Below are 576,716 nucleotides of genomic sequence, written 5' to 3' on the forward strand. Positions count from 1 at the left end.
TTTCATATAGGTATCCAATAATACCACGCCTTGTGGTGGAATTGGCGATTTATCGTTCTGCTTGTACAATAAATAATTCTTTAAACAAATAAGCTTATTTTCACAAAATGATAAGGAGAGGTGAAACCAACGCTCGTTGAACACGGTAATAGTCCAATCATCAGACAATACATCACAATTCCATCAAAGTATCAAGCAGTATTCAAATAAGTCTTTTTCTTTAATGTTGATGTAATATGATGTAGCAACTTAAAAGAATGCATCATTATATTACATCAACGTTGTGCTAAGCAGCTAAGCCAAAAGGGACGTTTTGACGAAAATTAGTTATTTATGTGGTTGGTGAAAAATATATGAAGAGTGCAATACAACAATTCGTATTTAAAATTGCTCTTTTATAGAGTAGACAATTGTCCAATCTTTTGACTCAGCAATGTTGATATTATACAATGTAATAATTGTTTGTTTTTTGACGAATGAATAAAACGCAAACTTTCCGTACTATCTTTCAAGTATTTTTTGAGTGAGGCAACCAATGACAGATGATTTTAATGGTTCAAATGAAAAGAGGTACATACCTTATTACTTTTTATTCATGTCTTTGTTTCATGTCTTTGTTGGTGTCCTCTAATAATGGGTCTTTTACTGAAGTATAAGAAAATGAATTGAACCAAACTTTCCCCCCACAAATATTTCCTATCACTATTATATTACACAGTCATATTTAAGAATTCGAATATTTTATTTATTAATTACAGGATAATTTAACAGTTTCACTTTTAATAAACTTTAATTATTTAAAGTTAAATCTTAAATCATAATTGGTGTAGATATTTTCTCTAGCGAGAAATGCCCTTAACGATAAACATGTATTCATAATCAAATATGGGTAATCATCAAATCCTTTGAATGTTTTTCTTTGGGAATAATAAACCGGAAAAGAGGATTCAAAACATCAACTGAATATCTCCGGATCTTGATGTTTGGCTTAGCACCAAGATATTTGAGCACAATAACATGCTTGGAGTTAGTTTTATGAATACGATTAATATTATTTATCCATTTTTTACATATTTATTACATACTATGAAAGTTGTCCACCAACATATTATATGAAAATATTTATATTTACACACTTCATTCATTCGGTTATTCTATTAAGGTGGTGGGCACCATAGAGCAATTATTTATTGGTGATAATTATTTGTAAATGACCGCGCATGAAAATATTGTTATCATTTAAATAAAATATTAATTCTGCTGTTAATTTAGAAGCCGGAATGTTTAGCTCCATCAAAAATATTTATATCGTATTATTATATTAGTACTCTGGACTTTGATAATTATTATATTACAATAGATTAATAGATTTTTCTCGAATCTATCAATAGATAATTAAATTACTCTATGGTGGAGACGTTTCAATAATTGAGTATTTTATTTTTCGTATCGTACTAAATTATTATGAACCACAAATTGTTTTCTACGCTAATCAATAATATTTATACAATGGAAATTAATCAATTTGGCACCATCATTATTTTTCCAAATTTATTTTTATAATTATAATAATATTATTGTTTGTATTTAGAAATACAGTCATTTTGATGTGGGGTGTTGAGTTTAGTTTTAAAGTTCTTTCACATTCAACATAAATACAACATTTTCATTATTATCTATGTTTAGTTTATACATCGTGTCTCCAACAATAGAGGCCGTGAATTTTGTGTTAATTCTTAGAATATTAATATAATATGTATATTATTTAGTTGAAAATAAAATCGACATTGTCACAATATTTTTTGGCTATTTCATAAGAATAATGGAAGCATCTTTGGAAAAAATTTCAGAAAGGAAATGTTACAAAAACAACACAATGTAATATAATATCTCTTCTGTCAAAGATTATAATAATATCCACAGGCGGATTGGTGGCCTGAGACCGGCCCTGAATATTTTATATATGAACAGTGAACATTATTAATTATTTTTTCAACACAAATTTTTATTTTTTTTCAATTTGTGTATGAGTCAGAGTACGGACGTAATAGGTTGAACAAGTGGCTAGAATCCATTTCTTGTAAAATCAAATTCTGTTAGTACAAAAATCTCCACCCTGTGGAGGCCCATACGATCGTATTAGGATCGGACATGGTATAAAAAAAAGAACTGTTGACATTAAATTGAATGAATCGAAAATAATTGTTAAATATTGAACAAACTGTATTATGTAAATAAAAATACATCACAGCAAGGTGTTAGAAATTATTAGGTATGATTCTATTTATGTAATAGTTTCAATTTTGTGTGTTATTATATTATTTAGAATTTACATGCGTTCGTTGTACATTATTTAAAAAAAAAAATGCTTTTGAGACTCGTCGGCCTACAGGGATTTCTTTCGGTGTCCTGCCGGGCCAATCCGCCTCTGATGTGATATCTAAAGTAACTCCAAACAACGTATCGAACACGTTTAAATAAAATGTAAAATCTATTTTATACTCTCTACGGTAAAAAAAATGGCAATGAAATTCGTTGATCACAGTACGGTTTCCATCTCTGCTATTTCTGTTCTATCTGGCCTGAAACATAGTTACATAGAAAATTATTGTATACAAAAAAGTGTATTCCCTATTCCTTCAATGATCAATGAATGTTTACAGACGTTTAAATCGACGCGTGTCTCTGATAAAGATGTATGAAAATCACAGAACAGATAATAAATATAATTCCGATAGGCTATATACCAATACAGTACATTTTGACGCAGGGTTTTGAATGCATGAGTGTCCTACAAAAATGAACCATGCATGCAATATTATGTGTACTACACCAATATTAAATGAGCGTCAATGCATAAGCCGAGAGAAGTTGTCAGTATTCGACGTATGCCATATTTCTTGACACGTGTTTAAATTTATCCCGTATTCTTCCTTACTCAAGATTGGTTGCCTGCTTCTCCTTACCCATCAGGTATTTCAGTTGCCATTATTTCTGAGTTTCCTTATGAAAATATTTCAGATAGGACAATATCTAATAATAATATGAGGAATATGATATCTTTGCACAATTAAATAGATTGTTTCCACAAAGTGCTGACAACATTTAAAAGATGAAATTCTCATTGGAAATAGATGGTTTCACAAATGAACGACAACTGTCAAATGGTAGATTTGTATTGCCTATGGAAAGAAATAGTTCTCACTTGTCAAAAAAATATTGTCGCACTCAAAAGTGTATCGACATAAAATATATTTTGCTCTTTTTTGCGGTTAAATTAATTAAAATAATATTTTAACATGAGTAAACTTAATAGTATTGTACATACATAATACCTATATTCAGATAATATTATAATAGTACCTACTTATAATAATATTATATAGGCCTATATTCATAGACTTATAATAAGTCAATGAAAAAACACATTCAAAGAGATATAATTAATTTAATTAAAGGTTATAATAATTATTATATAGACAGAGTAATGGTATTTTGTATGTCTTCAATAATATATTACCAATCCATATTCTGTAATATTTAATTTTATCGATACGGAGGTATTAAAACGACAATTTCTACAGTAATATCATACTTTATTTGACAGATACGACATATTGTTATGACATCTCGCGCAATGATATGACCATAGCTGACCATAGTGACATATTAACTACGAGTAAGGATTATTTTGCTTGGTGAAATATTGTTTCGCTTTGTGAATGTCCTCCATTTTCTATGTGACTAGTTGTCAAAACTAAGTTTACTTATATATTTTTAATGTGATACGTTACGTTTGTTTCGTGTTATTTAGTTCATGTGGAAACTATTTTCTAAATTATGTTTGAATGTTTTTTGTTGATGTGATTAAATCCCACTTTAATAATATTACCTACCTACCTATCTAAAAATAAACCAAACTTTTGTAGACAATACTAGATACCTATCTAATATTTCGTTGCTTTACTGGCAAACGACCTATTTCACATTATTTGTAAATTTAAGAATTTATGGGGTTATTTATTTCTCAGAAACAAATATTACGGAAATTATTATCGCTGTATCAAACAGGAGTCAATCCTGTCAATGATTGGTTTATGGCCATTCTAGTGTCCACAACGTCTCACTTGACAGTGTGTTGTGGCCTAATAAACACGGCCATGTATAAAAAAGTGCATGATTTCGGTGTTTCGCACTTCAGCACATCACCTTATGGTCAATTTTTTCGCTTAAAGCGCGTTGACACGGACCAAGTACGATCCAAGTACACTTTGACCGAGTGCCATCCAAGTGCACTCGTATGAGACATCTTCATACTAATTATTCCTATCCAAGCTACATGGACCGCGTCCTACTCATCCAAGTTAGCTTGGATAGGAATAATTAGTATGAAGTCGTCACTTGGATGGCACTCGGTGCAAGTGTACTTGGATCGTACTTGGACCGTGTCAAAGTGTTTTCAAAGTTAGGGTATAATGTATGTATTATGTAAAATTAAGCCGTTGTTAAGATAGTTTTATCAATATTGCAGCTTGATTTTATTCCTGAGTCCGCAACCATCACTCCACACCAATTTAAAATTCTACGACATTATAACCATACTGTATTTTATATTAAAATCCATGATTGACATTGAAGAGTATTACAAATGAATAAGAATTAATGATAGTCCCAAAGGTCACACCTGTAAAGGTCGCGGGCGCTTCCCCCGAGGTATTCCGGTGAAAGAATCTGACTTCTCGTCATGTCTCTAGTCCCGGCTCTCAACAGATCCGAAGCGCTCGCTAATCTGAAATATGTAAAAAATCTTTTATGTGACACAACCTCTAATTACGGAGACCCACACCCTTTTTGCTGGCAGGTGTGTAGACAACAACGTTCTATAGCACATTAAATTCGAAAATAATAATTAATTCATTCAATCCTACCTACATTTTTTTTTAAATTTCACACAGTTATCTCAGTTCTTTAAGTAGGTAGTTCATTTAAAAAAATCTGTGGCGTGCGTTGCGTTGATGCTGTAGGTGAGGAGCGTCGGCGGTAAAAATATAAATTACTATGTACTTAATAATTATTATACATTTATTGGGCAATCGTATGGTAAATATTACCTAAATAATTCCTTCTAATGGTTCTATATTATCATTAATATTATTTAGATATTTTTAGACAACAAGTGCGGTGGTATTACTTTGGTAATGAGGAGATAAGAGAGCAAACCAAGGAGCCTCTCGTCACGGTGAGAGTGAAGACGTGGTATGATATTGGACCTGTTTGGTTTAGGCAGGGTTTCATAGAATTTTAAATACAAACCAGCTCCACCTGCAAATTGTATTTTTAGTTGAATGAAAACACTGGCAAAGTTTAGTGTACACTATTTATGTCGAATCTTAACAGCCTACTTCCACCCTTCGCCACTGCCATATACCATACTTCATCAAAATCATAAGATGATAGTGTAGCAAATACCACCTACTGTCCAACAAGATGTTCTTGGCTATGTGTTAAAGCTGTGAACTAACAAGCTCCTCCCAATTTATCTGCACTTCGATTGAAGCGCCATCCAGTTAGCGACGAGTTGTCCTCGTGTTAAAACTGAGAACTAAGAAGCTCATCCTACTTTTAACCACACTAGCGACATCCGGTTTTTGTCGGACAGTACATATTTATGTTTTTCTTTACATCATCCCTACAAGTCACCGCACGCTAATTATTAATAAAACAATAATGTGCTAAAGATCATTGTTGCCATTCACATTTTATTTTGCAACTGAGTATATAATTATATTATTGTAGTCCTAAAAATATTATTTTATATTTCCAGGTCCACTGCCAAAAGAACATACCTACATTATTTTCATTGTATTTAAAGCTATGTTGTACTATTTTGGCAAACAATAAAATACTGTGACTAAACTTTCCTATTGGCTCAAATAAAAATATAAAATGTAACAAGATAGTTTCTAAAAAAATATATGTAACCGAAAACATAATGTATTTTGCAAAGATACGCATTATTTATAACTATACAAAATGTTAAATGTTTTGTATAATTCTTTACAAAATATAATAATAATATTAAGTACACTTAGTGCGAATTCTGTATTCTAAACGACACGTCATCGTGAACAAGAATCCGTTTTGCGTATTCACATACATCTCTACGTGTCTGGAAAATTGTACATATGCAGTTCACCGTGTCACAGTTCACCGTGTTGTATTGGAAACAGATGGCCGTATAGCATTGAGATAACATTTAAAACATTTGAAAATATGTAATAAAAACCACCGGAATACAAGGGAAAGACAGAAGAAAATTTATATACAAGTAAATTAGAAATATGTGCAATCTTATCGTATATTATATTTATCTAGGTATATATTATAGAATACTGAATGATTCAAAAGTAGGTTAGCAAGTAGGTGTTCGTGAAATGTTTCATGAACAACGCATAATTTTTCATTTTAAATGCTATACGGCCATCTGTTTTCGGTACAACAGCTCACGGTGAACTGTGATACAGTGACCTGTATTCGATACCCAACTTTTATAGGAAGACCACTCAAAATTTCAAGGTTTTGAGTTAATGCCATTCGATGTAGAAAGGTTTTTTCTTTATAATTCAACAAAAAAAAATAATCAAAAATATCTTCAACGGGTCATAAAATCTTATAACCCTTTCTGGGATTAATAATTAATTCAATTATAAATGGGAAAGTCTGTGTTGATTATTTTTTAAACTGTAAAATTTTATTGTGCATTGCTTGAAATACATAAAAAAACGCATTTACCTATTTTACACTTTAAGGGGGTGAGGCATGCCAGCAGAGAGCCTAGCGGAAAAATACGAAGCTTGCAATTTGAGATTTTTTTTTGATCATTTACAATTGCAACTGTATTAATTAATAAATATGTATCTGAAAACATTAAAAAGATTTTATTTTAATTCAAAGATAAACTTACAATTTATTATAAAAAAATTTTATAAAATTTTAATTCGTTGCAGGGTCATATCTTATTATTACATTATATATTATAGTCATATTTAGTTTATTAAGTTTTCAATTTTTGACCGTTTAGATGTTTGACTAATTCATCCTTTTAATATTTTTTATATATTTTTTAAAAAACATCGATTTTTATAAAAATATAAATGTGTATAACTTGATATTTATATCCTTTTTATTTATATCAAAATTTATTTTAGGTATGGACCCAATATTGAAACTCGATTTGATATGCAATGCATTCACCGCACCAACGAATTCGCATTTTATTACATGTTTTACAATGTAAGTTTATCTTTGAATTAAAAAAAAATTTTTTGAATGTTTTCATATACATATTTATTAATTAATACAGTTGAGATTGTAAATTATCAAAAAAAAATCTCAAATTGCAAACTTCGTATTTTTCCGCTAGGTTCTCTGCTGGCATGCCTCTCCCCCTTTTTGTGCAAAATTTTCAAACGGCATTATCTGAGAACAAGGTATTTTGAGTTATTTCCCTATAAAAGTTGTGTATTGATATGTCAAACCATTTAAAATCCTCAATCCATTTCACGGATATATTTTTATCATAGATGAGTCGAATGGAATATTGATGTCGCACTATAGTGTAGCAGTAATACTTTATATATATTTTTAAAAACCAGTATGCCTATTGGAATTATTACTTATCATACATAATTTGCCTTTTTCAGTACTAGATTACTGATTATAAAATGTGCATCTAGAATAACATAGCATTGCATAAATTAAAAATATAATATACTTATTATTTTTTTGTATCAGATATTCTAAAAAATCTTTCTAGCATAAATATTGTCAATTGCTGCGTAATGAAAATAAATAGCTTCTTAATAATTCGAACAATAAAAACGAAATAAAAGATTGCCAGTAGTTATAATGAGTTTTAAACGCTTAACATATTTCATATTCAATTGCATACAGCATATTTATGAGAATTTGATAGAATTAAAGCGAAATTCTTAAATGAATAGCATATTATTATAAGAATATAGCAGCAAGCACAGCCATGATGGATATAAATTGAGGCATTCAAACAATATAATTAATGTTACAAGCTTTTAGAATAAGAATAAATATATTTCTATCCTAAACACCGATAAACACCAACCAACAGCATATTTATATTGTGTAGGTAAACACCGTCCCAAAAGGTTTCATAATAATTGAGAAATTAAACTAAGGATAGGACAGGGAAAAACATTCAAATAATAATAATAAATAAGTGTTTTGTAGCTGGTAAGAAATGTGCAAATGAATAAAATATTTTTTTTTTAAATAATAATAGACACTTGAGGCACCATCTGTAATTATTTGGATTTGTCAATAGTTAAAGATTCGTTCATTTTATACCTACATGTTTCTAGTGTTAGTAGGTTATAATGTATATTATTATTGTTCTTCCATTGAAAACAATTTAAAATGTCAAGAGAGTATTGCAAAAAAGATTAATTTAGAAATTTTCAAATTTTAATATAATACGATAGATATTATCCTCATTTCATGAATTAATCAAATTGTAATGTTAACTATTAAATTTTATTGAAGATACATAATTTAAAATAGGTTCATAAATATACATACTCGTAACATATTTAGAAAATTTCCGAAAAAATTAGGATTTGAAAACATACATTTCGTTTTGTAATCAATTAATTACAAATTACAGTCGAACTTGGTTATTACGAGGAAGATGGGACCAACTGATTTTGCCCATTATAAGCATTACTCGTTATATCGTTGTATAACATTTTTTGCGCCACGTTCTATTTAAGCATTGAACATAAAACATCAAAAAACCATGGAGATCTCGCTATTTCCGTGATCGTAATAACCAAGTTTGACTGTATTAGAAAGTGTGAAGATAATATTATTAAAATTTAGATGACTTCTGTTAACGCCATTTAATCAAGTAATTTAAATAAATGTAATGACAGAATGTAGATGGCGTAGTTATTAGAAATCATTCATAATAAGCAGACCGCTTGTGTCAATCCTACTCGGTCCAAAATTTTTCTAATATGTATATTTCGGAGGCTCTCTTTTTATATTCAACATTATTTAATTTCCATAAAAAACAATGCTACATTCCTACATTTTTAAATCTTTCGAAATGTTTATTAAAATTTAATTATCAATATTTAATTACCTAATTATTACATTACATTTAGATATACTTATCTTTTAATATATCAGTGGCAATGTCACTGACTAATTAAAAATAGTTTTAATGCAAGTATTTGCTAAGCATAATATAGTTATTATAATGCAATTATTGCATTGAGATATAGTGAAAAATGATTTATTATTTCATCAATATTATTGCACAATAGGTGGCATAAAATACATTAAGTAAATAATAATAATTTTATTACTGTTAGCTTTTTAACTATCAATTCTGGATGGAAGGCATAAAATAAAATAAAACAAACTTCATTGTATGTAGATATTTAATCCATTCAATTTAATAACATTTGAGACCGGTGTATTCCCTTTCAATAGCTATTGTCAACTGATATCGTAAAATATATTGTAACGTTATTAATTATAACTAGAGTTGGGTATTTCCCGAGAAAATCTCAATCTCGAGATTTGGAATTTTCCAAAATGATGAAATTTTGAATTCTCGAGATTCGGGATTTCCAGAAAAGAATTCTCGAGAATTCTCTAGATATCGGGAAATTAAAAAAAAACCTGTAAAAATCCTAAAAACAGACAAATTCCAAAAAAAATATGATTTATTTATGCAAGAAGACAAACAAAATAGAAGTAGGAAAGCAAAAATATTTCAAAACATTACTTATTTTCAAATTTAAAAAAAACACAGACTGTCAATGACAATCGCGTACGTTTATGAGACACAAAATTTTCTGATGTTGCAAACATTGCACTCATTTTGAGTAGGACGTTGGCTTAATTGTGTTAAATGCCCCGATCAGTCTTAGAACGTTTTGTGTTTTTGTCCACTTTTTTATATAGAAAATCGTTTTTTCAATTAAAATTTGATAATAAGGAAATCAAGAATCCCGAGTAAAGATTTTCGAGATCCGGGATTTCTTGAAATGTTAAAAATTTCAATTCTCGAGATTCAGGAATGAAAATCTCGAAAATTTCTCGAAAATTCCCGTCGGGAGATTCCCGAAACCCAAGTCTATTTATTATAACATACAATAATGACATATGTTATAGCAAATGTTAATATTTTTTATTAAAATGTATGTTTTCGTTGTGACCAAGTATGTATGCATGTCGCTTTCATCCGTAGTTCAGGTCTTCGTAAATTGTAAAAAAAAACACACAGAAATGCCAATGGAGGGAGAGTGTAATAACTTTCGAACTAGATGTAACTAAATATTTGGCGATAGCCAGGCATCGGTTAGTAATTAAGGCAATTAATATTCATTGATTTAAACACAAAAACCGATAGTCATTATCTCATTAATAACGCAATTTCATAAGTATTTCATGTAGGACCTACAAGTTTAAATTATCGTAATTCGGTGGGACGCCCGTAGCTTAGCTGGTTAAAGCATATTGGCGCGATACCAGTGGATATACGGGTTCAAAGCCCGTCGGGCATTGTATTTTTTTCAAATGTGATTTTTTCTAGTAGGTTATCTGAGGTGTTTTCAAGTTATGTATGTTTCGTACAAGAGGTTGAGAAATATCGTTCCATTGGTGTAATAATTCTACATAGTGTGTAACCCCATATTAATTGAGTACTATTTTGTTATTACAAAATAACCGTATCTACGTCTGATCCCATATTCGGATCGGACATTGTAAAAAATATAATAATATATTCTCTTACAATTCTAGATACCTATATAATTATTTAAAAATAAATTGATTATTATCAGATTCTCTGGTCACTCAACATTTCTGTTCGTTGTGCGGTCAAAATGCGTGCAGGCAAGAGGTTGATAGATATAAAATGGGTATGCTTCAATACCATCGCAAACATATTTATGAGTCAATTAATTGATAGTTCATTATGAAAGCCTCGTGGCATTACTGGTGTGTTAATCAGGTGAATCATTAATAATTATTGAGCTGCTCGTCGTCGAACCTTTTTGTGCCGTATAGTGCTGACATAAAATTCATGTCTAAATAAAACATGGTTCTTGTCGGTTTACAGGAAGCCAGCGGGAAACAAAATTTGAAAATAGTCGATATACTGGATTATTTGTTAGATTAGGTCAGGTTAAGTTAGGTTAGGTAAGGTTAGGTAAGGTTAGGTTTTCATTCTTGAATTCTTGAATTTTGCCAACATCGGCTATGATAATGCTCCACGAAAAATGCGTAATTTTTTGTAAGAGATAAGTATAAGATCATCTCTTCCGAAAAGAAAACTCACGGCGAACTATGCTACGGTGAAATGTAATATTTACAATTTACATGTAACCAGCCCAGATCCACTTAGGATTGTAGAGTCAATTAAAAAAAATGTATTTAACTCAGATTGTGAGTTTTAACGTATTTTGAGTAAATACCTACCACAGTTTTACATTTGAGTTTATAATAATATACGAGTATAATGATATTTTATTATCGTCAATGATGTAGAGGCGAGGCATAGAAAATAAGCTTTATCAGAAGTTCCTTTCACACGTTATATAGTACCTTTTCTATATCCCACCTCGTTTTGATAATTACACTTATATATTGAGCTGCATTATTAGACCAAGCGAGCGAATGTTTGTTCTTCCCCCACTCCAGTGAAATCCTTTTGACGTAAACACTTTTTGTTGAGCGAGCATACGAATTTAGCTGGAGTGGGGGAAGAACAAACATTCGCTCGCTTGGTCTAAATGCGGCTTTACTGGACACGTTATAATCAACGCGAATTTGCAAATTGCACCTTTATATAAATCCAAATGAAAGATTCTAGTATTTATGGATAGGCACTTGGTAAAGCGTACAGTAAGTATTAGACAAATAAGATTGTTCAATAAAATTTGTTTTCTATATTTTTAGTGATTGCCAAGTGATATTATATATTTTTTATAAAAATATTATGAATTAGCATTAAGTAGATATTAGATCTGTAGGATAGAATTGAATTAGCTAGAATTAGAATACTGAAATTAACGTAAGATAAGTATGTAGGAGATACGTCTGTGGTATTTTTTATGGAAGTGTGAAGAACAGAAACACATAATTGCATAACAGAATGAGTGGAGTAATTGGTGTGTTTTGGGACGGTGACTTACTCGGAGATTCTTGATTCGCTGGCTGAGAAGGCGGTGAGAGTGGGGACCTCGGGAGGTGATTCCATCGGACTGCCGCATGGCCAGCACGATCGGGCTTGTCCTTTGTGCCTACCAACGCATCAATGTCACCAATACACCCATCCGCCATCAACCATCAACCGTTATAATCATTCGAACACTACGGGCCAGATGCAGATATGTCACTCGTAAATTAACCTAACTAACATAAGCAGCGCCTTCATCGGATAGTGGGACACTTTGAGAAAAGCATTATGGTATCTGTCAAAATAAACAAGCAAGTCACACCCAGAATTCTAGTAAATATAGCATTGTATTTCATTTATTCGTATCCAAAATAAAAATTAACTTGAATTCCATGCATAATTCATTTTACTATTCTGATAGCTACTACTTGCGTTTCTCAATTTTACCACACACTAAACGACCGATTTAGACTGACTCTTCTTAAGCAACGGCTAAGTATAACTAAGCATCTGGCCGAATGTGTCACAAGAAACGATAATCTATATAAACTGATTCTTGGTTTGATGAAATAACTTCATAGATTTAGTTATTATTAAATATATGGTTAGAGGGACAAATTCAATATATTTTATCACTGATATCACCATTTCTCAAAATATTTATGTACACTGAACTCGTATGATTATGTAATGGAAGACATTTTAATGATATTCTTCAAAGCCAGATAATGAAGAAAAAATACAACTTCTATTGGTGATATTAAAAACAGCAATCACTTCAATATTATAGCCGCCTTCTGTATAGAATAAAAGATGCTCTCTTATGTTATAAAGAAGATGAATTTCTCCATAGTAGACATTTTTAATTGGTAACAAATAGTTTTAGAACACAAAATTAACGTTAATTCGTAGTATATTCGATTTTCAATGAACTTTTTTTTATAGATTGATGAATGAATAAATTGAACAATATAAACTAATTTCTGTGTGTTGCATTTTTGATAAACTTGCTGCGTTTATTATAGTACCAATTATAAAATATCATTGTAATTATAATAATTAAATAAAATATGTAAATGTTATGTAATGACGATAATTATTAATTAACCCGTGAATAATTTTTCATAAAAAGTTTGGGAACAAAAATTGTTAAAAAAAAATTGAACCTAACTACAGGTATATTACAAAAGGTATGTCGGTAAATTGGTAAGTCGTGAATATTACAAGGAAAAGTATAGTAAAACCATGCATTGTACAAATTTTGTAAAATACTTGAACAATAATTCGAATTAACAATAATTAGTAATTAAAATTAAGCGGATTTCGTGAGAAGCAATTTTGAAGAGGTGTCGAAAGTGTCAATGAAGAATATAATTATTATATTAATGTCAATGCAAATACCTACATACTTTGACGAAAGCCAATTCAGTTTCAATAATGATTTCAAATAATGCAGACAAATTTAATTACAACTGTAAAGGTACTAAACAAATATAATACAAGGACATCACTTCACGTAATAATATAATAGTATGTGGAAATATTGAGAAAGTAGTGTAGGTAGGTACGGTAAAACCTTATTAATTAAATATTCCATAATTTGAAATTTTTGTAATTCTAATTTTTCAGAAAATAAATATTATTGAATATAAAATTTTCACATGAAATTAAGTATTTTATTTAAACTTCATCGTTCAAAGTAAAACACTGATCAAGGGATCAAGAAGAATATTTAATTTATTCAAGAGTACAAATAAAAAATTTGAGCAGCTATTTTTAGCTTTTATCGACTCACTTGTTATTTTATGAATATTCTTGATGGGACTCTTAATATCGAATTAGTTATAAAACAACATTTCATAATTATTAGAATAAATCGTAATTCGAAATTTCATTTGAATTTTTGATGTATGGGTATCATCAAATAAGAATTAATGAGGTTTTACTGCCAGTGATAAGCATGTTATTAAAAGAGATATAATGATAATTAGGATATATAATGAGTAGGTATAATATTTTATATTACTTACCTAAGTATAATATAAGGTTCGTTCAATTGGAACTGAACGAAATAAATCAAACTAAACCATACATATACAATATACACACAAATTGTATGGGTAGAAAGTAAACCGGAAACGGTTCCAGATTTGACGTTTGGTTCAGTGTTCCATTGAAAATCAAACCATTTTGGACCGTCAGAAATGGTTTGGAATGAAATGTCAAACCAATAATTCTGACGATCTGTCAAAGTGATGATAAGCATTTTTCGGCATTTATATAACGTGATATGTTCATATTAATATTTTAGACATTTACACCATAGTAGTTCACTTGAATTATGTATATTATAGCTTAATAATCAATACCTATTATTCACAAATAATCATACGCGAACAAGAAACCGCCTTTGGTCTTATTATCCTAAAATTCCAGTCATTTGCAGTTTGATTAAATATCATTACCTATACATATTATCATGGCAGACCAACAATTTATTTTCATTTTATTTATATTTTGTAACGGAGATTCTAAACTACAAACTGTGTTAAATCAACCCAGAATGATCAGGTTTTATATTATATAACGAATTTTATATATTTATGTTCGATTGTTGTCTAAGTCACAATATCATACTGTCGACATGAAAACAATCAAACAAGTGGGCAATAAAATTATGAAAAGCTTTAGGCAAAAAGTAATTTTTAAAAACTTTTGTCATAACTATTAATCTTATAAATGAACTAAATGGCTACCTATTCATGAAGCATTATTTATATTTTGTACATTAAAAAAATGAATACGATAGTTAAATTTGTGTTATTGTAGATGACGAGCTATTATAGGAGGTTAAAATTTTATAACAAGTTGACATTCCAATAAATGTCTAGCTGTTTTAGAGACAAATAAGTTATTGAATTAATTTAAGTACTGGCAACACTGATTAGTCATCAGAAAAGCGTTCCTGTGGAAATTATGACGAATGGTCTAAAATCCAATGGATCAAACCCTCCGATTTGATTTGTTTCGTTCAGGTTCAATCGTACGAACCTAGTATTAATTTTATTACAAATATTATATCATAATATTAAAAAATGAATATGAGTAATAAAGATACCTATGTCACAATATCTTATTATCTCAAATCAAATGTTTAACGGGGGAGGTACTCTAAATAGGTGAAAGTAGTCAAAAATAATTTGAAAGTAGTACACGTCATGGTACATAGTTACTTATTATTATATTTACCTATTTGTTACACAATATAGAATAAAGCGCTATTTTGTTACAAAATTTTACTGCGATTACCACAGATGTGCAGTATAAATTATAATTATAATTATAAATTTAAGTTTAATATGTAATTAAATATCTCTTTTAGTGTTTGTAATTTGAACAAAATATTGTTCAGTTTTAAAACATAAAAAATTTCAACCTATTTAGAGCATTTTGCAATTAAACAATTCATTATTATCAATAATTATTTCCATCTTATTAATATTATTTATTAATTTATACGACACGAAAATACCAGACATAAAAATTGATTAACATCAATTACTTTATTTTAACAAATATTTTACAAATTGATTGGGTTTATTATATTGTGAATTGATTGGTCAGTGGTAAACACCAATTATTTTTAATTTATTCTGGCTTAAGTGACTAGTACTAAGTTTTTAAACACAAATAATAGTGGGTAACTAAAATTTAGCCATTTTTTAAAAAAAATTCCATTCTTTTTAATGAAGAATAAATAGATTGTATTTAAACGAAAAAGTCTCAAGATATTATTTGTTTGTGAGACATTAAAATTCTGAATGAATGAATAATGTGGGGTTGCTGCCAAAAGTTGGTTAGTCGATAATTTAGGTATTTAGAGTTAACAACGGATTATGTGAATATATTATAAATATCGATGGTAAAAAAAAATCAAGGTCATCCGATATGCACATAGAGCACTATGAAATTAGTAATATGCCTGATTTTAGACGGCAAGTCAAACTCAAATTGAAATAAATTATTACTCCATAACAATATGATTTCGAGACTTAACAACTTTTGGCAGTAACCCCACAATAATATACTTTATATTGCGAAAATTGTATACAGGTACCTACTTACTATCAACATATTAATAGATTACATTGATAAGAATCCAGATAAATTGACTAATAAAAATGTGTTTCATTTAAAACAGGGTTTTCAAATTTAAAAATTAGTTTATTATTTTAATAATCGGTTTGGCTAATAAAAATATTGAGGATAAAATAAATGGTAAATAAAATGTAGGCTTACCTTCTATGGGAAGGCTTTACTCCGTGTGCTTCCATCTCTTTGAGGAGTTGTCGGATCCGTAACCGAGCCATGTCTAGCTCGTGGCGAGCTTTCCAAAGGCGCGTGTCGCATATAGGGTCGGTGCATCTGTGCTGCCGGATGATGTCCGTAGCCTCAAACACTGCTCCGCGGAATGTCAGCGATTTGCCTGTAATTCAGAATAGTGTGTTAACTAAATGTACTTATATTTACAGATATGCCATCTGAGGTGAGAATTACACTCAATGTTGATGGGTTTATTTATATGCCACTGGAGTTATGGATTTTCAGCATCTCCTTTTTCTTCTGGTCGATAAACTCTAGCATTTTATCGGTGCTTAATAAATCTGATGATCTGATTATAGCAATGTCACTAGATGTCATCTACGCAGATAGGTCAAAAATCTTTTGCAAGATTCTGTGTTCAAACACCTGTACCATCTGTGTATCACTGACAATTTAATGTCCATGTCTGTGATCTGTAGAATATTACTGTGTTATAATATAATATAGTGATACTAATTAACATAATAAATGCCTAAATCTTGCATGAACAATCTTGTAATATTTAACCTATACCTACTTCATAATATTTGTAACTTTTAAACAAAACAATTGGGGAATGCTAGACCGGTATACACGACAACATAACAAAGAATTCTACGAATTTTGAAATAACGGAATAAGTATAGTTACTTCTATCCTCATGTGGCTGAAAGAAAAAGATTATAACTAGTTAGTCAATTTTTGCGCCAAAGTGCGCTGATAATGAAAATTAATTCTGGTGAAAGTCAGTACATAAAATAAATAAATTGTGTTTCCATCGCGGGTCATCTTTTATATTAAATTTCATGGATACCAAAATAATTTCTACTTTTTTCGTTTCTGGGTGAGGGTTTAGGACCGTAGCTTAGTTCGGTAGCATATTAAAAGATCAGTCTAAATATTATCAACTCTCAAAAGCCAGGTAGCCAGGTAAAGTCTAAGCCGTCTCACACATCTAAACTCGCCCGCCTGCCGCGCATCCATAAATCAAACCTTATAGGAAAATTGCACTAAAGTTGCATATGAAGACCGCGCACATATGTGGCTAGCGACAGTTGCGAGTAACCTCTTGAAAATGTGGATATATGGGATGCGGCGACCGGAAAGTCAGTATACGAATGACCAATTCGTAGTGTATGCATATGCGTACTGGCGGCTTCGACTCGCAGTCCGAGACGAATGCGATTTGTGTTAGTAGCACTAGATGTTCCATTTGGCAAAGTGCATTTTGTGAATAACGATGACGTCACATCGATGTATTCGACACATTGCAGATGAGACGAGTTTAGATGTGCGAGCCGGCTAACAACAAAGTGTTTCAATTCAATCAAAGTGACATTTTAACAATTTATCAGATTTAATTTGTTGTTTTTATTTAGTAAAACGCAATTTCTTGTAGTACTTATTCCACTTTTAATCAATAGATTAGGACCGGTTTCGTCCGACTCAGAGGGACATTTTCAACTCAAATCCAACTCCCAACAAAAAATTGCGTTTTATTAAATAAAAACAACAATACAATGCAGTTCCACCATGAATTGACAGTTAACAAAATAAAAAAAAATCAGATTTAATTTCACCAAAGAGTAAATATTCAAAACAAGTGAGAGTGAAATTGTGCAATATTTACCCATTGACAATGATATCAACGCACAACAGCCGCCATTGTCTGTCTTGGCGAGATGCTGCCGTATGTATTTGAAGTACATGTGCTCCATGAGCAGAAGCAGTGCAGCTAGCAGGATGCCCGCCATCAACAACAGGAAAGCCGACAAGAACTGCTCCAAGGCAAGGGGGTCCGAAGACTTATGCTCTTGCTTTCCCGGCTTGCAAGTGCCCGTCATCCAATATCTGAAGCCATATTAAAATTTGCCATCAGTATTGTGGATGTTTAATTTAGCGTGATATTATAACTCTATCTATGTACACCCACTGTGTTTTTCCATGCCCTTGCTTTTTTGTACAAGGTAGTTGGGAGGGTTAGTTACATTGATGTGCAGTAATTATATTCCTCCATGTACCTATATCTATAATTTTATTTATGGCCAGAATTAAATATTTTGTATAGTGTTCTTGTGTTGTCTTGTTGTTTAGTATTTCGTAAGGTTTTTGGAGGTCAATTTCATGGTAATATTTCATTGGTGAATAAATTTTTGCGTTATTGAGCACGTGGCGGATGTAGTGTATCTATTATTCCATAGCTCTATTGTGTCTTCGTTTAGTTCTTGTTTTGCGTAACTAAAGGAGAAGTGTGTGTAGGTTTTTTAACTGTTTTGCACAATAATGCGGTATAAATTGTAGATACAGATTCCATAATGATAGTAGTCAAATCCTTGAGATAGCATGTCCTCATTATAGTGATCTCGATGTGATGACACATCAACAAAAGTGATATTGTATTTTTTAAAGAAGTTTGAAGCCTAGAAGTCTTACTATCAAAACATGTAATTATTTATATGAATATCAAAGTATATCAGTGATGTGACATACCTTCTTAGTCTTTCTAAATCACCGTTTGCCCGTAAGTCCAGTAACCGTTTATTAAACATTTGGACATATTTTGAATTTCTACTAAACGCCAGGCCGTACCCAGTCATTGCATACCATGACCCGACAGTCAACAATCTGCAATCTTCATCCTGAAAATAAAAATACAATAATTTAATATCACACAAAATGAATTTAATACAAATAATTATAAATGTATGTTCATGGGTTTACTTGCACCCATAGTGTGTATTTTAAACTATCGCGATAAATGTTTACACGAAAACGTGCTGACTGTCTCATCAATCTTATTCTTCAAGAGTAAGTGAGACGCGATGTTGTTATTTTACGGTACTATTTGACAGGTCGTGAAAATCGGTTAACCTCAAAATGAGTCTGCAGGTATAATACCCCGTTTACAGGTGCATCGCTTTACTGCTGACAGTACGTATTATCGCGGCTATAACAAGAAAATGCACGTGTAAACACGTATTGTCATACAAGTTGCAAGATTGCATGCATGATCAAAAAAGTTTGGAAGCTTCTGAATTTTCATGCGACAGATTACACGATTTTTCGAATTGCGCCTGTGCAGTAGAACGATAATGGCAAATCTGCTGGCAATAACGAACTACACCGCGCAGATACTCAATTGGGGTTAACCGATTTTTACGACCTGTCAAATAATACCATAAAACGACAACATCGCGTCACGCTTACTCTTGAATAATGAGGTTGGAGAGACAGTCAGCACTTCTTTTACGTACCTATGAACAGTTTTTATTACGATAGGTAGTATAAAATGAGGCGTCTAATTACAAAAAGCGACAGGTCCACAATTCGATATTTGCGTGAAACGACGTTTTTATGTTTCAAGCTTCAATTATTTGTTTTAACATGCGATTATTTTTTCCGTTGTATTCCATGTCAAAATTAGAACCAAATGGCAATTTGTTTCAGCCGAACTCTTAAATGTAATAAAAATAGGCAAAATAAAATTGGACGTAGCGCTATTTCTTGTACCTCACTTTTAACTTTTTTAAGTTGGACATCTCTGTTCTAGCCAAGTGCCATACATTCCACTTGGCGTGGTACAATGGAATAAAGTGCATAAGAGCCTTTTTTTGTATCACTTTTATATCGCACCATGAGTACTTTAGTGTTTTAAGTCAAAACTTATCATTTTGTAGTAGTTAATAATGCAGTTTTATTCAGAATTTTTTGCTTTATTTATTGCTTTAACGTAGTAACTCAAAAAAAAAAGTGAAATGCGTTGTAATTGAGTTGAGTACTTTACTAAAGTATTTTGAAAATATTTTAAGAAGTTTAATGCTTCTATAATATATTATTAAGATATAGGTACTATGGTAATGCATCAATGTGATGTATATTTTGATGCATTAGTGTATTATTTTGATTTGATTTACTAAAGTATTAAGCTCATACGAAGTTCTTAAACTTATCGCTAAATTACAGATATAAAAGATTTCTATCTTCAAACGTTGATATCTCAAAACTATATGTTGGAGTTAATACACTAGAGTACTCATGGTGCGAATTATGTTAAGGTTTCTGTATAGAAGAAGGCTTTCTTTAGCATATTTCTTATATTGTCTGTGATCAAAAATTAATGATACCTACATAAAATGTAATTTTTTAATTAGTTTCTGTATACCTGGGATACTAAATAGTCCAAAACAGTTCCATCGTAAATAAATGCATCCATTTCTCCTGTCAGTACTGCTCCTATTCCATCTGCAACGCTTGTCTTATTGTATCTGAAATAAGTAACATAATATTTTAGAAATGAACTCTAAATTATTATATTAATTTGAGATAAAAGTTTTGTTATAAGCTTTCGAAATTATGCTACATACATTATACATCGTCGTTGTTTTGTAAAAAGGGCGAATTAACCAAAATGCTATTTTACTGGAGGAGGATTTTTAACTTTTGAAATTTATTTATTAATTACTTACGTGTGGATGATTATAAAATGTCCAACAAGTTTATAATAAAGCGTAGAAAAAATACTGTCTTTATAATAGGCATTATAATAATATTTCTAATATTTTAAAAGGCCTAATATGTTACATTAGCTCCTTATTCGTAATACTAAGTGGATATTTGCTCTTACGATTATCGTTTTTAAGTACTTTCCTGTGGAGATACAAATTCGCCGTTTTTATACAACAAAGCTAGTTGTACATATTGTTTTTTCATTAAAATCTCGATTTCACCAAAATGGTAGTTTTGCTTTTTTACAAAACATCGACGACATATTAAGTATTCTAGAATATGCCAGCATTATTTGGAGTGCTCGCAGGCCCGTCCATATAATAAAATTCAATTGAGTCCACAATTATTCTTTCCTGATGATAAAGATAATAAAAAATTTGACTCGTTTCTTTCTAGGTATGTTATCAACCAGTGGCACATCATCAAATTGTGCACACTAAACTTTGTCAGTCAAACGTATTTGTTTTCATTGAAATAAAGAATACAATTTGATGATGGTGTTAGTAAGTTTTTAAAATTCAATTAAACCCAACCTAAACTGAAACCATAATAGTTACATACAACATGTATGGTTTAATGGCATAATTTTAGATATTTTATAGATAAACAGATATTTTTTTACTATTATCTATTATGGGTTTGATTAGGCAGGGTTTAATTGAATTTTAAAAACTAACAAACACTATCTATACATTGTAGTCTTAGTTCAATGAAAACAGATACGTATGACTGACAAAGTTTAGTCTCCAATATTTATGTCGAACTTCACAGCCTAACTCTACCCTTCGCCACTGCAATCAACGCACTTAATTGATCTAGTATGGTTAAGCTTCGATAAGGAAAAGCTTTACTCGCTGTAAAATGTGGTAAACTTATTAAAAGTTTTGAATTTTTCCCTCCAATATAGCAAGTCACAATTATTTGCTGACCGGTCCACCTGATGGATGGACCAACTTGATAAGCCTTTCCCTTTCAACTGACGTATGGGGACATAGGTATATGTAGATATAGGTGACTTAAATATTACTCACACTTTCATATAGCCATGCATATCCTTAAAATATCTCGCTAAAGTTGAATCGGTGTGACTCCAAGGGATTGTGCCGAATTTGAACATAGGCTTGTGTGAAGATGGCCGGGCTAATCGATGGTCATCTAATCCAGAAAACTCATGAAATTCTTCCCTGTAAACAATAAACATTTTTCTTAGTATATCATAAACATTATAAAAACAATAATAGAAAAATGTATCTCCAAGAGTTCTGCAATTCTTTAGCAACATATTATTCAGAAAGGAAAGTAAATCAATTAGAAATGCTCATCGTAAGAGGAAACATTCAGGTTCGACAGAATTTCGACAGACAATTTCAGCTATGCGGACGACAGAATGCAGGTATCACTAGAGATGTATACCTAACTAGTATTTTAAATATTTGATTAAAGAAAAACAAAACAAAAATATTTATTTTCAGGAAAAAAATATGTTTTCTTGAACCTAAATAAAAATAAATTGAATCCACAAATTTTATAACAGTAGCACTGCTTTTTGACTCAATGGATACGTAACATAGAGGTATTGTACGTAAGCTGAGGTATCAAAAATATGTTTTAACGTTTCCTGCCAATATGATACTCAACTTTATATTTAGGTACCGAACATTAGTTTTAATTCATAGATGGCTACTAGAACTAATAAGCATCAATATAATCTTTAATTAGCGTGAAATGTCGATTTTGTGGTAAAAGTAAATATCTTGTATAAAAAGTGTATTTTTATTCATAAAGTATTAAACTTTATGGAGTAAAGTAACCCCTTCAAGAACTTCTTTACTGCACTATACCTACAATAGTACCTATTTTATTTTTTAAAATATGAGAGGATGCCAATAAAAAATTGAAATCAATAGTTTATAATATAAGCTTTAATGTAGGTAATATTATAATGCCTAAATAAAACATAAAAACAGCCTATAGTTTATTTTTATAAACATTAAATAGGAAATTAGTGAAAATACATAATTTGAAAACATCTCATGCATATACACACTAGAAAAAATCATTTTGCAGAAAAAAATACGACACCCGACGGGATTTGAACCTGTATCTACTGGATTCGCGCCTGTATGCCTCTCCAATTTCTGACGTCGGTTTGTAATTAAGGAATTAATTGATACCCACCTTAATTTAATGTATTAAAACCGATAGACAATATTACAACGCAATTTGATAAGCATTTTATGTAAAAACCACTAGTTTAAATTGTTGTAATTTAGTAAGATGTCCGTAGCTTAATTGGAAAAGCATAGTGCTGCAAATCCCGTCGGGTGTCGAATTTTTTTTCTACAAAATGATTTTTTCTAGTGTGTATATGCATGAGATGTTTTCAAATTATGTATCTACAATATATAGAATGCTACATCCTCAAATCTTGCGCCTTATTCGTTGAATAAAACAAAACAGTTTATTAAAATTAGTGAAAAGGTAAAGTAGCCTCAGTTTACTCGGTATGTAGGAAAGAGTACCATTCCACATTGTATAAGATGGTATTTACCTTGTTATCATGAAGGCAGCTAAGTTGGCAGTGTATATGGCAAGGAAGACGACAGCAAACATGGCCCAGACGTTCGTCATGAACCGAGCTGTGAATCCTCTTGGAGAATCCACATGGACAGCGGCCTGGAAACGATATTGTCATAATTATTTTCAGTGATATTATGCAGTGACGTCTCGTGGGGGTAGACAGATTGAGCGTCGGCTGGGGGCGGCAGTTACCCAAAGGGCGGCAATTCGAGAAGAATTACTCGGTATATATATATATATAAATAGCTACATATACTTAGTAATAATGGACATAAGAGAGATTTTATTGTCGGGTTCGCGATGTCTAGTTTACTTCCGTTGTCCTAGGACGTCACGTTCTTGGTGAACAGTAATGACACGTGCATACCTAATTTAAAATGTATCCAAATATGTTTGCCAGTCACTCACGAGTTTTGGAAGTTGTCAAGTGTATTTTTAAATATACCTCTCTGAAACCGTAGACTCGCAATATTGTCTATTGAAGCAGAGATGGCATTTAAATTAGATTTAGTGGTATATATATTGTTAGTAATGTATCCATATAACACATTTCTTAGATATTGGAGTCATGAAAGGATGATAATTATAAAGTACTGTGTATAAAAAATGTGGCGGCATTTTGGCACTCACTGCCTAGGGGCGCCATTTTGTCTAGAGACGTCACTGATATTATGGTAAAGATACGGCAATACCAGTAACTCTGTGAGGGTAGGCTGGTTATATTTTTCAGTGCAGTGCAGTGGCAGCACATTCTCAATGGCGGTAAAATTTAAAGAAAGAAAGGAATCCTAAATAGTTAGTGTGGTTGAGTTTGCAACGATGGAATAATTAATTGCTTAACAGTAAGTTGAGCAGTGTTGTACCTAAGCATGGTTTGTAAGTAAAAATAAACCGAAGATGGCATACTGCTAACGGCACATTGTTTAACTGGTTTCTTACTTAGATTTTTAAATTTTTACGTGATTGTGCATCTAAATAATGAAAGACAGCTTTTAGGGTACATTGATCATGCATCATGTGTTAATGTCAGTATAAAAAAATGATACAAATTAATTTGCAATGCTAATTAACTTGCTGATAATTTAATCATCAGCCTTAGTAGAGGCAGCTCGTGGTGCAGTGCGTAAGGCGCTTGCCTTCCACCCGAGAGTTCTTGGGTTCGATTCCCGGTCAGGACACACAATATTTATGTGTTTGTCTCAAAGCCTGGGTGTTTGTGATTGTTCAAAATTACTAACAAAACTACCTTGTACGAAAAAGCAAGGACATGGTTATTAATAATTCTAAAAAAAAAAAATCAGCCTTAGTACACATTTTCAGTTTTTGTTCTATGTACTGTTACCGTCGAAAACATTGTATCCCAGGGGATCCAATGACATGAGGCCTGAACTATCATCGGGCCAATTCATGAAGACACGAACAGTGTCGATTACGAGACGTTGCAATTTCTAGCAAATAAGCAATTTTATAGTTACCCTCTTCTACTTCAACAAAATTGAATAGAAGCATTCTATTAATATAAAATAAAATCCCTTTTTTTATACATCACTTAATTCTATATTTCAAATTCAAAATGACGCAACCATCAGCACAAAACCTTAGTCAAAAAAAAAAAATTATCATTTTTAATGACTAATATCTAATACGTATATCAAATTTTATTCTTCTTTAACTTAAAAAAAAATCTTTTTAATGTTTCCAGATACATATTTATTAATTAAAGTGCAATCTACGCCCCCCCCCCCGTCCTTTAGGAGGTGACAGTATAAGTAAAGCTCAATTTGTATAAAATTAGGGTTTCCTCATAATTTTTTGAAAATAATTATATTTATAATGACATGGTTATCACTACTATAGAACAGTGTTTCTTAAAGAGATGGAATGTTTGTATTGAAACCGAAACTTACATAATAGGTACTATTATTTCAATTCAAATGCATTTTTATTTTCCAGAAAATGTGATGTTAGGTATTAATTATTATTATATTACATTTTTAAAATCAACCTACAATAATTAAATGTTACCTGCAAATAATCATTATAAAATTTAAATTTAATAATACATTGAAACTGTTTAACAATATTAATGTTAAATTTATAAAAGTTGTTTTAAATATTAACTATTCTTGTTTTTGGGTACAGAGTGGAGACAATGTTAAATAGATTATAACAATGTCTTCAAATAATAATTATTTGAAGACATTGTTATAATTAATAGGCCATCCATGGACTGAAACCGTATGCGGTTTCGAACCGTGTGCTTAAACTAAGCTTATCTTTTCTGGTCATGGAAATATATTTCCACAAAGTATATTATAAGCATCTGATCGTATCCGTTCATACCATACACTTACAATTACAAATTTAGTGAAAATATATTTTCATGATCAAAAATCATAAGTTTAGTATGGCACACGGATCTAAACCGTATACGGTTTCAGTCCATGGATGGCCTCTTATTTACAATCTGTTACAATTATTATATTATATTGCAATAGAGAGCCATCTATACGTAGACGTAAAAACGTTTAGAGTATTAGCAAAGACGTAAACCTGAAAGAGAACCGCCCAGACAAGCCAGTATGTCCGGAAAAGTGAAAATCTATGAGGTGCGTTCGGTGTATCAGTGCGCAGTGAGAGTTTCATGTCGAATCCGCTAGGTGACAGCCACTCGAACAAGAAGATCATGAAGGTCGCAGCTTGTATCGCAACCACGCCTACCTGAAAAATTCAAACGAACTTTGTTACAACACAAATACAACATTTAATAATAAACATAATATTAATAACTTACATAATATTACAATACAAAATTATGGGTAATTTTATGAACGTATTATTTATTTATATACAAAATAATACGTTCTTTGTTATTATAAGTGAGATTATTATGTAATGTTATTCATCCGTTTTGTTTTTCAAACAGTAAACATATTATTCAATATCCAAAATTCCACATAATATTTATTTTCGATTGTATTTTTATAAGACAATACAATATTATTTGATGAATATAATATCTCTCAATTAATTATTGCGACTGTTTTTTGAAAGCGGTGCCTAAATCGAGAATATAATAAAAATTAATCTGCCATTTTCATCCATAGGTTCTCCATAAAATCCATAGAAGAGTTTAAATTATATTTTTTTAAAGGAGGAATGATTGTTCAACCCATTGGGTCTTTGTACCTACCGGACAAAACACACAAAAAAAAACAACACACATTTTATTTGATCAGCCGAGGGATCGAACTCAGGACCTTCGGTTTCATAGACGGCCGGATAAATAAATTGTACGGGGGGGATCCATTTCGTAAAAATATCCATCTTAATTTAATGATATTATTTTTAAAGCGGCTGCAGACGGTGGAGTTAACGAAATCTAGCAGATGTCACCGAATTTCGTATTTACCCTAACTACTTATACTTTATAGCATCTCGTCGCTTAAACCACACTTTTCCGGATACATTCCCCATATCCAGACACTTTGAATATTATAGCGATGAACACCTGGCCAACCGGTATAACTACGCGTGCTCACTACTAAAATCTATAAAATGTGTGTACCTATTTCTCACATAATGGTAATTTTATTTATTTATTTAATAATACCTATCGATTTAGATTTCAGAGAACAAACGCTCAACTATCATTAAACTATGTTAAAATCAGTGACGTCTTGTAGAGTAGGCAGATCATGCGTTGCTAATATATCGTAAATTATGAAAGAAATTGCAAATATTATAAACTTACCTGCTTACACCTTTTATAGTGGATTTCACGGACACCTAAATATTTTCTACTATATTTTCAATAAATTAAATATTTTCTACATATCTGGGGGACGGGTTAGGACCATTCCCGATTTCTTTATTTGCGTATCAGTTTATTTTATTACAACGTTTTTCTTAGCTCATCTGACTTTCCGACTAGCTAGACATTTGAAACTTTTAGAATATATCAGAACACGATGCCAATGCGTTCTTTTAATACTTTTAGCCATCTTTAAGCAGAATTGAATTCATTTTCAGTTAATTCTGTTTTGTATGGAAAGTTATTTCAGAAAAATCCGTAAAAAGTAAAAGACTATTATTGGTTGCTAAGGGGGTAGTCCTAGCAACTAAATTATAATATATACGTGCGTTACTATGGAAATCAAAATGAAATGTCAATATGATATTTCAGTATTCTATATTTGTTTGTTTGTTTTTTATTTACTTCATATCAAGTACAAGTTTGAGCATATTGAGCATAATAATTCAACAGAGAATTTAAAAACGATGTATATAAAAAGTTATTTTTATCTTATAATTATCTAAATGTAGTATGCTTGAAGTGAAATAGTGCCGCAGGCGACATTTTTTTTACTGTTAGTGCAATTTTGTGGTTTGTGTTTATCTTATTTGGCTGGTCAATCCGCCATGCAGGTTAGAGGCCTGTCAACCCCTCCTTGTGTGGGCCATGACCCTCCTCTTGTTTCAATAACTGATCAGCTTAAATATTATCAACTCTCAAAAGCCAGGTAATGTTTAAAGGGGTTATATCCAATACATTCTTGCATACAGCCACCCAATAATAGGTAATATGTTGTTGAAGAGCGTCAAAATAGGTGACAAAACACTATGACACTATGCTGTTTGATATCAGAGAATATTTTTCAATATAAATCTACATCGGTTTAGTGAAACTACTATCCCCATACGGGCCACTTATTCGTTTATTCAGAATCTGTTCGCGGAGGCTTCGACGGCAGAATCAGGTTCTATCGGCATTCCTTTAGGAACGGATTGAAATAAGACCCGGTTTCACGTTCAAGCCCTTTACGGACGTGACTGAAAATTTAAATGCGATATCCGTATACCAGGAAATAGATCGAATAATATCATTACTTCGCCTATTTATAGTACAATTTTGGTTCACACGTAGCAGTGTTGAAGGTTAGATTCTACGCGATTATTTGACGTTCACATTCGTTCGTAAAAAAATAAAAGATGTTAAAATTTTCGAAACGTAGTCCTTATATATGTATATGTATCCATCCCTAAAATTAATGATATTTCAATACAAGAAACTGGAACTACATTAAAATTCTATCAAAAATTTAAATCGGTAATCGTAACTAATTTTTAATGGTTTTATAACAACGTTTTCGGGTTATCAATCCATCTTCAAAATGGTTGACCATGGCCCTCAACGGGGAAGGGGATAACAGGGCTCTAGTCTGGCGGCCCGGCGTGGCAGGTCGACTAGCTAAGCGAGATAAACACAAGTAAAAAAGTTTGACGGGTAGTTTTTATAAGTATATAATTATTTTCAGTGTGTTTCCTGACTAATCAAAATGACTATTATTATCCAATATGGCGAAGGGTTGCATGTTACTTGGCTATCGCAAAAGAGGGTCGCGATCAGGGCTTCATAATGATATGATGCCGAGTGCCGGCATTTTAAGTGAATTTAAACACCAAAAATCGCTAAAAATACACGGAGTACACGTTATTTCACAGGGAACCCTGGATTTCCGCAAAATACTATGTGGGGAACACTACTGTGAGTAGAACGTTGCACTGCTATTATTAACCTTAGTGATAGGATGGAGGCCCGCTTTAGGATGTGGGGGCCATGCGGTTGACTATTTATAACCATTTCAATACCATTGTAATGGCGTTTTACCACGTACACACCAGTTTAATTAATATTTTAAAAATATTTTTAAAGCCAGGTTGTCTTTTATTGCACTTTGGAAATATTGTTGCCCGTTGTTATATTGTATTGCAGTTATGTTAAAACACATTGATCACTGTTTTGTGTCTGGTTTATATTTATTTTGTTTGTAACAATAGTTTGTCTTCGTTCAGTAGATATTTTTTGCTATTTATAATTGTGAGTTAATAGTACATTTTTCTATGTATACATTATGTAATTTTAAATTTATAAATTTAAGATGTACACTATATACTAGGTACCAGGTTTATTATAACATAAATAATGGGGCGGCTCTCGTGCTGAAGTTGGTAAGGCGCTCGCCTTCCACCCGAGAGTTCCTGGGTTCGATTCCCGGTCGTGACAAAAACATTTATGTGTTTTTCTCAAAGCCTGGGTGTTTGTGATTGTTCAAAATTACTAACAACAACCACCTTGTACGAAAAAGCAAGGACATGGTTATTAATAATTCTAAAAAAAAAAAAACATAAATAATGGCGGACAGTCTTCCGAGTGATTTCAACGTTCCTTATTTTAATAATTTATAAAACTACGTCCATTAAAACTCACCCTCTCGTAATAATTGGCATCACTAATGGCAGGTTGGTTCTACACTTTAACTTTAAGTGAACTGGAAACTAACGCTCCCGATTTCTCACGTGGCAATCAGGGACAAACAGATTAACATCAATCAGTAGGGTAGGTACACTCATTCTCATTTACAGAAGGTTCACATTAGTAAGAAATCCTGGTTGCATAAAATTTTTATAACATCCCAACTTGTATAAAAGTAATACAATCAAATTTGAATAGATTAGGTACTTGATTGCAATTCCGAACAGAATTTTGAATTACGAGATTTAGTATTTTCGATCACGGAATTAAACGAATACATAGGCAATAGTGAATTATAACGGCTTTTCAGTATATATTTTTAAGTATTTAATCGTTGTCATAAAATAGTTTGGAAACCTGGTTCATAACCAAACCATGGAAAGATTTCTATGCTCATTTGAGCGGAGCGAGCTGTATTGTATCTTCGGACCTATCAATCACAAATTGTCGGAGTGTAGATGTGTACATAAAAAAACGAATTGTACCGTTTGTAAAATGTGTAGTAGACAGTGTAAACTGTGTAGTTAGAGTGTAGTAGTAAATTGTGAATTCCGATAGTAGTGTAGGTATCTATTTCGGCGGTGGATAGGTCATGCAGAAGGAAGACGGTCGTAGTTGTTCGTGATGATGGAGAAGCGAGAGTTTATTTACTGTTACATAAGTACAGAGGTAGGTAAAATTGGTACAATTTAATAAATACAATGACAATACGGTGCGATGTATTTCTACCGGAAACTTATAATCGAATTACTTTTCAATCAATAGTTATTTTATATGGAGTTTACGTCATCGGATATAACTGATTACGTGGAAAAACGGATATGTGGAAATTATAATTGCAGTAAGCTATTTACTGATTTTGCCATAATTGGACACTACGGGAAATGGATATTAAAGAATTTGTAATTGCGGTAATGTATTTAATATCGCCGATCAATATGCTAACACGGATTGAGTTGTTTATTCCCATATTAGTGTTAGTTATTGCATAACTTTGATTGGAATGTGGATAAATTTTCGCAATATTTTCCTGCATAATACATCCTGAATTTTCTCTTGAATGTCTCACGCTTGTGTTGGATTTTTTTAGCAGAAATACGTTCATTTAAGAAAATTTAAAATCTGAATTTTGTATAATACCATAATAATTATTTAACGACTCGGATTTTGCCTATCGAAATCTTCAGGATTTTTATAAATACAATATATAAATCTGAAGATATAGAATAGAATAACATAATTTGAAATCAATAATCAATAATGGTAATTAGAAAATTTTGATAAAATTATTATAGACTTGTAACTTGTAATATAAATCAAAATGTATATAAATCCTAATTAGTTTATAGCAATAATTATTGTCATAATTCATTATTAAACACTCAGCAATATTTTATAATATCTTTTGATACTGAAGTACTCATATTGTAATATTAAAACTATCGACCGAATGTACTTGATGGAAATTGAATTTAAATTGTAATGGATTTAAGTTTTTTACTATTACATTTGAGTCTTTTTGCGACCTGGGCTTCGCCTTTCGGCTTCTTCAGGCACTATGTGCACTCACCAATGGTAAATACACATTTACAACGAATACAATTAATTCTAACTTATATAATAAATTAGTAGTAGTAGTGTTTGTAAAAAACCCCTGTCACTAATAATACAATCAACAGGCGTATAAATCATCAAACCCTAATAATAGATCAATAAATACTACATTCAAGAGGTCAAAAATTGTCAATACAAAGAATTTGATGGAGTTAACTAATGAGATAATATATAATAATACCTATCAGTTTTAAAAAAGTTATATCAGACAAATATTCTTACATGCTATAATTTTTATAACAAATCCAAAAATATGCACACATCCGTACCCAAATACACACACACTATTACAATATACACAGATGCATACATACATCATGAAATAAATGGCATAGTACAATACTTAAATCCATTAGAATTTTTACTCATATTGTATTGCAGTGTATGTAACACAAACACCATGCAATCCCTATATTATTTAATACAATACCTACAAATAATATAGGTCGATAGTTAGTATGCAGGTAGTAAGTACGTATCGACGGCCCCAGGAAAAACCATGATAAGTCTAAAATCATAAATGTTCAGGAGAGCGAAAAAACTAAAATATTTACGCTATTAAATTCATCATATAAAATGAGTAAGTTTTTTCTTATCTTATTTAAATAAATCAGATAGACCATTTTATGGTTTATATTCCTATCAAAATTTAATGGTGATTCATTAATTAACAGCTAAGATAATGTCCAAAAATCGTTTTTATTTGGAATAATATTACGCACTTTATATTTCGACTCGATTCAACATGCTTTTGCGCGGACGAAATAGATTACTGACTCCACATAACACATTCATATTCTGAGATAGAAACCTTATTTTACGTCGCATTTTTCTTACTCCATACGATTCTATTAATTACAACTATAGTTATAACGCTCTTTTACGGAAAAATTGACATTGCGCAATATTTAACTCGAAATAGTACAGCGTGTCTATAAAATCTTAACAAGGGATATAGGGACATATTGATATATATATATTTTTATACGGAGTTTTTATAATTTAAATGTATTTAAGTATGACTTTTTATGTTTTTTTGCAAATTATTATTGATATTTTTATAAATAATCAGAATATGTACATTACGAAATAATAAACATTCAGGAAAAATGTTTATAATGGAATAATAAAGAAGTTATGAGGAAATTAGTACATAACACTACTTACTACACCATCAATAAAATATCTATTTTTTATACCTACTTCGTAACAAATTTTTCATTAAAAATATAGAATAGATAGAAAAAAACAATGTAATTATAATGGTCATGTATATCGCTAGAACAATTTTAATTTAATTAATATTCAGTACAATTATCGAAACCAGAGAGATAATATATTTCATTAAATACATCATTATAAGTTCGTTAATGGTTTACATATAGGATATACTGAGTGAATTAAATTAGTAATTATCACTTTAGAACACACATAATTATTATTGTTCAATACAAAAATACAAAAATATTAAATAACTAGTGGAATATAATATTATACATAACAATTTGGCACAAATGTACCTACCAAAGCATCGAAATGTTGGAAAAAATATATTTAAGTAGGTTTATTAGTTTAAAAAATTTTAATACTAATAAACCTAAGAAAAGTGTTATTTATAACCTAATAATTATTATTTAAAAACAGCTGAATTCACTTTCGTTATCAAATGAGATCGCATTATTAAAATGTTCATCAGCAGAATTTAAATTCATATAAAATTTATACTAGGCTTGTATTACATACACATTCTATAATCACGATTAGGTAATTACCTATCTAAAATAACATTGATACAACATTATGTAGTTCTGCTGTAGCAAGAGTGATAACCTTTTCAGTACCTACCTTCTATTCACTTTTTTCAATTCAATTTTTGCAACATAATATCTTTCTGTAATTGATCTTGTAAAATTGTAATTAAAAGCTTATAAATACTGATACAGTGATCATATTAACTTTCGTTTTGTTTTTCTAATGTTTATTGTTGATATGAGTTTAATTATCGATTAGTAAACATAGTTGAATTATATTTAATTGTCAACATAAATCATGAAACATCAGTATAAGTACGTCTTAATTGAACTCAGTTATGTTAATTAATACGAGGTGTCATGATTAGAATAATTTATTTGGAAAGATAAAATAAATATGTACCTCCCCAACATTGTAATATTTGGTTTAAAATTTAAATAATCGTGGTACGAATCTGCATTTTTCTAAACGGTTGGCTTTTAACTAGTATTTTCTTTAAATGATACATTATATTGTTATTTAATCTAATCAATTACTTAGAGTTTTATTAAATACTTTCTCAAAAAAACATAGTTTAATATCAATTATCATTCATAGCACTTTATTTAACTTACTATTTTGATCGATCTATATAACTCCGACCGATTTACTCGTAACTTAGATAAAAAATAGTAATTACTATTTATGCTAGTTTTCATATTTTAAAACAATCATATTCAATAAATTAATACGAGGTAAGTATATATGAGAGTAGGTACTAGATTTTTCAAAACCAATTGATATTTTGTTTGATATTATACCTACCGGGGATACCACAATATGTTAATCCCATCTCATACATATTATTTACCTAGATTCTAGACAACAATAAATGATTCATAAACTGACTATTATACACGTTTTTCGGTAAAATTCTATTGAAAATAATAGATAAAATAAGTTTTCAAAAAACCCGGCTAATCTTTTCTTTAAGGTGACCGACATGTAATAATAATTTATAATCCACAGAGCTCGTTTTTGAGAAACATTCAATGTACAAAGTAATAATAATATATACCCTTTTATATTATTGCAAACATAAAATTAACACGTCGGACGTATTTAAGTTTTACAATGAGCTTAAGTTGGTCCCAATGTGTACAAATCAATAAGTAAGCCTTTCGGAAATTCTCACCATTTGAAAGAGTAATAAAAATGTTTTTTTTCACTTTCTTAAGTCATAAATATTATTCCGTAATTAGTAAGAATTTTACTAAGAGAATAATAAAATAAACTCTCTTGTATTTGCTAGCTAGATAAGTCCTTCCTTTTAAATAATAAAATATTTTGTAATTTAAACATGAAAATACTGCCTAGTTGTTATTATCGATGTACAAGACTAATTTAATCAAAATATGTCATACTGTACCGAAAATAAAATAATTTTTTGAAGTTAAAACATAATATTATAGGTATAAGCATCGGCCTATAACATCGTGGGTTCCGAGTTTGAATCATGGGTTTGAAAAATAGATGCAAATTGTTTTTCAATTTGTGGTTGGAGTCAGAGTACGTACCTAATAGGTTGAGCAAGTGGCTGACATCCATTTCTCGTAAAAACAAAACCTGTTCTCCAATCTGTGGGGGGCCTCATTATGATCGGACATGATCGGATATTTTAGGTGGGTACATTTTTAATTGTAAAACAATTTGTTTTCTAGTGATAGGTAATAATATTTAATTAAAATATGTCGTTTTCTGCTGGGTATTTATTTAAATTAAGTTTATTTATAATTACATACTTTTTTTACTCATCTAAATAATTGAAACAGTGAATTATTATAATGATATATCCATATCGTTTTCTATTGGATATTTGTTTAATATCAAATAATATAACAATTTCAAACTTAAACATTACCTACAACATTGTTTTTTGGGTATCTAAGTAGAAGAGTAATTAACCGAAAATAGTCGAAGAAAGCTTGTGGAGGTCTTTATTTTGCGGTGGATTGAAATTGGCTGATGAATCAATATAATGAATAATCAATATTTAAACATTATTACTGTGTCCTAGTATAGTAAAAGTACCTACCTATATTAGTACAAAATAATTCTTTTCTATTTTGTTTGTTTTATATTCAATAATATAATATTTTGATAATAAAACACTAGTACTAGTGACTAGTGAGTAGCTTTTTAACTAAAACTGCATTTACCTACTGCAAATTCCAATATTTTCCGAAGATAAACCAATATATTTTTCAAAACTAATGTGATACGTCAATATAAACCATGCCGTATATTAGGATCTCCGTTAAAGACTGTTATTGCAAGTATAACAACCTTCTTACTCGTAAAATAAAACGCAGTACACTTTTTTTATTGATATATGACTATACTCCTCAGATATTTATGTGAACACAAATTTGGTCGATGCGATATGTAGATATAGAGCACCATTGTCGAAAACCTAACTTTGTCAATTTTTATGCTAGAGGCCTGAAATTTTTACAGGACATGCACAAAAAATATGATATTATAAAAAGCTAATACAACTTAAAACGCTATTTTCAGACTTAACATGGTTTTTCTAGGGCACGTCGGTATGTAGAACCAGCATACTGACACGAACAAAAACGCCGACCTTCAGTTAGTGTTTATGACAGAGTATGGTTTAACGACATAACTATACAAATCTAGCCTTGTAGTCAATTCTACTTCTCAATAGCCGTGCGACAACCTCACGACAAGGTACAAACAGAATATATAAGTCCCATGGTCCTAAACTATGGAAGAAGCAGGGAAGAAATGGTCGAAAAAGACCATGAACAGGTAACCAGTAGCGTAATCGTTTAGTATTAGGAAGTAAAATGTATGTTGTTAACCTTTTCTTTGTAAATGTAATAAAATTTTACGTAAAAAATTTTCGCCTCCGAAAATCAAGAGTGCTCCAGTGTAATTGGAACGCTGTGACCACAGGCCTCGAGATGACACGTCGCGTAGATTTGGGCGCGATCTATTTCGGAAATAATTTCCGGGAAATCTCCATTAAACTTAGAAAATAAGTTATGGGAGAGATTGTTTACGTAAAATTTAGCAAGTACATGCTTCAATAACTTTTATAGCAATAATGGAAGTGTATGAAAATTGGAAAAGAAAATTGAATATTTATAAATTTATATACTGTATAATTGTAAATAAAGAATTTTAATACTAATTTTATCAATACAAGATAAAAGCTAACTACCGTTATAAAAATACTGTAAACGCGTATCTATATCTATAGACGCGTAATTATAATTATAGATTTTGTTAATGCTATAACTCGCTAACTATAATGAATATTGTAAAAGTAACAATTGGAAAAACTTAAGATTCTGGTATAGATGGGTTTCTACCCATAAATAATAATAAATCTTAATCGCATCTTGGGTAAATGAAAGAATTAAATACTGCAACTAAAAATACAAATTGACGCGTGACCTTGAACCTTAACTGAATTCTGTTCGACTAGAATTTACGGCCCGGCTGTGTTGAGTTGGCAGATAAAAATAGATTCAAGGTTACGTTTAGATTACTATGGAAAGGCCACTATTAAAGACTAAATAAATTTGTAGTCGCTTGTAAATAATATCTTGTTAGGATTAAGCATTTATATATTTAAGTTGAAATGTTAAGTATAATATTATAGTATTTTCACGTAATAATGTTCGTCCGAAAGGTAAATATCGAATGAAACGTTTTCTGCGGCTCCAAATAGTTTTATTAAAACTTAGTAAAATTCTATTGGCCTAAAAAGGCCAAGAGTGGTGGAAAGGACTAGTACGTGGGTGTCAACCTTTCATTTTGACATTTTAAATTTAAAGACTGCCATTCCCTTATTTAGTACCCGAATACTTATTCCGATACCTCGATGGAAAGCTAGAAACTTTCCCCTTCGTTTGAACACGAAAAATCATATAAAATCAACTATTTAGCTTACGTCATCGCAACGGCGTATTTAAGGGACTTGTTCTAGAGGGTGCTTGAAACACCCCTATTGAAACTTTATTTTGTGAAAATAAGGTAGAGTAATTTTAACCCGATTTAATTAGAAGATATCTCTATTAGAAAGTTGCCAGGAACGGGAGATATATGTAAATTTATCCCGTGAGAGAAAGATATACATCTGCTATCCCTTACGGACTGTTTCCTGTTAAACCTCTATCCGAAGGGTATAAAAGGCGACCACTTTTCCCGTAAAATCATTAGTTTCTACACTTCTCACCAGCGATCTCCTACTAAGCAGCAGTCCTTCCGCGGATACGAGATACGGTTCTCAGTAACATTCGTGAAATTTACCTACAATAAGTCCCCATCGACGGGCAAAAAGTAACGCGAATATCTCGTATCTGCCGGTCGTGACGTGTGCCGCAAAACGTAGCGCGAATAACACGTATCTGTCGGTAGTGACGTCGGCCGCTAAAACGTAGCTCGAATACCACGTATCTGTCGATAGTAACGCGCTCGCGGAGTAATTTCATTTTTCATTACTCATCATACGAGGTGACGTAATCGGGATAAATTACGTGATCGGATTTGTTTTATAAAAACAAATTAATAAACTCAGTTTGTAATAATAAATTTTACAAATCTTTTTTCGGAATTATAAAATAAATTTTTGAAACTTTATTAAGTAAACATAATCATAAAATAAATTTTAGTAAACAAATTCATAAACATAAAAACAAATTTTAGTAAATAAATTTGTAAACATTAAGCAAACCTTTTGTAAACAAGTCTGTAAACACAAATAAATATTTGTAAATACACTGTGAACATAAATAAACTTTATAAACAACAATAAAATAATTCTATTCTTTTATAAACCTAATACTGTGTGACCAAAGAATAATTTATATTTTCTTTCTTATGGGAAAATATTTCATGAATTAAAAATATCCAAAGAATATCTGCGTATACATTCTCTGAATTAGGTGTGACTTTTCGGGAATTTGTGAAAGATTTCACAGAGATCCTATAGTGAACAAATAAATAGTTTACTGATACTTTAATGAGATTTAATTACGGGAACAATGACAGTTAACCTTATTGTGTGACCGTGAACTCTAGTACCTGAATAAATTCGGCACCACACCAGCTGAGAGTTTTATTCGGGAATTCAAAAGTTGTGATACTACAAAGGAGATCCACCTCTCCTAATTCATCACTAGTCTCCTCAGTGACGGCCCGGTAGCATTATTGAGCTAGCCGTGAGCCGGGTCATGTCAATACCCTACAGTTATTTATGCTAAAGGTCAGAGTGTAACCGGTGGCCCGGCTCGAGCCATGAACATAATTGAAAATGTTCTTATAGCACATAATAATGTGTACTTTTGTAAAAAATAAGTACCTACATAACCTCACTCAAAATAATATAATAACCATACCATTTAAAATAATGATATTATCCTTGTTCTAACTTGTGGGTCTATTCTATACTCATCGACCGCTAAAGTGATAAAGTGATAGATTTTATCAAACTTAGGGTAGGTTTGTATCAAAGTATTAGCACTTATTGTAACAATTACAATCAGTTGGTTGTAATTGTTGCAATAAATGCTATAGTTTAACAGCAGCAAGAAAGGTGATGTTAAAATGTAGCGCTTTTTGCAACAATTACAACCAACGTATTGTAATTGTTACAATAAGTGCTAATACTTTACAAACCTACCCTAAGTTTGATATTTTTTATCACTTTATCACTTTAGCGGTCGATAGGTACAGAATAGACCCATTGGTGTCCAATTTATTATTTTTTTATTAACCGAGTTTGAAGATTGAATCCAAATAATATGGTAGACGTAGGTAAGGTAGGTAGGGTAGTTTACATGTTGCAAAGACATATTATACTAAATAGATAGTAAAAAAACAGCACATATTAAAATATAATAATAGCGCCTGTATACGTGCATGGATTTACTTGCAGCAATAGTGTGTATTTTAAACTATCGCGATAAAAACTGTTTACACGTAAAAATGTTGACTATCTCGCCAATTTCATTCTTCAAGAGTAAGCGAGACGCGATGTTGTCATTTTATAGTACTATTTGACTGGTTGTGAAAATCGGGTAACCTCAAAATGAGGTGTGCAGTGTAGTTCGTTTATTTACCGGCAGGTTCGCCACTATCGTTCTACTGCGCAGGCGCAGATATCCCACAATTCCGAAGCTTCCGAACTTTTTTATTCCTGCTTGCAATCTTGCAAATTGCATGATAATGCATTTTTACACTAGCATTTTCTTGTTATGGCCGTGATAATACGTAGTCAGCAGTGAATCCATGCACGTGTAAACGAGGTATAACTGATGGTATTTAAAAAAAGGATTTTTTAACACATGTTGGAAACGGGGTGTCGATATTAACTATTTTATTGAGGTGTAATAGTGTCAGCTTAAACTAATTTTAGCGGTACATTAAATTTGTAGGTAAGTACTTATACTGTTGAGATATTCTGTTTAAATAAGATTACATTGTGGCCTCAACCATGTGGTATTATAATGTATATTTTGAGGTTGCATACTCTCAGAAACGTTTGGATACAGAAAAATGCTTTGATGTTTGGCTGAGATTTCATAATTCATAAAGCGGAGATTGGCAGTGATTTATATCTTTATTGTCATATCCGCATTGGTATTTAGGATCATTTGTCATGTTATGTATCAATAACTCCCCTCCCTATGATATCTACCCAATGACAATAAATTGTCTTTTGTTTAATTCATCGACACTCTAAAGTTACTAATTGTGTACCATTGTTCAGAATATTCTATCGGTGTGATTTCGACTATTGCAATGTACCTACATAATATAATATTATTGATCAACTCCAATTTATCGACTCTGTCTAGCTGTGTTACTACCCACATATAAACCCTTCTACATGAACTAAGCTTCACTAATATTACTTACTATTTCATATTTATATCATTGTAAATGATTATAATATCATTTAACTCAGACCATTCAACTTGTTCTTAACTCAGCTCTACTCTCCGAGTTTTTTCACTGCGGATAGAGCTCTCATGAGTTATTTCCCTTTTATTTAGTAACTGTACCTTAGACCATGACAAATAAACATCACTGAAGATGGACATCCATCAAATCTTATTACTGATATATACCTTCCACTGAACCACGTGAAGGATCGGGGCCCTTTGGTAAGGATTTCCGTTGCCGAAAACAGATATACCTAAGCAAATTAGAGATGCCGTAAGATTGTAGTAATCAACTCTGCAGTGCACAAGTCGATATTATGACTTTATTATGAATCAGTGTGGTTGTATTGCCGTGGATCAAAGGTTTGAATCACGACTACTAAGTTAACTTCATACATATTTAAAAAAAAATGTTTTTGATACAGCGTATGGATCCAATATGTGGAGAAAATGGTTTAAAACCAATCTTAATAAATTAAATGCTAAAATCACATGATAGAGCTCTGTGTATCACGTTTTAGAGAGGAAATGTATTTTATTTGAATACGTCACTCAGAAACGCCTCAGAGAGTATACGTATTAAAAAAATCCTTGAAAAAATATTTAAAGAGTAGGATTCGAGCAAACATATTATGTTGAATATAGGGATTGCAATTATAATAATATTTTAAAATCGAAAAAAAATATATGTTTCTGTTCTTCACACTTCCATGAATAATACCACAGACGTATCTCCTACATACTTTATGATAATAATTATCTTATGTTAACTTCAGTTTTCTAATTCTAGCTAATTCAATTCTATTCAACATGCTAATTAATAATATTTTTATAAAAAGTATATTAATACTTAATATCACTAAAAATGTATAAAAAAATATTTTATGGAACAATCTTATTTCTCTAATACGTATAGTATAGTAAGTTTTACTAAGTACCTATATATAAATACCAGAATCTTTCATTTTGGTGAGATTTTTACATATTATATAAGTTATAATATAGTTAAGCCTAACAAGATATAAAGTAAGAAGAACATAAATATAAAGATTATAATTATTATATTAAATTGACTATGCTGTGTTTAAATTTGGTAGCCGTACTTGAGAAGCAACACGATGGTTAAGTTTAGTTAAGTTCATAATAATAAAATCGAGGTTCTACTGTGCGTTATACATAAGAAACACGGTTTCATTTTACCGAAAAATAGGCGCACTCTATATATCATTACTCTGAGCTTAATACTCTTTTTTAAGTAGGTAAATAAACTTTGACATAGGTAGGTACATCTAATAATTGATGTTTCTTAATGTGACCGTAATAGGTTATAGCTAACTCAATGTGGCTTTCCGACATGAAAAGATTTCCCACCCCCTTTTAAAGTAACATTTTAATCATCTAGTTATCAGGTTAACAGAAATATAATGTCTTCTACCTATATAATGTGCCTATATATTTTCCAGGGAAGTTAATATTATAAAAGGTTAAACATTCAAGTATAATGCCGTCTCAAGTATCCATTACGAATAGAATTTACTGATTTTTTATTACAATACTCTTCAAGCTTATCTCACATTTATATCCGTTTAATATATGTATTCGATATTATCCTCGCAAATCCTCTACTTAGAAATTTTCCAACGCTCATCTTAAATGGCAATATAATGTTCTTAAATGCCATTTCTTTAAGCATTCTATCATCTTCAATAACCATAAAGATACCCTAACATAATACTCAATAATAGCTTTGTGTATTATTATCAATATGTTGATATATATATATATTAAGCTACAATATCTCAGTTTAGGCTTATTTAGCTGTAGCAAATCCATTTATAAAAGATTAATACTATTATATCATAAACATACAAATTATCATTAATAATAGGTAAGTATATTAAGGTTAGCTTCAACCATGTGGTATTTTTACTGACAATTATATTGCAATTATATTGTAACATATAATAATAATATATATAATATAAGTAGCCGGTAGCATTCACCAGGATACTGAGATTAGGGTCCGAATTGAAAACAGAAAGAATAAGAAAATATTTCCTCATTATAAGATTTTTTATTTCGGACGCCAAGCGATTACAAAAATAAAATTACCCAAATACCATTATTATCCGGTAAATCTTCCTTTTATTTTCAAAAACCCTTACAGAAAGAGTTAAAAGAAGAATCAAAATGGTCGATAAATCACGGTGAATTGTATAATTTGCAATAAAATACTCACATTTGAGGGGTTTGCTATAGAAAGTTAAAGTGAACGACTTTATACAAAAAGGTTCTAGCCCACATGATTTCGTAAAAATGTTTTTTTTTCATTAAAAAAAAACCCCAAAAAATTAATGGACTAGGTACGTATTTTAGATACTATTATTATACACAACATTTTTATCTAATAGAAAAAGAAATTAAAAATACAACACCCAATGGGATTTGAACCTGCGTCCATTAGTTTCGTACCAATCTCCAAAAATGTTGTTTATCTCACATAACCAAATACGCATTATATACGAACTCAAATTCAAAACTGAATAATCAACAAATTATAAAACTATTGGAAAAGCTCTAAAGTATTGCCACAATATAATTCTATGAACTCGGTTAGATATTAACAAAAAATATTTCAGGTTTAAACACATTTTTATTGTTATAATTTTTTTAAATTAAAATATTGATTTAAATTATGCTTTATTAAAAATCTTCTTTTTATTAATAAGCTAACATTTTTCAGTGGATGCTCAGTACATGTTTATTCACAACAACGCCCAGCAATTGAAATCGTATATTATTTATTATCATTACATGGCAATAGAAACATGGACCTTCCAAACCAAGCCGCCCTGCACAATACACAGTCTTAATTGACCGTACCACTAGGCCCTAGGTTTGGATGTGAAGCATCGGCAATTTTTTTACGATTGGGAATATCTTAGGAGCAGCTACCCAAGACTGAGATCGCCACGCTTTCAAGTGAGCTTTGACTGAGATTATTGAAAGACGTAATTTAATAAAAAGTGCCGTGGGAAAGAAAGGCATGGAGACATAACAAAAATTAATTAATTTGATGATTTAATAAGACGCTGCATTTTATTTACCCAATATAATTAGCCTTTGTGGCGACCAGGTCGGATGGCCCGATGGGCCCAACAGCTGGCTGGACCGATTTAAGCATATCTTTCCTCTTGGTTCACAATATTCTCGTACATTCCCAAGGATGTGGTTTGCACCCTGTAGTTCTCCGCCATATGGACATATTGGCCGGGTAATAAGTCCAAACTCATAGAGTTTGGCAGTGAATCCACCATGGCCTGTTAAAAATTAACTGGTGTAGTGGACAGGAGACAATTTGTTTATCTCCAGTCGCCATTATATATTCGGAAAGAACAAAATATGTGTGCCTTACCTTGATAAAAAAACATTCCACTTTCGCTGGCAGGTCTTCGATACCGCATCCAGCGTCGTAAGACGTATTGTCGACTTCGCGTCCATGGGAGTTGTGCGGTAGGCCTATGTGATAGATAGCCTTTGTGGTAGATAACAACGCACTGTGCTAATTTTGACACCTTTGTTGATATGCGTACACCAAACGCTAGCAGCGTAGGCAGTTATACCCATGAATATCATTATATGACTGATAATAATTAATAGAAAATATAATTTATTTTGACATTAAAAATTCTAAAAAAAAATCGGTATGTGTACTTATGTACGTGCGTTAGAAGTTATACTTCTTTGGCGTAACAAAACAAAAACAAAACTTTTGATAAACTAGATTCTTCGACTAGCTCTTAATTATCTTGTTAAATTACACACTCAAGCGAAAGGACCGCTTATTGGAACGCCGTTGGTTTATTTCTATACACTTTAACTAAATAACTAAATTATATAATTATTTTTATCGTTGTTTTTATTTTTAAAGTAACAACTGCCACTATGACGTTTAATAGTTTGTTAACGGAATTGCAAATGGCCGACAATAATAAATTTGCTGCCTAGGCAACGGAACAATTCTAAACTATAATATTATACTATATAATCGTCACGATTGGAGTATCATACTGTGGCGTAATGGTAGTGCGTTCGGCTGATAACCGAACCGGTGGTTCGAATCCAATCGGGTGCGTTTTTTTTCGTGTGAAAAAATAAATTATGTGTTACATGTCATACGCCAAAAATACACTCTGATCTGATTTTACAAACGCGCCTAAAGAAGTATAACTTCAAAAAGAAATGGGTTACTTACGTTGGTTAGTGCATTTGTTCACGACGCCGTCGATTAGTAGAGTTATCGTCCCTCGGCTATAAAGTAGGCGTAGAACCGTAAATCCAAATGGATTTATTAACGTTGTCAACAAAGTGTACGGAACTGGGTCTCGTGTTCAAAAATGTATCAAGTATTACAGCAATTAATGGGGATTTTCTGTTTTTTTACTGCTTTCCATTCCATTTTACTTTACTGCGAACAATGAAATTATTATAATAGACAATAAAACCTGCACTAATTATCATTTTAAATAATATTTTACTTCTCATAAATTCCGCACGGTAACGTTGTTGGCGGAGCCCGTCTCGGAGACCATAAATGCGGGTTCGCGTGTCCGGAAACTTGTACGTTTACAGTTCGCCGTATCACACTTCACCGTAAAATGTTGTATCGGAAATATATGGCCGTATATTTAATGACCGCCCAACCTATTTGGGTCGTATAGTACTGACATAAAATTCATGTCTAAATAAAACACGGTTCTTGTCGGTTTAAACTTTACAGAAAACCAGCAGCAAACAGATTTTGAAAATAACCGATATACTTGATTATTTGTGAGGTTACGTTTTCATTCTTGAATTCAAATATTTTGCCAAAATCAGATATGAAAATTGAATTAATGTTCATATTGAATCTAAGAAAATTGGAGACACAATACACGATCATTTCTTTACGGTAAGAAAGCTCACGGCGAACTGTGCCACGGTGAAATGTTTTACGTATAATATACATATAACCGCAGACTCGACCTTTGCATCTGGAAAAAATCACTATTTTTTCAACGTGTGTTTGATTCAAAGTAAGATTTACCATATTGGATTTCACTGCGTCCTAAAAAAACATTTAGTGTGATGAGAGAACCAATTGTTCACCACACAGTTTCTCAAATCTTTTTATGAAAACAGATTCAACTACCTATCATTATTAACCGTTTGACCTTGAGTTTTGAGCAAAATTAATAAGTTGTTATCCTACCCACTAACGAAACAACTGCAAAGATGAGAATTCGTAAATTGAACTAGGATTCACTAATAAAATATTTATCACTCGAGTAATGATCTTTATGCTTTATTGATATCAAAACCTTCACCAGTTCCATTCCTATACAAAGTATGTTTTATAATCTCGTTAGACAGATCAATTACATGTAGGTAGGTGCTTCTTTTTTTCTCAATCGAAGAATATTTGTGGCGCTAAATTTCAAAACCCGCTATAACACCTTTGCATTATTTTGAGAAAATCAATAAAACTTTTTGGACTAAAAAGGTTTTTGAATGTTACAGTAGTGTTATAGCGGGAATTGATAGACACATTGATATTGTTTCATAAATAACAGTCAATCGTAGCGGGTTTTGGTAGTGCCGATACAATTTTCGTGTAGAGATTTTAATAACGAATCCGTAGATATATAATATGTCTTAATTATTTCAAAAAAGTGTTATAGCGGGTTTTTAAATTTAGCGACACATTTATATAATATCTCGACTTTATATTTTATAATCCACTTAAAACAATAAACATCTACATATTATAATAATCAGGAACAGATTCATATTTTAAGGTTGAATAACAATGAGGCCAGTATATTTCCTTGTCTGAGTCCAATTAGTGTCGCAAATGCTGTTACGGTCACATTTTGTCGCAATAAATGTTGCTACTGTCTAATGACCACACTTAACTAAACTTTATTATCTCTGATCCAGCAGGCTCTCGCTCGCCCTAAAGTCTTTACACTTTATAATATTATTTCCAATACTTTAGTATTAATACTCCCTACCTTTTGATGAATGTACGTAATGCCTAACATGTATCCCTCCCTACCTTTATATTATTATATTAATAGGATAATATTATAAATTTATTATTATAAAGTACCTAAGAGATAATAATATTAAATTCTTCGTCATTTCTTTCTGTGTGTCTATATTTTAAGTCACGACAAATATTAGTCAATTATGGTAAACAATTATTTAAACAAATTATTTATTAATAACTTTTATTAATGGTCAGCGACAAAATAATTAATCTTGTGGTTATTTTCGGCCTAAACTATGCATCCACTTGACAAATTTTGATGCAAAATCTTCATTACAAAAATAATTAAAATTCACAACCAAAATTCCCTCCAAAAATTTAATTAGACACCCTCTCAAGGCTCGGCCAAGAAAAATGTCAGAAAACACAGCCCTTGAATAATTGCGCAGTAGATTCGGGTGGCTGGTAAAAATTAAGTATAGGTCGTTTTGCCAAAGGTATCTGGACGCAAATTCTCATTCCTTCAACGAACATAGTAACGGATAATCAATAAATAATTGATTCTCAAATACTAATCGATAGAACACAACCAGAATAACCACATAATTAATATAGATCGGTTAAAGAGATAGAAGTTTAAAAAAAGAAATGTGTGTTTTTCGTTTGTAGCGCTGAAAATGTTTACTTATAATAGAGAAGTATATTTTCAAAAACCGATAAGTCCACAACATAATATTTGAGGAAAACGACGTGTTTGTGTTTTAAGCATTTATGATGATTTGAACATTAGTTTTTTTATTGTATTTCGAATTATAGTCAAATGCCCGTTTTTATTCACAAATAAAAAAAATCCTTTAATGCAATAAATATCTCTTCCCGGCCGTTCCTTCGTGGTTGAGGATCGTGACCACACTAGTAATAATACATGCTTTAATAAGCATCTCATTGAATCATTTTTATTATTAATCAATAAATTTCTGCATGACACTGAGACGATAAATAGGTTTTTGTATACTTTTGGCGGGTTTTGAAAGTTACATATCATATTGTATGAACATATACATAGAATATTTAGGTACTTATCTACATATTTTTGTTAGATTTAACCAATATTACTCACTAAAATATGTTTGGATTTAACTGTAAAAACTCCAATGCGACGTTGATAATGTGAGACCTATAATATGTCCACTTAGAAATGATAGTATTAAACGACGCTTTTGTGTTTCACGCTTAAATTATTAGTTTTAACGACAGTTTATTTTTTATTCCAATAAATATATTATGCAAATAAAACTGGACATATCGGTATTTATCTGTAACTATTTAATTTATCGGTTTCTGCATGTCATTAAGAATGTTGTTTTTTTTCGTACGCTTTTATCGGTTTATTGTAAGTTAATATCATTACATATTGTGGTATTCTTTGTTCGATTTTAACAAAATGTGGACTTAACGGTTTTTGCTTTTATGCATTTAATTTTATTACTCCACTGAGATCACTCAGTGAATCGTAGTATATGGACCCAACCCGACACTGCGGCCCGAGTACCTAACATTAGTAAGTAGGAGCGTAATAAGCATCGCGGAAATGATAAATACATTTTCGTCCGACACAATTACCTAATTATTTCTACAGCACGACACTGGACCATTTATCTGGACCTTTCCTTAACCCTCCTTTTAGTCCATTGTGAGTTGATAACTTTTTCAATGACCGAAGTTAATTTCAGAGGCTACCAATCCGACTGTTTAATGCGATATAAATATATAGTTCCAATTTCAATTAAATCAGTATTCAAAATAATTTTATTGCGTATATTTGAATCGTGGTTTTTGGTAGAATTTCATTAGACCACTAATATGATGCACCACTAGCATGATGATAGACTCATTTAGTTCAGCTCGCTCATATCGACTATTAGCTATTCCTTGACAAATAGTTCCACCTAACTTAGTGAACTCGTCAATTGCCCATTAGGCAGAGAAACCACAGAAGGAGGCTTATGATGCATTGCTCAACGTACACAAAAAGTCGACACCGCTCTACCCCATTTTAGTGACGAATTAGTGAAATTTTTGCTTTTCATTATCTCGGAAAATAGATTGTCAACAATATTATTTATATCTGGAAACATTCTAAGAAGATTAATTGGTGAAAATTTAGATCGATAAATCGAGCATTGTAAGTGGTGAGCATTCTATTAGGTCACATTATATTTTGGTTAAGCGGTCACGCCGTTCGCATAATTAATTCACCCACCGTCATCCCGCTGATTTGGGCCTGCCTCTCCTGGGGCTTTGCGTCTTAGACCAGACGCAGACACAAGCACATGAGGCTGCTATTGATGGTAACCATCCGTTTCATATTGAACTTTCTAAAAATATTTACTGTCTTAACCTTTGCATAGCCCATATCGCATACAAGGGTCTCGTTGTGGATGCCTACGCCCCCCAGCTTATATGTGAGACCTTCGCACACTATCTTGCTATGCCTCGTGGCTTTGACCGCTTGTTGATGTCATCCCACACATGTCATGTATACATACCTCATGTCCCAGTGGCTTTGGAGATCTGACTAAACTTTGTCAATCATACTTATTTGTTTTCATTGAACTAAGATAACGAATTGCATTTGGTGTGTGTGTAAAAGAGTTTAGGAAAAAGGGCGTAACCCTCGATTTTTCGAAAAGTGCTTTTATTAGATATTAACAATGTATACAACTAAATACACGTTCTGTTAAAAATAAGTAAGCCGCAAATGCCGAATTATTATCTATATTCAGGTTTTAATTGATCTTTAATTAAGTTTTGAATGAATTTTCTGTAATAATTTCTTTAATTTTTATTAGATCGAAAATATATTACACCAAATTATCAATATTTATCTTGCACCCAATGTCTGTGACTATTTTTTAAAAATATTGAACCAAAATCATTCAAAAAACGTTTTTGTCTCTCTTGTAAAATTTGTTCTGTAAGGGTTACGCCCTTTTTCCTAAACACTGTCGAGATGGTATTGGTTAGTTTTTAAAATTAAATTAAGCCCTGTCTAACCAAACCTTAATAAATAAAAAATATTCTTATATCTATAAAATATTTTTAATTACGTATGATTTAATGGCATAGTATTATCTTTTATTTGGTAAAGTTTGGTTTGGGCAGGGTATAATTAAATTTTAAAAACTAATCTACACCATCTACAATTAATTTATATTCTTAGCTCAATGAAAACAAATAAGTATGCCTGACAAAGTTTTGTGTGCATTATTTATGTCGAATCTCCACAGCCTACCTCCACCCTTCACCACGGCATGTCCAGACACACCTCTAATAGCTGCTACATGTGGCAACTATTGGTGGTTGTGCTCACCTAACAGTAAGCTACAAATTCTTCCGTGTCCGCCAGTACTTAGGTACCAGTGGTTTTATATCACTGTAAAGTAGATAACTCCACAATCTGTTATTTTGTATGCTTATTATTCATCTTTTTACTCTCATCCACATTCGGAGCAGCCGTATCTACTGAGCATATTGTTGAGATTTGCGCCATGCTGTGGGACTTCAAATATGTATGCTGGGTGTATTTTCTGTGTAAGCAATGAGTGAAGTGTAAGGCTAGAATACCTATTGCAAATCGCTTAGGCCCGTTTCAGACGGGACACCGGTGACGCGCTCGTATATAATAAGGAGGCCTTTGTATTCGAATAAACGGGCCTTTGTATTATATTTATGAACGCCCCAGATCTAATGAGTCAACGCATAATTTCGCGTTATAAATTAGAATATAAAACTGGCTGCGGTAATAAAAACAAGTGTATCGGCGGCTTGAGAATGTAGTGGCTGACGGAAACGTGTACCGGACACGCGTTGACTTATTATATCTGAGGCGTTCATAAAAATAACACAAAGACCCCTTTATTCGAATACAAAGGCCTCCTTATTATATACGAGCGCAACACCAGTGTCCCGTCTGAAACGGGCCTTAGTCGAGACACACAAAACGAGATCTGTGTAGCTGTAAGCAAATTATGGATCGGCGAAAATAATTACTGTAGCGCAATTGTAAATTATTCATTAATTTTCGTAGTGTCGAATTATAGTAAAATCAGTAAATATTGTTTTATTGTTATTTCCGTGATATCCATATTTTATACTACTACTGTACTACTACTATTATTATATACTGCTACTCGGATGCCCATTGACGCAAATTTACTAAGTTATAATGAAAAGTATATTATTTTGACGGTATAAATATGCGAATAATATTTCATCGAGATGTCACTCGAATATAAGTTCCCGGGCTGTTAGAATCGCATTCTCCGTATAGTCATGCACAACATCTCATTGTACCGAGATGCGGACGTCGGACCCGTATCATAAGTATTGTAACATAACTACTGTAACATACTGTTGTACTAACCGTTACACATAATAAAACTCGCTCCTGCATACATCTTCGACGTCTTCATCATCATCCACCACACCATGGATACCACAGTCGAACCCCACATCTGTACCGACATGAAAAACAGGATCGCTGATGGCACACTGGCATTTTTTCAAACAATAATAGCTGTTTGCGAACTTACAGTCGTATTTTTCCGGTATTATCGACCGCATTTTGTGGTTGATGTGTTTTACCGTGAACGCTTTGAATACGGCACGTAACACAAAACATATAGAAAGCACATATTGGACAATACCTATTCAAACATTATCCGAACAAAACGTATTTTTAATATACTCGTAAACGTTAATGCCTAATATTGATACGAACGGGTCTTTTTATATAAAAAATACAATTAAATTGTATGCCAATTAAGACAATTAAGTTGTATATTTTGATATACCTAAGTACGTATCAGTGGCGAAGGATGGAGGTAGGCTGTTAAGATCCGCCATAAACAGTGCACATTAAACTTTTTCAGACATACATATTTGTTTTCATTGCAATAAGACTACAATTTACAGACAGTGTTAGTTAGTTTTTAAAATTCAATTGAATTTTAAAATTAAACCCTGAGAAACTAAGCCATAATAGATAATAGTCAAAAAATACATGTCTATCTATAAAATATCTAAAATTATGCAATTAAATCATACATAACTTTGAATATTTTATAATTAGAATAATATTTTTTATTTATTATAGTTTGGTTTAGGCAGGGCTTAATGAATTAAAAAAATTAACCAACAATATGTGTAATATGTATTTTTAATCCAATGAAAACAAATAACTATGAATGAAAAAGTGTGCACAATTTTGTCGTATTGCCCAAATTAGACCAAAACTATTATGGTTTCGTTTAGGCTGGGTTTAATTGATTTTTAAAAACTAACTAACACCATCTGTAAATTGTAGTCTTAGTTCAATAAAATCAAATAAATTTGACTAAAAAAGTTTAGTGTGCACTATTTATAGCGAATCTTAACAGCCTACCTCCACCCTTCGCCACTGGTAGGTATATATTTTTATAAACTATTTTTTTATTCGTTGAATAAAATTTTTGATTTAAAATGCAAAAAGCCGATTGCCGCCAATAAGCAACGCAATTTTGAAAGCACTTCAGAGAATATTGTAAAAACACTAAGTATCTTTGTCACAATTAGATAGATACGTATAGCTTAGTAGGCAGAGCACGTGGGCTGAGTACTGTATTTTTTCCGAAGACTTTTTTAGTGGTTATTTATTTCCCAAAAGTGTTTTCAAAGTAAGTATATTCAACTAGGGATTGCAATGCCGAATAAAAATACTATTATTAATACCAGTATACCAAAATTAATTGGGAAAAAACAGAAGTATCTACAAATAAACATAAGTAATATAATATGGAAACTTTGCTAGTTGCAATAACTTTTCTATTTTTAAACATATTTTTCAAATCAAAATGTAACTGTTTGTTTCCTTAATAAATAATAAAAAAATAATATGTTCTACTAAAATAACTAAAAATAATTACCGGTAACTTTATATTTAACACAAAACCAATAAATTTCAGCAACACGTGATCGCAGTTTTTAAATGAATGTAATCAGTCAAATCCATATTTACCGGCAATGTTTACAGAAAAAAATAAATCAAATACTCAACGCTCAACCCATTCCATACACACATTGAAAAATAATGTGATTTTTTTGTCTTATCTGGGATTCGAGCACGAGACACATGAAATTATTAGCCGAAACGTTACGGCTCAGTCATAATTGGCCTACTTATTAATAAAAATAAAAGAATAAGAAAAATTGTATTTATTGCAAAATCCGATGTCCTCACCCCTAGTTTAAAATATTGTCAAGTATAAATTAATAATTTTACCATAAAAATGAAAAATTCATGAAAGTATTTTATGATAATGTTTTCAAGACCTACACTGTAAGTAGGTGCCTACCCATGCCTACCATTATAACATAACAGGATGCTAATAATATCACTGTAACATTAAAAACACTCTGCGTTATAATGACGTCACAATATGTATCGCTCTTACAGCCTGCCTACGCAATATTTTGACAAAATACCTCAATTCCGAAAATTCACTGTTCAAAATTCTTCGAATTATTTTGTACAGTAGGAACGTAGTTTCTCTTTAGTAAAAATTATAAATATTTACCTCTGCATTCGGTGCTATAGTTCTAAAGAAAACAGTGCTGAGAGGCTGATAAAAAAATCTAACAGCCCCGCCTCCACACTCAAAATTAAAAGTATGTTGTAAAGCTTAGAAGTGAGAATAATCGTATGCATTTTAAGTCACATCGCCAGAGTTAATAAGTACAAGAAATTAACCCATCGGAGACATTTATGAAATTGAGGGTAACACGGTCAGACGGGAAGGACATTTGTGCAAAGTACACGAAAGATATCGGACTTTTTATAAACAACTGAATAAAAACAAATAAAATCGACAGTGTTTATCTACTTAGGTATTACCATAAACTAACTTTTATATCACACATTAATTTTACTTCCTCTAAAGACAGTTAAATTATGGGTTTTATCGTGCAGTATTCTACTAAATTTGAAAACATCGTATCGATTAGACTTTTACAATATATATCATTTCTCTTGTGCGCTTCTGAAATATTTTATTAAAAATTTATAAAAATAGATATCGAAATTGTTCGTTTTATTAACTTTAAACTTGGTATTGTAGCTGAATCTTATGTGTACAGAAATTTTTGTCAGAGAAAATAATTGATCTATCTACGCATAAATCGAGGCGACAAATAGCTGCCATTTTGATCGTGCTACGCCATGCTACGCCATGCTACGCCATGCTACGCCATGCTACGCCATGCTACGCCATGCTACGCCATGCTACGCCATGCTACGCCATGCTACGCCATGCTACGCCATGCTACGCCATGCTACGCCGTGCTACTTTTAGCTAAGGTGTCCTACGATGGGCTACGCTGTGTTATGCTATGTTATTCACTTCTTCTTCTTCGGCCATATCCACCCCTTAGTTGGAGCATATGGACACCACGCGGCGCTTCCAAGAATCCCTGTCACTTGCAGGTCTCATTGCTTCGTTCCAGGTCAAACCAGCATCCCGTATACACTCTATATATAGTATTTAGCGGCTTTCCAGGACGCCACAATCCGGTCCGCTTGAAGAACAGGCAGGCCAGGTTGAGGTTCTCTTTTGGCATCCGCAGCAAGTAGCCGAGCCATGTCCAACGTTGCCTCTTCACTCTCAGTGTGATGAGAGGCTGCTTGGTGCGTTCTCTTATCTCCTCGTTGTTCCTAAAGTCATCGCACACCCAGACGAAAAATTATGATTTCACTTTTCACATTGATTTTTTAAAGCCAACTTTTCTATTTGTTCTTTAATACCAACGTACTATTATTATTTTTCAAATAGTTTATAATATAAATAATTCTTTTGTCATGTTCAATATCTCCGTTCAGGAACTCGAGCACTGCAGTAAATAATTATGTTTATTTGTTGCTAGTTTTTCATGATATTATATTATTGTACTTGTCTTTTTTATGTCTAATTTAATGAAAGTTTGTATTTTTTCGTTATATATTACATTGTATCTGACTGCACTGTCATATTTTATTATTCTTATTCTATATACTTACTTTTGTTTTACAGTTTTTCTAGTTTATGTATTTTAAACTAATTTGTATATAATATTGTGTAAAAATTTGCTTACCTAATCTTTTTATAAATAAATAATTCCGCGTTTTAAATGATTTTTAAACAGTTAAATATAATTCAAAACTAATTTTATCTTTTAATTGATTTTTGTTATTACATAGCCCGAGGAAACTTCTACAGCACGATGCTCGATTGGACCCATTCGGTAAGAGTGCTTTGAGGGTTCAAAATAATATTTTTACTACTCAAAAATAGCCTACCAATATAACGTTTTTGAAAATGAAATCTACTTTTTGAAGTTTGCTTGGACGATAGAGTCAACAGTAAGTAAATACTTGAGTTAAGCTCAATCACAAATAGTAATGAATTTCCAATTAATGTAATCAGTAAAAAGCCTTTGACTTGGAGGTATTTGAGAGTCAACATTCCAGTCATTGAAGAATTCTACCGATAATTATTTATTGGTAGTCAGTATCCAGTAATGTTACAATGGTAGGTATCTGTAAAGATAAATAACAACTTTGGTATAAATTCAGTAGAGTTTAATTTGAATTAGGTGTATATAGTGAAAGAAGTCAGTTTGATCAGTAAGATAACTGAAACAGAAGACTACAAACATAATTCAGGTCGAATTTTATTTATGTTTAAACATTTTAGTTCAATTAATTTAATCCAAAAATAATCGGAAGCCATTATGCCATGTTTATAGAATAATCATCGTTATCATAACTACAAGAAAATTGCATGGCTCTGCACGTATGTAAGAATAGCGTTTATCGCTGACGGCGAATGAAATACGTGTACATAAATAATTACCATACCACTTCAGTGGTATGCAAGCAAAGCAAAGCAGTTCATTGCAAAGTAACCGGAGGTTTAAGGGTTACGGTAGCTATAGTATTTAGTATTTTGAATTGCAAGTGTTACTGTATGAATTATTCAATAAAAATAGGAAAAAGATATTTCAATTAGCCAAATTTTATTGATCATTTCATCTTGAGACATAGCATCCCAAGAATAAATGGTACCGACATTACCTTTTGCCTATCCTTTATGGATACCTCGCATTTTGGTACGCAAATTGATGCTGTCAAAAGAAATTTGTGCCGGTTGAGAAAAACGCTTTATTGAAAACAATTCATCTACCCGCATCGGTATTACTAATTCCTTAGAAAATTCTTTATAGCGCAAGGCGGTGGTGATTCTGATGTGTATTTCGTCGTTATCATCGTGAACTGAGAACTGCAATTTATAGCCGATTTTTTCTCGTACAAAAGAAATGTCGCAAATCACTAATATTCTGAGAATATAATTATCTTAACTTATATGACTGAAATCACTGGATCTGAAAGGCATGAATCATTTTTATGTGTGGGAGTCTACTTTTGTATTTGCCCTTACCCTTAAATTCTGAAACCCATTTTATATTGTCAAACGACTGAAAAAGAATAAATTATTTGAAACTCAGATATACTATACAAATGTATTAGGTTGCAATCTAATTAAAAAATATTTGAGTTCCTACTCTGCGTACAGAGGTAAATCAATTTAAACGGATCTCAGGTAATTAATGAACCGCGAACTTGTATGCAGGAATCAAGCACGCTGAACAGATTAATTAAATACCTATTTCAGATTAACACTCCACCGAACAGCGTAAATTGTATTTTGTACATTTCGACAGTAGTGATGTAATACATGATGTATAAGTATAGTTTGGCATTATAACGGATTATACCAGTGGGTCTATTCTATGCTTATCGACCGCTAAAGTGATAAAGTGAAAAATATTATCAAACTTAGGGTAGGTTTGTATCAAAATATTAGCACTTATTGTAACAATTACACGAAGCCGGTTTTTATTGTTGCAATAAGTGCTATATTTTAACAGCACCTATCTTGCTGCTGTTAAAATATCGCACTTATTGCAACAATAAAAACCGGCTTCGTGTAATTGTTACAATAAGTGCTAATATTTTGATACAAACCTACCCTAAGTTTGATACTATTTATCAATTTAGTGTTCGATAAGTATAGAATAGACCCACAGGTATGCCCAACATATCGACCGCAATTTAAAGTCAATCGCAATTAATGTATTTGTAAACTTACAAAATCAAATTCTCATATGCAAGGAACACTGCAACGAAGAAATTAGGCAATAATTTTAATGCTTATAAAATTAATATTTAATGCCAAATTGACAATGTTCAAGAATAAAATATTGTTAACTTAAAAAGTATACATAGGTACATATTATATAACTATTTATAGAGACATTTTAATTTTATTTTGTCCTTACTTAAAAATACGTTGTCAAAAAAAACGTTATGTAGTACTACATATCGAAACTGCTAGACCAACATGATTAAATTAGGTATAGGGTGAGATTATAATATGATTTTCAACATCTTAAAGTGTTTCAGTTAACTTCATTCCATGAAAAATTAATAGCTAATTTTTGGCTGGATAGTTAGCGAATAATATAGGTAACACAACTAATAAAAGTTAATTTTTCAGATTACTCTCTTGCAGATTTTAAAATTATATCATTAATGCCATTTTGGATTAGCACAGTCAATATATTTTCTTTTAAAATCAAATTTAACGGTAAAATAATTATATTCCATCGAAAAAAAATACTTCTATCAGTTTATTTCAAAATTTATAAAATGATCCATACTGGTAAAAAACTATAAATACGTAATGTTTGGTCATTTAGATCCTTGCTTTTCGATATTGTATATCTCTATATATATAAAAATCTCGTGTCACGATGTTTGTGGTCGAACTCCTCCGAAATGGCTCGACCGATTTTTATGATTTTTTTAATGTATATTTGTTAGGTATGAGAATAGGTCAACAAGTATATTTCATACCGCTAGGTGATTAGGGTATCTCTATCCAGAAAAATTTTCTTTTATTTTTTTGACAATTTTTTTTTTGTATTTTTTTATTATTTGGCATAAAAATAATCGCGATTTTATTATTTTTGTATGAACAAATTTAACCGTCGTTCGTATTTCAAACAGAACGAAATTATTTATGTTGTTGAATGACAGATGGCACTACGTCCGAGAAGAATTCAAGAGAATCGTCGCGTCATTTTGACATTTCATTCAGCATATCACAACGCAGTGCGTGCAAAATTTTGTACGATTTATTTTATTTTATCTATTTTTATGTGCGTGTATTACAGTACACAATGCCAGCAAGGCGCAAGGGGGGCCATTTGGGCCGTCGAACGATTAAAGCAACAAACATGCGAAATAGTAGAGCAGAAAGAAGAGACGAACAAATCCAACAAGATAACAAAAACGTGCGTGTAAGCATGTCGCAATTGCGTGCATCTCAAAAACAAGAGGCACGAGCTGAACGAAATCAACAACGACAATTGGAACGGAGCCAAACGCGCCGGTTCGTAGTTAACACACGCAGAGCAAATGACCGACAACGCCAACAAATACATCGAACATTTACATCCGCTTCGTTCCTTCGTCTCGCATTCGAGTACGAGCCAGATATTGAATATTCCGCTCATCCGAAAGTGCTGATTGGTGCTATGGACAAAGAATGTCCCCATTGTCATGCGCTCAAATTCAAACATGAGTCAGCCGGGATGTGTTGCGCATCAGGAAAAGTGCAACTACCAGAAATTGAGATACCACCAGAACCATTGAACGGCTTGCTCATCGGCACGGTTCAGGATTCAAACCTGATCCTGAAGTCCATTCGCACATTCAATTCATGCTTCCAAATGACTTCGTCTGGAGCAACAGAAGTAGTTCACAATACTGCGGCAAATGGTCAACAATTCCATTCTACGTTCAAAATCAAAGGCCAAGTATACCACAAAGTAGGCTCATTGCTGCCAATGCTAAACGAACCACATACATTTTTACAAATCTACTTCATGGGCGTGGCGGTGAGGACATCAATCATGTGGATGCACGTTGCGGCTACAATAGCCTCAATTCGCCTAATGCCAGGCGCATCGTCGGCGAACTGGACGCCCTGTTGAATGAGCACAATGAATTATTGAAATTGTTCAAAGCACACATGCACGAATTGCAAAGTGACAATTACGCGATTGTCATCAATCCTGATAAAACACCAGCTGGAGAGCACGTACGTCGATTCAATGCGACTGTCATTGACGACATTGCTGGAATTATGGTTGGCGACTGCACATCGACGCGAGAAATCGTGATTCAAAGATGAAACAATAATCTGGAGTTCATCGCTGACACACACCGTTCATACGACGCTCTCCAATATTCACTAATTTTGTGGAAGGGACAAGACGGATATTGCATAAACAGTAAACAACGAGATCCTGTCACAGGTAATTCATTCATTATGAACATCATTACTCATTTTGAATTGAGAAAATTAATGGTTGATGTTTTTTTGTTTTTATCGGCGGTCATCGTCTACAGCGCTCTATTCCTCTTTCTGTCATAGATCCCATCCCCACACACTTACGATACATTAGTTATTTTTTATTTAACAACCAAAATATTCACTAGAAATAATTTATATGGCAGAACAACGTTTGCCGGGTCAGCTAGTAATATATATTATATAGAATGTATATTATACACTCTTTCATTGCTTATTTGTTGTGCAAATTTGGTAATTACTTTCCGATTTAATTTTTTATACAAAAAGTCAACCATTACAAAAAATTTGCTATCCCTGACGTATGCGAATTACGGATTAAATATTATACGAATACAACTATTATATTTTATTATATTACCTATCTATTATTAGAGTATTAATTTAATAATGAGTTATTGGAATACTGAACTGGACCACTGGAAATAGTGTTGCAATACATTAATGGATTACTTCTGTCATATTGAGAGTGCTGTGATCTATACAACTATGTGAACTTGAAGCGTTGATAGCTTTTATTAAACTAAAATTATACCAACTTATTTTAACATTTAAGTTAATGGCCTCACCAAACCGCTTCCGCCTCGCACAACACTCGGTCTTAAAAAGTCGTATCACGGGACAGGTATTCAGGTTAAGAGTGCTCATGGGAAGGAGGAGCACGCAGAGGTAAATTAAAAATTGTAGTAAGTAACAATAAAACGATGGCCGCGCGGCTTAAGCGTTGGCCTATTGCATCGTGTATCAAATTAGTAATCACTGAATCTCTTGAGAAAAGAGAAGTATATTAATTAAAATAATTACATTTTACATAGCGATTATTTTAGTCTAATAACCTCAATTGCCGATATCGACCCGGCCTCACTCAATAAATATAGGCGAAACCCATTTACGCCATCCGCCCTGTAAGTTACGAAGGCATCCCTGCCCAAAGTGTTGACAATATTGAACCTTAATTATGTCAACGTTGCCATGGCGACCCCAATACAACTCGTTAACCCCGCGGGCACGAGGCAAAAATTAACCGGCGCTTTCATCTCGTAAAAATGATTATTTGTGAAATAACGCGTACCTTTTAAATTGCTAGAATTCATTACTTTGTGTTACATCTTTCAAAACATATTTAAATACCTACTTATATTATCAAATTAATAGTAACGAATGAGGGTACTTAATGGAATTTGAATTCTTATTGATTAAGTTTCCCTACTAATCCATTTTCATGAGAGTATCCAAGTATTCGAAAACAAAATTCTTCTTGCACCGGTTAAAGAAAATCAAAGGTGGCGCATCAGTACGAATGCTGAGCCTTGCGTACAATTTAAGCCCAATATTTATAGACAATGTCCGGTCACGTTGTTAGATGCGATGGATCTATCCCCATAAAGTAATAAAGGAATCCGTCAAATTTGACCGCTTTCGGAGGAGATGTACGGATAACGTCAAGAGCGATTCAGAAACTCACTGGGCGTCTTACGTGGGCGAAGTCGATGCGAACGCGATCGCGATGCGGTTCGAAGCGATACGATCCAAAACGATGCGAAGCGGCATCGTTGTCCTACTTGTGGCTGAGTCACCATCGCACATTTATACAATTTGTTTATTACCATGGTTACGCCTAGAAATATTTATGCGTCAATTACATTAAGCTACTTTACGAGCTGTTTGTTGGCGAATTTAAAAGCGGGCGATTCAGCTACTGCGATTGTGACGATGATACACAAAACTTTCCATTCGCTGAGAAGCCAACAAGCTAGAGAATATTTTGACAGAACGTAGTTCTTTTTTTACCGGGAGGTCGTTACTACGCTCTACTGCGCAGACCCAGTAGGCCCACACGCCGGCGTGTAGGGTGTAAAGTTGACCGGCTTTCAACTTTCTTGGTAGATTGTTTACAATCTGCTTGATAGCTTGTTCGATGATTACACTGGGCGACTTTACAGGCAGATTATAAATTCGCCAACAAACAGTTCGTAAAGTAGCTCAGTGTAATTGACGCTTTAGATGTATGTAAATAATTACCTCCTATATTTATTATAAAATTGTTACCATGGCGGCGCCGACACCACCGCGTCCACTTCGCGCAAAAATATCAAACCGTTTGATCGCGTCGCTGAAGCCCCGCACCGCTTCGTACCGCTCACCAGGTATTATCTGCAAGTAGGCCACTACAGGTGGCGTTGACTGTTTGATATTTTCGTGCCGCACCGCGTCGCGTCGCATTCGCATAGACTTCGCCTACGTAAGACGCCGCGTGAGAATAACCGACTAGAGAGCTCGGGATAGATATTCCTGGATGACAGTTGTGCAGTTGGCCATAAAATCTGAAAAGTTTATAACGACAGATTAAGTAAGGTAAGTAAGTACCAATCGATTTTAGTCACCCAGTTTTCATCTTTCAGCATTTTTAGACAGCATGTGCATTCATCTATTGTAAGTATATAATAAATATACACATAATATAGTAATGTTACTCACTAAGAGCGGCATGCACAATCTAAGATTTCGGTCCTAAGGATAAGTCGCCGAAAAGGATCACTTAACTATAGACTATACTGAGTATAGAGTTAAGGAATCCTTAACCATAGACAACTTTTGTTATGAACACGCCTCTTTCCGTATTACCATTTTACCACTGACAGCTGCTGTCAAAATAAATTCGCGTGCTATAAAACAGTCCATACACTCATATTCATTTAACAATTTATCTCAATATGGATATTGATAGTGTTAATTCGTTTGGCATGTACTTGCAAAATATTATTTTACTTGTATACGCCAGCCCGCAGAAATACAAGATGCCAGATGATAAAATGACACTTGATGCTAGTGTTACCATGTTAAAAAAATATCTTGCGGTGCCTGTGGAATCATGTATAATGAATTATAACTGAAACATAAGAGTATTATAATTAAATATTAATATGTATTTATAGTTATTGCATTTATAAAAGCAGTTGTCATATTTTTGTCATCGTTTAACAATTATAAAATAATTTACCTAAACTATAGGAAAGAGAATTTTTAAATATGGTATTATTTTCAATAGAAATGATCTTAACTAAGGACAATGTTTCTGCATAGTGTTTTCTGCTAAGGAAATTTTAGTTATGACAAATGTTTCTGCATTCCGCTCTAACTTAACGTATTAAAAAAACATGAAAATACATTTTTTATTATGCAAAGTTGAGTCTTTTATATATGTTACTTACTTATCAACCAGGGTCGATCCACTGCTGGGTAAAAACATCATTTATAATATTGCATTTTTCGGCCTCAGATATTTTCTTAGTGCAGGCATGTTATGAACAACCATGCCAGGATTTCGATAACAGTTTTACCGGTTCTCTTGAGAGTGTCTAGACCACCTTCTTCTGGAGCTTTCCGACGGTATTCACAGATACGTAATTTGCTGTCTGCAGATAGGTCAGTTTATTACCAAGGTAACGATCTGTAGTATATTAAAATATTGTATTTATAAATTAGCTGAAGTACCCGGCTTTGCCCAAGGTCATTTCATTGATAAATCTACATACATTTTTATAATATACTTTTGGACAAAGTAAGTTAAGAAGAAGTTAGGTCTGCATTGTTCTGTAAGAATATACTTTCTCAGGCTTTCTTTATAATATTTTGTCACAAATACTTACTTGATATAATTGAAAGTATGTAGCAGTAGCGAAAGGTGGAGGTGGGCTGTTAAGATCCGCCGTAAATAGTACACATGTAACTTTGTTAGTAATACGTATTTGTTTCAATTGAACTAAGACTAAAATTATTCTACAAAGACGGGTATTTTATGGCTTGGTTTTTGCAGGGTTTAATTGAATTTTAAAAATAACCAACACCATCTGTAAATTGTAGTCTTATTTCAATGAAAACAAATACGTATGACTGACAAAGTTTAGTGTGCACTATTTTTGATAGATCTTAATACCCTACCTCCATACTTCGCCAATAGTATGTAGAGATAGTTATAATGAAAACAATTTGTTGTTGAGGTGTAAAGTATGTAAGAGACTCTTCCGACAATGTCATACTTCAATCTTGATCCTTTTAAACTAAACCACTCTTTTGGAACACTTTTCTATATGTTTGACATTCTACTCCGTTGACGGTTTTCAGATTTGTGAAAGAAATTGACCTGCGGATAGAATGAAGTAAAAACAAACAATATTACGCATTATTTGAATGAATTATATTCAAATGTTATCTTTTAATTATTAGTCAAGATCTAAAAAGTAAGTTAAACAATCTATTTATGTATCAATATCTTTCAGATATTTTTCTACCTGACACCAGCTGTCACTTGTTTCACGATGTGAACATCTTTCAAATTTAGAACAGTAATAATTTTCAAACTGTATATTATTATAAAGAATATGGCTGTAGAATATTTAAATTTATTTACAATTTAAAACAATTCCAACTTTGTATTATGTAAGATATATGTATTTATAATAGTTTTATATATAAATTGTATTACATTTAATATAATTAATCTTTATCTTTGGAAATTATGTACCTACTATTTATTATATTACACGAATTTGGCGTTGGCTGTTAATAATGATGCTGTAAAATTACAATATCCTGTGAAATAATATTATATCATACTCATACGTCGCAAATGCAAAGTGGCCCCTTCACAATTAAAACAGCTATATATTTTGATTTGTTATGGGATGTCAAACGATTACGTAAAATATGGGCCGAAATACGTCAAAGCATAATAGAGTAGGTAGGTATGTAGATACACCGTGCTCCATTTAAACGTGTTTATTTTTCATGTATTTAAGAAATAAACGATTGCCAAGATGCATAGAATGAATAGAATGAGAGTTATTCTTAAATTATATCAAGACAACGTCAAAAGCCATGCGTCGTAATATGTATATCAAACTAGAATGACAGCTGTTGCGACGGCAACGTCGCATTCTGCGATCAAATTTTTTAGCATTTTTTAATTCAATTTTACTATTTTTTTTATCGAACGAATAATTATTCACAATATTTAAGAATGTAACATTCTAAGAATTGAACATACATAATTTTGAAAATACTTCTGTTGTATAACCAATAGAAAAACTCTTTTTAAAAAAAGTAAGACACCCCTCAGGAATCGAACATGCATCTCTTGGCTCGTGACGTCGGTTAGTAATCAAAGTATACTCAATAAGCTCAATTTTTGAAAATCGTTTCAGAGTATTATAAGAGCCATTACTTAAAAATTGTCGTAATTAAGTACCGCGCCTTTAGCACTGTGGTTAATGTGCATGGGCGCAAAACCCAAGAGATGCAGGTACGATTCCTGCGGGGTGTCTTACTTTTTTCAAAAAGATTTTTTCTATTGGTTATAATACATTTTCTCAGAAGTGTTTTAATAAGTATTTTTTAATTGACGTACCTACAATCAAAAAAAAATGCGCACAATGTCAACTGAATAATAATAAATTAATACCTATTAATATAAAGTTAAAATAATTGTCTTATCGGTGGTTGAATGAATGACGTATTGTGGATGCAGTTCAACTGCAGTGTTCTGTTTTTATTAACATGGCATATGTAAGCGTCGGTATATAACCTCATGGGTCCCAGGTTCCAATCCTGGGTCTGACAAATACACATATTGTTTTTCGATTTGTGTTTCAGTAGTATGGGTCAAAATAGGTTGATCAAGCTTAAAATCCATTTCTTGTATCTGATAAAATAAATAATCTGTTAATACAAACCTTTACTTCGTGGCTCATACATAATATGATCTTATTAGGATCGGATATGGTCAAAGAAAGAAGATAATATATATATCATCAAGATAGTGTATAGTGATTTTCAATTCATTGGACAACATGTTTATTCTGCATCAGATAATCTGGAGAAACAGGCCGTTTTGATGAGTTTAAGGGAAAATTGAAAAACCTGCATGTAAATGTAATCACGTGAAGGAGTTCAGTGGAGTATTATTCACTAGCTATTTGAGAGACAAGAGAACGATATGGATGGATAATAATAAAGATAACACAAATTTAAGATGTTTCAAGAAAGAAAGAGTTAGGCCATTCTAGCGGACAGGAATATACCGGTAGGACGACTTATCCAAAATGTGAACAACTCATTTTATTGATCCCAAATTCACAGAAACTTTAAGCAGTTCAATGAGAAACAGTACGCAATAATTTGTCTTTCCGTATTGTATTTATTTTATTTTTATCGCCTTTTTATCCGAGCCGTAAGATATTCGGCAATATGATTTTTTAATTTTTATGTTATATTGAACCGATCGACTACAAACTCTGTTCGGTCAAACCGACCCTGTTTATATAATTGATGAAGACGGTTTTCATATTTCAGTGTGTAAAACGCTGGCCTTTTTTAAGAGGTTACAGTATAGCAGTTCGTGGATGTTTCACTTCTATTACTAACTACACTTCTGTAACTGGGATTCATGGCCTATTGTATTATAAGAAAGAATACAATTATATATACAAAAAAAGAATGAATGACATCGAAATAGATTATTAGGTTTTCACAACCTGTTCTTTCCTCAACGTTTCAGACTCATTTTAGAGGCCATTCTCAAGAGACAATATGTTGATTAAGTGTACCGTAGGTGTATCAATGCAAACGTTGCTCTAAGTATGTCAAAGGGATCTGATTAGCTGTGAGCAAACGTTTCTCACAGTAAAATAGCGTGATGTGTCAGTTGTGACGACCAGAAGAGATATCAGATTGCTGACAGTGGCGGAAGCCATGACGATTTTAACCGTAGCCTATCATCCCTGTTAATATTTTCATGGTATCTACGGATTTCGATGGTCTTCTTTACCAATCGTGAGAAACATATCTTTTTCGGACTCAGTATCCTAATATCATAGTCAAATTTGTGGCCTAGTTCGAGTAGCGAGGTTCATCAACATATTATTATCTTTTGAGAATTACTTCTGAAATGAGGCCTAAACGTTGAGAGAAGAAAGGGAAAGAACACGCGGTGAAAAACCTAAAAATATAAAAATCTATCACGAAAACAAACAACTGCGAAAGCCTCAAACATTATAATGATATAAGAAAAAAATGTCGTAAAAAATCGGTTCTAGCACTCTAACACTAAGTGAAAATTATAAAAAATGTTGGACACAGTGTAGTATCATACAGTACGTTATGTTATATGACATAATATACGTTTGGGTTCGCATGATACTATAAAAGTGCTCGTACTTGGGGTCCAAAAGTTCCATATACTCACACATATACACGCGCCTGTGACATTTATCAACATCACCCTTGTTATGAATAGGGTTTTCAGAATTTACATCATGCCAGTTCTGACAAATCAATGGCCACTGACATTTAAAATAAATATTTGGTAAAGTTATTAATCTAAGTCTAGCAGAGATGTATATCGTTCGCTTGTATTTATAATTTATTAAAAATAAAATGAATGCGTAATCTAGGCGTGCCCAAAGCGTCGATTATGGGATGAAATTTGATGGATTGCACTATAGGTTCATAAGAATTGAACAATGAAAATGTAAACATGTAATTTCAGTATAATACCTATAACACGATTTCCTTGAGATTTCGGAGAAGAAGCATTAACTATCCCTTATTTTATATCTTCAACCAGCTTACTCGAAAGTGATTTTTAGTTAAGGCTATACTTCAGATGGGGCACGGTCTAAAACGATCGTGACTACGCGACTCGAAGATTGTGCAAACGGCGCGTGCAGAACAAAAAATAATTTGTCATAAAAATTCAACATGCGTCCATTTAATGTTATGTTTATTTTTATATTAGTAATAATAATTATATATTCATTGGCATGTTTTCTTTTTCAAGTAAATGGGTAAGGTTTTTTAGTCATCTTTACACGATTTAAGAATTAATTCCCCCGTTGCAATCACAAAACAAATTGACGTGTTCACAGCTCGACTTTCGCTCTCCGATTGCCAGCGAGTCCAAAATTTCGTCGCACCTGTAGTTGAAAATTATTTGCCGTTTCACTGAAGTATGCTCTTACACATAAATAAGCCCACGTGACCTCGCTGTATCACTTGATTTGAATTGAATCACTCGCAGCCTGAGATTAATATATGGCATTAACATTTAAAGATGATTTCGTAAGTTCTATCTAAGCAAAAAAAATATATTATATTATGTTACAAAAAAATAATGTCAATGTATTAGGTATAATATAATATTATTTTGATAAATATTGTCGATTGGTATAAAGTTGATCAACTCTGTCGCATATTTCATGCTCTGTATAATATGTTCGGAGCGTTATGAAGAGGAAAAAAATGGCGTAAAACATTCAAATATCGATTGGCGACACTGTCTTATACTGCTAACACATCGGTTTGTTATACAACTTTATTTATCTATAAAAAATTATATTTTAATATATATACTAGCTGACCCGGCAAACGTTGTTCTGCCATATAAATTATTTCTGGTGAATATTTTGGTTGTTAAATAAAAAAATAACGAATGTATCGTAAGTGTGTAGGGATGGAATCTATGACAGAAAGAGGAATAGAGCGCTGTAGACGATGACCGCCGATAAAAACAAAAAAACATTAACCATTCACTTTCTCAATTCAAAATGAGTAATAATGTTCATAATGAATGAATTACCTGTGACAGGATCTCGTTGTTTACTGTTTATGCAATATCCGCCTTGTCCCTTCCAGAAAATTAGCGGATATTGGAGAGCGTCGTATGAACGGTGTGTGTCAGCGATGAACTCCAGATTATTGTTTCTTCTTCAAATCACGATTTTTCGCATCGATGTGCGGTCGCCAACCATGATTCCAGCGCAATGTCGTCAACAACAGTCGCATTGAATCGACGTACGTGCTCTCCAGCTGGTGTTTTATCAGGATTGAGGACAATAGCGTGATTGTCACTTTGCAATTCGTGCATATGTGCTTTGAAGAATTTCAATAATTCATTGTGCTCATTCAACAGGGCGTCCAGTTCGCCGACGATGCGCCTGGCATTAGGCGAATTAAAGCTATTGTAGCCGAAACGTGCATCCACATGATTGATGTCCTCACCGCCGCGCCGCGCCCATGAAGTAGATTTGTAAAAATGTATGTGGTTCGTTTGGCATTGGCAGCAATGAGCCTACTTTGTGGTATACTTGGCCTTTGATTTTGAACGTAGAATGGAATTGTTGACCATTTGCCGCAGTATTGTGAACTATTTCTGTTGCTCCGGACGAAGTCATTTGGAAGCATGAATTGAATGTGCGAATGGACTTCAGGAACAGGTTTGAATTTGGAACCGTGCCGATGAGCAAGCCGTTCAATGGTTCTGGTGGTATCTCAATTTCTGGTAGTTGCACTTTTCCTGATGCGCAACACATCCCGGCTGACTCATGTTTGAATTTGAGCGCATGACAATGGGGACATTCTTTGTCCATAGCACCAATCAGCACTTTCGGATGAGCGGAATATTCAATATCTGGCTCGTACTCGAATGCGAGACGAAGGAACGAAGCGGATGTAAATGTTCGATGTACTTGTAGGCATTGTCGGTCATTTGCTCTGCGTGTGTCAACTACAAACCGGCGCGCTTGGCTCCTTTCCAATTGTCGTTGTTGATTTCGTTCAGCTCGTGCCTCTTGTGATTGAGATGCACGCAAATGCGACATGCTTACACGCACGTTTTTGTTATCTTGTTGGATTTGTTCGTCTGTTTTTTCTGCTGTACTACTTTGCATGTTTGTTGCTTTATTCGTTCGACGGCCCAAATGGCCCACCTTGCGTCTTGCTGGCATTGTGCACTGTAATACACGCACATAAAAATAGATAAATTAAAATAAATCGTACAAAATTTTGCACGCACTGCGTTGTGATATGCCGAATGAAATATCAAAATGACACGACGCTTCTCTTGAATTCTTCTCGGACGTAGCGCCATCTGTCATTTAACAACATAAATAATTTCGTTCTGTTTGAAATACGAACGACGGTTAAATTTGTTCATATAAAAATAATAAAATCGCGATTAAAAATTGGGAGGGTAAGAGTAGGAGGGTGAAAATTTGGGGTTATAGGTATTTTTTAAGCCAAATAATAAAAAAATACAAAAAAAAAATTGTCAAAAAAATAAAAGAAAATTTTTCTGGATAGAGATGCCCTAATCACCTAGCGGTGTAAAATATACTTGTTGACCTATTCTCATACCTAACAAATATATATAAAAAATTCATAAAAATCGGTCGAGCCATTTCGGAGGAGTTCGACCACAAACATCGTGACACGAGATTTTTATATATATAGAGATTAGGAATAAGTAACTAAGTAGAATATTCTCTTCAAAAGTTGAATTATGTCGTAATTTTTGGTGAAACTGTGAGTTAAAGTTATATACTATTTTCATTATTAAAAGAATGTATATTATATTTGGAATATCATAGAAACATCTTTATATATTTACGTACTAGAATTATTTTCCTGAATCATAAGTCATTTTTATTTAATTCGGAATTTGAAAATACATTTATCTTGGTATATAATAAAATATACGAAAATTAAAAATGCACAAATTTTAATGTTGTAAAAATGTCGAAAAATGAATTATAAAAAACATTATTTTGAAAATCTTCACAAATATAATGTAAATAGAAATTTTGTAGTTTTTACATATTATTTCATTTTCCGGATGAGAGTAGGATACAGATAGCACTGTACTGTTTTGCGAATAGAAGTTTTTTCAAATTATGTATTATCGACAAAAAAAATACATTCTTAAATATTGTTGTATGTTCAGATGTAGGGACTTGAACTCACGTCTTTTACTTTTGGGAAGAGTGCTCTCTCATCAAAGCTATCGATCCGTTTATCATTTATTTCTTTATAACTACAATTTAACTGATTATATTATTTGATTGATATTTTAAATTCCATTAATCAAGAGAATTTTTGCCTTGTTATAATTTAGAGTAATTAATGATTTTACTAATTAAATCGTTGTACTTACGAATACAGATTTTTTATACACTGATCGATATTTACCTGAGATTAGATATTACAACGTTTTTATTAGGTCGTATTATTATTTGTCCGGTGGTTGTTTATCCGGTACAAATCTTGCAATCGATTTTTAACTATCTTCTCGACTAGCTAGACATTTGAAACTTTTATAATATATCAGAACCAATGCATTTTTTTTAAATACTTTTAGCCATCTTTAAGTAGAATTGAATTCATTTTCAGTTAATTCTGTTTTGTATGAAAAGTTATTTCGGAAGAAATCCGTAATCCAATCCACTATTATTGGTTTTTAGGGGAGGGATCTGGGATCCTAGCAACTAAATTATTAATATATACGTGCGTTACTATGGAAATCAATATGAATGTCAAAATGACTTTTCAGTATTATTTCTATCAAGTACAAATTTTTTTGATCGTTTAAGCTAGTCAAGTCAAGTTTATATGATTCAACAGAAAATTTAAAAACGTTGTATATAAAAAATTCTTTTTATCTTGTAATTATTTTTTAAAAATATTGTTAGTCAATCTTACATAAGTAAGTCTATATCCCATATAGTAAAACAACATTTAATATGTAACTTTGGAATTTAGTATTTAGCATATATGAACCAATGATTATTATTTTCAGTAATATTAACATTATTAACATTGAGTTCACTGGAAACCGGAATGAGGTAGGTGCTCAAATATAATGATGTTGACCGCATTCGGGCAATAATTCCAAACTAGGAACCATGGAACCAATTGCGGTGGTGATTATTTACCCACGTTAGGCTAAATCACTAAACTATATAATCGGATTAAGCTGGTATTAAGTTAATCTCTGTTAACTATTTGGAATCGTTGACGACCACTCAATAACATGGTCACAATAATATTCGATTTTATACCTGTCAACAAGTTTAGTGTCTATCAAAATATCTAATAATTATTAATGTGCTCAGATATACAATTGTAATAATATTATGAAAATAACAAGATCTTGGTTCGTAAATTAAGTCATCATATGTCCTGTATTTATGGGAATGTCACTAAAATTATATCCATCAGTGGCGAAGACTCCATATTTGGGGATTATTTGAAGAATACCTTCTTATGACAAATAAATATAACATAAAGAAATTTCAAAGATAAAAATATATTAAGTGTTCAATTTAGGATTTAGATCTTAAATACATAGAAATACTGTATCCAAGTCTATTGAATCTTCTACTAACACATGCAAATAAAGGTTTGGGATAATTCAAAGTTTTTTGTATGCATTTTGAATCGACTTATCCTTGAATTATCTGAACTGTCCACTTTATTGTATGAGAAGACAAAGCCTATACACCTTTGTGTATTATATTGTATAATGGTTATTATTTTACATGCGGTGATATTAATATCAAGCAGCTTACTGAATAAGAGGGCCGACAGAATTTTCTCGCATGCCATAGGTTTCCACCCGATGTTATTTGTAAACCTCTCTTTTAACCAGTTCCTTAATTATTTATTTCTGCAAAAAATCTCCAAAAATTAGTGTTTTATAATAAATCTGTATATAACCAGGTTACAACTCAACCACTAAACTGGCAATTATTGTGAGATTGTCTCCTGAATCACGCGCCAGGATTCAATTGCGTTTGTATGTAGAAACGATAAACTTATACTGTACGTTATGTCTATTGCCATAATATCTTCTCGGTATAAACAAATAAGGAAGGCAAAGGAGTTATTTATTGAAGATTTCAGGCAAATTTATGTTAACATTTAGTATGCATTAAAACTGAAAGCTTAATGCAAAGCGTTTCGTGAATTGGCGGACAATACTGAAAAAGATAAACTTTTTCCTTTGCGTACTGATAGCTCACTCGATAGCAAAACTCGTGATGTAATTAATACCCCGCTTCTAAACCTTGATTCCGAAAAAAATATCCTTGAAGAAGCGGACAATACGTCTTATAATGCTGGATGCGGCGTCGAAGATCTGGAAGCGAAAGTGGGATGCTTCTATCATGTATACATATTTGTGTTCTTTCCGAATATACAATGGTGATTAGACATAGCCAAATTGACTCCTGACCTACACCAGTCAGTTTTTGACTGGCCATGGTGGATTCGCTGCCAAACTCTTTGAGCTTGGGCTTGTCGCCCGACCAACGTGTCGACATAGCGGAGAATGTCTGAAAATGTGCTCCGAGAAGGAATAGATGCTCAAGTCAGTCTAACCAGCTGTTGGGCCTATCAAGCCATCCGGCCTGGTTGCCATAAATTATAGCATTTGAAATATGTGCTGCATCTTATTGCGGACGTGAAGATCACTCACATAGTTTATTGTATGTTCGTATTGTTTTTTATATTAATTATATACCATGAGATTCATTTTATTTTATGTTAGTTCTCCGTGCCTTTCTCTTCCATGGGAGTTTTTATTAAATTATGTCAATCAGTAAACTCAGTCAATCCTCACTTGAGAGCTTGGTGAGATCAGTTTTGGGTATCTGCTCCTAAGACATTACCAGGCGGTAAAAAACTGCTGATGTTTCACATACAAACGTAGAGACTCGTTATACGTTCGATTAAGACCATATGTGTTACGGGGCAGATTGGGTTACTAGAGAGCGTGGTGTCCTTAGTCTTGGGTATTTGCTCCTGCGACATTACCAGGCGTAACAAAACTTCTGATGTTTCACATCTAAATTCAGGGCATCATGATACGCTCGATTAAAATCGAATGTGACGTTGGTCAGGTCAGGGGTCTTTGTATGTGTTGCCATTCACAAAAATATGCCAGATAGGTTAAGAAAATAAACTAGGCGGTAGAAAATTTTTCAGATTTTTACAAAATTACAAAATGGCTAGAAAATAACACTAAAAAAATATAAGCCATGATTATTAAAATGGAGAACAATTAATATTGAAGTAGAATAATTTGTTGTTTCACAACCAATAAATAATTGCCAATAAACCCAGGATGGCAGCGTGGCTTAAGTGCCGGCGTCCCACCCCCTGTAAGTCCCAGGTTCGAATCCTGGCTCTGGCAAGTACAGATATTGTTTTTCAATTTGTGTATGAGTCAGAGTATGGACCGAATAGGTTGAGCAAGTGGCTGACATCCATTTATTATTAATAACCATGTCCTTGCTTTTTCGTACAAGGTGGTTGTTAGTAATTTTGAACAATTACAAACACCCAGGCTTTGAGGAAAACACATAAATGTTTTTGTCATGACCGGAAATCGAACCCAGAACTCTCGGGTGGAAGGTCAGCGCCTTACCTACTGCACTACGAGAGCCGCCAGACCTAATAGGTTGAGCAAGTGGTTGACATCCATTTCTCGTAAAAACAAAATCTATTAATACAAACCTCCACTGAAGGCTCATAATAATATGATCTTATTAGGATCGGAAATGATGGAAAAAAATATACTTAAGTGTACAAAATTGGGGCATTACTAAAATATTGTATAGGTTTAACATTTATTTTATTGGTAACTAGCTGAAGTACCCGGCTTCGCACAGGGTTGCTTCGTGGTTATATTTATCTTAGATATTTAAAAAATAATAAGAGGTAATTATTTTTTAACATTAAAATATCTGTGTAATACAATATATCAATATGAAAATAATAATTCTAATAGGAGTAAAGGTCAAACAAAAGAATACTAAATTAAAATCGAATCCAAAATACGCAAACGTTATTAATGTTATTATTATGCACCAACAAACCAAAATTGGATTAAACGAACTTTGTATTTTATATAATACTAATTTAGAAACCTTTGCAGGTGTGCGCACAACTTACAAAAATTTCATCGCAATCAGATGAATGGTATAAGAACGCATACGAATAGAAGAAGATAGAATAGATGAAAAAGAAGAAGAAATGGTTGCCTCAATTCAGAAACCTTGGCGGGCGTGAGCACAATACTTGATCAAAATTTCATTGCAATCGGATGAATGGTATAGGAACGCATACGAATAGAAGAAGAAGAAGATGGTTGTACTAATTCAAAAACCTTTGCGGGCGTGCGCACAACAACTGGTCAAAATGTCATCGCAATCGGATGAATAGTATAAGAACGCACACGAATAGAAGAAAATAGAATTGAAGAAAAAGATGAAGAAAATAGTTTTATCAATTCATTAGGTTTTGCGAGCGTGAGCACAACACTTGATCAAAATTTCATTGCAATCAGATGAATGGTATAGGAACGCATACGAATAGAAGAAGATAGAATATAAGAAGAAGATGGTTGTACTAATTCAAAAACCTTCGCGGGTGTTGGCACAATTACTGACGAAAGTTTCATCGCAATCGGATGAATGATATAGGGACCATACGAATAAAAGAAGAAATAATGAAGAAGAAGAAGAAGATGGTTGTACTAATTCAGAAACCTTTACGGGTGTTACCACAAAAACTGATAAAGGTTTCATCGCAATCGGATGAATGGAATAGGAACTCATACAAATAGAAGAATATAGAATAGAAGAAGAAGATGGTCGTACTAATTCAGAAACCTTTGCGGGTGTTATCACAACAACTGACGAAGGTTTCATCGCAATCGGATGAATGGTATAGGAACCATACGAATAAAAGAAGATATAATGAAGAAGACGAAGAAAATGTTTGTACAAATTCATAAACCTTTGCGGGTGTTGGCACAACCACTGACGAAAGTTTCGTCGCAATCGGATGAATGATATAGGGACCATACGAATAAAAGAAGAAATAATGAAGAAGAAGAAGAAGAAGAAGACGATGGTTGTACTAATTCAGAAACCTTTACGGGTGTTACCACAAAAACTGATGAAGGTTTCATCGCAATCGGATGAATGATATAGGAACCATACGAATAAAAGAATACATATATAATAAAGAAGAAGAAGAAGATGGTTGTACAAATTCAGAAACCTTCGCGGGTGTTGGCACAACCACTGACGATCGGAATTGGATGAATGATATAGGGACCATACGAATAAAAGAAGATATAATGAAGAAGAAGAAGATGGTTGTACTAATTCAGAAACCTTTACGGGTGTTACCACAACAACTTATGAAGATTTCATAGCAATCGGATGAATGATATAGGAACCATACGAATAAAAGAAGATAGAATGAAGAAAAAGAAGAAGATGGTTGTACTAATTCAGAAACCTTTACGGGTGTTACCACAACAACCGATGAAAGTTTCATCGCAATCGAATGAATGGTATAGGAACAATACGAATGAAAGAAGATAGAATGAAGAAGAAGAAAATAATGATTTTTCTAATTTAGAAACCTTCATGGGTGTGCATACAACCACTTACCAAAATTTCATCGCAATCGGATGAATGGTATAGGAACCATACGAATAAAAGAAAATAGAATGAAGAAGAAGAAGAAGATGATGATTTTTCTAATTCAGAAACCTTCATGGGTATGCATACAACCACTTACCAAAATTTCATCGCAATCGGATGAATGGTATAGGAACGCATACGGGACAGACACACAGACAGACAGACATACAGACAGACAGACATTCATTTTTATATATTAGTATAGCCTATACTCTTCGCGAAAGTGCAAGCAATAAGTTGACAAAGTTTTATCGCAATCGGATGAACGGTATGGCAGTGCATTCAAAACGAACAAACAAACAAACAAACCCACAAACAAATATTATTTTTTATATATTAGATATAATTATTATAGGACACAAAAGGCATGTATCATGTAAATTTTCAAGCAAATCTAAAAATATTTGACGTTTATTATATTCTATTTTTCAAACGATTCATATTTTGTTTTATTTATGATTTGCCTTGCCATTAAATGTCCCAAAATCCTGCGATTTTTTTGTATTTCACTGGAGTTTTCACTTAATAATAAACGATAATAACACAGTGTATCATTAAAACAAATACAAGAAAAAACTTCACGGCAATGAAGCACTTTTCCAAGATAAAATCAAAGAGTTGAGTATCTGTCTTGCTAAAGACTTTTACTTTTGGGATTTTAAAAGTTTAGATCTTAGGACAAAGGGCAGGATGTTCTTTGAGAATTGTGCTGCTTTGACAGCCGTAAAAGCTCCGTGTAGAAACATCAAAATAAAAACTCAAAAGAATAATATAATAATATTTCTATGAAGGTTTTGATGATTGAATGGAGTTTATAACAATATTACGAAATATGGATATTTCGAGATACGCAATTTAATTATTTAGACGATAATTGTAATAAATTTGAACCATAATAATTAAAATATTTAGTAACCTATGTCAACTACTATAGTGTATAAACAAGATAGGATGATGTAAGACAAAAATAGATGTAAGACAAAAAAACAAGACAGCCGTGTCCATGTTGATAACAAGTTGCTGGCAACCTAATTAAATTTCGATTAAAATATTTTTTTGTCAAATAAATTTTGAAATTATCGTGAAATTTAATGAATTTGCCAGCAACGTGTTGACAATGTGGATACGGCATTAGATTCATCCCATTAGCAACAACCGCGCTAGACGCAACCAAATATATCAGGAAGTAGACTGCGAAAATCTTAACTTGAAGTGTCCGCCGTCGCATCGCTGCGATATATTATGAAAGGGTGGCTCCCCCTACAAGGTTCAGAATGTGAATATCGAATACAATACCAGATGACAATATTTTCCCAATCTGTCGAGATATTTTATAACGTTTTTCTTAGCTAGTATTCTTATTTTTCCGGCGGTTGTTTGTCCGGTACAAATCTTGCAATCGATTTTTAACTAACTTCCCGACTAGCCAGACATTTGAAACTTTTAGAATATGTCAATGCATTTTTTAATTACTTTTAGCCATCTTTAAGTAGAATTGATTTAATTTTCAGTTAATTCTGTTTTGTATGAAAAGTTATTTCGACACCATTATTGGTTGCTAGAGGTCTGGGGTCCTAGCAACTAAATTATTAATATATACGTGCGTTACTATGGAAATCAATATGACATGTCAAAATGACATTTCAGTATTATTTCTATCAAGTAGTTTTTAGTTAGTTAGTTTTTTTGATCGTTTAAGCTAGTCAAGTCAAATTTATATGATTCAACAGAAAATTTAAAAACGTTGTATTATAAAAAGTTATTTTTATCTTGTAATTCTTTAGTTATATGGTAACACTGAAATGTCAAAGAATATCTACCTGTCATTGCATTGACCGTCATCGACCTTATTTATAAGCCTAGTGAGCTCGTTTTGTTTTTTCTTTATCGACTATAAGACGACTTATAATCCTCCTGCTACGACTTATCAATACTTTTTGATTTATGAACACGTTTAAACACTTTGCACGAACGTGCAGCACACAGAAATAATGAACGTCAAATGATTGCACGGCAAGACGAACGAAGCGGAAATGGTTAGGGAGGATTGTAGTTATACAAATCGCCACGCTTCACGTTTTACTTGCTGCAGTCTAGGAGTCTAGTACTCTAGGTGAATTTTCTTCTACAGGTGTGTAAATTTCATGTAAAAATGTTGATAAAATATTCCCAGGTCAGATAAATAAAATAATAATAAATAAGAAACGTTCACAATGGTATATTGTAAATTTTACAAAAACAGATTAGGTAGGTATAATATATTATATTATTATATTTTCTAAATCAACTCTATGTCCGATCCTAATAAGATCACACCGGCCTCCTTGGAGTGAAGGTATATATTAACAGATTTTTGTTTAACCTATTAGGCCTATAAGCAGACGCGTAAGCCGCTAGGCCATCATGGGGTTACATTTATACACTACACACTATATGAAAATATATATAGAATTTATTCATTCGCGTCTTATAATTGACGAACTTTCAAAAATAATTGAAGACGAGAATAATTATAAGAAAAACCTACAAATGTCAAAACATTATCAAAATGGTTTTAAATTTTCAATTTAAAATCATTCATTGACGAAAATAGTTGTTCGCATATATAATATTATTTGTTTACGTAAAGATGGTCAAAATGGAGGTTTGATATTTTTTCATTGATTTAAACATATCGGATAATGAGTACAATAATTAAAATTCTGCACAATATGCACGTGCAGGGTTAAGAAATTCTGCGAAGCTATTTTATACATAAGGTGGCTATCGACAGTAGCTTATTATATTTATGTAATGAGGAGGTTAATTGTTACAATAAGTTAACCATCTCAATTTTCAAAAAGTGCTATGTTTTAACAGCCCCTTCTTGGCTGTGTTAACTTTTAGAGCGTGATAGACAGTTTAGACAATTAACTTTTTGTTAAAATTAACCGCCTCAATACATACACACGATAAATTTATAATATTTATCACTTTTAACGTAGATACCGCCTTGTATATATAGAATAAACCCACTGGTAAGTCTTAAAATTGTGTTATAGTGTATTCAAATAAGCCAATGAGTATTTCTAGATGAAATTATTATAAAAAATAGTATATTTTATAATACAAATAAAAGTGGCTTCAGCTGCACTGGTGATGTAAAAAATATTCAGATCCATTCAGAGTCATACTATGTAACGTTGGAAGACATCCAAATAAAACTCACATATAAATCTGTATGTACCGAGATCGATATGTGAATGTCTGCTTATAATTATATTTATGTACATATTTTAGTACATGTAGGTATTCAAAATGAGTTTTTCTATTATGCATTGCCATGTATTACTTATCCCGTATCTGAAAAATATTCCCAGATGCGACCCAAACGAGGCGTTTAAAAAGCAATCTAAAAGGTCACGCTTCATAACAGTGAAGTTTCATTAAATTCGAAACTTTCAAAAGAGCCCGCTCTTATTTTGTGCGGGAGTTTGAAACGTCGTTTCCACATCCGGAAAATTGTTCCCTTCCTGTCGATATCTTTGTCGCCCGAGCTAGCACGTGAAATCTTTTTCATATTATAGACGCCATACACGTATTTATAGTACCGGTATTTATTTGGAAAGGGGAACGTTTTATTTATTTTTTGTACTCATTTCGAAAAAAGGTTTCGATTAATCAACTCATTTATTTCGCCGACGCGTAGTCTTCTTTTTGTCCTCAGGCATAACTGTACATTTAAAAAAAGCGAATACACATTTCTATCAATGTTTTTTTCTTTTTGTGTAAGTAGTATTTGACATTTTGTAAAACGAAAAAGAAGTTTTTTGAAAATAATTGTACACAGGCATTGCTGTTTATTAGAAATTTTATAATTTTTATATTTTATAATTGTAACACAATATTATATTATAAAGCTTTAAATATTTTTTTCATTTACTCTATAATCGATGTCACACGAAGAGGTTTTCTGTCAGATTTTTTTCAACATGAAATAGCTACTAGCTTTACCTGTTAGGTCTATACATACTCTGGGTTCAAACACACAATGAAAAATAATATGTAAGTTTACCAGGTTCGAAACAAGGTGGTTGTTAGTAATTTAGAACAATCACAAATACCCAGGCTTTGAGAAAAACACATAAATATTGTGTCCTCACCAGGAATCAAACCCAGAACTCTTGGGTGGAAGGCCAGCGTCTTATGCACTGCACCACGAGAGCCGCCAATATAATTTCGTTGTTGCATGAAAGTTTTGAGAAGAGACTTTATTTATTGGTTGATAAATATGCTGTTGATTTACTTTCTGAGATAATGAGAGGCTAATATTTTTATTACTTCGCTACTGACATGGGCAATGCTGTAAGTACCTATCTCATTTTTGTTTGCGTTTAGCAATACCTCATAAAGTTGTCTACCTTGGGACATGAAGGGAAGAAATTTTTAAAGATACGTCATACTGATATTATTTTATATACTAACAAAGTTCTTATGTAACAGCATTTATTTTATAAAACAAAAACTCCATTAGTACACCGTTCACGGAATGACAATGTGGTATAGATGTTAAAAGAATTTCAGCATATAATATATTATAAGGCTTTATTATGTAGGTAGGCATCTACTGCCCATTGTCAGTAGAACATTAGGCCGATCTACAGTACTATTTGTCTAACGGAATAGCAAAGTATTACTGAGAAATAATCCAGGCACTGGGCCCAAGGACGATAAGAAAGGCGAATGTGGGGGTTTATTCGGAAAATTATTCCAAAGTAAAGGATACCAGCGAAAGCTTTCGGTATATGGATTAAATAGTTTTCAAACTTAGGTACTATTACGATTATTTTAATCCAGATGACCATAACCGTTAGGTATTTATATGTAGAAACGGGATCGGTACTTTAATTGTTTATCGTAATCTGCTTTTTCAGTGGCCCACCGTGGAGCGTCGGTTAATAAGCTCGAATATTGATAAGTATATTATGATATAACGTGAGACGTAATCCTGAGCGATCGCCAGATAATAATATTTATCAGGATGCGGTGTAGAGCAGGCCCAGAAATTATAAATTTTGTAACGGATAATGATGTTTATTCAAATAAAAGTACAATTATAGGTTATAAGTTTACTTTCTAGTTGGAGCATATATACAACATGCGGCGCTTTTAAGAATCCCTGTCGCTAGCCAGTTTTCTTGCATTGTTCCAGGTTATACTAGCATCCCATAGCTTCCGTATACACTCTATAGATACTATTTAGTGACGTTCCAGGACGCCGGAATCCAGTTAAGAACAGGCAAGCCAGGTTGAGGTTTTTTTCTGGCATCCGCGGCACGTGGCCGAGTCAAATCCAATGTCGCCTCTTCACTCTCAGCGTGATAAGAAGCTGCTTGGTGCGTTATCTCATTTTATGTTACTCCTAAAGTCATACCACCACCGCACATCCAGTATTTGTTGCAAACATATTATGTTCTCGAAGCTCAGTATACGATTGCTCTCAGAGCCTTCGTAAGGTGCTAAAAGAAAGAAGAAGCAGAAGGATACAAAATTATTGCCGAGCGGGTATTAACAAGTTAATACTATTGACTTGTTGATTTTATATTAGTATAGAGGTAAATTGCACAACAGCTGTTTCAGTTCCACAATTTCCAATTAAGCCAAATCTAGACCAAGAATACCTGCACATATAAGAGGTTTTAAAAATAAAAATACATGGCCATTTGTATAATTACATATTATTAAATATTATTATATAATTAAATGACTTTCTTTCGTATTTCAACTCACGGTTTTACTCGTATATAATAACTAAATGCCGCTTATTCGACGCAAATCATGGCACATTCATATTATACTGAGCTTCAAAAACAGATGCTTGTGTCACAAGTTGTGACGAATACTGAGTTAAGAATAACGAGGAGATAATAAAGAAGACCGTGCAGCCTTCCGTCATATTGGACACGAAGGAGTGGCGTTGGACCTGGTTCAGCTATGTACCTACTACTGAGAGTATTGAAAGCCTAGTGAACACCCGGCATGACATGTAATATGCTAGAAGACTGGCGTGCGACAGAGGTTTTAAAAGTCGCAATGCGGTGCTGCATACTAAGCTCCAACTAAGATGCTAGGTCTATTATTATCCCCTGCTTAAAAATTCCACGGCCATCAACCCCCCGGACAATAACCTCCTGTATAAAATACAAATTCTTAAAAAATAGATAATGGATACAAAAGTTTGTTTAACAAAATAAAAAAAATAATATTTGAAATATGTACATTAATTGAGAAAAGTTAATTACCTAGTAAAATAATGAAATCATCAACATAAATGTAGGTAACTCAAAGTTTAATATTATTATTTACATGTATACTGAGAAAAAACATTGTATGGAGCAGATACGACATAGGTAACAACAATGAAGAGTTTCATGAACTTTTAATACAAATGCGGCTTGCAGTTGTAGTGGTATTGTTTGCTAGCATTGAAACAGGCATTGTCGCAAGCAATTCAATACACGCGCGAATCGCCTATGGTGCCATTGTAGAATGATTTACCTATACCTAAAGAGTCCACATGCTCAGCGTAGGTCAAAATGGAACTTTTATGGTATTTTCAGAGCATAACCTTGGACATTTCTTAAACGTTGTATTTATATTATTGTAACGCGCGTGTTTGAACATGTACTGTTTTTAAAAAAATATTTTTTTTTTGGTTAGGTAACATGAAAAATAATGAAAAGGCCACTGATCGTGGCCCAATTAAAACTATTCAAGTTTTTACTGTTACATTTACATTCGAATTTGAATCGTCGAACATTATATTAAACAATATAATAAAGGCGGTAAAAGGAACGAGAAGAAATTTTCAAATGTAGCTTTTCTCATTTTGCAAATTCACGTCGGTCGTAAAAAGTTATTGCCCGCCCTGAGTTCCCGAAGAACGTAAAAAATATCACTTGTCGGCTGCTAATTTTCCTCACGGAATAAGGATGATTTTCGTTTCAATAAAAATTATCGGATGTATTCGAAACTTACTAGAAAACTAAAAGTATTTTGGGAAGTTTTTATATGTTTATTTCTTCTTCCTCAGTGGACCTTCTTCCCTAATAACATCACGCGCAACCTCCAACAATCCCTGTCACCCTTGCGTCATCATGATCAGATCATGTCGCCATATCTTATATCTGGCCTGTAAATTTAGAGAACTGTATTTCTTCGTCTTCCAGAATGCCAGAATCCGATTGGCTCGATTTAGAAAGGCCAGGTTAATTACTACTCTCTATTACATGGCTGTGCTGATAGTCACATAGGGTTGTACTGTCAAAAGGATCTATTTTTAAGTCAATAACAAGTCTTTCTTCAATTAATATTTAATGAAGATTAAGACTCAGATTCAAAGTTTTAGGATCAAGCGATCGAGTGAGATTTAGGGTTCTGGGATTACAAACCCTAATTTCCACTCAGGTGGTAATAATTTATTATCGGAAACATTCGATGGGTATGGATGGTTTTAAAGGGTGTTCCTGTACTCAATGTTGCATCATTAATCAATTCCAACTTAACCGCCCTGCTTAACAGTGTTACTAAACACATATAAATACCTTACATTATATTAACTAAATATAACTGACAGTACCTACCTACTTGCCTACAAACTATTTCAAATTAATACTAGGTACATCTTATCAATACTATCAATTAACTTGGAATGTTGAAAGTGGTTTGGAAATATTTGTCTAATGATTACCGTTTTGGCTATTTGCATGATACGTAAGCACAAAACGTAGTTTTTTTTTTAAGTTTTTTTTCTGTCTGTTTGTTTCGTTTAAACTCAAAAATGACTATAGTGAATACCACATACGCGTGAAGTTCGATAGTTTTGACAGAAAATATGACATAGTTAGAGCGACGCTAAGCGGAAAAAACAATGCCGTAGGCTTCATGTAAGAACAGTCTGAAAAAAACAATGGTAATAATAATTTAAACCTCTCTAATTCGTGCGCAGTAAAAGAAATCGAAATGTGCGCAATTGAGTTGAAAAATAGTGCACGTGTAACAGTAAAAATAATAACGAGCAATGGATCTATTCAACATGCAAGGCTATCGACGGTAGTTTATAATATTTATGTATTGAGGTATTATAATTGTTACAATAAATTAGCCGTCTAAACTGTAAAAATTGTCTATCTCTCTAAAAGTTAACACAGCCAAGAAAGGGTATTATCAAATAGAAGTGGTGGAGTAGTGAAGTGGGATACGGGTAAAGGGCTCGTGAATACATCCAATCATCGTCAATAGCACGGGCTTAATCACGAATTCAAAGCGGTCATATAGGTGTATTGATTTAAAAAAAATTAAAATGAAATCCGTCCCTTTCTTCATCATACCATAATATAATATGTCTACTGTTCATTACCACATTTCACGTGGAGAAAGTCATGAGCTATCGCTAGGTGTTTTTAAAATTGTAATTATTACAGTCTTTCATCTGATTTGGACTCTCCAGAGTTCTTCACACATTATAATTATTGACATAATAATACTTGATAATAATCGACCAAGTGGAAATCGAAGGCATAATTCGCTTACCGGTAGGTACTTGCGGTACTTTCAGGGTTCAAGGTTTTCTGTCGAAAGCGTGTGGGTGTGGTACTCTAATGCAGTGATTCCCAACCGAGGTTCTGCGAGCAGTGCGAGAAATCTTATAAACGTATTATAGTCAAAGAACGTTTAACTTTATGACCGATTTTTAAGTATTTTAAATTATATTGACTAGAGATACGTACCGTAGGTAGATAGGTACCTAAATAGATAAATTGTGTATTCAGTATATAATGAATATCTTCATCTATTATATACTATTTTTCTATTAAATTATTAAAGATGTGTAGAATAAAATTACAATCATCCACATCAATACAATATTATTTATATTCAAAACGTTAAAAGAAAATCCGTAGTAATATTATCCGATGCGCGAATTTTTTTTTCAAAAATTATTACCTAAATATCATCTATGTTCTGTGTAGACGTTATTTAGAGGTAGTACGTTATAAAGGGGTGGAAAATTAAGGACATAATTTAAAAATAACCCTTTTTAAGAGTAGATTCCGTGGTGATCACAAAATTTTTACCTGCGGTGCCGACATTCTTTGAATATTTGTGGATATTAATATCTGATTTTTTCATGAATTTGATACTATCCATTGCAGAAATAATAAAATGGAGAGGGTAATGAAATTACATAAAGTTGAATACAATTAGTGAAGAGTAGCAATTTAGGTGTACGTATAGGCGACACCTTGCTTATGTATGTAACTACCTACTTACTAATTTACAATTTTATTAATATTATTATTATATTATTGATAATGACAGATATATTATTCTTAACACTACAATAAGCAATGAGGCTCAATGACAGTAGTGTAGTTAGTAGTATAAGTGAACCAATAATAAACATTCAGGTTTTGAGAAAATCACATACTTAAATATTATATTATTACTTCAACCAGGAGTCGAACCCGGATCCCCAGAATGAAAATCCAGTGCATTATGCTAACAAAATGGGCTGCCATTTAGTGCACTACATTTTTGTAACTATTAATCTTTTTAGATTTCAATAAATGTGATCCAGATAGAGGCTCTCTGAGATTTAACAAACTATTGCTTAGCTTTATAAGCCAGCGAGCTTCAAATTTGAGATAGATTCTTTGGTCGGATTCACCAGATTTTTAGCAACACGTAGGTACAACAATTAGAGAATTAAAAATCATGAAAAAAATTTGTGGTGTTTGGCCAGCTCCTTTTGGGTGAAAGGACCAAACCAAAAATGCCATGCGTAAGGCGCTAATTGCGAAGAGGGATAAAGCAGCATTACGGAGAATGCTTTAATGCTACGACGTGCCCCGATCCTGTAATGGGAGGTTAGCGTAGAAGTAGAAGAACCGATATGACAAAAGCTCTGATGAAATTGCATTATTAATTTAAAATGTAAGCCACAGTGTAATCATTTTGCAGATAAAATCAGAAGAATTTAATATTATGTAATCCAGATTCGGTATTATGATATTTCTATACGGTAAGCTTACACTAAGCCAGGATGTTAATTTATCCAAATATTCATTCAAATTACTCGCCAAAATTCAAAATCGCGGTGGACTCATTTTATTAAGTCCCAAGTACACTTTCAAACCGACTCCTTTCCGGGATTAAAAAAGTTTTCCGGGAGAATTTTTTCCAAAATTGAAATCTTGCTTCGCGAAAAACACTTATTTTGAAGTGTCCGCCGCAAAAGTGTTGAGAATGCCATGGTTTACATTACACGAAGGCTGTATCTCGCTGAAAATGTCTGACTTTAAGAAGCTTGTGAAGTATGTTACTCAGGGGTGAATCTAGGAAAACTTTCACTATTATCCGATATGTTTCTTTTAGTATGCAAGTCCAACTAAACTTTGAAATAGCTAAGCTATGTCCCAAGCTCTTAAAACTATTTTGTACGTAGCTTTTAAAGTTTTTGTTTTTCCATAGGTAACTACTTTATGGGGACATCCTTCTTTCTATATTACTTTGAACTACACTGTTTTAATATAAGCAGTTAGAATGATTGATTCATATATTATACGATATCTAAGAGTTATCGTATGTTACGTTTTGATAAATATATACTGGTTGGGCCGACTATGATCCCAATCTTATCTCATTCCTCCATTCACTGCTGACTAGATAATGATTTTTTAATTACCACCTTTAAAATGCACGTTAATTACATCGATCGGCCGCCTGGTCATTACGCGCCAGGTGCGTCTTCAGCGTCCAAAGTATTAAACCTGCAAAAATATGTCACACCTACCTTCCTTATTATTATTGTCATCCAGACACTTAACAATCACGGGTAATCAGCAGACCGTGATCTAATATCGGACAGTTATTTGTAGATAACGACAAGGTCAACTTGCTACAGTGTGGCCGTCGTTGAAGCAAGAACTCAATACGAGGTCAGTACGAGCTCAGTGAATCAGAATATCTATTCAAGCCGTGTTACCGGCACAGGGTGTCTGATCATTCATACAAACGTCATCATCATTCATATCAACCCGAATGTAACAGTGAGAGTGACACTCCATTACTATTTACCTACTAGTGCGTGAGTGCATGACCCAGAACCAGCTCTAGCACGCGCCAACCCTCTCAACATCAAAGTTCAGTGCCTGGCATCCTGTTTAAAACCCCCCCTCCCAGATTAGGAATCCACAAGCATGCTTCAAAATTACAGTCCTCAAAAGTGCAATCAGATACTTACAGAGGATACGTAATATATATGTTTTGTTGTCAAAACAAAACAACGTAGCGGAAATGATTGCCAGTCTCTCGGTTATATTAACATCTCGGTATATCGCCAGTCAGTTCATTAATTAGGATGGTAACGCGCGTGTTTGAACATGTACCGTTTAATTTTTTTTTTCGGTTAGGTACATGTTCAAACACGCGCGTTAAAATCATTTTACTCCCTACTTCAATTTTAATTTGTCAATTTATGGCTACGACCGTATATTGTAGCTTAACCACTGAGGAATGCCAAAAGAAATGGCGTATTTCGAAAAAACACTACCTTATTCTTAGGTCAATAATTATTATAAAACAATCATTATTCGTAGGATGTTTATTACACTTGAATGGTCAAAAACATAGCTTATAATGAGTATCTTTAGAATTATCTTCAAATGTGTTAATCTTGCCCATTTTTTGAATAATAAATTGCCTAATTCTTGTCAAATTTGGGATCACAGAGATTATCAATATAATTTTGTATCGTAAATATTTCACTATAATAATGTCAATATAAATTATACTGATGGTTTTATAAATGCGTTTAAAAATTAATAAATGTAAAAAACCTTAACACCACTGCACAGTTATGTACTGAAATAAGACTATATTCTAAATTATTAGAGCGAGAGGTTTAAAAGAATATTATTTTATGTAATAAAAATACTTTATGCAGTCATCAAATGTTTAAGATAAATATAACGGATAATAAGGCTTCAAAATTATGTAAATTGATTATCTACAACGTTTAAGGTATGTCCAGGATCATACTCTGAAAATAGAAAAAAGCTACATTTTGACCCACGCTGAGCACGTCCGCCCTTAAGTTAACTGAGAACTGGATAAAAATGTTTAGAGATGGCGCATACGTATTGATTAATTAAGACACTTTGAAACATATTTTTTCATCAATTGTATTTACTTATTTAAATATATCACAAATTACATAGTTATATAGGTATTTATAGTAATACTACAGAATTGCTATACTTAGCAGTATTCAAACCGAGTATAATATGTTTTATATTTAAACTGTTATATTTCCCCGCTATAAGCGTACTTATGATCAACATTGTATTTTGTGCCCAGAAATATATTATTATAATAATATATTGGATCAACCGCCTCTGTTATTTGCTATTTTACATACAAAATACACGAAATCAGGACGTGTTGAGAAAGTGGATAGAGAAATTTAATATTTTACAGTGACATCTTTTGAAATTTTGAGCAAAACGCGTGGAAATGTGAATATTGCTTTTATTATTATTTTCGCATTCAAAAAAGTTTTACTGTGAAAATACACGTAGTGTACCTATTTTTTAAAATACAAGTTTCAGCTTATACCCCAGGCTTTATTATTTAGAAATATATTATAGTGCATCCCATATAAATGAAACGATATGCTAGGTATAATATTGTTGTATTTAATAAGGCAATTTTTCTGGCAGATAAAAAATATCTAAATTAATGTAAAGGCTTAACAAGAGTTTGTAATACAGGTATTTTAAAACCAATATCCCAGTATTGCTCGATACCGAAATACCGGTTTTAAAAATCAGACAATACCGATATATTCGGTATTGAAAGTGGAAACAAAATATATTAATTAACATAAAAAGTTTAACAGGACTGTAATTTTTTTGTCGGGTTACGCGATGTCTGGTTTACTTCCGTTGGTGTTCGACTTCTTTGGTGACCAGAAATTACACGTGCTGATTTGCGAAATACATTTCCATTAAAAGTAGGTAGGTACCTACTTTAGAAATTTTAAATTTGTCCAAATATTTCGTTCAGTCGCTCGCAGGTTGTAGAAGTTATAAAGTATTATTTTTAAATATATATCTGAAACCGTGGTTAAATACTGCTTGTTAGTATAATCGTGAAGAAAGTGTCAATAGTTAAACTACTAGAGATTTGTAAACATCAGCATCTCTACCATATTATCTTACCTTTACTTATTTTAAAAGTTATTATCTAAATATGAATAGTATATAAAATCGTATGTACACACCTATTTAGATATTTTTGATATAAAATATTAATATTTTTTTAAGATTTTTAAATTATATATTTTTAATGGTAGATATTTCTGTTTCTACTAGTATTAATACCGATATTTAAAAGGAAATACCTAAACACCAGTATTCGTACTTTCATTCGGTATTGCAATCCCTAGGTTCAACCTTGCCTAGACACCTATCGCTTAAAGTATTTTACGCATTAACCAATACAAAGGTATCTAAAACATTTAAAAAATAATACTTTGTATTTAAAGTCAAAAAGATAAATCTAAATTTAAAAAAAAAACACTTATAAACGTTCGTTAAAAGGTAATAACCTATTATTAGTATACGGTGTTTATGGCTATATTTATCATTAAAATGTAGTTTATTAAATTTTCTCGAAGGTAATGAAGAATATCTTGGAAAATCCATAGTTTTAATATAGTTTATACTCAATTAAAAAAATCTATTTCTTAAAAAAATAAGTTTTTTAAATATTGTTTTTTTTTCATTTATATATTCTGTTTGTAAACGGTAAAATGTAAAGAGAATATATTCAATATTAACATCTTAGAAGGAAATGGCGAAAGGTGAACCCTGTTGCCCACTATTATAATAGTCACGTCGCGGCGCGAATCTGTCAATTTCGATTGTAGTGCTAATTATTATCTTGTACTACTAATGTATTATCGTAAACTGTTTGTAGAGAACGATGATTATAGAAAAAAATGGTAAAACGTTAAATATTAATAAAAAATGTAATCGACAATCTTATTACATAATATTGTATTGCATTAAAAGTTAAGTATTAACTAGCACTACCATCGAAACTCGCAAATCAGTGCCGCAGCCTGAATATTGTCGGCCATGATTTGACCTGATTATCGATCAATAAATATTATAATATGTATGGCGTGGATCCTCATTGAATCCTGTTTAGCATGCCCTGCAAGTAGTGTTGTAACTGACATTTCCATACATGAAATATTATTACGCTTCACTATTGGTTAATAATTCATGTCATGCAACATCCTATTATAGCCTCCGTAGCTAAGCAGACAAACAAACAAAATGATACTAATTTTATGAAAATCGTGGAAATATTATTTCATAATACAACACTTGAACAAGTGAGTCTACATACACACTTGAGACTCTTGAGAGAGAGATCTATGAATATATTATGTGTAGTATATTCTGGTTCGGCGGAGGATAGGTATTGCAGATGAAAGACGGTAGTAGTTGTTCGTGATGATGGAGGAGGCGAGAATTTATTTACTGTTTCAAATAACTACAAGGGTACAATCGATGCAATATAAAAAATATAACGGCAATTCGGTGCAATGTGTCTTTAACGGAAACCTGTAATCAAGTGAGATGTCCAATCGATTCTAACCCGCTATCTATTGATAGGCGCACTATGAAACAATATGTTGACATTATTAAAAAATCATATTAATTCGTAATTTTATTAAATTACAGATCCTCTATCTCATAACATTACGAAATCATATTATATATAGTTACTGACTGATTGTACGTGAAAAATGAATATTGTTTAATAAAATAATAATATTATAACTTGAGATATGGGTTTCGGGAATTCGATGACAGCCATGTATACGACAATGAAGGAAAATTTTATTATTAATTAAGATATGAACTTACCAACATCCATGATGCTGTATCGAAAGGTTCCAAGAAAGCTGTGGGCGATATTATACCAGTTCTTTTCGCCACGACGATGGCAATTCCTGTCTCCATAAAAGGTACGCTGAAGTCCACTACTGCTTCTCGCTCCGAATTAATCATCAGCGATGTCATTACCTGAAAATAAAGATATCGTTATTGTATTATAATATTATTACCGGAGATAGCACGCTACAAAAAGAGCTCGCTATTCAAATGAGAATGGCTGAGTAACATTCAACTTGATCCGGAATAGCTGAGGGCTAATAAATAAAATGCCACCTTGTTACCAGATGAAGGTATCCCATGGGATACCACCGCAAAATGGCTGACCGAACCGTCAACTTTCCCAGAAACCACAGCCTGCCGCAGCCTACTTCCACCCTTTATAAACAGCACAGCCTACTTAAACCAGCCTATAAAATCACTACAGCCTTCAACACAAAATTCAATAACCATGATAACCTACTTCCACCAGGAAATGAGGGGCTTATAAATACCTGCGAGAGGGGCCAAGTCATATTTTTTTTAATTTCTCTGTCTTTACAAATATTGATTACGAATCTCCGTTGTTAGTAAATACCATGTCTCTATTTTTCATTTATCTTAATTAAATTAATATGAGTTTGAGCTTTTAATAAACATATTTAGAAATAACTCTCTAAATTACGGTGTTTTCTTTCATACTAGAACATATTTAGAACACACTTGGCGCCTCAAATATTAATATATTTTTAACAGAAAAAAATATATCAAATATTTGCCCCGAATTCGTGGTTTTTGAAACAGAGTCTCCGACAAAAACATTTCCATAATATTATATAAAAAAATAGTTATAAATTACCGACTTTTATTGATTAATTGAATATATAAACAGAGTGCGATTGGACAACTGCTGGTCAAATATCATCATAAAGTGTGTACTCAATGAGCACTAAACGACCAACTGGGTAGAAGAATTAAGGACTGAGAAGAATGGAAGGGGGTAGTATGATGATGATGATGATTATTATTATAGTTTAATCTGTATCAGTTGTATATGAAACATAAAGGTTGAAGATGTCACAAGGTGAAATCTGAATCGCTAAAATCATTTCCTAATATTGTCGTCAAGTAGAATGTTCCAGTTGAAAATAAAATAATGTACATAATCTGTGACAAATTATCTGGGGTGATAACATTAAAAAAATGTACAGAAATTAGTGTTTTTGTGTCAAATGAATAAAATAATCATGTCAAAGACCCGGTAATCTAAAATTAATTCGCCGCAATATGGAGGTATCCCATAACGAAGGTCCAATTACAAACGGGTTAAACGAACCGAGAGTGAAATTTGTCCAAAATATTTTCGTCTCGGCCATATTATTTTTCGCGCAAAAAAGCCACAGTTCTACACTATGGCATATATAATAGGCACTTTTTAACAGGGCTTCTCGAAATTTACCATATAACGACCCTCTAAATCTGAAAAACAAATTCAAGGCTGCCCAATTTTACCACGTTTTTATTAGCTCGTATTATTGTTTGTCCGGTATAGATTTTTTCTTGTGTGTCCAGTAAATTTTTTCTCTTGTTTGACAAGATTTGTATTGGACGATTGAAGATTTTTAACTATCTTCCTGAGTAGCTAGATATTATTTGAAACTTTTAGAATATATCAGAACACGACGACAATGCATTCTTTTAATACGTTTGTCCATCTTTAAGCGGAATTGATTTCATTTTCAGTTAATTCTGTTTTGAATGTTTCGGAAAAAAATCGTAAAAAGTAAAACACTATTATCGGTTGCTAAGGGGGTCCTAGCAACTAAATTAATAATATATACGTATATCACTATGGAAATCAATATAACATTTCAGTATTCTACATTTATTCAGTATTTCATATCAAGTACAAAAAAAGTATTTATTAATACATAGAATTGTCAAGTTTATATGATTCAACAGAAAATTTAAAAAAGTTGTATATAAAAAGTTTTTTTATCTCGATATTAGGTATATACATTTAGCGAATGAATAATTCACAAGATTTAGGAATGTTACCTTTCTTACATTCTTTACACACACATATATATAATATATTGCAAGCGCATCAGAAACACACATATTAGAAAAAACCTTGACGCAAGACTAGCGAAATTTGTAAAGCCTTCAGTTAAATTACTTATTTTCATTATAATTAGGTAGAGCGCAAGTGGAAAAATTGTTCGTTGTTCGAGACTTCTCCAGCGCCATATTATGTTTCGTAGCTCATTGATTTATTTCTAAAACGAACCGGTAAATTACTACAACATATTAAATTGAAGAGTGTAACAATCATGAGTCGTATAGTATCAAAAGAAGATCTGTGTGTTATTCATCATTTCGAGAAAATGACGAAAAACGTTTTGTTGGGTTTTTTAGTGTTATAATAGCATGAACTATGTTTCTACATTTAGAAATTAGAAATTCAATTCAGATTCAACAGTTCTACTTTTGTTTCCAATGTATTGAACAGTTCTAATTCTGATACCAAGCCCTATTTTCCATCACAATTTTATACTACACAGATATGATTTTGATTCGAATATTATATTGCTAGTTTTACCTACATTATGGTCATGAATAATTTAGCATACTCAGTTCAATTTAGATAAATTTGCGACAGTTCTACTTTTGATACTATACGACTCATATAGAGATAAACGTACTGATATGACTTCTATTAGGAATTAGTTATCAATTCGTTTACGATTTAAAAATGAAATTATTGGCAAGGTAAGTCATCGATTTAAGTTATTATTATATATCTAGCAAATACTGCATTGATCGTAGTCCACCTCATTTGAACCATAGCTAACAACTAGTTAGTAATTACATGTACAGACGTCAACCATTCTCTCGAATACCTGACACTGCGACATAAATGACGAAAGTTAATTGCACTGATCTCAACATAGCAAATCTCTGGGTTTCAATTTTCGTTATACTTTGATTTTAAAATAGTTTCACCACAAAATTTTATGATAGTTACATTATAAATATAAAAAATGCAATTGTATAATTCTTATTAATATAAAGTGGCGATCTTCTAACTTTATGTATGTGCAAACTGACAGTGGTCAAAGTATGATGCTTGTGCATATATTATGTGAGTCACAAAAGCGAAATATTATCTCATTAAGATGTGGTATTTTGGGTAAATTAAGTCGAAGCAAAGATATTATATTATACGGTTTGAAGAAATGGAAATATTACAAGACAATGTGAAATCTTTTGGCTGAAAAAGAGATAAAAAAGGGATAAAAGGGTGGACTTACAGTATTAATCATTAGCTTTTATCAAAGTACTATAGAGTCGAGGGTTCTTTGCGTTTTCTCCCTTCAAACTTATCTTTTTAAAGGCTCAATTAATTAGACGACCCATCTGACTTGAACAGAATAAACAAAAAGATCATTAATGTAAGTCGACATGATTATTTCTTCAATTTTGTAAAGTTTTAGAGATACAATGGGATTATTGTTTCGTAATATTACATTGATATTTTTTGACCATTACAATATGATAACAATTTAAGTAACATATCGTCGTTGCGCCTGCAAAATCCGACAAACATTTTTTTGCGAAAATTGGTATTTTACGCTATGTGATACAGCGGATAGGCCTGTAAAACCCGTTTTCTAATATCAAAGCTAGTTTAGAAAAATTCAAAACAAGCTATGTATTTTCATTTAAAAAATGGCTTCAAAATACTCTATGAAGAGTCCGTTCACATATCGCATTTTAAACTAAAGGAAAAAAACTTACTATTGCGCCTGTTAATGACACATACCGGAGTTTGCGTGCCGAGTCTTGCTTCAGAACGCGCGTTTTATGGTCAGTCTTGTGATTTGCAGCCAGGGAACTCATATCTTTTCTGCGCTTGCAGCACTAGTGCATTATAGTTGATTATTTACGTTCGCCGAAAAATAATATTTAAGCTATAAAAACAGTGTGAATTTACACAGAACCGAAAAAAATTGACAAGTCTAAGTTTGAACAATTACAATCCCTAAAGTTATATATGCATCGAGATTATCATTTCTTTTACGATAATCTCAAATACTAATTTTGTTAATTACTTAGGTACCTACCTACTTACCTTTTTTTATTTTTTTAAAATATAACAATAGCTATAAGAATAAATAAGAATAAAGTTTAGTTTACTAGTAGGTAGGCATTATGACTGTTTATTAATAGGCATTATTAAGAGGTTGATTTGTTTTGATAAAATGTTAAGATGATTATTATTGTATTATTATGTATCTTGTGTTGCTTAAGAATATTACTTGGTTTGTAATACTAGTTACCATTTTTTTCTTATTTCGATAAATAAAACGTCATTTGTCAAATTTGTTTAATTATTTATCCATCCTACTCTGAACACATATTTTTATTCCCCTTCACTTGATAATTACTTATTTATATGTCAAATTTTGGTTGGGAAGATAAAGGTTTGTTCAAAACAGACTATTGGCTTTGTTAAAGATGTTTTACGCATAAAGTCAAACATCATTAAATTATGGAATTATCATTGTAAAAACCCGGTGTAAAATGCGCTGTCTAAAATACACGTACTTACAATCCGCTAAGTGCTGCCCCAACCACAAAGCGGATTAAAAGACCCAAATAAAATCAGCTATGTGTCTTTCAGCCACAAAAAAAAATATTACGACCAAAGTGCTAAATATTGTATTATAAAATATCATTTATACTGAATCCGAAGTAAGGATCTAATTTTCGGTTTACTTACTTTGAAAAAAACGTGAGTCATTGTTGAATAAATCAGTTTTTTCCTTCTCCTGAACAGTTGTGTTTTTTTACATAGCGGATTTTGCAAGCGCGGCGACGATATACACAAAAAAAGATCAGTAGTCAGGAGTACAGGAGGCACAAATATTGAAAAATGAATACAATTCATACATATTTGTTAGAAACGATTCTACTGTAATCAGTTGTTCTAGACAGAATGAACTGCAAGACATGGCGTGCTACTGCAGAGTGATAGGTTCTTAGATATTTTAAAATTATATTAGAAATATTTTTATAATTATTTAGTTACTGGTTTTTATTAAAATAGATTTAATAATATTTAAATAAAATAAGTATTTAAACAAATCTTCTATTAGTTTGAGATAATTTAGCAACAATAAGATAGAGAAAGAGTAGAATAAGCGCTAGGGGAAGCTTTTGCCTACCTGTCAATCAACTGCAACTAATGATGATGATTATGTTAACATTATCTCAATTTTTATAAAATAATCGAATTTAAAAAAACTTTACCCATGCCATACACGTACCTACAAAATATGCAAAAAAGCTCCGCAATCACTGGCCTTTGCAATACTCCTGAGCTTTTAATGTATCAGCGAGTAGCTTTCGGAATGCTGACATGGGTCGACTTAATGTCAACCCCGCTGTACATAAAAGCTCATACTATTTAATAAAAGCTCCATCGATGTGGTTTTTAATATTATTAATCCCAGAACGGATAGGTACGTCACAATCTTTCGCAGCTTAATCCCGCGCTAAGTACCGTCATTTTTTTGCATTAGTCACTGAGCTTTGTGCTTTTTCGGTGATATAAGAAAGCATTTGTAACAGGACATTGTAAGGATTACAAAGCTTATTACATTTCATGTTTAATGATAACAATTTTGTGTTTTGCTTTTATATAGCCAAGATATTTTTAAGGCTTATATTTTTGTAATGCAATTCGTAATCCTGGTTATGAAATTTATTACAAAAAGAGTAGATAAATGACCATTTATGTACTATATAGAATAGTTTGATTGGTCGATCTACTGAATTCTTATGAGGTTAGGGATTTTTATAATCTACTAGCTGAAGTACCCGGCTTCGCACAGGGTCGCTTCGTGGTTATATTTATCTTAGATATTTAAAAAAAATAATAAGAGGTAATTATTATTTTAATATTAAAATATCTGTGTAATACAATATAGCAATATAAAAATAATTCTAATAGGAGTAAAGGTCAAACAAAAGACAACTAAATTAAAATCGAATCCAAAATATGAAAACTTTATTAATGTTATTAATATGTAGAAAAAAAAATTAAAATTGGATGGAACAAACATACTTTGTATTTTATATAATACTAATTCAGAAACCTTCGCAGGTGTGCGCACAAGCATTGACAAAAGTTTCATCGTAATCGGATGAATGGTATAGGAACGCTTGCGAATAGAAGAAAAGGATGATTTTCTAATTTAGAAATCTTTGTGGGCATGCGCACGACAACTCACGAAAGTTTCATTACAATCGGATTAACGGTATAAAAACGCATACGGATAGAAGAAGAAGAATATGGTTGTACTAATTCAGAAACCTTCGCGGGCGTGCGCACAAACACTGGTCAACATTTCATCGCAATCGGATGAATGGTATAAGAACGCATACGAATAGAAGAAGATAGAATAAAAGAAAAATAAGAAGAAAATGTTTGTATCAATTCAGAAACCTTTGCGGGCGTGAGCACAACACTTGATCAAAATTTCATTGCAATCGGATAAATGGTATAGAAACGCATACGAATAGAAGAAGAAGAAGATAGTTGTACTAATTCAGAAACCTTTGCGGGCGTGCGCACAACAACTGGTCAAAATTTCATTGCAATCGGATGAATGGTATAAGAACGCATTCGAATAGAAGAAGATAGAATAGAAGAAAAATAAGAAGAAAATTGTTGTATCAATTCAGAAACCTTTGCGGGCATGAGCACAACACTTGATCAAAATTTCATTGCAATCGGATGAATGGTATAGGAACGCATACGAATAGAAGAAGATAGAATAGAAGAAGAAAAAGATGATGGTTGTACTAATTCAGAAACCTTCGCGGGTGTTGGCACAATTACTGACGAAAATTTTATTGCAATCGGATGAATGGAATAGGAACGCATACGAATAGAAGAACATAGAATAGAAGCAGAAGAAGAAGATGGTTGTACTAATTCAGAAACCTTTGCGAGTGTTTCCACAAAAACTGACGAAAGTTTCATCGCAATCGGATGAATGGTATAGGAACCATACGAATAAAAGAAGATACTCGTATTATGAAAGCAGAAGGTGGTTTTTCTAATTCAAAAAAATTCAATTTGTGTGCATACAACTACTTACCAAAATTTCATCGCAATCGGATTTATGGTATAGGAACGCATACGGGACAGACAGACAGATAGACAGACAAACAGACAGACAGACAAACAGACAGACAGACATTCATTTTTATATATAAGATATAGCCTATACTCTTCGCGCAAGTGCAAGCAATAAGTTGACAAGGTTTTATCGCAATCGGATGAACGGTATGGCAGCGCATAAAATACGAACAAACAAACAAACAAACAAATATTAATTTTCATATCTAATATATAAAAAATAATATTTGTTTGTGTGTTTGTTTGTTTGTTTGTTCGTATTGAATGCACTGCCATACTGTTCATCCGATTGCGATAAAACTTTGTCAACTTATTGCTTGCACTTTTGCAAAGAGTATAAGCTATACTAATATATAAAAATGAATGTCTGTCTGTCTGTATGTCTGCTTGTCTGTGTGTCTGTCCCGTATGCGTTCCTATACCATTCATCCGATTGCGATGAAATTTTGGTAAGTGGTTGTATGCACACCCATGAAGGTTTCTGAATTAGAAAAATCATCATCTTCTTCTTCTTCTTCATTCTATTTTCTTTTATTCATATGGTTCCTATACCATTCATCCGATTACGATGAAATTTTGGTATGTGGTTGTATGCACACCCATAAAGGCTTCTCAATTAGAAAAATCATCATCTTCTTCTTCTTCTTCATTCTATCTTCTTTTATTCGTATTGTTCCTATACCATTCATTCAATTGCGATGAAATTTTCATCAGTTGTTGTGGTAACACCCGTAAAGGTTTCTGAATTAGTACAACCATCTTCTTCTTTTTCTTCATTCTATCTTCTTTTATTCGTATGGTCCCTATATCATTCATCCGATTGCGATGAAACTTTCGTCAGTGGTTGTGCCAACACCCGCGAAGGTTTCTGAATTTGTACAACCATCTTCTTCTTCTTCTTCATTATATCTTCTTTTATTCGTATGGTTCCTATATCATCCATCCGATTGCGATGAAACCTTCATCAGTTGTTGTGGTAACACCCGTAAAGGTTTCTGAATTAGTACAACCATCTTCTTATTCTTCTTCTTCTTCTTCATTATATCTTCTTTTATTCGTATGGTCCCTATATCATTCATTCGATTGCGATGAAACTTTCGTCAGTGGTTGTGCCAACACCCGCGAAGGTTTCTGAATTTGTACAACCATCTTCTTCTTCTTCTTCATTATATCTTCTTTTATTCGTATGGTTCCTATATCATCCATCCGATTGCGATGAAACCTTCATCAGTTGTTGTGGTAACACCCGTAAAGGTTTCTGAATTAGTACAACCATCTTCTTCTTCTTCTTCTTCTTCTTCATTATATCTTCTTTTATTCGTATGGTCCCTATATCATTCATCCGATTGCGATGAAACTTTTGTCAGTGGTTGTGCCAACACCCGCAAAGGTTTCTGAATTTGTACAACCATCTTCTTCGTCTTCTTTATTATATCTTCTTTTATTCGTATGGTTCCTATACCATTCATTCGATTGCGATGAAACCTTCGTAAGTTGTTGTGGTAACACCCGCAAAGGTTTCTGAATTAGTTCGACCATCTTCTTCTTCTATTAATTGTATGAGTTCCTATTCCATTCATCCGATTGCAATAAAACTTTCTTCAGTAATTGTGCCAACACCCGCGAAGGTTTCTGAATTAGTACAATCGTCTTCTTCTTCTTCTATTCGTATGTGTTCCTTTACCATTCATCCGATTGCAATGAAATTTTGATCAAGTGTTGTGCTCACGCCCGCAAAGGTTTCTAAATTGAGACAACCATTTCTTCTTCTTTTTCATCTATTCTATCTTCTTCTATTCATATGCGTTCTTATACCATTTATCTGATTGCGATGAAATTTTTGTAAGTTGTGCGCACACCTGCGAAGGTTTCTAAATTAGTATTATATAAAATACAAAGTTTGTTACATCCAATTTTGGTTTGTTACTGCATATTAATAACATTAATAACGTTTGCACATTTTGAATTCGATTTTAATTTAGTGGTCTTTTGTTTGACCTTTACTCCTATTAGAATTATTTCATATTGCCATTTTGTATTACACAAATATTTTAATATTAAAAAAATAATTACCTCTTAATAATTACCTCTTAATAATTACCTCTTTACATCTAAGATAAATATAACCATGAAGGGACCCTGTGCGATGCCGGGTACTTCAGCTAGTAATATATATTATTTCTGACGATTTTAACAAAGCATTTGATATAATACAACATGGTAAAATGGTTGAATTATTGGAAGTTATGAATGTCCAAAGAAAGACTAAAGAAATAAAAGCCAGAAAGTTGGCATAATTTGATCACATTTTTCGGCATCCAGGGACATCTGCATCTTATCATTCAAAAGGAGATCTCCGGTAAACGAGGCGATGGAAAAAGAAGAATGTTCTTGCTGCAGAGACTAGTTGAGAGTCAGCACTTTATTCCTATTTCGAGCAGCGGCAGACAGGGAAAAATAGCTTAATTCATCACTGACGGTCCTATGACCATTGATATACAGTGACAGGTTAATGGGCCAGGTGGCCCGACCTACTGACTGATTTGAGATCACCACGATAAGAAATACAATATCAGAAAATATAACATCCTATGATCAAAATAATTATTAACGACGACAGTGATTGATACATAGTATCTAATATTAGCAGTTTATTTTTCTGTGTTCAAGTAGAGTATATGCTGCATAACTTTGCACTCCGGCTCTAGGGATGAAAATGATGTAATAATATTCTAAAAAGATTTATTTTATATATATTATATATTTATTTATTTATTTATTTATTACTACATAATATTATATTAATACAAGTGAATATCATTTGATCCATTAAAGAGGCGTATCAGTGTAGTAAAAAGTGCAAAAAAAATTGCAAAGTTAGAAAACGTAACGTCAGGGGCGTGTTTGATATTAGTAGAAAGGATTTTGTAACGCTTTTTGGGTAATATTATCTTAGGTATATTTTATTTGTGAGAAATACGCATAGTTTGAAGATCAAAGTCAGAATCAAATTATAATTTAGTTTTTTATCGATTGGTTTGAACTGTTTTGAGGCCCCCTTTTAGAAATTTCCAATAAACCGATTGCGTTATTTGCGTCAAAGAAAATCTAAGCTATGGATTTTCAATGGTGATTCATCCTTGAATAAATAAAAATTACAAAAATAATATTTTATTATTACATACTTAATTAAATTACGACACAAATTTTGTTTTTTGTAGTACTTTAAAAGATTGTATTTGTGAAATACTATTACATGGTATTTAATATAAAATTTATAATACAGGCAAATTCAAAAGAGCTTTCATATTAATATATAAAAGCTATCTGAACAACATACACGTTTATGTCGAGCTCAAAAAAAATTGTTTTATCAAAAAATACTCACGAAAGTTTTTCTTATCATAGAATTAACTTCATTCTTGCCTATGTCAGAAAAATATAAGAATATTACGCTATTTGTATAAAAGATGAGTTTCTGAAAATAATTATAAAACTCTTATGATACAAAAACGGTTTACGTAAAAATATTAAATTTGTCCTGTTTTTTACACTCTGTATGATTCTTCTTTATCGGCATTAATTTATTATTATAATGCCATCAAGAAGGAAGCACAGCCGATTTTTATGGAGAGATTGTTTAGTATGCCAGTTTATGTGGTTCTGTCGGACAGGCTGTCAGTTATACTCAGTCTATCAGCTGGTAACGTGGCACTGAGAAAATAAATGCAACCTTCGGTAAACTTAAAAAATGGCGTTTAGTGTTGTGCAAATATGCAAAAAATAATGATTTGAAGATAAAAAAGCCGACGGGATTAGTTACTACGAGGATGTAGGAACCATACAAGAAATACACATTACTTTTTCACTTGATCTAGTCGGCATATTTAAAAAAATAATATTACAAACCATCTCATTCTTTTCCGTAGACGGTGGTTGCGTAGAGTAAATTAATTACGTTAAATTGATTATGTATTTGCGACAGCTCTCGGAATCGACCGGAACGCATCAGAGCGCAGCTAATTATATCTGTTTCGTGGAAAAATTAAATGTTGCATTTCGGTTGGTGAATTATTACAACGTAAAAAATACATTATATATATCTTTTTAAATTTATATGAAACTTGTCGCAATCATAGTAAGAATATATATTTATTTATGACGTGACGTAAATCTCCGACGAGCGGCGCCGACAACATTATGCACTAATCTTGCATGCCACAAGTTTCAAGACAGTGCTTTGACCGTCTGAGTTTGGCATATATATTTCTATATTATAATTAATACATATGTAGCGGGCAATGAACTCATGCACTCAATGAACACATCAGCATTATTTCAACAACGTCCAGTTAACCAGTCATCTAACTCTTGTATCTGGGCATTTTCGCCAAAGTTTTTACATTGCGTTTTTGGCATGTCCCACGACTTTGATTGATTTTTTCATAGTTATTATATTATAGAATATTGGAAAATTATGTATTTTTAACATGACAATTTATTAATTTACTTTATTCGATCAGTTAAATACAACTGTCTGACCGGTATATATTTTTAATTGATTATTTAGATCGAAAGGTAGTGTGTTTTTACCATGTCCCACCCCTAAATTAAAATAAACAAAGTCTGATTTCGTCATTAATTTTGAGTGTGTAAAATTAAATTTGAAGTGTCTTCAACAGCTTACATTATATATTTTTGGAAAATATACAGTTTTTCCGTAAATTTGGACCAATATTGAAAAAAATCACGTTTAAAGTGTGTCCCAGGATATTTGAAAAAGTGGAATTCCACATTCCGTTACCACGATTTTAGCATGAAGGCGAAAAATTTCCACTATAAATATGTATTTTTTTAATGTAGCAACACTTTGTATAACACTGATCGCCATTTACAATTTAAATTGTTGGTGTGTGTCGGTATCGCTATCGGAACAGGTTGCTTTCTGGGTTGGTCATTTAAGAAGTTCCATTACTGTTACCACGATTTGTAAGGTAAGGAATCACACATTTTCATTTCACATACTATACATATGGAGCTTATCTTTCATACTACAGATATAATAAAACCTATCGCAGGTTTAACAATAAAACTAAGCTAAATTTTGGCTTCAACCACTTCTGAAACACAATCCGTTACTTTCGTTCCGAAACTATATTGGTAGTAACGTATATGTGGAATGTAAAAGTAACGAAATGGAATGCATAAAGTTGGGTTTACATTGTGTGTTTAGTTCTTCATAGATTATAAAAGTTTTATTTTGTCTGTTCGTATGAAAAACAAAAATATTTTCATTAAAAAATATAGAAAATAACCTGACTATATAATAAAGATTAAAAAAGTATGTGATATGTCTGAATACGCAAAACGAGCGCAGATAAAAGTATGGACAGATAAAAAAACAACAGAAGGAAAAGAAAAAACACCAGACTAAAATAATTGCAAGACAGGCACTGGCTCTGTCATACTCTTTCTGTTATACGCCACCAAAATTTTAAAACTTCTCCATACATTGTAGGCATAGAAATTTATAAAAATGTATGAAAAAGTATTTTTTTGTCACGTTTAACAGAAATGTGTACCCTATTAGATTTAATACCTGGAACTGTAAGTATTCGCGAAATGTCAGAAAAGTACGTCTTGATTACAATCAACCTGTATAGCTACATTTTATGTTGATGAATACAAGTAAATTTCAAGACAACATACAGCCGAACTTGGTTATAACGAGGAAGATGGGACCGACTGAATTTGCTTGTTATAAGCGTTACTCGTTATATCAGAGAATATGTATGTTTAAATGAGCATGTCACATTACACAAAAAGTCGAAAATAAAAAATTTGGAAACCATCGTAAAAATCCCCGAAACGAGCATGGCATTCATAAACTACAAAAGAAGTTGTTTATTGTAATAAACGCTGGTAGGTACCTACGGACTTCACAAACCTTGGATTTTTCAACCATATGCGTGGATACTTTTTTATTATTGTCGGCGAAACACCAATAAGGTAGGTACGTAGACACTTTACTAGTGTCATAAACGTAATCCGACCCCAGCGGCATCCTGTCCAATCGGATTTTATTGTTTAGGGTCGAAATGTTTTAAAACGATCGACACATTAACAGTATTTTAGCTCGGTATATCCGATAAGTTGCTCGTTATAGCAGTGAATAAATTAAATGTATGGCGAAAATCATAAACTAAATGTCAACAAATGTTTCCTTATTACATCCGAGATCTTGCTATGTCCGAGATCGTAATAACCGAGTTCGACTGTAATTATTTTCGTAAAAGTTATATACTCCGTGCGGCGCTAGGAACTCGCGTCCGAATCTCTTGCTGATTTAATTTTTTTCATATATTGTTAATTTGCTTTAAAATATTTTTTATCTGAGTTATAAATAATATAAATGCCAAATAAAAGTTATGGTAATGTATAGTGTGTCAAAATTATTACCTACCTTATTTTACTAGTATTGTGAAATTTATTATAAAATATGTCTATTTTAGTGATTAAGTTTGATTTGTTTTGTTATTGTGACGCACGTTGAATATATATCTGACTATAAAAAATTCAAATAAATTTCATAAAACAAAAATTTGTTTTTATGGTAACATGTAAATTTAGCTTTACAAAGTACATTCCGTTACCATTTCGTTCCATTCCGAAAATGTCCCCAAAAAAGTTGAACGTTAACTATTTTTCATTTGATTATTAAATAACGAAACTTATGTATTTTTCCAATAAAATTTAGTAAGAGTGATTACTACTTACTGAGTGAGTAATACTAAAGGAAAAATGCTCTGCCATTATAGACATAGGGTAACGGAGTGGAACGAAATGTGCCGAAGAATTAAAATTCAATAATATTTTTTGACTATTTGTAGTTTTATTTTTAAGTGTTTTTTTTTTAATCTAATAGAGCTCTTTTAAGTGATAAAAAGTGTCTCATTCATGTTTTATAAGCTTAGTTTCGTAGTTACGGAACGGAAACTTATTATGCCCAATTTCATAATAAAAATGATATAAATATTGTATTAATCAATATTTTGCTGAAAAATTGCTATCACCAATTCAGCAATAGAACAAGGAATTTGCTAGCTATATAAAAATGGTTAATTTGAGTGAAAAAATAATATTACCTAAATTTCGAACATGTACAAACTTTGGCGAAAATGCCCGTCTACAGTTAATATATTCTACAGTGCCATTCTTTGATGGAAACGCTCGAAGTTGCAATAGTTCAGAGGCTAACAGATTTTCCAATGGCAAACTAAATCACCAATGACTCCAGTTTACCTAATATGCATGTATTTATCGGAGCAACTTCCAATCTCGACTTCCTCATCTCAACTCCTGGTTAAACTCCTAAAGCGGTCTCTTCCCTTTACATAATTGGTATTATTTATTTACCAATATTTTCGAAATTTTAGCAAGTGCTCCGGTTCATAAAACCCTACATTTTGAGGGCTGATTTCCGAGAGATTAAGATAATGCATATTTTGCTAAATTAGAGATTTATATGAAGTCTGTAGTGAGCTATGTTCCTCCACGTGGTGCTTTGTTTTATTCTTTGTCTTATGCTTTTGTCTACAGTTCCTATGTGGTCTATATTTTGTGGAAGTCTATTGGTAACTGTCGAGGAGGTGTGCGGTTTGTTTTAACTTAGTATATCATAATAATATGTATGTTCTTGTACATAAACGTCTATTCGCACTATGCCTGCTAAAACGTGTGTGGATGTAAATGATATTTTACGAGATCTATTGAAAATTGCGATTGCAAAGTGTCTATGTGAAGAGTTTAGTAATTTTGGATTAATTTTCTATGGGCAGCTTTATTCCAGACCGATGCCGCAAAAGTTATGCATTAACGTGTTAAATGAACATTTTTGATTGCATATTTCATTCATACTAATAATTAACGTAGGTATTACCATTTTTTTCGATATAAAAAAACATAATTTACTGCAAACAGTATTATACCATTCTGCAGTGGCGAGGGGTGGAGGAAGGCTGTTAAGATTCTACATAAATGGTGCACACAAACTTAATCAGTCATACTTTTTTTCATTTAACTAAGAATACAACTTGCAGATGGTGCTAGTTAGTTTTTAAAATTCAATAATTTAACCCTGTTTAACACAAACCATAATAGTTTAGGTATGCTATGGGCGATCCGAAAAAAATTGTGCACACTTTTTCAGCCATACTTATTTATTGTTGTTAAATTAAGAATGCATATTACAGATGATGGTGTTGGTTGGTCTTGCTTATACCAAACCAGAATCGATAAAAAAATATTCTTCTATTTATAAAATATCTAACATTTTGTAAGTATAGTTTAATGGCATTATTTTAAATATTTTATGGATAAACGAATATTTTTTGACTATTATCTACTATGGCTTCGATTGAGCAGGGTTTAATAAAATTTTAAAAACTAACAAACCTTATCTACACATTGCAGTTTTAGTTAAATGAAAGCAAATACGTTTGATTGACAAAATTTAGTGTGCACAATTTATGTCGGATATTAACATTGAAGTTAATGAACACAACAAATCCCCTCCGCTCTACACCACACCTGGTCTTAATCGGGCGTATATCGGGACCCTACGTTTGGTTGTGAAGCACATGTCTGGGAATGTCTCAAGAGCAGTTACTAAAGACTACTCACTCTCACTGCAAGATGCACTCGAATGTGCTTTGACTGAATTTACATGACTTTGAGTTAAGGTACCCATGTTAGAGTTGAGACGTAGAGGCATTATTAAAATAGTACTAAGTAACAAATTAAAGCTACTACCGAACATTCTAAGTAAAGAGACCTTCACGTTGACAGTATGACGCCGCAAATTTTCTAAATGCAATAATTGGCCTTTATGGCGACCAAGTCAGACGATCCGATGGGCCCAACAGCTGGTAAAACTGACTTGAGCAGCTCTTCCCTTTCCGTACACTTGTAAGGACATTCCCAGATGATGTGGTTTGCATCCCGTATTTCTCCGCCACTGGACATGTGGAACGGGTAACAAGACCAAGCTCAAAGATCCTGCAAGCAAAGCCACCGTGTCCAGTCAAAAATTGACTGGTGAAATGGTCTAGATTCAAAGCGGTTATCGAAACTCGCGATTTATTATTTGGACAAAAAAAACATATTTGTGTGCCTGCCATTGGTGGAGGTATCTCATTTTCCCTGCCATGTCGTTAACAGCGCATCCAGCGTCATTAGATGGAGAGTTCGCGTACTAGTGAATAGTTTTTCACCAGCAAGGCAGGGACTCGGCGTAAGACGAAAGTCACCGACATCCGCCTCGCCGAAGAATAACCAATAACCAGACCTACGACCGAAATTCACAGTTTCGTGTCGCGGTCTGAATATAGTGGCCCATGATGTTGACCGTTCCGAGGGTAGGTTACATCATAAAATACCTGTTAAAATAAATTAGCCAAATATCGTAGAATTAAGTTCTACCACGTAAACGCAAGCTTCATTATTTGACAATATACATACGTAATAGCAGGTTGCTTCTGCACCCGTTTATAGCCTAAAAGTGAGCGAATATATTTATACTATGCGAGTAGCATTACAAAGACATAGGCTCAAAAATTCCCACCCTTCTATTGAAAAGCAGACAAGATAACTAAATTATTAACGTGACTACAATATACTCGTTTTGCATGAGTGCGTCTTTCTTGCGTACACAGTATACCACAAAATCAATGAAGAACGAAGTTCTTTTTAATAAGAATAATTTCTATTCTTTTTTTTGAATCTCGAAATAAAGATTACAATTTATATGGTTTTATCTTTTGGAGGGAAGATTTAAAAAAAAAGAATAATAAAAATATGTACATACGATATTTACCGGCTGGTAATGCTGTTTGTATCAAAAAATAAATAACGGGCGTATTTTTGAAGTGTAGTCTAAATAATGCATACAAAAGAGAAGAAATACATTATACGAAAATAATAAGCGATATTTGGGGATGAAGGAGTTGATGATGAAGAGACTGGGGGTAGTTGTGTGGATTGAGGTACGCATTTATTGACTGGTATTTGAATACAATGAGAGGTGTGAAGTTAACCATGAAAGTATACGTGGTGAGGTCTGCTCAGTCTGAGGCGTTCTGATAGTGCACCACGTCCGAGGCGTTTTGGTAGAGTACCATCGTCTGAAGTGGGCTGATAGTGAGTACTACGTCCAAGGCGTGTTGATAGAGTGCCATAACCCATCAACTGTCACTTGCTATTTATTGAAATGAATATTCGGTAAACAGCGACTTGATGATGATACAGATTGATGTAAGTCATAATTGAGTAATATGCTGACTGTTGCATTGCTGCTATTTCGCAGCGCTTTGCAGCGCTTCGCTGATAAGGCTAGGAGTTATCAACCCTCACCGACGTATGTCATACTTGCAGAATGAGCTGACGATGAATGTTGAGTTTTCCGAACAATTTACGCCTACTGTAGTAAATTTATTGAGTGTGCAAAAACTCAGATGGGCCAGTCATGCTGTTAGATGTAAAATATCTAGAGCTCTTCATAAAGTTTATGAAGGAAGCCCTATAGGCACCCGGAAAAGGGCGGATAACATGGAAAGGAACGCAAAGAAGCTGAGTATGATTGACTGGAGAGAGAGAGCTTGAGATAGAAATTTCTGGATAATAGTGTTGTGAAGTTGGCCATGGACCAGAATGATCTGGAGCACCAGCTTAAGTAAGTATTGTAATTTATAAACATTATATTTCACACAATTTGCTGGTCAAATTTTCAAATAGATGTACCTATTTTGTTTAACTTGTTTGAATTGCACCTCTATTCCAATGGACTCATTGCAACTTGCGAGTGAAATATATCACTAATATCAGCGCGGTCTATTCCACTCGCGTTGTAGTACAATTTTCTTTTCATAATGGAGATAAAGACATTCGTATATTAATTGTAATATAACAGTACCCATTGAAATAAATTTGCGGTTAGGTAGGGAAAAGAGTTCAATGGGGAGATTTTTTAAGGCTTAGTGTATGACAGTTAAAGTGGCAGGCTTATGGCCCCAGTTGGTAAGCGTGGTTGAAAGAAACACTTCACAAAAATTACAGACTGTGAAAAATACGCATTTATCGAAGCGAAAGCCTGTAAAATTTTAAGTAAAAACAATCATTGCTTTGAACGTCTCCATTAAATTAACGATGTGACCAGCCCAGAAAATTATTAGCATATGCCGAAATAACTACATCTCAAAATCATCCAATTTAGCCTAGCCAAATATAATAATATGTAAATGCTGACAAATTTTTCTATTAATATTTCTGCAGATATCTTAAAAAATCTCGTACATTCTTTTTTATCCGCGGTAAATTCAGAATTTTTGTGACAAAGAATTCCTATTATCACGCATTTTTTTTATAAGTATATGCATAATAAGGGTTCCGTAACGTAAATAAATTTATTCCAGCGGATGCCCGCAGGAGCATGACGTGATTTCGTGAAAAAAAAAATAGGAGATTTTTTTTATTTTTTACGCCAGAAAAATCTACGTGGCTTGTTTTCGTCTCACAAATTTATCGCAAGGAAAGTATTAAAGTGGTTGCATACTATAAAACCCCGGCAATAGATTGTAGGTGTTTTTCAGTATTAAGTGTTTACTAAAATTTTATGTATTCAGTATTATTTTATTATTCTAGTCTCTATTATGTATTTATACCTATAAAAATGATCAATGTTTTCCATTTAATGATGTTGTCGACTAAATAAGTTTCTCACTACTCATGATTATCTTGCTGTTATTCTCATGCCTTGTCAACGGTTACACATAATTATATATAATACATTTTACCGTAACACAGTTTCCTGTGAGCTTTCTTATCGGAAAGAGATGACCATATACTATATGCCATTATAGCACCGAGATGAAAAAAGCAACCGTGCTAATTTTCATAGTCGATTTCGACAAAATTCATGAATTCAAGAATAAAAACCTAACCTAACTTAAACTTACTTAACAAATAATCCAGCATATCGGCTATTTTCAAAATTTGAAATTAGACGTGAATTTTATCTCAGTACTATACGACCCAAAGAGGTTGCACGGTCTTTAATATAAAACCATATTATATTTCCGATACAAGATTTTACGGTGAAGTGGGATACGGCTAACTGCATACGTACATATTTCCGGACACGCTTGTCACATGGCGCATATCACGCGATTTGCTGCGAGTGCATGTGGACGGCTCAATGGGGTCACGTGTACCTGAAATGCGCGCGAGTCAAAACGCGCTAAGTGGACAAGGCCTTAGACTCAGCTGACGGATTGCTTATAGCATTCTTGGTGTGATCGATTCGCCATGCTGGTGTTTTTTTCTTTTTCTATTGGGTACTATTTACTCTTTCAATCATGATCGGTCTTTGTTAATAAATCGCTGTTTATTTACTACATTATCCATGGTTGCTTGTATATCGCCTTAACTTGCATGCAGTGGAGTGGTGAGGTTCGGATAAAAAGGCACACGCCTACATCCAACTGTTTTCAATCGAGTGGAATTAGTCCGAAATAATATTACAATTGAATAACGTGTGGGGCGGGGAGGTGAAGTGAGGTTTAGCTACAAAAGCGCACGTCTAGATCCAACGATTGTCTATCGCAGCATTTTGAATAGTTTACTTTTTATTTCCGTATTGCACGCAGATAAAGTTGAATTCAAATTCAAATTTTATTTATTTTTACATATAGTGAACAATACAAATTATTATTTCAAGACGTTCAAAACATAACATTTAGAAGAAAAGGAATATTAATTAAACAGTATTATATACAAAGAAAGAAATAGATCAGTATTAATTAGTAGAAAAGAGAAAATACAACAAAATATAAATTAGATACACAGAAGTACACCGAATGAGCTAAGCAGATCATATTTTAAGAATTTATAAAACAATGCCCACCTATACTCATCTTCACGTAGGTGGAATATGTCAGTATTCAAAGTGATTTGGTTGAACAAAGTTATTGCCCTCCCAATTGGCATTACCAATGTCAGGTTATTTCTGCACCTTGGGAGAACAAACAACGGATGACCATAGGTGGCTATAATATAAATCTAACGTCGCAGTATTTGTAGTCAAATTATTATATATAGCAGTTAGTAAGCTACAATATATTATAACTATATTATTACAAAAAGGATATAAACAATTGGTACTTAAAAACATCGAAACTTTGTTTTGAAACACTCTAGCTATTTAGAATATAGTTTTATTTTCTTTTATGTTATCTATACTATTAAAATAATACTTCGAAAAATAGTAAATTCCAAGTACAGGGCAACCTAGGCAAACATTGTGAAAAAGCTCTCGGCAAGGTTGAAAAGCTTAAGTGAGTAGAGTGTAGAAGAGTGATAGGGAGGCTCCGGCACGTGCATTTACGCATGCCAGAAACATACCTAATATTTAAAATATAAGTGTATTCTTATATCATTGTAAGAGATGGTGGAAAAGAACGTGTTCAAAAATATATTAGGTATATGAAATACGTGTAATTAAATAAAAGAGCTATAAACGGAGTTATTAACTGGTTTATAATCAGAATAAAAAAAGTAAATTGCATAATGAAACTTTATATATATATATACTTTATAAATTATATATACACCCGATCCTCTTTTTGCAAGGCTTTTTTTGCACGGTTTCAAAAAAGTAGCGATTATTTTTTATTTATACTGATTTTTTTGCTTTAACACGGCTTAAAAAAACTAAAAAGAATAAAAATACGTATGTATGTACATATTTATCAAAAAATTGTGTTGCAATGGACCGCACGCCACGGGTGCATACATATGTTGTCACCGGATGCCGCACAGGTATACATACCACTTCAATACCATCAGTCACTTTGGGTTCAATACGAGAGACGCATCGCGTGCTTCGGCGTCATGCTATGCGTTATGCTAAATTCAATTTAAATCAAAAACTATTTATTTTTATGTATAAATAATAAATAAATTCGATTTATTTTTGAGCTCAAGAATTTCGTATTTTGAGTTGATTTTAAGTAATGGAACCTATCTACCATTTTTGTATGGGCACCATATCTTTTTTTACACGGTTTTGTTTTGCACGGTAGTCTTTTGAACGTATCCCCCGTGCAAAAAGAGGATCGGGTGTTTATATATATGTTTATACCATGTCCGATGTTAAAATATCATATAGGCTTCCGCAGAGTGGAGTTCGTATTAACAGATTTTTAATTTTTATGACAAATACTTTAATCTAAAAGCTACTTACTCAACCTATTAGGTCCATTACTCTGAGTCCAAATACCTAAATTGTAGAGGTTTTACCTAACTCTACAACTAACATGTTTATGCTCTAAAAAGGAGCATAGATAAAAGCAGACGGAAACGTGAGAAATGAGTCGACTTCAATATAGAGACTTACGACTTACAAAACACACGTCCGTTCTTAAATACGAAGGAAAAAATATCGTATCATTATAAATGTGTAAATCATAGACTAATATACTCTTGTATATCCTGCCGTGTAAATAATCACTAGAAATGTAAAGTTATTTGTGCATTATACCAAATATAAGCCATCAAAAATGCCCACGCGTGTTTCCTTCATAATGCCCCGTTAAATATTATATCTACACGCAACCTGTCTGAACATATTATATTAGCGGGGTAGTTGACACAACACAACAACTTACTATACCACCAATAAAATACAATATGTGAATTTTCCAGACCCGGGATTTTAACCCAGGACCCATGACATTATAGGCCGACACGTTATCGGCATGTTACCCGCTTGGCCATCATGGGCGATTATATATATATATATATATATTTATAATTTTACGAATAATTATTAAACACAGTTTTTCTAAGGACAATAAGAATCAAGGAAAATTGTTCGAGAGGCGACTTTTTTCATAAAACGAAATATCAATATGGAAGATAAAAATTTAAGAGTTTAATAAGATGACATTCTAAGAACGTTCTTTTTTTTCATAACTGTGATATTTGAGGATGAAATTTTGTTAAATATAATAATAATATTATCAAATGCCAATTTACAAAATTAATAAAGTTGCTATCTTTTTACGGATTTTATATTTATAAAGAAATGAAAATTTTTATATTTGAAAACTAATCGTTTCTCTTTGGTTATCAAACGAACATAAATAAGGTTGAGAGAGCAAACGGCGCCCACGGGCATATTGTATGGAACCCCTGGAATACAATTTTATGAAAATAAATAATTAGCTAAGAAATCCTAGGTTTCCACCGAGTTCAATATTCTGTGAACTTATTTATTTATTATTTTATTATGTGCGTATGTATAAGAAACGATTTAAAAAATAATAACAGATATTTTGGTTGTCAAACAGCACTACACCAGTCAGTTTTTGACAGGCCATGGTGGATTCGCTGCCAAGCTTTACGAGCTTGGAATTATTACGGATAACTACAGGAAGCAAACCACATCCTTTGGGAATGTCCAATAATGTGCTCCGAGAAGGAAGAGATGCTCAAGTTGGTTCAACCAACTAGTCGCCACAAAGGCCAATTATATTGCATTTAACAGTCTTATTGTGGACGTGAAGATCTCTTTTATTTATTTATTTATTTTTATTTTAATTTTATTTGGGAAACCTCACAGTCGACACACGTTCACATAGTTTTGTTTGTCCGTATTGTTTTTTGGATCTTATATATCATTAAATTCTTTTATTTTTGTTAAGTCGCTGTACCTTTTTCTCCATTTATATTGAATTACATTTTTCATAAAACTCAGTCAAAGCTCACTTGAGAGCGTAAGACTTGGGTATCTGGTTCTGAGACATTCCCAGGCGTAAAAAAGTGATGATGCTTCACACTAAACGTAGGGCCTCGTGATATGCTCGATTAAGATCGAGTCTGGTGCTGGGTGGGTTGGTTTGGAGGGTCCATGTTTGTCCACACATCTGAATGTTGTGTTAACTAGAATAAATGGACGATTGTAGGTACTAAATATTTTTTTTGTTAAATTAATATTCAGTGGTTAAATTATTCTGGATTTCTAAAAAAATAATGGTGGAATTAAGTAATTTTCAACAATAATAATATTTGTACTTCTTTATAACTTTTAACAATCGCTTATAGATCACTTGAATGAAATAATAATATCGAAGATAAGTCTGTTTTGTCAAATTACAATTCAGTAGAATTGTTTTCGATTTTTGATGACTTATTTATCTTTATTGTGGAAAAAGGTCATGTTTAAAAGTAAAAGTGGTTCCATATAACTTTTAACAATGGCTTAGAGACCATTTTTCATGAAAGTTATCAACTACTGGTTGATTATAAAGAATACGACTAACACGGAACAAACACACGGTTTGAGAGAGGTAGAGACTTACGCGCTACCGGAAAAGTGGAAAAACGAACTGTTTAAGCTGACATCGGGGAAAACGACAGATAAAACACTGTGACGTAGCTGGGTCTAATCATACTTACATCTAACACTCCAGTTAGAAAATGTCCGGAATGTCAGTTCGGCGTGATTTTGTCGTGTTTTTCGAATTGGATGGGTCAAAAGTTAATGATTGACCTAGTAAAAAGTCGCAAGAGTACCTACCTGTTGATAAATAAATAATGAAAGCATAAAATACTAGTACAGCTAGACAATCTAGAGTAGGGGTACAAAAAGTGTGTCTCACGTGATTTTTTGATGTGTCCCGCGAGATTTATGTTACATTTGTATTATTTTTTATTATTACCACGTTTTTATTAGCTCGTATTCTTGTTTGTCCGGTACAAATCTTTTCTTTCTCAAGATTTGTATTGTTCGATTGAAGATTTTTAACTAACTTCCTGGCTACCTAGACATTTAAAACTTTTAGAATATATCAGAACACGACGACAATGCATTCTTTTAATACTTTTGGCCATCTTTAAGCAGAATTGAATTCATTTTCATTAATTCTGTTTTGTATGTTTCGGAAAAAATTCGTTAAAGTAATATTTACTACTCACTATTATTGGTTGCTAAGTGGGTCCTAGCAACTAAATTATTAATATATATGTGCGTTACTATGGAAATCAATATGAAATGTCAAAATGTCATTTCTGTATTCTATAATATTTATTAAGTACAATAAAAAGTTTTTATTGATACATAGAATTGTCAAGTTTATATGATTCAACAGAAAATTTAAAAATGTGGCATACAAAAATTTCTTTTTATCTCGTAATTTAATAATTAATTATTAAATATTTAATAAAGGATAATTCCTTCATATCGAATATTAAAAATTAAATTAAAAATTGAATATCCTCTGGAAAGAATGAGGACTTTCACTTGGGTTATATCAAAATATAGTTAAACATGCTCATCAAATGGCTTCTTTATTCGGAAGAACCTATATTTGTGAAAAAAAAATTTCCACAATGGGCATTAATAAATCAAACTTAAGATCAAAATTAATATACAAACATAACGCACTGTTTTGCGTAGTCACACCACAAAATTTAAGCCTGGATTGCAGGATTTAGTTTCAAACAAACAATTGCATAAATCACGTGGTAAAAAAAAATAAATATAATTTTTTAGTACATTAATAAGAGTAATAATAATGTATAAGTATGTAGTTAAAAATAGGTATAAGTTTACACAATGAAATATTTTTAATTTTTTTTGCCTTATGTTTTCTAAAAACAGAATATTTACAAAAAAAATGGTGGCCTGCCAAAATCTTTTGATTTCAAAATTGCCCCTTTGATGAAAAAGTTTGTGAACCCTTGCTTTAGACAGCCATACTTTAAGTAGATAATTACATTAATTTATTTTCTTAATCATGAACATCAGTATCTATCTAGCGTTTGTTCTCCCAATGTCCAAATAACAACTAACTTATAATTTAGTAACGCCATTTGGACGGGCAATAACTGTGTTGAATCAAATCGCTTCGGATATCAATATATTATAATTCCACTTGTGAGAGAATGAGCTTAAAAATTGACGTTTTTATTGTTATTAAAATAGGCTCTATGTCTTAGCTCATTATACGAACTACATAATTGTTGTAAAATATACACTTAATAAGTGTATTTTGGTGTTTTTCATGTCACGTTGTACACGTCATGAATTTGAAATTTGTGATTTTCATTATCTATAGGTACCTATGTATATTAAAAATATAATTTTAATTATTTTGAATATATCACGAAACTCAATTATAGCAGTGTAGTTGTAACAGTGAAATAAAATAACGCTTGAGATATGACAAAAATCTATTGTGACCACTGAATATTTATTTAATAAGAAAATTATTTAGTTTATTTTGCTATTCGCTTTTTATACTTATTAAAATATGTTGAAAAAATAAAATACTCCATTTACAGGTCAAACTGTGTTTGTCAGTTTTTTGCGATTGTTCAAAAAAACCGAGAAATGGATGTAACCTACTTTGAAACCAATTTTTTTAATTTGTAAATAATTACAAGATAAAAAGAACTTTTTTTATATACAACGTTTTTAAATTTTCTGTTGAATTATATAAACTTGACCTGACCACCTTAAACAATTGCATAAATCACGTGGTGAAAAAAATAAATATAATTTTTTAGTACATTAATAAGAGTAATAATAATGTATAAGTATGTAGTTAAAAATAAGTATAAGTTTACACAATGAAATATTTTTAATTTTTTTTGCCTTATGTTTTCTAAAAACAGAATATTTACAAAAAAAATGGTGGCCTGCCAAAATCTTTTGATTTCAAAATTGCCCCTTTGATGAAAAAGTTTGTGAACCCTTGCTTTAGACAGCCATACTTTAAGTAGATAATTACATTAATTTATTTTCTTAATCATGAACATCAGTATCTATCTAGCGTTTGTTCTCCCAATGTCCAAATAACAACTAACTTATAATTTAGTAACGCCATTTGGACGGGCAATAACTGTGTTGAATCAAATCGCTTCGGATATCAATATATTATAATTCCACTTGTGAGAGAATGAGCTTAAAAATTGACGTTTTTATTGTTATTAAAATAGGCTCTATGTCTTAGCTCATTATACGAACTACATAATTGTTGTAAAATATACACTTAATAAGTGTATTTTGGTGTTTTTCATGTCACGTTGTACACGTCATGAATTTGAAATTTGTGATTTTCATTATCTATAGGTACCTATGTATATTAAAAATATAATTTTAATTATTTTGAATATATCACGAAACTCAATTATAGCAGTGTAGTTGTAACAGTGAAATAAAATAACGCTTGAGATATGACAAAAATCTATTGTGACCACTGAATATTTATTTAATAAGAAAATTATTTAGTTTATTTTACTATTCGCTTTTTATACTTATTAAAATATGTTGAAAAAATAAAATACTCCATTTACAGGTCAAACTGTGTTTGTCAGTTTTTTGCGATTGTTCAAAAAAACCGAGAAATGGATGTAACCTACTTTGAAACCAATTTTTTTAATTTGTAAATAATTACAAGATAAAAAGAACTTTTTTTATGTACAACGTTTTTAAATTTTCTGTTGAATTATATAAACTTGACCTGACCACTTTAAACAATTGCATAAATCACGTGGTGAAAAAAATAAATATAATTTTTTAGTACATTAATAAGAGTAATAATAATGTATAAGTATGTAGTTAAAAATAAGTATAAGTTTACACAATGAAATATTTTTAATTTTTTTTGCCTTATGTTTTCTAAAAACAGAATATTTACAAAAAAAATGGTGGCCTGCCAAAATCTTTTGATTTCAAAATTGCCCCTTTGATGAAAAAGTTTGTGAACCCTTGCTTTAGACAGCCATACTTTAAGTAGATAATTACATTAATTTATTTTCTTAATCATGAACATCAGTATCTATCTAGCGTTTGTTCTCCCAATGTCCAAATAACAACTAACTTATAATTTAGTAACGCCATTTGGACGGGCAATAACTGTGTTGAATCAAATCGCTTCGGATATTAATATATTATAATTCCACTTGTGAGAGAATGAGCTTAAAAATTGACGTTTTTATTGTTATTAAAATAGGCTCTATGTCTTAGCTCATTATACGAACTACATAATTGTTGTAAAATATACACTTAATAAGTGTATTTTGGTGTTTTTCATGTCACGTTGTACACGTCATGAATTTGAAATTTGTGATTTTCATTATCTATAGGTACCTATGTATATTAAAAATATAATTTTAATTATTTTGAATATATCACGAAACTCAATTATAGCAGTGTAGTTGTAACAGTGAAATAAAATAACGCTTGAGATATGACAAAAATCTATTGTGACCACTGAATATTTATTTAATAAGAAAATTATTTAGTTTATTTTGCTATTCGCTTTTTATACTTATTAAAATATGTTGAAAAAATAAAATACTCCATTTACAGGTCAAACTGTGTTTGTCAGTTTTTTGCGATTATTCAAAAAAACCGAGAAATGGATGTAACCTACTTTGAAACCAATTTTTTTAATTTGTAAATAATTACAAGATAAAAAGAACTTTTTTTATATACAACGTTTTTAAATTTTCTGTTGAATTATATAAACTTGACCTGACCACCTTAAACAATTGCATAAATCACGTGGTGAAAAAAATAAATATAATTTTTTAGTACATTAATAAGAGTAATAATAATGTATAAGTATGTAGTTAAAAATAAGTATAAGTTTACACAATGAAATATTTTTAATTTTTTTTGCCTTATGTTTTCTAAAAACAGAATATTTACAAAAAAAATGGTGGCCTGCCAAAATCTTTTGATTTCAAAATTGCCCCTTTGATGAAAAAGTTTGTGAACCCTTGCTTTAGACAGCCATACTTTAAGTAGATAATTACATTAATTTATTTTCTTAATCATGAACATCAGTATCTATCTAGCGTTTGTTCTCCCAATGTCCAAATAACAACTAACTTATAATTTAGTAACGCCATTTGGACGGGTAATAACTGTGTTGAATCAAATCGCTTCGGATATCAATATATTATAATTCCACTTGTGAGAGAATGAGCTTAAAAATTGACGTTTTTATTGGTATTAAAATAGGCTCTATGTCTTAGCTCATTATACGAACTACATAATTGTTGTAAAATATACACTTAATAAGTGTATTTTGGTGTTTTTCATGTCACGTTGTACACGTCATGAATTTGAAATTTGTGATTTTCATTATCTATACCTATGTATATTAAAAATATAATTTTAATTATTTTGAATATATCACGAAACTCAATTATAGCAGTGTAGTTGTAACAGTGAAATAAAATAACGCTTGAGATATGACAAAAATCTATTGTGACCACTGAATATTTATTTAATAAGAAAATTATTTAGTTTATTTTGCTATTCGTTTTTTATACTTATTAAAATATGTTGAAAAAATAAAATACTCCATTTACAGGTCAAACTGTGTTTGTCAGTTTTTTGCGATTATTCAAAAAAACCGAGAAATGGATGTAACCTACTTTGAAACCAATTTTTTTAATTTGTAAATAATTACAAGATAAAAAGAACTTTTTTTATATACAACGTTTTTAAATTTTCTGTTGAATTATATAAACTTGACCTGACTACCTTAAACGATCAAAAAAAAAATGTACTTAATAGAAATACTCAATAATGAAATGTCATTTCATATTGATTTCCATAGTAACGCACCTATATATTATTCAATAATTTAGTTGCTGGGACCCCCTAGCAACCAATAATGGTATCAAAATAATTTTTCATACAAAACAGAATTAACTAAAAATAAATTCAATTCTACTTAAAGATGGCTAAAAGTATTAAAAAATGCATTTGATAAAGGGGATAAAAGTGATCAAACGGGGGTTTTGGGATTCTTAAGGGCATACTTCTTTAATAAGGACCTCGTTTAATTTAAATCTCCCCTTGAATGATATAATGCAGAAGTCAATTAATACCACTCAGCATGCCGCATGACGTGGCTAAAATATGCCTAACCTAACTTTCTGTTTGTCACTTCATGATTATTTATTTGACCTTTTTCATTGTCGACGTCATCTCGACATTCGTAACTTTGTTCTTCCAACTGATACGGGGAATGAGTCTGTACCCCCCCACACATTTAGAAAGCTTTACGATTTATGAGAATTGTTTTGTGAGTGTCTATGCCTCAACTTTGTACAGTATGACCGAAAATACATAACATCGTATAATTATTGTCGTCCTGATACCCAGGATTAAACCATGGCGACATAGTCTTTTAACCGTGAAAAATAGACCTAGTTATTTTAAAATTATGTGGTTTTACTAGATACAAACTACGCATAAAATTTTTTTTTGAATATAAATATTTTGAAAACATACCTACAAAAAAAAAAAAGTTTTGAAAAAACTACGACACCCAGCGGCATACAAACCCGAGTACACTAGATTCGCGCGGATGTGTTAGCCATAAATAACAAACTATAATTATTTAGTCATAAATTTTACTAATGGTTTTATAAATGCGATTAAAAATTAATAAATGTAAAAAATCTTAACACCACTGCACATTCATGTACCGAAATATGACTATATTCTAAAACATTAGAGCGAGAGGTTTAAAAGAATACTATTTTATGTAACAAAAATACTTTATGCAGTCATAAAATGTTTAAAATAAATATAAAGAATAATAAGGCTTCAAAATTATATAAATAGATTATCTATAACGTTTAAGGAGTGTCCAGGATCATGGTTTGAAAATACAATAAAAACTCAATTTTGACCTACGACGAGCATGTCCCCTCTTAACGATTTTATCAATCTGACAGGAAGTGCTGACAAATGATAATACTACCAGCGGTAGGAATAGGTACGTTACGATTATTATTATTACATAATTATATTCTCCCAAAAACTTATGTTGTCGTACATAATCTCCTATATATTATTATCCTAAGAGATTTTGGAAAATACACCAACAGCTCATTTAAGCGACATTTTATTGTTATTTTTACATCTTCACTTCGAAATGTGCGCTACCGATTCATCTACCGATTGAATTGAACACATTTCAAAAATTTTCCATGATTTTACATGTACGTGACGTTTATATCCGATATTTTCTTACACATCGTATGCAATCGCCATATTTACTGTTTACGCCCCACAGAATGACGTCTTCGTCGCTTAAGACCTTCTAATCCTTTATTTGACAAACGAATTCGATTATTTTTATTCAAATATCGTAATGTAGGTATTGGCGCACTTTTTTCCGGTGAAAAAACCATAATCCTGGTACAATTCACTACGTATAATATCTTTTGACAGGAGCGTGCGCCACTGTCCGCCATTTCATAGATAACATGATATTCCAAATTTTATTTTTTTAAATACTTCTTTGTGGCTGTTACGCACTATTTTTTTTATTGAATAATTACCTAGGTTACTAATTTCCATATATCACAATATAGTCATATTAAACTAACAAAGTTGCCATTGCAAACAATGAAAGAAATTAATACGAATTGTTATAGTTATCAAAATGAGTCATATTGTATAATATCTACCTATTTTTATCGTCCCTATCATCATAAATCTTGATCTATCCACTGCTGGATGAAGGCCTCCTCAGCCTTATTCGACTCCGTACTTACACATGAATTGTTATATTTATCAAAATCAGCGATATTATATTATTATCTACCTATCTATATATAATGCCATTATTATCACGAGCCTCAATAAATCCACTGCTGGATGAAGGCCTCTCTACGTTGATTGTATTATTGACAGTATTGAATTTCTAATGTTATTTATCTACATATTCATATCGTCATCATAATTATCATCATCATCAACCAGGATCAATCCACTGCTGGATGAAGAGTTCCGCAACCTGATTCTACTATTATTGGTTAAACGAATTTGTGATATTATACATATTTCTATCCATCTTACGAGTATCATCATCGACTTGAACCAATCCACTGCTGGATAATGGCCTCCCTAGCCCGAATCTACTCCTTTCTGTCATATGAATTGCTGTATTTATCAAAATCGGTGATACTATATTTATCTACATATTCATATTGTCATCATCATCATCATCAACCAGGATCAATCCTCTGCTTAATAAAGACCTCCATAGACTGATTCTACTCCTTTTTGTCATATGAATATCTGTATTTATCAAAATCGGTTATATTATATTTATCTACATATTCATATCGTCATCATCATCATCATCATCATCATCACATCGACCTAAACCAATACACTGCTTAATAAAGACCTCCCTAGCCTGATTTTACTCCGTTATGTCATATGAATCCCTGTATTTATCAAAATCGGTTATATTATATTTATCTACATATTCATATCGTCATCATCATCATCATCATCATCATCACATCGACCTAAACCAATACATTGCTTAATAAAGACCTCCCTAGCCTGATTTTACTCCGTTATGTCATATGAATCCCTGTATTTATAAAAATCGGTGATATTATATATTTTATCTGCATATTCATATCATCATCATCATCATCATCATCAACCAGGATTAATCCACTGCTTAATAAAGACCTCCTTAGCCTGATTCTACTTCTTTCTGTCATATGAATTTCTGTATTTATCAAAATCGGTGATATTATATTTATCTACATATTCATATCGTCATTATCATCATCATCATCATCGACTTGAACCAATCCACTGCTTATTAAAGACCTCCCTAGCCTGATTCTACCCCTTTCTGTCATATGAATTGCTGTATTTATCAAAATCGGTGATATTATATTTATTTGCATATTCATATCGTCATCATCATCATTATCATCATCATCATTATCATCATCATCATCATCGACCTGAACCAATCCACTGCTTAATAAAGACCTCACTAGCCTGATTCTACTCCTTTCTGTCATATGAATTTCTGTATTTATCAAAATCGGTGATATTATATTTATTTACATATTCATATCGTCATTATCATCATCATTGACCTGAACCAATCCACTGCTTAATAAAGACCTCGCTAGCCTGATTCTACTCCTTTCTGTCATATGAATTTCTGTATTTATCAAAATTGGTGATATTATATTTATTTACATATTCATATCGTCATCATCATCATCATCGACCTGAACCAATCCACTGCTTAATAAGGACCTCCTTAGCCTGATTCTTCACCTTTCTGTTATATGAATTTCTGTATTTATCAAAATCGGTGATATTACATTTATCTACATATTCATATCGTCATCATCATCAACCAGGATCAATCCACTGCTGGATGAAGGGTTCTGCAACCTGATTCTACTGCTATATTATACCTATTTCTATCGTCCTTATCATCATTGACCTGAACCCATCTACTGCTGGATAATGGCCTCCCAAGCCTGATTCTACTCCTTTTTGTCATTTGAATTGCTGTATTTATCAAAATCGGTGATATTATATTATATCTATTTATATTTCCATTATCATTATGAGCCTGAATCAATCCACCGGTGGATGAAGACCTCTCTAAGTTGTTTGAATTTCTGTCGGTCATATGAATTGCTATATTTATCAAAATTGCTGATATTATATTTACCCATTCATAATATCGTCATTATCATCATCAACCAAGATTAATCCACTGCTGGATGAAGATTATCCCAACCTAATTCTACTCTTCTTGGTCATATAAACTGCAATATTTTTTTAAATTTGTGATTTTATATACCTACCCATTTATATCGTCATTATCGTCATCAACCTGTATCAATCCACTGCTGGATGAAGGCCTCTTTAAGCTGATTCCACATCTTTAGGTCTTATAAATTCCTATTTTTATCAGATATAAGATGTATTGCTTCATTATTTATCAACATTTGTCTCGATATGAATGTTCCGCACCGGGAAACTATATTGTTTAAGGTTAATTTTTAAATCAAAATATGATTTTTAAAATATTTTTCTATGGCTCCGAGCATTTATTTTTTATAGACAATGAAACAAAATAATGTTTAAATTTATTTTTTATGCTGCTAACCTTTTTCTATTATGTAAATGGGACCCGTATGAGATTAATATTTGCGTTATATTGGATCGCTATTTATGATAATCACGATTGAGATGTATAATTATTTATCATATTTAAATGCACATACCTACACATATATTGTATTAAAATTAAAATGACAGTGGTAGCAATCGGCGATTGCCAGCTGTTCTGCTAGGCCTAGCAGCCTGAAATGGTGTCAGACGATATTGAGAAGGCCAGACTCCAGAATAGACTACGCACATGACTCCAAAGTTGTATTGGCAGTGACGACATGCAGATCGTAAAACTGACAAATCAGCTAAATTTTCAACTGTCTGACGTGAATGAAAATCCATCCCAAAGGGAAAACTATGGCGCCGTCTATACACGCTTTACAATTATTATATTAAAATCCAACACGAAGTCACTATGACGAAAAGCTGTCTGCAAGACCTAGCGAGACAGACTGGCGAGAGCCAGCTGGCTCAGCTAGTGTTAATACTATTATTATTGCAATAAAAAAATGTATCTGACTTGAGATATCATTTTAATATATCACATACACGTAATGATCTCTGTGTATTGTCAAATATCATTTATTTTTTTCTGAAAAACAAAACATTTGAATTTTCGAATTGCTGATTTTATTACTGAAATCCGGTATAATAGTTCAAACTCCCACTATTTACATAAAATTTGTAAATAATTTATCCTTCACAAATTAATAGAAGTCATGTGAGATGAAATCGTATTGATGTAATAATCATTTTGAACTGTCAGTGTTATTCGATTATCCCTGCAAACGCACTCATAGATTTGGAATTTTTTAAATGTATACATAGAAATATCACACTACATATTATCATTAAATATAAGCAGCGCTGCTGGGTATGATTTATATCCACATATTTTGTCAATCTATGCTAGATTTTATGTGAGTATATTATGGTTAACAGAAACCTAATGTAGGAAGGCATTTTTGCTAGTTGCAGAAATGCCTGCTGCTATTTAAAATATAACTAAATATTTAAACGATAAAGTCATTGTCAGAACAAAATTACTTATTTTATATCTGAAAAATTGAAATAAATGATGATATTATTATACTACTTGTATTATAGTATGTTACTGATGTATATTATTATACTTAAACGAAATTATATGAAAGCATTCATTGAATTCATAAAACACATTTGTTTTTCAGAGATATCATTGAAACGGTTTAAATTTCTTCCAGACAAAAATGTCGGATCCCATATCAAATAAATGTGGTCAAAAGATTCACCGCTTATTTCATACAATGGTTTCAATCTACAAAAACTAAATAAAATATAGTTAAAACTTAATTTTATTACCAAGTTAAAGAGATGAATATCGACTTTATAATTTTTAATTACTGTGAAAAAGTGTATTTTAATTATTTGTTTGCTAACGTCATATGGATTGTTTATAGAAAGCGATGTTTGAATGACAAGAATCCTTAGATGAAAATAACTTTAACAATAGTCCAGGAAGGAAAAGAAATAACTTTGACTTACAATGACCGCTAATGCTTCCATGCCACGTGAGTTAAATAGATTAATGATGATAAATAGTTTTGCGCCAATGCTGTCAATTCTTGGTGAAAAATATCATATATATATATATATATGTAAGTACTTACCTGTTGATTAATTCACATAATTTAATAACGATCAGGACCCGCAAGCAATTGAGTCACGTGTATCCTATCTAATTACAATGAAATTCACTAGTAGTATTTAGATAATTCAATAAATTGCATACATTTTTTGGCAATTGACTTTTGTGACTAAAATCAAGGTATCAATAATTACTAACCGACGCGACTTCTAGATATCTCAAAATTGCTCCAAATATATTTTATTCATTGAATAAAAATAATAAATTTATTATGTCGAAAATATTCTTGGCCAGATTGAAAATGCACAGAACATTAACAATAAACTTGCGAGTTAATTCGTTTGTGGCATATCCTTGTTAAAAAATAGTCGTCTGCTGTTATGAGTACAATCATCTCTTACTTCTGGATAAACAGAACAAAACTCACCATATCAGTTTTTCTGTTGACCAGCTCCGCAATCAGTCCATTCCACTTTCCATGCTCAAGAGTTCCCCATCGCCCGTCTTCAACACGCACCAGTTCGTAAGTGAAACCTAATTCTTCAGCAAATTTTTCCAATAGATCTATGCAGAAACCCGAGCAGCATTGGAAGTAAGATCCATTTCGGTGGGCGGCTCCCATGTCGACCCTGGAGAAAGAGACAAAAATATAATTAATTCTTTATTAGTCGATTGGACTCAAAATAATACTAACTGCCTAGTATTCTGCCCTGCTTAGTAAAAATACAGTGTTATTCGTTTTAGTGAAATGAGAACACAACGTTTAAACTACCATTTTTCTTACATTATGTAAAATTATTGATTTTTTTGACATAATCTCTAACTAACCAATAATACTGTCTTTTAACTTAGCAGGCCGGTATTGTTCCCTACCGTGGCGTGGGATTCGCTGTTTGGTAGGAATAATGCATATACTTTCAGTAGGAATGTAATATTACTAATAAGAATATTATTATGAGAATAGATCTGACAATCCCGGAGAGAAGAGTTATCTTTGATGTCGTCAGAAAGGGAAGGTTGCGAAGGCGTACGCCTTCTAGGTGGAGCTACATCACCAAAAATGCGGCTGAATTAACAATGACTGAAGCAATATTCTCAGAATCTTTCTAGCTGTAAGGAGATTATTGGCAACATCATACATTTTAGTAATCACACTGGAAAATTATATGAAGAGGTACATCTTTTAAATTACTAATTTGTAAATAAGTTAATACACTTAAGATTGTCCATATAGCGCAATGCAAATGTGAAAGAAAATAATATATTTATTGGTTTTAAAAATCTTCTTATCCGGTATTGAGCAAACTATAATATAATTTTAATTAGAATTTGGCATGAAGAAAAATGTTACCTAGGTACATACATTATAGTATTATATTGTTATCTGCAGATATAAAAACTACTTTTGTAGCGGCGTGACTTTGAAAAGAGACCCATAGAAGGCGTGGCCCATTGACCGGATACCGCAAGCACTATGAAGACGGATTAGGATATAACTCTATGTTAACTTCGTAATTGGTATCCCTCACAGTCTTACAGCCACATCGTCGTATGGGGAGCGGCATAGTCCCGACTTCTCTGTAGACCCATTTATTTCAACTCATGACACTCAGTATGCGGAAACATAGGGCGTTCAACGTCAGCGGACAGCAGAGCCAGTCCAAAAAGTTTTTTTTCCCTTTCTTAATTTCCTTCTTTAAGCAATAAGGTGCATAGTTGTAGCATCTGATGCTACACCAATTGATTGCTACACGGACTGATTCAGTCTTGTGCGGCTCCGTTTTGGGATAGAATGAGCACTTAAAATCACTTCTTTCAGACACGTTTATAGCGTCATGGAAGGCGGCCGTGCACATCCAGGGCTGTACATTCATACATGATGGGTGGTGGTGGGAATAGAAAGTAAAATCGGACAGCCAGTCAGTAAAGTCTGATTAGCTCTGACCCTTTTGATCATACAGGTCTTCTATTTTGAAACTAAGCACCTTACACTATCAAGATTCGTTTTTAGTGATAAGTGTAGTTTCTAGTTGTCAAGTGTGATACATACCTGAACTGAACTAATCCTTTGGCAAGTTCATCTCGTTATTTGGTCGAGCGAGTCATATCACCTTGTTAATCTGTTTTCATATACCGTTTAAAGTATTCTCTGTTATTGTTGATTAATCTCTGTAAACTCTGAATAAATACTAAACTCGGAAGTGTTTCTATTTTATAAATAAAAAACATACTATACTTTTGATTTTAAAATAGAATACTTTATTTTTTCTTACATAATATACTGTTTGGCAACAAAGAGAGGCAGTTTGCGATTCGAAAGTTCTATTGGTGCATATCAATGAGCTACTAAATGTCAAGGGACCGCATATTGTATGAATATTGAAACGAAACTCGTGTCGACGTAAACGTAACATTGCTTACAGAAAGGCCTGAATGAAATCGCGATATGAGACAGAGAAAGTTTTGAAATGAGCTAACTGATAAAAGTTTAAGTGAGGTACAATATATTACAATATAATCATGGAGTTATACTCAGTAAACCCACTAATGCGGCGGTCAACTTAGTAAATTAAATAATTGGGTCCAACCACAGAATGGATTATTAGATACAAATGTTAAAGTCATTCGCCATGGATTTGGAGCAAGATTTGGTTTATTACCTTATGACGGGTCATAGACTCGAATAATTCATTGGACATGTGACTCAAATATATCGTCGCTATAGGATTTGTTTCCCGAATATCCATTTTGTCGAAATCAACATTTTAATGCAGTTCAATTTCTTTTATCGAACTCTACCGAAATCATTTATAAAAACAATATATTTTTATCTAGGAACAGAGATATTTTTTTGAAAAACCCGAATACGCCATGTTAAGTTACAATTACTCCGTGTTGTTCTCCCGAATGTCCAACTATTCGTACCTGAATATCCAAGTTAATTTCGGTCGAAATAAATCTCTGGCTGAGTTTTTATTTCCCGAATATGACTTTTAGCCAATCAAACCGCGCTGACGCCGTGCATCTCGCTCCCACATTCACGCTGTCTAGCTCTAAAACAATCACGCCCACTTTCATATTTTTCGGCCGTCCGGAGTGCTCTTTCAAATTTCGTCTTATTGATATTGTTTTTAAAGTTACTATTGTTTTAATAGTGAATTCATCAAATTTGAAGAGATCATTTATAGCTGATACATCACCAGTTCGCCCTGAACTTATAGTAAAGTTATGGAAGTGAGTTTTTTAACCTAAATAACTGCATTTTGTTTTGATAAATGACACAAAATCCCAACGGTTATATGAATTCTACAGTATGACCCGGCAACTACTATGACGTAAAAAATAATTATTATTTCAAATTATTTTTAATCAAACATTGTTTGTCTTTATTTTACTTTTAATCTAGGTATTTCTATGAAAATAAAGGCGATGCTATTATTTATTTTTGAATGCGCTGATAGTTAATTTAATTTAATATGTATGTTAGTAATTATTTATTTGGTGAATATTATATACCTACTTAGGATATTGGTATCTACATAATATTAGCAGCCAATGGTAATTAATTTATAGATGCTATTATTTTGTGTTGTCATTCCAATAGTAAATATATAATATTTATTTGGTGGTTTGTAATAAGTTTAATTGTTAATTATAGAAATATATAGATATAATAATATACAGATATATTATATACATAGTTTTTTTTTTTTTGGAAAAGTATTAATACAAAATTGTTAGCAAGTACGAGTAAGTACCATCATAAAATATTGAAGAAATCCGTGACGTCGGTTAGTAATTGAAGTAGTAGATACCTACTTTTATTTAATAAACAAAAACCGATCGCCGATAGTCGCTTGATTTTAAAGAATACTGATGAGCAGGTATTAAAAGGCCAATAGTTAAAGTTTTTCGTCATAAGTATGTCACCTCGTAGCATAGTGGATAATTCGTGGATTGGGTCGTAAACCCAGGAGATGCAGGGACGATTCCTGCCGGGTGTCTTACTTTTTTCAAAAAGATTTTTTCTATTGGTTATAATATATTTTCTCAGAAGTGTTTTTCAAAATTATGTATGTTCAATAATTAGAATGGTACATTCTTAAATCTTGTGAATTATTCGTTGAATAATAAAAAAAGATTATTAAAAACTATTTTATTACTTATTACGAAAAAAACCGAAAAAAAACGAATGCCGCATGTTATTATTACCTATGAACTTGGGTTATTACGATCATTAGGTATTTAAATAGTAAAAGTAATCATTAACAATTATCGTGTAAATAAAAATAACATTTGAGGTGCGTACTTTTTGACCACTCAGTAATCCGTGGGCCGTGCAGCAATACGCTACGGTCTTAAGTCCCGAACGTCCTTGTTTTGTCCCGTATATCCATTATTCTGAGAGAGCGGTAAAAATTTCCCGAATATCCACAACGAGTACTTGTAAATAAAACGCATTTTCTGTGCATTTACTGATTTATACCAGTATATTATTCTTGGAATCTATTCTTAGATAATGTTGCAATCATACAGTGTAGAATGAATGATTGATACATCTACTGATATTTCAATATACGACAATGAAATTTGTTTTTCGTCTCCTGAAAAATTGACATTTGGTCTATTCGGGAAACAAATCCTAAAGCGACGATATGTTCCCAGTCTGTTAGTATTTCAGTCTCTGTATCGCTCCGCGCAACATCTCATTCTACCGAGAATCGTACTTAGGAACAGTATCATAAGTATTATAACATAACTACTGTAACATACTCTTGCATCGACTTTTAACGCTGCAAATAAAACTCGCTCTTCCATCCATCGGAGCAAACACCAAATCTCGACGTCTTAATACATCACACAATGATACCCACAGTTATAGTCATTTTATTCCTAACACTGGATTATATTCCATAAACATGGCGTATAAAATATTGTTGTTTTAATTTTCATTATTTTTCTTTCGACCATGTCCGATCCTGATAGGATCATATGGGCCTCCACAGAGTGGAGGTTTGTATTAACAGATTTTATTTTTTCGAGAAATGGATGTCAGCCACTTGCTTAACCTATTTGGTCCATACTCTGACTTATACATACATTGAAAAACAATATGTGTACTTGCCAGATTCAGGATTCAAACCAGGGACTTTCCACTCTATTTATAGGCCGGCGTTTAAGCCACCCTTATATAATTCGAATGTTTTGACCTAACCTTTTCTTCTCCAAAAGGTAATAATAATAAGAAACATACATTTATAAATAATGTAATGTTTTCTGTGGAATTAATAATGAATCAAATATGTTGAAAAACTCCTATAGAGATACAGACTAAATTAATGAAATTGAAGCGAAAAAAAACCATTCGCCAAGATATGAAATTAGTTACAAGACTGCATTGCAAGCTCATTTGAAGAGAAAAAGACAATCCGTCAAGGTGAGTAGATTAGCAGTTAAAAATACTCCACTTCGGCATTATTATTTTGTTAAAATATCCTGTAAAATTTATCAAAGCCCGTTTATAACTACACTCGATTAAGACGTAATAACAATAAACATTAAAAATAACAGCCATTGTGTATATCAGAAAATCGGAATGCCAATTAAGAGTTGTAAATATTTGTAGAGTTTACCAACCTAACGATACTTGTTGCATTTTCTAAATACTTTAAAAAGTCAGAGCAAAAATAACATATTATAAGATTCCTTCTATTTATAGTCCAAATTCTTTATAATGAATCATTTTTTGAGAACAACACCGTGTTACAGCAGTTATAATCTGCAAGTATAAATTATAATACCACATGGTTGAAATTCACGATGGCTGAGAGGTTTACGCGTTGGCTCTCAAGTTCAAATCCTGAGTGTGGAAAATACACATATTGTTTTTCAATTTCTGTTTGGAGTCAGATTATGAACCTGGTATCACTTCCCTCCATTTTGAAAGTGAATAGCAAACTGTCACTTTTATTTTTAGTATGGTTTTTTGTCTGAATTTTAGGACTTGAAGGTGGATAATTAACACACCGGAATTATGATGGAAACGACGAGTTTTATTTAAGTTAATATTATATAATAGTTACATTTCGAATAATTTATTTTACGGAGGATGAAATGTGCGTGTTCACTGTTTGGCTGTTTACAGCGTATTATCCGCCATCTTATGCTTCGCTTTCAACGAGAGCGTTGTCGAAAAACGGCGACGTTGCAAATATTTTTCAACGGTCATAATCTACGGCATTGCCGGCTCTATTATTGTTATTTATTTTCGTAATCGGCGCTTACTATTTGTTGGATTTGATACCGACTCGGGCCTCTCCAGATACACGGAGATATTCCCATACGGGGGTGTAACACTGGCTTACATCCATTTCTCATAAAAACCAAATCTGTTAATACTAACCTCCACTCTGTGGAGCCATATGATCCTATAAAACGCGAATCAAATTGAGGTGCATGTCGCTTACTGTCATGCTGTTGCGGTGACAAATTTAGTCGTTGGTTTCGATTTTGCAGAATATTTTGAATCATCACCATCTCTACAAATTCACTGAAGAATGACACTGATGAAGATTGTCTACTATTATAATGTATTAGTAATTTGAAATATTATTAATTATTCATGCTAATTTCAATTAATTTTAACAGTTTCTACGTGTGCGTACGTTCAAATACTTGAGACATGACATCGATAGATAATATTTTGAACAAAACCCAACCTGCAGACCATAGTCCATCTGATAATAGACAACATTCTTATCGAAAATACATAGTGCCAAACGCTAAAAACAAAAAAAAACATATTTTGATATGACATTCGAAAAGTGTAGGCATGTGGAATATGATAAAAACATTCAAAACGTCATGCAGGAGTCGATGTAGTGCAGTTCAACGTGAGATGACCTCATTGTTGTTTTAGTGATTTCGGCAGATTTTGCCAACTGACAATGTTCGCTTAAAGGTTCAAAATGTGCTACGGGATAGAAGCATCAGTCTGATAACATTTTAAACACCAAGAACAAAGACATTAATCACTTTTTTACCGTAGCGGCAGCTTACTGTGACATCACGTGATAGTCCGCGACATGCACCTCAATTATTGGATTTGCGCTTCAGGATCGAACATAGTCAAGAGAGATAACAGCTACTTTTAATTTGATTTACTCAACTTGATCACCGGTGAACTTGTGTTAGTGGACTTGAAATTAACGAAGTACCTTTTTGAAATTAAAAATGTTTTTTTTTGTACTGGTAAAAAAACGTGCTAATTGATATGCCTCCGCCACAATATTTAAGTCTTTGACGGTTAAGTGTTTTTATTTATAAATGCATTAAAAACTTGGAAACGGCAGAAAAGCCCCGGTGGATAATCTTGCCATTTTGCCTCTATGAAAGAAAAATTCGCGCACATTGTTTTATGCTTAATGGCCTTTCGGAGGGCTCATTTAACAAGAAAAGAAAAGTGTAAATTGAATGAAAGGGGAAGCGCTTTGTTGTTGTACTAAGTACCTACCCATCAGCGGAAATGAAAGGTAAAAATAGCACAGTTAATTATTATCTGCGGAGAATCTCTTTGCAATGTATCGCTTCGCTACGTAGAGTGATATAATATCAGGATATTTAACAAAATTTTAATTATATGGGCTCTATTAATTGTCACCACTAAATTCAAATTCAAATTTGATTTATATTTACATATAGTGGAACCCCGATCGTCCGTTCTCGCATTGATCCAATTACATTAATAATTGGTCGTTCATTTTTGAAAGTCCCGCCAAACATCCATAAGAACAATGTTGAATAATCCCGCATTAACCGTTCCCCGATTTATCATTTTCCTCGATCTATCGTCTAAATATTATGCACAAATATTACCCCGATTGACCGTTTTTATTGAATATTTTTCATTTCGCTTTCGTAGAATTGTTTATGATACATACATACAGACCTTTCAGTCATGTCGATTTGTTTGCACAGGTCGTTCGACGCTCAGTCTTGACTTGCATCTCGTATCAAGAATTTTTATAAGTCGCAACTAAAATGCCCCCCATGAAGAAAACTAGAACTCCAGCTGAGAAACTGAAAATAATTCGAAAAGACCTCGAAAAAAATCCAGGACAAAACTAGTTGATATTTTTTATACATCCCGCATTTACCGTTTCCCGCATGTATCGTTTTTAGGGTCCCTTGAAAACCGTAGAATTGGGGTTTCACTGTAGTGAATATTACAAATTATTAATTTAACAAGTTCACAACATGGCATTTAGCAACAAAGAAATATTATTAAAACAGTATTATGTAAAAAAGGATGGAAAGTCTTGGTCGCTCAAAGGGTGGCGAAATTCAAATGTGGTCACGATCTTCAGCCATGAGTGCATGACCAAGAAGAGAGAAGAGAGATATAAAGAATAAATTGATCAGCTTTAAGTTATTAAATAGTATAAAAGTGTCAATACAAACAAAATAAATATAAATTAGATACAAGAAAGTAGGTACACCGAATGAGCTAAGCAGACCCCTTTTTAAAAATTTATAAAACAACGTCCACCTATACTCATCTTCAGGTAAGTGGAATATACATAATAATAAATCAGAAGACAAATTCAGACAGCCAATAAGACGTGTTATTTTGGAATCCGAAAACATTTTTTTAGTAAGTTATTTTCAAAGCCATATTTTGTGATAATCGTAGAACTGCAAGTAAATTATTTTATTTTTGCCAAAATATTAGTAAACGTCACTAAAATTAATAACAAATCATTTTAAAGTTAGTTGTATTAATATTAAGGAAAACTAATTATATTGCAAGTGGTTAAGCTAAATTAATTTATTAAACAATTGTTTTAGCACTGTCTTACTTTTAAATAAACACACCTATTATTAAATACGGACCCCCGGAGCTGGAAAGACAATTTTATTGTGATAAATCTTTATTTAATTACCTGTAATTCTTTTTTTGAGATCGTACTTAATCAAGCCAATTAACAGCTTTCAATTCAAAAAGTTTTCGGCTGAACTTTTATCCAGTTAAATGTAGAATATAAGTATTTGCTTTGAAATTCGATCACCCAAATTTCAGGAGGGAAGCAATTATCGTTTATATTTTAATATTGATGAGACAGAATCGAAAAAATATTTTGCAATGCGAGGGATAAATGTTGAATGAAAATCGTATTTTTTTTTGTACCGGTAAGTCATTTTGATGAGATAAATAATTACAAGATAAAAATAACTTTTTATCTACTTACCACGTTTTTAAATTTTCCGTCGAATCATATAAACTTAACAATTCTATGTATTAATAAAATAGAATACTGATTTTAACATTTCATATGGATTTTCATAGTAACGCACGTATATATTATTAATTAAGTTGCTAGGCCCCACTTAGCAACCAATAATAGTGAGTAGTAAATATTACTTTTAACAAATTTTTTCCGAAACATACAAAACAGAAATAACTGAAAATGAATTCAATTCAGCTTAAAAATGGCTAAAAGTATTAAAAGAGTGCATTGTCGTCGTGTTTTGATATATTATAAAAGTTTCAAATGTCTAGCTAGTTGGGAAGTTAGTTAAAAATCTTGGACAAACAAGAAAAAATCTGTACCGGACAAACAAGAATACGAGCTAATAAAAACGTGGTAAAATAGGACAAAGGCAAATAAAAATATGAGAAATAAAAGACACTTATTATTATTTAGGTAGGTAAGTAAAATATTGACGTTTTATTTGAAAAAGATCAATACATTTTATATACAAATTGCGGCTATGTGCAATTATACGTAACGGTGTCCATCAGTCGTTTAAAACACACAGTGATCGTGAGTGATGGCATTTAACTATAAGAACTGTAATAATTATTAACTAACCAATATATATTGTTCCATATATTTAATTCATAACAATACATTCGGGTTCTAATTTTTTAACGCAAAACCCTCCCGCTGTCCTGTAAACTGTTGAAACAATCTTATAAATGGCATACTACCGATAGCAAAACACTACTGGTAGATATATTTTATTGTACTAGCAGTATCACCCGGCGCTGCCCAGGAGTGGAATGGTTTAATATTTGAAAATAAAAATTCTAAATTTAATACGTAGAGTACAAAGGATTGAATTTAAAAAAGTAAAAAAAAAACATAATATTAGAGATTTTTATTTTTAACGTAATATAGTATATTTTTGTACATGTATTGCATTTAAATATCTTAAAAAGTAGTACATATTCAATTTAATATTTTAAGGTTTTTCTATATAATATAAATATCCATCCATAATATTAATATCCAATCCATCATTCCAGGGCTTTTCGAGATACAATATTATTTGTGGCTTTTCCATTTGGTGCCGAAATGTATAGATTTTTACTACACCCCATTTTTGATGCCGCTAAATACAATAATAAATTGTTCTTGAGTGAAGCATTCTGATCTAATGTGGCAGCACTGCGTTGCCCGCACCGCGCCGGCTCAATTGGCTCCCTGATGATTAGCGATTCTAATAACACAATTATTTGCATCTAACTTTGCCATTTGACCTCTGATCAAGCTGAAATAAACGAAAATATTTTTGAAATGTACACATTCTAGCGAGATTTTCAATAAAAATGGGGATTGCAACATTTACTTCCGCGTGTCAAGGCCTTTTTCCTCAAAAACCCTAAAACTGTCCCCGGGGTGCAACGGGTTAAATCTGAAATTCAAGATCCCCACCACTTACTCCGGCTCGTCAGCTTCCGTCTACTATCCAAATTTTGCCGAAATCCGACTGCGCGTGTGGATTAGTATAAAGAAAAACCGACACGACGGTACAAACATCCAAATATATTTTCGAAATTATAGTATAGATTAGAGTAGTTTAGCTTCAAAACAGTATGCATGAGCTTGCAAATAAAAGCAGGTTCAAAGATTTAATGTCTTAAAGACAAAGGTAGTGAGAAACGCTTTGCTGAACCAAACGCTATCCTTATTAATGACCCTCACTGTCAATAATTGACGACGGTATGTATGTATGACGAGTTGCTTGCAGAACCAAACTGGCATAGAATGCATTTTTGCGCTTGAATGGTTACATGTAAATTGTACGTAAAACATTTCACCGTGGCACAGTTCGCCGTAAGCTTTCTTATCGGAAAGAGATGACGGTATACTATACGGTCTCCAATTTTATTAGATCCAATATGAACATTAATTCAATTTTCATAGCTAATTTTGGCAAAATTCATGAATTCAAGAATGCAAATCTAATCTAACCTAACCTAAAAAATAGTCCAGTACATCGGTTATTTTCAAAATTTGTTTGCTGTTGGCTTCCTGTAAAGTTTAAAGTGACCAGAACCGTGTTTTATTTAGATATGAATTGTTCAGTACTATACCACCCAAAGAGGTTAAAGGGTCTTTAATATACGGCCATATATTTCCGATACAATATTTCACGGTGAAATGTGATACGGCGAACTGCATACGTACAAGTTTCCGGATACGCGATTAAATAGGATGTTCATAAGTTGATTGTGTCTTATCCGTAAAGTGTTTATCCAACGTGTGCTACCAACGCATACAATTTTCTTGTGAATCATGGACTTTTAATGTAAGAGATATTCGAAAATTACGAGTAGCGGTGCATGTTTGACATAGCGATCACAAAATAATCCAATGAATAAAAAAGTAAATAATAATACGCGATATAATAGAGGTTGCTAAACAGATGAAACGGTGAGTGGACTACCGCTGGACAAATGCGTTCATACAGGGGCATTAAATATCCACATATACGCTTTTAACCCCTGGATAGACGAACTCATAAAGTTCGGTTAATATAATTATGTGGCAGCGAAGAACTAGGAACCGAGAAGATTGGATGGAGCTAGGGAAGGCTTTCATTAAGTAATGAATCAACCCCTACTAATGATGATCCTTGATAATGCTGCTATGCTGTTAAATTAATATGCTATGATTTTTAGTCGCATAATATAATAATGATTTAGTGAGCGAGCTATAATAAATTGCACTGAGGCCTTCGGAGGCTTTATGCATTCATAACTAGATTAAATTATAAATGCAGTTATGAATCGCTTTTTATATTCACTACATACTGTTACACCCATGATTATTGGGCCTCTCCCGATATATTTAATTAATTATTAGGTATAACCGTGTCACCTGACCTCCTAGTCAACAATAGGCGTACGTACTCGTACGTCCAAAATTCCTTGATTAACATATATATTAAAATATTTAACATGTACTTAGCACGTAAGAATTGTATTTAATTATAATAATAGTATGTGATTTGCCAAATAAAAGAGACGAAAGCCAAACGAATTTAATAATAAGGAGTATGTAAGGGAAGGATGGCAACACGGTTCGATAGAAAAAAGTCAGTAAAGGGTCGATATTTTAATGCAACATCGGCCCTCACGACTCGGGAGTAAAAAAAAAACGACATAACCACAAATGAGCGTGAAAAAAATTAGTTGGAGAAACGGATTTAGAGAATTAAGTTTAAAGTTAAAGCGAATTAGAGATTAAGCAGTAATATTAAGTGACGGAAATGTGTAAGAATAATATTGTGAATTGATGGTGTGTCGATATAGCCAAAATATAAAAACCGCGTTCTCTGAACGAAACAATCATTTCATTTTACTGCTACCTATTTCTATTTAAGTATAATTTAATTTTTCTGAATCCCGGGTCCTACCAACATCCCGAGTTAACCACAGGACCCGAAATATCTCAATACCTACATTGTAACATAACCCGTAACATTAATAATTCTAATTGTTTTTAGAATTTGTGTACTTGATAAAAATATGCTTCTTGTGTATTTGAGTATAAAAGCATACATACGGTCTTTAAATTAAATTATATTTTATTTTTGCATAAGTTGAAGCTTCGGTTAATCTTATTACATACGAGACTTAAACTCAGTAGAGCAGTAATTCGTAATTCAATCAAATGAGTTTCTTTGTTCGACTTAATATACCGTTCTAGAAAACGTTTTCGTTTTCAGTAGGGGGATGTTTTAAAATAAGATATCATGTACTATATACAATAGGCAGACTGTTTTCTATTCCTTGACATAAATCAATTAATTATATATCAATTGTTATATTAAATTTAACATAATTATTAATAAAGATCTAATATTAACTATTGACACCAATAATAAGGAATTGATGGGTGAAAGTTTCTGATTGGTAACATCATTATCAAAAAAAGTAGTTTTTTTACAACGTTTTTATTAGCTCGTATTCTTGTTTGTCTGGCGGTTGTTTGTCCGGCACAAATCTTGCAATCGATTTTTAACTTACTTCCCGACTAACTAGACATTTGAAACTTTAAGAATATATCAGAACACGATGCCAATGCATTCTTTTAATACTTTTAGCCACCTTTAAGCAGAATTGAATTCATTTTCAGTTAATTCTGTTTTGTATGGAAAGTTATTTCAGAAAAATCCGTAAAAAGTAAAAGACTATTATTGGTTGCTAAGTGGGTGGTCCTACCAACTAAATTATTAATATATACGTGCGTACTATGGAAATCAAAATGAAATGTCAAAATGACATTTCAGTATTCTATATTTGTTTGTTTGTTTTTTTATTTACTTCATATCAAGTACAAGTTTGAGCACATTGAGCATACTAATTCAACATTAAATTTAAAAACGTTGTATATAAAAAGTTATTTTGAATATTTTTGAATTGAAACCGAATAGTTATTAATATAAAGTGAACTTTCAAAATTACAAATTCAAGATGTTCACAGTATGACATGAAAAACAAAGAAATAGTATTAAAAAATCAAAAGCAATATTAGTACAAGAGTAAATACAAACATTATGTAGTACCTACACGGAATTACGCAGAAAAATGAGCTGAGGAGACTCTATTTTAAGAATTTATAAAACAGCATCTGCCTAAACTAATCCTTCTATAGGTGGAATATATCAATATACGAAGCGATTTGGTTGAACACATTTACAGCTCACCCAATTGGCATTACCAATGGCAGGTTAGTTCTGCACCTTGTAAGAATACACAACTGATGTTCCCGATTTTTAAAATAGTTATCAGGGACACACAGGTCAACCCTATGAAGAATGATTTATAGTGAAAGTCAGCTAGATAAAGCCACAGATAGTATCCATAGAACCTCAAAAAGCTCCAACTGGAATTAGCTGGTAAATAGTTTTTGAATTATAACTAAACAAACAGAAATAGGTCGAAATTCCAATTATTTTATTTATAAATAGGTATGCTTGTGCAAAAATTAAGCGCAAATCAAATTGAGGTGCATATCGCCTACTGTCACGCTGTCGCGGCGAGAAATTTAGTTTATGGTTTCTACATTTTGCAGAATATTTTAAACCATCACCATCTCTGTAAATTCGCTAAAGAATGACACCGATGAAGAGTGCCGACTATAATGTATTAGTAATTTGAATTATTATTAATTATTCATGCTAATTTCAATTAATTTTAACAGTTTCACGGGTGCGTACGTTAAAATACTTGCGGCATGACATCCATAGATAATATTTTTAACAGAACCCAACCCGCAGACCATAATTAATAAAGTAGGCATATGGAATATGATAAAAACGTTCAAAACGTCATGAAGGTATTGATGCAGTGCAGTTCAAGGTGAGGTGATCTCATTGTTGTTTAAGTAATTCCGGCAGATTTTGTCAACTTACTCACAATGTTCGTTTAAAGTTTCAAAATGTGCTACAGGATGGGAGCATTAGTCTGATAACATTTTAAATATCAATAACAATTACAGGGCTCGAAATGGACTGGAGCGCACCGGAGCGCCGTTCCGGTTCGTGAAATCTGTAAAGTTATCGCTCCGTCTCGTGGATAACACAATTTGACCGTCTGAGCTAGATATGCTATATAACAAGAAATCTAGCACACGTATGTTTATAAAATACACATAAAATTTGATAACCATGTTAATAACCTCAGAAAATTTTCGAGCGCTCCGGTTCGTAAACTTTTCCATTTCGAGCGCTGAACAATTACAATACACACTTTTTTCCCGTAGCGGCAGCCCGTGATAGTAGGCGTCATGCACCTCAATTTGGTTTGCGCTTTAGTGTTCATATTTTGTAAGGTGTATAGTCATAGACCACGAGTATAAGGGAGCGGAAAACAATTATCGATGTCTTTAAAAATATTGTATAGGCGCCGAATGTTTCGTTTTTATTGGACAGACCATGGGATGAATCAGTAAATCATTCAGAGACTCAGGATAAAAGCACGGCTATCGGAAATATGTCTGAGATGTATTCTGCAGTTTTTGGATACATTATTTTTCGTGGATCAGTATGATCCTTTTTGGATCGTGCATGGTGAAGTATTATAATACATATTATAGTAAACATAAACACTGCTGACCTATTAATTAATATTTAATTACCACATTTAATATAATGTTAATTATGTCTAATGGCCAACGAATGCAAACGCGCCAGTTGCGGTGTCAGCACTAAATGGGTTTTAATGTATTATGTTAAATTTAGTAAATTCAATTGTAAATTAATAGACGATGTGGAATAAGTATCATTATGTCTTATTTATTTATAACAAGTTTTTCCACCTAAAACTGACAATTTAATTAACACTACATAGTTAATAAATTATAAACAAGCACCCCTATATTAATACTAATTGAGTCGGAGTCGGCTGACACTATATAATATTAGTATAATATTAATACCAATAAAATGTATTCTAACCGAATTAGAATCTGTGCAATATACTGAATTTAAACTCGGGTTGTATACTTTACCGAAAATAGGCGACATATGCGTTGGAATTTTAAAGGACAGATATATTATCATATACACATATAGACTTGAAATTTAGTTCACAGATGCTAATGCGGTGACAATAATATATTCGATTAAAGATTTTGAGAGTTTGGTGCTCCATATTGCGTTTTTACATATTGAAAAAAATCGGTGTGTGTACTTATGTACGCCCGTTAGAAGTTATACTTCTTTGGCGTAACAAAACAAAAAACTTGTCATTGCCATACAGCGGTTATAATCGATTCAGAAGTGCCCATGATGAATTAATAAAAAATCAAATTTTATCGGCGTGTTATTATGATTATATTCATTTCGGTCTCAAGGGTATTTTACCGATATAGGTAACGTCAGCAATAATATTATTGCAGACCTACTTTGGAAGAAAAATATCTCAACACCTGAGTTTGAACAATTTAGCGAACCGCTATTTCGACCATTTTTGCTTAAACAGATGACTGTAGAACTATTTTCGTTAACAATAATAATTTATTACATGTTGTGATGAAACATAATACTTATTATTGTTTTCAATTATTATAAACCGCTAATAAATAAATTGACATGGGATACGCGACAAATATTATCCTTAACAGTGAAAATATGTATTTTTGTATATGAAGTCGCTAAATATTGTAAATTTACAACATAACATTGTTTGAATTAGTTACCAATTCAACATAAACAAAATTTATTTATTTATTGATATATTTAATAAATAATCATAATAATAAATTCTGTTGCATCGGCGCGCCGTCACACGCCAAATGCGTTACATCGGCGTCACACGCCAAAAATACACTCTGATCTGTTTTCCCATACACGCCAAAAGAAGTATAACTTCAAAAACCAACTTTATTTATATTTGATTCTGAAGTTATATATTCATTATAATTTTATCCATACTGATGCAATGAAGCATTGACGATTTCTTTATGCTTTATCAAGAGTTAAAATGTATTTAAATTTTGATTTAACTCATTATTATATAGTAATTGTAAATAATAAAAATATATCTCTGCATATAAACATTTTACGTTATGATTTATTAGTCTCAATATAATAAGTATTGTATTTATTGTATGTATTTATATATCTTTGTTTTATAATATAATAGGTATAAATGCGTAAACAGCTGATAGTAATTAATTGCCTAAAAGAATGTATTTTATATTACAATATGAATAATCTATACAGCATACAATACGAAAATAAACAATGGATTCATTTATAAGAGCTTTGATAGAAAAAAGCATTGTTTTTTTGTCGATTGAAGTCGATTCAGGTTTTCCACAAAACCTCGTATGTCAACAATGATTATCGTTAGTAACTTGGTGATAAAAGGTATCAACTCGACTCTCGCCTTTCACCCTTGTCATTTCTCGCCAAATGTCAATTAAGATATAACTGCCTTATCGTTCAATATCAACAAAAGAGTGGGTCAAGTCGGATTACCGCGTATCTTCTCATAAAAGTCTTTCCCCGGTTTAAATAATTATACTTCTATCACTAAAAGATTCTTCATTAAAATAATAATAATATTATTTGAACATTTTAAACGTAAAATACGTTTAATGGTAGAATTTAGCTCTAAAAATCGTAACACGGGATAGCATGATTTTTGTTAACATTCATTCCTCGACATCGCATGGCGCGGTAATGGGAAGGTTGATTGAACGTATTAACTAATTTCAGACCACGTTTGGAGAACAAACCCGTAACCAGTGACGTCCCTAGACAAAATGCCGCCCCTAGGCAGCGTCAAAATGCCGCCCCATTTTTTTATCATCCTTTCATTACTCCAATATCTAAGAAATGTGTTGTATGAAGCATGGCCCCCGCATCCTGAAGCGGGCCCCCAGGCTAGGATCTTTGGCAGCCCCCCTACCTATCGCTAAGGATAAAGGCAGTGTGACGCTCTACAGTAATGTTTTCCAAATGGTGTACGCGTTAAAATTGATGTTTATATTTAGTGTTTTTTTGTATATTTTAATACACCCATTTGAATTATGGAGTTTTTGAGTATCGCTACACAATTAAAAATTGTATTGTACAACTATGTGTGATATGTGTTTATTTCACTTATCGAGCCCGGGACACAGGCTAGAGCCCTGTCAGCCCCCCCTTGTGGGGGGCATGGTATGGATGGATACATTACCAACAAAATATATACCTACCACTAAGCTGAATCATAAAAAAATTAATTTAGATATTAATAAATAAATAAGCGAATAAATATAATATTAGTTAAACACTTACCCAAATCACCACAGTCTGAGATGCCATTTGGTTTATATGTCTGACACATTAATTTAGTAATACCTACGCAGACGTAATATTTTTACACCATTTTTTCTATGCTATTATTGTACCCTACAATATGTAAACACAATAATTTTCCTCAATATTTATTTAATATAAACCTATTTTTAATCATAAATACACTATTAATTAATAGTCTCGACACTTAACCGTTGATGATTGAAATAAAATACCCAAATCCACACTATTATCAGCACAAAATATGTTTACAAAAAAATGACTTAAAAGAAGATATTGTTATTCACAGCACGATAAATACGATATAATCTAGGTAGGTACCTACTAGTGTATATTTTTATTACAATTAGCTGGAACATAATGTAAATACTATTATATGCACGAATACTAATTGATTATGACAAATGTCGATGGATTAATAATCATTATGAATATCTATTTTGCAATAGGTACATCCGGCAACTTTTAAATCTCGGGAGTGACTGCCAAAAATATTTGGATAAATTAAAAAATACGTACCTAAAGTATGTACCTACCTATAAATCTCTACCATAATTGACCTTGTTTCGTCACCAACGTTGAAATCTATATAGGTAATATTATTTTGTTTCAATACCTACCTACGTCGCTTGTTCGGCGCCACCTATGGCGCGACGGCTTTTGCGCGTATACCTACATAATAACTGTTATGAAAGGAACTCTTTAATCTGAGTAAATGACATTATATTATTATATTATAACTGATTTATTATGTGTTTTTGGTGTTTTACATTTATCATTCATAATGTGTCTACGTGCGAAGAGTAGTAAAAATATTTTTTATTGGCATTTTTATACGAAACCAAGCAGTCAAAAATAAAATAAAAATTCCTCGCGAAGCGTGGTGACATCATACTAAAGTACTGGATAAAAAAAACATCCGGAAAAAAAACATCTCCAACGCTCTGGTTATAATATAACTAATATAGGTAGCTATTTCTATATAATACCAAATAATTCTCCTCGATTTGCCGCCCTTCGAGTATCTGCCGCCCCCAAGCGACGCTCAATCTGCCTACCCCCACGGGACGTCACTGCCCGTAACACATGTGTGTCTATTCTATACTTATCGACCGCTAAAGTGATAAAGATTATTAAACTTAGGGTAGGTTTGTATAAAAGTATTAGCACTTATTGTAACAATTACAATAAGTTGGTTGTAAGTTATAAGTGGTCGATAAGTATAAAATAGACCCACTGATTAAGATTTGACCTGATAAGTCCATCAGTCGCCGTTGTGATATTGTCAACGGGTATATTTTGAGAAAATCGAATCGAAAAGTTATGTTAATTTCTTCAGCTACGTAACTTCAGAGTATAAAAATAAAACTCTTGATTTGCATATTGGGTTATGCTTTTACCTACCAGAGGCACCGAGCGGAAAAATGCGAAGCTTGCAATTTGAGACATTTTTTTTATAATTTACAATTTCAACTGTATAAATTAATAAATTCTATGTATCTGAAAACAATAAAAAAATATTTTTTATTTTAACCCTTAGAATGAATGCTACGCAACGATATATCGTTGTTTTTGATAATGTCCAGAAATGCTAACAACGATCGTCGTTTTGTTTTTGATGCCTGAAATGTTAAGTTAATTTGGGAACATACTGCACCAGTGGTACAAAACATTATTTTATGTATTTAGTTTTATTGTTATGTAATATAACCCGATTCATATATGTTTTGTGACTGGATAGGTTTAGAACTTATAACTATTGTATATTTTTTCATGGCATTACCCTTTTTATAATAAAAACAATTCCAAATACAAATTTCAGTTTACAATATAAAAATTTGTTTTCTTGTCAAATTCTTGGTGGAAGGACAATGTTTTATTTTATTTTATGGATTTGAACCAATGGGAAAGTCTTTACTCAACTCAGTGTATAAAGTAAAATGCATTTGTGCTATATAAAAACAGTTTTATTTATAAAAAATATTGAAATAAAATCATTTGCAATACATATTTTAAATGTTCTAATAAACAAACACCATAAAGACCTTTTTCACAAATCACGCCTATTGTACGTCATCTTTAAACGAGGCCACCATGCAAAATTTTTCTTTTCAGCCGGGTAGTTTCCTAATTCCACTACTTTGTACCTATTATCCCTCGTATGGGATAACCGATTGTTTCCAATAACTGGTAAAAATCAAAATTCTGTGCGCGGATCGTGCATTTTTCTCGCTCTCGCGATTGCCTGTATGATGGAGTCAAACTGTTAACAGTAGATGTAGCTCGGGATATCTAATCGCCTCATTATCTATTCAAAACGATAAATTAATTACGTAACATGTTTTCATAATATTCCAATTTCGCAGAATCAATTAGAGCAGTAAGGTGTCTAAAAATATTACAATACTTTAATTTATCGACAATTATTGGTAGCAATCCTCGACCGGATTTTGCACAACATCGTAGCAGTCAAAGAGTTAAGTCAAAGGTAAGCTTACAATTGTAAAAAAATGTTTCTAATATGAAGGTCAAAATGGAGATTTTATGGTATTTTCAAAGAATTAGTCTGAACAATACTTAAACTTCGTAGATAATCTATTTATATAATTTTGAAGCATTATTATCCTTTCTATTTATTATCAACATTATCGCACCGTGAGTGTAAAACCAATGTATCTGCAAATTTTTCAATTTCGAGATTAAATGCAAAACAACTGCAAAAGTCGTAAACTTGATAATGTAAAAGTAAAGTAACTGAAAGAACATGCAATATAATGTAGATATAAACCAAATATTACGGTTTTTTTAGAAACTCTATTTGTCCTAACAAAACGAAGACTTTAAACCCTAATATATCCAAAATATGTATTTTGCAGATGCCTTGGTTTTACACTCACGGTGAGATTTGATGACTGCATAAGATATTTTTATTTACATTACATTTACAAACATTTTAGTCAGTCTTCAATTTTATCATATCATTGCCGCATATTATCATGATTTCGCCTTGTGAAATTAAAACTATGCGCTTCCGGTAACTTTATGAATAACCAAATATTCAATCCCACGCTAATTTGCCGATCGCTCTCATATCTTAAAATTGTGCTATACAATAGTAATTGGTAAAAATTAAAGAATCTTGATCATACATTGGACATTCATATTAATTTAAGAATAATAACGCTAATCCGTTACCTTACACTCACTCACTTGCTTCTGTTTTCCACGTGGTTGCAGCTTAACTTTCCCAGCGAATGCAATCCATTTGCTTTTTCATAACTATTGCAATGAGGCCATCCAATTAACAAGTTAAAACTAACCGGTTAAACAGTTTAAAGCCGCCAGACTTAAAAAATGTACCTATGCAAGGTTTTGGGAAATTTAATATTATTTTAAATTTGAATTTGAATAGTTCGATTAACGGCCACTGCGCTATAAGAACTCAGTTACTGTAGTAAGCCAAGTGGTCAATATGTTATTTTTTGTGAAGTCGAACTGCATTTTTTGTTTGTACAATTAATATTCAATAAGAATTCGATCGGTTAACCGTTTAAAAATAGCCGGTTTTCGGCAGTTTAGTTTAGACACACGCGGTTAACCGGTTTGGATGCTTTAATTGCAACCAAGTTTTTTTTCAGCGTTCCTTTTATTATTTATAAAGGCTTTGTATAGTATAAAAAGGTTTCTATAACATCTTTGATTGTATGCAATATCTATCAGTTAATGTAACATTGTACCGCTGTGCCCACAGAGCAAACTCCCTTAAGAAGCCAAATAAGCCAAACCGTCAGAATATGTAAGCTAGCTTTATAGTTCCATAAATGAGTGTATTATTAAATATGTATACCTACTGCTCATTCGTAATACAAAGAAAGCTACTTTACTGCATAATGTATCCCATGAATATTCATTTAAGTATCTGATATTACACAAAAGGTAAACAAACTATATCTGGAATAAATAAGAAAATACAATTTATATAATATAATATGGAAAAACTTTCATTTCGTAGTTCCTTCATTATCATTCATAGACTTTTTGTAAGTCTCTGAAAGACTTGATTTATATAAATAACAGGTAGTGATGATTTTTCATAGTTTTCATAATTAATTATATTTTAATTTTGGTGGAATATAAAACCTTGACAGCTTTTACTTAACGATGCGGTCTAATATAAAGAAAGCTTTTAGATCTCAACAACAATATGTTGTTTGAGACTTAATAAATAAATTATGCAATACTGAAGATATACAAGATTATATTATATTCTTTTGATTTTAATATATTAATAAATAATAATAATTTAAAAATAATTATATAATTATTTATTTATACATAAGTACAAGAAATACAAAGAAGAAGAATTAAAACAGAAATTTTGAGAAATCCCGACGCCATCTATAAATCAAACTTATTACTGTTATTACCCTGGTATAAATTACAAAGATGACAACCGTATTGACAGAATTAAAAAAAATAACGTAAGTAATAATTTAATAGATTTTTCAATGATTTGAGTCTGTGTGTCTTGTTTGATTAGAAATCAACACCTTATAAACCAATATTAATGAAACTTAAACTGCTTATACATCATTATAGTATTGATATCAACTTAGTAGACTGTGAGTTGGGTATATAACAGGGGAGGGCAAACTGCGGCCCGCGGGCCGCATGTGGCCGGCCGGGTATTTTTTGCGGCCCGCCATCATTAATTATTGTACTTCTGATTACGAATAACTTTTTTTATAATTTTTAAAAAAATATTGACAATAGATTAAAATTTATTTAGCAATAGTACGCGATCCATTTTCAATAGATATTGATAGTGTAGCGACAGAGCTACAACTTTATTTATTGATCTGCAGTTTGACACTGATTTAAGAGAATTGCATCGTCGTGAAGAAATCTCTAAATTTTACAATGCCCTTGATTCAGACAAATTCGGCCAACTTAAAGATTATGCAAGAAAAATGTTCGTTATTTTTGGATCAACCTATATATGTGAACAAACATTTTCGATCATGAACCTCAATACAATATTCTTTACGATCAAATATCTCCGATGCCCATTTACAAGCAGTTTTGAGAATATCAACTGCAAAATTAACACATAAATTAAAAAAAATGTACCTACAACAGTTTCATTCTTCTCATTATTTTTTTTGTAATGTTTATTTTTCGTGATAATAAATAGTGTATATCTAAAAATGGTACTTTACTTGCGGCCCGCCGGTCATTTTGAATTCTTGAATTTGGCCCTCCATCCAAAAAGTTTGCCCCCCCCTGGTATATAATATGTAAATTTAAGTAGGTATATATGTATAAAGTAGAGGTAAATCGTAATTAGATCCATTTCTATGGATATTCTTATACCGGAAATAAATTATTCATTATTCTTTAATTTACGGGATTAAATATGTGCGAAATTACCACTTTGTAATGGTTTTTATATTATGTCGAACCTTAAAGACAAACTTTTATAGCTGTTCATTAAAATATAATGTCTGCGGATATTTTTGAAATGGTAGGTATTTCTTTTCAATCCCCAGGCTGCGTTTAAGAGTTCAAAGGCCACATCGGATCTTGCCCAAAGCTTATAATAATGGTTTTCTGATAATATAATATAAGTATTGGAAAAAAGCTCAAGGGTGCAATCCGAGCCAGACTGAAAGCTCGTTGAAAACAGTTTATAAGGCTTTTCGTGCTTATGAAGAGCCTTCACTGCAAGTTGGTCGGTCGTAAGGCGATAAAACGTTCGGTTAAATATTATGGTAAAATCAAAACAAAAACTCTTTCGTTAAGTGGCAGTAATCCTACCACAAGATGTCTGGAATCTTAATTGAAATAATCAAGAATGATTGCCTTATTTTTATATTTAATTACAACATAGGTACCAAAATATCTAATTTCAAGGATATACATCTAAATAGTACAATTACCATACATTACGTTGATACTGTTTTAGTGCAGTGAGGTTTACCGTTTTTATACCCAAAACCACTTTATCAAGAATAATATTATCTTAAATTGTAATGTGATGTTAGATTATTAGATTTTTTTGTCATGTCACTTTGGCTAATTTTGACGGGGTTCTGCTGTCAAATTTATTAAACTATTTTGATCTAATGTATATTAGGCAGAGTCTCTTATTTAGAGTGAACATATTACGAAAGACCGACCGGGCTGGCAAAGTCAATGATAATAATATAATCAAAGAGTATAATATAAGAGTATAAAGTAATCCCCTGTAGTAAATTACTGACTTCTCATCCGGGGGCTTTGGGTTGCGTTTTGCCAAACCATACTTATCAGAAAGAAATGTGGAGGAAAATTTCACGCGTACATTGATGTAGCTTCTGGTGACCACGTTTCAAAATAGCCCATACAAACAACAGCTTTAGACCCTACTTATCGAAAAGCAGTAAATTGCAGTCGTTTTTGACACGAACGTTCCCATGCGCTAAAGGGTGAAGTTAGACAAATACATACCTAACTATATTATATAAATTATAAATGCCAGAAATATTAAAAGCTACTAGAAAAAAGTTACACTGAGAGGAACTGGAACTCATATCATTCGCTTTACGGGTGAGTAATCTAGCCATAATTAAACCATCGATCTGTTTATTATTCATGCAAATTATTTCTTATAACTAAGTTTTAGTTTTAGGTAGATATTTCAAATTCCGTAAATCAGATGCGAGCGACTTTGTTCTCAACTTGGGCAAATGATATAAGAACTTTCACACGGGAAGTGAAAAATGTTAGCTTGAGTCCCCTTTAATCAAACTGTTTTAAAGAGTTTTGCAAAATTATATAGTACAACGTTTTTATTAGGTAGTATTCTTATTTGTCCGGTGGTTGTTTATCCAGTACAAATCTTGCAATCGATTTTTAACTAACTTCCCGACTAGCTAGACATTTGAAACTTTAAAAATATAACAGAACACGATGCCAATGCATTTTTAATACTTTTTGCCATCTTTAGAATTGAATTCATTTTCAGTTAATTCTGTTTTGTATGAAAAGTTATTTCGGGAGAAATCCGTAATCAAATCCACTATTATTGATTGCTAGGGGTCAGGGGTCTTAGCAACTAAATTATTAATATATACGTGCGTTACTATGGAAATCAATATGATATGTCAAAATGACATTTCAGTATTATTTCTATCAAGTACAATTTTTTTGATCGTTTAAGCTAGTCAAGTCAAGTTTATATGATTCAACAGAAAATTTAAAAACGTTGCATATAGAAAGATATTTTTATGTTGTAATTATTTTCTATATTAATCTAATACCTACTATTACATTTGTGTATATTATTCAGTATTGAATAAAAAAATAAAATTTACCAAATAATAATATGATGGCTAATAAAAAAATAAAACAAATTAACAACCATGTTTAACAATATGTGCATATTATTATTGACATGTATTTTTAATGAAAATAATTTTACAATAAATATTATTTTAATTTATGAGTTTGACGTAAAGAATCATTAAATATTTGTGCATTAAAATTGTTATTCAATGAGTGTATCTTTGGGGAAAAATACAATTTCAATATCTAGAATTTTCTTTTTCTTATAGGTTCAATACAAAAAAGATACCTACTGTTTATTTCAGCAGTGTATTTTGACACATCTGAATTCAATTCCTTAAACGATTCTTTTGAAATGTTGAGCTTTTCGAAGAGAAAAGTATTCGTGACGCGATAAATAGTGACAATTTAAACACATTTCGGGCTGTTGTTTGAATCGAAACTGAAAATATATGGCATAGTGTGTTTTTCTAAAGAGGAAAAGTGTTATTTTTTTCTCTCTCAAAAATACTCTGTGTCTACATAGTTTAAAATCTGGTTTATTTGAATAACTTTAAGGTTAGCAAACAGTTGCAGACATTCAAGATTAATGTAATGGCATTACTACGTATTAAATTTACTGTGAAATGTTGAATCTTACTAAAAAAATAATGAAATAGAGCAGCGCTCGAATTGAAAAATTTTACGAACCGGAGCGCGTGATAATTTCCAAAAATATCGTATATATAGTTATATAATTTTATATGTATTTTATAAAAATAAGTTTGTTTGATTTTTCGTTATATGGTCTATCTAGCTCAAACGGTCAATTTATTTTTCTCACGAGACGGACGATAATTTTGAGGATTTTATGAACCGGTACGGCGCTCCGGTGCGTTCCTGCCAATTTCGAGCCCTGAAATAGAGAAGTCGAAACTTTATTGCAATTTTTATAACCTTTTTCGTACTATAGAAGGTCATGGTAGTTAGTACATAATGCTAGTAGTGTAATGGTACTAGTAGTTATAAGACTATCACACAAAATCTAAGATTAGAATATGTAGTTGGGCGGTCAATGAAGGTGGAGGAGAGAAAAGTCGTGGTTGCTTGTAGGCTTCGTGAATAGAGTTTATTGATCGATACGAGAATACAATAATAAAGATGCTAAAGATGACGGCGCAAGATTATAATCGTGGATACGAATGTACTGGTTTGATCGATGTGACCGAGATTATAATAATAAACTAAGAGACTTGATTGGAATGGGATGACGGTTGATTATGTCGAGTGAAGGACTCGTACCGATAGTAGTGTGTCTTATGAAGGATGGTGGAAAATATCAATATCTGAAGCAATTTTGGTTGAATACAGTTATTGCATACCCAATTGGCATGATCAATGGCAGGTTAGTTTTGCAGCTTGGGAGAAAAAAAATCAAACAACTGATGTTCCTGATTTCTAAGATAGTTACCAGGGACACACAAGCCAATTCTACCAATAATGGCCAGCTTACTTACGCTAATGAATGTTGACTTTTTTTTCATTCTACTTTAAGATAACTGAAGTAAGTTTTTGATTTATTAATGCCTTATATGTCACCATATTATTGAGACCATTACTTATTTATTTATTTTGTATTTCATATTTATTAACATTGTACACATCTGTGATGGTCCTGTTAGGATTGTAACTTAATAAAGAAATATCTGTTCAAAGACGTTCTTCAGTTTAGACCTCGTACACTCTGACTTTGTAAAATATCAAACCATAACGGATAAGTCTGCTCTTGAATTGCCTAGTGGCCTCAGGTTTTAGCAAAGACTGACTTGTCCAACCTATGTACATATACCTAAACTAACAAAACACCGTAAAGTCTAACATAATGCTAAGGTAAGGGTATTAGTTACGTAGTCAGTTAGTTACCTTTACGATTATTTTATTTCACATCTAAGAAATTAACAAATTTATTTTTTTCGTATTTTTTTTTCATTTATTATCAAACTCAGCTCATTCCTCTAAAAAAATCGTTGAAATTCCTTAATTAATTCTATTTTATGAATCACAATTCAAAAAAAATATTCAATAATTAGTTGTCTATAAGAAATTTGTCAAAGTAAAATATTTTTCACATTAAAAAGAATAAATGTATGAATGACAGACAATTCCCTAATTGAAGGCAGTATGTTAGGATATACCAGTGGTGAAGGGTGGAGGTAATTTGTTGAGATTCGAAATAACTAGTGCACACTAAACTTTTTTTGTTTAATTGAACTAATACTACAATTTTCAGACGATGTTGATTAGTTTTTAAAAATAAATTAAATCTTGCCTAAACCAAACCATAGTAGTTTTGGTATGCTATGGACGATTCGACAAAATGGTGCATAATTTTTAATTCATAATTATTTCTTTTCATTGAATTAAGAATACATATTGCACATGACGTTGGTTGGTTTTTTAAAATAATTAAGCCCTGTCCAAACCAAAACATAAAAATATTAGGTACTGTTCGGTTAAAGCGGATACAGCGGAAAACGCATTTTGAAAATAGCCGATAAACTGGATTATTTGTTAGGTTAACCTAACCTAACATTACCTAACCTAAACTAACCCAAACTAACAAATAATCCAGTTTATCGGCTATTTTCAAAATGCGTTTTCCGCTGTATCCGCTTTAACCGAACAGTACCAAATATTATATTATTCTGCAAATAAAATATCCAAAATGATTGATGATTTAATAACACAATTTTAGTTAATTTATAGATAGAAGAGTATTTTTTGAACATTATCTATTATGGCTTGGTTGTTGCAGGGTTTGATTGAATTTAAAAAATTAAACAATACCATCTGTAAATTGTAGTTTTAGTTCAATGAAAACAAATACGTATGACTGATAAAGTTTAGTGTGCACTATTTATGTCGTATCTTAACAGCTTACCTCCACTCTTCGCAACTGGAATATAATATGGTCAAATAAAATACGAGTGATAGATAACTATATAGCTGTTCCAAAGATATCTGATAAGGTGAAAACTATCTAAAATGATACCATAAATTTATGGTATTTTAGAAAACATCGCAAAAATAGCAAACTACGTGCTTGGCTATAGAAAACTATTGAAGGAAGTAATCGTATAAATCTATTATTGATTATTACTTGAGACTTTTATGGACGAGATATATCTGCGCATAGTAAAAGATGCCATAAAAATACACGGAACCTTCCATAATAATAGGGATGACGGGTTAGATTTAAAAACGTCATGACTTCCGGTTCTAAAATCCAATATCCGATTTGATATCTTTGGTTGCAACGATCACAGTAAAATAATGTCTATTTTTTACTGTGAGCAATATTCGAATTTATACCATTCGCACTTCAATATTATTGTCTTTTAAGAATGACTTCCGTAACGAGGCTGTAACGTCAAGGAACGAAGCAAAAAAAGGTGACAATACAAAAGTAAATTACAGTATAATTATTTTATTACTATATTACGTAATATAATTTATCAAAAAAAAAGTGATATAAATAAATTTCCACTTTCGCTTCTATATTTCAGTTTTCGTTACAGCGAATATAGAGATTGTTACTATTTAAATTTTATTATGTGGAATAATTATTTTGTTTAGTCTATTGGGTTCCTGTTTTTGTTTTGCCGCGGCTTTGGGGACGGAAACTTTCATGTACTCTACCAAATAATTTTAATAATTGACGTATTTACAATATAAACCAACATAAAAGTTAAAAAAAAATAATAAGGTTATTATTAATAGAGTATTATTGTGCCCGGACAGAACGATTGATGATTTTTTAATTTATTATTTTCACCAGATAGTATCATAAAGTTATATATTATAGTAAACTTTTTATAGATAAATCTTTTAAAAGTGATCAAAGTGAACGGTTATTATTATTTATTACTCATATATAAAAAAATAAGAATATAGTTCTTAATTAAATTGTATTTAAATATTTTCGTGATATAAATCATTTACTGCTTATATTTCATAGTCATCATCAGACTGAATCTATCCACTGCTGGATGAAGGCCTCTTCAAGCTGCTTCCACTTCTATCAGTCTTGTGCATTGCGTTGCCACGTATTTCCGCAGAACTTTATCATTTCATTGATCCAGTGGCCTCAAGGTCTACCTTGCGGACCTCTTGTAGTTCTTGGATACCACTGGATGACTAGATTTGTCCAACGATTATCTCTTCTTCGAGCTATGTGTCCAGCTCATCTCCATTTAAGGCCTTTAATAAACTCTATTACATCGCAAACCCTTGTATGCTTCCTTATCCACTCCATACCACGTTGTGCTACTCTAAGTTTCTGGATCTCCCTTTTACTTAGTAAAATACTTAAATAGTAAAATACGTTTTCATAGTAAAATAGGATAATATTCACTTACATTATTGTTTTAATAAAATTGAAAATGTTTCCACTATTTTTACAGAGTATTATCAATAATATCCTAAACCACGTGGTCCATTTAATGTAATAATATAATATGCATTGTATAATATAGTGTAGCTAAAATTAACAAAATTAATATAAAGTAAATAAAAATATTGGTACTATACCAAAATATTTGATGTGTCTAGCAGATACAAAGTTAATTAAATGTCAAAAGTGTCTCTTGCGTTTTTACAATGACAGTTTAAATTAAAAGCCTAATAAATTATTGTCGAATTTAATAAGATTTTGTGTCCGATGTCTTAATCGGGAAAAAATATCAATGTCAAAATTTCACGTCGCATGAAAGTGGAGACTAACAAGTCATCAATCTTATTGGCCGAAAAACAAATTCTTTTTTGGAGAAAAAAATAAAGAAAAAAAAATATGAAAAATACCCATTTCCCGAGACGGCAGTAAGCTAGATCAGAATGAACGGAATATTTCATCTAACTCGATTGGAAACTTAAAATTTAATACGCAAACATTTCCCATATTAATCAACGTGAAAAATGTTGGATAGAAGTAAAGCCTCTTTCGCAAAAAAAAAGTTTTTACCGTAAAATGTTTTACACACGAAAAAACTTAGCGAATGGAAATAAAAAGTTTTGGCAGGATTTATTATGTCGCCAGTTTCTTTGTCTTAATTTATTGTACGCGCAAACAATTAAACAACATTACAATGATTAACATATTAATTAAATTGCTGAGTTAAAATAAATCTTCAATAAAATAACCCTATAAAAGGACTAGAACTGAATTATTGTTCATTGATTATTATTTAAACAATAAGCATAACTGTCATAACAGAACAATAATTGAAATTATGATACATTTTAGCTGTACTTACATTGTAAATACATCATTTTCATAGAATAGGTTACGGTTTGGTGTAGTTTTGTGGATAGGAAGAGTCATCGAGTCGGTTTCAATGCGTTTGTCATTGCGCTGATGCTAAATCAATGGTAAAATGGATAGTTTCAGCAGTATGGTCATAATGCGTATAAAACACAGTTGTTATTGCAGAATATATTATTTCCTGGTTGTGTTACTTCCCGTTTTGACGACGTTACTGGCCAATGAGATCGTATAATTTTATTTAGCTACGTTAGACTTTTTCCTTTAGAGTTTTTCATAGAAAATATTACTAATGATTGAATGATCTTCCTTCAGAAGAGCTGAGGCGACTATTTGACATATTAAATATTTATATACATATTAAAAAAATGCAAAGATTATTTTTAATAAACCATTTCTTATATTCAATGAATAATTAAAATAATAATTCACAAGATTTTGAGAATGTAGCATTCCATAGTGTATTGAACATACATAACTTGAAAACACCTCAGATAATATATTTTTTCTAAAATTATTAATAATAAACTATATTTATTAAAAAATTTTACTTTTATGAATTTTATTTCAATAAACTCTTAAATTATATACTTACGCACTAGAAAAAATCATACTTGAAAAAAATACAAAACTCGACGGGATTTAAACCCGTACAACCATTGGTGTCGCGCTAATCTCTGTATTAACCGATTATGCTACGAGTATCCTATCTTTCGTATTTTTTTTCAAATATGATTTTTTCTAGTAGGTATATATATATCTGAGGTATTTTCAAGTTATGTCTACAAGTAATATTATTGGTACTGTACTTTTTATTCAATAAATAAAACAGTGAAATCTTATTGAAACACACTTTATAATATATTATAATATAATATAAAATATACAACTCGAGTCCAAGTAATGTTAACAGCATACTTAATATATATTATTTGTGTTCTGGTTTATTATAAAGTAGATGATAAATTATAGCCAATTAGACAAGAATACTTTCGTGCCGGATTGTAGCGAGGGTTTGTATAGTCTGTCGGATAGATATAGCGTATACCGTTTCCTATTACGTCCAAGATAAATCATCGACGTTCTTGGGTTTATTTTACGCTCCACGTTTGTGGAAAAGTGTCCAACCAATTTCGATACGTATCTTAAGACAACGTAGCTAATTCATGATAATTTTATGAAATTTATTTCCCTCACATAGTAAACATTAAAGAGATAAATTTATTTACAAAGTGTTTTTCAGATTCACGAATATATTTTATACTACTTTTCGTGGCGTCATAATATATCAAATTTTTAATGAATATTGCAGTACATTCTTCTTTTATAATACATTGCGATTTTTTGGTACAGTTCGGTTATGAGGAATACAGCGGAAAACACATTTTGAAAATACCCGATATACTGGATTATTTGTTAGTTTGGTTTAGGTTAGGTTAGGTTAGGTTTGGTTAGGTTAACTTTACAAATAATCCAGTATATTTCAGTTATTTTCAAAATGTGTTTGCCGCTGTATTCTTCATAACCGAACTGTACCGATTTTTCTATCCTATCAATAGCTTAAACATTCCAAACAAAATCTAAAAAAACCTCAATGCCCACATCTCAAACAATATTCCGATTCAAAATGTTTTTTAAACGAAACAACCATTCACATTCAAAAGAATTGCACTTGCGAACCAAAAGACCGATCCTTTCCGGTTTTATGTATCCTTTTTCATTATTGTTCGGAAGATTTTCTCTTTTCAGTGAAAATCTTTTCTTAGTCCACTTTGAATCAATATGCTAATACTAGGGTACACGCATGCCAGATCGTAGTACGTCTGTATTGTTTATGAATGCTTTATCGACCTATATATTGACCTCGTGTGGCACGTGTATACATAGTATTATATTCCTTTATTATCAGTAACTATGTATATTGTAAATTGCTAAGACCAGCAAAATCTTCATAATATATGAACGTAAGTCATGGCTTACGAATGCCAAATGCCCTTTAAAATTACTAGATAAGACATGTCACTAAATATAATATTATTAAATAAAACTATAGCGCCTGTACACGTGCATTTATTTACTTGCAGCAATAGTGGGTATTTTAAACTATCGCGATAATAACTGTTTACACGTAAAAGTGCTGACTGTGTCACCAATTTCATTCTTTAAGAATAAGCAAGACGTGATGTTATCATTGTATGATACTATTTGACAGGTCATGAAAATCGGTTAACCTCAAAATGAGTCTCTGAGCGGTGTAGTTTGTTTTTTTTACCGGCAGGTTTACCACTATTGTTCTACTGCACAGGCGCAGATATCGCACAGTCCATTAATTGTTGCGTGAAAATTCAGAAGTTTCGGAACTTGTTTGATCCATGCATGCAATCTTGCAATTTTAACGATAATACATTAAACTTTTTTTTTTATGGCCGCAATACAACGTACTGTCAGCAGTAAATTCATGTAGTGTAAAAAATATAGTATTAGTTATTATAACCATATTTCACCGGAGGTTTTTTAACATTTCACCAATCAGGAGGCAATCTACTTTATGATAATTAAATGACAATACTAACTTAATCGTGATAGACGTCTGGTGCTAGCCATACTTTTGATCATTGACAATCTTGTACTTAATATGAATAATGATTTTTTTATTCAATACTGAATATACATAATGTTTAATAACATTAGATTATTTATTATAAAAATGATATTTTTGAAAAACCCCAGAAACATGTATAATATAAATAAATGGACTGTGTGGGACTCGAATTGACGTTTAAAGAACGTAAGAGTAAAACTTAACGTTTCTAGAATTATTCGCATATGTATACTTCTGGGGTTTTCAAATTTACGTTTTTTTTATGATAAAGAATCAGTAACAATCTAAAACCTTATGTATATCCATATTGAATAAAAAAATAATACTTTCATCATTTGTAGAACAAAAACGTCAATAAACAAATTTGGCTAGCGCCTGACGTCTGTAAGTTACGATGAACTGAGAAATGTCATTTACCTTCACTGATCACAAAACAATAATCAGATCACCTTCTGAGTGGTGGTGGTGGTGGTTTTGAGAATCGATGTCACAGCCGAATCTTAGAGGTACATTGGTACGACCGCGTTATAAACACCCGAATTTATGAGCAGACACAGCAGCCTTTGATGATTGAGGTAATCACGAATAGACGTTAACACGTTAACGAAGTTTTCTTTCGTCATTTTTATTTAATTGTTACCGAGTATTATCCCCTTAATCCCCTAAGGTACTTATAATTAATTGGCTCATTTTAGATCCTTGTATTAGTTATTAATTGATAAACCAGAAGATGTTCTGAAGAATTGAGGCTTTCATGATGTGGCTGAATAGCAATGTGCATTCATTTATTTTGTAAGACAAGAGGTCTTAATTTGTATTTTTTGATTTTTTTTTGATATTATTAATACCATTCTATTGCGTTATCACCTTATAGCGTCCCTAACCTCTTTTGGAGTCTCCCAGGAACTGAGAATAACAATAATAATGGGATAAATTTTTTAAGTGTATGGATGCGATACTAGATTCAGGACGATATCTTCATTTAAAGCCAGTTTTGCAGCGGTAAATAAACTTGACATTCATATACTATATGTTTTTTGAAGAAGAAGTTCTATTTCAGACAGTTATTTTTGGTAAAGAAGATGAATATAAGAAAATAGTAAACTTTCATCCAACGAGCAGACGTGAACGAAACATCAATTAAAATAAAAACGGTAAGTATATTAATTGTCTACATAGTATTTAAATTGATGGCGATTTATTCTTTTCATAAAAACTTTTTTACGTTCCACTTAAACGACAGCCATCGTGTTGATAATTCCCATTAAAGACACTTACATATTATCTGATCCCACAAAGTTTAATAAATGGATCACGCAGAATTTTTTCATTCCAAGGAAATTTCTTTCCATTTAGTTTGCGAGGGTTCTATTTATCATCCCCAAAGGGGGCTGACTAGGGATTATACTACCGGTGTTTGGCCTTAAACAAAGGGAGGCAAGATAAGCAAAAATCAGGAGTCATAAATCGTGTTGAATGTATGAATGGATTTTCAATACTTTCCCCAGATATTTTTGTATTTTCAGCAGAATTTCGAGAAAATTCGCACGATGCATTTGTAGTTTATTTAGTATAATATAATTAATAATCTGAGTCTCATTTTTTATATTATAAATTCGTTGATTTGATTTCGTTTTGATATTCAAACTCTTCTCAGGAGTTATTTTAAAATTATATTAAAGCTGAAATTTTAAATGACTTTTTGCTACCCGAGTTTTCCTTTTCGCTATCTTCAGGAACAATAATGCACTCTCACTAATAGAAAATGTACACTGACACAGAATACAGTTATATATCGTTTTTAAACTAAATTAATATAATAAAAAATGTTATAACATTATAAGGTACTAAGTAAAAAAGCAGTATAAATAAATGTAGTGTTGGAAATCTGAAGTGTTTAAAAATGCCGTAGTTTATTAGAAATTTACTGTTCATATAATTTGCAAGCTTATTGAAGTATCATTACTTATAATTAATTACTAAAACTAGGTAAAGTCTAAGGAATTTAATTAGATAGAAATTAAATTAGATAAACCTCAAAAATATTCAAGAGATAGGGAGGGATTCGAACACAGGTCTTTTTAATGTGAGTGCTTTCACCTTCGAGCTATCAATCCGTTTATTATTTCTTAACTACGTTTCACCTGAAGTACATACTTAAAATTTCACCACTCAGAAGGTGATCTGATTATTGTTTTGTGATCAGTGAAGGTAAATGACATTTCTCAGTTCATCGTAACTTACAGACGTCAGGCGCTAGCCAAATTTGTTTATTGACGTTTTTGTTCTACAAATGATGAAAGTATTATTTTTTTATTCAATATGGATATACATAAGGTTTTAGATTGTTACTGATTCTTTATCATAAAAAAAACGTAAATTTGAAAACCCCAGAAGTATACATATGCGAATAATTCTAGAAACGTTAAGTTTTACTCTTACGTTCTTTAAACGTCAATTCGAGTCCCACACAGTCCATTTATTTATATTATACATGTTTCTGGGGTTTTTCAAAAATATCATTTTTATAATAAATAATCTAATGTTATTAAACATTATGTATATTCAGTATTGAATAAAAAAATCATTATTCATATTAAGTACAAGATTGTCAATGATCAAAAGTATGGCTAGCACCAGACGTCTATCACGATTAAGTTAGTATTGTCATTTAATTATCATAAAGTAGATTGCCTCCTGATTGGTGAAATGTTAAAAAACCTCCGGTGAAATATGGTTATAATAACTAATACTATATTTTTTACACTACATGAATTTACTGCTGACAGTACGTTGTATTGCGGCCATAAAAAAAAAGTTTAATGTATTATCGTTAAAATTGCAAGATTGCATGCATGGATCAAACAAGTTCCGAAACTTCTGAATTTTCACGCAACAATTAATGGACTGTGCGATATCTGCGCCTGTGCAGTAGAACAATAGTGGTAAACCTGCCGGTAAAAAAAACAAACTACACCGCTCAGAGACTCATTTTGAGGTTAACCGATTTTCATGACCTGTCAAATAGTATCATACAATGATAACATCACGTCTTGCTTATTCTTAAAGAATGAAATTGGTGACACAGTCAGCACTTTTACGTGTAAACAGTTATTATCGCGATAGTTTAAAATACCCACTATTGCTGCAAGTAAATAAATGCACGTGTACAGGCGCTATAGTTTTATTTAATAATATTATATTTAGTGACATGTCTTATCTAGTAATTTTAAAGGGCATTTGGCATTCGTAAGCCATGACTTACGTTCATATATTATGAAGATTTTGCTGGTCTTAGCAATTTACAATATACATAGTTACTGATAATAAAGGAATATAATACTATGTATACACGTGCCACACGAGGTCAATATATAGGTCGATAAAGCATTCATAAACAATACATACGTACTACGATCTGGCATGCGTGTACCCTAGTATTAGCATATTGATTCAAAGTGGACTAAGAAAAGATTTTCACTGAAAAGAGAAAATCTTCCGAACAATAATGAAAAAGGATACATAAAACCGGAAAGGATCGGTCTTTTGGTTCGCAAGTGCAATTCTTTTGAATGTGAATGGTTGTTTCGTTTAAAAAACATTTTGAATCGGAATATTGTTTGAGATGTGGGCATTGAGGTTTTTTTAGATTTTGTTTGGAATGTTTAAGCTATTGATAGGATAGAAAAATCGGTACAGTTCGGTTATGAAGAATACAGCGGCAAACACATTTTGAAAATAACTGAAATATACTGGATTATTTGTAAAGTTAACCTAACCAAACCTAACCTAACCTAACCTAAACCAAACTAACAAATAATCCAGTATATCGGGTATTTTCAAAATGTGTTTTCCGCTCTATTCCTCATAACCGAACTGTACCAAAAAATCGCAATGTATTATACTATCAACACTATGAACTCGGGGTAGTTGATTAAATTTTAATATAAACTCTAAATCAATGTACATACTTTTTACACGATTGTAATAATATGTTAAGTTATATTCTATCGGTGCCGTCTTCCATCGAAGGTTGACCAAATCGCATAACATCTTTCTCTCCTAGACCAGTCTTATCAGGTCATCAACATCTTAGATATTGAGCCACATACCTACAAAGATCATGTAGTCTAGAGATTCTTCTTTTTTCCAGTCCCTTTTCCGCTCTCTATATATCATTATGTCAAATCTAAATTTTAATCAAGTATATTTTAGCCCCCACGGTGGCCGCGCGGCTTAAGCGTTGGACTATAAAACCGTGGATCCCAGGTTCGAATCCTGGGTCTGGCAAGTAGACATATTGTTTTTCGATTTGTGTTTGTCAGGGTATGGACCTAATAGGTTGAGCATGTGGCTGACATCCATTTCTCGTAAAAAACAAAAAATCTGTCAATACAAACCTCCACTCTGTGGAGGCCCATATGATCCTATCAGGATCGGATACGGTCGAAAAAAAAAATTTTAAAAACAAAGATTTTGTTAATTATACAATGATTGAGCTATTTTAGGCTATAAAGCCATATTCAGAACTACGCCAAGATTGGCAACATAAATAACTCAAGTTTTGTTGTACCTGTTAACAACCGAAAAGGTTTTAATTCTATTATAATGGAGTTCTACCATGTAAATATGAATTAAATTAAATAATCAATTCGAATTTAATGAAGATTATGTGTAATAATATGGAACTTTGAGAATAGGAATGGTAATATGATTTATATTTCATGCTGGCCTTCTATCAAAGAGCTCCAGGGTTGATTCCCGATGAAGTCACAATAATATATATTATATAATATAAATATATGTGATTGTCTTAAAGCCTGATTGTTTGTGATTAATTCACTTATGACTAATTATTAAACTACCTCACTACACTACTTTCATCGGAACGCATGTCATGTTGTAGTGTTAAACTAATATATATTATAAATAATGTATAGTATAAAACAGAAAAAAAGCTCTCGAAATGTGAGTATACAGATACATGCTCCGTATCAACAAAACAAAGTTACCGATGTCAATGTGATATTGTGGATGAAAATGTTTTAGTAAATATTTAGATAAGTTAAAACTAAAATGTTATCACTTTTTGGCCACATTATGCGGTAGTTTGAGAAATACTTATCAGCTAAGAGAAGATTTTTGGTAAGCGAGGCTCTGAAAAAAGAAGTCCTGAATCAAGATGTCAGATATTGGTTTGAGCTCAGCGCTCCATTCTATTTGGAACAGTGATAGAGAAAGGAAGACCAAAACCATCGCTGATGGCACAGAGAAAAGATTTAAAAAATGTAGTCACACAATATTATTATCTGCAATGTTGAGTGAATTTTCTATAAGATTCTTGGCAAAGTGATTGGTTTTCGGGATTTAAAAGTGTTTAATCTTTATGTTACACTTAAGAATATTTTGATGTGTAGGTAAATACGCCATGAATGCTACTATTTCAGAGGCGTTACACATCGATCATAAACTCTAGATGTTATGCGTAAAAATATAAGAGAGTATAAATACGATATAATTGAAAGGCCGGTAAAAAGAATTGAAGGTCAAGTAGGACGAACCTCTATTTGTTGGAGTTATTATATATCCAACATCCTATATTATGTACTATAGATTCTTTTTGCCACCCCGAGACACTAAAATTATATATTGTTAAGAATTTTCAATAGATATGGTTTAGATTATATTTTCAAATATATATATATATATATATATTCTAATTGATTTAAGGTTTTTACTATTTCATTGAAGTCTCCAATTTTTCACTTGTATTATAATAAAATAATTTTGCACCCTTTTCAATAATTATTATCAAACGTATGATTTTCATAATGCATATGTAGATATTATATTTAGTGACATTTCTCATTAAGTATATAATTTCATTATATCCCTAACACTTTACTCAGTTCCATTGTCAACGAGTAATGATATTTTATGTGCTCACATATTGAATATTAATAGTATAATAAAAGGTATTTGCTATGGATTTTTGCAAACACTTTTATTAAAAAAATGTTTTTATACCTGGTCTTTTACTTAGGTAATAAGGTTTTTACCTTATGTTATTGTATTAAATTGTATTAAAAGAAAAATTAATTGTATTAGTTGACAGTGTGTATTTTCTACATAGTGCCTGAAGATACCGAAAGGCAATACCCAAGCCGGAAAAAAATATTCATTAACCTAAAATCAATTAGAATTTAAATAAAATTTCATTTAGTTAGTGGTCAATAGTATTAATTTTATACATAATATATACTATTTTTAATAACCACAACATATGATTAGACCCAATTACAGTAATAGTAGTACAAGTGAAATGATCACATTAACACGTAGGCTTTGAGAAAACCACTTAAATACATATATAGTGATCTCACCGGGAAATAAACCCGGAGCCCACGAATGAAAGCTCTGTGGCATACGCACAATATACCTGTTGTACTCAATGATACATTATGATCAGCTTCAAATTGTCCACAATAACTAGCAGTGTTACTAAGTACATAAAATACCATTGTAGATAAACTGATGCTTACTAACATATTCTACTAATCATTTCATATTAGCGGCTCTCGTGGTGCAGTGCATAAGGCGCTGGCTTTCCATTCGGGAACTCTGGGCTCGATACCCGGTGAGGACACAACATATTTATGTGATTTTCTCAAAGCCTGGGTGTTTTTGATTGATCAAAATTACTAAAAACCACCTTGTGCGAAAAAGCAAGGATAAAGTTAATATTAATTTTAAAAAAATCATTTCATATTATTTTATTATTGTAAAAAAATATAATAGAATTCAATTCATTCAACTCGAATCAACTTAACTGAGCTCTACTTTCAGAATTGTTTCCGATTTATTACTGACGGCTTTAAGATTTGACTAATAAGATTAATATCACAGATTCTTATTACTGATTATTACTTTTCATTGGACCAGGTGAATAATTGGAGGCCGTTGGTAAGGATTTTAGTTGTCACACAACAGAGGCTAACACGCTATTGGTTTATCTTCTACTGTAGAGTACAGGAATGCATGTAAAATGACGATTACAATTGGAGAGAATAATGACAACAAAGAATAATATTATTATGTTACACATCCAATAAAGGATTCCTAACATCACAATTGGCATTAAAATGAGGAAAGTAATTTGTTTTAATAGTCCTGTTTGGTCGTGTGATCTCATTCCAAAATCCAATTTATTCCTCGAGAGATATCGGGGTGATTTAAATTCTTTTGGTAATTCAAGAAGTTTGCTATGGAAATTTTTGTAAACCGTACGACTTGATTAGTTGGGCAGTTTCTTTATCTTAGCACTTTGAATTGCTGCATGAGTGGATTGTAAATACTAGGGAGGAGACTCTTTTTATTCGCAGATTATATTATATAGGATAATGAATTTTGAAAGGACACTTTTTGAATAAATATTTATTTGAATAATTTAATTAAACCAACCGAAAAGTCCTATGCAAATGTGTAATTTTAATTTTGGTGTTTTTGAGAGTTTTGAATTTGTGGTGAGACCTCATCAAAGAAAAGAAATATTTTAAATATAGTACAATGTAATCACTTTGTTTAAGATCTAAAATCCTTTTTACTTATATCTAATCGAGTTATTGTAACAGTGCGTTTTTTAGATGTTAGTTTTTTACCTTTTTATAATATTGTTTAAGTAGATTCTCACAAAAAATGTATTTAATTTTACTACCTACTGTAAACTTGTCTATGACTGATAGACCAGAATGTTGGGTACTCAGTAAAACTCAGTATGAGAGGATAGTCCAGAGAGAAGAAAATTTTTGTTGGAGGCCAAGTCTTATAGAATTATAGTGCCTGAAATGATAATGATATAATCGGGTTTTGTGTAGGGATTGAAATACCGGTATTTAAAAACCGGTATATTAGTATTTTTCGATACCGAAATCCCGGTTTTAAAAATCAGACAATACCGATATATTCTTTAATGGAAGTGGGAATAAAATCTATTAAATAACATAAAAAAATACAAGGACAAACATCAACATCTCTTACTATATCTTACGTTTACATATTTTTAAAGGTTTACATAATAATATGTACATATTTAGATATTTTTGCTATAAAATATTAATATTTTAAGAGATAAATAGGTATCTATGTTTAAGTCGCCTAGAGTTTTTGTCATTTTTTAGTTGAATATACCGAGTAATTCTAAAAGCATTCATTTATATAAAAAAAATAGTTGGCTATCAAAAAGCACTTTAGTCCATGTGAAAATTGTTAACAAAGTTGACTGTTGGTATCATAACTCACATTTTTTAATGAATTATGTAAGTTCTGTCATCAAGGCCAATCTAATCAATATTTCTTACAGTGTGCTGTGTGTCTGCAGCATAATATATATTAAAAAAAACTGTAAATCGACTCACTCACTCGTTGATATTCAAGGGAGTTCAATAATTTTCTTATATTTATAAAAAACAATGGGTGGTTTTTTGCAATTATCTCAAAGCTCGATTTTTGGAATATGTGAGTTATGACTCTAGGAATTTCATTTATTGGTAGATACTTTTGTTTTTTCCGTGATATATTTCACGAATACCGGTATTCAATAGGAAATACCAAAATACTGTTATTGGTATTTTCATTAGGTATTACAATGTATAGTTTTGTGGCATTTTTTTAGTGTAAAATATAATTTGATTCTGCATAATATGTAATTAAAGTAAAGTGCTTTTAATACATGTGTGTTTTTGTTCTATATTATTATAATCTTATAAGTGATATACTAGTATTATTTAATGAAAACATAGTCAGTCAAGTACCTAGCGATTATAAATTATACTTTTGGAGACAACACAGCTTGTGTCAACGTAACATCTTTTAGTTTCCTAAAATAACCGTTAATTTTATTACTCTTTCTTGTTTTTATCTAAACTCCGGAAGGAAAGATAAACGGATGACGTACGGGAGAGCTTTATAAAACCGGAGTCACGGACAAAACATATTTTACCATTTTGCAAATGCGTTATGCTGTAGTGGAGAAGTAAAATATCGTTGTATTTACAATTTTAGTAAGAATTAAAAAGGGTAAAATAAAAATCTTTGTTTTATTGCGAACGATAATGTATCACTGACTTGTAAACATCTATAATAAGAAATAAATAAATTTAACTATGTCGTGCCTAAGGCGCTCGCCTTTCGTACATGCATCTTTGGGTTCGATTCACGGTGAGGTTACAATATATTTATGTAACATCAAAAAAATAGTTGGAGCCTAGCAGGATTCAAACCTACGCCTCACGGGATTCGCGTCCATGCGCATCGACTACAATGTCACAGGTATATTATCTATTAGCAACGAATTTACCAATTAATGTTCTTACAATAATTAACGGCCCACGTGTTCGTCGTAGGTCAAAATTGAGTTTTTATTGTATTTTCAAACCATGACCGTTTAAAAAAAAATAAAAAAAAATTCGGTTTGGTACATGTTCAAACACGCGCGTTAACATAATTTTACTCTCTACTTTAATTATAGTTTGTCAATTTATGGCTACGGCCGTATGTTGTAGCTTAACCACTGGGGAATGCCAAAAGAAATGGCGTATTTTAAAAAAACACTACCTTATTCTTAGGTCAATAATTATTATAAAGCAATCATTATTCATAAGATGTTTATCACACTTGAATTGTCAAAGACATAGGTTATAATAAGTATCTTTAGAATCATCTTAAAATGTGTTAATCTTGCCGATTTTTTGAATAATAAAATGCCTAATTCTTGTCAAATTTGGGATCACAGAGATTATCAATATAATTTTTTATCGTGAATATTTTACAAAAACTATCTCGTGATAAATTATACTAATGGTTTTATAAATGCGTTTAAAAATCAATAAATGTAAAAAATCTTAACACCACTGCACAGTTATGTACCGAAATATGACTTTATTCTAAAACATTAGAGCGAGAGGTTTAAAAGAATACTATTTTATGTAACAAAAATATTTTATGCAGTCATTAAATATTTAAAATAACTATAAAGGATCACAAGGCTTCAAAATTATATAAATAGATTATCTACAACGTTTAAGGAGTGTCCAGGATCATGGTTTGAAAATACAAGAAAAACTCAATTTTGACCTTCGACGAGCATGTCCCTCCTTAATACTCTCTGAAGAGCTTTCTAAATTGCGTTATTATTGGCAATCTGCTTTTGTATTTTAAATCAAGGTATGATCACTCTAAGATTTTTTGTTGTAACTTACTTGAACTCGCCAATAATGTAATTACTATTTTTTTTATTCAAACGAATAATTCACAAAATTAAAGAATGTAACATTTTTTTTATTGAGGATACTTATTTATTACCATTTAGTGTTTTCAAATTATGTATGTTTAATAAAAAGAATCTTTTATTCTTAAATCTTGTGAATTATTCTTTTGAGTAAAAAAAATTGGTAATTAATATATTATTTATGTGATTTTCACAGTCTGGGTGTTTTTGATTGTTTCACGTCTACTAATAAGTACACAACTAGTTAACTACACTACTGTCATTGGGTCTCGTAGCCTGTTGTCGTGTTAAAAAGTATATACATATATATTTAATGAATGGTGATGATTTGGAAACATACCGAAAAATCATTTTCATCTTAGCGATTAAGTTAATGATACAAATCTTAGTTACAGTGCATCAACTATGCATCTGAAAATATGTTTTCCGAGGTAATTCTAACATCACATAGATCTAGTATAGTGCATTTTATTGAAAAATCAAGATATTCAATTATTAATATTCACATAAGCCGAATAACAAGTGTTGGATTTACTTGGATTCTGTCAAAATTCATTCTGAGTTTGTCTAATTTATATCATTTGATGGGAATTATGTATTTATGACAACAACATAATGTAATGTTAATCGTAACAGAGCGTAGGTTTATTCTCCACGAAAGTGAATAGACTTTGAGGCAGACATAGGGGAAGAGACTGAAAGGGCCAATACCCCCAAAATAGGTCGTAGTGACGATAAATATAATGCAAGTCATAAAAATGTTACGTGACATTTGTGATATTTTTTCTGTTATTTTTTATATATCATTTTATTCGTGTTTCTTAAAGTGGGAATTTTAATATAGAAAGTAACAATATCATAAAATTTAGAAAATAAAATATAATAATATATTGACTGTACAAAGAAAAACTGCTGTAACTCAAAATATGTTTTATTGCATAATAACGTTGTGCACGACTAGATACACGTTGTAGCCAAAGGATGTAAACTGCTAATGCTGACTTATTATCTAAATTTAGTTAGTATTAAAAAAAGTCACGTGGGAAAAACGACTTAACGAATATATTTGTTTTTTTTTTTTTTTAATTAACTCAATAATTAATATCAGATTAAGGATATAAAAATGAAATTATTAATTATCAAGCAGTTCAATGTTATGACTATTTTGTATTTTAACCTTGCCCGAAAACCATAACAAAAACGTTTTTGTGCCTCCTGTAAAATTTGATTTGATATATGGATTTACGCCCTTTTCCCTTTCCACAGTCGATATACTACTTATTGTAATGCACCAGCGGTAGGGTAGTGGTAAAACGGATATTACCTTAAAGTTTATAATTTATTGCAAGAAATGAAAACATGACAAAAGTTTCCTTGCATTGACATAAAACCTGCGACTTTCTGTTATATGCGTTGACGTCTAACCATTCTAGTGTAAGGAGAGTCTAAATATTGTGCTCGAAATACACAAGCAGACTCGCCAATTAGTTAACTGACAATTATTGCAAGCAATTATTTAGGTACCAATTTGATCGTCTCGGCATCTATTGCGATTGATTCATAATGAATCATCTATTATAGTCACAACTCGAGATAAAGATACAAATTGATATTATTTTCTTGGCTATATAATTTGTTTATTAGGGGTAGCGTGGTACGAAAGCTTGAGTTTCTGATCAGATATGTAATGTGGATAGGACATTTATTCTGGGATCAGTATTAATTAATGTGAGAAGACTACAATTAGGGATTGCAATGCCGAATGAAAATGTAAATACCGGGTTTTCGGTATTTCTTATTGAATACCGGTATTTCTTAAACATTGAAAAAAACAGAATTAGGTGCTTATCAATAAAAATATAGTTATTAAAATCTTTAAAACATATTATTTTATAGCAAAAATCTACATACCTACATTTATTATGTTGACATTAAAAAAAAAATATTCATCATAATTGTAGAACTAGTGATTTTTTAGAAATAATTTGAATATATTGATAATTTTAACAAAAACCCTCAAAAGTTTATCAAGTGCAAATAATAAGTCCGGCTGCAGGAAAAGCTTCTGAAATTCAACGCTTGTACAGTCATCACTAATTATAGAATAATTGAACATTTTTTATCACGGATGTTTTCTATTTCCAAATAATACTTCATAATTCATCGCGACAATTACTTATATAAATATATTTGATGAAATTTGTTTTATTATTTTTTCACCTCTGTTGGATTCACTCAATATATTTGCATTTTAGCAGCACATAACTTATAAATCATTTTTAAAAACGTAAACGAGTGTGCTTTCTTAATACCAAAAATTCCGGTATTTTGGATTTTTAAAACCGGTATTTCGGTATTGATAAATACTGGAATACCAGTATTGCAATCCCTAACTACAATGTCATCGGAGATGACTCAGGTGACTAGACTTTCTCATTAAATTTGCTTGATCACGTCTTTAACGGTAGATGTAAATAGTTGAGAGTTAGGTAAGAATGTATCAACTTGCCAATTGCCTTTGTGCTTTTGCAATAGCTTAATATATAGATTGGTAGTTTCATTTGTAGCGGTCACGAATTTTGCACCTTGTCAGCATAATTTTGATAGTATAAAAATTAGCAAGTCGTTTAAATTATCACACAATCGTCGCATCTACCGTCAGCATATTCTACGCTCGAAACGCTTGAAGTGCAATAATACGCAGCCCAGCATATTTACTTATTGCAAACTTTATCAATTATGGCTCGCAAATTACCAAATATTCATGCATATAAATAGCGGGTCATAGTTGCTAAGTTAGTCAGTCCAAATCTTGGTATCAATCTTAATCTCAGTCTAATCAGTTATCTTCGTGCCAGTCGCTCCGCATAGCATTCTCTTCTACCGAGCCTCGGACCTCGAAACAATATCATAACGTTTCCCTGTCATTTTACCTTTTACTCGTCAGCAATAAACTCACTCCTCTATTCATAGGAGCAACCTACAATCTCAACATTCACCACTACACCATCCAGTGGCGAATGGTGGAGGTAGGTTGTTAGGATCAGCCATAAATAGTACACACTAAACTTTTGTCAGTCATACATATTATTTTGTTTTTATTGGAATAAGACTACAATTATGAATTTACACACGGTGTTGATGAGTTTTCTAAAAATCAGGAACTGGAAAAGACGTGTGGAGGACCGTTCCTGCTGAGAGACAGCGGTGGAGGAGGCCAGGGCTCGACTTGAGCTGTAACGCCATCGAACAAGAAGTTGGTGAGTTTTTAAAATTCAATTAAACCCTGTGAAACCAAGTCACAACAAAATATAATAGTTAAAAAATACTCGACTATCTATGAAACATCTAAAACTATGCAATTAAATCATGCATAACTTTAAATATTTTATAGATAAAATAATATTTTTTATCTATAGTAGCTTAGTTTAGACAGGGCTTAATGAATTTATAAAATGAACCAACAATATGTATTCTTAAATAAGTATGAATGAAAAAGTCTGCACAATTTTGTCGTATCACCCAAAATATACCATTACTATTGTGGTTTGGTTAGGCAGGGATTAATTGATTTTTAAAAACTAACTAATACCACCTGTAAATTGTAGTCTTAGTTTAATAAAAACAAATACGTACATATGACTAACAAAGTTTAATGTGCAAATTTAAGGCGGATCTTAAAAGCCAACCTTTACCCTTTGCTACTGACACCATCTCTCTCAACATTTATTACTATAATATATTTATTTACAATAATGTTATACTATTTTATAAATATATAACTAACACATATATTTCATGTCACATCGGTAAGTCATGGTAAAATGAGAATATAGTTTGGTTAGTATGCCCTTATGCTTGATCGCACTGATTTTACTTCTTAATACACTTTTCTTATTTTTCATTTCGGAGTAGAGAACAGCTTCTACCGCAGTATTTCCGGGGCTTTCTACTGAACACCCCCTAGCGACTCTCCGAACTAAGCGTGACCCAAATCGTATCTTTGCCCTCCTCTCGTAGATGGTGTAGTTAAACAAGTTAGTCTCATGTTATCCGCCTCAATTCGTATCTGAAAACACGTAGGTACATACTTTTTAAAGATTTATCAAGTTTGGCAATATTTGTCAAAGGAAAATGTCATATTTTAACAGGTTACATGTAAATTGTAAGTAAAACATTTCACCATGGCACTGTTTGCCGTGAGTTTTCTTATCAGAAAGAGATGAGAGAAGACCGTATAGTATACGGCATATACTATACGGTATCCAATTTTATTAGAGTCAATATGAACTTTAATTTAATTTTCACAGCTGATTTTGACAAAATTGATAAATTCAAGAATGAAAACCTAACCTAACCTAACAAATAATCCAGTATAGCGACTATTTTAAAAATTTGATTACTGCTGGCTTCCTGTAAAGTGTAAACCGACAAGAACCGTTTTTTATTTAGACATGAATTGTATGTCAGGTCTTTAATATACGGCCATATATTTGCGATACAACATTTCACGGTGCAGTGTAAAACGGCGAACTGCATATGTACAAGTTTCCTGACACGGTCCAAAATATATGGGCATATTAGCAAGATTGATTGCTCGATGTTTACTAGAATTTAATATGATCAGAAACTAGATAAATACATAAGACATGTGGCAAGATTATAACAAACGTTTTGTTGAATTTTATTGTATGACAGTTTAATCGAAGCTGAACCCAGTATTAATAAATCAAGCGCATCAATCTCTCCTCCTTGGCAGACGCATAACATGACAGTTTTTAAAAATACTTCCCTGTTTTGAGTTATTGTTTATATTTTTTATATTTGTCATACATATTGCTTCGTACGTTTGGTAATAATATAAGAAATAAAATTAAAAGTTTCTCTCCATCGCAAAGTAAATACAAAAAAAAAATATCCGGTGAATTATGCAGAGCAAAAAGATTGCTTTGAATAAATCATAATTTTCTTTTCGTTGAGTGACTTACAGAGATTTTACACTGGCAGTATTGTCATTTCAGAAATAATTTAAATTTGATATCTTGAAAACAATATTCCTAATTTTTATTATTATCGAGTAATCGGTTCACCGTCGCGTGATATGGACGTAATTTCATAAAGCTTAGAGTAAACAAGAAAACGTACTGTCACACAAAGTGTTGAAAGATTTTGACGAACAGTTTTCAAGTTTTAATATTCATCCAATTTTACCCAATTAGTGACGCCAGTAATGTAACCGAAGATATTCGAAATAATAAAAACATTATTATAGCTGTTCTTAAACAAAATTCAAAATTGACAATACTTATAATTATTAAAACCACACAAAGAGATACTGGTTTTGTTTCCTGCTACAATATTATGAAAATAATTACAAGATAAAAAGAAATTTTTAGATACAACGTTTTTAAATTTTCTGTTGAATTATTATGCTCAATATGCTCAAACTTGTACTTGATATGAAGTAAATAAAAAACAAACAAACAAACAAATATAGAATACTGAAATGTCATTTTGATGTCCATAGTAACGCACGTATATAGTAATAATTTAGTTGCTAGGACCATCCACCTAGCAACCAATAATAGTGGATTGGATTGCAGATTTCTTCTGAAATAACTTTTCATACAAAACAGAATTAACTGAAAATGAATTCAATTCTATTTAAAGATGGCTAAAAGTATTAAAATAATGCATTGGCATCATGTTCTGATATATTCTAAAAGTTTAAAATGTCTATCTAGTCGGGAAGTTAGTTAAACATCGATTGCTTTGTACTGGATAAACAACCACCGGACAAATAAGAATACGAGCTAATAAAAACGTTTTAATAAGAAAATCACTATTATGTTCATAATTAATTGACTATAATGGTTCAAATAATTATGATCACGTTATGTACTACGTGCTGTTGTAGTAAACTGTTGCTACGGGAAAAAGTGTGCAATGTCGTTTTTCTTGTAATTTAAAATGATTTATCAGACTGATGCTCCCATCCCGTAGCACATTTTGGACTTTGCCGGTTCTCACATCAAAACTTGTCTGGCCCGCGACATGTCGAAAACGTTGATGTGACGTCATCGTTATTCATAAAACACGCATTGCCAAATGGAGCTACGCAGATTGGTCGAATGCAACTTTTTAGTCTGAAAAAAACATCTGGAGGCACATGCCACTTTTTTAACCCGACATGCAGCGCAGTTATAATCCTATGTCGCACTTCGTCATTCATTTTGGCTTGGCAAGTGACGTCATTGTCCTCGCAAGGCCTTGCTATACGCACACAAGAAAGTTGCATGTTGCGCTCAGTTTTGATTTATGGCTATTATCCTGGACGAAACGCTTTTCAATGTGCGACTGCGCTTAAAACGAACATTGTCAGGTCTGCCGAAAACGCCAGAACAACAATGAGGTCACCTCACGCGTATCGCGCTTCATCATAAACCGTAGGTACTAGTCAGTGAAAGTTTTTTTCTATTATCTGCAGGCCTACACATTTTCGACCTGCGTCTTATTTTTAGTGGTTTTCTCTATGGATTTTCTATTCAATTATCATGTATGTCTGCTGAGTATACGTCTATTATCTATGGTCTGCAGGTTGGTTTCTGTTCACAATGTTATATATGGATGCAATATTGCAAGATAGTGATCATTCAAAATATTCTGTGGAATGACGAAACCATAGACTAAATTTGTCGCCGTGACAGAATGTGACAGCGCATAACCTGATGATAATGTATTTTTTTTAGCATACAGCTATTCAAATCTGGGTGTATTTAGAATAAAAGATTTGTGGCGTCCTTAACTTGATTACTAAGTTAAAAACTTTAAATCTTCTTCTACTTCATCAGTAATCTTTACTTTTGGCAGTTTTCCAAGAAATAATCTAAACATCTCCACCTCCACTTAACGAGTACCGTTAAAATTCTGTAATGTCGTCCACAATAAAGTGGAGTTATATTTTATCTGTCTTCAATTATTATCAACAATGGCTTACTGTTTAACAATCTACATAAATAAATAGTACGTAGTATTTAATATGTAAGCAATTCCATAGTATATTTTTTTGACAAACTATCTTCAAAGTTTATCAAAGATTAATTTGGGTAAACTTTCTAGGCATAAGAATTTTTAGAGTTATGTAAATGTCAGTACAATCAATAATGTTTAAATAATTTAAATCGAAAGATCACAAGATAGTTAAAGAAAATTACTTTTAGGGTGAAATTTTTAGAAATCAATTATAGAATGAGAAAAGCAAATTTTCATTTAGTCATGCTTTTTAGTAATCTATTACCTTTCATTCGCACATAGCCACAGGGGTTTTCTGTTTCTCCGTGTTGGCAATTACAGTTGTTTTCAACTCCAATCAACATGCCTGTAATTTTAATTTTATTAGTTCAATTCGAATTTGTATTCCATGTCGATGTAGTGAATGCGATGGAAAATAAATAGATACCTACATATTGTTTTTTAAAAAAAAAGAAATTTATAATATTATGTAGACTAAACAATTAGAACGACAAAGTCTCTTTCTTAGTCCACATGAACAGTTAAAAGCTTTACTGGATCCAGCGAGTTTGAATACCCACACATTGCCATTTCATCTACTTGGCGAACTCAATCATATCGCGTACTCTAGCCTGCCTCCTTATCTATATATGTGGTCATTCCGTGTTATGACCACCATGCATTTTTCCATGTCACGTTGTGCTACTTGTATTTTACCACGTTTTATTAGCTCGTTTTCTTGTTTGTCCAGTACAAATCTTGCAATCGATTTTTAATTAACTTCCCGACTAGCTAGACATTTTAAACTTTTAGAATATATCAGAACACGATGAAAATGCATTTTTTAAATACTTTTAGCCATCTTTAAGCAGAATAAAATTCATTTTCAGTTAATTCTGTTTTATATGGAATGTTAGTTCGAAAAAAATCCGCAAGATGGCGCTTCAATAGAATTCAATGCTTGCACTTGCGTAACGGCGTTCGACGATTTTGAAAAAAGAATTAACTCGCTTTCTTGCTTTTGCTTGTTTTGACTTCATAATATCAAGTACAAGTTTTAAAAATCTCATATAATATGTTATTCAAATAATAAATGTTTGAAAATTTCTTATAATTGATCTCTTTATTACGCATTTGATCATTTTCTTTCAAGTTGGTGGGATAATTCATTAAAAAAAAAAATTAAAAAAAAGTATTTATTAATATAATATAGAATTGTCAAGTTTATATGATTCAATAGAATTTAAAAACGTGGTATATAAAAGTTCTTTTTATCTTGTAATTATTTTGATTTCTATTATATTAAGGGTTCATATTTTACACGCAAATGTGAGCAATGGTAGCACACACGGGTTAAACGCTTTACGCTTAAGACACAATAGCAGATCACTTTTGAAGATACGATAATATTCAGGCACCACAATCTCCATTTCAAAATATATATAAAATCATTTATTATTTATTTTATAACATTTATCATTTATTATTTATTTGTTAACCCCCCCGGTGGGGGTTAACAAAATCAAGCAGGTGATACTATCTTCAGCATTTAGCCCACCTATTATTTATGACTGCAGATTTCCGTACTTTTTAGCGTACATTTTCTATACTCGGACACTCTTGAGTATATCAATGAATATATTGCCTGTAGCTATAAATACTGGTGCTCATCTACAACTTATTGCAACCTGCTGCAATCCACAAAGTGAAAATCGCACTGCTAATGGCCCGGTGATGGTTTTCAAATTCAAATTTCTTTATTTTACATAATATAATGAACATAACAAATTATAAATTCAAAGCGTTCACCACATGACATAAAATAAGTGTTAACATTTAAATGAAAATACAGAGAAATGTGAGTTAATAATACAATAAGTAGTAAGATAAGAAATAAAATAAGAAAAAAAAAATAACAAAAATAAAAGTTAAAGTAAAAGTAAAAGTAGATGGAAGCACACAGAGTGAAATATTGATAGATCATATCTTAAAAACTTATAAAACTACATCCACATCAATTCACCCTCACGTAAGTGGAATATATCAATATTAGAAGCGATTACATTAAATATGGCTATAAAGACGATCAATAACAGCAGGTAGAAATAAATACATTAATTGAATTGTTGTTTACCTGGTAAAACTCGATTATGAAGGTTTCGAAACCGTTATTTTTTTTAAATTTTACTTTATTGAGTTATTTACGACATCGATTTTGGGGCATAAACCCATATCTCCACTCCGAAGATGGGTTTATAGAACGAAACAGTCGTCAACGTAAATAACCCAATAAAATAGAATTAAAAAAATAGTTTTGTTTCAAAAGTATCATAAATAAATATATATATTTTCTAATATTTCTGATATTTTATTTGACTTGGCTTTTAAAATTTGATAAAATTATAAAAATGTTCGTCCTTAAAAAAAATATAACCCTGTTTTATTTATTATACGATTGTTATGTGGAAAACTTTGTTGAAACTCTGAAATTTTTCGTATTTCATCAAAACTTTATTTTAACTCAAATAATATGGCATTTTTTTTGTTATTATGTATTTAACACATATATTTTTCCTGCATAATTTTAATGGACGCTTTTGATGGGAGTTTAACACATACCTACTACATAATATTATTCAAAACTAAGCCTTGACAAGCGAAAAACGCCACAGGACATTGACTAACGGCAACGTTGAGATAAGTTGCGAAGGCTCAACTTGGCGTAAACACAAATGAAATTAATTACAGCGCGCCTGCCGATAAAGTTTTAAGCACAATATTGTACTCAAGAGGAAGGTGTAAGAAGGTTTTCGTTAGGTTTCATACTAGGTATAATCCATCCCTATAAAAACATGCTCGTAAAGACATGTATACTATGATAGGTTGTTAAACAAAAATATCTAGGTTTTAACATCCACTAAATTGACCCCTCACTTTAAGGATTAGGCTACAACCGACTTCTTGTAGTCTTGTACTATGTAAATTTAGTAATAATATTAATATTAAAATTTGGTTGTAGTTTACGATACTAAAAAAATTTGATTAGCATTTATGTATCCAATTTGCTTAGAAAAAATGTTCTGCCAGTGAGCCATTTCTAATAAGATCACACAGTTCTTTTACCACAAAAGCTTTTGGTAAAAATTAAAGCAATATATGAGCGAAAGGGGGGGCTACGATGAGATTATCGTCACTTGCCGTTTACCTAAAAGTGGTAGAGAACGCAGTCGGACCCTGGTTCTATTCGCACGCCGGCACGGTGTGTCGGCTGTTATTTGTATTAAATACTGTTGCCAATATACAATAATTATTATTATTATCGTTTTGATATGTCAGAGTGATTATTTTCTCAGGTGCAGAGGATTAAACAAGTATGTTGACGTGACAGATAAGAGAAAAAATATTTAGAAGCAGTTTTCACATCACATTTTATAATATATGAAACAGGATTAAAATAATAAAATGTAACGACTGTGTATGTCGTGAGCCCCGCGATTGAATTCCGGATGTAACCAATTCACATATTGTTTATTCAATGTGTGTTAGGTTGTGCAAGTAGTTAACATTCGTTTCTTGTAAAAACAAAAATCTGTTAATATAACACATAGCACATGTGAATGAAAATGTAAATCATTTTATTCCTAATATCTGATAACACCTCATATGCCGTTTCAAAAATGTTGTTATTATGTTCATAGCATGCGTCAAATAGGTATTTTGGACTGACTTACCTTCCTTCAAACACTACATTTTTTGTTGTAAAAACATTTTATAAACATTACTAATCTAAATTGCCTAATTAAACATTTAAAAATAGAAATCATTTGCAAAATACTGAACTCGGAAACCAGTGCACTTGTATCTATTCAGCCCTCAAAACTCTACTGTCTTTATTATCAATAATTATTTATTTGAATACGTTTGTAAATTTTCCATGCAGCAACTATATATCAGTTACAAATGATAAATATTATTGGGAGTGAGTTTGGGATAATTGGTTTTACCATAATCTGTGATAATTCTGATGTTCAAATAATTCATTTATCTAATAAAAATTGCGCAATACCGTTATAATTAAATTACATGTTCATATAAATGTTAGCAGAATTTTAAAAGCTATTATCCAACCTCTGAACCAGTTAAGATTTATATTTGAATAATTCATTTACAGTCGAAGAATCCTGCAATCAGAATAATTCACAGTCAAACAATTTTCAGCAAGAAATAGGGCGGAGGTCACAGCAGAAGTTTAAATTATAACTTCCCCTAAGTGGTCGGGATCACTTAAGTCTAAATATGTTTTGGCGAAAGGGGTTTGGTCGGTCTATTTACATGCGAAAGGTTTTGTCTGTCAAAGTCATAAAGCAAGAATATCCGCCCAGCTTTGTGAAGTCATCTTGAAGAATGTTATAGTCATGTCAAAATATATCAAAAGGAATGCATTGTGACATGCTAATATATTACGCCAAAATAAATGAAATTTAAAAGGAAAAAAATAAAAATAAAATATCTACATGCTTACATAGGTTATTAAAAATATAGAAATTTCTGAATACTGACAGAAAGTAATTTACAATGATCACAATGACGCTTCTATTTTTCATTTCCGTTTAGAGTACTCACTAATAAATATAATATAGACTTATTTTATATGTAATTTGCTTAATCTATTTCAACAATTTCACTTTACGTCATACTATATTATTGTAAGTGTTAGGTGTTTACTGCGATAATTATTCTATAAATGTTTATATTGTAAAATTTGGCCACCTAACCTTGCCATTTGGAATAGATTTTTTAAAATTGAAAAGTAAGTAAACCAAGTGCTTGGAATTTACTAATAAAATTATACGGTTGCGTATACACAGAAATCTTATCAGTGTGTACCATTGTACATTGCAAGGTTATCTGGAGGATAATCTAGATGGGGAAAGGTGATTTAAACTGGAGGGAAGCAACTTTGGACAGACTTGGATAGAAGCAGATGCTGGTTGTTTTACTGCCGTACTAAGCACACGGGCCATAACTGACGTATTTATGTATGTTCATGTTTCAATTTGGATTCAGCAGAGTCTTTGTATAAGATGGGTAAAAAAACTCAGCAAAAACTGCTATATTTACAAAGAAAATTGAGTTTTTTAAAAACCGTATATACGCAGTATGAAGAAAAACACGATAAAAACTAAGCGATTCGATCGTAACTAGCATTTACTAAAGGATTTAAGACATATCTGACACAGATACGGCTAATATCCTTTAGTTTTTTGGACTTACGGCCGAACTGGCCTAGTATCGCTGTTGTTACGGCCAAATTGTTTTACTAATAATACCATATTTCGATCGCTATTGCGTGATTGCAAAAGCCGCATTCAACATTTGACTGTTACTCAGTGTGAACCTAATGATTCTATAACCGTGTATTTGATTCGTTTTTTGTTGATAACTGCAGTAATAATATCTTATATTTGTTTTGAAGTGTATTATAATTGATTACTTTGACTTTGATTGATTTACGCACAGTAAGTAAATATTTGTTTTTTTACGTAGTCGAAAGTTTTACCGTAACATTATCATACAGATTCGCTGCCGGTGGCGCCGGTCGGAGACGCCTGGTCACTCATTTTGCTGTGATATTTGATACTTTTCATAATATGTGAGCACCAAACCCATAAAAGCAATTAGTGAACCGTTAAATTTTAAATTTATGGGTCAGGCTCGAACTGTGTAAAAATAGTTTGGACCATTTTTCAATGGCGACATTCACAAAGCCTACTTGAATGTTACCATTATATTGGTAGTGTGAAATGTTTTATAATTTATGAGTTACAATAACTTCTTATAACAAATACCTCTCATGGTCAAGTTTACGTTATGGTGCCTCCGGTTGTAACTAATGAGAAAAAATATTATGAAAATGGTTAGTCATCACGTCATCAGTTAGTTTCGTCTACTTGACCTCATTTTTATGTTTTTGTGGATTGGCACTGGGATTATTCTATATTATAAAAAGTGGCAGCGAACCTATGTATTTATTGTTTTCATAAATATATTAAATGTAATAGGCATCATGTTGACAAATAGAAATTGTTGAAAAAGTAATCTTACTTTCAATACATAAAATAAATAAAAAGCACACGGAACGGCACGGCCATACTTGCATGACATGGTACAAGTCTTGCCTTTCCGTGTGCTTTTTATTTATTTTATGTATTGAAAGTAAGATTACTTTTTCAATAATTTCTGTTATCGCAAATAAAGTACAAAATACTTTAACATACAAAAAGACATTTGCCGGACCACTGATTGAATTGAACTTCTTATCTGCAAAAGTATTAAAATCCAGTATACCTTTTCCTAGTATTATTGAAACTCCAATTGGAATAACTAAAGAGAAAAAGGATATTAATATATCTAAATTAATCGACTCTGGAAAAGGTATTATTATTATAAGTTTTGGAAAAATTTCCCTGCTAACTCTTAACAACTTTTAGACGAAATACTGATTTATATGATTTTAAAATCATTTAAGTATATTATATTGTTTGAATTCAATTTTTTATTTTTACTTATTTTAGACATTAATTACAACTAACTACATTCAACTTTTATGACTGCTTTTCTGTTGTTTGCTATTATTTTATTCGTTTTTAATAAATTGTCTTAAAATATAATGTTAAGATCATAAACCATATTATTTTATTATCCTAAAGAAATTCTAAATATTATTATATCTTATTTACTCCAGAATTCTTGTGTGAAAAAAAGATATCTGATATTAATGGGGGAAAAATGTAGATACGGGCATATTACCTTAGTACGCTCTATGAAATACTTTGTATGAAGGAGGCCGTAAGTGCATTATTTATGTGAAAAATGACAGATATGAGATTTTTAAGGGATGTTAACAAATCTTACACCAAAATAAAGCATTATAGGCTTATAAAATAAACCAAAAGTTCTAAAGTAGAAGCAGCAAAAGTAAGATAATGTGTGAGCTCGTTTCTCCCACTTGCCTAAAATGCAGATACGCCCTCTGTGTTTAGTACGTCAGTAGTAGTGCCAGGAACAACAACAAGAAGAAGAGAGTTACAGAGTTTATGTCAAATCTAGATATAATAACGTTGAAAAAGTCATTCTTGTAATGTAGATTTATTTATTGTAAGCAATCGCTGAATTAAAGTACGTGCATAAAAAAGAGTATGGGTAGTTGAAGCAATATAATTTAAAAAATATTATACTTTTGTACTTTGAGATATAATCGAATTGTAGTAAAGAGTTGAATAGTATTGTTTATATGTTATAATATTTATACAATGAATCCTAATTATTTTTTTAATATTTAGACAGCCAATAGAAAACAATCGCAAATAAAAAGACAGTATACGTACATTGTAACTAAATGTCAAAAAAAACCACCATCTTTTTTATTCCACAATGTTTCAACAAAGACAAGAGTTATAAAATTACTTTTTATATTAACCCTACTAAAAACTTTCTGGAATCAAGATTCGAAATTATAGCTTTTAAGTCCTAAACTTCTCATTTTTTACAAAGCTCATAAATTATGCGTAACGTAAAATGGAAAGGTGCATGTTGGACAACCGCTGACAGATCATAAAATAAACGAATGGATAAGGAAGCAGACAAGACTATGCGGTGTGATAGAGGTCATTAAGAAAAATAACATGACAATGTGCTGAACATGTCGCTCGATGAGTTGGAGATCGCTTCACAATAATGTCGAGCGAAAAGAGAAGAGTGGAAGGCTTTCGTTTAGTAGTGGTCAGTGGATCAACCCCGGTTGAAACTTATGAAGTTTAAAAATGCCACATAACCGAATTAAACTATTCTGAGATTGTAAGAGCAAAAACCAATCCACTAAGTAAAGATAACTCAAGGCTTAACTCGCTGAATTATTCTTGATAATAAGAAGGTTTCTCAAAATATTTTTTTTATTTATTAACGCATTTCGTTCTTGCTAACCCCGTCAAAATAAATTAAATAAAAATCTTTTTATTTTTCATTACCACGTTTTTATAAGCTCGTATTCTTGTTTATCCAGTACAATTTTTTTCTTGTTTGTCCAAGATTTGTATTGGATGATTGAAGATTTTTAACTAACTTCCCGACTAGTTAGACATTTGAAACTTTTAGGATATAGGTATCAGAACACGATGACAATGCATTCTTTTAATACTTTTGGCCACCTTTAAGCAGAATTAAATTCATTTTCAGTTTTGTATGTTTCGGAAAAAATCGTTAAAAATAATATTTACTACTCACTATTATTGGTTGCTAAGGGGTCCTAGCAACTAAATTATTAATATTTACGTGCGTTACTATGGAAATCAATATGAAATGTCAAAATGACATTTCAGTATTCTATATTTATTCAGTATTTCTATCAAGTACAAAAAAAAAGTATTTATTAATACATATAATTGTCAACTTTATATGATTCAACAGAAAATTTAAAAACGTGGTAAATAAAAAGTTCTTTTTATCTTGTAATTATTTTTAAAAAGGTCAAACACGTATAATAATTAAATAGAATTATTCTAATATGCCTACGATGGGCGACCAACTTACGCGTCCGCTTATAAGATCGTGAGCCCCAGGTTCAAATTATTGATCTGGCAAAAATACACATATTGCTTTTCAATTTGTGTTTGGAGTCAGAGGATGGACCTAATATTTTGAGTAAGTGATTAACATCCATTTCTCATAAAAACAAAAATAAGCCTTGACTCTGTGGCCTATAATATTATGATGTTATTCAAATCAAACATAGTCAAAAAATATATTATTAAATTTATATTGGAATAAGAAAAGCCTTTTGTTTGACCCGTTTGTTTACCCCATATTGGGTATTTATAAATACTACGTAAAAAAACATTCAAAAAGAAGGAAAACATTATTAGGGCGACTCTTGTATTTATGTTGTAAAATATTGAAATGAAATGCAAGCAAAGCGAACGTTTTCAAAACGACAATCCTTATAAAATATTCATTTTGGACTAATCACTTCTGCACGAGCGCATTCAATATCTGAACGCTGTATATTCAAACATGTAAATGAAATGTTATAAATAAATATACTTGCTATACAAATAGAATATATATATTTTACCAGAGTAATAGCCAATCTCTCAAGGATTCTTGCCAATGCAAGACAATTTATCTTCGTCGGGGCCAAAAAGACAGGCGCCTCACTTAATAAAGTGTTTGCGTAGTATAATACATGACGTGGCGTCCCTTTACATTTTTTTTTGTTTTTTCTACGTTGATTGACAAAAGACACACGGGGTAATATTGTATCGGATTTTAATTAATTGAGTCGGGCGACAAAGGACAATGTATGCTTGACCAAATTGGGTGTGTGAAGTAACACCTAAGGGTAGTTGTTGATATAAAAGAAGGTAGCTAGTAAGACAAAATAAATAACGGGTCCGTATTTAAAATATATAAACAATTTATATTGGATACTGAAATACAAAGATTAGACCCCAAAGCAATCTTTATCAATGGCTCTTGAGTCAAATGGGTCCACAACGATGTACATCTTTAAAACAAAATTTTATATGGACCATTGTGCATAAAGCGTAATGCGTTATTTATTTCGCCTTTCTATTAAAAAAATACAACAGACCATTAGACCTAATTACAGTAGTGTAGTCCTGGAGAAAAAATAATTTAGTAGTAGCAGTACAACAAACCCCATTCTTTAAAACAGTCACATAAATGCTTTGTAACCAGAAGCCCATTATAAATACATTATTAGAATAATCCTTAGATGAGACCTATTTTGGTGTCTTTAAAAATAATTAAATAAAGTAAAAACATTGACATATTCTTGTTGTAAGATATTATACTTTTTCTTCGGCCAAGTTCACCATTTAGCTGGAGCGTATGTGTATCACACGGCGTCTCCAAAATTCTGTCATGCCAGCCTTCTTGCGTCGTTTCAGGTTATACAAGCATCTCGTAACTCTGCTATATATACTATATAGATAGTATTAGCAGTCTTCCAGAACGCTGGAATCCGGTTAATTTGAAGAACAGGTAAGCCAGGTTAAAGTTCTTCACTTTCTGATTTCTGAAAGACTGTTTGTTTTCATATCCTTGTTACTCCGTCATACAACTGCACACCCAGTATCCATCGCAAAAATCTATTCTTGAAACTCAGTGGTGTAAGGTGCCATGGTTTACTACCGTAAAGCAGCACTGTCAGAATACAAGGTTTGAATAGACGGCATTTGATTTTAACCGATGTTCTATTAAAATATGACATCTTACATCGGGAGTTATTATAATTAATTATTTCATAAATCATTGCGTTTACTAAACTATACGGCCTAATATATTTAAATGAAAAAAAATATTTAACATGATTTTGAAAAATTTGTCACACAAGATTTTAACCAGTTTTATGCCTTCAGAGAGTTTTTTCACTCTATTAGGCCGCGATCGACAGGTTGCACATACAAATTTTATCTCGTCCAAATTTTTACTAGCCACTGACGATTGATTTGCATAATCTAAAAAAATAAACACACAGTGACATCTGTTTGAATAATTCTGAAATACTAATATCGATATTATAGCTATTTTAGTAGGAGCTTCGCTCTATATTCAAAGTGTATTTTTAAAAATCTGCGGCCTGTCATATACTGCCATAGTAACATCGTGAGGCATATAAAAGGTTAACAAGTCAAATACGATAATATTATTTATTTTAGAACAGAAATGGCGATATACTTTTTGACCCGCGTTTTCTTAGAAACAATCGATTGGAGTTAGAATTGCAAAGTTTTGGTTTATTTAATATCTACGTTATATAATTAAATTTTACAAGTTCAAGAGTTTATAACTAAGTTTTTGCGTATTTTAAAACATTGACTATTGAATAAATTACGACCATTCTTGCAGAACAAGATAAATAAGCCATTGCTTAACAGCCTGTAATATTCTGAGTGAACTTTATAAACTACTCATTTTTATCCGGTCACAACATCTAAATGCCAAGTATGTTCAGTAATTTCATTAGTTTTGTATTTAATCATGATATATTAATTATGATGATTCAAATCAACCATATACTGGACATTTACAGACAAGTAGATGCCTGCAACGAATACTAGATATGCGATAGTATGACTTTAAAAATAACGCAAAGATAATAGTCCCAACTAACCTCAAAAAATATTGTTCTTGAACTACAACTCATTTTATATTTATACACTTATTTATACTGATATAAAATAGAAAATATAAATTAAAAAGAATCATACTGACAAGGAAAAATATAAAATAAGGAAAGTTTCTGGTGATGTTCTGAATAACCAAGCTAAACATTTTATCATATACTAGCTGAAGTACCCGGCTTCACACAGGATCGCTTCGCGGTTATATTTATCTAAGATATTTAAAAATAATAAAAGGTAATTATTTTTGTAATATTAAAATATCTGTGTAATACAATATGGCAATATGAAAATAATTCTAATAGGAGTAAAGGTCAAACAAAAGAACACTAAATTAAAATCGAATCCAAAATATGCAAACGTTTTTAATGTTACGAGGGTGGGTCAATAATTCCTTAGAAAAAAGCATTAAAACAGTTTTTATTTTTGTATTTTTTTTTTATTTCTCAACATAATCTCCTTGGAGCTCAATACACTTGGTTAGACGTTTCTCAATATTTTTTAAACCGTCAGAAAAATAAGTTTTCGGAAGGTCCTCAAAATAAGCATTTGTCCGATCGATGACTTCTTCATTTGAAAAAAAAACGTTGTCCACTTAGCCATTTTTTTAAGTTTGGGAAAAGGAAAGAGTCACTGGGGGCTAAATCTGGCGAATACGGTGGGTGGTCGACCAATTCGAACTTCAATTCTTCAATTTTAGCCATTGATCGTAAACATGTGTGAACACATGCATTGTTCTGATGAAAGAGGATTTTTTTCCTGTTTAAATGAGGCCGTTTTTCTTCAATTTTGTTTTTTAGCTGGTCCAATAAAAATGCATAATAATCCCCTGTTATTTTTTTTCCTTTTTCCAAATAGTCAACGAAAATAATTTCACGTGCATCCCAAAATACAGTAGCCATAACCTTACCAGCTGATTTTACGGTTTTCGCCTTCTTTGGACATGGCTTGCCTTCGCAATCCACTGCTTTGACTGTTCTTTCGTCTCGGGAGTATAGTGGTGTATCCATGTTTCATCTACAGTCACAAAGCGACGAAAAAATTCATCCGGATTGCGTTGCATGAGCGACAACAGGGCTTTAGAGGCCACCACCCTATTGCGTTTATTGTCGACTGTGAGCAAACGCGGCACCCATCTTGCAGAAATATTTTTCATGCCCAATTTGTCATGTAAAATAGAAATGACGCTACCTTTTGAGATCCCTGTAACCTCAATTATCTCACTCAACTTTAATTTTTGGTCACTTAACACCATATCGTAGATTTTATTGATCATTTCTGGTGTAGTCACCTCTACAGGACGTCCTGAGCGTGGTTCATCATTTGTTGATGTACGACCACGTTTAAATTCATTTAACCAGTTATAAATAGTTGCAAGTGAAGGAGCAGATATGCCGTGAACTAAATCCAACTCATTTTTTATTTCCTTTGCTGTTAACCCTTTTATATTAAAATGTTTAATAACAGCTCTAAACTCAATTTTCTCCATTTTCCATTTTTCCATTTTCCACAAGCAATTTTTTTTTTAGATGTACGAGAAACACCAACAACCCGACCAATCTGATTGAAACTTCGCAGCATACTGAATCGGTAGTGCCGCTGCATGAAAACAAACCGCTTACAGTACTAGTCGCGCCACCTGTCGGCTTTTCTAAGGACTTATTGACCCACCTTCGTATTAATATGCAGTAAAAAACCAAAATTGGATGGAACAAACAAACAACAAACTTTGTATTTTATATAATACTAATTTATAAATCTTCGCAGCTGGTGTGCGCACAACAGCTAACAAAAGTTTCATCGCAATCGGACGAATGGTATAGAAACGCATACGAATAGAAGAAGATGATGATTTTCTAATTCAGAAATCTTTGTGGGCATGCGCACGACAACTCATCACAGTTTCATTGCAAATGGATGAACGGTATAGGAACGCATACGAATAGAAGAATAGTAAGATGGTTGTACTAATTCAGAAACCTTTGCGGGCGTGCGCAAAACAACTTATTAAAATTTCATCGCAATCAGATGAATAGTATAAGAACGCATACAAATAGAAGAAGATAGAATAGATGAAAAAGAAGAAGATATGGTTGTATCATTTCAGAAACCTTTGCGGGCGTGAGCACAATACTTGATCATAATTTCATTGCAATCGGATGAATGGTATAGGAACGCATACGAATAGAAGAAGAAGAAGACGGTTGTACTAATTCAGAAACCTTTACGAGCGTGCGCACAACAACTGGTCAAAATGTCATCGCAATCGGATGAATAGTATAAGAACGCATACGAATAAAAGAAGATACAATAGAAGAAAAAGAAGAAGAAAATAGTTGTATCAATTCATAAATGTTTGCGGGCGTCAGCACAATACTTGATCAAAATTTCATTGCAATCGGATGAATGGTATAAGAACGCATACGAATAGAAAAAGATGGTTGTACTAATTCAGAAACCTTCGATGATCATTAAAAAAATTACAAAAAAAATTAAATAACTTAATAATATTATTGTTCTAGCTATGTGTTAATTTTGATTTTTTTTTGAAAAAAAAAAACTTTTGAATTGAAATTAACTGAATTTTCATTTACCTATCCTCTTTGGCCCCGAAATGTTTGCTAAAGAAAAAATGGCCCGCGGCCTAAAAGAAGTTGGACAGCGCTGTCATAGAATAATAATTGATATAGTAAAATGGAGCTAATTAAATGAATAAGAGATAATAATGCGTATAAAAATAGGAATTACAAATTAAAATGGCTCTATTAATTTAAAAAAAAATCTAATTCAATTTCAACAAAAATCTTTTTGAAGTTATACTTCTTTTGGCGCGTTTGGGAAATCAGATCAGAGTGTATTTTTGGCGTGGGACATGTAACACATAATTTATTTTTTCACACGAAAAAAAACGCACTCGATTGGATTTGAACCACCGATTGTTCGGTTATCAGCCGAACGTACTACCTCTACGCCACAGTATGATACTGCAATCGTGACCATTAATACAGTATATTAAAATAGTTTAGAATTGTTCCGATCCCTAGGCAGCGAATTTATTATTGTCTGCCATTTGCAATTCCTTACGGACTATTAAACTATTAAACGTCAAAGTGACAGGTGGTACTTTAAAAATAAAAACAACGAGAAACCATTATTATAATTTAGTAATATAAGTTAAAGTGTATAGAAATAAACCAACGGCGTTCCAATAAGCGGTCCTTTTTCTTGAGTGTATAATTTTACAAGATAATTAAGAGCTAGTTAAAGAATATAGTTTATCACAAGTTTTGTTTTTGTTTTGTTACGCCAAAGAAGTATAACTTCTAACGCGCATACATAAGTACTATCACTCCCCTCCATTTTGATATGTGTGGATTTTTCTCAACTGTCACTTTTATTTTTAGTTTTCTTTTTTTATCGTCTGTATTTGGGATGAAGGTGGATAATTGACACACTGGAATGGTTTCGGAAACGACGAGGTTTATTTGGTGTTAATATATACTATATGGTTACATTTTTTATCATTTAATTCTACGGAGCGCAAAATGTACGCGTTCGCGATTTTACTGCTTGTCGCGATCTGAGCGCCAAAAAAAAAAAAACCGTTGGACTCGCGAGCTGTGCACAATGCGACGTTGCCATACGTGTTTTTTCTTTGGACAATGTTGCCGGTCAGATATTATTTATTAGTGGTATTATACATTATTTAATTATTTTCGCAATCAGCCGTTATTATTTGTTGGCTTTGATACCGATTCGGGCGTCTCCAGGTACACAAAGACACACCCAAATGGGGACCATACGGGGGCGTCACAGTACACACATCGATTTCTTTTAATGTTTTAGAATAGAATTTAGTAAGTAATGCTGTAAGAAATAAGCGTTTAATTAATGATGATATTTTACATTTGTTATAAAGTAACACAACTTTACATCTACGTTTTTATTTATTTTTATCTCCATTATGTATCCGCAAAGTTCGCATTTCAATAGTCAGAACCATTATAAGATCAATTAAAATAATATCATAGAAATACGAGGACAAAATAATACATTTTAATAAAAAGACGATAACAACCAAATTATTACCGTCTAATACAGCGTTTCCCAACCTTTTTTGGCTCGCGTACCACTTGGTAATACAGTACCACTTGTAAAAATGATTTTTTTTTAAATAAAAACCATGCTTTTGCTTTCTCGTACAAGGTGGTTGGGTGGGTTAGTTGCATTGATGTGGGACTAATTAGGTGCCTCCATTTATATCTTTAATTTTCTTTATGGCCAGGATTAAATATTTTGTGTAGTGTTCTTGTGTTGTTCTATTGCTTAGTGCTTCGTGAGGCTTTTGGAGGTCAATTTCGTGATTATGTTGTCTACATCGAGTCCTGAGAGTCCATCGCTCCCTTTCTAGTATAGGGCAGTCGTTGATGACATGCCACACAGTTTGAGATGTGTTGCCGTCACATGGACAACAGTCGTCAACCTTCAATTTAAATCTTTTTAGATAAACTCGCACCGCTCCGTGGCCTGTTAATATCTGTGTGAGTTCGTGTGATATTTTTTAGTTCCTGGCAAGAGTGATGGCACAGTTTATGTTTGGAATAAATTTCTGCGTTATTGATCCTGTGGCGGATGTTGTGTATCTGTGGTTCCATAGCTCTATTGTGTCTTCGTTTAGTTTTTGTTTTGCGTAACTGAGAGGGAAGTGTGTGTAGGTTAAAGGTCTTTTGTCTGTTGTGGCTTGTTTGGTGTATTTATCAGCTTCCTCGTTTTCGGCTATCCCTGTGTGACTTCTTACCCAGAAGAATCTGGGGTTTGTTCCTATCATTCGAAGCTGTGTTGACAGTGTTAAAATGTCTCTTACAAATGGGTGTGTCGATGATGGGTTTTGGAGAGCTACCAGACTATGGCTATCTGAGAATATGTTTACATAGTTGTGTCTGTGGAACTTTAATCTTTTTCCACTCGAGAGATTCTCTAAAAGCAAATATTTCTGCTTGAAAAACAGTGCAGTAGCTTTCGAGCTTAAATTTTCGGGGGGTTATTATTGTTCCATTTTCGTAGGCTACAAAAGCTGCCCCTACTTTGTTATCGATTAGACTGCCATCTGTGTAGATCTCTAATCCTGTGATGTGGTATTTTGTTTAAGTGTCTTTGTCAACTGTTCCTATGTGTTCTATATTTTCTAGATGTCTGTTACCAGGATGTGGAAGTTGTGTGTAGTGTATTTTGTTTTCGTATGTTCTGTCTGTAGGTAAGTGTCGGGGAAGTATGTGGCTTGTTTTAACTTGGTGTATTCCTGTAAGTTCTTGTATTTTTATATCTATTGGCGCTATTCCTGCCAGGACTTGTGCTGACGTTAGCGATATTGTGCGATATCCCTTGCAAATTGATATTGCGAAAGGTCTTTGCGCGGAATTCAGTCTTTTTGGATCGACTTTTTGTGAGTTGCTTTATTCCAAACCGATGCCGCGTAAGTTAAGATAGGGAAGTAAAACTAAAGTATGCAGGCGAAGAAATAAAACAAGACCAAACCCAAGGTTGCATCCAAGGCTTAACTTGTGGCCCAACACTATGGAATATCGCCTTAGACAGTCTATTAACAATACTCTTACCCCACAATACACACATTCAAGCCTTTGCTGACGATGTGTTAATATTGATAGCAGCAAAAGACACCGACGAACTTGAATTAAAAACCAATAGCGTGCTTCAAAAAGTAAAATCGTGGGGTGAAGACGTAAAACTAACCTTCTCAGATATTAAGAAAAATATAATGTTTATCAACAAAAGGAAAATACGAACACCAGAAATCCAGTGGAAAGGAAAACCGAAAGAGTTGGTCGATTCCTTTAAAATACTTGGCATAATACTAGACAGGCACATCAATTGGGCGAAACACGTCGACTACATATGCAAGAAAGCAGCTCAAATGTAAAAATGATTGTACCTATTTCGAGAAATTTGTTATTCTATTTGCATTATAAATTTTATAGGGTGACTATATTTCCCAGAACTCAATTTATTTAAGTTTAAAAAAAATACCAACGATTTAATTTTTTCTGATAAAAATGAGACATTTGAACTTTACATATCACAATGTATTTTTTTTTAATCAAAGGTGCCAAAGCTCATTTCTTGTCGAAATTCAAAACCAGGACATTTAAAGAAGTTTTTTTAACAACTAATTTTTATTAAAAAAAAATTACATAGAATTAAATTTAATTATCTGCATAAAAAAATAAAATGCGCCGCAGCCAATTTTTTCCAAAAATTACCGATATTAATAGAAAATATATGTATATAAAATAAATTAAACACGTTAAATGTAAAAATCCTTCTGATGAAAACGAAACAATTCACACCTTCATTTTTACAAATTTACAAAATTTTTGTTTTAAATATAATAATATTAATGAAATTGTATTTAAAAATATTTTTATTACCGAAATTTTCTATTTATTATCGAAAATAATAGTTATGAAAGTGTTAATTAAAATTATGAATTATAGAAAAAATACAATAGTTTAAATGTTATTTTTATGACTGATTTTTTTTTACTTTTTATGTCCGCCATTACTGATTATTTTTCGCTTACCACCAACTATCCACTCGCGTACCACCGGTGGTACGCGTACCACAGGTTGGGAACCGCTGGACTCTAAGAAATTCTTTTGCGGTTATATTTCATATTCTGAGAAAGGAAATAAAGCTTGAAGTTTTACATAAAATACATAAAAATGGTAGTGCTTAGTTAAAGTCGCAGTAAGTTTGAACAACTTGGAAAATTATTCACGCAAGATAGACAGTAGGTACTTATATCATTTTGAAATACACTAATGCTCGTATATATTACTAAGGCAAGTTTTAGCTGGCTTGACCATTTTTACTATTTTTTCCCCCATTTTTGCTTTTGTTTCTTTTGTTAATGTTGTCAACTTATTTGTGGAAAGATATTGTAATTATTAAAATTAAAACACAATATAAGTAGTACTTATTTTACTCAGCTTATTAAAAGGTATTACTTATGCTTGTACACGTGCATGGCTTTACTTGCAGCAATAGTGTGTATTTTAAACTAACGGAATAATAACTGTTTCGCCAATCTCATTCTTCAAGAGTAAGCGAGATACTATGTTGTCATTTTGTAGTACTATTTGACAGGTGGTGAAAATCGATTAACCTCAAAATGAGCCCGCGCGGTGTAGCTCGTTTTTTTACCGGAAGGTTCACCACTATTAATTGTTCTACTGGACAGGCACAAATATACGGCAAATCCCAACTGTTGCGTGAAAATTCAGAAGCATCCGCTTTTTGATTTTTTTACTTTTTTGATTCATGCATGCAGTATTACTTATGCATACACGTTTACACGTGGATTTTCTTGTCACGAATGTGATAATACGTACTATATACTCCGTGATGATACGTACAATACTTAGAAAGCCATGTAGAGATAATTTATATTGTTTTTTGCACCTATGAGATTTTTTAACCACTAATAATGATGTGAGTTTTAACTTTTTTGATCCACAGTTTTAACTTGTCATTCACTGTTGTATACGAGTGATGAAACTCTTAAATAAATAAAGTGTAATATACAAGATGCACAAATTAACAGACTTATGCTCTTGTGGCATACTTGGAACATCTTGCGGGACATAGTTAGGCAGACATTGAATTCTAAATATTGATAGGTTTATAGAAATAAAATTAGTGAATTAACCCACATGTGAAATTGTTTGTGAAGATAAATATTTTTAAATTGGTAGCGATATATAGATATATAGCTATTTAGGTAACTACATTTTAATATAATGTAAGAGTAAGTATGCTTTCGGGAAAATGGGTTAGATAAAGCCGCAGAAGTTGTGTATACAACTTCAAGTCCAAACATTTATTATAAACTCTCTCCTATACAATTGATATGGGGTCCAAATAATCGAGTCACTTTCAAGCATGCTTTAAACTATTGGATTATAGTTAAATGATTATTGAATGTTAACTGCGGTGTACCGCGAACAGCCGCTGGTTATACCTACTCAAGTTGAATATAGTATGGTGTTTGATATCACATAAAATATTATAATATATTATGTAATATACACCAGTGGCGTAGCATTCATAGATGCTGTCGATGTGAAGTATCCCAGCAATAATAAATAAAGTCCTATGTACCTAGCTATTGTATTGTATAATCGTATGCTAAATTTGAGTTAGATTTGCTTCATATAAAGATTTATTATTAGTATTTTTAAAAATCCACCAGACTCTCCACACTGCCGTACCATACAAGTTTATACCTTATATCAGTCACCCATCAATATTCATTTATTTACAAAATCCTCAGTAGAGAATAAATAAATAAAGTAAAAGTCATCGCACGCTATTGATAATATATTTTTCATCAATAGTTCGATCCTTATAAGATCATATGGGCCTCCACAGAGTAGAGGTTTGTATTAACAGATTTTGTTTTTTATGAAAAATGGATGTCAGCCACTTGCTTAACCTATTAGGTCCATACCTTGACTCACACACAAATTGAAAAAAAATATGTGTACTTGCCATACCCAGGGTTCAAACCTGGGACCCACGGCGTCAGAGTCCAACGCTTAAGCCGCGCGGCCACCGTGTGCGTCATACTTATGTTAAAAATAGTTCTGCAATGATTTTGATATCCCGTGTAACTATGAAGTGATAACAGATAATAAAGTAATATGTAGGTAAGTAAGTCATAATCTTTCTCTTGACTCAAGATTTATATAAAAAAAATGTTTTTACGAAAACATCATGTGTTGAATACGTAATTAGTTTTATTATTATAAATATATTGGTAGGCATCCGCGCTACGCATGTGGTCTTGAGGTGAAACGTTAGGTTTTGGCATGACAAACTTTCTGTGAAGCACTTATTTTTTATAATGTTTGCAAACTAGATTTTGAAAATAAAAAGTGATAATTTTTGGTGAAACCGCTATATATTATTATAATTATTCCTTGTAGGTAAGTCCTGCATGATAAATTAATGTATAAGTATAATACATGCTATATGTGCTTATAATAGCAACATATATTATATACTGCCTGGTATATAATCGTTCATAATTTGGTATTGTCCAAAAGTCACTGTTACTATCCAAAGAGGCCGCTTCTCAATTCGATACCTCAAGCATAACATCTGTCGCTCCATCTAGCTAGAGAAATTTAGTCTGTTATTATGCTTTATTCGGCTGCTTGAAATTGCTGGTATATTAACATGATATCAATTCATAAATGTTTGCGGGCGTCAGCACAATACTTGATCAAAATTTCATTGCAATCGGATGAATGGTATAAGAACGCATACGAATAGAAAAAGATGGTTGTACTAATTCAGAAACCTTCGATGATCATTAAAAAAATTACAAAAAAAATTAAATAACTTAATAATATTATTGTTCTAGCTATGTGTTAATTTTGATTTTTTTTTGAAAAAAAAAAACTTTTGAATTGAAATTAACTGAATTTTCATTTACCTATCCTCTTTGGCCCCGAAATGTTTGCTAAAGAAAAAATGGCCCGCGGCCTAAAAGAAGTTGGACAGCGCTGTCATAGAATAATAATTGATATAGTAAAATGGAGCTAATTAAATGAATAAGAGATAATAATGCGTATAAAAATAGGAATTACAAATTAAAATGGCTCTATTAATTTAAAAAAAAATCTAATTCAATTTCAACAAAAATCTTTTTGAAGTTATACTTCTTTTGGCGCGTTTGGGAAATCAGATCAGAGTGTATTTTTGGCGTGGGACATGTAACACATAATTTATTTTTTCACACGAAAAAAAACGCACTCGATTGGATTTGAACCACCGATTGTTCGGTTATCAGCCGAACGTACTACCTCTACGCCACAGTATGATACTGCAATCGTGACCATTAATACAGTATATTAAAATAGTTTAGAATTGTTCCGATCCCTAGGCAGCGAATTTATTATTGTCTGCCATTTGCAATTCCTTACGGACTATTAAACTATTAAACGTCAAAGTGACAGGTGGTACTTTAAAAATAAAAACAACGAGAAACCATTATTATAATTTAGTAATATAAGTTAAAGTGTATAGAAATAAACCAACGGCGTTCCAATAAGCGGTCCTTTTTCTTGAGTGTATAATTTTACAAGATAATTAAGAGCTAGTTAAAGAATATAGTTTATCACAAGTTTTGTTTTTGTTTTGTTACGCCAAAGAAGTATAACTTCTAACGCGCATACATAAGTACTATCACTCCCCTCCATTTTGATATGTGTGGATTTTTCTCAACTGTCACTTTTATTTTTAGTTTTCTTTTTTTATCGTCTGTATTTGGGATGAAGGTGGATAATTGACACACTGGAATGGTTTCGGAAACGACGAGGTTTATTTGGTGTTAATATATACTATATGGTTACATTTTTTATCATTTAATTCTACGGAGCGCAAAATGTACGCGTTCGCGATTTTACTGCTTGTCGCGATCTGAGCGCCAAAAAAAAAAAAACCGTTGGACTCGCGAGCTGTGCACAATGCGACGTTGCCATACGTGTTTTTTCTTTGGACAATGTTGCCGGTCAGATATTATTTATTAGTGGTATTATACATTATTTAATTATTTTCGCAATCAGCCGTTATTATTTGTTGGCTTTGATACCGATTCGGGCGTCTCCAGGTACACAAAGACACACCCAAATGGGGACCATACGGGGGCGTCACAGTACACACATCGATTTCTTTTAATGTTTTAGAATAGAATTTAGTAAGTAATGCTGTAAGAAATAAGCGTTTAATTAATGATGATATTTTACATTTGTTATAAAGTAACACAACTTTACATCTACGTTTTTATTTATTTTTATCTCCATTATGTATCCGCAAAGTTCGCATTTCAATAGTCAGAACCATTATAAGATCAATTAAAATAATATCATAGAAATACGAGGACAAAATAATACATTTTAATAAAAAGACGATAACAACCAAATTATTACCGTCTAATACAGCGTTTCCCAACCTTTTTTGGCTCGCGTACCACTTGGTAATACAGTACCACTTGTAAAAATGATTTTTTTTTAAATAAAAACCATGCTTTTGCTTTCTCGTACAAGGTGGTTGGGTGGGTTAGTTGCATTGATGTGGGACTAATTAGGTGCCTCCATTTATATCTTTAATTTTCTTTATGGCCAGGATTAAATATTTTGTGTAGTGTTCTTGTGTTGTTCTATTGCTTAGTGCTTCGTGAGGCTTTTGGAGGTCAATTTCGTGATTATGTTGTCTACATCGAGTCCTGAGAGTCCATCGCTCCCTTTCTAGTATAGGGCAGTCGTTGATGACATGCCACACAGTTTGAGATGTGTTGCCGTCACATGGACAACAGTCGTCAACCTTCAATTTAAATCTTTTTAGATAAACTCGCACCGCTCCGTGGCCTGTTAATATCTGTGTGAGTTCGTGTGATATTTTTTAGTTCCTGGCAAGAGTGATGGCACAGTTTATGTTTGGAATAAATTTCTGCGTTATTGATCCTGTGGCGGATGTTGTGTATCTGTGGTTCCATAGCTCTATTGTGTCTTCGTTTAGTTTTTGTTTTGCGTAACTGAGAGGGAAGTGTGTGTAGGTTAAAGGTCTTTTGTCTGTTGTGGCTTGTTTGGTGTATTTATCAGCTTCCTCGTTTTCGGCTATCCCTGTGTGACTTCTTACCCAGAAGAATCTGGGGTTTGTTCCTATCATTCGAAGCTGTGTTGACAGTGTTAAAATGTCTCTTACAAATGGGTGTGTCGATGATGGGTTTTGGAGAGCTACCAGACTATGGCTATCTGAGAATATGTTTACATAGTTGTGTCTGTGGAACTTTAATCTTTTTCCACTCGAGAGATTCTCTAAAAGCAAATATTTCTGCTTGAAAAACAGTGCAGTAGCTTTCGAGCTTAAATTTTCGGGGGGTTATTATTGTTCCATTTTCGTAGGCTACAAAAGCTGCCCCTACTTTGTTATCGATTAGACTGCCATCTGTGTAGATCTCTAATCCTGTGATGTGGTATTTTGTTTAAGTGTCTTTGTCAACTGTTCCTATGTGTTCTATATTTTCTAGATGTCTGTTACCAGGATGTGGAAGTTGTGTGTAGTGTATTTTGTTTTCGTATGTTCTGTCTGTAGGTAAGTGTCGGGGAAGTATGTGGCTTGTTTTAACTTGGTGTATTCCTGTAAGTTCTTGTATTTTTATATCTATTGGCGCTATTCCTGCCAGGACTTGTGCTGACGTTAGCGATATTGTGCGATATCCCTTGCAAATTGATATTGCGAAAGGTCTTTGCGCGGAATTCAGTCTTTTTGGATCGACTTTTTGTGAGTTGCTTTATTCCAAACCGATGCCGCGTAAGTTAAGATAGGGAAGTAAAACTAAAGTATGCAGGCGAAGAAATAAAACAAGACCAAACCCAAGGTTGCATCCAAGGCTTAACTTGTGGCCCAACACTATGGAATATCGCCTTAGACAGTCTATTAACAATACTCTTACCCCACAATACACACATTCAAGCCTTTGCTGACGATGTGTTAATATTGATAGCAGCAAAAGACACCGACGAACTTGAATTAAAAACCAATAGCGTGCTTCAAAAAGTAAAATCGTGGGGTGAAGACGTAAAACTAACCTTCTCAGATATTAAGAAAAATATAATGTTTATCAACAAAAGGAAAATACGAACACCAGAAATCCAGTGGAAAGGAAAACCGAAAGAGTTGGTCGATTCCTTTAAAATACTTGGCATAATACTAGACAGGCACATCAATTGGGCGAAACACGTCGACTACATATGCAAGAAAGCAGCTCAAATGTAAAAATGATTGTACCTATTTCGAGAAATTTGTTATTCTATTTGCATTATAAATTTTATAGGGTGACTATATTTCCCAGAACTCAATTTATTTAAGTTTAAAAAAAATACCAACGATTTAATTTTTTCTGATAAAAATGAGACATTTGAACTTTACATATCACAATGTATTTTTTTTTAATCAAAGGTGCCAAAGCTCATTTCTTGTCGAAATTCAAAACCAGGACATTTAAAGAAGTTTTTTTAACAACTAATTTTTATTAAAAAAAAATTACATAGAATTAAATTTAATTATCTGCATAAAAAAATAAAATGCGCCGCAGCCAATTTTTTCCAAAAATTACCGATATTAATAGAAAATATATGTATATAAAATAAATTAAACACGTTAAATGTAAAAATCCTTCTGATGAAAACGAAACAATTCACACCTTCATTTTTACAAATTTACAAAATTTTTGTTTTAAATATAATAATATTAATGAAATTGTATTTAAAAATATTTTTATTACCGAAATTTTCTATTTATTATCGAAAATAATAGTTATGAAAGTGTTAATTAAAATTATGAATTATAGAAAAAATACAATAGTTTAAATGTTATTTTTATGACTGATTTTTTTTTACTTTTTATGTCCGCCATTACTGATTATTTTTCGCTTACCACCAACTATCCACTCGCGTACCACCGGTGGTACGCGTACCACAGGTTGGGAACCGCTGGACTCTAAGAAATTCTTTTGCGGTTATATTTCATATTCTGAGAAAGGAAATAAAGCTTGAAGTTTTACATAAAATACATAAAAATGGTAGTGCTTAGTTAAAGTCGCAGTAAGTTTGAACAACTTGGAAAATTATTCACGCAAGATAGACAGTAGGTACTTATATCATTTTGAAATACACTAATGCTCGTATATATTACTAAGGCAAGTTTTAGCTGGCTTGACCATTTTTACTATTTTTTCCCCCATTTTTGCTTTTGTTTCTTTTGTTAATGTTGTCAACTTATTTGTGGAAAGATATTGTAATTATTAAAATTAAAACACAATATAAGTAGTACTTATTTTACTCAGCTTATTAAAAGGTATTACTTATGCTTGTACACGTGCATGGCTTTACTTGCAGCAATAGTGTGTATTTTAAACTAACGGAATAATAACTGTTTCGCCAATCTCATTCTTCAAGAGTAAGCGAGATACTATGTTGTCATTTTGTAGTACTATTTGACAGGTGGTGAAAATCGATTAACCTCAAAATGAGCCCGCGCGGTGTAGCTCGTTTTTTTACCGGAAGGTTCACCACTATTAATTGTTCTACTGGACAGGCACAAATATACGGCAAATCCCAACTGTTGCGTGAAAATTCAGAAGCATCCGCTTTTTGATTTTTTTACTTTTTTGATTCATGCATGCAGTATTACTTATGCATACACGTTTACACGTGGATTTTCTTGTCACGAATGTGATAATACGTACTATATACTCCGTGATGATACGTACAATACTTAGAAAGCCATGTAGAGATAATTTATATTGTTTTTTGCACCTATGAGATTTTTTAACCACTAATAATGATGTGAGTTTTAACTTTTTTGATCCACAGTTTTAACTTGTCATTCACTGTTGTATACGAGTGATGAAACTCTTAAATAAATAAAGTGTAATATACAAGATGCACAAATTAACAGACTTATGCTCTTGTGGCATACTTGGAACATCTTGCGGGACATAGTTAGGCAGACATTGAATTCTAAATATTGATAGGTTTATAGAAATAAAATTAGTGAATTAACCCACATGTGAAATTGTTTGTGAAGATAAATATTTTTAAATTGGTAGCGATATATAGATATATAGCTATTTAGGTAACTACATTTTAATATAATGTAAGAGTAAGTATGCTTTCGGGAAAATGGGTTAGATAAAGCCGCAGAAGTTGTGTATACAACTTCAAGTCCAAACATTTATTATAAACTCTCTCCTATACAATTGATATGGGGTCCAAATAATCGAGTCACTTTCAAGCATGCTTTAAACTATTGGATTATAGTTAAATGATTATTGAATGTTAACTGCGGTGTACCGCGAACAGCCGCTGGTTATACCTACTCAAGTTGAATATAGTATGGTGTTTGATATCACATAAAATATTATAATATATTATGTAATATACACCAGTGGCGTAGCATTCATAGATGCTGTCGATGTGAAGTATCCCAGCAATAATAAATAAAGTCCTATGTACCTAGCTATTGTATTGTATAATCGTATGCTAAATTTGAGTTAGATTTGCTTCATATAAAGATTTATTATTAGTATTTTTAAAAATCCACCAGACTCTCCACACTGCCGTACCATACAAGTTTATACCTTATATCAGTCACCCATCAATATTCATTTATTTACAAAATCCTCAGTAGAGAATAAATAAATAAAGTAAAAGTCATCGCACGCTATTGATAATATATTTTTCATCAATAGTTCGATCCTTATAAGATCATATGGGCCTCCACAGAGTAGAGGTTTGTATTAACAGATTTTGTTTTTTATGAAAAATGGATGTCAGCCACTTGCTTAACCTATTAGGTCCATACCTTGACTCACACACAAATTGAAAAAAAATATGTGTACTTGCCATACCCAGGGTTCAAACCTGGGACCCACGGCGTCAGAGTCCAACGCTTAAGCCGCGCGGCCACCGTGTGCGTCATACTTATGTTAAAAATAGTTCTGCAATGATTTTGATATCCCGTGTAACTATGAAGTGATAACAGATAATAAAGTAATATGTAGGTAAGTAAGTCATAATCTTTCTCTTGACTCAAGATTTATATAAAAAAAATGTTTTTACGAAAACATCATGTGTTGAATACGTAATTAGTTTTATTATTATAAATATATTGGTAGGCATCCGCGCTACGCATGTGGTCTTGAGGTGAAACGTTAGGTTTTGGCATGACAAACTTTCTGTGAAGCACTTATTTTTTATAATGTTTGCAAACTAGATTTTGAAAATAAAAAGTGATAATTTTTGGTGAAACCGCTATATATTATTATAATTATTCCTTGTAGGTAAGTCCTGCATGATAAATTAATGTATAAGTATAATACATGCTATATGTGCTTATAATAGCAACATATATTATATACTGCCTGGTATATAATCGTTCATAATTTGGTATTGTCCAAAAGTCACTGTTACTATCCAAAGAGGCCGCTTCTCAATTCGATACCTCAAGCATAACATCTGTCGCTCCATCTAGCTAGAGAAATTTAGTCTGTTATTATGCTTTATTCGGCTGCTTGAAATTGCTGGTATATTAACATGATAGTGATGTAACTGAAGAAATACCGAAATAAATTGACGATAATATAACACTCTCGAAATTTTATCATTGATGAATAGCTCATATTTGTATTCAAAAAATATTTGTAGATCGTTCAGTTCAGTTAATGTGCAGCTTTCAGAGATAATTTGTGTACACGGACTTTACAAATATTTTATAATGCAGACGTGTTTAATTTTAAGTAAGCTGTCATCTACTCATTATTATTCATCAACTTAAACAAACATGTAATATTTCGTTGAGGATATTAAGGCGTTAAAAATAAGCAACAACACTTAAATTTCAACGGTCACAGTTGGCCGTGAGCTTTCTATCGGAAAGAGATGACCGTATATACTATACGGTCTACAATTTTATTAGATTCAATATGAACGTTAATTCAATTTTCATAGCTGATTTTGGCAAAATTCGTGAATTAAAGAATGAAAACCTAACCTTACCTAACAAATAGTCCAATATATTGGCTACAATATATGACTGCTGGCTTCCTGTAAAATGTAAACCGACAAGAACCGTGCTTTATTTAGACAATAATTTTATATCAGTACTAACGACTAAAAAGGTTGGACGGTCTTTAATATACGGCCATATATTTCCGATACAACATTTCACGGTGAAGTGTCATACCACGAACTGCATACGAATAAGTTTCCGGACACTTTATTTCAACACCATTATAGAAATACCTACGAAATTTTTATTTTCCTTACAAAAATATATAAGTTTGATCGTCTTTTCATCATCAAAGATTTATCTTAATGTATACAGAACCTACTACGCGATGGTAAAGATAAATTATTTTAATGCGTGGTGGTAATTATTAATATTTTCTTTATATAACTTTTGCGATATATCGTGAATGATTCAATATGAATATAGTGATACGGCAAGGCCATGTGTGCTTCCACGTGTGCTTCTTTCCTGAAAAAACTCACCGAAATCGTATTATTATTTATTACAACTGAAGTATACACTTTTTTTTAATTGTCACTACTCAATTCTCATGGGACTATGATAATATCGACCAAAATGCATCCCGCGATCAACAACGCGTTGGATATGCCTGCCATATAAAATAATGCAGCGGACCTTAAATAATGTCTGAATAGATTGAAGTGTTATTCATTCGACAATGTGATCTATTGTTAGTTTCATTTATAATATCATTATGCCAGAGAGAATCAAGATAAATATATGAAATTGTATCAAAATTGTATACCTACATCTGTTCAATTTTATTACGTTAAATACCTTCAACACATTGCAATTTAAATGTATTTGTATCAATTATTTATGAACGCACTGGAATAAATACTTACTACTTTCTTTACCCTGTTACGCCCCAGTTTTAAAGCATAACGCAAGCACAAGATCGCGGCACTTTCGCGTGAGACCTACACACGTAGATCGTTTTTGTAGCACCGCTGCATGGTGAGGGAGTAGCGTCTCATATTGATTACTTCAATCACCGAGGGCTGCCGTTGTGCGCTCACGAACCTCGAGTGTGAATAATATGACTAACTATTTGTTATACGTTTATAAATTCTCACAGAAAAACTGGTCAGGTCTGGTCTGGTGGGAAATGGAAAAAATGTAGCGCCTCACAAAGAAAAATATATGGGAAATACCACATACACTGTAAAAACGGGTAGGGAGAGCAAAATATCTGTCACTTACTGGGAGTAATTGAAATTATGGTTCTCTTCACTTTGGACACATTTCACATCATACTAATATTTTTGTAGTATTCTTTGGTTTGGCGGAGGATAATATGTAGTGCAGATAAGATACGGTAGCAGTTATTCATGATGATTTTTCAAATAACTACACTAATACAATCGATGCAATATAATAAATATAACGGTAGTTTGGTGCGATGTGTCTTTGACGGAAACTTGTAATCGAGTGAGATGTTCTATAAATTCTGATCCGCTATTTATTGTCTGGCCGCATTATGAAATAATATATTGAAATTATTATGAAATCATACTGACTGATTATACGTGAAAAATGAATATGTAATAAATAATATTATAATTGAGATCTGGGTTACAGGAATTCGATGAAAGCCTCAGATTCATCCCAAAAGACTTGAAAACAATCGGTAGATGTTATTAACTTAATTGTAATTACCCTTCACAAATAAATATTGTGTTATATCACTCTTGAATCAACTCAGAAAATGTAAGTATCTAAAATTTTCAAACAAACGCTTTCTACAGCATTGAGTTTGGTGTAATTTGGTGTATGTCAGTTAAATCACATTTTCCCATCTCTGTGCTTCCTTGTAGTCGGCGGTGTGCTTTATCTTATGACGTCGATCACATCTTATATCCAAGAAGCTAATATTTACCTCCGGTTTTGGAATACCAATTATCATTACGCGGCACTAAATACACGGCAATTATTATTTATGGTATACCATAAATTTGGCGTAGCGTTATCAATTAACGACTTATTCAGAAACAGACGCGCTATAATTCGCGATAACTCATAAAATCGTAACGTTATCGCAATACTTCTAATTGCGTACCGTGAAACTGAGACTTTATATTGGCACCATGAGTGGGGCCAAATTAATTGCACATTATTCCTGGTTTTAATCATTTTTATCACGGTTATGTCCGGTAAATTTAATAAAAACCGATTTATTAATTTTGGGAAGTATTTATAGCATTCAGATAGGTGACTTTAGGTCAGTGATGGCGAGCCTATGGCACGCAAATGTTTTATTTTAAAGAGAAAAGAATTACCTACAATAATTAAAAAAAATACAAAAAAGTTTTAAAAAATAATAAACTTAACAATAATAAATAACAAAAACTTAGCAATGCGTATTTTCTCTGGCTTTTAATATTATTTTTACCAATAGATATATACGCAAACGGAAATGACGAAATTCATGCATAGATGACAGATCGCATTGTATAAAAAATAGCAGGCAAATACTCTCCAAGAATAAGCATTACGTTTAATGTTAATATATAACTGCATAGGTTGGTCCTCAGGTTTTATGCATTACATAATAGTATCGCACTGACCTCATCAGGCGACGGGAGAAGCTGTGCTACGATACTCAGAATTTGATAGATTTACAATGATTGAGACTAATCAAGCAATTAAAAATAAAACATATTCAACCAACAAACTTGATCCAATTTATTGGCAGTCATTCAAATATAAACAGCTGCTTGTTATTTTCTCTAAAACATAATCGCAAAATATGGAAAACCGTTAAGTGATGGGGAATATAATATGAAAGAAGCGTAGTTAAAATACTTCCACGATCTCACGAAAAGATATGCCTTCGGCTAGAAACACGGTGAAAATAGGATATCAATAACACAATTGTAATTTTTAGAATTCTTAAAAAAATATTCCCATAAAAAAAACTGATTGGCACGTCAGACAGTCGTAAAATATTAATTTGGAAATTTTAGCACGCGTACGTAACAAGGTTTGCCAACCCTGCCCTAGGTTAATGTGACGTAATAGGTTATCATCTTAGAGGGGGCGCATAAATCAATAAATATATTAACATATTTTGTGCAAAAAAACACGGTTAAAAATGTACTGGTCATCGATAAAACATGGTCAAACATCTTTGTACTACATCACAATTTAACTTAAATTAGTTATTGAAATTTTAATTCTGGACTAATACTCAGATTCAGAAGAATCATTAAAAGTTCTTCAACTTATTAGACTAGATAATTAGTAGGGCATAGGAGTATATTATGAGCAATAACCATGTTTAATGAAATCACTTCGGATATTGATATATTCCACTTACGTGAGGTGAATGTAGGTGGACGTTGTTTTATAAGTTTTTAAGATAGAGTTTATCAATAGTTCACTCTGTGTGCTTCCATCTACTTTAATTTTTGTTGCTTTATTTTATTTTATTTCTTTTCTTATTTCGTTTCTTATTGTATTACTAGTATTATTAAGTCACATCTCTCTGTATTATTTAAAAAATTGTTAACACTTATTTTATGTCATGTCGTGAACGGTTTGAATTTGTTATGTTCATTCATATGTAAAATAAATAATTTTGATTTGATTTCATTTGATCCTAATGTCTGGATAGCGCATCTGGTTCTATTACTGATACCTACCTGTAACCTAACTGAAACATACTTTTTATATTATTATTAAGCTGCAAAATATTACCTGCGGCTTATTAGGCAATAATTTAATATATCTACTTTAATTATATTTATATAACACAGTCGGTCTGTAGCGTAGTGGGTCCCACGTTCAAATCCTGGGTCTGACAAGTACACATATTATTTTTCAATTAGTGTATGAGTCAGAGTATGGATCTAGTAGGTTGAGCAAGTGGCTGACATCCATTTATCGTACAAACAAAATCTGTTAGTACAAACCTCTACTCTGTGGAGATCCATATGATCCTATTAGGATCGGACATGGCCGAAGAATACAATATCATTGATAACAAAAATAAAACAAAATATTCATAATGGGCAGATACATACTTACTATAACATGTTAACTTCAACCATGTAGTATTATTCTGTGTACTTGCAGGTTACATCCTCTCAGAAATATTTGGATACACAAAAATAATTATAAACATCTCAAAATTAAGTAGTAATTGATATTTCTGACTTCTTAAATTTTCAAAGAGCTGACATCTTTCACCGTCATAAAGTGGTCATTGCCAAACAACGTGATTTATATCTTCATTGCCGCTTCCTTGTTGATTTTTAGGATCCTATTTTGTAATACCTAGGCGAGTTAAATATAATGCAATATTATACCCGGGTTTCGTTTAACTACAAGCAGTTATTCTCATAGTCACATCTAAACTTATTCATTAATTTAACCAAATATATCTTGCCAGATAAAACAGCTCTATTTTTATCCCTGCCAATATTACCCGACAATATTAATTATATTTACATTACATAAACAAAAGTATTTTGGTACTCATTTTATAAATCTCAAATTATGACTTATGACCTTTTGGCATACAATTCGATATGTATAATACGAGGGGCTTAAAAATAAAAACAGGAGTAAATTGCATTTTTGTAAAACGTTGGCAAGTCATTAAAAATGTCTTATATTATCTTTCTTATGGGTATAATCTTTGAAGAAAGTATTTTTAAATGTTGTTTGTATAAAAAAAAAATGTGACATTTTATAATATATTTTTTAGAAATGAATCCTATTCGAGAGAAATAGGACAATTTTATTAACTTGCCAACATTAAAAAACAATTTGAAACCGCTGTTTTTGTTTCTAATACCAACGTCATATTAAATTATTTTCGTTCTGCTAGAATATTTAAGTTTATTTATGAGACAAACAAAATTGTAATATTCATTAAATAAATATTCTCAAAATACTGCTTACAAATAATAAACCCTATAAATAATCAGTGTATAGGTACTCGGAGTTATTTGTGCAAAGTGAATTAAAAAGTTCTAAAATACTGAGCTTTCAAAATGAATAAAAGTCATTCGGCTTTAGGAGATCCATTATTTTTAGAAAATTATTTGAGTAAAAACATAAAGTAGATAAATCTTGTAACCCAACCATAAATATTCAAGGCTTGGCCAAACGTAAAGTCGGGAGCTTTTGAGAATTGAGGTCCATGAGGCAATAATTTATTGTGAAGGGATTTTTAAGCTTAACCACTAAAGGTTTTCAGGCAGTGATATTCTGAAAATCCTGAATATATTATAAGAAAACATTCATGCAGCATTTGACAATTTTTATGGTCTCTTCAATAAAATTGCATACAACTATCTGTATTCATTATAAATAGATGATAGAAATAATTAAATCACTTAATTTTTCTGTAATATCATTATTAACTTAACGTTACCAAACAAGAATAATGGAAATGAAGCAGATTGTTTGCTTCTGAAACAGTTAATCAAGGAATCTATTCTGCATCGACAAAATATATATTATTTAACTTTTATTTATTAGTATATTCAATAAATTACGAGTATTTCTTTTATTAAACAATTTACTCACAAGATTTAATTAAAGATTAACGCAATTTGATAAGCATTTATGTCAGCATTACTAACTAGATAAATTTGTCGTAATTAAGTAGGATGCCCATAGATTAATAATTGGTAAAGTACATTGGCGCAAGTCCAGTGGTTATAGGTTCAAGTTCCATGGTATATAATATGATATCGGAGGTGTTTTAAAATTATGTATATTTAATAGTAGGTATATACTATTTGATAAAATATCAAGGAGCGTAATAAATTGGGCGTGCAACCATTCCTTGCACAAGTCAATTAATATAACGTCTACTCCGTAGATACCATAAATTTATCCTATGTCATAATTAGCTGATATTATGTACGTTAAATAAGAGATAATTATTTGGCTTAGTATTTTTGAACATCATATAAATAATAGGATAATAAAGGAGAACTATTACAAATATAATTCGTTAACACGACAGAAACATGATATTATATTATAATATATGAATTTAAAAAAAAAAATGATTTCGGCAAACATGATTTTCCACTTAACCACCTACACATTATTTAATTAAGACCAAATTAATAAATTCATGCTCTTAAAGCAAGAAGATCTTCGCTTCGATCTACAAAGAGCTTCGTTTTCTTTGCTGTATACACAACATAACTTTATTTTCTTTTCGTAATTTCCATATGGTTTTCTCTTCCTGGCACTTTGCATTAAAATAAACTAGGTCAGAGCTCACTTTGAGCGTACCAACCTAAGTCTTGGGCATCTTCTCCCAGGACACTCCCAGTCCAATTGTTTCAGATGCTTCACATCACCAATTGTAGGGTCCCGCGATACGCTCGATTAAGACCTAGTGTGGTGCGGGGCGGGTTTCGGTGGAGGGCGTCTAACTTCAATGTTGGTTAAAAATGACGAAATGGTACGAACGTACCAATAACAGAAACACCTTGATTACTAGCCAGCATCAGAATTTCTTCAAATTTTAGTCGTCTAACAATTTTAATAAACCATTTTTTTACCTATTCTTTGAATAATTCACAAGATTTAAGAGTTTTACATTCGTTATTGAACATAACCTATCATTGATGATTTAAATGAAAAAATATTATAAATATAGATGTTTCCAACCAAATTGCTTCGAAATATTCCACTGATAATGAATTTATGTGGGCGGACATTATATTATTATATCATAACATATTATAATATATTTAACTCATTTAGTAGACATCTAACCGTTATATTATACATTCCTAAACTTTTTTTATATTATGTAACATATTTCTCTTATTTATTTTTTGTAATTAGTAAGACACAAGAAAAATATTCTAGTTCAATAATCTTGGTGACTAGTTTGATCTCAGTATTTTATTTTTGTAGTACATACCATAGACAAAAGGTAACTAAAATCATCATCAAAATCCGCTAACAGAAATGGCACTATGGAAAATTATATGTACGAATCCATGTTTAATTGAAATTATAAATAGGGAAGTTGGTAATTTTGATATATATTTTGAACTACTATTAATGTCTGTATTTATAAATATACCTAGGTATTTACTGAATTCACTATATAATACAAGAATATCAAAATGACGTATCAAAATATACATCACAATAATTTATCTAAATGGATTTTCCATTTATATTTATGCCATTCCTGCGAATATGATGTAAAAATGAAAAATATACTGACGACTATAATGCGAAATAATTCAATGGATAATCCACACTTTTCTTCTGAAAACTATTAGGTATTCACTTCAGCATCTCCTATTTATTAGTATCCTAAGAGATTTTGGAAAACGCACCAACAGCTCATGTAAGCGACATTTTATTGTTATTTTTACATCTTCACTTCGAAATGTGCGCTACCGAATTATCTACCGATTGAATTGACCAAATTTGAGAAATATCCGATGATTTGCCAGAAACGTGACGTATATAACGGATATTTTCTCATATAGCGTATACAATTCGCCAATTCGCCATACTTCTTTTAACGTACAGCAGAATGACGTCTTCGTCGCTTAAGACATTCTAATCCTTTATTTGACAAACGAATTTGGTTATTTTTATTCAAATATCGTAATGTAGGCATTGGCGCACTTTTTTCCGGTGAAAAAACCATAATTTTGGTACAATTCACTACGTATAATATCTTCTGACAGCGGTGTGCGCCACTGTCCACCATTTCATAAATAACGTGATATTCCAAATTTGATTTTTTTAAATACTTCTTTGTGGCTGTTCACTCAATCTTTTTTTATTGAATAATTACCTAGGCTACTAATTTCCATAGATTAGAATAAAGTCATATTAAACTAACAAAGTTGCCATTGCAAACAATGAAAGAAATTAATACGAATTGTTATAGTCATCAAAATGTATGATATTGTAGAATATCTACCTATTTTTATCGTCCCTATCATTATCAATCTTGACCTATCCACTGCTGGATGAAGGCCTTCTCAGCCTTATTCTACTCCTTACTTATACATGAATTGTTATATTTATCAAAATCAGTGATATTATATTATTATCTACCTATCTATATATAATGCCATTATTATCACGAGCCTCAATAAATCCACTGCTGGATGAAGGCCTCTCTACGTTGATTGTATTCTTGACAGTATTGAATTTCTAATGGTATTTATCTACATATTCATATCGTCATCATAATCATCATCATCAACAACCAGGATCAATCCACTGCTAGATGAAGAGTTCCGCAACCTGATTCTACTACTATTGGTTTAACGAATTTGTGATATTATACATATTTCTATCCATCTTATCATAATCGACTTGAACCAATCCACTGCTGGATAAAGGCCTCCCTAGCCCGAATCTACTCCTTTCTGTCATATGAATTGCTGTATTTATCAAAATCGTTGATATTATATTTATCTACATATTCATATTGTCATCATCATCATCATCAACCAGTATCAATCCACTGCTTAATAAAGACCTCCATATACTGATTCTACTCCTTTTTGTCATATGAATTTCTGTATTTATCAAAATCGGTGATATTATATTTATCTACATATTCATATCGTCATCATCATCATCATCATCACATCAACCTGAACCAATACAATGCTTAATAAAGACCTCCCATGCCTGATTTTACTCCGTTCTGTCATATGAATCCCTGTATTTATAAAAATCGGTGATATTATATTTATCTGCATATTCATATCATCATCATCATCATCATCAACAACCAGGATTAATCCACTGCTTAATAAAGACCTCCCCAGCCTGATTCTACTCCTTTTTGTCATTTGAATTTCTGTATTTATCAAAATCGGTGATATTATATTTATCTACATATTCATATCGTCATTATCATTATCATCATCATCGACCTGAACCAATACACTACTTAATAAAGATCTCCCTAGTCTGATTCTACTCCTTTCTGTTATATAAATTGTTGTATTTATCAAAATCGGTGATATTATATTTATCTACATATTCATATCGTCACCATCATCATCATTGACCTGAACCAATCCACTGCTTAATAAAGACCTCCCTAGCCTGATTCTACTCCTTTCTGTCATATGAATTTCTGTATTTATCAAAATCAGTGATATTATATTTATTTACATATTCATATCGTCATCATCATCATTATTAACATCATCATCGACCTGAACCAATCTACTGCTTAATAAAGACCTCGCTAGCCTGATTCTACTTCTTTCTGTCATATGAATTTCTGTATTTATCAAAATCAGTGATATTATATTTATTTACATATTCATATCGTCATCATCATCATCATCGACCTGAACCAATCCACTGCTTAATAAAGACCTCCTTAGCCTGATTCTACTCCTTTCTGTGATATGAATTTCTGTATTTATCAAAATCGGTGATATTACATTTATCTACATATTCATATCGTCATCATCATCAACCAGGATCAATCCACTGCTGGATGAAGGGTTCCGCAACTTGATTCTACTACTATATTATACCTATTTCTATCGTCCTTATCATCATTGATCTGAACCCATCTACTGCTGGATAAAGGCCTCCCATGCCTGATTCTACTCCTTTCTGTCATTTGAATTGCTGTATTTATCAAAATCGGTGATATTATATTATATCTTTTTATATTTCCATTATCATTATGAGCCTGAATCAATCCACCGGTGGATGAAGGCCTCTCTAAGTTGTTTGAATTTCTGTCGGTCATATGAATTGCTATATTTATCAAAATTGCTGATATTATATTTACCCATTCATAATATCATCATTATCATCATCAACCAAGATTAACCCACTGCTGGATGAAGGTTATCCCAACCTAATTCTACTCTTCTTGGTCATATAAACTGCAATATTTTTTTTTAATTTGTGATTTTATATACCTACCTATTTATATCGTCATTATCGTCATCAACCTCTATCAATCCACTGCTGGATGAAGGCCTCTTTAAGCTGATTCCACATCTTTAGGTCTTATAAATTCCTATTCTTATCAAATATAATATGTATTACTTCATTATTTATCAACATTTGTCTCGATATGAATGTCCCGCACCGGGAAACTATATTGTTAAAGGTTAATTTTTAAAACAAAATATGATTTTTAAAATATTATTCTGTGGCTCCAAGCATTTATTTTTTATAGACAATGAAACAAAATAATGTTTAAATTTATTTTTTATGCTGCTAACCTTTTTCTATTATGTAAATGGGACCCGAATGAGATTAATATTCGCGTTATATTGGGTCGCTATTTATGATAATCACGATTGAGATGTATAATTATTTATCATATTTAAATGCACATACCTACACATATATTGTATTAAAATTAAAATGACAGTGGTAGCAATCGGCGATTGCCAGCTGTTCTGCTAGGTCTAGCAGCCTGAAATGGTGTCAGACGATATTGAGAAGGCCAGACTCCAGAATAGACTACGCACATGACTCCAAATTTGTATTGGCAGTGATGACATGCAGATCGTAAAGCTGACAAATCGGCTAAATTTTCAACTGTCTGACGTGAATTAAAATCCATCCCGAAGAGAAAACTATGGCGCCGTCTATACACACTTTACAATTATTATATTAAAATCCAACACCAAGTCACTATGACGAAAAGCTGTCTGCAAGACCTAGCGAGACAGACTGGCGAGAGCCAGCTGGCTCAGCTAGTATTACTATATTGTCTTTAATGGGTTACTAAATCGTTAGCCACTATCTAAGAACTATTATTGATCACATTATAATGCTTAAAGATTTTTAAGAACGCACGCAGTTATAATGTAAACTCACTTTTCATGATTATTTTACACTTTTACATAGATTTATGTACACACAAGACATCTTTCAATTTATTAGCACATGTTAGTAAACGAATGTTAAAAATACAATTTTGAAATTGTTTATGTAAAATTTTCAGATTACTTCATAAAAATATACCTTTATCACACACTAGCGCACATTCTATAAATATTGTATAAACAATCTTTAAATGTGGCTTCTCACTTCTTATTATGCAAAAGTTAGTAATATTTTGATCTGACCATTTTGCACTGGTATTATTTGTTATACCTATCTGTCAAATGTAAGATGTTATTTGTTTTATACATATATTTGAAATTTGGAATTATGTATTTATTTAATCACTTCAATACGATTTGTTTGAAAGCAGTCACTATTGACATTGATGTATTGTTTAAAAATTTACCAATAAATAAATAATGGTCACATTAGATGACACCGTGTTGATTACATCATAAGATTCACAAGTCTGAAGTCTTCTAATTAGGTGACAGTCTAAACCGATTAAGCGTGAACCAAATTTAGGTGCATGTCGCGAACTAGCACTGACGTCACAGAACCTCCTTTGAACCTTTAAATGAACATTGTCAATTGGCAAAATCTGCCGAAATTACTAAAACAATAATGAGGACACCTCACGTTGAACTGCACTGCATCGACACCTGCATGATATTTTGAACGTCTTTCTCATATTCCACATGCTTAAACTTTTCGAATGTCATGTCAAAATCACGTTTTTTTGTTTTTATCGGTTGGCACTATGTATTTTCGATAAGAATGTTGTCTTTTATCAATGGTCTGCAGCTTGGGTTCTGTTCAAAATATTATTGTCGTGCCGCAAGTATTTTATCGTACGCACACGTAGAAACTATTAAAATCAATTGAAATTAGCATGAATAATTAATAATTAGTCAAATTACTAATATATAATAGTAGGCACTCTTCATCAGTATCACTCTTCAGTGAATTTACAGAGATGGTAATGGTTAAAAATATTCTGCAAAACGACAAAACCATAGCGTAATAGTAGTGACAGCATGATAGTAGGCGACATGCACCTCAATTTGATTCGCGCTTTACTCTCTTTATACACCTACATGTTTGATCATAATTAATTATTGAAAGTGCGCCTTTCATTAGCTGATAATGTACTTAATATTAGTAAATTTTAAATAAAAGCATAATTATAGCCATATATCTCGTATATGTGTTATGTGAGTATACAACTAGCGAAGGCACAGTTTGAGTCTAAAATCAGTAAAGAAAAGAGTGTATTACACAAAAATATTGAAAAAAACTCTTTTCTATAAAGATAGAACATAAATGTATAAAATTGAAGAAAAAACGGGAACTCATGGTCTACTGATTTAGTTAGCTACAAGTCAAATATCGCAAATTTTCCAATAGGGGTTTATTTGGATATAAAACGTCTATAACATTTACAACTTTTGCAAGCCCTAATGAATCATGAAAAATCATACACTTTCACTGAATTATTTTTTTCTCAATAATTTTGTGCATTAAAAAGAAAATTATACATTATAAAAAAAACCAAGGTTGTAAATATCTACACCTTTTTGGGCAGTATAAAAATATGCCGTTTACATACATATATCACTTTATCACATTTATAATATATTCAGGCATTACAATAAGTTAACCGTCTAAACCTAAATTGTCAAAAAATGCTAACTTCTAACAGCCCCTCTCTTGGATGTATTAACTATTAGAGCTAGATAGAGTACGTCAATTATGTATTGAGAATTGAGATGCAAGATGCAAGTGTTTTGAAAAGTAATTACGTCACGGCCGCCGCCTTAATTTATAGTTCCCTGCAAGCTGTCAAATATCTAGTGGATAGTAGTAACAAAATATTTATTTTACTACATACCTACTGCAATCGCAATGACTTATTAAATTAAATTGTAGGTTATGTTTGAGGTTTCAATACAAGATCTAGGATGCGGGCGGATATGCCAGCACGAAAATACCCGAATTTGATAGACATGTCTATCAACCTAAATTTTCACCATATTACAAATTTACAAATTATTGTAGATAACCGCCAATAACGGCCTTGTGTATGGAATGCCTTTTATGTTAATTTGGACCAATGAAAATAACTCAAACGTGCTTAAGTGCTTACTGTTAAGAATAGCAACGCTGGTGCCCTTTTGTTAGAAAATATGGACATGGATATTAATTGTGTTACCGCAGCTCTCACACGGATCGCAATGGGTGTATCTTCATGTTTCATTCAATTTTCCCGAGGCCGTTCCAACTTATGAACTCTTAACAAAGAGTATAATATTATTATTTTGAAATAAGAATAAACTTAATGACTCCACAATGACATTAAATTTAGCAAATTGAGCGCATTTTCTTAATGTCTAAGAAGCTTTATCTCAGAATTTATGGTTTAATATGATATTACCATTGGAATGTATCTAATCGCGTTAAATATTGCGGATGCGAGTTACCATAGTGGGAAATGTAGAAAATTCTAGATAACAAGAAAATATATTATATACTTTCAATACTGATTTATAGCATTTAAAGTAGGTATAGAAAGTTAATCTTGTAAGTAATAATAATTTTACATTTTCCAATAAAGAAGGATTATCTGCGCTGATTCGATTTTAAAAACATTATTTTGATATCGATGACAAATAAACAAATCAAAATATAAACAGTCCAACTGTCATTTGCATTGCGTACTTAAAATAATTATAAATTAAATTACGCTTTCATATTATATAATATTATGATGGTTCATTTAAATTTCAATTTAAAATCTTATAATTAGGTTCTAAATCATTTAGATGAGTTCATTATTTTATTAAATACATTATAATAAATATCTGTTTTGGTTAAGCTCTCTCTCTGACGCACTTAAATTTTCATGCGGCAGAGTTTGCGACTTTGTTAAGCGATCGCATAAATTAAACACTCACGTTGCATCCTTCTCATACCCGCAGCATTTAATCGATTAGTCGCGTATAAGCATTTTGCTCAAACGTTTCTTAACCCCTTTCGCTCATGAAACTCATGTAAGTGAACCGGGTTTATCGAAATAGATATCTACCATCAAGCACAAGTTGGCGCCACTTCCCTCGGTCCATCGCCAACTCCTGCGCCTCCCGCCATGTCAGACCTGCAGCACGTAGGTCGCTTTTGTAGCATCGCTGCAGGGTGAGAAAGAGCCGGCGACGGCGACGGAACCCTTGAGGCTGTGCCACAAGGGTACGAAGTGCCGCACTCTTTGGCGGCATCCGGAATCGGGAATACATGTCCCAGCCACGTAAATCTTCTCTTTGTGATAACTTCAATCACCGAAGGCTATTGTGCCTGCTCACGAACTCGGGTGTTTGTAACGCGGTCGTACCAATGTACCCCTAAGATTCGGCGGAGACATCGATTCTCAAAGCTCAAAAGCCGAGACTCTTAAAGCTTAGTAAGATGCCATGTCTCACAGCCATACAGGAGCACAGGTAGCACGCACGCGTTAAACAAACAACATTTGGTCCTCACAGAATACAGCCTTGACCTCCATGCGACTCCAAGTTGGTTGAACGCAGAGCCCGCCACACCCATGTGGATTTCAAGCTCACTAGAAATACGACCATCATCGGTAACCGTGGCACCCAAGTATTTGAATCTGGACACCAGCTCGACGGGCAGACCAGAAACCCGAAGAAAAGTTTCGGCGTCGATGCATGCAGCACTGCACATGGATTTGGTCTTAGCGGCATTCAGATGAAGACCCACACGCATCGAGTTCGTGGCTACCATTCTATAGCTATGCATATTAAAATTTTTACTCTTTATTGCTTTGCTTATAATATTATTGAATAAACATAATCTGAAAACATCTCATGCATATACACACTAGAAAAAATCGTTTTTGTAGAAAAAAATACGACACTCGACGGGACTTGAACCGGTATCTGCTGGATTCGCGCCAGTATGTTTTACCGATTAAACTACGAGCGCCTTAGATAATTATGACGATTTTAACTTGTAGTTGTTACATGAAATGCTTATCGAATTGCGTTATAAGGTTGGCTATCGGTTTTGGTATATTAAGTAAATTAAGGTAGGTATCAATTGATTCCTTAATTACTAACCGACGACGAGGATTACTCTATTATTTAATTTTAATAACATAGTTAGACTTGCTAATAATTCTACATTATATTTTATTTTACATTCTGAAATCTTGTGTCTTATTCGCTGAATAAAAAAAAATAGTTTTAGAATATTATTGTTAGCAACATAGTATTATTGAGTGTGTCAATGCCCTTCCACCTGGAAATTTTTCTAGTTGTTGAAATAATACTTTTACACAAGTACGCAAGACATTTTCCTTGGTAGTGGTAAAAAAAATAATAATGTGATTGTGTCAGTTACTACCCACTTTATAGGTGGACGTTAGGCAATTTTTTAATGTAATTTTAAATGAAGCACGTTCCTAAATTATATATGCTAGCATAAAGTTCCTTATAATTAACAAGCATTTTACCTAGCTTGATACTAACAAATATAAAAATATCTCAGCTTATTTAAGATTATCCTTCTTTGGCAGCCTTTAAACCTCCTCAACTGATGAACATATGCCTTGTTTTCTGCTATCAGAATCTAACTTAATCTTACAAATAATTTAAATGATCTAATTGGGGACTTCCAATACTTTGATTTCATGTTAGAAACCTTAAATTTCCTGTCACCTGACAGGAAGGTGGAGAGGAAGAGGTCTTCTACTGACTTGAAAAGGCCCATTGTTTTAAGTCTTGTGATGTATGTGCTGTTGATGTCTGAGAGTTTGACGGAATGATCGTTCTATCGCTTAGTGTACCGCCCGTCATTTATATACTAGATAGGCTGTAATAGTCTATGTCTCCGATCCATACAACAAGGATATCACACGTTGTTCAAACCTAGTGTTGAAACATTACGATGAATCGGGTTACATGACATCTTTTAACTTACTGAGAACAGCCCAACCAAGAAGAATTACTACATTATTCAAGGCTTTGATCTATTTTACAAAATGTGTCCTGTGAAATACTGAGATTTGATATGTGATGGCGAAAGGAAACATTAATAAGTAAAATTGATTTGAATTGGAGGCGCATGTTAACGATTTACGTGGACTCCAAAGATAACATATATCTTCATCCTGGAAGAAATAAATGTGAAAATTAAGTCTCAGCAGTATGACAGTAATTTAAAAAAACATCGATTAAACAAAATAATATTTTAAGATTTTGCATTTATTTCTGTATCTACAATATAAAAATAAATATTTGTTTGTTTGTTCGTGTTTTATGCGCTGCCATACCGTTCATCCGATTGCGATAAAACTTTGTCAACTTATTGCTTGCACTTGCGCAAAGAGTAAAGGCTATATCTTATATATAAAAATGAATGCCTGCTGTCTGTTTGTCTGTCTGTCTATCCCGTATGCGTTCCTATACCATTCATCTGATCGCGATGAAATTTTGGTAAGTGGTTGTATGCACATCCGCGAAGGTTTTTGAATTAGAAAAATTATAATTTTCTTCTTCTTCTTCATTATATTTTATTTTATTCATATGGTTCATATACCATTCATCCGATTGCAACGAAACTTTCGTCAGTTATTGTACGCACACCCACAAAGGTTTCTAAATTAGAAAAACCATCTTCTTCATCTTTTTTTTCATTCTATCTTCTTTTATTCGTATGGTTCCTATACCATTCATTCGATTACGATGAAACCTTCGTCAGTTGTTATGGTAACACCCGCAAAGGTTTCTGAATTAGTACAACCATCTTTTACTTCTTCTTCTATTCTATATTCTTCTATTCGTGTACGTTCCTATTCCATTCATCCGATTGCAATAAAATTTTCGTCAGTAATTGTGCCAACACCCGCAAATGTTTCTGAATTAGTACAACCATCTGATTCTTCTTCTTCTATTCTATCTTCTATTCGTATGCGTTCTTATACCATTCATTCGATTGCGATGAAATTTTGACGGAATGTTGTGCGCACGCCCGCGAAGGTTTTTGAATTATTACATCCATCTTCTTCTTCTTCTATTCGTATGCGTTCCTATACCATTAATCCGATTGCGATGAAACTTTTGTCAGTTATTGTGCGCACACCTGCGAAGGTTTCTAAATTAGTACTTTATAAAATACAAAGTTTGTTGTTTGTTTGTTCCATCCAATTGTGATTTTTTTTACTACATATTAATAACATTAATAACGTTTTCATATTTTGCATTTGATTTTAATGTAGTGTTCTTTTATTTGACCTTAACTCCTATTAGAATTATTTTCATATTGCCTTATTGTATTACATAGATATTTTAATATTGAAAAAATAATTACCTCTTATTATTTTTTAAAATATCTAAGATAAATATAACCACGAAGCGACCCTGTGAAAAGCCGGGTACTTCAGCTGGTACATAATAAATAAGAGCTTATGATCGAAGTATATTCTTGGGTTTTCACCGTGTCTCCTTCTTCCTTCTTTACTCGACGTTTCGGGCTTGTTGCAGAGGCCATTATCAAGAGATATGTTTTATGATGAAATGTAGTATAGGTATGTGAATGTAAACGTTGCTCTTAGAATGTCAAAAGGAATTCGATTATTCAAGAGCAAACGTTGCTCAGAGTAATCTGTCAATCATTACGACCGGGGATACCGGCTCGAATATTAGATTTTGCTGATAGTGCCGGAAGCCATGACGTTTTTAACCGTAATCCATCATCCCCATTAATATTATCAGGGTTTCTGTGGATTTCAATGGCCTCCTTTACCAATCGTGCGAAATATCCTTTATTCCGACCCAATATCCTGGTCTCAAAGTCAAATTTGTGCCCTGTATCCATCGAGTGCTCGGCAATTGGTTACAGGGCACAAATTATTTAAATGAAAACAAATACGTATGAATGACAAAGGTTGGTGTGCACTATGTATGGCGGATCAGCCTACCTCCACCCTTCGTCACTGATCCGGACAGAAAAAAAATGAAATTTGGTCACTAGATATTATAATAACAACCAAACAAATAAAATCACCAGAAAGGTCTTTAAAGTATAGTATACAAAATACGAAAGATTGCCCCAAGAATCCAGCAGTAAAAGTCTTGAATGTTTGGTAAAATATAACATGCACGCATATACGACGGGAGGAATTCGGCTGAAATATTTCTTTCCTTGGAATTTATATGTACGTGATAAGGAGAAAAACGGTTTTTACGGCCTCTTCATATAGCCGGCGTTAGCGACATGTGGCCGGGCAGTACAAGATGTTCTTTTTCTACCCCTATCCGCCAACCCACCCGAAAGAGGGAAACAAAGCGACACTACTTGTCACACAGTCTTCTACCCAATTCAGGCCAAATGGTTTTTATAACGTCGGAAGAAGTCGGATGTATATTTATTTTATAAAAAGAATTTCTAGTTTACATCGGCATTTACGTTATAAGAAACATAGTAATGAGATTTTTTAACAAAAATTCTGTAATATAAATTGGATATACAAAATTGTATAAAAAGTTGTTTTGGTCTAAGACTTAAAAGTCTGTATGTATTGGTAGCTCAACAGATAGAATGCCATAAAAGTGGACTCAAGATTTTTCCAAATGTTTGTACAATAAAATAACGTGGTATTTTTGAATCTTGTATGTTTTATTCAATGAATAAAAAATATTTATGAATTATAAATGTAAATTATAGGATTCACGCGCATAAAAAACTAGGTTGAGTAAATTTATTTTAAAGTTGAATATAGAATTGTAAATTTTATATTACTGTTTTCGACATTCTCTAAAAATTAGGTAGTATTTTTGAGTTATCTTGAAGTACTATTAAAAAAAAACATATTGATATTTTAACATACATAACTTGAAAACACCTCAGATATTATATACCTCTAGTCTTATCAAATACGTTATTTTTAATTAGCGGTTTTTGTGTTTAAAATATTAATCACATTAAATGTAAGGCCTCGTGATACGTTTGATTGAAACTGAGTATGATGCGGGGTGATTGGTTTGTTGGCGTGTATTATGTATAAAAATGTTATTTTTTTAATGAGTAGTTTTAAAATTCTTCTTATTATGCCACCTAGCGGAGGTCGGCCACCATCAAAGCGATCTTATCTTTGACGTCAGCTACCAGGAAAAGTTCAGTGGAGCTGCACTCGTATCAATCACGGAGGTTCTTAAGCCACAAAATGCGGCGCCGTCCTCTGCTACGCTTACCATTGATCTTTCCTTGTTTATAATGTTTAAGTGTTTATAATTAGGTTTCATAATTCGTCATTTTCATTATAAATTCTATTAAAAAATAAATCGCCGATAGCAAATCGTCTTTAATTATTTTCCTCTTCTCACTTAGAATTATAATATTTTATATTAATATTTTCATTGGATTTAAGGACGAAATTTTAATAATAAAAAAAAATCCGGAGCAGTGGAGCACAACAAATTTTTGCTCCGGGTAAAATCTCATTGCTCCACTGGTCCGAGCTCTATTCAAATGCTCTGATAAAATCATAATGAAGTTATTTGTATTTATAGATTCATAATTAACTTTCTTTGAGCAAGCACTTTTCACTACTGATAAGGCATATTGTCACTATGCACTTAGCTTATAATCTAAATTAATGCAGTCACTTTATAGTACGGTATTAAACTATATAATCTCACCTTTTTGAAAGCTTTTAGGGTGAATTAAAATCCAGATCGCATATAAATCAAAAGTGAGGGTTAAATTTAGCCCGTAATTCCGCCGTCAACTCAGCGATTCACTTATAACAACTAAAACCGTTTAAGGTAGGCACTTGTAAAATACGTTGAAATTTAAGCCAAAGGCACAAAAGGTGATTATCCTAGCTTCAATGTCAACGATTTCACCTTGCAGGTTATTTTTAATTAGCGCCAAATTAATATTGTTTTTCACGAATTAAGGGGTGAGTGATATAATTATTTGAAATGTATTAAAAAAATGAGTTTTTTGTTTCACTCCATTCTCGGTTCCGTAGATAATAAGTACCAATTACAGTACATTTCTCAGTATTTCTGGCACCCAACTTGAGCAAGTCAGCAGCTACGTCTATCTCGGACAGCAGGTGTCCATAGACGGAAGCATGCACGATGAAATTGCTCGAAGAACAAAGCTGGGATGGAGTGCTTTCGGACGTCTGAATAGTATCTTCAAGAGTGACCTACCATTATGTATTAAGCGTAGGGTGTTCAACCAATGTGTGTTACCCATGCTCACGTATGGCTGCGAGACGTGGACCCTCAACACGAGAGATGTCCAAAGGCTAAGAGTCACACAGCGAGGCATGGAGAGGTGCATGTTGGGCATCACGCGAAAGGACCGTAAGAGAAACGAATGGGTTAGGAAGCAGACAAGAGTACGCGATGTAATATACGTTGCCAAACAGCTGAAATGGAGATGGGCGGGGCACATTGCTCGCCGAAAGGACGGCCGCTGGACAAATGCCGTCATCAAATGGTACCCAAAGGGTACGAAACGGCCACAGGGTCGCCCTAAAAGCCGCTGGATCGACGAACTGGTAAAGTTCGGCGGAAATACGTGGCAGCAAATGACACAGGAGTTGGAGAAAGCTTGGGGAGGCCTTCATCCAGCAGTGGATTGACCCCGGCTGATGATGATGACAGTAAATTATTAGATATATTTTTTACCTATACCTATTAATAATAAAATAAAAACATAATTTTATTATTTTTCGGATACAGATAGAACCGGGTATATGCCATAGTCGTCCACTGCGTAAGACGCTGTCCTTTTATCCGGGGGCTCCCGGTACGATTCACAGCGAGATCATAATTTATATGTACGAGGGTTATCCAAGAACTAAAGACTTTTATTCATTTTTGACGACACGGATGTTATTTCTCAAAAGATAGCAGCACTGGCGTCTAGTGTAAATTTCCCACTCAATAACGAGTGGTGAGCCGGCTCGGTAGCTGCTTCGGTATGACCTTTGCGTCCGTTTGAGGTGGACGCTCCGCTGTCGAATCCCGCCGCCTGAGAGATGCATTAAATCATTTGGTTTCTCAAACAGGAGGGAGTCCACCCGGTTGAATCAGCGGAATATCAGGAAGTGGTGGACTGAGTTTTTGAGTGGTAGAACGATGTTTCATGATCAGGAAAGGAGAGGAAGGAGGTACGTAATTACTGAGGTTTTGTTGAAGAAAATCAATGATAAAGTTCATCAAGATTGCCGTCTGACAGTCCGTGAGCTCAAAATTTTGATCCCAGACGTCAGAAGGTCTACCATACCAACGATTTTGAGGGGAAAATTGGGGTATGCAAAAATGTGCTCGTTGAGTTCCCAAAATGCTGACGGCAGCTCACAAACAAAATCGTGTGAAAATCACAAGCAACATTTGGCCGGAATACACTTCGAGACCGACGAGGACGTGGAGGAAGAGGTGTAAACATTTTTGAGGACGGCGGCGATGGAGCTCTACGATAAGGGAATCAAGAACCTATTACCACGGCGCAGTGCATCGATCGCAATGGGGATGACGTCGAAAAACAGTGGGGATATGTACCTAAAATTTCGTATGCTTTTTTTATAAAAATAAAATTTTCCTGATTTTTTAAATAATAAAGGTCTTTAATTCTGTAAAGGTATTTAATATGACATTACAGCGATTGGTCCATGAGCCATAATACGTCATAATAAATACAAAATATAAAAATGGTTTGATTACAAAAATAACAATCAATATAACAATAAAGCAGAAGAGAAAATATGTTCTTAAGTAAATATTAAAGTAAAATGTTAAAAACAAATACAAATTTAACCTATTTAACATATCCCGAAAATTATATAGTTAAAAAAATCAACCTTTATAGTGCCATAAAACAAGCTAATCTCACGATAGACTACATCATGAAACATTACATCCGTCCTGCGACGGGGTATAATGAATACCGCAAAGTTACGAATGGTATTTATGTGATTGTTTCACTTCCATTACTAAGTACACTACTACCGATATCGGGACTTATAGCCTGGCGTAGTATTCAAAATAATAAAATTATAATAATTACGTCAACCGACATCTTAAGATGTTACTATTTGGATACTCTAACCACAACACTAACGTTTGGTATGCCACTGTATACTACAGAATATTACGAGTGTAGAAGCGTGACGGGTGATGGAAGGAAAAAGCAAGTTTCTCCAATTTGAAATAGGCACTAATAAAATGTTTTATTTTTTTTTAACCATATAGGATTATTTTTAACTTCGCTTTATATTGTGTAAATATAATACATTTGTGTTTAAATTGTCAATTGTGAGGTTTTCGTATTTTATTCATTTACTCGGAAACTTTGGTATATAAGTGCTAATGCGGTGACAATATATTTTATTTAAATTAAGGGTAGCCCATTGTGGTGATTAATATACGGTTCCAATATAATGTTGCACCATTTTTTTTTATTGTTATGGTTGAGCCAAATATGGTGGCCGTTGTCCCTTATTTCCTCACCTACCTCACATCCTCATTTATTATTGTCACATGACCAGACGACGAGCAATTGCGGGTCATCAATCGACCGTGATTAAATAACAGTCAGTTAGCTCAAGACGTGTTGGCCTGTTATCGCTAAACCAGAGTTTATTGATTAATTCAATGAAAACAGACTGCTTAAACTTAAACTTAACATCGAGAAAACGGTCGCGAACGATCGTGAGTGCGTGAACACCAAACCGACTCCAGCGCACACCAGCCCTCTCAACATAAAGGTCAGTGTCTGGCATCTTGTGTGACCCCCCCCCCTTCTTTAGATTCGTAATCCAACAACAAATCATCATCGTCATCAGGGGCGCGACAACCCAGTGTGGGTCTTGGCCTCCTCCAACAGCTCCCTCCACCTGTCCCTATCCAGTGTGGCCACTTTCCAATTTGGTACCCCTAAAACACGGCAGTCAATGGCAGCTCCATCCAACCAGCGAATCTTTGGCCTGCCTCTTCTTCTACGCCTGATTGGATTACCGGACATCACTCTCTTTGCCGGTACATTGTCATTCATAATCCAACAACCAGTATCACATTAAAATTACAGTCTACTGCTAAAAGCGCCATCAGTTAGTTTATGTTGGAATAAGGGTCCAATATTTTAGCTACAGTCACTATTGTTGAGTTCATATTTGCGTCACTAATAAATGCATGATTTAAATAAAAATTCCACATTTTCTCGGACACAAGATTATAATTTTGATTAAAAATATCAGGCTCTTAGCATTTATTCATTTCAAAGCTAATGTCAGAAAAAATCCAATACGCTTCGGAAAGTAATTTTGATTATAAATTATGAAAGAGGAAAAAGAAAGCGTCGGAAAAATGGTGATATAAAAGCGATCGAATCAATTGGAAAATCGCGCCGTGGAAAATTGGAACTCAGCAACGGAGCGGCAGAGGCGGGTGTTTTTAAGTTTACGAGATTTATTAAGTTCAGTTATTACTCAGACAATTCCTGTTATTGGCTATTTTAATGGAACGAACAATATTATTATAGACAATACAACAATATAAATTATTCCCGTTTTATAATTACTCCAATATTTAATTCCCGACTAAATTTCTTCATATTGGGTTTTCGTGTCACTCACTTGAATCTCAAAGGTATTTTTACCACGTTTTTATTTGCTCGTATTCTTGTTTGTCCGGTGGTTGTTTATCCAGTACAAATATTGCAATCGATTTTTAAATAACTTCCCAACTAGCTAGACATTTAAAACTTTTAGAATATACCAGAACACGATGCCAATGCATTCTTTTAATACTTTTAGCCATCTTTACGTAGAATTGAACTCATTTTCAATTAATTCTGTTTTGTATGAAAAGTTATTTCGGAAGAAATCCGTAATCCAATCCACTATTATTGGTTGCTAAGAGGGTGGTCTTAGCAACTTAATTATTAATATATACGTGCGTTACCATGGAAATCAAAATGACATTTCAGTATTCTATATTTTTTTTATTAGATTGTTGCAAAATAGCAAAAAAATGATTTGTCCACAATTATTGCCTTATTTGTCCTAAATTATTAATAAATAGAATTGTCAAGTTTATATGATTCAACCAAAAATTTAAAAACGTGGTTTATAAAAAGTTATTTTTATCTTGTAATTATTTAATTTAAATACTTATTTATTTATTTATTTGGATAGATAATTAAATCTTGATCAAGCGCATCATGCTTAGTGGGACAGAAGAATCATGAAACGCGGAAAGACTACAACTTTGGTAGCTTACATAGATCGACCAATATGGAGGGGTGTCATGAAGCGGCTAAGATCCATCCCACAAATCACCAAAAATAAGAAGAAGAATATATGTATGGCTCGTAATATGCGATCAAAATATTTGAGTCGTGAACAGAACATACACAGAAGAATTTAAACACGTTACGTAATTAACAGATTAAACAAATTTGTTAATAATGAACTAAAATAGGTCATCCATTAATGTATTAACACTTTGATATTGCATAGTATAAATGTACAAAAACACACAACACATATTAAAGAGAATCTAATATCAAAGCGTTTATTATTCTATGTGTGTGTTTTCATTTATTATAACTAGCACAGTTATCGCTTTTCAATACATGAATTATTAATTAATTATTAAAAAAGAGGTCTATATTATACTTATAATATTATCCTCAATACCCGAGTGGTGAAGTATCAGATTATAATGTCGTGGATCTCTGGTTAGAATTCTGGAAATATGAAACCCCAATTCAATTAGTCGATAAGAGGGTACACGAGTGAAACTATAGTAATCAACATAAACTATAACTAACGATCTAAAATGATAATTAAGTAGGTACTTGCCACTAGAATTAGATATAATGAGTAGTCGATATCAAACCTTGCAATCAAGTTGTTGATAATTAATCTCTCAATTGGATAGTCATTCCACGCATACTGTGTTTGTCCAAGAATGACGTAAAACTATTTAATACTAATTTGACATAATTAACTATTTTTTTTATTCAACGAATAATTATTCACAAGATTTAACGATATAAAATTCTAATTATTGAACATAAATAATTTTGAAAAAAATATAATTATAACCAATGAAAAATATTTCTGAAAAAAGTAAGTCGCAATTAAGTATGACTCCTTTAGCATAGTGGTATATGTGCGTGGGCGCGATACCCGAGAGATGCAGGTTCGATTCTTGCGTGGTATCTTACTTTTTTAAAAAGATTTTCTATTGGTTATAATATATTTTCTCAGAAATTATAAAGTTATTTCTCAAAATTATGTATATTTAATTGTCATAGATAACTAAATTAATATTATCAACATAATAAATTATATACATCCTGAAAATGTTATACAGTGTACAAGTTCATACAGAAAAAAAAACCGTTATGAGTTTATTAAACAAAAATATGTATCAATATAAAATTAATCTTAGTAGTTGGGCATCATACCAAATTAAAACTACAAAATGATGATTACAGCGGAAAGTAGGTAATGAACAACTACAAAATACAAAATTTGCAAGTTTTCGAGACACTTGTTTTCATAACAAACATATAATGAACAAAATAATATTATGCAGTTTTTGAAAGATGGATATTAATTTTATGTGTAAATAAAGTATTTTTTTATATTTAATATTATATGTTTTAATTTATCCAATTTTCAAAGGTATGCGTCAAAACATTAGAGAAATAAAATCGGTAATCGTCTAATTATTTACACACATTCAAATAATGTTTAATTATTTATAGTTTAAAATATATTTGAAATTAGATTGTTAAAATATAAATAAATCATTTCTCGTGCCGGAACTATTTTGGTAACTAAAATAATATCGCTCCTCAAGACATCTGTCCAATCGTGTGTCAAATTCATCAGCCATGTGACGCCCAGTTAAGTGGAATGATCTTGATTCCAAAACTTATATAGAACTCTATTCTTGCCCTTAAAAAATATATCACCTCATTGAATATGGATATCTCAACATGAAAATAGTAATAGAAACCCATATTAGGAATCCATTTAGTCGATAAAAAATCAAGAGTGGAGAAATCATATAATATCGTATATTTTTACAGCCATATAAAACTGTTAAAGATGGCTGTTCTTCAAAATGAATAATTTTATTAAAAATAATATAAAATAAAAGTTGTTATGATCAAGGGGTACGTAGCTAAAGTTTAAATGAAACAATTGAAATTCTTTAATGTTCAGTCAAAGAAAGAATGTCAAGTGTGTTTTCATTTAATGAAACTGAAAAACTTTCTCTGCTGTAAAAAATAAAGCGACAAATAAGAAGCTCAGTCTAAAAAGCTTAAATAAGCTGTACGGTTTAACAGACGAAACATAAAGAATGAATACAAAACTGCCGAAAAGCTCAAAAGTTGACTTTCTAAAGAACGGTGAAATTATTAACTGTCAGAGTATAATTTAACGGTGAGACATTTTTGGATGAATGAGTTTTAGACACCAAAATGAAGTTATACAACGGTTTACGGAAAGCTTTAGCACTTTCGATTATGGATTTGAAGAGAATGATTTATGGGGTCGAATGAAAGGATTCCAATTACAAGAGATTCTTTGATTTGGTAACAATTAAATCCGCAAGCAGGTCTTATAATAATAAATGTCCAGTTTTATATGTTTTGAGAAAGTTTAATTTAAAATATTTGAATCAATTAAAAACGGGAAAAAGATAATAATATGAATATCATCAATTATTAGACAATAACTTTCAACGTATACCGTATGATAATAATATGTCATAGCATAAATGTATGACAAATACGGGGATGTTAACAGATTTTACTTAAAACTAGATATCGGATATCATTGCACTAACCCATGTATGTATAATTAAGGAGTCTGATTAAGAGGAAATCTTATTGATTTTTAGTATAACCATACTTTGATGGAATTTTGTAATATTTTAGGGTACTTTTTAAAATTATATTATCCATTAAATTAAACTACTGATCTATCCATGAATTTACATCTGATGTGTTTCAAATTCTGCCAAAGGAAAGTCAACCATCTTTATAAATAATTGCATATTTATTATATTACTATCACGGTTATAATGCAAAAAAACTTGCCAAACCAAACTATAATAGTTTAGGTATGCTATGAATGATTCTACACAAATAGTGCACAATAATTCAGTCACATCTTTTGATTTTCGTTGAATTAAGAATACAATTATTACAGATAGTGTTGGTTAGTTATTTAAATTCATTAAGCTCAGCCTAAGCCAAACTATAATTGATAAAATTATTATGTCTATAAAATATCTAAAGTTATGTATGGTTTTATGGCATAATTATAGATATTTTATAGATAAACGAATCTTTTTTGATTATTATCTACTATGGCTTGGCTTAGTCAGAGTTTAATTTAATTTTACAAACTAACAAATACTATATATATATTGTAACATTAGTTAAATGAAAACAAATACGATTGACTGACAAAGCTTAGTGTGCACTATTTATATGGGATCTTAACAGCCTAACTCCACCCTTCGCCATAGGGTTATATTTCAGGTTAAAACAAAAAGTTCTTGCGCATAGTTATTAAAAAAGACAGAAGATGAATTATATTGTAATGTTGTATATTAATAATTCATAATTTTTATTAAAAAAATAAACGGGTAAAATATGTATGGCCTGAATTTTATTCAGGGGGTAGTAAGACTAGCACTTAGCTTCGAGGCTGAATACTATCCTTGATTAAAGATAACATCTGCTCTACGTGAAATTATTATTTTATGAGAGGAAATTTCATTGTTAAATTTTTCCGCGTTCTATCCCAAGCTTAATACAAAAATTAGCTAAGTAAAGTAGATAACGTTTTTTTCGTTTGATTATTTTGAACGGGTTTTTTTTGGAGGTCAAATAAATAAATCCAGGCGGAGTCACCCTAAATAAAGATTTACAGCACAATAAATGATAATTAATTCAGTATACACACTTTCCTGCATCAGTTAAAATAGAGGAAGGTTTTATCTCCCGGTTTTATACAGGATAGCTTTATAAAATTAAATAAAACATCCAACACCTGTCGTATTAGTTTATTGGTTTATCACTGTATTTTATTCTGTCTTTTTTCATCGACGTTTCAGGCTCATTATAAAGGCCATTCTTGAACTTCCTATTCTCTTGGGATTCATTGTTTTATTGTTTTATTTGAATATTGTAAACTAATGTCTGCAATCGTTCTCTGTCAGGTTATTGAATATTATATTCATCACTACTAGTGGCGGCCGGTGATTTTTTGGATTGTTATTTTTGAGGGTGCGCTAGAAACTTACGAAACGATCAATACCGTTGTGATTTGTTTAAATCTTTATTGGATTAGTTTTAAGAAACGATTGTATCTCTTATAGTAGATAAATACCTCTTACTTTTAACGTAAGCCATCTTATTCTATATAAGTACATTACCTTTAGCAATTTGTACACTGTATGAATAATGATTATTATGAAACTGCACTTTATTAAATAGTATTAAGATTTATTAGCTTATCACTAGAATTCATTTATTAATAATTTTCTATACCTATTATAAATAACCGACATCATTTCGCGTTTAGTCAAGACACAGGATAATGAAATATTAATTTTCCAGAAATGTGGTAGGTAGCAAAACTATTTTTATCTCACTGATTTAAATTGCAGTACAGATAAATCAAAATAATTATGTTACCGACATTGAATTATATTTCTTACCCATTTTAAATTTAGAAAATAATGAATTCTATTGTTTTAAGTTTAACAGGCATTTTACATACAAGATTGCTAAATATGATACTAAACATAATTTGAGCGTATACAGTAAGCTGCAGCGTCTATAATAACAAACCATAATTCAAATCTGTAATTGCTTTCTACTCAGAACAATATGATGTCATTTACCCGGTCGGTGCACGATGTTCAAGAATTTATGCATGGCGAAAACGATTAGCACGGTTTAAGTTGTTTTTATAGTGACTTTAGTTAATACTAAACTTTGGGTTCATTTTAATTAAACTAAATATATTGCCGGGGCGCAAACAATTTCAGTGAAGATGACGTATACGGTGCAATATGGGCACATCGGTTTATGGTTTGCATTACAATAAGTGAGTGATAATATTAAAAATATATGAAGGAAAAATATGATTTTGATGTTGAACGATGTTTCATAGCAATGCAAGCAATGCAGTGCACTTGTATGATGTTAGACCAGCCGCCGCTGATCACTACCCAGGTTTAACACTACTTACTAACGGTTGTTTGCTATCATTTAACGTAATAAAGTCTTACACATTATGTGGCATTATGGTGAATCACAGAAAGCTAATCATATTACTTGGGAATGTTTTAATATGGTAGCTTAAAGGAAAGAACTACCCAAGTATAGCCGAAATTAACTTTCTCCAGTTAGCTTTGGTGAATAGTTTTTGCGAGGGCTAATACTTAGCATTTAATAAGTTTGCAGTATTATACGGCGTAAGAGACGGTTTCTTACACAAAACAGATTAATAAATACAATTCCAATAAGCTATTTCCAAATACACTACATTTTGAGGCAGGGTTATGAATGTGTGTGTAATATAAAAATGAACCACACATTATAGACGTACAATAGTGTGTTGCAACTTTAAAATACACCAATATTCAATGAGCATAAATCGACATGACGTCGCTATAGGATTTGTTTCCCGAATATCCGTTTTTGTCGAAATCGACATTTTAATGCAGTTCAATTTCTTTTATTGAACTCTACCGAAATCATTTATAAAAACAATATATTTTTATCTAGGAACAGAGATAGTTTTTTGAAAAACCCGAATACGCCATGTTAAGTTGCAATTACTCCGTGTTATTCTCCCGAATGTCCAACTATTCGTACCTGAATATCCAAGTTAATTTCGGTCGAAATAAATCTCGGCTGAGTTTTTATTTCCCGAATATGACTTTTAGCCAATCAAACCACGCTGACGCCGTGCATCTCGCTCCCACATTCACGCTGTCCAGCTCTAAAACAATCACGCCCACTTTCATATTTTTCGGCCGTCCGGAGTGCTCTTTCAAAATTCGTCTTATTGATATTGTTTTTAAAGTTACTATTGTTTTAATAGTGAATTAATCAAATTTGAAGAGATCATTTATAGCTGATACATCACCAGTTTGCCCTGAACTTATAGTAAAGTTATGGAAGTGAGTATTTTAACCTAAATAACTGCATTTTGTTTTGATAAATGACACAAAATCCCAACGGTTATATGAATTCTACAGTATGACCCGGCAACTACTATGACGTAAAAATAATTATTATTTCAAATTATTATTAATCAAACATTGTTTGTCTTTATTTTACTTTTAATCTAGGTATTTTTATGAAAATGAAGGCGATGCTATTATTTATTTTTGAATGCGCTGATAGTTAATTTAATTTAATATGTATGTTAGTAACTATTTATTTGGTGAATATTATATACTTAGGATATTGGTACCTACCTAATATTAGCAGCCAATGGTAATTAATTTATACATGCTATTATTTTGTGTTGTCATTCCAATAGTAAATATATAATATTTATTTGGTGGTGTGTAATAAGTTTAATTGTTAATTATAGAAATATATAGATATAATAATATACAGTTATATATACATAGATTATTTTTTTTGGAAAAAGTATTAATATAAAATTGTTAGCAAGTACGAGTAAGTACCATCATAAAATATTGGAGAAATCCGTGACATCGGTTAGTAATTGAAGTAGTAGATATCTACTTTTAATTAATAAACAAAAACCGATCGCCGATAGTCGCTTGATTTTGAATAATACTGATGAGCAGGTATTAAAAGGCCAATAGTTAAAGTTTGTCATCATAAGTATGTCACCTCGTAGCATAGTGGATAATTCGTGGACTGGGTCGTAAACCCAGGAGATGCAGGACGATTCCTGCCGGGTGTCTTACTTTTTTCAAAAAGATTTTTTCTATTGGTTATAATATATTTTCTCAGAAGTGATTTTCAAAATTATGTATGTTCAATAATTAGAGTGGTACATTCTTAAATCTTTTGAATTATTCGTTGAATAAAAAAAAAGATTATTAAAAACTAGTTTGTTACTTATTACGAAAAAAACTGAAAAAAGCGAATGCCGCATGTTATTATTACCTACGAACTTGGGGTATTACGATCATTAGGTATTTAAATAGTAAAAGTAATCATTAACAATTATCGTGTAAATAAATATAACATTTGAGGTGCGTACTTTTTGACCACTCAGTAATCCGTGGGCCGTGCAGCAATACGCTACGGTCTTAAGTCCCGAACGTCCTTGTTTTGTCCCGAATATCCATTATTCTGAGAGAGCGCTAAATATTTCCCGAATATCCACAACGAGTACTTGGAAATAAAACGCATTTTCTGTGCATTTACTGATTTATACCAGTATATTATTCTTGGAATCTATTCTTAGATAATGTTGCAATCATACAATGTAGAAAGAATGATTGATACATCTACTGATATTTCAATATACGACAATGAAATTTGTTTTTCGTCTCCTGAAAAATTGACATTTGGTCTATTCGGGAAACAAATCCTATAGCGATGATGAGTTGTCAGACCGAAGGACAAGCGTATTCTTTACGCGTGGTTAAGTTTATCCCATATTCTTCTACACTCGAGATTGGTTGCGTGTTACTCCACACCCGTTGGGTATTTCAATTCCCATTATTACTGAGTTTTCTGGTTTCTTATCATTTAGATTATAAATAATATTAGGCATAGTCATTCACGGCATGACCTTATGAAGTACATGCTGCAATATTCCTAACACAACTTTGAAGGGCGCTTCTAATTTGCAAAGCCATCGTATAATTACTGGAAAATTACGTGGAGACATCGAAGATGGTGGAGGAAAAGCATAATATATATATATGTATTATTATGTTCGATCAGAAGATCATATTATGAGAATCCTCAGAGTGAAGAATGTACTCGTAACATAATTTATAATTTTTACGAGAAATCGATGTAAGTAACTTGTTTAGCATAATAGGTTCAAAGTCTGTATTCAAACACAGCATGTGAATTTTTCCAGACCCAGGATTAAAATCCGGGATCGATGATATTATAAGCCGACGCGGTATCTGCTCGGCCATCATGTGCGTGCATATATTTACTGTTTACTTACTAAAGTTTTCGTCTTATATTTTATTAAATGTTTACTATTTTTTATGGTTTATATTATCTATTAATTTGCATAAGTATAGCATGTATCTGCTGTATTTTACCACGTTTTTATTGGCTCGTATTCTTGTTTGTCCGGTACAGATTTTTTCTTGCGTGTCCAGTACAAATTTTTCTTGTTTGTCCAAGATTTATATTGGACGGTTGAAGATTTTCAACTAGCTTCCCCACTAGCTAGATAATTGAAACTTTTAGAATATATCAGAACTCGGCGACAATGCATTCTTTTATTACTTTTGACTAAAATTATGTAATATCTACTACTCATTATTATTGGTTGCTAAGGGGGTCCTAAAAACTAAATTATTAATATATACGTACGTTACTATGGAAATCAATATGATATGTTAAAATGACATTTCAGTATTCTATAATATTTATTCAGTCTTTCTATCAAGTACAAAAAAAAGTATTTATTAATACATAGAATTGTCAAGTTTATATGATTCAACAGAAAATGTAAAAACGTGGTATATATTATAAAGTTCTTTTTATCTTGTAATTATTTTTATATATCGTTACTATATATCAATTATAGCCTATTTTTGTCGACTATCGACACCCTACGTACATTTAGATTTTTCTGCGGCGCCTTAATCCAAAGTTAACTAATTTTTTACTATACTATTTAAAAAAAAAAAATTTAAAAAAATACTGCCTGTATATTCGTAATTATTACACGATTTCCACTATTTTCTTTACTGCCTATCGTAAAGCAGAATTTAACATACCACTTAGAAGGGTCGAATTCACACGATATTTTTATTCAACATGTAAGTTTGTATCCAGAGCATGGATCGGCAATACGGCATTATATGCGAAAAATAATCGACGCGCCTTCACCAACGTTCCCAATTCAAGTTGAAAAAAATATGACAGACGAGGAATGAAAATAGGTATGTAATTTGTTATGAAAAATGTTAGATTTCCTTTAAATATTTTCTCGAAAACCAGATAATTACTGGATAAATGTCATCATCTAGATTCTAGTGGTTAAATTATATAAAGGGCGACCTACATCTTACTTAATCGATAAGTTAAAAAAACGTAAATGGCATAATAAAAACTAAGGCAAGAGAAGAGAGGAGACAATAAGGGGAAACTATCTGTCAGCAGTTGCTGATTGAGAGCGGATGAGATGATGATAGTGGTAACTATTTAACTGGTTTTATATAACTTTATTATACTAAAATGTATATAAATTCTAAATGCTTTAAGTTTTGTACTATTCCATTCGTGTCCTTTTTGCGACTTGCTAATGGTAAAAATACTGTGTCCGGAAACTCGGGCGTGTGCAGTTTGCAGTATCACATTTCACCGTGAAATGTTGTATCGAAAATATATGGCCGTATATTGAAAACTGTCAAACTTCCTTGGGTCGTATAATATTGACATAAAATTCATGTCTAAATAAAACACGGTTCTCAGTTTACACTTTACATGAAGCTAGCAGCAAACAAATTTAAAAAATAGCTGATATACTGGATTATTTGTTAGGTTAGGTTAGGTTTTCATTATTAAATTCATGAATTCTGCCAAAATCAGCTATGAAAATTGAATCAATGTTCATATTGAATCTAATAACTGGAGACCGTCTCGTATATCTCTTTCCGATAGAAAGCTCACGGCAAACTGTGTCACGGTGAAATATTTTACGTATACTTTACATGTGGCCAAATGCACACTGACAACAACTGCAGTTAATTCTCGCTTAATACTAAATTAATACAACAGAAGAAGGTAAAAATATTATACTTACTAAGTAAAAGATCAACTATGAAAACAAATTTTTAATAATTTGTAAAAAGCCGTCGTACGTACAATAAATACTCACTATTACATAAGTAAATGTATTAATTTTCGTTACTCGTATACAATAGAACTAGATAATGTGTTGGGAATTAAATAAAATTAGCTCAAGGAAAATGCCACTAAATATACCTACCTACTAAATTAAACATATTTATTTCTAAAATGTACACATTAATATTATATATTATATACCTCATAGTACATATTCTCGTGAAGTTATTATTTATAATCTATTATGTAACTTCCCAAGTGAGATTAAGATCTTTGCAACGCTTGCAAGTTGATTAGAAATCCGACATTGAAAAAAAAACCACGTTTCGTGTCACCTGCTTTAAATTCAAACTACGTAGCGATTTTTTTGTTTATATTACCAGAGGCTGGTTGGCATTTTCTTTTGTTAAAAATAGAATTTGAATAATCTGATAAGGGTAACACCAAGCCTCCCCTTACGGTTATACTTATCACACTTTTTTCACATCATGGGATTTGTACGGGGTAGAAACAACCGGATAAGATGGTATATTTGAAACAACTATGTACTACCAGCCTATGTCCAAAACCATCAAAAACAGATTATCAGCTGTATGGTATAGTTATTTTTTTTCTTATATGAAATAATTAATTCATATTTCGTTAGAAAGACATGTTAAACAAGGTTGATTAATTTTAAAATATGATTTAATATCAAAGTATCGGTTCCAACGTCCACAATATAAATTATTAACTTATTAATTCAATTTTAAATTATTTTATTTTATGTATACATAATGAACGTGTCAAATTATAAATTCAAAACATCCACAGCATGACATTACAAATAAATGTTAACAATGTTGAAATAAAAATACAGAGTAATATAATAATAAATAAGAAAAATAAAAGTACATGGAAGCACGCAAAGTGAACTAATTTGATGTACCATATCGTAAAAACTTCTAAAACAACCTCCAACTAAACTCATTCTCACGTAAGTGGAATATATAAATATTCGAAGCGATTTGATTAAACATAGTTATTGCTTTCCCAATTGGTATTACTAATTTCAGATTATTTCTACACCTTGGTAGAACAAACAACGGATGTTCCCAATTTCTAGGATCGGAGACACACAAGTCAATACTACTAAAAAAAGCAGTTTCCATTTACGTCACGTATAAGTCGGAAAAAATTAATAAGGCTAAATAAAGACCTAATCGGGGCCCAAATAATAGATTTTCTATGTAATAGACACACTGCTTCTAACTAAAGAGTTGTAGAGTATTTTTAATACCGTAACATACTAAAAGATCCGGGAAGTACGCAAGACAAAATCCAATATTTGTAGCACCATTTACAAATGGTATCCATAATATGACTTCATAAGATGTACCAAAACCCAATGTATATATATAAATGAAATTGTTAAGTCCAGAAGGAAAACAGAGTGGTGGAAAATTACAACCACGGTGGCTTGATGGCGCACGGAGAGATTTTTGAACGTTATGAGTATTCAATTGAGGAATGAAAAGTGGAAGCCCAGTCTGAGTGGATGGGTCTGTTTTAGATTTTATAGCATTTAATATTTTATTAATCATTTTTTAAAACACAAAATCATCAAAAATAATATAACTTTGAAAATAATTGTATGTATAAATATTTTAAAAATAATAATACTTTTACAGTTGTAGGGTGAATACCCTACCATCTAGCATGACTTGGCAGGAAACCATTAATTAATAACTAAAATATATCTTGCAATATAATATTGTTAAAATTGCAAAACAAGCGATTTATGCGAGTCAATCAAATTTCAACAGAAATCTAATTTAGCAAAATAATATAATAATTCAATTAATCAATAATATTGCAAATTAATAAATAATGCTATATAGGTTTACCATAATATGCACGTTGTTTGTCTGAAAATCAATCTTGCGCAATTATTAAAACTGCGTAATTGTTCAAATTAAAATCAATTGTTCATAATTTACGAAACGAATCATGCATTGCACAATAAACCTAATAAGCATGATTATCAAAAATATTCAAGTAGCTGATAGCAGCATTTTCTATTGTATAGAATCAGTATAAAACACTCAGTAGAAGAAAGAAACATCGTCATTCAGTTATCGAAGATTGAACCGTAAGGTTATCGTTTCGTTTCGCCCGGTAAAACTCGTAATCCATCAGAACGCGTACTCGTGATTTCACTAAGCTAAATTATATTCTGTAAACTTATCTGTAATAATTAAATCAATATTTATTTGGAAGTAGATAATAAAACCGGGGTTCGTTTAATGCACGCATCAACCTTCTTATCATTGGAGTCAATTCTATCTACCGCCCGGTTCCTTACACCATCTCACTTTCAATACAGTCAATAGAAAATACAATATTACTTGGATTGTATACTTTTAATAGATTTATTTATATTTTAAACTTACCATACAAAATAAATACGAAATAATGATGATTTCGGTAAATAAAAGCATCGTTGTATCGTATTGTATCAGTGTAATTATTGTTTGTAGTATCAGCTGATCCAATATCCGCCATTTTGAATATTGTGGAGAAATAATGAAATGTCAGATGAAATCAGTGACTATGATTAATACAACATTAATATCTTTCCGCGCTACGAATTTAAGCTTGTTCCAACATTACTGCATAATATCTCTGACAACTAATATTTTTCAACAAATTAATATTATGTAAACCAGAGAAGGTATATCATTTTCATGCAATACAGAAAAACTCTGGCGTAATTTGTGAAAATTATGGAGATAGGGAAGTGTCTTGAAAGAATGACCGGCTTATTCTTTGTGATTTAAATGACCCAATGAATCAGACCGAGATATAAAATATAATTGACGCGAAGTCTTAAGGCCCACCCACATTAAGGTGCATGTCGCGGACTATCACGTGAACTCACGGCGATAAAAATGTCTATGGTTTCGTCATTTTGCAGAATATGTTGAACGTGCACCATCTCGCAAATTCACTGAATATTGACACTGATGAAGAGTGCCTACTAATAATGTATTAGTAATTTGAATTATTATTAATTATTCATGCTAATTTCAATTAATTTTAAGTTTCTGCGTGTGCGTACGTTAAAAAATATGTGGCATGACATTCATAGATAATAAAATACAGCCTGCAGATCATAGATAATAGACAACATTCTCATAGAAAATACACAGTGCCAACTGCTAAAAACAAAAAAGAACTTTGACAGTTTGACGTGACTTTATGTGCATATTTAAATGATTCATTTCCCATGACTAGAATATAGTCTTTTCCTGTGGTAAGTTCATTAAATCAAGCAAACTGCGATTATTTACAATATGTATGACTGTTATAATTAAAAATCTGACCGACAAAAGTACTCACAGAAGGAAAATTTGCCGAGTCAAAGGACTCGAGGGAAATCATGCCGGGACAGGACGAATTGTCGGTTTTTTATTTCGCAATACGAATAGCAAAAGAAAAAACGTGTGAAAAATAAACCTCTTTAATATGAAAAAGCAGGTAGCTTGGAATGGTAAAACCTTTGAGCGCTATTTTTAGATAGGTATCCAAATAGAAATTTTGAAACTCAGTAGCATGGCGAATGCATGTTTACGAAAGATTTCCATGTAAATATTTAGGGGTGCCACAACAACAACAACAACAACTTATCAAATATCTATAGGAAAACATAATTGTATTATGTAATAGTATTTTTTGTGCCTTAAAATGTCGGCCATCATAAATAAATATATATATATAATTTGAAAACATCTCCCCCAAAAAAACCCCCATAAAACACCCAGTAGAATAAATCTTTTTTGAAAGAAATACGACACCCCACGGGGCATGAATCTGTAACCACTGGATTTGTGTCAATGCAGTTTTCCAATTAAGCTACGGGCATCCTTATTAATTATGATGAATTTAACTCGTAGTTCTTATATAAAATGCTTATCAAATTGCGTTAACAATTTTCGACTATTTTCAAAATTTGTTTGTCGTGGCTTCCTGCAAAGTGTAAACCGACAAGAACCGTGTATTATATAGACATGAATTTTATTGGACGGTTTTTAATATACGACTATATATTTTCGATAAAATACAATAATGTATCTATTAAATGTCTTAAATACTAACCGACGCCCAGGTCACTCCAAAGTTTTAGTTTATAATGTATGTGCACTTGTAAATTTTTTAATATACTATTTTTTTTATTAAACGATTAATTCATGATGTATGTTTAATATAGAGAAGGTTACATTCTCAAATATTGTGAAATATTCGTTTAATAAATAAATATAATAAAGAATTAAAAAAATAATTATTCACAAAACTTGAATATGTTTCATTCTCTTTATATATGGTGTGTTCAATTAATATTATAATTATGTTCAATAAAGAATGTGTGTTAAATCTTATGAATTATTCGTTGAATAAAAAAAATAAGTAATTAAATTATTAGCAAGTGTAAATTGTGCTATAATAATTACAAATTGGAGAAATCCTGACACCCGTTAGTAATTATGGTTATTGATACGTTGATTAAAGTAAACAAAAACCACTGCTAAAATGAACATCAATTGGTTTGGCGCAAATCCTGTAAATGCGGTCTCGCTGGTTGTCAAAATCGCAGGTATTTGAAAATTATGTGGTATTAACATAAGCAATGTGAAAATTAATACATTTATTTGAAAACAAATAAACATATTTATTTGAAAAAGTTTTGTAATATAATTTTTAGAAAAAAATTTAAAACAAATAATAATGTGGTGGTAAAACCACTTTGACCATGATAAGAGGATTAATTAAAAAGAACATTATTATATCAAAAAAAAAGTAAAATTAATCCCTGACGGTTAAAATTATTAAGCATGGAACATGCTTTGCGTACTGATTCTCTAAATGCTGGTTGTCTAAATTCAAAAGAAAATAAAAAAAATTGCGGGGCGCGGGTTTACACGTCATTCCCGAAGCGCCATTTGCGGCCGACTGGAATCTTGGGGCCGCGTTACTTTTATGACTTTATTTTTCGTTACGCCTTTGCGATTTTTCGTAACGAATTCGCCCGGGAAGTCAAGACAAAAGCGTATATCCATGCTAAAATGGACCGATTGGATTTTTAACTCAATAACGTCGTCAGATGCGAGTCGGTGGTAAGTATATAAATAATATTTAATATATTAAATAAAAAAATAATAATCTATTTTATGTTATTATAATTTATAAACAATATTCGCATGTGTATGAATATAATAATAATATAAATATTCAAAGGTAGAGATGTGCACAATTTATTATTATAACATAGGAAACGAGCCACTAATAAAAATTATGTATGTCGATTTGGTGCATACAAAAATGAATGCTATTGAAATAAGAATTTTATTATTAAATAATTACAGGTTAATAAGAATTTTTTATATACAACGTTTTTAAATTTTTTGTTGAATCATATAAACTTGACTTGACTAGATTAAACGATTAAAAAAAATTGTACTTGATAGAAATATACTGAAATGTCATTTTGACATTTCATATTGATTTCCATAGTAACGCAAGTATATATTAATAATTTATTTAGTTGCTAGGACCGCAGACCCCTAGCAACCAATAATAGTAGATTGGATTACGGATTTCTTCCAAAATAACTTTTCATACAAAACAGAATTAACTGAAAATGAATTCAATTCTACTTAAAGATGGCTAAAAGTATTAAAAGAATGCATTGGCTAGTGTGTCCTGATATATTATAAAAGTTTCAAATGTCTAGCTAGAATACGACCTAATAAAAACGTTGTAAAATAGTGGGAGAATAAATCTTCTATGAAAACATCTGCAAAGTTAACAAACAACTAATAATAATTACATTACTTTAAATATGGATGATTTCAAATAAAATAAAATAATATATGAATATATACTTTAAATAATTACTAAATTTAGTCCTTTGAGAAATACGAAACATATATGTGTTACAAATCACTGCACCACTGTCCGAGTTTAAATCCAGACGTGACACTCTGCCACTCATAGAAAGCAACTCAAGGTCTTACAGTGAAAAGAGGTACTCCACAACTCTTATAATATTATAACCTCAAAGTTATAACTCGAATATTGTTTTGAGATATTAAAGTGTATTAGTTTTTTCAAAAAGCTTATTAATCTCTTTGCGCATACAACTATCCGCAGCAGTCTAGTCGTTTGGCATGTACCTAAATTAGGTAGATATTCTGTATTTACGTTAACCAGTACCCTACCTTTATCTCTACCAAATAATCCTACTCCCATAAAGGGTACACTTTGTACTATTCGAAATACAAACGAAGGGCCATTAATATATATAGGGCTTAAGTGAAGTTAATATATTACCTCTCCTTCCCGAATAAACTATCACAATTGAAAAATATTCATATAATGAAAATAAAGTCAATTTTTTTAGTTTATTTTCACCTAAATTTAACTATAATATTGATTTTGTTTTTATGTTATTAAAATTCATGTTAAACGAAATATAAACAGTTTTCATAGTAGAAGTATTTTTTCTATTAACTTTACTGTAATGTAATAATATGTAACTATGTATATATAATATATTGATGATAAATTGTTGATACATTAATAGTTGAAATAATATGACTGCACTATGTTATCGCTAAATGATTGCGTAGCTAAGCAATCGAAACAAGTTCGCCAAAGTTGCTACTCATCTGTTTGTGCTATTTTTACAACGTTTTTATTAGCTCGTATTCTAGTTTGTCCGGTGGTTGTTTGTCCAATACAAATCTTGCAATCGATTTTTAACTAACTTCCCGACTAGCTAGATATTTGAAACTTATAGAATATTTCAGAACACGATGCCAATGCATCTTTTAATACTTTTAGCCATCTTTAAGCAGAATTGAATTCATTTTCAGTTAATTCTGTTTTGTATGGAAAGTTATTTTGGAAAAAATCGTAAAAAGTAAGAGTATTATTGGTTGTTTGATCGAGGGCTTTATAGAAAGATTTAAAAAATATTACATTGTTTGCACTCAAAAAAGAAATTATAACAAATTAGTAGCTATACTAGCATTAAATAAAAGCATTAAATACGTTAAGTTTAAAATAAAATGATTACCTAAATTAGTATTAGTAGAATTATTATAGTCAGGCTGCAGTGGCGAAGGTTGGAGGTAGGATTTTAAGATTCGACATAAATAGTGCACACTAAACTTTGTCAGTCAAACGCATTTGTTTTCATTGAACTAAGACTACAATGTGAAGAAGTAGTGTTTGTTGGATTTTGAAATTCAATTAAATCCTGCCAAGCCAAGCCATAGTAGATAATGGTAAAAAAATGTTCGTTTATTTATAAAATATCTAAAATTATGCTATTAAACCATGCATAAAAATTAACATTAAAAATCTAACCAACACCATCTGTAATATTATGTATTCCTAATTCAACAAAAAAAATAATTAGACTTCAAAAATGTACACTATTTTTGTCGGATTACCCATAGCATACCTAAACTGTTATGGTTTGGCTTAGGCAATTAATTGAATTATAAAAACTCATCTGCACCATCTGCAAATTGTAGTTTTAGTTCAATTAAAACAAATCATTATGACTGAAAACGTGTAGTGCGCACTATTTATTTCAAACCTAAACAGCCTACTTCCACCCCTTGCCATTGTCCAGACCGTGGCACAAAACTGTAAGTTTCGATCGTAGTACTAGTTATTGCCCATAATCCGAATACATTGTATAAACTGCTTGTAGAAAATGATGATTGTCGCATATATTTAAATAAATGATTAAATTAATAATTTAAACGAAATATTATGCAATCGAAAAACTTCATTTACTTTGCATTCGAATATAATCACTCACTAGCACTACCATAGAGATACACTGATTGTAGATAATTTACGCGATAACTAGACAACGTTAATTAACTATTTCTTTTATTCAACGAAAAATTCAAAAGATTTAAGAATATAGGTACCATTCTTATTATTGAAGATACATAATTTTGAAAAACACTTCTGAGAAAATATTATATAACCATACCAATATATAGTAGCTTGATTTGGAAGAACGCTGATGAGCAGGTAATTAGAATGGTACATTCTTAAATCTTGTGAATTATTCGTTGAATAAAAGAAATAGTTAATTAAAATATATTAGAAGTACGAGTAAGTTACATCATAAAATATTGGAGAAATCCGTGACGTCGGTTAGTCATTGAATTAGTGGGTACCTACTTTGATTTAATAAACAAAAACCGATTGCCAATAGTAGCTTGATTTGGAAGAACGCTGATGAGCAGGTTTTAAAAAGGCTAATAGTTAAAGTTTGTCGTCATTGGTATGTCACCTCGTAGCATAGTGGATAATGCGTGGATTGGGGCGTAAACCCAAGAGATGCAGGTTCGATTTCTGCCGGGTGTCTTACTTTTTTCAAAAAGATTTTTTCTGTTGTATAATATGAAGCGCCTAGTTTCAAAAGCGCCTAAAACGGTTTATGAAAAATTTTGAGTTAGATATGTAGTTAGATGGATATTTTTGTGACCTATGTGATGGCCTAAGATTGAAATTTAAAAAACGCCAAAATTCGTCAATACGTATGATGGGTAAATTTCAAAACCAGCTAAAATGGTTGGGTGTGCTTTTCAAATACCGCTAAAATGGAAAGCCAAAATACTCTTTAGAATGTAACAATTAATTAAAAAATAAATACATAAAGTTCACAAATCTATAAGATATGATTTTTTCTCATTTTTCTCAAAACTACCTAAATTCGTTTTTCTCATTTTTCTCAGAACTACTTAAAATTGTTTTAGGGGCTTTTGAAACTAGGCGCTTCATATATTATTTTCTCAGAAGTGTTTTTCAAAATTATGTTTGTTAGACAACATTAGTTTGTACGTGGAAATTATTAATCTTTAATAGTGAAATGTTATGTACATGCTTATACAAGCGTTAAACTGATTTAATACTCTTGTGGTAATAAATCTATAAATATATCACAATTACCAATCATCATTTGATGTCTACTTAATATTATAATCATCTCCATGGCAACATAATAATATCAAAACTAGAGGCTTGGTTGAAGCTCAGGTATGCTCATATTATTATGACGATCGTCGCGTCTAAAATATCAAAGTAATTTTCACCAGACTGGAAGTAAGACGACGTAATATTCATTTGCGAAGATTTATCATAGGCTCCAAGCTTAAAAAGCATTGTTTACGTAAACAGATAAAAAACAAGTTAGGTTTAAATTAAAATTTATTGCCCTAGGGAAAATGGATTGCACGTCGGTTGTATACATCAAAACTTACGAGGAAACTTCGAAATATATTTTGATGTGTGTTAGTATTTTCACTACTTTTATTTATTGAAGATTGCGCAGTAGGTACACACGTGTATGTGTACATGTGCATGGATTTACTTGCTCCAACGCATCGATTCTATACACAAAACTGCTATCGGTAGCTATCAAGGGTAGTTTTTCATATGTTTGTATCGAAGTATTATAATTTATTGTTACAATAAGCTCTAAAATTTAGCAAAGCCGAGACAGGTGCTATTAAAATATACCACTTAACAATAAAAACTAACTTATTGTAATTGCTACAATAAGTGCTAATACTTCGATACAAAAATATGAAAAACTACCCTCGATAGCTGCCGGTAGCGGCCGATAGCAGTCTTGTGTATAGAATAGATGCACAAGGGTGTGTATTTTAAACTATCGCAATAATAACTGTATATTCGTAAAATTTTTGACTGTCTCTACGATCTCATTATTCAAGAGTAATCGAGTTGCGATGTTGTCATTGTATGGTGTTATTTGACAGATTAAACTTCATACGTTAAAGTTCCCACCACCACCCGTCATATATGTACAGCTGTGACGGGTGGAAATCGGAAAATGGAAATTGCGGAAACGTGGATTTCCACGACGGGTGGAAATTAGTAAACGTCAGAATGAGTCTTTGCGTGGTATAGTTCTTTTTTTCCCGGTAGGTTAACGACTATCGTTCTACTGCGCAGTTGCAGATATCACACAATCAAATTGTTGCTTGAAGCTTCTGAATTTTTTTAATCCATGCATGCAATCTTGCAACTGGCTCGAAAATACGTGTTTACACGTGCATTTTTTGTTATGGCCACGATACTACGTACTATCAGCTGTAAATCCATGCACGTGTAAACGGGATATATGATAGATAATTTATAATAATTATTGACCTAAGAATAAGGTAGTGTAACCCAGTGGTTAAGCTACAACATACGGCTGTAGCCATACTATAATTGAAGTAGGGAATAAAATGATATTAACGCGCGTGTTTCAACATGTACCTAACCGATTTTAAACGGTACATGTTCAAACACGCGCGTTAATATCATTTTACACCCTACGTAGCTTAACCACTGGGAAATGCCAAAAGAAATGGCGTATTTAAAAAAAACACTACCTTATTCTTATGTCAATAATTATTCTAAAGCAATCATTATTCGTAGGATGTTTATCACACTTGAATGGTCAAAGACATAGCTTATAATGAGTATCTTTAGAATTATCTTCAAATGTGTTAATCTTGCCCATTTTTTAAATAATAAAATGCCTAAATCTTGTCAAATTTGAGATCACAGAGATTTTCAATATATTTTTTTATCGTTAATATTTCAGTATAATAATATCGATATAAATTATACTGATGGTTTTATAAATGCGTTTAAAAATTAATAAATGTAAAAAATCTTAACACCACAAATAAATATAAAGGATAATAAGGCTTCAAAATTATTTAAATAGATTATCTACAACGTTTAAGGCATGTCCAGGATCATGCTTTGAAAATAGAACAAAAGCTCCATTTTGGCCTACACTGAGCATGGCCCCCCTTAATGTATTTTGATAAAACAATTTTGGAAAATTTTACTCTCTTTTAAAAATTTAAAAATATCGATTTTTACAATAAATATAAATCTTTCTAACTTGATTTTTTATGTTTATATCAAATAAAGCTTCGACGCGGTCATAATTTTAAAGCCCGAATCGATATCAATATAAGATGCCGTGTGTAAGGCGCTGGTTTTTCATTAGAGAGCTCCAGGTTCGATTTACGGTGAGGTCACAATAACATATTTATGTGATGTTTTCAAAGCCTCGGTGACTGTGACTGTTTTACTTCTATTATTATAAATACACTACTATCATTGCGCTCCTAGGCCTGTTGTAGTATTAAAAGAATTATAATATGTAATATGTTTTTTACATTATGAAAAAGTTAAATTCATTTATGTTTTCTATACAAATCGATGTTGCTTAAAAATTTGAATCAATATAATATTATGACTATTTATAAATATTGTATACTATATTGTATATCTATGGTGATCTGACAATTGTATCTATTTGACATATTATAGTCAATTTTTCAGGGGGTTCAAAACACTGTTTTTGTTGGTATCAGTATTATTTTTATTTTTCAAGTGAAATAATTTAATATTAGTACTAAAACAGCGATTTAAAGATGTATGGAAATTGTACTGTCATAATAAAATAGATCAAACAGATAGATAATATTTCTTTTTAGTTTCTAGATACTTCAGTGCAGATAGACACTATTTTCCACATCAAATTTGAGCACTTTAGGATTTATTTCGTGGAACAATACTATTTCCATTCGATTTGTCACCAAATTTTGTACAAAATACACCAATAACCCAGAATTCGCCAAAACTGCAGATAGATACTATTGTCAGATCAGCGTCGATATTATAGAGCATTAGTCAATCATTGTTATATTATATTTTATTTGTGAATACATGACGTAATCAAATAAATAATAAATTAAATCAATATGCAGAAAATCGATGTTTATTTATACAGTCAGTTCATTGTGATTGATATAACAATGCAACGGAATCAGAATACTGGCGAATTGAACAAACATTTTGAAACGATTTGCCGCCAAATCACGAAATACCGTATTATCAGAATCCAGTGCAGTGTTTCACGTATGGATACTTTACAGAATTCAATATTGGCAAACAAACAATCATATGGGACGAATACATATGATTGTGCCCCAGGCAATGTGATCACAGCCAGGGTTATGTGGGAAGCGGATCGTGTTTTCCTTCCGAAATTACATCATTCCTATATTGTTCCTATTCCCAAACCGACTCAGGGAATTTGTAATAATATACGACGTTTTATTGTTAGTCTTATCATCAATCATTTCCATTATATTATATAAATAATTACAAGATAAAAAGAAAAAAACTTTTTATAAACCACGTTTTTAAATTTTCTGTTGAATCATATTAATATAATATTAATAATTTAGGACAAATAAGGCAATTGTCAAGAAATCATTGTTTTGCTATTTTGCAACAAACAAACAAATAGAATACTGAAATGTCATTTTGATTTTCATAGTAACGCACGTATATATTAATAATTTAGCACCAATAATAGTGGATTGGATTACGGATTTCTTCCGAAATAACTTTTCATGCAAAACAAAATTAACTGAAAATGAAAAAGTATTAAAAGAATGCATTGGCATCGTGTTATGATATTATATATATATATTATTATATATATGATATGAAGTTAATTAAAAATCGATTGCAAGATTTGTACTGGATAAACAACCACCGGACAAACAAGAATACGAGCTAAGAAAAACGTGGTAAAATACAATTATTTCATACTCGGTATTTTGGCCAATACTTTTCGTTTTCACTAGTTAACCTAACCAAACAAAACACATGGATTTCTACTATAATACTGTGGTGATTCGTGATATAATATGTCTATCTTAGAAATCGGGAGCATCAGTTGTTTGTTATGCCAAAGTGCAGAACTGACCTGTCATTGATAATACCAATTGAGAGGACTGTTCAACCAAATCGCTTCGGATGTTGAAATATGAGTATTCCACTTGAGTATAGATGGGCATTGATTAATACATTCTTTAAAAATGATCTACTCAGCTCATTCGGTGTTCTTCCTTGTATATAATTTACAATTTTTGTATTTACTCTTTCTACTGTTTTCTAATACTGCATCTAAGATCTCTTTTTTTTATATTATAATATATTGTTTTAATACCTACAATTTATTTGTTTTTAAATGTCATGTTGTGAACGTCTTCAATTTATAATTTGAAAAGCTCACTATGTAGTAAAATAAATAAAATTTGAATTTTAATGTAGAAATAAATAATTATTAATAAACTATTTTTTTATTCAACGAATAATTATTTACACAAGATTTAATAATGTAACATTCTTTTATTGGACATAAATAATTTTAAATCACTTCTGAGAAATATATAACTACTAGATTTTTTTTAAATAATACACTTAGTAGGGTTCGAACCTGCGCCGTCCGAGATTTGCGTCCATCTGCATTGGTCACTTAGTTATATGTGTCCTATCTAATATATTTCTCACAAGTATTTTCAAATAATGTATGGTAAATATATTAATTTAAAGAAACGTTGTGAATGTACATAATATTATTGATCATATAAGACAAATTGACAATGCAGCATAACAAAAAGTATCACTAAACATTGGTTGTTTGTATTTGTAGGATTGGATGTGATTTTAGAGTCATGCATTGTTATGTTGTATAAAAGCCGTGAACCAGTATCTGAAATAAGGGAAGATAATAGTGTTGGAACGATGGCTTACATTAATTGTGTTTATTATCCTTTGTCATATAAACATGGCATGATATTTTAATACTTAATAATTGAAAGACAGATTACATGTTGACGGATTGACTTGAGAACGGAAAGTGATTACAGTATGAGTGCATTCCTTTTTTACGGGCCAAGTCATGGGTCCTGAAGGTAACGGAGCGGAAGTCAATTGAGGCGTCTAATTACAAAAAGCAACAAGTCCACAATGCAATATTTTCAGGAAACAACGTTTTTATGTTTCTAGCTTCAATTATTTGTTGCAACGTGAGATTTTTTTCCCCGTTGTATTCTATGTAAAAATTAGAACCAAATGGCAATTTGTTTTAGCCAATTAACTCTTATATTATGTAATAAATATAGGAAAATAAAATTGGACTTAGCGCTACTTGTACTTCACTTTTTAATTTATCCCGCATAAGGCACATATTTCCGTGGCACTGACATAAGTTTACCAGATGCTACAGCATGGGAGACGCCCTTTTCAATATTGAACGTCCCCTTATTAGTTGACATAAACACGCGCAAAATCAACCGAGCTTTAAATAATATGAAAAACGGACTTGGCACTTTTTGTAATAAATCGAGACTTAAAATATTTTTTTTCGTAAGGTTATGTCGCGTTTTGGAATTTATAGATCAATACATATTATGTAAAATTATACAAAAAATACGTGCGTATTTTTTTCTCGATTTTGACCAAATGTGGACTTATCGCTTTTTGGAATTAGACGCCTCAATTAATGCGTTCGAAATATGATATTGGCGCTGAATGATTTGTATTCCTTTAAAAGAATACATGATGAATTAGTCATTTAGAAACTCCAGATAATAGAATGGCTCTCCTTAATATCACTTGAACGTTGAAAGATTACTGACTTGCTTCAGAGGGTAACTTTCTGATTCGCTTCTATCTTCTTTGCGTTCAAGAAATATTACCCCCTGTCATAATGCATGATTATAAAAGTTGGTGTTCGACTGTCCTTTACTATATTATATCGTTACATAGTGATAACGTAATAATATAATATGATGTTTGGTACGGAACGTTACATAATATTATTATATTTTGTACTAAATTCGCTTTTTAGGGTTTATATACTAATGTGATGATTTTTCGCTATACTAATAGCAATATGTGTGGGAGTAATGTTGTTGTGGATGAAGAAGTCATGATTTGGTGGTTACTCCGATGGATGGAAGAGCGAGTTTTATTTGCAGCGCAAACAGTCGGTATAAGTATATATTACAGTAGTTATGTTACAATACTTATGATACTGTTCCAAGATCCGAGTTTCGGTAGAATAAGATGTTGCGCGGAGCAATTCAGTGTCTGAGATACTAACAGACCAGGAACTTATATTTGAATGACATGTCCAATGAATTATGATCCGCTATTTATTGACGTACAACCAAAATAATATCTTGAAAATAATATTTAGGAAATAATTATTATAATAATTGAGTTTGCGTCATCGGATATAGCTGATTATGTGAAAAAAATGGATATCGTAGAAATAATCATTGCAGTCGGCTATTTACTAAGTTTGGTATAATTGGACACTACGGGAAATAGATATTTAATGTCGCCAATAAATATGCTGAAACAGATTGAGTTGTTAATCCCCATATTTATTACAATAAGCATAATATAAATAAGTGCGTTGTATATATTTGGTATTTCTGAAAATGTTTTTTAAAACAAATGTCGTTAAGCAAATGACTAAATATAAAGTATTCTAGAAAACATGCATATTTAATTAGCACAAAAACGAGACAAAATTACGAGAGTTATATTAATAACAGTTTTTAAAAATTCCCTAATTATTCATTCATTGCCGTGTTTACTGGATTGTGGTGAAAAATAGCATGATAAAAAGAAATATAGGATTCATTTAGACATTTGTTTTACATAATATCTAAATTTCATAAACAATAAGTATGTACTGAGAAACTCAAGTTCTTAGCTTTAATAAAAGAAGTCACTCAAGATGAAAAAGAAAATGTATTTTTTCCTGTTTTTGTTTGCATATCCAAATATATGAGTTGTCGGAATTAATCTTTATCTCGTTCTATTTATATTGCCGTTATTTTATATTTTGAAGAAGAATGCTGATATACATATTTTATGTGTTATTGTCTTTCAATAATCAAGTTATGAATGAATAATTATATTTCTGCAGATATGGCTGACAACAGCATTCAGTCTTGTGGTAGTAAAATTGACATGTAATTTAACATAATAATCGCAATTATTTTTAATAGAGCAGGAGGACTGTATGAATTAGAGTTTAGGTACTTGTAATCACATCAAAAGGGGTGTAGTATTGTATAGATGATGAGCTAATATTCATCTTGAAGATAGATTCTGTAGACTATGATTGTATGATTAAGAGTAGTAAAAACTAAACGCCCTCGATGGCCAAACGGTAGCTTGCCAGCTTATAATGTCATGGGTCCCGGGTCTGCAAAAAATCTAGAGTATGGACGTAATAGATTGAGCAAACGGCTAAAGTCCATTATTTGGAAAAACAAATATCTCTTAATACAGCCTCCACTCTGCAGAGGGTCATTTGATCATCTTAGGATCGAACATGGTTTAAAAAAAAAACTAATATTATTTCAACTGAAAAAGAAGTATTAAAGATTATATTTTAATCTGTGAATCTATCAGAAAAATATGAGAAATATTATATTATTAACATTAAATAATGAAAAATACATAATTATACTAGTTCTTGTCACTATGGCACATTTTCAAAGCAGTTGCTTTCAAGTCATAAGTGAATATCTCATTCCAAAAAAATTCCGGCTGCAATGTAATATAAAAAGCTCGCGTTGCCGATAAAACGATCGACGTAAATGCGATGCCTGCAAGCTTTTATCGATACAGTGAACGAATTTGTGAGCATAAAATGGAAAATTTGATTACAAAGGACCCTTAAAAGGTAAAACCAGGAATTTTATTGACATCCTCAATGTGAATTTCCTTGTTAAGCATGTGTGTAAATTTTTAATTTTTAATGAAGCTTTGTTTTATGACTGATGTTGTTTACTTATGCAAAAATAAAACCATATTGTGTATTATTTATTTCAAATATATCAACATTCTTTGATGATAAATATTTATCATTTATGATGCACTTTTACATATATTTTATTGCTAAAAATTGTGCATAAATACTATAGTTGTCTATAATATAATTTTTCTTCAGATGATGTGTTTATATTATATACACACATATTAAGTTAAATAACGATTTTTGATTTGTCAACCTATTACCACAGTATTATTATGATGTTGTCATAATATATTATTAAAAATTTAGCTTTAAAATGCATTGTGTGTTTTTCCCTATTTCAGAATCAGCCTATAATAGTTAGTTCATCTATATCGGAGTTTCTGTATAGTTGTCGAATTTTAGTGTCTAGAGGTCGCATGTAACAGTATCCTTCCATTTTGAACGTTATTGGCGAATACTTAGTGGCATCTTTCTGTGTACATGGTCCAATCATCTTCGCGACTTAAAGATTTTAATATGTCGATTTTTTTTATAACTTTGATCTTCGTTATATTCTATTTCAGTACTGACTGTATTTGTAGGTTAGAAGATATCATGATAGACTTTTGGTTCCCAGTAGTCTCTATCATGTACTACATATGTGGGTCTATTCTATGCACAAGGTGGCTATCGGCGGCTATTGACGATAATTTATCGTAATCATGTATTAAAGTGTTATAATTGTTACAATAAGTTAGCCGTCTAAACTGTCAAAATCTCACTCTAAAATCTATATAATCTCAATCTAGAGAGGGGCTGTTAAAACATATAACTTTTTGACAGCTTAGACGGTTAAATTATTATAACAAATAACCGTTTCAATATATAAATATGATAAACTACCGTCAATAGCCGCTGATAGCAGCCTTGTGTATAGAATATATCGACTGGCCTTATCAACATTTTGTACGAGGTAAATTTCAAATGTCCGCTCAATGTTTTAGAGCTCACATAGGCACACACACACACCGTATAAATGAACCGACCCGCAGATAGATGAATTTTAATATTTTAATCGGATTGGCAGAAAGGTAACGCAGTGGTAATGTGTAAATGTCATTTTAATCAAAATATTTTCTGTTGCAGAACTAACCCGTTGAATGTTGGCAGGTGGCACTGCCATTTGGTATTTTTTAAAACTTAGTTATACATTGTAAGTACTCTATTAAGTAAATGGTAACTCAGTAAATTGGTATTCGAGCCTCGCAATGCTTTACGAATCAGCGGGAAAGGTGTATTATTTATGTCTGAAGCCGGTTGTACAGTTATGTATGAAAATTGAGTGTAAATTTAATTTATTTTCCGAGATATTTGTAGTACCTATGTCAGACACCACAATATATGTAATGTTAGTTATTTAAGCTGTCACTTTAGTGTGAGTTTTGACTATAATTATCTAGAATACACATAAATATTTCATACTCAAAATTAAAATCTTTAAAATTAATCACGAGGTATAAATATATACGCATAAAAAGTCATTGTGGAACATTGATTAAACTGATTGAATAATATCTAATCAATGCCCTTGATGGAAATTGAAATTGAGAAGGATAGAAATATGAAAGCAGAATGTCAAGCTACATTTTTACATCTGCAAAAATGACGAGTTGCAGACGACTAAGCTAAATAAACAAAATTATAGAACTAACATACTTTCCGGTACTAATTATTCATAACCGTATTATATTTTTTATTACAAGTTTTTTAATGTGGTATGGTAAAACATCTATTTTATTTTGTATACTTTAGATATTACCTCATATAAAAAAACACAATGTTAAGTGCTTACTCTACGGAAATTCAATTCCTTTGTCTCAAAGCCTGAACAAACTTACGAAACATATTATTATATGACATATGATGCACATACGTATTAATAACATATGTGTGCACTCTGTAAGCTAAATATTATAAAAGTTTGAGAGCAATGTAGTAGGGTTGACTTCACAAACCGCAGTCAGATGGTTCATGTGACGTTCTTTGTTTCACATAAAAAGCTTTCGCTGTAAAAGCTTTCAGAATAAATAATAGAGTTGTATTTATAATGTAAAAAGCTCCTGTCTTATGTAGGTATAATATTATTGTATTTTAATACTAGCACAAAAATGTAATAATGACAATTAATGCTATCGACTGAGGGTGGGTAATTTAATCAAAATGAATTTCTATAATTAGTTTTTTTTTTTAATGAAATTTTATATTCTTCGTTTTTTTTTCATCGCAGGTATAGGCCTATTGTGTCTTTGCAGATGTCAATAATTAGCATCGTATTATAATGTATTAGCGTTATCACATACACGAGAATCCGATTAATCTCCATACAAAACGGTCATAATTACATAGGACTTAACGCAGCGCGAAAAAAGTAATGTTGCAACGCGTGGGGGTGTCTTGAAAGGATTTGATGAGGCGTCTAAAATGGGACCAAAGGTAGTTACCTATATTTCTCAAATTGACAAAGAGAACTTACCGAGACGTGCAATTGTACGGCGCGGTAGTGTCGGAATTATTAAAACGCATCGGAATTAGTTTAATCATCCAGTGATAATATGGTAATATTTATGGTTATACGTATACTAATAATCTCAAACCAACTCCAGGGTTAATAATAATGGTACGATAAAACGGGGTGAATAGAAACGTTTTCAGATTTCATATTCAATTAAAACCCTACGCTGATGAATGAAAATTAAATTTACTTACCAAAAGTTGTGTTGTGAAATTCGACAGTATGGTTTGGTAAATAAGAATATTCATTCACTCGCTATCAATATTTTACCAAAATTATGTTCCTATTTACCAGTGAAATGGGGTCAATAGAAACGAAAGGGAAAACTGCAAATTTTAATAAAAAAATATTTATTTAGAATATATAAATAATTATATTATTTTTTAATCAGTGGATCAGAGGTAGGTACCTATTTAATGGCGTTGAGTTCATTCTTGGACAAACGTTAGACAAAGTTTTATTATACATGCAAAATATGTGGATCGCAACAAACTTTTTTACGTCCGATGAATAACAAACGGTCACGTTTTCTGTCCTGTCGGAGTTTCTATGAGGCAGAAATTAAATTATTTGTCAAATGACATACATATAGGAATGCAAACAGTAAAATTCTAGCAATTTTATTGTAGCACTCTTTTTCCCGGGAACTGTTTCTATTCACCCTATTTTACTGTATTATATATTACGTTTAATATATTTTTAAACGATTTGAAAAAATGATATTATTAATCCGTTAAAATAAAACCGGTCTCAGATAATAATACTTATTATAATTGTGAAATAAATAGGATTCTTAAAAAACAGCATAATGTAACAAAACATTTTATATCGTTCTTTCAAGAATTTATATTGAAAAATGTTTTCAGTGTAATATTATGAAATCAGAAATTTTTATAAAAAAATTAAAAAAAGTAATCTTTTAATAAAATATAAATACATCATTTTGAATGAAAACATGCGTTTATAAAATTGTGCATGTTTACAATGGCATTTTTTATCGTGATAAAAATCTAATATTTTTGACTGAATGCGTAGGTAGCATGATAAATTTGTAAAGATTGCCCGCACCAAACAACATTTTAATAAACAAGTTAGTAAAAACTTGTCTGCGGCATCTCATATTTTTATATACTTCAATTCATATAAAAATAAAAAAGTTAGGCGCGATTCAGCGGAGAAAAAAATCATTAAAAAGCTGTCAAATCAAGAAGTTTGCTTTCGATATCTCAAACGAACGATTTTATTTGGTTTTTATGAAATCACTCTACTAGTGGGTGGAATTATTTTATTTACTGGACTGATGGTGTGTTAGTATTATTTTATTTACTGAACACAGATATGATCAAAGTCGAAGAGTAAGTAGTTCTTGAAAATTTATACGGTAGATGTCAGTAAGGTCAATTTTTACACTATGCCATATTTCCATATGCATACATTTTTGGCGCCAGTTTAAGCAAGTCAGTTGAACTTTTACGTTAATACATGTTTAGATATTAAAAGGTTCTTAGTTTTGTAAGTTTCATATTTTACTTCAATTAGGAATTCAAAATATCTATGTTGCTTTAAAGTAACTGCCAAATACAAGGAAAGGATGAATGTTGAAACATGATGCACGATTTGGAATATATAATGGATACATCAAATAGACTTTTAAGTGAACTACCAACATGATTCCCTAATTGTTTTAGAAAATGTTTTTAGGTACAAAATTCAAAATACCTAATGTCGCGTTGTTCTAATAACCGCGCTTTTGTATGGCAGTAGACCAACACTTGAAATGTATCTAAAACTAATAAAACTAGTTGCCATGTTTGGTTTAGAAATCTGATAAATGACCAAACACATTGAAATATTGTTGGGCTCATTCAAACGGAGCGTGCTGTACGGTATCTTATAACTTATAAATGACACATAGTCGGAGTGGAGACTATGAGACAATAACGAGTCGTATACTTTGTACAAGAGCCCAGAACTTGGGTCTCTTTTGTTAGTTAGCCACGTACACAATATGGGCACGTAACGCATGACAAAAAACTGATATTTGAGAAGCCGGATTTAAGCATCTAAGCTGGGGGGAAATGGCTTTGGACAGACTTAGATTAAGGCAGATGCTGGGGGAGGCCAAGAATCGCATAAATAGAGATGTTATATCTGTGATATTTAAATAATTATAAGTAACTGTATCCTTTATATACATGTCCCTTAAATACTTGGACTGTATTCCCAGTGAAACCTCATAGCAAATTTCTACTCTTAAGCACAAGCCCAACTAAAAACTCTTCAAAACAAAATCTTGTCATACACATTCAATGACATTTATAGTTTTATTCACTCTGTTGGAACCGTAAGAAAAAAAACCATTGTTATTGCTTGTTATTGTTCAAGTATTTATAAAAAAACATACGAGGTGGGTCAATAGTTCCTTAGAAAAAGGGCATTAAAACAGTTTTTATTTTTGTATTTTTTTTTATTTCTCAACATAATCTCCTTGGAGCTCAATACACTTGGTTAGACGTTTCTCAATTTTTTTAAACCGTCAGAAAAATAAGTTTTCGAAAAGTCCTCAAAATAAGCATTTGTCCGATCGATGACTTCTTCATTTGAAAAAAAACGTTGTCCACTTAGCCTTTTTTTTAAGTTTGGGAAAAGGAAAAAGTCACTGGGGGCTAAATCTGGCGAATACGGTGGGTGGTCGACCAATTCGAACTTCAATTCTTCAATTTTAGCCATTGATCGTAAACATGTGTGAACACGGGCATTGTCCTGATGAAAGAGGATTTTTTTCCTGTTTAAATGAGGCCGTTTTTCTTCAATTTCGTTTTTTAGCTGGTCCAATAAAAATGCATAATAATTCCCTGTTATTGTTTTTCCTTTTTCCAAATAGTCAACGAAAATAATTCCACGTGCATCCCAAAATACAGTAGCCATAACCTTACCAGCTGATTTTACGGTTTTCGCCTTCTTTGGACATGGTTCGCCTTTCGCAATCCACTGCTTTGACTGTTCTTTCGTCTCGGGAGTATAGTGGTGTATCCATGTTTCATCTACAGTCACAAAGCGACGAAAAAATTCATCCGGATTGCGTTGCATGAGCGACAACAGGGCTTTAGAGGCCACCACCCTATTGCGTTTATTGTGGACTGTGAGCAAACGCGGCACCCATCTTGCAGAAACTTTTTTCATGCCCAATTTGTCATGTAAAATAGAAATGACGCTACCTTTTGAGATCCCTGTAACCTCAATTATCTCACTCAACTTTAATCTTCGGTCACTTAACACCATATCGTGGATTTTATTGATCATTTCTGGTGTAGTCACCTCTACAGGACGTCCTGAGCGTGGTTCATCCTTTGTTGATGTACGACCACGTTTAAATTCATTTAACCAGTTATAAATAGTTGCAAGTGAAGGAACAGATATGCCGTGAACTAAATCCAACTCATTTTTTATTTCCTTTGCTGTTAACTCTTTTATATTAAAATGTTTAATAACAGCTCTAAACTCAATTTTCTCCATTTTTGTAAACAAGCAAATTTTTTTTTTAAATGTACGAAAATAAAAAACAACAACCCGACCAATCTGATTGAAACTTCGCAGCATACTGAATCGGTAGTGCCGCTGCATGAAAACAAACCGCTTACAGTACTAGTCGCGCCACCTGTCGGCTTTTCTAAGGACTTATTGACCCACCTTCGTATATTAATTCAATTGATTTTTGGAGTTACCAATGTACCTAGTACCTACATAAAAATATACCTCTTGAAAAACAATGTTGTTTACTTACGAAACAATATAATTTCTGAGAAAGATTATTATTAAATACAATGTGATATTTTTTGTAACTTAGATTAATTCATTTGAAATCCAGCAAAATATCGTTGCCTTTCAGGCAAAAATTGCTATTTACAAATAATGATTTTTATATAATAATATTTGATAGTTGTTTATAATAATTATGTAATAGTATGTGACGAATAGGTTTTGTATCTTACGATTGGCTAGGCTTAGTATTTTTTTACCTTGTAACCTTGGTAACCTTGGCCCATTTAAAAAAAAGTATTTTTTTCTGCATAGATCATCATGATATTTAACTTAAAACTTGTATGTTTGCTGATAGTGACTATTCGCAAAACGGCAACAGCAACGGTATACCTGCAAATTTTTAGTTGATTTGTATACAAACCGATGTATGAAAATTTATCAAATAATTTTGTAATATATTTTTTCCGTTTTAATTATTTTGATGAGATTTTACATAAGAAGTATTACGATTTTCTTTAGTTTCTCTATACAAATAATAACTAGATACATATTGTAATAGATTTAGGTTTTGTACTATTCGATTTAAGTCATTTTCTGCGACCCGGATTTCGCCTTTTGGCATCTTCAGTCACATACGCACTCACCAAAAGGTAAATACATACTGACAACGAATATAGTTAATTCTAACTAACATAATAAATTGGTGTAATAGAGTAGTAAAAAACTTTATCATCTACATATTCAGTCAAGGATCACAATAAAAAATATAACAAAAACATTATGAATAGTTGAAATATTCGTAAAAAAACCTACCATATCACTAATAATACACTCGATAAGCGTATAAATCGTCAAAACCTAATAATAGATCATTGGTAATTATAATCAATAAAAATACTACGCTCAAAAGGTGTAAAATCGTCAATAATGGGAACAATGGCAACGCATTGGGAATATAATGGAGTTAACTAATGAGAAACCCTGGTCGCAAAGAACGACTCAAATGGAATATTACAAAATTTAATTCGATTGAAATTGAAGGTAAAATTTCATCAAGTACCCTCGGTCGATAATATTAATAGGTAAATATTAAGTGGACAACCGCTGGATAAATTGCGTCATCAGTGGTATTCAAGGGACACTAAACGCCCACAGCGACGCCCTAAGACCCGCTGGATAGACAAACTCACGAACTCATAAAGTTCGATGGATGTACGTGGCAGCAAAAAACTAGGAACCGAGAAAGGTGTAGGGAGCTAGAAGAGGCCTTTGTCCAGCACTATTGTTGATGATGATGACGACATCTTATTAAAATATATACAAATGTCAGTTAAAAGATAGAAATGCAGAGTATCACAAAGTATTTTCTTTTATAAGCATAATTATTGTTTTAATTTTGAAACGGTATGTGAAATTACAAGTACAGTAAGTTGTTAAAATAATATATGTTGATTTATATAATATGATGGGCTGAATTTATGTTGTGTAAGTAGACGATTTCTGTATTGTTGATAAAATTTCTGTAGCCGCGCGAGTGACAAGCGATTTATGGAATTGGCCAGCCGTGTTTCAATCAAAACAAATCACCTCACCCACCCTATTTGTCTTATCAAGTTGTTGTACCTGTTAACTGATCTCAGAAATAATATAATTTTGTTTTTCGATTTTAGGACCTACTGAGATGGAAATATTCGTATCAACAATAAATTTATTATTATTAACTAATTATTATACACCTAAATTGGCTTAAATTAGTAGATCAGTCGTTTTTATATACATATCAAGCTATGCGTCGCTGGTTTAAGCTCACGTCTGGTTCAAAATATATAGAGATATGAATAAGTACGAGGGTAGGTAAGGTTGCAATGATACGCCTCAAATAGGATGCGTGTATTTACGAGGCATAGTGCCCAGTTTATTCCCCCATAAAAAATACAAATATAACGATATTTAAATACTATGATTACTTAATAGCGGATTAAATTACATAAATAAAAAATACCACGGCAAAATAGTAAAAAAGTAAATTACGTTGCAAATTCATGAATATTACATAACAGAGTGACGTCAGATGTGCTTCTTTTGAGATGCTCGGTAAGAGTATTTTTGAGAGTCTTATTTATTGACTGAAAATTTGCTGCGTATGTTACTATTTTGCAATGACAATGAAATTCACGTTTGATTATTACCTATTTGATTAGTCAGGTGAATTTTTGGTTTATAAATTCCTAATAAAAATATTATTATTATAATTTGCTAGATAATGGCTTAGTTTCACAAGTATTGTTTTCGCGATTGTTAAATAATGTGATCTTGCGATGTACATTATGGTTATAACGTAATGATTGTGTGTCAAGTCATGCTGAATGGTAGTGTATTCACCTATAAATACATGCTATTTTACAACTCAAAAGGTTAGGTGAATGACTAAAAAATATACCGTAAGTAGTCTACGGATACGATTTCGACTCTGTAATAGTCCATATATACTGCAGTTAGGAGTAAATATTGTTATTTAAACATCATTTTATATATTGTACATCAGCGATTTCCAAACTGGGAGGCGCGGAGTGTTGCAAAGGGAGGCGCGTAAAGTGTAACACAATTAATGCAGCCACAGGTTTGCAGTTTTCAAATGCATAGTTTATAAACGGCCGCTAGTTATAAACTACATAAAAACAGTCCTATAAAAGGTTGTTTGCAAACTTGTCTAAAAATATGGAGTCGATTTTTATAATACCTCACTTCTATACTATTGTGAAGCATGCTGGTTATCTCGTGAAAAAATGTAATAAAAGGGTCAAATCATAATGTTGAAATTTGAGGCAAATTCGTTTAGACATTTTGTTGTTAAACTTGTCTATTTAGTAGAAATTAAAAAAAAATGATTGAATAAATCAATGCAAGGGACATTAGTCCATTCACTGATTTAAAAAGACAAAGTGAAGGCACTCATAAAAAATTTGAGCTTTGAAAATCAAAATTACAATAGAAATAGCAAATAAAAATCTGTTTACTGAGTTCTTGGTTAGTTTGCTAATGCACTTTTCACATTACTTTATTAATAGTTTTGTTTTGCTGCTTTGTTTCAGGACTATTAAATAATTTTATAATGTGGTTGTGCGTTGCAATTTGATATGATACCTACATGATGATTGATATAATTAAATGATAACTCCCGCGTATTTTTAAAAAGGTGTCTGTATCATTTAATGAAATAAAGGGGGAAGCGCCAAAATTTGTTTTTTTTAAAAGGGAGGCATAGTAACATAAAGTTTGGAAACCACTTTTGTACAAAGACATATCTACGTAATTTACTGCTACTGTGGAAAGGAACTATACTGAAATTCATATTATGTTACATCATTAATATAAGGCTTTCAATCAACGTTCTAAATTTACATGATTATGTAATGTTACATTGATAGTAGGTATATGAACATACGTCGATCAAAAGAGCATCACATAAATTTTCTTCTAGTGCATTTCCTCTCCTCTAAAGCTTCCCTTTCTATTTCCCTTGAACCATCCCTGGCCCAGTATAGGATCATTGCAAGTGGGTCAACGGTTCTGACCTACTTCTATAGCGGGGTGCTACGATATCCCCGTCCTTTTTTCAAAGCGCTCTCTTAATTCACTGCGTTTACTGGATGCTGTAACCCTCGATGTTGTTTTATGACTGTAATAATAATATAATGTAGGTGAATGCATTTTTTTAGTCAAAATTTAAAAAGTATTATTTTTCGGAAAAGGTTTTAGTATGGGTCTAAATTATTATGCACAGTAATAATAGGTTTATTTTTATACTGTAATACATTTATACGACGCGACTTAGTTTTACTATAATAAGTTTTTCACTTACTTTACGACTGTAACATTTACGGGTTGTGTATAAAATATAAATTTGAAGCCAAATGGGCTAAAAATATTAAACAGGCTTAAAAAGTATTTTACGTAAAAAAATATGTAAGGAAACTTTTTCGGGAAGCGGCTTTATAATAAATATAAGTAGACTTATGCGTAAATATGTACATATATATATATATATGATATGTAAGTATACAATTACACAAGTGGCAAAGAGTGGAGGTAGGCTATTAAGATCCGACATAAATAGTGCATCCTACATTTTGTTAGTCAAACATATTTGTTTTCATTTAACAAATACTACAATGAGTAGTTGGTGCAAGTAGTTTTTAAAATTCTATTAAAACCTGGCAACATCAAATCATAATAGTTTAGGTGTGCTATTAATTATGTGTGATCAGAAAAAAATAGTGCACACTTTTTCAGTCATACTAATTTATTTTCGTTAAATTACAACAGATAGTGTTGATTAGTTTTTTTTAAATTCATTAAGCCCTGTTTAAACCAAAACACAAATATGTTTTTTAACTATTATCTCTATTGGGTTGAATTAGGCAGGGTTTAATTGAATAAAAAATAACTAACCAAAACATACTATCTACAGATTGTCGTGTTAGTTCAATGAAAAGAAATAGGTAAGTTTGATTGACAGAGCTTAATGTGCACTATTTGTGTCGGATCTTAATAGCCTACCTACACCCTTCGCCAATGAATTACACATATATTAGAAACCAACTTATTAAAAATCGGTACCTACTGAGTGAGACTCGAACCTGCATTCATAAGATTCTAATCAAATTTGTCTCAAATCTACACCATACAAATCATGCCGAAATTTATTAACACTATGTGTCCAATATGATATCTTAAATTTCACCCATTTATCGTAAAAACCAAAGTCTGTTAATACAAACCTCTACTCTGTCGAGGCCCACAATGATCATATTACGATCGGACATGGTTTTAATGAAATTCATGAAAATGGATACGTCACTACCAATGAAATTATTAATGTGATTGGTCACTACTCAAAAAAATGTGTGCAAAATGAAAATTTTATGACACCGAAGACGTTGTGAGCAAAGATGCCTATTTTTATCATAGTTAACATGTAAATAAACAAATAAAGGTATATTGGGTGACCGGTAAGTCGCCGGGAAATGATGCCACTGAATTCAAACAACAATAATCTATAGTGTGGTATTTACATCAAATATGTTACCTACCACAGATTCTATCAATGGCAAAATTACAAATATATTATGACTGTAAACTTTTTGATACCAGAAGAAGAAGAACTTGAAATGTAGGTATAATATTATTTAGTTTTATGGATATCAACAACCAAACCCGTGTCATATATATCATATAAATAGCTGACCGCAATTATAATTTCTTTAATGTACGTTTCCCGTAAGCAAGAGTCCATTATTGCAGACTCAATAAATTATCTGACTGCAATTATAATTTCCTTAACATCCGTTTTCCCATATAGTCAGCCAATATCCAGTTATCGTAAACTCGATATAAAATAACTCACTCAATTATATGTAGTTATTGCCTAAATATTCTTTTCAATGTATTATTTTGATTATACGCCGATAAATAGCGGATCACAATTGATTGGGAATGACTCTCAACATAATTTCCCGGTAAAAACACATCACATCGAATTGTTATTGTGTCTATGGTACGCTCGATTAAGAGTGTTAAGGTTCAAATAGACTATATGACGATCGGGCACATATATGCTAAGAGCGTTTTAGTGTCTATGATCAATTCTATGCCATTCCAACATTTATACATACATATTGTATGACAGCTATGACTTCGTATTTACACTCTGTAACACCCTGTGACACAGGACGCCAACATAAGAAACGGGTTTCTCGACATATATATGACCGATCGTCATATAGTGTATTTGAAGCATTAGTTGTGCTGCGATTACTGCAGTTGGCTGTTAGTTGTGCTGAGATTAAGTGTGCTGCGAGACGAGTTGGTTTGAAGGGTCCATGTTTGTGTTGTACCTATGGTAGGTACTGTAGATGTTTTATCGAACTCAACAACTTTACTGTCATACTATTGTCTATGCTCGTGTCCGGAGCATAGATAATAGTAGAAACGGATACGCCCAGTTATCTTGTAACTGCCTTTCCGGTAGACCGAATTACAAGGGCACTCCTCTCCCCTAAAATGTCAAGTTAAAGGTTTCATGTAAAACTTTACAGCTTCAATGTATTTCGTTACCAATGTAATATAAAGTGTAATTTAATAAATAATGTGCGACGAAATACAAGTCATATAAAACGCCAACATTAGTGTATCATTAATGTTTACCGATTTAAATATGTCACACACACGGGAAAATGCAAACTTCTGTTTAAATAATAACTGATGTATCCGTAAAAATCAAGTAACATAGGAACATCATTTATAGTACTCTTGTAATTATTTAATATTAAATAAATTATTCTCTTTCCTCCATCATCGCAAAAATTACTATTGTCTTTCATCTGCAACACCTTATCCACTGCCAAAGTGGACTCCCACAGTTTTGACATTAAACACATCCAGGCAAATAATAGGGATTTTGAAAGAATTATTCTCAGGTCGTTTAATCTCACGATTTTAGATACGGGTTACAGAGATTATTATGTTAATAATAACCAAAGATGTTTATTGAAAAATATAAGTATACAAAATTAAATCATGGATTCTGAAATAAATTAAAGATACGATAAAATCAAGAATCTATGTACTAATTAAAGTGGCAGATATTGCAATAAAAAAATTTAAAATACAGTTACCAATGGCGACCAATTGGACGATATTATTACAACGTTTTTATTAGGTCGTAGTCTTATTTATCCGATTGTTGTTTATCCAGTACAAATCTTGCAATCAATTTTTAACTAACTTCCCGACTAGCTAGACATTTGAAACTTTTAGAATATATCAGAACACGATGCCAATGAATTTTTTTAAATACCTTTAGCTATCTTTATCATTTTCAGTTAATTCTGTTTTGTATGAAAAGTTATTTTGGGAGAAATCCGTAATCTAATCCACTATTATTGGTTGCTAAGTGGGTGGTCCTAGCAACTAAATTATTAATATATACGTGCGTTACTTTGGAAATCAATATGCAATGTCAAAATGACATTTCAGTATTATTTTCTATCAAGTACAAATTTTTTTGATCGTTTAAGCTAGTCAAGTCAAGTTTATATGATTCAACAGAAAATTTTAGAACGTTGTATATAAAAAGTTCTTTTTATCTTGTAATTATTGTTAAATAAAATCAGATAACATCATTAACGCCTTCCTATATATTATCTTATGTATCGAATTTTCCATGGAAATATTTCAACACATTTTTACTGTAAGTATGCACATACTTCTCGCTTAATGTGTTTGGCAAGTTTCCATCGGAGTTCTTAACCAATTTGTGAAGGAAAATGCGTTTTCTATTTTTATGATAGCCTATACTATAAGTTGTTGCCTTGACTGGGCCATTAATTTTCAGATTTTTAGATCTCAAATTTGTTTCAGAAACTACACTGCGGAAGTCAAACAAGATATCATATTTTATATTATCTTGTCGTAAATAATAACGTATTGAAGGATATACGATTGGTACTTTCAAAATTGCGAGACAGTATCACACTTTGGTCACAAAAGTTATCATCAAGAGGTTCCACTTAAAGGACTGCTGGCTACTAACCAAAGATTTCTTTCATAAAGATGAAGCCTGACTACAAGAAACGAAAGTAAAATAATAACAAGATAAAAAGAACTTTTTACATACCGCGTTTTTATTCTGTTGAATCATGTAAATTTGACAATTCTATGTATTAATAATTTAGGACAAATGAGGCAATTATCAACAAATCATTTTTTTGCTATTTTGTAACAAACAAACAAATTATATAGAATACTGAAATATCATTTTGATTTTCATAGTAACGCACGTATATATTAATAATTTAGTTGCTAGGACCAGCAGACCTTAGCAACTAATAATAGTGCATTGGATTACGGATTTCTTCCGAAATAACTTTCCATACAAAACAGAATTAACTGAAAATTAATTCAACTCTACTTTAAGTAGACTAAACGTTTTAAAATAATGCATTGTCATCGTGTTCTGATATATTCTAAAATTTTCAAATGTAAAGCTAGTCGGGAAGTTAGTTAAAAATCGATTGCAAGATTTGTACTGGACAAACAAGACTACGAGCTAACAAAACATGGTAAAAATGAATTCCTTGGTCTACCAATTTGAGCATGAATATCAAGAAGTTTGGAGTTACGTCAAACTGAATCACTCGTCGTCGATTTTGATATTAAAACCACAAAAGGCTTAATATTATATAATAAATATCTTTGATATATGGTGGTTAGGCCAATTATTATCCCAATCCTATCCTTAAACCCGCAAATATATGTCATACCTACCATCCTAATTATTATTATCATCCAAGCACTTAACAATCATGGGTCATCAGTAGACCGTGATTTAATACAGTCAGTTATTAGTAGACAACCAGAGAGTCAACTTGCTACAGTGTGGCCGTCGTTGAAGCAAGAACACAATACGTGTCTCCGTACGAACTCAGTAAATCAAAACATCTATTCAAACCGTGTTACCGGTACAGGGTATCTGATAATTCATACAAACGTCATCATCATTCATATTAACCCAAGTGTAATAGTGAGAGTGACACTCCAAAACTATTTACCTACTAGTGCGTGAGTGCAAGAACCAGGACCAGTTTCAGCGCGCGCCAGCAATCTCACCATCAAAGGTCAGTGCCTGGCATCCTGTCTAAGCACCCCCCCTCCAGATCCGGAATCCACAAGTATCCTTCATAACTACAGCCCACAAAAGCTCAACCATATCGTCGCTATAGGATTTGTTTCCCAAATATCCATTTTTGTCGAAATCGACATTTTAATGCAGTTCAATTTCTTTTATCGAACTCTACCGAAATCATTTATAAAAACAATTTATTTTTATCTAGGAACAGAGATATTTTTTTAAAAAACCCGAATACGCCATGTTAAGTTACAATTACTCCGTGGTGTTCTCCCGAATGTCCAACTATTTGTACCTGAATATCAGAGTTAATTTTGGTCGAAATAAATCTCTGGCTGAGTTTTTATTTCCCGAATATGACTTTTAGCCAATCAAACCGCGCTGACGCCGTGCATCTCGCTCCCACATTCGCGCTGTCTAGCTCTAAAACAATCACGCCCACTTTCATATTTTTCGGCTGTTCGGAGTCCTCTTTCAAATTTCGTATTATTGATATTGTTTTAAAGTTACTATTGTTTTAATAGTGAATTCATCAAATTTGAAGAGATCAATCATAGCCGATACGTCACCAGTTCGCCCTGAACTTACAGTAGAGTTATGGAAGTGAGTATTTTAACCTAAATACCTGCATTTTGTTCTGTTAAATGGACACAAATCCCAACGGTTATATGAATTTTACAGTGTGACCCGGTAACCACTATGACGTAAATAATAATTATTATTTCAATTTATTATTAATAAAACATTATTTGTCTTTATTTTACTTTTAATGTAGGTATTTCTACGAAAATAAAGGCGATGCTATTATTTATTTTAGAATACGCTGATAGTTAATTTAATTTAATATGTGTGTTAGTAACTATTTATTTTATTTGGTGAATATTATATACTTAGGGTATAGATACCTACCTAATATTTGCAGCCAATGGTAATTAATCTCGTATTATTTTGTGTTCTTATTCCTCATAGTAGTAAATATAAAATATTTATTTGGTGGTTTGTAATAAGTTTAATTGTTAATTATAGAAATATATAAATATATTATATAGAAAAAATATTTTTGAAAAAAGTATCAATATAAAATAATCATTAGCAAGTATGAGTAAGTTACATCATAAAGTATTGGAGAAATCCGTGACGTCAGTAATTGAAGTTGTAGGTACCTACTTTTATTTAATAAACAAAAACCGATCGTCAATAGTAGATTGATTTAGAAGAACGCTGATGAGCAGGTATTAAAAGGCCAATAGTTAAAGTTTGTCGTTATTAGTATGTCATCTTGTAGCATAGTGGATAATGCGCGGATTGAGGCGTAAACCCAGGAGATGCAGGTTCGATTCCTGCCGGATGTCTTTTTTTTTTCAAAAAGATTTTTTCTATTGGTTATAATATATTTTCTTGGAAGTGATTTTCAAAATTATGTAAGTTCAATAATTAGAATGGTACATTCTTAAATCTTGTGAATTATTTGTTTAATAAAAAAAAAGATTAATAAAAACTATTTTATTACTTATTACGAAAAAAAACGAAAAAAGCGAATCCGCCTGCTATTATTACCTACGAACTTGGGTAATTACGATCATTAGGTATTTTAATAGTAAAAGTAATCATTAACAATTATCGTGTAAATAAATATAATATTTGAGGTGCGTACTTTTTGACCACTCAGTAATCCATGGGCCGTGCAGCAATACGCCACGGTCTTAAGTCCCAAACGTCCTTGTTTTGTCCCGAATATCCATTTTTCTCAGAGAGCGCTAAGCTTTCCCGAATATCCACAACGAGTACTTGTAAAAAGAACGCATTTTCTGTGCATTTAATAATTTATACCAGTATATTCTTGGAATATATTCTTAGATAATGTTGCAATCATACAGTGTAGACAGAATGATTGATACATCTACTGATATTTAAATATACGACAATGAAATTTGTTTTTCGTCTCCTGAAAAATTGACATTTGGTCTATTCGGGAAACAAATCCTATAGCGAGGATATGGCAATTAAATAAAACATATTCATTATAATTTATATGATACTAGCTGACCAGGCAAATTTCCTACTGCCTCAGAATTACTTATCTTGTGTTAACTTATTAGCTGAATTAAAATACTCAAAATGAATTAAGTTCAATAAATGTGCAAAAATCAAATCAAAATGAAATAAATTACATAGTTTTGGTTGGTTCAGATTTCGAAGCATGATAACTACCATATCAATCTTTAGTTGTAAATTGTGCGGTGGCAAGCCAGGCAGATCCAATAAGTTTAAAAATTCAGTTGGATAGTTGGTTGCTTCGTTTTCGTTTATTACACAGTCGATAGATTTGAAGGAATGCATTGGACCAACGATTTGATTTTGAATTGTGAAGTTTAAGTGATCCACATCTTTGTTCTTTGCCGCAAAAATTGCTCGTTCACTCAACCAATTGTGATTTTTGTGGTTAGCAATAACGTTCGGGAACACTTTGTTGATAAGGTCGTCCTTCGTTGAGACGAAATTTCAAAAATTCAGCGGAAACGAAATCAATCCGTTCGATTCATCGACTCATGCTTAGAGAAATTTTCGGCAGCTGAATCGTATAGCAATGCAACTCGCATGTTTGTCGTCAGCTAAAGTTTCTTCACATAGCGCCACAGAGTCTATGATTTGAGGCATGCGTTCATTTCATCGGCAGCGGTCGATCTTGGAATGACTGGTAGTGTTTGGCGGAAATTGCCAGATAGTAGAATCATTGCGCCACCAAAACATTTTAAGTAATTGCGCAGATCTTTCATAGTTGGATTAAGTGCTGCCAATGCGCATTTGTGCGCCATTGTGCATTCATACCAGGTGATGATTTTACTTTCTACCAAAACTGTGGCCATTGCTGAGTGTTTCGCAATACTGTTTGTCGGTGTTTCAGTCGTTTGAAGGTTTAACGGCAATTCCAACGCTGAATGAGCCGTTCGGCATCCTTCTAACAACGTGGTAGCTATCTCAGAAGAAGCAACTGCTACAGAAATTTAGGATCTCGCACTAACAGTGGCCAAAATCAATGACATGAGAAATGTCTTCCCAGTTCCACCAGGCGCATCGAGAAAAAATAAGCCACCATTTCCATCATCAATTGCCTTCATTAACGTATCGTACACTTCCTTTTGTTGGGGGTTCAACATTGGTACATTCGATCGAATCGATAAGTTCAATGCATCTCAATCATTTTCACGTTCACGTTCCAACTCTCGATTAAAAACGTCATTCATTCCACGATGTGGCGTTAGCATTTCTAAGTTGACTAACAAACTGCCGCACATGAGATAACACATGTCTTCGATCAAAAGCAAAGCCTGGTTATGTATCTCCTCATTCACTTCGAGATCGTGATTCTCTTAACTGACACGAATTCGATGTAAAATGTCTTCTGACATGTCATCCTTGTACTTGTTCCACAGTTCAGGTGGATTTGATGGGCAGCATGTCGAAATAATGATACTCGTAGCAAATAATGTGCGTATCTGACTTGGAGATGCAGAATCAATTAATTGCTACAGCGATTTTCATGTCCCAATGAATATTGTTTTCAAGCAAATTGAGCTGTTGACATGTAGCACAAAATGTTGGACACACTACACCATTGACAGTTCGAAGTGATTCAAATTATGTCGGCCCACGAACATTTACCATCAACAACCGCAAGTAGAAGCATACGTCATTCTTCGGATGAACTGTGTAAATGCGACCAAGAGCATCATTAAAATGCACATCCGGATGATCAGGAACCGCATCGTCTTGCTTCCGACGCTGAAATTTCTTCGATGAAGCGTTCCAAGTGTTTTAACGTGGCATCTCAGAGTAGAGCAACGTTCGTGCAAAGGGATCGCCTTGACAAATTGAAAAGAAACTGGTCAATGTTGTCGCTGGAGGTGTTACAGCACGTTGAGCTTGTTACACCAAATGTACAGCAGTGGGATGACGTTCATGAATAGGCAATGAGAAAATACGCCAAATTGCTTCATTGCAGCTCACATATCGACAAACTTGATAGTGCGTGATTTATCGTTGGTATTGGGAGCTTGAACGCCAAAAACCACAATTTGGTGACATATTTGCAGATGTATTTGATGTATTTTACTGAATTGCAATACTCATGTATCAGAGATGGCGGTGTATACGCATTTTTTTGTGATTTTCTTCCTTTTTCAATGCACGAGAAAGCTTCTCGAGGCCGAGACGAACAAAAAAAAAATCATCTAAATCAGTCAATCAGTTCTATATCATCAATAGACATAATCAAAAAAGCCGTTCCATACGAAATCTATTAGAATATTAATGTTCTTCATAATTTTTTTTTCCGTAAATTTTTCCGATTTTTTAATAGCTAATAGAGCAGAGACAAATCCAACAAATTAAATATCATAAAAATCGGTCCAGCCGTTTTTGAGTAATAAAATAAATGGTGTAATTAACCCGACTTTGTTTTATATATATAGATAGATTAGATGTTCTGGCTTGCGGCATGGTAAATAACACTGGGAAATTAATCACACAATTCAAAATTACATAATGAAGCAATTATCGATACGCGCACATTCACAAATTTGATAACCTCACAAAGTGAACATTTTAGAAGGCAACTTATCATTTGAAAATCACGATCAATATCGCTATTTTTCTACATCAAAGTCTTTCGGTATTATCCGAGGCTGAACTGAATCAACTGTCAAAAACGCCATGTTCATACTTTTTTTTGTTTGTTTGTTTCTTGTTTATTGTTTCTGTCATGTATCAGAGATGGCGTTGTATACGGATTTAAATTTTTTGTGATTTTCTTTTTTTTCGTATGCGCGAGGTCCATCGTTTAAATAATTCATCGATATCAGTCAAAAGCCGTTCGATACAAAATGTATGAAAAAATGAATTTTCTTCATAATTTATTTTTTCCGTGATTTATCCAATGTTTAAATAGTTATTCTGTTATTCGGGGCGGATGGAAATCCAACAAATCAAAGATCATAAAAATCGGTCCAGCCTTTTTTGAGTTATAAATGGTGTAACTAACCCTTTTAACCGTTTTATATATATATAGATTATAATATGTTAAGTGTTATGTGGCATAAAAAGTCAATGAAAAATGTTTTATTGAATAATAATATTTCAAATTATATAGGTTCTCTGAGACATCTCTTTGCATTTTTTCTTAATCATAAAGTTTTACTTATTGTGTACTTTTGACAAAAGAGTGCGTAAAAATTGGTTTGATAGTTAGTAGTAGACCCGATATATAGTAGGGGATATCACAAAAATAGAAAGGCAACATACATTATTCAATTTGTCAATGGGATAAAGATGCATTTATACGGGTTACTTCGATGATAATCGCCTAGGAATTATACCAACAAGTGAATTCACTAGAAATTATTTTTTTTTGTTTACACTTTCATTGAAATCGAAATACTTATTTTATTTAAAAATGGCGTCGGTCAAAATTGCAGTAGGCACATGTTGAAATTGAAACAATGTGTGATTATTTCTTCTATAAATTCAGAAATTTCATCGATTGAGAGATGCTAACTATAAGATAATATGAAGATTTACGCCATGTGGCACAATAATTATATCAAAATAAGTGCAAGACAAAAAATTAATTAACATAGGTACATAACTTAAAAACACCTCAGATACTACTACAAGAAGAAATTAAATTTAAAAAAAAATATGACGCCGAGCGAGATTTTGACCCGTATAACCGTTGTTATCAAGCCAACATACTTTAAGCAATTTAGCTACGGGCCTCCTACTTATTATAATTTAAACTAGTAAATCCCACATGAAATGCTTATCAAATTGCGTTTTTTTTGACTATCGGTTTTTGTGTTTTAAATCAAGGAATATAATTACTTATCATAATTACCAACCGACGCTCTATGTTAAATTATGTATGTTCGATATGTAGAATGTTACATTTTAAAATCTTGTGAATTATTCTTTGAATACAAGACATGGTTTACTAAAAAAAATCGATGCGTGTACTTATGTTAGAAGTTATACTTCTATGGCGTAACAAAAAAAAAAAAAAACTTGTGATAACCTAAATTCTTCGACTAGTTCTTAATTATCATGTTATTTCTCGTTATTTTATTTATACGTTACATATTTGTTTATGTAAGGAATTGCAAAAGGCCGACAATAATTAGTTCGTTGCCTAGGCAACGGAATAAATCTACTATCAAACTTTCGTTTGTATACAGCTAACGGATTCGCAGCTATTTTTAAACTGTCGTAATGGCGTGCGCACGCAGCTCTCAATTTCACTCTCGCCCCAAAAGAAATATAACTTCAAAAATGTTAAAAAAAATCGCGATACAACCTATTCGCACTCGCAAGAGTCGCGATGAACGAAAGTTACTTGTAATAACATGTTTGCATTATTAAAATAATAAATGTCCAAAATAATGAATATTTTTGTGAGAAAATATTTTATGTTCATAAATAATGTGAATTGACAAGGCAAAGTATAATGACAATTGTAAATCGCTGTCGCTTGAACGACGATGTAAAAAATGTTTTAAAATTGATTGGCGGCTTATGTCACGAGCAATGCAAATCAAATTTAAAAGTTTCCCTCTCCGTTTGCTCGAAATTATCGAAAACAAGCATTAAAGTCACAAGAATAAAATGTTTTATTATCTTTAACGTGGCGTTTCCGAACCAATATAACGATATTTAATTAAAGTGACGCAGACAAGAAGAGACAAAATGAATATAGTATGTCCTGCTCACGCCACTTACAATTTCCTACTTTCCCTTACAAAATAAAGCTTTTAAAAACATCGGATAAATTTTCACTAAAAAGCAGCATTTTTTTTGTCTTACATCTCAGATACGAAGATGTTTTTCGCATAATAAATACTCTGTCAACTTTTTAGGAATCTAATATCAGGGCTTTTTTATCACATCTTTGATATGTTTCCTTGTATATATAAAAAGTGCAATCTGTTGCGCGCTGTATGGAAGATATATATTACTTGTTTGATAAAAAGATTTATCTTTCACATGGGAAAAACTCTGTTCAAGATTCCGGAAAGTTTTATAAAAAAAAGTCACGAAAAATATACTATTCCGTATAACATTAAATTTAATAAGATTTTCAAAAAATGTTGTGTATTTTTCTCTTTTAATCTTTCTTAATACTTCTCTACAGTGTATTATTTTCCATGGCTATTATTTGATTTAATTTAATTTGATTTAATTCGATTTAATTTGATTCAATTTGATTTATTTTGTTTAATTATGATTTCTCTATCCGCCTGGTTGGTTTGCATTGGGACATTCACATACTATTTTATTTTATATCCTATATTGTACTTTCTTCTATGATTGATCCTGTTGATTGGCCTAAATAAAAAAATATATAATTAATATATAGTACCCACTGCAGGAGTATTGTACAATGAAGAATTTTAGAGTGCAAAAGAAGAAATTTATAGATCTATGCTTCAACAATAAATAATAGGAAAGTTGTTCATATGCACTAATATAATCATTAATAATACGACTATAGCGTTAATTATCTTATAATGATAATGGTTAAAGTATTACTATTTTATAGCGCTAATTAGCTAATTTATCATTACATGTTTATTTACCATATTTTTATTCAGTATACATGTACATTTTGTGATCACGTCATAGAATATTTTAAAATCATAAAATACTGTCCTTTTTAACGCAGAATAAAGCCTTAGGTATATCCGTGGCTAATTTTTAAAATTATTGCTTTGGGAAGATGTAATTTTTTGTATATAGATTGTCATTTCAAGTCGGTAGAAGAATAATATACCACTTTAATAAATATGTGAACTTAGAGATTATAATCATAAGGTATGATGTACGAATGAGATTGAGATGATCAAGAGATTAATAATTATAAGAATGAACTGAGAGACTTGATTCGAGTGGAATAACAGATGTACTATGTCGAGTAAAGAACTCGTGACAATACCAGTACGTCTCGCGACGGACTCGATGAGTTGAGCGAGGATTCATAGAGTGTTCTTTTTATTTATATTAATACATTACAATTATATATTACAATAGATTTAAATATGTCATTCATTTAATGCTGAGTACTATGATTGCTAATTCTATAATATATAGGTACCCACCTATATAATTAAGGGGACCTAACATAATTCAAAACATCAAAATTTCTCCACACAAATGGGCTGATAATGGTCACGAATGAGCCGCATAGTTTGAATTTTTTTTGATGCAAACCCATCTAAGTAGAAAAGTGTTGGGAGTGAGGGATTACGGTGGTTAGATATCATGGCACGAATGATTGGAATCCTTGATTGAAGAGGATATATCGGAATGTGGAAGACGACTTTAGGAAATCAGGACACACGTCACACTGCTGTGGCATGAATGATAATGATGATGAAATAATTTTTAGTTTTTAATATTTTCGAATCTGACCGATCAGGGATGGCACCAATTGGAGGAGAGAAGATATAATGCTGAGCTATACGGGCTGTACGAAGATTGCAGGGCAGTTCAATTAATCAAGATTGGGAGACTGCGATGGCTAGGTCATGTGCACCGTATGAATGACAATGAACTGGCAAAGAGAGTGATGTACAGCAATCCAATAGGGCGCGTAGAAGAAGAGGCAGGCCAAAGATTCGCTGGTTGGATGGAGCTGCCAGTGACTGCCGTATTCTGGGAGTACAGAATTGGAAAGCGGCCACACTGGATAGGGACAGGTGGAAGGAGCTGTTGGAGGAAGCCAGGACCCACACTGAGTTGTCGCGTCCCTGGTGATGCTGATGAATATTTTTGAACATTAATTATCGTGATAAATATATTATTTTTTTGGATTTTTAATCTCATTGATTTTGTTTATTTACCAAAACTGAATACAGAATCGTTAACCAAAAAATCAATGTTATATTTTGAAGTACTAAAATTATTTTTGTTATTAAATTTCTAAAGAAATATGCTTATAATTTTGCTTAATGAAAACAGCAAGCGCTCTATCATTACGTTTACAAGCAAGTCTAGACACTCCAAGTATTATTGTAAAATAGATGATTAATTTACATTGTTAATGGATACAAATAAAAATGCTATTAATATTTTTTAAAGAAAAATTAAGAAATGCAAAAAACAGATAGGTTGGTAGTAAAAATGAATCGTCTAAGCTTAGTAATAAAAATCTTGTACTTAAGTTGTTTTTCATTAAGACAGAATGAAATTGTAAAAATGTTTGAAGGATGAATGGTTTAAATGCATTTATTATAATCAATGTCGTCTGCTGAGTGATGATGGAAGAATTTTTATCCTTATACATGCGTAGAAGATTTTTTCCAGTACCTACGCAGAAATTAAACATGGCGAGTGTAACTATGGTTGTAATTATCGACTGTATCAATTATATTAGGTTAATTAAATCACTTTTTTCCGTTATTTTATTTTCCATCAAAACTATCGAAATTATTTACGTTAGTGTTGTATGTTTACAGTTAACTTTACAGGAGTACTGTCTTCATCCTTCGGTTGCGATTCTGGCGTTTACTATGTATTCTACTCTCTATGCCATAGCATTAATAAAAATATAATATCATATTATTATATCAAGCCAAATACAGATCCAAAAATATGTCAATTGCAAACTCTTTATATATTACCATATGACAAATATTACATACAAATTATGTGCATATCATAAACAAGATAATTCTAAAAATGTTATCCATCTCATATTGTATAAAAATTTGGCTAAATTTAAAAATCGTGACGTTTAAAATAATACTGTTTTATGGCGATAATTTATAATTTAAATGATCATGAAATATTGTTTAATAGAATGAAGAAAGAAAGGAAACCATAATGATCCCACTGATGATAACAGTCCTTTTTTTCCACAGTCTTCAAATTAGACTTAAGCCCAAAAAGTAGCCCGAATTCTTTATTTTTGATTGATATTCATACCTAGGGGTCTATTCTATATACAAGGCGGCTATCAACGGATATTGACGGTAATTTATCATATTTATGTATTGATGTATAATAATTGTTACAATAAGTTAACCGTCTGAACTGTCAAAACTATCTATCTTGCTTTAAAAGTTGACACAGCCAAGAGAGGGGCTATTAAAACATAGAACTTTTTGACAGTTTATATGGTAGATTTACTGTAACAATTAACCGTCTCAATATATTAATATGAAAAACTATCGCCAAAAGCCGCCTTGTGTATAAAATAGCTTCGTTGGGATCTTACACAAGTGTGAAAATACTGTAATGCAAGAATGGTTAGTACATTCCAGTTCTATTGATATGTATTTATGTAACAGTGTTTACAAATCGAAGTTTATTTTTTTGTCAATTTTGAAAATTGTGTAAATGACTAAGTATATTATGAACCACACCAAGTCAATAGGATATGAGTCCAATATTTTTAGCTGCACTAGCATACTTTGAAGATGCCGTACTACGGCGGAAGATGTATTGTAATAGTGGCTAAAAGTATTTATCGAAGTGTATTTTTTAAGTAAATAAAGGGAAAAATACGAGTAATTTGCAAAGTTTTCTCTCTCCTCCCATAAAACAAGTTTTCAATAAAACTGTCGGAATGCAATGCCAGCAATACTCAGTGAGAGTTACAGCATTTTACGTATTTCATATAAGTACCCGCTGTACTTAAGATGATTTTTTGTGATTTATTAGATTTTGCACGTCTTATTTTTAAGAAAAAAGATTTTATTGGGGTCTAAAGCTTTGACTTTGACATTGAGAGATAATATTAGTAGCTCAATACTTAGACACCTAAAATAGTGGGTGACTACTGAAGCATTATATCCATAATAAATTAGTGTAAGTTACTTTACATAGCCCTCACACGAATAATCTATACTATATTTCAGGGATCAATTACGCAGCGCCAGTGGGTCCAGCGTACAGTTAGACGATATTTGATACGCTTTTACTAGTTTTACCAGTTGTCAGTGACGTCCCGTGAGGGTAGGCAGATTGAGCGTCACTTGGGGACGGCAGTTACTCAAAGGGCGGCAAATCGAGGAGAATCATTAGGTATATACCTATAGAAATCTACCTAAACTTAGTAATAACAGAAATATCTTTTCATTAAAAAAATCAGCTCACTGAATGGACACAAAATATATATAGATATTAATTAGATAAGTAGGTACTATACAATTTTCAACAGAACTTTATTTTTTTGTCGGGTTCGTGATGTCTAATTTACTTCAATTGTCCTTGGACGTCACGTTCTTCACAGTCACTGGCGAGTTATGGAAATTGTCAGGTGTATTTTTAAATGTACCTATCTGAAACCGTATTGTCTATTGAAGCAGAGATGGTATTTAAGTTAGATTTAGTAGTGTAAGTAGATACCTATATCTTGTTAGTAATGTATCCATTCAACACAATTCTTAGATATTGGAGTCATGAAAGGATGATAAAAAGTACTGTATAAAAAAATGTGGCGGCATTTTGTCTAGGGACGTCACTGCCAGTTGTTGCCGACAAAAATATGCTAGAGGACGTAAGAAAATAAGCTAATTGATAAGTAGAATTTTATCTTTAAATGTTAAAAATTCAGATATAAAGTTATATTTTCTTATAAATTCATTTCTAATGCGCTGGTTAGGCTGCAGTAACTTGCTTACGCAGTATAGTTTGTACAAAAAATACAGAATACTTTTACAGCGCTTTTCGGTTTGCGCGAGCTACAGTTTTCCGTCTATACGCGGGCTTTGCGATATAAACCGGTTTACGCAGGTGAGCTTGTGGTAAGCATGAGCGTCTAGCTGGCGCTTTATAGTTTAGTAAAAATGCGCGCATTTTTGTTTTGAGGGTACTTATTACAACTTAAAAATTTTGGTACGATACTACTTATTTATTAGTTTTAAGCTTTTAATCAGTCAAAAGGATGTAGGTATAAGTGACATTGTCAATTTTTATAATACTTATGTTATATTGCGTCTTATGTGGGGGAAATGTTGCCTATCTCTGCTATACGATATTATCAGATGTGTAGTCAAATGGTCAGAGATTTTATGGTTAAATGACAAAGTATTTTATAAATGAATCGTTTTGATCAACTCTTATTATTTACAAATATAAGTATTTTTTTAAAATCTAAATATTGATGTGTAATAAGTGTTTAAGTCAATCTAAGGGTGGCTCTTTATCTAGGGGCGTCACTGGATGAACATATTACATAAACAACATTTATTTGGTACTCACTCCTCTAGCCTGGAGTGATCTACGTGGTCAAGACTAACCTACCAAAAGGTATAAAATATGTCACAGTAACGAAACAAATGGCTCTACATTATATTAGAAAGCTTGAGCGTAAAATAATAAGAATAAAAAGCGTTAAATAATATTACCAAATGAAGTCATAAAGGTGCCACGACAGCACGATTTTAGTTTGAGCGGTTTAAATAGTAAACATTTGTAACATGTTCCAACGTGCTTAGAATAACAGTATTAGCTAATTTGCTTACCTAACGTAGTGCTTTTTCACTTTATAATAATACTCCTTCCTTATTTTTCCAGGAATTGGGAGCCTTTATATATTGTTACGTGTAGAAGATACTGTCTTTCTTTTTCAGTTATTTGAACATCCCTTACTCCATAGTTTGGATATAGATGTCTGCCCGTGGAAATAAATAATAATTAATAGTCTTAAGCTGTTTAGCCTAAAAATTTTAGTATCTTTTATAATATCAAGTTACTGAATAAACTAAGGTGGCGTCACCAAAATAAACCGTATTTTCTGTCAACGGTTGTTCAACATTTTTATAGTATCACCACTCTGTTCTCTCTCGTTCTTGTTCGGATTGCCAAGATTACGAGGTACCAGTCGAGTAAGTAAACACTTAAAAAAATCAAAAGTTAGTTTAAAAATCACTCACTCGGCCATATCTGTTTCTGCAGCAACTCGGCAAAGAACTCCTCGATCCATGGAGCATTTTCCCGTAATGGGGTCTGGGGGTGCAAGATTTATGTACGGAGGCTCTTCCAAAAATGTGATCTTCAGGTGAAACTTTTCTGGTACTCCTTGAGGTGGCGTATGGGAATTTCCTGGCCAGACAATATCTTTTATGTCGAGACCTTCCTTTTGCCAAGATTTCCATACACCGATCTGTAAAAAAAGAATAAAGCATATTTGAATATTGACTGTCAACTTGACAACGTAAAATATTATCTGCGATGAAAAATGTGAACTAGGAAGGAACTAAAACCGAAAACCTCAACAATAAACAAAATTTTTGCCATATTATAATGAAAATTAATCAAACCATAGTGTGGTGCTACGGTTGTTTTACTAGCTGTGTCTACCAATTGAATACGTAGCAAGCAACTTTATTTACAAATAATTTATATTGTAGAATATTTTCATTAATTATTACTATGGTATCGAAAATCATATTAAAAAATTATTCAAAGATTTTTCTACAATTATAACAAAAATGTGCATTTTAATCTTATTTATACATCATATCATTATTTATGGTTATTTTAATGATACCTATATAGTGACAATACCAAACCTCTATTCGAAAGAACTTAAAAAATTTCAAGGTGTTCGCAGAAACTTGATTATAAGTTCTAAAAAAATGTTGAAATATATTATATATTTGTATAACTTGAAATCTACTTTACTTATATAATAATCTATACCGTAACTAATAGATTAATTCTAATTGAATTATACGTATAACATTAAAATTGTTATATACGAAGTATTTGTCAACCGAATACTGTTAGAATATATTGTAACAAAAATATGTATTGAATTCTGAGTTTTTTAAGTCACTTGTAATATTTTATTATATCCTTAAAAAATAACCTAACGAAAAAAATTATGAGCAAAAGCTGTTTATTTAACAAGATAAATACTCAACTTTACTTATATTTAAAAACAAATAAAGCAAATCACAGTGACAATGCTTTTTTAACTAAACATGTTTTAACTTATTTGCTCATCCCATTCCGTTAAACATGGGAACACAAACATAATGAGAAGTATGGAGAAATGTGGGATAAACTGAAAATATTTTTTACATATAAGAATATGTTGCTAACCATTAAAATTAGTCACGTAATCAAAATGTGATTTCTAGTAATATTTAAGAACATTTAAGAGGTTTTGTATTTTAATCATTATATTTCCTGACTGTCAAAGTAATAAACAAATTTAGATTCGAAATCTTTTTCTATGGTCACTAACTTTGCACTTCTATCATATTCTTAGGCTTAAACACATAATAATATGCATTTTTGTGACGATTTCAGAGATGTGTACATTGTTGTAATAATTATATTATTATCTTATATCGGCTCACATAACACAGAGTGTAAGTCGCTGGCTTTTCACTCGGGGGTTGCAGTTTTGATTACCGGTGAGGTCACAATGTATTTACATAATATAATATGTAATTTACTGAAGCCTGGGAGTCTTGCCACTGTAATTGGGCCTCGTGGTTTAATGTGATGTTTAATAAAGAATAAAATCGTAATTATCAAAAAAATGTAATAAATATAATAAGTAGAACAATTTATTTATTTACAAGTTATGTGCACTTTGGAATATTTATATATTTCAATTAGTTTAATTCTCACAGCTAATTTTATTTGAACATAACTGCTAAAAGAAAGCTCGAAAAGGATCGATTCTTTTTATAATCTTTTTTGAATATTAATCCGTATAATCTCTATATATATATAAATCTCGTGTCACGATGTTTGTGGTCGAACTCCTCCGAAATGGCTCCACAGATTTTTATAATTTTTTTAATGTATATTTATTAGGTATAAGAATAAGTCAACAAGTATATTTCATACCGCTAGGTGATTAGGGTATCTCTATCCAGAAAAATTTTCTTTTATTTTTTTGACAATTTTTTTTTTGTATTTTTTTTATTATTTGGCATTAAAAAATACTTATGACCCCAAATTTTAACCCTCCTAACCTTACCCTCTAATTTTTTTAACGCGATTTTATTATTTTTGTATGAACAAATTTAACCGTCGTTCGTATTTCAAACAGAACGAAATTATTTATGTTGTTGAATGACAGATGGCGCTACGTCCGAGAAGAATTCAAGAGAAGCGTCGCGTCATTTTGACATTTCATTCGGCATATCACAACGCAGTGCGTGCAAAATTTTGTACGATTTATTTTAATTTATCTATTTTTATGTGTGTGTATTACAGTGCACAATGCCAGCAAGACGCAAGGGGGCCATTTAGGCCGTCGAACGAATAAAGCAACAAACATGCAAAATAGTAGAGCAAAAAGAACAGACGAACAAATCCAACAAGAGAACAAAAACGTGCGTGTAAGCATGTCGCAATTGCGTGCATCTCTATCATAAGAGGCACGAGCTGAACGAAATCGACAACGACAATTGGAACGGAGCCAAGCGCGCCGGTTTGTAGTTAACACACGCAGAGCAAATGACCGACAACGCCAACAAGTACATCGAACATTTACATCCGCTTCGTTCCTTCGTCTCGCATTCGAGTACGAGCCAGATATTGAATATTCCGCTCATCTGAAAGTGCTGATTGGTGCTATGGACAAAGAATGTCTCCATATTTATGCGCTCAAATTCAAACATGAGTCAGCCGGGATGTGTTGCGTATCAAGAAAAGTGCAACTACCAGAAATTGAGATACCACCAGAACCATTGAACGGCTTGCTCATCGGCACTGTTCCAGATTCAAACCTGTTCCTGAATTCCATTCGCACATTCAATTCATGCTTCCAAATGACTTCGTTCGGAGCAACAGAAATAGTTCACAATACTGCGGCAAATGGTCAACAATTCCATTCTACGTTCAAAATCAAAGGCCAAGTATACCACAAAGTAGGCTCATTGCTGCCAATGCCAAACGAACCACATAAATTTTTACAAATCTACTTCATGTGCGGTGAGGACATCAATCATGTGGATGCACGTTGCGGCTACAATGGCCTCAATTCGCCTATTTCCAAGCGCATCGTCGGCGAACGGAAGCACAATGAATTATTGAAATTCTTCAAAGCACACATGCACGAATTGCAAAGTGACAATCAGGCTATTGTCATCAATCCTGATAAAACACCAGCTGGAGAACACGTGCGTCGATTCAATGCACCTATTGTTGACGAATTGCTGGAATCATGGTTGGCGACCGCACATCGACGCGAGAAATCGTGATTCGAAGAAGAAACAATAATCTGGAGTTCATCGCTGACACACACCGTTCATACGACGCTCTCCAATATCCGCTAATTTTCTGGAAGGGACAAGACGGATATTGCATAAACATTAAACAACGAGATCCTGTCACAGGTAATTCATTCATTATGAACATCATTAGTCATTTTGAATTAAGAAAATGAATGGTTGATGTTTTTTTCTTTTTATCGGCGGTCATCGTCTACAGCGCTCTATTCCTCTTTCTGTCATAGATCCCATCCCCACACACTTACGATTCATTCGTTATTTTTTATTTAACAACCAAAATATTCACTAGAAATAATTTATATGGCAGAACAACGTTTGCCGGGTCAGCTAGTAATAATATAAAAACGTGCGAACGGTAAAATTGCTAATGCCGACAGTCTTGCATCTGGCAAAGTTTACCCTCCTAATTTGCTTACAAACTAACTTGGCTGCGATAAATTGCAAACAATTACCAAGCTCGGACGTGAGCAGTGAACAAAACGTAAGCGTAAGAGTGGAACGTTTTGCTCATACCAGTAACTAGGGGTTGTATTTCAAATGCAACGAAACGAATTGCTGGGTATTTTTCGCATGATTTCAGTGATGCTAATATAATTTTAAATAAGAACAAATTTAGTTCTATTATATTAATATGTAGGGGGTGGGCATAGTTTGAGGCACTAAGCAGTCTTTTATTACAACGTTTTTATTAGCTCGTAATCTTATTTGTCCGATGGTTATTTATCCAGTACGAATCTTGCAATCGATTTTTAACTATTTTCCCAACTAGCTAGATATTTGAAACGATTAGAATATATCAAAACACGATGCCAATGCATTATTTTAATACTTTTAGCCATCTTTAAGTATAATTGAATTCATTTTCAGTTAATTATGTTTTGTATGAAAAGTTATTTCGGAAGAAATACGTAATCCAATCCACTATTATTGGTTGCTAAGTGGGTGGTCCTATAAACTAAATTATTAATAATATATACGTGCGTTATTTACTTCATATCGAGTACGAGTTTGAGCATACTGAGCATAATAATTGAACAGAAAATTTTAAAACGTTGTAGGTATATAAAAAGTTCTTTTTATCTTGTAATTATTTTCATTAATTTTAGAATGATTTTAAGCTATTTTTGAAAACTTAATGGCTTTTGGTCGGAGATAAAAAAAACAGTGGTTTATCCTTCGAATAGTTAAGAATAAGTATATTACAGTTTAGGAATAATCACATAATGTATTTCTTTTGATTTATCAGTTTATCTGTAACGCATAAACTGTCTCTCTCTAACGCAAGTAAATTTGCATGAGAAAGGGTTTATATTTTTATTGCACGATTGCATAAATATAAAACCCACAACGCACCCCTCCCATGGATGCTACACTTATAGTCACGTAGATGCATTTTACTCACACGTGTTGGTATCATTACCCTGTATTGATTTGATTTTATGATTATATACAAGATTGTATTATTGGATGTTACACAATAAACACGCGGTGGCGCTGCTATGATTTTTATACTATTATATTATAAGAATAAAAGAAGTATTCAATGTAATAAAATTAATTAAAAATAAAATGAAAGCAAGTAATGCACATAGCTTGAAGAATAGTCGATTTCTCGTAGACAATATCTAAAGCAATGGCCGAGTGGCTTAAGCGTCAACCTATAAGCTGGTGCGTCTGAAGTTCAAATCCTTGGTCTGGCAAATGCATATTTTGTTTTTTGATTTGTGTTTGAGTCAGACTATGGACCTAATAGGTTGAGCAAGTGGCTAACACCCATTTAAAATAAAGATGTCTATATAGCGCAGCGGAATGATGCAGGTTGACGATCTTAAAACTTTCACATTTATTAGATGTTTAAAATTTAAAATCTATGATAGTGAAAAACGTGTTTATATTCTTAATTACATTAAGAAAAAGAACATTTAGATAGTTATTTACAATAGTATTTTAATTTCAGATATATAAAACTTATGATTGCAATTTCATTTCTCGGATTATTGGGAAAATTATTAAATTTATAATATTTATTGATTTATTTCAAAGAACTCTTCATTTTCAAAGAAGTTCTCGACATTATTTGTTTTCATTTAGCTCTTTTTGGTATAACATGTGTTAACCAAAAACCAGCTCACGCATTCAAATTCAAATTTATTTTACATATATAATAAACATGACAATTTAAAAATTCAAAGCATTCACGGCATGACATAAAGTAAACTTTAAAACAAAAATACAGGGCAATATGAGTAAATAATACAATAAGTAATACAATAAGAAAAAAATAAAAAGTACACGGAAGCATACAGAGTGAACTAGGTTGATAGACCCTATCTTAAAAACTTATAAAACAACGTCCATCTAAATTCATCCTCACGTAAGTAACCTCACAAATATAAAATATATGTTAATATTAATTAAATGTAGTATTATATTGAATTTATATATTAATTTTATGTGTAATTGATACCCAATTAGTATTGTTGAATTTCTAATACTTGAGTATATTGAACCGCTATTAAGAACGTAAATTATGTATTCAAGTTTAATAAATAGATACAGTCAGTAGATTGTTCATAATCACTATCATAATAATATATATAGTGGCATAATTAATCATAATATATACATATAGATTGTTTTTTTTTACAAAAAAAAAATGATTTTTGATTTGTATAAATGTTTAGAAAAAACATAATTTAAATCCATCGCTCAATTTTATATCGTCAGGAAGCTGTTGAAATTTTTGGAACCTGTACGTTCACAAAAAAGTTATTGATTTTTGAAGAAAAAATTTTCAAAAAATATAATAAATATTTTTACCGCGCAATCAAATTGACAAGTACGTGGTCTGAGAAGAATTGTTTAAATCACGATTTATGTACAATTTAAATTTAAATTACTGATAAACACATCGTAAATATACGATATCGTTATTATAGATAGGGTTTTAGACCGATATCATACCCTTCATTACATACAAACTATTTAACATAGTATACAGCCAATACCATCTATGTAAATTATCAGTGGCGCACCCAGGATTTATTATTGGGGGGGGGGGGGGCAAGGAGGAGAATGTAAATTAGTCCCATAGGCTCTTTTTCTTCTTCATATAAATATTTTTACATATTTTCACAATACACGGCGATCTAGTTGTACAGTTTCTCCTAGTTTTTATTAAATTGGAGGCATAGTGGCGGTAACCGTTGATCGTGTCATCAGCGACTGGCGGATTGGAAGTGAACAGCAACCATGCTGAACATGTGTACCTAGTATGCTAAAAGATTACTTAAATAATATCGGCTGGGCTACCCGCTTGGTCTAGAGCAGTGTTTTCCAAAGTGTGGTACGCGTACCTCCTGGGGTACGGGAAGAGTTTGGTGGGGGTGTGCGCTGCACCGGGTTATGGCTACGCCTGGTGCAACAAGTATTAATACAATATCCATGCTAGAAGGTTTATCGCATGCGGAAGAAGAGTAATTGTTGGAATTATTAGCTTCAGACGGATTCTTGCAAAATAAATATAAGGAGTGTACTTAAACATCATTTAGGTTGCAAATGCAACATGTGTATCCAGTTTTAACAGAGACATTCCTGAAATACATCTTGCCTTTTCCAACTTCATATCTATCTGAAGTTGCTTTTTCAGCATTTGTAGACATTACGTAACAGCCTTTTGGGTGTGGTACCGCACCTCAGATTAAAATTAATAACTAATGAATGTTATTTTTTATAATATAACTTTTATTTATATTTTATTATGAATGAATTTTATTTTTCGTTTATTATTATTTTGTTTATGTACTACAAAAGGAATATATAAATATATTTTGATTGTTATTAAAGTACTTAAATGCATTTTTCTTTGACGAGGAGTACTCAGTGTTACGAAAATTATAGAAGGGGTACACAGATCTCGAAAGTTTGGGGAACACTGGTCTAAAGAGCTACAATATTTATGCCAAATTCCACCGAAAAAAATGTTCTTTTGATATACACCACCACCGTGGTGGGTGTAGTCATTCTTTTCGCCGAATGTTTATCGTATATTTTTGGTTTTTCAATATTGAGGTTCCAACATATTAATCGAAAATGGACAAAAAAGTATTATTGCATTTAAATTATACACAACCTACTCAATACAACACAGCCTAATATCTCGTTTATCGATCTTTTGTCTATTGCACTCGGTGTACCTACACCATGGCCCCCACATCCTGAAACGGGCCCTCAGGCTAGGGCAGTGGTCGGCAAACTGCGGCTCTTTGGCCTCTTGAGTGCGGGTCTGCCACAGATGCTCTCTGCCATATTTGACTTGGCTACAAAGAAGAAGCAAAGAAAATGGAAGAGGATAACCGTAAATGTAATGTTGAATAGACCGAGACTTCGCGTTTATTCAAAACTTAAATGGCTTACCGACCTGTATCTATGTGTCGGGAAAAATTGGCGCATTGAAATTTAGAAAGATACAACTAAAAACTCGTAATTTTGCGCTAAATATTCTGTCGATGATGCAAAGAAGAAAGCAGCTGAGGAGAAGAGTCAATAAAAATAAAGTTCTATATTTAATTAGGTACTGAATAAAATCTGTCAACAATGCTAATTCTGCATATTTTGTGGTTGGTAAAAAGATTTCCAAGAGAGGAAATCAAGAGTAAATTATTAAGAAATCGATTTATTGATGAGAACCTGGAATCGTGCTTAAAATTAAATCAACAACATACGAACCTGACTTACCCAAACTTTTCAAGGAGATGTAAGGCCATTATTCACATTGAGTTTGTCAGTCATTGTCATGATTAAATTTTATGGATACCTGACTTACAATTTAATTTTTAATAATAAATAAGATCATTATTACGTATGATATTCAATTTTATTCAGTGTACCTACCTATAATTTAATTAGGACTTAAAACTTTAACTAAAGTTTATTAAGTAAATTAGCAATGTACCTACTTACTACCTACGTATATAATTTAAGTTTAAGAAATTTGGCTCTCAAAAGAAATCTCAATCGTTGTACTGTTGATATTTGTCTCTATTGACTAATGAGTTTGCCGACCACTGGGCTAGGGTATTTGACGGGCCCCCTATCCACGGCTTAGATTAAAGGCAGTGTGAAATACTACATTAACGTTTTTCAAATTGTGTTTAAGTTCAAATTGAGGGTACTTATACAGTGAATTATTGGCGATTTTCAATACATCTACTTTAATAATGGAGCTATCGAGTATCGACACATAATAATCAGAAAATATATTGGACAATTATATAAATTAAAATGTTCATAGTCATGAAGTATAATAGCGCCGCAGGCGACTTTTTTTACTATAAAGCTAATTTATGATGTGTGTTTATCTCACTTATCTGGTCAACCCGACACGCCAGGCCCCCACAGCCCGGGCCCCCAGGTTAGAGCCCTGCCAACCCTCCCCAGCAGCCATGACCTATACCACTCCTGAATTCAGGTGGACACCGAGAATTTCATTAGGGAACGGGTTTCTAAAAAAACCTGACATTAGTGTTTCGAAATTTTTGTGTTATAAATAAAAATCTTAGAAATTTTACTAAAAAGGGTGCTGGAGAATTACAAATCATTTTTTGCCGTGTTGTTTGTCTAAGCCCAAGGTATAGTTTATTGGCTTTCGATTTCAATGTGTAAAATCATTCTGATGATTTTCATATTTTGGGGGGGGGGGCGAGGCCCCCTGCCCCCCTCCTGGGTGCGCCACTATAAATTATATATTATTACATTTTTAATGTCTATAAATGTTTTATAATAAACCTCCTACTTTACCAATGTAGATTGGATAATTGAAAAAATAAGCTATTAATTCTAGTTTGACATTGGATTTAGTTCGATGTACATTTAATTTTCAATGTATTTTAAGTTATATTGAAATAAAAAATTTATTTCACTCAATCATAAGACATAAAGAAATAAGTGTTCAATAAGTGAAATCTGTATCTAGTATTATTGTTTATTTATGGTTTTTATGAATCTGTGATATTTGTATTTCATATGAAATGGAACATTAAAAATAATCTTGTATTATCTTTGTTTGTATTGTTACTGTATTAATGGTTGCATTCTGAATATTAAGTGAATACAGGTGGACCTCGACTTACGAACGTTCGACTTTCGCACAATTCGCTATTTCGCACATTTCAAAAAAAAACGTTTTTTTAAAACGTCGCGCTGGCCGTAGGGTTAAGATATCCCCTTCTCGCTCGCTCACAAGCAAGTGCATTTCTTGCGTCACTTGCATCCTGCTCGCACCCGTCACTTTGCTTGTGAGCTAGCTAAGATAGGTGTCTTGCGCAGGAGCGCGTGCGGGCGTGTCATGTTGTGCGTTTTGCTAATTTTCTTCATTTGAAATACTTCACCCTAAAAATTTATAAACATGAGTGAGAAACAAAAAAACTGCAATGTTGATACGAACAAAAAAAAAATCAAGGACTTATACACTTCACATGACGCTTTGATTGCGGTGAATCTTTTGCTTCAATCGGACGTTCGTATGATACAAACAGGTCTACAACGATATGTTCAATTTTGAAAAATTAAAATAAAATTAAGGAATACGTTCAAAATTGTGGAAATATATTATCTTTAAAGGTTGTTTCTAAAGGACACGGCATAGTTATGGATGAAATGGAAAAACATTTGTCATCATGGATCGACGACCAACATCAAAAAAATGTCCCTCTGAATATTTCAATTATTCAAGCGAAGGCTCTTAGTTTGTACAAAGATTGGAAGGCTAGAAAAAGAAGATTCTAACATGATTTTTCAAGCAAGTAACAGTTGCTTTATTCTAAATTCACTGGAAAATCGGCTGATGCGGATAACGATGCTGCAAAAGAATTTATTTCCTCATTATCCAAAATTATTGAAGATGGAGAATATTCCTCTAGCCAAATATTTAATGTAGATGACACAGGTTTATTTTGTAAAAAAAATCCTAGTCGTACATTCTTATCTAAGGAAGAATCAGTTGCCCCAGGGCACAAACCTTCTAAAAACCGATTGACATTGCTTCTTGGTGGAAACTTGGCTGGTGATTTAAAATTGATGCCAATGTTAATTTATCAACCAGAAAATCCTAGAGCATTGAAAGGGAAGGATAAAGAATTGCTTACAGTAATCAAATAAAAAAAACCTTGGTTTACTGCGTTATTATTAAAAGATTGGTTCACTTTAAATTTCGTGCAAGCAGTTAAGCAATATTGTAAAGTTAATGATTTACCATTTAAAATATTTTATTTAAAATAAGAAAAAGAAGCGTAGCAAAGAGCTAACTCTTGATAACTTTTTAAGGGAAACACCCGCAAACCCCACTTAAACATGTCTCTTAAACATCTTATATTTACTTGATAAATAAATATTTCAAAATACACACAATTTAATTTTTTTTACTTCCCTCTACTTTCGAACATTCAACATTCGCACACCTTTTCAGGAACCAATTATGTGCGAAAGTCGAGGTCCTCCTGTATAATAATGTGAAAAAGCTATTGATACTGTAAGGCTCAGTGCAGATAGGCGGGTTCCGCTCATATTGAACCACGTGGTTTGAACCAATCTCGGAGCTTCAATTATACACGAAAGTCAAAAAAGCAGTATGTTTTTGGGTGGTCTATAAAAATCAAAGAAAAAAACAATATTAGTTGCACCCAATATTAAGAGATAGAACAAAACAAATTGAGAACACTTAAAAAACTATTTTAACTATTTCAGAATGACGATAAAATTATTCAACAAATTAGTTGCAATAATTCGAGTGCTTAAAGTCAATTAACGTTATCTAGAAAAACGTGTTCTTTTTAGAAATAATGTTATTTTACATTTCCGGCTACATGATAGTCAAACAACGTTATGTCAATCTTTTTTAATTTCTTCTTAAATCGTCAGTAAAGTTTAACATTAACTACATAAGTTACCCTTGTTTTCATATTTTTTGAAAACTATTCCTATAAATTTTAAAATCATCATAAGCAAGATTAATATACAATACACAACAAATTATAAAATATGAATATTAGGTTTTAAATAAACATTTCCCTTGTTGAGTTACAAGAATTTAAAATAACGATTTCTGGCTCTCCTATAAAGTTGCACTTTTGTAGATAGTGTTGTTTGACATTAAGCCCTTGAATTCTAGAAGAAAGTTTGGATACTTATATGATAGTGTATCAGATATCTCTGCTTTGATCTAAATATAGAGATTAGCTCTGAATATTCCAAACTGTATATCTTTTCTCTACTTTATCAATAAAAAATTATGATGTGTTCAAGCACTCCATTATCACAATACGTCCATACCGCGTCGTTTCCATTTTTCAATTGAATATCCTGTAGGCATTCCATAGAAACAAAGCTACATGGATTCCAAGCAGGATACATTTTTTGGTGGTTGACTTGCGGATTGCTGTTCCACGGGGACAAATGTAAACGAATATATTTATACTATTATAAATTGGCTTTGCGCGGATCAGACCGCACATTTTGCAACCGCGCGGAATCCGCTGTGTCTGAACAAAGCTTAAAAGACAGATGGATATACGTATATAATACTGACCTGCTAAGTAAAAAGACAGTGTTTTTAGTTTTAGTGAAGTGAGAACCCAAGTTTTAAACTACCCTTTCTCTTATATTATGTAAAATTATTGGATTGTTTTGATATACAGACTGTCTTTTTACTCAACAGGGTAGTATTAGTGGATTCAATTTTTTTATATCTTCAACAAAAGGATGGTAAATAGTATATAACAGAAGTTCAAATATGTATAGCATGTGATGAGAAGTATAAAATATGCATATTATTATATTGTAATGAAAAGTTTGAAAAAATGTTGGAAGAATATAAAATATCTCATGATAAGGTAGTTTTCGTTAATATATTGGCAGTACTGTTTTATATCAATTTACAAAATTTCATTAAGTTACCCTTAACATACAAAGTATGAGTAATTTAACTTGAGACTATTTATTTTTGACTGAACAAAATAAATAATTGCACAGATTTTCGTGTGCTGTTTTGGCTCTGGAGGGTCCCGATTGAAAGGAATAAAATTAAGATGCTTTTACTGAAAAGATCAAAAGGGGGTACTAATTCTGAATAATTATTATAAAACATAAGATTCATGGTTGGAGAAACCTCTTGAAGTTCTTGGAAGAAATGAATAAGGGTTCCTTGGCTTAAGAATAAATTAATAAGCTTGAATTTTTTTTGCCAGGGGCTTAATAAGAGTAATGAATATATTCATGGTTCCTAATTAAAAATGGTTATCATATTATTAATAATAACAATTTATGATAAAAGTTATAACTTATTTTCAGTCTTTTACTATAGCATATCTACGATATTGCTATGGTAAAATTGCCGTAGTCCTACGGCAGTGCTACGGTTCTACGTTTCAGACAGCAGACGTATTTATCTATCTAAAATTCTGACTGAATGAAAGTCCGACCACTAATAAAACAACGCGTCACTTTATTAAGATGACACCCACTCATATATTCTCAGGGATTTGGGTAAACCATAAATATAAGCTTTGAATAGAAATATCGTCTGTTATAGACGGGTAGACAAGGAGGCTAAAACTTTACAACAAAAGTTTAGAAATTATCAAAAAATTGATTATGCGAAATAAAGTAAATAGTATAATATTATTATTTATTTGATAATTTTGGGAGTACACTTGAACGACAGCATCATACACATACTCGAATTCATCTGCAGATTCGTCAGTTGTTGGTGAGAATTTACCACAATGTACTTTACGTGGCTGCGATTTGTAGTTTGGATGGCACTTAGGAGGGCGACACTCTCTGTGCTTGTTAAATGCTTCGATAACAAAGCATGAGCAAAAGATAAAATTAATAAATAAGCATTTAAAAGAAAAAAATACATGTATTAAATTTTGAACCCAAGAGAAGGAATCCGTTTTACGCTAAAAACAAAATGATCTTTTTATAGTTGTTTTGAAATATTTATGCTATTTTGCTATTTTGAGCTGTAAACCCATCTTTATAACGGTCGACTATCACCTTCCTAAGGTATCTTTATAGCCCGAGACAACTGTCAACGTAACTGATTTAAATTAGAATTAAAAAAAACTTTGTTTCAAAACCATTATAATGGATTTCTAACAAATAAACGATAGTTCAGTTAATTAATGAATATATTTTTTATTTATTTTTGGTATATTCTAATGGAAGAAATTGGTATCTGCGCATATATTCTATATACAAGACTGCTTTCGGCCTTTACAAAAACTAAATAGGGTAGAAAAATATCGAAATATTAACTCTTATTGTAACAATTACGATAAGTTAGCCATCTGAACTATCAAAACTGTCTATCTCACTCTAAAAACTAACTTATTGTAATTGTTACACTAAGTGCTAATACTTGGATAATTTTCTACCCTAGATGGTAGCCGAAAGCAGTCTTGTGTACAGAATAAATATACAGATGTGTTACAAGGCACTACAATATTATACAGTTTAATTAAAACAAAAAAACATCGCGTTTGGCGTACACTAACTATATTGCGATTTTTGAATAATTCAGTTTTCATATCTAAGAAGGGCATACGATATTCAGCAATGCAATGACTTCAAGTAGAAGATAAATCGGGAAGAGAGGGCTTACAAGAGATTATCGTCACTTGCCGTTCGCCTGAGGTCATACAGGTAAAAAGTCACTTGATTATTGTCCTTTGATAAGCTAGCATCTCGTGTCGGCTGCAATTATTATACAATTATATTTATAATAATTAGTGTCATACCCCGTGATCGTCTTTTTTACAACGTTTTTATTAGCTCATATTCTTGTTTGTCCGGTGGCTGTTTGTCCAGTACAAATCTTGAAATCGATTTTTAACTAACTTCCCGACTAGCAAGACATTTGAAATTTTTAAAATATATCAGAACACTATGTCAATGCATTCTTTTAATACTTTTAGCCATCTTTAAGCAGAATTGAATTCATTTTCAGTTAATTCGGTTTTGTATAGAAAGTTATTTCAGAAAAATCTGTAAAAAGTTAAAGACTATTATTGGTTGCTAAGGGGGTGGTCCTAGCAACTAAATTATTAATATGTACGTGCGTTACTATGGAAATCAAAATTAAATGTCAAAATGACATTTCAGTATTCTATATTTTTTGTTTGTTTGTTTGTTTGTTTTTTATTTACTTCATATCATGTACAAGTTTGAGCATATTGAGCGTAATAATTCAACAGAAAATTTAAAACGTTGTATATAAATATTTTTTTTATCTTGTTTATTTAAATAAATAACTTTCCACTGACATTCTGTAATTGGTTATATTAAATTCGCCACCCACATTCCTAACAATGTATTATATTATGATACCATATTGAGAAAAAAACTTATTTTTTAATATGAATCGTACGAGGGTACAGTGTAAACATAAACCTTTGCAAACGCCACGTTTCTGATCACGTATATAAAGCAATATTAAACAATTTTCAGACTGAATTGTTTTCAAAACCAAAACTACTATATCCGCAGAGTTAGATAAAATCAATCAGAGCTTATACTTAAGTCCATATGCCTAACTTATACACATGTGCAGTCATTTGAGACGATTCAATTAGGAACAGCTTACGCTTATGTCCGATTCAATAAATTACCAAACTAACATGACCGAAATGTATTTACACATGGCAGGGTTTTAATACTCGCCAATTCACCACTTCAAACTAATTTTCTTACTTATACAACTTGTGTGTGAGATTTTATCAAACGTCCTGCCGGAAAATCTATTATACTTTTCACATGTTATAACTAAGGACAAAGGATGTTCTAATATATTGTATTTAAAGTTATGTTTGAAGTTTTAATCTATATAACAGCGTCGTAGGCTAAATGTTGAAGACAATCATCGCATAAAGATAGAACTTTTACGTATATTATGAAAGTGCGATTGAAAAAGTTTATAAATTCTAATGATGGAATTAAACCAGAAGTTTAAATTTTAATTATATTATTTAAATCAATCTATACACGTGTATTTTGTGATTTTTGAAGATATTGCTCTCCTAATTAGCATAACCGATGGCACGTTGGCTTTGCACCTTAGAAAAACAAAAAAATGAGTTCTTAGATATCGTAGTTATCAGAGACACATAGGTCACTATTACCAAAAATGATAGAGTTTTTATTTACACCGCGTTATTAAATATGTGACCAAATAATATAGATATATTCATGCGTTTAAACTACATAATAGTTTGTAAGTATAAGTAAATGAAAGTAAAAGTTAAAGGCATGGTTAGTATAAAGCCACAAGTAAAGAAGTTTCATGGTAACCGTCCTCGGATAGGGGATGGCAGGTGAAGGAAAAAACCAATTATAAAGTGCTGGAATTTCTTTCAAGTGTGGATATTAAAAAAAGGTTGAATTTATCCATGTATTTATGTAGTTCAATCTGTTTGGCATAGCAATATTTTTTGATTCATAAGCTTAAATTTAAGGCGAGCAGTTTTTTTACAATTTAATTTAAAAATAATATGTTGTGTTTGTATAAAATTTTCGTATAAATAATTTAATTAAAAAAAGCACGTCTTCCCAAATTAAATTGACATTATTAAGTAAATAATATATCATTGTGTATACATATCGAAGTACAAAAATAGTTAGCTCAAAGTAAAGGCCAAATAATATTTATAACCTAAATTTTCGTTCATTGTCGGACTGAAATAGTAAAGTTGTGATTCAATTGAGATGCACATCGCGTACTGTCACGTTGTTATGGCGACAAATTTAGTCTATGGTTTCGTCATTTTGAAAAATATTTTGAACGATCACCACCTCTGTAAATTCAATGATGGAGAGTGCCAACTCTAATGTATCAGTATTTTGAGTTATTATTCATTACTCACGCTAATTTCAATTGATTTTGATTATTTCCACGTATGCGTACGTTAAAATTACTTGCAATATTATATTTAAAGATAATATTTTGAATATAACCCAACCTGCGGACCATAGAAATAGTGCCAACCGCTAAAAACAAAAAAACAAGCGATTTCGACATAAATCAAAAATGTGTAGCATGTAGAAAATGATAAAAAAACGTTCATTGATGCATGCAGGTGTCGATGCAGTGCGGTACAACGTAAGGTGAACTCATTGTTGTTCTGGTGGTTTAGGCAAATTTTGATAACTGACAATGTTAATATAAAGGTTCAAAATGTGCTACGGGGTGAGAGCATCAGTCTGATAACATTTTTCACACCAAGAAAAATGACATTACATACTTTTTTCCCTGTAGCAGCAGCTCACTGTGACGTCATGTGATAGTACGCGATGTGCATCTCAATATAATCACAACTTCAGTGACGTCCCGTGGAGGTAGGTATGACACCGATTCCTTAGGGGCGGTATATTTTAAAAGACGGAAAATTAATATTACAACTTTTAAAATATCGGTTTTCCATGAAATATACAATGAAAGGTATTAACATCGACACAATATTCTGTTGTAATACTCAATGGGAGTTTATCGCATTGGCATCTTATAGCGTTGCCATTTTTTTTAATGGGCCCCTAAATCTGACAGTCTCATAAGTTTTGTGTGCCTAAAACCCAGTGACGTCCCGTGGGGGTAGGCATATTGAGCGTCACTTGGGGGCGGCAGTTACTCGAAGGGCGGCAAATCGAGGAGAAACATTTGGTATACATAGGAATAGCTAACTAATATCTTTCCATTAAAAAATCAGCTCACCGGCTGGAAGCAAAATGTATTAATTAATATAAAAGGTTTAACAAGACTGTAATTTGTTGTCGGGTTCACGATGTCCAGTTAACTTCCATTGCCCTTCGATGTCCTTGGTGACCAGAAAGCACACGAACACGGATGATAAAAATATTGTATAAAAAATGGGGCGGCATTATGGCGCTGCCCAGCGGCGGCATTTTGTCTAGGGACGTCACTGCTAAAACCACCTCTGTTTGAGAGAAGGTTTTATGGAAATGATAATATTTGTATTCATTTTTAGGGGTTATTTTGTTGCATTTTTCTGTTTAATATGGTAGAAAATAAATAATAATATGAAATAGGATATATGGAGATAAACGCTTTGAATCCAGATGATTATATTAAACGCTTCGCTGATAGGCTCTATGAGCTTGGCCTTGTTATCTGTTCAACATGTCTATGTGGCGGAGAAATACAAGATGCAAAATGTGACCTGAAATGTGTACTTAAAAGTGAAGAGCTGCTTAAGTTAATTCGACCAGCTGTTTAAATCATTGGACCATTGGACCATCCGACCTGGTCGCCATAATGCCCAATTTTTGGACGTTTAGAAAATTTGTGCAAACTTCTTTACGCAGGTTGTTCAGTGGTTTTGTTATTTATTACAATTTTTAATTCGAATTGTAGATAAAAATATTATATATCATTAAGGATATATTTCAGCTGGAGCACGGTCTAAAAAGATCGTGACTACGCGACGCGAAGATTGTGCAAACGACGCGTGCAGAACAAAACATACTTTGTCATAAAAAGTTAACATGCGTCCATTTAATGTTATGATCATTGTTCTATTAGTAATAAAAATTATATATTCATTGACATGTTTTCTTTTTCAAGTAAATGGGTAACGTTTTTTAGTCATCTTTACACGATTTAAGAATTAATTCCCCCGTCGCTCTTCTTTCGCTCTCCGATTGCTGGCGAAATTTCGTCGCACCTACAGTTGAAAATTATTTGCTGTTTCACTGAAGTATGCTTTTAACAAACTATTGACTGTGTTAATCTTCATTTGATAACATAATATGATCATATAACAATTAAAATATGTTAAATGGGTACATGCCTAGTCTCTTTTTTCTTATCAGTCAGTTGCATGCACACATTAGCATGTGTGATAAAATGGATACTCGGTAAGTTGGTGCTCTTTGCGGGTATACTCGAGTAGAAAATGTGTATTTTGCGAAACATATAAGCATTTAATGTTTAAGTACAGAGGGTGTCCCGTTTATGAAGGAAATGTAGTATGTACTTTGTGCATTGTAATTAATAATTCGCTTTATCTTCGCGTACCTATGTACTTTGGATTTTTTTTTACATATTTTACAATATTATTTTAATCGATTTAATTATTTTTATCACTATTACCTTTGGCGGAATGTTGTTTACATTAACAATTAAAGTTAACTAAGTATTTAAATTTTCTTTTTGAAGTTATACTTCTTTAGGCGCGTTTGGGAAATCAGATCAGAGTGTATTTTTGGCGTGTAACATGTAACACATAATTCATTTTTTTACACGAAAAAAAAACGCACTCGATTAGATTCGAACCACCGATTGTTCGGTTATCAGCCGAATGCACTACCTTTACGCCACAGTATGATACTGAAATCGTCACGATTATTCAGTATAATATTATAGTTTATAATTCTTCCGTAGCCTTGGCAGCGAATTTATTATTGTCGGCCATTTGCAATTCCTTACGTAAACAAACAATTAAACGGCAGAGTGACAGTTGGTACTTTAAAAATAAAAACAACGAGATATCATTATATAATTTAGTAACATAAGTTAAAATGTATAGAAATAAGCCAACGGCGTTCCAATAAGCGGTCGTTTTCTTGAGTGTGTAATTTAACAAGATAATTAAGAGCTAGTCAAAGAATCTAGGTTATCACAAGTATAACTTCTAACGCGCGTTAAGTACACACACCGATTTTTTTTTACATAATTTTACAATATTATTTTAAAAGATTAAATTATTTTTATTACTATTACCTTGGGCGGAATGTTGTTTAAATTAACAATTAAAGTTACCTCAGTATTTAAATTTTCTTTTTTTAAGGTTGGTTTTTCTTTCATTTTTATTTATTACTATTTTAAATGACTGTTTTTTAATATTACCGTTAAAATTATGCCAAAGAATATTAAGCTACAGTATTATACTTTATTTTAAATTATTAAATTATATAATGTGTTTTTGTTTTAAATTCAATATAATAATTGATATTATGTGAAAAATAATTATTGTAAAAATATAAATATTTATTTAATAAACTATACATTTGCTTTTGAAATGCAAAGTTTTTAATAAAAAAATATTAACCTAAATTATATCTTCAAAAAATAAATTTGTTAGAAGAGTTCTTGAAGATATGGGTTTAAATCACAGGTCTGCCAAGCATCACATGTTGTCTTTTAGATGTGCGTTTAGGCCAATGGTTTAAAACTGTGTAAAATGCTTATTGATATAACCAACTAAAACTTTGTAAATGTTGAAACTATAAGCAAAAGTGGTGTCTATTTTAAACAGTTTTTTAATCATGTGGAACATATTAACCTTCACGGAGTGGAAGTTATATTAACAGACTTTTCTTTGAAAAGTGTGCAAAGTTAATTGTTTGAGCCCTTGCAATGCACTTGATTGATTATTAACTGAAAAACGATGTGAATTTTTTCCCAAAATCAAACCCAATATCCACGACTTCAGAGACTGTACTAGCTAGACTACTATGGCTATATATTATTATATACAGCTGATGTATTTTATAAGATTCGTATTATATATTACTTGGTATAAAATATATAAAAAGTAATTTTAATTCACAAAATATTAGATAACTTAACCATACGATCAATAAAAATGTAAATACATTATCATAATATAACAAAGTAGGAATAAAAAGAAATGTTACTTTTTGCATAGCCATGGGTGTAGTTACAAAATGTTCGTCGTTCTTCGCTTTTATTGTTAAATTATTCAGAATACTTCCGTTTCATATATTTATTAATTTGACCTTGTTTCGAAGAGCTCTGCACACATGGGAATTTTTTTTATGAATCCGCTACAAGTTAGGAGATATTATTAATAAGAAGAATATTTTAGATTTTTTTCACACGTTAATAGAATAAATCGACATAATTTAATAAACTACTTATAACACTTGAGAAAAAATTTAGAGTAGCTAATATTCATGAAAAGTGTTTAGTTAATTTCGTCGATGTGTTTCAGGTGACTAAATTGGTAAAACTTATTGGTTAGAAACCAATGTATGGATGCAAGGGCCTCATTTCAGAAGTGATTTCAATAATATTATAATAATACATGAAAGAACTAACAGTAAGAAATATATTTTCATGTTTTTAAAATTGAATTAGCTTTGCAATATTTTCAATTTCTCTAACTATAGTAAACACCATATTGAGACTGTAACCTGAAACCAACCAAAGTAGGTAGTAGTGTATCTATCATAATGTAAAGAATTGATGTGCGTTTAAAATTGATTTAAAACAGAGGGTTATAAATAAAAATAAATGTTGTGTAGCTCACTACGTGACGTGGGGGTCACTAATTTGTAGCTGTTTATTTATTTAAAAATACAAAACATTGTGGACATAACAAATCTAAATTCAAGACGTAGACAACATGAGATTTACATTATAAGTCAAACATTACCCTCACAAGAGAGAAGAAGAGAATATAGAAAAAAATACATAATAACAATAATAATAATAACAAAAAAAATCAAAACATACGTTAGTACAATTTACTACAGAAAAATATAATTTTTGAGAATAAAAAACATTCAATTTTATACAAAAAAATACAGTTTCAAAAACAAAATGCAAAGTACATCATTGAAAATGTCTATTTCTTTAGGGAGCGCATTTACTAATCTTGCACCCCTCGCTAATGGCGCCTGATAGGCTTGACACGAGGAAGCAGTTCCAATCCAGAATAAATCATGGCTAATTAGGCACGTAGGTAATTGACAGGCGCATGTAAATTCAAATTCATTAGGACACCAGGATTGGAAACCAGCCCTCGCGATGACAAGCAAAAGTGTTTCAAGAGCAGAAGAGACCGACGAGATTCAAGAGAGTGAAAAGTTAGCATGCCTTGTAGAAAGGCAGTCGGAAAATAATCATCTCTTCCTCCTTTTAAGGATACCAGATAATCGACTCATATTCAAGAATGCTACACACTAATGAGACGTAGAGTGTACGTAATACATTTGGATTCTTTTGGATTGAAGGGGTCACCTTCCCATTTTTATTGATCTCACTATGTACTATAATATTATTGTTTCGCCATGTGGGTAATAATTAAAACACCGAACTTGATTTTCCAACGATATCTATTGTTTGATTGTTGAAATGCGACTAACTTTACAATGTTATATTAGTATAAATTACAATGATAACGTTAGTTAAATTTTCGGTCGATAGATGTTAGTATAGTTGCCAATCAATTTAAGTATTGAATTAAATATTAATTTATGTACCTGGTAATGATGGTTGCCCTCATCCTTATAATTCCCTTCTACCTTAAATTCGCAGTTATTGTCACAAGTCCAGGCGACCAGCAATTACCGATTATTAGTCGACCGTTATTGAATAACATTCAGTTACATCAATTTACCTCAAAACAACGGGCGCATATAGGCTCGTTAGAACTAGAACGTCTTGAGTAATTCAAAGCGCATACAGACTGATTCAAAAGTTATTCGTAGACCACGGTCAGGTCACCTTGATATAGTGTGACCGTTGCCCAAGCGATAATTCTGAACACCTGGCAAACCGTGATACATACCGCATTCATCAATCGTGCGCTCATACACTGATAACCTAAACTATCTCTGGCCGTCAAGTGCCGCACACCGGCTGACCCAACAAACAATATCACGTGAGTGATAGTGCAACCAGACCACGGAGTTAGCCTCACCAGCATAAAAGGTCAGCGCCTGACATTTGAACATATCCTTCCTCCAGCATCCACATCTACCATCACAATCAATTACAGTCCACTATAAAAAGCGCAACCAATACCAAAATTAATCTTTTCTTAGATTAGAAAACCGATACTGGTACGCTTATCTGGATCATGGCTCAAAAATATTAAGAACCTCAGATATATTATAATATAATAAATGCTTATAAAATTGACGTAAGAACCAGAAATAAAACGATGGGTACATGAAATTTCTAACATATTTTCTCTTTAACTTCAGTGTTTATAATAATTTTCTTCCGTTATAATTAAGCACCTACCTGAAGATGAATATTCATAATATACCCCTAGCAAAACAAAGGAGTAGTTGTGTTACGAATACACACGAATCCGCAGAGGGAGGGAGAGAGTTGTTTACGAGTGTTATCTTCAAACGCAGCCTCAAAATACATATTATATAATATATTATTATAACGCTAAGCTATACGCTCACCCCCAGCGTAGGTCAGACAGCGCACCATACGTCATGATGAATTATATGTTATTAGTTTTGTGACGTACACTGATTTGATGTGTCTAAAGTTTTAACAGAATACACAGAGTGGATATGAATTGTTTTGAATGTAACCGGTTGATTGCAGATTATAGTATCCTATCGCATTCCTACCTAATCCACGTAAGGTTACAAACAAGTTTCATTGATAAGTAGTACCTAACAGTTATATAACTTTCAGCTGACTCAAGTTTAAATTAAACAATGTTTATAATATTAATAATATCAACCGAAGGTACTTGGTAAAATTAGAATGTAAACAGTGTTTAATATTAAAAATAGGATATATTTTACACAATTTCATAATAATTCAATGATAAAAAAGTGTGTCTATATATATACCCGCATGGTAGGAATGAAATAAAATTAGGTTCGTTTTATTAATTTTAATAAAAACGTACCTACCTAGTTATTTAAATTTTATTAAGATACGAGTAGTACATGAGATATTAATAAAAATATTGGCAACGGTCATATATCTGATTTTTACACTTATTTCATTATTATCAAGAAAATGGCTTAAAAACATATACCTACTAACAGTAAAAACAAAAGAATGATTCGATTGGTCGATGGTATGCGTGAGGATGAAGAACCGTACTTTATTATTTAACCTGACAGCCGATGAGCGCATATTCGTAAGTATTCGTACGTATTCATACGCATACAATCCATGAACCGAATAATTATTTTGTTTTTACTGTACCTAAGTTTTGATGAACGAATTTATACTTTTAAATATTAGAACATTATTAAAAGAATAAAAAGACAGCTGCTGCTAGAAAGGTAGATTGTCTATGAAGCGCATTTATAATGTTTTTTATTCAAATAAAAATTGTAGGTACGTAAACATTTTTGACTCACTTTAACGGGATGAATAAAATTATCCCTCTTTTTTATTATTTAAATAACAGCCATTAGCATATCAACCTTTGTGCTAAATATTTATCTATTTAATCGGAAGTAAGCATAACAAAGTTTACAATCGCTATCATAGCAAGCAACTATTTAATTTTCTGATTTATTAGTACAAATGAAAGGAAACATAAAATTAAATTCTGGAAAAATAACTTAGGTTAGGTACGGAAAAGTTTATTGCAATAGTTAGTATTTTTCTTATGATATCATTCAAAGCCAGTTTTTCTCTAATACTATCAGTAAAATGTAGATGTATGGATGTATAATTATGACTTCGTTATTATTTTAAAAGAAATATTAACTACAATTGAACAAAAATAACTAATTTATAAAATAAAATAACATTTGTGTAAATAATTTAAAAATACTACAAAATGTATGTATATTATAAATTAGGTATATCTGAGATAGTCTCGGGTAAAATCCAATACATTCAAATAATAAAAACACATACCACGTTTTGGATGTTCCTCAAACAAAGTTGTTCTTTTTTCGTTCTCCCAATATCTTGTACACACAAAGTAGAACATGTTTTTCATTATTATTGTGTTTTGGTTCGAGATTCATTTCATGGCCTTTGTTTTATCTATCGGCAGCAGACCTCGAGGCATTTAGGCAGACCAAAAAACGGGCCAGAATGATATTGGATGAACTTAATAAATTCCAATTCACCGCGTGAAGGAATACTCAATACAAAACATGTCATGTATAAGCCATTAATATTCCCGCCAATTTATAATTAATTTTATATTTGAAATTGACCGCATTTTGATAGAACGTTTTGTCAATATTGACAAAAATGCATCCGTTACAGCTTGATGCTGTAATGAGTATTATTGCCACTTATCTGCATTTTGGTTTTTTTTGACTCAGTATACCTACTTTAATGATTACAAAAATAATGTTGTCAAATCTGATGCACGTAGTGTCAAAAACTAACCAATTTAGAATACTTTGCCTAGATGAGACCAAAATGACACCAATTGCCGGTTCTGGCTTGTTCTGTGATGGCGGTCAAAATACGGGTATAGTGGTTAATTTAATAAGTACGTGAACAAAATAATTAATCTTCTCACAATATTTATATCAGTCCATGGTTTATACAGTATTTTAAATCATTGTAGTTGTTTATTCATTTAATACTATTTGTAAATCTTCAATTACTAAGTTTAATTTTTGATATGTGAACACATAATTGATTGATAGATATAACTATGCGATTTTTAGGTGCTAAAAAATGAATAATAAGTACCTAAAATAACATGTAGATATAATTGGAAAATATGTTATTAAAATTTCATAATTATGTGCCAAAAAACAAAAATAGGTGCTAAAAATTTAAGTAAGTATTGTAATATTATTGAAATAAATATTTATGGAGATACAACTGACTTTGAAACAAGTAAATTTAATCAATTTAAAATTAATGTTGTCATCTAGGTAAATAATAAATATTTAATGGACAGTAAAAAGAGCGAATGCTTCAGTACCTACTAAAAGAAATAAAAGTAAAGTACTGGCTCTCTAGAATATGTCTCCAGAGAATTCTGCAGTTATTCAGCCACATGGCTATAAAAGAAAATGACAATTTGGGAAGGCTCGTCGTCATTGCAAATGCGTAAAGTCGACACAGTAGAGGAAGGTCACCCTCGACACCTTCAGCTATGTGGTTCTCAGTATGAAACAAATTCAGATTCAAATTCAAATAGATTTTTGATATAGCCATGATTCTTAAAAGTGAGAAATACGAAAATTCTATAAACTAGTTTCTTAGTTGATAGATATTTAGGTAATAGAGTATAGAGTATTCTTTGGTTCCCTTGACAATATATCTGAAGCGAATGAAAATTTGTTGTAATATTTCTCAGTTACTATGCTAAAAATAAACAATGTTATTCTTACTATAATAGTACATTATATTTTATGAAAGTTACATAATAAATTATTATCATCTCCATGTACATTCATTTCCATTAAAAAAATGCTTACATAGTGAGAAGAATATAATTTATTCAAAAATATGATTATATAATAGCATATATTTTTTCAACGGCTGTCTGTTGATAATTAGATATTTTCATACATTTCGGCCTATTATTAAACCGTATTTTATGATATAAATTTATAGTTTAGTTTTCTTTTACTTACCAATAAATTGTTCTTGATAAAATACCAGGAATTGAAATTTCACTTCTGAGCTTGGAAGCTTACCTAAAGCAAGAAAGTACAGAGGAACATAACCGTGAAAGTGTAAAAAGCACCAACTATAAGAGTTTTCATTGCCATTACTGCAAACTTTTAAGTTATCGCATTAGGAAAAAAAAGTACTTACATATTTTACACAAATAGTTTAGGCTTCTAAAAAATGAAGTTTTTTTTTGTGAGCAGTCAAAGTAATGACATATTTTAATCATTGTGAAAATATAACGGGTTTTATCTGATAGTTGAGCAAGAAAACTTTTGAAAAATAATAAAATAAGTGAAAAACATTTTGCTTTGTTGATATCAGCAATTTGTGTTTCATCAGAACTATAAATTCCAAATTAACAATGCTTTTACCATAGGTATAATTATTAACCATGTAGTTTTTTTTTTTTAGAATTATTAATAACCATGTCCTTGTCTTTTTCGTACAAGGTGGTTGTTAGTAATTTTGGACAATCACAAACACCCAAGCTTTGAGAAAAATACATAAATATTGTGTCCTCGCTGGGAATCGAACCCAGAACTCTCGGGCGGAAGGCCATATATATATATATATATATTATATTTCTCTCATTCGAATTTTAAGTTATTTAACAATTGAGGGCATTAAGTATGGTAAGGTCAATTACGTCGCCTTCATTACAATATTTTCCTCCTACATATAATCCGCAGTTATTGTTGTCATCCAGGCGCACAACTGTTTAACGAGTCAGCAGTTGCCCGTGATGGATATAAAGCCAGTTATTCACATACTGTGACCATGTCAACTTACTACAGTATGACCGGTGTCCAAACAATAATTCAATTCGAGTCTCATTTTGAACTCAGTCAATTAGACAACCTATCAAATCGAGCTACCAGCACAGGATATCTCATACACAACACGTCTGTTAGACCTTTCATCATTCATACAAACTTGTCATCATCATTTATATTCATAAGTGTGACGTGATACCGGCGCTTATGATTTAACAACCGTAAGCGTATACAGGTTGACTCATCAAGCGAGTATCCTTTCGAGTGTCACCATTAACCCCAAAACTCCAGTGTATCGTGCGAGTGATAAACAGAACCATGCGTGAGTGTATGAACAATGCGTGAGTTCATGACCCGGGACTCGCTACAGCCGAACAACGTCGAGATTAGTGCCTGTATTGACTCCCGTTTAAACCACCCTCCCCCAGCATCCAGATCCACAATCATCCCAAATTGCAGTCCACTAAAAATCGCAGCCAACAAATTGAAAAACCGCTAATATTAACTTTGAATTCCAAACTACGTACTTCCTGAATTAGTAAATATTAAAAAAGGTGTATTTTCAGGAGTGTCAATTTTGTACGGAACCCCAAATTTTAAAGTGATTTTTATGACAGTTAGAACCATTTTTGCATAAAAATGATGACTGCACATTTACTTACATTTTTATTATCAGTAACTATAGTGGAAAAACTTAACCTTGAAATTGAGCATATTTTTTTTCTCCTGTTTGTGATTAATTATTTCCTTTATTATTTGCCTGTAGCTTATTTCTCTCGTTCGGCGTCGATATGTTTTCATATGAGATTCTCAATTGAATCATTATTTTATTCCTACTTTATCTGTCAAATGCTCCCGAATACGATTGAGTGACAATATTATACTTTTATTTCATTTATTCGTGTCTTACACAATAAAAAATAAAATATGTATGTTAAGTACCAACGTTACATAAATCACTATTACAAATATTACTTGGTTATATTTTCTTTTTCATATCCTTTATGTATTATAAGTTATTATTATGTTTTTTATAATATTATACTCTACGACTTTTTCTACGTAAAATATCAGGAAAAAATTAACAGATATGTATATAAAATTAAGATATAGATTGATTTAAATTATAATAATACGAATGATCTAAGAGGCTTTAAACATTATGTTTTTTTTTTAATTAACAACACAAATGCCCGCCACACATGCTGTTGTTTTTATAAGATATTTACGTATACATATTTATAGAAAAAATTGGCGCCATTTTTCGGCGTCTACGCGTATGCTGGCGTTTTATTTTGAGGCGTTTTGTGGTGCTTAAATGTCATTGTGTAAAATGACAATATTATAATATTATTAATACTATCGACTGAAGGTACTTGATGGAATTTGAATTTAAATTCTAACGGATTTCAGTTTTGTACTATTCCATTTTAGTAGTTTTTTGCGACCCGGGTTTTGCCTTTCGGGATCTCTAGGCGCCATGTACACTCACCAAAGGCAAACACACACTGACAAAGAACACTCTTAACTCTAGCTTGTATAATAAATCAATACAATAAAGTAGGTAAAAACTCTATAACCTACCTATCAAGTCAAAGGTTACAAAAAATACAACAAACAAATTATGAATAGTTGAAGTGTCAGTAAAAACTCTAATCAGTTAAAACCCTATCTTATTAATAAATCGTCAAAGCCTAATAATAGATCATTATTCTTTATAAAAAATAAAAATACTACACTCAAGAGGTGTAAATCGTCAATTCTAGGTTAGCTAGGTCTAGCTTCTCAGTCATACGGGTGATTATAAATTATTATACCAAGAAATATTAGAAATTAATAGAGCACAGTTGCAGAGCTTACCTTTTGATAACTTGTTTATTAAGTAAGTATTGTTTCACATTATATTGTAATTTTATTCTCTCACGAATTTCATTAATATTTTCCGGCGACGAGTTGGTAATTTTCCAATAGGAATCTAAGTCAAGTCGGCAGTACTAAATTAACATAGACCCTTACAACTAACAGTCAGCACATGTGATATACAAAAACGACGACTTTTGCTCATATATGAAAAATGTCCACCATCAAATCTATATTAACATACATATTTTAATGGTAGTTAATTTTTTATCTTCTCAAACTTTATACTGTAATAGGGACTGCAATACCGAATGAATAAATCGATACTGGTATTTCAGTATTTCTTATAAAATACTGGTATTCATAAAAACATATTATAGGAAAAAAGAAGTGCCTATCAATAAACATGATTATAAAAATTTTAAAACACTAATTTATAGCAACCTAAAGTACCTACCTACATTATTATATTGACCTTTGTAAATACGTATACCTAGATCATAATATTTTAGAACTGATAATTTTTACAAATGCTATATGTCCGGGTACAGAAAAATCTCTTTAAAAGTTAACGTTTGTTGAATGTACTATCAACAACGTTGGATTATTAGCTAGGTATTGAATAATTGGAAATATTTGCAATGAATGTTTTCTTTTCCTAAATATGTCAGTTCATTGCGACAATAGTTCTATAAGTATATTATTTGAGGGATTTTGTTTTAGTATAATTTATCGTTTGTTGATTTTAGTTTATATTATAAAATTTGCATTTTGGCAGCATAAAATTTATACAACACATATAATAATATGCAATATAGTAAATAGTTAGTAATGAAAACAAACATAAATTCATTTTTGAAAAACTTAATATGCGTGTATGCTTTCTTAATACCGAAAATATTGGGATTTTTGAAACCGGTATTTCGGTATAGATAGATAATTGAATACCGGTTTTAAAATACCAGTAATGCAATTCCTATACTCTAGACGGTAAGAGGGAAGAGAGATAGAGAAAAAGATCACAGACATACTTTCACAGGATTCAAAAACATAATTAATGTGATCTTCCAATCTACACCACACCATTTTATGAAAGGCGATATTGATATTCATCTCTCTTATTATAATCAGTCAGTTGAAAAATATTAAAGAATATTTTTAAAATTTCGATAGACGTGAAATTGCTTTCTGAAAATCAAAAGAAAACTTTTGTATAAGGTTTCATGTAAAGTTAATTGAATTTTATTGAAACCATCTACTTGTGGTTAATAATCGTATTCGGTTTTCTGTAATGTTTTTTTTAAAAGTAGGTACCCACTGTGGTTTATTGTTGGGTTTCTATGATTAAAAATAAAATCATTTACGTCAAATTAAAAGTCCATCAAATTTTATAATAATAATAATATGTATTTAAGTACAATTCATTTTATTGAAGTACCTATCTCTGAATATTTTTTATTTTTAATTTAAAAAAAATAGATATACTGATTTGATTCACTTTTTCGTCTTGGCTAATACGGCATTGGTAAAAATAATATCAGCCAATCATAGATTATATTATGGCAAAAAATGAATGACAGTGGTGTGCGGTGACTTTTGCTTGTAGAAATGCTGTTTAAACATACAAGAAATGGGTATATAAAGTAGATTATCTACTGAGGGTTTTGTAACAAATTTAGTATTGGTACACGGGTGGCTAGTGTATAACGAAGTACGAAGTAGAATGTTAGTTTTTTAATTTAAAAAAAATATATAATTTAATATATATTATTCTTGCGGACGTTTTTTACCTCTTGGATACCACTGGATGACTAAGTTTGTCCAACGATTGTCTCTTCTTCAAGCTATGTGTCCAGTTCATCTCCATTTGAGGCTTTTAATGAACTCTATCACATCGCAAACCCTTGTCTGCTTCCTTATCCACTCATTCCTCTTTTTGTCCTTTTGCGTTATGCCCCGCATGCAACTCTGCATACCACGTTGTACTACTCTAAGTTTCTGGATCTCTCTTTTAGTTAGGGTTCATGTTTCACACGACAAGGTAGATCCAGAGGCCGCTGGATCAATGAAACGATAAAGTTCTGCAGAAGTACGTGGCAACGCAACGCACAGGACCGAGAGAAATGGACGCAGCTTGAAAAGGCCTTTATCCAGCAGTGGATAGATACAGGCTGATGATGATATTTATTTCTGAATGACAAAATGACGATACAACCGGTGACTTGCAGCACTATTGATTATTTATCATAGCAATCGAATGAAACTATTTTCTTGCCTCTTTTCAAAAGACTGACCTTAAAAGCTATTAACTATTCAAACAATCTGACTAACTGTATAAACTGTCTCATCTAATAACTTTTGTTTTTTTGAGACCTTCACATAATTACATTTTAAGAGGTAGATAAGTTACATATTATCATCTCGAATGTTATATATTATATTATAAATATAATATTATTATTTATTACGATAATTATTGAATATATTATAATTTTTTATAAAACACCACATTGAAAAAGCTTCATAATATCATAGCCATAAAAAGTTTATTTTTTATCGCGAAAGGAAAGAAAATTTTCCGGCATTATTTACTCTTGCGAAAAATACAAGACATGCATGAGGTATTTATAAAAAAAAAATTCGAAAGCGGCGGCTCAATTTTCAATTTGATAACCTAACCTGCCAGGAAAACTTTATCAAACCCCATTAATTTATTTATGTAGGACTACCCGTCTTATATTTTTTAACGCCCGTTTACTTTGACAAAGAAGTACGTACAGCAAAGTGTAAAAAAGAAGGGTTTTTTTTTAATAATTTTAAATTTATAATGAATATACAAAAAGTTTATAGAGTTGGTAACTCCTCAATAATATATCATTTATACGTTGAAGCTCACGAATTCATATTAATTTAGATCTTTATCGACATATTAATAAAATTGTTCCTTCCTAATAATATTAAGTAGCGCATGTAACTAAAGAGATTGATTCCAGACGGTTACACTTTTTAGTTCTTAACTAGTAACGGTGGTTTTGGCATTAAAACCTGATCCGTGCCATGGACGAATTAAGTCGCGAAAGCATGTATGTCGCGTCAGGCCACGGACGAATATATTTGCGGGTTCTTGTAAACGTCATAAATTCTGAATAAACATTCTGTGTATATTTTCTAAACAATATTTATCATTTTAGTGTGAAAATATTCACGATAACCTTGATAAACATGTTGTGTTGCTAAGTTTTCACAAATATTTATCATTCCGTTCCTATTTCATATTTTTTAAAGGATTTATTTTATTTTGAAAATAGCTGGCCTACAAGCGACCGTCTAGTAAAAATTGTCTGGCAGTGATAAGTTATGTAAAATCTAATATTATAATTCTACTAACAGTGAATCATAGGGCACTTTTCATTAGAAAGTCTCTGTGAACTCAGTTAAAGTTCACTTTTGGGTATCTGCTCCTGAGACATTCCGAGGTGTAAAAAACTGCTGATGCTTTACACCAATCGTAGGGCCTCGTGATATGCTCGATTAAGACCGAGTGTAGTGCGGGGCGGTTGGTTTGGAAGAGTCTATGTTTGTATTCCTCAAGTCTGTCCAACCATCATTAGGACCGATTGGCGAATACGGTTTGGTGTCATCGAAAGCCAACTATTTTTGATACTTCAAGAAAGCAGATCTCTATTTCGAAGTTGGAATATTGAATACTTTAGTGCAGCTATTTAAAGCCAGGGTTTTAAAAAGATTTTCTGGTATATAGTACTATAAAAAATGAACGGAGTCTACTGTTTGTTACACCACAGTATACGGGTGAAAGTGTATGATGACTAAAACATCATGCATATAACAGCCAAATTTACTATATCTTAGCTTACATATCCGGACAATTTTGTAATATGGGTACATAATATTATAATACTATATTATACACTCATTGTCAAAGATATACGCAATGATCGACTGGTTCGATTTTAGTTTAGTCCAAAAATATACTATTATAAACTTTATTTAAATTAATATTAATATTATCGACCGAAGGTATATGATGGAATTTCAATTTAAATTTTAATGGATTTAAGTTTGATACTATTCCATTTGGGTCGTTTTTGCAACCCGGGTTTCACCTTTCGGCATATTCAGGAACTATGTGCATTCACCAAAAAAGGCAAAACCCGGGTCGCAAAAAATGACTCAAATGGAATAATACAAAACTTTAATACATTAGAATTTTTATTTAAAATAGAATCGTAGCAACTTTTAAAAAAATTGTTGAGAAATTTCACTCCTCACTATGTTTGATTACAAAACTTACATAGGTACGTATATGGATACAGAACGTCATGGACTTTCAAAAGGGAAATAATATATTATATGGTTATGAAGACAAACAAAAATAGAAACATAATAATGTCATGCATCAAAGTCTCGAAGTAGAATTAGCGACATTACTCACAGGATGTTTCACATCAAACAGTTGTATGAATGAGATAAAATCTTGATCTTATCAATGAAATAATTTAGTTTAACAGTGCAATCATCATTCTTAACTAAACAGAAACCTTGTCGACACACTTAGAGCGACGTTTGAAATTATATACCTAAGTCCAGTGGCATATAAAAAATCATCGAATTTATCGATGTGATTATTTTGTTATCATGCACAAAATACAAGTGACATAATGTTCCACCCACGTAACGTAGATGTGACATTTTTGGTAGAAAAAATATCTGGTTGACATATAAACCACAGGTAGAAAAGCAACATAGACGCACGTGCATAATATGTTGCTAGCCGCATTATGTAACTCTCCCTCCTATGCGCATGGAAGAGAGTTGCAACACCACCAGTCGTTTTGATTTATGATCATATTTCAGTTGAGACAATTTTGTTTGTGTGACCAAGCTACTTACACTTCAATACATTGTCTCCTGATAATTGTTATTGTATTGAGCCTAAAATGTCGTGGAAAGAAAAAGAAAGAACGAATACATTATACGAGTTCATTGATCGTTTACTAGGAATTATTAAGTCGCTTCAATGAACATCGTTCCGTTTATTCGTAGTAAAAATCCGTGGATGCAACAACGCTATACGAATTTCGAATAAGACGTGTGTCATTTCAAATTATTTACGAGTCAATGCATTGTCTGGAGCTGGCATAAGACATCTATTTCTAACATATTTTTTTTAACATATTATAATTTTATTTGGATAATAGGAAATACTTGAAGAATTGAAGATAAAACAATTGGAAAGTTTCAAAAAAGAGGGGTCTTAATACAATTAGATTCTTCTTTCACCGTGTCACCAAAACTATCATATCTTTCCGAAGATATTTGTCATTATTGGTCACTAATCTGTAATAATACAGTAATCTGATTTATATTATAATATAACATCGACATTAAAAATCAAGAAAAAATGTGGTTTTCTTGAATCTATGGTTTTAAACAAAATTGTTAAAAACTCTAAAATGTAAAATAAATATATAAAAATATATATAAATATAATAAATATTTTATCATTAAATCTATAGTAGGGTATGGAAACGTAATATAAATAATATAAAATTACTTTTTTTGTTCAACGTATTAACGATTCAGTTTTAAAGATATTTTGATAGTGTCAAATAATAAAAATTTTAGTATTCTGAATCCAAACTAATCTTAGTTTCTTATAAATATTTTTATGCTAGGACAAACATTGGTTTGAATGTTTTTTTTCGATTGAAAGTATATAATAAATTTGTTGTAATTTTACTTTAAAGACAATAAATAAAGAGTTTATTTTTTTAAATTTCCTCGTGGTAATATCAAACACTTTTACTCAATTATTTTATATTTTTAATTAAAAATAATAATTTATGATTAACTTAATAATTCAAATTGCAGACTTTGTGTTATTCTTGTATATTTATAACCAATATTCTAAAATTTAGATATATAAAACCAAGCTTTTTTAAAGTGAGATCTTCATCAGCTGTTTGTCAAAATTATAATTAATCATTTAGTAAAAATAAAGAGACATACAAAACAGCTGACAAATAGTTTTCGACGATTGTTGGATTTCTTTCTGGTAGTTTCAAATTATTATATTAATCCACATTTAGAGCTTGCACAGATGACGCGTGTCTCGCCACGATACGCCGCGAGTACTTGTGAACAGCTCAATGAGGTTACTTGTACCTCGACCACACGAGAAAAGTGACATACGGTGATTACATGTGGATGGTTCAATGAGATCACGTGTACCTGGAATGCACGCGAGTCAAATCGCGTCATCTGAACAAGGCCATAAATAGATAGGTACCTAAAAGTTGTTTATTTTTTTTGTTTCGTTATGAATATGTATGATTTATAATCTATATATATAAAAAAGTTGGGTTAGTTACACCATTTATAACTCAAGAACGGCTGGACCGATTTTTATGATCTTTGATTTGTTGGATTTGTCTCCGCCCCGGAACTATTAAAATATCGGATAAATCACGGAAAAAATAAATTATGAAGAAAATTAATTTTCTCAAACATTTTGTATGGAAAGGCTTTTGACTGACATCGATGAATTTGAAAGATGAAAACCTCGCGCATTCAAAAATAAAAAAAAATCATAAAAAATTTGAATCCGTATACAACGCCATTTTTGATACATGACAGAAACAATAAAGAAGAAACAAACAAACAAAAGAAAAAATGATAGTCGAAATGTCTAACTGCCAATGGTGTAGTGTGCCCAATATTTCGTGCTTCATGTCAACAGCTCAATTTGCTTGAAAAAGATACTTATTGGGATATGACAATCGCTGAAGCAATTGTTTCTGCATCTCCAAGTCAGATACGCACATTTTTTGATATCATTATTTCGACATGCTTCCCATCAAATACACCTGAACTGTGGAACAAGTAAAAGGATGACATGTCAAAAGACATTTTACATCGAATTTGTGTCAGTTCAGCGAATCCCGATCTCGAGGTGAATGAGGAGATACATAACCAGGCTTTGTTTTTGATCGAATACATGACAATACTCATGTGCGGCAGTTTTTAGTCAAGTTAGGAATGCCAACGCCACATCGTGGAATGAATGACGCTTTCAATCGAGAATTTGAACGTGATCGTGAACATGATCGAGATGCATTGAACCAATCAGTTCGAACGAATGTACCACTGTTGAACCCTCAACAGTAGGAAGTGTACGATACGTTAATGAAGGCAATTGATGATGAAAATGGTGGATTATTTTTCCTCGACGCGCCCGATGGAACTGGGAATACATTCCTCATGTCATTGATTTTGGCTACTGTTCGTGCGAGATCCGAAAATGCTGTAGCAGTTGCTTCTTCTCGGATAGCGGCCACGTTTTTAGAAGGATGCCGAACGCCTCATTCAACGTTAAAATTTCCGACTGAAAAACCAACATGCAACATTGTGAAATACTCAGCAATGGCCAAAGTTTTGTTAGCAAGTAAAATCATCACCTGGGATGAATGCACAATGGCGCACAAACGCGCATTGGAAGCACTCAATCGAACTATGAAAGATCTGCGCAATGACTCAAGAAATTTTGAAGGCGCAATGATTCTACTATCTGGCAATTTTTGCCAAACACTACCAGTCATTCTAAGATCGACCGCTGCTGATGAAATAAATGCTTGCCTCAAATCATCGACTTTGTGGTGCTATGTGAAGACACTTCAGCTGACGACAAACATGCGATTTGCATCGCTAAACGATCCATCTGCCGAAGATTTCTCCAAGCAATTGCTGACTATCGGTAACGGCCGTGTTCTTGTCGATGAATTGAGCGGATTGATTTCGTTTCCGCTGAATTTTTCCAATTTCGTCTCAACTAAGGACGAACTCATCAAAAAAGTGTTACCGAACATCATTGCTAATCACAAACATGACAATTGGTTGAGTGAACGAGCATTCTTGCGGTAAAGAACAAAGATGTGGATCACTTAAACTTCACAATTTAAAATCAAATCGTTGGTCCACTGCATTCCTTCAAATCTATCGACTGTGTAACAAACGAAGACGAAGCAACCAACTATCCAACTGAATTTTGAAACTCATTGGATCTGCGTGGCTTGCCACCGCACAATTAACGACTGAAGGTTGGCTCGGTAGTCATCATTGAATTGAAATTGAATTACAATATGTGAACTTACCAGACCCAGGATTCGAACATGGGACCCTCGACACTATATACCGGCGCTTAATCCACGTGGTCATCGTGTGTGTACAGTTCAATATAATTAAAATACTTTTCATTTTGATTTGATTTTTGAACATTTATTGAACTTATTCATTTTGAGTATTCATTTTAACTTAATAAAAAACTGAATTGAATTCAGCTAATAAGTTAACACAAGATTATTGATTCTGAGGCGGTACGAAGTTTGCCGGATCAGCTAGTTAAGAATAATTATTATTGATTTATAATAAAAAAATGTCGTGAGGTTACTTCCAAAATAAGAGATGGATCCTAAGAAATATTAAAAGTGGACGCCATTGATGTGACGATTGCAATTACTAGATAATACGTCTACCCCCCCTCGTTTGTCCGTCACTGTATTGTTGTGAAAAAAGTTTGAGAGCATGACAGAAACTCGGGATAAGGGTCCAGAGATGTGACAAAATGGGGCGGGAAATTGGAAGGAATTTGTCTTGTTGTATTTTTTTCACACGCACAAAATACTTTGACGTGGGAATTGATGGAAAATAAAACGAACCGGAGTTTTTGGATTATCTAAAACTATTTAATATTCTCTTTGTGATTGTCAGACAAAATTGATCCTTGTAATATTATAAAGCAATTAAACTTAGGAAAAAAGTACAAAAAACATGAATTCTCATTATTATTATTCGCCTTGTATGTCAGCGTAAATGAGATATAAAAAAGGGATTACACAGTTTCATTATGATAGTTATCATCATCATTGAACAGGATCTATCCACTGCTAGATAAAACCTCCCCAAGCTTCTTCCAATCTTCTCAGTCCCTAGGTCTTTAGTGCCGCGTACCCATATTCGCTAAAATTAATGAGTTCGTCTTTCGTGCATGCTGGTATGAATCGCATTTGGTCGCCATCAAAAGTGACCAATCAATGTAACAAAACTACTAGTGCTCACGTTTGCATTGAAACGTGGAACATTAATGTAAGAGAGATCGCAAAACTAAAATATAAAATAATAAAATCACACGTCACCGAACAGTTGATACTAGTAGACATTGTCCACCCGCGACGATGTAAAACTAATTAACTTTCTTTATTTATATTATGAGATTTCAGTTTGAAATATATCATCATCAGCCGGGATCAATCCACTGCTGGATGGAGGCCTCACCAAGCTTCTTCCAACTCTCTCGGTCTTGTGTCTTTCGCTGCCACGTATTTCCGCCGAACTTTACCAGTTCGTCAATCCAGCGGCTTTAAGGGCAATCTGTGGCCGTTTCGCGCCCTTTAGGTACCACTGAATGACGGCATTTGTCCAGCGGCCGTCCTTTCGGTGAGCAATGTGCCCCGCCCATCTCCATTTCAGCTGTTTGGCAACGTCTATTACATCGCGTACTCCTGTCTGCTTCCTAACCCATTCTAACCCTAACTCATGCGCATACACTTATGTTATTATTCAGTCAATATTACTATTGGTTGGGCTAATTATGGTGGCCCTCATTCCATTTTTCCTACCCACCAAAAATCCCAGTTATTGTCACAAGACCAGGCGACTAGCAGTCACGGGTCATGAGTCGACAGTGATTAAGTTTACGTTAGTTACTTCAAGACAGCGGGCACGCATAGGCTTGTTAAAGCTACGCCGTCGTTAACTGATTGATTAGATTATACAGACTGATCGCAGTTATCCATAGACCACGACCGGGTCAACTTAATACAGGGTGACCGTCGTCCAATCGAACTAATCTGATCTATGTCTTATTTTGAGCACCAACTGAAACCGTGAGAGTGACATTCCAAACCATCCGTTTACCAGTGCGTGAGTGCGTGAACACCAAACCAGCTCCAGCGCGCGCCAGCATAAGAGGTCAGTATCTGTCATAATGTTTTAACCTCCCCCCCTAGATCCATAATCTACCACCATCTACAAAATTACAGTTCACTGCAAAAAGCGCAACCAATTATCTTTGGATAAATAATTGTATCTGACTTGAAATATTGACTTGTATTTATTTTTACACTTTTTCGTTTGTAGTATGAATACCTTTTTTGGGTTCTTGACAATAGATGGTGACAATTATAGGAGGCATCCTCTTGCATGAAACTTACAAATCTATATAATATATATATATATATATATATATATATATATATATATATATATATATATATATATATATATATATATACGTCTGTTATATTTATGATGTAACTTGCAGATTGGACACGGTTTATATAGATAACATTAAAAACCATAATATATTTACGCGTATAAAAAAATTATATTTAAATGCCATGCTTAGATATTATACTCTTTTTAAATGGACTAGGTTTTTTTTAAAGATAACAAGTAAAAAACCTCTCATTTACGTAAATCATGATTGAATGGTTTTCGAAAAAAGAACGTAGAGAATTATTTCTAAAGTAAAGAAAATTATTCTTACAAAAATTGTTTATAAAAACCTCTAACGTTATTTTCTCTTTTATTATGTGGTGAGTACAATATACTGGAAATGTTTCTTAGATTCAGAAAATGTATAAATCTCCATCAGCAAAAGTTTGTTGACAGCCACCATATTATTATACTTACCACAAGCCTTTAAAAATACCTTTTTGAAAAATTATTTTCGTTCTCTTGTATAGTACATTATTTTATGAGATGGTAAAATATATTGGTTTTGTTATGAAGGTTTCAAGATCATTTGAAATCATCTGACTGCTTTGTACATTATACGTTTCATTTGTGTTGAGTATTCTCGAAAAGGACAGTATTATTTGGAGTCCTCATCGGTCCCGTCCACATAATGAACTTGGATTTAGCCAACAATAGATTTCCTTGATTTTTTCTACTTAAGGAAATACGTATACTTTCCATAGAAAAAAAATTTTTCAACTTGATTCCTTCAAGGTATTTAAACCTTGTCCACACAAAATGTGATTGCTCTTTTAAAGCATTTAATTTTACTTCTTCGTAGGTTCATTTACAATCTGTCTATACTAACAAGTATTAATTTTCATGTTCCCACCAATAATTATAGCACTCATAACTCTGCTGTCTCCATGCTACTCCGTTGCAGGATCAATGTTTCATTATGATTTGTATCATGCAATTTACTTTTCTTAACTATTTATTATTTATGGACGTGTTACAATTTTTAAATTAATAAATTTTTTATTATTATTTTAGTTTCATCTTATAATAACTCACTTTATATTCTTATTTCCTGTTTTATATTTATCATTTATGAGTATTTTAATGTATACCAGGACTACTATTTATAATTTCTATAAACATACTTTGTATGATATTATGTAGTATAATGCAAAACCATAACACACTTTTTATGAATAATTTAATAAAATATAAATAAGGAAACAGACAAGGGTTTGCGATGTAATAGAGTTCGTTAAAAACCTTAAATTGGCTGGACACAAAGAAAGGACAATCGTAAGACAAATTTAGTCATCCAGTGGTACCCAAGAGGTACAAAACGTCGGAAAAATAGATCTAGAGGCCACTGGATCGATGGAATGATTAAGTTCTGCGGAAGTAAGTGGCAACGCAACGCACCGGACCGAGAGAATTGGAACCAGCTTGCAGAGGATGATGATATATATAATAAAAATGACATATTATTTTGCAGACAAGGCTATGTTTTAAAATCAAGCATTGATTTAAGAGATTGTGATCGAAATAAAACAAACAAAAAACTTAAAATAGAAAAAAAAAACTTCTACGGATTCTAGATCTCACTGTGAGTAGACGACAAAACCCCTGCAATAAAAATCATGTTAATTAATATACATTCAAATTCCGCGCCTGCTTCAAAATCATCATCATAAAAAAATATTACCATTACAAGTTAACCAAAAAGTGATTCACAATAAAATTCATAATAAACCTTTAGTTAGATATTAGTGGACATTAAAATTAACATGTATTGAATGTCGCTGGTTTTACATAGATAGTTGGACATTAATATAATAATAATTATAAGCTTAAAAAAATCCTAAAATGTAACCATCCAAACGTATATTTATCATAACTTTATTGAAGAAAGCAATTTTTATATTATTTATCACGCAAATAAAGTAATATTTAAATTTAATAGTCGTAAATGTCTAGAAGTAAATACAATACTAAATATAATTTAAAACGTGATTCCTCTTCACTCCACATTATTATTCAATGATAACTTCCACCCTCTCTACTCAATTATAACTCTACTCTATCAAATATCAAGAGTTTTATCAACTGTCTCCTTCCCACATTATAATTATTATAGCCCCTTTTCAACCCTCACTATAATATAGTATTGACAATGAGTAGGTATAGCATTACACAAGCTCACACATAATTTTGTGAATATTACGTTTATAAAATAATTAACTATTACTGATAATTAAAACAAAAAAAATCCGTTAATATTATTTGTGATTAAGTATTCTCATAATTACCAATTTTATTTTCCGTAACACAGTAAACGTCAGATTTTTGCCGACCAATTATTTTAATAGATGTGTGATAATAATTATTACTACTCGTATTTATTCACGTAAAATATGAATTTCGTTCAAACTATCGCGTATAAGAAAATTAAAAAATGACAACGATTTTGTTTCGTTTATATTATAATTGGAGTAGTTATTATTTGTTTTGTCAATTACCCCCGTTATTATTTTATATTCAGACGGTTGTTTTTGTATGTGAGATGTGATATTGGATAGGCAGTTATGAGGGAAACACGCGTTGGTATTTATATCGATTTGTTTTTTATTTATATGGCACAAATAAACTAGTGGTATTACACGGCAGATAGCATGTAGTTATATTAAACTATGTTTTACGTGTAAAGATTTTTCATGATCCTTTTAACTTGATATTTTGGAAAAGACTGAGTGCCCTTGTAACCTCTATATTATATATTGAAGGTCTCTAGACAACTCTATACGTTTCCGTTGCGTTATTGTCTATGCTATATAAAAGAGCATAGGCAATAACATGTCATTTGTAGAGTTGTATAAAACCTCTACATTATATTGCCCAACATCCAAAATTTTCATTTAAAAACAAAAATCAATTCGCAGATGGAATCAATATGTTCTCATAAATTGGTTGCTGTGTAATAGTTATGAACGACGTAAAAAAAGCAAAGAATTAAAATTTCTAAATTGAAAGAGTAGTATAATAACATTTTTCAACATGCGGAAATTTTGATCCTAATAAAACATTTCAAATATCCACTTAGGTACCGTAATTACCTAACTAAACATGTATAATTTAGTGCAGTATGCCCACATGTTGCAAATAGCTTCGAAGGTTAATATTTATAGCCCCGGAACTTCAGAAACATTTTTTTTAGTAGACTATATTAATTTTTCTTTTTAACTTTTCACACACAATATTTATCGTAGGCACCAATATTTTAAACATTGATGCAAATTTTGGATAGTATGCTGCGAATTAGTGGATGTTGTATTATTATTTAAAAATATTACTAACAAATTACTTTCCTACTTATGACTTGTTTATGTTAACACATGCAGCACACACAAACATACTGCTTAAACAACTTAAAATAAGCCATTTATTGATTTTATTGGGAGTCAGCGCTCGAAATGGAAAAAATTACGAACCAGAGCGGTCGACAGTTTTCTAAAGATATTCACATATTTATCAAATTCTATGTTTTTTTATAAAAATAAGTGTATTAGATTTTCTATTATATGGCTTATCTAGCTCATTCGGTCAAATTATTTTTTCCACAAGACGGAGCGATAATTTTACCGATTTCACGAACAGGAACGGCGCTCCGGTGCGTTCCGGTCCATTTCGAGCCCTGTTGGGAGTTTGATAAACAATTTAAATTATTATACTAATCATAATCAAAAAGAGTTACCAAAGTACTGTCCGACAATAAGATCTCATTGATAACAGGAAGTCGCTGAAGTAGAATATATAATTATGATCATGGCGGCAATGCGAGTTTAAATAATGTATCGGCTTTCTTTTTGATGCGACTCTTTTTTTCCTTCATAATAAACCAAAAGTTTACTAATAATAGTTATTTTAACATTACTATTGATCGTTTTAGACATATTTTTTTTATAAAAAGCATCAAATTTCGTAAATTGGTAGACCCGTATACCACAGAAGCGTAAAATGAAATGATACATTTGAGGGCGTTCCTCAACGGAAGTGCAATTAACTGCACATTAACACCTGGATAAGAAGTTTTTGTTCGACAATAGTAGGAAATTCATTTTATTTCGCCATTAACGGTACGTATCGTACCGATATATATTTGGTGTTTTTAAATTTAATAACGAATGCGTGTGATTTAAATTGAAATTAGTACGATTTTTATGAAATATGTAATACTTTATATAGAGTTGGTAGAAGTATAAATTATAATAACAATGACTATACAAAGTACTACTTATTTGAAAATACGCCGTCAATTTGTTGATTACCATGGGAATGAATCGCAGATTTTTAGAACAAACTCTGGTGTTCCTCAAGGTTCAAATCTTGGACAAATTTTGTTTTTAATATTTTTTGATGATATTGTCATTTTCTTAACAAATGAAACTTTTCTAGGCTTTTTTGCGAGATGATTTATTATCTCGAACCCCAAAGTTATAACGAATTCTTCTTGTTTGCTATTCGCAGATGATCTTAAGCATTTTCGAACTATTGAAATCCTATTATGCTGTGCGATGATGCAGTCTGATCTAGATTTTATCTCGCAATGGTCTATCTTGAATAAACTTGAATTCGCTACCTCCAAATGTAATATTATTTCATTCACTCGTTCAAGGCACACCTTATTGTTCCCATACACATTGTCTGGTATAATATTGAGTAGGGTAACGGAAGTAAAAGATTTGGGTGTATTGTATGATGCCAAAGTTTACTTTCAATCAGCATATTCTTAACATCAGTAATAGATCTATCAAAATGCTTGGTTTTGTTATGAGGGTTTCAAAATCATTCGAAAACGTCCGAGTGCTACGTACATTATAATGTATCATTTGTGTTGAGTATTCTTGAATATGCCAGCATTATTTGGAGTCCTAATAGGGTCCATTCAAACAATTAAGTTGGATCGAGTCCACAATAGATTTCTTAGATTTCTCTACTTAAGAAAATACGGGTTCTTTCCTTATGATAATGATATTAAAATGAATTTCTCGACTCGTTTTCTTCTGGGTATGCTATCAATGCAATCCCTGTCTATCCAAAGAGTGATTGTTCTTTTAAAGCATTTCTTTTTAATTCTTCTTGGGTTCATTTACAATCCGTATATACTGGCTAATATTAATTTTAATATTCCCACCAATATCACTCGTAGCTCTACGGTCTTTAAGATACCTCGTTGCGGGACAGATGTTATGTTTCATGATGCTGTGTATCGTTCAATTTACTTATTTGATGGCACCATAAAGGTTGATTTGTTTTTTATTAACTATATACTGTTTGTGGACGTATGAAATAGGTCAAACTTATAATTGTATGTATTATTATCATGTTTCTTTAATATTTACACATGCTGTCTTTTCTACTTTCTTGTTATATTAGTTGTTATTTGTAATTAAGATATTTTTTATATATTTGTATTTATTATGTATTATGGCGCATTGGCCAATCGCTGCAATGCCGTAATACTCTTTTTCTATATAAATAAATACATAAATAAATAATGTAAAGATAGTATAAGCCAGGTAAATCTACTCAAACCAAACATTATGGAAAAGTAAAAAAAACTTATTTAAACTCAATTTTGATGGTACCGTTGATGATTTTAGTAATATTGGAAAACATAGTAAGTGAATAAATTGAAAGGACAAACCTCTTCCCATACAAGTTGCTTAGAAACTCCCGGTCTTAGGTTCATAATCTTGAGCTCTGCAGCTTTTAGATCTCCATCTGCAGTGAATTCTACGTTGGGTTTTCCCTGGTCACCTTCCACGGAGACGTTTCGAAGATATTTGAAGAATCTAGAAAAAAAAAATCACAAATTATCTACAGTTACAAGTATTGAAACCGATTTAGATTTTTTTTAACTTTAAAAATACTTTATTATAATGTGAGATACAAATTTGAGCACTATAAACTGAAACTGCTGGATTATGTGTGATGTTGCAATATATACTTAGGTTAAAGATTTTAAAAGTTAAAAATTAAACTCCAAATAAATAAAATTGATGTATTCTTGATATTATTGATAGGTAAAACTAATGAGTTTGGACATTATATTTCATACTACGTCAGAGGCATTAAACAAATTATTTTAAATTTTAACAAACCACAAAATATGAAACAATCTACACTAACAATAAAATTAATATCAACAAATAATTATCATAAGTCAAAAATTACATAAATTTTTTTTTATATAAAAAATAATAAAATAAACAATATTATCAATTGAAATGAGATCGAATACAAAAACAAATACAATCAAAATATGAGTCAAAATTAAATAAAAATTAAAATAATAAATAATGTACAATATATAAAGTTATGTTATAACAATCCCAAATATTAAATAGGGTATAATAATGGAGAATACACAAAATATAATTGATCATTTAACAAATTAGAATTGGTCAAAAATTTACACCTATTAATTTCTAGGATTTCCTGTTTATACAATTTTATAAATTTCTCATTCAAATGCAGGATTTTAAAATTTTTAAAAGAGTGAATATTTAAACTTAAATGATTTCCAAAAGATGAAGATTCATTACCATTTTTGGCACAGGCTAAATGTTCTTTGATCCTAGTATTAAAATAACGTCCCGTTTGTCCAACATATTTGGCATCACAAGAGAGTCACAACTCAATAGATAAATTCCACTTTGGTTAAGTTTATCTAATCTATCTTTAGTATTCACCAGTATTGAATTCAAATTTTGTGTGTGGTAAAATGTTACATTGAAAAGTTTTTTTATCTATTTTTCTTGAAATATTCTCAGACACTCTTCCTAGGAAACATAATTTAACCCAGCGTTTCACCAAGCCAGAGGTCACATTTAACAAAGCTAATTTTTTAGATTCGTTGGCCAGAATGCGATCAATCAAATGTTAATATAATTGAGGAAAAAATAAATTTTTCTGAACGATTGGTGAACACAACAACTGTGAATTTTAATGAAGATGAAACTACTTTATTGAAAAAAGGTCTTAAATATTGTCCTAATCTTCAGGTAACCAACAAAGATATAGAAAACTTGGCCATTGATGTTGACATTCCTTTAAAGTCGGACATGGCAACGCGATACTTGTGCTCTACTGTTTTAAAGAAGGAATTAAATAATATTAATAATTATAATCATGCAGAAATTAGTGCTATAAAATCGATTAAAAATAAAATAAAATCTTGTAATTTAGTGATTTCAAAAGCAGATAAAGGCAACGCCACAGTGATTATGAATAAGAGTACTTATGTGGAAAAAATGGAAGATCTTTTGTCGAGCCCATCATTTGTTATCTTGAAACGTGATCCCACTATGGTTAGTGCAGAAACAGTAAAAACATTAATAAATGATTGTAATGCATGCCTACTAACTGAAAGGTTGAAAACAGCATACAAACAAATGAATCCGCAGTGCCCTAGATTGTATGGTTTACCAAAAATCTATAAAGTAAATTTACCACTAAGACCGGTCATTTCTTTTAATTCAGCGCCTGCATACAAATTAGCAAAATTTGGTAATAACTTGTTCAAACATAAATTAGATTTTATACCAAAATTTACAATAAAGAATTCTTTAGATTTAGTTGATAAAATCAAAAATATTGTGGTACCTGTGAATGCAAAACTCGTGTCATTTGATTTTGTGAGTTTATTCACTAGTGTCCCAATAATGGATTTAAAATCAGCAATTTTGGACTTTGTAGACATGAAAAATCTTAATCCATTGTTGACAAAAGACATAAAATCTGTGATTGATTGTTGCTAAGACCAGAATTTCTTTAAATTTATTGGAAGCGTATATAAACAAATTAATGGTTTGGCAATGGGTAGTCTCTTATCTCCTATTTTGGCAGATTCATTCATGGATATAGTCGAATCTAAGATAAGCAATTTAAATTCATTTAGGAATATCATTTACTGGTATAGATATATAGATGATATCTTAGCTTTGTGGTCAGGCACGGAAAGACAATTGGATATTTTTTTAAAAGACATAAATAGTATTAATAAGTCAATTCAATTCACAATGGAACTAGGGAACAGTACAATTAACTTCTTGGATTTAACAATCAGTGTTACAAATAACAAACATACAGTTAGCATTTTTAGAAAGGATACCTTCAGTGATAACATTATTATTAACTCTTCTAGACACCATAATATCTCACATACATAATCAGTTTTCCATGCTATTATACATCGTTTATTAATGGTTCCTATGTCCGAAAATAGTTTTGCTTTGGAGTTTAAGACGATTAAACAAATCGCTTTTAATAACGGCTATGACTCACGTTTGATTGATCGCATTCTGGCCAACAAATCTAAAAAATTTGCTTTATTAAATGTGACCTTTGGCTTGGTGATAGATGAAACCAGTGTTAAAAAACGCTGGGTTAAATTATGTTTCCTAGGAAGAGTGTCTGAGAATATTTCAAGAAAAATAGATAAAAAACTTTTCAATGTAACATTTTACAACACACAAAATTTGAATTCAATACTGGTGAATACTAAAGATAGATTAAATAAACTTAACCAAAGTGAAATTTATCTATTGAGTTGTGACTCTTGTGATACCAAATATGTTGGACAAACGGGACGTTCTTTTAAAACTAGGATCAAAGAACATTTTTAGCCTGTGCCAAAAATGGTAATGAATCTTCATCTTTTGGAAATCATTTAAGTTTAAATAATCACTCTTTTAAACATTTTAAAATCCTGCATTTGAATAAGAAATTTATAAAATTGGATAAACAGGAAATCCTAGAAATTAATAGGTATAAATTTTTGCCCAATTCTAATTTGTTAAATGATCAATTATATTTGTGTCTTCTCCATTATTATACCCTATTTAATATTTAAGATTGTTATAACATAACTTTATATATTGCACATTATTTATTATTTTAATTTTTATTTAATTTTGACTCATATTTTGGTTGTATTTGTTTTTGTATTCGATCTCATTTCAATTGTTTATTTTATTATTTTTTATATAAAAAAAAATCGGTTCCTTTGGAATACAGCACATGTCCGCTTTGTAAAGTAATAAATTACTTTACAAAGCGGACATGTGCTGTATTTCAAAGGAACCGATGAAAGACGCACGAGCGGTGTTGGATTTGTTGTAAACAAAGCCTGGAGGGACCGCATAGTCGAATTCAACTGCATTTCCGACAGGGTCGCAAGCGTGATACCTAAAATCAATGCTAGGTACCGGATTCAGATTTCGCAAGTATATGCTCCGACACAGAGCTATCCTGATGAAAAAGTGGAAGAGTTTTACGAGGAAATAACATCATTGAAAAATAAAAGTAAATGCCACTTCAACATCATAATGGGAGATTTCAATGCACGTATTGGATCATACCAAAGAGATGACGTAGCGGTCGGACATTTCGGACATGGCTCAAGGGATGGTAGAGGGGACATGCTTGTGGAGTTTGCTGAAACCAACAATCTTCACATCATGAATTCCTTTTTTCAACATAAACCTACACGTAAATGGACGTGAAGAAGCCCGTCAGGAAGGACCAGCAAAATTGATTACATCCTCACTGACAGAAAATATACATTTTTAAACTGTAAGGTGATAAATCAGTTTAACACCGGCAGTGATCACCGGATGGTGAGATGTAAGATAAGATTGAACGTCAAATCAGAAAGATCCAAACTGCAGAAGAAGTCAAATGCTCGCGTATACCTGCAGAACAATACTGAATTCTAAAATGAACTCAAAAATGCACTATCGGCTTTCTTAGATAAGAACCAAACCGTTTTTCTATCCAACGCGGAGGATATAATGAATATTATTGTACAATGTGCAGAAAAAGCAGGCGTAAAAAGCTCAGAAGTAACACCTTCCACCAAGCTTTCGAAGGCAACATTGAATCTTATGGAGCAGAAAAGGAAAATCAAGAGCAATAGACAGGCACAAAACGATATGGAGTTTTCATCACTTTGCAAAACCCTCCGAAGGAAGATAAGAAAAGACCTTCGTAAATTCAATGTAAACCTCATACAAGCAATTGTGAAAGCAGGCAGAAGTTTAAACAAAAACAAGCAATGCTTGTCGATAGGAAAACGTCAAATCACAGCACTTAAAGCAAACGATGGTTCTATCGTCAGAAATTGGGAACACTTGTTAGGTCGAGTTAAAGAGTTCTACAGCGATCTCTACAGTGATGACACTGACAATACGAGTATAAACTTAGATATTCAGAGAAATGGAAATTCGGAAGACCATACTCCCGAAATCACATCCTGGGAAGTAACCCATGCTTTAAATTACATAAAAAGTAGGAAAGCTTCCGGAGAAGACGGTTTAACGATAGATATCCTCAAAAAGGCGGGAAAGGATGCAAATGAAGTACTTGCACAATTGTTCACAGCCTGCATATGCAAAGAGGATGTCCCAGAGATATGGAAAAATGCCAGCATTGTCATTCTTCACAAAAAAGGTGACAGAGAAGACCTAGCAAATTATCGTCCAATAAGTCTACTCCCTATTCTCTACAAGACGTTCACAAAAATTCTCTCAAACCGTCTGCAAAATGTACTAGACGAGAACCAACCGAGAGAACAAGCCGGATTTAGAGGAGAATACAGCACTATGGACCATATCCAAGTCGTCAAAGAAATCACAGAGCGGTACCAGAAATACAAACTGCCACTATGCATGGGTTTTATAGACTATGAGAAGGCGTTTGATTCGATAAAGAAATGTTCAATACTCGACGCACTCAGAAAACAAAGAATCCCTGGGCGCCATATAAATATTTTCAATAATATATACAGTAGCGCAACAGCATCTATAAATCTCCATAAACCATCGCGCAGATTTCCTATCAGCAAAGGAGTCCGACAAGGTGATACAATCTCACCCAAACTATTTACAGCTACCCTTGAAGACTTATTCAGGCAACTTGACTGGAATACCAAAAGGATCCCCATAAATGGAGAATACCTGAGTCATCTGCGCTTCGCCGATAACATCGTAATTTTCTCGCAAGACTCAGAAGACTTACAAAGCAGAATGCAGGAACTCGCTGAAGTAAGCAACAAAGTAGGTTTGAAAATAAATGTAACCAAGACGATAGTCATGTTCAACTGCTTTGCAGGCCAAATAGAGATCCTCATCAATGGCACTCAGCTCGAACAGGTGAAAAGTAAAGTTCTGGCACTCAGCTCGAAAGTAAAGCTAGGCTGGAGTGCTTTTGGCCGCCTGAATAATATCTTCAAAAGTGACCTTCCACTGTGCCTAAAGCGCAAAGTGTTCAACCAGTGTGTGCTTTCCGTGATGACATATGCGTGTGAAACATGGACCCTAAGTAAAAGAGAGATCCAGAAAATTAGAGTAGCACAACGTGGTATGGAGAGGTGCATGCTGGGCATAACGCGAAAGGACAAAAAGAGGAATGAGTGGATAAGGAAGCAGACAAGGGTTTGCGATGTAATAGAGTTTATTAAAAGCCTTAAATGGAGATGGGCTGGACACATAGCTCGAAGAAGAGACAATCGTTGGACAAATCTAGTCATCCAGTGGTATCCAAGAAGTACAAAACGTCCACAAGGTAGACCTAGAGGCCGCTGGATCGATGAAATGATAAAGTTCTGCGGAAGTACGTGGCAACGCAATGCACAGGACCGAGAGAAGTGGAAGCAACTTGAAGAGGCCTTCATCCAGCAGTGGATAGATTCAGGCTGATGATGATGATGATATAAAAAAAAATATTGTAATTTTTTACTAATCATAATTATTTGTTGATATTAATGTTATTGTAAGTGTAGATTGTTTCATATTTTGTGGTTTGTTAATATTTAAGATAATTTTTTTAATGCCCCTGACGTAGTATGAAATATTAATGTCCAACCTCATTAGTTTTAAATTAATCTGTTTTTGAGTTATGTTAGCCATTATATTTGTATATCGCTCAGTTTCACAAAATTGAAACTCTACTAGTTATCCTCGTAAGGCTGATGTTTTTGTCACCTATCTACAAGTCAGTATAGTTGAGTCAAAACTTTGATCAGCCATTACTCAAAACTACCAATTCTTAGTTGTAGTACTATGGAACTGAGCCATCGATATTATTTTTCTTATTGTTTTATTTGTCTGTCGGTCTTATTGTATTTTATCTGACGCACGTAAATTTACAAGCATAGAAAACCCACGTTGCATCCCTCTCATACGCGCCTGCATTTAATCTCTTAGTCACGTATATACATTTTGCTCCCACGTTTCTTAATCAATACCAATGAAACTAACGTAAAATGTACTGAAATTATCGAAATGTATACCTACCAATCTAATATTGGTATTCAAGTCCACAAGTTTTTTAGCAATGGATAGTATAATCATATAACGTTTTGCTTATGATATACATAAATAGTACGAGTATTATTGTTATTATTGAGCTCATTGATAAGAGTTGCCACGTCCTGGAAATTTTTACAACGTTTTTATTAGCACATAATATTCTTATTTTTCCGGTGGTTATTTATCAATTAAAATTATCGATTTTTAACTAACTTACTTGTAGCTAGACATTTGAATCATTTAAAATATATCAGAGCACGATGTCAATGCATTCTTTTAATACGATTAGCCATCTTTAAGTAGAATTGAATTCATTTTAAGTTAATTCTGTTTTGTATGAAAAGTTATTTCGGAAGAAATCCGTAATCCAATCCATTATTATTTGTAGCTAAGTGGGTGGTCCTAGCAACTTAATAATTAATATATACGTGCGTTACTTTGGAAATCAAAATGACATTTCAGTATTCTATATTTTTTTGTTTGTTTATTTTCTATTTACTTCACATCAGTACAAGTTTGAGCATATTGAGCATAATAATTCAACAGAAAATTTAAAAACGTTGTATTTAAAAAGTTCTTTTAATCTTGTAATTATTGTTTATATATTATAATACCCGAAATAGCGGAACACAATGATACACATTTAATTAAGAAGGGGTATTTTTCTTTTGAACAAATAATGTATACATAATAGCTGATAGATGTTAGCAAGTTTGTAACTTATTTCAGGGTTTGATCCAATCTTACTTTGTGAAAGAGCTATATTTGATAGATAATGAACTCACACGTAGTAGGAAAGTATGTATTTAGATAAAATTATTCATAACAAAATGAAAAAAGAATCAGTAATAGTAACTTGCTTTGCAAAAAATAAACTTAAAATTAATATTCTCTGAGGGATGCTGGACTAAATACCGAATGCAAAAATCCAGAAAAAATAGAATTATATAAATTATCTTTTGCTAAATTGCCAAATGACGTTCAATTACAAGGTCAAATTGTATTTCAAACTTTAAATGGTTATCTAGTTATAATATCTATATTGATTTATAGGAAACAATGTTAGAATACACTATTCATAAGTGTGCTAAAGCTACTACTTAAACTCATATATTATCATGGTCACTTCTGCTTTTGAGACATTATGCCTGATATCACAAGGTATGGTTTCCAATTTTGACGTCTTAAAAAAATGAATCTAAACGCACCCGTTAATTACGTACGTGGTTGCAGCAGCCATGAACTTTTCTAATCGGAGCCTTTTCCTCGTGTCAAGTTTATCAGGCACTATTGGTGAGTAGTGCGAGAATAAACAGTGTACTCCTCAAAGAAATAAGGTAAGTTGTACGTATGTAGTTCATCGTGGGACACTTATTTGTACGCTGCAGTACGTGAAACATGAGTTCGTATAACATTTTATCAAATGACGAGTATTTCGTTGAACATTTCACCGTGGAATACATTTTGTACGTATCTTACAAAACGCGACGATAGTTTGCAAATATTACTGTTCCAATTAGATTGACCCTAACCTAACCTAACCTAACCTAGTAAAGACATCTCATAAAATTTGCCACATGTTGTAGCATACGTACAAATATACTCCACGGTGAAATGTTCAACAAAGAACTCGTCATTTGATTAAATGTTACACGAATTCGTGTTTCACGTACTGCGGCGCACGAATAAGTGTCCTGTGGTGAACTGTTTACATACAAATTTCCGGATACGAAGAAATATACATTTTTGTGTGAGTGCTGTATATTTTATTTTTGAAATTCTATTTTATTGTAGGTATAACATTGTTTATAATTTTTTCTGTTTTATATGGGTCATATTTGTTATAATTATTATGTTAGGTAAGTTTGTATTTTTATTTAAATTGTTTGAATAAAACCATTTTTTTTTTTAAATTTAAATCTTATGTTGTAAACATGCTGAATAATATTAGTTAGGTTAAGCATGTTTTGTGTGTTAAAATAAATAAATCATTGTCTTCATTAGGCATACGATAATCGTTGTTAACTTTATCTAGCAAGCAATTTTTTTCCCTACCATATCGTTTGCACAACATTGGATTATTCGATATTACGCTTTTTCCAGTTCATTGTTGTTGAAATGACCTAGCCCACGAGGTTTTATAGAGTCCGGTCTTATTTTTCTTTCAAAAATTGAACAGCACATTTATTTAAATTCAAGAATTAATCATATGTCATACCAATTTGTAGAAAGTAGTAAAATAAAACATTACTGTTCCAACGATATTATATTTTCCTATTCTCTCACGAAATAACAGATACCTACTCCTCAAAAGACCAATGAAAAGATGTAATTCGGAAAATATTGATAGATAATATAATGTATATTAAATATATTTTTCTTTTTTATGGTCTAAATAAATTGAGGCTTTTATACGGTTTGTGTCTCTTTTTTAACGTGTCATAACATAAAGGAAGTTTTTTTTCCGTCGGGTTAACCCCTAGGATTGTTGAATTACGGCAACAAATAAATAGGAAAGAATATTGAAACACTCCAGGATTTATTTTTATTCTACAAAAGATTTCTGAAGATGCCTCGACGGAAGAAAAGCGAAATATTTTGCACTTAGGAGAAAATTGGCTTAAATTCGTTACCTGACAATAAAAACGTTTCATAAAAAATTTGAACAAAAATGTATTTAATTTTTTATTTTACGAAACATTAGTTTTGAAATGATTATAGAATTACTTAGTAGTTTCTTCTCAAAGATTTTTTCATTGGATCTACAATCCAGTTTGTATCACGATTTATTTTTTATACGAATATGTATTATAAATTAGATGTCACATTGTCTATACCTTCCTATTTCCCTTTGTCACAAATCGTCACACGTATATACTGCATTGGACTTACTCATCGAGTCCGTCACTCGATGCACAACTCTCACGTTGAGTCTGATTACTCGACATAGTCAACCGTCATTCCACTCGAGGAGTCCAGTCTCTCAGTTTATTAATTTATCTAATCAATCTCCCGATCACATTGATCTCACCAATACATCCGTACCCGCGATTATAACCTCACGCTGTAATCTTTATTATTGTATTTATTTATTCTTGTACCGATAAATAAATTCGCTCATCACAACATTCAAGCAACAGCGACCTTACCTCCTCCTTATCATCCCAAAATAATCATGCTTTTAAATGTCTCGTTTTTCTATGATGTATGGCATTTGTAGTATGTATCTGATGCTTTCAAACGCCTCATTTTTCTGTGTAGTATGCTAAAAATATTGACCTCGCTCTAACAAAAAAAGGAAAACAACTCTATAATGTATAAGTTTTGCCGCAAAAAGAAAATATCGTTCTTTCGTAGTATGTTCCTCGTGCGTTCAGGTAAGTATATTCAAGCTATCACATATATTTGAATGAAGAAGTATAAAACCTCGAAGTATATCTCCTTTATGGCCCTTTTTTCTTCTTTGTCGATCTGTACCTAAGCATTTGGCCTGAGGGTCGGAAAAAGACATTTATTTCTTTAGGCACAACGTTCACATACTTACGTTGAAAATATTTACATGACTCAACATGCTCTCGTTAAAACCGTTCTAACGGTAGGAATTAAAACACATTATTATCATGTCACGTTTAAATGTGTTTTTTTTAAATCGATATTCAATTTAGATAATGGTAACATAATAATATATTGAATGAGACTTTTACGGTTAATTAACCGTGAATGCTATTGATTTTTTATTTACTACGTTTTTATTAGCTCGTATTCTTGTTTGTCCAGTACAATTTTTTTCTTGTTTGTCCAAGATTTATTTTGGACGATTGAAGATTTTTAACTTATTTCCCGACAAGCTAGATACTCGTATTTGAAAATTTTAGAATATATCAGAACACGATGACAATGCATTTTTTTAATACTTTTAGCCATCTTTAAGCAGAATTGAATTTATTTTCAGTTAATTCTGTTTTTTATGGAAAGTTATTTCGGAAAAAAAATCGTAAAAAGTAAAACACTATTATTGGTTGCTAAGGGGGTCCTAGCAACTAAATTATTAATATATTATACGTGCGTTACTATGGAAATCAATAATATGAAATGTCAAAATGACATTTCAGTATTCTATATTTGTTCAGTATTTCTATCAAGAACAAAAAAAAGTATTTATTAATACATATAATTGTCAAGTTTATATGATTCAACAGAAAATTTAAAAACGTGGTACCTATATAAAAAGTTCTTTTTATCTTGTAATTATTTTGGGTTAGCACCATAATAATTTTATATTATTTATTTTACCAAGAGTGGCCTCTGTAACAAGTTCAACATATTAAAAAAGAATCAGAGGAAATAATATACAATGCCCACCTAAACACAAAATACATGTATTAATGCAGCGGTTGCCACACTGTGTATTATCGTGTATTAAATTTCGTGTAAACTCAAGATTAAACAAAATATATATGGGCGAATTAACATTAAGTTTATTATTTATATTATTTAATATTTTACCAATATTTTTTTACTGGAAATAATAAGTAATATTAAATTTATAATATTATGGATTTTGGCCAAAATTTTTAGTGATCGAGTTTAAGATTTTTTTTATTTTTTCGTAACTGATTCGTAACTCGGTAATTTTATTTTACATAACTTATAGCCAACGTGCAGTATTCCAATTTTGTTAAAATTCACTGTTAGGCAATTCTTATACAGCTTTGCATTCGTACGTGAATATATTAAGTAATTTATTTTGTATCCAGTTTAATCTTAAATGAATGTCATTTAATCGAATGACTTTATTGTGAAATAATTATATTAGTTATCTTATAGGAATTCTGGAATTTATACATTCTTCGATTTTGAGATAATATCAAATACCTAGGTACTTGATTAATTATGAATTTATTGCAAGATTGAATTTATGCAATCAAAAATGTATTTAATAAGTCGCGTCAATATGAATATCTTTCCCGAAAATTCAAAAATTAAGACGTTTTACATTATTAAGTTAGAAATTAAATTAACTAGCAAAAATATATTTTTTAAATTTACATTACGTTTGCCAAGATACAAAAACTATTTTATTAAAATTAAACTAAATTTTAAGATTTAAATATTTTAAATTTAGAGAGAGAGAAAGAGAGATCAAAAAATTACTCGATGAATTGAAAGTCATACTTTTTGCTTTATTCATTATAATATACCATTTCTTAATCGATCGATTCATTTATAATGTTGTTATCCATAATAATTCAAGGTTTTATTTGTCCAAATACATGTAAATACTTTGCGTAATTTAGTGTTAAAATGAAATATACACTGTTTATTAGTTACTGTAACATGACGGAAAAGCCATCAATCATCGAGAATCAAGCGTAAGATTTAAATGATGGATGGATCATGATAATTTTACACAATGGTTGATAAGTGGACTGTGTATATATTTTCTTTTACTCATTGCTTCACACTATTTATGATTAATATTTTTAACATAATTATTGTAGTAAAATGTGACAGTATTTATCATTTGCGATATAAAGGTGGTAGTGTTGTCAGCCACAAATTGACAAACGATAAATTAAGTACGGAGTAAGATCATGTTAACGCGAGTGTTTGAACATGTACCTAACCGAAAAAAAAATATTTTTTAAAAAACGGTACATGTTCAAACACTCGTGTTAACATGATCTTACTCCTTACTTAATTTACCGTTTGTTAATTTATGGCTACGGCCTTATATTGTAGCTTAGTTACTGGGAAATGCCAAAAAAAATCCGTATTTCAAAAAAATACAACCTTATTCTTAGGTCAATATTTATTATAAAGCAAAAATTATTCGTAGAATGTTTATCACATTTAAATAGTCAAAGACATAACTTATTATTGGTATCTTTAGAATTATCTTCAAATGTGTTAATTGTGCCCATTTTTGAATAATAAAATGCCTAAAATTTGGGATCACAAAGAATAATAAATATAATTTTTTGTCATAAATATGTCACTTTATAATGTTAACATTAATTTTATTAATGATTTTGTAAATGCGTTTAAAAATTAATGGATCTAAAAAATCTTAACACCACTGCACATGGACGTACTGGAATATGACTATATTCTAAATCATTAGAGCGAGAGGTTTAAAAAAATGCTATTTTATGTAATACCAATACTTTATGCAGTCTTCAAATGTTTAAAATAAATATAAAAGATAATAAAGCTTCAAAATTATATTAATAGATTATCTACAACGTTTACGGAATGTCCAGGGTTATGCTCTGAAAATACCATAAAAGCTCCATTTTGACCTACGTTGAGCATGTGGGCCCTTAACAGGTCCAAAGATTCATATCAGGGCTTTGCTTTAAATTTAGTAATATTTCTCTCATCCACTTTTTTAAGAGCCCAATATTCTGATTCATACGCTAATAATATGAAATATTTTCTGGAGAATTGTTTTGGTAATTTTGAAGGTGCTTTATTTTCCAAAAGCCTTTTGAGACCAAAATAGCACCTGTTACTGAGGTCGATACGGCGATTTATTTTGTTGATTATGTTATTTTTGTTTGTGACAAGGGACCCGAGATAAACAAATAACTCCTCAGTTTCAAAAGTATACCCCTCATTGATAAAGCTAACAAAATAATCATACACGAGATATCAATTTAAGTGATATATTATTAACAAGATGTACTTTGTTACTTTAACAAAAATACTTCTGTTCTGTGACATTGCTTCACTCTCTGGCAAGAAATTAATTTATTTTAGTAATGTTTTTCATAAGCATGAAAGCCTGAAAAATATATTATGTAATCAATAACGTAAGTAGGTATATTACGCTTGTTTGAAAATAGGGAGGTATTTTTAATATTTTATTTTTATCGTGACTGTATAACGTTTTTGTGATAATTTGGATAAAAAAAATGTAGATGCTGTATTATTTTTGTTTCGCATCTGTATTTATTATTTATATAATATAAACATATTTTTTGTTTAATTTAATAAAACTCATTTTTTTGTAGTACTTATTCTACTTTTAATCAATAAATCAGGACAGGTTTAGTCCGCCTCAGAGGGACATTTTCAACTCTTCAAAAGTTGAAAATGTCCCTCTGAGGCGGACGAAACTGGTCCTAATTTATTGATTAAAAGTGGAATGAGTACTAAAAACAAAAATGAAAATTGCGTTTTATTAAATTAAACAACAATATATTGCAGTTCCACCATGAATTGACAGTTTATATTTCATTTGCGTTTTTTTGCGGCTCAGGCTTTGCCTTTCGGAATCTTCAGGCACTGTGCGCAAAAAATAAGATAAACACCTTATCACCGACTCAGTAAAGGATTACATATAAAAAACGGTTTGTAAAAACCCGTAATAAATACCTTTGATACTATTAATACACTCAGTAGGTAAGCGCGTTAAAATGTCATACTCTTAAACAATGGAACTAAGTAATTTAATAAATAGAAAATAATTATGATGAAACCTTAACAGGATTGTTTGTGTTGCCATAATATCTAGCCATTTTCCATGTATCTACTGTAATATTATTTATCTCTTACGGTAGCCTAAGGTGATATCACCGGAATGACCAGAATTTATTAGCATAGTAAAGCGAAGGTTAGGATATAAAAAATAATAAACATAATACTTCAATGAATAATAATATGTCTTGTCTTATATCTTTGGATAGTACGTTAATGAGTCGTACAGTGCTATCAACTAGCAGACTGAGTCTGAGTCTGTCAAGTTACTGTTCTTGAGAATATCCATATATTATTATTATAGATAATTACAAGATAAAAAGAACTTTTTATATATAACGTTTTTAAATTTTCTGTTGAATTATTATACTCAAACTTGTACTTGATATGAAGTAAATAAAAAACAAACAAACAAATATAGAATACTGAAATGTCATTTTGAGATTTAATTTTGATTTCCATAGTAATGCACGTATATGTTAATAATTCAGTTACAAGGACCACCATCTTAGTAACTAATACTAGTCTTTTACTTTTTACGGATTTTTCTGAAAAAACTTTCCATACAAAACAGAATTAACTGAAAATGAATTCAATTCTGCTTAAAGATGGCTAAAAGTATTAAAAGAATGCATTTGCATCGTGTTCTATAAGCATATATTCTAAAGTTTCAAATATCTAGCTAGTAGGGAAGTTAGTTAAAAATCGATTGTAAGATTTGTATTGGACAAACAATCACCGGACAAACAAGAATACGAGCTTATAAAAACATTGTAATAAAAAATAGCCTAACAATTGGTAGATGTATCTGCGTAGCAACAAATAACTGTGGATCAATACGTGTAGAAAGAATAGTAAATCCGGTATTGGATAAACCCTGGCGGATGTATATGTTGAAAGATAAAACGCTTGAGACAAATAATATATTAATTTAAATATACCTTTTAACAGGTATGTTTCTTAGGCGTTCCAAATTATGTGTGATAATAAAAGACTTTTGTTACTGAACAAGTCATTCAAAGAGTTGAACATGTGTTTAAATCACATCACGTTATAATGGAGTTATAATGACTGAATCAAAGTAATTAATTCATCTGAGAGTTTTCTGATAGAGTTAGTCGAGACATTATACTATAGAAATTTTACTTAGGAACGTAACGGATTGTTTAAGTTGTATAGCGCGTATAAACAATTAAGTATTTTACTCTAACTCTAAGTTAGCATAAAACTTAATTTGAAAGGAAATTAAATTTGAAGAAAGCTTTTCCATTTGGAATGCTTTGATTAAATAATACGTCAGAATGTTTTACAATTTAAAAAAATGGAAATTAGTTGTTTGATTAATTTTTTAAATTGTTATAGATATGCTTGTTATAATATTATTGTAGGTACGTAACATACTAATAAAACAAATTATTGAGGCAAAAAACAATAAACTGAATATTAATATTTTTTATATATACGATTTGAACAATGTTTTTATTGAAACCAATTCATTTTAGAAACATCACAAATATTTATAATTACAGTTATCATGGATCAGTAAGGTTTGTAATCACATGACGTATTATTATTATTGTAATAACTTGGCCAAAAAAATCCCATTTTATTTTGATTCTAATATTTTTCTCTACCCATGCTTTGAACAAGCTAGATATATACTTAAACAGACGTTAACAATAACACTTGAAATATAACCATTTTTGGGCTAATGTGATAGTGGTGGGAACAAACTTGTTCTGTTACTAAAATTAGTGTAGGTATAATTGTGTAATTTTTTTTTGTTAAAAGATTTCTATCAAACTTAAAATTAAGAAAAAAAAAACCTATTGACCATGCAATAATTTATAATTATTTTAAATATTATTTACATGTATTTAGTTTAGATAATTACCCTATCCATCAAAATACATGTACATATTATTAAAATGACCATGACAGTAGTATTGTAGTAGAAATGAAACGATCATAAAAATAACCAAGCTTGGATAAAACTAGGTTAATATATTGTTATAACCTCACCGGGATCAAACCCGGAGCCCACAAAAGGCCAATTAAAAAAGTTCTAAAAAACTATTTGGACCTAATTTCACATCTTTTACTTTATATGTGAGTGCTTTGGACTCAAAGAAAGACCCATCATTTGGAAACGCTAATCGATAGCGGAAATATCGAAGAACAAGGCTGAAAATGTCACTTATGCAAAGTTCTAACGAAGTGTAAATACAGTAAGATGTTCGCAATAGTTATTTGGTCAAAAACCATAGAAAATTCTTATGGTATCAAGATGCTTAGTTAGTCGTTGAAAAATACCTTGAAGGCTACTAGTGACTCTAGGGATAAATAAATAATTTTATACAAAATATACGTTTTTATGGAGATTATTATTATAATATAATGATTAATAAATTGACTAATATCATTACTGACCATGAAAATATATAAGCCTAATAGATGTGTCTAAATGAAGAAGTATTTTGGCAGTAAAACTTTCATTGAGATAAAGAACAAAAAATACCCATTTACTCAAAACAACTTTAATTAAAATAAAACAGCTGTGAGGGTACGTAAAATTGCAAGCGGAAAAATTGTACGTGCACGAAAACTTAATCTCTCGAGAGAAAATTACTCAACACAAAGCAAGAGTTTTTCACATTGTAATGCATTCTATGGGAGAGATGACCCGTATAATTACACACAAAATTCATATAACTACGCAACTAGGCAGGCAATTTTCTATTTAGAGTACCACTTAACTCTTTTTCTCAAACTATTCTGGGCCTAGTATGTATGTATGCTTAGATCAGAATACTGAAAATCCAGCAAAAAGGATTAGGTCACCACAAAGAATATTGGAGGTTAAAATAAAGTAGCAATTGGAGGTTAAGCTAATAATATAAAGACGAGGTCGGGCACCTAGGAAAGGTTTTGTTTGTTGTGTGTTGTTTTCCTTTTCCATTTTAAGGCTTCAGTCTATTGAAAAATTAAACTAGTACCAGTTTTTAAATCGATTGATTTAATGTAGTTTAGCAGGTCAGGTTGTAAAATAACGAGACCACTGTAGGAGGTGATCAGGAGTTGAGATGAAAGTCGGATTGGAAGTTAATATAGATTAAGAATTTTTATTACAAGAGTTGTTATGTGTATATGTTACTGGTCCGAGGTCCGAGACTCAATGGATGCAGTGCGGAGCGATGCGAAGATTGAGATCTAACTGATACAAAGATTACTGATCGGACTGAGATTATGATTGATACTACAAATAATACTAACTCATCAACTTTACTATGACTCGTTATTTATATACAAAAATATCCGATGAATTGCGAAAGCCATTGTTGATAATACAGTTTGAAATAGGAAAATCTGTTGGCCTCTGCATTATTGCAACTTTGAGAGTTTCAATAACCAAGCCCAAGGTAGTCGAACCCCATAGAAGAATGTCATGCATGTAGAATATGCTGACTGCAGATGGGACGATTATGCGTTAGTTAAATGACTTTCTAGTTCTTACATTGTCGAAGACAAGGCCCGATGTCATTTTGGCTAAAGTAATCTAGTTTAAAACATTACTTAGTATAATTTCAATCTTATGAAGTTAAGTCTAATGTTATTCGTTATACTTGTTTTTATCAAGATACTTCTGGAAACAAAAAATCAAAACTAGAATAACATACTAATGACAAGTGTGTGAATTTGAAATATTTTAAAAGTCGGTCGGTAAATGAAGACTTTATAATAAATAAAAAAAAAATGTTCGAAGAGAAAATTAATATAAGAAAAAGTCGGTGCACCGAAAATAAATAATTAAATTACATAGGAAAAATTTGTTCATTTTTTTTCGATAAATTTAAATCTATCTAAAAATACTAAGGTATCTATAGTGCTATAACAATATTGTACAATTACTTTACTATTTAATTTATTAATATTATTATTTACATATCGTGGTAAATAATTGTCAAAGATTTTAATGATATCCGTATTTTTTTAAATGTTTATATTATACTTCTGAAAAAATAATAGAGGTGATTTTTTAGCAAAAATACAACGTTAAAATATATATTCTTTATTAATATGATATGTAAATTTTTGGTGCACTTCTACCGAACGCAATTTTGAGTACCACCGGCCGCCACTGTTAACTTGGGAGTGAAGTGGTGTCATTTTCTTGCTAACAGCGTCGGTTCCCTCCCCAATCATTACTCGTTGTACAACGTGCTTTCGTTAAGACTTAACGACAGCATGTTTTGTAAGTTATTATTCTGTCATGAAAATAATTATAGTTTTTGGTTATATTAAATGTGAGTAAAATATAATAATGCATAAAAGTCAAAGAATATTAATTGTTTGATTTCTTTTTCCTACTTGACCTCAATTGACATTTACATTTTATAAAAGTCTGTTTTTTCAAATTACTTCTTCTGCCAATTCCAATTTTGAATTATTTTAACAGATAAACTTTCCACGTTGTTTTGGATTCGATTTTAATTTCTTTTGTTTATCTTGGCTGTCAGATTTATTTTCATTTTGACATGTTGTGTTCCCATTTACAGATATTTTAATATTAAAGACTATAATAATTATTATCATTGTTAGTAATATATATATATATATATATATATATAAATATTGATGGTGGCTACTTAAACCAAATAAAATTGTCTAGGCGGAATTAAATTGAGTAGGCAAAATAACAATTTTACGATATTTTAGTGTAAATAAAACCTCAGTGTAAAAGCAACCTCCCTTTTTGAAAACACTGTAAGTTAGAGTTCTTCATTTTACAAGAGCAGTATAATACTTCAAAATATAGGCCTGTAATTTCTATTGTGATGGCTGATAAATAAATGATAAATACAACTGATTCACTGTCAATTATTACCCAAGAAATTATTTCGTCTGAAAGGATAACAAGTCGGCAAGTTTCCTGAGTATAATAATTAAAAAATTCACAAAACAAAAGGTTCGAGTCTCGACTATTTTCAGAATTATAATTCTCGTAGAAGTTTCTGTTCCAATGCTAATTTCCAGTTATTAGCACATTAATTCGAATGGAGTGGTGAATACAAAACACTCCTTTAAAGGGTTTCCCGTGAAGCGGCATACTTTCCTTTTTGAATTCATAATTGATGGAAAATTCCGAGACAGTTAAGATTTTCATGAAATAATTTAGATTGACAATAATTCAATAAATCAAAGTATATAATGTACTAGTGTACCCCATTAACAGTGGGGGAGATTCCTAAATAAGCAATTACTTAGCGGTTGCCTTAACCACACCAGTGGCAAGGACACAATAGAAAGCGATTATTCAATCAATTTTAATTCTAACCTTCTTACCAATATGTAATTATTAGTGATAGAAAAAAATCTTTTGTATTTATTCAGTGACATCTCCCGGAATCACAATATATACCACACGATTACCGCTGCATACTCCACGTAATATAATTTAAAGAAATACAGCCGATGACGTCACAAAGAATAATTAAAATTTTATGGCAAACTTAGGTTTTTTTTGTAAGCTTATGGTACAGAGAAAAAATAAAACTGTATGTTTTTAAATAAATTTATGCTACAATATTAATAATCAATGGTGGTTTTATCTGTCTGGTATTTGGTCTGTCTACAGTTTTAGTTCTATCTAGCATGGTTTTAATATATTTCACGCGCATTTTATGAGCCGAATGTTTAAGAAAAGAAAGCGCAGAGTTTACAACGTTAAAGTTAAAGTAGGAAGTTAAACTATGTTAACGCGCGTGTTTGAACATGTACGTAACCGAATTTTTTTTTATTTTTTTTAAACGGTACCATGCTTTGAAAATGCAATAAAAGCTCCATTTTGACCTACGCTGAGCATGTAACCCCTTAAGATTACTCCCAAAAAAGTTTACTTGATTAAAAAAATCAAGGTTTTTCTAATTGGTTTCTTTATTTTATTATAACGAACGGTCTTTTTATAGCGAATGGCACCATGAACTCAATACCTTGATTTTTTCATTGTTTTCACATATAACTACATCTTTATATATATTATCAAACATTTAAAGTAATTATGAACGGTATTTTCCACTTTTTTGCTGTGAATATGTAAATGAATTATTATTGTTTTCTTCCTTAAATATACAAAGTTTGTTTATATACAATTCTTTTTCAGGCGATTAAAACACCATTTTTTGTTTTTTTTCTGACAACAAGTCGATGATATTTTCTGTAATATTCATTTTATTGGTATGTAATTTTAAATTTTCGCTGTATCCACATTTGTTAATAGCACAACTCTTTGAGATTTAATTTTTATTCATGTTTATATATACAGAGAGTGAATAAAATTGTGATTTTTAGAATATGGAAGAATTCACTTTTTAAAAATCAACATCACAGAGAATAACGACATATTTCGCATCCAGCTAAAAGCATTTTCATGTTTTATTTATTCCTTTACTGAGAAAATAAAAATCATTCTCAGTTTGACATCATAATGAAGACTTGAATTATTTACCAATCCATTATTGTTTGTACAATTAAGACTTTATACATCATGTTATGTATCCGTAACTCCCCTCTCTATGATATCCCATAATGAAAATAAATTGCCTTTTGCTTAATTCATCGATACCTACCATAAGTTACTAATTATATACCATTGTTAAGAATATTCGATCGGTGTCATAACGACTACCCATCAATATTATATTAATGATCAAACCCAATTTATCTATCCTATTTAGCTGTGTTACTACACAGATTTAATCCTTGTACATAAACTTAGCGTTACTAATATTACTTCATTACTATTTTATATTGTATTATTAATTGTAAATTAGTCTAATATCATTCAATTCAGAGCAGTCAACTTGTTCAAACTCGCAAGTTCTTTTCTTTTTATATACACCATGTAGCTGTACTTTGAGACCATAAAAATAAACATCACTCAAAAATAACATAATAATATATCGAGTCTTATTACTGACATACAACTTCCACTGAACGACGTGAAGGATAAGGGCCCGTTAGTAAGGATTCCTTTTGCAGAAAACATAACATTACCAATCAAATAATGATCAATAAATAAAATAATTGTCATAATTTAGATACATGATCATCATTATATTCAAATTATTACTATGCTTAACTATAACATTATAATTAGACTCTTTGTCATTAAGATCAAAGTGCATTTTATCAAAATATTTCCTGTAATATTTTACCTCCAATACTGTATTATTTTCACTCGGGAAAATCTCACTTTTAACATATTATATTACATATAAATTCAAGTAACTTATTAAACCATGTCGAAACTTTATTATTAATGGTTAGACAACGCGAGAATTACCTTCTGAAGAAATGTAAGAAACTAATATTTCCAGCTAAACATATGACCAAAACTACTTTGGGTAGGTCCCACCAGTGTTTTTTTAAGGAACAGTAACGCAAGGTATAAAAATGATTTTTTTTAAGCTACGAAGTCTTAGCTGAGGCTTATTTAGCTGTACATAAAATTTGTATGTTGCTATTACATAATATATTATAATATAAGTGATTATAAAAACAAAAAATAATAATATTCATAATGGGAAATTTTAATATAACATAAATAATATAAAACATCCACATTAACGGCCCACATGCTCAGCGTAGGTCAAAATGGAGCTTTCATGGTATTTTCAAACCATAACCCTGGATATTCTTTAAACGTTGTATATAATCTATTTATATAATTTTGAAGCCTTAATGTTCTTTATATTTATTTTAAACATTTGATGATTGCATAAAATATTTTTATTACATAAAATAGTATACTTTTAAACCTCTCGCTCTAATGTTTTAGAATATAGGTAGTCATATTTCAGTATATCTATGTGCAGTGGTGTTAAGATTTAGATTTATTAATTTTTAAACGCCATCCATTTTGAACTACGCTGAGCATGTGGGCCCTTAACACAGAATTCCTTATGGTACCTGAATAGTAAACTTAAAAAGTAATTTTCTATTAGACGTAAGCCCAATTTGAACTAATAAAATGTAAAATAAGTATGTATTTATAATGTAAAATGTCCAGTAATTCAAACTAACGCAATGTAACATGGGAATGTACATGTAAGTTATAACACGAATGAACGCAATGTATAACGAATAGTAAACGTGCATTTTAATCTTATTGGGTAGGTACGTTAATTATAAGTTGGCTTGCGACACAAGCTGGTCATCGGTTTTTCCAGATCTAACGGTTCCTGACAACGTTCTATGGAACTATCACAAAGAAACAAATACGCAAGCTTCAGACACTTTAATCTAAGAACAGTATTCGGACCAAAATCAGAGCACTGGAAACTCAAACACTAAGGGGTGTCTTGAAAAATGTTCAAGAATGATACGTTTATGCATAGCAAAAAATGGACACCATTTACGAGATGTGATTTTTCGTAAAACAAAACATAAAAGAGTTATCAAATATTACAACCCCACCGTGACTTAATATGTATCTTTATGATACCAATAACTTCAACAACATAATATTATTGTATATAAATAATAAAATCAAAATTAATAAGGTTTTGTACTTATATAATATTTCACTATTTTGTTTGCGATCTGTGTTTCACCATTCAAAGTCTTCTTTGATATTTATTATACATACATGTTTTGAAAAATGTAAAATGTTTTCGTTAAATTAAGAAAAACAAATTTACTGTTTGATCGTTATATATTTTTCAATAACTGACTTATCTTAATATTATCGCTCAATTTACGCTCAGCGGAGAAAGCCAATAAATCTTACCTTATAAATAAATAAATAATTATTTTTTACCAAAATATCTATTACCACTTTAAGCTTAACCTCTACGATTTATATAACATGATATTTTATCACTCCGTCCAGGCATTTTACATAGGTAATTCCCTATTAATCACTTCTTCCATATATACCTATTAGAATATGGTATAAATCGATATATTTTATTATTTAAAACTTTTTCCATCTTTCATTCAACAGAAAATAGTGTAAAGGTCTTTCAGAAGCTACGGAAAATATCTAAAGATCAATGTTTAGATTGATTGATATTGAGTAGCGGCTGGTGAATTTACTATTCAAAAGAATTACATAGTAAGTAAATTTATTATAAATTATAATAGAATTTATTCTAAAACTCTTTTGAATAATATAATACACCAGATACTATTATAAAGAAACCAATAAAAATTCTCACGAAAAAATAATATTGTAATAATAAACACACTTATTACATATCTAACATTATAACGTTGATAAAAATTCATTTTCTCCCAGATCTTTTTATTATTTGGCTTCCTTCTATCTCTAACATAATGAGATGGCCATAACAATGACACAGTTTTTGAGATACATACATTACAATTTTTAATTATTTTATTATATTAATAAAGTGTACTGAATTTGACCATTACTAAAATTAAATATAATAATGTTATTTGGTTAAATTTATTTGAACATTTCAAAGATTGACTGTAATGCTTTTCAAAAATGGGGATAAGCCCTTTTGTTGCACACTTACTCATTTTTGGTTGTCGGACAAAATTCCGAAGGCTTTTGCGTAGGTAGTTGTTGAGAATTAGTATTGCTTATAATTTTCGGGATTTCGGCCTTTGGGATTTTCGCTTTCGGGATTTAGGCTTTCGGAATTTCGGCTATTCGGAATTTCAGCATTCGGGATTTCGGCCTTCAGGATTTCTGCTTTCGGAATTTTGACCCAAACCCTCGTTTTTTAGAGATGCCAATTTTTCCATTCAAAATCGCACTACCACTACTCAATTATAACTTTATCGGCGGCTCTCGTGGTGCAGTGCGTAAGGCACTTGCCTTCCACCCGAGAGTTCTGGGTTCGATACCCGGTCAGGATACAATATTTATGTGTTTTTCTCAAAGCCTGGGTGTTTGTAATTGTTCAAAATTACTAACAATCACCTTGTACGAAAAAACAAGGAAATGGTTATTAATAATTCAAAAAAAAAATTATAACTTTATCAAACATTATTTTACAAGAGATAAATATAGATCTGTCATAACATAAATTTTACGACATTATTATTTTTAGTCATTACTAGTGCAATGACTAAGTAACAGGCCCTTTTTTTATAGTAACAGTGTATTAACTACTTCTTTTATATTTCAAATAGATTTTAATTTGAATTTAACTAACCTCACATAAATATGGTAAAAATAACAAGAGACAAACCTGCTGTATAAATAAATTAATATAACTTATTTTGAAATCATAATTATACCTACATGTCTATCAAATAAGTAAAAATATCTCTTAGCATAAATATTATAGGCATTTTTTAAATTTAGCCCAGCCAAATGGGCGATTGGTAACATTAACCGCTTATTGAATCGTTGGTCTCGGGTTTGAATTCCGAGTCTGGAAAATTTACGTATAATTTTTAATGTGTGTGTGTGTGAACCTAGACCATATACCTAATAGTGGCATTTATAATCTAGTGCGTAAGGTGCTGACCTTTCATCCAGGGTCCCGGATTTGATTCCCAGTGAGGTCACAATAAATTAACAGTATTTATGTGATTTTCTCCAAGTCTACGTATTCAATTGTTTCACTACTACATAACTGCTTCTCTACACTACCTTCATTGAGCCTCATCGGCTATTTTCGTGTTAAAAAGTAGCTTGAGAAATTGGCAAACATTAATTTTTCGTAAAAAAAATAGTCGCTTGTAAGTTTTTCGATTGTAATGTTATTAATTGTTTTTAATAATAAATTGTAATAATTTTTATTATATTTTGTTATAATTTTGGGGTGTTTGTATTTTGTCATTGTGTCCAATTTTAACCCTCAAAACAGACATTGATTGAATAGAGAAATCGTGTGTTATATTAATAAGCTTTTGTTTGACAATTAAATATTTACAATTAACACCCGTACGTACATACCGGTTAATAATAATTGGAAATCCTTTGTTGACAAAATGTCTGTTTTGTATAGAGTACTTTATATCTGTCAAAACATTTCCTACACAGCCCTTTAATAAGTGTGACGTCAGAGTGAATCATAAAAATGGCCGACAATAGTACATTCGCGTCAAATAATATTACGGTTCACAGAAATATTATTATTCTGTGGTTCATGGCATTTTCGGGCGTCCGCGGGAAATTTCATGGTGAGAAAAACATTCTAATATCCACTATTTTCTTACTGACAAGAAAGACCATCACCACATTATTATAGTGCCAAGTCTAAAAATGGTACCTATATTAATGACTCTGGTGTATTATGTTATCTCTGTAAGGTGGAGTTAAAATTTTGAAATTTATTTCTTCATACTTATTACAGCACTGGTTCTCAAACTTTTACTAGACGCGATCTACTACTCTTCTTCCAAAGCAGATTATTAATCACCAATTTTTTTCTCTCGATTATATATGCATTCGTAATTCGTATAACTTAATTTATTTATTACGTATTCTCTCACTCTGTATATATCACATTTTTATTTATATTCATATCATATTCATTCATATCATTATTCATCATCTGGAATTATTACATTTTTGTAAAACAGGATTGCTTCAACGTTTAAGGCTATACCTCAGTTGAGCATATGGTCTAAAAAGATTGTGGCTTGTGCAAATGACGCGTGCCAAACGAAATATAATTCGTCATATAAATCCAACATGCGTCCATTTAATGTTCTGTTTATTGTTCTATTAGTTACAATAATAATAATAATATATTCATTGACATGTTTTCTTTTTCAAGTAAATGGGTAACGTTTTTTAGTCATCTTTACACGATTTAAGAATTAATACCCCCGTCGCCATCATGAAACAAATTGACGTGTTCACAGCTCGACGTTTGCTCTTCGATTGCCAGCGAGTCCAAAACTTCGTCGCACTTATAGTTGAAAATTATTTGCCGTTTCACTGGATTATCGTCTTAAATGAGAAAATACTTCATTTAATTTTACTTTGAATGCTACTGTTTGTTTAAAGTTAAACATTTTTAAAATTCAGCATCTTGAAAAAACTGACTTGATTTTTCTATCGATATTTGACTGTTTTTGTTTGTGGTTTCAAAAGTATCAATTTACGAAATGATCTATGTCACACAGGATATTCTAGTTTTTAAATAATTTACTTCTACTAAGCACCCAATGACAGAAGATTTTATTTAAACAAATAAGTCTTAACGTTTTTAACTAGTAAATTTACTTAACACGTTCACTGCAAATAAAATATAACACGTGATACAGAGTACCTAGAAATTCGCGATTTTTAGCGAACTTTCTAAACCATATAACTTTATTAAATACTATTAATTTATATGCAATGTTTATAGTAATAAATCATGTTAAATTATTAAGAAATACTTAGTACTTAACAGTATTATTATTATTATGTTTTTATACGTAGGTATTTGAATAAATAAAAACAGTTTATTTCCCTGAACTAATTTAATATTTTACTGCGAAATAGCAAATCTCACACCATATTTTCTCCCATAATGTGCAATATCGGGAGGGTAATTCATATCTTATTTTTTAAAGCATTTAATTTTTAGGTAACACTTAAAAATACTAACTGATACTGAAAAAAAGTAAATATATTTTTATTATTGTATGGATTATTAGTTAAACATTTATAGGGAGTATATTATTGTAAGGATTATTGAAAATAAAACATATTTTGCTATTCAATATGAAAAATAATATTATTTTTATAAAATCGTACCCACTGGACTACACTTCGGTTAATATCTTTGGCGAGAGCCGGGCGTCGGTTAGTAATTAAGGTTATTAATAAATATTCCTTGATTTAATACACAAAAACTGATAGTCAATAATAACGCAATTTAACAAGCATTTAATGTATAACCTACTAGTTTTAATTGTAGTAATTAAATATGAGGCTTGTAGCATAATTGGTTAATGCACAGTTGGTACGATAACCGTGGTTATACGGGTTCAAATCCCGTCGAGCATCATATTTTTTTTCAAATGTGATTTTCTTAGTGGGTATATATATATCTGAGGTGTTTTCAAGTTATGTAGGTTCAATATATGGAATGATACATTTTCAAAATGTTGTAAATTATTCGTTGAATAAAAGAAATGGTTTATTTAAAATATACATTCTTTTGTACAAGTATTAAACACTATACAAAATCGGAATATCGATTTTGCTAAGAAGTAATGTAAAGTGTGAGACATCAAATTTTTCCTATACTTACTTACATTGAAACCGGATATTGACATGTTTACTGGGTAAGTCAAAGAATACATTTTTGTAAATATAGCTTCAAAAATTGAACCAAGTAGAATAATTTTAACTCATACCTTTCAATGTCAGGGAGAGTATTTTTTTTTTATCTAAATGTATATTTCCGAGGTTGTAAAAATGATTTATTTTCAATAATATAGTATCTAACACTATTTAATTTTGCGTGTGTTCAATATTTAATAAAAAAAATAGTAATTTATTAATAATTTCACTATGAGATTAAATTTATATGACTCACTTAACGTAAAGAATTACAAAAATGTCTACTTTAAAGCGCTTTTGATCTTTATTTTACTCGTAAAATGTTTGGTATGGAACATATTTTCATATACCCGGCCATTCTTTTTACCTTTTGCTAATGTTCTGCACCAAGAAGAAAATACCGACGTTTGACGCAAAAATTCAGTTGTCACATTCTGTTTAAACTAAATATGAAGTGACTGCTTGTTGAAATCTTTAGTTTTCTTAAAAATACATGATTTTGAAAAACCTCAGAAATATGCTAATTAGAAAAAATGTTAGTGAATGAAGTGTTTTCAATTCTGTTAAATGAATTGTAATAAATCAAGCTAAGTAATTATACTACTAACATAATTATTATAGATGTCGTCAGGTTTTAATCAAATTTATTATTGATATAATATGTGTACTTGCAAATAATTAGTAATTTATTGATTTTTTTAAAATTATAAACATTAATCTTATCATAATTTATTTATTATTCAAAATTCATTTATAATAATCAAATAACAAGATTTTTTTATAGAATATCAAGAGTGTTTTCAGAATTATATATGTTCAATAATTTGAATGGTACATTATTAAAAGTTAGTGAATTAATCGTTGAATAAAAGTAATAGTTTATTAAAATTATTAGTAAGTTCAAGTAACTTACAACATGAAATATTGGAGTGATCCGTGATGTCGGTTAGTAATTAAAGTAATAAATACTTTAATAATTTAGAATACAAAAATCGATCGCCTACCGTGACACAATTCGGAGAGCGCTTATGAGCAGGTATTAATAAGGCCAATAGTTAACATTTGTTGAAATTAAGCATGGTAGTCGTAGCATAGTGGTAATGCCGAGGGGGCGATACCCAAGAGATACAGGTTCGATTTCTGCCGGGTGTCTTACTTAAAAAAAAGAAGATTTTTTTTATTGACTATATTTTCTCATGACATGTTTTCAGAATTATGTATGTTCAATATTTAGAACGGTAGATTCTTAAAATCTTGTGAATTATTCGTCGAATAAAAAAATTGTTTTTTTAAATATAATTATTGATTTAAGTTGTATTTAGTTTATATACATTATATACAGTACAAAAACAAAACCTCTGGTCTGATTCATTATTTATCTTGTAGTCATCAAAACATATTAAAATTTTTGAATGAGTATTATAGTAGAGAAGATATAATTATAATTCGACGACAAAATTTCCGGTGTCTTCATATTTTTATATAAAATAAATTAAACAAATAGAAAATTACTCAAAGATAAATATTTTTCAAACTTTAATTTAAATATTATTGTCACTGTAGGTTACATAGATTTACAATTAAAACTGATTATATACATTTTTTATTCTTCTGATTTTTACTTGGTAAAAGACAAAGACCTTATTAAATCAAATCTGCGGTAATAAAATATAATATTGTATAATAATACAATAAAACACATTGACAAGTTGTTACGTAAATGTCATACAATCTGACCTAAGACACTGAATAAGATCGACTAAAGAAACACAGTGTTCTGCCAGATAAGAGTAAAAAAAACCCAATTGATATTCTACACTGACCTGTCGCCCGCGGGCCATCTCGCATCCCCCGGACCTTCGCAGGACAGCTGAGTCCCCAGGGGCCTCTGAGAGTTCCTGGGGTCTGCCACGTACTCTTCGACTCCGTAAGCGAAGACCTTGATGGCCGTCGTAATCTCATTTACCAGAGACGCCGAGGACGTGTCAAAGTGGACGCCTGAAAAAAATGGAATATTTTAGTGAACGGATTTTGACGAGGCGAGACATATTATGAAAAATATTCGAGCTGGCAACAGTAAATAGCGTTTTGGCATGTAAAGAATAAATTTATATTTTTTTCCATATACTTAGAAGTTAAACGATTTAAGTCATAGAAAATTTTATAAAGATTTTATATTATCTAAACTAATAATAAAATAGTATTATCTGTCTGTGATTTCGTAATATTATTTGTCACTTGATCGACTTTTATGTTATCGAATACTTTTTTCATGATATATAAGTACAAGTTTTTTTATTTGTTACCTATCTATTTATAAGTTAGTTTTCATATAACTTAAAAACTATTCGACAAATATTGATAAAAATTGCACAGCTATAGACTACATTGTTTATATTATTGAGTTTATTGATGATATCTCAAAATATATACATAAAACTTCTCAAAAATAACGCACTTATTACAATAATTATTCATTTTTATTAGGTAGAGTAGTCTGATAGCAACAGTGAAATGGTAAGGTGAGGCAAGAAGTAGGTAGAGGAGCGCATTTAGATCCAATTATTTTCTATAGCATTAATTTAAATAAATCAAATCGAATCAGTATATTTATTTATTTTATATATTTACTGTCTACATTTTCATTTCCGTATTTCTCGCGAACACAGTCAAGAGCCATTGCTCATTTATCTGTGTGCCCCTGATAATAATTATCTTAGAAATAAGTAGCGTCAGTTGTTTGTTCTCTCATGGTACAGAACTAACCTACTATCGGTGATACCAATTAGGGGGGCAATAATTATATCCAACTAAATCGCTTTGGGTATTGATATATTCCACTTACGTAAGAATAAGCATCGGCGTACGTTGTTTTATAAATTCTTTATGTAGGGGTCAGTTCATTCTGCGTAAGTCCATGTCTATATTTATTTATTTATTTATTTATTTAGGAATACAAAACATTGTGGACATAACAAATCTAAATTCAAGACGTACACAACATGAGATTTACATTATAAGTCAAACATTACCCTCACAAGAGAGAAGAGAATATAGAAACAGAAATATATATATAATAACATTAATAATAACAAAAAAAAATAAAAAATAATCAAAACATACTTAAGTATAATTTAATACAGAAAAATATAATTTAATACAGAAAAATATAATTTTTGAGAACGGAAAATTTACAATTTTATACAGAAAAATACAGTTTCAAAAATAAAATGCAAAGTACATCATTGAAAATGTCTATGTCTTTAGGGAGCACATCTACTAGTCTTGCACCCCTCGCTAATGGTGCCTGATAGGCTTGACACGAGGAAACGGTTCCAATTCAGAATAATAACGCCATCTTGTGAACGACTTGAATTTGAATATGAAAGTAACATTGTATGATTAATTAAATATATACCTACATTATAAAATATATTATTTTACAGTTTACTTAGTTTCCTCATATTTTTTTTAATCCTCTACTATTGTTAATATCGAGTTAGTTGTGAATAATATGTGTAAACAAAAGTAAAACTACAAATTGTACCAAAAGATCAGTTTCTTAAAGTAATCCCATATAATACCATATTTATTAAATTTAATATAATAACATACCTACATATTACTAAAGATATAAAATATTGAAGTAAATATAAAAATTGATGAGTGACTAAACAGTCAACCTCATAAAAATATTGTATATAAAAAAAAATAATTATAATAATATAAAGGTGGAGATTTTTTTTCATATACCTAATCAGATTAGCATTTATAAAACCCAACGGAGGCGTGGTTAGAAAAATGCAAAGCTCTGAGGCCATGGGTGCAGCTTCAATCTCACAAGCATTATACTGATAAATATGTCTGTTTTTTATATAAAGTTCATATTATTATGTTGATACTCATATTGTGTTAATTTTTTAATATAGTTATTTTTTATTAGTAAAAAATCAGTGGTAATCTATATCGCGAAGGCAGGCATATCCGTATATCTTTTGAACGTAGAATACATCTTGAGCTTAGGGGTTGAAAAATGAAATGATGGTTGCGATTCAGTGTCTACAACAATGATATTATAAAGGTCATACGAATTCGTGCGTTACGAACGGTTGAATTTTATATACTGACGAAATTCGTACATAGCTTACGTCCCCTCCCCGTGCGCCCCGCATTTCATTCATATAATATTCACCGATCGATTTATATTTTATTCCATTGAACCATCGACTTTCTATAACAATATTATTTTTACACTGATTATTTACTGACTTTGTGACTATATTATGGCACCCCATATTACGTAAAAAAATATCATAATAATATGCCGAGTTGAATATCAAAAGTAAATAAGACTCTATTAGCAATATTATGAATAAATTAAAAGTTATTTTCAGAAACCCATGTACCTAGTCATACGCATTAAAACATAGAAATTATATATATATATATATTATAATAAATTTAAAGGGCCTCTGAGTAGAATTTTTTTTTATAATTAAAATTAAAACTTTTCGGTTTCACAAAGTTCTTGTTTTTTTTGACAGAAATGTCAATAAATAATTTATATTTAAGCTTGATCAGCATAATACAAAAAAAGTTTGGTGATATTGGAATAGCACAAAGCTTTTATCTGTCGTATTTAAATTAAAATACAAGGTTTTCTAAATTAATTATTCATTTCAAGAAAAGGGATTTGGTCCATTATTTTGGACGATGAAATCGCACCCACTTTACTGAAACACTTTCTTTTGTGCCCAGTTACGAATTTTCTCTTTTAAACGTACCGTAACCCGCATTATGTAAAACCCTCTTCAAAACGCCGGTACTTGTCTATTCTTAATTTATATTTTTAAAATAACGATTTGTTTAGTTTAAAGAAAAAAAATGTCTTCCAAAATATTATCAAAATAAACCTCTTAAAAAATGTTTTTATTATTATGCATTCTCTAGCTGGATGAAGTGGGCTACTATCAGGACCATCTTTGTTTTATCATCTGCTTCCCGGTATAATCCCGAAGATTTTTAACCAACAAAATGCATCTACCTCTGCTACGCTTACCGTTGATTTTTCCTTGGATGATAAGTTAAGGAATGCTGTACTTTTGTCATCTCATAATGTGGCCGAAGTACTATAGTTTTCTAGTATTTATATGATGCAACACTTGTCGGTTATTTCTCATTAAGTTGCGAACGTCAACATTTATCACCCTGTCAGACCAAGGTATATTGAAGAAAAAAGTTAGGAATGCCAAAAAGTATCAATACGTATTGTTTACGCCAATGTTGTTGGAAAACCAGTGCCAAATCAACTACGCACCAGACGTATATTAAACTAAATTAAACAAAAAAAAATCAACATACCTTAAGTACAAGGTAACTCACTGCGCCAATGATAAACTTAACTCAACCCAACTAATACGTATACGTATAAATATACCAAATATGCGAGTTATTGATTCAGCATCCAGTAATACTCCAGACGTGTCATCATCGAAAAGTTAGTGCCCGGATCTCTTCATCTACTTTACTCCACAAAACTCGACTTCATCTCAATAGAGTCTACTCAAAATTATGGCAGTACTATTTCACCAATACGTCGATATTTTTGTATTGATTCGGTACCATACATCAATAAAATGTTTTTAATAGGACAGGTTAAAATAGGTATCACATTTTTTTTTATCAAAATCGATAGTTTTCTTCTATTTTTTTCATCAGTTTTTTTTAATAAGGTAATTATATTGAGAGTTTACACATTCATACTCAATTCAAATATTTGTATATAAACTCTCTCAAATAAGGCCATACTAATATATTATTATTTTACAAGTAATTTAAGGAAACATAACACACAATGTTTAGTAATGAATTGTTACTTTGTTAATTTAGAGTGAAAATGTTCTAGTTTTAATATACTGTATTATAAATATATTACACTGTTTTTTATTTAGAAAATATTATACAATAATGTATGTACTGATAGAATTGCTGCATATTCTAAAGGGAAATTATTTGGAGTGGTTTTTGTTTAAATATTAAACCACTTGTTTAATGCTTATCATGAAAATGTACATAGTATTTTCTTTAGTAAGTAAACTAAAACCTTATTCTAAAGCAGAGATGTCCAACTTAAAATAGACTGTGACCTATTAATTCTCAAGTAGTAACTACTACAACACACTCACCTATTCACATTGTTAAACTTGAATATACGTATTTTATTTGATTGAAGGCGTTACAGATTCAATAACAATAATTGTCTTCACTTTCACCATCACAAAGAAATACTTACTCAATTAAAAATAATTTAAAGCGTCAGAATTCTCATATCCTCTTTCTATCACACCTGATGATTGTTTCAATACGAATCAAGTGATACGATTATGTCATGCCGGAATTTTCATGGTTTATTTGAAAATGACTTTCGCGTATGATAATGAGAATAGTACACTGCCCTGCTGAGTAAGAAGGTAGTGTTTTTGATTTTAGTGAAATAAAACACAAGTTTTAAACAAATTTTTCTCTTATATCCATTATGATGTAAATATTCACGGTATATTTAGAGATTATGACAAAATAATCCAATAACTTTACATAATATACGAGAAAAAGTAGTTTAAAATTTGAGTTCTCAATTCACCAAAACCAAAAGCACTGTCTTTTTACTTAGGAGGGCAGTTATGAGTTAATACTTCTTTTTCAAAATCTCAACGCATTTTATATTTTACAACATTTTTATTAGGTCGTATTCTTATTTGTCCGGTGGTTGTTTATCCGGTATAAATCTTGCAATCGATTTTTAACTAACTTCCTGACTAACTAGATATTTGAAACTTTTAGAATATATCAGAACACGACGGCAATGCATTTTTTTAATACTTTTAGCCATCTTTAAGTAGAATTGAATTCATTTTTAATTAATTCTGTTTTGTATGAAAAGTTATTTCGATACCATTATTGGTTGCTAGGGGTCTTAGCAACTAAATTATTAAATAATATATACGTAGAAGTACATTTTTTTGATCGTTTAAGTTAGTCAAGTCAAGTTTATATGATTCAAAATAAAATTTAAAAACGTTGTATATAAAAAGGTCTTTTTATCTTGTAATTATTTGCAACTTAATTCCTATGGGAAAATGGTGCAATCAGCCAAAATCCAATCCATCTCCCGATCGACGCGTTAGACATGGTTGTTTTATAGTGAAGGATCCCATAATATATTATATTTATTAATTAAATTAGTTGGTATTCATTTTATATTGCATATTTATTCATGGCAAGCTCATACTCTTGTGTTGTCAATTTAATTTTCCAAGACCGCACTGACGTTACATTCTTAAATCTCTGCCATAAACAAACCTTCTTATACAAAAATCTCTCACGCATAAAAGTATTAAGAAAAGATTTAATTCAGATTTCAGTTCTCATAATCTTATAATAAACTGTATATTATATTAATAACACAGTCTGGAATCAGAAAAAAAATACTAAACAATCTGTCACAAAATGTCAGTTTTCAAGAAATTCATTTAAATGATTGTATATCAACAATTTAACACGATTATATTGTGCATTGAAATTAAATTTAAAAAATACGCCCCAGTTGATACAAGGAATTAATTTGGCTGGCATGATTGTTCAGTGTAGCCAATCTAAAAAAAAATCCTTAAATTAAAGAATTTGTCCAAATTAACAATCAAATTAAGAAAGTTCTACGTTGGTTTGTGTTTTTTTATTAAATGGCTTTCTTGCCACAAGAAATAAACTCAATATCCAAGATTCAATCAATTCGACTGTATTATTGTTTCAAATACACATTTTTTTTCTTTCCTAATGGAAGTTTATAAAGGAAGTATACCTACCTACATTTTAGGTTGGCCACACTGAATGACCTGTCATTGTCATGCCAAAAAATATGTTCAAAAGCCCCATTATCCTGCCTTGGCCATTCGTATTTATTTAAATATATTAATAAATATTTATTATTAAATTTGTTATAATTTCAATAATTTGACTGCATACAATAAGTAAATTGTGTGAGATCTTGTATTCATTTCGAACATATCATTTAAAAATACCTCAAATATGTCCGACGGGACTTGAACCCTCATTTAGTGCATTTGCGACGATTAAGCCACTGAAGCCACATCTTATTACGACGAAATGAATTGGTAGTAGGTATATATTATTATATTATTTAAAGCACTTAAAAAATTGCAAATTAATATTGAAAACCGGATTTTGTGGTTTGAATAAAGGTACCAATAATACGTAGGTATGTATTTACCTAAATTGCTTGCCAGTAACAAGATCTCTCAAAATTTTAGTTATAACGTACTTGCGTTTTCTAATAATTTAATAACTCATTATACTGGAATGTGTATAATCAATAACTAGGTACCAATTGAAGTATTCAAACACTTCAATTATTTAATATTCGCCGGTGTCCATCTGACACCACCACAGAGATCCGAGGACGTTCCTTACAGGAAGACTGTAAGTGACATTGTGTACAAGACCGCATTTGCGGCATGGCAGGCGAGGTAGACCGCCTCCCCCAAGGGGCGGCACACTTACCGTTTTTTTCCAGACGTATTCTGCAGGCACCAAACTAGAAAACTCCAACCTTCGCACTGGACTAGCCAGTTCCTCACCGGCCATGGCAACTTCGCCGCCAGACTCCACGAGTTTGGCTTGATAGTAGATGGGCCGGGTTGTACCTGCGGGCATGACCACCAAGATGTTGAACACATCCTCTGGGATTGCCCGCTTATGGAATTCGAACGAGCGGAGCTGTTTGCCAGGGTCCATCCTCACACGGGCCCAATTGGTCATGGAGATTTGGTAGCAACCGAAGCCAACTTTGCGGCATTTGAGAAATTTGCAGCATCGTATGGGGAGCGGGATAAACCCGACTCTTCTGTGGACTCATCCATTTCAATTCGTGACACTCAGTATGCGGGTACACAAAGCACTTAACGTCAGCGGACAGCAGAGCCAGTCCAAAAACAGACATTTTCTTTCTTAACTTTCTTCTTTAAGCACTACGGTGCATGGTTGCAGCATCAGTCCCGTGCGGCTCCGTCTTGGGACGGAATGAGCACTTAAAATCACTTTTTTCAGACACGTTTAAAGCGTCATAGAACGCGGCCGTGCATATCCACGGTTGTGCATATATGACGGGTGGTGGTGGGCACTTTAACGTATTTAACTAATACTAAAATTTGGTTTATACATATTTTTTGATTTATGAAAATTTCCGGAAGACTCGAAATTAATTCTATTATATATCTATAGCTCGTTGAAATTATCTCTTTTCGATAGAATAATACTTAAATTTTTAAAGTATCTATTAATAAGTAATGAAATATACTTTAAAATATATAAAAAAGGCGAAAGTCATGTTTAACTGATTTTATGATCGGAAAAAGATCATTAACATTAGCGATTAGCTCGTACAAGACAAGTGATTAACTACATATTCTAACTGGGACAATGGGAAAAATAGACAATCGCAGGATAAAAAATATCTAGTCAACAGAAGGTAAAGAACATTCAAAAGAAAGATAATATATAATCCATTGAATCGACGAGATAGTTAACTTTTATCAAAATACATTAATGGAATCACTTTTAGGCTGTAATTGATTTATTCACACTGTTAGCGAAGTTGTATTTGTATATAAAAAAAGTCTTAAAGTTTTTTTAACATCATGTAAGTACTAATGATTTTTCTATTGGTCTAATTAAAATATATAAATGCATCGGTAACCCGATGCTAAGTACCTTCGCTACATGGAAGTATATTGGAACATGTATATGTCTGAGAGCGATTGAAGACACATATCCACATTCTAATGGACTTTCATCTAGCGGAGGTACTCAGCATTTACCCACTAACCAAATATTTTTTTCAAAGTTGATTTTTTACCCAGTCTCTCAAAAGGTTACCGACCACTAATGTAGATAGTGTTTGTTACTTTTAAAAATAAAATAAACCCTAAATCCGAGTCATATTAGATAATAGTCAAAAAATATTCATTTATTCATTAAATATATAAAATTATGCCATTAAACCATATACAATTTTAGATATTTTATAAATAGAAGAATATTTTTATACGTCAATTTGGTTAGTCTAGTATTCACTTATTAACGTAAATTTGGGTAAAAATATAAATTAGTAATTTAAGAAATACATACCTTACTATGTATTAGTAATAAAATAAAATATAAAAATATTTGTCAGAAGTTGGATTAGAACCCACGCCAACAGAATTTTTATACAATAACTGTAGTCTTAGACCAAAGCCAAAGCCATTGTGCTCATCGTGATGATGTGAAAAATTATAATAAAATAGTAATGGTAACATTCTGCGTTACACTCAAAATTGTGCGAATTTTATTTTAATATGACGGCAATCGGTAAAACATAATATACATGTTAAAAGTATTAATTTTTTGACAATGATAATGATGTCAAGTATATCAATCTACTTAAGAAAAATCGTATAGGTGGACATATATTGAGGCACAGAAAAGTGCAGGGAGACATAGTTTTCATATTCCCATCAATGCTGTGATCTGTCGATGTTAGGTTTCGTCGGGAGTAACGTCAAGACAAGAACCTTTTAGTGTCTAATAGTATCACGATGATTCCATGGAGAGAAGGGAAATATGTGGTTTGGAATACTAATATGATGGATGTACTCATGGCATCTCACCTAAATAAATTAGTATAATTTTCAGATTCAGCAATTCTTTTAGATAAGTATAAAAAGCCAAAAAATACGACATCAACATACTACAACTAAAGGGTGTTTTTTTAGAGGTCTGTTTTTGAATTGGCAGCATTTTTTTTAGTGACAACCAATTATTTAAAAGCTGATAGTGCTCAGTTTGGTTCGCCATTTCACCATAATAGACTTACACCAGAACAATGTTTAAAAATTGTGCTCAAATTATGGTTCAGTTTGCGAAACTTACGGTTCGCTACGTCCACGAAATTTTGTTTAGCGACTAGGCTCATTTTTGGTTAAATGGCTACGTCAATAAGCAAAATTGTCGCACTTGGAGCAAAGAAAAATCACAAGCCATTATTGAGACGCCGTTACATCTACACAAAGTCACTGTTTTGTGTGTTTTATGGGCTGGTGGAATCATTGATCCAAATTGCATCAAAAATGATGCCGGCCAGAACGCTGCAGTCAAAGAAGAGCGTTATACATCCATGATTACTACATTTTTCGTTCTCCAATTGAATGGCATAATGTAGAAGAAAGAGCTGTGGTTTCATAAATTATTTGATACATTGATACATTTGGACTCTGGAGACCTTGAGATTGGTCATTGCGTAACTGATAAAAAACGTGAGTGCTTGAATGAGCGAATAACTATATAAACCCAAAGAGGTAATACAGTTGCTAAGGGGAAATATTTGTTTTTGTGTAGGTACCTATACATTAATTTCCCAATGTAATCAATAATATTATAAAACTTCTATTAGGTTCAAAAAATAATAATTCTTTTAAATTTTTAAAGTTATACTTCTTTTGGGGTGGTAGAGAGTGAAATTGAGAGCTGCAGAGAGATAAAGTTAGTTGCGAATCAGTGAGCTGTATACAGACGCAAGTTTGATAGTATAATTGTTCCGTTATTATTTATTTTTATTATTCTAGTATAATTGTTCCGTTATTATTATTGTCGGCCATTTGCAATTCCTTACGTAAACAAACGATTTAACGCCATAGAGACAGTTTTTACTATAAAAATAAAAACAACGAGAAATAATTATATAATTTAGTAATATAAGTTAAAGTGTATAGAAATAAACCAGCGGCGCTCCAATAAGTGGCCTTTTTTCTTGATTGTGTAATTTAACAAGATAATTAAGAGTTAATCGAAGAATCTAGGTTATCACAAGTTTTGTTTTTGTTTTGTTACGCCAAAAAAGTACAACTTCTAACACGCGTACATAAGTACACACACCGATTTTTTTCGCTATGGATAACTCTACCAATCTTAATTATTATCCATCCACGAGCATTACTTATACAAGAATCCACTATCAGGAATATTGATTATAATTTTCTCAAACGAATTATGGTAAATTCTGAAAAATAAATGTTTGTATAATTTACGAAGCACTCGGAAATCCGGCACGGAGCTTAATCGAGCGTTTAAAAATGTTGTTTACCAATCGAGATTACATTTTAAAAAGTTTTTTAAGCATCAATTAGGTACACTCGACGATGAATCCAGAATAACTAATAATAAGACTAACGTTCGACCTTATAAAGATTTCCTAAAGAGTAGCAATTTCTCAGTAGATATACTTTTCATTGTATAAAAAGTTGAGCATTATTAATAACTGAGTAGTAAAATAGTTATTGTCATATTTTACTCAATAATAGAAAGTAGCAGGCGAATCATTACTAAAGGTTGTTCCCATGAAAACTGCTTGCTTATATTTTAATTGTAGAGTTATAATTTATAATTAATTTAATTTAATTAAAAAAAACTAAACTTTTATAGTACTTTTCCCACTTTAATATATAAATCTGTACCGGTTTCGTTCTCCTCAGAGGGACATTTTCACCTTAATAATCTTTAATAACAGGCATTTAAATAAATTCAAAAAAATAATACCAATACATTGAATTGAATCCAAAAATATTTTGTCAATAACAATTAAGTTAAAAAAAGTGTTATTGGCAGATTATTTGAGTCACCTTTTGAATTTGTTTTGATAAATGCCTGTTAATAAAGAATATTTTTTGTACGGTTTACCTATTTGATACCAGAATTAAGTTAGTTAATATTTTTGTTAAGAATTTTCTAGTCACTTTGTCATTCTGCAGTTCTGCACTTCTTTTTTACTATGTACTAAAGTGCATTCGATGTTTTTTCTTTATAGTGTTTTCAGAATTTATACAAAATTATTATCATAGTAAAATTCCAAGCCTCCAAGCTCTGTCAGCTTGGCCTAATAGAATCTCCGAATTGCTTATATGTGGCGAGTTTCAGGATGCCGATTACATACTCTGGGAGTGTCCCCATATTTCGGTTGAAAGGAAAGAGCTTCTCAAGTTGGTTCCACCCTCAGTTGGACCGGTCGGCCATTGCAACTTGGTATCGACGAGGGAAAATTTTTCAGCTTTTAAAAAAATTGCGGCATTTTACGGTGAGCGAGAAGGTATTTTCTCATCGAGAATTGACCGTAATACATTATATCGAAGTAGGAAACATACACACTCTAGTCCACGCCAACCAAGGTCTTGGAAAGTTGCTCCTGGAACACTTTCTGCACACATTTCAAAAGCGCCTAACGTTCTTTATGCCACGGTATAGGCCTACATAACGGATGTAGAGACGTGGCGGGTGGTGGAGGGAAAAGCAAGTAAAGTTAACGGTGTCGCTGGCAAAGGTTTTTATAAAAAGTAAAAATTTCCACTAAAATAAGCTACTAACTGTAAGACAATTAAAAATATTTTATTAAAAATGAGCGATATGGTACGTAATTCTATATCTTTTTAGATCCACCAATTGGAACACCCGTTAAAATTTTATTTCCCCGATAAATATTTACCTTTACACTTCACTTTCACCCATCAGCCACGCTTATTGGAAAACAAATAAAACCGCCAGTAAGAGATGAAAGCAATCAGCCATAGCGAAGAGTACATAATACAAATAGACTTGACTTGGTAACCCCTCCATGTAAACGGATTTACAAACATACTAATTAATTTATACCTAATATTTGCCTGCGGAAAAGTGTTGCTAGTCACATGTGCTACGAAACCATCTGCCAAAGTTACCCTAATTTCCCTAACTCAATTTAGGGTTAAGTGAGGTAGTACTCGATTCAAGTAAGGATTCCGGTTACTCCTGTTTTTTCTTCTACCTGTAATTATGGTGACCAGATTTAAAATATGGGCCATTTTCAATGAAAGTCAGAATATATTACAAATTAAAGAAAATCATTATTTACCAGACAAAATACCAGGTAATTTCAATTTGAATTCAGTATATTCTTATAGTAATTGACATTTTCAATGTGGTGAGCAACAAGTCCGGTGAAAACCAAGCATTGTCAGCAAAATCCGTGACATACGAATCAATCAATCGCAAAAATATTATTTAATTATTTAAATTTACATTTTTCACAGGCCGTCAGCGGTATCCATTAGTGCTTACTCAGTGAGAAACCCGGACGGCAAAAATCAGATTGCTTATTACATACATTTTCTTAGCATACAAATTTCTTTCGTAACTAATTACCACTTGCAAATAAAAACTTTTAATTCAGTTATATTTATGTTAAAATGATTTTCTCACCAAAAGGCATGGGATATTCAGTGTCAGCATTATTCAATCGTGGCGGGTTTAATAAATAGCCTATCACATTTTTTTTGAATTTATTAATAACGATGTCCTTGCTTTTTCGTACAAGGTGGTTGTTAGTAATTTTGAACAATTACAAATATCCAAGTTTTAAGAAAATCATATAAATATTGTGTCCTCACCGGGAATCAAACCCAGAACTTATCAATCAGTAAGTAAACTCAGCATATTCACCAATATCTACACGTCTTTATTATTCTTTCATCACCATCATCAACTCCAACAACACGTCATGCTTTATCCCAAAGATAATCATACTTATATAATTATATAATTTTTAAAATTGCGTTCACTATCCAACACCATATCGTCACCGTTCAGGCAAAAGTCACCAACCCTGAAAATGGCAGTTTTGAGTTGAGTATGTCACCCGAAGCGTAAAATTATGTTCTTTAAGATGCAAAACTCACCTCGGTGCATTAAGTTAGTAAAATTTTGCTTAAATCCGAATTATTTGCTTTTCACTAAATGACTTTCGATAACATCTTAACAAGCAAAAGTCATTATAGATGAATAGACATTATTGACTCTATAAAAAAAAAATCCTTCGTTATAAATATACAAGCAAAAGTCACTATACTATGGATGGTGAGTTTTACTGATGCTTCTTTTGGCTAACATTGTTCAGATTATTAACAAGCAAAAGTCACCAAACCATAATTTGAGCTACCTTGCCTCCTTTAAAACCTTCCAGATGTTTTAATTAGCATCAAAAAGTAAAAGTACCTTAAAGAAATTATTAAGAAGACATGAGAAAATAATTTAATGTAGATAAAACCTTAAAAACATTAAAATCTGATTTTTCCTGCATTTTCAAACTTTCAAATTGCGATATCTCAAAACTATGTTTTTAGGGTTGGTGACTTTTGCCTGAACGATGACGATATTATTCTTTATGTTATTATCTATACATCAATCTGTATCAAATTAATTGTAATATTGTTTAATATTTTCTATATAAGCATTTGACTAACTATTATGACATTATCCGATCATTTGTTTTTACGACCCGATTAAAATTAACAATTCCTTAACTTGGATGTCAGTATGATTTTTAAATTTAGAATGAGAGTTTACGTCTACGTTTTCTCTCACTTTACCACTTTTATAACGTTTTATTCTTACCTCGCTCTTTTCTACATACATTTTTCTCGTGTATTGCAGATAAATCAAAACATAATATTATAATGTAAATAAAATGATTCCCGTTTTTTTAATCCGATGGGTTTTTTTAATTGCTAAATCTGAAAGTATTTTTTTTTAAATAATTTGTAGTTATAATCTTCAGTCAAATAATGATTGGTGATGCTAAATTCCGTCAGTTAAAAAATATTATCTTATCTTCGTCAATAGAATTTTGTTCTGATTAGTGTGACTATCAAAATATCAATAAAAGTAGAATCATAAGAGAAATTGCATAAAAAAGGCTTTGGTTGTTAGATGAAGATCGAATAACTTGGAGAAACTGATGGTTTTGGGTAGCCTAAAGGAAAGGTATAACAGAGTAAGAGTGTTGGCGCGCTGGGGCGACTAAGTAAAGGAGCATACTGGGGGAGACGTCATTTTGCCATGAGAGAATCATATGACCGAGAGGGGTGGAGAGTCTTGATCGCTAAGAAGATTACTATATTAAGGGTAGTCACATTTTTCAACCATGAGACGACAAAGAAAAAGAGAAATAAAAAAAGAAAAATTGGCGGTTATCATTAGAACAATAAATTAGTTATAAATAGCAGGTCACATTTACTATTTCTGTGTAACAACTTATTATCAAAATTGATATATTTTTTACTGATAATTATTACGTAAATACGAAACATGAAAACATGAAACAAAAATTATGAAATTGTAAAAAATGGGCCATATTCTGTTGATATGAGATATCTGGTTACCCTATCTGTGACCCAAGTTAATAAAATAAAATAATTAGTCATCATCGCATCACAATTTTTTTACTACTACATAAACACACATAAAAAAATAATCTCGGAACCTGTAGTCCGGTGATTTGGTTTTAGTCATTACTCATCAGGGAAACTGTTTTGTTCACTTGTCTCCTTTAAAAAAAAAGTTGCTTGTGCCTTTTTTGACATTTTACTTTAATTACCGTATGTAATATAAATATTGAAATATGTTTCCATTTAAACAAATATACAATACTTTCAGTAAATTTAAATATTAGAATTAGTAACATTGTATACAAATTCACTCCCAAAATAATATATTATTCTCCAAGTATAATATATCTATATTCTCCATGCATAAGTATATTACCTATATATATTTTTGATAGAAAATCTTACCTTCCACTTATATAAAAATAATGCAATAATTACGAGAGTATTGCTTATAATCAAATTTTATCCACTTCCAATGAAGATGTTTGTTATTTTATAATCTAATATTTGTTTATTAAATTATTAAGCAGAGAAAATGTAGGTATAAATACTAAAGGTATTGCAAAATAAATATCTTTGCTTTATTATTTGGTACTAAAGTAGTTATTAATTAATAGATATACAATTTTTTAGTTAAATTAAATTAAATTAATAACATCCCAATTCAATTATTTTAATATTGAATTGTAGTGAAAATTATAATAATTGAACTGGCTTGAGTCATCTATTAATTGCTAGAAATACATTACAATGACGTCACGTGAGCAAATGCTATTTTACAACGTTTTTATTAGCTTGTATTCTTGTTTGTCCGGTGGTTATTTGTCCAGTACAAATCTTGCAATCGATTTTTAACTAACTTTCCGACTAGCTAGACATTTGAAACTTTTAGAATATATCAGAACACGATGCCAATACATTCTTTTAATACTTTTAGCCATCTTTAAGCAGAATTGAATTCATTTTTAATTAATTCTGTTTTGTATGGAAAGTTATTTCAGAAAAATTCGTTAAAAGTAATAGACTATTATTGGTTGCTAAGGGGATGGTCCTAGCAACTAAATTATTAATATATACGTGCGTTAGTATGGAAATCAAAATGAAATGTCTGACATTTCAGTAGGTATTCTATATTTATTTGTTTGTTTGTTTTTTATTTACTGCATATTAAGTACAAGTTTGAGCATATTATTGAGCATAATAATTCAACAAAAAATTTAAAAACGTTGTATATAAAAAGTTCTTTTTATCTTGTAATTATTACTTTATATTTAAAATGTTATTAGACAAAATATGCTCCTCTACAGAACAACGGGAAAAAATCTACCAAAATAAATCAGAACCATATTAAGGCCACGTCACAAAAATGACACCACATCACCAACCTCATGCGTAATAGATTTTTTTTTATAAAGTAAGGTATTTTCGAAGAACGTTATCTCACGTTTATTTGCTTTTAGTGTCTGGTAGAGAGCTAAAAATTACCTGTAAATGACACAGTGTTTTTGTAGGTTGTCAGTTTTTATTATTTAATATTTTAGCATTAATAGTATTTAAAAGTTAGGCACATGGAACAACTGTCAATATAAATATCAAATAATAAATCAAAGAATTAAAAAAATACATGAATATGACAAATGAGTAAATGTATTTTTAAACCAAATAGTTAAGTCATATAAGAAGTTTCAAAATTGTTGTATATTTTATAATATTATTTATGCTATTATATATTTATAAAGACCAGGTTCCTTTTTTTAAGAATTTTTTGGACTTTAAATGGGTAGGTACCTAAATATAAACGCATCATGATTGGGACAGAAATTACCTGGGGTCAGTCATGGCTTTTCTAGATATTTCTTGCCTCTTGAATACCAAGAAGGATTGTAGATTCTTGTTGAGATGGACAGCAAAAACATAAGACCCTCCAAATTAACCTAACCCGTACCACACTTTAACTTAATCAGACAGATCACGAGGTTCTCCGTTTAAACGAGAAGCATCACCAGTTGTATATGTATGCCTAAAAATTGAGGTCACCACGTACTCAAGTGTATTTTGGTTGTGTTTATATGATGGTTAAGACTATTCACGAGAGAGAGAAGCACAGTCTAATTTGAAGTATACAGATAGGATAGTGGAATAAGGTAAAAAAAGAATTGAAAAATTATTAAAACACTGTTACAACAAACACGTCACCCTTCAAGACGCGTCCTCAATTATAAAAAAAAAATTTTGACCCACATGCATTCTCAGGATTTTATTAAATTGATAAATAAAGCAAAAAGCTAGCCCGGATTGCTTCCCTAATTAGCTATCGGCAAAATAATGCTAAAATTTATCAAAAAAATATTAAATGTTTAATTTTTGTCAATTTTATTTGGCCAAAGCGAATTTGCCATTAGCGTTATAGCGATTATTAAAAGAGGCAATTTATTTATTTTTGATTAAAAATTAATACTTAATTAAGTATTTTTGATACCTAGTTGTTTTTAGTTATGTTAATATGTAATTAGTTTTTCAATTAGCTTATAGTTTAATTGTTATGGTGATGAAAGTGGAAATATTATAATATATAAAAACAAATCAGAATAATGCACTAATATTTACTTTTGGTATTTAAATCTAAAATAATAAAAAATAATATTTTCAGTGTAGGTTCAATGTAAGTACAGGAAACAAAAGCTAATATTTTTTACGAGTGTATATTTGAGCTTCATTCTCGCTATAATAGTGCTCGAGTGTTTCCGGTTCTATGGTCATCCGTACGATTCAAGTTAATCCCGCGTAGGTCTATTTGGAGCGGTAATTCAAGGCAATACATTCCATTTTGTGCTTCGTTTGATGAAAATTCACGGAGGCATCGTTTTATGGGCGTTTTATTTTTCCTGGCAACGGCCCTGCCAAACCGCGAAGCGATAATCGGAACACGTGCCACTTGTCATCAGAGCTGAGGAACTACTACATATTTTTTTAATAGGCTTAACTCAAAGTTCAATAATTACAATATAGAAAATGTAAGGTGCTAGTTCTTGTTACAAAAAACCTTCGTCCATCTTTTCTTTTAAACCAAATTGCTGTTTGTCATTTATTCAAACTATTGAGGCCTTGCAATGGATCGAATAAACGGAAATTTATTAGCCGAAAGTAGAGATTGATAGAGCATTTGAAGTCGTGTGTTTCAGGTTCGAATCAGTCGTAAGAAGTAAAAGTAGTTAATGGTAATCATTATTATTCGTGATAAACCTTTCCTAAAAATCCTTGACTTCCTAAATACAATGCTTTGTTGTAAAATTATATAATATACACAATCAAAAATACTTGCGCAAATATCATGGTTAATATAATTTAGTATTTGTTTTATTCCGCGTCTTAATATTGTGAAAAATAGGTAATAAACAAAATATTTTTTTAAATACATAAACAGATCTAAATACATTATTCACGTTAAAAGGCAATTAACTTTATTATGTGCACGTTAATACGTAAAACTGCACGATTCTGAATTGAAATAGGTATACTATACGTTAAGATTAATACAAAGTATTACAAATAATATTTTAAATTTAATATTAGCGTTGAACGCCAGCTCATTTTATAATTAATAAAGTTCATGAATCTGGCTTCAGATTTCTGTTTTTTATCCCGAAATAATAATTATAGGGTTCTTGGTGTTTTTGGGTTTGGTTCCAATTAGGTTCGTTCCACTGTTTATAATACAGATAACCAAGTTTGCAAGTTCAACCTTTGAGGCATTATATTATTCTACTCGTGACACGTGAACATGACACGTTTATCATTGCAGGGACAACATAATGGAGCAATTGTTTCATGATACGTGTGCAAATGAATATTGAGAAATCATAGGAGTATATTATAATCACTGGTGAATAAATTTATTATGTCTTCTTTTTGAGGTATTAGGTATTGGTTGAGCAGATTATGGTGGCTTTCATTATTTTTTTTCTACTTATCAAAAATCCCAGTTATTGTCGCAAGAACAGGCGACCAGCGAGTCACGGGTCATGAGTCGACAGGTTCACTGGAGGTTTTAATGTTCTACTCAATCTTCGTTGCGCCAAATCTGATACGGTTTGGCTAAACGTCGCATATATCATTTGTCCAAATACTCAAGTGAAACCGTGAGAGTGACATCTGAACCGTCCGTTTATCAGTGCGTGAGTACGTGAACACCAAATCAACTCCAGCGCACGCAATCCTTTTCAAGATAAAAGATCAATGTCTAGAATCCTGTTTAAACTCCCTCCCCTAGATCCGTAATCCACCAGCATCCTCAAAAGTTACAGTCTACTGCAAATAGCGCAACCAGATATAATTAATAATAATAAAAAAATTTCACTATTAGATAATACTTGCTAAGCGTTTAATTAAACTAGGCATTGGCATATGCCTGATTGCATAGAAATATCATCATTATTGAAGCGTACGTGTTGCCTTCAAAATTTAAATAAAAACGTCGATTACGTCATAAGTAATACTCCTAAATGTGTGACTAAACGAAACAATACTTATGATATACGAGTTTATCGATTACCAGAAAAATAAAACTGTTAATTTTTTGTAAATAATTAACTGTGTAGGATTGATAGTAAATAGCTTTCAGGCGATTTAACTTTTAAGTGTTTGATCATATTATAATGTTACATATTATACGAAATAGTAATCTAGAAAGAGGGTAGCTAAAGACAAAAAACTGATTCCCGTAAATATGGCTATTCTAGTATACACTTTTTTGATTTGCCATCACTTACATCCCTCTAATACACTAATAGGTAGTATTTGCGACCGATTGATATTGTGTATATTATGGTATAACTCCATTATATTGGTTTCTTAACGTTTTTGATCTTTGATATATGAATGAGTTCTTTGTTGACAGCTATTTCGGACCATACATCATCACAAAATGAATCACCAATATTATAACACTGTCAGGATATAACGGATCAGATGGTTTTTTTAAGAATACAACCTTTCATTCTTAATTGATATTATGCAGACTGTGACTAAATTATTGATTAAAATTGATGTTTAGTTATATTTGAATCATCATAACGATGAGTTAATCATCATCGTCAGCCTGGATTGGTCCACTGATGGTTGAAGGCCTCCTATAGCTCGCTCCACCCTTTTCGGTCCCCAGTTCTTTGTTACCTCGTACATCTACCGAACTTTATGAGTTCGTACATCTAGCGGATTTTAGGGCTTCCCTGTGTGTGTTAACTACCCATTGCCATTTCATATACTTAGATACTTCTATCATATTGCGTACTTTTATCTGTTTCCTTCTCTATTTGGTTTATTATGTAATCCTTACGTGTTATTTCTAACATTAACCTTTCCATGCCAAATTGCGCTACTCGTATTTTTTTGGATTTCTTTTACATTGAAAGTCCATGTCTCACATGCCTATGTGAGCATTAGTAGCACACATTCGTTGAATATTTACGCTTAAGAAACAATGAGAGGTCAGTTTTTGAAGATCCTATTAAGGTGCCCAAATGCACTCCATGCCATCTCGTCATACATATCACCGTTAATTAATAGTACTTGTTGTCTAATATTTATAGACGTCCAACGATTAGTTATTACCCTAAAATATCTTTCAACATGAATTACTAAAATATCTTGTAAGTAAAAAGTTATTTATTATTAAAATATGCAGGAAGTTTTAGTCTGTAGGTACAACATTATGTAACCAATATTGATGTTGTGAAAAACTATACAAAAGGACAAAAATAGACAGCCAACAAGTTTTACTATGTAATTCGTAAGATCTCAAAATTAAATTTCTATATTGGAAAATAAAAATCTAGATAATAAACACTATAATAGAGGCCATTTCTCACGAATAGGCCAGAATGTTGGAAAAACGGTCTGCTAATGTAATTTGAAAGAAGAATGATAATTGGATGTAAAACAAAGATAACACATACGTACGACAATACAATAAAGTCTCCAAAGTACTATATGAACGCTACATGATGGGCTGGTCATGTCCACCGAATGGATTTAGGTTGGTCAACCCGGAAAGTTTTTGATTCGAAGCCGCCTGGTCGGATTAGTAATTTAAGGCCTAATTAGCGGTGGATGGATGGCGGATGCACAATTAATCAGTATCTTTATTAAGATGAGTATACAAATTTATAATTTATGTAACATATAATATATGAAATATATTATGTTAAGATAACGAATTAATATTATTTTCCAATAAACGAATAAACAAACTTGTACAAGTAACCAGTAGCAAAGACTTCTTAAAGCCTACCTTCTTAAGAAAAATAATTTAAAATTGCACATTGACGTAAATAAATAATATTCTATAAAAATAATTTAATTTGTCAATGACATCAGCTGTCGTATATTATATAGGAATGTATTAAAAATAATATAGATTAAAGTACAATCTGTAAAGGTATAAACAAATATGCCACAGCGCGCTATCTGTCTTTAACATATTGATCGAATTATTCGGTCAGGAGTGTATGTTTTTCTACGTCACGTGACTTCAGTCTGTCTATCACACTGTATCCAATATGGTAGGCTCCGATCCTCAAGCCTAAAACCTTTGTGCATACTATTACTATGAATGCAACTTTGTCAAATTAACCTAATTAATGATTAGATAATTAAAAAAAAATATGGCATTTAATCACACATGCGTAAATATATGTTTTTTTTTTTAAATATTTTTTTATTTTTAATTAACTATTTCTTTTATTCAACGAATAATTCACAAGATTTAAGAATGTACCATTCTAATTATTGAACATGCATAATTTTGAAAAACACTTGTGAGAAAATATATTATAATCAATAGAATAATTTTATTTTATGATTTTTGATACCTATTAAAAATGTTTAGAACAATACTTGATTTAAACTCATCGTTCAATTTTATGTCATCGGTGAACTAATAAAATTTCATCGAATTAGTGTGTCGTTGTTATTAGTATGTACCTATTCATAAGTAGTAATGTCGTATTATCTTCTTATTTTTCGTAAATATACCTGACAAAGTGTACTCTGTTATTAGATCTCTACAGCCTACCTCTTTCCAAAAGTCACCCTTCGTCACTGCAAGTAACTAATAATAAAAATAATTACAAGATAAAAAGAACTTTTTATATACAACGTTTTTAAATTTTCTGTTGAATCATATAAACTTGACTTGACTAGCTTAAACGATCAAAAAATTTGTACTTGATAGAAATACTGAATAATAAAATGTCATTTCATATTGATTTCCATAGTAACACACGTATATAGTATTTAATAATTTAGTTGCTAGGACCCACTAACAACTAATAATGGTATCAAAATAACTTTTCATACAAAACAGAATTAACTGAAAATGAATTCAATTTGACTTAAAGATAGCTAAAAGTATCTAAACAATGCATTGGCATCGTGTTCTGATATATTCTAAAAGTTTCAAATGTCTAGTTAGTCGAAAAGTTAGTTAAAAATCGATTGCAAGATTTGTACCGGACATACAACCACCGGAAAAATAAGAATACGACCTAAGAGAAACGTTGTAAAATGGGTGATTATACCTAAATAATATATATATATAAAATACACATACCCACCTATTATATTCCACCAATAATGATTTTTTTTCCGACTATGTCCGATCCTAATAGGATCATATGGGCCTCCACAGAGTAGAGGTTTATATTAACCGATTTTTTTTTACGAGAAATGGATGTCAGCCACTTGCTCAACCTATTAGGTCCATACACTGACTCACACACAAATTGAGAAACAATATGTGTACTTGCCAGACCCAGGATTCGAACCTGAGACCCACGGCGTGGTAGTCCAACGCTTAAGCCACGCGGCCACCGTGGGTGTTGATTAATTTTACATATATCAAAATAATTAGGTAACACGCATTATAACGTAATGTAATATTACAGATTGTAATATTGTAATGTAAAATCCCACTGTTGCATTTTATTAAAATAAATTATCATTTAACTTCAAAGCATTAGAAGGATAATTTAAGTAACCCACAGTTACTGTTAGATCAATTAGATTCTTGTAGCAAAACTGCCATATTTTTGTAATACTGTCATAAGTACTGTATTACAGGAGGTACAATATTGTTTTTTTCTAAACTGATATGCGAGGTACTATTCCGATTTGAATAAAATGAAATCAATAAATAAATTAAGTCGCCTAATTGGCGTGCAAAGACCAAACTAATATTATACACTCGTGGTTGTTGGTCAGGTCGATATGAGAACGTATAAGATCTCTCTCCAGATGGATGGACCAAATTAAAAATGCCTCGGATTTCCCACTGACATGTTGTGATTCTGCGTGTTATTGAATACCGTGGAAGAAGCTGTTAGAAAACTAATTATCTGAGTCATGATCCTTAGTTGTGAAGTCCTTATAAAGAAGAATAATCATATAACTTAAACTAAAAATATTGCATCTTCTTTCGAATAAAGCGTTCTGTTGTTTGCATATAAACATCACTGTAAAAAGTTCCAGTTTGAAGTTGGAAAGTATCTTTTATGTACTTACGCAAAAATTTTACAAGCACTCTTTCATAAGATAGATATCCCAGAGGTCTTTTTATGCCATATTTTCTTATAATATTTAGACTCCATCTCTATAAAAGAAAGCTTCTTTCTTTAACATATTTGTCTTAAACTCATTCATGTCCTTTTGATAAACTTGAAAACAGTTCAATTTTTTAATATCTTACACTAATTATTATTCAATATTTAAATAAGAATTTTTGCTGACTATTTCTTGTGCGTTGTTTGAAAGACGTTTTAATTATTACCCTCCATAAAATACCTTTTACGAAACATTAAACGTTATTTTCAATATTTTTACTACGAGATTTTTTCCCTGATAAATTTAATATTTTAGCGTACGTTAGTGGAAAATTTTAAGTGCATTTTTCCCAAGAGAACATTACGAGTATATTTACTTTTAAAGAAATGAGACTTCATGATACAGCCTCTTCTATTTATACTAGGCTTAATAAAATAGAAAATAGCGTTCAAAATGTTTTTTAATACTCTGCTCCTAGGGTATTTTGTTTAAAATACGACCAATGAAATATAATTCGCTGTGAAATATAAAATATAATAAGTACATGAATTATTTATCTGCATAACCTTGTTATAATTTTAGTATTGTAAATAAACTGTAAATTTTTTATGAAAATGCATTATGTAGGTATATCAATTAAAAAATATATTATACATAACATCAAGCATACCTACCCGCATATTAAAAAAAATCCTAGAGACAAATTTAACTGAGAAGGGTTTGAACTCATATCTTTCATGCAATTTTTTGCGTAATGATTTTGAAAATCCGTAAAAATTGCTACCATCTTTACAATTTAAATTAGGCCCGTTTCAGACGGGATACCGGTGTCGCGCTCGTATATAATAAGGAGGCCTTTGTATTCGAATAAAGGGGTCTTTGTATTATTTCTATAAACGCCCCAGAGCTAATGAGCCAACGCGTGTCCGATACACTTTTCTGTTGGCTGCTACATTCTCAAGCCGCCGATACACTTGTTTTTATTACTGCAGCCAGTTTCATGTTCTAATTTATAACGCAAAATTATGCGTTGACTCATTAGCTATGGGGCGTTCATAAAATAATACAAAGGCCCCTTTATTCGAATACAAAGGCCTCTTATATTATATCGAGCACGACACCAGTGTCCCGTCTGAAACGGGCCTTAACGCAATCAAAGAGGCGCTTCACGTGGTTAGGTTATAATAAATATTTCAGATATTGCAATAGAGTATAACGTAATTATGATTTACAGATTCCGCCACCATGGTCGTCCCTACTTCAACTTGCACCGCTGCTACAGAAGCGATCGACGCGTTGGATATCTCACTTGATGGAAAGCTTGGGACGTGGTAATGGATCGAGGGAAGTGCCGTGACCGTGTATGCACTCTGTGTTCTAATAGTGAAGACGTGTTCGGCAAAAAAATGAGAGTATTAATGTGGTTTGTTGCTAGTGTGAAGATTATGATATACTTGCTTTTCTTCTTTTTTTTCTTCCTAGCACTACAACCTTATCTGGGTTTTGACCTCCTCTAGTATTTGCGTCAATTTAAGTCTGTCCATAGTCGCTTACCTCTAGTTTAGGACTCCCAAGGTCTTTAAATCTGACTCGCATCCATCTTTTTTCCCAATTTCCCAAATATTAATTTCATTGTCATGCGTGACTCATTCATCATATTGTAATTATAGATTCTTCGTTGTACACGCCCCCACACAATGCATGCAGCTCGTAATAATTCTATCTACGTGTTCACTTCGACTGTCTCATTGATGGTTTCGAAGATACCACACAGTATGCTCTGCTCAAATGAGCTCAACACTCTTTCTATGCTTTTAGTCATGCACCAGGTCTGATATTAGTAGTATTTTATACAAGTTGTATGTCAAGTGCCAGTTCAATACCCTGGGACGTAATGCCTTCATTAGACCGAAGCGATATAATATGTTACCTAATATAATAATTGAGCCCATATCCGGAAAACGAGCGTTATCGTGATAACGCTGTTTTTTGGTAAATCGGTTTAAATTACGTGGCATGAACACCTATGCATGCACTCACCAAATATTACTTTGATATTCTAACAGGAGGTGGCAGTAGACAGTCCAAATTGACGACGCATTGCACGATGTTTATCCGTAACTGAAATATTTAACTGCCAATATCTCTGAACGCCGTTTTCAGGATAACGGTCGTTTTCCGGATATGAGCTCAATTATTCTTCTTATAGTTTCGATTTCTTGGCTACTGTCACTGTTAATGGGCAACCCAAGGTACACGAAAATACTGAATCTCTTACGACAGACAGCCTTGCTCTTGCTTACAAAACTCTTCTCTTATTTAAGTTTGAATATATACCTACATGATTTCAGAATTTAATCTATATTTTTCAAAAATCAGTTAAATGATATGGTTGGGCCAATTATATTAGCCGTCATCCCTTATTTACCTTAATTATAGAGTGACTTAAAACGCATATGTTTGACCTTTGTTGCGCTAAATCCGATGCGGTTTGAGCGAACGTCGCGTCTATCATCCATACTGAACTTTTAATCATCTTTCATCCTAAAATCAAGTGAAAATGTGAGAGTGGCATTCCAAACCGTCCATTTACCAGTGCGAGAACACTGAACTTGCTCCAGAGCACGCCATCCCTCTAAACACAAAAGTTCAGTGTCTGGCATCCTGTGTAAACCCCCCCCCCCCTAGATCCGTAATCCACCAGCATCCTCAAATTACAGTCCATTGCAAAAAGCGCCATTATATAATATTGCTCTATCTTTTTAAAAAATGTGAAATAATTTACATATTATATTCATCTGCATTATGAAATATAATTAAGTGATTAAAAATACATTTTTAGAAAAATAATTTAATGCTTATAATTTTTTTCGTTTATAACGTTTCATTTAATAAACAAAAAAGTCCTGATTACGTTATATGGATAAAATATTCTATATTCTGTATTTCAGCACCTACATATTCTTAAAAGCTAAATACCGATAAATTTATTAAGTTTGTTCAATAAAAAATTCTATACTCTTTGACATTGGCAGCTACTAAAGGTTATACTTCAGCTGAGGCATAGTCTAAAAAGATCGTGACTACGCGACGCGCAGATTGTGCCAATTACGCGTGACGAACAAAACATAATTTGTGATAAAAACATGCGTCCATTTAATGTTATGTTTATTTTTATATTAGTAATAATAATAATATATTCATTGACATGTTTTTTCTTCAGAGTAAATGCGTTATGTTTTTTAATCATCTTTTACACTATTTAAGAATACATTCCTCCGACGTCATCACAAAACAAATTGTCGTGCTCACAGGTCGACTATCGCTCTCCGTTTGGCAACGCGTGCAAAATTACGTTCCGCCTGATGATTTTAGGTCCTTGAATTACAAATCTTCTTAATATATTCAGAATATTATATAGTTGAATTCTTATGTGTGGTATCGAAACTGTTTCTGGACATTGTCTTCGTCGCAGTATAATAAAAAAATCCTGCTTCGCATAAATATGTCATAATATATGAAAATAAAACAATAATATCTGGTTTTGACACACTGGGGTATACTTCTAATAAATTTGCGAACACCTATTCACATTTGATGGAACACCAGTATTTTGCGGAACATATTTTGGGAAACTGTTATGCTCTCTACAAAATTTAATTTATGAAAAAAATACAAAGTGCAAACATTACAAACATCACAAGTAAAACACGCCTTCAAAAATATTCTCGAAAAACGAAATTGGCGTACCTAACAAAATCCTTTGTCCAAAAGTAATCCCGAAAATACTTCCAAACCCATCCCCCTTTATTTCAAAGGCCGGCTTTTGTTGAGGTGTCCTGTTTTTCCAGTGTTCATATTAGCCCACAGAGGTCCAAGATAAAGGACTTATCTGATAATGCACCCAACAGGCTTTGCCATTCAGGCTTTGCCATTCAGGCTTTGCCATTCAGGCTTTAACAACTTTCAAAATGCGATACGGGGAACAAGAAAAGCGCCCTTCGCGGCAATTCAAAGCGAGTGACCACGAATTAAAAAGGTGATTATACTACCTACTAGAAAAAATATGTCGAGAGCATATTAACAATGTAAGTAGCTTGTGTATCCCTTTCATGCCAAGTCTGGTTAATGTTGAAATAAATAATAACATACAAGATTTCAAATAACGTCGAAAACATGCTTACTAAAAATAATTACAAGATAAAAAGAACTTTTGGTACAGTTCGGTTATGAGGAATACAGCGGAAAACACATTTTGAAAATACCCGATATTCTGGAGTATTTGTTAGTTTGGATTAGTTTAGGTTAGGTTAGGTTGGGTTAAGTTAGGTAAGGTTAGATTAGGTTAAGTTTGGTTATGTTAACCTAACAAATATTTCAGTATACCGGCTATTTTCAAAATGTGTTTTCCGCCGTATTCCTCATAACCGAACTGTACCAATTTTTTATACACCACGTTTTTAAATTTTCTGTAGAATCATATAAACTTGACAATTCTATGTATTAATAAATACTTTTTATTGTACTTGACGGAAATACTCAATAAATATGGAATACTGAAATGTCATTTTGATATTTCATATTGATTTCCATAGTAACGCACGTATATATTAATAATTTAGTTGCTAGGACCCCCTTAGCAACCAACAATAATAACTTGCCATACAAAAGAATTCTGAAAAAATGTATGTAACCAATAGAAAAGATCTTTTTTGAAAAAAGTAAGTTATGGTTAGTACTCATCTGGGGATCCTGATCATCCATAGAATAATAAATTCATCTTAAAAGCCATTACCAGCCCATCGTCTAATCTTTATTCTGTATTCAATTCACTTCACCCCATTTACATTAGGTTGTTATTTATTACACCCAAATGCTAATTAATACAGTCCACAACTTCCCTTGTACTTACTAATATATTAAAAGGTAAATATTATTAAGTTGAATGTTTAATTTAGGATTTAATAACACTGTTTTCAAACATTTTTGAGTATCCACTTCACTGTTAAACGTTACACAGTGATCCGTCGATAAAGTGGGGAATAGCTTGCATTAATGATTTCAGTTTAGTATGGAGATTTTATGCTGAGTAGTAATTACTGAACAGTTTAAGCATGTCTTTAAATTTAGCAGTTACGCGAATTTAATCGCTGCCGACGTCTTTTTCTTTCGAGTGATTATCCTGTTTTTCAACACTGTACTTAGTGAGTTATTAGTCAAAATAAGTTTTACTACGTGTGCGTAATATTATTTTATTTTATACCATAACAGTTTTTTGGTAGTGTCATCATCAGGGGTGTGTAAATTGTTTGGGCCCTGCATCAGTTGAAATACGACCTTATGGTGAAGCGAGTTCAATGAGGTTATATGGATAATAATCTTTGGCTTTATCCAACTGGCTTTCTCTTAGGTATGATTAGGTACATACTGTAGCGTAAAAATTAGAATATATCTATATTTGGTCACGTATATTTCCGACTTATACGTAGTGTAAATGAGAATTCTGCCATTATTGGTAGTATTGACATGTGTGTCCCTGATAACTATCTTAGAAATTGGGAGCATTATTTGTTTGTTTTCCCAATGTGCATAACTAACCTGCTATTGGTGATGCCGATTTGGAGGGCAATAACTGTGTTCGATCAAATCTCTTCGGGTGTTGATAATTATATTCTACCTACGTGATGATGAATATCGGTGAACGAATTCTTAAAATAGGGTCTATTTAGCTCATTCGGTGTACTTCCATGTATTTATAGAGATAAACAACTCAATACGTGTCAGAATATTGATCGACGATATTAAATAACCTGACCGCAATTACATATTCATTAATATCCATTTCCCGTAGAGTCGAATTATGGCAAACTCAGTAAATAGCTTATAATTTCCGCAATATCTGTTTTTCCACATAATCAGCCATATCCAATTACGTAAACTCTATGTAGAGTAGCTGACTCAATTATAACAATTATTTCCTAAATATTCTTTTCAAGATATTATTTTGATTGTGAGTACGTCAATAAATAGCGGATCATAATTAATTGGAGATGTCACTCGAATATAAGTTCCCGGTCAGTTAGTATCTCAGTCTCTGTATTGCTCCGCACAACATCTCATTCTACCAAGAATCGGACCTCGAAACAGTATCATAAGTATTGTAATATACTCTTGTACTAACTGTTTACATTGCAAATAAAACTCGCTCCTCCATCTATCGGAGCAACCACCAACGCAACGACTTCCTAATCCACCACACCATGAAATCCACAGTGGTGAACCAGACGTTCTACGCAACCATCTATCGGCAAGTTCAGTAAGGTGCAAAATGGTTACGAGACCCTCTCACGTATCTATATGATATTTGTTGTCCCTATTTATTTTTTATCCTGTTTTTCTAATACTGCATCTATTTCTTTGTTCATAATACTGTTTGAAAACTATTTCTTACATTTCTTTGTATTTAAAAGGTTGTGAAAACGTGATATATTTATAATTTGCAAATGAATATGTAATTTAAAATCAGAGTGTTGAATCAAACAAGGTTGCACTTTTGCTCCGTTAATAATACTGACTTATCTTTCAACTCTGTCAGCACATTTAAGAGTAAAGTTAAGTTAATTGACATGCTGAATAGTAATTGAATTACTTTATTGAAGTAGACATGCAAATCATCATGAAAAAAAATATGTATAATTGCACTCATCCCAAACTAGATTACCACTTGATCAGAGACAGAAGAAATATTTAGCTAGAATAGAGTATCTACAATTCTTCATGGATGATAGCACTTGGTACAAAGAGTTTGCTATACAAATAGAAACAGTTATTTTAACAGTATTTAACTATTAAAACCCAGTTATAATCATTGATCTTCACGTATTCAATGGTTGCAGTTTGACGTCATTGCCTTACAGTATCTTCTAGAAAACACGGTACCTTTGAAGACTCAGAGTAACGATTTAGGTTACCTTATCTCCATCCGTCATGTATATGCAGCCGTAAATCTTAATATAAGCTCCAAAATAGATAATATGTAGTATTCTGGTTCGGTTCTTAAACGGTTACAGTTACGGCTCGCTAATGAGTACCCGGCTTTACATTACAAAATCATATTATATAATAATAGGTACTGACTGTTTGTACGTGAGAAATGAATATTTAATAAATAATATTATAATTGAGATCAGGGTTACAGGAATCTGATGACAGCCACAGATACTTACTTTGCAAATACTTAGCACGCGGTGTGATACCTACATTTAAAAATAACAATATAGCATACAGCCTCTTGTCACATAGGTATACATTATGGTAAAGATATAACGTTGAACTTATCTTTCTGCATTTCTTCATGCTTATTTACGACACAAACTGATGGACGCTATTAAATATACACATTTTTATATGACTAGTATAACATGGAAAAATAATAGAATATTAACGAGCAATAGAAATTTTTATGTAATGTCCACAGTTGTGGACTACGGTTGTAGAGTAAAATATTAAATTTATTTGTATAAATAAGTAATTTAAAATAAATTTAATTTATAATGTATTGTGAGAAAGGAGCATAAAGAATTGCTCATATAACGTTAATAAATACATACCTAGATAAATTAATTATTTATATAATTCTGTAGAGAAATCAAAACACTATTTAATTACATCGTAAAGGCTATCGGTTTACACAAAGGGCGTTGATATTGTTCTGAATGCGATTTGAGGTTTAAACAACAATCCATTTTCCCTTTAACGCTACCTAGAGACACAGCCTCACGGGGATTCAACGTAAACTATTTTTGGCGCTAAAGCCTTCTGCCGACCCGGAGCTTAAGGCCCCACCGCTTGCTGACATAGACTCTTTGTTTAAGTGTCAACTGAGAAAATCAACTGAGATATTATCTGCAATTTGTTTTCAGTGAAATCATCAATTTTGCGTCGTTTAATATCTTCTACATGACAATATAATACCTTTAAAATTGTAATACAATATGTTATCGTTTATTATATTTTTCACAATACACAATTAATTATTGAAGTAGTTAATGCAGTTTTGTTTATAGTTTTTGATATATCTACTAACACCGCCAAAAGTTGTCGCCCCTTAAGTATAAGATATTATATTGAACCCCAAAGAAGCCGGGATCATTATTGGGTATACTCATAAAAATATGAGCTTTGTTGACTACGAGGAAGTAATTTTAAAGCCAAGAAAAATGTAATTATTCATTGTTAATAATATAATAATACTTAAATTTGTTTTACACCGCAATATGTTAGGACGGCGCGGATATATCGGATGATTTATTTCTATTTTTAGATTTAGACAGAAGCAAGCCGCGTTATCGACGCATGTAAAAAATCCAGACCTCCGATGTTTGATTCACGCGGTACCTACTAACTGTCACCACTGAATTTTTCTTTGTATATTTTTATAACAATCTAACGTCATAATATAACAACTGTAATCTTACTACAGTAAATAAATCTCACAATTTTCTAAGCAACCCTCCGTGTTTTTATCAACAACAGATGTCATTCTACATCAAACACAGCGAGAGGGGGTACTAAAACCTCTCTCCCCTACCTTCGAAGATGATACTATCTTATTTTATGTTTTATAATACAATAGTATAATATCTTAGGGATACTGTAAAATGTTGCTATGTCAGAATTTTATGAATTTTGAGGGGGAAAAAAATGTATCTAATCTGTCAATGGGAAAGTACTTTTTCAGTTAGCTTCTAATGAACGTTAGTAATTGCTATTTTACAATGTTTTTATTAGCTCGTATTCTTGTTTGTCCCGTACAGATTTTTTCTTGTTTGTCCAAGACTTTTAACTAACTTCCCGACAAGCTAGATATTTGAAACTTTTAGAATATATCAAAATACGCGGGAATGCATTTTTTTAATACTTTTGGCCATGTTTAAGCAGAATTGAATTCATTTTCAGTTATTTCTGTTTTGTATGTTTCGGAAAAAATCCGTTAAAAGTAATATTTACTACTCACTATTATTGGTTTTTAAGTGGGTCCTAGCAACTAAATTATCAATATACACGTGCAATACTATGGAAATCAATATGAAATGTCAAAATGACATTTCAGTATTCTATATGTATTAATACATAGAATTGTCAAGTTTATATGATTTAACAGAAAATTTAAAAACGTGGTATATAAAAAGTTATTTTTATCTTGTAATTATTTTAAATATATAGTCAGGTAGAAGCTTGTAAGTCGATACCTACCATTTTTATACGTTTAATTATTGAATATTTAACAAATATCTATAAAGAAAAAAGTTTGAGCCACTTACGGTATTCTTATAATATGAAACTTAGCATTCTATTTCTAAAAATATTATGCTAAAAATTTATAGCTATACTTACTTACAAAGTGTTCTTTATGTAATGAATAATATTTCTTAAGTATTTTGTTCTCCCTGCAAGCGATAAATTACTGGTTCCATTATGGTGGATAAATTGAAGCATTATCACACAGCCGATCTAATTTCTTAAAATAACGACATTGACAACGAGACCACAGCAATAAGACTTTCGACAATTTTATTTCTTGATTTAAATGGCAGAAATGCACAATGAACTTTCCAAATCTGTAAAATCTTGCCTGTCCAAAGCTTTTAAGTATAACCATTTTTTTATTTTTCGCCTAAGATGTCTATAGCTTATTTGGTAGAGCACATTAGCGCAAATCCAGTGAATAATGAGTTCATATTCTGTTGCGCATCGTAATTTTTTGTGTACAATATAAAAACAATGTTACATTCTCAAGTCTTATAAATTATTTGTTGATTAAAATAAATAGTTTAATAAATTAATAGCAAAAGCTTGTACGTTATAATTAAAATTTGGAGTAATCCGGGCGTCAGTTGGTAATCAGGACACCTAATTGACATATTGATTTAAAGCATAAAAACCGATAGCCAAAGATTAACAAGAATTTAATGTAAAAATTACTAGTTAATTTCGTCATAAGTAGATATAACACCGGTAAATTAATTGGTAAAGCACATTGACGCAAATCCAGTTTATACAGGTAGGTATATAATATCTAAAGGAGTTTTCAAGTTATGTATGATCAAAGAAAGATTTAAAATTCAGATTAATTTCCTGTTTGTTTTTATTTTCATTCGACAATTTTCTAGAAATTTCTGTCGCACTAACTAGCTGCAGCTACTTTGATAATTTGCATGCAGATGGCGCTGTTAATTCTTCAGACGAAAGTTATAAACAGTTTACATTTTATGTAATGTGGTATAAAGTTTCCTCGTTAGTATTAACTACTTTGCGAAAACTTTGAAATTATATACGTTTAGATATTTCTATTACTACCGTAATTTTATCTAGATATTTAATCTTTACAATAAAGTATTCAGTTTTTTTTTAAGTAATGTATTTATTGAAAAGATTATCCTCAAATTATTACCCAGTAAGAAGTAACTACTATTACTAGCAGTAACAAACATATTGGTTGCAAAATAGTGAGTAAAAATAAAATATTTAATTCTGAACGTTTACTGAAATCCGTATTTTCGTAGATCTTTGAATTTTTTATAATATAATATGCTTTATGCTGACTGCAGCGGCTCTAAGAAAGATCAATGGTTTTGAGAGATGATTTTAAAGGTGTATGTTCAGATTTCTTGTCCGATTGACTATCAGTCATACTAACAATATCATAACTTGAAGATATAAGAATACAATATTTTAATAATAAATGTCTAATATCAAATTTTCAGTTTATTGCGCATATAAGTAAGAGTTTGGATGATTATCTTATGAAACTAGTAATGATTGGACGTGTAATAAATTACTCTAATCAAGTGAAACTGGTCATGACGCCCACAATAAAAAATCTATACATTATTATAATCTCTCCCTGAGCTTTATGATGGTAGATACATGGTCTCTAGGTCATCTACGATGAAGATAGGTTGACAACGTTAAGATAAATGCAAAAAAGCCGAGTTAACCGATAAGAAAGGGAGATGAAGGTTCCTGGAAGGTGGTTATGTAGTCACTTATAAACCTATAATGGTGTACAACTCCAATTTATTTATCTATCTAGAAATGGAAGGAGGAGATAAGAGAACGCACCAAGCAGTCTCTCATCACGCTGAGAGTCAAGAGGAAACGTTGAACCTGGCTTGCCTGTTCTTCAAGTTAACTAGTTTCCGGCGTCCTGGAAGGTCGCTAAATACTATCTATAGAGTGTATACGATGGAACTACGGGATGCTGGTTTGACCTGGAGCGATGCAAGAAGACTGCCGAGCGACAGGGATTTTTAGATGCGCCTCGTGGTGTCCATATGCTCCAACTAAGGGGCTGGTATGCACGAAGAAGAAGAAGAAGAAAATGGAATATATTATAGTACGTATCTATATTACAAAATAAAAATTATATAGTAGAAATTATATCAATTTCAATTCAAAAACTATACATATTATAATATATTTCTTATAATGTTTAACTAAAATCGTAAAATAAAATGTCAGGATATACGAGAAGAGGAAAATTTCGGGCTAAATACCGAAAAATTTCCAGAATGCCTGGCGTGTGAGGGGTGAAAATACGCTTCTGCGAAAAGATCAAAAGTCGAGCCGTTGAATTTTTCTACTTACAAGCTGATTACTTATCTATATTAAATTTACGACGAGCTTACTTTAAAATAGCATCTTTTTATTGTATAATTTGTCCAATCATTTAGAGTTGCCAAATAAAAAATACTTTTCTAAAAACATTACATAAATACTATACATAATATTATTATATCTCTTCTTGGTCATTACTTCATAGCTGAGGATCGTGACCACTCTAAAATTTAGTCATCTTATGGATGACCAAGACTCTTTACCCCTCACGGTCTTCTGCTTCTCTCAGGGCAGAGTGCTGACTATCCCAGTAAGCTTCCATTACACGGTCATTTCACCGCATCCACCGTATTTTTCTCCTTTGTCTTCCCTAGAGACTGTCCAAAACCACCGGTCCTTCCAAGTTATATAGCTGCGTCAAATATGTCCAAAAAATCTCATGCGTATACACACTAGAAAAAATCTTATTTTGTAGAAAAAAATACGACACCCGACAGGACCGAGAAGTAATAAATATTCTGAAGATTGTATAGTTAGATCAATGCAGTATGTATATTGGAAAATACTAAATGCGTTTTAACGTTCTTGCTGGATGTAGTCCATTGATCTCGCCAGATCCGCAGTGCAGCGTTGTACGTCACGCCAGCAAGGAAAAAATCATCGATGGTGATACTTCTTTCACCCTATCATACCATAGTATTGGGCCATAAGGTAAACTGTTTTGCAAAGGTTGCACTATTTCCGTCAGTCTATTATCACGTCTAGCGTGTCCCGTCTTGTAAAACCTGCGTGTAGATCGCTTTTGTAGCACTGCTGAATGAGAGAGGGTTGGATACGGCAACGAAAGCCTTTAAGTAATGTCACAAACGTACGGAGTGTCCCATTCTATGGTAGCATCCGAAACACACGTCCCAATCAGGTAAAACGTCTCTTCATAATTCAATCATCGAGGGACTAGAACCACGGTCGTATCAATGTACACCTAAGATTCGGCAAAAACAGCAATGTTCAAAGAATAATACTACTATTATTACTCGATATAACTTTATTTAGAAGGCATATTATCCAGCTATTCACTCAAAAAAACTTATTAATTTGGTTCAATTACAGGGTAAAATGTTACAGTTTTTGTAAGGGTGAAATAATTCAGCGTAAGCGATGACGCACCTCAGTTGTATTTTATTTTTTAAGTTTTTTTCCATGCGCCTATAAAGCACGTACAGTATACAAAACTTTTTTATCTCATAGGACTCTTAATACTCGACGCGAAGATAAAATTATCCCTGCGGAGTATTTTCCGTTGGAATTCATTTCGGCTAATGCGGGGGCGGCGAAAGTTTTTTGACGAAAGACCGAACGAGAGAAAGCATTTAGTGGCTCATGTTGTCGATTTGACAAGCTTTATTCGCTGATCAAATAGAGAAACGAAATAGATTTGGTTGTAATAATAATTATTGTGAGATATGTACACGTCGAGACTAGTAGAGCGAGTTGGGACAGCGCTCCAGAACATTTACAAGGAGCTTTCATTAATATTATATTACACGCAAGGCTGACTATATTATATAAACCGTGGCACTGCAATTTTGTATCCAGTTTTGAATAAATATAAATTTTCGATTGCAAATTTCATTCATATTATTACTACAGTAAAACTCCAATTCTACGGTTTTCAAGGGACCCTAAAAATGATAAATGCGGGATATACAAAAAAATACATAAAAAAACTCGTTTTTCTCCTGGATTTTTTTCGACGCCTTGAATTATTTTCAGTTTCTCAGCTAGAGTTCTAGTTTTCTTCATGGGGGGAATTTTAGTTGCGATTTTATGATACGAGATGCGAGGCAAGCCTGAGCGCCGACCGACCTGTGCAAACAAAGCGACGCGACTGAAAGGTCTGTATGTCTCATAAACAGTTATACGAAAGCGAAATGAAAAATATTCAACAAAAACGGTCAATCGGGATAATATTTGTGACGGGACCATAATATTTAGAGTATTTAGACGATCGAGGAAAACAATAAATCGAGGAACGGTTAATGCGGGATTATTTAACATTGTTCTTATGGGTGTTTGGCGGGACTTTCAAAAATGAACGATCCGTGCGGGAAAATGATTTATGCGAGAACGGTAGATCGGGGTTCTACTGTATTTAGTTCAGAATCATCATTTTATACAAACAGTTTTATACACTACTACATTAGAAGTGTGAGCAATAACTAGGTCTACCATAGAAATATTATGGTCTGATTAAAGAAATAGTATCAGCACGAAAAATCCACATTGTCAGCTCATGCAACGGTGGACGTAGAAAATGTTGTGTCCGAAAATTTGTGTGTATATAGTTCGCCGTATCACATTTGTGAAATGTTGCATCGGAAATATATTATAGTCGTACATAAATTAAGGAATGTCCAACCTCTTTAGGTGGTATAGTACTGAGATAAAATTCATGTCTAAATAAAACACGTTTCTTATCAGTTTACAGGCAGCCAGCGGCAAACAAATTTTGAAAATAGCCAATTTACTGGATTATTTGATAGGTTAGGCTAAGTAAGGTTAGGTTAGGTTTTCATTTTTAAATTCAAATAATAATACCGTTAATATAAGAAAATATCTGAAACCAATCAATATCAACTGAATGTTCACATTGAATCGAATAAAATAGAAACATTATTGTCTGTAATGCTCCACGAACAACGCGTAATTTTTCATCTCGGTTCTATTTATAGAAATGACCGTATAGTATACAAAAATTTCTCTTTCCGATAAGAAAGCTCACGGCAAACTGTGCTACGGTGAAATATAATATGTACAATTTACATGTAACCAGAAGATTTGATATATAAGTACTACTAATGAACGGCCTAATTATTTTACATAACATTAAAAACGGTGATAATTAAGCTTAAAAGCTATCCTGTATGATTAATCAATGTCTAAAGCATTATTTCTGAAATCACACAGAGCTTTGTAAATAAAACATGGTAATATATTTTGAAAAAATGACGAAACAGTATAAAATAAACTTTCAACAATAATGAACCTAATTTATAATACTCTTTTCTTAATGTTTTAATAATGAAAATCTTTTGAGTTCTGCCGTAAGTAGTTTTATAAATTTGTTTTATTTTAATCCCCTAATGGTGTTTTATAAACGATTAAAAGTTAGCAAAAATAATTATATCGAGACAAGTTTCATTAGAATTCTTTGCTTTTGTGTCCGTTTTAACATAAACTAATCGTATTTACGATTTTTCGATTCAATTGCTTTATTTCTACCCTAATAAAATGTAGTGAGGCGTGAACTAAATGCGCGCGCATCGATTATTTAAGTCGGTTCCATACAATACATTATTTTGTACATTTCCATGGGTACTAATCCCAGAAGAAACAATACCACACTCGAAAAGATTATCCGTAATAGATTTCGTAGCTAATTTAAACATCATTCGATTTATATACAATCCTTCCTGGATCCAAGATATAAAGAGATTAATTATTTTTTTAAATTAATCTCAACCCACAAGACCAATCACAAAAATAAATGTACAATATTGATAAATATAAGATATAAAATAAATGAATAGGTAATGGCCCCAATTACAGGTAGATGCAAAGAATAATAAATAAAACAAGCCTCCTTAGCAAACTTGGTGTATTTCTTTGAACACGGCAATTTGTGAACGTCTTAAACTTATAATTTGTAATGTCCTCAATATGCTAATTGAATTGAATTAACCTGATTTGTGCCACGGAAGAATTAACTCGTCAAAGCATGTATGTCGCGTCAGGCCACGGACGAATTAACTCGCAGGTTCTTGTAAAAGTCATAACTTCTGAATAAACATCTTGTGTATATTTTATAAGCAATATTTATCAGCTTAGTGTGAAAATATTCACGATAAATTTGATTAACATGCTGTGTCGGTAAGTTTTCACAAATATTTATCATTCCGTTCCTATTTCATATTTTTTAAAGAATTTATTTTATTCCGAAAATAGCTGGCCTACAACTGTCCACCTAGTAAAAATTGGCTGGCAGTGATAAGGTTAAATATCACAGTAAGTAAGAATCGCTGACAGTGGAGGAATAAATTGAGAAGGTATAAGAGAAAATGTCATTGGTCCCAGATTTGAATCCCAAGTCTGGAAAATTCACATTTCTCCAATGCGTATTTAGACTCAAAGTATGGAATCAATAGTTTGAGCAAAAGTGGCTAACATTCATTTTTCGTAAAATTAAAAATCAAATTAATATCGTCTTATGAGAGTCGGACATGATTAAAAAAAATAAATAATATAAGAGAATGAAAAATAAAATATAATAAAGACAGACAGTAAAAGAAAACAATACAACTAACAATGCGTGCATTTCGTGATTATGAACTATGAGTTATAATTTGGGGAAACTTGTTTTCAAAGAGGTAAGTGAACAAAATAGTTTCACTTGATTACTACGGTGATTGACAATGAGTTACTGGACAATAATACTCGAGATTGGTTTTGTATGTATAATTAATGTGAAGTAGTGGATAGGTGTAAGGCTGAATAAATTTTACTTTGGGTAAAAATATTATTGAAGAACTCGTGAAGTTCAGTGGATTTTCATGGTAGCGAAGAACCAGGCACCAAAAGAGTGAAAAGAGCAAGGAAATGTTCTTATCATGCGGTAGGTCTACAACAGTTAATGATGATGATGGCATGTAAAAAAGTAATTTGAAACAACCTTAGATATTATGTAGAGACAAAAATACCTTCTATAATTTTAACACACATTCATCATGATTTACGTAGTGATATTTCAGAAGATAGTTTTCAAATTAGGTCAATTCCACTTTTCGATAAAGTGAAAAAATGCGAAACTTTCATTTCTTCTTTCTAACCTGTTTATTTACTAACAATAAAACAAATACGTCGTCTCTCACTAAATACATTCAGAAAAATGGTGCCATCTTTTGCGATGACGCGATTGGTTGAAGTGAACTTGATGATGTTTGAAAATAAACCTCACTTGTCCACTATAAAAAAAATACTCTTATATTAAGTTGGTTTTTTAAACGATTAGTTGTTGAATTTGGGAAAATCTTAAAATAAAACAAATTTAAGCAATCTCAGGAGAGTGATCTACTTGTAGCATTGCCAGTATTTTTTTTAAGTCCCCACTATTGAAAATTCTCCCCTGATTTATTGATTAATTTACCAACATTAATTGCTGTTATTGGCAATTTTTTGTTTTTAAATCAAATTATTAATTAGAATTCTCTAAAATATGAATATATTGATTTCCAAATATGAATTTTATATTAATATTCAAATTTTGTAACTGGGATAGGATATGGAAATCTGTAATCACTGCCTGACGTAAAAAGAATGTCATGGTAATCAAGATGTTGTTATATTACGTTTGGATCAAAATACTTGAGCTCTCTGGAAACAAATACTGCAGTCTCCATTTTCACAATTATGTTGACGAGTCATTAAAAATGTCTTACGTCTTTTTTTAGAGATAATTTCTGAAAAAAACATTTTGAAATGTTGTTTGTATACTAATAATAATATATAACATGTTATAATATTTCTTTCAAAGAATATACCTATCAGTGGCGAAGGGTGACTTTTGGAAAGAGGTAGGCTGTGGAGATATGATAAAATGAGCACACTTGTCAGGTATACTTACGAGAATAGTACGATATTTACTACTAATGAATAGGCACACACTAATAAATGATAACGACACACTAATTCAATGAAACTTCAAAAACTCATTGACGACATAAAAATGAGCGATGTGTTTAAATTACGTATTTTTCAAAACATGTATACCCATCAAAAATCATTAGATAAAATTTATTTTTATTTTTAAAAACAATCTATACTTACTTATTTATTAATATTCGATTAAACGCCGTTAAAATTATTTTTTTAATTATCTAATTATTAATGATTTTGGACAAAGTGCGCAGTCGTGACAACAATATTATGCGCGAATGTTTTAGGCTCTGCGAAAGGAGCTTGCCTCATTTCGTACAAATCAGCAGACTTGCTGAGGTTACGAGACGTAAAGTCCATACAAAAAAAATTCAGAATTATTCCAAACATAATCGGAAATTTATTTACGTCGAGAAGAGTTGCGGCATTTATTATTTAATTTACGGCGCGGCGCGCTGTGGTTTTTTTAATACCTTTGCAGTTGTTTTGTAAACTGTGTAATACTGTAATACATTCCTACATATGCGATCTCGTTGGCAAAATAAATAATTTTTATATAACATAAAATAATGAAGTGATTAAGTATATAAATATGTCAATATGCAATTAAAAAATATTTTTCTTAAGAAGGTAGGCTTTAAATAATCGCCTAGTATGGAGTCTTCGCCACTGATACCTATGTATAAGAAAGATGTAAGATATTTTTAATGACTTGCCAACATATCGTAAAAATGGAGATTGCCATTTTTGTTTCCACAGCCTTCACTTGTATTAGAACTAAGTGAAAACAGTTTTGGGTTGAACTCCGTATTATAATTTGCCGGTGTATGTGCCCCAGATTATCAACTAGAAACGAAATGGACCAGGATAGTAGGCGGTAGATATATATTCTTGGGCTCTGAAAAAATAATCCTTAAGATAAAAAAGCCTATTAGAACGTAAAGCGGATAAAGAATGATGCGATGAGATATTTTAATCATTAAGAACGGAACCCTTTGAAATTCGTTTTGAAAACACGATGGCATTTTGGTTATTTTCTTATACATGACTCAAATATTTTTTGTCATGATTATTGTCTTATAGAACTGATTAACTTATTGTTGATAGAAGACCGTTCACATATTATTTATCTATGTATTTTTGGTATAAAATCCTTTCATGAAAATATGATTCAGCATTGTTGTATATCTTAGGGAAAAGGCTTACAAATATAAAATAATTATTATAAAAAATCTAAGAGTAGCATTTTTTTATGAATTAGGTTGTAATGTCTGCGACTGAGTCTACATGGGAAAAACCATTAGAGTTCATAAACATATTATTAGATTCCTGAAAAGTTTATTTTTTCACAATAAAATTTTCTAACCACCTAATCAAACGCGATTACGAAACGATTTAACTGTGTAAAAATGGTAATTTTTAAAAAATGGTTTAAAAACCAATAGATTTTGGAATTCTCAGAAGTAATTAAAATTTAACATTAGTGTGAAATTAATTAACTTTTGCTACCTTCACTACGCAATATTCTCAAATATAGGTAATTTTATAAAATTATATAAACTCAAATATACACATTATGACTTAAAACTATAATTATGTGTGTGAATACTAAGTAGTTTTATCGTGAATACATGTAATTCTTCTAATTGATTGAGATAATTATGGTGGCCTTAATTCGATCATAAATTTTCTACCTATCTACTACACTGGTTGCCGCCATCCAGGCACTTTAATAAAATAACGTGTCATCATTTGACGATGATGGCACAAACAGATAGCAGTCTTTCGACATCCATCGTGCCGTGATCTGATACGATACGACCAAAGCCGGGTTAACACCACAGGGTGACTCATCCATCACGTATCTGTTTGAACATTGTTGCGATAAATTTGCTATGGTTTGAGCGAACCTCGTATCTCTCATCCATTCCGAACTTGTCATCATCATTCATCCCAAAAAACAAGAGTTATCTGGGAGTGACAAACCACTATCAGTTTACTAGTGCTTGAGTGCGTAAAATCCATGACCAGTTAGTGCCTGGATTGACTCCTGTATAAAATTCTTTCCCCAGTATCCAGAATCCACCCCAATTACAGTCTACTGAAAAGCGTTGCCACCCATTTTATTTAGAGTTAATAAAAATTTTATTTTGTTATCACGATTATTATAAGTCTATATTGTACAACGTTTTTCTTAGCTCGTATTCTTGTTTGTCCGGTGGTTATTTATCCAGTAAAAATCTTGAAATCGATTTAACTAACTTGCCGACTAGCTAAACACTTGAAACTTTTAGAATTAATCAGAACACGATGCCAATGCATTCTTTTAATACTTATAGCCATCTTTAAGTAGAATTGAATTCATTTTCAGTTAATTCTGTTTTGAATGAAAAGTTATTTTGGAAGAAATCCATAATCCAATCCACCATTATTGGTTGCTAGGGGTCTGGGGTCCTAATAACTAAATTATTTATATATATGTGCATTACTATGGAAATCAATATGAAATGTCAAATTGACATTTCAGTATTATTTCTATCATGCAAATTTTTTTTGATCGTTTAAGCTAGCAAGTCAAGTTTATATGATTCAACAGAAAATTTAAAAACGTTGTATATAAAAAATTCTTTTTATCTTGTAATTATTTATATAACTTATGTTGAAAGTAGAAAAAATCATTACCATACGTTATATTAATAATTGAAGACTTATTAATAAAAATATGGGATGTTTGCTTTGGTAAGTCTTCGAAATAATTTTATGTACCCATTTGTTATCATCTTCATAATTAATAACAATAGATTGAAAGATCCTTTCTGAATATTAAGACCAAGTAACACAAAGTACGTTTAATTTATCTTGGATGTTGTCGGTATACAAACCTATCTTTTACACCCTAGGGCTTGCCATGAGTACGTTGATTGTTAACCAAAGAGCTTTAGTCTATTCTCTTCTAACTAGGTGCACGAGAGTTTAGAAAATGTATTATACCTAGTTGGTATATCCTAATACTAATACAATGGAATTGTGATGGATATGGGGCTTTAAATACCATTAATTAATACTAAACGAGACGTAATATTATCGATATAAGATTATAAAATTCGTCAAGTTTATTTCAAGCATATTAAAATATTGTTGTGGTTATAATAATATTATCTGAAAACATGAAGTTATTGGTGGTTTTAATGAAATCCTCATTCGTTAAGAGCGGACGTGCTCAGCGTGGGTCAAAATGGAACTTTTTTTCTATTTTCAAAGCATGATCCTGGACATACCTTAAACGTTATAGATAATCTATTTATACAATTTTGAACCCTTATTATGTTTTATATTTATTTTAAACATTTGATGACTGCAAAAAGTATTTTTTTTACATAAAATAGTGTTTTTTTAAACCTCTCGCTCTAATGTTTTAGAATAAAGTCATATTTCAGTACATGAAAGTGCAGCGGTGTTAAGATTTTTTACATTTATTAATTTTTAAAAGCATTTATAAAACCATTAGTATAATTTATGACGAGACAATTTTTGTAAAATATTTACGATAAAAAATTATATTGATAATCTTTGTGATCATAAATTTGACAAAAATTAGGCATTTTATTATTCAAAAAATGGGCAAGATTAACACATTTGAAAATAATTCTAAAGATACTTATTATAAGCTGTGTTTTTGAAAATTCAAGTGTAATAAACATCTTACGAATAATGATTGCTTTATAATAATTATTGACCTAAGAATAAGGTAGTGTTTTTTTGAAATACGACATTACTTTTGTCATTCCCCAGTGGTTAAGCTACAAGATACGGCCGTAGCCATAAATTGACAAACTAAAATTGAAGTAAGGAGTAAGATTATGTTAACGCACGTGTTTGAACATGTACCTAACCGAATTTTTTTTTATTTTTTTAAACGGTTTTTTAACCACTGGGGAATGTATAATATTTTATTGATTTAATGCATTTATGGTTCAAAAAAACACAAAATAAATACAGTTTCCATGAACTTATTACTTACTTAGTTGTAGAGAAAGAAATAATATAGAATCATATTCAATAGCTATCTCAAAAACATTTAAAATTAAGTTATCCTGTTGTCATAATATTGAGGTGATGATATTTTTAACTGAAATATTTTCAATATCTTTTAAGTAAACTGTATAATATAATAGCATTTTGCAACTGTTACTTTAGTTAATTATTAAGCTAAACTTACCAAGCATTCCAACGGGGAATTGATTAGGTGTCTGTAGATTTTCAATGACACTCTGCGTAACTACCCAGATGTAGTTCTCCCCAGTGATGTGAAGCTCTCTCGCGGCAGCCAAGATATGCATTGCCTCTTCTCGAGTGGCGTAGAGCAGCATCACGCGTGACTCACTGCTTACCAGTTCTACCAAGTCTGCCGCTTTCGTCACTAGCACTGCGTTTAGGATTGTAAACTTGAAGCGGTCCTGAAATGAAATTTAAATGATAATAGTATAAAATAATTATATTCCAACAAGATTTGGTGCACTGCTTATTTTATTAATCTAGCAACAGATAATAATTGCATAAGTAATTCCATCATTATACAATAATTACTAGCGATTCCTCTACATAATAGTAGTGTGAAGTACGATTAGAAATATATATACAAAGTGAAGAAATTGACTAATTCGTTTTGGATGTAATTTGTCCACATTTATAGAAAACAGTTATACCTAAGTATGCGCCAGTCTAACTGAATTTCATATGACAGTTTAATTTTTATCGAACCGTGATGAATTGACGTAATCGCGTAATTTATATAAGCTTTATATTATAAAAACTGAACCTTTTGAGATATCAAAATGAAACTCCGACTAAATAATAAATTAACATTTAAAATCTAACCCAAAAGCTTTGCAAGTTTCGATAATCAATATTGGTCTAGCAGTTTTTTTAACGTTATATAAGAAATAATGAAAACGCCGATTAAAATACAAATACCTCAAAATGACATACAGATATTTAAATTTTATTTATTAGGTATACTTACTGTCGTATGCATGAGATTCCCAAAAACCTTATAGGCTATATACTGCACGTTTGTATGCATGAGTAAAAACGTAATTAGCTGTTAAGTGACGTCACGAATGTGACATATCATGTGTCATGGTGTTCGTATTATAAAATTTCATTCCCCGATAAATAATTCAAAATTTTGAAATTGTAAATGTGTCTGAAAGTGTGCGAACGGTACCATATAAATTTAATAATTATACATGAATAATTATTATGAACTTTAAATAATTTATCAGCTATTTTATCACATGTATTTTATAATTATTCTACTGTACGAAAGGTTGTATTGCCAGTAAACTTTTCCATTTGGTGGCAACACTGAATACATTTGGTGGCAATACTGAATATTATTATGACTAACTTCACTTCAATTATTGAGATGTCAAAAGAGAATAAGAATAAATGACAGAAAATGCAAATGATTTAAGACAATAATATGTAATGATCTCTGTATAATATTATCATTTATACCAATCACCGTATGATACTATTGATGTTTCCAGTGTATTTGAGAGTTGTGCCTTGTTTATTACAGTTATCTTACAATAATTAACTAGGTAGGTAGGTGGTACCGTAATATTTTGAAGAACGCAGAATGCTTACAATTGTATATTTTAATGCCAGATACAGCAGTAGATACATATTTTTGCGGTGGTTTAGCGGAGATATTTTATCGTAATCTTACGTAAGTCCATCTTATGTCTCCATGAGAAATATTGCAAGCGAAATAGGCGAAATAAGCGAGGCATTTTATCAGTTACCTACTATCTAGATTATAGACTAGGGATCAAAATTATACGTATTTTGTAAACAGCACGACTAGGAACTGTTTTTAAAGTTCGCAAATGTTTTACAGAATCTACAAAACGAATAAGGGCCTCAACCAGATGTTTGTTGCAATGAATGCAAAATTAAAATGACATTTGAAAGTGACAGCTGAGGCAGCCATTTTTAATGGCGCGTGACGTCAGATCGCTTACGTCACAAAGAGTGTAATAAGCTATTCGATGGAAAATCGGTTAAATAGCTTATAAAGAATTTGGAAATCTCATACATACGGCCCTTAGAATTTATCAAAAGTATCGAGTATTTCCATTATTTTTTCAACTCAATTTAATCCGTATAGAATTTTTTAAATAACCGATTATAGAAATCGTATTTATGTAATAAAAACCAAAATAGATATTGAAAGTTCAAATTTTAAATATCTTAAGAGATAAACTAATAGTTATTTTTATCTCACTAATGTTGGAGCTTTGATCTAATTTTAAAGTACCTGTTGGAAATTAAATTTAGAATATTATTATTTTTATATATTTATTAAAAGATTTCAAACTTCGTTAACCATTACATATAATATAGTTTTAAATTTAATTCAAATAATCATGGAGCTGCCCATTATAGGACGATATACCTACATCTTAGTAAAAAAAGCTCTCTATACAAATAGAAATAGTAAAATTCTGTTCCATGCAAAACATATTATGAAATCGTAGTTATCCACCTACTCGGTGAAATCAAATGTATGTATGTATCAAAGTGGAGCTAATTTATGGTAGTTAGTAATGTCACTGTCTTTACAGTTGTTCAAAGCGACCATAGGCTGATATTGAGAATAGTTTTTTTACTGTGGCAAGACTTCGGACGATATAAACGGAGGACGAAAGGTTGTTCGTAGTATCTTCGAAGTTATTTGAAAATTACAAGATTATCTCAATCTGGCGTGCCGCTTTCTCAGAAACTGTTTAAATCAATCTTTATCTTTATTTTTCTTGACGTTACATCTCAGGGCAGAACTTAGCCTCATCCAACATATATTCTCTACTAACTGTCTCTTGTCACCAAATTCTTCAATCCTCATAATATATATACACAATGCTACACCATTTAATAAAATGCATCGGTAATACCTAAATACAGTTTAATATAAAATAGTTTTTTTTCTGGATCTATCTTTAGGTCGCTTCTGATGGAGTAACCACCTAGTTAAGATCTTTGTTGTACTGTGGTCTGGTATTCTTTAAAGTATGGGTTGCATTTTACTGTATTTGCAACTTACATAATCTACCTATCACCAATTATCTGTTTGAATATTTTTACAGAATACATGCAGTAATTAACCATATAAGCTTTTTGTGTATAATAACTCAGTTTCGGTAAAAATTGTGGGTACATACGATATCTATTATACCCGTCGATATTTCATAAATAAATACGTTGTTTCAATTGTGTACAACTTTTATTTAGATTGTCTCTAAGGGATTTTCGAGCTGAATGCCAAATACACGCAGACGGTCAAAAACAAAATACTGTTTCTGCGTATCCCTCTCACGTAGTGTGATATCCACACATAAATTTAAAGAAACATGGATTCGACGAACTAACACTGCGATAAAACGTACCGGCGATCTAAAAGAAATATTACTTGAATATTTGAAGCAACTAAAATTATCTTCAATACATTTTATTTTAGGCATGGTCTCAATATTGAATCTCGATTCGATATAAACATAAAAGATTTCAAGTTATACAAATTTATATTTTTATAAAAATCGATGTTTTTTAAAATAAATAAAAAAAATATTAAAACGATGAATTAGTCAAAAATCTAAACGACAAAAAATTTAAAACATAATAAACTAAATTTTAATAATAAATATGACCATAAAATGTAATGTAATAATAATATGTGACCCTGCAACGAATTCACATTTTATTACATTTTTTTACAATTGTAAGTTCATCTTAAAATTAAAAAAAAAATTAAAAATCTTTTAAATGTTTTCAGATACATATTTATTAATTAATACAGTTGAAATTCTAAATTATCAAAAAGAATCTCAAAATACAAGCTTCGTATTTTTCCGCTAGGTTCTCTGCTGGCGTGCCTCTCCCCCTTAACTACCCACTTAAAATAACGTCCCAGGTTCAAATCCCGGATCTGGCAAGTACACGTATTGTTTTTCAATTTGTGTATGAGTCAGAGTATAGATTTAATAGGTTGAGCAAGTAAGTGGCTGACATCCATTTCTCGTAAAAACAAAAATATGTTAATACAAACTCCAGCGTGTGGAGACCCATATGATATTATCAGGTTCGGACATGGTCAAAAAAATAATAATGTCAACGTGGAAAAGGTTGTATTAAAAATGATCGTTTTAAAGAGTAACCAAATTTTCAGTATACAATATGCCAAGTATTTTATACGTACGGTTGATTTTTCTAAGTGAAAGAAATTATTGAAAGAAGTCGGTTTTATTTTAATTAAAAATTATTTTTGACACCTCGATGATGTTTGTTATATACACAATATGGAATTTTTTTGCTCTCACTTTTTTATAAATCTATTAAAATATTCTCGATTCAATACTATTTTATTCATTCAAAAATAATACTTATAATAATATCAATTTTTACAAAGAGAGTTCACAAAGGGTTCTTTATTTATCCCAGACTACATAGCAAATTTAGAATAATTCATATTTAAATCTCACACGCCCGTTCATACGAGCCAACATAATTCACATGTCAAGTAGAATGAAAGCAAAGAAACGCTTGACGTTTTGGCTTGATAAAATTGCTAGTGTGATGAAAATTGACAGTCATCATTTTACCTTGAGGTATAATTTTATACTCCTAAGTATATAGTCTTCACTAATGATGAAATTTTAATTAATAGTAACGTAATGTGGCATAAAAATGTATATTATATTGTTGCATAAAGCAAAATTTTCTACCATTAAAGTAACTATTAAAACATGATGAAAAAAAAACATATATTTATTTATTAATATTACTATTTTGGCTGCTGAGCATGATGTATGTATTCCCCAATACACCGGGGCTAGGGATTGCAATACCGAATAAATAAATCAATTCCGGTATTTCGGTATTTCTTATTGAAAACCGGTATTAATACCGGTATTCGTCAAAATATATTATAGGTAAAATCGTACCTATCAATAAACATAATTATAAAAATCTATTTAAAACACTATTTTATAGCAACCTAAAGTAACTACATATATTTAATACCTTGGTCTTTATAAATATGTATAGATCATAATATTTTAGAACTGCTAATTTTTCTATCAAATTCAACGTTTGTTGGATCAATAGTTATAGAATAATTGGAAATATTTGCCACAAATGTTTTCTTTTTCGAAATACACATTTTAATAATTATTCATTTTGACAATTCTATATGTATATTTGAGAGATTTTGTTTTAATATTACTTAACTTCTGTTGGTTTCAGTCAATATATTAATTGTATTTTGGCAGCATAAAACTTATACACTAAATTTAATATGCATTACAGTTGTGAGTGATGAAAAATAACATTAAATTCGTTTTTGAAAAACATAAACGTTTATGCTTTCTTAATACCGAAAAAATGTATTTTAGATTTTTGAAACCGGTATTTCGGTATCGATAAATAATTGAATACCGGTATTGCAATCCCTAACTGGGGCCATGTTCTGGACCAAACGTACATTGAATACATAATAATATATAATTGTTGCCGGATCACGCATCCATGGCTTTTGAGACCAGCGTTTATCAATTATGTTAAGGTTGGATATACGAGAGTGTATGTACACGATGTGATTTTACAAAATTGATAAAATGGTAAAAAGGTTACCTTCCTTAACGTGTGCTGGATCCATGAATTCATCAGGTTTGGAAGTACGTAGCATCAAAGAACTTAGGGTTCAGAGGAATAGCACGAGGAGTAATTTATTCTGGGTGTTCAAATGCCACCCATTCGGCACTTGCATTCTGCTGGTTCTAATTAATGGTGATGAGTCATTGAACATAGACCAACCCAAGTACAGTATACTGAACTGTGAGAAGAGCTATTTGCGGTGGTATAACTTTATGAGTGACGAAGAGATAAGAGAGCGGACCAAGCAGTTTCTAATCATGCTGAGAGTGAAGAAGCAATATTGGACCATGCTCGTTCATATGCTGCAAATGAAGAGAATTTCAACATGGCCTGCCTGAACCTGGATTCAAGGGTCTTGGAAGTTATGCTGGTATTCTTGGAAGCGACGTGGGATGTCCGTTTACATCAACTAACGCATATGATTAGACATGGTCGAAGAAAGAGAATGTTGAGCATGCACTGCTTAGGGACGAGATTCTCTAAGGGGCGGAAAAATTAGTAAAAAAAATGATATTTTTTTGAATAATGTGCGTCATTTTTTTTCTTTAAAAGAAATAAATAAAATAAAAGATATGATGTAATTAATACTTTAGAAATGCTTAAGAGACAAGCCTATTATTTTCTTAAACTATGACGCCTGTACCTGTCAGATTCCGATCAATGTAATTACGACAAAATCAAACAAAACAACTTATTACCTGTGTCAGCAGATTGATCGGTGATATTAAATTTAATACTGTTCCGTGTTTACAAATTCTTTTATATGGATTTCCGTACTGTCAAATTATAGTACAATAAGTAAATAACTTATGACAAAGGTTATTTCCGCGATATCTATATTTTATACAATAGTCAGCTACTCGTATGACCCTTGACGCAAATGACAGTAAATAGCTGACTCGATTATTATAGTTATTTCTTAAATTATAATCGGTAGATATTATTTTGATTGTATTAATAGCGAATAATAATTCATCGGACATGTCACTCGAATCTAAGTACCTAGTCCGTTACTATCTCAGTCTATGTACTGTCAGTTTATTTATATTATTATACCAATTGTACCCTTGTACTTGTGAAACCATAAATAAACTCTCACTTCTTCATCATCATCAATAAATAATAACGACCGTCTTTCATCTACAACACCATCAAACCTCACATCGACGACTCCTACAAATATATACGCAGCTGAAAAGTGTAAATATTATTCGTTGAATTAAAAAAAAAGTTGATATGCAATGAATTTCCGTAAAATATAAGACAAAATAATGACAATATAAAAAGACCTTTTTATATACAACGTTTTTAAATTTTCTGTTGAATCATATAAACTTGACTTGACTAGCTTAAACGATCAAAAAAATTTGTACTTGATAGAAATAATACTGAAATGTCATTTTGACATGTCATATTGATTTCCATAGTAACGCACGTATATATTAATAATTTAGTTGCTAGGACCCCCTAGCAGCCAATAATAGAAGATTGGATTACAGATTTCTTCCGAAATAATTTTTCATACAAAACAGAATTAACTGAAAATAAATTGAATTCTACTTAAAAATGGCTAAAAGTAGTAAAAAATGCATTGGCATCGTGTTCTGATATATTCTAAAAAATTAAAATGTCTAGCTAGTCAGGAAATTAGTTTAAAATCGATTGCAAGATTTGTAGTGGATAAACAACCACCGGACAAATAAGAATACGTCCTAATAAAAACGTTGTAAAATGAAACATGGCTGTAGTATGAATAGTATGGTGAGGTCTTTATATAGCAGTATATCGACATTGCATGATGCTGATGTCAAATTTGTATACATATTTAATATTGAAATTTATAAATACTTAATAAATTCCGGTACACGCAAGCCATCTAACCCCGCAGTGTTACGTTACAGTTTCCTTTTCGCAACAGCGAACGGCAAGAAATTGCCTCGGGGTGTTTGTGCTTTGGCGGGCGTCTCTCCCACGCTACCCCGGCTGTCTCTCTCTTAGTGCCTGACATATGCGATCGGAATTTCCAGCCGGATAGGGCAACATTTTTAAAAAGGATCCCTCGGTGACTGGGGAATTTTGATAAAAGATTCCCTTTTTGCTACTCACAATGTTTAAGTGGTTTTATCATTTATTTCTGTGGAACGTAAAAGTTTTTTTTAAATCAACTGATCACCTTGTTATTTGCATATTTGTATTGTATTTACACGTATTTTTTCCACAATAATGAAATCTATTCATGTATTATAAATTATATAATATTACAATGAAAATTGAGGTAGGTAGTTATTATTTATCAACACCATTTTATGTCGGTATATATTAAAATTTTATTATATTGCTTAGTAGGTGATATAAATTATATTACATCACATATAAATGTGAAACATGGACCATAAGTAAAAGAGAGATCCAGTAACTTAGAGTAGCACAACGTGGTATGGAGAGGTGCATGCTGGACATAACGGGAAAGGACAAAAAATAAATGAGTTAGTAAGGGAAGAGACAAGGGTTTGCAATGTAATAGAGTTTGCTAAAAAGCTCTAATGGAAATGGGTTGGATACATAGCTCAAAAAAAAGACAATCGTTGGAAAATTTAGTCATCCAATGGCATCCAAGAGGTAAAAAAGGCCCCCGGGTAGACCTAGAAGCCGCTGAATGATAAAGTTCTGTGGAAATACGTGGTAACGCAACGCACAGGACCGAGAGAAGTGGAATCAGTTTGGACAGACTTTCATCCAGCAGTTAATAGATTCAAGCTGATAATGATGATGAATATGACGTTATTAGTTTCAAAGTCGGTTATCTCCATTTTTACTAGGTATTTTTATATTTTTCTTGATTCTGTAAATATTTTTATATCGGATGTGTATTTATAATATATTTAGTTATGTATTCAGCAACGGAAATCCTCATCAACGGCCCCCTGATCCTTTGCGTGGTCCAGTGGAGGATGTATGTCGGTAATAAAACTTGGTGGATGTTAATCTTCCGTGTTGTTTATTCGTCAATCGATCTCAAAGTAAACGTACGTAGTATAAATAAAATGAAAATAACTCAGAAGAGGTCAAGCCGCAGTGACACAACTCGGAGAGTAGAGCTAAGTTAAGTTTGAATGGTATTAGAATCATTTACAATGAATATGAAAGGGGTAAGTAATATTAGTGATGCTTATTTCGTGTACAGTGGTTTATATGTGTGTAAACAGCTAGAAAGGGTGAATAAATTGAGATTGATCAATAATATAATATTAAGTTAATTGAAATAGTTGAAATCACACCTTTTCAATATTCCTTACAATAGATACTTACCTAATTAGTTACTTAGAGTATCGATGAATTAAACAAAAGACAAATTACTGTTATTTGAGGTAGATATATCATTGAAAAGGGAGTTATGGATACATGATAACATGTTTATAAAATATCAAAACCGGCTCCGTTGGTTAGGTAAACAACAAAGTCGCTTTAATTCATCAGCCGCCATTTTTTATATTGGATGCCTAAATTTAAACATACTTTTTACAAATTTGAATGATGATTAAAGAAAATATTCTACTTGTTGTCCAAAATATGCTTGAACGTTTTTTGCGATGATCTTAATACGGCGGAATATGGAGGTTACCGACTTTGAAACCGACAACCTCATAATATATAATAATATATTAATATACTCTATCTAATACAAAGCATTTATTTTCTAAAATTTCGTATACTACGTAATTCAAATACGTACACTAACAAGAAATTTTAGCCCAAAAAGAAAATTTTGATACATTTCGCTGGTAGTTCTCCCATGGGAGATTTATATTAAAAGGTTTTTTGATATAGAATAATGAGACAAGAGAGCAATTTTGATTTACATCTTATACAATAACGCGTTTATTTTTATTTTGTAATATTTGAATTTAAAATACAGTTTTAGTATTGTATTGTGAAATGTATTGTACCTATATTATAAGATGCTCCCTAATGTAGGTAAGACGCATTAGGCCAAATATAGAATACAATAAATAAGTAAGAATAAATAGGGACAGTAAAGACTGTTAATATTATGTAGGTATACTTTTCAATTCTATTGGATTTGGTTTAAGACGTTTGTTTATTCAAGCGTGATCTGAGTTTAATCGGAAAACTACATACTTAACGCGTTTAAGCAGCGTTCAATAAATCTCTTGAATTATTTCGAAATATCAAAGGTGTTTAGCAGTGGCGTAAGAAAACAACAATAAAATTGGCCATAATTATATGACTTTATTAAAGTTTATAGGTTTAAGGGGGGTCCTAGTATATAGGTACCAACAGAGAACCTAGCGAAAAATACGAAGCTTGCAATTTGAGATTTTTTTTTGATAATTTACAATTTTAACTGTACCTATTAATTAATAAATATTTATCTGAAAACAAAGATGAACTTACAATATTTGTAATAAAAATTACAAAATTTAATAAAATGTAAAGTCGTTGCAGGGTCACATCTTATTATTAGATTAATATTATTACTCATATTTTATTATTATTACATATTACTCATATTTATTATAAAATTTAGTTTATTAAGTTTTCAATTTTTTGACGTTTAGATTTTTAACTAATTCATCGTTTTAATATTTTTTATATTTATTTTTAAAACATCAATTTTTATAAAAATATAGATGTGTATAACTTGAAATCTTTTTTATTTTTATTATTATTATTATTTAATTATCGTTATTTAATTATCGTTATTTAATAAAGTTTGTTATAAGTTATAATTAATAATAATAAACAAATATCGTATCATAACAATCAGTTTAATACTGTGTGGCAATTATTATAGTGATTAGTGATGACTGATGATATTAGTTAATTATTATAAAATGATCAATGTGTAAACAAACCGAGGTTGCAATGCCTGGTTGACACTTGGCTATAATAATAAATCCCTTATTGATGTAGGCCATGTGTAAAAGTAAAATCAATTTTCCGCTCTTAAAATATGTACTTTAAAGTACTGAGCGTGATAATATTGTAGTTTTTTTACATACCGTCGCTACACACCTAAAAATTTCTCTGTAATAAACAAAACAAAATAAAAACGAATCAGATCTAAAGTAAAAAAAAACCAATTAAAATAACAATATATCAAAGGTGATTTCTTTTCACCTGTCAACTGTTAAGAGATTTTAAATTAATTTACAATAATGTTAAATTTTTTCTTTATCCTCTTTTATTCAAGTCTAGTTGCGCTACTATAATTTCCCCTTTACCCCTTTACCCTTTCGGTGTTTATCCAGCGATAATCCTCGATTACATTGCATTACTTTTCAATTAACGTGTCTAACCCCGGAGGAAAGCGTAGGGAACTTTTAATTTTGTCGATTATGTTATAATGCATAAAGATTTATAAGTATTAGTACATTATAACTTGTAATCCGTAAATATAACTGATTGGGCCAATTGTGGTATCCGTCATTCCTTATTTCCACACCTATCTCATATTGTTATTTATTATTACAGCAAGACCAGGGCAACCAGCAGTTATGAGCCATGAGACGACCGTCATTGCGAATAACATTCAGTTAGCTCGAGTGACATCAAAAAAGCGGTCGCGTGCGGGCTTGTTATAGCTCAGCCATCGTTAACCACAGAGTAACTCAAGACGCATATGTTTGAACTGCGTTGCGCTAAATCTGATACGGTTTAAGCGAACGTCGCGTCTATCAGTCATCCTGAACTTTTCATCATCATTCATCCTAAAACCAAGTGAATCCGTGAGAGTGACATTCCGAACCGTCCGTATACCAGTGCGTGTTTGCGTGAACACCGAATCGACTCCAGCACGCGCCAGCGCTCCTAACATACATATAAAGGTCAGCGTCTGGCATTCTAGTTAAACCCCCCCCCTAGATCCGTAATCCACCAACCAGCATCCTCAAATTACAGTCCAGTGCTAAAAAGTGCGACTAATAATAATAAACGAAAGTTACACGTCTTCTTTGTTTTAGTCCACATCCACTTTTACTTCTTAGAGTAATATACACGAGCAGGTAAAATGCAACGGTTAGCTCGCTACCAACCGCACCATTAAACAAAACCATTGGTATATAATAGAGTAGTCTAGTTGCAAATCCGCTCTGGATATTTTGCATAATCCATTATTTTTATCATCACAATAAAACGGTGCCGACTAATATACATCAATTTTCAAAAAAAATCATTTAATTTATAAAAAGATGGTTTATCCTCCCGAAAAACTCTCAGTAATTAACAGAGAGCATGACAGTTTCCCAAAATGTGCTCCGCAAAATACTTCCATCAAATGTGAATAGGTGTGTCGCAAATTTATTAGAAGTATACCCTTAGTGTGTCAAAACCAGATATTATTGATTTATTTCCATAAACCACGACATATTTATGCGAAGCAGGATTTTTTTATTATTCTGCAATGAAGACAACGAATTCAAGGACCTTAAATTATCGCAGTTATTAAGAGCATACTTCAGTGAAACGGAAGTGAAAGTCTAGCTGTGAACACGTCAATTTGTTTTGGGAATTAATTCTTAAATCATGTAAAGATGACTAAAAAACGTTACCCATTTACTTGAAAAAGAAAACATGTCAATGAATATATTATTATTACTAATAGAACAATAAACATAACATTAAATGGACGCATGTTGAATTTTTATGACAAATTATGTTTTGTTCTGCACGCGGCATTTGCACAATATTAATTACTAAATTAATTACTAAATAATTAATTATTGTTTTTCTCATTCTTTAAAACATTTTTATTGATTATGTATTATTTAGGTACCAACCTTACAAAATAAACAAAGTTTCAATTTTCGGATTTGCAAAGTGTTCCATTGCATTAAAAGTATGGGAAACCTTGGACTCTCTATAGTGACGCAGTAGATATGAAGTAAAAATGTATTTTTATGATTTTTTTGGAAGCAGAAAAAAATCATCAGAACGGGTTTTGTAACTCACCGAATTAATTAACCTGTCTACATGAACGTTCTTTTGGTGACGAAGAGACGATAGCAAACAATTGTCCCGCAACATCGGTTACACGATCTGCCACAATATTTATATTCTGCTTTCAGATTAAATAAACGATTTAAGGAAAATTAATGCAGAATTTGTAATCGATTGATTACATACTTTGCAAGTTCATAATATAGCAGCGTGTTTTGATAGTCACGTATAGTATGTAAGATTTAGAGTCGGGTGTTACCCGGTAACCCGCAGCGTTTTACCTATTTGTGTAAAATGGTCCTTATATAGAATATAACGGGCTCTATAAATACGGATGGTGCCTTCATAAAAATCCTAGTCTTCATCTAAGATCCAGGTCATGGTACCAAACAGTAGCGAAGGGTGGAGGTAGGCTGTTAAGATCCGCCAAAACTAGTGCACATTAAACATTTTTAGAGATAGGTATTGGTTTTTATTGAACTAAGATTACTATTTACAGATAGATGGTGTTGGTTAGTTTTGAAAAATCAATTACACCCTGCCTAAACCAAACTATAAAAGTTTTGGTATACTTTGAGCCATATGACAAAATTTTGCACACTTTTTCATTCTTACTTCGAAGGATTAAGAATAGATATTACACAATATATTGCTGGTTAATTATTTTAATCCATTATATCCTGTCTAAACCAAACTATAATGGATACAAAATATTATTATATCTATAAATGTTCAAATTTATGTATGATTTAATTCCATAATTTAAAATATTATGCAGATAGACGAGTATTTTTTGACTATTATCTATTATGGTTTGGTTTCGCAGGGTTTATTTGCATTTTAAAAACTAACCAACACCATCTGAATATTGTGGTTTTATTTCAATGAAAATAAATACGTATGATTATAAAAGTTTGGTGTGCACTATTTATGGCGGATTTTAACAGTCTACCTCACCGCGTCTCCGTAAATTCTGTCATATAGAGCCAGTATATTGTATTTAACGGTCTTCGATGATAACAGTTTGTAGGAGCAACTAGAGTTATTAATGACATATCCGAACGCACAAAAACATTCATAGACATATAAAATACTACCTCTTGTAACTTATCAAATAAATATAACTGAACTTTAAGAAGAGGTGCAGAAGGCAAACATCAAGTTATCAATCTTATATTATGTAAAATTATTAGATCAGACGTGTCTATTTAGAAATTATGTCAAAACAATTCAATAATTTTACATTATATAAAAGAAAAGGTAGTTTAAATCTTGGGTTCTCTAACTTCGCTTAAACGAAAACACTGTCTTTTTACATAGCAGGGAGGTATATTATGTCTACTGTGTATGTACTGCATTTTATTGAATAAGCTTTATTACTCAAACTTTCGTGAAAGCGTTGTTAATTATATCATCTTCTCACTGTCTAGCCTAAACACATCTCTGAAGGTAAATAACCTGACAATTACCTTCAAGACGACGGCTTTTAAACGAAACAGCTGTGCATATTACTCAGAACCCGCACAAAATTTTAGTCTTCGGTAAGGAGAATACCATCATACCACCTCAGGTTCCTTCTAACCAAGGCCAGAACAAACGATGCATAAATGCGAGTGAGAAAGTATTTGGCACCCTTATAATCTTTGCAACACGCGCTAGAGTAAGATAAAAGGTTTACAGATGTCTGAGATAATTTGCTATGGTGTCGCCATCCAATATTAGTTTGTTGCTTAACTAAGCGTCGATAAGCTGCGAGCGCATGTTGCTAAAATTGCTATTTTTTGTGTTAAACATAAAGTCAGTGGTAAATATTTTTAGTTAAATAAGTAGAGAAGATGGTTTTGTGTGTTGTATTACAATATAGTAGCCGTACTGATAAGCAAGAAGATGGCATTACGTTTCATAGGTAAGTTGATACATGTTAGTGATAATTTATTTGTATATTATATATATTTTAATATCAAGTGACCTAATGTTTCTTTAAAATAGCTTAAATTATGGATATTTCTACCTAGTTGTTGTATTTTGACTGCTTAAAAATACTATATAACGTAAAAAATAGAAAATTATATTTTAATTCTGAGCGTCTAGTGCGAGCACTTTGAGCAAACACCAGCGAAATGGTCTATGGTCTCAAACATTTGTATAAAAATGCGTTTGATCGCCCACAAACCAAACGCACGGCACCCAGCTTTATTTAGCAATGCACTGGGTAGCATCTAGATGTATCTATAGCCTAAGCTTCTAACACAAATCACTTGATTCCTTCGCCTTCTTCCTTGAGGGACGTAACAGCATCATCAAAATTAGTCTCCAATATGAGAGAATAAAATATATCAACAACTATAAACATAGCAGAGAGAGACCACAGATTTTGTGCAGGTTCACCAGACTTTCAGACAAAAAGAAGAAACGTTTTGATGGTTGTTTACTTCTAATAGGGGATGGGGTACAAAAATAATCTACAATTTTATTTAAAAGTATTGATATTTCTTTATGAATAAATGTATACCTAAGTATAATATATTGAAAGGGTTTTCTTTTTCACCAAATAATAAATGGAAATATTTTTGGCGACAAATTTTGTGAAATATTTAATCACTCTTCACATTGTGTTTACGACACCCGAAAAAATAATTTTAAGTAAATGTTTAAAAAGGATGGAAAACACGGTTTTCATTAGAATATTCTTTCGACGGAGGAGCTGTTTTGCTTTTTTTTTGGAAGTTGCTTTCAGTTTTTTACTTGATTAATTCTTTGAAGAAATTAGAAAAGTTTTTTTTTGCTTGTAGATTTACTCTGTTTATGAGTGGAAAATATTTTACGAAAAATTTCTATAAACTTAATATTCCACAATATAGAAATAACTAATTTTCAAAACATACAAGTGATATTTTCATTTAAAAAATGGCATTTTATCAGTATTATATTATATTATAACATAGATACATACTTTTGAAAATATAATATTATAACCAATAGAAAAAATCTTTTTTGAGAAAGTAAGACACCCAGCAGGTCGAACCAGCATCTCTCGGGTTTCGCGTCCATGTACATAGACCATTATGCTATAATCGCCATAATTGTTACTAGTTATTTTTATTTTAATTATAAATACAACAAAAATAAGTATGGGTAGGTAGTGCAACGTTGAAACGCATATATAGGTGAGTGTTGGGCATAACATGTAAAGATCAAAAAATCAAAATCCTCGTTATCCAATGCAAAACGCATTGGGTTTCTGGTGAGGTCACAATACAATATATATATATTTTATTCAAAAGAGAGGTGGTTTGATACCCTTTTTACTGCAACTACTACACTACTGTATTCATCATATTACATTACTATCATCGGGTCTCACACGGTTTGGCTAGTATGAAAATCGTGTCATTTAATGGATACGTACAGCTGTTTGTAATGAAAGGGTACTAAACGAACACATTGCACGTTAAAACTTGTTGAATTATTAAAGAACTCAGTGAATTCGATAGAAGTTAATATCAGCGACTAGCTAAACTAGGGACCTAGAAAAGTGGAAGGACCTAGAATGGCTTTCATGAAGAAGTGAATCTATCCCAACTAATCATGGGTAAATGAAAAAAAATCATAGTCAAAAGAAAAATTATGGTATATTCTACATTTTATGTACTCATTTGTGAGGAAAATATGTAGAAACCTACCTACCAAAATAATTTTAATTTATATTTATTTATGAGATTTATTGTTAAGCATAGACCTTTTGAATGGTTGTGATCAAAATCCTGACAATCAACAAAATCCCAAAAGGTCTCTAAGGTTAAGTTTGGTCAGGTTTAGGTGTTATGCCCTTTATTTAGAAATTGTACCTAAGTTGACACCGATACAAAATTTATGTCACATCGAAACGATTCAGACGTCTCCGAACTGATGTCGATATAGGTAACTTAGTCACAAAACCTAAGCAATATTTTTTTTAAATTTATTTTTATGATTATATTATAACATTATAACTTTTTAATTGAACGTTTTGTTTTAACCTCTATATTAAGCTTATTAGCTATATTAGCTAAAAATAAATTATTATGAAAATTGCATAGCCGACCGTTTAGTAAAACAATAAAAAATAACAAAAATGTTTGTTTGAGCTGTCGAAAGTGTTACCATTTTATAAAATTACAAATATTTTAATTAACATCGAATTTAAATGTAAAAAATAAATAGTGATAAACCTAATATTAATTGTTCATATATAATTAAAATAGATGATATAAAATATTCTTTGAATAGATGCAAAAACCGCGGATACAGTTTCTCTAGCATCTTCATCTTTCGTTATTTAAATGGCCAATAATTAATTATCTTCTTGTTCACTATTCAAAAATATCGAATATACAAATAATTAATGCATGCGAATTTTATTATTTATTACAATGGTATTTTCTGGTTGTCGTTGGTGCAGATAATCGCTATTCGTTACAGTATTGATTTAGTCGAAATTTCTAGATGACATTCAATAAATTAATACTAACTTGATTTAAATTTACTTAAATCACTTTTGTTTCATTTTTGCCACTAGAGTGACTAATTTTTATGCATTTTATGTTATACGGTATGCGCTTGAATATCGAGTATACAAAAAAAATTAGCTCACTTATCTCTATAAGAAGAATAAAAATATTGATAGAACTTTTAATTTAACTAATTTTATTTAAATAAATCGTACCTACGTATACACTAAACAAGGCTTTTATTTACAAACTAGTACTTCGTTCAATTGCAGGTTAAAAAATAATATTTCAGAAAGTGTTTTTCGAATTTGGTCAAATCTACTTCTTGTCAGACTGAAAAAATGGGATATTTTTATTCCTTATTACCAAAAAGTTTATATTTACTAGCAACAAAACAAATACCTTGCATCTTTAATCATCTCCATAGTGTTTGGTATTTAGGGAGGTGACTTTTGCTTTGCGATAACGTAAAAATAAACCTTGATTTGTACACTATTGAAAATTAATCAATTAATATTATGGAAGTTTTAAAATTATTTCATATTAAATTTGATGTTTTCTGTCACAATATTGAACACTCAATTATTCCAGTAAAAAAATATTGGATTTGGCCACTTTTGAAAATTATCTTCTAATATAATGTAGCTGAAGAAAAAATAATTATTTTCCTAATTCTAACTTCGCTCTTCTCTATCAAAAGTTTTCTGAAATAGAGTGTGATCAATAAATTTCTTATCATCAGGTATTTTTAGATATTTTGTAACTTTGATTTTTTTGTTATTATTTAATAACATATTTATCATTGTATGTTTTATTTGACGTATATTAATTATTACGAGTAATAGTATGGTTACATATATTTTATTTCATTACATTATAACTATAATAATGAATTAAATGAGACGTCGAGTCACAAATCTGCTCTGGAGATTTTTTCTACTTAATACAAAATCACAAAAACGGTTATCTATTATACCTACTATGTCAATATATGAAAATTTATTCTGTCATCATATTTACTAATGTAAAAAGTTGATGGAAAACACCCCAATTTTTAAGGAAATATCAAATGATTTAAAAAATATATGGTGATTTTAAAAATTTACATAGCAAATTTTGAAAAATATTCATAGTAGGTTTTGCGATTCGACGAGTCAAATATTAAAATCTTTACCTGCATTTCTGATACTCTTTCTCTGACAGCCTGGATAAAATCGTCGTGGCCAGCTATCTGAGACGTGACGACAGAGAACTGGTGCCACTTATATCGCTCCAAGATGCTTAACATTGCTGCGGTTTGGTGTTCGATCGATGGAGCCAGTTGGAGCTGTAATGTCGATTGAGATGCTCGCCTCTCTGTTAAATAGAAATACCATAATATAATGTTAAATATATAACGGGTATTTATCAAATTAATTACTCATGTGACATGCAAATTTTTATGTTATTACTAGGCAATAGGTGCATTTTATGCAAAATCTGCCATTTAAAGGAATTAATTCCAGCTTGTTACTTGTAACCGTTTCGTCTCCAATCTCTCTTATGCGTACAGTAAATTGTTACAATATATATTTGTATATCTGTTTGCTTATAAACGCATGTGAGAAAAATATGTAAATGTTTAGAAGAGAAAGAAACAGCCAGAAAATGTAAGGTGAGAGAAAATATACTCTTAAATGAAAATTCTAAATAAAAAGAACTTTTTATATACAACGTTTTTAAATTTTCTGTTGAACCATATAAACTTGACTTGACTAGCTTAAACGATCAAAAAATTTCTACTTGACATATCATAATGATTTCCATAGTAACGCACGTTAATTAATAATTTAGTTGCTAGGACCCCAGAACCCTAGCAACCAATAATGGTGTAGAAATAACTTTTTATACAAAACAGAATTAACTGAAAATGAATTCAATTCTGCGTAAAGATGGCTAAAAGTATTAAAAGATTGCATTGGCATCGTGTTCTGATATATTCTAAAAGTTTCAAATGTCTAGCTAGTCAGGAAGTTAGTTAAAAATTGATTGCAAGATATGTACCGGACAAATAACCACCGGACAAATAAGAATATGAGCTAAGAAAAACGTTGTTATAAAATAAACTGATACGCAAATAAAGAAATCGTTTATTTTAATCTGATAATAGTTTGACAGATGCTTACAGTACAGTACTAGCATATCGCTACATCCAAGAATGTTGCCCCCTGTTTTTTTTATTTTCAAATATTCGCTCATACATACTAACAGAACGTCAATGTGGTGTTATGTATTCTTGTGAATTTATAAAGCTCATCTGCACGCCATAATAAAAAATACAAGGCTATTCTATATATTATACAAACACGTAAATTTACTAAAACAATTAATAAAACAGCGAATTAAAAGTATAATAAAATATTTAAAAAAAACATTACAATCAAATAATATTATACAACTAATAAATAGAAAACCAGTTGAGTATTCAGTTCAAAGGTTTATATAATTTATTGCCTGAGTTCCACAATAGATGTATTGAAAATATCGGTGAATGGGGTATTTCAAGGTAGTCAAATTTAAGCAGCATATTATTTTTTTTTCTCCTACATAATTTATTATCGCAAAATAATACAAATAAAATATTTGAAATACTATTATACTATCATAAAACAAATTTAAAACAAATATCCAGAAACATATACGAGTACATAATATTATTATTATTATTATTATTATTAGAAAGTATATTATGATAAAGAATTTTGATAATTTCTTAGTAGAATTTAAAATACCTCAGATTGAACCATAAAGTTATTAGTATTTATATAAATAACAAATGAATCGGACTTATAATAATTAATAAGACCACTGATAATTAATAATTATTGTAGGGTAAACAGATTTGTTTAAAATCTTTAATATTACGGTTTAATATATTAAGTTTTTTCAAATTCCCAATGAGAATTTCTAACATTTATAATAATAACTGTTGTTGGTAAAAAAAATGTTATTATTTATTATTTACGGATTTTTATTTATATTGCGTGCGGGAGACTAATAACAACAACTCTAATAATAAAACATATAATACAACCAATTTAAGAGTATTTCAGGTAAAAGTATTAAAAAACTACTGCCTCACTCTACTTGTGTAATTAATTGTGTCGTTATATTGACAATTGAGTGGTTCACAAGCATAGTGAACCAAGTCCATTCTGGATATTTTTGGATAAGCTAGGTTCAAAGATAATATTTGAGTATTTATAAATCTGTAAGGGTGCGATTGCATTTCTGAAGTGTTATTTAGAGTACATTTAAGTTATTATGTAAGGGAAATCATACCCTTACAGAATAATAAATACTAAAAAATTATGTTTGAACCTAGCTTACTCAAAAATAACCAGAATGGACATGGTTCACTATGCTTGTGAACCACTCAATTGGAAGTTTTATAACGAGGTAACTATAATTGATTTACAATACAAAAATCATCTAACACAAAATAAGTATTTAAAAAAATAATTTAATGTGGACAATAAATTAAATTTTAATAAAAACCATTTGATAGTGGCGCAGAAATTATTTACCATTTTGCCCATTGTGATTAAAAAGAACCAAAAAATCGACCAACATCCACATTTAATTTTGTAGTGAATTTGACAAAAAAATACTAATACTGCCACAAGTTATTTAATATTAATTTTATTGTATAATTTTAATATTTAAAAAAAATATACGTAAGGTATTGAAAGAGTTTAATCTTGTATTGTCTTATTAAAAATGTATGTTAAATTTGAAGGTTTTATTAAAACAAAAAATCAAATATAAATCAATTGCTCAACAGTGGCGTCAAATAATAAGGGTCGTCGTTAGCATTTCTCGCAACAACGATATAATATCATTATTCAGCATTCAAATCAATAAATAAAGCTCGCTGTCATCAAAAATAACACTTTAAAGGTCAATAAGTATTGGTAATTATTATACATAAAAGTAGGGTTAAAAAGAACTAGGGTTAATTATTTTATAAACTCTAATAAATTTTGGGCAGTTAAGATAGGTACCTAAGTAATAGGTACCTATAGATACGAAAGTTCAAATTAAATCTGAGCGAAAATTTAAACCTTTTCAGTCAATAAAAATCAATTCCGCCCTGTTTACCAAACTTAACAAGTTTCGAGGCTGTGGTGGTAACTTTTTGAGATATACGCCTCTAGTGAGTGTGCTAATACCGTTATAACTCAAACTCCTTCCTACTCGTTAATTTTACTTTTCTTACAGGCGTTTTCACCGAAGGCGAAGTAAATAAGAACACGAAATTTTGACATACTCGTGAATTTAGATTTTTAATGTATTTACCGTCTACATACTTCGATAATATGTAATATGGAAATTTTTACTAATATTTGGTAAAATAGTGTTAATTATTTATTTATCAATATATATTATAATTATGATAAAACTATTTTACAAAACCGATAGTCCACAATAATTCAATCATTACCATCGGCCTGAATCTATCCACTGGTGGATGAAGGCCTCTCCAAGCTGATTCCACTTCTCTTGGTCCTGTACGTTGCGTTGGCACGTACTTCCGCAGAACTTTATCATTTCATTGGTCCAGCGGCCTCTAGGTCTACCTTGCGGACGTTTTGTACCTCTTGGATACCGCTGGATGACTAAAATTATCCAACGATTGTCTCTTTTTTGAGCTGTGTGTCCAGCCCATTTCCATCTGAGGTTTTTTGTTCCATTAAAATTTCTGTTTATATGCATTAAAATAATGCAATACTAATAATTGTAGAACCGGGATTCCGGTATTTATGTATACAAAAATACCGGATTTTAAACTCCGGTAGATAGTTGTTTTGATTTTGTATTATTAGATAAAAATGTATGTATATTTTTGTATAATTAGTTTAAATAGAGGGTGTAGAACATAGATACTAGCAATGCTAGGGTCATATGGAGTATTTGTTGGGCATCTTGAAATACGGCCAATAAAAAAATATTAGGAAGCGAATAAATACGATTGTTGTATATTTAAAATACTGTATGGTTTAGTTATATAAACTCAATTACATATTAAATACTCGTAGCTAAGAGCAATAAATAAATATTATTTTAAATGTAGTCAAATAAATTATCTTGTTTAAATAAATTATTATATTTTTTGTGGTACTTCAGAGAACAGGTAAATATTTATTTATAATAAATAAATATTATTTCTAAAAAGCAATTTCCATTAGTATAATGAAAATTTCGACAGTCGTGCTTTTCTGAAAATTTTGTATATAGAACGAAATATAAAGAAAATCCCGCTAAAAGTCCATACCAGGTAGATTTTCAAATTTCTAAGAGTGGAGTAATCCAATTTCCCTGCGTGATAACACATACTTTAAATATGTGGAAATACACGCTAAAATTAGATTCTCTTTACGTTATTCCGTTAAAAACTCGATTAATCGAAAACTCATTATGATTCTTCAAAAAGCTCTCGGGTAAATTATAAATAACCTACGCGTAATGCGTGAAAGGAAGGAGGCTGTAAATCAAATATTTGAAAACAAAAGATTAGCGTACGGGCGGTTTTATCTGAATATACGTTCATCAAAAAAGCCTCTATGGATATTCAAATATTTTTAAAATTAAACTTCATAAGTAGTAAATAGTTTTAGCGATATGAATTTAACAGAAAAATTAATGATTTTTTTTTAAATTGGCTCTGACATATTGATTGATGAAAATATCCACTCTCATGATTGATGACATTGCGTCATTAAAACATTGATATACGAACTCACAATATACTCGTATTCTCATTTTTTTAGACTGTCATACATAATGAGACTTTTTTCATTTAAAAAAACACATTATACGTCGGCACTCAGTAGCATTTACTTTGACTAACCTAATAATAAAATTACTATTCTAAAAACAAATATTGAAATTGTTTTTATAAATAATATGGGGTCAATAAAATGGTACCTACATGCCTTTATTATTTTTTATTTTTGTTAATTCTTGATAGAAACATATTATGCAATTATTAGAAAAATAACAAAGATAATATCGAATCTATATTTATTAGTAAGTACTTATTTTACAATTATTATTATACACATTATACCTACCGTTTTCATCATTACGGATATTTTCAATAAGACATTTTTAAGACTGAAACTGGGCTTTAATGCATTATAAAAATATTAATTTAAAACTAATACAACATATAACTAACATTTGTAAGTGTCCTTTTTTTTATAATAATGATAAACCTCTTCAAATGTATTCTAAAAAGTAAATATTTTGCACTTTTCTTGTAAGTGCTTTACAGCTACGTATTTTATATCTGAAGTACTTGAAAAGCAATTGGTTATATAAATAATAAAGTACCCAAGTAAATGATATTTGATACTAATTTAATCTTAACCAACATTATTGTACTTTCGGAATAATTATATTATTATTTTTTATTTAACACTGAATTCACATAAAAATTAAGAATGTCAGATTTGATATTATTATATTAGTTTCTGTGATTTATTTAAATATGTATATTTTTGAACTTGTTTTTATATATTTTTTTATAATAACAAACGTGACATTCTTAAATATTCAATTTAATGATATTTTTCGTCAGCTAAAAAATCATGGTAATAGTCAAAATATAAAATTGATTCAAAACAACAATACATTGTAAAATACAGTAAAAAGCAGTTGGTAAAACATACAATACATTATTGGTAAAAGCACTTTTTGTTTGTATAAATTTAATTTTATCTTACAAAATATACTTTGAGGTAATATTTGAATCGAAAAAGAATATTATATAAACAATGAATTCCTTACCAAGAATTATTGGAATCTTGGAGAGAAATCAAATTTCATATTCTGAAAACACTAAACTATTATTACTGACTATATACTATTAAATTATCCCCTCTTTAATATATGTATTATTTTATATTTTATTTGTGTTATATAATATTATGTTGTATTTTAGTTAAAATCAGTATAAAAAAATATTAAATCAGTCTTATACGTCTAACGTATGCGTTCTGCGTGAATTCTTAACATGCAGTCAATTTTTAATAGGAGATAATATTTCTTTTCTCATAAACAACACACGTATGAAAGAAATTTAACCGAAATGATAAGGAATATTTAGAATAATTTATTTACTTAACCGATTTAAAAAAAAGAACTTCCTATGTATTTAACATTCTTATTTGAGAACAATAAGGTTCTACTCAGATTACTTAATCTAGTTGATTTTTAATTATTATAAATACATAATTCATATGAATCGGGGCTAATGCTATAAATACGATGTAGATAATCTTGGCCGTCTTACGAAGAGATTTTTAATACATTTTTATACGGAAATATATGTTGGTCACTTGCTTATACCTTCAAATCCATGCTATGGTTCCAAATACACATCGAATAATGACATCATAACAGGATTCTAACCCGAGACTCTCAACTTTATAACATGACATATTATTACCACTCGTTTATCGTAGGTGTAATAATAATATGTATTTATTCTAAATGCTTCCGTGACTCCACCATGCTAGAGAATTTTTAAATAGTTCAGAAGAACAAAATAGTCAATAAATTTATTTAAATTATCCAAATTCGTTAAATTTATTGAAAATAATGTGATTTAAATAAATTTCGTTTCTTAAGGCTCTACCTACCAGTGGCACCTAGCGAAAAAATATGAAGCTTACAATTTGAGACATTTTTTCGATAATTTACAATAATTTTAACTGTATTATTTAATAAATATGTAGGTATCTGAAAACATTAAAAAGAAAAATATTTTTTATTTTAAAAAAAATAGTGTAAAGATTGAAATGCTTTTTATTTACATCAAATCTTATTTAGGTATAGACACATTATTGAAGCTCGATTTGATATAAATTAAAAGAATTTTTTATAAGGTTTTCAGATAAGTACATATTTATTAATTAATAAAGTTTAAATTGTAAATTATCAAAAAAATGTCTCAAATTGCAAGCTTCGTATTTCTCTACTAGGTCTCCTCTGGTAGGTAGAGGCCTTCAGAGCGACGAACATAAAAATTCCATTCGGTTTTAATGATTTTGTCTGTTTGTCATAATTTGTGAATCAGCTAGATGGTTTATGCCAATTTTTCTTCGTAAAAGTATTTTTTTATAAATTATATTATATAACTATAAGTACTACATTTAATAATATATTATAATATAATATGTGTATGTTGGTTTTGGCAATAGTATAATTTGTTTTACATAATTTAAATAACGTTCAATTATTCATGTTAGAGTATATTATTATAGAAATATGTTATTACATCACAAATTTAATTTAATAATAATTATTATACACTACTAAATCCCAAGTAAAAATGCGTCACATACCAAGGCCGGAATTATCCGCATTCCACGCGATAACAGGAATGCCTAGGTATCCAGCCAGCTGCAGGAAGTACTGCGCAGACGCCGTCGACCTTCCATACTGCTCATAATTCATCAGGTAGAGGATTGCAGACACGTTCACCGATAAAAACTCCTTACACAGCGAGTTGAGGATGGCTGCAAAAGAAGATATAACAAACTTGTAGAATTACGTTATGGAAAAGTTGGAGACATCACGACGTTATTTTTATTTCATCCTCGTGGCTTTGGCTAATGCTGTTTCGGGGAGTTTTTTTTGTCAACTTTGATGTGGGTATTATTACTTCTATCATGACGTGAGAATTTTTTATATGTAGGAAAAGTCTAAAAAGATTGACATCAAAGAAAATGCCTCGTCATTAGTATCATAAATAACGATTTTAATTTTATTTCCTCTATGAATTCACGGATTTTTTTATCACGTCTCTTCAATCTTTCTTTTGTCACTCAATAACGTACCAAAGTTTTTTTTATTCTCAAGTAAAAAGATCGTGACAAAGAAACTTAGTCGTAACCTTGAATAATATGTATTCATAATAATTTGGAACAATCCGTAACAGTCTCAGAAACACATTATATATCCAAAAAAATCCTTGAAAAAAAACTCTCATCGCAATCCAGGCGAGAGCTTTCAAATATATTATGTATGCTTAATTATTTATATTGTTGTAACGAATGTTGCATTTTCATTTTATATAATTTATGACTTAAATAACAATAAATCTCTTTTATTTTAATAACTGTCAATTCATGGTGGAACTGCATTATATTATTGTTTTATTTAATAAAACAATAAATCTAATAGAAATATAATGTATTCAATTATTTTAAACCACAAACATATACTTTTATGTCTTTAAAATTATACATAGACAAAAGCCAAGTTATACTTTAATTCTAATAGTATTGTATGTAAACTGCTTTTTCCATAATAGTAGCGGTCAATATTATACAATGGATTCAAAAATTAGTGTACCTAACTCGTTCAATTTAGCGTAAATCGAATTATTCTAAACTATAAAGGCAAAACCCAAATCTATTCTAAAACGTTATTTTGTAGTGAAATAAAGTAGTGACTTAATAGTTTCTGTTTTGTAATAATATTATATTACAGGTTTACATAGAGGTTCCTTAACATTTTTCTTTACGAGAAATGAATGTTACCCACATATTCAAAAAAATAGTTGTACACTTTGGGTCTAAATATACATTGAAAAACAACATAATATCTGAACATAAATAAATTGAATAGACCTCAGATATAACATTGTAACATCTACTACATAATAATTATCTCCAAATCAACCGCCCAGCACTACGCTCGGTTTTAATCAAGCGTATCACGAGGCCTTACGTTTGGTGTGAAGCATAAGCAGTTTTTTACGACTGGGTATGAATGGTGGGTTTAATTTGCTCATGGGAGAGAGAAGTGCGGAGAAGTAGCAAAATTAACAATAAATAATATAATATTATGTAGTATAAATAAAATAAAAATACGACGCCTAGCGGTATTCCAACCTACATCCACTTGATTCGCGCCAATTTGATTACAAATTAAGCCACGCTCGTATTATATTTATAGAATGTATATATATCTGAGGTATTTTTAAATAAAGAATGTTCAATAAAAAATGTTACCTTCTCAAATCTTGTGAAATTGTTCGTTAAATAAAAAAATAAATAGTTTAATAACAACCTATGAATTTCCCAGACAAACAATTTAAAGACGAATCCCACGAATTCATAGATTAGATTAGATTGTTAGTTGTCATCAACATCGTAGTAATTGTGTTATAGTGCATTTAGTATACATCACACCAAGGGCCTCTATAGTCAGCCCGTGGCACGAAATTTTGAATTTCGATCGTGCTAGTTGTTGTATATCATAATTAGAATATTTGATGAATTCTTTATAGGAAATTATTATTATTTCATATTGTAACGTGTAATTAGTGCAAATGAAATATAACCATCGTTTCCTGTAAACCATGAGCAGTAAAACCAGCAGTACGAAAGCAATCATCTCTTTAACTTTCACAAAGAAATACTCAGCCTTATCCACGTGTTCAGAAAATTATGAAATTTAACATCTTCAACACTGTTTCCAGGGTTGAGTTTATATACATTAAATAACTTAACGAAGAAATAAAATATTCTAAGAATGTAAAAAATAGGTATCAGACTTTTTGTAAATATTTGCAGAGAAAGCTCGTGTAACCTTGCCTCCTCCCATACTTTTATGAAATGTTATTTTAGGACTCCTGTAGATTAATTGAAATTTCATTTATTATTTCTATTGAAAGGTAAATACGTAGTAGGTATTATAATTAAATCTATAGATAGCTGTAGTTTGCGGTATTGCGTTTGAATTATTGAATCAACGACGAAATTATGTTTGCCTTAATTATAAGTCGAAATGCAATTATAACTTAAGACAGATTTCTGAACTCTGAATTCTGAATAAGACACAAGATTTTAAAATATACCATTCTATACATATAGACTAGAAAAAATCATTTTGTAAAAAAAAGACGATACCCGACGGGACTTGGGACTGTTTTCAGATTAAGTATAGGTATTCAATAAATAGAATGTTACATTCTCAAATCTTGTGTTTTATTCGTTGAATACAAAAATAGTTTATTAAATTATTAGCAAGTCTGAGTACGTTATAAAAAGAAAATAAAGTGATCCGCGACGTCGGCTAGTAATTAGGAAATTAATTGATACCTATCTTAATTATTTAATATACTTAAACGGATAGCCAACAATATAACGCAATTCGATAAGCATTTCATGTAACAATTACTAGTTTAAATCATCGTAATTTAGTAAGATGCCCGTAGATTAATTGGAAAAGCATACTTGCTCGAAACCAGCGGATACAGGTTCAAGTCCCGTCAGGTGTCGTATTTCTTCTTCTTCTAAAAAATGATTTTTTATAGTGTGTATATGGATGAGATTTTTTAGAATTATCTATACTATTATTCATTTGTATATTAGGCATGGGTTTAATGTATATCATTTTATTTTCTTCTCTCTATTCATTCGGTTTATGAAAATGAATTTTTGTCATACCTATTAATTTAACTTTAGAAATACACTATACACTTGAGAACAACTCTCCAAAATTATCCGTCATTATATAATATTATACACAATTTATTGAATTTTCATTTTATTTAAGAATTTCCGTAAAATAGTACAGCCTTCTCACTGGTATCCGACGAAAAGCTATCCACCGGAAGTACGTATTACTTTTCAGTTTGAACTACTTAGAATCAGATACAAGCCGGAGTAATAAGAACTAAAAGCTAAATAAAGAAGTAGGGATACTCTGATGGTTCTTTAAACTGCAAAAGAAGCGCCGAGAAACTGCAGAACATGCGATGGTCTGTCTGCTTATTGCATCTAGCTGCAGATGTTTTATTTTATAAGTACTTTATTTTTGTGTGAAAGAACCAATTTAGAGGTATTTATTTAACTTTTATCTACGAGTATTATGCATATTTATATAATCCGTTTCGTATTATTTTAAACATAGAGCTATCTAAAATCTAAATAATAAATGGATAGATCTACCTTTGACACCATATTATGATTTATGTAAATTATGGTTGATTTGGCGTATTTACTTATTTATGCAATTTTCTAGACATCCTTTTTTATTCAGCCTTATGCTATTCCGCCCGCCCTGGCAGTGGCGAAGGGTGAATATAGGCTATTAAGATTCGCCACAAATAGTGCACATTAAACTTTGTTAGTCATACTTCTTTTTTATTGAACTAAGACTACAATTTACAGATGATATTAGTTAGTTTTTAAAAATCAATTAAACCCTGCCTAAGACAAACGATAATAGTTTTGGTATATTTTGGGCGATACGACAAAATTGTTCACACTGTTTCATTCATATTATTTTCCTTGGATTAAGAATACATAATCATTTAACATATTGTTAGTTAATTTTTTAAAATTCATTAAGTCCTGCTTAACCAAACTAGGTATAATACATAAAAAAGAATATTTTATCTATAAAATGTTCAAAGTTATGTATGATTTAATTGCATAATTTTAGATATTTTATAGATACACGAGTATTTTTTGACTATTATCTATTATGGATTGGTTTAGTAGGGTTTAATTAAATTTAAAAACTAACCAACACCATCTCTTAAATGTAGTAATATTTCATTAAAAAACAAATACGCATGACTGACAAAGTATAGTGTACACTATTTATGGCGGATAATAACAGCGTACCTCCACCCTTCATCACTATATTATTGTCTAATAATAGTAAAATATTATTGTAGTTTCATATTATGTATATAATGTGCATGTTATTTATTTTTATTTACTTAATAAATAGATATATTCTACATACTTGAATCAAGAGATAATGTATTTGTAACAGTATTTGTCTTCTGTATTGTTGATTACTGAAATGGGTTTACCTTAGACTAACAATCAATATCATCAAAGAAAACACGCACAACGACACACCTTCTATAAACCTCAGTCAAAATTTGAAGTGAATACTAATTAATGTACAGCCGAATATGCAAATGAATATTTATTTTAAATTAAATTTGCGTTCAAATAAAATTTCTACCAAACATTGATCGGTATAATGTATTATTGAATATTCTCTTAAAAATACAGAACCAATGAAGCTAGGTACGTTAATTTTTTAAATGTATAATTAATAATTATCTATACAAAATGAAAATCATTAAGAAGATAAATTTTTGAGTTAAAAGTATATTATTATATTATTATAGTTATATAATATATATTATTTTTATATAATATCTAAATACTCAGTCTTTGTAATATTTTGAATTTCATTGAAAACAATAACGTCATATAAAAATCAGGTGTGTATTTATGTTTTCATGTATTTGAAAAAGTTAAAGAATGAACGTAGGAACATACTACTACCATTCATAAGCTGTTACAAGTAAAGCAAATAATACTTGTCAGTTCATATTTTTAACTCTAGTTGAAAAATACATCAGATAGTACAGACAGTAATCAGGATTATACTATTATATCGATGTCCTACTTTTCATTTTTAATTTTTTAATGAATGCTTAAATGGTGATTAATTAAATTGAAAAAAGTTAGACATTAAATTAATATTTAGATATTTGTGAAACAAACCTTTTAGTCAATTTTGTAGTTTTTTAGCTGTATCTGGATATTAACTGAATTTAAAAACATATTTTTATAATTGATGAGATGTATGAATAACTGTCAATATTAATATTAATATATATTTATTACTGAATAAACATAAACATCAAAAATTATAGAATTTTTAAAAAATAATATATTCTGTTTCTGAGAAACAGAAAGTCCAATTTAACCGAAAATGAGTTAAGTACACACTTTATGCAAATATTATCATATCTATCAATCGTATTTAACTTATTTAAGTCTATTTCAATAAAAACCTGATTTTTTTAAAATGGTTGTATTTAAATTGACATTGCTTCCATGAGAAGTATTTTTAAATTGTGTTTGTCGAAAATGGAAGGCTGCCGCTCAGGTGTGGCACTGTATTTTCAATTATAAAACAAACTATCTTGCCAAATACTATGCAAATAGATTTCCAATACGAAAGTAATAGTTTAATTTAAATCTAAAGATATTATTTGTTTTGTGAACAGAATATTTTATATTATTCTAAAAACCAAATTAGTAAGTATTTCTCGGAGAATTCCTGAAAACTTATTTTCGGAAAGCTTTCAGAAAGCTCGTGAATGAATGTTTGGATAGTGAGCTTAACAGACATATGAAAATAAAGTTTAGAATGCACGTTTTGATTGAGTAGAACTGAATTCACAAATGGCAATTCTGACTCATTGAATTTGCGATGATGTATTGTGTAACCAACACAAACGGAGAACAATGTTTGATCAATCAAACAGACTTATGTACGTAGATGGATGGATACTCTCTGTCAACTGACCGGTATCTATCTACTTATAAAGGATTAAGTTAAGAATGATAGTTATAGTTTATATTGAGATACTACTGCAAGATAACGGTTTCTTTTAAGTATTTCTACTGTTCCCTCTTTTCTTATTTTTTAGTTGGCATGTACTAATTATCTCATCACTTTATTGTGCTTTTGATAAGCTTTGAAGTATTTTATTCTCTTTGATATCTTCGGATGATATGATTTATTCAGCGATATTCATGCTCATCTTTGTAATTTATACATCGAACAGTTTTGTTTACTGTTTTACTTATTTATTATTCAACCCTTGAGCAATATTTCTGACAAGTATTGTTTCATACTACGTTGTATTTATACATTATTGAACTGAATGGAATGGAAACATCAATGCTAAAATATTTTAAGCTTTAGGGATAAGTCATTTTTCAATAATATTTTATTAAAACGTATAACACACAAAATTTAATATTAAGTTATATTATCGCGTAATGAACTATTAATTATGTAGTATGTTGCGATAATGATATCGATGTCCTGGGCTTTAATGACGTAATTGAGTGAAGTAAACACGATTTTATTTCGTTTTTTATAGTCAAAATCATTATGCTGATAAGATTGGAAGAATTCAACGTCCGATGTATAAAGCTTTCGCCTAGGACAGGGATTGACAGAAGCGACTCTTCGTACATAAACTCCAATTTCAGCTCATCTCAAGCAGCCTTATAACTTATGATGAGTTCGTGAGATAGACCCATGTAACAAACATAGACTCGTACGGCATACTCTCTACCACTCTTTACTCTACTCATATTCTTTACCTGCATGGTCACACGTATTGCTTGTAGTTAATAGATTTACTAATAGACGCAAAAAACTGTGGAGCAACAAATTCACATATCTGACCAGCCGCTTGGAAGAACTCGAAAGAGAGAAATCCAATATGATTTCTCAGCACAAGTTTACAGCTATAAAACAACTGCCTAAAATAGAAACACTAATATTTGATAGGTAGGTACATGGAATAGTTTACCTGGTACATATGACGCGTTAAAAAAAACTAGTTTTTGGTATTCTCACAATCTTTCGCTCTACAATATATTATATGCGAACAAACATTATCATCTATGAAACAAATAAAAAAATAAACTTGAGCAGAATAACGGATGAAAATTTACAATCATGTATTCAATTAAAAATAAGTAGCTATTTGCCAGATATAGTAAAGCTATCAAAAGCGATGCATGGACGTCGTTCTATTTTTTTTTAATAAACAATCTTGAACTTTTTCTTCCTAAAAATCCATATACATATAAGATCCTGTTTCATTGACAATTTGGCTCTTCTCACTTGACAAACTGCCAAATCTTGGCCTAGGACATTTATATCTCATTTACTGCTGACTAGATAATGATTTTTTAATTACCACCTTTAAAATGCACGTTAATTACATCGATTGGCTGCCTGGTCAGTATGCGCCAGGTGCGTCTTCAGCATCCAAAGTATCAATGAATCTTTCAAGATACTCTAGGTCACGGCAAACAGGATGTCTGACGAATCGTATAACGCGAGTACAGTAAATTGTAAGTAATTTTTAGTAATTATTACAATTTTTACGCGACAAAAAAGCAAAAAACGATATTAAAATTTTTAAATTGACGCTTAATTTTATTTTAATATCCTTTTTTTCATAGTTAAAGTTTTGAAACGAGCGAATAACGCGTTAGTCGAAAACTTTCGATTACTTTGTCTTAAATTTGTGTCATAATGTTCAAGTCAGAGTATCTGAATTCAATTAACTCTACCTATTTCAAGAATAGTTTACTGTTTTTCTCATAATCACACTTTTACGAGGCGATGGACATTTACGGCACCTTTGCGATTTCCGATGTGAATAAAAATGGGAGAAAATTAATAAAAGCTAATATCACAAAAAACGATTACTTGTTTCATTAACACTTTATTTATTACGATATATTTAATGTTACCCCAATAAATTTTACCCCTAGAGAGGCAAGAAATAATATATATATATATATATATATATATTAACAGCAATAACACATTAATTAACAACATTTAAAAATCTAATTACTCCTCACTAGTTTCCGTTAAAAATTAACACATAACGCAACAGATACGCACACAAACGTCAATTACAGTTTCCAAAATGTAGACGTTCTGAGCTGTCGTTATACACGAAGTAACCAGGCCACAATTTTGAAAAAAATGGGTTATTCTGATGTCTATAATAATTTCACACGTTTGTTTTACGTTCTGCACAAATCAGCCAAGCTGCTGTTATACAAAAATCTCATAAAAATGCGTTTTAAAAAATGTACAAATCGCAAAATATGACAATTTCGATCTGAAAAAAGCGACCAAGCTGGTGTCATACAAAATGTCATATAAATGCGTTTTAAAAATATGTCATTTTCGATCTGCATAAAGCGACCACATGATATTATTATGTACCTACCTAATTATTAAAATCCTGATTGTTAAGGTGTGCTTTTATACATTCAATTAATAAACAATATTTTCTTAATAACATTATAATGTGTTGTTCATTTTATTACGTACTAGCTGAAGTACCCAGCTTCGCACAGGGTCGCTTCGTGGTTATATTTATCTAAGATATTTAAAAAATATTAAGAGGTAATTATTTTTTTAATATTAAAATATCTGTGTAATACAATATATCAATATGAAAATAATTCTAATAAGAGTAAAGGTCAAACAAAAGAACACTAAATTAAAATCGAATCAAAATATGCAAACGTTATTAATGTTATAAATATGCAGTAACAAACCAAAATTGGATGGAACAAACTTTGTATTTTATATAATACTAATTTAGAAAACTTCGCAGGTGTGCGCACAACTTACAAAAATTTCATCGCAATCAGATGAATGGTATAAGAACGCATACGAATAGAAGAAGATAGAATAAGATAGAATAAAAGAAGAAGAAATGGTTGTCTCAATTTAGAAACCTTTGCGGGCGTGAGCACAACACTTGATCAAAATTTCATTGCAATCAGATGAATGGTATATGAACACATACGAATAGAAGAAGAAGAAGACGATTGTACTAATTCAGAAACCTTTGCGGGTGTTGGCACAATTACTGAAAAAAGTTTTATTGCAATCGGATGAATGGAATAGGAACTCATACAATTAATAGAAGAAGAAGATGGTCGTTCTAATTCAGAAACCTTTGCGGGTGTTACCACAACAACTGACAAAGGTTTCATCGCAATCGGATGAATGGTATAGGAACCATACGAATAAAAAAGATATAATGAAGAAGACGAAGAAGGTGGTTGTACAAATTCAGAAACCTTTGCGGGTGTTGGCACAACCACTGACGAAAGGTTCATCGCAATCGGATGAATGATATAGGGACCATACGAATAAAAGAAGATATAATGAAGAAGAAGAAGAAGAAGAAGATGGTTGTACTAATTCAGAAAACTTTACGGGTGTTACCACAACAACTGATGAAGGTTTCATCGCAATCGGATGGATGATATAGGAACCATACGAATAAAAGAAGATATAATGAAGGAGAAGAAAAAGATGGTTGTACAAATTCAGAAACCTTTGCGGGTGTTGGCACAACAACTGATGAAAGTTTCATCGCAATCGGATGAATGATATAGGGACCATACGAATAAAAGAAGATATAAAGAAGAAGAAGAAGAAGATGGTTGTACTAATTCAGAAACCTTTACGGGTGTTACCACAATAACTTATGAAGGTTTCATAGCAATCGGATGAATGGTATAGGAACCATACGAATAAAAAAAGATATAATAAAGAAGAAGAAGAAGATGGTTGTACAAATTCAGAAACCTTTGCGGGTGTTGGCACAACCACTGATGAAAGTTTCATCGCAATCGGATGAATGATATAGGAACCATACGAATAAAAGAAGATATAATAAAGAAGAAGAAGAAGATGGTTGTACAAATTCAGAAACCTTTGCGGGTGTTGGCACAACCACTGATGAAAGTTTCATCGCAATCGGATGAATGATATAGGGACCATACGAATAAAAGAAGATATAAAGAAGAAGAAGATGGTTGTACTAATTCAGAAACCTTTACGGGTGTTACCACAATAACTTGTGAAGGTTTCATAGCAATCGGATGAATGATATAGGAACCATACGAATAAAAGAAGATATAATGAAGAAGAAGAAGATGGTTGTACAAATTCAGAAACCTTTACGGGTGTTACCACAACAACTGATGAAAATTTCATCGCAATTGAATGAATGGTATAGGAACAATACGAATAAAAGAAGATAGAATGAAGAAGAAGATGATGATTTTTCTAATTCAGAAACCTTCATGGGTGTGCATACAACCACATACCAAAATTTCATCGTAATCGGATGAATGGTATAGGAACCATATGAATAAAAGAAAATAGAATGAAGAAGAAGAAGAAGATGATGATTTTTCTAATTCATAAACCTTCATGGGTGTGCATACAACCACTTACCAAAATTTCATCGCAATCGGATGAATGGTATAGGAACGCATACGGGACAGACACACAGACAGACAGACATACAGACAGACAGACATTCATTTTTATATATTAGTATAGCCTATACTCTTTGCGAAAGTGCAAGCAATAAGTTGACAAAGTTTTATTGCAATCGGATGAACGGTATGGCAGTGCATTCAATACGAACAAACAAACAAACAAACAAACACACAAACAAATATTATTTTTTATATATTAGATATAATATAATATACATATAATTTTATTTATTATAAAGATTTTTCACGTAAAAATTAGTGCCAGGCAGCTAAATAATAATTTATAATTTAACAGTTTTTTGAATTCTTTTCAGAACTTTGAAATTTCCATAATACTTGGGTAACTAAGATGGTTTTTTTAAAGAAAATAGATGCAAAAATAAGGTTTTTTTTACAAAAATAAGAGTTAGCTGAATTCCAGAACAAATATTCTAAAAAAACGGTTTTGCACAAGACAGCTTGGACTACTAAAACACCAAATTTTCATAGATTTTATGCTTTTATCTTTTTAAAAATTACACAAAATCATATATATATTATATATATATATATATATATAGTATTTATCATTAAAACTGGTATAAACATTCTGCTATTTACTAAACATCTATTTCTGCTTGATTTTTGTGTGGACTGGCTGCTTTGCGTATAACTACGCTCAACTTACCTAAATTCAAAAGTATTATTATAAACCTTTATACGTGTATCTGTTATTTTTAAATTATATTTTGTTGAATAAAAATAGTTTAATTAAGTTTATTGTTATATTTAAATAATAAACCAGAGATATTTCTACCTATAGCGATGGTTAAAAGTTTAAAGATTTAGAAACATGTTTATTCTGAACAATTCTAACCTTAAGAAAGATAGAAAAGAATGTTATAAAGAAAAAACAGGACTTTGTCAGTCGTTATGAGTACGAAACTTGGGAAACAAAAATGGCTTTTCACAGGGTACTAATAATAATTGTGACTCTTCGCTAAAGGTAAGTAATACGAAATAAAGTTCGTTATAAGTTAGTCTATTTCCCGGCTTAGCGAGTAAGCAATTTGTTGTCTAACATATTTTTCACTAATGTAATAATATTGTTACATAGTACGTAATGATGTATAAGAAAACGAATAGTAAATCATAGATATTGTATAACTTTCATATATTATTTATTTGCTAAGTAAACGAATTAGCAGAAAAATACTAACGAAAATAGAAAAATACTAAAACACCTTCGACGGTCGATGAGATAGATATATCCTCAGGTATTGAGGATAGATAAAGGCAGCAGTGTTTGTAGATAGATGTAGATGTTTATTGTATTGACGCATAGTACAGAGAGCTAACAATGGTCGGAGTAAGATTAACGGTGTAGAGTGATCGCGGTTAGCTCGTGCTTAGACCAAACCGAGATCTTGAGTGACGACTACTGATCTACTGTTAAGCAGGTGACTGTGTCGAGTGATGGACTCGAGATGAAAGGTGACGAGTTATGGATCGTCCTGGTTATTTATAGACATTAAATAAATACACTAGAAGACACATTGTTGCTATTAAATAAATCATATTAGACACCGTTGATCTAGGTACTGATTGAGAAAATTCTGAGAATCGTTTCCATTACTTTGATTTGTTTTGACAATAAAATATAAATATCGACGTGTATAACCTTGTAGTGGCAAAGGTTTTATACTTAGCAATTATTTAAAGCTTACCTATTATTTTCAAGTATTCAATTTAAATAAATAAATATCTATATTGACTAGAGGACTAGGTTATAATAAAAATATTGATTGTCGTCTATCGTCAGTATTTAGAAGTAGAGCGTTTAATTTATTCAAGTTTCGAATCAAAAATAAATGACGGAACGTCACAACGTGAGTGCTATTTTTAGAATTGTGTCGATCATAATCGAAGCCGAATTTTCTACCGTTATTCAGTTGCCAACTTCATACATGTCTGCGTTTTTGTTCCAGACTTGGAAGCGTTACAGGACAAGCTTATGCACTATGTTGATTTGTTTATAGTCTATGAATATCTTTTTAAACAAATAATAAATAATAGGGATGATTAAAATAAATAATTATTGTGTTCGATCACATATTATAATTTATAATTTTTTATTAAAAATAAATATTGTATTAATTCGCGATTATTATTTAGGTTACTTCAGTCATAGACAAACATAACATGCTATTCACAGTTCATGTCATATTGACATTTCAAAGCGGTGATAAAGTTTTATTTTATAATACAAAATTCAGTGTGTTACTGTGTTTTGAATGTGGATAAATTATCTCATATTGTATCGAAATCATTCGCCAGTGCTTTAAATATATAAGTATTTATTAAAAGTGTTCCGATCGAATATGTGCGAACGATTTCATTTAAAAAAAATCATTCCCGAGTTTGACGTTCCTTCAAAAATTAAAAATTATCAAAGCTTGACTTTCCAAGGGTTCATTTAGATTTAAATACAGCAAAAAAACTTATATTAGACATTTTCACAACAATTTATATGATAAATATTTGTTTTTAACTGGCAGTTATACATTAAACAAACTTTTTTGTTGGCGATGCATATTGTTTGCTAAAGAAAAGTCTGCGTGGAATTGTACTGCCATAAGTGATTTAAATAATTTGACAAATTCAGCGGTGAAACCTATGACCAGTGTGTCGTTGTCATTAGTGTGCACCTATTCATCAGTAGTAATATCGTAAGTTTTATCTTCTTATTTCCCGTAAGTAATGTAAGTTACCTGACAAGTGTGCTCTTTTTCTCTGATCTCCTCAGCTTATCTCTTTCCAAAAGTCACCCTTTGCCATTATAACCTTGTAATGCTGAGTGGTATGATTTTATATAAGTACCCATATTAAAGGCACATAATTTGTGAAAAGGGTATTTTTATAGTTAATGTATTTTCATTGCGTTTTGTATCAGTATTGAGTTATTTCTATTATGAGACAATCAATAGCAACTGGTGGCGAATTAATGTCAATTAAATTAAAATTCAGTTTGATTGCATGAATATCTTTAAAAATGACTTTCCACTGTGTCTTTAGCGTAAAGTATTCAACCAATGTGTGCCACCAGTATTTTTCTTTTTTTTTTTAGAATTATTAATAACGATGTCCTTGCTTTTTCGTACAAGGTGGTTGTTAGTAATTTTGAACAATCACAAACATCCAGGCTTTGAGAAAAACACATAAATGTTTTTGTCATGACCGGGAATCAAACCCAGAACTCTCGGGTGGAAGGCCAGCGCCTTATCCACTACACCACGAGAGCCGCCGCTACCAGTATTTAAATATGCATGTTAAAAATTACGTGTAACGCAACGTGGCACTGAAAGGTGCTGGTTGATCATAACCTGGAAAAACAACAAAATAAATTAATGGATAAGGAAGTAGACAATAATGTACGTGATGTAATGAAAGTTACTATGTAGATGTTGACAATTGCTGGAGAAATGCTGTCATTTAGTGGTACTTAAGGGGCATTAAATGACCATACCCTAATACCCGCTCGATAGACGAATTCCTAAAGTATAGTAGATATAAGTGCCAGAAAAGAACTAACGACTAAGAAGAGTGGAGGGATCTAAGGGAAGCTCCCCGATGATTATGATATTTGAATAGTTTTAAGTTACCGGAGTTTTGTATTATAGTATCTTTTGGTTACCTAAAATTATATATTTATAATGGCAAGAAATTAGAATGAGATTTTAATAATACACAATTTAATTATAACTGAATTTAAGTCAATTAAATTTATTAAAAATATTTATACACACATTGACATTAATTATTATTATTGATTTTTTTAAATCATCTTTAAATATTATGAATAGTGATATAAGAAAGACGAGAGGAATGTAGATATTTTTTCAAAGGAAAGCGATGAAAACAATCTTCAAAGCTCAATATGCGACGTAGATTGCACGTAGTAAGGAAAATTCAAACACGAATAATACGCATTGGACAATGATGACTGTCTCGTATTATATATAAAAAAGGATGACCTAAGCATGAACAACACGCACCTAGTCACCGCGCTTTTCTTCAATAGACCAAAATGGAAAAAAAGGTCTGAACCTGTATTGTGGTAGTTCGATTGTGTAAAAAGTGAAATAGGATCCCCGAAGCTAAGCCAGTAGAAAGAACTTGTGATTGATAAAGGAGAGTGAAAACATTTAAAATTTCCTGGAGATATCCAAAAATAACATAAGTTGATTGTGCCGATGATAGTGGTGAGATAAGGGCTCTAGAAACAAAAACGACCGTTTCCATTTACATACTACAACTAGATAACTTGTTTTTCACTGTTTTTGAGTTAGCTGTTGAATATCGTCACTCTTCTGGCAGAAGACACTAATTCGAAAAAATTACATATTGAGTTAGTTATACCAAAATGTTCCTTATTTCAAACTTTACCGTCTTAAAGCTTTTTAATAAATAAACAGTCTTTATTTTAAAGTCATCCTTTTAACGATTACTTAATAAACTCACATGATATACCATTTCAGACATTTTGACAACTTCAAAGTCAAATTACTCAAAACTAGTATTCTCCGGTTAGTGTGTTCTGCCAGAACAGAGACGATATTATTCTACATTTTCCTTCTCTACAATATGATAAAAGTAGCTAAGTCAGAAGTTAATGGGAACTGTATTTATTTTGTGTTTGAAAATATTAGATAACTTTAAAACCATAAATGCATTAAGAGCATACTTCAGTGAAACGGAAAAAAAAATTCAGTAATAGGTGGGACGTAATTTCGCACGCGTTGCTAATCGGAGAGCGGAAGTCGACCTGTGAGAACGTAAATTTGTTTTGTGATGGCGTCGGAGGAATTAATTCTTAAATCGTGTAAATATGACTAAAAAACAATACGTATTTCCTCTAAAAACAAAACTTGTCAATGAATATATTATTATTATTACTTAAATAACAAAAAACATTACATTAAATAGACGCATGTTGAATTCGTATAGCACATAATTATGTTTTGTTCGTCACGCGTCGTTTGCACAATCTTCGCGTCGCGTAGTCACGATCGTTTTAGACCACACATCAGCTAAAGTATTTATAGCCTTAAATAAATAAAATAATATATCTACAATATTTTTTCATACAATTGAACATTGTTTAATTATTGCTCACAATTAGACGAGCACAATGTTCCATTTTTATTTTAAATGATATTTTTAGCGTAGATTTTAGTTAATCAAGTAAAGTTTAAATTTAATTTTCCGAACAATGACCAAATCAGAGTTATCTAGTTGTAGTATTGAGGTGACGAATTATTAGGTGGAAAGCCCATCCAAGTGAAAAATGAAAATCTATACCTATACATTATTTTTAATTATTTTGAACTTTATGCGGCTATATATTATTATTATATAATTATAATTGAGGAATACGCCTCACGTAAAATAACAAAAACAGATTTGCCAATATGTATTGCCATTGCGTATGTAAAAGTATGAAATCATCGAAATGGCCAAAATGTTTTTTATTATTTATAAAAAACCACGACAATATTATATCATATAATCGGTGACTATTTTTAAGTGCGTAATGTGAAAGCCATGTTACTTTTGTTTATTTTCTTAATCTAACATTGAATGCAATATAATATTTTCAAATTTGGAACTAGGCAGAACAGTCGCGCATATTGTTTCGATTTTAATCTTTGGAAAATGTAAAATTATATTATATAAGTTTAATTAAAGTCTAGCAGTACGTTTTTTTTAACTAAGTTACAATCCTTATAATTATGTTAGATGTAAATAAAACATATCTATATGAGATCAAAATTACAAAAATAACACAAAAACCCCATTAAAAACACGAGTCAATTTAATTATACTTTCATTTGCTAACTTCTGACAGTTTTTATTTTGGCGAGACAAAAAGATAAATTGACATCATTGACGTAATCACAAAAAAGCTCGGCGCATACGACCCCCAAAAAGGGAAAAAAGTTTGCAGGACAGCAAAAGCATTATCTTTTTCGTGAGTGGATAAACCTCGTAAATTAAAGAGGAGCTTTTAGCTAAGAGACAACAACTGAGTGTCAGAGTTAATGCGTATAAGTTGTTTGTAGGCTTTGTTCATTGGTTCGTCGGATATTTGCTGATATTACCTTCTGTAATTGCGATGGAAAGCATCATAAATTTTCACCTGACGCACGGCGTTGTTTCGAATGAAAACAAAACTGGGAGATAATTCGATTGAAATAATGAGCGTAAATATATGAGCCCAATATATTATTGCCATATATAATATATTGTATCCGGCGATAATGAATGATAAATTATTAAATTCGAAAATAGATATTTTTAAAAGATAGCGGATCAAGTAACCTATCAGCGTATTGATAGTAAAAAGGCGATGTTAGTTACTGGTTCAGCCACATGCTGTGGACACCTAAAGATTATTTCAACATGGCTTGCCTGTTCTTCAAACCAACCAAATTTTGGCATCCTAAAAGGCCTTCAAATACTGTCCAGTATATATGGTAAAGCTACGGAATGCTACTATGACCTGTAAAGATGCAAGGAAATTCGCAAATGATAGAAATTTGTCCGTGGAACATTGGGGTACTGAGCATTTTATTATTCTACTAAAATTACAGAAGAATAATGTATTTTGCCATTCAGTTCAATCTACCACTTTTTTTTCTCTTAGTAAACCTAAGTTTATTGAATCCTAGCGTAGTATAAGTTTTTTGTATATGGAGGCTAGAGATATTGAACGAATTGGAATCTCATTAAAAACTCACAAAGTATCTGTTTCACTGCCACTAGCAACTTTTTTTGGATGCCATCAACTCTTCATACACTTCGTTTTCCTTCTGGTGCATACATTGTAATGCCGTGTTCACATTGGCAACAAGTTGCTGGCAACCTCATTAAATTTCACGATAATTATCATAATTTATATGACCATAAATTATTTTAATCGAAATTTAATGAGGTTGCTAATGTTGGCACCGCTTAAGGCGCGTCGTCAATTAATGATGATTTATAATATTTATTGTGTCATGTGATCATCCCATCACAGGCTTTTAATTTAGATAAATCCCACGATTTCATAATTCCAAAGAAACTACAGTGACGTCACTAAATATCATGTCTTCGTTTGGAATTCAGCGACACGCAGGGATTTCTTTAATGAGAAAACTGTGACACTCTTGATTTGTCTATTTGCGTCAACTTATTAAAGATTATTTTAGCTTTGCTTTTTTTGTATAAGATATAGTTTTTTTTATTTATTATTAGATAGATTTTCTCTCCAATGGCACTTTTATTAAGTATGTTAATCAGTATACTCAGTCAAAGCTCACTGAAGAGCGTGGCGTCCTCAGTCATGTGTATCTGCTGACATTACCAGGTGTAAATACTGCTGATAATTTATATCGAACATAGAGCCTCGTGATACGCTTGATTAAGACTGAGTGTGGTGCGGTGCGGGTTGGTTTGGAGGGTTCTACCTATGACACGATCTAAAATTATGAGTTTTTTTAGTAGTGATCTTCATACGGGCTGTATGATTAAAAAGTGTAAAATCCGGCGATAACAAACCGAGAAGAGTCTTTCTGTAATATAGAGTTAGCTGATTATAAGGTCGTTGGTACATTTAACCATCCATTAAATTATTCACATAATTTATGTAAAAAGCGTCTCTGCCTTCTATTTTCCTTAAATTTCCAAGTCATAGTGACATAATATTATAATATATACAATTTGGGAATACAAGAGTTCTTACTCGATGCATTTATTTAGATAAATATTATGAAGTTAACTAAATTCGAATAATCTATAAGTTGAAATTAATTAACAAAATATTCACAGTGAGTAATCAAACTGTGGCACTGAATCGATAATTGCGATGGTAGTGCAGAATATTATATTATATTATAAAATGCTATAACCTGTTCGCAATAAATTAAGATATTCAAATGCATTTTCGTTTCATAATATATGCAACAATTATCATTTACTACAATTTACCATATAATTCCATTTCAAGCAAGAATAAAACTAATACTATCTTGAAACTTATCTCGGCCTGACTATATTGTGGGAAATATGTATAGTATTAATAATTGTTTTAATCATATTATAGTTTAAAAATAATAAACTATTGAATTACACTTAATTATGAATGTTTGGGTTGAGAGTGTTGAGCAGAAGGCTGAGACTTTATTGACTGGTTGATAAGTACAATAAAAAGAGCAAAGTCAACAGTGCAGGGTACACGCGGTGAAATATGTTTAGTCAGAGATGTTACGATCGAGTGTCGCTCAGTGAGATTGGCTCAGTCCAAGGGACTGTGATAGAGTATACTGCCACTGAGATACTGAGACTGAATCTGCTAATCTATCAATCATCCTTCGCTATTTATTGAAATGTATATTTTTAATAAATGCGGAAAGTCATTGCTGATGTAGATCACCATTGAGTAACCTGCTGCCATTGCACTTCAAGGCGTTTTGCTGACAAGGCCTGAGGCAGTCGACTGACATCGAAGTATGTCACACCTGTAGAATATGCTGTCCGTGGTTGAGGTGATGTGCCATACTTGTATAACTCACTGATGAGTGCATTGTCGCAGTTACACTGACATGGTCTGAGGTATTCGACCCTCATTAAAGTATGTCGCAACTGTAGAATGAACTGATCAAAAATACTTAAGCAACTCACTTTTGTAATAGCACTGACCTGGCCTGGGGTTGTTGACCACCATTGTTGTAATATTATAAATTCTAAATGTGTGACATCATAAATAGCTTATCCTTATTTACTTCATTTAATATTACCCACATATTGCTACTTTATTTACTATATATAGGTAACCTTTTTCAATACAGAGTTTACCTGCTTAAAATCAAGATATCGACAAAAAGAAATCGTAAAAAAGGGCACAGAAATATATCATTTCAAATCAGCCACAATACCATTCAAAGAATTCCTTTCGCATTTGTAAGTGAACCGTATTACCTATCAGAAATATATTATTAACGGTAAGATAACCTTTTTGATACGTAAAAGGCTCGATCCGGATTGAAAAATAACATTTCATGTTGTAGTCTTCTATAAAATATATTAATCTACCCTTTCGATTGTATAAAAATACACATTTTTTATTGGTAGTTGTTTGTTTATTTATCTATTTTAAAAAAAGTTTTAATTTTTATCTCATTATAATTATTGTTCGTTGATATTGATAATAAAGATATAAATATATTTAAATAACAATGATATATTACAATAGACCTTTGGTTTTAGATATTACATAATATGAAATTGAATTCAAAAGTTTTCTCTCTCGATTCCTTTACCAGTATTACATTTCCATTGGTCAAAAGCAGAATGAAAACTGACGAAAGCTTAACCGCAATCTTTTAACCAGATCAGCTTACTACATACGGTTGAATGCCAATTTATGAGGTATGCAATTCCAGTTGTGCCAAAAAGTTGCCGGTTTTGGCTCAAAATGAGTAAAATACGAGTAGTCAAAGTTTGATCGTGGTGACATCAGGTTAAAGTTACCGTAATAACTTCAGATAATACTGAGTTTATATTGTGTTATTTGAGTGTAGATTTATATAAAATAATATAGGAGTAATTATTTGTGAATTACAATGAATAATAAGTCATTTACTTTGTAGTAATTTTGCATTGCACATTAAATTCTTGTTGCCAACTGCGAAGTATTGAACTCGGAGACTTATTTCTCAAATTAAAACTGAGATAAAAAATCCCTGAAAAAGTATTATAGTAACGTTTTCCATACTATGGTAGACCATTAGTTGACTAATCATCTAACTAATCATCATTATCGGGGTTGATCTATTACTAAATGAAGGCAACTTCTGGCTCTCTTCATTATTCTCAGTCTCTTGTTCTTTGCTGCCACGTACATTTACCGAACTTTACAAGTTCGTCTATCCAGCGGATTTTAAAGCGTCCGGCGCATCTATTATATATACAAGACTGCTTTCGGCCGCTACGGCAGATATATGAGGTAGGTTTGTATCGAAGTATTAAAACTTAATGTAAAAAGTACAATAAATTAGTTGTAATGGTTAAAATAAGTGCTATGTTTTCACAGCGTATGACAGCTATGGTAAATTTTAGAGCGAGATAGACAGATTTGACGGTTTAGATGGCAAACTTATTGTAATTTTTACAATAAGTGCAAATACTTTAATACAAAACTACCTTAGATAGCTGCCGCAGTGGCCGAAAGCGGTATTGTGTATAGAATAGACCCGCAGGTGGGTGTTTAGTTCCTCTTGGATACCATGGTATAGCGGCATTTGTCCAGCCATTGTCCGATCGTCGAGAAACCTATCGAGCGATCTCTATCAAAGTGATATCCCGTTTTATAAATTATCATACATTATTAACACCACATAAATGCAGATTTTTTTAATTTGTTTTTTGTTTTATTTAGAAAACATGCTGATGACGCAGTGAATTCAACCATTATATGTAAATGTAACTATCTTTTTATCAAATAAATATTTCACAAGAAGTAAGAATGCAACTTATTCATAAAAAAAGTTTATGACTTTATTATCCATTAGTGATATCGCTTAGGAATCATGATAAATTAATACATACCTGTAGTTATCAGTACTTACTTCAAAAGCCGATTTTCAATATTAACGACATAAAAGTGCTCTTTGTTTTTGAAACTTGATTTTACTATATACAATTGTTTATGTTTTTTTTGTTTCTTCCGTTGTGAGAGTAATATTTGTTATAATGTAAATCTCATGTTATGAACGACCTGTATTTTGATTTATTAGGCCACAATATTTTTCTTTTTTTAAATAAATACATAAATATTAACGCAATTTAAAAAACACGGTTTTCAGTTGTAAGAATACTAGTTAATATCATTGTAATTAGATGAGGCAATCACTTATTGAAGGCGTCCTCCGAAAAGGGGTCTATATGCAAAGACAGAGTTGTTTAGGAGAGAAAAAAAACGTTTTATTCGACCATGCGGACTTTTGGAGTATATCTGTGATAATAATTATGTTCATGAAAGCACTCTTTATCATTGACAAAACAATCTTTTTTTGGATAGTAAAATGAATCATATAGATCTCTTTTCTAGGGTCAGCATTTTAGTATTGCTAATATCTCAATGACTGTGTCTATCTGTGACAGATAAAATAATAAAACTTTCCAATATCGTAAGCAATGCTATTTAGACCCGTTTTAGTCAATAAAATCACTTTTTGACATTCAATTCAATTCAATTCAATTTCTTTATTTTTTAACATATTGTTGATATTACAAATTATTAGTTTAAGACGTTCACAACATGATATTTAGAATTAAAGAAATATAAAACAGTATTAGGTACATAAAAAAGAGATAGATAGTATGTTATTAAACAGTAGAAATATGTACAAAAAATATTAATTAGATAGGTACAGGGAAGTACACTGGATGTGTTAAGCAGACCCTATTTTAAGAATTTATAAAACAACGTCTACCTATATTCATCCTCATGTAGGTGAAATATATCAATACCCGAAGCAATTTCGTTGAACATAGTTATAGCCCTCCCAATTGGCATTACCAGTAACAGGTTGGTTCCGCACATTGGGAGAATAAGCAACTGATGTTTTCTATTTCTAAGATAATTTTCAGAGACACACAGGTTAACACTGCCCAGAATGGCAGAGTTCTCATTTTTACCTCGTATAAGTCGAAAAAAATACATAGCTAAATAAAAATTTCTTTTAAATAGCAGACTGCAGTATGTAAGCATGTCTAAGAGAAAGTCAGTTGGATAAAGCCACGGATAGTATCCGTACAACCTCAAATAAAGGAGTCTCATATTGAGTCCCGGATTTGACTACTGAGTCTGGCAAAATCACATATTGTGTTTCAATTTCTGTTTATGGACCTATGTAATAGGTTGAGCAAGTGGCTAACATCCATTTTTCGTAAAAAAAAAACAGTTAATACAACCTCCACTCTGTGAGAGCCCATAATATTATGATCTTCTTATGATTGGGCATGGTTTACAAAATAGGTAAGATGCAGGAGGTTTAATTATTAGTAAAGCACATTGGCGAAAATATGAGGTCGAATTCCGTTAGGAGTCGTATTTTTTTTAAAAGATTTTTTCTACTAAATATACTATGTTCATATAATTATTCCAAAATTGTTTTAGAATTCCAAGCAAATATAATATGAAAAGTATTTTCTAATTATAATTATAACGAATTCTTTTAATCTAAACTTTTCATTACTATTCAAACATTGGTTAGTAATATACAGTGTGTGTAAACTAAGTTATCTTGTAAAATCGATAAATTTTAAGATAAAAACGTGTTTGATATTATATTGAACCTAATCTAACGCTCGCACGAAATACCGCAGACAGTGTGGACACAGACTCAAAACGAGGCACACTGTTTGCTTCTACTTTCTAAATTTACTCTGGGCGTATAATGCTTTTGGCAAACAAATTCAAATAAAACAGACAAACTTTCTGTCTGCCATCGGATAAATAAATGTGATTACAGTAGTATGGTCTACAATATATAAATTCTTGAGTACTGGGTAAGGATCGTATGAGTAAAGAGTAAGGTATTTAAACAAAATTACATTTAAACCTTTATTTAAAACTTTATTTTGCGCATTCTTACTTCTACAACTAGCTACGTATCTATATTTGTAAAGCAAACATATCGATTAGGTACCTCATGGAATAACACACTAAGTAAAAATAATGTGTTTTGAACTACTGTTGTATAGAAAAAATAGCACACTAGTCAAATCGAAACCAGTCGAAAATACCCAAAATACATTTTCAATTTAAATTAGTACTTACTAATAAGTAAAGTAATGATTATAAATTATATTCAATTATAATTTGATAGATATATTAACCCATCTTTAGTTGGTGAAAGATTATTTTTCTATGTGACATCGAATAATACAATATTATATCGAGTCGGTGTGTTTTGATTCACTTGTAAAAAAAATAAACATGGTAAGTACACAAATTATTTAAGTATATTGTTTATATAATATTATTTTTACCATGAAATATCACATTAATCGAGATTTCTGCTGCAACATCATAACAAGGATGTAAATATTAATATAAAAGTGTACCTACATGATACAGCGCAGTTACAATGGTTTTAAAACTAATACTAATAGGAACCGCAGTAGCAATGGGTGAAGGTAGGCTATTAAGATCCAACATAAATAATGGGTACTAAACTTTGTCAGTGAAATGTATTTGTTTTCATTGAACTAAGACTATAATGTGTAGATAATAATATGGAATATTTGTTGTTAGTTTAAAACTCAATTAAAACCTATATAATCCAAGCCATTTATAGTAGATAGTAGTCAAATATAATTCGTTGATCTATAAAATATCTAAAATTTGGTATGCCATTAACCATACCTAATTGTAGATATTTTATGAATTTTATAAGACGAACCAACAATATGTATTTCTAAACTATTATATTTTGGTTTCAACAGGGTTTAATTGAATTTTAAAAACTAATTAACACTATCTGCAAATTTTATTCTTAGTTCAATGAAAACAAATAAGTGTGACTGACATAGTTTAGTGTGTACTATTCATGTCAAATCTTAACAGCCTAACTTCACCCTCGCCACTGATTGAAAAAGTTTAAAGTCGGAAATAGTTGTTGTGTAAACCAATACATTTTTTTTATTATTTTTATAAATCATAGTCCAGTTGGAGGCTTTGTGAATAGTATCCAATTTCGAAAATGATAGGTCATACAAAATGTCTTTATTATGTACACTATAACAGGTATAATTAAAAAAACAAACAAGTGTTCTTAAATATTATTTGTGTACTAATATTATAATATGACATTTTTGTGAATGAGTTTTAAAGATATTATATGTATTGGAAAGAAATAAAATACGTCTTTTATTTAATTTCGAAAAATTTTCAAAAATGAAAACTGCCGTTTTTTGTTTCTAGAACTTTTAGTTTTTATCGATATAAAAATATATCTTCACTGTGTTTTTGAAAACATCTTTTCAGTCTGCCATTTTACAAATGCAGCATACAATGGTCCGTGCATGGGAAATGGGTCATCTGGGAATTCAATTAGTGAGGCGGGGTGGTGTGTGGTTTGCAGACAAGCTTTAACCACAAGCGTGGATTTGTCTTTTGATAGCGGAATTACGACCGGCGCAGTATGTAAGCTTTTAATAATCCTTTAAAAATGTGTTAACGTAATTTATTCACAATATAATGAAAGCTTTGCATAAACGTTATATTATTATGCCATATTATACAAAGGGTATTTTTTAATCCCGATAGAATTTGAAATTGTACAAAATAACACAAACAAATATTCGAATGATCAAAACAATGCAACACTATTTTTAAATGATTTTGGGCATATGACCACCGCTGTTTTTGACGAAACGCATTGTAGACATCTAATTTTGGGCCAGTTTTTTTAGTATTCCTGTGGGTCTTTTCTTTATTTATCGACCGCTAAAGGGATAAAGTGATAAATATTATCAAACTTAGAGTAGGTTTGTATAGAGTTATTAGCATTTATTGTAGCAATTACAATACGTTGGTTGAAATTGATGCAATAAGCCCTACATTTTAATAGCGCTTTTCTTGTTAAAATATAGCACTTATTGCAACAATTACAATACCTTGGTTGTAATAATTATTACAATAAGTGCTAATATTTTGATACAAACCTACCCTAAGTTTGATATTATCTATCACTTTATCACTTTAGCGGTCTATAAGTACAGAATAGACCCACTGGATGTGTATTACGAATAACAAAAAAGTTGTTTTCGTCAATAAAATTGTTACCAATGTATCAGCACAAACCTGTAAAGTTTATATATATTATAATTTCTAATATTGTCTTTGGCTTCAAATTCCAAAGTCAATGATGTAATCATAAAAATTTCTAAGTCACAAACCGTATACCTAGTTAACAGCCAATTTAATGAGTTGCATAATAGTTTTTTTATTGAATCTATTTATTGATACATTAACCATAACTAAATCAAATCCATGGTAACAAATACTGAAATTACAACATAAATATTGTCTTTGGACAAATATTTTTCGTAAACCTCTTATAAGCTATACGATTAGCTAAAAAATGTTTAAATAAATGAATTTATACAATATAATAGTTTAGTGGTATAAAATGTTACTAATATTATATCCAATAGGTTGTATAAAAATTGTCATACAATTTTTTTATGTGGATAATTATAATTTATTATGTAATTCCAAATAGTTAGCTAAGGATAGGTATTCTCAATAAAATTCTTTGTAATGACATTCTCGGCCCCACTTTCAAATAATTGAAGATAAATAACAACAAAAAGTGAAAAAAATATGAAAATGATTAGTTATGAAAAAATAAACAAAGAAACGCAAAATAATATGAATAATCAATGACGTATTTGTATTGAATACTCATTGAAGATAATTGCATAAGAAAACATTGATCAATCTACTTTGGTAATAATGCCACATTTTTTTATAGTAATTAAATTTACAGATATATACCTACATCAACCATCTCAGTCTGAAAGCGTAGTCAAATGTATTTTTTTTAAATGTATCTAAATTGAAATCATGGTTTAATGAATAAATTAATATTGCTAATAATAATTCTTTGTATTATTTTTAATACAGTTCACCAATTTATGCAGGCCCGTGTGCTCTGCCTTGTAATGAAAAAAGTAAAAATATACTTGTAACATTTATATTTATTTAAATTCATTTGTCGGCAGATAATATAAATATATTATTATTGGAAATATATCCCTACAATGTGTTTCTTATCCTCTAATCTGGTGTCTACGTGGTAAGAAAGTTAAATATTTATATGCTCTAAGAGAAATTTCTCTCATTAAATCGATAAGTATGGTTGAGATCTCAGACGGTGTTAAGTCAATTTCAAGATACATTTGAAATACAAAATAATTCAAAATAAATATGATTTAATATATATACAAATATCCATAAAATTTTTGTGGCATTTATATATACAATAATTTAAATTAATTGGAAATGCGACAAATTTAGTAAACAAACATTATTATTACATACCTAAGTCATATTATTTACACATGTAAAAATAAAACAATTAAATAGTAAAGATAATAATAGATAGAAAAAAATCTAACCAAGGAAACAAATGTACCATTGATTATATGAATAGTGATTGGGCCAATTATGGAGGCCCTTCTTCTTTTTTTCCCTACCTACTAAAAATCCTAATTATTGTCGCAAAACTAGGTGACCAGCAGTCACGGGTCATGACTCGATGTGTTTAAGTTTACATTGAGTTTCGTCTTGTTGCCGTCGTTAACCGTAAAGTGACTCATTTAAAACCCATCTGTTCGACCTTTGTTGCGCTAAATCTGATACAATTTGAGTGAACGTCGTGTCTAGCATCCGTTTTTTGCCATCATTATTTAACCCAAAGCCCAAGTAAAACCGTGTGAGTGACATTCCGAACCGTCCGTTTACCAGTGCGCAACTGGGATCCCGTTTAAACCTCTTCTCCTAGATCCGTAATACACCAGCCTCTTCAAATTATAGTCCACTGCAAAAAGCGCAACCAAATAAGTATAAATTTTGAGATACCTTTTAAATAAAAGTCAATGATAGCATTATAAATATGCCATCGCCAATAATGATGATAATATTACATTGCGCCTTGCCGGAGATAGATGAAAAATCTGCACTGTATTATTTTGCTGTCCATTTCACTCATTGGAATTTAGTATATAGGATATTTTCTTAAAATTGTATTTATATATAGCCAAAGTTCAAAGATTTGTTGCATTTTTAATTGTGGTTAATTTTTTTATTGACTTATCTCATTTAAAAACTTATTCACATCCCAAGAATTCGTTATTATATGCCGAAACAAACTTTTTTCTGACGGTCCATTTCAAATCAAATCAAATCAAATCAAATTTATTTATTTTACATATAATGAACATAACAAATTATAAATTCAAAGCGTTCACGACATGACATAAAATAAGTGTTAATAATAAAAAAAAAAAAAAAAATACAGAGAAAAAGTAATAAAATAAGAAAATAAATTAAATAAGTAACAAAATAAAAGTAGATGGAAGCACACAGAGTGAACTTTGATAAACCCTATCTTAAAAACTTATAAAACAACGTCCACCTAAATTCACCCTCACGTAAGTGGAATATATCAATATCCGAAGCGATTTCATTAAGCATGGTTACTGCCCTCCCAATTGGCATTACTAATGGCAGGTTAGTTCTGCACCGTGGGAGAACAAACAACGCATGCCCTCGATTCCTAAGGTAATTATCAGAGACACACAAGCCAATACCACCAAGAATGGCAGAGTTCACATTTACGCCGCGTATAAGTCTGAAAAAATATGTAGCTAAATAAAGATCCCTTCTAAATTTTAAGCTACAGTATGTAAGCATCCCTAAGAGAAAATCAGTCGGATAGAGCCACGGATAATATCCATACAACCGAAAGTAAAGGAGTCGTAAAAATTTCTTTTGGACTCTCTCCACCATAAGGCCGTACTTCAACTGATGCGGGGCCCAAACGATAGACCCACTCTCAAGTCTGCTTCTAACTAAGGAGTTATAGAGAATTTTTAATACCGTAACATCCGAAAAGACCCGGGAAGTACGCAAGACAAAGCCCAACATCTTTAGCGCCTTTTTACAAATGGTATCTATATGACCACTAAACGTCAGTTTACCGTCAAATGTAATTCCAAGATCTCTTACAGATGCTATTCGCGAGAGAACTCTGCCATGCATCGAGTACTGGAAAAACAATACTCGTGAGGCTTTAGTAAACGATAAAACATTGCATTTATCAATATTGAAGTCCAGTTTGTTACGCCTGCCCCAATCTAATATATTATCTATATCAAGTTGAAGTTGACGACAATCGTCCAAGGTGACAACTTCCATGAAGAGTTTCAAGTCGTCAGCAAACAACAAAAACATAGCACTTTTAATTACCAATGCTATGTCATTTATAAAAATCGTGAACAGCAATGGCCCTAAGTTTGAGCCCTGGGGGACACCAGAAAATGTGTAAAAGGTCTGTGACTGATAAAGGCCGTACGAAACGTATTGTTGACGGTTCCTAAAATAACTCCCGAATAGCTTTAGAAATCGATCCGACAATCCAATAAGTTGGAGTTTTTCCATTAGAATATCGTGATCGACTCTGTCAAATGCCTTCGAGAAATCATTGTAAGAACAGTCAACCTGGCTGCCTCTATCTAGTACTGACGACACATAATCAGTGAATACCATCAGGTTGGTTTCCGTTGATCGGCCTGCTCTAAATCCATGCTGTTCATTCATTATAAATGACTCAATTTTTGGAGAAATCATGCTGTGCATGATCATCTCCAGAACTTTTGCTGGTGTAGAGAGAACAGCTACCGGCCTGTAGTTTTCTACTGACGACTCTGTACCACTCTTATGAATTGGAGTCACCTTCGACATCTTCCATAATTCCGGAAAGATACCTGTCTCCATTGTAAGATTATATATATATGCAAGTGGGCCTTTGACAAAATCAACACACCCTTTTAAAAAAAATGTAGGGACGTTATCCGGTCCCAAAGAGCGCGTATTCTTAAGTTTTTTAATAAATCGAAACACGTCACCTTCATCAATTGGGAAGATGTCAACGGATTGGGCACCGCACGATCGTTTTCTTGACGTTGAGGCGACATCCAGATTCGGAATACTACTTGCGTAGACGGACCTGAAATGACCAGCAAATGCTTCTGCCATTCCATGTCCAGTCACCTCTTCGCCCTTCCAAGTCATCGAATTGGCAAATCCACCATCCTTTCTTAATGATTTTATATAATCCCAAAACGATTTAGGATTTTCGCGAATGCAATCCCTTACCGATTCCATATATGTTCGATAGGCCAGCCGAACAGCTTGTCTCACTCTCATACGATAAAGGCCAAACATTTCATAGTCATGCTGACCATGCTTAGCCTTCCAAGCTGTATGATAGTAGTGTTTGACTCTAATGTCTCTAATAATTTCCCGTGAAAACCACTTCGGATATCGTCTTCCACCTCGACATAGTGACTTCCTTGAAAAACATTTATTAAACACATTATATACAACATTATAAAAGTATTGTACCGCCTCATTCACATCAAAAATCTCACGCAACTCACTCCAATCTACTTCACTCATTAAAGAGTAAAGCAGCTTGAAATTTCCACCATCAAACTTCCATCCCCCACACCAGTTAGCTCCGTGTGAGGGAATTTCCGTTCGCAGCGGGCGAATCGTATGAAATACGTGTAAAAAAACCAATGTAGGGTGGTACACATCCTCTCGTATCAAAGGTAATGTACATCTCGAAATTGATAAAATAGCGTTACTGAAAATCCTATCCAGAAGTCCACCTTTAGAGTTAAGAATATCATTGTACTGGGAAAATCCAAAAACAGCACACAGAAATTCCAGTTCACTCTTGACCCTTTCACCGCTGCGCGCTGAGTTTAGGTTAAAATCTCCCATCACAATAACCCTCTTATCCCCAAATACGACGTTACTAGATAACATTTTTTCAACAAAAAGTTTATACGCCTCCACTTCACTTGCTGGAGGAAAATACACGACACAAACGTAGACAGTTTCTCCGTTACAGGTTAGTTTAACCCAAAGGTCCTCGTTAGAAGTCTCCAAAATACGAAAACGTTCGGCCTGCAACCCTTCCATATTTCTAACTCCCAGGAGGCAGCCTCCTCCCTGCCTGAGGCCTGTTCCGGAGTCTCGATCCCTTCTAAAGACAGCATAATCACTACCAAAATATTCACGACTGAAAACACTGCCATTAAACCACGTTTCAGTTAACGCTATGACGTCATAGTCGTCAGCTAACACGCCGTTCAAAAAATCCACAGATTTTGTCTTCAAGCCGCGAACATTCTGATAGTAAAAAAACAGTTTATCTGAACGGTGACTGTTCCGAAGTCAGCTAACCGGCAACCGTGGAGTTTCCACTCTCGACACCCATTCTTTTATGAATGAATGACGTGGCCAGTTATCCGCCTTCAAAACAGTGTCCGTGACATCAGAAGGGATACCTACCTTGAAGGATGCATAGTCCCCCCTTGATTTGATTTTCACGACTGTGAAATCAGCGGTACATAACTTATTTAAATAGGTTAAAACATCAGCCGTTGTTGTATCTCTGTGAAGCGGGCAGATGTGATACTGCTTCACAACAGTTTTTGTTCGTCCAGCGAGGTTTCCCCGAACCGCAACACGCCGCTTCCGTGCGACGGTGGCCCATCCATCAACAATCCTAGGCGTAGGTAAATTTTCAGCTGGTTTCGGTTGTGAGGCCTCAGGTGACGATGAGGAGTCCTCTTCTGGGGCGACTGCTGGGATAACCCCGAGTGCAGGATAATTTTCTTTTCCAGGACGCAATTGTTCTAACGCGGCATTTTTTGAATTTGCATCGATTTGTTGTTTCGTCGATGCTCGGCGCTTACTTTGCGCTCGCGTTTCAACAGTCGTTTTCGAACTTGCTGTACTAATTGGTTTCACCGTATTATCACTAATTACGGCGGACGTAATTGCTGGCGAAGTACACACTGTATTTACTCTATTTGAGTCACTGGGAGTTGATTTATTTAATTTAAATGAATTTATTTTGAGGAATTCCTCAATTCCCTCCACTTTATTCATAAGTTTTTCTATGAGGGCACTTTGTTTGATTATAATATTTGTTAATTCAGTAATTTCAGCCATTTTGTTTCAAAGAAATAATAAAACAAAACAAAGAAATAATAAAACAAATTTCTCTTACTTAACTGTTTTTTTTTTATTGAACGATTAAGGCATGAGATTTAAGAATGTAACATTCTATATATAGAATATGCATAATTTGAAAACATCTCATGCATATACATACTAAAAAAAATCATTTTGTAGAAAAAAATACGACACCCACCAGGTCATGAGCGTGTATCTGCTGGATTCGCGACAGTATGCTTTTTCAGTTAAGCTACGGGTATTTTACTAAATAAAGACAATTTTAACTAGTAGTTGTTACATGAAATGCTTATCGAATTGCCTTATAATGTTGGCTATCAGTTTTAGTATATTAGGTTATTAATTAATTCCTTAATAACAACCGTTGTCGCGGATTACTCCATTATTTAGTTATTATAACGTACCTACTTAGACTTGCTAATAATTTAATAAACTATTATTTGTATTCAACAAATAAGACACAAGATTTGAGAATGTAACATTCTATATATTTGTGGGGGTCACCACCGTGGGAGCCATGGTGTGATGGATGAAGAAGTCAAGATTTGGTGGTTGCTCCGATGTATGGAGGAGTTGGTACAATAGTATGTTACAGTAGTTATATTATAATACTTATGATACTGTTCCGAGGTCCAAATTTTGGTAGAATGACATGTTGTGCGAGATGATATAGAGACTAATATACTAACAGGCCGGGAAGTTTTAATCGAGTGACATGTCCAATGAATTATGATCCGCTATTTTCTTGACGTACTCACAATCAAAATAATATCTTGAAAAGAATATTTAGGAAATTGTTATTATAATTGAGTCAGTTACTAGGTATATGAGGTTTGCGTCATCGGATATTTGATGACTATGTGGAAAAATGGATGTCACGGAAATACTAACTGCAATAAGGTATTTACTGAGTTTACAATAATTGGACACTACGGAAAATGAATAATATTAGAGAATTTTTAATTGCGGTAATATAATATTTAGTATCGCCGATCAACATGATGACACGGATTAAGTTGTTTATTTACATATACTGAATATAAATCATTTGAAAACATCTCATACATAATATATATAAACTAGAAAAAAATATTTTTTAGAATGAAAAAAAATACTACACCCTTTTTTCTGGTGTGTATAATATGCATGAGGTGTTTTTTAAATCATTTATATTCATTTCTCTTACGTTAAGATTTTGACTGTGTTGACCAATACTCATAATGTAATAAAAAATCTGATCAATTTTATTACGGTGCCCATACTTATATTACTAACTATTGACGCACCTAGCGTAAAAATATAACATACATAATTTTGAAAAACACTTTCTGAGAAAATATATTATACCAATAGAAAAAATCTTTTTGAAAAAAGTAAGCCACCACGACAGGAAATGGAACGCTGCATCTCCTGGGTTTACGCCTGCAGGATTCGATTCCCTGCCGGGGTGGCTTACTTTTTTCAAAAAAGATTTTTTTTATTGGTTATAATATATTTTCTCAGAAGGTGTTTTTCAAAATTATGTATGTTCAATAATTAGAATGGTACATTCTTAAATCTTGTGAATTATTCTATGAATAAAAGAAATAGTTAATTGTAAAAATATAAAATTGTGGCATTTAATTCAACTCAGAATTTATTGATTCAACATGGTACCTACACGTCCGTAGATTACGAAAGAAAAAAGCCCGTAACATGCTGTACGTGGCTATAAAATATACATTGCTTGGTTAAATTTTATCTTCCATTAATATAAAGCATTTTCTGAATTGCAATGACCCTACGATAAATAAAATAGTATCGCGGCGTAAGAGAACGTGAATGTAGCTAACGCTTACACGAACGCAATAAAAAAGGTAAAAAAGGCAAATAAATATTTTTTCTCCAAAGCGAAGCACATGGCATAGACTTGACTATATAACAGACTTTTCATGAGAATGAATGACTTGTCATTTGCCCGATTCACCCAACTTACCGAGTTCTTGCTCTAAATCCAAAGACACGTTGAAACAACAAAATTACGAACTGAGAATATCAGATTCAAACTGAAGGACAATGAGTGCTGTCCACTTGATGGCAATACGTCTCAAACATTCTGACATATCATTATCAACTGCCCAATACTATAAAAGAAGTGATAGGGCCTGGGAGCTCTGCGCAGACAACATAATCACAAAATAAAATTTACCTCACGAAATACCAAACAATAAAATAACATAAGAACACTACAACAAGATATATTATTCTGGCCGTTAAAAAAAAATTAAGAACTTAGGGATGATATTTAACTCACCATAGATTGTAGTTCAGTTTTAATATCTTTACAACTGCAAATATGTAATTATCTCCATGTAATTTAAAAAAGAAAACATGTCAATGAATATAAGTACTATTATTATTAGCAATATAACAATGAAGATAACATTAAATGGACGCTGGATATTGGATTTTTATGACAAATTATATTTCGTTCGGCACACATTATTTGCACAATCCGCGTATCGCCTAGCCACGATCTTTTGTTACCATGCCTCAACTGAAGTATAGCTTTAAAGAAGACTTTAACAACTGCATGACTTTTAAAAATATATGACTCATTTTTGTTATGGCGTTTGGTTTGAGATATGTAGTGACCTACTCTGTGGATGTGAGGTGTTATTATTTTAGAAATAACGAGAAGATAAGAAGCAAACCGTCCAGCCTATCACCATATTTATAGTGAATAAGCCACGTTGGCCCTGGTTCGGCAAACGTACTATGGGTGCCTGAAACGAATTTAAACCTGTCTTCCATATTATTATTCTTTAAACTTACAGGATTCAACCATCTAAGAAGACCGCTCAATACTATATACAGAGCCTATACGGCAGAGCTATGAACTTATCGAGTGATTTAAAATGATGGAAGAAAACTGGTGAGCAATTATTGTTGTATTTTAAAGTAATCAGGGGTGTAGTTGTTACGTATTTAATCAACTACCCCTGTTATTATGGTATACAGACGGTTGCGTTTGGATGTGTGATGTGCTATTATTTTATGGGCCTCAATTAAAAAACATATCATGTGGGTATTTATATCGTTTTTGTATGAAGGATAATATATTACACTTGTGATATTTATTACACGGCCGATAACATGAAAGTACATTAATCTATGAATTTTATAATTATATAGGTTTATGATAATACTGTTATATTTGACAATTTAAGCCATTTAATGAAAAAATGACGAAGGCATCGTAACGACTACATTTCGGAAGCGCTCTTTGACAACTGTGTACTGACATTTCAGTCTCATTATTGTATATGCTCTAAATATGAGCATAGACAATAATATATCATTTGTAGAGTTGGGTAAAACCTCTACAGAGTATCATAATATTGTGATTTAAAAAAAGAATAAACAAGAATAATATAAAAAAATATTAAAATTGGGTAGCTAAACAACACAATAAAAACAAACGAAAAAATTGGATAATATATTATGGCAAAATGGTTATACAAAACATAACAAAAAGCTTAAACATTGCAAATTTTATATATCAGAACAAAATTTTTGAAGATCTTCCACCTCATATTAAATTAGTATTGATACAAAACATTGATGAATAAATAGCCCTACTGAATGTATTTTAAATTATTCAATACTATTACTATATATTACTATACTATTTACTACAATTGTAATTTTAACAGCCGAATTCTAAGTAATTCTCATTTGCAAGTAAAATTATTCCATTAAATGTAATTATAATGATTCCGAGGTAGACGTTTAAATAAATTAAAATGTCAGAAAGCTGAAAAGCTTTATTTTAGCAAAATAAATAATATAATACCCTGTTAAATAAGTACATCATTCAATTAAAAAAAGGCAAATTTTTTACTAGCGGCCAGCTCAAATTTATAATAGTATTTACAATATAATATTGTTGAATACGATTATTAATTTGTGGATATTAATAATAGCAAAGTCGTTTCCGAAAAAATTATTTGTTATTTTTTAAGTTATACTTCTTTTGGCGCATTTGGGAAAACAGATCAGAGTGTATTTTTGGCGTGTGACGAAGTTGCGCGCGCCGATGCAACACATAATTTATTATAATGATTATATTCATTTCGGTCTCAGGGGTACATGAGCATGCGCATAGTTTCATTTAGTTAGTCGTTCAATAGAACCAAGTAAACAGCACGTGTTGTAAATATAACCAATATTGTGTTATACTCGTAATAAATACATATGCTTATAAACAAATTTCTGGAGACCAATATTCTGCACTGTTAATTAATATTCATAAAACTTTATTTATATTTGAGTATATATTTATTTTTCATTGTATAGATTGTGTATCAAGATTTGAGGCTATATTTATAATAGATATATATATAAAATTATGTGTCAATAAATAAATACATTTCGTGAATGTTGAGTTGGTAAACAATTCAAAAAATATATTAAAATTACATTTTGATATCATGGGCACTTCTGAATCGATTATAACCGCTGTATGGCAAAGATGAGTTTTGGTCCAATACATTAATTAAATTACAATTATCATGTGCTATATGAGACACAGATGAATTGCGTACCTTTTCATCAACCTAATCTACTGTAATATTAATAGACTTAGGTAAGGGCTTATTTTGTTTTGTTACGCCAAAGAAGTATATTTTCTAATGCGCGTACATAAGTACACACACAGATTTAATTTTGTTACTGCAGCATTATATCAATAAATTATTAAATATGACTTTTGAAACATCATTCACAAATAAATGTGTCTTTAGTTTTACGAATAGGTATTGGTGGTGAGGGGTGGAGGTAGGCTGTTAAGATCCACCCTATATAGTGCAGACTAAACTTTGTCAGTCATGCGTATGTGTTTTCATTGGAATAAATGAATAATAAGTGAAGAATAAATAAAAAAGTATGCACAATAATTTTGTTGTATTACCATAAATATACCAAAATTATTCTGGTTTGGTTTAGTCAGGGGTTAGTTGATTTAAAAAAAATAACAAACAATTGTAGTCTTAGTAAAATAAAAACAAATATGTATGACTAACAAAGTTGAATATGCACTATTTATGGTGGATCTTAATAGCCTACCTCCACCCTTCGCTAATGGTAGGTACAATTAGGTTAAAATTAAATTATTAGTAATGAACATCAGCCGATATTGATGTAGTTTTACGTAATTAAGAGCTCATTCGTAACATAAACCTAAAATTATTAAAACAGTTAAGATATTTTCGGTTCGATACAACAAAACACATTTCTTTTGTTATTATTTTATACATTCGACTTAGCGCATTTACATATTATGATAAACGGTTATGGAGTTGATTTTTAACTTGTTGAAAAGGGGCCCGAGATTACAACACGCTCTGCTGCCCCAGAAAAAAATAAGCCTGGTGAAGTTAAATTTTAAATTGGATAATCGCGAGCCTAGCTGATGAACAACTGAACCCAATTAGGTATAAGAATGTGAGAGTGCTTACGTTATTAGTTGTTTTTAATGGAGGTCACTGCTAAAAGCGCGACTTTCAAATACAAATAAAACTGTCTCTGCTTTGGTCAATTAATCACGATTACAATAATACATCGATTCACATGTATTACAATAGTTGCAATAGATAGATATGATGAGTAAAAAGATACCGAAAGGTGAAACCAGAAATGCTAAAACCGCTTTTCTGTAGACAACTTTAATTAACAAGAATATAATATTATGCCATTTTTGCTACCGTAGTTACGTCAGATATAATTTTTGGCAATCTATTCTGTCTCTCAGACAGCTCTGAATAAAAAAGAAGTGTTAAACTCAAAATTTTCCTCGAGTTTTTGATCAGAGTAATACCTACATTTAGTTCTGCCATAACCTTGTTTACTGGAAATCTTCTCATGAATAATAAATCGCCAAAGTTGATACTTACTTCCCAATATGTCGTATCATGTGACGAAATATACTACCTTGATATTATTATATCGCCGTTGAGATGTTAATCCACCAATTAAAAAATTGATTTTATGTAATTTCTGCTTGTTTATATAATATATAATATATCAAACCACATATTTAAATGTTCTATAATTTACAACCAAATATAATTAAATGAAGCTATTAGCTTCAAAGTTGGTAACCTCCATTTTGATTTTTTTTTTATATTTTTCGTGATTTTGAGTTCATGTACTTTTATATCGTATGTTTATTAATAAAATATCAAATATAGATCTTTTTGTTAGTGTTCCCATGTCATCCAAGACCAATGGTCCTCCACAGAGTGGAGGTTTATATTAACAGATATCGTTTTTACGAGATTTGAATGTCAGCCACTTGCTCAACCTGTTGGGTCCTCAGCCTGTTAGATTAAAAAATAATATAATATGTGTACTTGCCAGATCCAGGATTAGATCCTGGGACCCAAGACGCTATAGGTCAACTCTTAAACAGCGCGGCCATCGTGGGTTAATAAGAGTGTATTAGAACTAAAACGGACGTTGATGGCAAAGTCAGTTATGTTCACCAGCCGGCAATTTTTTATATTTTACAAGTAACTTTAAACATGATTTTTTTTATTAATTTTAATGACATTATAAATATTTATTATTAATTACCTTTTTCTTACTGTTTACTATTATGTTAGCAAGAATAAGTATTCTATTTACCGTTGTTGTCGGTTTTTTGCGATTATCTCAAAATTGACGTTAAAGCCTTAAATATAGAAACCTTTGATTTACAATATTTCAGGTATTGCATTATACTCAATGATAAAGAGCCATTTTATTACGATATGATGTTATTCGTAGACTTATTGTCAAAATAAAAATCTGTTTTCTGTGCTTACTAAATATTGTGTATTATACATTTTAATTTCATCATATCAGAAATTTTAACAATTCAACGAATATAGTATAAAGATAGTAAATCTTTAGAGTTGCAGTTCTATACTCTATTATGTCATTTGTATTGATTATGCAAGAGTTTGCTACCGCTAATATTTTCATAGCCGGTATAATGACAATATTGTGGAAACAGTATTAATTCTGGAAACTGTAAAATGTTGACGCTTTGAATGAAGGCAAGCTAATTATAATATATTTAGGAAAGCAATTAGTCTAAAAGGCTAGTGCCCCGAAAAGGTAAAACAAAAAGGTTACTCATGGAAGCATCCTTAAATGTTTGTCGATTCGGTTCATTTAGCTGTTTACTTTCACAATGCTCAGAAGCTACTTCCGAAAGCACTTTATTTCTTATTATTTGTTCTTGTTCATTCAGTCAATTGTGATATACAAAGAACATTTTTAATTGTATGAAAATGTCAGTACCTAAAACACGTTTTACATTGTCGTCGATCATAAATATTATGATTTTTGGGGTGGTGGACGAAATTAATGATTCTGAAATTTCAATGGAAATTTTAAAACAAAAAAGAACGATAAATAATTTTCATTTTCGGTTGAAGATGAAGACAGTCATCGATTAAATGAGTTCAAAATTTATTTGTTCGAAATATTTACCTTTAATATGTTTTAATATTATGTAGGTACCTTATTACGTTTTATTTATTTTTTCAATTGGTAATTTTTAATTTGTTTACATAACATAATATAACTACTCATTTATTACCAAACTACAATATTGTATTATTATTAACATAAATAATTTGGAAATACTAATAAGTAAAGTCATTAGGTATCTACTAGAAAAAAATCCAGCACATTTTGGTTTCGCTCAATATTTTATGTCTGTATATTTTAAAGCTCCTTCGATATTGCCCACACCTCACCCGGATAGTATTTCATCTTCCTGGCCAGTACTAGATATTGGTCTTCTGGATGAGACTGACATGGTGTATGCTTTCTCTCGACTATATCCAAAATCCTCAGTAGGTCCTGATGGTATCCCCCCTTGGATTTTAAAGGGCTGTCATAAGTTGTTAACTGACCCCCTACTATATTGATTTAATCTCAGTCTAAGTACTTCTGTCTTCCCAGATTGTTGGAGCCTAACCCGTATTCGTCCGGTGCACAAAAAAGGCTCGCGCTCTGAAATAATAAATTTTCGCCCGGTGGCTGTTCTATCTGCACCAGCTAAATTATTTGAGTCTATTTTGCATAGGTATATTTATAAACATGTAAACGGTCAACTGACTGACGCTCAGCATGGATTTCGATCAGCTCGATCAACAGTTACAAACCTTCTGACGTATACTGAGTACATATCTCATTCGCTGAACGTAAATTGTCAAGTGGACGCAATTTATACAGATATGTCAAAAGCTTTTGATCGGGTAGATCATGATATTCTCATTAACAAATTAAGTGCAGTAGGTGGATCTATAAATTTTATCAACTTTTTAAATCTTACTTTTTGCATCGCTGTCAATATGTGGAGTATGCAAGGTGTAGATCCGACGTCTTTCAAACTTATTTAGGTGTTCCCCAAGGATCAAATCTTGGTCCAATTATGTTTCTTATATTCATTAATGACATTGTCAATGTTATAAATGGAATCCAGTTTTTACTCTTTGCAGACGATTTAAAATTATATGCGTCAATTCACAGTGAATTAGATTGTCACATATTACAAAATAATCTTAACTCAATTGAAATTTGGGCGAAGAAAAATCAACTCGAATTTAATACTGATAAATGTGTGTGTATTAGCTTTTTGAAATCAAGATCTCCAATTATTTTCAACTACAATATGTCAAATAGATTACTGAAGCGGCAATCAGAAATTAAAGACCTTGGCATATTGTTTGACTCACGTTTATCATTTCGCTCGCACATCACTTCTACGGCATTGCGTGCGAGCAAGCTTCTAGGATTCGTCATGAGACAAGCCAAGTCATTCAAGAATCCAACTGGTTTACGTACACTCTATGTGTCGTTAGTACGGAGTATTTTTGAGTATGGCTCCATCATCTGGAGTCCTTATGAAGTTTCCTATAAGCTTGTTTTAGAGCGTGTTCAGAAAAAATTTCTTCGTCATCTCTATTTTAAAGTTTATAATTATTTTCCTTTTGACACCTTCTCAAACGAGTATTTTCCGACTAAATTTCTTCAAAGCATGCTCGCTTTTCATTTTCTTGAAGCTCGTAGGTCACTTCTGCTCTTAAAGCATTTTTCCCTGCTCTCACGTGGTATCATTTTCAATCCCGATATTCTAGAAAATTTAAATTTTTACACACCAGTCAATTACATGCGTGGTCGCAGCCATGACCTATTTTGGGTGAAAGCTGTTTCCTCATGTCAGGCTCACCAGGCACCAATGCACTCCCTAGAGATGTAGATATTTTTGGCGATCCATTATATATTCTGTTTTTTAAATTCTATTTTATTGTTTAATTTGTACTTTTTAAATCATTGTTGTTTTTTTTTTTTTAATTTATTTCTTTTGTATAAAACTATTTTTGTTTTCTTTTTTTCCTCCACTTTGTGTTTTCTGATTTTCCGAACTGATTACTTGTAATTTTTATTCTAAATGTCATGTTGTGAACGTCCTGAATTAATAATTTGTTATGTACTCAACGTGTCTTTTTCAAATAAATAAATAAATAAATATACTTTAACGATTACGCTACATTTTTCCTACCTAATTACAATGAAATTAACCAATATTTAGTCAACTGGAGCTCTTTACAAATCTTGCTAATATTGGTGAATAGATTTTTAAAGCAAACTCATGCCCGAATCCGATAGACGGGGTTAAAGTCCTGTCTGGCGGCAGATTTTTTCAAGTTTTTTTCTAATATGTATGTCTCTGACGTATTTTTAAATTATGTATGTTAAAAAAAATGTTGCATTTTAAAATCTTGTATATTACTCGTTGAATATAAAAATTGTTTATTTATTATTATTGTGGTGTTTGGGTTTACGTTATTCAGTTTCAAGTCAATTATTTGATAAATAAATATATAATAAATACTATGAAAATTCATTCTTCTTTCTAAACCATTCAAGTATAAAAATATGTATTTTTACTACTTTTTATTACAATCAAAATGAAAACTACGCCACTACTGTGTGCAAGGAGCAAAGCAATATTCACATACTACACCCTCGCGTTATATTACAATATTCAGATCGTGAGTGTTTGTTGGTTAAAATATTTATATAACATTATAGTGTTCTGATGACGAGTTTATAGTCTAAAACAGTTGAACAATATAAATTACTCAAATTCCGTACGATTACCATTTTTTAAAGTCATGTTTGAAATTTATTTGGTATTTGGATACCCACGGTGGCCGCGCGGCATAAGCGTTGGACTACAAAGCCGTGGGTCCCAGGTTCGAATCCTGGGTCTGGCAAGTACAAAAATTGTTTTTTCAATTTGTGTGTGTCAGGGTATGGACCTAATAGGTTGAGCAAGTGGCTGACATCCATTTCTCGTAAAAAACAAAATCTGTCAATACAAACCTCCACTCTGTGGAGGCCCATATGATCCTATCAGGATCGGACATGGTCGAAAAAAAAAAAAAAAAAAAAAAAATACCTACGCTGACGATAGCCGAGTGGCTTAAACGTCGGTTTATAGTTTTTATTGATATTTATAATTGAAAATATTTGTTTGACCCAAAAATAACCAAAATTTTTCGAGTAAAATTTTTAAGTTGTCCGAATTTGTCCGAATAAAAAGTTGTCAAATTTGTAAATTTCTTCTTGACTGCAATGCAACTCATGTAGGTATATTAATTTATTTTTTAAATACGATAAAAGCTCGCAGGCCCAATATAAATACTTGACGGTCCATAGTTTGCCCAGACCTGCTCTAAAGGATCAAACATTGGAGTACTAGTATATTATTATAGTTCTACAGCTTATGAAAAGATAAAGGGAATTCTGTTTATAAGCTGATTTATATCAAACAATACCGTTTATATAATTATTATTTTATCCACATATCATTCACTATATTACTACTAGAAACTATACTTTGAAAACAAAGTGTATAAATCATGGGACATAATAGTGTATCGCCACAACAGAGCTCATTTCAGAAACCCATTACTTTGTTATTTATAAGTCGATGTCTTCAGCATTACTCCCGGAACCAGTACAAGATTACCATCATAAATTATCCCTCCAACAACTAACCGCAAATAATAAATTCCCAGCAAAATATGAGTTCATGATTCAATTCCCTCCATACTCCATTCATTACGGTTGTCGACGAAGATTTATCCTAGTTCGTTATATGATTTCTCTGCAATATTTTTACTCGTTAATATTTTTTATTGCAGCTACGAGATGCCTTTGAAGGAGATCTTTACTTTTTATTTCATAAGAAATAATACAAAGTTATTGTTTGTATTTTCATTACAAGATACAAATATAATATAAATCATACTCATTAAAATAAATACAGTCTATCTTATTAACCGATTTGTCTCAGCCAGTCTCAATACAAGGCAGTATTTTTCTTCACAATTGTTATAATAGCACTTAGGTATTAAATTTTAAAATTACTTATTCTTTCGACATATCCGCTGTACAGTTAGAGCATATGGCGCCTCCAAGAATCCATGTCGCTCGCCAGTATTCTTGAATATTTTCAGCGCCTCTATTGTATATACAAAATACTGCTATCGACCGCTATCAGCGGCTATCGAGAATAGTTTATTATATTTATGTATTGAGGTATTATAATTGTTACAATAAGTGTTATGTTTTAAAATAATCTCTCTTGGCTGTGTTAACTTTTAGATTGAAATAGACAGTTTTGACAGTTTAAACAGCTAACTTATTGTAACAATTATAATACCTCAATACATAAATATGATAAACTACTTTCGATTACCACCGATAGCAGTCTTGTGTATAGAATAGATGCGTAGGACGCCAGAATTCGGACGGAATAACGTATAATGATAAACGTACCTACTGCCACACTAAGCATTGTAGATAATTATGGTAGGATGCAAGAGAGAGTGGGAGATGAGCTAAGGCAATACAACATGTGCTATACAATTTATACATCTTGCGCATGAAAATAAATCGAATCTGAGCATATTAATGATTAAGCGTATTACTATAATAGTCACGCGGTAAAACATCATGAAAGAAATTTTACAAAATTCAATAGGTGACAATAATTGGAATGAAAAATGTAAAAAGCTGTGTAGAATATAATTTTAATTATAAAAACACACAAAATAATAGAGGGGCTTAGAGACATAAATGGAAGTTTTCATTTTCGTGAAATAAATATCTTATATTATCTTTCTCATAAGTATAATTTCTAAAAAAAAATATTTTAAAATATTTTTAATTATGAGAAAAGGGTTGTTTTACTTGCTAACATTTTTCAAAAAATAGAAACAACCGTTTATATTTCTACAGTTTTCAAAATGTACCTGTATTGCTTAGGTGGGTTGTTTCTTTCTAATCTTATTCAACAAGACATCTTTTGAGTATTTCGTGTGTTCTTATTTCAAAAGGCAGGCCTACATATTATTTTAATACACGTCGTGAAGATTTTTTTTTTTTTGTTTTTTTTTTTTTAAATTATTATTTTGCTATGTTGTCAGCCCTGGCGGATCACAAGTTATTGGCAGAACATAAATTTCCTTAATATTCTCCGACGAATCCACAAAACGGATGACGTCACCGAGCCACAGCGGATTCGCGATCGAAGTTATTGCGGAAATATTAGATCATCGGTTGGTGGAAAACAGGAAAGCGCAATCTGGTGAGAAGATACTTCACACGTTTTTGTTTTATAGCCTTCAGGTGTCGCACGGAAAACTATATAAGTCGAAATGAGTATTATGATGAATACGGATATAAAAATATACTATTATAAGTCGTGTTAGTATCTATACGTATAAATCAAACAAAGAATTCTGACAGAAACATTTATATGAAAGTGTATAGAAGCAATTTTCGAAATGAAGAATTTATGGTATCTTTTTGAGCAAAGCTTGACCAATAATAATAATATGTAAACTTTGTATAATAAATGAATATTTATTATAATTCCATTTTTCTTCGCATATCGTATGCGAATGACAGTGAGACCTTAATATCAACATCATCGTCAACTGGGATCAATCCAATGATGAAGGCTTCCCCTAGCTCCGTCCACTTTTCTCGGTCCCTAATTTTTTCCTGCCGCGTAATCCAACGAATTTTCTCAGTTTGTCTATCTAGCGGGTTTTATGCGTATAGTGCCATTTGGGTACCACTGTATGACGGCATTTGTCCAGCGGTTTTCCATTCATTGAGCGAGTCTTTGTCGAACCCATTAACGTTAAATTTCATCTGTTTAAGCATCGATGACATTGAGCTACTTTACAAGCTACAAGCCGGTGAATTTACAATCTGCTTGTAAATTTGCCCAGTGTCATCATCAAACTAGCTTACAAGCAGATTGTAAACAATCTACCGAGAAAAGTTGAAAACCGGGCTACTTTACTAGCTACTCGCTGGCGTGTTGGCCGATAGCGATGGTGGCAAATTTGCCAGTAAAAAAACTAACTACTCAATACATCCTGTCAAATAGTACCAAAAATGTTGGTTTCAACTCGCTAGCTTGTTGGCTTCTGAGCGAGAGTAAAGTTTAGTGTGTCATCATTACAATCGCACTAGCTGACTCACCCGCTTTTAAATTAGCAGCTTTTAAAGTAGCTCAATGTCATTGACGCTTTAGCGACCTCTATCACATAGCGTACCTTTATCGGCTTTCTGGGGCCACATAATGCATGAAAAATGCCCTAAAATTATACCAATATTCAATGAGCGTTTTAAAACTTTAATGCACATAATTATTTAAAATATGATATTTTTATATCGTGTTTAAGTATATTTCATGTTTCTTTACGCTCAAGATTTGTATGTTCTTACGGCTACGCCCAGTAGGTAACCCGATTCTTTTATTTATGTGGTTTCTGTGGGTCTATTCTATACTTATCGACCACTAAAGTGATAAGTGATATATATTATCAAACTTAGGTTAGGTTTGTATCAAAGTATTAGCACTTATTTTAACAATTACAATAAGTCGGTTGTATTGTTGCAATAAGTGCTATATTTTAACAGCAGCAAGAGAAGCGCTGCGTACCTTTTAATTAATTTTTAATTACCACATTTAAATAACATGCTAATTGCATCTAATGGCCGTTTAGCGTGGCCACGGCAGCTATATCGTCCGCCTTCAATGAGTTAACCTAATAGGTTCATACTCTGAGTCCACACATAAATTCAATAACAATAATATTATTATATTGTATATTTGCCAGATCCAGGTTTCGAACCTTAAGCTAAGAACCACGCTTAAGCCACTCGGTCATCATTGGCGTTTTATAGAACGACGAATATTTTTTGACTATTATCTATTATGACTTACGCAGGGTTTAATTGAAATTTAAAAACAAACCAAAATTATCTGCAAATCGTAGTCTTAGTTCAATGAAAACAAAATAATATGTATTACTAACAAAGTTTATTGTTCACTAATTATGTCGAATCTTAACAACCTACCTCCACCTTTTATCACTACAACCTCTACCTATATGTGTTATGCAAACTATTATATTATTATACTTTGGTATATTTATTATGTGTGGTCATACTTTTACTTTTATTAAATTGAAGAAATATTAATTTTAATTCAATTTTGAAAATGATTACAAAACAATATAATTTTATCTATATTATAAATAATGATCATTTAAAATACCTATTTTGCAATAACAACGAACCCAAATTAATAACAATAGCATAGTTTGGCTTAAAATAATATCAAAATATTATACGACACAAAAGGCCAACTTTAACATCATAATAAATTAATGAATAAAAGGGATAACCGCTTCGCTTTGCTGTAAATTTAAATACAATTCCTTTGAACTCATTATTCTGTGATTACGGATAATTTTTCCTTTATCTCCTTGCTACGATTTCTCGTTGTAAGGAGTCAAGAATTGTAGAACGAAGCCAGATGTGGCCAACCGGTTCATATCCGGTCGCTGTCACCGGTGACTATGATTGACGATTCCTTCTCACCCTTTTTGTACCCCATCAAACCGTCATCAGTAGCGTAATATTAATGCCGGTATTTATTATTATTTAGTAACTATAAATATTTCCATGAAAATCATTGATTGTAGTTATATTTGCGTAAACCACAGTGTATGTTTCAAGGTTATAAGTATATTATTTAACCCCGCATACTACCGTATCCGGAAATTTGTACGTAAACAGTTCACCGCAAGACACTTATTCGTGCGCCGCAGTACGTGAACCATGATTTTGTGTAACATTTAATCAAATGACGAGTTCTTCGTTGAACATTTCACCATGTAGTATATTTGTACGTATGCTACATGTGGCGAATTTCATGAGATGTCTTTACTAGGTTAGGTTAGGTTAGGTAAGGGTTAATCTAATTGGAATAGTACTATTTGCAAACTATCGTCGCATTTTGTAAGATGCGTACAAATGTATATTTGATAAAATGTTATACGAACTCATGTTTCAACTGCGGCGCACGAATAATCCTTTCGATAATTCGTCAGATGATTTTTTTCCGACTGCCTTTCTAGGTACAAGGCATGCTTACTTTTCACTCTCTTGAATCTCGTCGGTCTCTTCTGCTGTTGAAACACTTTTGCCTGTTATCGCGAGGGATGGTTTCCGATCCTGGTGTCCTAATGAATTTGAATTTCCATGCGCCTGTCAATTACCTACGTGGTCGCAGCCATGATTTATTCTGGATTGGAACCGTTTCCTCGTGTCAAGCCTATCAGGCACCATTAGCGAGGGGTGCAAGATTAGTAAATGCGCTCCCTAAAGACATAAACATTTTCAATGATCTACTTTATATTTTGTTTTTGAAACTGTATTTTTCTGTATAAAATTGTATGTTTTTCGTTCTCAAAAATTATATTTTTCTGTATTAAATTGTACTTAAGTATGTTTTGATTATTTTTTTTGTCATTAATATTATTATTATAAATATTTTTTTTTCTATATTCTCTTCTTTTCTCTTGTGAGGGTAATGTTTGACTTATAATATAAATCTCATGTTGTGTACGTCTTGAATTTAGATTTGTTATGTCCACAATGTTTTGTATTCTTAAGGCCATACCTTAGTTGGGGCACGATCTAAAAAGATCGTGGCCAGGCGATGCGCGGATTGCGGGTAGCGGGTGCAAATGACGTATGTCAAACCAAATATAATTTGTCTTATAAATCCAACATGTGTCCATTTATTGTTCTATTTATTGTTTTATCAGTAACAATAATAATATATTCATTGACATGTCTTCTTTTTAAAGTAAATGGGTAACGTTTTTAGTCATCTTTACACGATTTAAAAATTAATACGGCCGTCGCCATTACGAAGCAAAATGACGTGTTTCCAGCTCCACGTTCTCTCTCCGAATGGGAGCGAGTGCAAAATTTCCTCGCGCCTATAGTTGAAAATTATTTGCCGTTTCACTGATGTATCACCTTAAATAAATAAATAAATAAGTGTCTCACGATGAACTGCATACGTACAACTTACATGTAACCGTATACACTATTGGATACTTAAATTTATTGTAGGTGATTTCTTTTTTCAATTATGTTTTATATATGCAATTACATCTAATATCGCTTATTGATATTGCATAATTCCTTATTAAACAATGGAAAAGTTACTACTGTTCTTTTGTAAGTGTAAGTATACTGTAAGTGGCTTCTATATAATTATTATTGACAACATCCATGAATAAACAGCACAACATGAATAAACAGAACGATAACAAAACAAAACACTGATAAACAGAACTATGACATTTCAGAAAATATAATATAACACTTAATATTGACATTTTGGTATAGTATAGTTTTTTAATAAGACAAGTTTTCAATACACCGTAAAAAATCAAATTATATAATTTCTGCATTCTTTATCGCTGGAAAGCGAAAATTAAACGAACTCAACTCGATATTGCCGGCAAACTAGATATATATCTCGTATTAATCAATATAATATGTTCAAAATGCTTGGATGACTAAGTACAACGAAATAGTGAGTTTAATAATTTTGTGGAGTTGTGCATGATCATCAAAATAACACTGATAGATTGAGAATTTTACAAAGAACATGCAATGATTATTTATACAATAAATATTTATATATATTTATTTTATAAACTTAAGTTGTATAAGTATTTAATTAATAAATAGATACGATAAAAATGAATGTTTTATTTTTTCACTGGTTGTGATGATGATGTATGATGTGGTCAGTCATAAAATATACGGCCTTCGTTGTAAGCTAATATAGTATTTTATCTATGCACCTGATCCCCATTTGCTTTTCGTTTCTTTATATTATACTTTAATTAGTGTAGTTTAACATGGGTAGATAATTTGACATTTGGCTACGGGGAGGACAACGAAGACAAAACCACACACCAACTCGCCCGGAAAGCAAAAAGTGCCACGTTCTAATACACCCGACGAAATCAAATACCAACGAACAATGATTTCAGCTGTGATCAGCGACTAGAGGTATATTGTGGTAACACCCGTAGGAACGATAAAGAACCAAAAAAAGTGGAAGAAAAAAGCGGTGTTTTTCATCTAGCAGTGGATCGACTCCAGTTGATGATGAAATAATAAATGAAATGATTTTGGAAATATTATTTTATCTTCAATCCTACAGTTTCAACCAGCTGACGCCCTTCGACCAAATAACATCATTCCCAACGTTTCCTATATTATAATTAACTGTTTTTTAATGTTAGAGAACATATGAAGGGCCTAATTTCAAAATCCCCTAAAACGGGTTTTGAAAATTTTTGATTTAGATATGTAGTTAGATAGATATTTTTGTGACCTAGGTATATGATGGCCATAGATTGAACTTTAAAAACGCCAAAATTCTTCAATACGTATGACCAAAAATTAGGGTAAACTTCAAAACTCGCTAAAATGGCTGGGTGTGCTTTTCAAATACAGCTAAAATGGAAAGCCAAAATACTCTTTAGAATGTAACAAATTAAAAAATAAATACATAAAGTTCACAGATTTAATAGATATGATTTTTTCTCATTTTTCGCAAAACTACCTAAAATCATTTTTCTCATTTTTCTCAGAACTACTTTAAATCGTTTTAGGAGTTTTTGAAACTAGGCGTTTCATATTTCATAACTTAACTGAGTTTTATTGCAAAGAATTTGTAGTTGGTATATTGATGGTAGATTTTTTATTTAAATATTTAGTAATCGTATTAACACCTAACCGTCGACAGTTTAAACGACAGATATTTGGTGTGAATGTGTTGGATATGCAATACTAGTGTTTGTTGAGTGGATTGTGTTCGAGCGTTTATTTATTGAATAAAGAAATACAATGACAAGTTAGACAATAATTAAATAGTGCCACATAATACGCGGCGCCATACGCTCAGTCCGAGCCTCAAAGACAGATAATACATTTTCCATCAATTGTGATTAACTCGCAATTAAATAATGCTAAAAATGAATATTCAATCAATTGCGGTAAACTATTATCACGTATGCCACAATTGGGTACTACGCTGACTGCCGCATTGCTGCAACCTCGTAACGTTTTTCTGACAAGTCTTGAGGTTGTTGACCTTCACCGACGTAAGTCACACTTGCAAAATGTGCTGACCATAGATGAAGTTATTTGCGATAATTGGGTAATTCGGTAAATATCGGGTTGCTGCTATCATGTAGCGTTTGCTGATACGGCTTAGAGCTATTGACTCCCACAGATACATATTAAATATATATAACCAAAATGTAAATAATATTATAAGGAAGGTATGTAATAAAAGAATAGTACCTAGTTTATAAACTGTCCATACTCCAAAAACATGGAAATTTTTTATAAAAATATTGTCTCAACAACTTCGTAGTGAATATCAGAAATGGCTTTCAAGATTTTCTCCATATTACCGAGTAAAAATTATATTGAAGAGATTTATTTTGAGTTATTATAAAAGCACTACATATAACAATGAAATTTCTAATCAAACCCAAAAAGTTTTACAAACAATTTAAATACAAACCCTACTGAAAATGTAGCACAAACAATACGTCATAATAATATGATATAGGTACGTAATAGGTTGTATGTATATATATGTTTAATAATAGCTTTGTTTTCAATAAGTCTCACAGAGATAATAGATATACCCCAACAACATAACGTCGCTCAGTATAAAGTGATAAGTTTAGTGATATGTGACGTCACAATTCCACGTTCCATAAACAATTTTCGTGAAATCAGAAAATTACTACCCTGCTCATTCATTCGTGTCTATGCAGGAAGTTTGTCATTAGTTTATGGAGCAGTTTACACTGTTTACAGTAAAGTTAATGTAGGTAGTATAATATTATATGTATATATTATTGGCCTTTCCTATCTCAAGTTTTAGTACAGCACTACACTGCCTTGTTATTGTGAAAACAACGGAATAGGAAGCAGCCCATTGTTCATTCAAGTTAAATATTAATTAATATCTGACTTTAGTGTGATGGAAAAATGTTTATTACGAACCTTATATTAACTTCACTTGGAGTCTTATACAATATATAGATAAAGTCCAAGATAAGTTTAATATTAATATTACCGGTACAGTTTTAAACATCCCGTTATTTTTTTATTCCAAATATTTTCTGTGTACTTAATACATTTATATAATAATATTATATACAATACATATTATTATCTATAATATAATAAACTATTTTTTTTATTCAAAGAATAAGACACAAGATTTGAGAATGTAACATTCTATAATATATTGAATATACATAATTTGAAAACATATCATGCATAATATACATACTAAAGAAAATCATTTTTTAGAAAAAAAAATACGACACCTGATGGGACTTGAATCTGCATCTGCTTGATTTGCGCCATTATGCTTTTCCAATTATGCTACGGGCATCTTAGTCCATAACGATGATTTTCACCAGTAGTTTCATGAAATGCTTACTTCTTAGTGTGTATATGCATGAGATGTTTTCAAATTAAGATTAAGTATACAATAATATATTATGAAATATGTAACAGTGGAAAAGGTTTGGAGCTAGACTGTTAAGATCACCCATAAATAGTGCATATCAAACTTTGTTATTCATACATATGTATTTTCATTGAAATAAGACAAGCGCTTTATCCACTGGACTTCAAGGGCGAGATTAATCAAGGATTTGAAATTTTGTACGTAGGTATATTGAGTTAATCATGTTATAATGCATTCTAGCAACCCTGACGAAGATCTTCCAAATCACCCATATTTTTTTAGAGATATTACTGAAATTGTTACAAAGCGATACCATGCGATCGATTTTCAAATAGAAAATGCCAATAATCTATATTCTTTTCTGTATAATGAAATCAAACTTTATAATATATGCTTCCTCGTATAAAACGATGACATTGTTATGGCAGGTTTATCATTTTTTTGCATTTAAAAATAATCTTAAACTTTGATCCGATGATTACAATATTTTTTGCAGCGAAGAACTTATTAACCCTATAAATACTTTTTCCATGGTATATGAAGTTTTACGATTAATAAGTAGTATAATGATTACTAAGTTCATTAATTTAATGCATTTTTAGAATATGTATATTTTTTCTCTTTCTCTAATGGTGCTTTAATTAAAAACTTTTATCACACTCCCAAAAGCTGTCTAAAGTACAAGATGTTAGTTACACATAATTTTATTTATTTTATAACGCTTTTATTAGCTCGTATTCTTATTTGTCCGGTGGTTGTTTATCCAGTACAAATCGTACAATCGATTTTAACTAACTTCCCGACTAGCTAGACATTTGAAACTTTTGGAATATTGTTTTTTATGAAAAGTTATTTCGGAAGAAATCCGTAATCCAATCCACTATTATTGGTTGCTAAGTGGGTGGACAGAGACTCTAAGTTATTAATATATATGTGCGTTACTATGGAAATCAAAATGACATTTCAGCAATTCTATATTTGTTTGTTTATTATTTACTTCATATCAACTACAAGTTTGAGCATATTGAGCATAATAATTCAACAGATAATTTAAAAACGTTGTATATAAAAAGTTCTTTTTATCTTGTAATTATTTTAATTAGTGTTAAATCTTAAATCATTCAGTTAGATGAATGGCTTGTAATCTTACCTCCCCTTCTCAGTCTCATATTATACTTCACTTAAGAGTGAAAATGCTTATGTATTTAAAATATTTTTGTTTTTTCTTTAAAGAAAACAAATTATGCCTTAATTTTAATATGAAAACACCAAATGGAAATTATATTAACTTATAGATGAATGTTTACTTGACATGTTTAATTCTACATTCATTGGGGAAGACTTGTGTGATTTCATATCTACTGATTTAAGCAATTAAAAGTTGGAATTTATTTTCTTGTTTACGTTTTCCAGACAAAGTTCCTTTATAAATATTGCACATCGTAAATGAAACATAGCTTTGTGACGTCTTTCAAAGAACACTTTTATTTTGCAATATACTTTTAATCATAAATCATATCCCTTTTAACGAGGTAATGTGCAATCAATTTCTTCAGTTAGTTTTCGTATTACACAGAACTTTGTATTTACGATTAATGTAACATTATGTTTTTATTAGTTGCCGATCAAAATATCTTAATAAAAGTAAGTTTCGGTAAGTTATGTTAAGATACTTTAGGTCTGATTTGGTTATATTATAGCTGAAGAGAAGTAAATCAAATGGTCAATAACTTGAATACAGAACGGTTTATATTTTGAAGATAAAAGCAGAAAGTGTACAGTTTTATAAAATTATTTTTCTATAAATAAATTAGATAATCAAATCAATGTTGCTCACATGGCTAGAGGAAAACTCCTGACTGACCATTATTTTTTTTGACAGCCTATGCTACCATGGTTTCTTATACCTCATGCCTGCTTTATCGGAAACGTGGAACTACCTAAATGGTTTTCTACACATTACCCATATGTATGCATTTCTATTTATTTTTTAATTAGAAAAGACACATAGAGCACAAAACGAATTATTAATTCAAGACGTTCACAACATGACACTTAGAATCAAAAGTACAGGTAAATTAACTTAGTAGAGAAAAAAAGCAAAGCAAACAATAAGTTTATAGCAAAAAAAAAAACAAATTAACCAATAAAATAGAATTTTATTACGGCTGAATAGTATCTTTAAAGGTAACCTTCAATAATTGTGTCTTTAACGGAAAGTTTTCAACCAATTCCTACTATCATTAAATTACGAGTATCGCAACGTGGCATGAGAATCTGCATATTGGGAAAAACACGTAGAGATAACAAAATAGTACGCGATATGATAGAGATCACTAAGCAGATGAAATAGCAAAAAGCTAGACATACAAATCGGCAAGTGGACAAGCGCAGGACAAAAAAATGTCGTCATACAGTGGTACCCATGGGGTATTAGACGCCCTCAGGGACGCCCTAAACCCCGCTAGGATCCCGCTGGATAGACGATTTCATAACTTTCTGTGAACGTACGTAGCAGCAAATAACTAGAGACCGAGAAGACTGCTAGGTGAGGTAGCAGTGGATCAACCTTGGCTGATGATAATGGTTATAAAATTTTTTTTTTTGTTCAGTAAAATACTGAAAATGAACAAAATTTTAATTGAAGTACGGTAAATATGGCTGTTCTCGGAATGTCTTCAGTTATCTACCATAGCCTATTATGACTTTTATCGGAGGTTCATTTTATTTTTCTGTATATATACTTACTTATATAAAAATTGACGGATTGTAATACCGAATAAAATACTAATATCGGTATTTTGGTATTTATAATTAAATACTGGTATTGACACCGGTATACGTGAAATATATGGAAAAAACAGAAGTATCCACCATTAAAACATACATATAAAACTTTCTTTAAAATATTAATATCTTATAGCAAAAATATAAACCATAATTAAGTATATACATATTACAATGCCCTAAATATGAACTTCACAGAGTGCAGCTGCGAATTGCGGATATCTATGAGAATGTCGACGAATTGAAGGGTGCTCTGGCGGTGGGTAAGACGGAAGAGCTAGGGAAAAGTGTGAAGTTATTTAACAGAATAGGAGTGAAGACCTAATCGACGAATCTTCTTCTAGAAGAAAAGAGGCGACATGACAGCGAGTCGCAGTCAATGCCACGGTAAAATCACAAAAAAAAGTATATACATATGTAAACCTTTAAAATTGGTGAAGGCATGGTAATAATATTGCAGTGGTGAAAGGGTGGAGGTAGGCTGTTAACATCCGACATAAATAGTGCACACTAAACTTTGTTGGTCATCATACATATTTGTTATCATTGAACCGCCTACAATTTTCAGGTAGTTTTTAAAATTCAATTAAATCCTACTTAAACCAAGGCATAATAGATAATAGGCAAAAATATTCGCCTATCTATAAAATATCTAAAATATGCCATTAAAATCATACATCATCATTTATAGAAGAATAGTTTTTAAAGTTATACTTCTTTTGGCGCGGTTGGGAAATCAGATCAGAGTGTATTTTTGGCGTGTAACATGTAACACGTAATTTATTTTTTCACACGAAAAAAAATGCACTCGATTGGATTCGAACCACCGATTGTTCGGTTATCAGCCGAACGCACTACCTTTACGCCGCAATATGAAACTGCAATCGTGACGATTATACAGTATAATATTATAGCTTAGAATTTTTCCGTTGTCTAGGCAACGAATTTATTATTGTCGGCCATTTACAATTCCTTACGTAAACAAATGATTTAACGTCAGAAAAGCAGTTGGTACTTAAACTAAAAATAACGAGAAACCATTATATAATTTAGTAATATAAGTTAAAATGTATAGAAATAAACCAACGGCGTTAAAAATAACTAATACCACCTGTAATATTATGTATTCTCAATTCAATGAAAATAAATAAATATGACTGAAAAGTGTGCAATATTTTTGTGGGATCGCCCATAGCATACGAGTACTTAAACTATTATGATTCGGTTAGGCAGGGTTTAAATGAATTTAAAAAATTAACCAGCCCCATCTGCAAATTGTATCATGACTTCAGTGAAAACTAATAAGTATGACTGACAATGTTTAGTGTGCACTATTTGTGTCGGATCTTAGCAGCCTACCTCCACCCTTCGCCACTGTAATATGGTAGAGATGCTGAAGTTTACAAATACCTAGTAGTTGAATCATTGGCACTTTACTTCGAATGATCTTTCAATAAATTTATATTATGAGGTGTTATTAGACTCATCCATTTCAATTCGTGACACTCAGTATGCGGGTACACAAAGCGCTTAACGTCAGCGGACAGCAGAGCCAGTCCAAAAACAAACATTTTCTTTCTTAACTTTCTTCTTTAAGCACTACGGTGCATGGTTGCAGCATCAGTCCCGTGCGGCTCCGTCTCGGGACGGAATGAGCACTTAAAATCACTTCTTTCAGACACGTTTAAAGCGTCATAGAAAGCGGCCGTGCATATCCACGGTTGTGCATATATGACGGGTGGTGGTGGGCACTTTAACGTATGTGCGTATGTCATTGGTAATTATATATAATGTTTTATTAGTTTATTGCACTTTTATACATATAAATTTCTTTGCTTTTATCCCGTAAGAAGTAAAACTTAATACAATATTTTTTTTTTGAAAAAACCAATGAACTGTATTTTAACCGTGACTTCAGATTCATCTTAAAACACACCGGACACGTGTAACACTCGTGAGTGACTTGCGAAAATAATATTTGGATAAATTTTAAATAAAAGAAGAAGGTACCTACCTATAATGCAAAAATGTATTTAAAAAATCTGCACGTGTCGTTGCTGATCAAAGACGTCAAATGGCAACCGGACGTAAGCCAGACTGCGTAACCCGACAAAAAATTAGAGTTCTATTAAACCTTTTATGTTAATTAAAGATATTATTGTTACCAATTTCAATACCGAATATATAGCTATTGTCTGATTTTTAAAACCGGTCTTTTGGTATCGAAAAATACTGTGATACCGGTAGTGAAATACCGGTATTGCAATCCCTATAGACAATATTTTAGTCGATTATAATAAATTGCCCTTTATTATGTACAACATTATGACCTTTATGTATAAAATAAAGTTGTTGCTGAAACACTAATAAACGTTAAATTAATCATAAAATATTTTAGGTACGAAAGAAAATATTTGTTCTGATATGCCCTGTTGTAACCTTTACCCTTCCAATACCGATAGACTTGCAAAAAGCTTTGATTTTTGGGAGTTTGATAAAACTTCTGAATAAAGTTTTTGCTTACAAAGGGGAAAGCGATTGCAAAGAAGAAAGATATAAAACCGCGATCCTCTATGAAAAATGTAGGAAATACGTTTCGGCAACTTCGGCAAATTGGGTGTATTGCTTTTCCCCACAGGAATATAATAATATTCTGATTCAAATCAGAAAGAAATGGTAAAATAATACTTTTATTTACAAAGACTAAAATGGCCAAAAAGTTTTTATGTAAAATGACGTCTCGTCAAGCGAAAAGACATGCCTGCCAACAATATGATATTAACTTAATTATGTACTACACTGTAAGGGTCATAAACTGATATAATATTAAAATGGCTGAGAGATTTTTTCAGACTTGTTTCATTATAACTCCCAAATCACATTAGTTGTAAATTTATTATATCAATATATTTAATAATCATATTGTCAAAAGTCTTTGTAAAAACAAACCGCCAGCCAGCATGCAAATAAACTTGTAAAGTTAGTTGTTTTTAATTGGCTTATAATTTCTACACTATTTTAAGATTAATTAAAACTAAATATAAACCTTTATAAACGATTTAATTTCCCACTACAAATTTTATTAATAATATAGCCTCCCAAAACGATGTTTTAATCGGTCGGCCTCTGCAAATAAGTAGATTTGAAGATATTGTGTGTGGTCAGTAAAATTGCTGTGTTTAAATTGTTTCTTAATTTTTTTTATGCAAAGGGTAAATAAGCATGTTTGAATTCAACATTTTGGCCTCCACATGGTGGAAATTGTATTAATATATTTTCTTATAAATTATTATTTTATAGCCACTCGCCCTATCTATTGGGACCTTCCCTAGCCGTAGTTTTGTACCATGATGATATACGAATTTGTATGGTCACTCTATGCACTAGGCATGGGTACAATTTAATTAACATACATACATAGCAAACAATTCAACTTATCTTATAAATACTTATTATTAATATGAATTTCTCAATAATGTATTTTATTTATTTAGTATGTTTTTTGCAATTAAAAGTTAATTAAATATTTACATGTTTTCTTCAGATTAGGTGGGGCAAACTTTTTGGATGGAGGACCAAATTTAAGAATTCAAAATGAGCGGCGGGCCGCAAGTAAAATACCATTTTTAGATATACACTATTTATTATCTCGAAAAATAAACATTACAAAAAATTAATGAGAAGAATGAAACTGTTGTACATTTTTTAAAATTTTTTTAAAGTCAGGTGTTAATTTTGTAGTTGATATTCTCAAAACTGCTTGTAAATGGGCATCGAAGATATTTGATAGTAAAGAATTTTTATTGAGGTTCATGATCGAAAATGTTTGTTCCAAAAATAACGAACATTTTTCTTGCATAATCTTTAAGTTGGTCGCATTTGTCTGAATTAAGGGCATTGTATTGTAATTGGAGATTTTTTCACGACGATGCAATTCTCTTAAATCAGTGTCACACTGCAGATCAATAATCTCAAGTTGTAGCTCTGTCGGTACACTTTCGTGGATCTAAATGGATCGCGTACTATTTCTAAACAAATTTTATTTTACTTATTGTCAATATTTTTTAAAAAAATATAAAAAAGTTATTCGTAATTAGAAGTACAATTTTATTAATGATGGCGGGCCGCAAAAAAATACCCGGTGGGCTACGTGCAGCCCACGGGCCGTAGTTTGCCCCCCCTTGCTTTAGAATATTAATTAATTGAGAAAAAAAGACAAATAAATATTATAATAAAAATATGTTTTAAATTAATAGTAGTAATCACTTTTTTTCATTTAAGTACTCTAAACAAATTAGAAGATATTATTATGTTAATATTGATACAGTAAATAAAATTAGGACTTTAATAATAACTGATAAATAAACTTATTGATAAACTTATATTAAATGAATCATGATAGCACAATTTATTTTGTTATTTTAGGATTTAAAATTTTGCTTACTAAAGTAAAAATATGATATTCCGTTTTGATATTTTTTCGTATATTCAGAATTGAATAATAATGCTATTCAGTGTGAAAATCCGTCAGTTTTCCACAGTCAAAACACATTCACGACTTTGGTGCTGTGAAACAAAAAAAAAACTGTTTGAAAAAAATATTTTGATTTTAATGCCACACAAAAAGAAACGGTACCTACACAAAATCTGAATACAAAAAAAACTACGAAATAAGCCCCAAAAAGGGGTTGCTCTCTTTTTTCCAAGAAATATATATCCATGTTGGGAATATAGAGAGATTTGGCGCTTTAATAGAGAGAGGTTGTGGCATTAAAATAAATGGAGGTAGAGCAATCTGTTGAATTTATATCAAACGGCGTTTTTCGCTCGTTTCTTATTGTCTTGGAATTTCAGAGATTTTTATTATTAGAACTATGAATGACTTATCCTGAGAAAACACTCCGAACCTACCATAGTAAATGAAATTACTTAGTTGAATGCCTTTTTAATGTCATACGGCTTGCAATGAAATATTTTGTTAAAAATTTGATCATAAAAATTATAATGTAGTTATATTTTCCTTAATTACATTTACAACGATATTATTTCTCCGCAAAAACGTGGCTGCTAAGCTAAAATAATGTAAAATATCATGGGCAGCATTTGTTATTTATTGGATTAGATTATTTCAAATGTCCACTACATAATCTTAAATCAGTTATAGATATAATTACGAAAACAATTGTGTTTCTGATACATTTGTTCTACCAATTACTAATATAAAATGTATGTTAGTGTGAAATCGGATTTGCATAATATGAACAACAACGCACATAATATTATTGATGATTTATGCTAAAAATAGGATTTTAAGCAAATTACATTTAATAAAATTTATTTCACATAAATTATATACACATAAATATCAGATATTCATAGTATAATATGTGTTCCATATGTATTCAATATTACACCAGCCTATGAAGGCCAATGACAGTGTTGTCTAAGTGAACCAAACACGTAGAAACCCAAGCCTCGCAAAATTCAGATACCTACATGTATTATGGCATTGCCGGGAATCTTACCGGGAGTCCACGGATAAGAATACAATGCACGTAGCACTGATCATAACATGCAAAAATATTAATAAACAATAAGTAATAAAATTTACCCATCTAAACATTTTTGTATTTCTATTTTTAATAGTAGATATTTAGTAAAGATTGACCAGAAAATAAGATTTACACCACAATAATAACAAACCGAGTGTTATAAATAAACTTAAAGCTTCATATAAAATAAATTGGAAAGTTAGATTGGCCATTTTATCAAAACGTTTAGTAAATTTATTAAAATATTGAATATTAACTAAAATATACTAAATAAATTTAAAAAAAAATGTTACATACTATAAAGAAATATATTATTGTACCTGTAGGACTTGGGGTCAGCGAAAACATAACCAAGTTGACTCCCTTAGGTGTCAAACCATAGTGCTTTAGAAAGTTCAACTTGGGACCGCGCCCTCTGTGCAAACTCCCAACGGCAGTGTTAACAGCTCGTATATATTCTCTCACGCCAAAATTGGTTTTGGGCACTATCAATCCAATATTGATGGTTATCGAGGAACTTCTGGTATTGCCCAAACCGTGGCTCTTCCAAGCCTCCGCTTCTCCGTCACTTTTGCTAATTTCTAACTCGCGGTCACTTTTCCCCACACTTACCCCCATCTTTCTATCACTTCTCCCCACGGAGATAACACTGCACAGTATAAACATGAATAGAAGCTTGAAATGCATCGTTGAAGATTTTTTTAAACACTTACAACACATGAATTTAGAAACACTCTTCACAATATTATGCATCGATATCTATTCCTAATAGAAAGAGTTTAAATTTATTAATAGCGTCTATATTATCTAGAAGTGAGAATGCTTTAACTACTGCTATCTATTCTGGAAGATACGATGCATTTTAGACACTACGCAATTTTGATATCCTTTCATTTCATTGTATGAAATTATAGTCTTTCATAACTTGACTATTTGTTGTACACAATTTGCAGAATGGTTTATCCGTACAATCCACTTTTATAAAACTCATTTTTTAATATTTCTGCAAACACATTTAATTGAAAGAATTTATTTATTATTTATTGCATACTTATATGGTTCTTTTTTGTCTTTTTTTGGCTCTTTTATTATTGGACACATCGTTGGATATTATGCTTTAGGAAAAACACAAATATTTACAAGGGAACTTGTCTGTACAAATAAAGTGTGTTTGGGTCATCCAATGTCGCAACATTACTAAAACAATAAATCCATATTAGGATGTTTTCCATCGTAATAAATTCACGAGACGTCCGATTGAATCTATAAAGAGAGCAGTGTGATTGGAATTGAGTGAATTTTTTTGGTATGAGAAGTTTTTTGTTTTGTTTTTGTAAGCATAAAATAAGCATAGGCGATCGAATATCTTTCTCTAATAATTAGTTTTCTTTTAGTATGAAAGCACTTCTTTGATTTCACGTATTAATTTAATAATTTTAATTAGCGGAAAGTAATATTTTTATATTGATAATTGGTTTTCACAACGGATTTTAATCATGTCAATTAAATTTACGTATTAAAATTAAAATATAATGTTTTTATCCGAAATAAATAATTTAAAATGGAAAAGTAGAATAAATAAACAAATTGAAAGGAAGAGTTGAAGTACCTATGACAAGTATTTTAATGTAAGAACGAACAGTATGTAGTTAAAATTTGGATACCTTACACTTACGATTAACCCTATCAGTTTATATTTAAACTCTAAATACAAATTATTATTCTTCCTGTTTTACCTAAATATTTGTCGTAGCAATTGTGACAATTTAGTAAGTACAAAATGTAAGCTTATTATAATTTAAAATGTATTTACATTGTCATTATTATTATTATTTCATAAAAATTTAAGATAAATTATTAATGATTTAGGTATATTATTTTTTTAAATGTATGTTTAGATTTTTCTAAAAGGAATTCAATAAATAATATTAAACTATAAATTACTGAAACGATCCTAGAATGTTGAGTATACTATAAATATTTTTTTTTATAAATAGATTATCCTACATATGCCATGGCAGCATGGCTGCATAAACAAGATGGCGGCGTGTTTTGACATTTTACTTCTTAACTACCGTTTATTTAAGTCTTTATTTACATATTCTAAATAATGATTCCTCGTATTATAAGTTTTCGTTAACGCATGTGAAACGACGGATTTATTTTTATCTTGGTGTATACCTCGTAAATTAATTGATACAAAAATGCATGAAAAATGGATAAACAAATCGGCGATGATAAATGATTGACACATAACTTAATTATTTCATCAACTTTAACAATCTCCTTAACAGTAACATCACTTTTATTTTAATTTTATATTTAGGCCGATCTGTATGGAATAAGGGTTTCTTCAGCGTGTTTGAGTGTCATCATTCTTTTTCTTCGAAATGATTTAATATAAAATGTTACATTTATCTTTCAACATGATACACTCTACAGATTTTAGACTTACAGGACTCGGGATGGACCGTAGCGCACCGGAGTGTTATTCCGGTTCATGAAATCCCCAAAATTATTTATTCGTTGGAAAAAATAATTTGACCACCCTTGATCACACTTATTTTGATAAAATATACTTAAAATTGATAACAATGTTAATATTTTCAGAAATTTATTGAGCGCTCCGGTTCGTGAAATTTCCCATTTCGAACGATGAATAGTTATTCATTTTGATAATTTTACCACCGGGATACGAGAAATTTAAACCATTTACTTTGAAGACGGTGACAGAATCCGTTTATTGTTGGCTGATAGAACATGTGAGTGATATTAAGTTGTGTATTCAAGAGAGCAAATAATCATAAAAATACAAAGTGATAATCTGATTGATTTTTTTTTGGGTACAATCAAGATATTAAGGAAATTGACGTAGACGTTTAATATACTAAGTGACGTTGGTTCATATTGTTTATTAATTGCTATTTGAAACAATATTGTTTTAATTTATCACTGGATAATAAATTTTTACTGACGGAAGTTTGGAACACCAAAGATGGCGTTGTGAATTATTATATCGGATAAATAACATATTTTTCCTATAAAATATCATTTTAAATTGGTATTCATTATTTATTATTAACTATCTGAGCCAGCTGGCTCTCGCCAGTCTGTCTCGCTAGGTCTTGCAGACAGCTTTTCGTCATAGTGACTTGGTGTTGGATTTTAATATAATAATTGTAAAGTGTGTATAGACGGCGCCATAGTTTTCCTTTCGGGATGGATTTTCATTCACGTCAGACAACTGAAAATTTGTCAGTTTTACGATCTGCATGTCGTCACTGCCAATACAAATTTGGAGTCATGTGCGTAGTCTATTCTGGAGTCTGGCCTTCTCAATATCATCTGACACCATTTCAGACTGCTAAGCCTAGCAGAACAGCTGGCAATCGCCGATTGATACCACTGTCATTTTAATTTTAATACAATATATGTGTAGGTATGTGCATTTAAATATGATAAATAATTATACATCTCAATCGTGATTATCATTAATAGCGATCCAATATAATGCGAATATTTATCTCTTTCGGGTCCCATTTACATAATAGAAAAAGGTTAGCAGCATAAAAATAAATTTAAACATTATTTTGTTTCATTATCTATAAAAAATAAATGCTTGGAGCCATAGAATAATATTTAAAAAATCATATTTTGATTTAAAAATTAACCTTTAACAATATAGTTTCCCGGTGCGGGATATTCATATCGAGACAAATGTTGATAAATAATGAAGCAATACATATTATATCTGAAAAGAATAGGAATTTATAAGACCTAAAGATGAGGAATCAGCTTAAAAAGGCCTTCATCCAGCAGTGGATTGATACAGGTTGATAACGATAATGACGATATAAATGGGTAGGTATATAAAATATATTTAAAAAAATATTGCAGTTTATATGACCAAGAAGAGTAGAATTAGGTTTGATAACCTTCATCCAGCAGTGGATTAATCTTGGTTGATGATGATAATGACGATATTATGAATAGGTAAATATAATATGAGCAATTTTCATAAAAATAGCAATTCATATGACCGACAGAAATTCAAACAACTTAGAGAGGCCTTCATCCACCGGTGGATTGATTCAGGCTCATAATGATAATGGAAATATAAATAGATAAAACATTATATCACCGATTTTGATAAATACAGCAATTCAAATGACAGAAAGGAGTAGAATCAGGCATGGGAGGCCTTTATCCAGCAGTAGATGAGTTCAGGTCAATGATGATAAGGACGATAGAAATAAGTATAATATAGTAGTAGAATCAGGTTGCGGAACTCTTCATCCAGCAGTGAATTGATCCTGGTTGATGATGATGACGATATGAATATGTAGATAAATGTAATATCACCGATTTTGATAAATACATAAATTCATATCACAGAAAGGGGTAGAATCAGGCTAAGGAGGTCTTTAAGTAGTGGATTGGTTCAGGTCGACGATGATGATGATGACGATATGAATATGTAAATAAATATAATATCACCGATTTTGATAAATACAGAAATTCATATGACAGAAAGGAGTAGAATCAGGCTAGCGAGGTCTTTATTAAGCAGTGAATTGGTTCAGGTCGATGATGATGATGATGATAATGATAATAATGACGATATGAATATGTAAATAAATATAATATCACCGATTTTGATAAATACAGCAATTAATATGACAGAAATAAGAAGAATCAAGCTAGGGAGGTCTTTATTAAGCAGTGGATTGTTTCAGATCAATGATGATGATAATGATTATGACGATATGAATATGTAGATAAATATAATATCACCGATTTTGATAAATACAGCAATCCATATGACAGAAAGGAGTAGAATCAGGCTAAGGAGGTCTTTAAGTAGTGGATTGGTTCAGGTTGATGATGATGATGATGACGATATGAATATGTAAATAAATATAATATCACCGATTTTGATAAATACAAAAATTCATATGACAGAAAGGAGTAGAATCAGGCTAGCGAGGTTTTTATTAAGCAGTGAATTGGTTCAGGTCGATGATGATGATGATGATAATGATGATTATGACGATATGAATATGTAAATAAATATAATATCACCGATTTTGATAAATACAGCAATTCATATGACAGAAATAAGCAGAATCAAGCTAGGGAGATCTTTATTAAGCAGTGGATTGGTTTAGGTCGATGATGATGATGATGACGATATGAATATGTAGATAAATATAATATCACCGATTTTGATAAATACAGCAATTCATATGACAGAAAGGAGTAAAATCAGGCTAGGGAGGTCTTTATCAAGCAGTGGATTGGTTCAGGTCGATGATTATGATAATGATAACGACGATATAAATATGTAGATAAATATAATATCACCGATTTTGATAAATACAGCAATTCATATGACAGAAAGGAGTAGAATCAGGCTAAGGAGGTCTTTAAGTAGTGGATTGGTTCAGGTTGATGATGATGATGATGACGATATGAATATGTTAATAAATATAATATCACCGAATTTGATAAATACAGAAATTCATATGACATAAAAGAGTAGAATCAGGCTAGAAAGGTCTTTATTAAGCAGTGTATTGGTTCAAGTTGATGTGATGATGATGATGATGATGACGATATGAATATGTAGATAAATATAATATCACCGATTTTGATAAATACAGAAATTCAATAACAAAAAGCAGTAAAATCAGTCTATGGAGGTCTTTATTAGGCAGAGGATTGATCCAGGTTGATGATGATAATGATGACATTATGAATATGTAGATAAATATAGTATCACCGATTTTGATAAATGCAGCAATTCATATAACAGAAAGGAGTAGATTCGGGCTAGGGACGCCATTATCCAACAGTGGATTGGTTCAAGTCGATGATGATAAGATGGATAGAAATATGTATAATATCACAAATTTGTTGAACTAATAGTAGTAGAATCGGGTTGCGGAACTCTTCATCCTGCAGTGGATTGATCCTGGTTGATGATAATGATGATTATGATGATAATAATATAATATCACTGATTTTGATAAATATAACAATTCATGTGTAAGTAAGGAGTCGAATAAGGCTGAGGAGGCCTTCATCCAGTAGTAGATAGGTCTAGATTGATGATGATAGGGACGATAAAAATAGGTAGATATTATACAATATGACTCATTTTGATAACTATAACAATTCGTATTAATTTCTTTCATTGTTTGCAATGGCAACTTTGTTAGTTTAATATGACTATATTGAAATCTATAGAAATTAGTAGCCTAGGTAATTATTCAATAAAAAAAATAGTGTGTGAACAGCCACAAATAAGTATTTAAAAAAAATCAAATTTGGGATATCACGTTATCTATGAAATGGCGGACAGAGGCGGGTGCGCCTGTCATAATTTTATTTACGTAGTGAATTGTACCAAAATTATGGTTTTTTCACCGGAAAAAAGTGCGCCAATGCCTACATTACGATATTTGAATAAAAATAATCGAATTTGTTTGTCAAATAAAGGATTAGAAGGTCTTAAGCGACGAAGACGTCATTCTGCTGTACGTTAAATGAAATATGGCGTATCGTATACGGTATGTAAGAAAATATCGGATATAAACGTCACGTACCTGTAAAATCATTGAAAATTTCTGAAATGTGGTCAATTCAAACGGTAGATGAATCGATAGCGCACATTTTGAAGTGAAGATGTAAAAATAACAATAAAATGTCGCTTAAATGAGCTGTTAGTGAATTTTCCAAAATCTCTTAGGATAATAATAAATAAAAGATAATAATATATAAAAGATTATTAACATTAACAAAAATTATCTTTTGATTATACATTACTTTAAAACACTCCACATATAATATATAATAAAACTCACTAGAAAAAAATCATATTTGAAGAAAATACGAAACTCAACGGGATTTTAATCCGTATAACCATTGGTGTCGCACCAATCTGTGCATTAACCAAGTATGCTATAAGTCTCCTAGATAATTACGACAGTTAAACTAATGGATCATACATCAAATTGTGTTATTATTGACCATCAGTTTTTGTGTATTAAATCAAGGAATATTAATTACCCTAATTACTAATCGACGCCCAGTTCTCGCCAATAATATGGAATGTTAAATTTTCAAAATCTTATGGATTATTCATTGAATAAAAGAAATGATTATTTAAAAAATATTTTTTGTATTTTCTACATTATATTTTTGTCAAAATAAGTCCTGGAATAATTACATAAATTCATTGAATAGTTCGTTAAATAGATAAAAAATTGTAACATGTAGTAAATATATTATTTTATGAGGGTATTCAAACGTGAAAAAATGTAATCTTATCAGCAAATCAAACTCAATCATAAACCACGAAAGGCATTACCATAACAAATCCTATTCACAGAAAATCCTTAAGCCACATTTTAGCAGCAATATGCTTACTCGTCGAGTGGAAAATTGTTCGCTGAACGCGTCCTTCCCAAAGGTTGACCCTATTCCAGTGACCTCCTTTGCGAGGTCCCACTATTTTCCAGTCGCATTCACGCGGCAAAACAGTAGTAACCGTTCAAATGTTTATACGTTCTTTTATTACATTCAGATATACCATAGCAGGTAGATCAGTGTTTCTAGAAGAAATGACAGATACGGCACGGAATATGTTGGTATGATTACAACCTGACTAGTAAATTGAACATATTCTTTTAAAAAAATTATTGTAACCCCAGTTTTTCAATTTATTTACTTATTTTAATCATGTAACATACCAATATGTCATCAAAACGTTATTTTACTGAAAAATAATCAGAAAAAATACAAATTACAATAAAATAGTTACATCGCTAAAAATGTCTACATCTCATGGGAGTGCATTGATTAGCTGCACATCTCTCGCTATTGGTATCCGGTGAGCTTGACATGAGGAAACAGCTTTCATCTAAAATAGGTCATGGTTGTGACCACGCATGTAATTATTGACGGGTGCATAAAAATTCAAACTTTTCAGAATATCGGGATTAGAAACTATACCATGTAACAGCAAAGAAAAATGCTCTAGGGGCCGAAATGACCTACGAGCTTTAAGAGAATGAAAGGAAAGAATGCCTTGAAGAAAATTAGTCGGAAAATACTCGTTTTATAAACTGTCAAAAGGAAAATTATAATTATATAAGTACATTAAAATACATGTAAAAATACTTATATGTTCTACTATTTCTAGTTTTCAGTTCTAATTTATGTAAAGAGATGATTTACGTTAATAATGTTAATAGAGATTTAAGACTGAATCCAAATATATTATATAATGATAGTACATACAAAACATTGAAATATAATTCCGAAGAGCAAAGATTAAGCCTAAGGTTACAGGTGAAGAACATGTTATGTCACATTTTTGATTTTTTGAAACTGGCAATGCAGTCTCGTAGATTATACTGACCACTACAAGATGGTATTTTAATATCGGTAGTCACAGTTAAAGCATTATCAAGCATTGCAAATCAACATACAGGCTAAAAATAAGAAATGTCCATTTCTTTCAGAGTAAAATCATGTATTTTCTATGGTCTACAAGTCACATGAGCGCTATAAATAAGCAACGCTAGACAAAAACCGACGTCCATGAGAGTCATTGATTTTAAAGTCTTTAATGAACGATATCTCAGTTTGACATTTATGTGACATAACGTCATGTTTTACTCCTATACTCTTATTATAATTATATCTATAGAGGAAACAATATAACTACATATAGGTTTTTGCGATAACTGAAAGCAATGCTAAAGCAAACAAAGCAATGTCCCGTACAACAAGTTAAAAACAAGGTGCATCAGAGTTTGGTTATTATTTTTAAATTACTTCGTTCTTTGACAAGTTATTATAGTTTATCTACCCAAAATTACTAGGTGCCTGTGACACATTTCAATAATCATATCAATGTGCTCAATAATATATTTTTATACCATAAGCAAAGTAATGTAAGGTAACAAAATCCATGCTAAAGAATGCGTAAATTTAAATACATGACTAAGCAATTCAGTGCAACACGCATGATATGTAATATGGGTGTTATATTTATATGATGCGTAACAAAGATGCGTGCGTATATCAGAAAGAGAGAGCTTACAGGTAGAGTCAAATACATATGTATAAATCGAGACAAATACATAATGTAATGCATAGAATATAAAAAAAATACAAGTATGGCTTTAAAAAAAAATACTGTAAAACTCGACGTTAACTTGTCATAATAGTTGTCATACTATAATAGTTTTTAACTGTAAATACCTAATGAAAAGGCTATTTTGCATTATAAATAACTAACAGTTCATCAAATAATTCATATATCATAAGCGTTTCCACGACATACAATTGAAAATGTGTCCCGAAGAATTCCGTACCCGAAAATTTGTACGTAAAAAGTTCACCACAGGACACTTATTCATCCGCCACAGTACGTGTAATATGAGTTCGTGTAACATTTAATGAAATGACGACTTCTTCGTTGAACATTTTACCGTGGAATACATTAGTACGTATCTTACAAAATACGGCGATAGTTTGCAAATAGAACTGATCCAATAAGATTAACCCTAACTTAACCTAGTAAAGACGTCTCATAAAGTATCATAAGTAAGTATATTTGTGCGTATGCTACAACATGTGGCGAGTTTTATGAAATATCTTTACTAGGTTAGGTTAGGTTAGGCTTGGGGTAATCTCATTGGAACAGTACTATTTGCAAACCATCGCCGCATTTTGTAAAATACATACAAATGTATTCCACGGTGAAATGTTCAACAAAAAACTCGTCATTTGATAAAATGTTATACGAACTCATGTTTCAACTGCGGCGCACGAATAAGTATTCCACGATGAACTGCATATGTACACCTTACATGTAACCCTAATTTGTTGCCTGTCATTTCCCGTTCATATTATTATCTATGCTATATAAATGCGCATTGATATTAATGCTTCTATTTTAGGGTTGAGTTAACCACTACATATTTTTCATATTTTAAAAAAATCAATTTATTTAAACCTAGCATTTTATAGGTATTGAATATAAAAATGTAATTTTATATCTTGTCATGAATTATTATCCAGTAAAGGCTGAATCTCCAGAAAAGAAATAATTCTATTTTTAGACTCTTGTGATTGTCCCGGTCTTTCCGGTGTAAATTCTATAAATGGGAAACGCTGACGTATACAGTTTTTCAGGTGTGATTTTACCGTAAATTCAGGCGGATTTGCGGTGACGTAAATCATAGCTAAGCCTTGTATTCGCGAGTAACGCTAGCAATCTGAATAAATTCAAGCTATTTGTCATTGAATGGAAAGTTCGACAGTTTTATCATTAGATTTGTATTGAAAGAAAGCTTTTGAAACGAATAGAGCTTAATCTTTGTATTAAAGTAGTGGTCGCCTTTAACTTTGTTTGCAAAAAATACCCATATATAGGTAGAATTGGCAAATGGTGGAGGTAGACTGTTAATATCCCACATAAATAGTGTATACTAAACTTTGGCAGTCATACTTATTAATTTTTATTCTAATGGATTTAAGTTCTGTGAGTCTTTTTTGCGACTTACGTTACCATTCTTCCCAGAATAGACGATTTTATACCTCATAAGTGTAGTGTTTTTATTACAACGTTATTATTAGCTTGTATTCTTGTTTTTCCGGTGGTTGTTTGTCTAGTACAAATCTTGCAATCAATTTTTAACTAATTTCCCGACTAGCTAGACATTTGAAACTTTTATAAAATATCAGAACACGATGCCAACGCATTCTTTTAATATTTTTAGCCATTTTAAGCAGAATTGAATTCATTTTCAGTTAATTCTGTTTTGTATGGAAAGTTATTTCAGAAAAATCCCTAAAAAGTAAAAGACTATTATTAGTCCTAGCAACTAAATTATTAATATATACGTGCGTTACTATAGAAATCAAAATAAAATGTCAAAATAACATTTCTGTATTCTATATTTGATTGTTTGTTTTTTATTTACTTCATATCAAGTACAAGTTTGAGCATATTGAGCATAATAATTCAACAGAAAATTTAAAAACGTTGTATTTAAAAAGTTCTTTTTATCTTGTAATTATTATTGTTTATAATTACTAATGATCTATTATGAGAATTTGACGATTTATTATACGCATATCTAGTGTATCATTATTATTGATAAGGTAGGGGGTTTTTTTTACAATCACTTCGACTATTCATAATGTGTTAAATTTTTTTTTTATTGTGATCCTTGACTTAATGGGTAGGTGATTAAGATTTTACGTAATTTATTGGATTGATTTGTTATAAGTTAGAGTTAATAGTATTCGTTGTCAGTGTGTATTTGCCTTTTGGTGAGTGTTCACAGTACCTCAAGATGCTGAAAGGCGATACCTGGGTTGCAAAAAACGACTCAAATGGAATAGTACAAAACTAAAATCTATTAGAACTTAAAATAACAAATTCCATCAAGTATCATCGGTCGATAGTATTAGTATTATTGAAAACAAATAAATATGACTGACAAATTTTAGTGTGCACTATTTATATCGAATCTTAATAGCCTACCTCTACCTTTCGCCACTATTAGGTAGGTATACAATGAATAAACAGATTTATATTATTATTAGCTCTATGTATTGAAGAAAAAGATTCTTATAATTTACAAAAAGTTTATAATAGTTATCTATAATTTATAGTATATGTGTAATTAAAAAAAAGTTCAATGCCTCTGAATAACACACAAAATATAGTAGTTTCGTTAATATAAGGTTTCACGTTAAATTATACGTTGATATATTATCTCTTAAAAATTGCCTGTGAATCATGCTTGACATGTCTAGGAAGAGAAAATATACGGTGAAAACCTAATAATCAATTACAAAAACTTACATGGATTTATTGTAGTATTAAACTTATAGAAAGAAAACATTAAATAATATAATATTTTAAAGTGAAAAGAAAAAATAACGTATTTATTTGTGTGGATTATAATTATGTATCACTTATATGCACTATAATGAAGGGCTTTCCGTTGACAGAAATGTAATTCTGAAACCCTTAACTAATGTACCAACAATATCGATTATGGCAATCCCGCAGAGTCACCCTCGAAGCATGTTGAGGTTTTCCAATCAGCAATTTCTCACAAGAAACTACCCAGAAATTCAGTAAAGTTTATTGAAAAGTTGTAGTGGGTAATAATTAAATATGGAGGGTAAAAAAAAATTAACCTGTATGTACATTATAGAATACAATATATTCTTAAAGCCCGAAATTTTGATGCCACGGTTGAATGTCATTTATAATTAGTAAATTTCATTGAATTCCCAATACGTTACCTAGTTTCATTGTTTATGGGCAATGACAATTTAATCTATGTATTTACTACGGGTTTTTGGCAACACTTAACATTTTATATTACTGTATTAATTTGTTATATAAATGACTGAACTTTATTCATAATCAGTGTACGTTTTCCATGATATGTTTTCGTTATAGTTTTATATTATTTGTACTTTTAAATATATTTTAGTGTTGCCATCTGTTTAGCGCAAGCTGGCAACATTCCACATAATGTCAATGAGTTAAACCTATTATTAGCTAATAGCCATTTCTCATAAAAAAGTATATTACGACTGAATTTTATATGAAATATTACATGAAAATGAATGCCAAAATGTAAAAAGTCAGATTATTATATGGTCTATTGAGTGTTGTTACGTCGTATACTATATCCAAAATAATCACATTTTTTTATTATTACTATTTTCGCGATGGCACACATTTTATTATAATGCTTTATTGTGTTGTAAGTACTTAGAGTTTGATAGTCAAATATTTTTGAAATGTTACTACTATATATTATATTGAGAGTTATATGTTAGCCTGTTAGGTAACATAACTACTATCCTATATCAGATCTGGACTAGAGTGTGACTGCAATATTATCTTAAACCCATGCGAATTATTTATTCTCATTAAGCACCATGAAAAATCATTTAAATAATTCAAGAATTAATGTCTCATCGATTTAATTTGTAGTTAATTAAATCGAAATTCAATACACTTTCCGGGATAACTAGTATAAAAATAATTACAAGATAACAAGAACTTTTTATACACAACGTTTTTAAATTTTCTGTTAAATTATTATGCTCAATATGCTCAATATGCTCAAACTTTTACTTGATATAAAGTCAATAAAAAACAAACATATATAGAATACTTACTCTAACTTATAACAAATCAATACAATAAATTACGTAAAATCCTTATCACCTACATATTAAGTCAGGGATCACAATAAAAAAAATCACATTATGAATAGTCGAAGTGTTTGTAGAAAAACCCCCTACCCTATCAATAATAACACACTAGATAAGCGTATAATAAATCTTCAAAACCTAATAATAGATCATTAGTAATTATAAACAATAATAATAACAAGATAGAAAGAACTTTTTATATACAACGTTTTCAAATTTCTGTTGAATTATTATGCTCAATATGCTCACACTAATTGTACTTGATATGAAGTAAATAAAAAAACAAACAAACAAATATAGAATACTGAAATATCATTTTGATTTCCATAGTAACGCACGTATATATTAATAATTTAGTTTCTAGGACCACCCACTTAGCAACCAATAATAGTGGATTAGATTACGGATTTTTTCCAAAATAACTTTTTATACGAAACAGAATTAACTAAAAATGAATTCAATTCTACTTAAAGATGGCTAAAAGTAGTAAAAAAATGCATTGGCATCGTCTTATGATATATTCTAAAAGTTTCAAATGTCTAGCTAGTCGGAGAGTTAGTTAAAAATCGATTGTACTGGATAAACAACCACTGGATAAATAAGAATACGACCTAATAAAAACGTTGTAATTTAAGATAAAACTACTAATATTTATTTAAAATAACAAAACTACTTATAAGTAAAGTTATTAGATTTATTCACACTTTATTCCACACAATACTGCTTAAAAAATATAACACAGAGCGGTTTCATCAAACAAGATATTGTCAACATGCTTGACACGTTAGATTATGAATTATGACAGTGCTATGTTGTTAGTTAATGACCTTTAAAATAATTAATTTAAGTTACTACGACACTAATCATTGCTTCGTTGTAGTTACTGATTAATTTTTGGTTTGTGTCTTGTGTATGTGTTAATAATAACTGTTAATTGTATATGCATTTATACAAATCATAACTTTTTTTATAAATAATTTATTTTGCAATCAAATTAATTCAATTCAAATTAATCAAAGCAATTCAATTATTGATAATCTCTTTTTAAATGAAACCGGTATTGGTTGTATTTTAAATAGTTGTAAACTAAGAAGCACTTACCAATAAGTGATAATATAACTAAGCATTTTTCTTATTTATAATTAATATGCCATTCTTCTAACAATAATAGTTAATAGTAAAAAATCGGTAAAAGTCTGTTTACCGGAAGCCAGGCAGGAACAGCGGTAATTTTCATGGCCAATTTGCGCAAAATTCATGAATTGAAGAATAAAAACTGAACCTAACAACTAATCTAGTATATTGGCTATTTTCAAAATTTCTTTCCCGCTGTTTTCCACTCTGAACAGGCAGGAACCAAAATTTTTATTGATACTATGAATATTTGCTAAATACTTGAAAAATGGATTTGTTTTATTTGTTTTTACGGCAATATATTAGTATTCATATTTTTAAATAACGGTAGGTATAAAATTTCGTTAATATAATATTTGATAATATTATATAAATAGTGCTTTCTAAATTTTGCATTTTTTTAGGTTTCATTACAGCTTCCTACTAAAACATCTTCTAAGAAGTGATCTAAATACATACTTTCTTTTTAAATAAACCGTAATGGAAGTATATAATATTCGAGATGTAAAAAGTGGTTAGTACATTCCGTGTAAGTATATTAAATTTGATTATTTTCTTTGATCGTTCAATTATGTATTTATATGGCATGGTATGTTTATACAAATAATTTAATATTACATTCACGAAAGCAAGTAAATTTTGTGCCCATAGATACGCACAAGAAAATGTAATAAACAAAAGAGCTAGCTCAGCGGATACATTGTTATTTCGTAAATATTATTTTATATAATGTGAAAAAATACGTAGCCCGCTATCAGATATCAAATTAACGATATGCCAGGAGCGGTTTCATTTTTATGGTTAGAATCTTGTTCAAACGGGATGAGAAGCAGAAAAAATATTACTCCAAGTTACATGAAAAGAAATGTTTTTTTTTCCGTAAAATACCTACCCATTTTATAGTATAATCAATAAAGGATCAAATGATACGCGGAGCAACATCAAAGGACAAACAGACACGTTTTCATTGCGGGCTTAAAGCTTAAGACTAAAACCAAAATGTAATACATATTACTAGACATAGGAATGTATTTTCTGATACCTTCATCAAGTTTGACTGATTAGTAGATAATTGAAAATATCTGTTAGAATATTATATTGTGTTAAATAAAAATAAAATACAAATTACGTTCATGCGAATAATTCACAAGATTTGAGAATGTAATAATCCTTTATAATATTAATACTATTGACCGAAGGTACGTGACGGAATTTAAGTTTAAATTAATTTACATTTTTAATCAATTAATTAAAAAAATATATTTAATATATATTTAATTATTATTGTTATCCTTGACTTAGATAAATAATTATTGATCTAAGTCAAGGATCACAATAAAAATATGTACGTAACAAACAAATTATGAGTAGTGTTTATAAACAACCTACCCTAACCTTATCAATAATAATATACTCGATAAGCGTATATAAATCGTCAAAACCTAATAATAGATCATTAGTAATTACAAACAATCACTTCAACTACTCATAATTAATTTGTTTGTTACATATTTTTATTCTGATCCTTGACTTAATAGGTGGTTGATAAAGTTTTTACCTACTTTATTGTATTGATTTGTTATATAAGTTAGAATTAATTGTATTCATTTTCAGTGTGTGTTTGCCTTTTGGTGAGTGTACACAGTACCTGAAGATGCCGAAAGGCGAAACCCGTATCGAAATCAAATAGAATAGTACAAAACTTAAATACATTATAATTTAAATTCTTTATTGAATATACATATATAGTTTGAAAATACTCCATCGCATCTATTCTATACAAAAACCTGATATCGGTGGCTATCGGTAGCTACCGAGGGTAGTTTATCATATTTATTAGGTATAATTGTTTTAATAAGTTAGCCGTCTAAACTCTTAAAACTGTCTATCTTGCTCTAAAGTTGACACAACGAAGATATCTACTGTACATAGCACCTTTTGAGAGATCATATATGGTCAACTTATTATATCAATTAACCGCCGCAATGCATACATATGATAAACTACGTTCGATAACCGCCGATAACTGCCAATCTTGTGTATAGAATAGATGCGCAGGTATTATAATATAATTACTGGAAAAAATCATTTTGAAAGAAATGCGACGCCGTCGCTGGATTCGCGCACTTGCATGTGCTTTACCAAATTAACCATGTGCGTTTTACTTAATAGACATCTTGAAGCGCTAAGAAATATTATTTTAAATAAAAACAGGTACTACCTATCAATTACCTTAATTATTAACTGTCGTCAGGATATCTCCAAATTTAAATTATAACGTACATGAACTTACCAATAATTTGATAAACTATTTATTTTATTTAATGAATCATTGACAAAATTTGAGAATATTACATTTTTTAACACAAAATTATTTAAAATATTCAATAAAAAATGTTACATTCTCAAATTTTGTGAATTATTCGTTGAATATATTTTATTAGCCATTGCAAGTATGTTAAGGCTAATATTTGAACAGATTCCTGACGCTGGCTAGTATCTAGTGTTTATAGCTTGATTCAAACTGCATAACCTGTCGCCAGTATTTGCGAAATTTGCAAAATGCTTTAGTTGCATGACTACTAGTTTATTTCATAATACACATTGACAGAAATCCGTTGGATCATGTTCGGGTCGTATTATTTTCAGGATATTTTGTAATTAGTATATATTTATGAGGTGTTTTCAAATTACGTATTTTTAAACTGTCGTTTAATTGATTGCCATAATAATGAATAATGAGAAAAGTCTTCATGTTGACACATTAAAATATGTCAGTAATTTTTTAAAATATGTATCATGGATATTTTTTCTGATCCTTTTAATGTTTTAATTATAATGAACGTGTGACATATTGTTGTTTGTGATTTCGTAAATGTAAATTTAAATAGTCCAAATAAGGATTATATTTTAAAACAAAAAAAAAATGAATTACGTTTATAACAAGGTATAATAAAGCATCATAATTGAATCTCATTCCTTTTAGATAAATCTATTATTGACAAGTAATAACATTTCACCACACATAACTATTTTTAATATTATTTAACCGTTTTATTTATTCAATGAATTAGTGACAAAATTTTTGAGTCAAGCATTCTTTATTGAATAATATACATAGTTGTGTATGTCCCATACATACACCTATCAGAAAAAGTATATTGGTATAGAGTAGAGTACTTGAACATACATCTATTGAATTTCGACCTAATTTTAAGGTTACTTCCGCTCTTTAACTGTATTTACCTAAATTATATTCTTAAAATTCTTGCAGTTTTTTTGAAAAATATAACCCATACTAGTAGAAAATTCGGTACAAATAAATCTGAAATAGAAGTATTTTATTACCACGTTTTTATTAGCTCGTATTCTTGTTTGTCCAAGATTTGTATTGGACGATTGAAGATTTTTAACTAACTTCCCGACTAGCTAGACTTTTGAAACTTTTAGAATATATCAGAACACAACGACATTTTAGCCATTTTTAAGCAGAATTGAATTCATTTTAAGTTTATTCTATTTTGTATGGAAAGTTATTATTATTGGTTGCTAAGGGGGTCCTAGCAACTAAATTATTAATATATACGTGCGTTACTATGGAAATCAATATGAAATGTCAAAATGACATTTCAGTATTCTATATTTATTCAATATTTCTATCAAGTACAATAAAAAGTTTTTATTAATACATAGAATTGTCAAGTTTATATGAATCAACAGAAAATTTAAAAACGTGGTAGGATATAAAAAGTTCTTTTTATCTTGTAATTATATTTTTATGCTCATTTTCAAATATTTAGATTCTGTGTGACAAACGGCGTCTGTATATTATTAATAATATACAGAAAGTGTTCGTGGACGTCTTTGATACCCATCGGATTGTAAATAGAAAAAATAATGTATGTAAATATTTTTCAGGACGTTGACCGTGTCCTTGAGATCATGTAAAACGAACGGGTGGGTGGAACTTTTGAACAAACTCTACTCTCAATCGGATATGAATCGATTACTCATGTGTAAGCCTATTATGAACAATGATAAAAGAATTCACATATAACTTTGCAAACCTCGATGAACATGAGTTTTTTTTCTGTTATAAGACTTTGAACTGGGTATCTATTGAACACAACACATAGGTTCATTAAAAAAACTAGATATTAATGTTATGCTGGCATACCCTGTATACTACTGATAATAAATAACAATGTTTATTATTGTAGAGATTTGTAAAAAAAAAACATAAATATTTTACTTAAAACATACAAAGCTTTTTATAAAAAGCTTAATTATAATAATAAAAACATAACTTTTGCTTATTATTCTGAATGATATATTATATCAAACTAAAGATTATATTTTAAAATAAATAAGTTAGAGTTACCTCAAAAACCTATAGTGAAAAAATCTTCGAAAAAAGTTGAACTGTCTGAAATTTAAGCTCGCATATTAAGCTATCCGGGTGAATACTTTTATCTATAAAACAACCTATGGATACGCATCTGACATGCCAAAAAAATATATATATTTTCGAATCATACAGGTATTTAAAATTTTATAAGAATCTAACATTCTAATATCTTGTTTTTATTTAACTATTTCTTTTATTCAACGAATACGAATTCACTTGATTTGAGAATAATTATTGAACATACATAATTTTGAAAAACACTTCTAAGAAAATATAATGTAATACATAAATATATGCGCACGGGGCGTATACCCAAGAGATGCAGGTTTGATTCCTGCCGGGTGTCTTACTTTTTTCAAAAAGATTTTTTCTATTGGTTATAACATATTTTCTCAGAAGTGATTTTCAAAATTATATATGTCAAATATCTTGCATTTTCAGTAATGAATATACTATGTAATATTTTAATATTTAGCGGAATATAATAAATTGTATATATACGGATTGTATGTACTTGATGTTCATCACATAAATATTTTAATTGCGTTGTATACTAAATGTATTTCTAAATAATTCTACACCTACATAACAGCAGATTTCCTAAACCAGTCGATCAGAAATCTAAACTATTATGATCCAGCCATCCCCATGAAATTTTAGACACCACGATAAATATTGCTCCTAAAGTATTCTCAGTAAGTATATAGATATTTTTTTCTACGGAATAGACTATTCTATATAGACAAAAGAGAGGCAATTTAGTTCCCTCTCCACCTGCATAGATATAAAAAATTAAATATTTTGCAGTGCTGATTTCGTTAAATCAATGGAGAAATCACTGTATAACCCCTATTTTTTCGTCTTATTTTTCTTTTTTATTTTTTTTCCTCAGACCCACGACGAAAGGCCATGCGCTCTTCGTTTATATGTATACAAATGCGAGCACTATAGATGACGATGATAAAAGGCCGTTTATCTTTGGTGCCTCATATTATACCTATTATTAAATTATAGATTTTTCCCCCAAATTAGATTGTTAAAAATTAGGGTGACTATTTAATTTACGATGTATGAAAATATTGTGAATAACATAGTTTTTAAAATGTTATCCATTGAATAAAAATAGTTATATTGACGATAGTATTATCATAGATAATTAGATTATGCATTCATTGGGTATTGCAACCTTTGCTATATAACGAAATTGAAATTCTACAATAGAGACAAAAAAACTACTTTATATGCAAAAAATATGGCAGTCCTTAAATTATTGTTATTGTAAAAAACAGGTAACTAACGAGTAAATTTACTTTTTGTCATAACTAAGATGTGATGACTACGAAGAGTAGGTGATGACTGATGACTAGGTTTTTCGGCCAAATAACAAATGAGATATGACATAGAAGGTTTCTAAAATGAAGCATATTTTTGGTCGTATATCGATTAAGATTTTACTGAACTATACGGTCTAATACAAACAAACAGAAAATAATAATAAAAAGTATTTTGACATTTGTTATTACATTGGAGGTTTTTAAAGCTCGTCTACTATATCCAAAATCTACACAAATTTGTTATAACAGGTCAAAATTAAGAGTCCGTATCCATTTTAAGATACAAAATAGTAAGTTTTCTCTAATATAAGATCTTATCTGTATTATACATATTTAATATTACTTAGGAAATTAACAATGGCCAAGAATCCCTACTGATAGAAATTGTTCAAACATGTTTGGTACTATTCTTAAGCAACATACGATATAAACGGAAGAAACGTATACAAATAAAATAGCATTATATTCTATTCAGACTACAAGAAAATATATTTCCATTCTTTTCAGTAGAATACATTTATAGCCAAATACTAATATACTGCTAGGGATTAATGATCAACAAAGGTAATTGAGTAGGAGAATTTATTGATATTACGGGTACTCATTTATTGTTTTTCACATAAACTGATCACAATACCATTGTTTTAATATGACATTTACTTCCGTCTTACGTTAAACCTCGAATATAAAACAATTGTCACAATGGTTCTTTATTTTTATTTTCTGCTTATTTACAATATTTACACCTTTTAGCTTACTAAAAACTATAATATTCTATATGCCACTAAATTTTCGCAGTCAAGTGCGAAAGGCACTGGCCTTTCATTCGCGAGCCTCGAGTTTAATTCTCGATGAGGTCACATAATATTTACATGATTTTTTATCAAAGCCTGTGTGTTTGTGATTGTTCCTATTATATAACTAAATACAATACTGTTTCACTATAATACTATCATTGAGCCTCGAGACCTATTGTAGCATTAAAAAGAATATATATTTACTTCAATAAAAAAAAAAAAACTATTGCTAATGTTCGATCTCACTTAAATGACTATAATATTTCCAATGTATACATTAACTATATCGAAGTTATTCCATACAAATACTCCATAATGATGTGCTCCTTACTATCTGGTATTTAAATAAATCATATTACCACAGGCTTACGAAAAATTTAGAGTCAAACATAATTTTTATGCTTGTAAAGCAGCTTTTTATTCTATTTAAAAAATTCAATTATCAAAAAATTGTTTCAAATTCGTAGAGGATTGTAATATTGCTGACGTACTGTTGTGATAGTGCATGTGACATTTTATATATTATATTATAACTCCATAACGAAATATTTTTCACCGAAATGTATTTTACGTACGGTAAATAAAGCATATTTTTGATATTAAATATAGTTTTATGAATATTTCTAGCATTGCAAAATAGTATTTCACATATTTTAACAATAATATATCATTTTTATAATATAATATTGAAAGGCAATTAACAGAAAATAATTTAAAAATTTAAATAAAAGAATATAATTCCTATGACGGTATTTTGAGTTGTAATATGAAAACAATAAAAAAGACAAATACGCTATTTTCATTGCCATCCTTTAATGAAGAATGTGTAATATCAATTTGTCTAATCATTTCTATCTGGTATGCTTTAATAAAATACCCGCTACATTTTGTTAGATTTCTTGAATAATTTATAATAAAACTATCTTCGACATTGTTGCACGTCTAAAAATAAAATTGGCAAGGCAATGTGAAACGCAACAAAGCATGTTATATAATACGTGGCACAACTGCAAAAGAGAGGCTGGAACGGTTCCATAATCTAACCACTTGATTACAACTAACAACTTTTTCTATTATTATTAATGTAATATTCAAGCAAATTTTATTTTATATTATCTTCGTGACAACTAAAAAAAATATTATGTAATAACTTTTATACCTTATTTTTTTTAAATAATTTTCAAGAATTTTATATTTTTATTATAATGTTACATAATTATATTTAAAGTATATAATATATAACTAAGTCATAAATATGAATTGATACTGTCTAGTAAATAAATTTAAATCTTTATATATTATACTTGGCAGTTTTTAAACAGAATATTTATATGCTTACAAATGCTATATAAATTATATTTAAATTTATTTTAAAAAAATATATAATATTAAAATTTTTATTGAGTATAAATTACTCATTTTTGGGATTATTTTTGACATAATTTATAATTAAAACGTGTAAAACTTTGTCTAAATTTATAAGAAGTGTTAACATATTTTTATTAACTTTAATATTCAAACTTTAAAATGTCCGAATTTTGACCTTCAGTTTCATAAAATAGCCATCTTCACTCATGTAACAGCATTCACTTTAAATATATATAGCCACTGTCATCTCGGCGGGTATGTAGATATAGCGCTTACGTTAGCCACGGGGGTGTGAGTCTAGAGTATGTGTTTGTTTGTTTTGGTGTGCGTAGAGGCTTCGCGGGAGTGTTCGGTGCTGGACGCCCGCGCCAGGCGACGCCCAACGTCAACTGGGGCCAGCAACGTCGCTTTGCCGAAAGCTCTCTACTACGGTTCCGTGCGAAGCTTTCCAGAGCTGATACGCAGCGTATTTTGCACGCTATACTATTGTACTGGCGAAAAAGGAAATATTTTAACGCGTTCGCAACCTCTGCGGTGGACTTTTGTTTATTGTTAGTCGATCTTTATGGCAGTTGGGACGGTGACAGTTGAATAATTTTTGAATTTATTTTAATATTCTGGATATCCCAGTGAAATCTTAATGCTGGCAGTTAGTTTACTCGTACGTGCACTGAAAATAAATGTATACAATATTCCAAGCAAAGTATTTTATATTATTAAAAACATGAAAAGTTTTTTTTAAAGTTGATAAAATGAAACATAATTTAGATACTGCTTTATCTCAATGTTAAAAATCACTTAAAATTGCGTCAGAAAATAATTAAATAGTAATTAGGGGATTCTGTGACCCAAAATTAAGCATTACGTATTTATAACTCAACAATTATTGAGTCGCCTAGAGTCATCAATCACATTTTGCAATTCTGTCATTTTTTTGGTTAAATATAGTATATAAAAGTGATTGTAAAGGCATTAACCTATATAAAGAAAAATAGTTGGCTATCAAAATTACTTTAAAGTCATGTGAAAATTGTTGACAAAGTTGACTGTTAGTGTCATAACTCACATTTTTCAATGAATAATGTGAGTTCTGTCATCAAGGCATTTCTAAGTAATCAGGGATCTCTGTTTCTCATAGTGAGCTGTGTGTCTGCAACCTTAGGAGTATAATATACTCGTAATATAGTTATAAAAATAGAAATCGACTCACTCACGCATTAATATTCAATATTTTTCTTCTAATAATTACAAAGTGCTCTGGTGGTTTTTTCGATTATTACAAAACTTTATTTTTCGAATAAATGTGAGTTATGACTCTAGGCAACTCAATTATTACCACGACCATAATGAGAGTTCAATCGAATTTGGAATGTGAATATTATTGGAATACCACATACTCGTATTAATTAATAATATAACAAATAGAAGCTCTCTTTATGCAAAATAAAAATTTAATTTTTTACATGAATAACTTAATGTTATCGATATTATTGTTATAAAATATATTCTTTTTATTTTTTTTTGTAGAAAACTTTCCTTAAGGCTATACTTCAGTTGGGGCACAAACTATAACGATCGTGACTACGCGACGTGAAGAGTGTGCAAGCGACGCGTGCAGAACAAAACATAATTTGTCATAAAAAGTCAACATGCATCCATTGAATATTATGTTTATTGTTCTATTAGTAATATTAATAATATATTCATTGAAATTTTTTCTTTTTCAAGTAAATGGGTAACGTTTTTTAGTCATCTTTACACGATTTAAGAATCAATTCCCCGTCGCCATCATAAAACAAATTGATGTGTTCACAGCTCGACTTTTGCTCTCCGATTGCGAAATTTCGTCGCACCTATAGTTGAAAATTATTTGCCGTTTCACTGAAGTATGCTCTTAATATATAAAGCTAGAATTATCTAGTAAAAACATCCCTTTTCTCAATATCTTTGCAAACATTGTAATTAATTTAATTTTAATGATTCTCAACAGTAGAAAACACGAATATATAATGTTATACAGTGACTTACTATTATCCTTATAATATTCACAATCATGGCTGTCTATAATAGTCATCAGTCAGTCACTGAATAGCGAGATACGATAGAAATTCTAGTTATTGATTATCTTTAAATGCAATATGGAAACCTGTACGGAATAAATGACGATTTTAGATGAATACTTCATTTAAATTAATTAATTAATTAAAATATGAAACAATTACATTTTTTACAAATAGTTTACTATATTGCATTAAAATATGAGCAATAACTAACACTGCTACCGATGTTTATAGTTTCGTGCCACGGCCTGACTATTTTAGTAGGCTTTGATTCACAATATTATATAATAAAAAATACTTTTATATTAATGGAGACGAATGATGCCAATTTATATGGCTTACTTTCGATAATAAGAAAAATATTTTTATTTATAAATATTTCGTCAAAGTCAACAAATTATTTTCTCATATATTTAAAAAGACAAAATATAATTTTAAATATTATTTTAATGCATAAAACTTTTTAAATAAGTACTAAACGCTCACAAAAACGCTCTAAAACTCGGTCGACAGATAAACTCATTAAGTTTCGTGAATTTACTTGGCAGCAAAGAACTCAGGACCGAGTACAGTGGAGCTTGGCGAGGTCTTTGGCTTTGTCCAGCAATGGATTGATCCTGGTTGATGATAATGATTGAAATTAAACATAGATTAAGAAAACTCTCGTAAACTTTACTACAAAATAAAATCCGGCTGTTGGTCATTATTTCCTTATAAATCTGATGGTTAACAGTTAAACTAATTTAACTATTATCTTAGTGGTACTTTTTGATGTTTTTTGCAAATTAAATCACTAACTGAAGCAAAAAACTTATTTTTTGAGATACATTCGATGTATGGCAGGTATTCGTAATAAAAGGTAAAAGTAATAAATTTTATCATATTTGAAAAATATATGTATGTATCCAATAAGATAATAACATAATGTTCTCTTATCCTTGAAATGATTTGACGAATTTTTGGTTCACTAAATATTTTCAGGCATTGATCATTTTTGACATTTTGATCCATGGGGACGATTTAAAAATTTATGGTGAACAAATTGTTCTCTGTCACTTAAATGATGTAAACCACATGTTATCACGTTTTCAATACTTTATATATTTTTAGCAATTTCGATTATGTGATGTATGGGTATAATTTCAAATTTGAGTGATATTTCTTTTGGAGATATTCAACCAGACAGGGCTCGTGACGAAAGTAGCAGATTGTTTTTTTAATCTATCAACAAAATCATAAGAGTGTTAGGTTAATAAATAAATACTTTGGTTTAGGTATATAATTTACAACAAGGAGGTCTAGTTAAATGACATCTAAGTAACGTCAAAATTGCATGTCTGGATAATATATCAAAATAAAATAACAGCTGCGAATATCGAACAACGTTGCATTATGTAATTAAAATTGTCGTCATTTTTTGAATTTCGAATACCCGGCATAAATTCAATTGGAATTCAAGTATTGTAAAAAGAGCAAGAAAACTATTAAAATCTAAATTTAATATTATTATAAATTAAAGTGAATTTAAACTATATATAATTAAATGGTTGGTTCATTAGTATTAAATTTAATATAATAATGGATGGTGGAGAGTACCTACGTTTTTGCCGAGTTAACTCGTCAAAACATGTATGTCGTATCAGGCCATGGACGAGTTAACTCGTGCGCTCTTGTAAATTCCATTACTTTTGAATAAACTGTGTATATTTTCTAAACAATATTTATCATTTTAGTGTAAAAATATTCGCGACAAACTCGAGAAACATGTTAATTTGGTAAGTTTTGACAAATATTTATTATTCTGTTCCTATTTCATATTTTTTAAAGTGTCTATTTTATTCCAAAAAGAGTTGGCGTCCACCTAGTAAAAATTGGCTGATAGTGATAAGGTTATGGTAGTAAAAATTCGTATACTATCAACCAACACTCAGAATACATTTTATTTTAACAAGTATCTAACTCGATATATTATGAACGCACCACTGTTTTTAAGTACTTAGAAACCATGAAAGATCAAGGCGTACCTCAAAATTGCTAGCAAAGCTGAAAATCAAGGTTTTTTAGAGGTTGAAACGTCTATTTAGGTCCAAAATACAGTAAAAACATCAAGTTAAATAATATTACCGTGAAACCAATTTATATGTATGGGTGTCAAATCTGTAAGTGAGTAGGTGTATTCTTAATATGGAATCTGTTTACTTGTTGACTGCCACACTGAAAATATTATAATAAGACGTATTTAGTACCTTTCTTTAGAATTCGAAGGTAAAATATAATCAATAATCAAAATAACTTTTGTTCATCGGATGTTTGTTAGTGCTTTTTTTCTTAGAATTATTAATAACCATGTTCGGTACTGTTCGGTTATCAGGAATACAGCGGAAAACACATTTTGAAAATAGCCGATAAAGTGGATTATTTGTAAGGTTAACCTAACCAAACCTAACCTTACCCAACCTAACCTAACCTAAACTAACCCAAACTAACAAATAATCCAGTGTATCGGGTATTTTCAAAACGTGTTTTCCGTTGTATTCCTGATAACCGAACAGTACCCCATGTTCTTTTTTTTTGTACAAGGAGGTTGTTAGTGATTTGGAACAATCATAAAAACCCACGATTTGAGAAAGATATATAAATATTGTGTCCTCACCGGGTATCGAACCCAGAACTCTCGGGTGGAAGGCCAGCGCCTTACACACTGCACCATGAGAGCCGCGTTTTTCCAACATTGTATTGTAAATTCATTTTTTGATTTTAAAGTTAGCTGTGTTATGCTCCCACCCTTGTATTTTGAATTCTAAACGCTAATAAACTTTAATAAATAACACCACAAAATATGTTATATTTTCAAATTGGCTCGGAAAAAATCTCTTATACTTAATTCTTAATGAAAAACTTCCGTGAAGCAGCTTAGAACAGCTGAGAAAAAGAAGAACATTTTCAAATTGTTCTAAAATATAATTTTTAAGGCATTTTAAAAGAATTCTTATTCTATAATTTCACGCCATTCTCTTACATTCCACTACCAGATGATAATACTCCTCTGCAAGACGATTAAATTGCGTTGACTTATTCTTCCACAGATCGTTATCTCATCAATATAGCATCTTCCAGGTCTATCTTTCGGACGTATGTATACCTGTTTTAAAGTCAATCACAGTAATTTAGTAGCAGTCAAACAATCATAGAAACACCTAAGTGATAAATCGTCTACTACTTTTGCTACATGTGTTTGTGTTAAGTTATTGGTTCTCTCTTTTTTTGAGGATCAATGCATTGGTTCAACAACTTGTATTTCATTCATTTATGAGAATAGAAGGACAGTCATTAATTATTATTTACAGTAAAAAAAATGTATTATCCAAATAATACTAGATTGATTGTATTATTTTTTTAGCAAACCTTTTAAAATAAATAACATTTTACTAAGTTTACGTGAAGGGACGTTTTTTGTAAAACAAAGTTATTCACAATTCGCTCATAATTTTGACGGTCCTATACCATATTACCCACGATGGCCGCTTGGCTTTAACGCTGGCCTATTGAGTCGAGGATTCCAGGTTCGAATCCGGGGTCTGGCAAGTACACATATTGTTTTTCAATTTATGTACGATTCATAGTATGGACCTAATACATTGAGCAAGTGGCTGATATCCATTTCTCATAAAAATAAAATCTGTTAATACAAACCTCCACTCTGTGGAGACCCATAATATGATCCTATTAGGATCGGACATGCTCGAAGAAGATATGATAATATGCTCATCGAAGCTATTCAATACACAAGGCGGCTATTGACGGTAGTTTATCATATGTATGTGATGAGGTGGTTAATTGTTACAATAGGTTATTAATTATAAATAGTTGAAGTGTTTGTTTGTTAAATATTTTTATTGGATCCTTGACTTAATATGTAGGTGATAAGTTTTTACATAATAAATTATTGTATTGATTTATTATATAAGTTAGAGTTACTGTTCGTTGTCTGTGTGTGTGTTTGCCTTTTGGTGAGTATACACAGCGCCTGAAGAGGCTGAAAGGCAAAACCTGGGTCGAAAAAAACGACTTAAATGGAATAGTACAAAACTTAAAGCTAATATTATAATATAATATTATAACCTTTCAAAATAATCATATTTTGTTGTAGTAATTAAATAATTGCTATTCAAAAACTTCATTAAAAACCTGGCAGTTTTTGTATTATTCTTGTATTATTTAAATCAATGATTTTTTATGTTTTTTCACGCGCGCCATATAAAAACAATTTGTAGGGTGGCTTGAGCCTGTTGTTGAGTTACTCAAATCTTGTAATCAAAATAGACACATCTACCCTTATTTTCCTTTTCACGTTGAGTTTTGAGCGATATTCGCTTTTTCTCTATGCCTACCGCTGAAAATCCAGCTTTTCAAACGTAAATCGTTGCAAATAGAAGCAGAATTTCCGAGATTTGGCACTCTACAAAGAATATTCACCCTTTGCAACTCTATACCTGTGGAAATAAAATATCATTTTATTGGATTTAAATGTTGCTATCGTCTTATGTAAATTGTCACCAAAAAGAAGAGTATTTACATAATAATATTGGCTAGAATTAATTATAAAATTTTTGAATTCCCTACTGCACTGTGTACCTATACTTTGCTGAGCTGTGAGTTTAACAAAGCTCATACAAATCAAATCAGAAACTTTTAGATCACCACTCTACAACCTTTATACATAATATTATATGTTTTATGTTAAAAAGAAAAACAATAATTTTATAATATCTAATATTATTGCATATTAGATAATAATTATGTTATTCATTAAATCTAATGTATTGAGTGCGACTAAATGGATATTGTAAGTAAATAAGATATTGTCACTTGAATGAAATGTTTTTATAAACCATTTCTTTTATTCAATGTATAATTCATAAGATTTTGAGAATGTAACATTCCATATATTATATTAAACATCATAACTTGAAAATACATCATAACACCCACTAGAAATAATAATATTTGAAAAAAAATCAAAACTCGATGGGATTTGAACCCGTATAACCATTGATGTCGCGCCAATCTGTGCATTAACCAATTTTGCTACGAGCCTCCTTGATGAGCCTCCGCTATGAAATGTTTTTAAATTGGTGTATTATTAAATAATAATCGTCTATGACTTCAGCCGTATAAAAAGTAGAAATCTGTCCACCCCCCACCTATACTTCACACTTAGGCGCATACCGTGATATAATGAGTAAAGGGCGCCTTTCACTATCGTGCTGAGATTGTCCCATGAGCAAATTTTCAAGACATCTGTTTGTGTACACTGGAGTCTGCGAGATTACTATTCTGATATAAGTATCTCACGGTCAATCCTGTATAAGATAAAGTCCTTCTTGCTTGCAGTTAAATGCCGCAAATTTTGAAAAGCTAAAATGTTTTCCTCGTAGATATCAATTTGCAATTGCCGACCAGGCCAAGTAATAGTCGGATCAACTTAAGAAGCTTTTCCATTTTAAACGAAATAATATGCGGACACTCCCTGAGTATGTGATCTGCATACTGATTCGATTGGAATGTAATTTGTTCACCTATCTACTTACCTCGCTATTCGAATGGGAATGGCTGGAGCAATATTCAACTCGATACGGAGCATCTAGGACTCACTATTGTACTTGGTCAAAATGCCGCCTATTCGATGCTTGCATTCCGACGATGTTGCTACCGAGGCCAATTTTGCAGCCTTTACTAAATTCGCCAGAGCGTACGGGGAGCGAGACACTCTTGAGTCTCGACCCCTCTTGCGACTCTTCAAATTAAATTAAATAGTTGCCATATAAATTAACATCATGCATTCGCACTTCGGTGCAAGGTTGCATCACCAGTCCCGTGCGGCTCTGCTCGGGACAAAATGAGGGCTTAAATTCTTTTCTTAAAAAAGAAGTATTCAAGAGCCAGTCTAATTAATACTTTTATATAGGTACTTGAATACCTCTTCCCTTATAACCGATATATGGAAACACATTCCATGCTAAGAACAGGCCTGGCGTGTGGCTATTAGATACATAAACTTTCCCTACTAACCAGTTAATTACCACATTTAATTATCATGCTAATTGATACACGCCAGGCGTGCTTTTAGCAATGACCGAGTTGTAGTAATTTACTAGTCAGCAGTGAATGCGAATGTTATTAGCATCAGCAATTTGCAATGGGAAGGATTCTATTAGGCCAAATTTGGTGGCAAAACCACTGTGACCGGTTAAACTGGGAAGTCCAATTAACCACATGCGTTACCTCCATCAGCCGCTATGTATTTATTTTATTTCGGGCATCCACCATACTGTACGAACAAAAAGCATTCTTAAAAGTTGTGCTGGAAGTCTTCCAAGAAAAATCTCCAAAAACCATGGTTGTGATTGACGTGTTATAGCGGGGGCAAACACGCATGGATTGTTTTCTGCACAGTTTATAATAAATTATGTATTAAACCATGTTTGCTGTCTAAAATTATGCCATAACTGGTTTACATTGTTAACTCAATTGAATAACCGTATACGTCATGTCGTGTGGTTTTGATGGCAACGTTCTAGAGACAGGTTTAATTTTGAACGCAATCAACAACCCCTGTGTCATAAGAGATGTAAGATAATACTTGTGTGATATTTTGTGTATAGGTACAGTACAAAGAGATAATCTTATATGCACTTTACTCCGGCCGGCATTAGACTTTTAGAGAAATTTGTCAAATGTATTTTATAACGAATATTTTATAAAAATTAATTGCACGATATTATTCTTTATCAAAGAATATTAGTATGTGATAAAGTTTTGTAGTGTTCGAAAATTCGATAGAATGATAAAAATGTATTAATATCTATAATTTTACTTGATAAAAATTAGATATGATGTGTCCTGCAAAGTATGCTATTATTATAATTTAACAAGTATCAATTTCCTTTCAGTAATCATGTTCAATATTTAATATCAGAAAATTTACTGTATTTTCAGTGAACATATTGACATAGTGACATATTGGATTAAAGCTTGTTTCAAGGCACGCGGAAAGAAATTAACAAAAAGAAAAATAGTGATTGCAAATAATAATTTGAGAATATGAAATTTACAAGTCAACATACATTTGGAGGCCATTTTATCGACTTAACTTTTATAAAATATTTTATGAAGAATACTTAATATTTTGTATTTCGTGTTTTATAAAAAAATGCTTCTAAAAGAAATACAACAAAACATTTGTTAAAAGATATCTGTCAAAGATCTTTTATAGCCTAATCAGGGCTCGAAATGGAACGAAACGCACCGGAGCATTGTAAAATTATCGCTCCGTCCCGTGGAAAAAATATGTTGACCATCTGAGCTAGATAGGCCATAGAATAAAAAATCTGACACACTTATTTTCATAAAATACACATACGATTTGATGACTATGTAAATATCTTCAGAAAATTCGTCGAGCGCTCCGGTTCGTAAACTTTTCCATTTCGAGCGCTGAGCCTAATACCGGCATAAGATAATAATTATTACCCAAGACAATCTGTATATCAAGGGGTGGAATGGCAGACTTAAGTGATGTGCAAAAACAACGTTGGTTTTATCAAAAGAGTTTGAATTTTTCTAGTCAAGCTTGTAATATTATTCGTCGTAGTGTGGTAGTATTAGTAGAAAAATAGTAGTTTAGTAATATTAGTGAAACACTAGGCTTTTATAAACACATACTTAGATGTATTGTGACCTCACTGGAATCAAGCCCGGAGCCTCTGAACGAGAAACTTATTCTGCAGGCATTGTATTACAAAACACAGAAACCGCTTGCACTGTGGTAAGCTGAGAGATATAGATACTGAAAAAAGCAACTATAAATATTTCAGGTAGACTCAAGATGTTTGTTGCTAGTATGCATTATCATTAATCTCACTATTGCTGACACTGGTTTTATCTTATACATATTAAATACATTATGCAGAGTGAAAACTAACCAGACGATATTGCATAAAGTATCAATTTAATTTATTATTAATATGTCTAGACTCCGGAGAAAATAATATATTATATTTTCCGTGACAGTTTCACCCTGTGTGGCCTCCGAGAAAATATAACATAATGGTAATGTGATGGTATATATTAATAAAATCGCATTACTGACATAAGATTTATGTTATTGAATTGTGATGGAGGTACGTTGATAGGGAAAATAACCTATGTCTATAATACACTACAGAGAAGGTAGGGTTGGCAGTCCAAAATATAACAAGATAATGCTGAAGATCTATGACCACATGACTATAAGACAATACTACGATGATAAATTGGTTGATTGTAATAGAAAAATCGAGAATCGACGCGGAAGGCGCCCAAGTGAAAGACCTCTTGATACTTTCAATCATCCGAATTGTCTTAAAAAATCGTACTTTTAAAAATATTCAAAGAAAAACGAAAAATACATCTGTTGTATAATTTTACATTACCAAAAGCGTTGAAACTTGAAACGCGCGTGGTTTTTCCGCGAAAATTTGACAAATAAACCAGTATGGCGGCCAAAATTTGAATTTAAAATACCTCATAATATTATCGCGTCGTAACATTATTTGTAAGGACAGTGATATTCGTAGCTTTATGGATTGGGTTAGGATAGTAAAAGATGTTGTTCTAAAATCCGTGTATCATGTGCAGATTGCACATACATTGGTGATCAGTCTATTGAAGGATTTCTATGCTAAAATTCTATGGTCGTATAAGTAAATTTGTAAGTGTGTAGTTGGTGGTATCACAGTTCACCATGGCATAATATTATATTGGTAATCGGTGGCCGTATAACAATGTAGTTAAATTCAAAAATACATAGTAAAATTACCGAAATATAAAGGAAACACGGAAGAAAATAGGTAGGTAAGTAAATTAGAAATACAGTCACATCATGATTCTGAATGATCCAAAAGTATGTTAACTGGAAGTGCTCGAAATGTTAAATCAAATAGCTGATAATAATGACAACACAGAAAAAAATCTTGTAGAAAAAAATACTTTTTAAAAGGATTCAAACCTGTGCCCCCCCCCCCGTGGTTCACGTCCATGCGTCTTGCCCACTTAAGTATACGAATCCTATTTAATTGCGATGAAGTCAACTGATATTTTTTACAATACAAACCGATGAACAAGTATTATGATACCATTCAATGGATCGTTGCCATCTGCAATGCTCCACAAACAACGCTTTATTTTTTATGTCAATGCTATACAGCCATCTCTATCCGGTACAGTATCTCAAGATGAACTTTGAACTGTAAAAGGTACACTTTACATGTATTCGAATATTGTATTGTGGCATGTCATTGGATTCCTGTAACCCGGATATCAATTATTATTTTAATAATATTTATTAAATATTCCTCTTTCACGTACAATCAGTCAGTACCTATTTATTATATGGTTTCGTAATGTTATGAGATATCGGATCTGCAATTATGCAACATTACAAATTAATGTAACTTTTTTCATCATAATTTCAAAATATTATTTCATAGTGTAAATTAAAATTTACCTATAAATAGCGGATGAGAATCTATTAGATCTCTCACTCGATTACAAGTTTCCGTCAAAGATACATTGCACCGAACTACCGTTATATTTATTATATTGCATCCATTGTATGTATCATTGTAGTTATTTGAAAGAGTAAATAAAATCTCGCCTCCTCCATCATCACGAACAAGTATTACCGTCTCTCAACTGCAATACCTATCCTCCGAGGAACCAACGAATACAACAGTATATTTAAATATAAATCACTTTAAATTTGATAAGCTTTAAAATCTAATATAAAATTGAGACGACATTATTATAATTATTACGATACCTACTATGGTGGATTATTATCTGAAAATATCTTATTTCATGGAGATTTAAATAGAAATTTAACAGGGTGATAACCGATAAACTATTAAGCTCTATAATATCTTCTCATACAGTATCGAATAATATTATCTTTGAAGAATACAATATTGAAATACTCGGCTAGACGAATACATTATTTAGTTATTTGATATTCATTTATGAAAATCGTTAATAATGTTTATCAGTTTATGAATATTTTATTTATCGAGTAATACTTAAATAAATGTTTTTTAGTCATCGTTAACATCACCAGCTTGGATTAATCGACTGTTGGATGAAAGCCTCTTCAAATTGGTTTTATTTAGCACAATTACTTGCATTGCATTTTCACGTACCTACTGACGCTGGAGACCTGGCAGAAAAATGGGATGCCTCCACTGAAGGCAGGCACATATATATGTTTTTTTTCCAAATATCAAATGGCAAATGGAGTTAACCGCTTTGACTCCAGATCATTACACTAGTCAATTCTTGGTGGGTCATGGTGGTTTTGCTGGCAGGCTCTTTGAGCTTGGTATTTATACCCGTTCAACATGGCCATGTGGTGGAGAAATACAAGATGCAAACCACATAATCTGGGAATGTCCTTAAATGTGTTTCGGAAATGGAAGAACTGCCCAAGTCGGTTCAACTAGCTGTTGAGCCTATCGGACCGTCCGACCTGGTCGCCACAAAAGCCAATTTTATTGCATTTAGAAAAATTGCGGCGTCATACTGTTAACGTGAAGATCTCTTCACTTAGAATGTTCGGCAGTTTTGTATTAGCTTTAATTTGTTACTTACTACAATTTTTAATATTGCCTCTATCATCCCTCCCATGGGTACCTTAACTTAAAGTCATGTAAATCCAGTCAAAGCATATTTGAGTGCATGGCGACCTTAGCCTTGGGTAACTGCTCCTGAGACATTCCCAGTCATGAAAATAAAAATGATGCTTCACATCCAAACGTAGGGTTTCGTGATACGCCCAATTATGACCGGGTGTGGTTTGGTGGGGTCATTAACTTCAATGTCGCTGAACACGTCATCTGAGAATGCCCGTTGATGGGATCCGACCGAGCTGAGCTGTTTGCCAGGGTCCGTCTTGTCTACACACGAATCCGATTGGCCACGTCGACTTTATATTAACCAAGGCCCACTTTGAGGCATTTGAAAAGTTTGCTGCGTCATAATATGGAGGACAGAATAATTCCGATCCCTCCTAAGATGCATTACTTTCAACTCCTGACTCCTCTGTTTCTGTACACGGGTATTATAGAGGGTACAGATAAATGACGGCAGAGGACGTCAAGATTCTTTTTATTTTCTAAAACTCTTTCTTTAAGCACTAAGGTGCATGGTTGCTACATTAGTCCAGTGCAGCATCGCTTCGGGACAAGGAAGTGTGGCACTAAATTTTTTCATTCTGACACGTGTATAGCGTCATGGAAGGCGGCCGTGCACAAACCACGGCTGCATATACATGGCGGGTGGAGATGGGGCAACGCAAATCATTGTTCATTGTCCGACAACAAGAAATCGGCGATGACAGAAATCGCAGTAGTCGCATATTTAGAGGATTTCTCAGTGACGTACCTGTCATGGCGGCAACGCGTGCTATAGGCGTGTTGAAATAATGTATCGTCTCTTTTTCTTCTTTGCAATAAACCAAAAGTTTACTAATAATAATTCTAACATCACTCCTGATTATTTTAGACATTTTTTTTTTATACAAAGCTTCAAATTACGTAAATTAGTATCTACTGTGTATCTACTACGCGCGTTAACATAATTTTACTCCCTACTTTAATTATAGTTTGTCAATTTATGGCTACGGCCGTATCTTGTAGCTTAACCACTAGGGAATGACAAAAGAAATGGCGTATTTCAAAAAAACACTACCTTATTCTTAGGTCAATAATTATTATAAAGCAATCATTATTCGTAAGATGTTTATCACACTTAAATGGTCAAAAACATAGTTTATAATAAGTATCTTTAGAATTATCTTCAAATGTGTTAATTTTGCCCATTTTTTGAATAATAAAATGCCTAATTCTTGTCAAATTTGGGATCACAGAGATTATCAATATAATTTTTTATCGTGAATATTTTACAAAAATCATCTCGTAATAAATTATACTAATGGTTTCATAAATGAGTTTAAAAATTAATAAATGTAAAAAATCTTAACACCACTGCACAGTTATGTACCGAAATATGACTATATTCTTAAACATTAGAGCGAGAGGTTTAAAAGAATACTATTTTATGTAACAAAAATACTTCATGCAGTCATTAAATGTTTAAAATAACTATAAAGGATAATAAGGCTTCAAAATTATATAAATAGATTATCTACAACGTTTAAGGAGTGTCCAGGATCATGGTTTGAAAATACAATAAAAACTCAATTTTGACCTTCGACGAGCATGTCCCCCCTTAATAACGTCTACTTGAACTTGCTAACATTTTTTAATATCTGCGCATCTGTTCTATATACAAGACTGTTTTTGGCCTTTACGGTATCTAACTAGGGTAGGAAAGTATCGAAATATTAAAACTTAATGAAACAATTGCAATATGTTAGCTATCTGAACTGTCAAAACTGTCTATCTCACTCTAAAATTTATCACAGCCAAGAGAGGTGCTGTTAAAACATAGCACTTATTGTAACAATTACAACTAACATATTGTATTTGTTACAATAAGTGCTAATATTTGGATACTTTCCTACCCTAGATACCGGCCGAAAGCAGTCTTGTATATAGAATAGATGCGCTGAGATATTTTCAAGTTATGTATTATTAAATATTATTTTGACCGAGTGGTACCGTATCTACGCAGTAATTTGAGGATTTCTGTTTCGAATCCCGGGTCTGAAAAAAAAATACATGTTGTTTTCACACGACCTAACATCTTAACATCCATTTATTGTAAAAACAATCCTTTACAAAACTTTGGCGGTCAAAATCAACACCGGTTTGTAGAGCCAATAAAAATAACGTCTGTTGTTGGCTGAATTTAGCTTATTACACATTGTATAAAATTAAACACAGAATAAGTACAATAATTTTAAAGTAATATATATTTTTTGACTGTGTCTGATTGTAATATGATAAAAATCATAGGCCTCTACAGAGTGGAAGTTTGTATTATTAATTTTTACACGAAAAATGTATGTTAGCCACTTGCTCATCCTATTAAGTTTATACTCTGATTCCAAACACACATTGAAAAATAATAAATATTGTGTATTTGTTAGACCCATGATTCAAACCTGGGATCCACGACATTATAAGCTGATGCATTAACCGTTCGGCCATCGTTGGCGTAAGTAATAATTAATAATCCATAAAAACACTTCGTTAATACATAAAATCGAGTTAACCATAAAAATAAACGTAAAAACTTTCTGTTTAATCGTTTTAAATAGGCAATTAAAATTTTATTAGCAGATTTCTAGGAACTCTTCAGTCAATAATATTATAACTGCAAACAAATTAATATTATACAACTGGGAAAAATAGTGTGGCATTTTATAACAAAATCTAAATATTTCAAGTAATTTAACGTTTTTTATTTTAAAAAAAAAAGTAATAATTTAATGGAAGCAGTGCGAAGTATCGAAGAATGATTGATTACTCTACGCAAAAATCGTTCAGTAAAGTGCTTATCAATTAACAAAATATATCTGTGTGATGGGTAAAACTTGTTTACATAAAAAAAATGGTAGCATGTACAAGTAGGGATTGCAATACCGAATGAAAATGTCAATACTGGTTTTTCGGTATTTCTTATTGAATACTGGTATTAATACCGATATTTCTTAAACATTAAAAAAACAGAAGTAGGTGCTTATCAATAAATATAGCTATTAAAATCTTTTTAATAGCTTTATTTATTTTATTTTATATTTATATTATTTTATAGCAAAACCCTATATACCTACATTTATTATGTTGACATTTAGAAATATGTATTGATCATAATTGTAGAACTAGTAATTTTTATGAATACTTTGAATATATTGATAATTTTAACTAAAGTCCTCAAAAGTTCATCAAGTGCAGGAAAAGCTTCCTAAATTCAATGCTTCTACAGTCATCAATAATTATAGAATAATTGGACATTTTTGTCACGGTTGTTTTCTATTTCGAAATAATATTATGATAATTCATCGCGACAATTACTTATATAAATATATTTGATGAAATTTGTTTAAATATTTGTTTACCTATGTTGGATTCACTCAATATATTTGCATTTTAGCAGCACATAACTTATAATTCATTTTCAAAAACGTAAACGAATGTGCTTTCTTAATACCGAAAATTCCGGTATTTTAGATTATTAAAACCGGTATTTCGGTATTGATAAATACTGGAATACCGGTTTTAAAATACTGATATTGTAATCTCCATGTACAAGTAATATATTAGGTATATAAAAAATGAGTTATCATTTAGCTTATGGAACTCCGTTCTTTACGTTTGTATAAAAACCAATATAATTTATTGCGATTTGTGCATAGTATTTAAAGTAATTTAGTTGTGAATCTATTGTCCATAGCTTTTTGTTAGAGATACTTTTACTAAACTGTCCATATTAAAATCAAAGCGAAAAATAGCTGGTTTTGTCGTTGTGTTTATAATCGTAAATTCAAATTTTGACTGCCCCGAACTATTGAGTATGTTCCTATTAGACATACTGCAACCCTTTTTAAGTTGATTTTTTTTAAACTAAATTTTCTGTATATCCTGCAATACCATAGACTCATTCTATTTATAATAGTTTTTCTATTGGCATGTGCAATACCTTCGTTCAACCAATCAAGCGTTGCATTTTTTTTCTGGTGGTAATTTTACTACTAGGTACATATTTTATTTAAAATTTAACAATAATTTGTATTTTATTGTTAATATATTATAAATAAAATTGTACATGACTGCAATGTATTATTTGAGTGATGTGTTTTACTTTTGTATTTTTTTATATAGGCACTAACCTATTTTGTTTCAAAGTTAAATAAAGAAATACAAATTTATGAAAAAAAAGTAGTAGTAAGTTGTCGACTAAAATATAAATTAAGTTTTGTAGAATTTAAATCAAGGTTTTTTAACGTCTTATTTGTAGTTCATATTTTTCAAAAAGTCATTCATAACTGAAAGAAGTGATTGTGTGACTGACATCAAAAGCATAATTTATATTTTGAATTGTGCTGCTTAAGACGGATGGTGAGAATCTCATGGATGGCCAAACGTACTAAACTCTCGATGATCAATGGAGAAAATTATGCGGAGAAGGCTGTTTGATGTCTAAATCATTAAGGTTGTGATGTGTCGATGAAGAAAAGAATGGTGAAATGTTTATACTATAAGCCAGTGGTTTCCAAACTTTATGTTACTACGCCTCCAATTTAAAAAAAATCTAATCTTGGCGTCTCCTCCCTTTATTTCAATAAATAATACAGACACCTTTTTAAATAGCCAAAGATGTACTGGATACTTAATACAACAATGAAAAAACACCTAAATATACAAATAGACAATATTTTACTACATGTATTATATTCATTTTTAAATTAATTTGTTTTTCATGCGATGGATGTGGTTGTTTATTAGCACAAAGTGCTCTTTTTCAACTAAACTGGGTCGATATTTGGATTTCATTGCAGCTAATGCTAATGCAGAAAATCCCGTTCGCATAAATATGATGTTACGAATGGTAGCAGTACTTTACTTACAACTTGCATTGCTTTTCTTGACAAAGTGTTATATTATTCTTCACTTCGATTCAATCAAAATTGAACTAGGGTTGTTTCAATGAATAATTATTATCGCATGATAATACTATCATTTTTTTTCCTTTTCGATAGTAGTCAATCCAAATTAATGGATTCTATCATGGGCCTCACATCCTGAAGCGAGCCCCCAGGCCAGGATCTTTGGCGGGTCTACCAACCAGTTGCTGAGGTTAAGGGCAGTGTGGTGCTCTAAAGTAGTGTTTCCTAATTTATACACGGGAATTATCATTTAGGTACCCTTAGAAATCATCATATAGGTATCACATCAAATTACAATGCACAACCACATATTTAAAATATTTAACACTATCGAAACAAATTAGCGCCGCAGCCGACTTTTTTTTAACTATTAAAGTAAATTTGTTATATCTGTTATGCCCGGGCCCCCAGGCTCTTTATGATCTATGCATTTGCAAACTGCATACCAATGGCTACATGCGTGTTAAACTTTTCGCGCCTCCCTTTGCAGCACTCCGCGCCTCCCAGTTTTGAAATCGCTGCAATAAGCATTATTTAACGTATTATTTTAAAAAGTTATTTTTTATTTAGATTACATTATTTAAACTCCATTTTTGCACTTTTGACCAGTATTAAATACATATTATCTTTAGGATGTTACCAAAATAAATTATCATTGAGTTTGGAGATATACGTATCGTAATTTTATATAAATCGATACATACACAAAATTTATGTCCTAATTTTTGAAAACTTTGGAAAGAATAAAACTTATTTCTTGGAAGTGGGAAAATACGTTATGCATTACTCATTTTGTGAAATGTCACCTGATTTGTATTAGGTAGTTATATTATATAATAATATCTATTTTTTTTTTTTGCAATAATAAAATTGGCTTTAAAGTGAACTATGACCATAAATAAGAGATTACAAAATTTATGAAATGATAAAAATTATGAATTATGGAATTAGATTCCAAATAAAGTAAAAAAGGTTTATTATGATTCTGAGGTTATTTCTGGTATCCATTTTAGCCCTGGTTTAAATAAAATAAAACAATCGCTACTTAATTAATATAATAATATTGGACAACAGTAGCTTTGTCAATGCCCGGAATCTCTTATTATTATTTCAGGGGTGTTTCCGTAGACGTTTGGTTATTTTTACGACCGGCACTGTAAATATGTAGGAGGGTTGAGGGGTTGAAGGGTTGAGGGGTTTGCGAGACCAGACAAAGCCTGGTAAAGTGAATGCTCGCAAAAAGCAGCAGTAAATACAAATGCCGAGAACAACGTTTTAGTTTATTGAAAGTTTTGGGAACAGAAAAGATTAACGAACTCGTTTAAAAAAATAAGTCTAACGTGCACATATATTTAAAAAATCTTTTTTTTATCTCACTGCGATAACTAAAGAATGAACTACTACATTATACTCAAATAAAAAAACGTTTATTATTAAAGAAAATATATTTTGTGTAAGGCATACTATTATGTTCTTACTTATTATTTTGTAATATGGTTTTTTGGTCCACAAAACATACTTACGTTATTTGAGGCGTAGAGTTACAAAACCCGCTCTAGAGACTTTTTTGAGTTTTGAGTAAATGACGAAAAACTGTTTTGGGCATATTATGATGATTTAAGTGTAATTTTAGATGTTATATTTCTTCCGTTACATACGGAAAAGTATAATAAATTGTCAAATCCAATGTATAAGCTGTATTTATTCAAATAAATGCATTTTAATTATCCCAAGAGCGGTCTTTGTCAGTCTCTACCTGACAGAGCGGCGTTCGACGCGGAATTTTTTAAAAGGAGCGGTGTTTGTCGCACAGTGGTACATTGTCGACAGGAGATGATAGTTCAGTAGCGGTCCGTACTTATTTTAATTATGTAATATGTTTTCGAATTTACTTTGTCTAGAAAATATTTTGTAGCCATTCTCACCTACTGGGAGCTGTATATTTTTCGCATTGCACCTACATATTTAGCTGTTATATTGGTATGTAATATTTTTAAAAATAGTGGTATGTACTTGTCTTAAAAACAAAATTTTTAAAATTTAAAAAAATAGTTATTTAGTTGAATAGTACCCACTTTTTACTATGTCAAATTGCCTTTGTGAAACTATTTAATTTTAATATGTTAATGTCATGTACTTATTTTTATTCTATAACAAACAAAAAAAATCATTATCAAAAAATGTTACTTTTCCTGGAGACAATTAGTTATTACCTACATATCATGCAAATTATTTGTTTAATAGGTAACTAATCTTTTATAATTACATAAGTGCCCTAATAATTCTTAATAATTTTAATATTAATGACCATATTTCGATTGAAAAAGATAATATTAAACGCTTCAAAGGTAATTATAAGATAATTTGAAATAACAATAACATATTTTTTAATAATAACAATAGCATACATAAAAAAACCCCAGCCGAATTAAGAACCGGCCTTTACCTAACTAATCCCTGCATTACCTGTGTCCCCAAATTCCATGTCTGTGGCAAAACCCACCATTACCTACCAACCTATTTATTAAATGTAAAAATAAAATGATAATATTTTAAAGCTATATTATTCATAATCTACTTAGGTATATTAGATATTTTATAGCATTTAATTCAGAAAACCAAATCCGACAAACAAAAGTCGCGAAGTCTTAGCTTACTTATTCTCCCACATAAATATTTATTACCTATATTCTGTTGTTCCTGATACTTTTTGTATACAAATAATAGTAAACGTGGAATTTCTGAAATTTATTGCAAAAACGTATTATAAAAATAACGGTATTTCTACAAGATAGCACAGCATTGTTAACTATGTATCGTTATTACAACTAAGCTAATCTACAAATTAATAAACATATTTGAATTAAAATTCATTATCATTCATATTAACGAATGATACTATTTTATGACGAAAAAAACTTGTCCCGTGGAGATAATGATAAGGAATGTTATTTTTTATCAGGGGAGATGAAAAAACTTACCTAACGTAACATAACCTACTAAATCTATCATTTGTATAGTACAAATTATCAAACAAAAAGCATTTCCCCGACAGAAAATAGCTTTCCTTCAATTATATTTTTGACTCAAACCAAATAATGATGATGACGATAAAAAAATACACGTAAAACTAGAAAATAATATGACCCACCACTGGGTTATTCGTAACAATACAGCAAAATATAGTCAATTTTTAAATACGTTTTTTGGCGTAACAGGCTACATTTCCACGCAACTGGATTTTTCAAACGCTTCCTTGATTGTTCTTGTTGAGATTCCGTCACAATAGCTATTGAAACATTCATTATTAAAAGTAAAAAATAGTAAAATAATTGAAGCAAAATTATGACCCGCACAAGAAAACGGTTTGACGGTTTGTATGGAGATTAAAGGATTCGTGAAGAGTGATTATTTAAATCGCGGCGTCTGATTGGCCGGTTACGCAGAGAGGGTTTTACCAGAACAAATTTATTTTCAGAGCGGGTTTAGTCAGTCTCCTCGATATTTATTTTGATTTTTTGAAGAAACAGAGAGGGATTTAAAACTCTCACCTAGAACAGAAGATAGGTCTTACGAAAGAGCTCCTGCGTACATCCATAACTATTTTTTTTGAAAAATCGCCCAGAGCGGGTTTTGTAACTCTACGCCTCATTTGATGAATGCAATAGGAGATGTAAAAATTTTAAAATATATTAAATGTATAATATATTGAGTGGCTTTATTTGTGGATTTGTCATATTTTTAGAAAATAATATTTTTTTTAAAAGTAGGTACCATGTAAGAATAATATTGAATATAGTTACTTTTAAAGACTGATATCATAGATATATGTCAATAGTTAAATCCATTAATTCCCAATACGTTACCATTGTTCCCAGAATAGACGATTTTATACCTCTTGAGTGAGGATGATCTATTATTAGGTTTTGACGATTTATAAACGCTTATCGAGTGTATTTATTATTGATAAGGTAGGGGGTTTATTACAAACTCTTCAACTATTCATACTTTGTTTGTTATATATTAATTTATTATGATCCTTGAATTAATATGTAGGTGATACAATTTTTACCTACTTTATTGTATTGATTTTGTATATAAGGTAGAGTTAATTGTATTCGCTGTCCATGTGTATTTGCCTTTTGGTGTGTGTACGTAGTGCCTGAAGATGCCGAAAGGCGAAACCCGGGCGCAAAAAACGACTCGAATGGAATAGTAAAAAACTTAAATCCATTAGAACATAATAATTATTTAATTGTTTATTCAACATATTCTATTATCATAATTATAATAATTATTGAAAATGCAGCTTTTAAGTTAATATCTATTTTATGACGATTTGATCTTCTTGATCTTTGAAAATGTTTTAAAGCTAGATTTTCATTACCTACATACTTATTTATATTTAAGTTCTGTATGCAAGGAATAAGGTTTTTGCGCAATTCATGTGGGAGTCTGTTATTTTGCAAGAACTGATTAATTAATTGTCAGTAACATACTTCGGAATATACTACCATGGAGGTTCACGCTGCAAAATATCCACTTAAAATTATTCACATATTATATAATACCTATCCAAAGATATTTATTTTTCTTTATGTCAAAGAATTTAGTAATATTTTTTCTATCTTCGCTGATTAAAAACAAGTGTATTGCTGTTGTCAACCAGTTTTTCAAATTCTTGATCTAGGACATAATTATTTTTTTTGCCAGGGTCTTGCTTACGGAAAATTTTCACTTGAATAATAAAATACAGAAGAAAATATCATCTCCAAGGATGCCGCCAGCGCTATCCAAAGAATTGTAACTTTTCTAATTAATTCTTATTTAATTATATCTTTGACCTTTTGTATCACCAACTCAGATTGACATAACTTTTCGTAACTTTAATTTATCCGTGGATACAAATTATGTATTTGTACATCTTATTAAGAATGTTTCAATTTATTGACCATACTCATATTGTTGAAATGGAAAATTAACTTACCTAATTTCAACTATTTTAATTCCTAGTATTAGGCGGTGTCTCTATGGCAGTTTAATCAACCTTATAAAATCCACCCTGAACATCTTTATAGGGACTTTATTTGAATGTTATAGTCTTAGTTATTATCTAGAGTTCACCCTTATTATAAAACGTGCTGTATAATGGATGAACTATACAGAATAGATGAGAAAAATTCAAGTGTGTCAAACACTTATAACTCAGCGAATTACAAATTGTGACTCTCTATACCTCACGAAATCATAAAAAGATCATCATTAGGCAAAGAGCAGTGTCGTAGTCACTATAGTGTTTTTAATGTTGAATACATTGATTGCTAGGACCTTCCTCGAAGTGTCGAGTTTTTTGTCCAAAGCTATTTAAAAAACGAAATAAAAGTAAGCGGCATACTAATTCAAACCTCCGCCTTAATGATTGTTAATCACTAACACTACTAATACACTATCACCCAGTGGCGAATGGTAGAGGTAGGCTGTCCGCTATAAATAGTGCACACCAAACTTTGTCAGTCATACGTATTCATTTTCATTGAAATAGGACTACAGTATACATATGGTGCTGTTTAGTTTTTAAAATCCAATTAAAGCCTGCGAAACCATGCCATAATAGATAATAGTAAAAAAATATGTAAAATTATGCAATTAAATTATACACAACTTTAGATATGTTATAGATAGAATACTATTTTTTATCTAATATAGTTTGGTTTGGCTGTGCTTATTGAATTAAAAAAAAATGAACCAATAATAAATGTGTAATATGCATTCTTAACCCAACGAAAACAAATAAGTACGAATGAAAAAGTGTGCACAATTTTGTCGTATCACCTAAAATAAACCAAAACTATTATGGTTTGGTTTAGGTAGGGCTTAATTGATTTTTAAAACTAACCAACACCATCTGTAAATTGTAGTGTTAGTTATATAAAAACAAATACGTACGACTAACAAAGTTTAACGTGCACCATATATGACGGATCTTAACAGCCTACTTCCACCCTTCACTACTGCTATCACCATACTTACCCCAAATTATGGAATAATACCGATTAAAAATCAAAATAAATGTATGATTCATCAGCACCATCACCATATGGTGATTAAATTTAATTCAATATAAATCTAGATGAATATCACTAAGGTAAATGCCTGCGACAACGAATAAGCATAATATGTATCCAAATAAGTTATTTGATTTCGGTTTTTGGTTATTCGAGAATTTCAATGGATTGTTGAAAACATGACGTCATACAAAGAGGGAGACTTTAAGTATTGTTTTTGTATTAAATGTATGTACCTACTTTCTGTATCTTACAAATAACATAACCTTAAAAATCATTCTGGGTATTAAGTTTTACTTATTATTGTATTTATATTTTAAATTTATATTAGATATTGGTTGAGCCAAATTGTGGTCAAATTCCCCTATTTAGTATTGTTACAAGAGTAGACGATTAGCAATTACGGGTCAAATACGCATGTAAATAAGCTCAATACATAGGCAGCAAGCGGACGTGAGAAAGTTGTTAAACTTTTCCGTCGTTTTTTACCTACAGCGTGACTCAAAAAGTTACTACCAGACAGCCGATGGGTTTAACTCTCTATCTGATATGATAGGAGCGACGCTGCGTTAACTAAAAAGTGACCCAGATAGACCTCATTTGTTCGACCTTCGTGGCATTAAACCTGATATGGTTAAGTTAGAGTTGGGCATAGAACAGAAGGCCACGAAACTAATACACAGTTTTACGTATATTGCTAAGTCTATAAAATGGCAATGACCTGGACACGTCGTAAGAAAAATTCCACATTATATTGTAATATAGGCATGGAATATATTCTGAACCACCCAAGATTTACGACAAAAAACGCGATACTAAATCTATTACTCCAAAATGTAAATTGAAATAAAAGCTCTTTTTTAATTTCTTAGACACTTCTGTTTCAAATAACAGAAATTCTGTCATTCGTCCACTGCGAGAAATTCGATGATGAACACGGAAAAAAATTACCTACCGAACGTTAGTGTTTTCTCAGCAGTGATTCTCAAATATTTTCATTTCGCAACCTCTTTAGTATTCACAGCGTACTAAAATGCTATGAGCAGTCAATTGAAAATAATCCCTATTAAACGATAAGGCATTATAGTTTAATTTTATTTTTAAACTGTGCCTATTTTTTTGGTCGAAGTATTGTTTTACAACGTTTTTCTTAGCTCGTATTTTTATTTTTTGTCCGGTATAAATCTTGCAATCGATTTTTAACTAACTTCCCGACTAGCTGGACATTTGAAACTTTTAGAATATATCAAAACACGATGCCAATGCATTTTTTAATACTTTTAACCATCTTTAAGTAGAATTTAATTCATTTTCAGTTAATTCTGTTTTGTATGAAAAGTTATTTCGACACCATTATTGTTTGCTAAGTGGGTGGTCCTAGCAACTAAATTATTAATAAATACGTGCGTTACTATGGAAATCAAAATAACATTTCAGTATTATTTCTATCAAGTACAATTTTTTCGATCGTTTAAGCTAGCAAGCCAAGTTTATATGATTCAACAGAAAATTTAAAAACGTTGTATATAACAAATTCTTTTTATCTTGTAATTATTTTGTTTTTATTTTTCAACGATGTGAATTATGGATGTTACATCTTTGTCAAATCATATCGACACAATGTTAAAATACATAACTGAATGATTACCATGGCAACAAGATTGGACCTAAGGAAGCTTATAAACCTATTTTTGGGATCGTGGGTTCAAAATGACTCTTCACTTATGATTAAAACACTTCTGTCAACAAAATTGTATAATGTATTTTGTTCATCGATATTCTAAATGCACTAAACCTAGGGTGGGATTTAATTGTCCATCATTATTATTTGTGATTTTGTATAACTTGCTTTTTGATCAGCGTTTTGACTATCTCGATGACACCTAAATACACAAGTTCAGAGAGATATTTTAATTTCATTTTTGTCTATCCGTCTATTTCTTTCATTGTAACTAACTGCTAGACTAATATTGATGAATCTGGTGAAGAATCATTAGAATTGATTAGGATTTTGTCTCAAAATCACAAGTAATCCATAACGAGAAAGTAACGTGATCAAATAGCAGCGGTGGAATAGTGGGGTGAGGTACACGCGCGTACATCCAACCGTTATCGATCACTTAGTCTTAGTCTTAGCAAATATTGATAAAAATTAATCAGGAGAAAGATAAGTGGTCAAACCGAAGGAGCAGTGAAATGAATTACCGGTAGATACGAGTATCATTGGTTAGAGATACTCGTAGTTAAATCGAATCAGTATATCACGTTATATTTTGTATATGAGGGCTCTAGAAAGACAAATGACATTTTTCATTATTGAACCTTGGCAAGTCAAAAAACCGTCTTATTTCTATCTTATAAGTTCAAAAAAAAAGTGTTATAAAATGATATATTTCATTAGAATATTTTATGCCATTTTGTTTCTAGTCCTTATAAAGGTATAAAAAATTAAGTGACACACTTATTCTTTGACCTTTTTAAGCCAATATGATAGACAATATTTAGATCTAGACTCGCACTCCTTAAACGGGAATTCATCTCACTGTTATACCTATCTTAAAATGGAAACTGCCATTTTTGTTTCTAAGCCTCATATATTATTAATATATGTCTGCTTTTTATTTTCGTAATTCTCGCAGACAAATTTGCGTTCTAGCGCTAGTGGTAAATAAATATATTTAGTATATTGTATGTAAAAGTTTTGTGATATATACTTCGGTACATTTCTGATAGAAAAAATGTTTGTATAAAAACAATCATTATGAACTTTCAACAATCATAATCTTCACTTAGTTTCCCAATATCTCCTTATTAAATGACATGACTTTGTAAGTCTGCACGTTCCTCTAACGTCACGAAACCCAAGCGAGTGTAAATTTTCATTTGCCGTGTGTGCTTAGCTGTGCGAAGGCCGATTGCAAAATTGGTTTGCCCTGAGAACACTCAGTTTGTACGGTTGGAGGCCACAGCTGGTCGCCATGGCAACGGACACTCGCCCGGGATGCTTAGCCAAGGTTCACGGACATTTCGTGCACAAATCGTTCGTCCCAGAATGAAAATATAAGGATTTTAAGACATCCCACTAGTGAGTAATTCACCGGCGATGCAAATGTACAACTTAAAATAATATAATCTCTTCAATATTAAAAGTAATCGTTGTTTTTATCGTTATAGATATAAAATAAACCTTCTTATTTTACATTTTTAATATCAATTTTGTGCAGCTTGTAGTACGGCCTTATGGTGGAGAGGGTTTAGAAGAAATTTTTGAGACTTCTTTACTTTCGGCTGTATGGTTATTAGTATAATATGACTTTCTCCTAGGTATGCTTACATACTTTAGCTTAACATTTAGAAGGGATGTTTATTTAGCTACATATTTTTTCCGACTTATACGCGGCGTAAATGGAAACTCTGGCATTCTTCGTGGTATTGGATTGTGTGTCTCTGATAATTATCTTAGGAATCGAGAGCATCCGTTTTTTGTTCTCATAAGGTGCAGAACTAACCTGCCATTGGTAATACCAATCGGAAGGGCAATAACTCTGTTCAACCAAATCACTTCAGATATTGACATATTCCACATGTATGAGAATGAGTATAATAGGTGGGCATTATTTTTTAAATTCTTAAAATATGGTCTACTTGCTTATTCGGTGTACTTCCTTTTATCTAATTTATCTTATTTTTTTGTATTTACACTTTCCTATTGTTTTAGGCTGATCTGTTGGGGTCAGTCTAGTATGGTGTTCGATGTGTAGGTTGAGGATGATGATAATGACGAAGTCTACGATGTAGCAGGGTGATATTTATTAGCAGCGTATCGGTACAATAGTATATTATACATGATAGTTACTAGCTAAGTACTCTGATTTGAGTGACATTGAGATAAATTGTTCTTCGTTATTTATACAATAAAAAGGTAGTACATTAACATTAAACTCTGTTACATAATCATATTAAACTAAATATAGAGTCAGCGTTTTAAATTGAGTAGCGAAAAGAAATATTATTTGTTATTACAGTTGTAAGAAAATACTATGAGAAATGTTTATTCAGCTCATACACCGTAATGGTATAATGTGCTGTGATATGATGTAATAATACACCGTCTCTCATTACGCCTAATCGACTTGCTGGTCTAGCTGAGTTGTTTACTGGAAATGGATTGGGAATATATTACTGCAAAGTAATCTGATATTTTTATAAATAATAGATATTCGATCGCTTATTATTCTGCAGCTACAGATCTATTTCTTTTTTTATAATATATACTAGGTACATACTGTTTTATTAATATTTCTTTTCTTCTAAATGGTTGTGAACGTCTTAAATTAATAATTTGGAATGTTTACTATATGTTTAAAAAAAAATTGAAAATAAGATATAGTAGGAGAGGACCGAGTGGTTCTTTGTAGTATGAAAACAAAAAAAACTACATAATCTAGGTCACGTTATGAGAGAACAATACTACAGCTTTCCGCAACTTGTCATTCAAGGAAAGATCAATGGTAAACGTAGCTGAGGGTAATGCCGGACTTTGTAGTTTACGAACCGTGATTAGTATGAGTACAGCTCTGATAGAATAAAGAAATTTAAAGCCAGACTCAAATCAGAAGAAAAACAACTTTTAACGCAAGCAATACAATGTTATAATAATAGCTACACGTAGGACGTAAGTATTGTGGATTATTGTCTGTGATAAGCTGCGTTTCTTGTCTCTTAATTTAATAAGATAAGATTTTTAAACCTGTAGTAAAATATAAAAATTTGTTAGTTTCATGTGCAAGTATGGCTTACGTTATTTGGAATTAGTGTCCTGTAAATAATCGGACAAATCCATCTGTCTGAATAGAATTTTACTAGACTGAAACTACAGACCTTCGGATTGTTCTCTTTCAACTATACAATTATTCCAAATAATTAGGTATAATAAGACACGATGGGTATATTTTCAAAGCAACGATTTGTCCACCAACTGACGTTTATGAGTTTTTTTAGATGTGCATAAGATTAGTTTCTTTTCAACTATATTGTATTTTATAATATAATTACTTTACTAAATTGTATTAGCCAATAAACAGTTTATTATTATAAATATAAGCAATAGAAAATCGAAAATAACGGAAGCTATATTTATAATTTTTAATAACTGCTCATTATTTTAATAATATAATTTTGGCGGATTTATGAAAGTTAAAGCTAATATTATAGGTATTGTATAAAAATATTAGAAAGAGAATATGTAAGTATTTTTGTTAGATTTATACAATATTTTGACATATATTTTTGATATATTAAACTCACATAATAACCACAAGATTGATTTATCAATTATTATAATTACATTTAATTTATTTAGTGACAATAATAATGACACGAACCGTTACTTAAGAGCGTACTTCAGTGAAACGGTAAATAATTTTCAACAGAAAGTGCGACAAAATTTCTCACTAGTCGCTAATCGGAGACCGACAGTCGAGGTGTCTGCATGTCGATTTGTTTTGTCATAGCGTCGGATGAAAATATTCTTAAATCGTGTAAAGATGACTAAAAAACTTTACGTAAATGTACTTAAAAAAGAAAACATGTCAATGAATATACGTTTATTATTAGTAATATAACAATAAACATAACATAAAATGGACGCATGTTGTATTTTTATGACAAATTATATTTCGTTCGGCACGCGTCATTTGCACAATCCGCGCATCGCCTAGCCACGATCTTTTTAGACCATGCCTCAACTGAGGTATAGCCTTAAATTAAAAATCAATAAAAAAGTTGTATATATATGTCGTGATATTTTATAACACGGCCGCCCATCGCCGCGTTAACCGTGAGCTGTCAAACGTCGTTGAGTGACACAGTTAACATATTTTACTTGATTCTAATCGGAGGCATTTGGAATCAAGTAGGATACAATACTGTGTGTTAACAATTAATATAGATAACCGCCTTATTTATGGAATTGCTTCAAGTGATATCCGTGTTCTTTTAGAGCAATAAAAACAACAGATACGCGTATTAGAATAGCCCTGCTGAAACGGTTCAAATAATAAAGATGGCCGTTGTAATTAAAAATTACCGCCAAAATTACGGTAAATGATAGACCTTTATAATATTAGTATTCAGATAGACTAAAAAACAAACAATATGATAGAGCAGGTGATAATAATATACATTTAATAGGGCTAAAATTTTATACGAGAAATATTATTCCGGGGCACGAATTGTTGACGCTAATCTTAACAACCGGGACAACGACACTGCCGCAGCCAGACGATTTAAGGATTATTCCTTCTTAGACTTATTAAGAAAAATCACCTAAATATCTTATACACTTATTATTTAATTTTTTAACGTGGCCTTCCATTATCATCTCTACGAGTGACATCCGAACGCATACAAAACAAAGATTTTGAAAAAAATACAATATAATATAATAACCTTTTTGTCATTAAGTTTTTTAAAGTTAAATATAATAATACGGTTATCATAATTATAAGATAAAAAGAACTTTTTATATACAACGTTTTTAAATTTTCTGTTGAATTATTATGCTCAATATGCTCAAACTTGTACTTGATATGAAGTAAATAAAAAACAAACAAACAAATATAGTATACTGAAATGACATTTTGACATTTCATTTTGATTTCCATAGTAACGCACGTATGTTTTAATAATTTTGTTAGTAGGACCACCCCCTTAGCAACCAATAATAGTCTTTAACTTTTTACGGATTTTTCTGAAATAACTTTCCATATCACAAAACAGTATTAACTGAAAATGAATTCAATTCTGCTTAAAGATGGCTAATAGTATTAAAATAATGCATTGGCATTGTGTTCTGATATATTCTAAAAGTTTCAAATATCTAGCTAGTCGGGAAGTTACTTAAAAATCAATTGCAAGATCTGTTCTGGACAAACAACCACCAGACAAACAAGAATACGATCTAATAAAAACGTTGTAATAAAAAATAGTAATTAGTTTCTGATTTATTAGTTGCAGTTTAGTGAGTGAGAGAGAGAATCCGGTCTCTCTCTCTATAAGCTAGGTACCTACTCAAAACCTGAACAAAAACGAACGATAAGTGCGATTGAGTGAGCATTTGGCACGCTTATATCTCAGCACTATGCGTTTGAGTAAGATAGAATTTCTATGGCTGAATTAAATATTTTTTGTGAACGTCACTGGTAAATATAGATTTGAATGATTACATTCCTTTAAAAACTACGAGCACATGTTGCTGAAATTTATTGTTTTTCTTTTAAATATAAGGTAAGTGGTAATTATTTTTAGTTGTTTTAGTAGAATATATGGTGAACTACTGGTGGACGTACTGAGAAGCAACATGATTGTATAACGTTTCATAGTTACGTTGATAATAATAAAATTGAGGTTCTGCTGTGCGTTATAAGAAAAAAACACGGCTTAATTTTTCTGAAGAATAGCCGCACTCTATATATTATTACTCTGAGTACATACCTACTACGTTTTTTTGTTGTTTTATGATAATATTATTAAAATGGTATTTTACGAAATAAATGGTTGCCTACACAATTAACACATTAAACTAAAATTATTTAAAATATAATACAATACATGGAATTTTAAAAGGGAACATGCTCAGCGTAGGTCAAAATGAAGCTTTCATTCTATTTTCAAAGCATGATCCTGGACATTCCTTAAACGTTGTAGATAATCTATTTATATAATTTTGAAGCCTTATTATCGTTTATATTTATTTTAAACATTTGATGACTGCATAAAGTATTTTTATTACATAAAATATTATTCTCTTAAACCTCTCGCTCTAATGTTTTAGAATATAGTCATATTTCAGTACATAAATGTGCAGTGGTGTTAAAATTTTTTAAATTTATTAATTTTTAAACGCATTTATAAAACCATCAGTATAATTTATGTCGACATTATTATAGTGAAATATTTACGAAAAAAAAATATATTGATAATCTCTGTGATCCCAAATTTGACAAGAATTAGGCATTTTATTATTCAAAAAATGGGCAAAATTAACACATTTGAAGATAATTCTAAAGATACTGATTATAAGCTATGTCTTTGACCATTTAAGTGTGATATAACATCCTATGAATGATGATTGCTTAAAATGATTACCCGGCGGGCCACAGTTTACACTCCCCTGGATTAGATAGTAAGTTTAATAGATTATTTTAAGTGATTTATAATAATAGCGTAGTACAGTCCCCTGATGTTGGTGCCATTTTGTTGATAATCTATTATTAGGATTCCTTGTGAAAATACTTTAAGTTTGTTGTTCTCCGCCAGTTGGCCAGCCAAATCTAAATCAAACCTATTCACCTTCTCTAAATAAATTACACTTACTACACATTTTATAGTATAATTATTTTATTAGTGCCACTCACGGCTGTCAGCCAAGTAGTGGTCCCAAACTTTTCAGTTTTTGACGTATTTTCATAACAATATATCCACTGAATTCACTGTTAAGGCAAAATTGCTGTACCTACTGTGCGTTGATTAGTGACTCCATAAAAGTTACTTACAACAATATTCCTATTAGAAAGACGACGTTATAATAATCAAAACCCAGGAGCGTCAGAAAATTATAAGCTAATAATATCGCATGCGAGGTAACCCAACATAGGCTATAAATCAAAATACGAAGCGTAATAATTGGCGCGCACATCAGACTACGCTACTAGACCGCATTCATGTCAGCCAATTATTATTAACATAAATACAAAAGCGCCGTCACTTATCGGGCTAGACATTGTGGCTGAGTTATAATATATTAACTCTCAAATAGTTATACGGTTAATACCGTGTACTGAACACAATATTAATTGAATAGCTTTGTGTATTTACTGCTGATCAAGTGAAGATTTCGATAAACATAAGTAATTATCTCTGAAATCAATATAGCAGTCTCTTTATCTATACGAAATCAGTACAATCAATAAAAAAAATCTCTTAAATTGACGCAATTCAAAGTTATTTTTACGTTTAATTATAATATTTATTCATATTAATGTTTTAAAAGCAGTTTAATTGATACCAGGACTAGACCATTTTTCCTATCCTTTTCAAGCCTTGAGGCGGATATTACTGGGCTTCCATCTTACCAGATCACTATTATTTCTTTTCATATTAGACTATCCTTCATGTAACCTTGTCATTGTACACAGTGAGAAAGATGTATGTGTATACGTAACCGTATAAATGTATTAGTAAAAGCCGGACACTCGATTGGTTGACACACGTACGCCATATAATTGTATTAAAAAATTCCAAGCACTTGATTGGTTTATTTATGTTTTCATTCAAAAACATCTATTCCAAAAAATGGCAAGGTGACGTGACAGAGAGTCTACCTACTACTGTGTACTAGTTGCATGTCACGAATAATCTCTAGATACTTTTAGTTTTGGGTAGTCTCCTAGGAAGGTGAAGCAGAGGAAGAGCGTCGACGCGGTGAAGCGACCAAGTGATGTAGCTGACTGGGAGCAGCCTTCACTCTGCCCTGAGAGAAGCAAAGGATCGAGAGGGGTGGAAAGTCTTGCTCGCTGAAAAGATGACAGAATTTACAAATGGTCACGATCTTTAATTTTTAAACTACCTATCAAAATGATATATATATATTTTTGAAGTTATACTTCTTTTGGCGCGTTTGGTAAATCAGATCAGAGTGTATTTTTGGCGTGTGATATGTAACACATAATTTATTTTTTCAGACGAAAAAAACGCACTCGATTGGATTCGAACCATCGATTGTTCGGTTAACAACCGAACGCACTATCTTTACGCCACAGTATGATACTGCAATCGTGACGATTATACAGTATAATATTATAGTTTAGAATTGTTCCGTTGCCTAGGCAGCAAATTTATTATTGTCAAAATTTTTGATTTTTTTAAATGCACGTTAATTTATAAATAATTTTACATTTAGTCTGTTTCTGTAGATGTCGATGCCATGCTGATTTGTCCATATTTATATTAGGGTTAGTTAAGCTACAATCAAACTTTTTTTACTCGAGTTAGCTTACATTATATTATTACAAATCGGTATTCAGATTTTTTTTGTTAAGCGACTGGTAGAATATTGAGAATCGACGCTATAAAAACCAAAATTCGTTCGTCATGGCAGAAAGCACTTCATAATGACTGCATAAACTTTCAACTCAATGCAAAATGTCTGGCACCCATAGTTTATAACTAATTTTCGCCTGTTCATCTTATGAGAAACTATATCGTTAGGTGCTTAACACGTGCTTGCTACGTATTGCAGTGGCTAAGGGTGGAGTTTGGCAGTTAATATCCGTCATAAATAGTGCACACTAAACTTTGTCAATCATACGTATTTGTTTCATTGAAATAAGACTACAAATAACAGATGGTGTTTAAATTTGAATGGTAAAAAAATTGAAATAAATTAAACCCTTTGAAACCAAGCCATAATAGATAATAGTCAAAAATACGTGTTTATCTATAAAATATCTAAAATTAAGTATTTAAATCATATATAACTTTGGATGTTTTATAGATTGAATAATATTCTTATCTATAATAGTTTGGTTTAGGCAGGGCTTAATAAATTTAAAAAAATGAACCAACAGTATATTGTGTAATATGACGTATTCTTAATCAAACGAAAACAAATAAGTATGAATGAAAAAGTGTGCATAATTTTCTCGTATCACCCAAATATACCAAAGCTATTATAGTTTGGTTTAGTCAGGGTATAATAATTGATTATTAAAAACTAACCAACACCAACTGTAAATTGTAGCCTTAGTTCAGTAAAAACAAATACGTCTGACTAACAAAGTTTAATGTGCACTATTTATGACAGATCTGAACAGCCTACTTTCACCGTTCTCTACTGATGTAAAGTAAATAATAGTCGACAGTGTAACCCAGTAACGCACCCAGGATTTAATATTGGGGGGGGGGGCAAGGAGGAGAATGTTAATTAGTCCCATAGGCTCTTTTTCTTCTTCATATAATTATTTTTACATATTTTCACAATACATGGTGGTATATTTGTACAGTTTCTCCTAGTTTTTATTAAATTTGAGGCATAACGGCGGTAACCGATGAGCGTGTCATCAGCGACTGGCGGATTGGAAGTCACTAACAGCAACCATGCTGGACATCTGCGCCTAGTATGCTAAAACATTACTCAAATATTATCGGCTGTGCTACCCGCTTGGTATTCTTGGTTCTTTATGCCGAATTCCACTGAAAAAAAATGTTCTTTTGACTTACACTACCACCGACTAGTGGGTGTAGTCGTTCTTTTTGCCGAATGTTTATCGTCGATTTTTGGTTTTTTAATATTGAGGTTCCAAAATATTATTTAAAAATGGACAAAAAAAGTATTAGTGCGTTTACTTATATACAAACCTACTCAACACAACACAGCCTAATTTCTCGTCTCTCGGTCTTTTGTCTATTGCACTCGGTGTACCTACACCATGGCCTCCAGATCCTTAAACGGGCCTTCAGGCTAGGATATTTGGCGGGCCCCCTACCTACTGCTAAGATTAAAGACAGTGTGAAATACTACATTAACGTTTTTCAAATTGTGTTTTCGTTCAAGCTAAGGGTATTTATACAGTGAATTATTGGCGATTTTTAATACATCTACTTTAATAATGGAGCTGTCATGTATCGACACATAATAATCAGAAAATATATTGCACAATTATATAATCTAAAATGTTCATGGCCATGAAGTATAATAGCGTCGAAGTCGTAATTTTACTATTACAGCTAATTTATGATTTGTGTTTATCTCACTTATCTTGGTCAACCCGACACGCCGAGCCCCCCACAGCCTGGTCCCCCAGGCTAGAGCCCTGTCAGCCCTCTCCAGCAAATGACCTACACCACTCCGGAATTCGGGTAGACACCGAGATTTTTTTGACAGTTCCATTAAGTATTGGGTTTCTAAACTACTACATTAGTGGTTCGAATTTTTTATGTTTGAAATTAAAATCATTTTTTTGTCGTGTTTTTTATTTGTCTAAGCTCAAGGTTTATTGGCTTTCAATTTCAATGTTTAAAATCATTCTAATAATTTTCATGTTTGGGGGGTGCCAGGGCCTCTTGGCCACCCCCCTGGGTGCGCCACTGGTATAACCTATTGTCACATTCAAGGTGAAGATGCAATATTCGATCTGGCTTGATCATGTGCTACGGATGCTTAAATTGAGTTTCAAGTTATCTCGCTTTTTTCTACAAGAAAAATATGTTCATGCAAACATTATCCTGGCAAATCTCTAAGTACCATTGGATCTGAAATGACATGGGAAGACGTAATAAACTAGTAAGCGACTGAAATTCTTATGGGCACCGCGTGGTGTCACACCCTCCATATCATCGCCGGAAATGTGTCAAGAAGAAGTAGAGTAAATGAAATAATTCGATAAAAAACTATGCTCATATAATATAATGAAGCAGTTTATTAGGTTTTTTATTATCCAAAAGGCATCGTGTAGATATCGAAGGTTCGAAGGAATATAATAAATAAGTAAGATTTTTTCAAGCACAACTAATATGAGCCGACACAAATAATACTCGTACATTTTCTATGACAAATTTATGATAAATTATTGACCTTTCCAGGAATTCACGTCCGGCGAAATGTTCTATCCGACAAAATATTATGCCGTGATTATTTTGTGTACGGAAAAATTACTGGGGTGACAAGTGTATGAGAATTTATTAAAGACTGTTAGCATGTACCATAAATAAATTTCATTAAATACATTTATATTAGAAATTTCGAAATATTTTCTCAATTATTATTCTTCTTTGTGTGAAGCCGTATATTATAAATTATAAAAACCGGAACAAGATTGTCCTATCCTATGCTGCACATTTTAAATGTTAGTACCTAAATAATACATTTTGCTGTGGTGAAAGTTTTGGAGGAGAAGAGACCAATTGGAGGTTGCTCAGATGAATGAAGGAGCAAGAATTTATTGCTGCATAATGGTTCACAGTTGGTACAAGAGTTAAAATGATACAGGAGACATGTTAGCGATCTGAAGCTTGGTGGAAGTGATACTTGAGTCCCAAACACGGTGAGAGAATGCTCCCTGGCGAGGCATATCTAGAGAATGCATTAGTCCGAGGCTCTATGGAAGTGAGTACTGTGCGGTGTAATACTGAGACTGAATCTGAGATCTGACCGAGATAACCTTATCAATTTACTATGACTCTCTATTTATATACACGAATATTTGTTAAATAGCGTGTCATAGTTGGTGTAGCTTCCAATTGTAAAATCTGATGACTGCCACATCATTGTAACTTCGAGTCGTTTTGATGTAAGACGACTAAAAGCAATACCATATGCTATTATACATTTTTAGCAGAATCGTTCGGGTGGCAACACATGTAATATTGAAAATATATCCATGGGTGATGGATCTACTTATGCTAGCACTCTCATTACAAAAAATGGGCATTTTAAAACTGGTTTGTGGCAAGCATTGCGCAGGCTTAGCATATACTATGATACTTTCATAATTATAGAAAACGGAAAAAAGCCTGAATGTGGACAGGACTTATGATGCAAATTCACAACACGCCCTCTCACGCATCTAAGCCAATCAGTTTATATTATTAAGGAGCGATGTTTGTCTACTATCCAATGGTACATTACATATTTTTTTTAATTTTCATGAAATAATCGTTTCCATGTATGTATCTTTTGAAGTATACTAGAATCTGTATGTACCAAAAACTCGTAGAAGGACGTAGCTTTACGTAAAAAAAAACCATTTAAAAATCCAAATCATAAAATTTTCATGCCTATGAATGTACATTGTCTAATCTTAAGAAATTTTAAGTGATACATTTTCTTTAACTAATATTAATTCCATCAACAATTATGTTTTAATTTTTTTTTTAATTTAGATAATTAATATAATATTAGTATAAGTTCAGTTAGTAGACTCACCAGAGCAATTGGTATTAAAGGCTTCTTTATATTCTAATCTCGAACTAAGAAAGTTTTAAAAGTTTTTACGTATGTAAACTTTATAATTTTAACACACTAAACACATTATTATTATATGTCTGAGAGCTTTTGCGGTTAAAACTTTAGCTTTAGGTACAATATATTCAAAGAAACAAAATATTTTCTTCAAAAACTTGTTTGGTAAAGCGATTACATATCACACAAAGTAGTAAGTCTATAAAAATATAATATAGTAGAAAAAATTTAATATTTGAATTTATTACTTCAGGTAACTACCTACCTAATTTACGTAAGAATATTTTTCTAATAGTAAAAAACAAACTCCTATATTCTGTTTTTAATTAAACATTTAAATAATTTCTTTTGCCAATAACAATATCCTTGTAAATATTTTTAATATTCATTTGCAGACTCTTTGGTCTCATTGTATTCAAAGCTTTTCAAAGTTGATCGAAGCCTTTTTTCCATTTTTTCATGATGTATTCCTATCTTTTTGGCATTATTCAAGACTAAACACCATATTTTGTATCGGTCCTACAATTCTTATCTCATCTTAGTCATTTATTTGACCAAAAAAGGGTTATTATTATTTTTTTATTTTAATCTAAGCACACGTTTCAAAGTAATATTTGAATTTTCTATATGCGGGATTCGAACATGAGATTAATGGTTTTAACAGCAAATAGTATGTCACTTGCCCAAGGGAGAAGAAATTATTACGTTCTTGGATAGTGAAATAATAGATTTATGTATTAACAAAAATAAAACACAGTTACAGTTACCATTGTTCCCAGAATGGACGATTTTACACCTCTTGCGCAGTATTTTCATTGTGTATAATTATTACGAATGATCAATTATAAGCTTTTGATGATTTTTTTACGCTTATCGAGTGTATTATTGATGAGGTAAAGGGTTTCCTCACAAACACGTAATGTTTGTAATATTTTTTTTATTCTGACCCTTGACTTAATAGGTAAGTGATAACTTTTTACCTACTTTATTGTATTGATTTGTTATATAAGTTAGAGTTAATCGGTGTCAGTATTTATTTGCCTTTTGGTGAGTGTGCACAGTGCCTGAAGATGCCGAAAGGCAAAACCTGGGTCACGAAAATGGAATAGTACAAAACTTAAATATTAAAATTTTAAAATAAACACAATGTATATTAATTTAAAATGTGTAATTAGGCATAAAAATAGTATTTTTTGTCTTATCTATTAGTATTTTATGTTTCATAACAATATGAACGTATATCCTTTATTTTCTACTAGATTGAAACATAAGCCCCAGAATATAAAATAACCTGTTTATTGTTATAAGGAATGAGTGTCAAAATATCAGAACAGCCTGTTCTGAAAGCTTTCGGATCCGTTTGATGACAAACATTGTGCCATAAACCTTGTATATACTTTAACATAAAACACTCTTTTTTATGTTCCAAATAAATGGTTTATAGAGCTTCCTTACCTTGCCTTGTGTCAGAAGCCTTGCGCAAATTAGCAGGTGTGTAAGCTTTTCAAATATTAACAAAGCTTAAAAAGTATAATAATAAATTTAAAAAGTGTGAACGCACACAATAATTGTTATAAATGATATTTTTTAAATAGGACTGCATTTTATTAAGTGGGTGTGTAAATTTAATATAATTTCTTATTATCCTGCCGTGTTTTGATATGTATTACATTATAATAGATTTTTAGGCTCTGACTATTGAACCAGTAGAGTAGTAACAGTGAAACAATTACAGAACCACTAAGGTTTGAGTAAGTCACATAATTATATTATTACGTAGTGTGACTTCACCGGAAATCAAATCCGGAAACCTGAGTGAGAAATGCATTAGGCTATTAAAGCATACTATGATACGTGATGAAAAACAAATTGATATTTTAATTGTTGCTAGTTTTATCTTTCGGCATATTCCAACTCATATTGTTCAAATTACAATCTGTGTGATTCCAAGTTCCATTCCGTATTTTTACTTGAGATATTTTTTTAAATTATATATGTTCAATAAAAATTTTCGCATTGTTAAATTTTATTCTATTATTTATTTAATATCGAAATAACCAATATTTTTAATATTCAATTAATTGTATCTGATTCCATTCCCCCCACCCTATTCGACGCATACGATAGCCGAGTGGCTTAAGCGTTGGCTTATAATGTTGTGGGTCCCAGGTTTGAATCCAGGGTCTGGAAAATACACATATTATTTTTTAATTTGTGCTTGGAGTCAGGGTATGGACCTAATAGGTTGAGCAAGTGGCTGACATCCATTTTTCGTAATAAAATCTGTTATTACAAACCTCCACTCTGTAAAGGCCCACATGATTCAATTAGGATTGGACATTGTCAAAAGAAAGAAATAAAATTCGATTCCAGCAACTGACGAGTAGGAATTGAATTACTGTCCGTTTATAAAATCGTGGACCTAGAAAATTCACGTGACATAATATGTATTTGGAGCCACTACAATATAATGGGATGAACAAGTAGCTAAAATTATTTTCATGTTAAAAAAAACTGTCAGAAAACCTCTTCATAAGGCAGTTTATAACCACGACAAACCAAAGATCTAGCTAAAAATGTAGATGATTATAATATGATTTTTTTAAAATAAAGAAAACAATTCAATAAAGTAGTTGTTTTATTATGTCAAATTATAATTACACGAAAAGAATAAACAAAAAGGATATTATATGTATTTTATATATTATATTGTATCCTTTCAATGTATTATATTGAGCAAGTTACAACAGTACAGCAGTGTTCATGAAGGATAAAACTTTGCCAGAATCAAGATAATGTACGCAGAGATTTGCTTCCTGAGTGTTTCACCTTCACAGCTATTAAACTTAATATGGCAAAGCCCTTGGAAAATACAAAACCCGTTTTGTATGCACAGTTTTCATAATATTAACAGTACCTAAACACGTGAAATGTTTAAGCAAACATAATTATAAGTAAACCCCTTTGAAATCATTGCACGAAGATATTTATATAAATGAACAGTACAAGAATTTAGTCTTGTTAAGTAACAAAGATAAGCTCGCGACTTCAAAATATTCATACGTATTTTGTGATGCCTATCTGTAATCTATACAACCTGCTTGCAACTTTGTAATAAATTATAAAATATCATTATATCAGGCTGTGTGAATAAATAAATTATTACTTTCCCTAGCTCCCCCTACTCGTGTGAGTTCTTACTTTTCTCTTCGGCTTATTTCTTCAAAACTTTGTCAATTTGTCAATTAATTGCGTTTTGAGTGAATTTGAGTGAATTTGAGTGAATCGGTCTCTTAATGATATGATGTAGGTGCCACTTTTACTACATACTAATAAAATGTATTACTATACATAATTTACAATAAATATCTGGCAGTATACAAGAGACAGACAAGGATTTGCGATGTAATAGAGTTCGCTAAACACCTCAAATGAAAATGGGCTGGAGACATACCTCGAAGAAAGGACAATCGTTGGACAAATCTAGTCATCCAATGGTACCCAAGAGATACAAAGCGACCACAAGGTAGACCTAGAGGCCGCTGAATCGATGAAATGGTTAAGTTCTGTGGAAGAACGTAGCAATGCAACGCACAAGGCCGATATAAGTGAAATCAGCTTGGAGAGGCCTTTACCTAGCAATGGATAAATTCAGGTTTAACAGTATTCAACTCGTAGATAAAATAAGACCATTTATACGCATATAAATTAACGCAAATTAAAAAAATAACGTAGGTATATGAAAATTAGTTATATAAATATAAATTTCTTTTTCCCTATTCTCAAAAAACCTTTCTATAAGAGCCGACTACATTTATATGGGCATGCTAATGTATCAGAGTATTGTCAACTTACAGACATTGAATCCATCCATTACGTCAATTTTTAGATACAATTTTAATCATGTTAAGCAGGAAATTATACGTAATATGCAGATCGCCGTACAATAAATTGGAAACAGAAGACCGTTTAACATATAGATGATATTCATGTCTAAATAAAAAAAATTAAAAATACGTAATAAGAATGACCGGAATACAAGGGAACGAACCAAAAATATAGGTAATTTTAAATATAATTATATAGTATAATATATTGATATAGAATTCTGAGTGATTAAAATCAAGGTTAGGATTAGTATCAAATATTTGATATCAATTAGTAACAAATTAATGTTCTTATTGAATCTAATAAAATTGGAACATTACTGTTTACTAACAAGCGCCGCATTTAAATAGTTCTGTAACATACTTACATACAGCTTACTTCTCGGTGAAATAATACACAAACAACGCATCATCTTAATGCTATCAAACAGCTTACGATTTCCTGGGCCACGGTGATCAGCATACGTACAATTTACATGTAACCCATTAAAATATGACCACATTTTCAGCAGTTATTGACTCATTTTGGTACATAAATTATGCATTACTTTGCGATCATATTGATTTTTTAATCCCTATTACCTACGTGCCCATGATTTAAATGCATGTATGAGTAGTTACCGGTAGCATATTATATCGGCTAAACGCAACGCTTAAACAAAAATGAAATGGCATTTTAAAATATACCAGTTAATCCATTAAGTTTTCTCTATGCCAATTAAGTTTTGTGCGAAATCTGTTCACAGATACCGTCACTCTCTTCGAAACTCTCCAAGATTAAGATACTCGTAGGTCGAAGATACATAGTTTTGTGGTATTAAAATACGTACATATGGATAATATAATGTTATGTACTTTATTTAAGACAGTAATTAATATATACAATATATTCATCGATAGGGTATATTATAATTATTCTTCCGACCGGACACAATAATGTCTGAGCTGGGATGTTGATTACCTTCTGGTTATGAGAGGGTGCAACTTTTGAGTGTGAAGAAATATAGCATCAACTTAACGGTCCACATGCCCGACGTAGGTCAAAATGGATATTTTATGGTATTTTCAAAGCATAACCCAGGATATTCCTTAAACGTTGTAGATAATATATTTATATAATTTTAAAGCCTTATTATCGTGTTTATTTATTTTAAACATTTGATGACTGCATAAAGTATTTTTATTATATAAAATAGTGTTCTTTTAAATCTCTTGATCTAATGTTTTTGAACATAGTCATATTTCAGTACATCCATGTGCAGTGGTGTAAAGATTTTTTTGATTTATTAATTTTTAAACACATTTCTAAAACCATTAGTAAAATTAATATTAACATTATATAGTGAAATATTTACGATAAAAAAATATATTTACAATCTCTGTGATCCCAAATCTGACAAGAATTAAGCATTTTATTATTTAAAAAATGGGCATGATTAACACATTTGAAGATAATTCTAAAGATACTGATTATAAGCTATGTCTTTGACCATTCAACTGTGATAAACATCTTACGAATAATGATGGTTTTATAATAATTATTGACCTAAAAATAAGGTAGTATTTTTTTGAAATACGCCATTATTAAGAAGGTATGCCTAGTATGAAGTCATTGCCACTGCTATAATATCCGAATTCAAAATAAAATAATATAATATTCATAGATTAAATTTGTAATTTAAACAACAGTAAAAAAAATGAAAAACAGTTGCGTTTCAAATAGTAGATAGTATATTCGTATTGTTGTTAGGTATGAGAAAATTATTCACAACAACGAAATCCATGGGGTTAAGACATTTAAAAAAAATAGATTAAATGCATAAAATATCTGACATCGATATATACTTATCTTGTAATTTTTATTCGATATTTAAATTTGATACAATATGGGCGCTAAACCATTGGTTTTCTATTCTTAAAACAGCTTCAATACGATCGAAATATATCGGCGCATTATGTAAAATCTGGTTCGTCTTTATTCGAAGTAGGTTCGCTTGATACTGCCGAAAAACTCGTAAAAATAGATCTCATTTCCTGTTCAGGGCCTTTATTGAAAGTTGTTCTGCATGTTCTAGTTTGGCGTTGGCTGAATTTACGATAGACATGTAAAATATCTGTTATTTTCTTATCAGGAAACTAGAGTTTAGTGAGTTAGTAAGTTTTCTGTCTCATACTCTCGTTGAGTAAGAAAGGGACGTGTACACATATTTATGAGTTTACGCTTTAGTTTTCTCTTTATTTTACGGACGTGTGTTTATATAATATTTTTATTGACATATTTTGTCAATGTAAATAAATATAAACCCATATTTTTACATACGTGTAATTAGGGATTGCAATACCGAATGAAAATGTCAATACCGGTTTTTCAGTATTTCTTATTGAATATCGGTATTAATACCGGTATTTCTTAAACACTAAAAAAACAGAAGTAGGTGCTTATCAATAAATATAGGTATTAAAATATTTTTAAAATATTATTTTATAGCAAAAAACTACATACCTACATTTATTATGTTGTCATTTAAAAATATTTATTGTTCATAATTGTAGAACTAATGATTTTTTACAATTAATTTGAATATATTGATAATTTTAAGTAAACCCCTCAAAAGTTCAAGTGAAAATAAGTCCGGCTGCAGGAAAAGCTTCTTAAAATCAACGGTCAGAGATTATACTTAGAGATTGCAATACGGGTTTTGAAATACCGGTATTGCAATCTCTAAGTATTATATTAATAACAACATAATTCCACAAAATCAGTTTTCATATATGTATATCTATTTTAGCGGTTAGTAGACTATAATACGTTTTATAACTTTTACCACATTGATACACTTCTTTGCCTGATTACCATGCAAATCAAATAATATTCACTGATATTCATGTAGTAATAAATAAATAAATAATATATGTTAATAAATATTGTTAGTATATATATTACATGATTTTAATCCTAGAGGTGTAGTGTAAAGTTATGAAGCATATTATTATACTCTACTAGATAGGATTTGAATTTAAATTCTAATGGATTTAAGTTTTGTACTTAAAATGGATTAAAACAAAACATAATTCCTTTATTACATAAATTTAAATCCCATCATTTATTTTTGTTATGAAAACCTTCAAAGAAAAATTGTTTGTTCATGCTGTCTAGAAAATATGATAAACTAATTAAACAAATTAGCTACATATTGTACATACTCGTAAATAATCATATATTTTTTTCATTATTAACCAAATGGGAAAATCACATTTTTCTCTATCCTGGTGATGTTTTTTGGTCTATGAGTGTTGTGAATTAATTCAAACAACTGCGTTATCTAATGGTTTCAAATTTTGCCAATGAAGAGAAAATAGATTTATTATTTATCAAGATAATGAAATTACTAACATGATTATTTAATATGGCATCCGGTAATAACCAAATTTTTAATAGTGATATTATTGCACATATAATAATAATATCTAGTAGCAATTGACTGAAATAATAAATAATATAATATGGTATTTAATATTATTGGTATTATGCTAACTGAGCACTATTTTTTGGATATATTAATTAATGTTCTTATTCGAATTATTTAGTTATTTGACATTATAAAGCAATTATAGTTCATTTAAGTATTAAAAAAAATTGTTTTTATCACTGATTTCTTATATTTTACCGAATAAATTGTTTTTAAAAAGACCTTGTAATTGGTAAATTTGATGCTGTTTATATTTAATTTAAGTGTATTAAGTGATAACTATATTGGTTAGTATGTATTTAAATATTATATTGGTTAGAATGTAATACGTATTACTTTGGTTTTATAGCACATCGCAGTGAATGATACATAACCGAGGTAAATTTATTTGTCTTGTGTTTGTTATCTTACTCCGAAACTGGAGCCTTATCGGGTTAAAAAAGAAGTACAATGGATTTTTATCAAACCAATTAACTACAGGTTGAAATTTTAGAATTATATTTTTATGAACAAACATATTCTTCAATGAGTTTTAGAAAGATTTTTGTTGACTGATAAACATTTGCATGATTCAATTGAATTTATACTGAATACATATAGAGTGGATACCTAGTTAAATATAAATTTCAAGTTCAATATTTTCTTAAGAGGGATAACGTTGTCATACAATATTTATTACTATTATCATTTTCACCACCGTTTCTGATAGAAATATAACTCGTATTTATAAAAGGTTTACGATAACTGCTGCGGTACATGAACAATCGAGCATTTCGCTATTTTTCTGTCAATAATTATCAGTGTCTCAAATCTATGACTGCCTTTCGACTGCCGAAGCAGTTACCGGCAAAATGTTCTCTCAGTTTTTTTGGACTGGACATATCTGATTTAATGAAACTATTCGAACGCTTAGCTCGACCCTCGTATTTATTTTTTTGTTTTAGGTATAAAAACTTATTGACCAAAAAATGGACGTTACTTGCATGAACTAAAAACCGTTATATACTATTCTGGAATTAAGTGAAAAGCAAATAAAACAGAGTTCAATGTATTTTCAACCCTGTGAGAAGACATTATTTTTTAAATAGTTATTTTTATTTCATTATTTTTATTAACTTTGGTTGATTCTATCAGGAGTGTATATGATTTGATGACATTCTTTTCAGTTGCAATTTGCATTACCATCTAGGTATACGGTCACATTTGTTTCAATTTGATTCCTGCTGTCCAAAACACTAAACAAACCACATCAAATGTTTGGGACATGAAAACTTGAGTTTTAATATGTTGAAATAACTGCATGGAATATTTTTATCTGACGTCCAAAGTGACGGATGCCATAACAAAACGTAACCTTTATTTACAAATACAGCTTTAGGGTGGTCCATACACCTATGAATGGAAATTAAATAAAACGAAGGAGGGTTAATAATGTGACGTAATTTTGATAAAGAGTAAACAAAATAGTGACTAGTGATGGATATGGGAGATAGAAGTCAATTTTTTTTTTAAATATTTTATGTCGTTTATGACAGAATCTTTTCTCTTAAAATTGCTCTTATTCAAATATTTTCTTTTAAATTACCAAATACTTGATGATTCGAAGTTAGATTGATGACATTTAGAAGTCCCAGTCACTCCATATGAGGTGAGGGTTGCTTCAACTATGTCCATTAGGCCTTAGGGTAGCAAGGTCATTTTATATAATCACCGACTTTGGCTATATTAATCAGTCAACAACTTCATTAATAAAATTAGAAGGTTACTTAATGAAAATGTTTTTTTCATATTATAGTTGCACAACAGTTAATTGGCCAAAGCTATCCGATCGATTAACAAAAGGCAGAAAAGCATTTATGCGAAGTAAAATAAATTTTAACCTTTATGAGTTTTCAAAAGATTACGTTGCATTGCATTACATATATTTTTATAAACATAATATTAGTGGTACATGGTCATAGACTTTTCGTATTTTTTTATGAATCAAATCAGTGAGATAATCTATGAATTCATTTCCAATGTTTTTTTGCCATTTGCAAATCGTCCTGGTGGTTTGAGTATATTTTTCTACTTTGTATTATTATTTTTGTACAAATTACATACGTATAACTATCTTGAGTACCCTAAATAACTCTTACTATCAAATTCAAATGACCGCTATAACTTCTTATATTCTTCAAGAACATTATTCTAAAACGCTGGCTTGGTTTTATTTTGAAATCAGTTTGATCATTACAATGATCACGCTCCATAACACTTTCACTTTGTTAGATGATGTTCATTTACTAGATGCACTTAAGAGATTCAAATCTGTCTACAGTGATATTATACAAAGTCTAATGCCTAATGTAGTGGTAATAGAAGGCACTTTAACCATTGATCTGTTTTACAGTGACTGTCATTTTAAAAACAGCTCTCGTCGAGAATCGGCGCATTTGTTTTTATGACAGTGACGCCTTGACAGCTTTTTAATAAATATTTTTTGCAATGGTGATGGTTGACCCAAATTTCGCTTTCATCTCTGATGCAAAATTTATTAAATGAACAGACATTACGTACACTCAGTAGCGGCTCATGGATGAAATATCTGAGGGTGCTGCGGTTGATTAAAAATAAAAAAAATATTTATTTGGATTATATTTTACTAATAACATCAAAATTAAATAATAATTATTAATTTTATTAATAATTATTTAAAATAAAAAAACTTTGCATATATAAATTTTAACAATGTTAATAAATCATTAATCCGATATTTCTTTCCTCCGCTGTTGCGCGCGTGCTCATGTACGAACTGTTGTCTTAGTGATGAGTACATTAAGGAAGCAGGTGATCTGGGCTGGCAAGTATCCTGTATGGTTTGGTGGTGTTAACCTTCTTTAAGTTTCTTACCAGAATTGGGACACTCTGTGAAACTCCTTGATGTAAGTGTCCTAATGACAGTAATGCATTTTCTAGCTCGGGTAAAAGTTTAAAAGGGGGTACGGATGTAAATTATATATTGCTTAACACGAGCTCATTATAAAGTAACATTGATAACATATTACTTTGACTATAAGATGCTGTTACATAAACACATATTGCATCTTTTATTGCTGTACACGTGTGCGTTGGTTCAAAACGTTATCTCGTTTAATTTATTGTTTTTAGATAAATAACTAAATGTTGTGTGTCTATATTTCTTAGATTGACACAGTCAAGTTGGTTGGTATATAAATATTTATATTATATTATAATGTTTACTTTAAAAGCTTAAAGTTTGTATGATGCAATAATCAAATGGTATTGTAAATTTGATATGTGTGATGCCTTATTAGTTTACACAACAGAACGCAGAAATGGCAATACACTATGGGAACTGCAGTACCGATCAAGCTCCTAGCTGCGTGCTCCGCTCCCTGCGCCCATTCGAGCATATTCGTTTGAAAATGGTACTGCAGTACCTTGGTGTGTGATAATTTTTGGATATAGCAGTGTGCGGGCGAGCTTAATAAATAATATTGATATTTTCATATAATATACATAAATTTATGTATATTATAATATTCCATTTTTCTCAATTTGTTTGAGGGTGCTGCAGTTCTACAGTGCATATGGACGAGCCACCACTGCGTACACTGCAACATAAAATCGCTAAACTCATATTATTAAGGTAACTTATTTCTGTAAATGTATTGTGTATTTTATGATATATCAAAGAATTTTCATTTTGAACTATTGAAATTGGAAAAATGTTATTTATAGAAGCTTATTTTCATTTATAAATGATTTTTCAATATACTTTTTCTTAAATAAAAATCTTAGATATTAATTTTAAAAAAAAACTTCACATCTGGCAGGAATAAAACTACAATGACCAAGTGAAAATTGATAATTTGAAAGTGGAAATTTCACGCTTTCAATAAAACCTATTAAACTAAAGCATAATAATGATATATATAAATTCTTTGTGAGTTTTAAGATTAAAAAATAATCTTTTTCTCAGAACTAATATAAAGATTTACTTAAGAAAGTATTATTTGTGTTATGATCAAAACACAATAATCTTACCGAAAGAAATATCAAAGTTGTATCGAATCTTCTAGTAATTATTAAAAACTCAAAATCATTTTTTTTAGGAATAATACTGTTCTGATACCTCATTATATTTCATGATGAAGGTTGGTGTTAAATTCCTCTTCTTTAGATAATTTTCCAGTAGATAAAAAAGCTTTACATAATTAAATAATTTGAAAACACTTCACAGAAATATATAAACGTTTTTTCTAGTGGCTATAATTATATTTTTCTGATGTGTTTTCAAATTATGTAATGTAAATTCAATATTTTTTTTTACATTTTTGAATATTTTAAATTATTCGTTGAATAAAGTAAACAACATAATTCTCATCAATTAGATTGTAAATTATAATAATATGTCCCGCAATTAAGTCCCCTCAATTAATAGTGTTAAAAAATAGTTATTCAAACAAGGTACCTAATAAATTAGATTCTAATAGATTTTAGTTGTATAAGTTTTAAATAACTTCATTAAATATGCATTTAATTTATCTATAAACATGTCAAGTTCCAGATATATGTAATTATTTACCTGTTTGACCTAATAGCAATTTTACTTATTGACAAGAGTTTCTTTTTGGTTAGAAAAGTAGGCACAATAACTATTAATAGGTACTTATTGCAGACAGTTTATTAAATGTTAGGGTGGATTTTGTCACCGCCATGTTAAGGTTAATAAAGCTTGAGCATAACTTTTTGCACAAGCAACGATTGGTCCACTGCCATACTATTTATTGATAACGTACTTACAAGCAGAGTTTGGTATTCTATAATGACCAAAGAGCATAAATAATTTATTAGTTATTGTCGTTTAGAATCGACTGTCACGTTGACAAACGTCCTAGTGTATTATGATAATTTTAAACATAGAAGTAGTTGACTTACTTTGATCATCACTTCCAATTATTAATAACACATAACCACTAAATCAGATGAACTCCAAGGTCTCCAAGATAATCTGAAAGAAATCTGAAACTAAGAATACTCCGACAAGTGAACACGACAGATGAGTTAGTATGAGCACTCTATAAGCAATGGCAGGCAATGACAGATCATCCATAGACAACGGGAGAGGTGAAAAGTAGGACCAGTCGTGTAATGTATCGGCTTCTTTCTTCAGTGGGCAATGGTTTTGTCCAATTCAATGGGATACAAAATACTATTAATTGATATAAAATGTAAAACCTTGCAGATATATTTCTATTAACACGTTTTAAAGTCAAAATTATTTATTCAATTTATAAGAACTTCTCTGTTCAAAAACAAATCAATTATATTTATCTAGCTTTTCAGTTATATAGGACTAGTTATGGTACCTAGCCGTATTTCTCTCTCTCTTAATTCGCCATAGTGGTGGACACCAGTCTTCCAGAAAGTTGAGAACGTATGACTGAATATTCAAAATCGCTACCCCCGACTCTCTTATTAGTGAAAGATTTAGAATGGTACGATATTATAATTATATTAACATATTATGGGCAATTTATATATAGGTATATTATACCCCATATTATAGATTATAGATTTATTATAGATAACCGCCATGTTTATGGATTTTTTCCGAGTGATATCCGTGTTATTTTGGAGCAATACAAGTAACGGAAACATGTCACCGTGTTAAATTTACTATTTAGAATGATCCTGCTGAACTGATTAGAAAAATTTCAAGCCATTTTTTTCCAAGATATTTTCTTATAGATAGATGTGTTTAAAAAGAATCCAAATTTTAGCACAATAAAACTATCCTCGTAAAAATGATAAATAAGTACAAATTTTAATCGAAAGTTATTAGGTTAATATAATATTTATATTAAAATCCGACAATGTGGTTAGTATGCAAAGCTGGATATATGGTCTTGCAAGACAGCTGGTTTTGCTACAATTGTTCTAATTAGATTTTATAAAACCTATTGTCGCCGCATTAGCATCAGCTGTTTATGAAATCTTAAGTATCTGGTTAAATGAAAAGAAGAGCAAAAATTGAGTAATTTAAATAATAACATTGCAGATTTTATATTACAATTTTCATTCACTATTAATTTAATTTAATTATTTAAAGTGTTACTAAAGTGTTTTCAATTTAAATTATGCATTAATAGTCATGCGTATTTAATACAAATCCTATTCGTTACCAAACTTCTGTACGTTGTAATGTATTATATTAACTTTTGTAATTATTAAAAACAATCTCTCGAGATATCTGAATGTAATTAAACACGCGCGGGTGCTCCACTTTGATTAAGATTACAAACAGAGTTGAGTAATTGATGAGCATTTTCATACAGTGTTTATGATGAAAATTATTAAGCTCTACTATTAATTCCTGGATGCAAGTGTATTCATTCTACCAAGTTATTTCTAAGAACGGGGAGACTTAGACAAACAATAATTTTGCAGCTTTTTCTAACGAGGGCAATTTAATAAGATGAACATATTCAATATATCAAGACCATACTATATTTTTTATCCAAAAGTATGTTACACTCTGAGGGGGGGGGGCACCATCTATTCTGCCCTGAGAGAAGCGGAAGATCGAGAAGGATGGAAAGTCTTGGCCGCTCAAAGGATGACGAAATTCAAATGTGGTCACGATCCTCAACCATGAGTGTACGACGAGTGGACGACGAGAAAAAGAGTGTAGAGATAAAAAGTCCGATTGGAGGTTGCTCCGATGAATAGAGGAGCGAGTTTTTATTGCATCGTGAACTGTCGATACAAGAGTTATGTAAATTGCAAGAGACATTGCTTATATAGTTTGCAATTGGGAAATTTGATCGCCTCTGCATTATTACAACTTCAACCGTTTTGATGACCTAACTCAAGGCAATCGAACCCCATTGAAGAATGTCACACGTGTAGAATATGCTGACTGTAGATGAGAAGATTATGCGATAATTAAATGACTTGCTAATTTTTACATTAACGAAATTGTGCTGATAATGCCCGTAGTCGTTGACCACTACAGTACCCTCCTACCAGAAATCAGGTCGTAATTTCGATAAATTTTATAAACAAAACAATAATACAATAATAAACAAAATAACGAGCGTAATAAATACAAAAAAAATTGAGAGTCAAGGATTTTCGTAGCGCTTATGTATTCGCACTGTTTGATCAGGTTTTCGCTCTTGTGAGTTACGTGTATCTTCAGTAATCAGCGTGTAGACGATGTCGGTAGAAGCATGAAGTATGTAGACGAGGTAATCGTATGTACGTGACGCTACTCTTTATATTATACAAAATTACATTCACTAAACTGTCTCTCCTATACAGTTTAGGCCAGAACTGGTTTCACACGGTATTATAACCAGAAGTTTGCTGCAAAATGGATAATTTTATTAACGGCCCACATGCTCGTCATAGGTCAAAATTGAGTTTTTATTGTATTTTCAAACCATGATCCTGGACACTCCTTAAACGTTGTAGATAATCTATTTATATAATTTTGAAGCCTTATTATCCTTTATAGTTACGAGTATTTTAAACATTTGATGACTGCATAAAGTATTTTTGTCACATAAAATAGTATTCTTTTAAACCTTTTGCTCTAATGTTTTAGAATATATTCATATTTCGGTACATAACTGTGCAGTGGTGTTAGGATTTTTTACATTTATTAATTTTTAAACGCATTTATAAAACCATTAGTATAATTTATTATGAGATAATTTTTGTAAAATATTCACGATAACAAATTATATTGATAATCTCTGTGATCCCAAATTTGACAAGAATAAGGCATTTTATTATTCAAAAAATTGGCAAAATTAACACATTTGAAGATAATTCTAAAAATATTCATTATAAGCTATGTTTTTAACCATTCAAGTGTGATTAACATTCTACGAATAATGATTGCTTTATAATAATTATTGACCTAAGAATAAGGTAGTGTTTTTTTGAAATACGCCATTTCTTTTGGCATTCCCCAGTGGTTAAGCTACAACATACGGCCGTAGCCATAAATTAAAAAATTAAAATTGAAGTAGGGAGTAAAATTATATTGATGCGCGTGTTTGAACATGTAGCGTTTAAAAAAAATTAAAAAAATTTGGTTAGGTACATGTTCAAACTCGTCAAATTTCACTTTTGAGCTCGTGGATAATAAAATTTATGAATTTATAGTGAACATAATATTTCCTTTTACGTGGTTCCAATAAAAATAGTCCAAAGGTGTTAAATCACAGGCTCTTGGCAGCCAATAATTCACATAGCCGATTCGTAAGATAATTCTGTCTTTGAACTTCGATTGCAATAAAGCAATTATTTTACCGTATATTATATAGCATCTGGTAGGTATTGTCATTTTGTAACTGCCTATTCTCCACGTTAACGCGATCTCATTCTGGTTATAAAAAAATTATATTTCGTATCAGCATTTGTTGTTTATTGTAATTACTGCAGCGTTTAGTACACCTTGTTTCAATTTATTAGTCTTTTATGACAATTTTTAATACTCAGTAATTTATATATATATATTCTTGAATTACTCGGGTGATTAGTTTACTAGACGATCCTTACTATAATATTGAATCCAAAACTCTATGTACTTGAACAAAACTCCTCTAAAGTTAACTACTTCTGAGCATCCTACGACACAGGGTCGTCAAAATTATGGATGAATTTGTGAATAACTGTGTATTGAAGAATTGTATTTAAAAAATGTACCTACCTACACGTAAACTTAATGTCATATTATTTATTTTAAAAGATTTTCTAAAAAAAAATAATGATGGGTAATAAATACAATAATTATTGTAGTAGTATTAGGGTAATTTTTTTCTTCTGTAAATATTGAATAACTTTCGTTATATTTTTATAATGCATGAAATTCAAGTTGTTAAACAAATTTTAATGGTTTTTATTCAAATGTACATGTAAACGATTGATCCTCTATAAAAAAAAGTGTCAGAAACTTAACACACACGATGAATGTGTGAATACATGTGTGTTTTTGTTATTGTTTTACTGCTACTATATTACTTTCATTGAGCCTCGTGGATAATTATTACAGGTTAAAACATTCAAAAGATATGCCCAGAGGATGCTTCATTGATGAGATAAAGATCTGTAGAAGGAAGAGTCGACGCAATGTAATCGTCTGGCTGAAGAATGTTATCATTTACCAGAAAAATATAATCGTCTGGCTTTGGAATGTAACTATCTGGAAGAGGATTTCATTCAGTAACGAGTTGATCCAGACTAATAATGATGACACATAATGCTTTTATCTAGAAAACATGTGTAGTATTATAATTTCATTAAATAAAAAAACCCACTCTTTAATGTGGATTTACTGCATTTATGCGTAGTGAATAATATAATTGTATAGATATTGCAATATGAAGAAGAATTAATTAAAATAGATTAAATTTGGCATGGAATGCAAAACAGATACTTGTTTGTTCATCACGTTAATGGATGTTTGACCGCTGCCCTTAATTACATTATACTCTCAAAATACCGTAAATATAGCATAAAAGCATTGTGTAAAATTTGTTTGTTATGTATAATATTATAGTAGTAACATAGAAGTACAATATAAGTATGTATATAGTATGTACAATAGTTTTATAAATACAAAATTATAGTGGCAACATAGTCTATAAACATAGTAAAAGAGTTTATTCGCTAGTAATATTATATTTACTTTGGTGATTATTTTTTAAACATAATATTTTTATATATTATATACCTATCTGTGCAAAATGATAGAATAATAGAATATAGATAACTAGTGATAAAAGATATTAATGTATATGTTTTATACATAATTATTATATTAAGAGTAATGTTTATACACTGCTCCATAATAATGGTAATTAATGTAAATATTCAAATTATTTTTTTAAATTGTTATCTCACAGTATAGATACTTAACTGAAAAATGAAAAATAAAGCACAATACACTTGGACAGTGAGCCAATACATCATGAGTTTAATATTATAGTTTACTGTATTGAAATATTATGTAATTTATTTTCAGGTTTATTTGGCAAATTAAGATTTCGTTAAATCAGAATTATTAAAAAAACTTTTTTTTATACTTCCTGGGGCTACTCAACCCTATGTGGACACTTTTGAGGTCCTTAAATCCGGCTCAACCCTATTTTTCCATATTGTACGAGTCAACGCTCTAAATTTTAAATTGGAGTGGACAATAATTTTCCAAAAATATTAACATAGTAATTGTATAATTTTATGTATATTTCTTTTATTTTGTTAACCATCAATTCATGCTATAACTGCATTGCATTCTTATTTAATTTATTAAAACGCTTTTTTTTTGTAGTACTTATTCCACTTTTAATCAATAAATTGGGACCGGTTTCGTCCGCCTCAGAGGGACATTTTCAAAAAATGTGTTTTTTTATTTAGTCTATCTAGCTCAGATTGCCAAATATTCTTTTTCCATGAAACGGAGCGATAATTTTAGGAATGTCATGAATTCAGACAGTGTTCCGTTGCGCTCCAGTCCATTTTGAGCCCTGATACTAGTTCGACCAGATCTTCTTGACCGATTTAATATTTTAATAAAATAAAAATCCTTTGTGCTTTCAATAAGTATTGGGATCGGTTTCGTCAGCCCGTGAGACATTATAGACTGAACAATTGAAGTGAATAAAATCAATCTTGCGCTGCTGCCGGCGGTTACAGTCGGCTATTGAAAGTAGTTTATCATATTTATGTATTGATGTATTATAATAATTGTTGCAATAAGTAAGCCGTCTAAACTGTCTATCTTACTCTAAAAGTTAACACAGTCAAGAGAGGTGGTGTTACAACATAGCACTTTTTGACAGTTTAGACGGTTAACTTATTGTAACAATTAACCGCCTCAATACATAAATGCTACCATCGATGTCAATTTAATTCCGACGTGAATAAATTAACACTAGTTAACACCATTAAAAGGCTTAGCAATTATTACTCTCAAGTAAATTATTTTTAAGGAGGACCTAAAAAAGGGCATATAAAGGCAAAACATATTTCGATACAATACCAGTGTTGATAGTTTCGTAGTACAATATTAAATATCGATATTTCAACTCCTGATTTGCTGAATTAATAATAGGTAATATTATTATAATACCTTAGGTACAAATAATTCAATTTCTGGTATAACTGGTGTTTGGTTTACTATTTTTTATAAATTGTGTTATTTTATTTCGTATTTGTAAATGGCGTCACGTATCTGTAGAAACTACTAATATATGAATAAACATTCTAAGAACGACTTCATACTATAGTAACCATCCGAATCAATACTGAACTGGTTACATAATATTACATTAAGTATAATATATGTATATAAGCCATAGAGTACCTATGTATGAAGATGGAACTGGGATCAAGTAAAGTGTCAACAGAGAGTGCTTAAAGCTCTACGAGGGCAACACTTTAAAGCTCCCAGATGCTTTCCATACTTTAACTAACCAACTTGCCCTATGGTTGCAATGGAATTTAGATAGTTGGGTTAATTGTTATACGAGACCCATGGCTTTGAGGCCGAGAAACGTCAGTTAAAACTTCATACAGGCGTTCATCCATATACAGCTCAGATACACAAAGCAGTTACGAATATTATTATATTTAATACCAAAAGGAATTTAAATAGTTTTGATGTTTTAATTGTGACGTGAATAACGAAATTGTTATAATTGAAATTATTGTTTCAAATGAAAATTAATTACTTTCCCTTTCAACGCTTGCGGATATTATTATATTGTATACTCTATTTATGACTAGGATCTACTGTCAAGTGTAACTAATGAAAACAAAATATAAATTTTCGGGGTTGACAAATTATTTGATAATCATTTTAAGAATGATGTAGTTATTTCACTAAGGGGACTTAACCGATTACTGAATACTGTATTTTTTAATAATTCAACAAATAAGTTTATTAGTATAATATCTACTTTTTCTTCCTGTGATAAATCCGTTGTTGGATGTCAGCAATAATTTTAACTATCTTTACCTTGTCACTGCTTTAGATATATGTGAACTGTTAAGCTTAATCCAGTCTCTATGATTCTTTATTAAAGACTATTACACCAGTCAATTCTGGACTAGGCATGGTGGATTCGCTGCCAAGCTCTTTGAGTTTGGATTTGTGACCTGACCAACATTATTATGTGACGAAAAATTACAGGATGCAAACCACATCTTATGGGATTGTTCGAGAATGTGGTCCAAATTAGTTCAACCAGCTGTTGGGACCATCGGGCCATCCGACCTTGTCAAAATAAAGGCCAACTATAATACTTAAAACAATATGGCATCTTATTGCGGACGTGAAGATCTCTTCACATAGTTTAGTATGTCCGTATTGTTTTAGCTTTGTTTTTCGTATATATTATGTGAATTAATTGGTATTCTTTATTTTTGTTAATTCTCCGTGATTCTCTCTGTCATAGGCACTTGTATTATAAAGTCTCTGTAAACCCAGTCAAAGCACACTTGATTGATCATCTGCTCCTGAGACATTCCTAGGCGTAAACAACTTGTGATTCTTCACACCAAGTATAGGACCTCGTGATAAGGTCAATTAAGACCGGGTGTCGTGCGGGGTGGATTGGTTTGGAGGAAACCATTGGGTAGTAAAGATGTTCTCCTCCTATGAAAGCCTCGTTAACCATATATTTTTCTTTAAATGTTAGGTTAGTTTAATGGTTAATCTCTGGAGATACTTAAAATATTTAAGTATTTTTAACATTGATTTAATTATTGTCTACCACTCGACTCCAAATAGTGCGACCAAAGAGACAGGGTCGCTCCAATAATGGTTACCGCCCGGGTGTCAACCCAAATTTTTCACACCTCAAATAGAAGAATATTTAAAATAATTACAAGATAAAAAGAGCTTTTTTATAAACCACGTTTTTAAATTTTCTGTTGAATCATATTATAAATTTGACAATTCTATGTATTAATAAATACTTTTTTGTACTTGATAGAAATACTGAATACATATTATAGAACACTGAAATGTCATTTTGACATTTCATATTGATTTTCATAGTAACGTACGTATATAGTAATAATTTAGTTGCTCAAAGTTCAAAAGTTCACAAATTGTAGCCGAGATATACATAGGTTATAGATTATACATAGATTATACATACTTACACTTTTGTAGAAACATTATTTTTGCCAGTTATGTGTCCTATACACTGGAATGTTCCATTAAGACTTCGGAAGAATGCTTTTTACTTTTTAATATCACGTTTTTGTTAGCTCGTATTCTTGTTTGTCCAGTACACATTTTTTCTTGTTTGTCCAAAATATGTATTGGACGATTGAAGATTTTTAATTAACTTCCCGACTAGCTAGACATTTGAAACTTTTAGAATATATCAGAACACGACGACAGTGCATTCTTTTAATACTTTTAGCCATTTTTAGGCAGAATTGAATTCATTTTCAGTTAATTCTGTTTTGTATCGAAAGTTATTATTGTTAGTTGCCAAGGGGATCCTAGCAACAAAATTATTAATATATACGTGCGTTACTATTGAAATCAATAAGAAATGTCAAAATGACATTTCAATTTTCTATATTTATTCAGTATTTCTTTCAAGTACAATAAAAAGTTTTTATTAATACATAGAATTGTCAAGTTTATATGATTCAATAGAAAATTTAAAAACGTAGTAGGTATATATAAAGTTCTTTTCATCTTGTAATTATTTTATACAAATATTATGCATGTTATTCATCTGAGATCTTGAACTTCTTAATATGAAAATTATTATATACATATGTTTAAATATATTTTGAATTGATTATTTGATATACCGCCCTTTGATAATTATTATTCACAGCATTTCAATATTAGATTTTGTTTACTTAACTGAATTTAATATATTATTTTATTTGTAATAAAACCTATTACGAAATGTTTTTTCTGTGTATTTTAACTTTGTGCACCCCTAACACCCCCATTTGCCACCTCACTGTGAGAAGACCTAGAATCTTACACATTTTCTTTCTGAGTTCGAATTTTAGGTCATGGCTATAAAATTTTTCACGATTTTGCATTTCCATAAAAAAAACTATGGCATGTTCAGAAAATCTTTTAGATTGCAAAATATAATGAGATATCCCGGTTGGCCTTCGCTGACGTCTAGACACAACAGTGATGTACTCTGTTTATGATTACCTTTAAGTATGTCGTTAATTCCTATCGTCCGCTGTTTACACTTTCATGAAATGTTGTAAACTATTGTAAAAAAAAGTCATAAAATACTCATTTAAATAAATAGCTTATCTTATCAGTGCCTATAGAGAAAATATTTTTAAAAATAAATTTAAAGTCTGCACATGATAAATTTCTTAAAAGCTCATTATTTAATTTCACTAAAGTACTATAATTCTCCATAGAAAAGCGTTAGTTATCTTTATAATAAGCATTCTCTAAGCATATCGTCATTAGCTATTAAACCTCGAATGTGACAATTTTATCAAAATGTTTTTTTTTCTGATCATTTACTTTACACCGTATTGTTTTATAAATCTCCCAATATACTTTGTGCCTATGGGCGTTTAGGCCAGGGCTCGAAATGGACCGGAGCACTGTTCCGGTTCGTGACATCGATAAAATTATCGCTCCGTCTCGTGGAAAAAATATTTTGACCGTCTGAGCTAAATAGACCATATAAAATAAAATGTAACACATTTATTTTTATGAAGTACGCATAAAATTTGATAACTATGTCAGAAAATTGTCGAGCACTCCGGTTCGTAAACTTTTTCATTTTGAGCACTGGTTTGGGCTATGTACACAACTTCCTATGGCAAGAAAAGACCTGCACGGCCGAAATTGAGATGGCTGGACTGTGCCACAGGAGATGCTCTGTCAAAACAATTGGGGAGTGTCGGCGCTGGATTGACCTGGACGGAGGAAGTTTTTGAAGGATGCCAAGGGTTGTAGTGCCATACATGAAGATGATATTTTGTACCACCAAAAATTATATAAAAGTTTATTTTTAATAAGACCATAATACTACCTCCAATTATAGTAATCACATCGGAGCTTTTACAAACACTTAGTAATGACAAAGTCTTTACTATATATTATTTAGATTAAGTTATTTAAAATTACAAAAAATATCTTCCCTAATATTTTTGCCTCTCTTGTAAAATTTATAAATATAAAAACATATTTTATACAATTCTTAAAACAAGTAGGAACTTAAACCAATGAAAAAAATGCGCAAATCATGCTTACCTGCTTTACTAGCCGAAAAGAGAGATTCTCATTAACAGCACACAGCTCAAACAAATGAAGAACTACATTAATCCGGAACAACAGATGTCTATATTCTATTGATGTATTTTTGATCAAATTGTTCGCATATAAAAGCTACTCTAGAGAGTGCTTTTGGTTGTATAATTAATGTCTATAAACCTCCCATTGCTCTTAAAATGCTGAGGGTTTAATCATTGAGTACTTTCCGTAGTAGTTATGTACTGATACTAAATAACGTCATAATATTATATACTTACCTAAATTTTCCATGAAAAATCTTGTAATCGACGTAATTAGGAAAATTAATATTTACCTCGTAATCATCATATTTATGTAACAGTGAAACGAAACTATCAAACGACGCTATACCAGTATGCACGACAACAAAGTAAATACATATTGTACTTGTTTTGGCATGACAAATAAAAAATAGGGTTGGAAAGAAATATAGATACTTAGGGTTACACAATAACGCAGACGTCGTATTTATAGTCAAAGCAGGTTTTAGTTGATTCCAAATGTATTTAAATTTGTAGCAATATTTACTATGTTCACTCAGTAAACTGTGAAGGGTGTAGAAGGGCTGTTAAGATTTAAGATCCAACATAGATAGTGCATATTAAACTGTGCCAGTCACACGTATTTGTTTTCATTGAATTAAGACTACACTATGCAGATAGTGTTGGTTAGTTTTAAGAAAATAAATAAACCTTTGATAACCAAGCCATAATATAATATTCAAAAAATCGTTGTGTATTAAATATCTAAAAGTATACCATTAAATCATACATAGTTTTGGATAGTAAAGGTAGTATCGTGGTTTTACAAAATTAACCAATTTTACTTATAATATGTATTCCTAATTCCACGATTTGACTGAGAAAGTGTGCTCTATTTTTGTCGGCATACCTAAACTATTATGGTGTAACATACATAATTTTGAAAACACTTCTGAAAAAATGTATTATAACCAATTGAAAAAACCTTTTTTGAAAAAAGTAAGACAACCCGAGTGAATCGAATCTGCATCTCTCCAGGTATCGCGCCCGCCGCGCATAGACGCGCGTGACGTCGGCTAGTTATTGAAGTAATACCTACTTTGATTTAAAATACAAAAGTCGATTAAGTGTTTTCAAAATTATGTATAATCAATACCTACTTGGAATATTACATTCTTAAATCTTGTGAATTATTCGTTGAATATAAAAAATAGTTTATTAAATTATATTATGGTTTAGTTTATGCAGGGCTTAATTGATTTTTAAAAACAAACCAACACAGCAAATTATTGTAGTCTCAGTTCAATGAAAACAAATACTTATACTTTATGAAGTTTAGTGTACACTATTTATATACGATCTTAACAACCTACCTTTACCCTTCACCCTTCACCACACAGTGTGTTGTCATGCATACCACTCATACCAGTACTCTAGGGCTCGTTAATTGTTTCGTTTCACAGTTACAAATATAATTAGATACGAGTTAAATATTTCTTTTATCATTTTTGTTGATTACAGATTTTTTGCTGAGAAATTTAGATATTTTGAAGGTAATCGACTTTTCTCAAGTCTTTCTTAGCCTCAATATGACCCTTTTTCAATTTTTAATTCACCGATGTTAATGATAATGATAACTGATAATAATTTTATAGTAATATTCGTTGTGTGTTTAACAAATTCTTCAATATTATGTGGTGTTCGTTTTCTGATTCTTTGTCACATCTATCTCTCGTCGCATTAAAAGGAGTCGTGATTGTAAGTACCACAAACTCTTGCCAAATTTAATACTTTATGACATCTTGTCAAAGTTTCAAGCACAAAAAGTGTCGCATCCTTCAAGCTTGACAAAGTGATACAAATAATAATTTCCGGAACACGTGTTTTACAGAAGTATAATAAAATTATTATAATTGTTTATTTTGATTTTATTTAATTTCACCACAACAAAAATAAGTACATAATAATAACTCCGGTGGGTTGGATGATAATCATCAGGTGCTCAAGAGTTCATCATATTGGGGTAGAGTAGAGGGATATGAAGGGGTGTGATTGCAGATACATAGTTATTATCAGTATAAGTAAATAAATCACGGTACTTGTAATTTGATACCTCTGCACAGTTAGGTTCGTTATTAGAGCATTCTAAATTAGAGAGATGAGCTCGTTATCCGAATGGGAATGGCTAGAGCAACATTAAACTCGATGCAGAGTATTTGGGACTCTCGATTGTACTCGGTCAAAACCAAATGCCGCCTATTCGACGTTTGAATTCTGACGGTGCTGCTTTACGGAAGCAAATCATAGCACTTTATGAAGGCTCAGAGCAACCGTATACTAAGCTTCGAAAACAGATGTTTGCGGTGGATACTGGGTGTGTGGTGGTACGACTTTAGGAGTAAGAAGGAGATAAGAGAACACACCAAACAGCATTTCATTACGCTGAGAGTGGAGAGGCGACATTGGACCTGGCTTGGCCACGTGCTGCGGATGCCAGAAGAGAACCTCAACCTGGTTTGCCTGTTTTTCAAGCCAACCGGATTCTGGCGTCTTGAAAGGCCGATAAATACTATCTATAGAGTGTATACGGCGGTGTTATGAGATGCTGGTTTGAAATGGAAATGGATTGAAACAAGAAGACTGGCAAGCGACAATAATTCTTGGAGGCGCCGCGTGGTGTCCATATCCTCCAACTAAGAGGCGGATAAGCCCAAAGAAGAGTAATAAGATGTAAAGTACGAATATTTTGTTATTTTAAAAACTTGATGAATCGTTACTAAGACTTCGCATTGTCTATCTCACTGACCAGTACTTTACAACACTGATATCAAGATACACAGTAATACACTTGTTATTAGACTATTTTTTTTTATTTTACAGTTGATCTTATGTCACTTATTTAAAATATTAAATTTGTTAACTTTACAGTGAAATAAACGCAGGAAATTAAATTGTTTGGTAATTTTTCTAGGATCTTCTTTTTTATTATTTGATAATTAAAATAACAAAATATGTTCTAAGAAGATAGTCAAATATAGTAGTAGAAACAGAACGCTTTCATACAAAACAACTTGAAAGACTTTTGTATAATGAGAATGACTGATATTAATGTAACCAATATCTATCTGCCCTTTTCCTAACAGAAAAGATATCGTTAATAAAACATATACTAGAATGAAGAAAAGTTTATATCGTCCTCCATTAAAGCTTTATATAGGTAAAAGTTCACTTCATTAATCCAAATAAGTAAAATATAGTGTGTACACAATTGTGGGTAGAAAAACAAGATAAATAGTGGCTAATTATATTTTATTTGAAATATTTACATTTATTTTTCACTGCATCTAGCATAATATTACTCGTATCATTATATTCTATGAAAATATAAAGAAATAAAATTTAAATGATATTTGCTTAAGAGCTCCATGTTTATTGAAGAAAAAAATGATGGGTAACTAAAAATTATAATTCACAATTCGATGGTAGTCATTGCGAGGAAAAATACGAATATAAGTATAATATTTAACCATCAAAATCGAAGAAATCTTTGAAAAATATACGAAGCTCGACGGTACTTGATCCCGTTTTTACTATATTCGAGCCAATATGCTTTACCAATAAATTAGCCACAGACATAATATTTAACTATCACGAATCTAAAAGCGCTTTACAACATCTTGCCGCAGCAACTCGCTCAGATAACAGTAAAACCATAGTATACCACATCCTTGACCAGATCGACGCCAAGAAAAATAGAGGTGGAGATCTATGCCTTCAATGGATCCTATTGCACATGGGTATTGAGGGCAATGAAAGGGCGGATGATCTGGCAAAGGAAGCTGGTCATTCAGGGATACCATATTAGTGGATACCAGAAAACCTGGACTGGAATGAGGCTATAAAGAAAATTGGCCAAAGTATGTGGATAGATTTTCACCATTGCGCATCATTAGAAAAGGGGAAATGGAGTAAGTCTATTCTACCGTCACCACGAGAGGTGCCCTGGTTTGTAGAGTCTCCTTTGACGAGGAATGAGCTTAAGTTAATACTGAGGCTAAGAACAGGGCACACCATGGGCAAAAGATTTGATGTCCTCATGGAAAGAAGCAAATTGCAACTCTGCGATGAATGTCGTGTTTTAGAGGACATTGTACATATAGCACTGCAATGCCCTAAATATGAACTTCACAGAGTACAGCTGCGAATTGCGGATATCTTTGAGAATGTCGACGAATTGATGAGTGTCCTGGCGGTGGTAAGACGGAAGAGCTAGACAAAATTGTAAAGTTATTTAACAGAATAAGAGTGAGGACCTGATTGACGGATCCCCTTCTAGAAGAGAAGAGGCGATATGATTGCGAGTCGCAGTCAAACCCTTGGAAAAATCACAAAAAAAACTATGATGAAAGTATTGTTTACAAATTGAAATACTTTTGAAAGTGTGTTCATTTTTGAGATCCAGGCGTCGGTTAGTAAGTAGGACACATAATTTACACCTTGATTTAAAACACATAAACTGGTAGCCAAAAATTATTAACACAATTTCATAAGCATTTAAATATGTAAAAATGACTAGTTCATTTCGTCGTAGTCAAATAAGATTTAATTGGTAAAGCACATTCGTACAAATACTGTGTATACAAGTTAAAGTCCTGTTGGGCGTCGTATTTTTTTCAATGATTTTTCTATATTATGTCTGAAATGTTTTCAAACCAAGTACGTTCAACATAAAGAACGTAACATTATTAAATCATGTGATTTATTCGTTGAATAAAAGTTATAGTTTAATATTATAATAATTTACTTATTGGTGAATATACGCTAATGACAGCAACATACAAAAACATACAGCAATTTACGAGAATGTTATATTTCGTGAATGCTGCTTATTTAATTTATTGAGAAATTCACATCTCTTGGATATACTTAATTTGATATCAAAAGAGCGTTTTATTACATTTTTATGAAAATATTTACGGCATTACCGTAAATAAAAATGTAAGTCTTTATTTAGCGTCGACTCAGAATTGTATTAGAAACATTTTTTTCTAGTATCACTTGTCACATAGTTACTAAATCGCTCTATAGATATTGGAAAAAACGAAAGATAAGAAAAGTCATCCTCGTATTATGTTTTTTTTTTCTAGATGCCTTTAAGGATACCTTGCATTTACTATCGAGATTTCTTTAAGTACTTTGGCACGCAAACTACTCTACTTTATGCTAGTCAAATGAAAATTGTGCCGGCTGAGAGAATAAATGCCTTATTGAAAACTATTCTTCTACCTGCATTGGTAAGAGGCAAACCAGTAACAGTGCGGTTACTGTATTAGTATAAACTAGATCACAAAACGTTTATACATAATATATATAATATATTTAAAATATACATTTAAACTACAAATATTTAATAATATTATGGTTTATATTCACCACTGTCAATACTTTTTAAAAGGACCTATGTACATCAAAATTTTCAGTTCAGCGCATAGGTCCTATAATATTATGTAGATAGAAAAATAATGTTAAAACGGACTAGAAAATTTAGCGATACAAAAAAACGAAGATAAATAAAGTAATATTTTTACACTTGCGGTTTTATAATAAATGACATATTGAATTTTTCATAAATTCCTTAGTAAATACAACCATTTTGAATAAAACGTATTTAAACAATAAAATGAATATAAGCCTCTGTGTATTATCTTTATATTTGATTCAATTCGAACTACAATAACGATTTTAAAAATTATCTGAAATTGCGCGAAACAAACAAACACATTTTTAAGTTATGAATTTCGACAATCTACACGTGTACCAATCTATGTTTTATCTAGGTACCAATATTTTTAAATTAGTCACCAAATAATATTGTGCCTCCTGAAAAATATGGGTTTGTTTATTTACCAATACCAAACTTGATTCGATTTTTATTTACCTACAAAGTAATCATATTTTCCTATCATGGAAATTTTATTTCTCCGGCTTGCGGATATCACAGATTTATCATTTCCGGTTCCGATCGTATCGAATGGCGGTTTCAGTTTTAACTAGGTTAACTTAATAACGAGTGAATACCTAGTTGCATAGTCACTTTTTATTGTGTTAAGTGTTCCAATAATATATTTATGCGTTCACTAATCATTTAAATTTACATTTATTAACAATTTGAAGAGATTGTCCACTGGAAAATCTAAAAGATCAAGTGACCGGAAAAGGAAGACATTTTATTGAATTTTGGAGAGCTGATAACAATGGGGATCATACAATGTCATATACCTAAACCAGTTACAATAGCCGTTATATCTGAGCAGTGTATGCAGTGTAAAAGAACGATAGCGGGGGCTTGAGTATAAAGATTTCCATGTAATAGAGAAAATATTTATAATAACCATAACATATAATATGTGACATAGGGTGTACAGTTCAATAGATGGCCATTGCGTTGGATCGGTATGGCATTGTGCTCGATGTGGAGTATCCGAAACTTTCATTTGATATTACCAAGTGCTAGATATTCAACATTTATGTATATTCTCATAATGATGCTTCCATGTGCGAGTCATATGAGCTGGCAAAAGTTTAGATCAAGAAAATGCTGAGCTTTGAGAACAGATGCTTGTTGTGAATAACGTGACTAGAGTAAGTAGTTCAATGAAAACTTTTATTGCATTGTCTAACAGCTAGTAGACTAACGTTTACTATTTATAATTGATTTAACTTCACTGTGTTCTTAATTAACTATTTTTTAATTCAACGAATAATTTACAAGATATAAGAATGTAATATTATAAGTATTGAACATACATAATTTTGAAAATACTTGTTAAAATTTGTCGCAATAAAGTACGGCGCATTTAGCATTGTAGTCAATGTGCACGGGCGCGAAAGCCAAGGGATGCAGGTTCGATCCCTGCGGGGTGTTTTACTTTTTTCAAAAAGATTTTTTCTATTGGTTATAATACTTGATTTCCGTGCAGCTTATGCATCGCCCTATAGCGTCGAGGTCCCAGGCTCAAATCCTGGGTCTGGTAAGTACACATATTGTTTTTCGATCTATGTATGAACCAGAGTGTGAACCTAATAGATTGAGCAAGTGGCTGACATCCATTTCTCGTAAAAACAAAATCTGTTAATACAAACCTCCACTCTGTGGACGTGTCCGCGGATGTGCTAAGAATTATCATGCCTGAGGTTTTATATAAAAGAAAAGAACCCTCTTGTCATTGGAACTTAACCTTGTAAACAATTAAATATAATCATTATTTACGTGCGTACATTTAAGTTCTCACTAAATAATATTGTTATGATAATTTAAATATAAATAATATTATTAAATAAACATTTTAAAGGTACTTATAGTTCATGAACGTCTATTTATTTTCGAATAATTTAATTCGATTGCGTGGCGCCCAATTATTGTCCAGGCGGAGAATCTTCTTAAACGGTTTTTTGTATACCCAGAGATTTGAACATTGGTTCGTATATGCTAATGTAGTGACAATAGATTTTATTCAAATTTGGAAGCGGTGTAGTACTCTGTGGGACTCAATACAATATTTTCCCGAGTTGATATCAAAATAATTTCAAGATAAAAAGAACTTTTTATATACAACGTTTTTAAATTTTCTGTTGAATTATTATGCTCAATATGTTCAAACTTGTACTTGATATGAAGTAAATAACAAACAAATATAGACTACTGAAATGACATTTTGACATTTTATTTTGATTTACATAGTAACGCACGTAGGTATATATTAATAATTTAGTTGCTAGGACCTCAGACTTCTAACAATCAATAATGGTGTCAAAAAAACTTTCCATACAAAACAGAATTAACTGAAAATGAATTCAATTCTATTTAGCGATTTTTACTTACGATAGCAAAAAGTATTAAAAAATGCATTGGCATCGTGTTCTGATATATTCTAAAAGTTTCAAATGTCTAGCTAGTCGGGAAGTTAGTTAAAAATCGATTGCAATATTTGTACTAGACAAACAACCACCGGACAAATAAGAATACGAGCTAATAAAAACGTCGTAATGAAACCTTGAACGATTCTAAATTAAATAAATCTTATACTGTGCTACAGGTCAATAAGACGCAATTCGCAAAAAGCCCTCAGATGCATTACGATGGGTTAATGTATTCCAATTTGTATACAGCATGCCGTTATATATATTATATTGATTCAAAGTACAAAAATAGTTTTGGTGCTATAGTAAAATTAGTCTTTTGAAACCATTTTTTTTACATTTTGACTCTACAACCTGTTGTGGATCTAGGTAACCTCACGTCTCACGAACAAGATGCTTTTCATTCAAAAGACTGGTACAAAAAGTGGATGTTAGCCTCTGGGTCCATCTATTAGTTGAAACAGCGTAT

At 31.3% G+C, this 576,716-nt stretch overlaps 1 protein-coding gene across 1 annotated transcript; it reads right to left on the bottom strand.

The window, feature by feature from the left end:
• Positions 1-2,016: 2,016 nt before the first annotated feature.
• Nmdar2 (glutamate ionotropic receptor NMDA type subunit 2) lies at positions 2,017-425,899 on the bottom strand. Its single transcript, XM_085959689.1, has 17 exons — positions 425,770-425,899; positions 418,554-418,735; positions 400,432-400,669; positions 355,803-355,977; positions 326,567-326,714; positions 282,172-282,401; positions 125,488-125,689; positions 90,174-90,332; positions 26,228-26,395; positions 23,646-23,770; positions 22,126-22,278; positions 20,751-20,853; positions 19,079-19,227; positions 18,219-18,439; positions 16,526-16,712; positions 4,685-4,789; positions 2,017-2,582 (listed from the first exon to the last, which is right to left on the bottom strand). The coding sequence occupies exons 1-17, from the start codon at positions 425,879-425,881 to the stop codon at positions 2,540-2,542; spliced, it is 2,700 nt and encodes an 899-aa protein (XP_085815815.1). The 5' UTR covers positions 425,882-425,899; the 3' UTR covers positions 2,017-2,539.
• Between the last annotated feature and the right edge of the window lie 150,817 nt (positions 425,900-576,716).

The sequence above is a fragment of the Rhyacophila brunnea genome, unplaced genomic scaffold, assembly GCF_057557595.1.
Source record: "Rhyacophila brunnea isolate RB1 unplaced genomic scaffold, BYU_Rbru_1.0 scaffold_9, whole genome shotgun sequence".
Taxonomy (NCBI): domain Eukaryota; kingdom Metazoa; phylum Arthropoda; class Insecta; order Trichoptera; family Rhyacophilidae; genus Rhyacophila; species Rhyacophila brunnea.

What these genes read in the sequence shown, in the direction of transcription:
- Nmdar2 (XM_085959689.1), bottom strand. Translation starts at nt 425,881, where the DNA reads ATGAATTATGAGCAGTATGGAAGGTCGACGGCGTCTGCGCAGTACTTC. An exon ending in AGATGGCCCGCGGGCGACAG is followed by an intron (nt 326,715 to 355,802) that starts GTCAGTGTAGAA and finishes TTTTTTTTCTAG; the next exon opens with ATTCTTCAAATATCTTCGAA. An exon ending in TCTGGGCGGTTCTCTTTCAG is followed by an intron (nt 23,771 to 26,227) that starts GTTTACGTCTTT and finishes TATCGTTTCCAG; the next exon opens with GCCGCTGTCCATGTGGATTC.